Below are 576,716 nucleotides of genomic sequence, written 5' to 3'. Positions count from 1 at the left end.
GTAACTAGGCAGCCTCAGTGAAGAACAGGTGGTGCTGTTGATTTAAAGTCATTACGTTAGAAGAAACTTGCTAATATCTTAAAAACTAGAGAAATAAATGGATAAAAATTGGAAAAGGCTTTATAAGAGACTAAGCTATTTTACATTTAATTTGAAGGTTCATATTGCCTTTACGCTTGTATTAACACATGCAGGTACCAGAGGATGGACAGAGGCAACAAAATATATTGATCCTCTATACTGGTCATGTGTTCGGCAAAAAACTTGATGCAAAAAAGTTAATGAAGGATGTTTTTGGGATCCAGTTTATACAGAAATACCTAAAACAGAATGTCTCTCATATTTCTCAATATAAGTTTTGCAGTTTGGACATCACTGTATATTTAGATGAAAAAAAAAAATCCACTTATTTTCTTTCCCAGATGTTCCTGGAAGCCTAATGTTAAGGTAATTCAAAATTTAGATTAAGAACGGGGATCTTGCAATGTTATTTATTTGCCACTGTAGTTAGTGTTGAAACTAGGGATGGATTGGGTTTTGTCACGGGGGTCCTTGACCAAATATCGAATCTCAAAGTGCATTAGTGATGGGGGAATTTATTCGTTAGGTGCAAATTCACGGCGAATTCCCGCGATTCGCCGCTGGCTAATAAATTTGCGAAACCGCATCGAAAATTCACCGTTTTTTTGGACACCGGCACATTTTCGCAAATTTTTCGCCGTTTCGCGAATTTTGTGGGAAATTTGAAAATTTTTCGGTGAAGCGAAACACACCAAATTCACCCATCACTAAAGAGCACTTAAGCCAAAAAAAACTACTGTTCTACATAAAATGGACAGTGTACAACTCCTGATGATTTAGATGTTTTCTTACATCCAACTAGTCAAATCTGTCTGTGTATTTGGACACTTACCTCAATACACACACTTACCTCAAAACCCTTGCTTTTATACCCCTTCCATTAAAAAAGTATGCATGTGTTGGCATACATTCATATTGGACTGTAAGCACCAATAAATTGTAGATAAAATCGAACTATTTAATACAGTGGTTCCCAAACAGTGCGAATGTTTCCCTCTGGGGTCCAATAAAGTGGTGGCTGGTGGAGGCCTAGCCTAAATGCTCATCATGGTAAATATAGGGAAAGTGCCAATTATATCTTCTAAATAGTCCAAGAAGCCCAACCTGAAGCTCATTTATGGTGAGATTAGGGATAAAAACTTTGTTGTCCTAGATTCTTTCATATATACTTACAGACACCTTGGTGCCACATTTTCCATCTTCTAGAGGAGACACGGCAGTGACAAATTCTCCATCTTCAGAAGCAGTGCACTTTACATCAGCAAGACGGACATTTGTTTGATCATGCTTTAGATACTTCAGCTGGCAGATTGCAAAGGAAGCTTTCATTTCATTCTTATTGCAATTCACCACCAAATCCAGATCTTTAACATCTTTAAGGAACAAACACAGTTACATTTATAGTTGTTGAACTTCATACAAGTGTTTGACTTTTCTGTTCTTTCTGTGTCTAAACAATGCTCCTCTCCCTGATTTCAACAATGCATTTATCATTGGACCATTTATACAATTTTTCATTCTGATCCATAATGCTTTAATACAGCCATCTGGCACACATGTGGCAACATGCTTCAACCACACTTCTGTTGTTAATCTGTGTCATGAATTGGAACCAGTTGTCTTATTATGGTATCTCCATAAACCCACCCTCATGAGCAATTTTTAAAAAATGCATTTTTAAAGGGGAAGTAATGTCTACAATAGAAATGCTGTATTTTGTATACTAAACACAAACATGAACTTACTGCACCACAAGCCTAATCAAACAAATGATTTATGCTTTCAAAGTTGGCCACATGGGGCCACCATCTTTGTTAAACATCTTTGCAAGACCAAGACTGTGCACATGCTCAATGTGGTCTGGGCTGCTTAGGGATTGTCATAAATTATAAAAACAGCACAAGTCAAATAATATCTGCCAGAAGCCAATACAGCAAGACTGATTAATAATCAGAATATACAGACTGCACTGGATCCTGTGTTGTCATGTAATCTAATGTGGATTTTATAGTTTTTGTATTGTTTAATACAAACTTTCTCCAACTCTACAGAACCAAATCGAATCAGTTTATCTGTTTAAATCTGGCTCAATGATCTTTGTCTCTGCAGCTGGAGTTGGAAACAGTAAAGGGGATGTAAAGGCAAAAATAAAATCCAATACAAACCTCTACACAGTCGCTGACTGCTCTACAGGGAAACAAACAAAGCTGCTGTTCATAAGTATGATTGTTTCTCTGCAGAGCCATTAGGGACCGTCTGACAATTCCTATAAACAGCAGTAAATGAAGGGAGAATTTCACTGCATACAGTCAGGTTTCTTATAAAAGTAGTACACATTTTTTAATTAAAGTATATTGGAAAAAGGTTTCTTTTTCATTAACGAAAGTAAAAATGCGATTTTATTTTTTTGCATTTACATGCCCTTTGAAATGTATTTTTAAATTTTGGATGTGTGTTTGTAATAGCAAAAACACTGATACACTATGTCTTTTTATGCATTCCCACCAATGAGCACACATACCTTTACACTTGGTAAACTTGCAAGACAATCCATTGCCCTCAAAGCCACGAGAACATGAACAATTGTAAGAACCATCAGTGTTTGTGCAAATGGCGAAACGATGGCAGCTGTTGAGGGTGGAGTTTGAACACTCATCGATATCCACGCATCCTTTCTTTGAGTTTAGAGTGTATCCACTTTTGCAGCCACATGAGAAGGAACCGACGGTGTTGATACAGGTAGAGGAAGTACAGTTGTTTAACCAGGAATAGGCACATTCATTAATGTCAGAGCATCTAATCCCATCGCCAATGAATCCATCTTTGCAGGTGCATATTTTAGTGCCATAGACTTCTTCACAGCTAGCATTAGTGTCGCATTCTGAGCATTTTTTTACGGCTGCAAAATAAAAGGGTGGACAGTTATGAGGTCAAATAGTCGCGTAAAGTAATTGGTTTCTGAGTTCTTTTCAAGGTCGGACAGGGCTGGCAGGACACCAGGAAAAATATGGTGGGCCCTGGCTCTCATAGCCCACACCCTCTCTTTTGCCTGCCTGAAACTACCTGCACTCCTTGCATTACCCCCTCCCCGATTGATAGGAGAAAAGCAGGTATGCTATAGCAAAGGGGGGTTGCAAACCATTGCATCTCGCACGTGGGCCAATGGAGTTGGTGGAGGAAGGGGATCTGGAACCTGGAGGCCCCTAATGCAGCAGCACCAGTGGGTAAGGACCCCACCCCCCAGTCTGACACTGGTTCTGTTACCGTTACTTATTCTATTCTAATATAATAGCTTTGGATGAGATATTAGTCTTTTTTAAAATAAATAACCTTTTTAATCTATACAGTTTTGAAGAAATATGATAATGCAGTTAGCCATTTACAAGCAAACTACTTCTGTTAATATATTTTTTTTTTGTGTTTTCCTGTTATGGATGGTGACTTTTCTCATTCTTCAATATATCAGTTCATACTGTATCTAAATAAGAACTCCATTAAGAATATATATATATATATATATATATATATATATATATATATATATATATATATATATATATATATATATATATATATAGATTTCTGTGTCCAGTTGCAGATTTTTCCATACAGTCAGATGCAATTCAATTAGAAAAATAAGCTAAAAATGTATCTTACTCTTTATCATATGAAAACTCTATTGAAGTCTATTTAAAAAAAAAACTGAAACGGAATTAGGAGAATTTTTTATCTTTGGCACCCATAAGTGTTCATCGCATTAACCATAAAAGTTTTATGGACACATTTTTTCCCCATAATGCTGTATCTATCACTTTGCGGCAGCCGTGCAATATATTCCAGAGAGTTACATACCTGAAGTGTCTGTCACTAAAAGAAAAGGAATAATAAAAAAGATTAGGTTGTAAAATGTTAGAATTTGTAAGGCACATTAATTATAAATACTTTATGCTGTATAGATTTTAGAGATTGTTTTGTTATATGTATAAAGTTGGATGAATAGATTTGCATGGAGAATGTCCTTAAGAGCTTTTTTTAACTATGGCCTAATCACAAATTGCAAATATTTATGTCTGCACTTTTTGAGTTACGCCACAACTTCGATGAAGGAGAAAATATTTGCGAAACGATTTTTGCAATTTGCTAAGTTAAATTGCCAAAGCTATTTTTGAGCACACTGGCGACACTTATGCAAACACCCGTCTCATTTGTGAACCATTTGCAAATATTAGTGCACCATGAAAATTTGAAAAAACAAAAAACATAACCTGAAAGATGGGCATAGCAATATTTAGCATTCAAGAAAACACATGACTAATACAACAATTTACGAATAAATACGTGATGCGCAAAAGACTCCCTGTGTTCTTTAATATAAATGCCCATTGTTATGTTTGGGTCAGCACCTCCACTTATAGCCCCACTAATGGGAATAACTTTGTGCTGTTCCCAGGAAGCTTCTGTATGTAGTTTAAATAAATTCTGGCGGGAATTTTGTTAATTTTTGATTTTGTGTTTATGAATTTTATGGGTAATTCCAAACTAAATGTAGACCTTTATTAACATGTAAAGATTCACTCAGCACAATGCATATTCACCTAAATGGATTTTGGTTAATGTACGAAATCCTATGAAAAATAACAGATCATGATCTTCACATACCTTTATATCCTTCCACTCGCACGGAATGTCGATCAGCCCCCACCATAACAATTTGCCATTTGCCATTCCTAGGTTTCTTCACACGGTAAAGAGATCCCCAACTTTCAGACATGATGACTTGTAACACAACAGCCTTATCTGCAGGACAGAGAGATATTTCCAGAAGCCCGTGAGTTTGAGTTTTATTATTTTACACCAGGAAAAAGTACTTTTCTAAATGAAATGTTCAATTAAAAACAAAAAAAAAAAAGATTATTCTTTTCATAATGAAATATTGATGATTTTGGTTATTTCTTGCCCTTAAAGAGACAATAAATCACTTGCTTCCAGTCTCACTTCTGTTTGAGTTGCCCAAATATGCCCCAAAGAGAGAGAGAGAGAGAGAGAGAGAGAGAGAGAGAGAGAGAGAGAGAGAGAGAGAAAGAGAGAGAGAGAGAGAGAGAGAGAGAGAGAGAGAGAGAGAGAGAGAGAGAGGAGAGAGAGTTTTAAATTTAGTCCCTAAGCTCATATATGTATGTATGTATAGACTGTATAGCAGAACAATAAATTAGTAGAACAAACAATAATTAATTAATACCAATAAGTGCAAAATACAATACATATAAATATAAAGTATAGTTACAATACAGATATGGGGGCCCATTTACTTAGTTCGAGTGAAGGAATAGAGGAAAAATAGTATGGATTTCGAATGGTCGAATATGGCTACTTCGACCATCGAATCGGCTACTTTGACCTTCGACTACGACCTTCGACTTCGAATCGAACGATTCGAACTAAAAATCGTTCCACTATTCGACCATTCGATAGTCGAAGTACTGTCTCTTTAAAAATTTCTTCAACTCCCTAGTTCGCCACCTAAAACCTACCAAGGTCCCCATAGGCTTCCTAACAATTTCCTGATCAAAGGAAAATCCTTCGATCGATGGATTAAAATCCTTCGAATCGTTCGATCGTAGGAATAGCGCAAAATCCTGTGACTTCGATATTCGAAGTCGAAGGATTTTACTTCGACGGTCGAATATCGTGGGTTAATTAACCCTCGATATTCGACCCTAGGTAAATGTGCCCCTAAGTGATTAGTGCCAAGGAGACAAATGGATAGAGATCCCTGCCCCATAGAGATTAGAAGACTGAATCGCTCAAATTTTTTCAGGCTTTTCTCCTGAATTGCTCAAATTTTTGGAGTCTTTGCCCAGAAACCCCCGAAAAAGTCAGAATTTTGGCCTAAACCCAGAGCAGACCACAAAAAAATTAATATTGAGATAGGTGCCTCTCCCATTGACTAAATCATGACCTTGACACCTCTGAGATGGCGGATTTTCGAATTCAGGCCTTTTGCTGTATCTGGGTATAATAAATCAAAAACAAATTCAAGATTTTAACATTCAAATTTTAATAAATAACCCCCTTTGAGTCTATTTAATTAAAGCCTGGAAAAAAGTACTCCCTTCATTTTGGTTTATTGCAGGCTTTGCCCCATTTAAGACTTACCTGTCCAGGAAGTCAGTTATACTTAGAGCCCATCCAGTCCATTACTTAATCTATTCCTTATATGGGTTATCTGTCACCACCTTCCATACATCTCTCTCAAAAACATTTTTCCTGTTCACTACTTTGCATTTTCGTGTTAATGACATCATGTCGGGTATGTAGGACAATAAGAAGATGAAGATAAAAGTGCTACTTACTGTCTGGAGAAGTTAATTTGACAGAGGAAACGGTTCCACTGGTGGTTATTGAAAATTCAGCAAAGTTCTTTGCAACGGTGAAAGAGTCAGTATGACTGCCAGTAGTATACTCTCGGGAAAGGAGTCTGTCAGTGGTGTTACCAGGACGGGAAAGAGCAGTCTTTACATACAAAAATGCCTGAAAATAGAGATTAAAACTGCATTACAAAACCATGAAATAATGATACATTGGCCCAGATTCAATTCAATAAAAAAAAAAAAAAGATCTGCTAATTTATTTTCAGATGCCCCCATAGACTTCAATAGAGTGTTTCAAGGGCATGTAAAGTCTAAAATAGAATAAGGCTAGAAATGCTGTATTTTGTATACTAAATATAAACATGAACCTACTGCACCACAAGCTTAATCAAACAAATGATTTATGCTTTCAAAGTTGGCCACAGGGGGTCACCATCTTGTAACTTTGTTAAACATCTTTGCAAGACTAAGACTGTGCACATGCTCAGTGTGGTCTGGGCTGCTTAGGGATCGCCATAAACAAAGCTGCTTGAGTTCTGCATGGCTGGGAAGTAAGGCGGGGGCTCCCCCTGCTGTTCATAAGTATGATTGTTTCCCTGCTCAGCAGTTAGGGACCATCTGACAATTCCTATCCACAGCAGTAAATGAAGGGAGAATTTCACTGTCAGGTTTCTTATAAAAACAGTACACATTTTTTAATTAAAGTATATTGGAGATAGGTTTCTTTTTCATTAAAGAAAGTAAAAATGGGATTTTATTTTTTTGCCTTTACATTCCCTTTAAGGTAATTGAAATAGGTGATAAGTTTTCCTCATTGAATTTTCTCATTGCTTTTCTCATTGAATGGGAAAACCAACTGCCATTTTCGCAGCTCTCCAGTAGTTGATCCTCAAACTAACACATACTGTAATTGCCAGTGGCAATTAGCTACAGGCAAGATATAGTTGAGACAATATTCAATTATAATCCTCAAAACAGCGTCTATTAGACAACCATCACTAAACTGTAAGCTCTTTGGCAAAGAGACAATTTGCAACTTGTTCCTGTTTTGTTTATTAGCATTTACTGATTTTTATATTTTATAAATGTTGCTGGAAAAAAACCTAGGCCTGCTATGTAAATATATATACATAACTGCCTGAAATTAACATTATAGATAATACTGACATTCACCCTTGACACATCTGGACAAAGATTTATCCACAAAAACACTAGGTGTGTATTAAAAAAATCTTAACAAATCAAAACAGCACATGTTGCTATTTTAGTGCATTTTGCAGACCCGCAACATCTAAACGAAATACTCACTTTTGGAAGGGTTGCGAGGTTCAAGTGAAAAACATGACCAAAACTCTTGCTAGCGATATCCAGGTAAACCGGGTACCCTGGGTCAGTTTTCATAGGACACGATTCACTTGTAATTAGAAAAAAGACCTGAAAGTAATGACAATGGAATTATTTTATACAATGAAAAGTATTAAACAATTGTCTATGATCTGGAACACTGCTGCTTTGCTACTTCTTATGCACCTTATTCTTTTCTGTTCTATATTTTCTAGGCAACATTCATATATAGTGATAAGTGAAATTTTGGCATTCTGCCATCAGTGAATATATTTATGCAAGGCCGCCAAAAAATTTGGTAGCAAACAAAACACTCAGAGACCCCAACGAATTTTGCGCAAATAGTGGTCTTGATAAAAATGCCCATATTCTGCATGGAAAAGACTACACAAAAACCCACATAGGCTTCATAGTATTTTGCTCCCAAAAATTAGCTGCTAAAAAAATGCCCATTGACGTCAATGCATTTTAGAAATTATTGCCATTTTGCCAATTTTTGGGCAAAACAAAACGGACCGGTTCCTTCATCACTCAAATCTCCTTGTTCCTTCTGAAAATGTGGATAAAGTGTGGTAGCAAAGTATCAAAACAAACTGGGGGGGTCGATAATATAATTTGCTCCAGTTTAATCACAGCAACTATTTTGGATTCGGCCAAACCCTGAATGCTTCGCAAAAGATTTGGCCAAATACAGAACTGAATCTGAATCCTAATTTGCATATGCAAATTAGGGGTGGGAAGGGGAAACAGTTTTTACTTCCTTGTTTTGTGACAAAAAGTCACACGATTTCCCTCGCCGCCCCTAATTTGCACATGCAAATTAGGATTTGGATTCGGTTCAGTTCAGATGAATCCTGCTGAAAAAGGCCAGAATCCCAAACCAAATCTTTGATTCGGTGCATCCCTAATAGCAACCAATCAGCTGGCAGCAGCTCGTATTAAGGATTTTCACATAATAAATCCTGAAAAAGTCGCCTCAAAAAGCCTGATCAAAAAAGTTGCATCTTAATAAATCAGCCCCTTAGTTTTTCTATCGCCTTCTTTTTTCAAACAAATTTGCATATTAATATGGAAGAAACATATACCTGTGATTCAGTTGTACTAATGAGTGAGTCGATCGCAGCCTTCAGTGCCACATTGTTGTAATCTTTAGCCGGTGCATCTGTCATCACTAGGATTACCGAATTATATGGAGATTGCTGAAGTGCCACTTTTAGGCCACTAAGTGCCATTTCTGGGCAGTCACCACCCCCCTTGATAGAAAGACTATTGAAAAAATTTTTGAACTCTGTAATCGAATTTGTCTGCTGCACAGTGCCGAAACCTATGAAATAGATGATATTAACGGTTATCTGTATGGATTGTAAGAGAAAATAATTAGTTATATGTATTTATATATAAACAACTTTTTAATTAAATATCAAATATTGGGTCATTTCATTGATAAAACCATGCATCTATGGCAGGCAATCGCTATCATTTTAAAAATATTTCTGGCTCTATATATGTAAATCTATACCATTGTTTCCTCCCACTTCAGGAAGGTATTTTATAAAAAGTAGCTTAAAGGATTACTGTCATAGGAAAACGTGTTTTCAGAATGCATCAGTTATTAGTGCTGTTCCAGCAGACTTCTTAACTGAAATCGATTTTTCAAACAGATTTCTTTTAAAAATCTGACATGGGGCTAGACATATTGTCAGTTTCCCAGCCACCCGCAGTCATGTGACTTGTGCTCTGATAAACTTCAGTCACTCTTTACTGCTGTACTGCAAATTAGAGTGATATCACCCCCTCCCTTTCCTCCTCCCCCCAGCAGCCTAACAATAGAACAATGGGAAGGTAACCAAATAAAAGCTCCCTGGTAGATATAAGAACAGCACTCAATAGTAAAAACCCATGTTTCCTTCAGTTACATTGAGTAGGAGAAAAAAACAGCCTGCCAGAAAGCAGTTCCATAGTGCAGCACTGCCTCTTTCTGAAAGCACATGGCCTGGCAAAATGATTTAAGATGGCTGCCTACACACCAATATTACAACTAAAAAAAACAATACACTTGTAGGATAAGGAATAACATTTAATATGGTAAAGTGAATTATTTGCAGTGTAAACAGTGTAATTTAGGAATAAAAACGACACCATAAAAATCATGACAGAATCCCTTTAGATCTAGCCATACATGGCTAACAATGACTCCAGCTGGCTGTCTGTTGGTCCATGTATGGAGCCAAAGTAAAGGCCTTGCCAACAAATATCTGTTCAGGAATTGGCCACATAACTATGTACTATTTTTGAAATTCCAATCAAACAAGGACAACATTGTTGTCATTGATGAGGTCACTTCCTGTTTTGATGTGATTGTTGACTTAAGGGCCAATACAAAGCTCTGCTTATCTATATCAAACATTTTTATTAAGTCTCCAGCTTAGTCTCTGCAAAGAAGTTTATTTAATTGTGGCTGTGTTAACCATGGTGCCTCTCTCCCACTTTCAATACCCATTAATTGTGTAACAAAATGTAAAAAAAAAAAAATGTATTTGAAAGGTATCAACAGCCATTTAGGCTAAGGTGTTCATTCAACTGCATTCATTTCTCTTTAGCTCCAGAGGGAGGAGGCTTAATAACAGCATCTGGCACTAGTAGACCACACTTTTACCAAGTGAAATAAATTTCAGCTACAATAAGATCTGCTCTATCTGTATGATAACATGCGTTTGTGTACAATATAATAACAAATAAGTATAAAATGCCATACTGGGATCGTTAAACTGCACCATCGTGTATTTCCATACTCCACATGGAAATTGAGAGCCAACTTCAGCAAGGAGCCAGTCGTTGACATCCCTTAACACAGCTACATCATCAAACATAGAGCCAGTGGTGTCTACTAGATACGTCAAAGACCTTGAAACTGGGAAAAAGGAGATGAAAAAATAAATACATAGAGATAGCAATCTTGACACATTTCTGTAGATTTTCATCACTGTTTTCTGTAGGAAAGTTGGAAGAAATTCCTTTTCTTATTCATTACTTTTGAAAGTTGACAAGATGTCAATTGCATTTGTCTAAGAGCACCTGTTATAATATGGCATATGTCAAATCACGTATGTCTTGTTCTAAGACTAAGCCTTATATAAACATTGTCTATGAATTAAAATGTGTCCTTTCAGTTACCTGTTTGATGAACGCATTTTTTGGCGGGCATAACATCTGGAAGAGATAAAACAATATGATGTGTTTAGATGATCCTCTGGGAGAAATGCAATATTTTGTAATATAAGCACTTATATTAAGGTGCTCCAGCATATATAATACTTATAGATCGTGATGGGCGAATTTCTTCCGTTTCGCTTTGCCCAAAAATTTGCGAATTTCCAGCGAAATTCGCAAAAAGGCAGAAAATTTGAAATTGATGCAGGCGACAATTCCAATGCCGGCGACAATTTGACGCGCATTAAAGTCAATGGGCGTGCCTTTCGTTGTCGGTGTCATCAGGATTGACACTTGTGCCAGTATTGTCGGCAGCGTCAAAAAAAAATTTTGTGCCAAATTCGCCAATTTTTTCAGGAGAAAGAAAGAGGCCGCTCTGATGTTTTTCTGCATAGGAAAAAAAATTATAAACCTTTCTCACATCTTTCCTAAGCAGAAGAACATCAGAGCAGCCTCTTTCTTTCTCCTGACAATTTCCTTACCTACTTGGTGGTCAGACTGGTGGGAAAATGACCAGCAGGTGGTGCTGTTGTAACACAATTCATTCATATTAACAGTACATATATTCCTTAATATCTTGGAATTAAATCAAAATAAACAATGAATGTAAATGACAAAATTTGTAAGAATAGCACCCTCAACAATTTTACATTGACTTATTTTAAAGGTTTCCTTGTCCTTTAAATAGTGAAATATATTTAAACATATTCAGTCCTGTGGGAGAAACTGCAGCAAACAGTAGCCAAGCTAATAAATGCCTACCGGGTACACTGTACCCAAAACATAACACTAACCAACAAGAACTTACAGAGTACTCCATAATGACCCTTGTTTAGTTGAACTTACCCTTGCTCACTGTTGTTGCAGAGAATGTAAACCCAAAGCAGAGGAGCAGGACAATGCCTGTGCAAGGCTTCATGGTCATTTCTTTCAATTTCAATATTCAGCTGTCAAAAGTCAGATCTGATGTTTTATGCTGCCTATCACAGCCCATATATATACGGTCCCAGCTTGAAGGAAGTACATCCAAATTTTCTTAGAAATTTGTTTAATTACGATGACCTCCAAAATTACTTCCTCTTAGATTCAAAATAGCCCAGTCTTTCCATGAACCTTTAATTACTTAATTGGTCTCATAAAACACTTCTACAACGAAAATACTTTCAACTCTGGTTTTTATTACGTGTTGACACATGCTGGCAATCTACCTTAAATGTTGTTCTACGAGAAATATTAATGAGTATATTTTATATTTCCAGGCGATAATTATAAGCCCAGCAAAACCTGTTGCTCAGGCTAGAAATGTGCTGCATAAATGGGTGAAGCACTTTGAAACCGGCACAGCCCAACATGCTTGAAATGGTAACACTGGGGCTCATTTACAAAGAATGTGCAAATGGAAAAAAAGGGGGTGGTTCTAGAATTCCAATATTGCTGCCTTCTGTAGATTTTGCGCCTGAAATATTGAAAACATTCATAAATGTTGTGCAAATTAAATTTATATCAATATGAGTGTACCCTGTCAATTGTCTTTGATGCCCTCCATTTCTATGTTGCATTGTCTGCACCAAAAATTAAAAGTTCAGACATAGAAGTGCAAATTAGTATCAATGCTTCCAACACATGCAATGCAGTGGAGATGGCATACATATATATGTCAGACGAAGGGTGGCTTGATTGCCCCAAACTTTACTTCTTTTACTAACACTTTGCGAACATAATAATTGGGTGAAGCACAGCCTAGCTTCTGCTTATGCTTACTAATGTTAATAACTGGCATGACAAAAAATTTTTGGATACTGGCCACAGCTTATTTATTAACAATGCAAATTATACTCAACAAAGCAAATGCATAGTAACCTAACCATTTTAAATATTACATAAGTTTAACATTGCATAGCAACCATTTAAATAACCAGTTATCACCACTATGATGGAATGTTCCCTTTCTCCAAACAGAGCCGAACCCCCTTTATAGATTGTTTGACATCCATGAGATATTATTGTGGATATTATTGTGGGGTGAAGCATGTCTTTTATACCATCCATAGCATGCCGATCACCCTAGAAGACTGACAAGGACCCTTTCTTAAAAGCTGTGACTTATAGTCACTAAGAACTACTAATTGGATTGAGGTACCCTTTTTTTAAACATATAACTATTATTCCCTCTACCCCATGACCGTATTAGAGATAGCTTCTTAATAATAACCCAATAACCACATTCCCTTAATCTTAGGGTGGGAATTGCTTGCTGTTGCTCCTTCCTGTAACTTTCACCAACTGACTCCTTCTTGGAGCCTAAACCATAAACTCCACCCCACCACCTACCCTCTTTCCTTGCCTCACTTTAATTTGACCTATCCCTGCTAAATATGCTGGCCTGGTCATGATGCCCTTTCTTCTACGCTATTGCCTGTCTCCAGGGCTCACTTTATACGAAAGTGCCTCCTAATTTTCTTTCCAGTAATGATAGTGATACCACTACAGATATCCAGGGGGCACCTTAACCAACAAAGACACTGTGATTCTGCATGGGAACACTACCAATACATTACTGTATCACTTCCTTTGTTCCAATATAAGTGATATTAATAACATTATAGATCCAACTTGCCTGGAAAATCCTGGAATTACCATCATGTCTAGGCTGGTGGTTATTTCAGGGTTCCCTAGCATCAGGCCCGGATTTACAAATTGGGCGCCCTTAGGCCATCTCCGCTCATCACCCCCCATATGCATCCCCCTCTCTGTCTGTGTCCCCTTCCACCTCAGCGTCTCTCTTCCCTTCCCCTCCCCTCCCGTGTTGTCCTCCATTTCCGCATCATCCTCCACTCGCCTTCCGCGTCGTCCTCCCCATCTCCTCGTGCCTGTATGTATATGTGCATGCGCATATGAACATATATGTATATATTTGTGTTGCCCTAGGCCTGGGCCTTTGTGGCCTTGCCCCAAACCCAAGCATGCCTAGCATCCATATGCACATTTATATACAGTTAGTCAAAGCAAGCTAAATGGGCAGATTGTCCCGTGCAGCAAATAATTAGGCATATGTATGACAAAGGGAGGTGTAGACCCTCTGAAACGATCTGCACTTTGAGTGCCAAATCTGTCTTAAATAAAGGAATAATTGCACATCAAGAAGTGGTGAATTGCTATGACTTTCCTGAATATTTTGCTATGTGATGAATGGCCGTACGTCTAGAAACAGCTCCACTGTGTATACCAGCGCCCAAGGAGTGGAAGTAGTGCTCCCTACATTTCTATTTTTGTGGACCTTTGTGTATGGCACTTTACAAAACATGTATATATATATATCAACAAGTAATTGCTAATTTTGAGGTGGGTTGGTATGAGATTAACTTCAGAACACAATGATGGCGGGATAGACTATTCCACTGCTGTCAGTTTAGACAGAAGCAAATGAAGTAGACAGTTTCCATTTATGAAATTGCTCATTTAACTTGTGTCTAGAGAGGTCAGTGTCCTGCTTAACCAACACTCCCAGTAGAAGTGAAATGAGCTTTACTTTCAGTTTACTCACAATAAATCCAAAAAGAAACTGAAACTGGGCAATTTTTTCCACTGCAGTAACCAAAGCAACCAATCAGGAGCTAATTAGAACCAGGCTACTGCAGGGCCTGTCATGAAAGCAAATCTCTGATTGGTTGTTATGGGCTACTCTAATGGGGATAACTTGTCCAATGTAAGTTGATTTAAAGTAACAGTAAGAAAGTAACTAATGGTTGGAGGTCGCACTACCATTAGGGTTAATACCAGATTGTTGGTGATCCCTTCTGTTTGCTTCTAAATGTGCACATTACTTAAAAGACTGTCTGTGGGACAGTATTATGCTGCAAACAGGGATATCTGCTGTGAAAGTGAATCCTAATAAGATACAGTATATCGATTTCTATGCTTTTAGTTTTACCTACACCACTCCAGCAGGAATTAAAGCTTGTCTCGATACCATCCATAAAGCCCACTTTAATAGTTAATTAGTGATGGGAATCTGTCCTGTATCGCTTGGCCGAAACATTCATTGAAGTCAATGGGCAACAATTTTTACAGGGGCGACAATTTTTACATGCGTGACTTTTTGTCCAAACGCATTAAAGTCAATGGGCGTCGAAATTATTTTGATGTGCAACAATTTTTATACTAGCAACTTTTTTGCCGCAGCAAATTCTTTCGCCGGTGAATTTTTGCAGCAGTTTGGTGAAACAATTTGCAGGTGGTGAAATGCGGAAATTCAAGCGAATCCATGCCTGGTGAATAAATTTGGAGGGGGCAGTGTGCAAAGTGCAAGAAAAAGGCAGCAGTCAGCCGTTATTTGCACTTGTGTTCTGTGTTGTGTTACTTGTTGCAACGCTCTGTCCTCCTCCTGGTGCTCAGTATAAAAAGCAACATTCCCTTGGCCGCAAGTGCTCCTTAGATAAGCATCAAGGGATGTGCTCTTGCACTTGCACAATGGAGTTTGGAAAATTACCCTTTAAGGGTATTGATAAGTGATGAAAACTATCCTTCAATAACAGATGGAATGGCTCACAATGCCAATCACAATAGTGCTTTCACTGTGCACTGATATGCTGAGTACAGTGCTGTTTTATAGAATTGGTGCAAGACCTGGTTAGAGTGTTAGAGGGGTTTCCTTGTGTATTGTTTCTGACAAAGTATTATCAAACATATTTATCAAACTCAATAACAATCATCATTATGTATTTATTGTGCACAGTGCTTGGCTCTATTACCCATCATAATCCTTAGCCTCTATATGTTTTGCATTTGGGATGAAAGAGTTCAGATATGTTTTTTCCAGGCTGGAACGGATAATTCCACAAACACAATCTTAAACTGTCATTAACTTTCTGAATTAATGCACCCTCCTCTTTTTGGGAATGAATTTGCCATTTAGAGAACACTGTGTTTGCCTACTTAAGCGACATGACTTTTTTGTTATTTTGCAATGAAGGCGTTTCTTTTGTTCACACCCATTGATGACTAGTTCTCATGACTCAGAGGACATACCTACCAAGAATGCATGTCTGTTGCTGCATATATGATATTTGTGATCATTTATTGGGTGTATTTATATAGTTCTAGATTGGCAGCTTCAGCGAATAAGTGCAGACAAAGTGGACTAGATTGAAAAAAAAGGTCATAATATCCTTTTCCAGCAATGTTCTAAAAAAATTGACCATGTTGTGAAACGTATGTTTTGCCTGAGTTCAGCGTATCTTCTCTTGAAAATAGACATGAGCAGCATAACTGAATAACATCTCCCACTGTTCTCTGTTTTGTGGCTTAAAATGATGTTTGCAGAGAAAAAGCTGCAGTGTTGTGGCATATTCTCTATTATAGACTGCTCCGGTTTATAAAGTTATTTTGTTTGTTTATTTAATTTCTGCCAGTTAAGCCCTTTTCTGCAATTTTTATTTAGTTGTATTAGCCAGGACAAGAAGTGCTGAGGGCAGGTAGTTTGCAAATATAATACAGTCTGTGCATCTTTTGTTCCCCTCCCCACCCCCTTTAAATATCCTGATTAGTGATGGGTGAATTTGCGGCGTTTCGCTTCGCCGAAAAATGTGTGAATTTCGCGCGAAATTCACGAACGGGCGAAAAATTCGCGAAACAGCACCGGCGTCTCGTTTTTGACACCGGCGCCCGTTCTTGATGAATTTTTGCGGCGAATCACGCAAATTCGCCGCGAATTCGCGCCTGGCGAATGAATTCACCCATCACTAATCCTGATGCTACTCAGATATATTTATCCTGCTCCTACATGCTATAAAACTTTATCCACTGTGACCAATACTTTGCTATAGAGGATCAATCATTTTCCTACATGCTATCTCTATTGGTGATATTTCTGGGTTTTTGGAAAATCAGCTTTTTCACGATTTTTTCCCGCAAACAAAATTTTCGGGAAAGTGTATTAATAAAAAAAAAACAAAAAACCTGTGCGGATTTGGTCGGAGTTTTTTTCAGAAGATATTGAGTTAAATTCGGACTTTGATAAATAACCCCCTAAGCAAAAGCTGGGTGTACCCCGGCAGCTTCTATGTGTGTTCTCATCCCTATGGGGACTGATACTGACCAAAGGTACAATAAATAAGTTCATTGGTTAAGTTATACGAATCACTGGTGCCCAATTATTATACCCTGCACCCAATGACAGTTACACTACACCCTGCCTCCACACCGTTTGCGAGGGCGTACTCCCTAAGTATTAAGTATTGGGAGTGGAGCTATTAGTAGAGGATGGTGCACTCAATTTACAATAGCGCTACAGTAGATTTACTTTGCCTCAAGGAATTAAACATATGATACTGAACAAACAAGTTTTTCAAGCACACATTCAGAAAGAGTTCTTGCAGATTCGTGCATTTGGCAAACTCACACCTTAAAAGGGATCTAAAAACAGGAATTAAGCAGAGTTCGGCTTTTCATTTAAGTGCTATGAGAAGGGAAGACTTCTGCTTAACTTGCAGGTTTCTGTTGTACAAACATGAGAAAGACCGATGGAGCTGAGCAAAAACTAGGAAATGTGGATAGTATCTGTGAGAGAGGAAAAAGTGTTGTGGAAATACACCATTTTTCATAGCAATAAATACAATGAAAATAATACATACTGAAAATATCCAATTCTATTTTGTGCAAAAAGATTCTGTGTGATTTACGTAACTAATTTGCAAAGAGTAAAAATGCAGTTCAGTTTTCAATTGCTCTATATTCCTGTGAAATAGCTAATATCATTATGTTCTTTAATATCACTGGAAGCCTTCAACACTAACTTGCTAAAAAGTAAAGTTCTATTGACTGGCTAACCATCTCTTCAAGTGAGACTGTCATCATAATACAAAGGGTTTACTTTTACTGAAAACTCTGCAAAATATAGGGTAAATCAGTTTTCTTTACTGCTTTAAGTGTAATAGCACATAGGGCAGTTTAGAGCACTTCAAGCAGAGAGTTTTTAAAGAAGAACTAAAGCTTAACTAAAGAAGTAGCTAGAAATGTTGTATAGTACATTATGTTTTGGGCTTCTGTACCAGCCCAAGGCAACCACAGCCCTTTAGCAGTAAATATCTGTGTCTCCAAAGATGCCCCAGTAGCTCCCCATCTTCTTTTCTGCTGATTCACTGCACATCCTCTGTGCTGCTGTTACTTACTGAGCTTAGGGACTGACAATATACTTTTAAAATGTAAGTGTTATTTAAAATGGCATTTTTGCTAATGTGTAACACAACTTGCAATGTAACATCATTTGTTGGTGAATATTACATTGAGCATTATCGCTAAGCAAAGGTTTTTGTTGCAAAAGCCATTTGGTTGCAAACTTTGCGATTAACTCGTCGTGGTCTGTAATTAGTCAAAAAGGTCACAAACATGGTCTCGGCACAGGGTTTTTGCGCCAATAAAACATATTACATTCCCCCAATAGAATATACTGTAAATGTCACAATATAAAGCTGATAAGTAATTAATGCCGATAATTACTACATAGCAGCACATAAACCAGTACAACTAGCATTATAATAATAAGGCCAACCTCATTTTCTGCTTGATAATTAGTGATGACGTCTAGCTTCTCAACAGCTGGTGACCCCAAGATGGTGACTCCCTGTGATAAGTTTGAAGTCCTGGATCATTGCTGCTATTGACAAGCTGAAACTTTAGGCTGGTGCAATAAGTTCAGTATATAAAATATGGCATTTTTAGCCATATTCATTTTTAGGGTTTAGTTCTCCTTAAAAGTGGTAAAAAAACCTTCTAAACAGCTCAGTCTTCTTCCAGTGTTTTCCCTTCTCCCTCTTGACCCACACGACAGAGACCCCTAACTTCCCATTTTGCTGTACCTGCAGGCTGGTAGGTTACATCTGGCACCACCACAGGTCCTCTTCTCTGTGATCTGTGAACTGCACATGGTCTATGTATGGATCACAGAGAGGAGGACCTGAAGATGGTGTTTTAAAGAACCAGGTACAGCAGGGAGATTTATGGGGTCCCAAATAGAAGGCATGATATGGGAAGCATGATATTAAGGGACAGATTTATCAAGGATCGAATTTCAAATTTGAAAAACTTCTAAATTTGAATTCAAAAAGACCAACCGAAAATAAATCGAAGGTTTTTTTAGCCGAATAGGTCAGTTTTTGATCGAATAGGTCAGTTTTCGATCGAATTTGAATTGTATGAATCAAATTTGATTCAAAGTTTTTCCAAAAAAAATTAACTCCAAATAGGTTCCAGGAGGTCCCCCCATAGGCTAAAACAGCAATTCACCAGGTTTTAGATGGCGAATGGTCGAAGTTGAATTTTTAAAAAGACGGCACGAAGTACCAAGAAAATTCAAATCAAATTTGAACTATTCCCTAGTCAAAGGAAACAAAAATTAACTCAAAATTCCAATTTTTTAAATTCGAATTTTTACTTGGACCGTTGATAAATCTGCCCCAAGTGTTTTGTTCTACTTTAAGTCTCCCAAAATGAAGTGTTAAAGTTCCTGAAACAGCCTACTATAGTCTTACATTACAATCACTAGCAGCCCTTAAAACAGCCTTATTTGCCATTAGCTGATACATATTTGCCATTGTTTCTTAAACAATGGAGTTGTTGTAAATGTTAATATTTCGAATGTGTGATTATTAAAGTTGCGTATAATTCTGTAAATATGACTGGAAACTGCTTTACAATTCTGTATAGAAAGTCCAAAAAATTTTTCACGAGAGGCATAGGCCTAATGTGTCATTAGGATAAGCTTACCGCTTTTCCAGTTGGGTCCGGGTGCACATGCCTATGATTAAGTGTCCTTGTGACACGAAACGCGTCAGGCGTTACTCTTCTTTTATAGATGTGATGTAAAATAAAGTATTATATTTTGTATATAATTTTCTGGCTCTTGGAATCTACTTTCGTTGGATGTTCCGGATTGGTGCCTGCCAAAAATGTGATGGTTTTACAATTCTGTATGTCTTCATTATATACTCCTGACTTACTTTCTAGTCACTTCAAAGCCAATATTAAAGCTGCAGTGGCTGTGTTCTGTCATTTTAGGGGAGCCCCTGGTTCCACTGGTAAAGAAGAAAATCATGGGGTCACTGCCTTTCGTCTTCACACAAGAGTGCTTGTCATCAGCCGCTCTTGATATGGTATAAAAACATTGTTTCATTAGTACAATTATATTGCATTCTTGACATTCCATTTATTGTATCTTATGCTTGGCACCTACTGGAACAGGCTTTTGAAATCCAACCATACAACTCTTCTTTCTGCAGATATCAGCATTTTAGTTTTTAAACATGGAGATTGAGCAGCAACGGAGTCTACAGCTGCCGCAAGGGAATCACTGGTTATAATACATTGGGCCGTCAAAGTTTGTACCCGGTACAGAATGTCTCGTTCTCTCGGTTGGGTTGTTGCAGGAATGAGAACCACACCTTGAAATGACATTATAATGTTAAACACATCAGCGACTTTTGTCATAAATTGTCTACTAGATTTGATCTAAACTAGTTTGATCAGTCACTATCTTCCCTCAACCCACCCATTGTTGTCATGTAAACTAGAGCCCAATTCATGATGTTAGAACTTAGAGTTAGGGCAAGGCCAGACATGGCGTTTTTGCGGCGTTTTTATGTTGCGTTTTTAAAAAAGAACAGCCAGGCGTAAATACGCTACTGAAACCACATGCGTTTTTCAGCACGTAGGATTCTTTTCCCAACATGCACTTCTCATTGTTCTCATTGTTCTTGTTGTTCTCATTGAATTTGGAGGCCATATTTAAAATACGTTGCGTATTTAAGTTTAAGTGTGGTTTCAAACGTGCAGATCCCATAGAGTCTATGGATTCGGTAGTTTCTTGACGTTTCTGCTAAAAATCAGTTTATGAATATTTACGCCTGGCTGTTCTTTTTTAAAAACGTAAAAACGCTGCAAAAACGCCACGTCTGGCCTTGCCCTTATCCCTATGCTGCTTTATTTGGTTTTTTTTTTACTTTATGAGTACTTTTACTTTTTTTTAACATCATTTTCTTTGGGCTTGTTCAGCTGAATGTCAGATGCAGACCTCCAAGAGATTTTTTATGTCTCTAATAATCATTTTGATGTAAACCCAAGCAGAACCATCTAATAAAACACCAACTACACCAGCAGCTTGTGCAATGGGCAGAGCCATATGTTTTCATGAGTATGCTGTGACATTATTCTGTGACATCTCACAAGGATCTGATGGCATCTTACATAGGGACCAAGCTGTTGTTTATGTTGGAATGCAGAACAACATGTTCTGAAGCTGCTAACAACCAGCCACTGTTCCAGTTCCATTGACAGAATGATTACAGAGGGCAAAGAAACCCAGTTTCAGTGTTAATTAAAGCAATTGAATTTGTTTAAAAACTACAGTGTGAGCAAACTGTTACCGATGTACAGTAACTGAGCTGGGAATAAAGAAGAAGCAGGATGGGGTGGGAAGGGTGACAACAGAAGCATTCAGAATAGGTGGAAAATGTAGCAGAGCTTAGTTCAGCTCTTGCAAATGTTAGACATACCCTGTAATATTAACTGCACCCCTTTGGCTCTTTCTGCCAAGTTAATGTATGGAATAGAAGACACAACTTGACATAAAGAATAATAATTTTTTTTTGAAAATAAACAGACAACATCACAATGACTCTGTCCCCTGGTTTCAAGCTGCAGGCATCAGATAAAATGTTGGCTGCTTTCCTGTAGAGAAAGCTTATCTCCTGAAAGCTCCACTTGATCTCTCCTTCGCTTCCATCCATCCACCAGAGAGCTGGGTTACTGGACTTTCCTCCTTCCTAGTAAAAAAACCCAAATGATTAATAATAATAGCATGCAAAGCACATCAACCAATCAGATATAGTATATTCAAACAGATAATCAGAAAATCCTACATGCTCATTACTAAGGGTTACTAGATCTGTTTGACTTGACTTTCACTTGATTATTGTAGACAACAAAAAGTCCCCAGGGGCAATGATAATTTGATAGTGTAAAAAGATGAATGCATTTTAATATACTACTGGGAACCACAACTATATGCAGTACCCCTGCCTGCCATCAGAAGCTGTTTTCAATCTCTATTCACAAGAATAATTCAAATCTCTGGGTTGCTCTCAGTTCCACTGAAACTGGTGTATATTTTTCACCTGTTATAAGAAGTACATTTATCCAACATATTACTTGCAACGTTAAAATATTCTGACACTTTGGGCCTGTAGTTCTGCTTAATATCATCATGACTTGAAAAATTCTGTGGTGTGCCAAGTTTATGATGCTGATGGAAAGCCTTTCTTGGAGTTTCCATGGACAAGCAATGAAATTTTGTTTTATATGTTCAGATATCACATCAAATATTCCCTGAAAAAAAAAGAAAATCACAGAGTCAGTTTATATAGATCCATGGTTGTCAAGCTGTCAGTCATTCAAGCCCCTAATTAAAGGACTACTCTTAGTTCAGGGCCCCATTAGCCCATAACTAGTGATAGGCGAATTTGGGTGTTTCACTTTGGCGAAAAATTCACAAATTTACCGTGAAATTCGCGAAACGGCGTCCGTTTTTGAATTTTGGCTGGCCAATTTACGCAGCGGCTTCACGAGTTTATTCGGCGGCGAATCGCGTGAATTCACCACAAATTCGCGCCTGCCAAATAACTTCACCCATCACTACCCATAACAAGGTGACAGTCGCTAAGCGAATAATCTCCTCTTCTTCGGGGCGATTAATCTTTCTGAACTGCCTCCCCCCCGGCTAGAAAATAAATTGCGGCGGCGTGGCAATCGGTGCACTTTGTTTTCTGAAGTCATCTGAAGACTCACGTGGAAATGAAAGGCGGCTCCGAGTGCCATCCCGACGACAATTTATATTGTAGCCGGCAGTTCAGGGAGATTAGTCGTCTACGAAGAAGAGGTGATTTATCGTCAGGCGACTAAATCTCTCCGAATCTGAACGTGTCTCTCTGCCCTAAGGTCAATAAACTGCTATAAGCTTCCTGGAGTATTGGCCTGCCCCTTATAAGTCTTGTAACTAGATAATTACTTTATAATTCTGTGTAATCTTAAAACAATATTTCTCAATAAATCTTTTCCCCAGCTTTCCAGAGCCAGCAGTTTCATTAAAATGCTAAATTTTCCTCCAATGAGAATCCCACCTGATCTGTGTAAATCTGGCTCCATGTTCTTTATTAATCCCATCCCTTTGAGGTTTACTTAGAGGAAAAGTATTTTCTGAAAACGACTCCGACCAAATCCACGTGGGTATTTTCCCCTTATTTATGAATACATTGTTCTGAAAATTTCCTGAACGGGAAAAAATTCTAAAAATTAGGAAAAAAATCGAATCGTAAGAATGTTTCATAAAAATCAGGTTTATTTTTTGCCAAAAACCACAAAATCTTCAGATTATTGCACAAAACCCAGGATATCTTCAGGACTTCTCCCATTGACTTTTACATGAACTTGGCAGGTCTGAGTTGGAGTACTTTTTTATTTGGACTTTAAGCACCGTCTGGGTTTAATACATTCCAAAAAAAGTCTTATCAAACTGACATATTTATCAAACTAAATACCTATTATCATAATGCATTTCTTGTGCACAGAGCTGGACTTTAAAAGCAATCCAAATCTTGACCCGCAATATGGATTTCATTCAGGGAGAAAGGGTTCAGAGAAGTTTTTTCCAGGCTGGAATGGATCATTTCAACATAAATTGTTAAACCTTTATACAACTCATAAAGAGTTAACAATAGATAATAAATCTGCACCTCAGATTTAGGGGTTTTTTTTTGCTTAAGATATGAGATTTGTATTGACTGCACCCTGCTATTTTTGGAAATGAATTTGCCAGAACACTGTGTTTACCTACTTAATCCGTATACCTGTATTCTGTTGCTCAAAGCTATTTTGCAATGAAGGCGTTTCTTTTGCAAACACCTACTGGTGACTAGTTCTATTGACTGACATACCTATGCATGCAATAATTTCCCTAGAAGTCTTCTGCTGCATAAATTATTTGCGATTACAATTTACAATTTATTGGGTGTATTTATAAAGTACAGGTTTAGTGGCTTCAGTGAAGAAGTGCAGACAACTAGATGTAGTAATAACCAGCAAAGTTGGAGCAAGAGTGCAAGTTGCAAAGGCTTGCCTGTAGAATATGAGTACTCATAATAGTGCAATATCAAGCCAAGTCTGTGGCTGGAAGTGCTTGGTGCCCTTGCAAGAACTTTCACCTGTTTTTACACAAGATCAGTAAAATACAGGTATGGTATACGTTATCCGGAAACCCATTATCCAGAAAGCTCCTAATTAGAGAAAGGCCATCTCCCATGGAGTTTTTCTCCTCATTTGATTCTAGATTTGCCCACAGAACCAGATTCAATTCAATGAGAAAAGGTTATTTTATGGCTCCTTGTGTAAAAATGTAAGAGCGAGATCAGCGTCATCTGCCGCCAAACACCCCACCCACCTATAAACCCCTCACACACATACATTTTTCAGCGGGACCGGGGTCAGGGAGGGAGGTAAGGAGAGGGAGTGCAGGAATGGGGTCTGGGCTGGCAGGGCCCATCGGGTTTTTTCCCAAAGTCCCACCGGCCCATTCCAACCCTGGACGAATTTCAACATGAGAAGAAGAAACTTCAGATCAAAAAATGTTTTAAACTACATTAGAGAATTAAAGTGTGGTCTTCATCGTCCTCACATCTCCCTGTGGCTATCAGTATTGCAAAGTTTTAGTGTCTTTTTTTATTGCCTTTCTGGATTGGTATATAGGAATGGAAACATAATTACCATGTTATTATCTAATAATTTATTATTTGCATTAAAGCTGCAGGGCATTGCAGGATTTGGGAACTGAGTTCTCTGGTGTGATAATTGTAAATGCAACTTCTTATATGTACATTTCCAAAAAGAACTTACTCCAAAGTAAGAAGTATGTGGAAAAATAAACAAAATAGACATTCCCCATGCAGTTAGTAACTGAATTATTTGATTCAGATATTAGAAGGTTCTTGGGGGAGAGGATTGGTAATGAGTGATTTGTTCTTGAAGGACCAGTCCCTGACTTTGTATTCTACTTACTTTGACTTGAGCTTAGCAAGGGAGGATATATAAACTCATGTAAGAGGCAGTACAAAAGGAAGTAACATGTTAAAATGTTGAAACACTCCTTAGTGCTGATTGTTAGGGGCAGAGTTACTAAAGAGCGAAGTGGCTAACGCTAGCGACAATTTGATAGTGTTGCCACCCGCAGGGACATCGCCAATTCACTAACAGGCACAAGCGACAATTCGCTAGCAAACCAAACAGTCACTAGAGCAGTTTTGGGCCCTATCACCAGTTGTATTTTCACACCGGCGAATGGGTGCTATTCCGCAAATTCCGCGGATATTACTGAACATTGCCTCATTCGCCAGAGTTGACTTTCGCCACCTCAGACCAGATGAAATGCTTAAAAGAAGCTAGATCTTCCGCAATCTCCTGTCACAAATTAACCTAAGCGTAAGAAAACTAGCGAATTTTCGTTAGGCACAAATGAACAATATCGCACCTTCGCTATGAAATGCTCGCACTGCAGAAGTAATGCTAGCGAAAAGTCACCAGTGTTCGGCGCCCAAGGCGCAACTTTGCATACTAGTGAATTAGTGTAGCGATAGTGAATTTGCGCCTGGTGGAGTGGTGCGATGTGTGCGAATCGGTTGCTGGTGACAATTTGCCCTTTAGTTAATCTGCCCCTTAGCCTTCTCTCTGTGATGATGGAATTTATTTGTCAATGGTGAAGGTGAGCCATAAGATTTCCAATACAAGACCAAGTGCTGCTCAAGCTCAGGATGCAAATTCTGTACAAATCGGTGCCATGCAGACTTCAGAGAAAAATCCCCAGAAATCATTTTTGTCAATGTTATGAATCTACACAAGATTAAAAAGCGTAGTTCTCTAAAAATATACAATAAACAAGTTGTTGGTAAAAAGAAAAACATTACAATGTTAAATGGACACCAAGGTCAAGAATCATTACTATCCCACACTTTGTGACATGGTAATGGTCCCAAACGTTCCTTCACCAACCAAAGTTAACTCAGCATGTTCTTTACTGAGGACATGTTCTTATGTCAACCACTGTTACCTCAGTTACGGATATCTCAGCTTTTGATATCAGCTCTACATCCGACTGCTTATCTATGCTGGCTGATTGGGAAGATGCTGCAGTTAATGAAGACTCACAGGGAGAGCCAAGTGTCCCTACAGCAATCAGACTTGTTCATGGCAACGGCATCAGTTAATGTAACATTGCCAGAAACAAACATGGGAAACTGAAAACTGGAAACTTAGAGCATTTGGCATCCAACAATTTCTCATTCACAAAGCCCTAATACAACAATTTATAATAATAATGTAAAGCAACGTATGCCTTGTTCTGCATTTAAAAGACCCAGTGTTTTGGCAAACAGATCCACTAAGATGTCAAACTCTACACAGCTAATTAAAATATCTACATTTCTGCCTTCATTCCCAAAGAGGAACGGCCTTTTATTATACATGAAAATGAATAGTGCACATCAAATAACTGTTCTCTGCCAGTGATTTCTAGCCATCCTCCCAGTGTGACTCTGAGGGGCAGATTTATCAATTTTTTTATGGTCAAAACTGTCAATTTGATTGGGGAGTTATTCAAATTCGATTCGAGTTTTTTGAATTTGTTTTTAAAGATTTTCGGGTCATTTCGAATTTATGGGATTTTAAGGGAGTTTTAAAAAACTCACATGAATCGAAATTCGGCCTTTGATAAATGTGCCTCTATTCGACCATCGAATTTGATACTTTTGATAGTCTAAGTATTTTTTCGATCGAAGTGAAAATCGTTCAATCGATCGATTAAATAGTTCAGATTCAAACTATTTGAACGATTTTACAAAGAAATACTTTGACTACTCAAAACTTAGCCATAGGTTGTAGGAGGTCCCCCATAGGCTAAACAGCAATTCGGCAGGTTTAAGGTGGCGAAGTGTAGAAATTTTTTAAAGAGACAGTACTTTGATTTTCGAAAATTTACTTCGACCCTTAGTAAATGGGCCCCTTAATGTTTTAAATGCTACAGTGAATAACAACTTCTTCACAAACTTGAAAAATCACTGCCCCTATGTGTAAGTGTGGTCGGAGGGCAAAGAGGCTCACTATTTCTAATCCCGGCCCTAACCAGGGCAAAGCCTTCTACACCTGCTCTGTAAAGAAAAGAAATGAGGAAAACAACCCGTTTGTGGGAACAAACCGTTGGTAAAGAGAAGTCTGCTCAGTCCATAATTGCGCTGTCTGCAAGAATATGATTTTAGAATAAAGAAAAGCTACATTTTAGATTGAATTCTTTCTTAGCACAGAACAGTTGACATAAATATAAATATATATATATATATATATATATTTATTATTAGACCATCTAATTAAGAGTTTATGCATCAAAGCTTTTAGAATAAGTTGTAGACATGTCATGCATTTTCAATCATATACTCTCACAATGCTCAATACAAATTACTTTTCATTTAAATCACTCTTTTTGTGTATGTAATGAACATTTTAATTGTTTCATACATTTCCTCTTTTTAACAGACAATAAAATATCTGGAGCTTACAATTTAAGACAATTTGTCCCACTCTCTGTTTTTCAGCTCATTTCTGTGTATCTTACCAGTGACTGTTTTGGGTAATTGCTGAAGAAATTCTATCTCTATATGGGAAGAAAAACATTGTTATATTGCAGCCATGGACTGAAGTACAGATAGAGTATAATTTATTTAATTTGAGCATCACATGACTAACCAATATGCTATAACAATCTGTCTTACTAGTAAAGCTACAAAAATAAATCGTAGCTGTGCTTTTAGGGGATGGGCGCACATGGTGATTCTGGGGAGATTAGTAGCCCAGCGACAAATCTCCTCTTCTTCGGGCGACTAATCTCCTGGACTGGATGGCATATGAATCGCTTTGGTTTTCCAAAGTCTCCCAAAGTTTCCTCGTGAGGCAACTTCGGGTGACTTCGGAAAATAAAGCGCTATGCATGCCATCCCACCGGTGATTCGAATTATTGCTGGTGGGAAGGTATTTGGTGAGTTTAGTCCCCTGAAGAAGAGCAAATTTGGCGACTAATCTCCCCCTGAATCGTACCATGCGCCACCAGCATTTACCCAGCAGTAGGACAGGCTGGTGCCATACACTGGTCTAATTTGTGAGGTACCTGGATCCTATCACTGCCCCATTCCTCAACCAAACACCTTCTGGACTCTTGAGTGCCCATATTCTCTACCAAAAAGTCATGATTAAGATTTGGTTTATTAGATATACATGTTTCAATCACTTATTCCAGACATGGGCAAGTGACAAAGATTATATTTCTACATATGCCTGTATACCCTCAGAATATATATAATTTTAAAAACACATCAAACAGAAAGCAGAGAATGACATGTATTACCTTGCTCTTGGATCTGTCTCTTCAGCTGTGAGCCAAAAAATCTTGTGCCTCAAACAGGATACACATTCAAATATATGCATTCATTTCAAGAATGAAAAACTTTACCTAAATTAGCTTCTACTTAGTAATTGGCTTGGCCTACACAATCTGAAAAATATTCATTCAACTGATTACAAAGTAATACAGTATGGCCACCTTTTTATTGTGAACTTTGCACAAACAATCCGAACAGTACTCAGTACACATTTAGGGGCACATTTACTAAGGGTCGAAATTTGACGTGGCAAAACTTCGAAATTCGACCATCGAATTGTAGAAATTCGATAGTCTAAGTTTTTTTTTTTTAGTGAAATTTGCGGTTTTCGATCTAATTCAAATTGTTCGAAACGATCGATCGAACGATTTTCAAAAAAAAAAATTGACTTCTAAAAACATAGCCAAATACTGGCCATAGGTTCTAGGAGGTCGCAATAGGCTACCATAGCAATTCGGCAGGTTTAAGGTGGCGAAGTGTTGAAGTCGAAGTTTTTTAAAGAGACAGTACTTCGGTTTTCGAATGGTCAAATATTTGAAGTTTTTTTAATTTGAATCTTGGCTTATTCGATGGTCAAAGTACCCAAAAATTACTTTGAAATTCGAAGTTTTTGAATTCGAAAATTAGCAAATGGCCCCTTAGCGAGATGCAGCTTGTGAAACTCTTTTGTGGCTTGCAGCAAGTGCTGTTACATTGGAATCCTGGATATTATTTCATGTGGTCAGAAACAGACTGACACATTTATCAAATGTGATGCCTCCACTGCCTTTCTCCTGCCTCCTGTTTTGAATCAAGTACTGTTGCACCTATTGTTGTGCTAACACCACCTCTGAACTAGATGGCAGCTCCAGGGTCCCCTTTGAAAAATTGCTGCAGCACATTTGCATCAAAAGAAAGAAAGACATTTCATCTGCATGCAAAAAACTATAAATCATGCCAACTGGAAATAGTCACATCAAATTACAAGCATAAATTTGTTCATTTTGACATATTGGCTACTAGGGATGGGCGAATTTGACCCATTTCGTTTCACCATAAATTTGCTGTAAATTTGATACTATGTATGACATCTTTTTATTCAGACCTCTCCTCTTCATCTCCTGGTTCTGGACTCTCATTTAAAGCACCGATGAGAGCCTCTAAAATTCCAAACTAGATGACAGCTAAATTAAAATCTAAAAATCAACAAGACTAAAAAGGGGGTAATTTACTAACATGCTAAAATTCAGTAGCAACGGCTTTGCACCCATCGCTACACTTTGCCGGGTGAAAATTCTCAGACAACGCTTATTTGCAAAAATATGAACCTGCGTCCAGGGCGCTTAACACTGGCGAATTTTCGCTACCGTTACTTCGGGAATCAAAGCAAAGATGCGCTAGCATTCAATTATGCCTCGCGAATCTTCGTTAGAGGTCTTCCCTCAGGCTAATTTGCATACGGTGAGAAGTTATAAAACCGTATGGACGTATATGTTGCAGCAAATACATTACACTACACAAGTCCAGGAAACCTTAATAAATAAAATAAATAGAGTTGTTATAATGCCCTACACATGAGCTCACTGTATAGTTTATGTGCCATATGTTAGAAAATGTATGGGGGAACCCGGTTACCCAAAAAAAATTTTAAGGACTTTTGCAGGTTATCACTTTGATAAAAAAGGAAAAGACAACAGAGTTTTTTGGGACTTAAAAAACGTTTTCCACTAAAAATATGATGTTAGTAACTGACGATTGAGGAAGATCTATGCATTCCATTGCACTTCGCCTGGTCTGAGCTGAAGAAGGCAAGTCTGGCAAAACAGGTAAAGTTCAGTAAAATCCGCATCTTAGTGAATTTGCAGAGTAACGTCCATTCGCCAAAGAAAAAAATCGCCTGGCGATTGTGGGTATGAGCGTTATTGTCTGTCTTTTTCTCTAGCGACGTTATGCTTGCGCCCATTAGTAGCTCAGCGAAGTGCCTAAAAATGGTAACGCTGGCGAATCGTCGCCAGCATTAGTCACTTCGCCCTTTAGTGATTCTGGCCCTAAGACTTGAATGTATTGCATATTCTTGCTTGTCTAATCTTCTGCATAACTCTTGCCATTCTATATGGGACTATGTCTGCTCTGCCTGTCCATCACTTACTTACTGGTTGGGGGATTTTCATAGTTTTCATAGTCTTCCTACTTTCTACTTTTTTACTCCTTATCTTTTTCTTATTCCAGAACCTAATTTCCCTCTAACTTTCCTGAATTTGAGATAAAAGCAAAAAAAGGTAGTTCCTGGGAAAGATAGGCAAGAAATGTAAAAAAGGTAAGGCAGATATATTGAGTGACCTCAAACAAAACTGATGGAAATTTGTCAAAAAGTATTAATTAATTAGATAGATGTGTAGATCATTTATTCCAGACACAGACAATTGACAATAATTAGTGTTCTACATTTGCCTGTATACACACACACACACATATATATATATATATATATGTGTGCAAAAAGAAGACCAGCAACACCGAGATCTCTTGTGATATAGTCAAATCTGTATTGTGAAATCACATGCAGGCTTGCATGTGATTTCACAATACAGATTTGACTAAATCACATGAGATCTCGGTGTTGCTGGTCTTCTTTTTGCTTATACTATACATTACCGTGCACCCGAGGGATGTTGCAAAGGCGGAGTGCTGCCCTTACCAAGTAATTTTTAAGAAGGCTGAAGAAAGTAGAAGAAAGTAGGTATTTTTGCACCCTAGGCAAAGGCTTCAATCAGTGCCCCCCACCCAGTCCTGCATTACCATTTCCCAGCTTACCAGTCATATAGCCCCCTGTACCTGTGCCAGCACCTATCATATTGCCTCCATTTGTACCTATACCAATGGCAGTCAATCCCTCAGATTGCCCCCAGGCCCCAATCTGTACCTGTGCCAACATAAACCAAAACATCCATCATATTTTTACCCCCAATCTGTATCTATGCCAGCAGCAACCAAAAGAATCCATCATATTGCCCCAATTTGCATCGTTCCAGCAGTAGCCAAAAATCCATCATATTGCACTCAAACGTCTGTGTACCTGTTCCAGCAGCCACCATATTGCCCCATGTACCTGAGCCAGCTGCAACCAATCACTTATATTGCCCCCAATCTGTACCTGTGCCAGCATCAGCCAAAAAATCCACACTATTGCCTCCATATATGTACTTGTGCCAGCAACAGCCAAATATCCATCATATCATCTGTTTACCTGTGCAAGTAGCAGCCAAGATATTGCCCACAAATATGTACCTGTGCCAGCAGCTGCCAAAAGGTAGCTGGGAGTGAGAGAGCAGGAGACAGGGAAAGCTATCATTCTAATATGTACTACATACAGTGACACAATGCTGGTGCCCTATTAGCATTTTGAATAAGGTGTGAACAATGTGGCCAGTTTCAGTCTGGGTCTCAGGTGTGAACAGTACAGGGCTTTAGGGGTGTGAACAATAGAGGTGTCACAGGTGTGAATACATGGGGATCACAGGTGTGATACAGGGAATTAGAGTCTGAATTTGAGGTTTAAACAATGCAGGGTGCAGTTTATCTCTACAGTGATACCTTTTAAAATTTACATATGGTAAACAGTCACAGCATCTGGGGGCCAAAGAAGGGGGGGTCGCGGGCCGCCAGTTGGACAGCCCTGATCTATCTATTTAGTAATTGTCTTGGCCTACACAGTCTAATGTCACTCCATACAACTGATTACAAAGTAACAATATATATCAAGTATCATTGGGAAGCATGTGATCTCCTCCTAACAGTTACAGTTATTTTATTTATAAATGTGCCAACCTATTTCTGTAGTTGATTCATTTTTACAGAATTCCTCATAACTGACCCCACTGTACGTTTGTAAGATACGGCAGATACGGAATGTTCTCTGACTGATTGGGAGCTGCAGGTGAACTAATGGTGATGGCAAACCTGTCCCTTTTGTTTTTTTTCCAAAACTGTAAAAATTTGCTTAATGCATTGACATCAATGTGCGACTTCTTTTCAAACCAGGTTAAAAAATTTTCCCATCCATAGTACATGGATATCAGTCAGAATTGTGGGCACTGTGTATACAAAGATAAAACTTTGTTTTATATGATTTTATCAGTGTTTGTATGGCCACCTTTTGTGCCCCCCAACCCACTTCCTTTCAGCGTTACTTCAATGGGCAATAAACTGCTAAAAGTCTGGATTATTGGACCCATAAATCTTGTAGCTCGATAACTGCATGATAATTCTGGGTATTCTCAAAGTAATATTACTCAATAAAAAATTTCCCCAGCTCTCCAGGGCCCATGGTAGCAATAAAATGCAAAATAATCCCCCAATGAGAATCTCACCTGATCTGTGTCAATCTGGCTCCATGTCCAGAATTAGGTGCAAGGTCTGTTTTAAGTATAAGGCTTCCCCTCTGTGTTCTACATATAAGAGGGTTTAAATGTGTGCAAAAGGCCATTTTCAACAGTGCATGCTCAAGGACGCCCACACTAAGTAGGATGAAATGTGTGCCTCATTCAAGAAACTAATGCTGCAGTAGCACACCAGGCCCAACTTGCATGCTTTTGTATTTTGCAGCAATTACTAGTATACCGGAATTCTGGATATTATATCCTGTGGTCAGACTCCATTAATTCATCAAAATATGAGTAATTTATAACCATTGTCGAAGTTGCAGCACTGCAAACCACTACACCGTAATTTGTGCAAAACGTCCCATTGAAAGGAGAACTAAACCCTAAAAATGAATGTGGCTTAATATATATTAGTATATTATATAGTGAACTTATTGCACCAGCCTAAAGTTTCAGCTTGTCAATAGCAGCAATGATCCAGGACTTCAAACTTGTCACAGGGGGTCACCATCTTGGAAAGTGTCTGTGACACTCACATGCTCAGTGGGCTCTGAGCAGCTGTTGAGAAGCTAAGCTTAGGGGTCGTCACTAATTATCCAGCAGAAAATGAGGTTGGCCTGTAATATAAGATGATGCTATAGGGGTTATGATTAAATTCTGATGCTAATTACACTGGTTTCTGTGCTGCCATGTAGTAATTATCTGTATTAATTACTAATCAGCCTTATATTGTGACATTTCTATTCTATGTGTACTGTATATTGTGAGTGGGTCTCTAAGCTCAGTAAGTGACAGCAGCACAGAGCATGTGCAGTGAATCAGCAGAAAAGAAGACGAGGAGCTACTGGGGCATCTTTGGAGACACAGATCTTTACTGCTAAAGGGCTGTGGTTGCCTTGGGTACAGAAGCACAAAACATAATGTACAACATTTCTAGCTACTTCTTTAGTTAAGCTTTAGATCTCCTTTAATAAAGGTACTTACATCAAAAGGGGCTCCTTGAACTTCTGTTTAGCTGTGCTTGGTGCCACTGCCTTTCTCCTCTTTCTAATTAAGCACTGTTGCACCTTTTTTAACCTTTGCCAATCACCACAGCACAGTTGTGTCAAAAAATAGGACACGTGTCATTTGCACACAGACAACTGAAGATGACTCCAGCTAGACATAGAAATCTTTAAACGCAATTGTGTCCAACTCACGTCAAAGTGCAAGCACAATTTTGTGAATGTTGACATATTGGCCACAATTGCATCACACCTGGTGACTGCAATGAAGCTGGAATCATGGGGAAAAGGCTGAATTATGGGTAGGCAGATAGAGGGGGATCTTTTTTCCCATAGGAAAAAAAGTGGCCATCCCTTTAGACTAAATGAATAGAACTTTCATTTAAAGCAACATAGGGGGTTCTTCACAGTCAGGACAGTGAGGTTGTGGAATGCACTGCCGGGTGATGTTGTGATGGCTGATTTAGTTAATGCCTTTAATAGGGATGCACCGAATCCAGGATTCGGTTCGGGATTCGGCCAGGATTCAGTCTTTTTCAGCAGGATTCGGCCGAATCCTTCTGCCCGGCCGAACCGAATCCAAATCCTAATTTGCATATGCATATTAGGAGTGGGGAGGGAAATCGCGTGATTTTTTGTTCCAAAACAAGGAAGTAAAAAAAAAATCCCATCCCTAATTTGCATATGCAAATTATGGTTTGGATTCGGTTCGGTATTCGGCCGAATCTTTAAGGGCTATTCCACACGGGGAGATAGCCACGCGTTTGCGGTCGCGGCGACAAAGCGCCGCGCCAGTCGCCGCGACCGGCGCAGGCGACAGTTTTGTATGGGCGCCTATGTAAAAACGCCTGTGCTAACCACACGAGGCGATGCGCTTTTCAACAGTCGCCTGAAAATGCCTGGCGAGGCATTTTCAGGCGACTGTTGAAAAGCGCATCGCCTCGTGTGGTTAGCACAGGCGTTTTTACATAGGCGCCCATACAAAACTGTCGCCTGCGCCGGTCGCGGCGACTGGCGCGGCGCTTTGTCGCCGCGACCGCAAACGCGTGGCTATCTCCCCGTGTGGACTAGCCCTTACAAAGGATTCAGGGGTTCGGCCGAATCCAAAATAGTGGATTCCGTGCATCCCTAGCCTTTAAGAATGACTTGGATGATTTCTTGGACAGACATAATATCAAAGGCTATTAAGATCTTAAGATCTACAGTTAGTATAGGTATTGGTTTACTGTACATAGTGTATGTGCCTTTAGGTCAGTATAAGTATGTGGATATATGTGGGGTTTTCATTTGGAGGGGTTGAACTTGAACTTGATGGACTTTGGAGAATGAACTACACAGGGCCACAGTGGTAAATACTGTATATCACTTTACATCAGAACAGAGCTTGTTATGTTTACTAAAACATTTTCTTTTTCAAGTGGCATAGTGACTCCTTATGAAATTGAACCTTAGATTGTAAGCTCCAGTGCCTATATGTTGCTTATTTTGCAAGCAAACTTCCCATTCACTGACATTTTTTTTTTCATTTTTTTTATTTTGCATTTATGAAAAAAAGTTTTGAAAATTAAAGGTAAGGATTATCCTTTTTTCCAAGACAATGTCATGGTGGCATTCTTGTTTCCGCTGTCTCTTTGTTCTTGGCCCTTTGCTGGTATTTTATCACTCAGGCTTCCTGTTCTGCTTTCCCCAGTGATACAGCTGATATTGGGCTGAATTTTAACTATTGGCATATATGCAGGAAAATCTCTTTACAATTGGAAAGATTAGATTACTTGTGCCCACCACTTCAGAGTCTGGTGCCACAAACAATCTGTTTCTGTAGATGGTGTGCGTTCCATTTCTCTGAGGAATAAAAAAGAATCACCAAAATTATGGTCAGCGGGTAAATTATGTAATTCAATGTAATGATATCATTATACACACATATATATTGTATATATACCAGATACTACATGCACAGGTTTGTTAGAATTTGTAAGAAAATGTGCAGTGTGCAAAGTACAATTTCGGACGTGGAAAACACAAGCTGTAGGGCACAGAATACATTTTCTGTACTGATCTGTAATTTAATGCAAAAAACCAATGCCTTCAAATCAGTGATATATTTAGGTATGGTGCAACCCTGGGCACCGGACCTAACAGCTCCCCCAACTTTCAGTAGTGATATCACCCATGTGACCTCTTCCGTAAGTTGGGGGGCAATGTTTGGTCTGTTGCCCATGGTGGCACCATACCTAAACAACACAAATTGCTTCTTGTTATCGGCACAGAGGGCCCTAATTCCTTCACTGCTCCACCACCAAATTTATGTGGAAAGTCTCCCACGGCAGTTGGGGGAATAAAATGTTTATGTTTCTTAAACAAACGTATTAGTGATGGGCGAAACGGTGCTGGCGTCTCATTTTTGACGCCGGCGTCCATTTTTGACGCCGGCAGATGTTTTTCCGGCGTCCGTTTTCGACGCTGGCGTCTGTTTTTGTCCGAAATGTTTTTTTGACGCCGGTGAATTTTCGCAGGCACTTCGTAAATTTTTTCACCGGCGGCGAATTGCGCAAATTCGCGGCGAATTCGCACATGGCGAATAAATTCGCCCATCACTAAAACATTTTTTCAATTATATAGGCACCTGAGGGCCGCCCCCCCCCAAGAGGTGTCAATAAATACAGTCCTGCTTCAGATTTCTGTGCAAAACACGGCACATCCCTATGATATCCAACCAATCAGATCCACTTCATCACCAGGGCACTTTTTTCAGAACTGGAAAAAGTCCCTTTCTCAAAAGCATAACTAAATCAGGCTATAGGCTGCGCTAATGGACGCTGTACCATACTCAGTGTGGCCGAGACTGGTTTCTGCTTGAAGAGATGGTGCATCAGCAGATTGGATTTTCAAATGTTCCTGATCAAAAAATCCATGGTACATGAACGTTGGTCAGTAGAAACGGGACCACCATAAATTCTGAAACCCACATGAAGCAAGGTTTTGTATAATGTTATTCCTATTTGTATTTAGCTTTAATCTGGGGGCCAAAAAGACTTTGCATGGATAAGCAGCAACTGAGCAGAAAGATAGACAAGTAGATAGATCAATAGGGAGTAAATAGATTTACCCATTTATAAGGACACAGTTGAAGGCCATCCCTAAAACATTGTATTGTTCTCACTATACTCTAATAAATTGAGTGACCTCCCTGGAATAAACTTAGTTGGGCTTGTGCTTAACCAGCAGTACTGTATACTGTAAGCAACTGGATCAGACTGTTATATTGTTAATTTTGTCCTTAATAAACTATCTTTAGGGGCCATTCTCTTTTCTACATATTGTCTTAATATACTTACGAATACGGTGGTTCCACATTCTCCTTCCTTTAAAGGTGCAATAACAGAAACAAGCCCCACGGCATCCTCAAACCCAGTGCAGCTTTCAACTACGAGTCGGGCACTATTGGCAGCATAATGATAATGTTTTAGTTGGCAGGTCGGAAACGAAGCTTTCATTTCATTCTCACCGCACTTCAACACAAAGTCCAGGCTTTCAATATCTGAAATAGAAAAACAATTATTGATGTGTAGGTGCCATAATCTGTGTATAATTATTTAAACCTTATTGGCACATTGAGGAGGGTTGGAGGTGAATTCCATGTCACTTCTTCTTTGCAGTTTTTCTCCCCTACACACTCATAGGATTCATTATGATTGGAATCTATATCACTTGCTCAAAATCATGTTTCTGAAATTTTGGGGTTTAATGGCTGCACCTTTTACCTACAACATTGGAGCAGGGTCCTCTTTTAACTTTTTTACAGTGATTTCAATCCATCAGTTACCCCTAAGACACACAATTTGATGGCATCCCACCCTCATCTTGTTCCATCGTTAAGTGATGGATTCTGGGGCTTGAAGTCCATAATTTTCCATAGTTGGTGGTGAACAGATTTTCTGAAAAGCAGAGGGTCTTCATGTCCCAGAATCCACCACTTTACAAGGGAACAATGTGATGGAGGGGTTGAATCTCTCTATGAGCCTAAGAAGGGTTGAGAAAATAGTCCCTGCTGCACAAGCAGACTATTTATTTTTTAAACTTCTAAAATGGTTCCCCCTATTTCTGTGTATTGAGGGAAACTTTGTTACAGTGGAGAATAATAATGCTGGAATGTTCTAATCTCTGATTGAGGTTTACAAGGAGACTTCTGCTCTTGGGAGAACCCAAGTCTGATGCATCAAATGTTGGTGCATCAAATGTCAAGCCACCATTTTCCTTCTGCCCTATTTGCTTTAACTCTAAATAACAAACCAAAGGACAAGGCAGCTATTAGGTAACAAAGTAACAGTCTCCAAGGTCTGGTTTTGTCAGGGAGCCAGGAGCTCCCTCCACGGAGGTAGTCTGGATCAAGGAGGAAGCCCTCTTGAGGGTGCAAGGTCGCGGTATCCAAAGGGTTAAGGTACAAGGTCAAAGTCCAGGCAAGAGTTCAGTGGCAGGCAGATCAGGATCAAATAACAAGAGTCCAGGCAGAGGGTCAAAACCAAGGCAGGAGCAGGAATCAGGAATCAGGATACAGGAAAACAGGAACCCAGGTTCAGGGTAGCAGAACCTATTCTTGGGTGCCATCGAGGCGTCCAGGGCGCCCTTAAATAGTCAAATCTTGGCGCCAAGGTGACGTCAATACGCTGGCGTAAATGCGCTGGCGTTCTTGCGCCGGCTGATGTTAATGCGCCGGCGCCGCTACCCATTTTGGGAGCGACGCCGGCGGAGGAGGACACGCCGCTCGGAGCTCCTGGGACTGCTCCGGGCGGCGATTGTGACAGGTTTCCCATAATGACTAGCAGTAAGTTTTCATTGGAATAGACAGAATGGCGGCAAGTACCTTATACCTATTTTCAGTTACTGGAATTGGTAAAAATGTCTCCCATGTATCGGTATTGGTAAAAATGTCTCCCATATCTGGTTTAAAGGAGACTTATTATATACATAACAATAGTAATAAATAGTATAATTCTAGTGCATCATACTATTTTGAATATAGAAGAAATGTGCTGAGAAAAGAAGTGTTTTGGGTTGATCGATTGAAAAATGTCTTCAAAAACCCTACTAGTCTCACACCTCTGTTTTACTTCCTGCTGCCTCCTTTTCCAGGCTGTGCAGGGGAGCCAGCAGCACTCAGCTGTTGTGTGGGATAGAAACCAACCAGCATCTAGGCTGACTTGATAGGGAACTGAAGCCTGTCTTTGGTTGTGTGAATGCAGGGTTGTGATTGGCTGTCCCCCTCCTACTGTGCTTCTGGCAATGAGTTCCAATAAAGGGGCCATTTTGAAAGATAATAATACAATACCAGCACCTTATAGTATTCATTATTACTTACAATAGTATGAAGTTTTTACCTATCCTTTATGTCTCCTTTAAATTTATTCTCTAGAGCATTTGCAATGTTTTATTATAGAGAAACATTTTACATACAATGCCTTTCAGTTATAGTCACTCTTACCTGTGCACTTGGTGTACTTGCAGTCAAATCCATCCCCTTCAAATCCAGGTGAACAAGTACATGTGTAGCCTCCATCAGTATTTGTGCATGTGGAATGTTCGTGGCATTTGTTGTTTGAGGGTTTTGTACAGTAATCAATAGGCACACAAATGTAATCTTCATTTACAATGTACCCACTTCTGCAAGAGCATGTGTAGGAGCCAATAGTGTTAATACAAGTACCCTCTGCACATTTGTTTAGCCAGGCATAGGCGCATTCATCATCATCGGAACATCTAAGTCCATTACCAAGGAATCCTTCTTTGCAGGTGCATACTTTACTGCCATCATAGTCTTCACAGGTTGCATTGGGGTCACATTTTATACAATGAGATGTCACTGAAAAAAATAGGGAAGACCATAAATGTACAAATGTCATGCACTGTGATGTTTATTGGTTCCTCATAAATAATGATTTTAATATATTCACATCCCTAGTGGTTAACGACAGAGACTATACCTCTTCCTTATTTGGACCATTGTAAATTGTAATTTACCAATAGAGGTCAATGTAGACCTTATCTATTTATGCCGTCATTTCCTCAGTGTTCCCTTATGATTAAGGGCGCCTGCGCCCGAAACGCGCCAATTAACGTTTTGTAACGTGTCTTTTAACCATGAACGAATAAAGATTTTGACTTTTTCAACATTTCGGACTGCGGAACCATCTCTTCTTTCCTTCCATAGAGGCGTGGCAGGGAATTACTTTCCATTCAGCACTTACTAGATATCACATCCGTCCCCACATCCCTACCGTTTTCTTCACCATTTAATGGTGTAACCAGTGCATGGGGATAGATATCGGGTCCCCCATTCTGGTGCACAAACAAGATTCTGAGATAATGCAAGGCTTTGAATTCGATTCGAAGTAAAAATCGTTCGAATATTCGACCATTGGATCATCGAAGTACTGTCTCTTTAAAAAAACTTCGAATTCAATACTTCGCCAAATTAAACCTGCCAAAGTGCTATGTAAGCCTATGGGTACCTTCTAGAGCAGTTTCATACGTTTTTTGAAGTCGAAGAAAAATCGTCCGATCGATGGATCAAAGGATTTGATTGTTCGATCAAACGGTAAAGTAAAGCCATTCGATGGTCGAATTTCGAAGTATTTATCACTTCGAAATTCGACCCTTGATAAATCTGCCCCTTAGGGCATTACAACTGATAATTACGGATGGTGCTGTTCCAATTGGATCCTACAGTTGTGTACCAATGGAGAGTGGCTGTTGGAGAACGTCCACTGCTGAGAAATATGAACTAATTGTTGTGCTTAGTGCTTGCTATCCATTTACTATGCGCAAGGAAGGATACAAAAAGCCATATAAAACAATTTCACATTTTTTCAAATTTTGGGGCCTGCCTTGCACATACAGTAGATGAAGTGTTGCTGGTCTTGGTGCTCCAAAATGAAGTGAAGGGACTACATGTTCCCAGTGAATACATTGTTGCCTGTGTTTGTCAGCAATGCATTCATGAGGGGTGGGTGGGGGAGACATATAAACGTTCCCACTTCCATCCACTATCTGTCCCCTAACTTGTATGATATTCAGATGTGTGAGTCATGAAGCATCAGCTGGTGCAGTGGATTACAGGGGTCTGTACTTACTGCCTGGACTATGGTGGCACGAGGTGTAGAGCACAGCCAGTAAATGAGTAAATGCCAGTAAATGGTTGATACCAACAATATTTTCATATATTTGTAATCTTGCCATGGACTAAGGAGAATTCAACCTCTCACTCCTTGGGGAGCAGAAAGTGGAAATGTCTACCAACCACTGTTTTCTAGAGGGTCACAACTCAACACCTAGATTGTTGAAAAATCCTTCAGATTTTCTTAGGCTTAAATGTCTGTGAGCTACCTTTTTCCGCATACAGTAATTATTCAATAATAAAGAAAGAAAGGAAGTTAAAAGAAAAAAAAAACCTCTGAGATGAGAACAGTTAGGTAGGGGCACTGTGTAGATTGGACTGTGGTAAATGTGGAATTATAACTATCCCTTTAAATACCCACCAAGGTGCAGTTGTTGAGGTCAGTCTATAATGATATAAAATGTAAGTAAAGCCTCATCTCACCACACAATTCCCATCAGGCATAATTCTTATCCTAATCAGATGTTGACTTACATGCGGTGCTTGGAACTGAAATAATAAAAAAAAAGAATAAATCATAATTAAGACGTATCATTCTGATTCTGACATCAGAAGTGCTATTTATAACTTAAAGTGACATGTACGCATTGGTGCGTATAAACTACACAGTACAAGCAGTACATTGCTTTCCCACCACACATGGCATCTCTTTTTCTAAGTCCTTCTTTCTTTGCCTCCACCACATTTCTCCTTTCTCATTGCTTAGATGTATAGGCAGTGTCGGACTGGGATGCCAGGGGCCCTCCAGAAAACCTTAGACTGTGGGCCCACTTTCCAAACTATTATTCCTCCTCAACCAACCTCTTTATCCTCCTAGTCTTTTATATGTACTTGCTATACTCTGTTCTTCAAATATTAAGTCTCCTTTTATCATAAATAGGGAATGACCATGAAATTGGCCAAATGGTTAGAAGCAAAAGGCCCACTGACACCCCTGGGCCCACCGAGAGTTTTCCTGGTATCCCAGTGGGCCAGTCCAACACTGTGTATAGGCAAAAGTGGGACAGACAGGCTACAACGGAAGTGACTTAAAGGGTGGCAGAGTGTAAGGGCCAGAAGGCACAGTTGGAGTGCGGACCAAGGAGGAGACAGGTAGTGACCAAAGTCCGTGGTATCAGAAGGATGAGGCAAGAAAATAGTCAAAGTCCAGGCAAAAGTTCAATCCAGGCAGCGAAGGGTCAATCCGAAATAACAGGCAAGGTTGGTACACAGGAATCAATCAATAATAACACACCCAGGAATACACAAAGTTAAACCTATACTTGGGCAATGTCTGCAGTGTCCAGAAGGCTTTATATAGGGCAGGATTGGAGCCAAAGTTTGGGCGCAATGGCGTCATGATGTTGACGCTGGCGTCCAGATGCTGGCGTTTAGACGCCGGCACACGTTCTGACGTTGGCGTTTATGCGCCGGCGCACATTCCGTCGCCGGCGACCAATCGGCAGGCGGGAAGACGCTGGCGTCATATCGCTGCGACCAACAGGATCCACATGGAGAGCCAAGGGGTCGCCATTTTGGACGCCGTTGCCATCTTGGATGTGAGTGACTTCCATTTCCATTACACAGAGAGCAGAAGTTAATGGATGGGCAAAAGAGAGACAGCAGAGGTGGAATAGATAAGTGAAAGGCAGCAGAGGGGGGATGATGCACCAGAGGAAGCAGAGAGTGAAATGTGAGAGATCTCTCAACTTAAATGTACTGAATCGTAGATTATAATGAACAATGTACCCCCATTAACATTTCTAAAGTTATTAATAGTAACCTCAATGGTTTTGGTCTTATGCTTTTATATGATCCGGTAACTCCTCTATGATTTCTAACTTCTTCATTAATTACAGAAGATTCCCAGTCATATTCAAACCACAATACATTGTTCAACACGCTATGAGGCCAATTAATGAATGCTCAATTTTTTTCCACAATTTAAGTTTTTTTCTGAGCTATAACTCACAAATTCAAATTAAAAAATCCAGCATCTAGAAGCTGCCGAGTTCATGTAGAAGTCAATGGGAGTTGTCCTAGGCCAAAGTTATGCTTGTAAACTTACATTGCTGAGCTATTCAAGTTCTTTTCCATTCTTTTATTCACTCTTTTTAGTTTTTATTAAAATGTCTGTTTAATCAAAGCAGACAAAGGGGCAAATTTATTAAAGGGCGAAGCGGCTAACGCCGGTGAAAATTCGCCAGCGTGATGTAATTTCGGTACTTTGTCGATTTACTAACGCGCGTAACTTCGCTAGCCAAAGAAACTGACAATGATGCTCATTCACACTCAATCGCCAGGCAAAGTGCTCTGGCGAAGGGACATAACTGCGCAAATTCACGGATTTTACTGAGCGTTACCTCTTGCGCCAGACTTGCCTTGCCACCTCAGACCAGGCAAAGTGCAATAGGTTAGATAGGACTTCCTAAAAAAGTTAGTTGAACATTTCCCAAAAAAGTCCCAAAAAACGCTGGCATCTTTTCCTTTTTTCAGAGTGATAGGTTGCAAAAGAAAAAAAAATTTTGGGGGGTAACCGGCTTCCCCCAGACATTTCCTAACATATGGCACATAAACTATACACTGGGCTCATGTGTAGGGCATTATAACAACTTTATTTTATTTATTAAGCTTCCTTGGGCTTGTGTAGTGTAATGTATTTGCTGCAACATACAAGTCCATTCAACTTTAACTTCCCATTATATGCAAATTAGCCAACGCTAGCGCAACTTCGCTTTGCCTGCCGAATTAATGCTAGCGCAACTTCGCCAGCATTCGGCGCCCCTGACGCAACTTCGCACGTTAGTGAATTAGCGTTGTCTGAGCAAATTTTCACCTGGCGAAGTGTTGCGCTGCCTACAAAGTCGTCGCTGGCGAATTTTCACCGCTTAGTAAATTTGCCCCAAAACCTTTAAAATGACACAAATTTCAATAAACTCACATTCTTACAAGAAATACTCGAATGTTTGCTTATATTTACAGGCTGAAAAAAAAAAGATTCATAGAACTTGATTGAATTAAATAAGTCGTTTATATTTGGCTAGGACAGCTCCCACTGACTTCTTGCAGGCTTTTAAATATTGACTTACATTTGAGTTTTTCATGTTTTTTTTTTAGCTTAATAAATACTTGCTTTGAAGTTATAATTCTAGTTTATGAGTGTAAAAAAAACTTGAAATTCAAAAAAACTTGAATTCTAATGTTAATCGGTCCCATAACCTCATAATGCCAAAGCAATTATAGACAGAGCCGCTAATGTTGCCTATTTTTTTACACTTGTTTTACATATTATTGCTAATAGTTGAACATCTGTAATACAAAGAAGTTACTGAGCTATGTATATACCTTTTAATCCTTCCACTCGTATAGAATGTGGGCCTTTTCCACTTACATCTATTTTCCAGCTTCCTTTCTTCGGGCCTCTCACACTGTACATGGACCCCCATTTTTCAGACATAACCTTTTTCAATGCCACACGACTTTCTATGCAACAGAAAAATGATTATTTTTAAACACCATCCAATGCTTGTGCTTCACAAATCTAGGCAGTTTTATGGTATCTACAGTACAGTTAAAACAGTATTAGGACTGCTGTTCCATACTGAATATGTAGAATTGTATCTTCAGCCATTATAACAATAGCAATTATGTCACACTCCTTGTTCATTATGTCAGCCCCTCCCTGTTAACATCAAGTGAAGACTGTGGTCAATATTCAGTGGCAAGTGTATAAATGCAAACTAAGCCTATAGCACATTCATTAAGGGGAAGAGAAATTGTAGGGAAATAATGACATAATTATATAATTATAATTATTCATCTAATCATTTATAAATAAAAAAGTCACAGAAGCCAGATCTCTAGGTTTGACGTTGTCAAAGCAGTTGAACTAGTTTAAAACTTTTATAGTAAGCATTCTGATGGATTGCCTATAAAAGAGAAACTATCGTGAAAATGAAAATTAAAAACAAGCTTCAGCATACTGAAATAGAAACTTTCTAAATACAATCAATTAAATTTTCTATTCTGTTTCTGAAATAATCAAGTTTATATTCACTATTCCTCTCTCAGCATCTGTTTCTCTTCATTCTCTCTTCCTGCAAGAGTTGGGTGTCAGATAATCATTGACAGTTAGATCCAATATATCTTATAGAGGGGCTCCTTTTGCTTAGAAGATGTACTAGAGCTCACTCTATTAAAGTCACCAGACATCATGGGGCTGATTCACTATGGGTCGAATATCGAGGGTTAATTAACCCTCGATATTCGACTAGGAATTGAAATCCTTCGACTTCAAATATCGAAGTCGAAGGATTTAGCGCAGAAAATTCGATCAAACGATCGAAGGATAATTCCTTCGATGGAACGATTAAATCCTTCGAATCAAACGATTCGAAGGATTTTAATCCATCGATCGAAGGAATATCCTTCGATCAAAAAAAGGTAGGCAAGCCTATGGGGACCTTCCCCATAGGCTAACATTGACTTCGGTAGCTTTTAGCTGCCGAAGTAGGGGGTCGAAGTTTTTTTTAAAGAGACAGTACTTCGACTATCGAATGGTCGAATAGTCGAACGATTTTTAGTTCGAATCCTTCGATTCAAAGTCGAAGTCGTAGTCGAAGGTCGAAGTAGCCCATTCGATGGTCGAAGTAGCCCAAAAAAACCTTTGAAATTCGAAGTATTTTTACTTCGAATCCTTCACTCGAAGTTAGTGAATCAGCCCCCATGTCTCTCTACATGCAGACTTTGTGCAAAAGGCAGTTATTTTGTTAGATTTCGTTTGTACTGGAATCAGTTATTTGATTGATGTCTAATACTTCTGCTAAGAAAGGAAGCCCCCCCTATAAGATATATTGAATCATTCATCTGACACCCATCTGCTGCATGAAGACAGAATGAAGAGAAAAAGATCCTGAGAGAGGGATAGTGAAGATAAATGCGATTGTTTCAGAAACAGTACAGAATTTTTAATTGATTGTATTTAGAAAGTTTATTATTTCAGTATCATGAAGCTTATATTAAATTTTCATTTTCACAATAGTTCCACTTTGAGAGAGAACATGAAATCTTTCGGCTAGGTAATTATTATGAAGTTATTATAGAAAATTTAGGGATGAAAATATGATCATATAGAAATGCAGTAAAATGCGTTTTTAAAGTAATATTTCTTAACTATTTTCAAGGTAGGGAAATCTTTAAAGGGGAATGCTACAAAAACATAACTTAAGCTTTTTGAAAAGTAAACATAATTTCAAGTAAATTTGTCTGACTACTTTGCTGAGATGGCTGACTACTATTACTTTGTATCAGCAGCTATCTGTCGTCAGCCTGCATCCTCCAAACGCCACAATTCCCTGCACAAGTAATTTCAATAAGGAATGGAACATAACAGTGCAATGCATTGTGGGTTATTCGTGATAGAGGGGAGGGGAGGCAAGAAAAGCAGAGGAGCGAACCACCTGTACTAGGGGTAGGCAGAAGACTTTTAAACAGGTACCTGCCCAGCACCCCCACATCTATTCACCCTAGGCAGGTGCATCTTCTGCCTATCCCTAGTTCCGGCCCTGGATTTGATCGCTTCGAAAATAAACTTCTGCATAATTCTTTCTCTTTGTTGCAAATGTAAGTACAGGCACAGTTTATATCTATCCTAAAATTCAGAAATGGCATTTTCGATAATCCTATAGTGCTTATTCTTATTTTGGACTGACTTCTTTTTTTACTGTTGTAAAAAAATACCTGTGACTTGCATTAATTTATAACAAAACAATTAATCCAATTTTTTTTATTTCAGCAGCCGAAAGGAAAGTTCCCTTATGAAAAATACATGGGGTCAAGCATTCTAGACAAAATACAATACATGTATACTCACCATGGAGGCCAACATTCCAAGAGTGCAAGGTCTACATTCTTGTGCTTGTCTAGAGAGAATTGCTGGACAAAACTCCTAGGTGGGGGGGCAGCAGATTTGTGGGCATAAACATAGGATTTGCACCTTTTTCCCTTTGCACCTTGCCCTCTGAATTAAATAAGCCTGATAATAGACAGACAGACAGACAGACAGACAGACAGACAGATAGATAGATAGATGATAGTGAAAGAGGGGTAGGTTACTTACTATCTGGTCCGGCAACCTGTAGAGAAGTAATTGATCCTTCAGTGGTCATTATCACTTCAGTTAACTTTTCTGGGACAGAGAAAGTGTCTGAATGCTCACCAGACTCATAATCTCTAGAAAAAATCCTCTGGGAAGATTTTGCAGGTCTTGCTATAATAGATCCCACATATCGAAATGCCTTGAAGAAAAAGAGAGATTAGCCGTGCTGCTAAAAGAATAGTACATTCAATGAAAGACAAGTTACAGGGGGTAGAAGGATTTATTTCTAGAACCTCCATTTATCCGAATAATCATTTACAAAATGTTCCTATAGACAGGAGGAGAACTAAAACGTAGAAGTGAGATGTTTGTAACACAGTAACATAGTAACACAGTAACATAGTAACATAGTAACATAGTAAGTTAGGTTGAAAAAAGCCACATGTCCATCAAGTTCATCCTTTTAACTTTTTTTAACCTGCCTAACTGCCGGTTGATCCAGAGGAAAGCAAAAAAAAAAACATCTGAAGCTTCTCTATACAGTGGAAGATTGACTGCTTTCTGCTATGAAGCAATGCCCCTTTTAATACAGCTCAAGGCCTTATTTGCCCTTGATGCTGCTGACTGACATTGCTTGCTACAGCCAAGTTTATAATCTACAGGGACTCCAAGGTCCTTTTCCATAATGGATTTGCCTAGTGCAGTCCCATTAAGGGAATAAGTGGATATTTTTACATCCCAGGCGCATGACTTTACATTTATCAACATTGAATCTCATTTGCCACTTAGCTGCCCAGATTGCCAGTTTGTCAAGATCCTGTTGCAAGGATGCCACATCCTGGATGGAATTAATTGGGCTAGATATTTTTGTGTCATCTACAAACACTGATACATTACTTGCAATACCCTCCCCTAAGTCATTAATGAACAAGTTAAATAAAAGTGGACCCAATACCGAGCCCTGAGGGACCCCACTAAGAACCTTACTCCAATCAATGCTCTGAAGGGCAGCCCTCAAGGCACTAAAATTAGATTTCTAATTTTCTGTTTTTTGTTGCCCCAGTGTATATTTGTTTTTTGCACCAGACATTAAATAATATCACATTATGGTCACTATTACCCAGGGGTTCAATGACTTGCACATTTGCTATAAGTTTTGGGTCATTTGAGATCACTAGATCCAGAATAGCATTTTTTCTGGTTGGCACCTCAACAACCTGTGCCATAAAATTGTCATGCAAAATGTTTGTAAACTTGTTCCCATTAACTGATGTGGCAGTACTGTTGCTCCAGTCAATATCTGGGTAAATAAAATACCCCATTATCATTACTTTACCCAAACTAGCAGCCTTTTCCATTTGCATCAGGAGCTTAGCCTCCTCCTCACTTAGGGGGTCTATAGCATACTCAACTACAATTATTTTTGCTGGACTCTTTACAATTGGTGAAGAACCCTACCCATAAGACTTCTGCCCCCTCATTTTCTAACAAAACCTCCTCCTTTATTTAAGCTTTTAAATCCTGCCTAACAAACAGACATACCCCTCCTCCTTTTCTATTGCCTCTGTCCCTCCGAAACAAAGTATAGCCGCTGATATTAACTGCCCAGTCATGCGACTCATTCAGCCATGTTTCGGCCACACCAATCATATCATATTTTCCCTCCAGCACCAGCAGCTCCAGCTCTCCCATTTTACCTGTCAGACTCCTTGCATTTGTAAACATACATTTAATACTGGTACCATATTGAACATATGACATGAGGTCCTCCCTCAAAATCTCATGTGACCACCAACAAAATCTCCTCCCCCATTTTCCCTTATTTGCCCACTATCTCATCTAACCTGTCTTCCACTGAATCGTTTACTGAAGAAAATGAAGGTTTCACTGGAGAGCTGATTTCGTGAAACAATGAAGACGTTTATTCAAGATGCATTTAGCACTACATGTTTCGGACCTCTAGGGTCCTTCTTCTTGTGCAACTACACCAGAAGAAGGACCCTAGAGGTACGAAACATGTAGTGCTAAATGCATCTTGAATAAACATCTTCACTGTTTCACTAAATCAGCTCTCCAGTGAAATCTTCATTTTCTACATGATACCGCCTTTCTGGACGTGGCAAAACCAGATCACTGTCGGATTGAGCTATTACTGATACATACGGTTTGTGGCAACAAGTTTTTTGTATTTTGAATCTTTTACTGAACCCTCCCCCCCGCGCCTAGTTTAAAGTCTCCTCCAACCATCTAGCCATCTTCTCCCCCATAACAGTTGCACCATCATCATTGAGGTGCAGCTCATCCCTAGCAAAGAGCCTGTAGCCGACTGAGAAATCAGCCCAGTTCTCCAAAACCCAAAACCCTCCTCCCTACACCAATCTCTCAGCCACGCATTAATCTCCCTAAGCTCCCACTGTCTTCTTAGCGTTGCTTGTAGCACAGGTAATATCTCTGCGAAAATTACCTTGGAAGTCCTCGCCCTCAACTTTACACCTAGTTTTATAAAATTGTTCTTGAAGACTTCACCACCTCCTCTTACTTTGTCATTGGTACCTATGTTTATCAGGACTGCTGGGTCTTCCCCAGCCCTTGTGGCTTAATGTGTGTTCCCTATCGGTTAAAATTAATGATAGCATAATCATAGAGAATAACTACTGCACATAACAAAGTCTTACAAGCTTTATAGTGTTAAAAGGCTGGGTATCTACAGTAAGGTAACATTGCCTTAGATTTGCAAAAATGGATGTACACTGTATATTAACAATGAACATTTTTGAATGTAATCCCTAAACCTCATTCTTTCTTAATTGTTTCAAAAATCTGTTATGTAGATCACCAATGAAAAACAAAGCAGCTAATTTAAAGCAAACAATACCAATGGTAAAACCGCAACTGAGGGACTTACGCTCCCAAGACTTGGAAGATCAAGCTGATACAAGTGGCCAAAACTCAATCTGGAAATTTCCCTGTAAATAGTGAATGCTGGGTCTTCTGTATTTGAACAAAGGCCAGTGATCATAAAGAATACCTGAAAATAAGACATTTTTGTTTATTTTATGAATCAGAAATACCAATATATTGGGGATAAGTTCCTTGGCTCTTTCTCCTGGACTTGCAACTAAATCAATGCTAAATGCTTTAATTTTTTCATTAAAATTTAGAATTTTTTCCTTCTTTTGTTTTATTATTGATTAACTGAATACATGACTTGCTGTAGGATTCAGCCAAATCTCAGCTCTTTTTTCTAGGATTCAAATTTGGATGAAAACTCTGCAAATATTTACAGTTTAAGAACTATGAGTGGCAACTTGTGTCCAGTGCAAATAGCTCAGCACTGTTGAGCATAAAGCAAGCCTGTCCTTATCACCACGCCAAATTAAAGGAAAGATTGGGAACAGAAGGGGTGACATCTACATCCCCCACCTTCCCCTTATGAATACAGCACTGTCTAAAGCATAGGTTTATACCTTTGAGAGCTTATCCAAGGAGCAGGGTGCAAAGTACAGAAAAATGGTGATATTTAGGATTTGGTTTGTAGGCAACCAAAACAAACAAAAATTGGTAATTTTTCAGTTCTGCCACACACAAAAGATGAATGATTTTTGTCAATGATAATTCTAAGTATCGATTTTTTTTTAAAAAACAAGGGCAAATATTCTAAGCTTCTTACCTGTGACTCTGTTTCGCTAATAAGTGATTTTATCTCATTTATTAAAACAGCATCATTATAATCCTTAGCGGAAGCATCTGTAAGGACCATGATTATTGAATTATGGGGTGATTCCTGCAAAGCCAACTTAAGTCCACCCATTGCATATTCTGGGCAGTCACCACCATCGTAGGCTCTAAGATTTTGAAAAAAATTATTAAATTCAGTTCCGGAACTTGTAAGTCTGGCAGGGCCAATACCTGAAAAAGAAAGATTAAAAAGAGCAAGAAATCAGTCATGTGATAAAATATTTTTTCTATAAAGAATGCTTTTTGTGCGTGCACAGCACAAGTGAATATGTGTGGCCCGAGCATTGTGCCTAATGCTACTGCAGATAGACTTTAGTTGCCTACCCTATGCATTTACCACCCCTCCCAAAAACAAAAAACAATTGATGCAGTTCTACTGGGAGTGCAGAACTAGAATCCATCTGAAATCCAGCCAAGCTGAAAAAAGATTATAGTCTTGTGTAGGCTGTATTTTGTAGCCAATCAAATCACTTGTAGTAGACGCTAGCTAACTAGTTGCTGTCGTGATACCATTAACCAGCTAGTAAATTCTGAGCACAATTCTCATAGTGATTGCTTATTACAGGTTACTACAAATTGGCAATATTTGTCACCATTACAGGGCACCAGGGCTGCCATCAGAAATCCCAGGGCCCCATATGAAAAAATTTCCTGGGCCCCCTGGGCTGCGCCCACCACAAGCCCCACCTACAGGTCTGCCCTCTCCACCCCCCACAGGTCCACCCCCCACCACACACTAAAAAAAACATTGGTGGCTATGGTTCCCACATGTTAATAAAAAAATATTGGTGGTCAGGGCCCCCCCATTGAAAAAAACATTTGTGGTCAGGGCCCCCCATTAAAAAATATTGGTGGCTAGGACCCCACATGGGAAAAACGTTATAAGAAAATTGGTGGCCAGGGCCCCCCTTAAACGTTCATGTAAAAAAACTTTCCCCCCCCCCCAGAAGTTTAAAAAAAATTGGTGCCCAGGGCCCCACCACACAACAGGGACCACAAAGGGTTACCTTTAGGAGGGCCCTGCCATTTTACACTTACTTCATTAGTGTGGCCCACCTGCTGTCAGTGAGCTGCCAACTACAGAAGGGAGAAGGGGAGCACAGGTGGCTGCATCTTCTTCCAGTGACAGCAATTTCTTCCCTTATTGGTCACAGAATTTCAAGTCCTGGTAAAGCTGCATGGTGATTGGATGAGCTGGAGGAGAAGTTCAAACCTCAGCTATCCAATCCCATAGCAGCTCAACCGGGATTTAAACTCAGTGACCAATAAGGTGAAGTAATGGACAGAAGATACCTCCCCTTGTGCTCCTGCCCTGCCTTCCCAAAGTCAGCAGCTCTCAGAAAGCAGGGGGGCCCGGCTAATCAAGTGTGGTGTGGCCAGGACCCACTTACCCTCGGGGCCCCCTACAACTCTCCCCCCCTGTCCCCCCCTGATGGCTGCCCTGCAGGGTACTCCCAGTATACTGCATTGTCTCCTGTTACTAACATCCATATGATTGGTCAGACTCTCTGAGTAGTGCTTGCATGAGTATACATGTTACAATGCCCATACAGTGGGAGCAACAAACCCTCATTACAGTTTTTATAATTATTTACAATTTTTATCATTTATAATTAGATAAAGTTCTGAGTACATATATTATCATGGTGAGATCAGCATCAGACCCCACTAAATTTGTTCAGAATATTCAATCTCTTTCCCTAAAATAGTTGGGGGAATTAACATTGTTCCTGGGTTTACAAATTAGCATGAAACATTGATAATAGGGGGCCCATCTTTTAAACCTCAATTTCTCTGGTCAAGGTTTTTAGGCTGCAAATTAAAATTTTTCAAGGGGAAAAAAAACGTGAATTTTTAGAGATTTATCATTCTCCAAAGCTACTAAAAATCAAATTCCAAAAATATACCATCTCAAACCTGTCAAAGTCATGTACAAGTCAATGGCAGCAGAGTTGGACTGGGGGGGGCGGGCACACATGCACTGTTTTTGCCGTGACCAGCCAGTCACGGCAGGAAGAGAGAAAGAGGTGCAGGGTGTGAATCTGGGCTAGAGGGACCCACAAGAGCTGGGGACCCACCGGGTTTTTTCCCGGTGTCCCGCTGGCCCAGTCGGACCCTAAATGGCAGTCCCTGAAGTTGTTTCTTGTCATTGTGATCTACACTGGATAATCCAAAAAAGTTGGTGGCTTGGCTGAGTGAATGTTCAGAGCAAACATTGAATAAAATTTAGTTTTCGGACCATCAATTGTATGTTACAAATTGAGGTTCGATTTTGTTGCAATGTTTTGTCACTCCAACTAGAAAGATTATTGATAAATGAGTTAAATTTGTGGAAGAGAATTTGGTTGACTTTGTTTTCATAAAAAACTGAGATTAATGTGAGTTTTAGTAAATTAGCCCCTAGCTATGAAAGTAAAATATTGTCAACATCGTAACACTAACCATGCTAGTGTACAAAGCATACAAACATACATTCAGCTTACTTCATAACTGCAGGAAATAAGAAGAGTTAAAAGACATACCTGGATCATTAAATTCAACCATTGTATACTGACGTACACCACATGGGAACTGAACAGAAACGCTGCTAAGTAACCAGGTGTAGGCCTCCTTCAACTGTTGAAGGTCATCCGCCATGGAACCAGTGGTGTCCACCAGAAAAGTCAGAGATGAAGTCACTGTGCAGAAAAGCAGGGAAACAAGTAAACAATATAGGAAATGTATAATGAACATCAAGTACAAAGCGCTGTCTTATAATTGCAGAGAAAAAGCAACTCAGGAACAAGCTGACAAATAAAGAGTCCTTTATCAATGCTCCAGGAGGAAGTTCTAACGGTCTAAATGGCGCAAAATAGGCCTGTGCCTATATGCGCTAATCATGTGTGGAAATAGAGCTCCAAGTTTCTGAGCTTTATATGGTATGCATATAATAGATTCCAACCCAAAAAAGGTGGTACTGAAAAGTATATACTGAATATGTATTTGTTTTATTAGAAATGTCATGCTGTTTTTCATACCTGTTTCATCATCACATTCTAGGGACGTTTTAGGCTCCAAAAGCACATCTGCAAAACATTTAACACAAAAGTTAGTGCAAGGTCACACTCCTGGTCAATATTATACATAAAGAATATTTTTCATCACAATAAAATCAGCTCTTTAAAGGGATACTTTCATGGGAAAAATTCTATCAAAATGAATCAGTAAATAGTGCTACTCCAGCAGAATTCTGCACTGAAATCCATTTCTCAAAAGAGCAAACGGATTTTTTTTTATTCAATTTTGAAATCTGACATGGGGCTAGACATATTGTCAATTTCCCAGCTGCCCCAAGTCATGTGACTTGTGCTCTGATAAACTTCAATCACGCTTTACTGCTGTACTGCAAGTTGGAGTGATATCACCCCCCTCCATTTTCCCCCCCAGCAGGAAAAGAACAATGGGAAGGTAATCAGATAACAGTTCGCTAACACAAGATAACAGCTGCCTGGTAGATCTAAGAACAGCACTCAATAGTAAAAACCCATGTCCCACTCAGACACATTCAGTTACATTGAGAAGGAAAAACAGCAGCCTGCCAGAAAGCATTTCTCTCCTAAAGCGCAGGCACAAGTCACATGACTGGGGGCAGCTGGGAAATTGACAAAATGTCTAGCCCCATGTCAGATTTCAAAATTGAGTATAAAAAAAATCTGTTTGCTCTTTTGAGAAATGGATTTCAGTGCAGAATTCTGCTGGAGTAGCACTATTAACTGATGTGTTTTGGAAAAAACATGTTTTCCGATGACAGGATCCCTTTAAAAGAACACCAACATTTACATCTGAAAACTATGTGTAATGTTGAATCGATTCAACAGAAAAACTGTTTTATATTAAATTTGAAAATAGATATGCAATTTTACTCCCAGCATGTTTAAAACTATTGTGAAAATCGAGTTATTCATAATATTTTCTTTAAAAAAAAAATCTAAAAAAGAGAGGAAGATACCAAAAAGCTGATTATTTATAACCATTTTTTATTAGATAATTTGATCAATGACCCATAAAACCTCCGTAACAACCAACTTAAAGACTAACTTCTTCAGCCACCAGATTGCAAAGTATCATTGCATGAACATTGTTGGGTCTTCTGAGCTGGGTTCAGAAACGCAGCCCAATGTCTATACGGTCAACCTTTGGCTTCTTCTACTCCTTTAGAAGAATTCTGGTAGCAGCAGAGGTTGAACATTGTAAACTTGGTGGGAAAACAAAAGCAGAAGATCATGTCCTGCTGCTAGCCAGGAATCAGAGGGATAAAGGGCCAAAGAAAAAGAACTACCGGTATATTGCCTCGAGTGGCTAGATTCAAATTGAAAACAGTGGTCCCCTTAATATCTGCACCCATTAGGAGATAATCTGCTATAAAGCATCTCTGAGAACTTACCTCGCTTCCATTTTGTTGCAGAAAATGCCCAGCCACTGAAGAGGAGTAGGAGAAAGCTGGAGCAAGTTTTCATGATAAATTCTTTTCAAACTCAGTGATATCTCTAAGTTAGGAAACAATAATAAAAATAATTTAGTCTTGTAAAAGCAAAAAGGAAGAATTTCAGGTTTTACATTTTGAACCACAAACAGCCTAATTTCATAAGCAATTGTTTTTGATGTTGTTGTTATTACTATGATCTATGCAATTTATGATATTCAAAAGGAGCCTTTTTGCCAACAAGCCCAACATTCTGGACATAGAGCTCTTATCTGTTATGGCAATAAAACAAAGCTATACGATATCTTTGAACATATGTTCAAAATTCAAACAATTCCTGCACAATAATAAAAATGAATTTTGAATAAAATCAAAATTCATTCTAGCACTTCATTCAAGAACCAAACATATTTTCATGAAGTTGTTACTCTCTTTGAAACCTTTACCCTTTGTCTTCCAGGAAGACTGACCAAAAGATGGAACATTGCCAGTAGGATTTGTTTTAATATATACATAAAGGGGAACTATCACGAAAATTTAAATTTAATACAAGCTTCATCATACTGAAATAAGTAAATTTCTAATATGATCAATTAAAAATTATGAACTGTTTCGAAATAGTCAAGTTACTCTTCACTAAGACATTCGACGGCAGACGGCACTTCTGAAAAAAGAGGGTTTATTGGAAATCCTGCTGGAAAACACCTAACGCGTTTCGGGAGTTATCCCTTAATCATAGGTTCCAAAACCTCTTCACTAACCCCAGCATCAGAATCTCTTCAGTCTCTCTTTATGCAGGAGTTGGGAGACTGGTTTTGAATGATAGTAGAATGCAATATATCTTTTAGGTGGCTCCTTTTGCCTAAAAGATTTCTAAGAGTTCACTTTATTAAAATCACCAGAAATCTTGTCTCTCTACAGGCAGAATTTGTGGCAAAGTCAATTTTTTTGTTGGTTTTGTTTGTACTGGAATCAGCTACAGTATATGAGTGAGCTCTAATTCATCTGCTAGGAAAGGAAGCTCCCTATATATATTGGATCTAACGGTCAATGAATATCTGACACCCAACTCTGTTATAAATACAGAATGCGGGATCATGTAACCAAATTACAAACATTTAGGGGCAAATACATCAAGGGTCGAATATCGAGGGTTAATTAACCCTCGATATTCGACTGGGGAATGAAAATCCTTCGACTGCGAATATCGAAGCCGAAGGATTTTGCGCAAATAGTTCGATCGAAGGAACAATCGTTAGATCGAACGATTAAATACTTTGAATCGAATAATTCGAAGGATTTTAATCCAACGATCGAAGGATTATCCTTCGACCAAAAAAAGTTAGTCAAGCCTATTGGGACCTTCCCCATAGGCTAACATTGAGTTCGGTAGCTTTTACGTGGCGAACTAGGGGGTCGAAGTTTTTTCTTAAAGAGACAGTACTTCGACTATCGAATGGTCGAACGATTTTTAGTTCGATTCGAAGTCGAAGTCGTAGTCGAAGGTCGAAGTAGCCCATTCGATGGTCGAAGTAGCCAAAAAAACACTTCGATTTCTTCTATTCCTTCACTCGAACTTAATGAATGGGCCCCTTAACGTATGATATTTAAGGCATGTGAACTAACCACATGTAGGTCAGAAAGGAAGATTAGCAAAAGTGGAATGTATTTTCCCCAATTAACACAATGCCTAACCCTCCTATTGAAAACAACCAAAACTAATCAAATAAACAAAGAAAATGTTACAGCCTCCAGTATACTGTATATTATGAAAAGAATTGGGATAAGTGAAGCATGTAATATATAAATTAGGGGTCATTTATGAGCTTAAAGGCATTGTGCAAAGTGCAATATGCCATTTTTAGACTTTGTACCCTGTATTAAAACATAAAATAATTGCTGCAGATCTCAGACTAGCAGACACCATCTTTAATACAGCGCTGACTGCATTCATTAGTGCTACATTTGTAGGGGGAGAGAATGGGGTAGGCATGTCTCCTTCTTCCAACCGTGGCATTAGCAGGCTGTATACAGGATAGGGATTCAAAAGAATGATTTTGACACCTGCAACATGCTAATCGATTCTACTGACCTATTTATGATCCTTGAAATAAATGCACATAACTATATTAAGTGATTACATAATCTACCGCTGGAAGTGAATCCAGCAATCACAACGGCATACAGACTAAACTGCAAACTATACACACAGTTGTAAACTGTATAAGAAAGTATAAGAAAATACATTTCACTCTCTAAGGGGCAGATTTACAAAATTCGAGTGAAGAATTCGAATGTAAAAAACTTCGAATTTCGAAGTATTTTTTGGGTACTTCGACCATCGAATTGGTTAAATTCGTTCGAATTCAAACGATTCGAACGATTCGAAGTAAAAATCGTTCGACTATTCGACCATTCGATAATCGAAGTACTGTCTCTTTAAAAAATACTTCGACCACCTACTTCGGTAGATAAAACCTACCGAAGTCAATGTTAGCCTATGGGGAAGGTCCCCATAGGCTTGCCTGTGATTTTTTGTTCGAAGGATTTTCCTTCGATCGTTGGATTCAAATCCTTCGAATCTTTCGATTCGAAGGATTTAATCGTTCGATCGAACGAAAAATCCTTCGATCGATCGATCGCAGGATTTGCGCAAAATCGTTCGACTTCGATATTCGAAGTCGAACGATTTTAGTTCCCAGTCGAATATCGAGGGTTAATTAACCCTCGATATTCGACTATTGATGAATCGGCCCCTAAATGTACAGCTCTTTAACAAAGTTCTTTCTAAATTGGAGTTTTCTCTGTTTATTTTTAAATGTGTACCTAAGAACTTTACTAGCATAACCTGTTAGCGCTTTTCCCAATATTTAATACAATTATTGAACAGCTCATACTTACAAACTGTGTAATAGAATCACTGTATCCTCCAGGCAGCATGAAACTGGAGTAATAGTAGGTCCAGCCTGGTCTCAGAATTTTATCCTGCACGGAAAGGGAGTAGAAGGTCAAAGAGGAGATCAGTGAACTGTTATCTATCCTAAATCAATAAAAAACAGAATAAGTCAGTGACCCATAAGTATTTACTACTGTTTATAATTATGACGAGAAGTCAAGAAATTGATATATTCGGGTGACTTTACTAAACCCATGGGAAGTTTTGGCATAAAATAATTTGGTTAAATTTGGTTAAAAATACCAAGCATGATGTTAAATGAATAATAGTTGGTTATGCCAGTGCAATTTACTGGTGACCAATTACAAAAAATTTCCTCCTTTAAGGTGATAGGTCTTAAAAAAAAGGTTGAAGAGGTTGAAAAACAGAACTAAAAAAAAAAGATACTGTGTGGAACCCTGTGATCTGTCAGCAAGTCATTTATAATTCACAGAACATGAGAACTAGGGGCAGATTTATCAAGGGTCGAAGTAAAAATTAAAATTTCGAATTTCAAAAAGTATCATGAATTGGCCCTTTAAGAATTTGAATTAGACTATTCGCCACTTTAAACCTGCCGAATTGCTGTTTTAGCCAATGGGGGATGTCCTGGGATCAATTTGGAGTTGTTTGCAGCCTTACTGAAAATCAAGTTCAATTCCAATTTGATTCGAGTTTGCAGGTTGATTCCATTCACTCGAGTTTAAAAAGTTAGATTTTTTTGATAAATTTGGATTGGTGTTTTTTTACTCGAATTTCAAATTCATTGGAGTCTATGGGAGTTTTTACAAACTCCCATGAACTCTAAATTCGAAACTTGATAAATCTGCTCCTTAGGTTTTTTTTTTACTAAACTCCGAATGCCAAAAAAAAAAAAAAATAATCGTGTTTCTTTAGATCCAAATTTTTTGTGGAAAAAAAACAACAATTTTTTTCGGGATTTTTTATACCCCAAGGATTGAAAAAGTCTGAATCCGGTATTACAGACATGCCGAGGTTGGATATAAGTTCAATGGGAGAAGTTCAAATATTTTTCGTTCACCGCTGGGTTTCGGGTTTTTGGGTGGAAAATCTGAAAAATGTGTACTATTAGTATTTTCAAGATTTTTTCCCACAAACAAAATTTTTGGGAAAGTGTATTAATAAATAAGGCAAAAAAACATGTGCAGAGTTTTTTTCAGAAAATATTGAGATAAATTTGGACTTTGATAAATAACTCCATTGGTGTCAGGGTTTGAGACCCATAGTAACCAAATGTCAAAAAATGCATCCTCTTGAAAGATAGACTGCTTTATAGAATGGCAACGTTTTGTTAACTGACTCTTTCCAGTCATCCAATGGGTCTGTTCCATTTAAATAGGATACATTTCCTGGCATGATAAAGCATCTCCTGAAGAAATATCCTACTCTCTTTGCCCGTAACAATGCCCGTAGTTAATCCAAGTAGTTTGGTGGCTGGATTAGTTTCTATGTACAAGACCATGATTTTGGAAATGAAGGCAAATATCTGTATCCAATACTCCTTAAAGAGGAACTATCGCAAAAATGAAAATGTAATATAAGCTCAGCATACTTAATTAAGAAATTTTCTGAATACAATGAATAAAAAATTCTGTACTCTTTCTGAAATAATCAAGTTTATCTTCACTATCCCTCTCTCAGCATCTGTTTCTCTTCATTCTCTCTTCTTGCAGCAGTTGGGTGTCAAATAATCTAATATATCTTATAGGGGGGGCTCCTTTTGCCTAGAAGATATATTAGAGCTCACTCTATTAAAATCACCAGACATCATGTCTCTCAACATCCAGGATTTGTGCAAAAGGCGATTATTTAGTTAGATTTTGTTTGCACTGGAATCAGTTATTTGAGTGAGCTCTAATACAGTACATCTGCTAAAAAAAGGAAGTCCCCCTAAGACAAATTTCCTCAACCAAACATTTTTCCTGCCGCATACACTCATGCTGTGAGTCATTGACAGATTTAACGTATTTCAAATTTGTAATGTGGAGCTGAAGAAAAGCATGGCTGAGTTGTTTTTCTTGTTTGAACAAATGTTAAGTTGAATAGTTCATTGATGTCTACAAATTATAAGAAAAGGAGTTTTTTAACAATTTGTTGTCTTCTGCTGTTTTACCTTGGTCACATTGCTATGTTCTTATACTTTGTATGTAGCACACTTCTCAGTGGTAAGAGGTTACATGAAACAAAAGATGGTTCTTTAGATCAAGGACAGAGAAAGCTGGAAGCAAGAAAGCTTGTTAACAGCCTTTTTGCCTGAACTTTCAAAAATATGTTACTTTATTACCAGGCAGGCTTTCACAGAACTTTTTTGTATATTGGCATACCTCCCAACTGTCCACGGGACTGTTTCCGATTTTGACAGCTCTACCTGCAGTCCCGGTTTGTTACTGAAATGTCCCGAGTTTCTCTTTGATCTCCTGCACTGACGCCAGAAAAAGATGCAACGTTTATGAAACTTAATTAACTAAGAGGCTTTTTGGCAGGGAGCCAAGAATACTCAGCACCTGCACTTAGATACATTTTTAAGCATTTAAGATAAGCAAAGATACAATTGTAACTATTTTAGATCTTGGGAGAACTGAGAATCTTGGCAGAATCTTGGCGAAAATCTTGGCAGAATGTATCTTGGCAGAATCTTGGAGAATCTTGGCAGATTAAAGAGAAACCTTCGTTAGTAAAACTGTAATATTACATAAAACATGACCTGTTATGTATGGAAAGCCATTGTTGATATCTTCATAACCAGGACTTATCAGTAAATGTTTTCTGATGTACAAACAATAGTCTGGAAATATCACTGGCTGGTGAATGATGTTTACAGATAGATAGGACTTGGATGTCTCTTCTTAACCTTTGTATTATTTGTTTATTGTGTCCGCTCAACTGCAATGGATGTTTTTTTGTATGCTGAAATATTTGTTTTTATTGTGAAATTTTGCAGGCAGAATAACCTACAACAGTCTGCATTTTGAGCAGGGTATTAGCAAAACATTCTTGATATTTTTATATTAGATTTTGATCATGTGGATGGCTGTAAGTCATCAATCACACACCTCTGTCTCAGTTTCTTGTTATTAAAATGTTTTCATCCAATAAACATTGGAAAGCCAATAGCCCGTTATGATTCGATCATCCCTAATGGTGGGTTCAAGGGACCTCAAATGCCATTTGTAGTAGGTCCAAGGAACATCCAAATAATTGTGTCTTTTTAACAACAGCTGCATGTTTTAACAAGAAAACGGGATCAAAGAGGTACACCCGCTGCTACTGGGAACAAAATAGGACATCACAGAAAATTCCAACTGCCAGTCAGAAAGCAAGGATAGCATTTCAGGATCCAAGGATGAGTAGGTGAGCAGCAGCAGTGCCAAACATTTAATATTTACTCTATTCGTTACACCTAGTATGTTATTTATATATCTGGCATTTAGTATAATTGCATTTCTTCTTCATGAATGACACCTCTGAATGCAAGACTCCATTATCCCTGACTTTTCAAGTTTACTTGACCTGTTGCTTTAATCTATGTTGTATGATGATTAATGGTTATTGCATGTGGATAATTGTTACATAAAGTAAGCTTCATTTACCCTATGGGAGTAACATAACAGTCTCAGCCTTTTTTGCAGTGAGTGTTTTCATGACTTATAGTCTCAAAGATATGAAGGAAGACATGAGCTACTGTACCAGAAGGAGCCACGCAGATCCTGTAGAAATAGTGTATAACACTCACATCCATGTGGAGCCTTGGAACCCATAAAAGAGTTTCTTCTAATTAGAAAAAAAAATTTTCCCCCAAGTTTCGCTACGAAAATGATGCCCATAGACTCCCACGGGAGAAAAAAAAAAGGTTTGATGCCCATAGACTTTTAGTGCATTTCGGCAAATTGTCACCGTTTCGCGAATTTACAGTGAGGTGAAAGGGTCAGATTCGCCTATCACTAGCCACTGTTGGTATTATAAACATACATTAACCTGTACTGAACATTTAACAAGACTGCTCCACAAATACGGGCTGTGAGCTTCCGGTAGCGAAACCACAGATTTCAGCACAGAAACTGAGACTGACCACCTTAAAGAGTTTAAATTGCCACTTTGCTGCTTTTATTCAAACAAAACACAAATCTTCAGCCCGCTGGCTTCACATGGGGAAATCACATAAGCTTCACATAAACAGTCCCGCTTCTAACGCTCTCCCTGGTGTTTACTTTACTCACGGTTGCGGTTAGCCCTCACTGGCTTTCAGCAGACCACAAATCCCAGAATCCTCTCTGGGCACACTTGAGACACTCTTGTCTCCTGGCAATGGTTTCTCTGGTCTTCTTCCAGACCTTTGGAGCTCTCTCCAACTCAGGGGAATCACACTTTTGTTCCCAGGTGCTCACAAGCACTCCTTTACATGGCCCCTCACCCTCCTCCACCCTAGGAGGTCTCTATGGGGAAGCAGCAACAGCCCTGAGATGTTGCTCCACACCTCCTTTTAATTACCACATACCTGTAGTTAATTTCCTGTAACTGCCTTTAGATTGGCAGCTGCAAAACCCTAAGGGCAGGACTCCACGGACGATACCGGCGCGATCCAACGTGCTGCGCAAAAACGCAGACGGCACATCGGATGCGATGGAAATAAGGTAAGTAATTCTACTGTCGGATTGTCATATGCAGACTCTGCAACAACAATATAACTACTTACCTTATTTCCGTCGCATCCGACATGATGCCTGCGTTTTTGTGCAGCGCGCCGTATTGCGGCTACATCGTCCGTGGAGTCCTGCCCTTAGGCTAGAACTCTACTACGCATCTGGAGCCAGGGCCGCCATCAGGGGGGGACAGGGGGGACAAGCGTACCGGGCCCGGGCATGAAGGGGGGCCCGGCAGCGCTGCATTTTTTTGAAGATCCGGGCCCCCCTTACGAGCGCCCGAGCCGTACGTCTTGCCTCTTCAGTGCCGAATGCGGAAGTGCCGAAAAGCCGAAGCCGATGCGACGAAAAGACCCGAAGTCACGGAAAAAGCCGAAGTCCCGAAGTCACGAAGCGCCGAAAAGACCCGAAGTCACGAAAACAGCCGAAGCCGAAGTCCTGAAGCAGCGCAAAGACCCGAAGTCACGAAAACAGCCGAAGCCGAAGTCCTGAAGCGGTGAAAAGACCCGAAGTCACGAAAGGAGGCGAAGTTGAAGTACTGAAGCCATGAGTTCAATTCTACTGAACACCAGTTTGTGTTTTTTTTTTTTTTTAATCCCCTGGCCACCAATGTATTATTTTAATATTCTATAGGCCCCTGCCACCAATCTTTTTTTTTAAAACTTTTGTTTTTGGGGCCCCAATTTTTTTTTTAACTCGTAAGGGGCCCCTTGCCACCATTGTTTTTTTTTGGTTTTTTTTTTAAAAAAAAAATTAATTTTCTTTTTGGTGGCCCCAAATTTTTTTAACTTGTAAGGGGGCCCCTGCCACCAGTTTTTTTTTTTTTTCAAAAAAAAATTATTTTTTTTTTTAATTTTTTTTGGGGCCCCAATTTGTTTTTAACTTGTAAGGGGGCCCCTGCCACCATTTTTTTTTTTTTTTCAAAAAAATTTTTTTTTTGGGGCCCCAATTTGTTTTTAACTTATAAGGGGGCCCCTGCCGCCAATGTTTTTTTTTTTTTTTCAAAAAAAAATTAATTTTTTTTCAAATTTTTTTTTGGGGCCCCAATTTGTTTTTAACCCTGCCGCCAATGTTTTTTTTTTTTTCAAAAAAAAAATTAATTTTTTTTCAAATTTTTTTTTGGGGCCCCAATTTGTTTTTAACTTAGAAGGGGGCCCCTGCCGCCAATGTTTTTTTTTTTTTCAAAAAAAAAATTAATTTTTTTTCAAATTTTTTTTTGGGGCCCCAATTTGTTTTTAACTTAGAAGGGGGCCCCTGCCACCAATGTTTGTTTATTTTTTAGTTTTTTTTACATTTTTTTTTGTTGGGGCCCCAAGTTTTTTTTAACAGGGGGCCCCTGCCACCAATGTTTTTAAAAAAAAAAAAATTTTAATTTTTTTTTTTGGGGCCCCAATTTTTTTTATAAGGGGGCCCTGACCATCAATAGCTTTTTACAACTTGTGTGGGGGGGGGGTTACTTTTTTAGCGCTGATGTCTGTGTGGTCTTTTAACTGCGATGTGGGCGGGATATGGGGCGGAGCTTGGTCGTCAGTGTGGGCGGGGCCCAGGGGGCCCCAAAAATTTTGTTGTACGGGGCCCCGTGATTTCTAATGGCGGCCCTGTCTGGAGCCAACACGTCGCTATGTGACAAAACGCATGCGTCGTGTCAGATGTTCTAAAGAAACGCTGCGTTTTCATCTGACAGTCGTATAAATGTAGTTCTTACCTGCGATTTCTCCTTCAATACCTGTTTCTTTAGAACATCCGACACATCGCATGCGTTTTGTTGCATAATGACGTGTCGGCTCCAGACGTGCCGTGGAGTTCTAGCCTAACATGGAGCAAGGGATGGAAGCCCATCCTTCTCTCTTCCATCCACTCCAGGGACCCATAATCCAACTTTCACTAAGCTGGTTCACCACTTAAACAGCTTTACTAGCTGCAGCAATACACATTTCCCTGGAGTTTCTTATTTCACCAGCCTAATGCTGGTGAAATACACATGATATTGTGCACTTTTGACACACATATTTTACAGGACCCATTTACAAACATTATGTAAGGATATTGACATTCTCTGTAACACCCCTACTTTGTGCAGGATTCAGAAGGCACAAGCATCAAGGACACCAGGCTCTAGTGAGTTCTGTACATCCTAGTTGCTTATGACTGCCAGCACTGCCCATAAAGAGCAATTATTCAGTGTATGAGCTCATAGCATTCCTGCAGCAATTCTATTTTAAATTGGCCCTTTATTTAGTTTATTTTTTTGACCAAAAAAATTTAGGTTGAAGAATAATAAAAACCATTTATTGCATATACTTAGACATGGTGGATATCTTGAAACCCAAGACTTTAGAGCCCACAAAGGATGATGTACAAACTATTATATATATCACTGTTGGGTGTTCCCATAGTATAATGTTTGTTGAAAGGTTGGACTTTGTAACCTTTGTAACTTATTATGAAGTCCTCTTTATTTCAGTGTTGTTTCTTCAGTGTTTAAACCATTGTTTACCTTTATTGCTGGTTACATTTTGCAGGCTGCACTACCCTTGTCCCAGCATGGTATTATCAGAGGAATTATCATATATTGAATGATATGATCAAGCAGGTGTTTTTTCACCATTTACATTGTTATATGTAAATGTATACTTTATGGGGCACATTTACTAAGGGTCGAATTTCAAGTGGTAAAACTTCTAAATTCGACTTCGAATTGTAGAAATTCGTTTTTTTTGAGTGAATTTAGCAGTTTTAGGTCGAATTCAAATCATTTGATCAAACATAGAATGTAATCAATCGATCGAACAATTTTCAAAAAAAAAACCTTAGACTTCTAAACACTTGGGGGCATATTTATAAAAGGTCGAAGGTCGAAGTTAAAAAAATTTCGAACTTTGAATTCAAAAAGACCAACCGAATGGAGGTCGAAGTTTTTTGGGGTCGAAGTGGGCCGAATTCGGCCTACTTCGAATAGTACGATCATACTTCAAATCATACGATCGTACTACGAGCGTACTTCGTTTGAAGTTTTTTAACTCCGACCTTCGATCTCCCAAACTCCCCCAATTGCCTCCATACAGGTTCTAGGAGGTCCCCCATAGGCTAAAACAGCATTTCGGCAGCTTTTAGGTGGCGAATGGTCGAAGTTAAAATTTTAAAGAGACAGTACTTCAAATTCAAAAAGTTTTTTCAAATTCAAATCGAAGTTGGATTATTCCCTAGTCGAAGTTCACAAAAAATAGCTCGAAATTCTAAGTTTTTCAATTCAAAACTTCACCTCGACCTTTGATAAATCTGCCCCTATGTGTGACATTTAGCAAATGCAAATTTTGTATTTTAGGGTTTTATTGAAAAAAAAAGATTTTTGTTGATTTGACTATTTTTACAAGAAGCCTCGTCAATTTATCACTAGACACAGACTTAAAGTGGACCTGTCACCCAGAAAAAATTATTCAAAATCCTATTTTATCACATTAGTCAAGAAAAATGAACTTTAATTACACTATATAAATTATTTGAATCTTGTTTCCTTCAGTCTGGGAATTCATAATTATAGCAAGCAGGCAGGAGCCATTTTGTGGACACTGTTATTAAGACAAGCCTTGTATCAGCTCAGAATCTTGTTTGTGCACCAGAATGGGGGACCTGATGTCCATCCCCATGTCCTGGCTACACAATTAAATGGTGAAGAGAATGGGGGAATTTATAATGCCTATAAAGGCATAGAGGAGGGGCAGACAATATTTGGTTGACAGCTGAGATGTTTATATGAGCTTACAACAGCTATGAATGCTTTAATAAAAAATAGAAATTGGATTTCATGTTTAATTTGAAAAGGACTTTTATTTATAAAGCCACTATATACAGTAGGTACTTCTGATCTCAGTGGAGTACCAACAAAGGAAGCAGAATCTAAGGCTGTGTGGAAGCTAAAGTCATAAGGGTTTAGTCTGATACCTCTGTAGGGAGGCCCATGAATGATCCATGTTTTATTTTGTGTCATGGATGGACCACCAATTCATCCAGTAGTGGGGCCCAGAATTTTTTGCATGATGGTCTGCGACCACAAAGTCATGTCATTGCCTGAGCTCTTCACATTGCTATTGTGGAACAGTATGGTTCCTTAACCCAGAAACACAAAGTCCAGTGAATACTTATTGGGGTTTGAAAATAAAAATGATCCATTTCCAAGGGGAATTCGAATATCCACAGATTCCCAAGTTAGTACTTCTTAGCCAGACTTCCTCAGCTCACACTAACCTTGTAAATAAATCACAACTATTCCATGGAATTAAAATGTCAGGGACCTTCCATACTTGCTATTTACTTACTTGTTTATCTGTTCCAGTTTTTTGTTTGTTTAAAAAGACACAGGGCAATGATAGGTGTCTGCTTTAGAGTCAAGGAGATTGATGCAATGATCTGTTGTCATGTAATAATTCCTCTGAATTCCACAGTTTGAACACCACAGTAGTATGCAGGGGGTCACAGGGGGTACAGTCATCCCGGGCCCAGGCCTAAAGGGGGAACTAGCTGTGCTGCACTTTTAGAATTAGCCGGTACCCCCTTGACAGCGCAGAAGTCCGAAGTGACGAAGACCCGAATCGACAAATACCTCAAGTCCTGAAGATCCGAAGTCCTGAAGACCAGAAGTGCAGAAGACCCGCAGCCTGAACGGAGCTGAAGCCACGAAAAGACCCAAAGTCACAAAAAGACCTGAAGCCACAAAAGGAGCCAACCTGTTTTTACACCAAAAAAGTGGTTAAAGAGGTACCTCCGCAGCTGACTGCAGGAAAGTGTGTGACATCAAAAAATGCCCTTCAGCAGCCATATTGGGGGAAATGTAATAACATTTGCAAAGAGCAATACTTTGAGAATAAAAATTCACCTGTCGCAATGTAATATTCTTTTATTGTATTCTTCTTCATTGTACATTGCACACTTTTAACACCTGCTCTGGAGTTTCGTTAAACAATTTTGTCGCAAAAATCGGTTTGCGATTGCGAAATTGTATTACATACACTGAAAACATCCACAACAGCAGTTTGGTTGCAAACTTTGCGAAGAAGTCGTTGAGGTCTTAATCAGTCAAAAATGGTGTACCCATTTAACCCAAGCAAGGTGCATACAATTAGTAATGGCTAATTTGTTACATAGTTAAATTGGGTTGAAAAAAGACAAAGTCCATCAAGTTCAACCCCTCCAAATGAAAACCCAGCATCCATACACACACCCCTCCCTACTTTTAATTAAATTCTATATACCCATACCTATACTAAATATAGAGCTTAGTATCACAATAGCCTTTGATATTATGTCTGTCCAAAAAATCATCCAAGCCATTCTTAAAGGCATTAACTGAATCAGCATCACAACATCACCCGGCAGTGCATTCCACAACCTCACTGACCTGACTGTGAAGAACCCCCTACGTTGCTTCAAATAGCCCGCATTAAAAGAGGTGTCCACATTTACTTTACATTACCATATTTACCCACACCAATATGGGACTTAGCCTCCAAATGCGAATGAACAATGCTAGATAACCAAGGCCATACAAAATAGTATTAAAAAGCAATATTTATTATCACCATGCCAAAATTACTAAAACCATTTAAAATAAGCAGCGCTGCTTGGGGGGTGGGGATCCCATTATCCCTATTATTTCTCACTATGAAATACAATGCAGTAAGGGAGACTACGTGCACGCTGTTGATGGAAGCCACCAATTATTTCAGTTGTAACAAACTTTTGATCAAGTGCACGGAACATCAATCTGGATAGATCCGTAATTAAGTGTTCATGAGAAGAGGAGAGCGATATATCATCGCAGCTGTAGTGTAAGTCGCCAATAGGGTACTCAATTCCGTGGCAGAAGAGATGGTTAATCCGGTAAAGTTAATGAGTAGTGTGATATATAGCGGTATGTGAGGGCGGAGCCGGTGTGGGGTTAAATATTTAGTGCCCAGAATAGTTCAAGCTGTGTAATATGAACATAAGGCGCTGAAAAGGGGTATCACTTATGTACATCCAATGGACATCAGGATCACAGTGCCTTGGTGGTGTAGCGATCGCTATGCAATCATGTTCGTCCAACCACGCTGCAGCAGGCCGCTGTTCAAAACAGAAAAAGTACTGACCATAATGGATCACCTCCCACACCGAATACTCAACGCTCCGTGCTCACATCCGAATCTCACAACCGCTTGTTCCACTGTTGCGCATTGTCCTCAAGAGAAAAAGGGGAAGCGGGATTCCAGAATTCCCCTTGCAGCGCTGTGCCTCGACAGCTGTTTCGCCGCTACCCGCGGCTTTGTCAAGAGACCGGCAAACCGGAAATGACGTCCTTTTAAGGGTAAAGTCACATGACTTCAGTGATCGCATTTGCTACAACATTGTTGCGTATGATCTTAAATGTCACTAGTATCAATACGATGACATTGGTAACTTAATGCACAATCTAAGAACAACCTTTAAAGGAAAACTATACCCCCCAAACAATGTAGGTCTCTATGAAAAGATACTGAGTAAAACAGCTCATGTGTAAAACCCTGCATCATGTAAATGAACCATTATCATAATAATATACTTTTTTTTAGTAGTATGTGCCATTGGGTAATCATAAATAGAAAATTGCCATTTTAAAAAATAAGGGCCGCCCCCTGAGATCGTAAGATTCACTGTGCACACATACAAACCACATGTAAGGTCACATGAGCCAATTAACAGACAGAGTTCTGCCTTTTGCTTCCTCACTTCTTCCTGTTACAGTTAGTGTTGTAGTATTTCTGGTCAGGTGATCTCTGAGGCAGCACAGATAGAGTCACGAAATGGTGGCTCAAGGCAAGAGATGTAAAAGGGCAATATTTATGTAAATATATATTCCAGTTTGGTAAGATTCTTTAATATGTCATTCAATTTGATATAAACTATCTGTTGCTTAAGTATTCATTTTGGGGGTATAGTTTTCCTTTAAGGGAGACAAATCAATTCCTCATATGTTAAATGAAAGAATAGGCCATGTTGTGGCAATATCCACCTGATTAGTCACTATGTTTGTATACCCCTAAGGCATGGTGAGAAAGATACAATTAACAATTTATCCAGCAGGCCATGAACATTTGATACAAAGATTCTCAATTATAAGTGTATACATATCAAATTTTGTAAATCAAACTCTCAAATATTAAATAAAGAGTTAATTCAATATATTGGTAACTCCGAGTTACCTTAATAAATCACTTAAATGTGAAACTAAAAAAAAAAAAAAAATAACAAGAAGAAAAGAAAAGAAAGGGGTAGAAACTCAGAAAGAAGATATTGTATTTAATAGTGAGAAATAATAGGGATAATGGGATCCCCACCCCCCCAAGCAGCGCTGCTTATTTTAAATGGTTTTAGTAATTTTGGCATGGTGATAATAAATATTGCTTTTTAATACTATTTTGTATGGCCTTCTTTATCTAGCATTGTTCATTAGGGATGTAGCGAACTGCCGATTTGGTGTTCGCGAACACCGGCAAAAAATGCAAACGTTCGCGGACAGTTCGCAAACTTCGAACACCCGCTAAAATCGTTCGATTCGAACGATCGAAGGATTTTAATCATTCGATCGAAGGATTTTCATTCGAATTGAACGATCGAAGCCATTCGATCGAATGCTTTTCATTCGATCGAATGCTTACAATCGTTCGAACGAATGGAAATCATTTGATTTTTAGCGGTTGAAGGAATTTGAATGGTCGAACGACTTGTATTCGAATCGAACGCGAACTCAAAATGCGGACGTTCCCAAACGTTCGCGAACATTCGGCGGACGCGAACGGTCGAAGTTCGCGCGAACTAGTTCGCAGCAGAACAGTTCGCTACATCCCTATTGTTCATTCGCATTTGGAGGCTAAGTCCCATATTGGTGTGGGTAAATATCAGTCAAAAATGGCTCAAACATGGTTGCTAACGGGAGCAAGCGTCTGTGCAAACATTCCCCTAATAATGAGCAAGATCACATACATGAAAGTTACTGCACTAATATTTCCCCATGAGTTATATACCTATTGAGCAACCAGAATAATTTTTCTCCTTCATGAATGGCTCATTTTGAAAACAATTATTTATTTCGCTTTTCAAGTCTTGTCGACCTTTTGCTGCTGCCAGGAATTTCTCTTGCTTCACCTCATTTGTATTAGGTGAAGATTAAAGATTATTGCATGTGCTGATTTCATAATAAGCTTAATTATCAGGCATCCAGGCAGCATTAAAGGTGAGTAACTCTATCAGGTATGCCTGCATATTTGCATATATTTAATTATGGGGCAGCAAATTTCCGCGTTTAGCTGGCGGTGAATAAATTTGCGAAAATGCGAGTTGAAAATTTTTTGCTGCGCATGAGAATAGCCATGGTGCACATAAAAATTGACGTGTTATAAAATTATTTAGACGCCCATTGACTTTAATGCATTTAGACAAAATAGACATGCATATAAAAATTGTCGTGGATGTCGAAATTGACACGCATCAAAATAATTTTGACGCCTATTTACTTGGGTTTCACAAATTTCCGCATAAGGATATTAGTAGCGTTTCATGACCAAATTGAAGCTTTTCAGTATTGACATGACAAATTCAATAAATAGGCTGCTTTGATGAAAAGCATTTGTTCCATTATAACATTTAGCATTTATTTATATATTTAGGGGTTATTTACTAAAATCTGAATGCAAAAATCACTAATTTTTCGGCATTTATCAAACCCTGAGGATGGAAAAGTCTGAATCATAAAATCCGGCATCTCAGACCTGTGGAGGTTGCATATAAGTCAATGGGAGAAGTCCCAATGATTTATTGATGTGCACTAGGTTTCGTGCAACAACCCGAAGTTTTCTGCGTTTTCTGGCAAAAAAACATAAGAAATCTGAGTTATCGGGTGAAAAATCCAAAAAAATCTGAGTTTTCAAGTGAAAAATCCGAAATAAAATCATGAAAATCTGATTTTTTTTTTCCCGCAAAGCAAATTTCGGGAAAATGTAATAATAAATTAGCGTAAAAACCCAGAGCAGATTTGATCGGAGTTTGTAGCAGAGAATGTTGAGATAAAATCGGACTTTGATAAAAAGAAACCTTAGTGTATAGAGCCATTTTTGGTGGGACTGGCGGTGGTGGGTAATTTCTGCTCTTGGGAGAGTTTGTTATAAGTTAATAAATTAACCTTGTAACGTAATGAAAAATATTCCATGGAATTAAAATGTCAGGGACCTTCAATCCTTGCTATTTACTTACTGGTTTAGCTTTTCCATGTTTTTGTTTGTTTAAGTGCGATGATAGGCATCTGGCTTAGAGCCAAGGAGATTGATGCAATGATCTGCTCTTCTGAATTCTGTGCCACAGTTTCAACACCACAGCAGTGGGAGTAGCAGGAAATAAATTCAATGGAACGTTGACTGTTTATATTCATTTCATCGAATTTATAAAAGACCATTTCAACTAAAATATCACTGAAATTACTTCCCCAATCAAATCTGGGAAATCCCATTATTTCTGGGCAGATGAAAAACATTTGTGTGGATAAATGACAGAAGGAATCAGAGGCCCAGTCCCAAAACATTTAGTTTTTATTTTTTTATGGTTTTTCAGTGAATTAGCTTTTTGTACAGCAGCTCTCCAGTTTGGGATTTCAGCTGCTGTCTGGTTGCTAGGGTCTTGTTTTCCTTATCAACCAGACAGTGGTTTCAATGAAAGTCTACAATATGGGAGAGGGACTGAATAGAAAGCCAAGGATTAAATAATACCAATAACACTTAGGGGCACATTTACTAAGCTACTAAGTTGAGCTGAGCTGTAGAATTTGCGGTGAATTTCTGCATTTCGCTGCCAGCGAATAAATTCGAAACTGCAGCAAATACATTACATACATTTGGCGAAAATCCACCACGTCAAGAAAATTTTGTCATGCGTCAGAATAGTGGCGTGCATAGTAAGCGCTCGTATAAAAATTGTCACGGTCGTCAAAACTGACTTGCGTCAAAATAATTTTGACACATATTGCCTTCAATGCATTTCGTGAATTTTTCACCGTTTCACGAATTTCACAGTAAATGCGCAAATTTTTCGGCGAAATGGGAGAAATTCACCCATCACTACATACCTGTACTCATTTTTATTTCCTAAGTAAACTACCATTTGTCCCCCAGAAACCACATTTTGAAAACTTGGTTGGCAATTTTGGGGCATGTTTGTTCAAAATCAGCCTTTGTTGAAAGGTTTAAAAAAAAAAGGTGGGTGATTAACTTTTATGAGTAATGTGGGATCAGTCTTTTATTTTACCAATAGCTGTCAACTGTAGACCTGTAATATTACGGCTTATATTTATATGATTATGTGTTATTGTAATGTGGGTTGGTGCTTTCTGTATTTATAGCTTGTGCTGCCATAGGCCATTCTTGAAGATGACACATTCTCTAGCCTATTTACAATTATGCAAGTCTTTTTTATTATCCATTCTAGTCTCACAAATACCCATTCCATCTCTATTCTAAGTAATGAACTTTTAGGGGCTGGTTTATACATTTTTTGCATCACATTTTGACACGATTCGTGTAAATCACTGTAAAAGAACAAAATCAAGAATTCTTGATAACATTTTATTAACAATTATGTTTATAGTTATGTGTATGCTTCTAGGCCAGTTTTAGGTGACAAGTTTATTTGGAAAATGCCACTGACAAAAAAAATAGACCATGATCAAAGTTTTTTTCAGTTATTGCATTTTTCCCACAATAACGTTTTTTTCGAAAGAAAATCAATTGACACAAATCGCTGAATAGCACATTCTTGAAAATGAATTGCTGATTAATAATATTCCCGCAATTCTTATGAAGGCCATGAATAAATTATTCTGTTAGCTGAAACTGGCAATAACAATGGTAGTGAAGATCTATAAGAGAGTGGAAACAGTTCTTCATTTGATAGCTTGCTATAGCTTGATGTAGTCACCTGATTCAGTCCATGTTTCATAAAGTTTTTTTTTTTAATTTTGTTTTCAAAATAAAGAATCGGTTCAATTGATACAGATGTATAAAATAATAAAAATACACTTGACAAGTAAAACATGGGCAAAAGAGAGTGAACTGGTTACCAAAGAAAACAGGAAGCAAAGTTGTTGCCTCTCCATCTCCTGAACACAGGTTTATATACTAATGCCCCATAAGCAAAGAGCACTACTAGGGGGAGCAAAATCACGCCTCTCCCTCAGGGCCGCTCCTGCCATGAGGTAAGGTGAGAACCTTGCATCAGACGGCAGCGAGCGGCCAGTTACAAGGGTCGGCAAACAGCCTCCTCTTGTAACTTTAGGGGCCGATTCATCAAGCTCGAGTGAAGGATTCGAAGTAAAAAAACTTCGAATTTCGAAGTGTTTTTTGGGCTACTTCGACCATCGAATGGGCTACTTCGACCTTCGACTACGACTATGACTTTCGAATCGAAGGATTCGAACTAAAAATCGTTCGACTATTCGACCATTCGATAGTCGAAGTACTGCCTCTTTAAAAAAAACTTAGACCCCCTTCTTCGGCAGCTAAAAGCTACCAAAGTCAATGTTAGCCTATGGGGAAGGTCCCCATAGGCTTGCCTAAGTTTTTTTGATCGAAGGATATTCCTTCGATCGTTGGATTTAAATCCTTCGAATCGTTCGATTCGAAGGATTTAATCGTTCGATCGAAGGAATAATCCTTCGATCGTTCGATCGTAGCATTTGCGCTAAATCCTTCGACTTCGATATTCGAAGTCGAAGGATTTTAGTCCCTAGTCGAATATCGAGGGTTAATTAACCCTCGATATTCGACCCTTGATGAATCAGCCCCTAAGAGTATTCCACTAGTACAGAGCTCTATTGCGCACAATGCACTAGCGATGCTGCCCCCTTAGACCCGCTCCGACACAAATTTTTAAGCATGGATCAGGAGGGGGGCGGCAGCAGCCCCAGAATCGCCGCAGGCAGCACTGTATTCCCCTGGAAAGCACAGGTTCTGAATCTGTGTGCACTTATTGTGCATCCTACCATGATTTGGGTACCTACAGGTTATCTATGGGTTGCTGGTAGGACTTGCAGATGCTCGTAGGGCTGGATAAAAATGTAGGTAGTTGGTTGTAGATTGGGGGTTCTGGTCAGGTATATATGGGTATGGATTTCAAAAATCTCAGCAGGGAGAAGCAGGGTGTAAAGTGTAAAATCAGAAGGACTTAAAAATAGCACATAGACCTTAGTCAAGAACTCTGGATAACTGCCATCATATGTGAAGGCCTGTACCTTACCCTAGACAACAACTGTACATAAAGAGCTAAATTATTTATTTTGTGAAACCTCTCACAGATTATATCCTAGGAGAGCAAGATATGATGCTCTCAATAGGAAAGAACAGCGTGCCACCATATAACCAGGCCTTCTGCTCCCCAGGATGCCCAAGATCTTTATCCCACATATGTGATTTTGGCGGATATATGGAAATCAATAATTACTCAGTTATAATTTTTATCCAAAAATGCAGGAGGCAGGAAAGATGTACTAGAATTATATAAGAAGGTACATGTATAGGATCCATTATCCGGAAACCAAATTTTAAGAATTTTATTAAGTTTTTCTCTGTAATAATAAAACAGTACCTTTTACATGATCCCAACTAAGATATAATTAATCCTTACTGGAAGCAAAACTGGCTTACTGGGATTATTTAATGTTTTCATGATTTTCTAGTAGACTTCAAGTATGAAGGCCCAAATTAGGAAAAGCCCCAGGTCCCAGCCATTCTGGACTATAGGTCCCACACCTGTATTGAAATATATCTGTATCCAGAATAGAACACCTTAACTTACATTGATCCAATGTTTGTGGACTAAACCGTTGATAAAATTGGCAGATTTTTAATTATTCACTGTTTATCCATCAAGTTGGGAATTTAAATGCTCTTTCTGCTAGGGATTTCTGCTTTAGCAACTAAGCAGTGGTTTAAAACTCACAAAGGTAAAAAGAAAGAGTCTGAATAAAAGGTTAGATAATGTGTTTTATTTTCAAATATTAAGTGCACTTCATGTCCGGATAGTTCACTGATTGCTGTTTACAATAACAAAAATCAATGCAATCTCTGATATAATTCTGTATTCCTTGAATATACATTTTGATTGCGAAACGAGGTTAAGCACATGCTACACAATCAGCGTATTTGCCAAAAGCAGGAGAGCAGATAAAAGCAGGATCCATGGAGCACGTGTTACTAAGAGAAAATAAAAAATAATATAAATAACAATGATGGATTAATCATGGGTTTACAATAATTAGTAATTTATAGATTCAAATCATTGTGCAGAGATCTTCTAATTTATTGATAGAGCCCTCCGGGTGTCTATGGGTAAGATAATGACAGGTCCAAGGTTTGAACCAGGTCCAGTAACCTACAGCTACCAATCAAATATTGAGTTTCAAACAGGAGACCAATAATTGTTGCTTGCTAATTGTTTTCTATGGGTTAGGAGAACTGGAGAAAGTTGTGTACTTTTTATTTTATTACCCAATATGATTTGAAATTCAGACAGAGCAAAAGAGCCAATTGAGGTTTCTGGACTTGTCATTATCCCAACACTGTAGATATTTATTGACATCTCAGTGCAGGAGCAGATTTACTAAACCATGGTGAGAATTCTACAAAATCTATTTCTTAACCAACTAAAGACACATTTTACTTTCAGTCTGTTGATGTCTCTTGTCTCAAAAGAGTAAAACTCAGTTCCACCTTGGGGGTTTGGTTCTGCAGGCAAAGCAGTGGAATGGAAAACAGGAATAGGAAGTCTGAATCACATCGGTTAGCTCAGTCATGAGAACCATGAACCATGGACCCAAATTTAAGAACAGCTGTGCATGGGGTTACATGTTGCCCTATATTTAGATTTTTCTAGATCAAGTTTGTGTTTGTAGGCCATGGAAGGACATAATAAATTGATGACTCTTTATGCTTCATTCCACTTGAAGGCAATCCTACTGTATAATGGTCAGAGGGCAAATTATGAAAAAGAGAAGAAATGAAAAGGATTTTTCTTCTACTTTTCATGAATATGCCTCAAAAGTTTCCACAAGAATAATTTATAAGAAGTATCTTCTTCTATTATAGTTATTGGGCTCCAATATAGGTTTCTCTACTACTGTTGTGCGGGTCTGGATTTCCCTGACCCACACCCGCCCGCCACCCGCTCTCCATCCACCCGCGCCCCCGAGCCCGACTTCCAGGTTCCTTTTATAGACCCGTGCCGCCCCACCGATGATGTCACAAAAGGGGCAGGGCACGCAGGCGCAGCATCTATAAAAGAAGAACCCAGAAGTCTGAAGCCAGCATATAAAAGATGGCGGGCAGGGAAAGCAGGAACAGCTCAACCTGCACTCGTCCGCCACCCATGAAGAGTGGCAGAACCCGAAGTGAGGAGTTGGCCTGGACCCGCCTGGCCCGCGGGGAGACCCGCGGTTCCTTCGGGTATCAGACTGGCCCGCACATCACTATTCCCTACATTACCACTACCATAGCCCAACCCCTATTTTTAACATATTTTTTCAGGGAATAGGGCACTATGGAAGTGTTTGTTCTGTGATACTGAGATACTTAAGGTCTCAGTGAGTTTATCCTACACATTGGGGGGTTAGATGCAGACCTGGAATCTGCTGAATACTGAAAAAGTGAATTTGTGGCATTTATGATGTAATTTATCACAAAAATTCATTATTTCATAAGATTAAACTTTTTATGGTCTAGCTTTATGCTCCAGCTAGTTACCAGATAATTCTAAAATATAAGGTACTTTAATGCTTACCATCTGTACCAGATATCAGATGATCTGTACCAAAAAAAAATATATAATTAGGCATGGCGTATGGCAGCATGTTTTTGTTTTGTTTTTAAAAGGAATTATCACATTTAGTTTTCAACACTATTATAATATACTAATAAAATTATCACCCTATATATACAGTATATGTATTTTCTTAAAAACATACCTTGACGTTTAATTGGACCCACTGACAAAGAATAGTCAGAGTCACCAAGAGACAGAGATCTAATTCCAGAGCAGACCTACAAATAAAAAATATATTTGAATGATTGTATTTACATTACAGTTAAGTACACACATATTAAAAAAAAACTGATTCCTTGGTTCTTCAGAGCAAATATGGGAGAAGGCAGTTACATAAATTACCCTTCTCAATTAAACCCTGTGTCATGCTGGACATGAATGTGCAGGGCCGGAACTAGGGGTAGGCAGAAGAGGCACCTGCCAAGGGCGCAACAATGTGGGGTATGGCGCAGGTACCTGTTCAAAAGTCTTCTGCCTACCCCTAGTCGGGGTGGTTCACTCATCTGCTGCACTCACCTCTCTCCTCCCCACTATCACTCTCCCCTCCCTCCGTCACTCCCCTCTCCCTCCCTGTTTTCCCCTTCATTGCTTTCCCATTCACTTCTTATGGAGCATGTGCACTCGTGAGTATGAGCGTGCAAGGGGGGCGGGGGTGGCCAACCAGTGTGCCTAAGGCTCCCTGTTGGCTTGGCCGGCCCTGTGAATGTGTATTGCCCCTTTAAGAAAATATCCTTAAGGTTAATATTATCTGTTTTGCATTTTTCCCACTAAAATCAATCAATGTATCAAAACGAACAGGGTACTGCCATAATAATCAAAGGGAGACAATTACTAGCATATTGTATAAGAAAGGATTGTACTGTATACCCCTACGACAGAAAATTTCTCATGGGAAAACAAAAGTGAGAAATTGAGATTACATTCAGGCGTATTTCTCTTGGCCAAATGTCTACTATGAGACATTATCATGAAAAGGCAATAATCAAAAGAAAGCACATTATAAGAGAAGCATTAAATGAATAGCTCACTAAAGTCATCAGTTTAGTCTTAAAAAGGGCTTCTGTACTGGATACATCTTAGTATAATGAACTATTATACCCATTAAAATTTTCATCTGATATCAATGAATGCTTAACATGTGGCACTGGGTCAGCTGTAGTTTAACAACAGCCAAAGTGCAAAATGGAAATCCTAAATGTAAATAGAATTTTCTCAAGTTTGAAGGCTGAGCCTAGATATAATGGGCCTAGTAAAAGACAATGCAGGGTACTCACGGGAGCACAGGATCCAGACTTCAGATCACACAGATGTATCTGGCAGTACAGGTAAACAAGGTTGTGATCACCAATAAATTTGAACATCTGCACAGAAAAGCGGCCTTTGCTAGAGGCTCCATTCTCCATTACAGTTATAGATGGATCCTGTCTGTTGGGGCAGCTGTATAATAAAACATAAATACAAATGGCATTTTCTTTTGTATGACTTTCTAATACAACTCATTTTTAGTGTAGGCATATAAATGCAAAACAAAGACATCTGCACGCTGATGCTTGTGCATAATAAAAGATGGCCGTACATCAGCCATCCTCCCATTTAATTTAAGCATTGTAGCGGTTCTCAAAAGCAAGAAGCCAAACTAAAACCAAGCATAACTTGGAAACAGGTTCCACCAACAAGTGTAGTGGGGCTGACACTTCTTATACCTGTTCTGTAGCATCAGAGTCATCATAAAATGCCACGAATGAGTGATCCAACTGGAGGTCCCAACAGAGGTTAAAGGGGGTGTCAGCAGACATTACTGAAGCTCCAATGACTATGCCTTAGAGCAGTGATCCCCAACCAGTAGCTCGCGAGCAACATGTTGCTCTCCAACCCCTTGGATGTTGCTCTCAGGGTCCTCAAAGGAGATGCTTATTTTTGAATTCAGAGATTGAAAGCAAGTTTTAATTGCATAAAAACGAAGTAAAGTGCCAAGTAAAGCCTCTTGTAGGCTGCAAGTCCACATAGGGGCTACCAAATAGCCAATCACAGCCCTTATTTGGCACCCTAAGGGACTTTTTCATGCTTGTGTTGCTCCCCAACTCTTTTTACATTTGAATGAGGCTCACAGGTAAAAAAGGTTGGGGACCACTGCCTTAGAGAATGATTTTCTACCAGCTCAGTTGCAAGATTCCCAGGAGGTAACTAACTACTTATGTTAAAAGTGTCAACAATGGAGAGCTGTCTGTGATTTCTAGTGATGGCTTTAAGAGAGCTCCAATTAATAAGCCACCTTCCTCAGGGTATTTTCAGAGGTATAAGCATATCAATGCATGCATAAGGATCTCACAGTAACAGATCCTGTGTTTGCATCTGCTGCATGGAAAAAACTGCTTTAGTCTAGATATTTTAACTTTGGGGAGGTTACTGCTACCTGTGGGTTCAAAAGAGTTATCAAAACGGCCCCTTGAGTAAAAACTGATCTTTAAGTCTTTATATTTCCCATTTGGAGTTAATTAGGGGATGAATACCTTAAAAGAATTGGGGTAGGCAGTGTGTTAGCCTGAGAGATTCATGTTAGCCAAGTATGACCCATGTGTCCCCATTTACAGGTACTTGTACTGCTCTATTAGATGCCCATTGGTTTATTAATTGTATTATACAAAGTTAACTTACCTCAATATTGCTATATGTATTCTTAGTTGGACCCAGGGTGTATCCCACTGAATCAAGGGTTGGCATTGTACATAAAAGTGTAAGGCTCCCCATTTTCTGACTCATAGCACAGAGCAATCCCTAGTTTTGCAGTTAAGGGTCTGGAGTATATTTAAGTGTATCCCTGTCTTAAAGGAAAGGAGGGAAAACAGGTATTCTAATTTACTCCAACTGGATTATCATTTCAGCATATTCTGTACATGTTCCCCGATTACACCCCCTGTTTGCTGTTGGTTTATTTGGGTGTGATCCAGCTGTTTTACTCATTGTTTCTAACATGGGATTCTAAAACAGTTTCTAGCGGTGACTTGCTCAGTTCTTTTTCTTTCTCAGGATAGTTTTACAGTAATACTTCTTCAGTTCTCATTAATTTAGTCATATAACCCTGCATTTTAAAGCACTGTATTCTTCACATCACAAAAAGTGCAGCATTATATTCTAAACTATAAAGTGACCCTAGGAATGGCTGCCAGTCTTACCTGTTCTGTATAATATAGTATTTCATAGGATCATCAGCATTGCTTGATGGAGTAGCGTAGCAGTTCCCCATCACCACGGCATATTGAGACAGATCAACACCATCCAGAAATACCCCGATATAAAGAATAGAGCTGGATGATAGCAAGACTTCTGCTCCTTCATATACAGAAAGGTAACCATTGTCTTTGTAAAGAGCCATGTATGCCGTGAATTGTCCTGTTCCTCCAATGCTGATATTTGTGGAACTATTAAACAGCATAGAGACTAGATGTTAATTATCTAGTGATTTGCATCTCAAACACTACATAAGGAATACCAATAGTGTAAATTTCATATTTTCCCCAACGTCATCATAAATAACATAAATACCATAAGCATACTATTAGCTTCTACTTCACATTTGGCATAACATTTGGCTGCTAACACCCTGGCTCCTCACGTTGGTTTTGAACACACGGTAAGAGCAAACAGTAACTACAAAGGAAAGAGAGCTTACAACAAAATTAGATCTTCTGCAGTCTAAAGCTGGTCATACATTATACGATCTGCTCATTTGGTGAGGTCCTAAAATGACGGACATCAGACTAATATGACTATTTGGCTCTAGGGCCAAATGATCGAATTACAATGATGGAAATACGAGCCGTTGGAGCAAAGACTGCATCAATGAGCCAATGCGGTCCTCCATCGGACAGAAAAATAAAACCTGCCTGATTGACATCTGGCTGATTTTCAGGTGGGTTCATTGAGGGCACCATACACAGATAAGATGGCCACCTTGAGACCTTATGGAAATGCATGAAGAAAAGGAGTGGGGTTAAATGGTGGTACATTGTTGGTATGGGTGTTTGGATGGTGTGGTGTAGAGGTGTGGTTTAGACGGGCAAGGCTCATATTTTATCCTTACGTTATGCAGTTGATCTCCAGATCTTCATTATTAAACATCACATATCATTTGGATAATTTGCAACAATGTGGTCCATGAAAAAAATGAGTTTTCAGCTGTTATCTCTCAGGGGCAGGTTTGGTAAATCTCGGATGGTCAGGCAAGTCTAGGTCAAGATGAAGTTAAAGGGATACTGTCATGGGAAAAAAAATTTTTTTCAAAATGAATCAGTTAATAGTGCTGCTCCAGCAGAATTCTGCACTGAAATCCATTTCTCAAAAGAGCAAACAGATTTTTTTTAGATTCAATTTTGAAATCTGACATGGGGCTAGACATTTTGTCAATTTCCCAGCTGCCCCAAGTCATGTGACTTGTGCTCTGATAAACTTCAATCGCTCTTTACTGCTGTACTGCAAGTTGGAGTGATATCACCCCCCTCCCTTCTCCCCCCCAGCAGCCAAACAAAAGAACAATGGGAAGGTAACCAGATAACAGCTCCCTAACACAAGATAACAACTCTCTGGTAGATCTAAGAACAACACTCAATAGTAAAACCCATGTCCCACTGAGACACATTCAGTTACATTGAGAAGGAAAAACAGCAGCCTGCCAGAAAGCATTTCTCTCCTGAAGTGCAGGCACAAGTCACATGACATGGGGCAGCTGGGTAATTGACAAAATGTCTAGCCCCATGTCAGATTTCAAAATTGAATATAAAAAAATCTGTTTGCTCTTTTGAAAAGTGGATTTCAGTGCAGAATTCTGCTGGAGCAGCACTATTAACTGATTCCTTTTGAAAAAATTTTTTTTTCCCATGACAGTATCCCTTTAAAGCCTATATGTGTATAATTGCACAATAGATTCTGTATTTATTGGCTGTTTGAGGCATTGTGCCATATTGTTTGATTCTAAACTTGGTTTTCTTTAAAAAAATGTCTTTAGTTTCTTTAAATAAAAACATTGTAGAATATCAATAATTGGCTTCAGCAGACAAATATTCTATAAATCAAAATAGAAGCATTTTTGTAAATATATATTAACATTTTTCGACAAAGGACATTACATTTAGCTTCTTTTTTCCATTCTGGAGCCTTTCTAATGGAAAATTTCCATGGCTTAATTAAGGAATCAGTGGAAATGCTTATACTCTTTATTATTTGAGGATGTTGGGAGTTGGGGAGACAGCTGATTGGTGGAAATCTCTGAGTTGCATACATTTTTGTCCCCCAGATTTTTGCCTTAGTTTTCTTTAAAGGCCAATAGCATTGGATTAGCTCTAACTCCAGCCCTGCCCCTAGCATACATGTGAGATGACAAGTGAAGACAAACTTTTCCAGCAGAATTGTTAAAAACCCCATTTATTTGTTAATTTATAAATACATTTGAAAATACATACCTGACAAATGGATGCAGGACTGTGTTCAGACTGACTTGCATATTAAGCTGGTATGTGCATGACAGTTTTACAACCAGTTCCTCATTCCTTATGATGAGATCCCCCGATTCCATGGAGAGGTAGAGAGTGTTTGTATAGGTAACATGAGTGTCATTTCTCTGTATTGTACATAAAAATATAAATAAATAAAAGCATTTGCAGGGCATATACAGACAACAAAAATAAAATCCCATTTTTACATTCTTTAATGAAAAAGAAACCTATCTCCAATATACTTTAATTTAAAAATGTGTACAGTTTTTATAAGAAACCTGACTTTATGCAGTGAAATTCTCCCTTCATTTACTTCTGTGGATAGGAATTGTCAGATGGTTCCTAACTGCTCTGCAGGGAAACAATCATACATATGAACAGCAGGGGGAGCCCCCGCCTTACTTCCCAGCCATGCAGAACTCAAGCAGCTTTAGTTGTTTCCCTGTTTTGATAATTTATGACGATCCCTAAGCAGCCCAGATCACACTGAGCATGTGCACAGTCTTCGTCTTACAAAGATGTTTAACAAAGTTACAAGATGGTGACTCCCCTGTGGCCAACTTTGAAAGCATAAATCATTTGTTTGATTAGGCTTGTGGTGCAGTAAGTTTATGTTGCATTTCTAGCCTTATTCTATTTTAGACTTTACTTCCCCTTTAAAAGACCATTAGATCAACTGCACTAAGGTCAGAATATGGCCAATAGTCTTGGAGCAGGTATGCAAACGTTGAATCCACTTTTTTAATATTAATGGGAATAGTACTAATAATGTACATATATCAATCAATGTTTATAGCAAATAACATGTATTTATAAATAAAATCAATACTTAACTTAGCTCAGCTTAGCATCTATATGTGTTAATGTTATGCATGTGTAAAGTTATATTAAAATGAGCGACACCGTTACTCTAACTATGAGCTTTACCCCAATATTTGCTCCGGAATGGCAGCCACTGGTTCTTTGAACCGAACCATAGAACTGATTATTAGAAGAACACAATCCACATAAGAGTTCAATGAGAGATAAGCAGGAACATAGAACATCAGTGGATAGGCATATAGTCACAGCATCAATGGTCAGTATAATTCCCAGCACGGTATAAGAGAGAATAAACAGCGTAGACAGAGGCACTCCCAGTGTTCAGCCTTTATCCTAAGTGGAGCTCCAAGGGAGTCCCTCTAGACCCTAGCTCTGACACTTAAGCTGGCCATAGACGCAAAGATCCGATCAATGGGACTTTCCCATCTCCCGACCTGCCACTAACCTTTCAGATCAAATAAAGTAGTAAAAGGACAGATCAGTAGATGTTCTGCCCCTACAGTAATTGTACGAAAGTTATGTCCGAAAAAGCTGGTGACAGTCTCCCACTGAAAATCGTCCGATCGGCAATACATGCAGAGATATTATCGGCAGCCAACAGAAATCCTTTAACCTGTCTGATCGACCAAACGACAATCTGCATGGGACGAAAAATGTCTCCACACACGGTCCGAAAATCTAATCTTTGCGTCTATGGCCAGCTTAAGTCCATACTTCTGGGCAATTAGTTCCATGGATCCTAGTCCCACTCAACACTCTTTTGTGGAGCCTGTTCTGCTTGTCTAAGTAGCCCTGAATATCTATCACTCCTAGAGTGATTTGTTAAAGTGAGTAGTCTGTCACTAGTTAGACGTGACCTTGTCTAAATTCCAAGTACAAACCCCTTTTGCCTTCCCTGGAAAGGGGACTGGCAAAATGGGCATTGAGCACATGTGTGCTCAGCTTATATATTATTACACAATGCCATCTAGTGACCAAACTGGGGAAATCTAGGGTGTCATGCTATGACCCAGGAAGAGGAGCTTAGCTCCTGTATAAATGAAGGGGCCCTTCTGTGGCCAAACTAAAGGGAAATGCAATATAAATGAGGCCACCATTTATCAGTCCCCAACCCATGTTTATTGCATATGGGTGCATCCATCACAGGTAGTGTGTGTGTGTGTGTGTAAAGGGCATACACACGCCACTAAAAGTTGCCAGCTTGGCCCCCCTGATTAACTTGGCAGCTTACTGACCTGTGTAGCCCAATGACATGTCTGACGGGCCAATATCTAGCCAATAATCATCTAGATATCAATCAGGCAGGTTTAAAAATTTCATTGGACAAGGAACATATTGGTACATTGATGCAGTCCTTATCCAACAAGCCTACATAGACCTTAGAGAGTGTAAGATAAAATCATTGGCAATTGAATCAGATCAGCCCAGTTTGGTCCTATGCATGGGTGATGACCAAACCAGACCCAGATCCATTCATTTGGTGACCTAGAAGGGATCTGGCAGTGTAAGGCCAGCTTTAGGCTGAAAGCAGGCTGCTATAATTCAGAGCTGGCACATAGTGTCTACCTATGTGTCACAAACGCCGCCCGGAGCATCCCTCCCCTCTGGCGTTGCTCCCAAAATGGAGGCGCCCATGGCCGCCACATGGGTAGCGGCGCCGACGCATTGACGCTGACCCCGTGACGTCACCAATGGCGCCAAAATTGTAAATAAAAGGGCGCTCTGGCCACCTAGACGTTGCCCAAGTATAGGACCTGTTTGCTAGTGTTCCTCGGTGCTTTATTGTTGTTATTTCTGGACTTTGACCACTGCCTAGACTTTGGATTCTGATCCATTCTGCCTGCCATTGAACCCTTGCCTGGACTTTGACCTTGTATTTGCCTTAACCCTTGCCTGTACCTTGAACCTGAACCTTGACCCTAAAGGCTTCCTCCTTGGTCCTGACTCCCCCGCTGGGAGCCGATAGGCCCCCTGACACTATGTTTTTCTAATGGACTAGTGATTCAAAGAATACAAATCACTTACTATCAACTGCATCCCACATCTGTCCATTTGGAGAGGCGATAGGATAGAAATGGTATTTGTAGTATTATCTTCCTTATAAAGAAAACACCTGCTGTTTTTCAGATTAATACTTTGGACATCAATGTTCAGTGTTTTCAGCTGGCATTTCTGAAATGTCGCTCTTACAGCCTGATTCTCGCATGTCAAAGTGGGACGAATCTCTGAAAGAGCTTGAAACACAGAGATTATATTAGTATTGTTTATAATCTTATGCTCCATGAAGCAAGAGTGATAACATTGTAAGCGTCTGGTACTAATATGTCCCCCATAGCACAATTGTGCTTTTATTAGTGATAGCTTGTATCCTGTTAAAGAATTCTATTCTACTGTGGCTATTTGTTTGAAAAAGAGTTTCTTTATATTTAAGAACCATTGATTTGAACAGAGGGTATGACATATATTAATGTTACATAAGGTTTGCCTTATGCAAGATCAATTCATATCAGATAATGAGGGTTATAGTAACAGGTACAGAGGTTGTTAATATGCCAGCAACCCAACAAATCGCCTCCTGGGTAAAAAATATTTAGACCTTTCACAACAAACAGTAACAATCTACAGTTCAAATGGGTCTATGCACAATCCAATATCCAAACCATGGATTGAGGAGCATGAGTGCATTAAAAGTAATAATAAGATTAAGAATCTATTTACTATTTGGGCCATAATTGTTTGGGAGCAATAAATAGAGAGGAACATGTACCTCATTTTGCACCTTTAAAACCAAAAGAAATAGTCAAACCAGTTAAAATCATCTTAGGACAAAAAAAAGAAGAAGTAATGTAGCTCCTAAAACATATGAGAAGCAGTCTGCAAATATCTTCTTATTCAATGACCGTGTAACTTATTGCTATACTTTTATCAGCATTCAGACCTATACACACCATGATATTCCATCAGTACATACCAGACACCTTATATTCATCTTTGCATTGACATTGATATGTTCCATTAATAGATTTCTTCACTTCGTCTGCTGCACATGTGGGGGAGTCGCTGACAGTGGACGGATCTAATAAGAATCGAAACAGAAGATGAAAAGTATAAAAATTAAGATTCTCAGCTACTAGCTTTTTCTTTAATTGGGAGATTGATATATATATAAAAAATATCTTTAGAAAAAACATATGGTAAAATACTTGTGGCACGCTTACCTGTACAATAGGTCAGGTGGCAGACTGGTGTTCTGTTCAATTTGTAGACATGGTATCCACCAAGACAAGCCTTAATAAAGACCGTCGTTGACCATAAGCAACAATTTCCCGACCAGTGAGCACAAGCAGTGCGGTTAACAATGCCATCTGAGAGCAGTGGGTGAGATCCACTTATCCACATAGGAGCATGTGTATCACAGCTTAGTTCTGGAACACAACTCTCTGGCATGCGTACACCTCCAGCACCTACAAAGCGGTACCATCCCACTTTATCTGTATCACAATTGTATCGTGTTAAGTATGTATTAGTTGTGCTCCTCCAAGGCTCATCCAGCACAGTGTGATATAAACAAGGATCAGAACAAGAGAACGACACATTGCTCTTGATACAGTCCATTCCTATTCCACACATACCTGCCGAACACTCATCAACTGAACAAAAGAACCCATTGCCAAAATAGCCAGCTGGGCACACACAAGAATATGAGCCAATACTATTTATGCATGCTGCTAAAGCGTGACAATTGTTCAGGTCTGGACGAGAACACTCATTGATATCTACACAAGTGTTTGCCGGAGATTTTGTGTAGCCAGGTCTGCAATCACAGGTATAAGAGCCAATGGTATTTTTGCATATTCCAGAGGAACAGTTGTTTGACCAGGAGTAGGCACATTCATCGACATCCGAACATGAGAAGCCATCTCCAATGAAGCCATCCTTGCAGGAGCATTGCAGGATTCCAAGAGTTTCTTCACAAGTTGCATTGGCATGGCATTCTGAGCACCGTGTTGTGACTATAAAGACGCAAAGGCATATAGTTACTAGAACAACAGTCCATGGGAAAATAACTAGTTATATAAAATGATATCACCATAGCTATTGCTTCCAATAACTGCACAACTTTTGCAGCAGTTTCTGCGCATAATTGAAGTTCGTTACTAATTATTCTTATTATGAAAATACATTTTGTAACTACTTTAGGCAAGTGTATTGTCATCTGCTCATAAAAGGCTGACTTCTTCTTGAGTCTTGATCTTGGGTAAAACCAGGTCTAAAATTCCCAGAACCCCTTTGACTTCCTCTCTTATGCTTTTGTTTCTGTTGTGGTCTATACTGTTTGCATATAATTTGATGGACAATTGTTTCGAAAGGATTCTGCATTCCTAACTATATGTCTTGGGAAGGTTCCATTTCTATTAAAAAATGTTCCAAAACATCATTGGTAAAAATCCTGTTGCTGATTATCCCCAATTTACACCAGAGGGGAAACTCATGAAAAATACTCACTTGAAATGTTTGAAGCTGAAATGAAAAAAAATGAGAATATAATTAACCATGCAGTGATAGTAAAAATGACATGAAGTTAACAATGGGCACACATACATATTAAACTTAGATATGTATTGTATATCACATGTAGACATGTTCAGTTAAAATGTATTTGTAGTTACTTAAGCCAATGTTATATACTGATAATGAGCTAGAACATTTATTCAAATTTTGATCAAATTCTGATAGGCCTCAAAATCACTTTACTGTTTAGTACATTGCATTTTGCAGCTAGGTTGCACTCTATGGCACAGCAATGCACACTTCCTAGAATGGAGCTGCATCTCATTCTGAATATGTTCAGAGAGGGTGTCTGATGGACAGTATGTGGATGAGCCTTGGAATGGACTCTAGTTTATGTATCATTTAGATATACAGGCTAGAGAGTACCCAGACCCACAAGGGGCAGTACAGCCCTTTACTTACCACCTGCATATGGTAGGCATAATGTTGAGGATTCCCCTGCACCTGACACCAATGCAAAGTGCAAAGGAAAGCCTGCACAGACCACTGCCCCAGGAATAAATACTAAGTGCAGCGGATTCAAAGGGCCTCTTGAAATGGCACCTGGGTAAATGGTAAATGATGGCAATAATGCGAATTCGCTATGTTAGGCTACATTCTCCTGAAAACGTTGGAGCGTCTGTCTTCCAATGAAGTGAATGCTAAACTACTTTGCTCCTTCCAGCAGGTGAGTCTAGTGTTTCTGGACAATCTCCAACTATAAAAATTGGAAGCATTTTCTGTTCTCAAATATAATATTCTAGTTGCTTGCAGCTTAAACTTTGATGTCCTCCTGTAAAGGTCCACCATCTCTAAGAACCTGAAGATTCCTTTCACTGGAATTCAATGGTCCTAATACAGAGCTACTTTTTATTTTACCAGTTCTCAGTAGTAGGCATTTGGCCCAAATAATATATATGATCAGCCCTGCTCTGCATGTATTCATGTTGTATAAGTTGTGAATATTGTTATATGTTAATTACTAATAATTAGATGACATACCTGTAAATCCCGCTACACGAATTGAATGAGGACCTCCTGCATATATATAACAGATCCAAATTCCTTTCCCAGGATACTTCACAACATACATGGATCCCCAAATTTCAGACACAATGTTTTTTAACGGAACATCAACAGCTAGGAAGCAAAATAAAATCATATCATATATCATTTTACACGAAAGGTCTGATTTTATCTTTGCGACATTTCTCTGGAAATGTAATCTCATCCTTTATATTATTTAAGATAAAACCGATTTATCTTCCCTCTCTTGTGCTTTTCACTCTTCAGACAATTCAGTTTGATAAAATTCAGAAACAGTTCTTTGGAAGTGGGAGACTGAAGGTTGCCTTATTGATGTTTCCCTGGAAAATCTATGGCAACAAAAAGCTGGCACTTCTCTTGCATTGAATCCAATTATTGTGAAATCAAATTACAGCCAACTGTCTGATGGTGACCTGACCTACATTTTAGTGTGATTTTCAGAACAGTATGATACACTCATAGCATTTTCCTTTGATTTCAGTAAGAAGAAATCCACAACAATTCCCAGTATTTTGGTGAAGCAAACTTAGAACTCTTGCAGGGGAATACAATATGTTTTGTTAGGGCAAAATAAGCTCACAAAGTACTCTTACGACCATTTGCAACCAATTAGGACATTGTTTGCATTTTCGACCTCAACAATTGCGTTGCAAAGTGTTTTCAAATGACCCAGAACTTATAGCAAATGTGCAAGTCGTTGAACCCCTGGGTAATAGTGACCATAATGTTATATCTTTTAATGTCTGGTGAAAAAAAACAAATATATACTGGGGCAACAAAAACCATGAATTTTGGAAAAGCTTTATAAGCTTATACTGTACAGTATATACACCAGCAAATGATTTTACATTGTGAGCAGCTCAAAACATTTGCAAAAATACGACTATACACACTGCTTGTGTTTTATCACAGTTCCCACTTGAGGTCTAACACTAGCCTACACACTCACATACTCTTCCAGATTCCCGCTCCCATATTGTTGGCATTATCTTAGGCCTTGACATCCCATAGAATAAACAAAGGGGATTTTGCAGTGAAACAAAATTGTTTCGCTTTATTTCTATATTGTTGAGCTGCCCTGGTATGCCCACTTACTTGCCTGAATATTTCTCATTCTCTTCTCTTTATCCTGTCACTACCTATCCATGCAGCAGTTACTGTTACGTGATACATACGTGTGCCATGCCCCATATATAGACACAAAGCCTTTGGTCTTCCTCTTTGTAGCTGTTTCCTAAACAAAAGTTCTGACCAAGGCCAACCCTTAGGGGCTGATGTCACCTACTGTTACAAAATATTATCTACACTTCACTGTTAATAATGCAATTTTATTTTTCCTACTTACAAGGATATTAAAAATGGCAGCAGTCATCTATAAGTCCGATATTGACTGTATTTAAAATTGCTTAGAGTGGAGGACATCTCAAAGTGATAGTTTCCATTCTCATAACAAGTTGATTCATTTTTTCTGTTTCTAATTCTCAAGGGATGCGATTAAACCATTATCATGTTGGCAGAATCAGTAGAGTAAGGCACAATAAAGTAGTTGAATTGTGGAAAAACTGTTAGACAGCCATTATCAAGCCCTATGTTTCATTGTATATCGCAGCTATAGCAATACTAGGGGGCTGATTCACCAAGGGTCGAATATCGAGGGTTAATTAACCCTCGATATTCGACTGGGAATTAAAATCCTTCGACTTCGAATATCGAAGTCGAAGGATTTAGCGCAGATAGTACGATCGCAGGATTATTCCTTCGATCGAACGATTAAATGCTGCGAATCGTTCGATTCGAAGGATTTTAATCCAACGATCGAAGGAATATCCTTCCCCATAGGCTAACATTGAGTTCGGTAGGTTTTAGATGGCGAACTAGGGGGTCGAAGTTTTTTTTAAAGAGACAGTACTTCGACTATTGAATGGTCGAATAGTCGAACGATTTGTAGTTCGAATACTTCGATTCGAAGTCGAAGGTTGAAGTAGCCCATTCGATGGTCGAAGTACCCCCATAAACACTTCGAAATTCGAAGTTTTTTTACTTCGAATCCTTCACTCGAAGTTAGTGAATCGGTCCCTTACAGTAAGGTAGTAGGTTGTACTTACAGCCTGGCCCGAGAATTCGTATAGAGTAAATAGACCCATCTGTGGTTATTATCAATGAGGTGAAGTTACTCTGAACAGGAAAACTGTCTGAGTGATTTCCTGCACTATATTCTCCAGAGAACAGTCTAACGGAGCTGTTAGCGGGTCTTGAAAGAGCGAAGTCCAAATAATTAAAGGCCTTGACAAAAAACAAAATATGCAAACACTTTAATAAAATATATAATTAAGTTAAATAGAGCACATGAACTTTATTGGCACTGATGTTATAAGCAATCAAATAAGAAACAACATCAGCAAAAATGGGTTGCAGAAAACCATAACAGTATGGCCTAAAGGTTTATAGTATTAATAAATAGAAACTTTTAAAATCATACAAATATGACAATAACTGTTTTAAAGCAGCAAGAAGGCAAAAACAGAAAAATGGGAATTGACTGCATCACAGGCAAAGACTAATCCCAAAAAATGTTTTAAGTAAAAAAAAGATGCAGGTTGACCATGTGACTGGAAATGCTATTATCTAAACCTGCCAATTATAGGACTGTACCGTACATAGCGAAGTTACAGAAATAATCACATTTATGATTGTTCTGAAAAATTAAATATTAATAGGTATGGCTTTATGAACACAGACTGTGTCGACAAATGAAATGCCTTTTTTTTGGTAAGAAATACTGCTCTTTATTAAAGAAGAAACAGTGGGGTGGGGTCTCTGCACAATCCCAAACTCAAGGCCTATAGGTAAATGAAGCAGATTGGGTCAGGAAACAGGTGTTTATGGGGGTGATAAGCAGAGAACTAGCCTTTCTCTAAGCCCCTGTGATGCCTTGTATTTGAAAGCACTTATTGTGCATGTAAACACTTTAGTAATACTACCTCACAAATAGTTAGTCCAACTTCTGGTGCAAATCTTGAAATGCCTTTTTTGATGAAGAAGGAGCTTGGACAGTGGGGTTACAGTAGGACTTTTTCTAAGCTGTGATACAGGGCCACATTAAATGTTCCTTGTATTTTTCAGAGAGGAATTCAGATAGGGTTTACAGTTGGGCAGTTTGAATTTATACAAAGAAGTTGAACTCATTGGACATGTCATTTTCACCCTAAATTACATTTTTATGTTTCATAGATGTGATCTTTACAAACCAATGGGATCTGTTAAATTAAATCACCAGATCTTTGTCTCCTAACAAGCTCAGCTCTCTCCAGGCTTTTCATTGTACAAACGAAATAAAGTTTATACTCTGAGCACATTTTTACAGTGTCCACAAAATCTACGTAATATACTATTTGCTATCTCTCTCCTGCTACCTTATATCCACACCATTTCTAATATTTAAAGTAGTGTGTAAGACATAACGGGCAAATTAGTGAGTATGTGGAAATTAGTGAGTATGATCTATTGCCAGAATTTAGAAAAAAAACCAGTAATTAAAAAGAAAGGCAAAGCAATTTTACAAAGACATTATTTGTAGTATAATATTTGAGCAAGATCATTTTGCAGATGATTTTAGGGTTGGAGAACACCCTTAAATGTATTTTGTTGTGGGTTACAGCAACTAGTTATGTCCCCGGATATAAACCAGGTATTATAGATGATGTAGTAAAAAAGGCAGAGCATCCATCTTTATTTACTTTTAAAACAACCCAAATAGGTTACTACCTACCTTGCCTAAATCAGAAAGGCTTATTTGGAAAACATGTCCAAAACTCAATTTTGCAAGCTCTCTGTATATAAGAAACTGGGGGTCGTTCAGATCTGAGCAAAGTCCAGTGGTCAAGAAAAATATCTGGGGTGAAAAAAGAAGAAGGTAAGAATGAATAAGTTGCATTACATACATTCTGTATTCACCTTGAGCTCTACAAGGAATCAGGTGTATGGCAGCCTTATCCTTCCCATCTGCCATAGAACAGGTGGTAAGTACAGGGCTGTACTCACCATGCTAGGTGTGGGACATCCAAGTTAGGGCAAACGTTGACTGCGGAAAGAGGGATGACTATATCCGTCCCTTGGGCATCCCCCATGAATACAGCTCTACTAAACATTGTCAGTGCTGAGGATGCTCAAGGATGCTCACAGCTTCCATAAAATACAAATCATTTATGTAAGGAATCAGACTTTAGGATGAATTGAGCTAAAACTCCGTACCTGAGATTTGGTTGTGTTTATGAGGGAACGCACATTGTTTACAATAGTCATGTTATTGTTATCTTTGGCTGATGCATCGGTTAGCACTAAAATGAAAGAGTTGGGTGGGGATCTTCGGAGAGCCAGTTCAAGCCCACCCATTGCTAGTTCTGGACAGTCATCGCCCCCAGAAGCCACCAAGCTGTTGAAGAAGTCTCCAAACATAGATTTTGAATCTGTGACTCTAACAGGACCCACAGCTGAAAAAAAAACAGTAATTCGCAATAATTATCTGCAGTTCCCTTTGCTTCACGTAGTAGAAAGCATATGGGTTATTTAATGTAAATGGCACCGATTTAATACAGAACATACTAACTGTCACATAATTAGCGATAAGTGCAGGTCCCACAGTGGGTCCCTCAGTGCTTCGCACTTATGCCAGTAGGAAGAAACTCACGGTGGATTGAAGGAGCTTTGCTTCTCCATCACTGCCATGCAGGAGCAACAATGATATGGAACAATTATGTCCCCTGGGACATGCTGGGATATATAGTGCAGCAACATTTCAGTCAAGTATGGATGAGCAATAGTGTTTTTATTCCCTTTAAACCACAGGATAAAAATAGGCAGGATTACCTTAAAGGAGAACTATAACCCCATTAATCAAAAATCCCCACCCCCTTCACTCCATTGGCCCCCCTCCCATTTTTTTAACTAAGTTACTAAGTAGGGAGAAAGCAGGGAGGAGGCCAATAGAGGGAAGGGGGTGGGGGTTTTGATTTATGGGGGTTTAGTTCTCCTTTAAGGATAAGCCATTATTTATGTAAACAAGTGTATTTCATGGGGAAAAACTGATTTTGAAATATGATTGTGATTATTTGTGGTTTTTGAGTTATTTAGCTTTTCATTCAGCAGCTCTCCAGTTTGCAATTTCAACAATCTAAATTGATATGGTCCAAATTCCCCTAGCAACCATGCACTGACTTGAATAAGAGACAAGAATATGAATAGGAGAGGCCCGAATAGAAATATGAGTAAGAAATAGTAAAAATAACAATACATTGTAGCCTTACAGAGCATTTGTTTTTAGATGGGGTCAGTGACCCCCATTTGAAAGCGAAAGAGTCAGAAAAAGAAGGTAAATAATTAAACTATGAAAAAGAAATAATGACCGACTGAAAAGTTGCTTAGCATTGGCCAGTCTATAATATGCTTAAAGTTATCATAATAGTAAACTACCCTTTTAAGAGCACAACAATAATGTAGGAGTGCAGCCCAACATTGCAAGCTGAATACCAACCCAACCTTTATGCTATTGTAACATTATTAATGAAAATAAACAATACACATGCACTTGAGGACACAATTGTATCTAAAATATCTATACAGAATTTAATTATAAGATGTGGGCAACATTAAGCAGTTCTTGAAGTCCTACTTGGATCATTGAACTCCACCATGGTATATTGCCGTACGCCACAAGGAAACCGCGCATGCACGCGATCGAGGAGCCAACCGTTGACCAGTTTTAGTTGTTGGAGATCATCAGACATAGAACCTGTGGTGTCCACCAAGTAGGTCAGGGATGAAGATTCTAAATAAACACAGGAACACGAACAGAGACAAAAGCAACAGATTTAATTTATATCAAGGTGTAGCATGCAACTAATGTCATATCTGGTCTTAATTGTGTGAGCTGAAAATCACAACTTTTTAAAGAATGTTGTATTTATTTACAAAACAAAACGAAAGTCGGTATAATTAAACAATTTGCAATGTCTTTAGCCCACAATGCAGAATTTCCCAAAATACTAGCATCATTTTGATGCCAACAAAGTAGTGCGCTCTGCAACTTTTGTGCCATAAATTAAAAAATTGTAAGTCCATATCATACCTTGCTGTGATGTGCAATTATTTTCTGCTAGAATCTTGCTGGAATTGGATGCTGTGATAAGAATATTAAAATGGTCAGCCCTGTATACAAACTGTAATTATTATACAGACAGTGTTAGAGTGCTGGTAATTAGAAATAAAAGTATGGGATCTGTTATCTGGAAACCGTTATCAAGAAAGCTCCGTATTACGGAAAGGCCGTCTCCCATAGACTCCATTTTATCCCAATAATTAAAATTTTTAAAAATTGTTTAATTTTTCTCTGTAATAATAAACAGTAGATTGTACTTGATCCCAACTAATATATAATTAATCCTTATTGGAAGCAAAAACATACTGGGTTTATTTAATGTTTACATGATTTTCTAGTAGACTTAAAGGAGAATTCAACCCGTAACATAAAAAACCCTACCCCCTTTCTCTATGTAGACCCCCCTCCTTCCTCCCCTCCAGCCTACTTGGTACCCGGGGCAAATGCCCCTAACTATCTAATTACCCCTCGGTGCAGATTCTGTCCTCGGGATTTCACAGCAGCCATCTTCTTTTCTTCATTAAACTTCAGAAGCAGACAGTCGTTTTCGTCGCGCAATTTTATTAATATTCCGGTTCCGAACAACTGTGCGTGTGCTGAAAGTCACGAAAATTTCCGAAATAATTAGAAATTTTCATGTCATTTTTTGTGACTTTTGGAAATTTTCGTGACTTTCGGCAGATGTGCAGTTGTTCGGGACCGGAGTATTACTCCAGCTGTGCATGTGCCGAAAATGACGGTCTGCTTCCGAAGTTTAACAAAAAAAGAAGATGGCTGCTGTGAATTCCCGAGGACAGAATCTGCACCGAGGGGTAAGTAAAAAGTTAGGGGCATTTGCCCCAGGTACCACGTAGGCTAAGGGGGAGGAGGTTCTATGTAGGGTAGGGTTTTTTTATGTTACGAGTTGAATTCTCCTTTCAGGCATGAAGATCCAAATTACGGAAAGATCCATAACCCAGAAACCCCCAGGTCCTAAGCATTCTGGATAACAGGTCCCATACCTGTACTGGCTTTAGTATAGCAACACCTGGCATCTTTCTCTCCTGTATCCTATCTAGCATCCATCTATGCATCTATCAGTTGACTACATACCTGAGCTCCACTTGGCTGTGGTGGAGACTGCGATGGCAACTGACCCTCCACAATAGGGTATGAGAGCCAGCACAAAGAGCAAAATTATCATCATGGTTGGTCTTTGCTCTGAAATGAAAGGTTATTGTTGAAATGTTCAGACCCAACTCCTTTTGAAGAACTCAACTCAGATGGGCTTAAATATCCTCACAGATGTACGTGCCCTCCCTTTGCCTTGTTTTCACAAAAAGGATGGATTCCTTAGGGCGTTCAATGACACGTTTACCAGGAAAATAAAATGCACCTGTTTCCTTGTTCTCTTGTTTCAAATGAGAGTGGTCAGTTTCATTCTTTTATGTTTTGGGGCTGTGCCACAGTAGTAAAGGTTTTACTATTGTCTTCTTGTATCACATTTATAGCCCTAAATCCCCACTATATTGTATTGGATTACAGTAAGGCATTCGTTGTGACTGCACGTTTTTGGAAGGATGAGTACTTTAATAAGCCGGTATCATGTCTTTACCTTTCTACTTGAGATTATATTTAGGTACAGGCAAGCAGTTCATGGGAGAATTGATATAAACTCCGCTGAAAATTCGCCTGCATCAAAAAACTTTGGACGTGTGTCCAAAAAGTTGTTTGCGTCAAAACCGGCGCGCGTCAACGCTATTCGGACGCCCATAGACTTTAACGCTGGCGTCAAAATTGACGCAGGCGTAGATTTTTGAGTTTCGCTAATTTTTCTCCGTGTCACAGGAAATTCTGTAATTTTTCACCGATCCGATACTGGAGAAATTTACTCATCAATATTAACTATACTATAGATACACTGTAGTAATTTCTGCATGATGCCATTAACTTTAAGTATGTTCAGGTTCAGATTTAAACTTTTTGCGTCCCTAGACCTCTCTGTTGCTCACAACCTCCCCCCCCACCACACACACATCGAACCACTTCTTACCCACCTGCTAGTGCCTCCAGCTATAACTGTTCTTGTTGGGCATGCGGGAAACAGCTGCCAAAATCTCCTGCCCAGCCCCAGTAGAGATGTAGCCTGTGGGCAACATGCTGCCCCCTTAAATTTGCTGCCCTAGGCCTAGGCCTTTGTGGTCTGCCTCACAAATCTGAGTATGTTATAGAGTGCCCTACTCTTAGCAACTTTGCATTTGCTCTTCAAGATTTATCGTTTATAGTTCCTGAATTTAATTGTGCAATTTCAATATATATATGGGTGAAATGGCTCAACCTCTGGATATGCTGGGGGCCCTAAAATTAATTTGCTGTGGGGCCCGGGAACATCTACTTACGCCCCTGCTCTCATGCCTTTTCAGCTTTCAAATAGGGGGTCACTGACCCCTGCAGCCAAGAACTATTGTTGTGTGAGGCTACAGTTTTATTGTTATTGTTGCTTTTTATTACTTATCTTTCTATGCAGGTCGCTCCTATTTATATTCTTGTCTCTAGCAACCAGATAGCTGCTGAAACACCAAACTGGAGAACTACTGTAGAATAAATCAAACAACTGAAAATCCACAAAAAATGATCAAAAACATGAAGACCAATTGCAAAGTGTCTCAAAATTTCAATTCCTACATCATGCTAAAAGTTAATTCAAAGGAGAACTAAAGCCTAACTAAAGAAGTAGAGTAGAAATGTGGTACATTATGTTTTGGGCTTCTGTACCAGCCCAAGGCAACTACAGCCCTTTAGCAGTAAAGATCTGTGTCTGCAAAGATGCCCCAGTAGCTCCCCATCTTCTTTTCTGCTGATTCACTGCACATGCTCTGTGCTGCTGTCACTTACTGAGCTTAGGGACCCACTCACAATATACAGGACACATAGAATAGAAATGTCACAATATAAGGCTGATTAGTAATTAATACAGATAATTACTACATGGCAGCACAGAAACCAGTGCAATTAGCATCAGAATTTAATAATCAGCCCTGTAGCATCAGCTTATATTACAGACAAACCTCATTTTCTGCTTGATAATTAGCAACGACCCCTAAGCTTAGCTTCTCAACAGCTGCTCAGAGCCCACTGAGCATGTGACTGTCACAGACACTTTCCAAGATGGTGACCCCCTGTGACAAGTTTGAAGTCCTGGATCATTGCTGCTATTGACAAGCTGAAACGTTAGGCTGATGCAATAAGTTCAGTATATAAAAATATGGCATTTATAATCATATTCAGTTTTAGGGTTTAGTTCTCCTTTAAATGTGAACAACCCCTTTAAGGAATGTGATTGTGTTGGTCAGTGCATAAAGCAGCCCATATCAGTATAATTATATTTTTCTTGGCTGTCTCTTATGTAATGACTGTTGTTATCCTTAAAAAGAATCCAGAAGTGAAATGAACAGAAGGCCAGAACATGAATGTTAAGGACGAGTTCAAACTATGCGCTTATGTTTAATTTTCAGGCAATTCCTTTTGCATAAAGAAAAGATATTTCATTACAGTTACTGGAGATTAGCTTAGCTCCCCTTCCCACGGATATCTCAGTTTTATTTCTCTTTGCACGTTGTCAGTGAGTAGAAGAGCAGGAAAGAGCCGCGTTATTATGGTTGGACAGTTGTAGGCTGGTTGGACTGTGAGGAGGAATGTGTGATTTCTGTAGGAATGTACTTACTCGCTTAACATTACTAAAACCATACCGATAAAGAACCACACTGAGACAACCTTTTGATGGGTGAGGGTCTGTCACAGCTTTATTGAACATCTTTATTATTCCAGTAAACCAACCTTGCCATTATTTAACCATCAATGGCAGTCACCGACGCTGTGGTGGGCATGTAGGGGTCAAGATGATAAATAATCTTTACGCAAACTCTTACACAATCTGGAAAAAGACGATTAAGAACATGATCATCTTGATTCGTTGGAGATATACTGTAGTTGCCACCGCTATTAGAAAAACTTGCCCTGCTGCCCATAGAATTGAAAGAAAAAAAAAAGCTGAACTGTGATAAATTTCTTTTAGTAGGACAAAATCTCAGTTGCTTCATAATAGTTGATAGTGACGACCACAAATGACGTCTGTGCAACCAGCTAAAGCTCTTCCTTTGCCGTCTTTTCATCGTCTTTCTCTTCATTTTCTGTGTTCCTTGTAGCAGAAGTTTCCTAAAAGAGAAGTACAGATAGGAATAACTCATTAAATTTTATATGAGAAAAGCCACATGGGTGAAGTAAAAATTATTTACTGGGTGGGGGGTTCAGGCAGACGCACGATTGTATTCAGGTCTAGTATTGTCCAAGGCAATGGAATTTCTTCCAGCGGTTGGTGCAGAATAGATGGGTTGTCTGTGCTGTTTGCTGTGATGGCAGAACAGATTTAGCTGTAAGTATCCAGAGATATGGGTGCCCCAGGGCCACCAGCAGGGTGCCCTGACCAAACTGGCCGGCCTCCCTATCCCCATCACCACCCTTGAATGCTTGTGGATGCACTGAAGATGTTGGGAGGGAAGTAAAGGAAATACAGACAGTGGAGGGACAATGGGCTGGACTAGAAGTAGGTGAAAACAGAGGTATGTGTCTAATAACCCCACCAGCACCAAAGGCTCCAGCTCTGTACACATGCCCACGGGCGCCTATATAGTAGATGCATTAGTAAAAATTTTTACCTACAAGGCTAAGGCATAGGGAGAATTCAAGCACAGCCAATGGATAAGGAGTAACTAGAAAAGTCCCCTAGAATAAGTTATATTCTGTAACAATGCCTTTTCTAACATGTAAGCATTATTTAATAAGCAGATGAATGTTTTCATAACAGTTCAACCATGAGTTACTTATATGTTGCTGGCAGGGGCGTAACTACAGAGGAAGCAGACCCTGTGGCTGCAGGGGGGCCCAGGAGGTATAGGAGGCCCCATGAGGGCCTAATTTGTGAGCAATTTCAATATATAGTGGTAAAACAGGACAACCTCTGGATATGCTGGGGCCCTAAAATCAGGGGTGATCCTGGCCCCTCAGCCACCTGAGGCATCTTGGAACCTCCCTGGTGCGCTCACCTTTTTGGTCAGGAGGTTCCACGAGGGCGGTGGAGAGGGACAGGAAGCTAGCGTAGAAAGCATAATTGCGCTCTCTGCGATAGAAGAGCCGAATTTCCAGTTTGAAAACCGGAAATTCGGCTCTTAAAGTCCCAGGAGCAGCATTTTTGCCGCCTCTGGTACCTAGTGGAGTGCTGCCACATTAAGCGAGTTACTCAACTGACTCAAATAGAAACTCCTCTCGCACTCCCTGGCCTACGTGTTGATTGCCCGGTGCACGGTGACAAAGGAATCGGCACCCTCCAACTGCAAATATGTAAAAAATCACTGGCACTCAAAGGGCAGGTGCAAGCAGGGACTGTCCCTGCTTGCACCTGCCCTTTGAGTGCCAGTGATCTCCTGGGACTTTAAGAGACGAATTTCCGGTTTTCAAACTGGAAATTCGGCTCTTCTATCGCAGAGAGCGCAATTATGTTCTCTACGCTAGCTTCCTGTCCCTCTCCACCGCCCTCTTGGACCCTCCCGACCAAAAAGGTGAGCGCACCAGGGAGGTTCCAAGATGCCTCAGGTGGCTGAGGGGCCAGGATCACCCCTGATTTTAGGGCCCCAGCATATCCAGAGGTTGTCCTGTTTTACCACTATATATTGAAATTGCTCACAAATTAGGGCCTCATGGGGCCTCCTATACCTCCTGGGCCTGGGGAGTAGGCCAGGGAGTGCGAGAGGAGTTTCTATTTGAATCAGTTCAAAGTTACTCAACTGGCCTCATTGGCCGAGCACCCCTGCCTAAAATTAATTCTAAAACAAAGCTCAGCATATTCTACCCCAACGCATCCCAGGGTAAAAAGTGAGATTTAAAAGAAAAAAAAAAAAAAAAAACATACCCCTACTATCTTGTACTATCTTGTAGACATTGGCCCATTTCAAACCTAACAGTCGTGACACGTGATAAGATTCGGGGAGATTTAGTCTCTCAGCGACAATTCGCCTCTTCTTTCGGCGATTAATCTCCCTGAAAAGCCTTTCCACCAGCTAAAATGTAAATCACCGGTGGGATGGCACTCAGAGTGCTTTGTTCTCTGAAGTCATCCGAACTTTCCTCATGAGGCAACTTGAGGCGACTTAGATTCTAGCCAGTGGGAAGGCTTTTCGGGGAGATTAGTTGCCCGAAAAAGAGTTGATTTGTCGCTGGGCAACTAAATCTCCCCGAATCTTAGCGGGTGTCACTACCCTAAGGGCATGACTTTGTTTGATGACCTTGGAAATCCCCATTAGAAATGGCAGAAGGAAAGAGATAAGGGACTTTTATGAATCTCTGTTTAAGTTAATAAATAGAAAAAGTCAGTAAAAAAAAGTCAGAAATAGGAAAACAGTTAAAAAAAATCCCAGTTGCTGTTTCCCTGTTATCTAAACCCACTGAAAGAATTTCATAATTTAAGATCAAATACTTTTAAATGTTAAGTATCAGTGAGATATTCATACATATGAAGCATTTTCTTTCTTGAGGAAATATGAAAAGATGTACAAGGCAGACCAGAGCTTTATGATCTGCATGAAAATAATATGACAAAACGCATTCGTACAACAAAGGCGAACTGAGGTTGATGTAATGTAATTCTCTTGTGCCTTCATGCAAGTGCCCTTGTACATAAAGGAGTTCATGTTACATATGTTTGTGTAAGAAATTCTCCCCCCATGACTTAACTTTGTAAACAAAACAGTAGCCTGACTTTCCCTAGTTGACTGCACTACAAACACGGTTGAGTCTAACCAGCCTGTATCTTCATCTACAAGAGGACAACTTTATAGGAGACCTTTAAAAAATTTTCCATTTCTACTTCTAAGTAGCCAGGGCAAAAAAGATTGTTTTGCCTCCACTAAGGGTTAATTATATCTTAGTAGGGATCAAGTACAAGGTTGTGCCCCTGAAGAAGCCGGTAACGCAGTGAAACGCGTAGGGCGGCAAAGGTGGACGGCGGTGAGATAAGCTCTGAACCTCTCCCAACGTAGATGGGCAGGTTGATCCTCACGGGAATTTTGGAAGGGAGGGGGGCTTCTGAAAACTGGTTTGAGACACGCCAAATAGAATCATTTATTAACTATTAGCACGAACAGGCTAACTAACAGTGTTCCACCACTCGTCCACTATATACAGTTTTTGATTTGTAGAGTTTATGGACATGGTCCAGCACTGTGTAATGGAGTGTCAGGCGGTGAGCACGTTTAGTTACTTTATTGGGATTTGATGGTGCGCATTGGATGTTATTTATTATAATAAAAGTTATTTTTTAATCGATTTTTGCCATGTCAGGGTTGAGTATTCCCGTTGGTAATTGGCCGTCTGAACTGGGTTGCTGGGAGTGAAAGGGTTAGTTGTTATGTCTGCTACACTGTAACTCGAGTTTTTTGTAAATGGTTACTTATACAATCTTGTAGATTGGCCAGCCATATGGTTGCAACTTAGATGCAACAAGGTACTGTTTTATTATCACAGAGAAAAAAGAAATCATTTTTGAGAATTTGGATTATTTGGATAAAATGGAGTCTATTCCCATAATGTGTAGCTTTTTGGATAACAGGTTCCTGGATAACGGATCCAATATCTGTACCAGCCCTATATTGATGCATTGCTGTTTCCTACCAGCACTATATCAGGCATCTCACTGGTATCTAACACATGGAGACTACTTTACAGTCTCTCTTGCTAAGATTCACATAACAAAATTTTCTGCAGAGCATAGTGCCTGTTTCAGCCTAAAATTGAGTGTTTTCAAGGCAAGTCCCCATCTTGAAGCCTCCGTTCCCCCGCCAGCTTGTCTTCTCGATTCTGAATTCAACCCTAGACCCTCCTCCTACTTGTGACTCATGCAGCAAATCCTCCCACGGTGAGAGACAGCAGCACATCAGCTGTGGGGAGATTTGGGGTGCTGGACTTAGAGAAGGGCCAAGACTAGGGAAAGGCAGGCAGTGCCCAGTACCCCCTCTGAGCCACTTACAGCGGGTGACTGGACAATGTGCGATTAAAGTTATTAAACTATCGTGAAAATTTAGATTTAGTATGAGCATCAGCATACTGAAATAAGATACTTTGTAAATACAATCAATTAAATATTCTTTACTTTACTAAAATAATCAAGTTTATCTTCACTATTAGCCTCTTACTATTAGTCTTCATTAATGAGTTGGGTGTCAGATATTCATTGACAGTTAGATCCAATATATCTTATAGGGGGGCTCCTTTTGCCTAGAAGATGTATTAGAGCTCACTCTATTAAAGTCACCAGACATCATTTCTCTCTACATGCAGAATTTGTGCAAAAGGCAGTTATTTTGTTAGATTTCTAGAATCAGTTATTTGAGTGAGCTCTAATACATCTGCTAGGAAAGGAAGCCTCCTATAAGATATAATGGATCATTCATCTGACACCCAACTGCTGCATGAACATAAACTTGATTATTTCAGAAATGATGCCGAATATTTAATTTTTAATTGATTGTATTTAGAAAGTTTCGTATTTCAGAGTGATGAAGCTTATGTGAAATTTTGAAAAAATTGAATGATGCTCACTTTAGAGGGTGGTAATGGGTGGCATGGAGGGGTGACTATTTGCCCTGGACTCCTATAGTAAATACACCACTGCTGAACACCACCAGCCCTCTATTGATTGGGGGGAAGCACAGATCTTTGCATTTCATTCAGGTTTTAAACATAAGAAAACTGATTTACTAAAGAACAATTTATTATTCGGGTATTACACCAATGTATGTTAGCCCCCCAGAATATCAGGATATCTCAAATGAGACCCTGGCTCCTAACCACTGACATGTTAGTTATCACAGCACATTTGTGATGTTAACTAGGTCCCCTTATTTATAGGAATGTATTGCTTTTAATCGGCATCAGTGACACTTAGGGGGTTATTTATAGTGACGGGCGAATTTGAGCCGTTTTGCTTCGTCGAAAAATTAGCGAATTTCGTGCAAAATGTCAAAAAATTCACGAAACGGCGCCAGTGTCTCGTTTTGGCGTCTGTTTTTTGGCAAAAATGCGTCGGGGTACAAAAAACGGATGCTGGCGTCCATTTCTTTTTGATGCTGGCGAATTTCCGCCAGCTGATTTTCGAAGCCTTTTCGTGAATTTATTCACCGGCGGTGAATCGCGCAAATTCGCGCCTGGTGAATAAATTCGCCCATCACTAGTTATTTATCAATTTTATTCTAACAGAAATCCGATCAACTCCGACTGCCCGAATGGACCTTATTTATCATTAAAAAAAGTCCGAAAAAATTGGGTCGGGCAAAAATCCGATAACATCGGAGCTTTGCCTGAAAAGTACGAATGTTTAGCACTTTTCCGCAAATACTACGAATTTTTCATGGTTTTCTGACTTTTTGGTCCAAAATCCCTAAAATTATTGGATATCGGTACGGACAGCATCTCAGACACTGGGACCGTCCCTATTGACTTATACAGGACCTCAAGAGCTTTGAGATGCCTTAAATAAAGGCTTAAATAAATCCGGAAATTATTTTTTTAGTCCGAAAACTAAGAATTATTAGAATTTCGGATATTCAGAGCATAATAAATAACCCCCATTCTGTTGGAATACATAGAGTATACACTTCCATGCACGTCTTTCTTAGAAAGTGTGTAGAGTACCTGGAATTATTGGGTATTTAAAGGCAGGGCAATGCAAGCTTCTTTCTACTCCTTCAAACTAAATTTCACACATATAAAGAGAAATCCTTCAGAAATATTAGCTTTAATACAAACAATTAAATACCGTATTTACCTTATCCTCTTTTTCTGTGTTTCTAGATTCCAGTTCGTATTCCAGATATTCTTTGAAGGCTGAAAGTGTCCGCTCCCCAGTGTAACGAATGGACTTTAGAAAAAGAAAACGTATTATAATTCAGAAGTGTTCCTATATCATCAGACAGATATTACTCTGACAGTTTAAGGCTAAGGCCACACTAGGCGATAGCGCCGCGATTTGACTCGCGGCGACTTTTCGCCGCGACTTTTAATCCGCAATCGCTGGGGAAACTTTGGCGCTGGCGTCTATGGGGAATCTCTATTGTCGCTCGAAATTGCCTAGCGAGGCGATTTCGAGCGACAATAGAAAAAAGATCGCCGCGTGTGTTTTTACGCTGGCGATTTGTCGCGATTCCCCATAGACGCCAGCGCCAAAGTTTCCCCAGCGATTGCGGATTAAAAGTCGCGGCGAAAAGTCGCCGCGAGTCAAATCGCGGCGCTATCGCCTAGTGTGGCCTTAGCCTAACAGAAATGGCCACAGGCAGACAGGGGGGGGGGCTTTTTGTCAAAGGTCAGATTTTAGTGGTTTTTGAAACCACAACTAAACTCACAAACTCTAAAACTACAAATGTTGTTGTTAAAAAATTGAATAAAAAAACTACGGAAAATTAGGCTGAAAAAAATCTGAATACCTCGAAAACCTCTAAAAATGTTTGGACAATTTCTAACGACAAAAAAAAAAAAAATCTATAAAATTTAAAAGTGCAAATTGATTTAAAACACTCCAAAAGGCTCAGCGCAGCTCCGATGACTTCGATAGGGCCTTGACAATTTTTACTTGGAGAAGTTTTGTATTAGAGTTTTTTTTTACTTCATACGTATGGAATGTTTAGAGCTTTTTTTTAAAAAAAAAAAAAAAAAAGAAGAAAACTACTAACTTTTATTTATCAAAGTCTGATTTTATCTCCACATTTTCTGCTACAAACTCTGATAAAATCCGCTCAGGTTTTTTACGCTTTTTTATTATTACAACTTCCCAAAAATTTACTTTGCAGGAAAAAATCTGATTTTCAAAATATTTTCAGATTTTTCACTCAAAAACTCAGATTTCTTATGCTTTTTGCCCGAAGACTCCAAAAACTTTGGGGTATTGCACGAAACCCAGTGCCAATCAAAAAATCATTGGGACTTCTCCCATTGGGGCAAATTTACTTACCTTCGAAGTTGCGCTAGCGTTGGCTTCAGCGCACTTCGCCGCATTTTGCCAGGTGAAGTGTCGCCAGGGCGCCGCTAATTCACTAAAATCCGAAGTTGCACTCAGGAAGGCGAAAGGTAACGAAGTTGCGCTAGCTTCATCAAGCAAAGCGAAGTTAAGCTAGCGATGTTTCATTTGAATACGGCGCCAAGTTAAAGTACAATGGACGTATATGTAGCAGCAAATACATTACACTACACAAGCCTGGGAAAGCTTCATAAAATAAAAGAGTAGAGTTGTTATTTTGCCCTACATATGTGCCCACTGTATAGTTTAGATGCCATATGTTAGGAAATGTAGGGGGAAAGGAGGGTGCCCTCAAAAAAATTATGATCTTTTTCAGCCTATCACCCTTAAAAAAGACTTTTGAAAAATGTAAACTTTTTTTGAAGCAAGTCATATCTACTCTATTGCACTTCGCCTGGTCTGAGGTGGCGAAGGCAAGTCTGGCACAAGACGTTTAACGTTCAGTAAAATGCGCAAGTTAGTGAATTATCGTAGTTACGTCCCTTCGCCATAGCGCAACTGCGCCTGGCGTAAGGGTGCGAAGCAGCGATAGAGTAGGTCCACTTTGCTAGCGAATTTACGACGGCACCCGTTAGTAAATTGGCGAAGTAATGAAATGACGTCACGCTGGCAAATTTTCGCTAGCTCTAGCCACTTCGCCCTTTAGTAAATTTGCCCCATTGACTTATATGCAACCTCGACTGAGATCTGAGATGCTGGATTTTCTGATTCTGACTTTTCCATCCTTGCTGTTTAATAAATCCAAAAAATTTGATTAAAAAAAAAATTAAAAGTCCGATTTCTAAAAAAAAAATCACAAATTTTTTGAGTTAAGTAAATAACCCCCTTGGAGATTCATGGAAAAAAATTTAAATTTAATTGATGACCCCCATAATAAGCAAGTTGAAAAAAAGACATAAAGGCATTCAACCTGTTATCCAGAATGCTGGGGATTTGGGATTTTCTGGATAAGAGGTCTTTCTGTAATTTGGGTCTCCATGCAATGAAATAGCATTTAAATATGAATTTAACCCAATGAGCTGGTTTTGCTTCCAATAAGGATTAATTATATCTTAGTTGGGATCAAGTACAGCCAACTGTTTTATTATTACAGAGGAAAAGAAATTTGAATTATTTGATTAAAATGGAATCTATGGGAGACGTTCTTCGCTTAATTCAGAGCTTCCTGGATAACGGGTTTCCTGTACTGAACTACCATTGTTTTGACCAAGTAAAATTCTGTCCCAGCTATATGGCAATACGGCACGGGTAGAACTCATTTACTTATTGTAGTAGAAAGTTGATCCAGTGCAGGAACGCAGAACATTACAGTAATTGCCTTACTGTTAATAGAAGCTTTGTCTAATAACTCAATAATTAAAGGGGCCATGAACACTGAGCAAAGCAGGCACCGTTTTGTTTGCAGCACCCTAATGAGCAGCAGTTACATTAGTCATTGTTCTATTATCTAACCTAGTGAGAGTAGTGTGCAATGTTTGTGTTGCAATATTACACTGTAACCAGATAGCAGAAGGGAATATATAGTGCCTTTAGCTGTTCAGTGGTTAGAATGTTTTCATAAATGCATTTTTGGCAATGAACCAAGAAAAGAGTGTAAATAGAGAAGACAGGATAATCTTGCATTAGTTGGGTCGTTGGCCCTGGAAGGCTTGTTTTGCGTTGCCTATAGCGGGACTATAGCTCTCACAAACCTGCAGCATTTCTATGGAGCTACACTGTTATGCAAGGCTTTTATCTCCATTTAAAGGACGATTATACCCCAGAATAAATACTTAACCACCAGATAGTTTATTGCATATTAGGTGGCCTATTAAAGAATCTTACCAAACTGGAATATAGATATGAGTAAATATTTCCCTTTTACTTCTTTTCCCTTGAGACACCATGTTGTGGTGGTCTGTGTTCTGCCTCAGAGATCACCTGACAGGAAATAATGCAGCTCCAACAGGAAGAAGTGTGGGAGTAAAAAACAGAACTTTGTCCATTCATTGGCTCATGTGACCTAATATATATGTGTGCCCTTGGTGTGTTTGTGTGCACCGTGAATCGTAGGATCCCAGTGGACGGCCCTTAGTTCTTAAAAAAAATATATTTTTATTTTTTATTGCTTTATGGAAACAAACCTGATTTTGCTGGACTACAGCCCCTAGCATGCTTTAATATGATCATACAGTAGAACCCCCATTTTCAGGGGACCAGAAAAAATGGTGGAAAATCTAAAATCAGGTAAATGTTTTATGCATAATATAGAGGTGGGACCACAAAATGTAAAATGAGGGAAAATGTAAATTCAGGGATTAAAAATGAGGGTTCTGCTATATTATAAACTATTCTGGAATTTGTAGTCCAGTGACTTTTGATTAAAAAATGATTGAGCAACAGTTTTTAGATCCACTTTAAAATTACCTGGGTACTTGATCCAGCAGGAAAGAAGCGAAAATAGGGGTAGCGATCCAATACCATCAGCTGAATGTCATTGGCTGCGCAGTCTATTTTGGCAATAGTCACATTTTTATGATTCTGATATGTCATCCCTAACTCTTCCCAGATTGGGAATAAATCCTTACATTCTTGAGACCATGGTGCATCTGCAAGGAAAAAGTTAAATCGAAGCTTAACACAAAAATAAAAAGTAGTTTGTCTACTGGTTTCCCTTTCTCTGAGGATGTCTGAGTTCCTGTTTTATATTTATCTGAGAACATTTGTTTTAGAAAGATCATCATCATCATTTATTTATATAGCGCTGTCAAGATACGCAGTGCTTTACTGCAGTTATAGCAAACAGGGAATAAATGGTGGATAACAGACAAGGATTACAGAGTACAATAGGGTTAGAAGGACCTAGAGATTAGAGTTTACAAACTAAAGGTTAGGGTACAATTGAGACATTAGGATTGTATAAACACTTTGTCATTTTCGATACAGCAATGATTAATTAAGATACATCGAATAAGCCTCTTTAAACAGATGGGTCTTTAAGGAGCGCTTGAAAGTTTGGAAAGAAGGAGAAAGTCTGACAGCTTGTGGCAGAGAGTTCCAGAGAAAAGCAGAAGCCTGAGAGAAGTCTTGTAGACGAGAATGGGCAGAAGTGATCAGAGGAGAAGTGAGGCGAAGATCAGAAGCAGAGCGTAGGTTTCGTGAAGGAGAGTATTTGGAGATTAGAGATGAAATATAGGGAGGGGCTTCATTATTAAGGGCCTTGAATGTGAATGTAAGTAATTTGAATTTGATTCTAGAAGAGATTGGGAGCCAGTGAAGGGACATACATATGGGAGCAGCTGATGTTGAGCGGTGAGATAGATGAATGAGTCTAGCGGCAGCGTTTAGAACAGATTGGAGTTGTGAAAGGTGACTTGTTGGAATACCTGTGAGGAGTAAGTTGCAGTAATCAAGGCGGGAGATGATGAGAGACTGAATCAGTGTTTTAGTTGATTCTGAACTGAGATAGGGTCGTATTCGAGCAATGTTGCGCAGTTGAATACGGCAAAATTTTGCAAGTGTTTGAATGTGTGGTGAAAAAAACAGATGAGAGTCTAAGATAACTCCTAGGCAGCGTGCCTGTGTGGTGGAATGAAAGGTGGTGTTGTTTACTGTGAGTGATATCTGAGGGACAGGGGAAGATCTTGGAGGAAATATAATGAGTTCTGTTTTTGAAAGGTTCAGTTTCAGGGGGCGCTGTGACATCCAGGAGGAGACAGCAGAGAGACAGTCTGTGACTTGGGAAAGGACAGAATCAGGAGTAGACAAGTAGAGTTGGGTGTCATCAGCATAAAGGTGATACTGAAGTCCAAACGACTGAATAAGTTTTCCTAGTGAAGTTGTATAGAGTGAGAATTGCAGGGAGCCAAGAACAGAGCCTTGAGGAACTCCAACAGAGAGTGGGAAAGTAGTAGAAGAAGAGTTAGAGAAGGGAAAAGTAGAGTTAGAGAAGGAAAAATATGTTAGTGATGTCCAAAACGTATCAGGAGAAGTGATGGGCAAATAAATTAGCCAAGCACAAATTGGTGGTGAATTTCCATGTTTCTCTGCCGGCGAATCAATTCATGAAACTGCAAAGATAATTCGCCAGTGAAAAATCTGCCGCGAAAAATTTGGGCTTGCGTCAGAATAGTGGCGCACAGAAAAATTGTTGCGTGTCGCCCATTGACTTTAATGCAATGGCACGTGTATAGCAATGGTCGTGGGCATCTAAATTGAAGTGTGTCAAAATAATTTTAACACCCATTGATTTGCGTTTTTCCCCAGTTTTGGGAATTTTGCGGGAAATTCATGAGTTTTTCGTCTAACTAATCAAGACAAATTCACCCATCACTAGTCAAGAGCTTTCAGAATTCTATGCATTCCAATAGTTTTTTGCCATTGAACCAATTAATTCAAATTAAAGAGATCCTATAGCTAACAGTAGCACTGTCCCACTGCGCCCCCTAGTTTTCTGTACATGTCAAAAATGATTTTATAGATGCACGAAAATTCACCAATGAAAATTCTACTGATCAAAACCTTCATTATGAATGGAAAAGAACTGACCAATGAGAGCACCATATTGCTGTTATTTTACATATAGAGATAGTTAGGTCGTTTTTTTCTTCATTATATGACACTGGAACCAAACATGGGGATAAAGGGAAACTCTGCTTAAAGTTTCCAACTCCAATTGCAGGAACAAAGAACAGGGAGTCAGATTGATACAGATCAGCTGGGATTCTCATTGGAGGATTTTTTGCATTTTAATGCAGTCACTAGCTGTGGAAGTTGGGGGATTGTTTTTGAAACATTTTATTGGACAATAGTGCTTTATAAACCCTGACGTTGCTGAACTTCAGCTCACAGCATGCCTTAAAGGGGTGGTTCACCTTTAAGTAAACCTTTAATATGTTATTGAATGGCTAATTCTAAGCAACTTTTTCATTGGTTTTTATTATTTATTTTTTATAGTTTTATAATTATTTGCCTTTTTCTTCTGACTCTTTCCAGCTTATAAATGGGCGTCGCTGACCCCCATCTAAAAAGCAAATGATCTGTAAGGCTACAAATTTATCTTTATTGCTAATTTGTATTTCTCATCTTTCTAGTAAGGTCCTCTCCTGTTCATATGCCAGTCTCTTATTCAAATTAATGCATGGTTGCTAGGGGAATTTGGACCTTAGCAGCCAGATAAAAAGCTAAATAACTCAAAAACCACAAATAATAAGAAATGAAAACCGATTGCAAATTATCTCAGAATATCACTCTCTACATCATACTAAGGGGCACATTTACTAATGATCGAATATCGAGGGTTAATTAACCCTTGACATTCGACCGTCGAAGTAAAATCCTTCGACTTCGAATATCGAAGGATCGAAGTCAAAGGATTTACCACAATTCGTTCATTCCAATGATCGTAGGAAAAATCGTTCGATTTGAAGGATTTTAATTCATCGATCGAACGATTTTCCTTCGATAAAAGAATACTTAGAAAGCTTATGGGGACCTCCCCCATAGGCTAACATTGGTGCTCGGTAGGTTTTAGGTGGCGAAGTAGGTGGTCGAAGTTTTTTTTAAAGAGACAGTACTTCGACTTAGTTGAACGATTTTTAGTTTGAATCGTTCGATTCGAAGTCGATGGTCGAAATAAACTATTCGATGGTCGAAGTAACCAAAAAAAGACTTCAAAACTCGAAGTATTTTTTATTCTAATCCTTCACTCGAGCTAAGTAAATGTGGCCCTAAAAGTTAACTCAAAGGTGAACAACCAATTTAACTTTCATAATATGTAAAGGTATGTTGAGTAGTGCAGTGCAGAAGGGTCTACAGACGGTGGCGAAATGGCTGTCGAGGTGCAGCGCTGCATCTGAGGAACGGGTACGCCTCTCCCAGGAATACATGGTGTGCTGAAGGTGGAACGCAGGCAATATGGGCATCGGGCCAACGAGCTAGACCGGAGCAGTCTCAGTGGTGACACAACTGAACGTACGGTTTGTAATAAAAAATGTTCCTTTTGCTCTGGCAGGACACTCGTTTCTTTGTGATAAGCCCGTGACACACTGTTTATCTGTTTGCGACTGCTGGGTTGCTAATTTAAGGCTTTGGACTTCACAATTACTCTGTAGCAGTTCAATTGGCCCGGGTGCCCATACAGTGCATGAACTTTGCCAAGAGCAGTCACCAAAAACCGAGTGATGGGCCTGTATGCACAGTGAGGCCCAATCAAACCCTAACAGTTATGGGATGCACCAACTATACAAATCTAACATTGGCCCACAGGCATTTCATCGTGGGAATGATTGATCACCTTGGAAGACTTTTGAATTTACGTTAACTGTGAATTTGCACACCAAATATCCACTGGGGCTTACTTTCCCCTATCTGATTACAATTTACCTAACACATATTTGCTATTCTGGGACTCAATGTGCATTATACATGTGACACTACGCAGTACAGATATGGGATCCATTATCCGGAAACCCATTATCCAGAAAGCTCTGAATTATGGAAAGGCCATCTCCCATAGACTCCATGTTATCCAAATAATCCACATTTTTAAAAATGATTTCCTTTTACTCTGTAATAATAAAACAGTACCTTCTACTTGATCCCAACTAAGATAGAATAATCATTATTGGAACCAACAATAGCCTATTGGGTTTATTTAATGTTTTCATGATTTTCTAGTAGAATTAAGGTATGGAGATCCACATTATGGAAAGATCCCTTATCCGGAAAACCCCAGGTCCTGAGCATTCTGGATAACAGGTCCCATACCTGTATACAATTTGGACTGTTGTATTACATAGATACTGTTCCACTTTTTCTCATATCTGACTCTCCGAATCGCCAGTGGGGTGAGAGCACATTTAATAGAGGGATCCCTCTTCCCATATGTAGTGCTGCTTGTTTTTAAATTTGTTTTTAACCAGTACGATATGGCATGGTGGTAAATAAATATGGCATTTTATTGATATTTTGATACTTATTATATTATAGCATTATGGGGTTGTGGTTAAGGGATTAAGTACAAATTTTGTTTATGTATATGAACAGTTCTGTAACCATTTGTAACACACATTACAGTAAACATAGTATTTTAAAATATGAGAAACGATATAAACACGATATAAGCACGGGATGCCCAATAGTCTATGTTTTACAAAGTGCTATTTGACCTATGGCCGTCCCTATTCAAGCAAACATGTATCTGTTTCATTAAATATCTAGACAATGAATCTTAGAAATCTGATATGAATTTGAAAATGAATTAATATGGGTGAAACTGAATTCCTGGTGTAAAATGCTGGGGAAACAATTGTCTGAAATGGTTCCAGCAGTTTTTTGATTTTGTGTTTATTTCCTGCAAATGTAACCTAAAACGCACGTGAATTACTCCACAGATTAGACTTGCACAAACGTATCTGTTTCATTAAATATCTAGACAATGAATCATAGAAATCTTATGTGAATTTGTAAATTAATTAATACAGGTGAAATTGAATTCCTGGTGTGAAATGTTAGGGAAGCAATGGTTTCAGAGGATTCCTGCAGTTTATTGATTTTGTGTTTATTTCCTGCAAATGTAACCTAAAATTCACTAGCATTAGCTCACAGAATCGGGCCTTTTTAGTTTTGCATTCGCTATCTATCTATCTATCTATCATCTATCTATCTATCTATCTATCTCTATCTATCATCTATCAATACATCATCTATCTATCTATCTATCTATCTCTCTATCTATCTACCTATAATCTATCTATCTATCTATCTATCTATCTATCTATCTATCTATCTATCTCTCTATCTCTCTATCTATAATCTATCTATCTATCTCTATCTATCATCTATCAATATATCATCTATCTATCTATCTATCTATCTATCTATCTATCTATCTATCTATCTATCTATCTATCTATCTATCTATCTATTACTCTTAGAAATGACAGACAGGAGCCATAGCAGTGCTTGCAGTAATGTGCTGCTTCATCCTTCTTTGTTAAAGGGATTCTGTCATGATTTTTATGGTGTAGTTTGTATGTCTAAATTATACTATTTCCACTGCACATAATTCACTCTAAATAAAATGTAATTCCTGTAATATTGGTGTGTAGGCAGCCATCTCAGGTCATTTTGCCTGATCCTGTGCTTTCAGAAAGAACCAACACTTCATGATGGAACTGCTTTGGGATCAGCTATTGTTTCTCCTACTTAGTGTAACTGGAGGAGTCGCAGTGGGACTTGGATTTTTGTGCTATTCTCAAACCTACCAGAGAGCTGTTATTTTGTGTCAAGGAGCTGTTATATTGCTACCTTCCCATTGTTCTATTGATAGGCTGCTGGAGGGGGAGGGGTGACATCATTCCAACAGCAGTAAAGAGTGACTGAAGTTTATCAGAGCATCAGTTTCATGACTGAGGGCACCTGGAAAACTGGCAATATGTGTAGCCCATATCAGATTTCAAAACTAAATATAAAAAAATCTGTTTGCTCTTTTGAAAAAGGGATTTCAGTGCAGACTTCTACTGGAACAGCACTATTAACTGATGTTAATAAAAAAAAAACATGTTTTATGAGGGCAGAATCCCTTTAAATTTTGCACACAGTGGAGCACAAGGGGTCTCAGTTCCTATCTATTTTTCTAATGTCAATTTAAATGTACAGCATCATTTACACCATACTCTAAATTGTTTGTAAATATTGTTAACTAATATTCTACATCTTCTAAACAAAGGTGCCAGAAAGTTGTAATTTTGCTTTTATGTGCCATGATTTTGTGCAATTTACAAAAACCATAACAAAAAAATACAAATTGCAGCTTGTGGCATCTATAACCTTTCAAGATTGAGGCAGTTGCAACTAGTTATGATTTTTTTTTTTTTTGCAGTCTTGAGTAATATTTGATAAATGTGCCCCTTAAGTAATGGGGAAAAATGAACAACAATTATACTTACAAAACATGATAAATGTATTTGTTGTCTTATTGAACGCAACGTGATTGAAGTTTTTTCCAACAAGCAATTTTACAGGGTTTTTGTCCCAGTCTTTAGGAATTTCTTCGCTTTCTTTTTTTGGCTGTCTCAAGAAAATGAACATTATTTCAGTTATATATTTAGCGCTCTGCTGAAATTGGAGTTCTTATATTTTTATTGCCCGGTATAAAAGAAAATGTAATTGTTTCCTTGGAAGTCATACAGTATAACAAACAGTTGTAGTCTTTCTTCCCATAAGTATCTACTTGTTACACATCCTTGATGGCATATCAGCTATCAGTTTTACAAACAACGAATTCAAATGAGCAAATATGCCTAATGCTACTGCCGCAGAGAATGTGTTCCTTTGCTGCTTGATGTGCCTGCACCCAGAAACATTAAGCGTAGGACTACATGGGCGTTTTCAGCATGATCCGACGTACTGCGCAAAAACGAATTCGTCAAGTCGGATGCGACGGAAATAAGGAAAGATATACAAATATCAGGTGAAGTCGTAGTGTTGTTCCAACGGGACACGAATATCGGATGCAGATGCAGCATCTGCATCCGACAGTTGTGTCACTTCGGATCAACACTGCAACATCAACAATGCATTCACTTACCTTATTTCCGTCGCATCCGATTTGACGCCTGCATTTTTTTTACGCAGCATGTCGGATCGCTCCAAAATCGTCCATGTAGTCCTACCCTAAGTTGGCCCAGTTGCAGGTACAAACTGTGAATTTCTGCATCGAAACGCAAAAATTTTGAATTCTGCATCATGTTCCTGCACCCGGGTCAATGCAATGTATCTGGGTGCAGGCACATCAAGCAGTGCACATCTGCTACATCTGGCACTACCTTAAAAGTGATACAGAGAGTTGATAGCTGAGGTTAATATATATATATATATATATATATATATATATATATATATATATATATATATATATATATATATATATATAAATATTTTTGATTTTGGCAATCCCAAGCATCCAAATTACTTGATCCCATAGCTCCCTTATGGCCATCTAATATAAAATCTTCTAACTTATACAAGCAATGAAAACACTGAGTAGCTTGAGGCAGTGTTGGTTTAAACACAGGACAAACTCCACTGACTCCCAATGAATTAAAAAAAAACTTTAGGTCAATTCCACTGACCCCTAATGAATTCTTAAAAAAAAAAACTTTAGGTAAATTCCATTGACCCACAGTTAATTTTTTAGGTTTTTAGGTTTAATTACACTGACCACCAATTAAATGGCTGCTTTATTAGCACATACATTCATTGAACTATTTATATGAACCACTTATTAAAGAGTAAAATCAGCTGTTTATATTATGATCTATTTACTGATAATGAGTATCTCCTACATGAACTTTTCAGCAGTGAAATGACTAGTTATTAGGGCCAATTTCTTGGAAACAAGGCATTTTCCATAAACATATATTGCAGCTAGTGATGGGCGAATAAATTTGCCAGGCATGTATTTGTGGCGAATTTCTGCATTTCGCCGCCAGCGAATAAATTTGCAAAACTGTGGCGAAAATTCACCGGCAAAAAAACAGATATGCACGTCTGACGTGTCACGTGCATAAAATTGACGCCCATTGACTTTAATGCATTTGGACAAAATAGTCGCACGTATAACAATTGTCGCTCGCATCAAAATTATTTTGATGCCCATTGATTTCAATGCGTTTCACAAATTTTTCAGTAAATTCGCAAATTTTTTGGCAAGCGAAACGCCACAGATTCACCGATCACTAATTGCAGCTGCTTATCTGTCCTATGTGTTCACGGGGGGCTCCTGACAAATGTATTTGTACTGGACCCTACGATTTCTGATGACAGCCCTGGACGCTAGACAGGCGCTGGAATATATAATCCTTCATTTCTTACCTTGGCTTTCCCATCCAGGTAACTCCTACAGAAACGTCTCAGATTTTCAAAGCTAACCTCATCAGCTGGCATTCTGTACTTCACATCAGTGGTCAAGTTTAAGATACGAACTGCCGGTGTATCAACTTCTGTGATGCGGAAATACTCAAAGATACGCCCATTCCGAGACTCGTCTGTGTCCACGAGTATAAAGACAAGCTGAGAAAGTATTAAAGACTATGAGTGACCAAAGAAGAAAGGAGGGCTAAATTGAATATGATAAGATGTTAGATATTATGGGGGTTATTTATCAAAGGTCACGTGTTAGAGTTTTTTATAGCTCAAATGAACTCACAGCTCGAATGGTTTATTTCAGAAAAAACTTGAATGGGAAAAAACTGATTCTGAGAGTTGGAGTACCAAAAGTTGAAAACTCGAATTGATTGAGTTATCCGGGGGGGAAAAAAACTGGAATTGCTTGTTTATTATTTGAGTTTTCTAGCAAAAAAAAAAATTCGAACATCAAGCAGGCTGTTAAATCAAACAGACATCTTTAAACTATTCAAGGGACTTCTGCCATTGACTCCTACATGACCTTGACAGGTTTTAGATGGTGTATTTTTGGATTCAAGCTATTTCCAGGGTTGAGGTATAATAAATCTCGAAAAATTTGAGGGTTTTTTTTCAATTCGAGGTTTTATTGAAACCTAAAAATATGTTTTGACCAAAAAAATACAACTCAAATTTTAATGGAAAACACAACTCGACCCTTAATAAATCTGCCCCTATATGTCCATGAATTTGTAATTATGGAATAAAACATTAGGGGTCATTTAGAACCACAAGTGTAGTTTGCAAAGCACAATTTTGGACACAATAGCAATGTCTTTTTACCCACAGTGTAGAATTTTCCCCATAATTCCAACATCATTGCAATTGCCAGAGGGAGTTGTGCCGGACACTTGTGGCAAATGTGCTCTCATTTTGATACAAATACAAATACAAATACAAATCAGAGACCATTGTGTTGAAAATGTTTCAAGTCTGGTAGATGTCATTTCCAACGTTCAGCATCAGATTGAAGTATGTATCTAATTTTTTAGGTAACTGCATTGTGGTAATTGATGCAGGCCACTGTGGGAGCCCTGGACCTACCACCTGGTTTTGGAGGTGCCAGTAGCTCCAGGGTTCCCTGAGCTTAAAGCAACAGTAACACCAAAAAATTAAAGTCTTCTAAGTTCTAAAGTAATATGGAGTAGCCATGGGGGCAGCCATTCAAAGCTGAAAAAGGAGAAAAGGCACAGGATACACAGCAGATAACAGATAAGCTCTGTAGTTTACAATGGAATTCTTCAGAACTTATCGGTTATCTACTGTGTATCCTTTGCTTGAATTGCTGCCCCCATGGCTACACAACAGTTTATTTATATAAACTATAGCAGTCTTTCTGAAGTCAACACACCAGTTGTGCAAGTGCAGGGAAACAGTACATTGTATTGTAATTCCTTTAAAATGCTTTCATTTTTTGGTGTTACTTTAAATTTGAAATAGGAGGAAGCAGAAATGCAGTGGTGCTGAGTGCAACTATATAGAAGTGTAAGAAGTGCATGCGGTAGCAAGTACCTTTAATGAATGGGATTGTTCATATAACTCACTGCAACCAATTTTGCATTTGTAGTTGTAAATGACTCCTATTGCTTTAAAAGATCATGATAATATATGACTACACACAGTTTGAGTTTATGAAATCCACCAATATTGTTTCATATTTTTAAAAATGTAAAAAAAAATTGAGACTAAATTGAACATTTTAAATTAAAAGACACTAAATAAATGAATTACTGTACCAAGACTAGTATTTCATCTTTCCTAATTACTTCCTGAATTTCTATATTTTACCTCTTTGGAATATATTTCAAGATACAGTACAACCCCCATTTTAAATTTTTTGAGGGGTTCAGAAAAAATTGTGTAAAATTCAGGAAAATGAAAAATCAGGGAAATGCATTATCAATTATATATTGGTAGGACCACAAAAAATGGTGTTAATGAGGAAAACTTACAATAAGGGGACGTAACATTGAGGTTCCATTGTATTATTGCTTCATCAAGTTATAAATATATGTGCATTTAAGGGCCTTATTTATCAAAATCTGAATTTTTCTGATTGTTTAATCGGATCGGGGACAAACACAAAAAAATTGAGTAAAAATCGTAATTTTTTTCGGATTTTTGCCCAAAAAGCCTGAAATCGTCAGATTTTTAACTAATTCCAGCGCAGACCACAGAAACATCCAGACGGGATAGGGACCTCTCCCATTGACTTATATACAACCTCGTTAGGTCTGAATTCCAGATTCCGAATTTTTCCATCCTTGGGGTATAATAAATCTTGAATTATTTTTTTTGAAATTCGAAAGGTTTTTTTTCCACTAAAAATGTGGATATTATAGTTAAAAAAAACTAAAATGTTCTGAGTTTTTAGCATTCTGACTTTAATAAATAACCCTCTTAATGTACATAATCTGGCATTTCAGAAACAAAAACTATAAATACAAACCTTTCCTCTGAATTCAAGTGCCGCAGACTCAAAATTTTCATAAATTGTACCAAATAATTGAGAGGTTTTGGAGGTGAAGAGCAGAATGTGACTGTCAACAGGGACATCGAAAATAGTGACCTGAGTCTGGGAAAAACCAAGACAAACTTCAATATATTCAATTGAAAATTGATTCTGCTATTATAAAACTACGTTGTACATAATTGTTTTAGAAATTGTTTTCGGAAAAAAAATATGCAGTTCTATAACTATTTCAAAAACGTTTAAGCAAAGCTACGTGTAGAAGAATTTTATGGCATTCCTATCAACAAAATGTTGTTAACAAAAAAAATCCAAACTGCAGAGAATTCTCCTGCATTCTGCAATAAATCTACCTCACTGTCTGTTGCTACTAAAAATATATTTATATATATTATATTATATATATATATATATATATATATATATATATATAGTCAAATACAAGAGTCCTCTGCACTCAACCCATTATCAATATATTTAAGACAGAGACATTTTGTGCATACTGCTACTAAAAAATGCCTTACCCTTTAAACAAAACAGGGATTGTTTGTCCATATATTGCAATATATTTAAGCTGGCCAACTACGTCAAAGTCATCCCATATCTGGCCAGTCCTATGCTCAATTTTATCTGATTCATTAAGAATTCTATTGCTTCATTATACATTTTACAAAGGGACTAGGTATTACCTGCAACTTAACTTGCTGCTTTCAAAGTAAACCTCCATACTTGGCTGCTTTTAATGAATCAGATAAAATTGAGCATATTGATAATGGGTTGAGTGCAGAGGACTCTTGTATTTGACTATATGTATTTTGTGGTCACAGCCTCATTGCACCCCTGCCTAATGGTTTTAAAAAATAGTGGTGAGCACAACTTTCCCTTGTTTGTTATAGTTTATACAGGAGCAGTGACCAGCTCCATGTTGTAGCTCCCACCCTTCCCAGCTATAGTCAGGTGATCCCACTGGTGTCTAATAAAAGGGCAGCCAAGTTTGGGAGTTTTACTTTGAAAGCAGCAAGTTAAGTTGCAGGTAATACCTAGTCCCTTTGTAAAATGTATAATGAAGCAATAGAATTCTTAATGAATCAGATAAAATTGAGCGTAGGACTGGCCAGATATGGGATGACTTTGACGTAGTTGGCCAGCTTAAATATATTGCAATATATGGACAAACAATCCCTGTGTTGTTTAAAGGGTAAGGCATTTTTTAGTAGCAGTATGCACAAAATGTCGCTGTCTTAAATATATTGATAATGGGTTGAGTGCAGAGGACTCTTGTATTTGACTATATGTATTTTGTGGTCACAGCCTCATTGCACCCCCGCCTAATGGTTTTAAAAAATAGTGGTGAGCACAACTTTCCCTTGTTTGTTATATATATATATATATATATATATATATATATAAGCCCAAGTTTGAAAGCACTCACAGCAGATTTCATCAGTGTATAAAAGGTTTATTCACCGCTCACATCTACGCGTTTCAACCCTCAATGGGTCGTCATCAGGATATATATATATATAATATTTATATTTTTTATGCTTGGAAGTTTACAAAGCAGTGGAAACTTGACTTCTAGCTGACCAAGGTAGACGTGGGTTGAATCATTTTTGACTAGTGCATCCCCTATGAATATCCCAGATACACTGCATTTCACATTCTGGTTCATAACTGGAATTTTATGAACTATTATTTTTATGCTCTTTTGTATCTAGATAGAAACATGTTTGCAAGGCTTTTCTTTTTAAATAAAATAAACCAAGACGGTCATAAGCCATATCAAAAACAGCGCACATAACACACCCTAAACACAGTGCTGTCATCTGAAATTCTTTTCTTACCTCTAAATTATACTCAGTCACCACGTCCATGATGTAGGTTCGGATCAATTTCACTAGGTCCACCTTGCTTTCAATTTCTTCTTCTGGTATTAAATAGTTGGTAGGACTGTCCTTTATGATCAGCAGAAATAAGGGAATATAAATGTGGCTGTAGGATGAATCCCCTTGGTAACTTATGATTAAATCATTTATTTCCATAAGTGACTTGATATTTAAAAAATAAGATATAGAGAATACATTTGCACCGTTATGTAACTTTAAACTATTTATTCAGCCTATGATAAAGGGCCTATGAAAAGGTACATAAAGATAGCAATTAATTTCATATATAAAATTCTTTTATGGAATATTGCATTATATCATGCTTCCCAGCATCCCCCACAATAATCCTGTACCAAGCATAATATACCCACAATGTACTTTTTATATCCCAAATGGTATGATCAATTTAGGACTGGAATTGGAGCAGGGGGCAGGGGAGAAAGATGCCCTTGAACCAAGTGGTGAATGGTCTTATAGTTTGACATCAACAATTTCTGGCACCGATAAAATGTTATTCAAATAAATCCACCCAGAGGTTAAAATCTAAACAGTATGTACGTTCACCTTGCATTTCTGTAATTTGATTGTTCAATTTTCTTTGCTTTGAGTGTTATCATGGGTATATGAGTCCCATCCATTACAGCTCCCAAGTCAGCTTTGAAGAACACACAGCTACTGTATGCACATTAGGTGAGCAACACAGGGATATACCACATTTATTAGCAGAGACTCCCATGATATCTTCCCTCCATAATAATTTACCCTATGGCACCTGCAAAATTTGTTCCAGGTCTAGTAACCCATAGAAACCAATTAGCAGTAAATATTTACTGAAGAACATTTGATGGGCTTGACAACTTCTAAGTCAACATTCAATAATCATTGACATGTTCATATACATTCTCCTCAAAGGTAAAAATACAGAGTAGTATATGAAAGTCTTCCACTTTATTAAGCAGTGCTAAAACATATATTATTTACTCTTTTTATTTTATACTGTATATTTCCCGACACTCTTCTGTACCTTTTTGTACACTGCAACCATATTTGTAGTGATTCCAGCATGCGAAAATATATCATTGTTGCTGATCAGTCCAAAGGGAAAGTCAGGAATATCCTTGGCAGCTTCAAGAAAATGTTCTTTCTTGTTCTCCGGCTCCTGTTTCCTCAACAAAAAAAAAGAATATGGTTTTATATCTTAGCTGGAATGGAATGAACAATATGGAAATGTTGTTGTTGTAGTCGAAGTTTGAAGGTGTGCATGGTTCTTATATAGTGAATAAAGTACCCCCTCCTGTAAAATATAAGGATATTATAAGTTACCAAGGAGTACCATGACCATATAAAAACACAGAGCCAAAGGCCAAGTGTTTTTAAATGGGTCATGGAAGTTCGAGTTGACTTCTAATATTCTAATGTTTTGCAACAGGGGTATAAGGGTACCTGGTGGTCCAGTGGTGTGGCTGCTGCTTCCTTCAATCTGATGCACACATGTGCCCTTTTGTTCGGGGTGGCGCATAACATCATCATGCACGGCACAAAATTCAAATATTTAAAGGGCCCTCAACCTATTACTAATTGGCCAATGTAGGTCTATTTTCAATAGTTCCTGGGTGCAAGTTCTAGTGTTTCTGATCTGTTATTCACCCTGCCTGTCCCTGATCTTGTCTTGTTTACTGCCTGTCCTGACTCTTGCCAGTGAATTGACTATGATATATACTGTGATATTGGTGTTTAACCTCGATTACGCTCTTGTCTCCTGATTGCGTACTGCGGTGACCATTAGGTATTGACCCGGCTTTTTTCATAACTACCTCCTTGTTCCCCGTTCTGTCTGTAAACATTTGGTTCCCTTGCCTGCCCAGAACTCTCTCCCTGGTCCTCTCACTATATGACCTGGCGGCATCTGAGTAGAGGAGGGCTCCTCCTGAAGTGAAAGGAGATTGTTATATGCGGAAGCGTGAGCTGAGGCCAGGCCCTTGGGGTTTGTTCTGGGTTTGGGACAGTACTTTACTTATTATTATACACAAGTTTTAGCGAGTCATGTGACAGAAATGGCATCACTAATCTCTGATTATAACCGATGATGTCACTAAGCCCCGTTTATAAGGATAGAATTTACAGGATATTCATGGCTCTTGTGTATCATAATGGAATGAATGACATACCGGCTGGAAGGGATAAAAGTGATATTTAAAGGCCTGTTATAACAGGAGGTTTTCACAGGATAAATAAATTGATATTTTCATGTTTGTCTTATTTTTTTATTTTTTAAATTATGTGCAAATATAAAGGGCCTGGTTCATTTGGAGTTGTATATTTCACCAATAGCTTGAATCTACACTCTTTTTATAGCTTTGTCAAATGCAGTATGTTGTATTGTATCCTCTCTCTCTCTAATTGCTTATCATTTATGCATATATTATCTATATTAATATTTTATAGTACAGAATATTAGAGGCTTCATCATCTAGTATTACAAAGAGGGATGACAGGCAATGAAGGACAACCATCTTAAAGTGACACTTTCTGGGTTTGGTAGGAAATATCTTGCAATAGAAACATGGTAATACTACTTTGCTTACCTTTTCCAGAAACACAAAGTTCTGCCACTTCCATTTGTAAAAATGAAGATTGTGTTTCAAAGACCAAGCTCCTTGGGAAATGGTAAGTGACAGAGGAATGTTACTTGGTCTATAACCATTAAAAAAACACCTTCTTTATTTTTGCAAATGGAAGTGGCAGAACTTTGTGATTTAAGACTTACAATCCCTGGCAAGGGTCTAAGCTGCTAGATCACTCATCCAACAAGGATTTGAATGCTCCCCCAATCATTACACAATTAAAAACCCCATCCACATATCTAATAATGATATGTCTAAAACAACTAGATTTTTAAGTAATCATGAACATTCTACACAACTCATCCGAGAAGCGGTTTCACTTGTACTGAAGTGGTAGGGAATTCCCTGGGATTTTAGGGGTAACGCAATCTTCAAAGTTCAATCACGATGGTTCCATTGAACCTAGTCAGAAATGTGTAAACTGAAACCTTATTGAGATGTGACGTATAATCCAGTCATAATAGTACCATGACAGGACAAGTGTTCATAGTTCAGTGACTACTGGAAGTGTGAGTTGCTGACAGGCTCAAGATATTAAAGCAGCATTGTATGTTGCTAACAGGCAGTGTCACAGGCCCACTCTCCTGTTTAGAGATAGTGGTTCCAGCTTGGCATAAAGGTTTTAAAATGCAGCAGAATTCCCTATACGCTATTCGACTCAGTTGAACTAAAGAAGCTGCTCTTATGAGTGGTGAAACATTTTCTAGACTCAGCCCAATTGCTTTAGACTTATCTAATAGATTATGTATATCCCGAAGAGAATGAATGACAACAATACAGACATGTTGACTCTTTGCTTATTATGTTGACCTCCAGCTATTCTTCAGTGATGGCTGCTGTAGCTGTGATGTCAAGGAATGGGGCAGACAAAGACTAAATAGGATGGGGCACTTATGTAAACATTGCCTCTAGCCTAACAGATCTCTGTTTCTTTGTACATACTCTCCTCTGCCAGTGCAACCTATTTCAACCCTTTTGTTTAGCATGGGACAATTTATCAGCCATTCTAATGACTTCTAGTTCACCCATACATAACTTTGTTTTTTTTTCTAAGTGTCCCTATACATCTGAAACACCCTACTGCTTCAGTAAATGTCTAAATGTTGGTGTAAAAGTCCTCAAGAATCACTTTCTATATCATATTCTATAGTACAGATGCCCTACAGCTTCCATGCATTTCCGTTTTCCCGTATATCTCCTTTCTTTATACATAATATGTGCTTGTTCCATGCTGCAATTTTATGAATGGACACCATTTTTTTTTAACAGGAATTGTTTTAAGTGAGTACAAGATGTTTAAGATGCTATTTGTTTTTGTTTTGTGTTAAGGGCTGCTGTGCAACTGTCTTTGGCTAGCAATCCATTGCTATCTAAATTAGAGTGCCCCTTGGGCAGTGCGGTGCTCGTCATCCATTGCTTTACTGGATTTCTGCACAAATCTTAAGATTTCTATAAACAAACAACAGACTATTAATTATGAAAGGTCCAGTTTTCTGTTAAATCTCAGAACTAAACAGAAGGAAGTTTTCCAGGTGAAAATCATTAGTAAATGGACCCAGTTTTTCTTTTATGGAGTCTATTTGATTTATAACAGAGTGAGTACCTGAAGTTCTTTTACACTTTGTCTTATGTACAGTATTTACCATATAATCCTTTTTTAACATACCTTAAAGAAGCCAACAACAGTCACTTTATCTGACATAACAAAAGCTTCATACTGATCCGTGCTGTTAATGTAAAGAGAGCTGGGTCCCATTCTTCTGTTCAGCCAGGTAACAAATGCAGATGCAGTTCTCACCCCTTAAAAATGCGGAAAATGGATATATGAGCCTAAAATCCTACATCTCTTTCTTTCACAAATAATTGCACTCTACAGATGTAAATATTTGCATTGCAAATACTTCTACATGGGGCAAAGTAAAGGAAGGCAGTTGGTTTATGATGGTAAATAAGAGCTCACACTCTTGCACCTCCGGTATAATATTGACTTTCATGATGGCAGCATCAAAGTAAATGAAAAAATAAAGAATCTGGATTTTAGCCAAACAAGATACAGGTACGGGACCTGTTATCTAGAATGTTCGGGACCTGGGGTTTTCCAGATAACCAATCTTTCCGTAATTTGGATCTTCATACCTTAAGTCTACTAGAAAATCATTTCAACATTGAATAAACCCAATAAGCTGGTGTTGCTTCCAATAAAGATTAATTATATCTTAGTTTGGTTTAAGTAAAATGTACTGTTTTATTATTACAGAGAAAAAGGAAATCATTTTTAACTATTTGGATTATTTTGAGGCCTTCCTGTAATTTCTGAATAATGGGTTTCCAGATACCAGACCCCACACCTGTAATAATAGTTTCCTGTTTTTGAAACAACATATTAACACAATAATATACCTTTGCAATCAGTAGGGTTTTTCCGATCGCCATCCACAAAGAGCTTTATTGTAGGAAATTCTTTGATCTTAAACTCTTTTCCAAGTTCCTTTTCTTGAGTGATATCAACCTGACCAAATCTTATTTCTGATGAGTCTTTCTTCATACTTCCTGCTGCTATGGAAAATTCTTCTTTAACGGTTTGTGAAGGGCCGGATAAAGCAATGTCTGAAATAAAATGGTGGTTACAAAATTCAGTAATGTTTTGCACTTTCTGAGAGCATTATATACACAATATTTCCAAAAATATCTGGATACCTGCCTATCCAATATGTTATTCTGAAACCAAGGACGTTTATATGTATTTGATGGCAGGGCTGACCAGTAGATGTAGGAACATGATTGGTGGTATTTGCTTCCATTAAACCACAAGATCAATAGAGAGGTTGGGCATGAGTATTGGGTGATCAGGCTTGGCTCACAGCCGGTGTTCAAGGTCTTCCACTCCTATATCAGCAAACCAGTTTGTAGAGAGATCAAGTTGTGCATGGTGGAAAAGTAGTAAACACAAAATTATCAAGAACCAAGTTAAGGTGGGCTGCCAGTGAAGTCAAATTAAAAACTCTCGATAAGGCATTTTCACAGATTCAGAATATATTGAGAACAACCTTTAGACCCATCCAGCCTACACATGGCATTGTGCATGGTGATGTTAGGTTTGCAGATACCATCTTGTCCCATGCTTCTAAAGGCAGTCTGGAACGTGTCAGTTGGGGTTCAAACGAGGGTTGGGACAGGATTCGGGCCTTTTACAGCAGAATTCTGCCAGGCAGAACCAAATCCTAATTTGCATATGCAAATTAAGGTCGGATTCAGTTTGGTATTCGGCCGAATCTTTCGCAAAGGATTCGGGGGTTTGGCTGAATCCAAAATAGTGGATTCGGTGCATCCCTAGTTCAAACTAACGAAACCTGTTCCAACGTACAATTTTAGAAGAAAAGTTGAGGCACTCCCCCTCCCGTACTGACTGTCCTTGTGAAATGTTGATACTGAAAACTTGAGCACCCACGTTCTAACTGTATTAATAAAGATTAGAACTGATACTGATTAATGTAGTGAAATGGCTCATATTTCTTTTACTTCCAGTCTTTTTTTTTTTAACAATGTCATGGAAGGACACAAGTCTCTAGGAGTCTAAAAAGCCCTGCCTTATCACACATCAAAGACTAACCTTAAATAGAACGATACAAATATTTGAACACTAGCCTTGCATACACAATACATGGTGTTGGTAAGAAAATCTGTACCGCAAGTAAAGTTTTAAACTATATAACTGTAAAGTGTAAACTGTAAGGACCAACTTAGCCTAAACAGGAGATATATCATTTTTAGGCTGCACAGATAATAATGTAAGGACATTGCAAGGACCAACTTAGCCTAAACAGGAGATATATTGTTTTTTGGCTGCACAGATACTAATGTAGAGACATATCGTTTGATATTAATGTCTCAAGAAAGCATACATTATATTGAGACACAGCACATTGTGCCTAATGGAATGACAGTTGGACTCTCCAGGTAAGGGTAAACAGAAATTATATCTGACTATGGAAAAATACAAGCACCAGGGACCATTATTAGAAATCATAACTACTTATGCTGTACTTAATATTATACTGATATATTTAAAAGTGTTGTTAGGGATGCATTTAATCTAAAAGTCTAATGAACATTGTGCCAGCTAAGACCAACTATTTCTCTTATGCCCTTGCTTTAGGTATATAAGGTATGGACTAGCAGTTGTCACTATGGTTCAAATCCTCTTTCAGCCACTGTCTCAACTCTTTGTGGCAAGTTTGAGGCCTGAAAAAGGAGTGCAACACAGACAAAAAACAATATGGTAAGCAAAATTATGTTTTTCCATTAAATGCAAGATGAATTATTACACAAATACAATGATTATTATCATAAAAACAAATTAATACTTACAAAATTTGACCAATAAATACTTATTGTCTTTGAGGGCTCTGGCAAAATTTGAATCTGTGAGAACAAGAACATCATTCTCCTCTTTAATTTTAGGAGGCTTGTGCTTCTTGACTTTGGAACCTTTTTCTACCTTTCCATCCTTTGCTAAAGAGAGAGAAAAGAAAAAGCACAAAAGGAGGAACAACAGCTTCATGCTGGTAATATGCTTTCTGATCCCTGGGGTAAAAAATAAAAAGAAAGACAGCTGCATTTTCTAGCACTACTTCTAAAGGAACTAAACTCCACCTTATCTGCTCAACAAGTGGCAATTTCCCACGTCTCATTACCTGATTACAAAATTGGCATAGTTACAGATTGTTCCAAGAGTGACAGATTATATATGGAAACAAAGAATAATGAAATGTAGTTGTTCTTGTAAACACCTCTTATGGGACCTCTTATCCAGAATAATCGGGACCTGGGGTTTTAAAGATAACAGATCTTTCCTTAATTTGGATCTTCATACTTTAAGTCTACTACTACTACTAGAAAATGTAAACATTAAAAAAAAACAATAGGCTGATTTTGCTACCAATAAGGATTAATTATATCTTAGTTTGGATCAAGTCTTAAGTACTGTTTTATTATTACAGAGAAAAAGAAAATCATTTTTAAAAATTTGGATTATTTGTATAAAATAAATGTAGTCTATGGGAGATGGTCTTTCTATAATTGTTATTCAGTCATGGGTAGTGATGGGCGAATTTGTCCCGTTTCGTTTCGCCACGAAAACGCAAATTTTGGCTCTGGCGTCCAAATTTACTCCGGCGTCTGAATTTTCCCGGCAATTTCGCAAATGAATTGGCCCATCACTAGTCATGAGCTATGGAAACTGGACTATGTTTTTTCTAATGTTATAAATATTTATAACAAAAAGTACATGAGCTTGAGTATACAGATTCCAACAACAGATTTCTGGAGTCCAGCAGTTATATATTGTCGTTAGTGTTTAATACTGTGCATCAAAAACCTCTTGTAAATACAGTATTTGCCTGCCATAATTTATTGCAGTTGGAAATAAAACTAAATAAATGTATTTTATATCCAGTAATAACATAAGAAATGTATAAAAATACTAATGCTAACTACAGTAATACAAGTTGCAAAAGTTTGTTTGGTTGTAAGAAGGTAACCTAACCAGCAAAGGCTACCTGATAATTGGTTGCTAGAAGTTGGAGCAAAATGCATTGTATTACTCCCTAAAAACTCTTTTAATGTGCTTACCTTAACAAATCTAATATGTAAAAACATATATTCATTCACCCAACCCTCATCTTAAAGCGATCCTGTCATCAGAAAACATGTTTTTTTAAAACGCACCAGTTAATAGTGCTACTCCAGCAGAATTCTGCACTGAAATCCATTTCTCAAAAGGGGAAACAGATTTTTTTATATTCAATTTTGAAATCTAACATGGGGCTAGATATTTTGTCAATTTCCCAGCTGCCCTGGTCATGTAACTTGTGCCTGCACTTTAGGAGAGAAATGCTTTCTGGCAGGCTGCTGTTTTTCCTTCTCAATGTAACTGAATGTGTCTCAGTGAGACATGGGTTTTTACTATTGAGTGTTGTTCTTAGATCTACCAGGCAGCTGTTATCTTGTGTTAGGGAGCTGCTATCTGGTTACCTTCCCATTGTTCTTTTGTTTGGCTGCTGGGGGGGGAAAGGGAGGGGGGTGATATCACTCCAACTTGCAGTACAGCAGTAAAGAGCGATTGAAGTTTATCAGAGCACAAGTCACATGACTTGGGGCAGCTGGGAAATTGACAATATGTCTAGCCCCATGTCAGATTTCAAAATTGAATAAAAAAATCAGTTTGCTCTTTTGAGAAATGGATTTCAGTGCAGAATTCTGCTGGAGCAGCACTATTAACTGATTCATTTTGAAAAAAAAAATTTTTCCCATGACAGTATCACTTTAAGGCCTTCAGGCTAATAAACCTCCCAACTGCTCAGGGCCAACTTGGGAGGGGTGGAAGCTATAATACTGTCCAATATTCATGTACTATGGATAGTAGTTGGTTCAGAGACTGGGCAGCCTGAAATCTTCATCTGCCACTATCAGCTAATATGTATTTTGTACTTTGTGCTCAATTTGCAGAACTAATATTATATTGTGTTGGCCAAGCCAATAAGTAAGGAGAGGTTCATTCATGTAAAGGTACTTTTCTTTTAACGAGGGCATGCATATTGATTGTGTATGTGCAGCTGATTGAGTCAGTAAAGGCTTAGAGCTCAAGAGACAGATGTGAGAGCAAGATAACATATTTCAACATATTTTGATTTTGGTTTGATGAGTTTTTTTATATTCATAGACATACGTAGAACTATAATCTTTGTTAATTGTTTATGTCTGGAATACAAGGGTGTATGTTATAAATCTAATCTTATCAGATGATCAAGGCATTTTAGCAAATTTCAATCCATTATGGCCGAGAATACAGGCACTCAAGATTACCTGTGCAGATGGTGTTTGGCTGTGGAACGGGGCAGTGTCAGGACTCAGTCTTCCGGATGAAGGCTGTATGATTGCTGATTTTGCTAACCATTTGTTGTTGTTTCATGACCAACCTTTTCAAATACAGTTATATTAATTCCCAAGAACAACTTTTCTTTTGGCCTTGGCAATATTTCCCTTATTAATATAAGGTATATATTTGGTTAGGAATTGGTATCTGACAGTTTACAGAGGGGGAGTATTTTAGAGGCATCATGTATTTAGATTTTAATTCCTTTAACCTTGCTACACCCGTTAGTAGATTAGCTGAATAGATTTGTTTTGCTTCATTTAAGCTTGGGATTGCAGTGTGGTTGCAATATGTACCCTTTTTTAGTAGTAGTTCCTGGGTTGCTTGGTAGGAACCTTTTTGCCAATTAACAGGAAATACTCCACAAGCAAAGCAAAGTTGAACAGGTCTAGTAATCCATATGAATCAGCAAGCAGTATTTTCTGTTTAAATGCAAGCATCTGATTTGCTGTAACATAGTTAATTTGAGTTGAAAAAAGACAAAAATCCAGTTCAGCCCATATATATATAAAGATGTGTAGTCACGTATATAAACTATATATACACCAATACCTATCCAACTAACTGTAGATCTTAAGATCACAAGAGCCTATGATATTATGCTTGTAAGAAAGCCACTCTTAAAGGCATTAACAGAAATAGCCTCACAACATCACCCGGCAGTGCATTCCCCAACCTCACTGTCCTGACTGTGAAGAACCACCTACGTTGATTCAAATGAAAGTTCTGTTCCATTAGTATAAAGGGGTGGTGTCATGAATCCGCACCATAAATCCAGAACCCAAGCTAAGCTCCCTGGTCTCGGCTCTCACTTCCGCCTATAACCGCCGCCTTTCACCTTGGGAGGAGTCCTCGGCTAATTGGATGCCGCCAGGTCTTATTTGAGAGAGGAGCAAAGCTAACGGTTCTGGATGAGCAAAGGGGCAAAATCGTCTCTCCAGGATACTGCAATGGAAGAACAACTCAGGAGGGCAGGCCAGACAAAAAAGCATGGAACAGGCAGGCCGGGCCAGCACAAGCAGAGTAGAATAGTCAGACAGGCCAGAATCAGGGTTGGAGAGCATAAAATAGTCACTGGACAGGCAAATGGTCAGGAGAGTTCAGAGTTAACAGGCAGGCAGGGGTCAGGATTGGAGAGGTCAGAGGAGTCAAACAGGCAGGCAAGGGTCAAACACAGTAGATCAAACAGGAATCAGAGTATAAGCAACCAGGAAACAAACTGAATTGAACCTAACAACGGGCAAAGTCCTAAACACATCCCCACAATCCCCTTTTATACAATTTGAATTTCACGCCATAGCGCGATGATGTCATCATGCCGGCACAACTGCGCCTATGAAACCAGAAGTGCGCGCCATGTGCGCCATAGGGGAAACCGTGATGGAGGAAAGAGGACTCGTGCGGCGGTGTCCCCGCTGGAAGCGCGGCAGGTGTCCCAGTCGGCCAATTCTTTATTCAAATTGTACTTCCTACTCCATACATTAATTGGATACAATAAGCCGACAAATTGATAATTGCTGTTATTTGCCAGAAAGGAAACAGAAATAATCTGGTGAGTGCCAGGAAATAAATAGATTATCACATGGAAAAATGATACTGGCCCACAGGGCTGTTTAGGGAGCTGTAAGGGGCTGTTGGTGATTCCAGTGTAAGACTATGGGAGCTCTAACAACCTTTAATACCATGAACCTCTACGAGAGACCCCCTAAACATCCCTGTTTGCTGTACCTGGTTCTAAAAAGCACCATCTTATGTAATTTCTGGTCCTCTTCTTTATGATCCCTGACACAGAGCATGTGCAAATGAAGTCAGATCCAAATCACCTTCAGCTGTTCATGTTCCTGGTTGGGAAATTGCAGAGAAGAGGACCCACAGTTGAACTAGACGAAGTCAGCCAAACCCCTTTATACAGCAAAATAGATTAAGATGTGTTGTGCCCAATGCATGAATTGCTTAGACTGTGTGCTTGAAAACACCATTTATAAAGCATCACATATATCTGTTTAATTTCTTAAGGCAAAGTAAACCTTCTAAAGAAAACTAAACTGGAATTGCATCACTGACTCCATTATCAATAGTACAGGCTGGTGCTAAAGGAAGGAAACAGGTATTGTCAGTCTGTAACAGAAGGCAGTTGGTTAAACAATATATACAGTATATATATAAATTTGGGATTTTTTTTAATAAAATCTGACTTTTAAAAAATCACGAATTTTTCATAATTTATTAAACCCCGAGGATGGAAGAGTCTGAATCATAAAATCCGGCATCTCAGACCTGACGAGGTTGCATAAGTCAATGGGAGAAGTCCCAATGATTTTTTGATGTGAGATGGGTTACGTGCAATACCCCAAAGTTTCTGGAGTTTTCGGGCAAAAAGCATAAGGAATCTGAGTTTTCGGGTGAAAAAATCCGAAAAAAACTGAGTTTTCGCGTGAAAAATCTGAAAAAATCTTGAAAATCTGATTTTTTTTCCTGCAAAGCAAATTTTTCGGGAAAATGTAATAATAAGTAAGCGTAAAAAACTCGAGCAGATTTGATTGTAGTTTGTAGCAGAAAATGTTGAAATAAAATTGAACTTTTATAAATAACCCCCTGAGGGGGTTATTTACTAAACTCCGAGTGCAAAAATCCCAAAAAATTTGTGATTTTTTTTATTATAAAATCTGACTTTTAAAAAAAAAAATCGGAATTTATTAAACCCAGAGGATGGAAAAGTCTGAATCAGAAAATCCGGCATCTCAGACCTGTCGAGGTTGCATATAAGTCAATGGGAGAAGTTCCAATGATTTTTGATGTGCGCTGGGTTTCGTGCAATACCCCAAACCTTTTGGAAAAAGCATAAAAAATCACCTCAAGGCAATTAATCTCAATTTAAAAGTATGGGATCTGGAACCCCATTATCCAGAAAGCTTTGTATTACAGAAAGGCAATCTCCCATAGACTTCGTTTTACTTAAATAATTAAGTAAAATTGATTTCCTTTTTCTGTGTATTAATAAAACAGTATCCTTTACTTGATCCAAACTAAGATATAATTAATTCTTATCATTAATCCTTATTGATTTCCTTTTTCTCTGCAATAATAAAACAGTACCATGTACTTGATCCAACTCAGATATAATTAATCCTTATTATAGGCAAAACAGTCCAATTGGGTTTATATAATGTTTCAATTAATTCACTCTCTTATTAAAAAATTGGAAAATTACAACATAGTAAACAAAGTAATTATTTGTTTAAGAAGGTTCCACTTTCAGGAATAGCAATAAGCTAGTTCTGACCCAAAGTTTTGCAGGGGGAAATTTACAGAACCGACTGTTTATAGCAGGGGTCCCCAACCGTCGGGCCACGAACCAGTGCTGAATCAGGCTGTCGCTTCAAAGCTCCTCAGATCTACAGATCCCCAAAATGACCAAAATACTGTTAACAATTAAAGAAAATAACAATTGCCCTTCTGTACCTTTCTCATCGTCAGTTAAGACGGGTAAATCCGCCTCATTCTTTTATAAAGACCATCTTTTGCACGTATATTAAGCTTTTTGTAGAAGTGTCTCAATGGCAGAGTAACTGGCAAATAAAAAACATACAAGTCAGAAAGTTTATAAGAAAATCTATAAAAATTACAAGTTGGCAGGTTGTGATTAATCATTGACATTCACTGTAAACATTTTAAATGGCAACTTGACAATTATGTTTAATCATTGACCTTAGTTCTTCAAGGTTCTAACATAGGCCCTGGTCACCATGAGAATAGAGAATCCGACCTACGCCAGGAAAATTGTAACATATATATATATATATACATTATGGCTCCTATCAAAATTACCTAATAGCCGCACCCATTAAATTGTACAAAATATAGAATAAACTAAAAAAACAGCAACAAGGCACTTCATGAAAAATCATCAATATATTTGTAGGTGGTAGACATACATATTTTGAAACTATATTATATACTTTGGGGGTTACTTACTAAACCTCAATTATTTTCTGTCGGCCATTTTTTAAAATGTATTATACCCCGATGCTGCAAAAAGCCTGAATCCGAAAGCCCAATGTCTCAAACCTGTTGAGGTCATGTGTAAATCGGAGTTCCATAACCTGTATAAAAACACTCGGCCTTCGGCCTCGTGTTTTTACATGGTCACGAAGCTCCTTGGTAACTTATAATATCCTTATATTTTACAAGAGGGGGTACTTTATTCACTATATATATATAGTCCTCAAGAAGGAGCACTCACAGGTAAAAATGTAATATGATGTGGGCACAGACAGGAACACCAGCCGAAACGTCAGTTTGAAAAAGGCTGGTGTTTCTGTACCCACATCATATTTTGAGACCTTTGAGTGCTCCTTCTTGAGGACTATATACAACAAATATTTAAAGGAATTGTTCAGTGTAAAAATAAAAACTGGGTAAATAGACAGGCTGTGCAAAATAAAAAATGTTTCTGATATAGTTAGTTAGCCAAAAATGTAATGTGTAAAGGCTGGAGTGATGTATAACATGTCAGTCAGAACACTACTTCCTGCTTTTCAGTTCTCTTGGTTTACACTGACTGGTTACCTTGGCTACCAGGCAGTGACCAATCAAAGACTTGAGGGGGGGGCCACATGGGTCATATCTGTTGCTTTTGAATCTGAGCTGAATGCTGAGGATCAATTACAAACTCACTGAACAGAAATGTACCATGTGGCCCCCCTTCAAGTCGCTGACTAACTCAGAGTTATAGAGCTGAAAAGCAGGAAGTTGGATTCTGGCTGTTTTATTAGACATCTGTTCACTCCAGCCTTTATACATTACATTTTTGGCTAGCTAACTATATTAGAAACATTTTTTATTTTGCACAGTCTATCTATTTACACAGTTTTCATTTTCACACTGAACTATTCCTTTAAGGGCTGCACCCAGGCAGTCGTTGTACATTTTTTCGTGAGTGCCGGTATCTCAATAGTATATATATATGTATATATATATATATATATATCCAACAAGTAAGATCCGCACTCTCAGGTCTTAAAAAGTTTTGATTCGGCTGAATCCTTCTGCCTGGCCGAACCAAATTCAAATTTGCATATGCAAATTAGGGGCGGGGAGCAAAAGCTCGTGACATATTGTCACATAACAAGGAAGTAAAAATGTTTATAATTATATATATATAATTACATACAGTTTAGGGCTTTAATGCAGTTCTCGTGCCCATCATCACAGATTGTCTAATGCTTTCCTACAGTAACAGAAAGATAAGGAAAGAGTCATATTCACACAAGGCTGACTCCTAATATATTCTGTGCATGACTAGTAACACTATCAATAGCAAACTCCACAGGAAATAATTGACTATACAGGTATGATATCAGTTACCAGATACCAGAAACCTATTTTCCAGAAGATCCGAATTTAATATAATTTAAAAGAGGTGAATATGAGGGATTATTGGCCAAAATTCAGAGGTGTAAAAATATGGAGAGCAGACTGTGTGGTTTCTGGAGTATCTGGGGCCTAGTGACACTCTGAACTAATGAACAATTTTCAGTATATGTTGGCAAAACAGGTCATCTTGCCAACATGTTAAGGGGTAGGTATAAAATGATTTTGCTCTGGGGTTCAGATACTTCTAGATACCACACTGTTAAGGCAAGTGTATTCATTGGATGATTGTTATTCATTAGATTCAGTATTCTCCAGCCACGGACAAAAGGAGTGTTGGCTTTGCTGCTCTCAGTCTGTGTATTTTTTTTTCTAGCTGAGAGAAGCGTATCCACTCCCTGCCTCAATTCCTTAAACTGAACCACTTTGCTTGTGTGCAGTCACACACAGTGGAGCGAAGGTTTGCCCAAATAAGCAAAAGTAGGCAATTTCAGGCTGACCTACACTCCGCTACATGCGACTGCGCACAAGCAGATTTTATTATAATCAGTGGAGCTGGGGCACAGAGCAGATCCACTTCTCTCAGCCTGACAAAAATATGCAGGATAAGAGCAGGGGAACCGATGCTCCATCTGCCATTGGCCTTATTAGCAGCCTTATTAACTAGAATCCTTATTTATTATTAAAAAAAAAAAGCATAATTGTATTGGTTCAGGGAAAAACTCGATAAAATTGAGCGAAAACCCAAATCATATGATTTTTTTTTTTATTTTTTTCCTGGATCGCTCAATTTTTTCGGGCTTTTTCCCAAAAAGCCTGAATTTTTTCTAATTTTTCAGCATAGACCACAGAAACTTACAATAGGATAGCGACCTTTCCCATTGACATATACAACCTCAGCAGGTCTGAGATTGCAAATTTTCGGATTCAGAATTTTTGCAGCCTCAGGGTATACTTTTTTTTGCACTAAATTTTTTTTAGCATTTTGACATTAATAAATAACCCCCTTAATTTTCCTTCACATATTATTCTGATTTAAATTCCAACCACATTAATCGGCATTTCAAAGGTCAACCTTCTCCATTTTTTTCTTAATCCATTCGCCCCTGTGCTGGGAGTTAAATAAAGCAATCCCAGGAGAATGAATGTAAATGAAATCCTGTACTACATAAACACTTTCACTTTAAGAGTGTCTCTTTGCATGTCAATCATTAGATTCCAAGCTCTGCCTTTCTGTTGTGCATTCAGCAAACATTCTTAGAGCTGAAGAAAGGGGAAGAGGAATCAGGTTTCTGGCACTTGCACTCGGCAGTCCTGCTGTAAGTATTGCGACTTTAACATGCTTACTTGCCTAATTCTGTAAACATGTACGATACTAGTAGCGGAGAGGTGCAGGGAATTCAATGAAGTTATTTATAAATGTGCAGCTAATGTTACTTCCAGGATTTTCAAGCAGTGTCCAGCTGCAGCGGAGAGTCAGAATGCCTTATTAGTAGTTGCAGTAGTACAAATGTGCTGTAGTCCATGCATGAAGGAGATAGCTCGGTGCAATTCCTGTTTCCTGGATTTCACTGTAATCCAGGCACCACATTGCTGAAATTCAGATTGCACCTACATTTAAGGTAATTTTGTACAAAGCTCCTGGACTTTATAAGGCACTTTTCAGCATGCACTGTTTTTCAGGAATAAGTACATTTATTGACTCTCGTTACTTCCTTGTTAGAAAACACATATTCCCCAAGAGGGTTGTCCCATGATAGATTTACAACTAAAACCACCAAGTAATGTTTTCCTCCAGGGATAAATTTGATGCTTAGGGTTTGCAGCAATTTTTACTAAACCTAATGTGACTTCAGCAAGTTCTTATACAGGTTTGGGGTCTGTTCTCCTGAAACCTGTTAGCCAAAAAGCTCCGAATTATGGGAAGATCTCCCATAGACTCCATTATAATCAAGTTACTGAAATTTTTATCAAATGATTTCCTTTTTCTCTGTAATAATAAAACAGTAGCTTGTATTTGATCCCAACTAATATGCAATTCATCCTTACTGGAGGCAAAACAACCCTATTGGGTTTATTTAAAGGGGATGTAAGGTCAAAAAAATAAAATCCCATTTTTACTTTCTTTAATGAAAAAGAAATCTATCTCCAATATACTTTAATTAAAAAATGTGTAACATTTTTATAAGAAACCTGACGGTATGCAGTGAAATTCACCCTTAGTTATACTTGCTCTGACAGCTGCAGATAGGAAACTTCAGACAGTTCCTAACTGCTCTGCAGGGAAACGATCATACTTTCAAACAGCAGGGGGAGGCCCCCTTACTTCCCTGACCTCGAGCAGCTTTGTTTGTTTCCCTGTAGAGCAACCGGCGACCGTGTAGAGATTTGTATCTGTAGATCCAGTGCAGTCTGTATATTCTGAGTATTAATCAGTCTTGCTGTATCGGCTTCTATGGCAGATATTATTTGACTTGTGCTGTTTGATAATTTATGACGATCCCTAGCCAACCCAGACAACACTGAGCATGTGCACAGTCTTGGTCTTGCAAAGATGTTTAACAAAGTAACAAGATGACAGCCCCCAAACTTTGAAAGCATGACTCATTTGTTTAATTAGGTTTCTGGTGCAGTAAGTTCATATTTATGTTTAGTATACAAAATACAGCATTTCTAGCATTATTCTACTTTCAGACTTTAGTTCCCCTTTAATATCTAAATTAATGTTAAGTAAATTTAAGGTATGAAGGTCCAAATTACAGTAAGACCCCTTATTTGGAAAAGCCCAGGTCCTGAACATTCTGGATAACAGGTCCCATACCTGTACTTTCTCCTGTCTCTGGGCTTGTATGGATGTGGAGGTGTTACCTTTGCAACACAAGAGTCAAGAGTCCCTTTACCTTTAATATAACCCAACTAACTGCATGTTTCCAGGTCTTAATTTGTGGGAAGGACACAGAGTCTCATGCTCAGGACCGGATTTCCCTTTTGGGGCCCCTAGGCCACATGGTCCTAGCCCCCGCCTGCCTTCTCGTGCGCCAACCCTAACCGCGCGCCAATGTGCGCGAACACGCATGCACCAGAGCACTGGGGAGCTGCCATGCTTTTGTTATGCCCCTGGGCTAAGTATTAGAGATTCCATTAAAGAAAGTTAGAGTATTGGGATTATTGGTAAGGGGAAATAAAGTACAAGAAATTTAGGGGGCACATATGTAGCTAGTTAAGAGCATCTTCCCATTGTGCCAATGTCTGGAGTAGTGACTTCTACCAATATGACCCATAAAACAATCCTTAACTTGTATTTTCATCCATATCAGTGAGATGCAGTGAGTGCAGTTTCTCCAATTTCGATTAGAATCAACCAAAATTCTGTTCCCTAGATATGAATTTTTTGCATTATCTTTTTTGCTGCTTTGTCGGTCACATGCTTAAACTACAGCACAGTTTCCCTTCCTCGGCTAAATTACAGCAGGAAAATAGTTAAGAAAGAGCCAATGACCTTCAGAGAGCACTTCTGCATGCTGATTGGTTACTAGGGGAGGCGTGTACTGTCTGTGAATGAATTCCCTAGACTAGAACAATATTCTTTGCTTCTCTCTTTGCTTCATTGTCTCTGCCATATTGCTGCTAATGGAACAAGAATACAGATTAAGAAATTCAGATTAAAAAAAAAAATAGCCTATTCTTAAGGAACTTTCCAATACTTTGTTAAAAATGAAAATGAAATTGTTATGCCTGTCTCTTTCTCTACAATGTTTCCTCCGACTCTTGAAATAATGTAGCAGAATCCAACTCTCCCGAATTCCCGGGAGAAAGTGATATTCGAAGGTAATTTGCAATTGGTAGTGGAATATCACACGGTTGCCTGGTTGCAACCGTGAAGCGTTGGCAAGTCAGGACGGAAATTAAATATATACAAGCAGTAAATAAAAATAATAATAACATTGAAAGCCTCACAGTTGTCCAGTTTGCAGTGACCCACAAAAACCAGAGAGCATTTTAGTTGCAGTCCAGTAAGAGGCAGAATAGAAAGAGTAATTATTTGAAAAAAAACAAATGAATTGATATTTTGTTGAAAATGGGCCTGTTAACATTAAGGGACCCATTTATTAAGACTAAATTTTTCTGTTCGAATTTTTAAAGGGGAAAATCCAAAATTTTTTTAGAGATTTATTATACCACAAAGCTGCTAAAAAATAAATAATCTCAAACCTGTCGAGGTCATGTAGAAGTCAATGGCAGATGTCCTTGAAGATATTTCTTGACATCGTGATCCGCTCTGGTTTTCTTCTCATAATCCTATGAAGTAAAGTTTTGAAAAAGTCGCATGATTCGAACTGACGCACATTTTTGTCGCAACCTTTTTTTTGCACTGCCTTTTTTTGAGAAGAATTATGGATGAAATGAGTTCAATTCATGCGAGTTAGGTTGACTTTGCTTTAATAGAACAAATTAGATGAACTCGAGTTTTAGTAAATAACCCCCACAGTGCTTAATCTTTAAAGGGCATGTAAAGCCTAAAATAGAATAAGGCTAGAAATGCTGTATTTTGTATATTAAATATAAACATGAACTTACTGCACCACAAGCCTAATCAAACAAATGATTTATGCTTTAAAAGTTGGCTACAGGGGGTCACCATCTTGTAACTTTGTTAAACATCTTTGCAAGACTAAGACTGTGCACATGCTCAGTGTGATCTTGGCTGCTTAGGGATCGTCATAAACAAAGCTGCTTGAGTTCTGCATGGCTGGGAAGTAAGGCGGGGGCTCCCCCTGCTGTTCATAAGTATGATTGTTTCCCTGCTCAGCAGTTAGGGACCGTCTGACAATTCCTATCCACAGCAGTAAATGAAGGGAGAATTTCACTGCATACAGTCAGGTTTCTTATAAAAACTGTACACATTTTTTAATTAAAGTATATTGGAGATAGGTTTCTTTTTCATTAAAGAAAGTAAAAATGGGATTTTATTTTTTTTGCCTTTACATGCCCTTTAACGTACCTGTACTTTGTATTTATTTATATTAATTAATGTAATGTCCCCTGTTTGCACAATTCATTTAATGGTCTGCTGTACAGTGTTGCCTATATAAGTAGCTATAAAATTAAAAATATTGTATTACAAACGGACTAAAAATTTTACAAGTGATTGCAAATGTTCAGAGAAGGTTATCCATACTATTGGGGCATATTTAATTGCAGAGTAGCAAACACAGGAGGGGTGAACACTTAGGGGTAGATTTATCAAGGGTGGAATTTCGAAGTAACAGGAGTTTTTTTGAACTCCCATAACTTCGAAATTCGAATAAAAAAAAGACCAACCGAAATCTATTTTAAAAAAATTTTTTCGAATTCGAATTTGGACTATTCCCTAGTCACATAAAAATAGCTCAAAACTCTAATTTTCAATCGACCCTTGATAAATCTGCCCATTATATGCTGTCGTAGATTCTACTGAAAATATGGCTGCATGTCTGATACCCCCAGGGTCAGACCGGGGGGCCCGGGGTCCCCTGCCCCCAGATTCCCCCGCCAAGCCGCCCTCTGACGCACGTTCACGCAGCTTGTATTTGCCGCAACATAGGGCTGTATTTAGGTCCGATGCCACCCTAAGCATCTGACCTAAACACACCCTTTATGTCATGCGGCAGATGTGACATCATCATTTTGTGCGTGTGATGTCACTTCCATGAAATTCCTCATCCCTACCCCTCACCCCCCCAGCTCCGTCACCGGATTTCCTATGGAAATCCGTGGCAATGGGTCTTCGAAAAAAATAAAAATGTAAAATATAGGCACCCCGAGGGCCAGCCCTCAAAACCGTGCTGCCCTAGGTTCAGGCCCTTGGGGGCCTTAATATAAATACGCCCCTGAAGTGACCTGCGCCAAGAAGCACAGGGAACAGGACTGGGCCAGAGGGGCCCACGATAATTTCTTCTATTTGTAACCTTGTTATGAGCTAAGGGGCACTAGCCAAATAACTGTTGAAAATATGGCTGCATAGCTGATGCCCCAATAATTGCCTCTATTTGTAACCTTGTTATGAGCCAAGGGGCACTAAGTAAAATTCATGCAAAAGGAGGTCTAACCAAAATATAGGCAGACAGCCACTGCCCTACACTGCCCTCTGTACTGAAAACATGATTTTGTTTTTCAGGGAATATGATGTGACACCGGAACAAATCAAACAAGAGCTCGGAAACCTGACACAGCAATGAAAATCCTCTGCAAAGCCAGAACTTTCGCTGCCCATTTCTCCCCCAGAGTGTGCTCCAGGCTATTCAGCAAGGATCCAACACTCGGCACACCGCAGAACTTTTTAAATTATGAAGATATTAAACTGCACTACAAGCCCAAAGTGCCGGAATATTTCAACTTTGCAAATGATATTTTAGATGAATGGGCCAGAAATAGAAAGGTGAATCTAATTACTCGGGGGTGGCAGCGCCATCTACACCAGTTTCAGTGGAGCTCCGATCTCACCAGGGGTTTTGAACATTCTTGTGCATAGGTTTAAAATGGTTTTAGGATCTACAGTTCCATTTGAAATATTGAATATTGTTCCTTATTCATAATGAGAATTAACACTCTATATACTTTCTCCTAATGGAAAAGTAGAAGGATATTTTGTTTTTAGTGTGAAAATGCACTGCACTGAAATCCATTGCATCCAGCAAAGTCAGTGAATCCCACAGTGAATCAGCCTTTTCTCTGGCTGCGTTTCTGCACAAACAGAGAAAGTGCCTAGGGTGCCGTGGGTGGCCTATAAGGGGTGGTTCACCTTAAGTTAACTTTTGGGGGGTTATTTATCAAAGTCCGAATTTATCGCAATATTTTCTGCTACAAACTCCGATCAAATCAGCTCTGTTTTTTTGCGGTTATTTAATATTACCTTTTCCTAAAAATTTGCTTTGCGGGAAAAAAATCTAATTTTCAAATTTTTTTCGGATTTTTCATGCAATTTTCGTGATTTTTTTCTGACTTTTCACCCAAAAACTCGGATTTTTGCCCAAATCCCCAAAAACTTTGGAGTATTGCACGAAAACCCAGCGCACATCAAAAAATCATTGGAAAAGTCTGAGTCTGAAAATCCGGCATCTCAGACCGGTTAAGATTGAATAAGTCAATAGGAGAACCATTGACTTTTCAAATTCGGACTTTTCCATCCTCAGGGTTTAATAAATTCTTAAAAAAAAAAGTGATTTTTTTAAAAAGTCTGATTTTATTCGGAGTTTAGTAAATAACCCCCTTAGTATGTTAAAGAGTGGCCAACTCTCAACAACTTTTCTTCATAATTTATTTTTTTATATAGTTTTTGAAGTATTTGCCTTCTTCTTTTGACCTTTTTGCAGTTTTCAAATGGGGGGTCACTGACCCCATTTAAAAAACAAATACTCTGTAAGGCTACACGTTTATTGCTATTGCTACTTTTTATTACTCTTCTTTCTATGCAGGCCCTCTCCTATTCATATTCCAGTCTCTTGATCAAATGAATTCATGGTTGCTAGGGTAATTTGGAACCTAGCAATCCGATTGCTGAAATTGCAAACCGGAGAGCTGCTGAATAAAAAGCGAAATAATTAAAAAAAACTCAAATAATAAAAAATGAAAACCAGTTGCAAATTGTCTCAGAATATCACTCTCTACATCATACTGAAAGTTAACTCAAAGGTGAACAACCCCTTTAGTATTGATTGATCTACATTTTTCCATTTTTCTCTAAAATGCGCAATGAGCTGGTGTAAGGAACAATGGGAGCTTTTATTAGTAGATAAAGGGGATCATGTGTAAAATGTATTTTAGGTTTAGTCTTAATAGAAGTCACTAACAAGAATTTCACTTTAATTTTTTTAATTTTTTTTATTTACTAGGAAGGAGGAAAGTCCAGTAACCCAGCTCTCTGGTGGATAGACGGCAGTGGAGAAGAGATCAAGTGGAGCTTTGAGGAGTTAGGCTTTCTCTCCAGGAAAGCAGCCAACATTATATCTGATGCCTGCAACTTGAAACCAGGGGACAGAGTCATTGTGATTCTCCCACGGGTGCCAGAATGGTGGTTATTAAACGTTGCCTGTATAAGAGCAGGTAAGAAACTGCAATTTTATTTCCAAAAAGTTTAATTCTCAGAGGCACCTTTATCAAGGTTCAAAATTCGAATTCATGTGATTTTTTTTAAACTCCCTTAAATTCGAATGAATTTGAAATTTGACAGGCCGATATTTATTTTTAAAACTTGAATTCGATCAAACTCAATTTGTTTATCCAAAAAAACTTGAATGTCAGGAAGGCTGCAAACATCTCCCATTGATACCTGGACCTCTCAGTTAGTGGTCCCCAACCTTTTTTACCTGTGAGCCGCATTCAATTGTAAAAAGAGTTGGGGAGCAACACAAGCATGAAAGAAGTCCGTGGGTGTGCCAGATAAGGGCTGTGATTGGTTATATGGTAGTCCCTATGTGAACTGTCAGCCTACAGGAGGCTCAGTTTGGCACTACAGCTGGTTTTTTATACAACCAAAACTTGCCTCACAAGCCTGGAATTCAAAAATAAACACCTGCTTTGAGGCCACTGGGAGCAACATCCAAGAGGCTGGTAACCAGCATATTCCCCATGAGTCACTGGTTGGGGATCACTGCCTTATATCTTTATACCCCTGTTATAAGCCCCACCCCCATCATATCAAACTCAAAATATTGACATGGCATTCTCAACAAGACAGACAGCTCTACCAATTCTACTAATCCTGTTGGCAAAGTTATCATCTTACATTATATACTACATGGTCATGGGCTTGATTATATGAAAAAGATTGTCATACAAAGAAGGGCTTATTAAGACACATTGTGAGCCATAGATGCCTTGGACGGCCACATATGACCCGTAGGGTTGCCACCTTTTTAATAAAAAATTAACGGCCAATGGTGGTGGTGGTAAATAAATGGGCGGGCCGTGATGTCATTATGTAAAAAGGTGCAGAGCCGCTAGGGTCGTGACGCAAAAGGGGGCGGAGCCACGGGTCATGATGCAAAAGGGACGGGGCCACATCGCGAGAGGGGCAGAAGACGAAGAAAAGTTTCCACCGGAGGGCCAAGGGCTTTTGTTAAGGGTATCACAAATTACCAGCAGCTACATTGCCTTTAAATTTATAATACCGGCCATGGCAGGTGTTTTAATACCGGCCGGGAAGCAACCATAATGGCCCGTGGGCCTCCAGTTGGTCAGCCATGTTGTACAGCAGAACAGAAGCTCAAAAAGTGATCACCACAAAGCAAAATACATACTCTATCAACTCTAGCAGCATGGAAATGCCTATTGTTTTTTTTTATATAACAAGTATTTTACTAAATTGGGCCCTAGAAGGACAGTACATCCCCTTGTCTGACAAGAGGGCTTGTGCTGAACAAACATTTTGCCTATTGTCTTGGAATCATGGAAAATGTATGTTTTTTGTTACTTCTTGACCTACTGTATACAGGACAAACAGGATAACTGAAACTACTCTATGGTTCTTGTGCGGCTAATTAGATTCTAGTGGTGTGCGGGTCGAAATTCCAGCATCCTACCCTAACCATCCCCCTCCCAACCCACAACCGGTCTGGCATTACCCCTCTATTTATAGACCCGTGCCCACCACCCGCAATTACATCACAAAAGGGGCCTGGGCTGGCACAAGTCTATTAATTTAGTGGCTGAAAGCCGGCAGTGCTAGGTCGCAGGCGAGGAGAGCAGGTGAAGAGCCCAACCCATACCCGCCCGCGACCAGAAGATTTTGTGCAGGAGCTGGCCCGAACCCACCTGACCCATGGTTTTCAGGCTGGCCCACACAGCACTATTAGATTCCGAGTGTGTGGATAATCCCCTGCATAACGGACTTCTGCTTACCTGTATCTGTAAACTAAACAAGACACAACAAAAGAGTCAGGGGAAGGGGTTGTTACTGGCAGTCTAATTATCTACCTTGCAAGAACAACACATGGAGTAGATTCAAATTCAAAAACCATAGATATTTCATTATTAAAACAATAGGTAGATAGTATGTTTAGCACCTATTTATTCCACTAATGTTGGACAAAGGGGTATACTACCACTTTCATTTGCATGAATTTGCATCAGTAAGAACAAAAGCTGGATTGTAGGTTTTAACTGATTGAAATGAAGTCTTGTAAACAAATTATGACAAACAAAGCCATACATTTAACATTATGTCATTTCAAGGTGTGGTGCTCATCCCTGGAACAACCCAACTGACAGCAAAGGACATTCTCCACCGGCTACAAACTTCAATGGCTAAATGTATAATAACCAGTGATTCCCTTGCGGCAGCTGTAGACTCTGTTGCGGCTCAGTCTCCATGTTTAGAAACTAAAATGCTGATATCTGCAGAAAGAAGAGACGGGTGGTTGGATTTTAACGGCCTGTTCCGGTAGGTGCCCAGCAAAGGACATTGGCAATATCTAGAATGTAATGAAATAGTACTAATTCAGCAATGTTTTTTACATTTTATTAAGAGCGGCTGATGACAAACACATTTGTGTAAAGACGAAGAGCAGTGATCCAATGACCATATTCTTTACTAGTGGAACCACAGGCTCCCCTAAAATGACAGAACACAGTCACTGCAGCTATGGACATGGCTTGAAGGTTAATGGAAAGTAAGTCAATATAGAGAAGACACACAGGATGCTTTTGTGTCTAATTACAGAAAATTCCAGCTCCCTTTTAGCCTTATTCACTGAATTGTATACAAACTTAATCACAACTTTTGAAAGGTAAATATTTTACATTGGCAGACTAGCTCGCTGCCAAAGGAGAGCATCGGTGCCCAGGCCAACCACACGCAGGGTCAAATCTGGCTGATCCAATCATTGGCACTGGGGCCTACAAAGGTCCATTGGATGAAGACTGCACGAATACACCTATGCTATCTTCATCTGGCACAATTTTAAAAACTGTCCATCTGAATTTTGAGGGGGCCCATACATGGGCCAATAAGCTGCCAGCTTGGTCTGAAGGGGCCAAATTGTTAGCTCTTTAACAGAACTGTGTATGGGCACTTCTCTCTTTTACTCTTATTGCTAGGCCATCCAAAAGCATACTGAGCAGCAGTGCAGTAAATGTCATTCAGATAAAGGTCATTTTGATACTGTTGTGTTTTGTAGGGAAGTGTAAGATAGGCTTCTAGGCAACCCCCCCCACAGTCTTAGTCTTGCAAAGATGTTTAACAAAGTTACAAGATGGTGACCTCCTGTAGCCAACTTTGAAAGCATAAATTATTTGTGCTATTTTATTATTGATTAGGCTTGTGGTGCAGTAAGTTCTTGTTTATACAGGTATTTAATATACAGCATTTCTAGCCTTATTCTATTTTAGACTTTACATTCCCTTTAAATTATTTTTCAGACATTGCTGAAATGCTTTTGTTCTTCACCAGATACTGGATGGATCTGACCCCTAGTGATATTGTGTGGAATATGTCAGACACTGGCTGGGCAAAATCTGCTTGGAGCAGTGTCTTTGCACCATGGATTCAAGGCTCATGTGTGTTTGCTCACAGCATGCCCCGTTTTGACCCAAATATTGTCTTACAGGTAAGCACACCAGAAAATAATTTGTCATGTGGATTCTTACTTATATCCTGTGTTAGAGTCCTGCAGCGGGTCAGGTACCCGCAAAAAAAGCGGTAACCCTGTGGAAAGAGGGTAGGCTTTTCAGGAGCATTTATAGATGCGGGTCTGCCGGGTCATGGGATGGGTAGCGGGTCTCTTCCTGCTGCAGCTCTCTCCTTGCAGCTTTCTTTCCACTCATCTCCCCATCCCATCAGACTTCCGGTACAGCTCTCTTACATCACACGGCGCGCTTCTGTCCCTCTCTTTCTTGACTATCGGCCAAGTTTGATGATGTCACTTCCAGTTTGCAACAACATCACTTCTGGTTTAATGGTGGCCGGTGGGTTGCAGGTCAGATTGCGGATAAGGCAGCTGCGGGTCCAGGTAGCGGTTCAAAGTGGGTAAATATGCGGGTCGTGGTTTGGGTTGTGGGTCGGGGTCTTAGAAATTGGTTCCACGCAAGACTCTATCCTGTGTGTCATTCCACACCCCTGGATTGCAGGGCCCCTTCCAGGTTCTCGCATAAGGAAACTTGTTGCCAGCCTGCCAGAGAGACAAAGGGTACATAGGCAAGGCTAAAATTGATTTATACAGAACTTCCTAGAAACTTGAGGAAATTAAACAATTGGGAAATAAATATTTGGCTGAATTATATCAGAAAAATCATTAAGGAATCAAATGAATTCCTTAATAAATTAAGGAACAGCAGGCAGCCCTTTACAGAATCGAATATCTGGAATTGGACATTTTTTGCCGATTTATGGATATACATGGCTAAGATTGAAGGCATAGATGAAACAAAGCTGTAAAAACCTCCATTGCCCAAAATAGCACTGGATGTTCTCAATATATATTTTATTATTCTCAATGTATTTATTGCTATGAAATAATTCCCATAATTCTCTTCCTCTGATACAGACACTATCCACTTTTCCTATAACAACATTTTGCTCAGCTCCAACAGCCTATCGTATATTTGTACTACAGAACCTTGCAAGGTAAGTAGAAGTCTTTTTTTGCCATGGATATGAAAGAACTATTTCAGAATATGTGTGCGAAGACTCCATTTGTACAGCATCACATAGCGAAGTTTAATTTCGTAAGGCAAAATAAACCAAGTTAACCTTTTCTAGAACTACATCACTAACTAGTATTATTTAATAAAGTAAAGGCTGATTGTAAATGACCTCTTTGGTTTGGTAGAATCTCAGAAGCAGCAAATATTTTTATTGTTTTTCTCTAAAGCTATCAATTCAAGAGCCTACAACACTGTGTTAGCGCTGGGGAGCCCATCAACCCGCAAGTCATGGAACAGTGGAAAGAACAGACTGGGTTAGACATTTATGAAGGCTATGGCCAAACTGAAACAGTATGTTGCATTTAACTTTTTCATGTTATTTACAAAGCAAAGTGGAATTAATAAAAGGTGACTTGTTCTACCCTTATGGGATATGGATATTATATCCCGAAAGAAATCTTGAAAAATTATTTTTTTACCATATACCAGGTTCTAATCTGTGGCACGTTTAAGGGAATGAAGATAAAACCCGGATCCATGGGCAAACCTTCTCCAGCATATGATGTTCAGGTATAAAAATAAAAAATTGACAATTCCCCTTCTTGAAACACGGAGGCCAATTTATTAAAGGTCATATTTTAGTGGTATTAGAGCTTTTTGAAAGCACAAATAAACTCATTTTCACAAATGTACTTTATCAAAGATCCGAATGGGAAAAGTTGCAGAAAAGTTTTGTAAACTATTTTTCCGATTTGTCGCACAAAACTACAGGTATGACTTGACTAAGGGGTACATTATATCACAAGCAGTAAATAACAATTGGCGGTTTAACAGCTCTGCAGAGAGATCCTGTGACATTTGTGCAACGTTACTATCCATGTAGCTAATGTATAACCCCTACACATGCCAAGGCAAAACTGTCATATAGAAGTGCGAGAAAATGAGGGAAGGTCAATTATTCACTACAGGTAGATGACAAGTAACTCATTAACGATTTAAGCTCATTTTAACAAGAACATCTTACTTAATTCTGGGAGGTGTTGTCCTTTGCAAGGTTATGCAATTAAAGTAAAGTACATCAGGGCAAAGCAATAATAGGTACAAAGTTTCTCTATATCTAGTAATTGAAAGTAGCTATCTGAATCATGCCAGCAAAGTGATATCTATGGGTTACTCTGCTTGAAGCCAATGTTGAACCCCCTTCTTTTCTGTCTATATTGAGCAGGGGATGACTTAACCCAACCCTAAAAAATGGATTTGTGAAGAAGACCTTTAGCAAATACCTTCTATAAGATACCTGATTTAAAAGTACAGTTATAGGATCCGGGAACCCGTCAGCCAGAAAGATCATCTCCCATTTTAAGCAAATTGTTCAAAATGCTAAGATATAATTAATCCTTATTGAAAGCAAAACCAGCCGATTGGGGTTATTTAATGGTGCTTTGTAGACTTACTAACCAATAAGGAGGCTGCTGGAAAAGGGTTACCAAGACCAGGTGATAGATAGTGAGTCAGGCTACCGGCTGCTCACCTGGCCCAAAGGTTAAAGGGGAGTAAAGTCTAAAATAGAATAAGGCTAGAAATGCTGTATTTTGTATACTAAACAAACATGAACTTACTGCACCACAAGCCTAATCAAACAAATGATTTATGCTTTCAAAGTTGGCTACAGGGGGTCACCATCTTGTAACTTTGTTAAACATCTTTGCAAGACCAAGACTGTGCACATGCTCAGTGTGATCTGGGCTGTTTAGAAATGGTACACATCTTTTAATTAAAAGTATATTGGAGATAGGTTTCTTTTTTATTTCATTCAGTAAAAATTAGATTTTTTTTTTTTTGCCTTTACATGCCCTTTAAGGCACAGAACAAGAAATCCAAAGATCCCTGGCTCAAATCCCAGCAGAGCCTGACAGTCTCATACCTGTATAGGATAATGCCAGTTGCTGTGATCTTAGACTCCATTATGTGGACCTGGGTCACATGTTATTGCCCTGTTTGAGGGGATTACTGTAGTGCCTCCCCCCCCACTGGACACCCATAAAAACAGCCACCCAGAAGAGAAAATTAAGACCATTTGCAAAAGATTTATTAAAGGTCTCATTTTTCTTTTGGGAGTGGGAGTCTGAGATAGCAAAAGACATTATACAATATGGAAAAAGTTGTTGCAAGTTTGTCTGTAGCGGAAAAAAAATGTGACATGCACACTACAAGTTCTTACAGTGGACAGAAATATTTTCTTGATCATTTCGGCTCCCAATAAAAAGTAAATCAAATCAAAATAGTGTAAATGTAAAGTTTTAAGCCTGGGGTAAAAAAATCAAATGTTTAACCATGATCAGAAAAAGGAGAAAGGGTCAAGAAACGTTACAAATGTAACTGGAAAATTAACTTTAACTATGCAAATTATTTATACTGTTAGATTTCAGCGATCCTCTACAACCATAAAATATATGCCCTAAATATTTCTTCTTTTTAGTCTCTTGTTTTTAAACTCTGGTTTTAAGTATACCGTTTATTTTTGCAAACTTTTTTTTGGTTTACAGATCATTGATGAAAATGGTGATGTACTCCCGCAGGGAAAAGAAGGGGATATCGCTATCCGAGTATCACCACAGAAACCATTTTATCTTTTCTCCCAATACACAGTAAGGGCTTAAAAATTGCTCAATAACCTGTATCAACTGTGTACATTTTACCAAAATATATTAATAATTTTCCAGGGTTCTGTAGATAAATAGTGATGGGCGAATTTATTCGCCAGGCGCGAATTCGCGGCGAATTTGCGCGATTCGCGAAACTCCCGCGAAAATTCGCGGAATAAATTCGACGGCGTCATTTTTTTTCCCGAAAAACGGGCGCCGGCGTCGGAAAAACGGGCGCCGGCGTCAAAAACGAGACGCAAATTCGCCCATCACTATAGATAAATAATTTGACGCCTCCGTTTATGGTACCTCAGACTTCTCGGTTTTTAAAGGAACTTCAAAAACAAAGTGTAACAAACGAATTAAAATATCATATACTGTTGCTCTGCACTGGTAAAAGCTGTGTTTGCATCTAGGAGTCAGAGTCTGTACATTGTTTACAACTCCGACTCCAGATATTGCTCCCAACTTTGGCTCCACATCTCTGTAATGTCCAGTGTTTTTAGATTATTAAAAATAATAAAAGATATATATACACACATACGTATACACACATACGTATACACACATACGTATACACACATACGTATACACACATACGTATACACACATACGTATACACACACACATACGTATACATACATACATTAGTTTTTTTTAGCAAATTTTACAACTGGATATTACTTTTTAAATTCTTTCAAACTACTCTTTTTGTTACAAGTTGTTAAAGAAATATTTTTTAAAAAAAACAAGAATGCGCCGGTACATTATACTAGTTTAAATATAGTAGGAAAGTGTTTTAGAAAGTAGTGTTTTGCGTGGATTTATTGAAAGTTTTTGCAAAAACCCTACTAGTCCTGCCCATCTGTTCCACTTCCTGCAGCCTCCTTTCCCAGACTGTGTAAGGGAGCTGGTGGAACACTGCATTGCAGAACAAGAACCAGCAGCAAGGCTGACCTGATAGGTAACCGAATCCTATATTTTCTTGTGCGACTGCAGGGCTGAGATTGGCCATCCCTCTTTTGGCGTTTTTTTTTTATAAACAGGGACCAGAGAGGACCGATGAGGAGCTCCAATAAAGGGGCAAAAGTTAATGGTCATTTTTAGCCCATCGTGCATCCGGGACCATATAGTATTCATTTATATATCTTTCCTAAGGGTGACCCAGAAAGGACAGCTTCCACTCGGCGAGGAAACTTCTACCTAACTGGAGACAGAGGCATCAAAGATGAAGATGGCTATTTTTGGTTTGTAGGAAGATCAGATGATGTTATTTTATCCTCAGGGTAAATATAATAGATAAAAAAAATCTGTATTTTCGATTGCATGAAAATGTGAAGAAGAGCTATTAGAGAGGCCATAATATTAAGTGACATCAGACCCATTCACAAAATCTTATTTAAGATGGGCAAGTCAACATCAACACTTATTATTCCCCATTTAGTAGCACTGTATTCATGTCGGCCAGCTGGGAAAGCCACATAGTAGACCTGTCTTATCGCCTGCCTTGCACCCACCAGTTCCACAATCTACAATGGCACACAGTACCCCTCAAATGCAGGTTAAATGAACAAAATGTGGTGCCCCTTAGTGCTCTAGCACTTGTGTCTGGATTGTTAAAGGACTACTCCAGTCTTAAGCTTAGCAGAGTTGTGCCCTACAGTCTGAGCTGATTAGTGGCAACAAATTTCCATTCAATTTTAGGGCCTGTTTAATAACATGGAACTACAGGTATTAAAAAAAAAATGGAATGGTGAGAATTTACATAATCAAGTATGTTCACCAGTTTAATATTCTGCCCCTCAGACACCGCACTCATGCAAAAACATTCAAATATAGAATAGCAGGAGAGATATAATAGCACTGATGCAAACCGCAATACTACACTGAAAAAAGAAACCACTTATCTTTTTGCGTTTAGATATCGAATTGGCCCATTTGAAATTGAAAGTGCGTTGATTGAACACCCGGCCGTTGCAGAATCTGCTGTTGTGAGCAGCCCAGACCCAATCAGAGGGGAGGTAATTCACAATACTGATCGTACAAAACATAAAACAGATAGGTAACAATGGTATTTAAGTAGCGATTATAGATCAGGGCTGCTGTGACAAGTTTTATAATAATTAGCCCTGTACCCATATGGGATGGAGATTCATAATAGGCCCTGGCATTTCAAGTACACAGAGGCCCAAACAGCACACAAAGACCAAGCAAATTACTGTGACTAAGAAATAGAGAATTTAATAAATATAGCTTAACAACTATAAAAATTACTGACACTTTGTGAAACAGATCTATAAAATATATTTATTAAATATGAGCTATACGTTTGTGGAGTTATAGATGTATGGACGTTTCCCTAGAGGGTTTAAGTAACCCTTTTAGGGCAAACATATATCCAGGCCTGCTTAGCTCATAATGTTCAAGATAATTGGGCTTCATGTACCAATATCTAGGCAATAAACTATAGCAACCAATCAACAATTAGTGATGTTCAGCCATCTGCAGGAACAGTGAAAGTTAAAATATGATTGGTTGCCCTCTTTGAGGCCACGGTTTTAAAAAAGAATGGTTGTTACAGTGCCTCTCCTATAATGCCATGGATATACAACACATTAAATAATCAGTGTCACTCATATTTCATCCTATCTAGCCAGCCCCACACATTGGGATATACCATGTTAAGGGGACATATTTTGACAACACTCATAAGGTTGAGAAAACGGTTACATTTTAAAACATTCATCTGGACATTTTTGTCAACCATCATAATCTGGTTGGTAAACAGATTGTATAATGGAAAATTATCTGCTGCATAGAAATAGGTGCTCTAAACCCAGACGTTTACAGGTAAAGAACCCAAAACATTTGTTCTACAGGTAGTAAAAGCCTTTGTTGTACTTGCCCCGGCTTATAATGGACATGACCCTGAAAAACTGACACTGGAGCTCCAGGAACATGTGAAAAACATAACAGCACCGTACAAATATCCAAGAAAGGTGAGTTTAAGTTCTCAACTATTTTGTTAAAGAACAAGAAAAGACCAATTTGCTGGGGAAGGTCAATGTTAGGTAACCCCCCCCCCCTCATTCTTTTCCCACCCACACAACTCAAGATAATTTTTCCTTGGACCAGTGTTCCGTATAGGCATAATTGCACTGGCCTGGAGGAAAAAATAATGCAGCCGACACCTCTAAGATGCCTAAACCTCTTGTGAATCCTCATACAGTATCAATCTCCTCAGCCCACAGGCAGATTTGATGGATACCTTACAAGTGTACAGTACATTTAATTTTCAATCTCACTAATGGTGGGTGAACGTAAGCACAACGAAGATTTTTTTCTTGAGACTAACTGGTGAGACTGATATCTATTAGATATTGGTTAGTTGTGTAATGATCAAATTTTCTCCGTATGTTATCAGTTCGTAATTACAACATGAGCATGTTTTCTCCTCCCCATATACAGATAGAATTTGTCCAGCAATTACCCAAGACGGTCAGTGGCAAGATTCGAAGAAATGAGCTGAGAAACAGAGAGTGGGGAAAAGTGCAGAATAATTGACTTTAGGTTCCAGCATTGTCAGTTGCTTAAGAGATAAATTACTATTACTGTCAAATAAAATATCCACTGCCTATTTTTATAGCAATATGGTCTTTGCAATAACAGATCTTACCTTTAAAATGACAGGACTGGGTTAGTATTGTTCAAAAAAGGTGGAATACCAACATTTAGGGGCATATTTATCAAGGGTCGAATTTCGATGTGCAAAAAACTTCGAAATTCGACCATCGAATAGGTTACTTCAACATTCGAAGTCGAAGGATTTTTAACATCAACGATCGTACTACGAATCGAATGATTTAATCGTAGGATTTCCCTTTGACTTCTAAAAACTTAGCCAAGTGTTGGCTTTATGTTGTAGGAGGTCCCCATAGGGTAACATAGCAATTCGGCAGGTTTAAGGTGGCGAAGTCAAAGTTTTTTTAAAGAGACAGTACTTCGATTATCGAATGGTCGAATAGTCAAAGCATTTTCACTTCGCATCGAGGTCGAATTTGGCCTATTCGATGGTCGAAGTACTCAAAAATTACTTCACAATTCAAAGTTTTTCAATTCGAATATTCACTTCGACCCTTAGTAAATGTGCCCCTAAGTCTATAAAGCAAAGTCTTTCTTTCATTTAGTTCACCTTAAACCAGAGCTATTCCAACTCTAGGACTCAAAAAATAAGCCTGGCAAAAGGTTTCTTCTCACATAGTCAAAACATTATGGCAGTTCCAATTTGGGTATAAAAATACTAAATACTTAAAATCTATGTCTTATAATTAATCCCCTAATTATGACAAGGGTAGAGAGAATTCCCCATTAGCATTACGTTTCGAGTTTTTTTTTTTTTATCGAAGCCTATGAAATATTGCAATCCATTCATTCATTATGGATAAATACCGTTGGGTCCTGTCCATATAAACTGTGAGCTATTCCCTGCTGTTTAAATGCGGAATAACTGGAAAATACATTATATCTCTATATCTCTCTATCTCTATCTATCTCTATCTATCTCTATCTATCTCTATCTATCTCTATCTATCTCTATCTATCTCTATCTATCTCTATCTATCTCTATCTATCTCTATCTATCTATATCTATCTATATCTATCTATATCTATATCTATATATATTCGTCCTCGGACTGGAGCACTCATACAAACAGTGGCCAACTGCCTGGGTGCAGGTTTAAGAAAAATGTGTACAAGGATTGGAAAAACCGCACACATAGGACTTGTATGAATGAAAGTCCTGTGTGTGCGGTTTTTCCAATCCTTGTATATATACGTATGTATGTATGTATGTATGTATGTATGTATGTATGTATGTATGTATATATATATATATATATATATATATATATATATATTTATTTATTTATTTGGAGTCAAAACGTCCATCATCAAGAAAGCCATTTAATTATAAAGACACTTTATTGCAACTGTGATTTTAATACCTACCGTATATACTCGAGTATAAGCCGAGTTTTTCAGCCCCCAAAATATGCTGAAAAACTCTACCTCGGCTTATACTCAGGTCAAGCGCAAAAACGGTCGCCGGCGCCTTAGAATAGTAGCCGGCGCCTAAGAATTGTCATCCAAAAACGAGATTGAAACTTATCAGAAGCGGCTGCATTTCTCACCCTCGGCTTATACTCGAGTCAATAAGCTTTCCCAGTTTTTGGAGGTAAAATTAGGTACCTCGGCTTATACTCGGGACGGTTTATACTCGAGTATATCCGGTACTCATGAATAGTATTAACCGTCCTTGCCTTTACAGAAACTGAAGATGCCCTATTTGTAATTTTGAGATAATATTCCCATGGTTTGAACTTGAATGAGAAAGGTTTCTTAGAGCTCAGCTGGTGCAGAGGTGGATATAAATGATATCAGTAACGCAAAGTGGAATTGTTGGCTCTGTATAATGAAAAAAGAATAATACAATGTCATATCAAGGCTTTGCTAAGGAATAACCATTTTTTTCCCCAATACATGTCCATTGCTGCGGACAACCAAAGTGCACCAAGTGATATGGTTGGTTACTGAATTCCTACATGTAGTTGCTCCTAAAAAGATATCCGGCATATCTGTGTACTTCTCTCCTCCTTTGTTTACATGATTTACATGTATTTCACTAAAGGCTCTACCAGCTATACAAGACTGCAACATGTACATGCGATAAAACAAGCATGAGTATATTTGAAAAAAAGTTTATTAAATATTTTTTAGTAAAAAAAGTCATTATTTCATAGTCTGTTAAAAAGAGCAAATGTATTAAAATATTAAGAACATCCATGATCTCAACAAGATGGCATCTAGATTGAATTCGCATTTGCACATTGCAGGAGTATAGGATTAAAAATATACTACGTTCATGGTTTCTTCTAAAAGCTCCAATGTCTGAGCTTAAGGCGAGAGTCTAATAAAAATGTAAAGAAAAACATTACATTTATGTCAATGTTTCTGTGTTAAGGAATTCATTAAAAATGTAAGTTTTCTTGAATCCAAAATCATGTTCTCATAGAGGGTCTTAAGGAAACAAACGACCTGCGAGAGGCAGAGTTTGCTGCAGTGAAGCTTGTATTGGAGCTAAATGAAATTCCGCTTTTAGACAGTATGATTGTGGACTGAGCAGATTTCTCTTTGACAACGGTTTGTTCCCACTTAAAATAGTCACAGCCTTTTTTGTTTTCCTCATTTCTTTTCTTCACAGAGCAGGTGTAGAAGGCTTTGCCCTGGTTAGGGCCGGCGTTAGAAACAGTGAGCCTCTTTGCCCTCCGACCACAGTTACACATAGGGGCAGTGATTTTTCCAGTCTGAGCAGATTTGAAGGTGTTATTCACTGTAGCATTTAAAACAGTAGGAGGCACATTGTGAGGGCGGCTAGAGGTCACTGGCAGAGATCGGTTATTTGAAGAGCACTTATCTTCGTGTATAATAAAAGGCTGTTTTTTGGGGGGCGAGTAAAAGCTTACACTTGAAAGCTTCCTTTTTGGAAATGAAGGCAAAGATGTAGACATTTTGTTTAGCTGTGCAGATGTTGGCATCATATTAGTGGATCTTCTTGCCAACACACCAGGTACTTTAAATGTGGAACAACTAGACACATTTTGCTTTACATTAATATTATAAATTGTTGTATTACGGCTTTGATATGCTATAGAGTGTGGATGAAAACTACCATATTTCTGATTTCCTAGTCCATTGCAGTAAGCCATATTTGTTTCTGGCAATGTTACGTCAACCGATGTCTGTGCCATTAACAAATCCGATTGTTCAGTTGTTGGGACACTTGGCTCTTCCTGCGAGTCTTCAATAACTGCAGCATCTTCCCAATCAGCCAGCATAGATAAGCAGTCGGATGTAGAGCTGATATCCAAAGCAGAGATATCAGTAACTGAGGTAACAGTGGTTGACATAAGAACATGTCCTGAACCTAAAGAGGGGAGCTCAGCTGGTGTAGAAGTAAAGGCTCCAAGTGACACCCCAGTTTGCAGAGTGCCGAGTGAAGTTCTGTTGGTAAAGCAGCGTTTGGGACCATTACCAAGAGTTGTAGACAATCCATTTATTAAAGTCTGGGAAGGTAATGATTCTTGACCTTGGTGTCCATTTAGCATTGTAACAGCTTTGTCTCGACCAACAATTGGTTTACCGTTTATTTTTAGAGAACTAGGCTCTAGATCCTTCTGTAGGTTCATAACACTGACACAAGCAGCAGTCTTATCAAAAGATGGCTGGGGATTTTTCTCAGAATGCATCTCGGAGGTCTGGATGGTACCGACTTGAACAGAATTGGCATCCTGAGCTGGCAGCACTTGCTGGTGTCTTGTATAGGAAATCTTATGGTTCACCTAGGTTTCACAAATAAAATCTAGAATATTTCAGATGCTTCAGAGATGGCTGATAAAGGCAAGAAGGAGCCTTCATCGTAATGTTTTAACATGCTGCTTCATTTTGTATTGCTTCATGTATGGCTTTCTATATCTCCCCTTGCTAATGCAAGAAAAAAGGGAGACCTGATGAACCAACTAACCTTATCTAAAGATTTGGTTATTTTCATCACACATCCATCACAGATCATTCTCCAAGCCAACTTTGCAGTATTGCGGGAATCATCCAGACCTACAAGATAGTACAAGATAGGTCCTATAAAATGTACTTATAATAAACAAAACAGTTCAGCATTTTTAGGCAAATCACAATTTAAGTACATTTCAGTAATCTACTACTCCCTATAGGATAGGGATTAGATCCAATTGCAATTAATGTATTCTGAACATTTAAAATTACCATTAGTAGTACCAATAGTCTAAGACAAAAAGGGCATATTCTATTCTGGTATATTTCAGATGGGCCTAAGAAGAACCGTTAGCTGCCATCTTTGATCTCTAGGTCTGGCCACTGCTTTGAACAACGAAGTCTGACAATATAACCGTAATTGCCAGAGCTAAATCTTTTTATCAACAGATTTCCATGAACAGATCAGACCAGGAATATATCATGGAGAAGAACAACTCACTTGTATACAACACTTTCCTAAAAGGAACATCTAAGTATCTAATAATTTAAAATGCTTATTTTATATATCTTTCTAAACACTTCTAACACTGGAGCAAATTATTTTTAAAAACGTACATATAGGGGCTTGTTTATTAACACTGGAAACAAACATCGAAGAAGTTTCCCATAGCAACCAATCAGTAATTACATTTGAACAGAAATCTACAAGTTAGAACACAAAAGCAATGATCTGATTGGTTGCTATGGGCATCTTCAATGGTGATGTTTGTCTTCAGAGTTAATAATTATGCGCCTTAGTATCCTGCATGACATTTACAATGTTTCTCTATAAAGTCGTACCAGAATGCTCCCTTCCAGAAAATTCAATTCCCAAATCCTGCAAAGCCCCATTTAATCCTTTTGGTCTGCGATTGTAAAAGAGCTGAAAATAAGAATAAAAATAAAAACAGCTTATGCAAATACTTACAGGTGTTAATATAAATCAAATTTAGAAGCAACATGACCATTCTGTTGTCATTCATAAATAGCAATAGGGAAATGAATAAAAAAAAAAAATGCAACTTTGCAAAGTAAAATTACAAGACCAATGTCTGCAGGGTAAAGCCAAGTTGTCTAATTTGTGTGTTTAGATATTTGGGCCGATTGGTAGCACTTCTACTACACTCAAATTAGCTTTAGAATGCTCACACAATAGCCTTGTATTTTTAGAGACTTTAAATACTGCACACCCCTTCTCAAAATTTCTGAAAGCCTCTTCAAGAAAATTCTTGAAACACTGCTCTTAGATGGTCAGTCTTCCATGCAGAATCTTTTATAGAACTTCACGAGATACAAAGTAATATAATTTCCTGTATTCTGTCCCTCAGTAATTAAAGTCAAACTAGTAGCAGCAAGTGCCTTTGCCCAGTAATACTGGTTCCAAGAGATCTCATATTAGAAAGATATATTTTTGTTTTCAAAAAGGGCACGTGTGTTTTCAATATGGACAGATTTATGTAATATATTTTAAGGAGATCTGAAATATATAGAATATAAGATTATTTAGTTCTTTAGCTCACCTTGTATGTTGCTCTGAGATCAATCCATGAATTCAAAATGTCAGGTTTTTTCATTTGTTTCCGTCTACATTCATATAACAAACAGACTCCCAAATCCCAATCTGAAGGGGAAAAAAAAAGGGGGGGGGAATGCTCTGATTTTCTACAGCAGAAAAATATCATATGGAATTAAGGGGCAGTACACTCCCGTGTTCAATAAGGGCAATGACTAGGGCATGTACTGAACATACTTTTTACCTATTGCTTTAATCATGAAAAATCTACAGTTTTATGTTTTCTATTTCTTGACTTAAGGGCAGAGACACGCGCTGCGATTCGGGGAGATTCGTCGGCGGGATGGTACTCGGAGCGATTTGTTTTCTGAAGTCGTCCCCAAGTTGCCTCACAAGAAAACTTTGGGCAACTTCAGAAAATGAAGCGATCCAAGTGCCATCCCGCTAGCTATTTACATTCTAGCAGGCGGGAAGGCATTTCGGGGAGATTGGTCGCCCCGAAGAAGGAGATTTGTCGCCGGATGACTAATCTCTGTGAATCGCAGCGTGTCCCTCTGCTCTTAAATAGAAGGGAAACTGAAGATACTCATTCTTTATTCTTTGCAAAGTAGATAATTACATTAGCAGTATACAATCCCCTCCCTCTCTCCTTTGTTATGACTATTTTGTTAGCAGGAGTTTATTATGCAGAAGGTTTATCTGTGCACTGTTGATCTAATTTATAATGGGATGTCACCAATTCTGTGCCTGCAAAAGCACAAGACAATGAAGAGCATGTAAGTTAACAGCCAATACACTCCTGTGTAATTCCATGACAACTCTCAGGTGAAACCTGTAAACCCCTAGTTTTATGTGTTTTAGCGCGCACAAAACTTTGCAGTGACCATTTATTATGCTGTGTATGTGGGGAAAACACATCTGATTACACAGATTTTTTTCATTTTGCACTTGACCGATTTAGGAAATGAGGACCAGCATCCCACAAAAAAGTCAGTGGCCTTGATGAACAAAAAAATGTTTAATTTATTTAGAAATGAGAATTGATGCATAAGAAAACTAAATAGTAGCTTGCTGACCCACTCCCAAGATATGGTTACATAGTTAAATTGGGTTGAAAAAAGACAAAGTCCATCAAGTTCAACCCCTCCAAATGAAAACCCAGCATCCATACAAACACCCCTCCATACTTTCACACAAATTATATATACCCATACCTATACTTGGACATGGAAACCAAAGCTTTTTCCCTACCTGACCAAGTAACAAAGGCACACATCTTGTGTTCTGCTGAGGAATGAGTGGGCACAGCAGTAACAAAAGCAATGCCCTTTTCTTTTTGGAGCTTCTGAATCCAGCTGTTAAACTGTGACAAGCAGATCTTCAATGGGACCCCATCGTCAACTTGTTGCTGTTCAAACACATGATAAAGCCAGACATTAAACAGTGGATCAGGGCGACTTTAGTAGTTCTTGGGAAATATGAACACCAGATTAAGGGAGAAATAATGTTCTTGAGTTTTTAAAGTACTGACATTAAAGTGTATTTGTGAAGTTAGTTTTGCTACTATTTGGTAATAAAAAGCTGTTGTCGATATCAAAAAGCGAAACCTTTAGTCATCAACAAATCCTATGAAGTGAAATAAATGTTCCAATGGGAGTGTGTTTAATCCACATTATAAGATAAAATTGAGTCTACAGGAGACCGCCTTTCTGTAATTCGAAGCTTTCTGGATAACGGGTTTCCAGATAACTGATCCCATACCTGTTCGTTAGTTGATACATTTCTTATCTTTGGCCCTGCTGAGCAGAACCTTTGAGTTTCATTAAAGTGTGAAATCTTGAGTCATCAACAAATCCTATAAAGTGAAATAAATGTTCCAATGGGAGCATCCACATTATAGGATGAGAGAGAAAGTGTTAGTAAATAGGTTTACACCGAATCCACTATTTTGGATTCAACCCTAAATGCTTCGCAAAAGATTCGGCCGAATACCAAACGGAATCCTTAAAAGGTAGAATCCTGGATTCGGTGCACCCCTCGTTCGTAACATAACAAAAAAATAGTAAGCATTCGTTGATCCTTTATCCAGAAACCCGTTATCAGGAAAGCTCTGACTTATGGAAAGGCCATCTCCATAGACTCCATTTTATTAAAATAATTCACATTTTTAAAAATGATTAACTTTTTTCTCTGTAATAATAAAACAGAAGCTTGTACTTGATTCCAACTAAGATATAATTAATTCTTATTGGAAGCAAAACCCGCCTATTGGGTTAATTTTATGGTTTTCTAGTAGAAACCCCAGGTCCCAACATTCTGGATAACAGGTTTCATACCTGTACAGTATATCTGAATTACTCTGAGTAACGATTTAGGGCAGGACTACACAGCCGATTCAGCCAACGTTCCAACGTGCTGCGCAAAATCGCAGGCGTCAAGTCGGATAAGATGGAAACAAGGTAAGTAATGGCAGTGTCGGATTGTGTCGCATTGTTGATGCGACACGACAGTTGTGTCGCGTCAATGCTGCTACACGATGCGACAATTGAATTACTTACCTTATTTCCGTCGCATCCGACGTGACGCCTGTGATTTTGCGTAGCGGGTCGGATCGCGGCTAAATCGGCCATGTAATCCTGCCCTTATTCAATATCATATCCTGCCCTTAAGTCAATATCATATACCCAAAAGAGAAAAGCAAAACCAACAGCGATTAGGATATAATATATTGCTTTACCTGATTTATACCGGTGAGTTCTGTACAAAAGTCTGAGAGTATTGGGTGCTCTTGGGGCTGCACATACGTGTGGAATTCAGACTCTATCTCCCCATTTGACACATTTAACAAAACAGCTGGAAATTCAACTGCAAAATAAAATTAATATTTGGCGCTAGAAAAGCTACAAATGCAAGTAATAATATTCTAGATTTAGTTCTAAAGCACACCGAGTACAATGTACACACTATCCCAACTGAACAGATTTTAAATATGTTCTAATTTTGGGCCTGAAGGTAAATAGATCGGCCCATGTGGCCGAAAGTTACAATTAAAACTCTTGTACTAGTTTAAGAGAAGGTTGAGACTTACAATCCCATCCTTACTTGATATATTATTTGTATATCTGCAGCTACCAAACATGGAGTTGGCGTTTCCAAAATTATCTCCCAGTAATGTTAATGTTACAATAATAATTTACTACTTACTGATTTCTTGAGTGGAATGCTTGCCATCTTTCCAGCAAGTTGACTCAAAGTCGATGATGATTAGATATTCAAAAAATTGCCCTGCAAAAGACCAGGTGTTTAACACTTCAATACATTTTTTTTAATATTAAACTTTAAATAAAATTAAAAAAAATGTTAAAGGAAAACTATACCCCAAAAACAATGTACTGTAGGTCTCTATAAAAAGATACTGCATGAGCGGGAAAAAAAAAAAAAAAAAGGGGCATGTTTAACTTTAAATAATCTTATTGTTCGTTTTGTTTTGATTAGTTAATAAAAAATAAAAAAAAAAAGGGAATATCCGGCACCTATTCTTTTAGATGTAGTGGTGGCTATAGAGATGTGACCGCCGCCACTTCATCCTAAAACATCTTACAGCTCAACATGCTTTCAATACGCTTAAAGAATTGACAATATGCACTTTTTTGTATGAATCAACACTTTTTGGACAAATGTCTATATGCAAAAACAGCTCATATGTAAAACCCTGCTTCATGTAAACAAATCATTTTCATAATAATATACGTTTCTAGTAGTATGTGCCATTGTGTAATCATAAATAGAAAACCGACATTTTAAAAAAATAAGGGCCGCCCCCTGGGATCATACGATTCACGGTGCACACAAACACACCAACAAACCATACTTCTTGGGTCACATGAGCCAATTAACAGACAGAGTTGTGTATTTTGCTTCCACACTTCTTCCTGTTACAGTTAGAGTTGAAGTATTTCTGGTCAGGTGATCTTTGAGATCTTTGAGCACACAGACCATCACGAAATGGTGGTTCAAGGCAAGAGATGTAAGGACAATATTCACTTAAATATATAGACCAGTTTGAAAAGATTCTTTAATATGCCACTAAATATGATATAAACGATCTGTTGCTTAAGTATTCATTTTGGGGGTATAGTTTTCCTTTAAATTGTATTAAAAATAGATAAAACATACTAGCTTTGGGACGTGAGACATTGCTTGAAGTCTGAGACGTTTTGGAGCTTCTTCTTATCAAGCCAAGCTGTCTGTGCATAAAATACAAAATGTACACTTTAATCCAAAGTTTTTCTATTATTGTTCGTTTTTCTAAATTGATACAGGTATGGGACCAGTTATCCAGAATGCTTGGGAGCTGGGTTTTTTGGATCTTTCCGTAATTTGGATCTTCATACCTTTAGTCTACTAGAAAACCATGTAAACATGAAATAAACCCAATAGGCTGGTTTTGCTTCCAATGAGGATTAATTATATCTTAGTTGGGATCAAGTACAAGCTACTGTTTTATTATTACAGAGAAAAGGAAAATCATTTTTAAAAATTTGAAATGTATAGATTGCCTTTTTCTTCTGACTCTTTCCAGCTTTCAAATCTAAAAAAACAAATGCTCTGTAAGGCTACAAATGTATTGTTATTGCTACTTTTTATTACTCCTCTTTCTATTCAGGCCTCTCCTATTCATATTCCAGTCTCATTCAAATCAGTACATGGTTGCTAGCGTAACATGGACCCTAGCTACCAGATTGATAAAATTGCAAACTGGAGAGATGCTGAATTAAAAAAAAAAAAAAAAACCTTATCAAATATATCATACTAAAAGTTAACAAAAAGGTTAACAACCCTTCTAAAATGCAGCTGTTTTGATTGATAAATAGTTGCTGAGATTTTACTGATGCTTCTGAAAAATGTATCAACTAATGTAGCAAATTGTAACAATTAAAAATTCTCATATGGATTACTGAGCTGCCAGACAGAAATACTGAAAATTATGTTAACTTAAAGGGGTTGTTTACATTCCAAAACTTTCAGATAGTTCCCCAGAAATAAACAATTACTTTCTATTGTTTCTCTAACATTGAAGTGTAATTTTTCACTTCCTAAATCAGCTCTGGGAGGGGGGGTCGTCGACCCTGTAAAGTGCTCTAAATTGATACTTTTAGTTGATACATTTCTGATCTTTGTCCCTGCTGAGCAGAATCCCATTAAAGGGGAACTCCGGCTTCTGCACCAAAATTTCATAAAGAGGCCCACATAACACAGAAACCCGTATTATACCCATCACAGTTACCGGTTTCTTCAAAAAGTATAAACAAATGCCATTTTCTGGCATTTTCCAGCCGTTTAACAGTTCTTCTGTTTCTGCATCATTTAAAATCCCTGGCAGGGAAGGAGGGATTGTAAAATTGTAACAACTTCTCCACAGCTTACAGACAGCATGCAGGAACTACATTACCCACAATGCATTGCACTGGGATGTCCTGTTCCTTATTGAAATCATGTGTGCAGGGAATTGTGGGGTTTGGAGGATGCAGGCTGAGGATAGATGGCTGTTGATATAAAGTAACAGTAGTCAGTCAGCTCAGCAAAGTAGTCAGACAGATCAGCAGGAAAGCAGGGGGCTACGCTTGGGGACTGTTATAAACCAGTCATGAAAAGTCTGAATATTTTTTTAATTGCTGTATTTCACAAAGTTGCTTGAAATTATGTTTACTTTTCAAAAAGCTTAAGCTGCTTTTTTTTTTTTGGAGTTCCCCTTTAAAATTGTCATTAAAGTCAGCTTTTAGAATTGATACAATAGCGAATAGCTAATACTCCAGTGATGCTGCTGAGAAATGTATCAACTAAATGTTGCAAAATTGTAACCGTTCAGAATCTGCACCTGAATTACTGAGCTGGCAGACTGAAACACCAGAGACAGGGACATTCAACTTTAAATTCAGATTTTGGAAAAACAGTAAAAAATAAAAAATGTTAAGTGATTGGAAAAAAAAAGTCTTTATTTCTGGTAAACAGAAATGGCAGTGCCCACAACAATAAGCAAAACATTGGCTTGAAGGGGTGGTTCACCTTTTAGCATGTTATAGAGTCATTCGGAGGCTGCCCCCATGGCTACACAGCACCTCATTTATATAAACGGATCCTCATGATTTCTTTTTGCTAGATTTTGAATTATTTGCCTACTTCTTCTGACTCTTTCCAGCTTTCCAATGGGAGTCACTGACCCCTTCTAAAAATACAAATGCCCTGTAAAGCAACAAATGTATTGGTATTGCTACTTTTTATTACTGATCCTTCTATTCAGGCCTCTCCTATTTATATTCCAGTTGTTACTCAAATCAGTGCATGGTTGCTAGGGTAATTTGGACCCTAGTTACCAGATTGCTGAAACTACAAAGTGGAGAGCTGCTGAATAAAAAGCTAAATAACTCAATAACCACGAATAATAAAAAAAAATGAAAACTAATTGCAAATGGATAGAAGAATATCACTCTCTACATCATACTAACAGTTAATTTAAAGGTGAACAACCCCTTCCATAGAACAAAGAGTGCACAGTGTTCTAGATACAGAGGAACACTGGGCAAAATACACTTTAACATCGAGTTTACTTAAAAAAAAAATCAGACATTTCAGTATTTATGAATAACTCACTTTGCTAGTTGTTTAGTTGCCATTTCAGACGTTCAGCAGCAGCACAAGTTGATCTGAGGCGGAACTGAATGGTGGTTTCAAAAAAATCTTAATTAAGACAGAAATAAAAAAAAGTATTTGATTTATATGCAAATAAACTCAGAATTGCATTGTAAAATCGTGATATAATCGATTGTGTCGGGGAATGGTGATTGCAAGAGTGTACAGGAGGAGAACGAATACAGACAGTGATGTATCAATACTGCAGAATATACACGTGTAAACAATACGCACCATAAAGCAATTTCCAGTCCCGGGTGTCCCGACCCGCCTGCAACCCCATTAGCGATGTTTGTGCGACTGAATTTACTCATTTGAATTTCCCCCTTCCTCCTCTACCCAGTGCGAAACGTCACTTCCGGAACAGAAGAACCTAGTAGGGATGATGGTCGAGCCTGACCGAGAGGCCGGCTGAACTACATTATTAGGGATAGTAATCGAATACCGATGGAATCTACAGGTGTGCTGCTGAGATAAATAATTCCCCTTGGGGCACGTGTGTTGCTGGATATAATGCTGGAGCTTATTTTATCTTATGTATTTCTCTGGGAGCTGCATACTTTTGTATCTTGTAGTGTACCAGGACTACGGAACGCATTTTAGGACATCTGATCATTCAGGAGTAAAGTTAGAGAAGAAGGGTCCTTGGCAAGCTTGGAGCCCTGTAGGGGCTGCGCAGACCAAGGCAAGTTCCCTGTCTGCAAATTAAAAAAAATCTCTATATCCATGATTTTTATAAAAAAAAAAAAAAGTTTTATTACATCATATTAAAAATCAACAAAAAAATCCCCACATGGAGCCTAACGCGTTTCATCCTTACCTAGCACTAAGTCATAGGCAATCCTGATGCACTTTATATATTTACTCTTTTATACTTTTTACCCCAAAACATAGTCTGGAAACAGTTAATACTTTTAATTTGAGCAGGTCCGTTTAGAATGCTCTAATGAGCTATTTATGCAACAGAAGTCCTGTTCAATTGTGTTACAGAGTACAATAGGATTAGAGGGCCCTACAAATTAGAGTTTACAAACTAAAGGTTAGGGTACGATTGAGACATAAGGATTTTAGATTTTGTGATTTATGATACAGCAATGATTGATTAATTAAGGTACAGTGAATACGCTTCTTTAAACAGGTGGGTCTTTAAGGAGCGCTTGAAAGTTTGGAAAGAAGGAGAAAGTCTGACAGATGGAGTCAGAGTTCCAGAGAAAAGCAGAAGCCTGAGAGAAGTCTTGTAGATGAGAATGGGCAGAAGTGATGAGAGGAGAAGTGAGGCGAAGATCAGAAGCAGAGCGAAGGTTTCGTGAAGGAGTGTATTTGGAGATTAGAGATGAAATATAGGGAGGGGCTTCATTATTAAAGGCCATTGACTGTGAGTGTTAGTAATTTGAATTTGATTCTAGAGGAGATTAGAAGACAGTAGGGTTGCTACCCGGCCGGTATTTTACCGGCCTAGCAGGTAAAACACCCGCCAAGGCCGGGGCCGGTATTACAAATTTACCAGCAATGTAGCTGCCAGTAAATTTGTAATATACCTAACCAAAGCCCTTGGCCCGGCCCAATCTGCTCAAAACGTACCTTTTTTTGCGCCGCCTGGCCAATCGCACGCTGTGGTCCTGCCCCCTTTGACATCATGCCCCACCCCTTTTGACATCACACCCAGTCCCCTTTGCCGTCAAGCCCCTAGGAGCCAGTGAAGGGACATGCATATGGGAGCAGCTGATGTTGAGTGGTGAGATAGATGAATGAGTCTAGCGGCCGCGTTTAGAACAGATTGGAGTTGTGAAAGGTGACTTGTTGGAATACCTGCGAGGAGTCGGTTGCAGTAATCAAGGCGGGAGATGATAAGAGACTGAATCAGTGTTTTAGTTGATTCTGGTCATATTCGGGCAATGTTGCGCAGTTGAATACTACAAGATTTGTGAGATATGTGTTCAATTTGGGTTTGCCTATGACTAAGTGCTAGGTAAGCATGAAACGCGTTAGGCTTCATGTGGGATTTTTTTTGTTGATTTTTAATATGATGCAATAAATTTTTTTTTATAAAAAACATGGATATAGAGACATTTTTTGAATTTGTAGTCTTAACTCTGTTTGGTCACTAGAGGTCTCTATCGTGCCATAACATTTACTATATATTTACTAAGTTCTGTGATCCAGCCTTTTTTGTGGATTAATACAAGTTCCCTTTCTGCCCTACCTTAAAGGGGAACTATAGCAAAAATGACATTTAATAAAAGCTTCAACATACTGAAATAAACAGAACAGATGCTGAGAGGGATAGTGAATATAAACTTGATTATTTTAGAAACGGTACTGAATGTTTAATCGATTGTATTTAGAAAGTTTCTTATTTCATTATGATGACGCTCATATTAAATTTTCATTTTCATTATAGTTCCCCTACCACCCTCAGTGGTGGTGTAATTAGATATTAGGGGGTCACAAAGCAAAATCAATATGGACCTGCAACACTTACCAGAAGTTGACACATTTTAATTCTTCATGGACCCTCATGCAGCCGCAGGGTCAGCTTCCCCTTTATCTATGCCTCTGCCGGGAATACATCTTGTAGAATTTCGACTACAACTGAACTACAACTCTCCTTACGCAAAGAAAATGCTGGCATTGGATAGGTCTGTGAACCCTTGAGATCGTATCACCTCTCCATACAAAGTCTTATGTCCCTCTACAAACTTTTAGGGGCGAATTTACTTACCTCCGCAGTTGTGCCAGCGTTGACTTTGCCGCACTTCACCAGGCGTAGATTCGCCAGGGCTGCGCAAATTCACGAAGATCTGAAGTTGTGCACAAGTTATCAATCGTTTGCGAAGTTGCGATAGCAATGTTACGATCAGCAGTTCGAAGTTACGCTAGCGAATGGAAATTTGCATACGGCATGCAGTTAAAGTACAATGGCCGTATATGCAGCAGAAAACACATTACACTACACAAGGCCAGGGAACCTTAATAAATGTTTTCTAATGCCCTACACATGTGCCCACGGTATAGTTTAATTGCCATATGTTATCAAATGTAGGGGGGAAGGAGGGTAGCCTAAAAAAAACTTTCACTCTTTTTCAGCCTATCACCCTTAATACTTTGAATTACATACCTCCGAACATTTTGGAAATAAAAAGAGGGGAAAAAATTCCACGCTGTGTGTGGCGAAAATGTTTTGACCACGCCCATTTTTGATTACCATTTTCATTTTACCAAATCTGGCAGGTTATGAAAGTTTGAACATATTTCTGTGTTTTTTTTTCCAGTTATTACAGTTTTGCTAAGGAAGGTGAATTGCCCTTTAAGCTGGGAGTCTAACTTTTCTCAAGGGACCTGTTATCTTATATTGTTACAATTACTTATTTGCTTATCTCAAAATTGTTACAAAAGTATCTTATCTGCTGCTGTGGCTGTTTTGGGCAGTCTGCCAAAAGCCAATTAAGTTAGAAACTTTGTATCGTTTTCTGCCTGTTCAGTGCAGAGAAAAACAGGACTTTCCAGTACAAACGAAGGACTGCGGGTTGAGCTGTCAAAAGAGGGACTGTCCCTCTAAAAATGGGACAGTTGGGAGGTATGGTATTATGTTATATGTTGCATTTCTATTTAAATAGCCCGTGTTGTTTTAATTGAGTATTAAAGTGATCACTGTTTATTCATTTGGCTAATGCATTATCCGAGTCTACTGTAAGGAGAGCAAAGAGAAGCAATGTAATGTACTATCCCCAGTTTGTCCATGGATGTTAAAGTAGACCTGTCACCCAGACATAAAAAGCTGTATAATTAAAGTCCTTTTCAAATGAAACATGAAATTCAAATTCTTTTTTTTTTTTAAAGCGTTCATAGCTGTTGTGAACTCATTTAAAAATATCAGCTGTCAATCAAATATTGCCTGCCCCTCCTCTATGCCTTGGGTATAGAGGCGGGGCAAGCAATTTCTTTCACTTTCCATTCAGCACTTCCTAGATGTCACTGCTCTCCCCACATTCCCTTGTTCTCTTCACCATTTAATTGTGTAGCTGTAGCCAGTGCATGGGGATGGACATCAGGTCCCCCATTCTGTTGCACAAACAAGATTCTGATATAATACAAGGCTTGTCTTAATAACAGTGTCCACAAAATGGCTCCTGCCTGCTTGCTATAATTATGAATTCCCAGACTGAAGGAAACAAGATTCAAATAATTTATATAGTGTAATTAAAGTTCATTTTGCTTGACTGATGTGATAAAATAGGATTTGGAATAATTTTTTTAGGTGACGGGTCCCCTTTAAGGTCATCGCTGTGTTGCTTGTTTATAGGGAACATGCATAATAATTATAATTGCTTTCCTCGTTCATGTGAATTGTTTTCCAGGAGAGAGATTCAGACTGTAGAGGATGGGCTGAAGATGCAACAGCCGCACTGAACTTGGCTCAGTATTTTATTCACCATGGGCCTGAGAAGGTCTAATATTCATTTACATCCTGTAAAACATATAATTAGGGGCATATTATATTGGAGACGTCAACGGCGTTGTTGCCCATATCAACCAATCAGATCTTTGCATTTGTTTTCCAGCTTGTTGAAATCTAATTGCTGATTGGTTTCTTTGGGCAACATCACCAGTTATGTTTGTCTCCAATGTTAATAGACACTCCCCTTACAGCAGAATCCCCATTTTACGTTTTCAGGGAAATTGTGCGAAATGTGTTCGTGTTAGAGTTTCTTTTCTTTAGGCCATGCCCAAAGTGGTAACTTATGAGTTATTAATGCATTAGTCACACGTGTGGCTGTGGAAATGTTGCTGAACAAATATCCATTGCCCAGTGGGTGGTAGCGACACAAAGCTCACATTTCGGGCGGTTTTGTCCTTATAAGTATTACAAATGAAAGACATCTGTGCTGTAAAATTATATTTAGCACTGGAATTTGTTGCCACTAGCCTTGAAAAATGACTCATGACCAGATCTGGATTCTCACGCTCTGCTAGGTTGCGCAACTTCAACTGCACAGCCTCCTGAGAAGCACAAACAAACCAAATGGAGCTCTGCCAGCTCAGGAGAAGAGTTTGATAATGAAACAGAATGGGTTCCTCTTGCCATCGGTCGCAACTCCTATCAGCAACAGTCAGAAGGAGCTCACAGGTTTCACTTCTACTTATTATGTGTCCTGCCACTGCCTGCTAAAGGATACTAAGCCCAAAACATGAATATAGCTAAAAATGCCATATTTTATATACTGAATCTATTGCACCAGCCTAAAGTTTCAGCTTCTCAACAGCAGCAATGATCCAGGACTTCAAACTTGTCACAGGGGGTCACCATCTTGGAAAGTGTCTGTGACACTCACATGCTCAGTGGGCTCTGAGCAGCTGTTGAGAAGCTAAGCTTAGGGCTCGTCACTAATTATCCAGCAGAAAATGAGGTTGGCCTGTAATATAAGCTGATGCTACAGGGCTGATTATTAAATTCTGATGCTAATTGCACTGGTTTCTGTGCTGCCATGTAGTAATTATCTGTATTAATGACTAATCAGCCTTATATTGTGACATTTCTATTCTAAGTTTACTGTATATTGTGAGTGGGTCCCTAAGCTCAGTAAGTGACAGCAGCACAGAGCATGTGCAGTGAATCAGCAGAAAAGAAGATGGGGAGCTACTGGGGCATCTTTGCAGACACAGATCTTTACTGCCAAAGGGCTGTAGTTGCCTTGGGCTGGTACAGAAGCCCAAAAACATAATGTACAACATTTCTAGCTACTTCTTTAGTTAAGCTTTAGTTCTCTTTTAAAGGCAATGTATGGCTTATTTATATATACACATATACATTTAAATTAAATTGTCGGTAACACAAGAGCCTAGGTTATTCTGCATACATGGTTCTCTTTATTGTGGTGGCAGGGAAATAACTGAGATGGATTATCTACAGACTTCGACGGATAACGTTCAGATATCCACCTCACTGTGAAAATGAAAGTATATGACCGTTTTGTATTTGGATGCGTTTCAATCTCCTAATATCCCCATTATATTATGAATGAAGTCCAATCAGTTTAATGCTTTCCTCCGGCGGTTCTTAAAGGGATACTGTCATGGGAAAAAATTTTTTTTTCAAAATGAATCAGTTAATAGTGCTGCTCCAGCAGAATTCTGCACTGAAATCCATTTCTCAAAAGAGCAAACAGATTTTTTTATATTCAATTTTTAAATCTGACACGGGGCTAGACATTTTGTCAATTTCCCAGCTGCCCCATGTCATGTGACTTGTGCCTGCACTTCAGGAGAGTAATGCTTTTTGGCAGGCTGCTGTTTCTCCTTCTCAATGTAACTGAAGGAGTCTCAGTGGGACATGGGTTTTTACGATTGAGTGTTGTTCTTAGATCTACCAGGCAGCTGTTATCTTGTGTTAGGGAGCTGTTATCTGGTTACCTTCCCATTGTTCTTTTGTTTGGCTGCTGGGGGGAAAAGGGAGGGGGTGATAATCACTCCAACTTGCAGTACAGCAGTAAAGAGTGATTGAAGTTTATCAGAGCACAAGTCACATGACATGGGGCAGCTGGGAAATTGACAAAATGTCTAGCCCCATGTCAGATTTCAAAATTGAATATAAAAAAATCTGTTTGCTCTTTTGAGAAATGGATTTCAGTGCAGAATTCTGCTGGAGCAGCACTATTAACTGATTCATTTTGAAAAAAAATTTTTTTCCCATGACAGTATCCCTTTAAGTACTGTTGCCCTGACAATGCTGGGAGTTTTACGTTACATGGAATGGCATTGAATATCCCAGACTCTGTTTATTCTTTGCCTTCACCAAAAAGGTTCACATTTTCCGTGAAAAATAAAACTGTTACGTTGGTTCAGTGTCTTGTTTGCTTGTGGCGTTTTTTAGGTAAGTGATTTCTTTTCAGTCTCACAGAATCACTGAACTCTTGTTAAAGTTAATGGGCGTCTGAATAGTGTTGATGTGTGATGATTTTGATGCCAGCGACTTTTCTGACGCGCCTCCAAAAAATTCTGAAGCGGCGAATTTTCGCAAATTTATTCGCCGGCGAAACGTGAATTAGTGCCAGGCAAATTTATTCGCCCATCACTATTTACCTGTAGTCTAAATAAAGTATCCTTCTTTATGGCAATGTCCATTCTCATAAGCCTATTGTACTGTAGCCTTGTTTTGTGTTAGGGTCAGGGCACACAGGCAGATTCGGGGAAATTAGTCGCCCTGCGACAAATCTCCTCTTCTTCAGGGCAACTAATCTCCCCGAACTGCCTCCCCTTACTTTTTCCCCTGGCAACGGTTACAGCAAAGGCACAAACTGCATGAAAGGGTAATTTTCATTTTATCAACTTAACATAGAGGAGAACTTATCTCCATTAGCATTGATACTCGTGCCAATGGATCATATGAATTGGCAATAATAAGATGAAATGGCCTCCATTTTCTACATCTTGCCAACCTCAAAATGCCTCTGCTTGCACATTCAATTTGCAAATGATTGATTCCCATTGAATATTATGGCAAACAGACCAAAGCAATTATTTGCACTTTGTTGCTGAGATGAAACACTGTCCATCACAATAGGGGGCATGCGATTGCACATTGCTTGGGCAAGATTTGCTATATAAGGACAACCTGCCTTGCTTGTTGACTTGAATGATTAAAGCTCTCCAGTTTTAAATTTCAGTAATCTGGTTGCAAATTAATTTAGCAACCATACATTGATTTAAATAAGAAAGTGGAATATGAATTCGAAAGGGCCTGACTAGAGAGATGAGTAATAAGAGATCACAATACATTTGTAGCTTTACAGAGCATTTGTTATTTAGATGGTGGAGTCAATTTGTTAAACCTGGATCCGCAACCCGCATACTTACCCGCTTTGACCCGCTACCCGACCCACAAGTACCTTATCGACAACACGATCTGCGACCTTCTGACCATCAAGAAACAGAAAGTGCTGTCATTGTAAAGCGGAAGTGACATCATTAGAAGCATGATCAGAAAAAAAAGAGTAAAACTCGCTATTGAGAAGACCCGCAAACCTGGAGAACCTCCGACACGCGTCTATACCCGCTCCTGAAACGTCTACCTGCAACCCACAGGGTACTGCAGGTTTTTGCGAGTACCCGGCCCGCTGCAGGACTGTCTCTATTAGATGGGGTCAGTGACCCCCCCCTCCCATTTGAAAGCTGAAAAAAGTCCAAAGAAGAAGGCAAATAATTCAAAAACTATATATATAGGTCATTTAAATGATCTGCCACAACCATCTGCCAATAATGTAATGAGTGGCCAAGAAATGCATTTTTATGGGCACCAGTGCAAACAAATATAGGTTACATTTCTCATAGTGCCAAGTAAAAGTTGTTGCTGATAAATTCCTTCACTGCCTCTGTGTTCACTGAAATTCTGCTGCTTCCACGTAAGTCGAGAAGTAAGTTTGCAGACACGATACAGATCCTGCAGCTGGAGAAAGGACACTAAAAGGTTGAAGTTGACTCCTACTCCAGTTCAGGGCTCCATCCCCTGCCTGCCTCTCTCACTCTCCAGTTTTACTGCTTCCATGCCAGTTGGCTCAGTAAGGGCTATTACAGACGAGCGTTTAAAGCTGCGCTCACCTGCGTTCCGTTTTTATGTGTTCAGCCGCAGGGCAGCTCAGGAGTAGACGCATTCAGTTTTTTTCAATGGGGCTGTACTCAGGCGCATGTAGGCGCCGAACACAGGAAAAATGGATCTCAACCTGCGTTCGACGCCTACCTGCACCTATGTGAGTACAGCCCGCTGCGGCTGAACGCATAAAATGGAACGCTGGGGAGCTCAGTGTCAAACACTTGTCTGTAAGAGCCCTTAACCTTTGTGTTGTAGACTGGCTACATACTGGCTTGCCCTGGACACAGCTCTTGTTGACATGTGGGCACCCAGACCAAAATAAAAATGGAGCAGGAGAGTAAAATGAAATGCCCCTAAAACCGGTTATTTGTTCCAAATTCTGTATGCGGAGAAAAGTTAGGAGTTTCCACATTCTGTTCTTATCTAGCCACACCAGAAAACTTGACTACTTATGGCTTCCTGTTTGGACATGTTTTTGGAATAAAACTTCATTTCATTTACTTTAACTTGTGTGAGTTTTTTACGCTTCTGTCCATACACAGTGATCTGGCCGGGCACCTGAACCCATGATTCTATCTGCCAGCTACTACAAATTAATTCTATTCTTTCAGGGGTGACATGAATTTTATTTATTTATTCTGTTCTTATCTATTTTTATGGCTGCGGTCAGATGGGCTCTTTATGATTCAGCTGAGATTCCAGTAACCAGCAGACTCCCAGTGAGGATTTCCTGCTTCGGAAAAGTCTGTGATGTTATTCTATTTTGTTGACTTGTTCTTCAGATACCGGACTGCTTTTTCATTTGCGCCGGTCCTCTGCCTGCCCGACATTAGAGTGTGTTTTGGGCGGTAACAGCAGGGATAGCAGTTAATCTGCCATGCTTGGTTGCTGATAGAACAGTGCTTCTATAGGTTGGAGTAGAAGTAAAGAGAACTCATTATTTTATTGAAGGATTATGCTGCCCCCTGTCCAGCACGAGTAAAACAACCAGCAGATTCCCTAAAGGGCGAAGCGACTAACGCTAGCGAAAAGTCCAAAAAAAGTCTTTTCCTTTTTTCATGGTGATAACCTGCAAAAAAACATACATTTTTTTGGGGTACCCGGCTTCCCCCCTACATTTCCGTTCATATGGCACATAAACTATACACTGGGCTCATGTGTAGGGCAATATAACAACTCTATTTTATTTTATTAAGGTTCCCTGGGCTTGTGTAATGTAATATATTTCATCCATTCAACTTTAACTAACTGGACCCGTATGCAAATTAGCCAACGCTAGCGCAACTTCGCTTTGCTTGGCGCAGTAACGCTAGTGCAACTTTACCAGCATTAAAGGATTCATAGGCTGCCTTGCATTGACCACCCCTCTATATTTAAAGATCATTGTCTTGACTTAATGCATGTTTGGTATTGGGCAGGTCCAGTCTGGTCACAGAGCAAACGCTTGACTGGGAGGTGCTCTTAAAGGCAAAGAAAGAAGATCCAGAGAACAAAGAAGTGATTTATGTTTCTGGTTTTAAAAAGTCCCATACTGAGGAGGTTCTCCAAGAGGGGTGGTTCACCTTTGTTAACTTTTAGTATGTTATAGAATGGCCAGTTCTAAGCAACGTTCCAATTGGTCTTCATTATTTATTTTGTATTGTTTTTGAGTTATTTACCTTCTTCTTTTGACTCTTTCCAGCTTTCAAATGGGGGTCACTGACCCCCATCTAAAAACAAATGCTGTGTACAGCTAGAAATGTATTGTTATTTCTACTTTTTATTACTCCTCTTCCTATTCAGACCCTAGCAACCAGTTTGCTGACATTGCAAACTGGAAAGCAGCTGACTAAAAAACTAACTCAAAAACCATAAATAATAAAAAAAAATGAAAACCAATTGTACATTATCACTCTCTACATCATACTAAAAGTTAATTTAAAGGAAAAAAGAAACCTATCTCCAATATACTTTGATTAAAAAATGTGTACAGTTTTTATAAGAATCCTGACTGTATGCAGTGAAATTCTCCCTTCATTTACTCCTGTGGATAGGAATTGTCAGACAGTCCCTTACTGCTCTGCAGGGAAACAATCATACTTATGAACAGCAGGGGGAGCCCCCGCCTTACTTCCCAGTCATGCAGAACTCAAGCAGCTTTGTTTGTTTCCCTGTAGAGCAGTTGGCAACTATGTAGAGATTTGTATTGGATTTTATTTTTGCCTTTACATCCCCTTTACTGTTTCCAACTCCAGCAGCAGGGACAAAGATCATGGAGCCAGATTTAAACAGATAAACTGGGATTCTATTTGGAGGATTATTTTGCTGCAGCCACTGGTTCTGCAGAGTTGGAGAAAGTTTGTATTAAACAATACAAAAACTATAAAATCCACATTAGATTACAAGACAACACAGGACCCGGTACAGTCTGTCTATTCTGATTATTAATCAGTCTTGCTGTATTGGCTTCTGGCAGATATAATATGACTTCTGCTGTTTTGATAATTTATTACGATCCCTAAGCAGCCCAGATCACACGGAGCATGTGCAAAGTCTTGGTCTTGCAAAGATGTTTAACAAAGCTTCAAGATATTGACCCCCTATGGCCAACTTTTAAAACATAAATCATTTGTTTGATTAGGCTTGTGGTGCAGTAAGTTCATGTTTATGTTTAGTAAAGGCAGACTCAATAATAACACCTGACCTGAGGCTGCAATATTTCAACACACACCTTTATTTTTAAGGATATGCTCCCCCTCCACCACTCCAAGCAATATGGATGCTGAACCTATTTATATTTCACCGACATAGTCTGCAGAGCTGTACCATAAATGGCTGTAAAAATTAAATATACAGATTACATACAAAGAAAAAAATAACCGATATACAAGAGCCTTCCCAAGAAGAGCTTACAATCTAAAAAGAGATGGGTGTGGTTACTTTCTGTGCTTGCCTGTATGAACCCAATAGGAAGATGGCCTGTCTGATATCATGGAGAGCTTGGGCAGTAACATTGTGCAGGTGTAGGGAAATCTTCCAGCAAACACCAACTGCCTGGTTCTTTTTTCTGGTACAAACAGGTCCGTAGGTGTTTTTCTTAGTAATATCAGCAAGAAACTGGGGCGAACTTCATATTTTCACATGTAGAGTGCAGCATGTGTCACATCTTACTTCATTAACAGAACAGATAGTACATTTAGGGCCAGATATACAAAGGTGTAAAAAAAAAAAAAAAAAAAAAAAAAAAAAAACTCAGTTGAGCACTGCTGCTTTTTACAGAATGCTGTTTACCACCTGAACCTGCCCCATTGACTTCGATATGTTATACCACATCTAAGATGATGGTATTCTGAGTCCATATTCCCTAATCTTTCACTATTACAAAACTGTTGTTTCTCTGAACTTACTTCCCTTCCAAACTGTGTAAACAGTATATTTGAAAATGAGCTCTGTATAAACAAACCCTAAACTGCAGCCTTGGTTGGGCTTTGAGATAAGGAGTAACTAATGGTAATCCTTTGTTTGATGCTTTCACCTGATTGGACCATGTCTCCTCGTGTGTTGCGGTTCCAACGGATCTCTCCGAGACTGATGGGAATGAAAACAGCATGTGGATGATTGAAAGTAGAATTTTAGGAGACTATTTTAAGTATTTAAAGAGGGGACTATCCTGCTGGTTTTTACCTCCTTGAACAGTAGAAAGGACCCCTAGGCCCCTCCGCACCTTCATCCTCCCATCTTGTGGAATGTAGAACAGCACAGTGTGGGTGTCGGCTGCCATGTCTCTTGCGCTGCCAGCCTGAGATCTTTTTTGACCAGGAGTAAGGATTGGCCAATGGAGGGCCTTCTACCTAAAGGTGGCCATGCACAGGCCGATAAAAGCTGCCGACAGACCGAGTCGGCAGCTTATTGGCTCGTGTATGGGGCCCCCCGATAGACCGAGTCGGCAGCTTATTGGCTCGTGTATGGGGCCCCCAGATCTCGATCGGAAGGGACTAAAAATCCCGTCAGAACGCGGCCACATCTGTTCGTTGATGCGTTCCCGCGATTCAATCCGCCTGTTAGGCATCGTTAGGATCCGATAGTTGGGCCCTAGATCGGATCAGCCCGATATTGCCCACCTCAAGGTGGGCATATCGGAGGGAGATCCGCTCGTTTGGCGACATCGCCAAACGAGCAGATCTCTCCATGTATGGCCAACTTAAGCTGGGAGTTGGCAGCCTGTGGAATATGACTAGAGGTCACTAGTGAGGGCTACCATGTTGGATTTACTTTGTCCTGGCTCCTGTCTGCTCCGACTTTACAACTAAAAACCTTAACCTGCGCTTGTGCTGAATAAATTTAGTAAAGCAGGAGGCCAGGGAACGTGCCAGGATTATTCCATTTTTTTTTTGTCTGTAATGTGTGATTTTTGCCATCGTTGCAATTCGGAGCTAATTAGTTTTGCAGGGCACCCACAATCCTCTTTGTATCTATTCTTCTTCTTTACATAACCCGTGGGTGGGTTCCGCGTCTGGAGAGCCACAGCCGCTTCTTGCCTTCCAGCAACAAGAGTAATTCAATTTTCTCTCTCCTTTCCCAGAACTGGCAGCTTTCCTAGGAAGTGCCATTGTGAGAGGGCCCAGCCCCTGTGTAGTTTTTATTCTTCATCCAGTCCTACAGACAGGGAAACTGCTGAACAATACCTGGGACTAGAATTCATTCTCATAATGCTCAATTATTACTTGCCTTTCCCACCGCCACATGCTAGGGGGTTCTTAGGAACCTTACCAGCTGTTCAGCTCGATTTGTTCTTGTACAATTATATATTTACAGGTAAACTGTCGAGACACTATCCCTAAGGTCATCATTCTCTTATATGATTGGCAAAATGAGTTTGTAGCCAATCCCATGGGCTCTTGTCTAATGGGGGTAACGTTGTGCACTAGACTAGCTCCCCGTCCGCTACTTGTAAGATGTGGGCTTGGACAGTATTTTTACGCCAACTTTTGTTTTTGGTTTAAAGGGGTCATTCACCTTTGAATTAAATTGGGTCTATAATTTGACAGGCCGGCAATGTGAGGTCGGGGAGAGCAAAAGGAAACGCTCAACCCGAATCTGCTCGCGACCCAAACATTTTTTGCAGTAGCCAGCCCACAACTCCCTTAAAGGGCATGTAAAGGCAAAGAAATAAAATCCAATATTTACTTTCTTTACTGAAAAAGACACCTATCTCCACTATACATTAATTAAAAAATGTGTACCGTTTTTATAAGAAACCTGACTGTATGCAGTGAAATTCTCCCATCATTTACTGCTGTGGATAGGAAATGTCAGACGGTCCCTAACTGCTGAGCAGGGAAACAATCATACTTATGAACAGCAGGGGGAGCCTCCCAGCCATGCAAAACTCAAGCAGCTTTGTTTGTTTCCTTGTAGAACAGTCGGCGACTGTGTAGCGATTTGTATTGGATTTTATTTTGGCTTTACAACCCCTTTAGGGCAGAGACACATGCTGCTATTTCTGGAGATTAGTCGCCCAGCGACAAATTATTTTTCTTCGGGCGACTAATCTCCCCGAACTGCCTTCCCACTGGCTAGAATGTAAATCGCTGGCGGGATAGCACTAAGATAACTTCAGCTTTCCATAGTCACCCGAAGTTTCCTCGTGCGGCAACTTCAGGCGACTTCGAAAAATGAAGCCTTCTGAGTGCCATCCCTCCGGTGATTTACATTCTAGGGTTGCTAGGGTAATTTGGGCCCTAGCAACCAGACTGCTGAAATTGCAAACTGGAGAGCTGCTGAATAAAAACCACAGATAAAAAAAATGAAAAACCAATTGCAAATTGTCTCGGAATATCACTGTATATCATACTAAAAGTTAACTCAAAGGTGAACAACCCCCTTTTAATATGGACACTCACGCCAATACAAATAGCAGGGTGGGAGACTCCGATACCTGAAGCAGTGGAATGTGACTACAATATGAGAGAACAGAAAGAGAGGAGCATTTGTACCCATTGTGTCATCACTTGCACAGTGACATCATGGACTGGAGTCAGACGCATCAATATAAAGGTTCCTCAGAAGTCTCCAACAAAGCCTGGGGGTTTCAGCGCATGTGAAGGGGGTGGATTCGGCCAATCAGAACAAATAAATACGATTGTTTGAATAATTTATTGCTTCAAGCAAAGTTTCCATGTATCCACAAATAAAATGTAAAAAGTTCAGATTTACAGTCCATTCCAAAATGGATGTTTTTGCTCAGGTACAGCTCTTGCGCTCACCTTGTAAACTCAGTTGGCGGGTGTGCAAAACGCTTGATCAAAGATGGCTGCTGCATAACGTGGGCAACGGGGGAAAGGAGCAGCGGGATCACTAAAGGTTACCTCTTACTATTGATGGAGATGGTACCATAGAAGAAAAAAAAATGCAAAATTCCCATTATTCCAATTCCTGATCTGGAAACAAGTATACATTATTCTCATTAAAATGGGAACTTCAACTGAATATCCTTTTACATAATGAAAGAACACCTTTAACACGATCAGTTGCATTATTAGTTCTTTATGTCTTTCCCTTATTTGAATGTCTCACATGCCTACTTTTTGACCAACACTGCAAAACTTAAGGTAGATCTCTCCTACAGGGCCACTTTTTGCATTTTACAACCATCCCAGGAGCCCGTTGTGTACGGAGGTCTGTGCGACCTGAAATTAGTATTTAAAGGGCATGTAAAGTCTAAAATAGAATAAGGCTAGAAATGCTGTATTTTGTATACTAAATATAAACATGAACTTACTGCACCACAAGCCTAATTAAACAAATAATTTATGCTTTCAAAGTTGGCTACAGGGGGTCACCATCTTGTAACTTTGTTAAACATCTTTGCAAGACTAAGACTGTGCACATGCTCAATGTGGTCTGGGATGTTTAGGGATCATTATAAACAAAGCTGCTTGAGTTCTGCATGGCTGGGAAGTAAGGCGAGGGCTCCCCCTGCTGTTCATAAGTATGATTGTTTCCCTGCTCAGCAGTTAGGGACTGTCTGACAATTCCTATCCACAGCAGTAAATGAAGGGAGAATTTCACTGCATACAGTCAGGTTTCTTATAAAAACGGTACATATTTTTTTATTAAAGTATATTGGAGATTTCTTTTTCTTTTCATTAAATAAAGTTAAAATGGAATTTTATTTTTTTGCCTTTACATGCCCTTTAAGAGAAGGGAGGAGGATTGATTACAGGGGGAGGCCAGAGCTTGTAGCGACTGATAAAAGCAAATGCAGCTGTTGATTTTGAGGCTTGTTATAAGGAATCACAAAGTGGAAGCATGCGTGGCCGCTTCATTACCAGAGACAACGGACGGACAGGTCATATTTCCTTTCATACATTATTATTTCACCTCAAAATTTCTAATCCCAAATAATGAAGAACAGTTCAACCGAGATCATTCGTAGGGGTCAGTGCAAAGGTTTCCCTGTCTGTAACACCCTTTTTTAAAGCAAATCTGGTTTAGCAGAAGTATAGCATTTCAGACCTAAAAGAACCCTTTTCTATCCAATGGTAACAGCGCAGTTCATGCATAGGTAAATCTCTCCTGCTCTGGCAGTTAAATTATTGTAATGGCAAGGGCTGTCTGTTACTGCTGCAATCAGGCAAGCTCACCATGCACCTTAGCAGGCTCAAGCCTCGGTTGAAGCAAGCCGAGAGTATTTTTCACCCATGGAGCCTTGAGCATTTTCTATTCTAAACAATGTGCTTGAACCCCAAGCGTTCAAAGTCTATAAAGTACATTCCAGAGAAACCAGGAAAAGCGCAACAAGCCACCAGCGAGGGCTCTAGATCTCCAATAAGTCTTATACAGCGAGCAAGATTTTGTATTAAAGGCTTCCCCTGCTGATCATCAGAATCCTGGCCATCTTGCCTAAACAGAATTATATGGCTGAGGTGCACTGGATTGTTCCTTAGAGGGAAATGAAATTAACATTCAAGGACTCTAAACTCTAATCTCGATTCTACCATAAATATTCATGTTATTCCATTGGAATTTCTCTAAATACGAATTTTGTTCCGTGGGACTGATCCCATAATGAGCAGAACCATCATCGGCTCTTTAATCAGGAGCCGGGAGAACATTGTCCATCAAGCACAGCGCCCCTAGAGGTCACATAACGACACTACAATTGGGCAAGGAGTTCCTCGATTTTCAGAATACAGCCGAAATGCACGAGAGAATTGGGAACACTGCACAGCACTCGCTGAACAGGATCTGTCTGGCATTGGTCTTCTATTCCAAGGTACTACCCATGTGTTGTTAACTCGAGGCAAGCAACATAGCAGCTCCAATACATGCATAACTCCAGATACACACTGGATAACCACTCCTCTGCATTTAAAGCTAAGTAAAGGGAAAGTACAACTGAAGGAAAGCATATTTAATGAGTGTGCTTGCATCTTGCAGGTTATGTGCAAGCTCAAACCGATCTATTAAAGGTATATTAAGAATAAACATGGCCCAGTCTCCCTCCCCACTATCATTTCAATAACTGTATGAGAAGAGGGTTTTGAGCTCATCAGTAGAAATCCAAGTGCAAGGGTTTTGAGTTCCAAATGTAAACGAGCATTTAACCTACAACTGAATATTGAAGAGTAACGATGTAATAAATATGTACAGGGACAAGGAGGGACCATAATGAGTGTATGTGCAAATGGAAGGCGGGATATAAGCGAAACCCTGCAGCCCAAGTCCTTAGTAAGCAGTTATTTGTGACAATTACAGAACATTACCTGTGCGTTTGCCTGTCTCTCAGGGCAGATCTGGGCCAATCACAAAAGCAGCAGCGAAAGTTCAGTTCATATATTAAGTTCAACATGAAGCATATACTGTTTAAAAGCAATAGCTTTTAGAGCTGTCTCAGCCCAATGCTTCTCAACAGCAGCCAGAGTGCACGGAGCACGTGCAGTGTTGCTGGCACTAAAAACCAAGATGGCGACTCCCCAGGACAAGGATGTAAGGTGTGGATCATTGCTGCTAAAGGGCAGTGGAACCTTTCTGCTGGTACAGTGAGCTCAGTGTATATATAGTAAAGGCTTTAGGAAGAAATATACATACCTCCGCTTCATCTAAAAGGAAGCCCCTAGATGTGTCAAGCATAAACATGCTGCAGAAACATTGTGTGTGTGTGTACATACACTTTAAATACACATATATCTTTGACTTGTTTTTTCGAGTGTGCCGTATTCTCGTCTCCCCACGTAGCACAAGCCGCCAGTAAAACGATCAGAAAAGCTCTGTTACAAGGCCATGTAGTAAGGGCTGATGTACTAAAATTCATAAAAATAATTTTAACATGTTTTATCTCTCTCTCTTTGGGGCAACGTTTAACCACGGGGAATAATGGACGATGCCGCGTTAGAGCAGGGAAATCTTTTCAAGAAAGAATGGCTTCCAAAAAAGCAAAGACTCATGCCAAAAACACTAGAAAAATGATTTGCCATTGAGTTAACGGATGCCATTAAGGTCAAATTATAACACATACAGATCTTAGGAATGATGATGCTCAGCAATATCCTTATTTATTAAAGCATTTTCTATGTATAGTGTCTATATGAATTAGTGTCAATATTTGGTTCCGGATTTGGAATTTTTCTGACGAATGCAAGTGCCGCGCTGAACCATGTGACTTTTTGCACGCCAACAAGGAAGTTGTATTTTTTTTCCCCGCTCACGGTTAGTGGTTCTTTTTAATCCTTCCTCCGCCTAATTTGCATTTTCAAATTATGTCTCAGTTTAAGATTAGGGATTGGGTGCATCCCTACTATGAATTGAAGTGAGTGCAGTTTTACAGTATCCCACATGCAGCCAACCTGCTGGGACCTGGGAAAGTCTTTCCAATACCATGGGTTCCACTTCATAGCAGTGTTTCTGAGCTGTGCGGCAACACCCGTGCTAAAAGTACCAGCCGTGGGAATGGAAACACCATTGTGTGGGGCTCTGTATATTCACACAACTTTAAGGGAAACAACAATCAACGCACCACTTAATTGTTCTGCATAAAGGTGAGGTTTTGGCTTCTATAGTCCTGCTAGCCTTTAAGGTAGATGTTTACTTTGACATCATATTGTTTTTGACTGACCTATTCTTAGCAACTTTTCAATTGGTCTTTATTTTTTAATTTCTTAGGGAATTTGATATTTTTCTATTCTATTCTATTATTACATTTCAATTGCTATTCATGTAGCATATCCTTATCTGTCTCTTGAGGCCCTTTTCTCTTCGCCTGCCATTATGACTTGAGGTGGCATAAGACGTAACAATTATGATCTTTCTTGGAAAGATCATTCATTTCAATACAAACGTGTAGAGCTGAATCATCAGATATACAGGTAGAAACAATAGATTTATACCTGTATCTGACGATTCAGCACTAACAATGGCCGATGTTTGGGTGACTTCAAAGGCGCCCTATCAAAATTTTCCATCCAGCCCAATCGACATGCCGACCGTTATCCAAGTCTTCTGCCGATATTGGTCGACTCGTTTCCCACCATACACGCACGGAATAAGAGTACGAAAATTTGTTTTGTACAATATTATCTGTGTCTCTATGGCCACCTTTAAGCCCGCCATACATGGGCCTATATATAGGCTGGTTTGAAACAACTTCTAGTTAATGCGCCCTCTCCCAACAAGCCTGCATAGGCCTCCTTTAGGATCCAATTGTTGGCCTGGGGTCCAACAGTTTGATGAGCTCTATTTGGCCCAGCACGGAGGCTGCTAAACGTGATGATCTTTGTGTGTATGACCAGCTTAACAAACCCGCTGGCCTTTTTCAGCAGGATTCGGATTCAGCTGAATCCTTCTGCCCGGCCAAAACGAATCCAAATTTGCATATGCAAATTAGGTGCGGGGATGGAAATTGCGTGACTTTTTGTCACAAAACAAGGAAGTAAAAAATGTTTTCCCCTTCCAGCCCCTAACTTGCATATGCAAATTAGGATTCGATTCACTATTCGGCCGAATCTTTCTCAAATCTTTTTGCCCTTAACTGATTTGCAAGGTTGTCTCCATTTGAGGCTCTTAAAGGGGAAGGAAACCTAGTCGGCGCAAACCCCCCCACCCCCCTCCCGTTTGTTGCCCACCCTCCCTCCTCCCCCCTGGCCTACCCGTCCCGCTGGGCAAATGCCCCTAACTTGTTACTTACCCTTCTGCGCAGGTCCAGTCCAGGGAGTTCACCGACTACATCTTCTTCCACGCGATCTTCTTCCTGCTTTGAACGGCGCATGCGCAGTAGGATCATTTCGCCGGTACGATCTACTGCGCATGCGCGTGACTTTTGGTGCATGCGCAGTAGATCCGTACCGGCGAAATGATCCTACTGCGCATGCGCCAAAACGCCGTTCACAGCAGGAAGAAGATCGTGTGGAAGAAGATGTCGTCGGTGAACTCCCTGGACTGGACCTGCGCAGAAGGGTAAGTAACAAGTTAGGGGCATTTGCCCAGCGGGACGGGTAGGCCAGGGGGGAGGAAGGAGGGTGGGCAACAAACGGGAGGGGGGGTGGGGGGTTTGCGCCGACTAGGTTATCTTCCCCTTTAAAGGGAAAATGCAACAGTCTGCTTATAGATCTTATGCCTTGAGAGAACACAAATTTATATTGCACCATAATTTTAGTTTTAGTTATTAGTGTTGCCTTAAAGGGAAAGTACACCAGTTTTCAAATGAAGTTTTATCTGTTAAACCGTAACATAAAACTTAATTAGGCAGAAAAGTGATGGGAAGTTTCTGTGGGTACAAAACATATTCTGTGCATAAATGATAAGGAGCTGCCATATGCCTGAGATTCTAATCTGCAGGCATAAAGGGGTTGCTCACCTTTGAGTTAATTTTAATATGATGTAGAGAGCTATATTCTGAGGGAATTTGCAATTGGTTTTCATTTTTTATTATTTGTAGTTTTTGAGTTATTAATCTTGTATTCAGCAGCTCTCCAATTTAGTTTTAGCAATCTGGTTGCTGGGGTCCAAATTACCCTAGCAACCATGCACTGATTTGAATAAGACACTGAAATATGAATAGGAGAGGCCTGAATAGAAAGATATAAACGTAGTAATAACAATAAATTTATATCTTTACAGATCATTTGTTTTTAGATGGGGTCAGCATATGAAAGCTGGAAAGAGTCAGAAGGTGGCGAATAATTAAAAAACTATTTATAAATGAAGACCATTTGAAAAATTGCTATTCTGTAACATACTAAAAGTTAACGTAAAGGTGAATCGCCCCTTTAAATAAAGCAGCACCAGTAAGCGATCATAAATATGGGGTTCCCTTGTTTGCATGAGGGAATGATGTACAGTGAATAAAGTAACCCCTATTGTAAAATAGAGAAATATTAAAACCCACAGAGGTTTTCCCTGTCCATATAAAAGCACAAAGACCAAAAGCTTTCATACAGGTCAAGGAGCTCTTAGATGAGTTCCAATATCCTTATAATACACAAAAGCCATGAATATCTTGTAAATTATATCCTTATAAACAGTGAGTTCTGATGTCATCAGTTATAAAAGGTGAGTTCTGATGTCATTTCTGTCATGACTCACTGAAATTTGTGTATTATAATAAAGTACCCCCTGTTGTAAAATATGAGGATATTAGAAATTACATCGGAGTTCCATGACCTGTATAAAAAACAACTCTGGCTTCAGCCTCGTGTTTTTATATGGTCATGAAACTCCTTGGTAACTTATAATATGATTATATTTTATAAGAGGGGGTACTTTATTCACTATATAATACACAAAAGCCATGAATATCTTGTAAATTATATCCTTATAAACTGTGACTAGTGATGTCATCAGTTATAAACGGTGAGTAGTGATGTCATTTTTGTCACATTAAAACGTGTGTATTATAATAAATAAAGTACCCCTTGTTGGAAAATATGGATATTAGAAGTAACCTCTGAGTTCCATGACCTGTATAAAAGCACGAGGCCAAAACTCCCTGGTGACTTATAATATCCTTATATTTTACAATAGTAGTAGTAGTTTATTCAATGTATATTTTACAGCAGGGGGTCCTATAATGATATAACCTACCTCTGCCACTGAACTCACGTGGAAGGGACGGCCGATGCTCAATCAACTAAGCCCCAATGCTTTCCATTCTGTTTAAGGGAAAAACCAGCAGCTCATCAACCTTGCCAATAAATAGGGTATATTCTTTTTTCCTTTAAATAAATTAAAATGCACAAGTCGCTGTCCTTTACAAATCCACAAATGGCAGTATCATGAAATAGAATCCATTAACAAAAAAAAAAAAAAAAAAAAAAAAAAAAAAAGTGTCTGGCTCTGTCATATAGCATTTGAAGTTGAATGAATGCACATACATTTAATGCTCTGATATCATCCGGGAAAAAGCAGTTCCCACCCCGACCCCACTGAAACGGTTACAACTCTTTAAAATCCAACAATGTAAACACCACTACACACAGTACTGAACTGCCGTCACTCACACGGGATCAACTGGGGGTGCATCGAATGTGTTACCCACCCCTTTGGCACGGATGGGGGTTTAACCAATGAAAAAGGACGTGACCCGAGTGAATTGTGTATGTACTCGGTTCCAGCCGTCCCACAATGCATTGCAAATTAAATAAATGACCCCTCCCCCTCGGGCATCCCAGCCCGCCCCATTCCAATGCCCTGCTAATGCTTTATAGTGCCGGGCACACGTGGGAATATAAAGATAAAAACACTTTCTGGCACCTTTCTAAGCCATGGTAACAAAGTGCCAGAACAATTTACCAGCGTTTAGAGCCCTTTCAAATTCAAGGCAGAAAAAGGTGTAAAGTTGTTAAAAAAAAAAACTAGATTCTGTGTTAAATTTCCAGGAAAGGTCCAGAGTTTCCAAAGTAAGAACAGGGCTCGGCTTTCTAAGTCTGCTCATCTCGACTCTGATGGTCTGTGCCCAAACATGGAATACAGTCGGTTTTCTCTTCGCTTTTCCTTCGCTCCATTTCCCATTCCACAAACGTATCGAAGAGACTCGGCCAGGCCTCGTCCTCGCTGTAATTGCTGAGGTCTGGTCCGATCACCTGAGTAAAGTTTAGGAACATGTTCCACGTGTCCCGGGAGATTCCCTTGATCCCTGAGGGGTTCTCCGTTAGGAATTCTAACCATTGGTCCAAAATAAGGGGTTTGTTTTGGGTGAACACTAACTTCCACAGGGCGATGGCTATTTCCCGGTGCAGAGACCGTTGCCCTTCTTCAGAGTCCAGGCCAAACTGAAAGGTGAAGCGATAAAGATCCTTAAACTTATCCTCTTGTTTGGCTTCGTTTAGCAGGCCGGGGAACTGGGAGCAAATACTTTCTATTCCGTCTGCGTTTATTGATTTGCAGCCCTCGAAAAACTCCCTCCTGTTAGTGGTGGGGAAAGAAATTGGGAGAGTCAAGTTAAAAATGACTATGAAGATTTTCATTCATCCAGGTCGTGGTATATCTAGTATAAGTAATTTCTAGAACAACTGGACTTGCTGAGTAATCATTGAAGACTTTCACTACTCATCCGAGCAGCTTCTTCGGGTTGAACTGAAGAAGCTGATCGGATGAGTAGTGAAACGTCTTGAGTGATTACTCAGCAAGTCCAGTTGTTTTAGAATTACGTATACTAGATCAAGTTAATAATGAAAGTAAAAAGAAAAGGGACACATGCAAATGAAACATGGAGGGTCTATTCTCCTGTGTACCCCAATACCCAACATATATAGAACACTTGCACAGCTGAAACATGGAATCTCACTGGGAAAATATAGATATGTGCAGAGCTTAAAGGGATAGTCATGGGAAAAAAAATTTTTTTTCAAAATGAATCCATTAATAGTACTGCTCCAGCAGAATTCTGCACTGAAATCCATTTCTCAAAAGAGCAAACAGATTTTTTTATATTCAATTTTGACATTTTGTCAATTTCCCAGCTGCCCCAAGTCATGTGACTTGTGCTCTGATAAATGTCAATCACTGTTTACTGCTGTACTGCAAGTTGGAGTGATATCACCCCCTCCCTTTTCCCCCCCACCAGCCAAACAAAAGAACAATGGGAAGGTAACCAGATAACAGCACCCTAACACAAGATAACAGCTGCCTGGTAGATCTAAGAACAGCACTCAATGGTTAAAACCCATGTCCCACTGAGACACATTCAGTTACATTGAGAAGGAAAAACAGCAGCCTGCCAGAAAGCATTTCTCTCCTAAAGTGCAGGCACAAGTCACATGACATGGGGCAGCTGAGAAATTGACAAAATGTCTAGCCCCATGTCAGATTTCAAAATTGAATATAAAAAAATCTGTTTGCTCTTTTGAGAAATGGATTTCAGTGCAGAATTCTGCTGGAGCAGCACTATTAACGGATTCATTTTGAAAAAATGTTTTTTTCCCATGACAGTATCCCTTTACGAGAAGGTTAAAGGGGAACTAAAACCTTGGGGTTGCTCTAAACCAGTGATCCCCAACCGGTAACTTGTGAGCAACATGTTGCTCTCCGACCCCTTGGATGTTGCTCCCAGTTACCTCAAAGCAGGCGCTTATTTTTAAATTCCAGGCTTGTAGGCAAGTTTTGGCTGCATAAAAACCAGGTGTATTGCTAAACAGAGCCCCCTGTAGCTGCCAGACCACACAGGGGCTACCACATAGCCAATCACAGCCCTTATTTGGCACCTTCCAGGAACATTTTTGTGTTGCTCCCCAACCCTTTTTACAACTGAATGTGCCTCACGGGTGAAAAAGGTTGGAGACCCCTGCTCTAAACAGTAACCTCTCATACCAGGTTGGCACTGCTCCCAGTATCCCCTGCTCCCAACTTGGCAGGCCCATGAAAGAAACATGGCGGCACTGTGCCCATGTACCCTGGGCCCGGTGTATTTTTACAGAAGAGAAGCACCGGCCTTGGGTTCCAGGTTAGCAAACAGATTCAATGTAGTGATGTGCAGGTCCGAAACCTGTGGGCAGGGCGGTGGAGTCAGTACATAAATCGTTCAACTACTCAGTTTTTACAGGAACACCAGAAAGTCAAAGTAATTAAAAATATAATATACTGTTGCTCTGCACTGGTAAAAGTGATGTGTTTGCTTCAGAAAATCTACTATAGTTTATATAAACAAGCTGCTGTGTAGCCATGGGGGCAGCCATTCAATCTGAAAGAGAAAAGGCACAGGTTACATAGCAGAAAACAGATAAAACACCTTTGTAATCAACAAGGCTTATCTGTTATGTGCTTTGTAACCTGTACATTTAACCGGTAAATTTAGGTTTATCTTTTGCTGTTTAGGGTTGGAGCAGGTTCTGAGAATATCTGACCCGCACATCTCCTATTCACTGTGGGATGCTTAATAAATTGGCACCCCAAGTGTCCCCTTTAATCCATAAGATGCAATATATTAATGAACTTTGCAACTAGGGGAAGGTGGAGGTTTATGAACTCAAAATATTCAGAGTCCCCTGCAACCAAGACAAAATGTTAAATTCAGTTTGAGTGCAGATGTCCAATATCACCAATATTTATATGTAATTATTTAAATGTTATTAGATATTTGTGTCTATTGCAAAAATCTGGCTAATTCCCTAAATGTGTGCAACTCACCACTAATGAAATGAAGGCAGGGAGGGAGCCAATGTAAATGTCCTTGGGCCAAGCCATAATGGCACTTAATAGAAACAGGTTCATGTAGAATACTTGTGTTGCTTTTGGTTAATGAACAACTGGAAGACTATGTACAGGTCCCGTCAATGTGCACCTACCGGGTAAACTTGCACATGGTAGCCGCCTGAAACTTCCATGCTAGAACCAGTACTCTAAATTCCGTTGGATCCACACACAGGTCGTCGCAAAACCGCTCCATGCCTTCTTCTAAAATGGCATCTTCTCGCTCGTCCTTATAGCGCCGAAACAATTCCTCAATTCTCTGCAAAGAGGACAGCTCAGCACCCACACCCTGCTCCTTTTTCTTAGTGTCAACTCCAACTGCCAGAGGCTGACTGGCTTCTAAAGACGCGTCTCCTTTCTTGGTTCCGTTGACTAGAATTTCTCCGGAGGCCTTCCCGCAGATGGACATGTGCTCTTCCTTGTGGCTAGAACTGCGCTTGTGGGGCTTACTCGATTCCCGCTCACCATTTTTACTGCCTAACGTGGATGAAGGATTCTTGCACTTAGTCACACACTGGCCCATGATGAGTATGGCCAGTGCTAGAGCAGTCCCTGCTGTACCCGACACCCTATAAACCGATGTTCCATACGCGTCAGCATACCATCCAGAGGAGCGCTCTAACCTAGGAAAGAGAGAGCAGATAAACAATTACATGAGCCTACTGGGTATTTCAGCGAAAATATACTTAGAACAAAACAGGACCAAGTACAAGCGAGTGTTTCGGAGCAGACGACCTCGAAAAATGTCAGGCAGCTTGTTTGTCTTCACCAGGCAATAATATCTCTATAAGAATCATGAGTCAGACATGGGAGTTCCCTTGTTCTACTCGGGAGCAAAAGCCATTGGGAACATGCACCGGCTTCAGAATGGGATGAATCCAGGAAAAACTGTTACTCCAAGCCAAGTTTCTGGTTTAATATCTATATGTACAGAACCCCCCCCCCATCAAAGTGCCTGCCCTATGCAAGCTGAACTGTATAGAGAATGGTTTAGTGATTACTATATGCAGAATATACTGGGCTGAACTTTCAGTTTCTGCTTGAAATACACCACGTCGCCCAATAAAGGAAATTCCTAGAATTCTTAAAGCTGCGCAGGTTACAAAGAAGCTGATTCAGTGGGTTTTCATGCGAGGGCTCCTTGTACAGGGGAAGCAAGGAGAATTCCATTTTATCAATGTATCACAGTTACTAATGAACCGATGGGATATATTATGAGCTGTGTTTGCTTCACTTTCTACATCAGCCTCCCTGCAGCTGAAATCAGTCCCTTATCCCAAACGTCACCTTCTCAGCCCAACACGGCCGCACACTAGTGTCAGTTACACACCTCCCCAAGGGCACACATGTATATGACTAGAGCACAGCACCTATATGCACCCACTATCAGCAACAGTCTGCTGACAGTCTCAACGCCCTATAAAAAGGAATGTTAATAGGAATTATCTTTTTAAATATTTCCCAGAAAGGCACAGTTTGTTACATGTGCAGAAGCCTTCACTGTTTGCATTTACATATCAGTATTTACATGCGTCAGAGACCACAAAGAAAAAAGAACTCCTTGCAGAGCTGGATTACACCACTGGGACATAGGAGCATGCTCTCGCTTATCTGTTCGATTATGCTACAGTATAATCACTATGATGCATTTAAAGGGATAATGACATTTCCACTTTTTATCCAACCTCTGTGACCCCCCCCCCCATTATGGCCATTAACTTGAACTCAAGACTCCGGCTCAACTACTTTCCCCAATGTCCCAGAAGTCAAGTATTTGGCTTTGAGGGCAGACTAAACTCCAGATAGAATGAAGATAAATGTAAATCGTGCCCCAGCCTATTGGGACTTTGGCTCGCCTCCACAAGCCTGGCCAAGGACCGGTAACATGGTGAATGTTTTGAAACATTTAACCAGACCATGCCACTTTAAAGGGATTCTGTCATGGAAAAACATGTTTTTTTTTCAAAACGCATCTGTTAATAGTGCTGCTCCAGCAGAATTCTGCACTGAAATTCGTTTCTTAAAAGAGCAAAAATATTTCCTTATATTTAATTTTGAAATCTGACATGGACCTAGACAAATTGTCAGTTTCCCAGCTGCCCCAGTCATGTAACTTGTGCTCTGATAAATTTCAGTCACTCTTTACTGCGCACTGCAATTTGGAGTGATATCACCTCCCCCCAGCAACCTAACAACAGAACAATGGGAATGTAAACAGATAACAGCTTCCTTAAACTGGGCATAGACTTAAAGATTTGATCAGTGCTACGCAATATGTTGGCGCTATATAAATACATGTTAATAATAATCGTACGAATCTCCGATTCGTAAGATTTTCGCACCGTGTGTGCAGTGTCCCGACATTTTTTGTGCCATGAAGATCGGTCGTTCAGACAGGTTAGAAAATTTCTATCGGCTACCGATAATATCTCAGCATGTATTGCCGATCTGACGATATCAGTGGGAGACTGTAGTCTGTTCTTGTACGACTTTATTTAATCTGAATGATTAGTGGCAGGTCGGGAGATGGCACCGAACGAACCTTCGTCCGATATGAAGGTAAATCTGCATGCCTATGGCCAGCTTAACACAAGTTAAGATGTTTTATTATTACAGAGAAAAAGGTAATCATTTTTAAAAATTTGGATTATTTAGATAAAATGGAGTCTATGGGAGACGGCCTTTCTGTAACTCAGAGCTTTTTAGATAACGTGTTTTCAAATATTGGATCCTATACCTGTACATAGAAAAAGGAAACCACGAAGAACAAAAGGATTGCAAGATTAAATTGCTCTCTATGGGAAATGGCATTCCTGGAGTTTGGAGCTTTCTGTATGACAGATCTGATTCTGAGTCATGCACTTGTGTTGTTTGCGATCTGGAAAAGTGTAGTCTGAATGCCATGCATTGTATATCTCACTTCCATTGCATGTGCAGTGTTATTAAAGGGGTGGTTCACCTTTATGTTAACTTTTAGTATGTTATAGGATGACCTGTTCTAAGCAACGTTTCAGTTGGTCTTCATTATTTATAGATTTTTAATGATTTGCCTTCTTCGTCTGACTTTCAAATGGGGGTCACTGACCTCATCTAAAAAACAAATGCTTTGTAAGACTAAACATGTATAGTTATTGCTGCTGTTTAATACTCATTATTCTATTCAGGCCTCTCCTATTCCATCTCTTATTCAAATCAGTGCATGGTTGCTAGGGTGTTTTGGACCCTAGCAACCAGATTGTTGAAATTCCAAACTGGAGAGCTGCTGAATAAAAAGTCAAATAACTCAAAAACCACCATACTTAGTTTTTATGCAATTAAAACTTGCTTCCAATCCTGGAATTTAAAAATAAGCACCTGATTTGAGGACACTGGGAGCAACATCCAAGTGGTTGGAGAGCAACATGTTGCTCACGAGCTACTGGTTGGGGATCACTGCTCTACACCATACTAAAAGTTAATTTAAAGGTGAACCATTTCAAAGGGAATATAACTAGTCCTGTCCATATAAAAATACAGTTTTTAAGCTCTAAGTTAGTGACAGCCACAAGATAAAGGCAAACATGAAAAACAAATGGTCCAACAAACCATTAAAGGTTAAATGGAAGCTAAAATGCCCCTCAAGCACCAGTTTGCTCATTGGAATCCTGCTTGCTACATTCTTTACTTAATGCAATTTTCAACATCCTCATGCCAAGTGGGTTAGCTCAGATACACTCCCTGCCTTCAATCTGACACAAAATCAAATGGGAGTATGTTATTAAATGTATTAAACAATTAAGCAGGATGTCAAGCAAAATAATATGCATCGGAAGCATTGCTGAATTGCTGCGCGGAACACAATAAACGTCAGACGCTGAAATAAACCTTCCTTGGCAAGCCCAATATAATCTCCTCTAATAAAGGAAATAAGCTTAATGATAAGCGACAGCCCTGTACCCAGGGGATCCATCTCCCATAACCATGGAGCAGAGAAACCAGGGCAGCCAAGTATAGGGTTAACCATAGCGCAATGCCCTCGTGGTGAATACAGTGTTAAACACCTGGCAGCTAGAAGCGGCCTCCCAGCACAGTAACAAGGCAGAAGTTAGATTTGGCACCTTGCAGTTAAAGGAAAGAAAATGCTTAAAAGAACAGTAACACCATCGAATTAAAGTATTGAAAATATAACGAAGTGCTGCCTTGCACTGGTAAAACTGGTGTTTGCTTCAGAAACTCTACTATAGTTCATATAAACAAGCTGCTGTGTAGCCATGGGGGCAGCCATTCAAGTCACACAGCAGATAACAGATGCAGTCTGCAGAATCCCATTGTATTCTATTACAGAGCTTATCTGTTATCTGCTGTGTATCATGTGCCTTTTCTCCTTTTTTTTTTGGTGCATCCCTACCTCATACAAATTAAGGGTGAACGTATGACTCCACAGCTCCCTTCTTTCTGGAGCCAAAGTCACAGATCTGTAGCAAGGGAAATAATTGTGTCAGACTGTATTCTGGGACAAATTACTGCACCAGTCGAAAACAGTGGGCTCCAACCATTGTGACAAACGCTGATTAACACACACTAAACCTATTTAGCACCTATGTGTCACCATTTAGAGTCCACATTCATTGGGCACCAGCTATTGTTACTTGCTTTAGGAATAATGGGATTCTGCATGGGAAACAAAGATAATAGAAACCACCTAAATAATCAAGCAAACAAGGTAAAAACCCCAGGCATTTAAATGCTAACTGGTTCAGTCAATATTGTGGCCCTAATGTGCTCTTTATCAAGAGATATATACGTATTCATGCACTATTTAATTTACTACACTAACTCAGTACATACGGACCATTTATATGCTGAAATGTAATATTATATATATATATAAATACAGATCACAACAGTAGTCTGGGGAGCATAGAAATAATGGTAATAAATGTAAGTCTTGTGCCACAAATAATTGTATTATCAACACAATCTCCCAATCAAATTGAATTCAACATTCTTGTCCCTTTCATTACACCAGACAAACATGTCAGGACATGCCCCCGTCTCCTAAATTTGCAAGTTCCTTCTCCTGGATTTTAAAGGGTCTGTTTCTATCATACGGTTCTGAATCCCAAGTCATGAGTGTTAATTAAAGTCATGTAAAGTCTTTATTAAAAAATAACTTACTGAAACTCTGCTTGCACTCAGGCGACAGGCAAAAGGGCGACGATCCATCGTATGGCGCTCGATTTCTCCTCCATGCCTTCTAAAGGAGAAATCAAGTGCAGCACGGTGGGTCGTCGCTTTTTCTGAAGAGGAGCACATGCGGAGTTTCAGTAAGTTATTTTTAATAAAGACTTTGCGATCTTAAAGTTACATATGTCTTGGTGGTTTTTTTTTTCATTCTATACAAAGAATTTTTTTTAAAAAAAAAACATTGACGTTACTGGTCCTTTAAGCAAATCAATGCATGGTTTCTAGGGTAATTTGGACCCTAGCTACCAGATTGCTTAAGATGCAAATTGAAGACCCGCTGAACAAAAAGCGAAATAATTAAAAAAAACCTAAATAATAAAAAATGAAAACCAATTGCAAACTGTCTCAGAATATCACTTTCTACATCATACTAAAAGTTATCTCCAAGGTGAACAAACCCTTTAAGACCTGGCAACCCTGCTCAGAACACTGATCTGCTGCAACTCTTGCCAGTAATACTTCCTAAGCCCTTCCAACTCCCATTATCTAACCCCATCAGATGCCAGGGGAGCCGTGAGTTGTAGTTGAGCAGCTGTAGGATTAAGATCATAATCTAGAGCTGGTATGTTAGGCCAAACCATTACTGATACAATATGTGGGGGGGGGGGGTCAGAGCTGAAAATAAAGGAGAGAAGACCCTGGGGGTTACAATTATCACAAATAACCAGTGTGAACCCCCCACCCTCCAGCTGTGGTTGATCCCTGAGGAGCAGCAGTAGGACAATAGGGGGCTGCAGGTACAGACTGTGTATAATATATCAGTAGAAACACTACACTGTGCCTGCACTCACTCACATAAATAAATCAATATTATATACACATAAAAAGCCGGCCCCTCCGCCTGCTCACCATGACTGCCGCATCACTTCCTGCTTTGCCCCATTTCTGCTTCAGATATTCCCGGGGAGCCGGCAGCACATCACTCACTCGAGAGCCTGCGACGTCCGCACCTTTCATCAACCCCCCCTCCTTCCTTTCCTCCAGCCCTGCCGTGACGCTCCCGTTGCGACCGGCGCACTTCTAGCGACGTCACAGGCTAAACAAGGGCGAAAAGAAAAGTGACATCAGTGTTCTCACGGGGATCCGCCCACAGAGGTGGCTTGGTGTGGGCGTGGCGTGTTGCGGAAGAGGTAAGATATCGGCGCTGTCAGTGGCTGTGATGCGGCGCTGTCAGTGTTGCCAAGTTTAGCGCCAAATTGGGCTACTTTTAAAATGTAGTGGCGGGTTTTAAAAGTCCAAACCCGCCAATTTAAGGATTTGGGTTCGTTTTGGAGGTTGCCGCGGGTTTGGACTTTTAAAACCCGCCCAAGTTTTACAATGCAAATTGTACTAACGCAGCTCACTGGAGACGACGCAGCTGCGTCACGCTCACTAGACTCTGAGACTGCCGGGCTGCGCGCTGACGCCACCCACCACGTGGTAAACGTCTGTCAGACGGTCGCTGACGTCACGGCGCCGCCCCCTGTTTCTAAGTAACAGAAACGCGTCAGGAAAACATCCAGGCGCTTCAAACATGCCAACAATATCAGCTGCTGCTCCTCATGCCGGTAAGCGGAAGCTCCAATTAGAGACCCCGAGTATCAAGGGGGAATTATAGTTAGTCAGTAACATATCCGTTTATTGTCGAATAGAATTCTAATCTAAGCACCTTCCCTACATTCCACATTTTCCCTGGGTTTAAAGCTCGGTGTAAATGCTATTTTGAAGGGGTAAAATTAATTTTACGTATGTCACAGAATGGCTAATTCTTAGCAACTTTTCAATTGGCCTTCATTTTTTCTTTTTTTAATGATTTGCCTTTTTCTGACTCTTTCCAGTCTCAAATGGGGGGTCACTGACCCCATCTGAAAAACAAATCATCTGTAAGGCTACAAATGTATTGTCATTGTTACTTTTTATTCTCTTTCTATTCATATATTCAGTGATTGGTTGCTAGGGTAATTTGGACCCTAGCAACCAGATGGATGAAATTGCAAACTGCAGCGCTGCTTAATAAAAAGCTAAATAAGTCAAAAACCACGAATAATAAAAAATGAAACTCAATTGCAAATTATCTCAGAATATCACTCTCTACATCCTACTAAAAGTTAACTCAAAGGTGAACAACCCCTTTAACTGCTGGGATGCAGAAAGCTGCAGCTCATTTGAAGGGCCATAGGCTTCCCAGTCTCATTTGAGCAAACAACAGCAGAGCAGCCTTGCTTTATGGCAGGTAATCTAGCTATACCCTGCGGTCAGAGTCACTCTGTACATTATACTGAAAGTTCCTCTATATATATCATTAGATCTTTCTAAAGTGAGTACAATGTCTCCCAGCAGGGCTTCCAAAAAAGAGAGTATACGGCAGCATCCATGACGCAGTCAGAGGAGGAGACGTGGAGCAACTCGCTGCCATTGTGGAAAGAGGAACTGACATTAATGATCCGGATCCACAGCACAAATTCACTCCGCTTCACTGGGCTGCACACTCGGGAAGCCTGGAGGTTAGAAAGTTTCCCTTTATTTGAATGTAGAAAGAAATCCAAAGGCAACACACATACATGTTCTAGTACACACTGTGACGGCTCCAGGTCTGTATGTGGGCAGATATCATGGCTAGTAGTGATGTGCGGGTCGAGAAATTCTCGACCCGCGCCGGACCCTAAACTGCCCCCTCCAAATTCGCACCTGGCCCTCTATTTCCCCCCTATTTATAGACCCACGCCTGTCTATAAATTTAGGCACCCGAAGCCAGTCCCGAAGATTTGGTGCAGGAGTCGGGTCTCGGGCCGGCCCGCACATCACTAATGGCTAGCACAGCTTCCCTAATCTGAGAGCAGAACATTAAAGGGGAACTATTGCAAAAGTTAAGATAGAATCTAAGAATCCTCATACTGAAATAAGATACTTTTTAAATACAATCAATTAAAAATTCTAAACTGTTTCTGAAATAATCAAGTTTATCTTCACTATTACTCTCTCAGCATCTCAGCTCTAATACAAAAGGCAAAAGGAGCCCCCCCTATAAGATATATTAGATCTAACTGTCCGTGAATATCTGACACCCAACTGCTGCATGAAGAGAAACAGATGCTGAGAGAGGAATAGTGAAAATAAACTTGATTATTTCAGTGCCATGAATCTTATAATAGATTTTCATTTTCTAAATAGTTCCACTTTCAGTTAAATTCAAGCTTTACTCCAGGTCATCAGAAGTAATATTTGCAGAAGACAACATGCAACGTCAAATATAAGAGAACAAAACTAGTTTGTATTCCTCATATGCTGCATAAACTATAGCTGTGTCTTAAACTATAATTCCGTAATGTCAACCTTCCACATCTAATCAGCCCAAGATCAATATGTAGTGTAGGATTTTCCAACTGTTGCATGAAGAGAGAATGAAGAGGAATAGTGAACATAAACTTGATTATTTCAGGAACAATGCAGACTATTTAATTGATTATATTTAGAAAGTTTCGTATATGAGTATGATGAAGCTTATATTAAATTTTCATAGTTCCCCTTTAATATTACTAGGTGTTCTCCACCAGCTATTACTGATCTACAGTACGTAGCACCCCCATAGCCTTCAGCTTTCAAGATGCTGGGAGTTGTAGTCCACAGTTGAGGCGACCTCACTTTGGAAATACGTGACTGCAATAAAATTGTTCCAAGGTCATGGGCACATGTTCACAGTTGCCAGAAAGTGGTAACAGCCAATCAGCAGTTAGATTGTGTGGGGAGCGCATGTTTTGATTGACTGTATGCTGGTTACACACAGAGACAAAGTCAGTTGGTTTGGTGCCAGTTTCTGCATTATTGTAGAGTCTAAAGAAACACATATTTCCCTTCTAGTGTCTTCACTGGCTGCTGTGGCACGGAGCAAACATCAGAGATGTCACCACAAGAGGATGGACAGCGGCTCATTTGGCAGCAATTAGAGGGCAAGATGCCTGTATGCAGGTACCAAGTGAAAGCAAATGGATTCATGTATGAGCGTTCACCAAGGGGGTGGGGCTTAATCCGCATGCATACTCACATACACACATACTCACATACTCACATACACACATACTCACATACTCACATACACACATACTCACATACTCACATACTCTCACATAAACACATACTCTCACATACACACATACTCACATACTCTCACATAAACACATACTCTCACATACACACATACTCACATACTCTCACATAAACACATACTCTCACATACACACATACTCTCACATACACACATACTCTCACATACACACATACTCTCACATACTCTCACATACTCTCACATACTCTCACATACTCTCACATACTCTCACATACTCTCACATACTCTCACATACTCTCACATACTCTCACATACACTCACATACACTCACATACACTCACATACACTCACATACACACATACTCACATACATACACACATACATACATACATACATACATACATACACACATATGCTCACATACACACATACGCTCACATACACACATACGCTCACATACACACATACGCTCACATACACACATACGCTCACATACACACATACGCTCACATACGCTCACATACGCTCACATACGCTCACATACGCTCACATACGCTCACATACGCTCACATACGCTCACATACACACATACGCTCACATACACACATACGCTCACATACACACATTCATGCATACTCACATACACACAGACCAGGAGGTTACCTATTGCTGCACAGCTAAGTCTTTCTGTTCAATGTTGCTGCAGGCTTTGATTGTGAACGGAGCAGATCTCTCAGCTAAAGACGACCGAAACTGTTGCCCCGCCCACCTGGCTGCAGCACATGGGCATTCCTTTACTTTACAGTCTATTCTCCGGAGTGGCGTGGTGAGTACTGAGTGGGGTTCTATATGTCACATAGTGTCCCACAGTTACAGCCACAGATACAGCCCCTTTCACTGACTCCATCCATACACTATCCTATACTTTCCCCCTGACCCTATCTTTTTGTATTACTCACACTACCACCGCCTTGCCTTACTCTAAACACTATCCTACAGTTTCTGCCCCTTCTCTGATACATGTATGGAATCCATTATCCGGAAACTAATTATCCAGAAAGCTCTGAATTATGGAAAGGCCGTCTCCCATAGACTCCATTATAATCAAATAAGCTAAAATGCTTTTTCTATGTAATAATAATAAAACAGTAGCTTGCACTTGATCCCAACTAAGATATAATTAATCCTTATTGGAAGCAAAACCAGCCTATTGGATTTATTTAATGTTTACATGATTTTCTAGTAGACTTAAGGTATGAAAATCCAAATTAAGGAAAGACCCCTTATCCGGAAGCCCCCAGGTCCTGAGCATTCTGGATAACAGATCCCATACCTGTACTATCTTGCCTTACCATATGCATTACCCTATAGTTTCCAACTTTTCTGCCCACTGCATCTTTCCTTACTATACACACTATCCCAACCTTTTCTGCTGATGTCAACTTGCCTCACCATATGCATTATCCCATAGTTATTTCCCCATTTAAAAAGAGAACTAAACCCTAAAACGAATGTCTAAAAATGCCATATTTTATATAGTGAACTTATTGCACCAGCCTTAAGTTTCAGCTTGTCAATAGCAGCAATGATCCAGGACTTAAAATTGCACTGGTTTCTTTGCTGCCATTTAGTAATTATCCATATTAATTACTAATCAGCCTTATATTGTGACATTTCTATTCTATGTGTACTGTATATTGTAAGTGGGTCCCTAAGCTCAGTAAGTGACAGCAGCACAGAGCATGGGCAGTGAATCAGCAGAAAAGAAGATGGGGAGCTACTGGGGCATCTTTTGATATACAGATCTTAACTGCTAAAGGGCTGTGATTGCCTTGGGCTGGTACAGAAGCCTAAAACATCATATACAACATTTCTACCTACTTCTTTAGTTAGGCTTTAGCTCTCCTTTAAGTTACTGTACATTAGACACTATACCACAGCAACATCTTGCCATAAGATAACAGTATTTTACAGTCACAGCCCCTTGCCCTGACAGCCCTATACTATACACATTAACCCGTATTTATAGTCCCTACCCTAACAACATTTTGCCTTACTGTATGCACTATCCCATACCTGCAAGACCCTAGAAAGAAAAGAGATGAATCTCTGTGGCCCTATGTACTTTCCTTGTATTTATTTTACATGCAGCCATTGCTTTGTGGAGCCTCTAGAGGTCACTGCTGAGCATGCCTTTTAATTGCAGCTCTAACTCTATGATATTGGCAGGACATTAACTGCAGTGACAGGACTGGGTGGAAGCCGGTTCACTATGCTGCATTCCATGGGAGACTTGGGTGCTTGCAGCTGCTTTTCCGTTGGGGAGCAACTTTAGAAGATTCTGATGTGAATGGAAACATTCCAGGTAATGTGACAGCAACAGAACTGTATTACCTGTAATATATGGGCATTGTCATTGGCAGATACATTCGATGGTTTCAAGAAAGGTCTGGATGCCTTTTTAAATGTGAGAAAACCCGAAGAGGTACATTTATCAAAGGTCAAATTTAGAATTCATGTGCGTTTTTAAAAACTCCCCTAAACTCGAAATTTGACCAATGGAAATTTATTATAATAAATTATAATAAATTAAATTGACCCAAAAACTCGAATCGAATTCGATTTGAATTGAAAAAACTCGATTCGATTTTTTTCCCCCTGAAAAAAACTCGAATGTCAGAAAGGCTGCAAACAACTCCAAATTGAGCCCTGGACATCTCCCATTGACTTTAACAGCACTTCGTCGGGTTTTAGGTGGCGAATAGTCGAATTCGAGTTTTTAAAGGCCAGAGTATGATGATGATGAGTATTTTTTAAAAAATCTAATTTGAATAACTCCCTAGTTGAATTTGACAATTTTAGCCATAAAAAAACGAGAAGATTCGAATTTGAAATTCGAATTTTCAATTTGACCCTTGATAAATCTGCCCCCAAGTCTTTGAGATTAGCTCTTTGTGCAAAGTTGTTCCAGGGACTGGTCCAATTGCCTTCTCTGGAGTCAGGAAGGATTTTTTTCCCACTCTGAGTCTAATTGGAGAGACTTCAGATGTTTATTATTTTTTGGCTTCCTCTGAATCAACTATTGGTTAGGCAAAAAGGTTAAACTTGATGGATTTTTTCAACTTCATGTACTATATTACTGTATTACCATACATTTGGCCTCCACACCAACCAAGTGGATGTTTATATTGATAGCTAAAGATAGCAATGTGTTTTTCTGAACATGTCTGCAGCTACACAGGGTGAATGTAATAACAAAAGGGTGAATAATGGGGTGCTTGTAAGCTGGCCATTAATACTATGTTTATTGTGTTAAAGCTCATCTGGCTGCTATGGAAGGGCACCTTCACTGCCTCAAGTTTCTGGTGAGTAAAGCCAGCAGTGTGACGGGGGTTTTGGAAGCAACGAACATGAACGGAGAGACTTCAAAAGACTTGGCACAGAAGCTCTATAAGGACAAGGTTGTTCAATATATAGATGGCTTGGAATATGAACGGGACCATCCAGAAGAAAATGAAAGTAAGTGTATTGCTAAATAGCCTTGTGCTCTACATCTGCTCCCAAACTTCCATTGTTTGTACAGAGGATATTACAGCACAATTCAGCAGGAACAGCCCCTAAGTTTGCTCATAGTCTGTACAGAGAGATCCCATAAAACTAGGACAGCATAGGTATTCCTCTGTACTAAGCACAATTCAGCAGGAAAAGTCCCCTGAGTTTGCTCATAGCCTGTACAGAGAGATCCCATAAAACTATGACAGCATAGGTATTCCCCTGTACTAAGCACAATTCAGCAGGAACAGTCCCCTAAGTTTGCTCATAGCCAGACAGATGGATACCATAAACTATGGCAGCATAGGTATTCCCCTGTACTAATCACAATTCAGCAGGAACAGCCCCCTAAATTTGCTCATAGCCTGTACAGAGAGATACCATAAAACTATGACAGCATAGGTATTCCCCTGTACTAAACACAATTCAGCAGGAACAGTCCCCTAAATTTGCTCATAGCCTGTACAGATGGATACCATAAACTACAGCAGCATAGGTATTCCCCTGTACTAAGCACAATTCTGCAGGAACTGCCCCCTAAGTTTGCTCATAGTCTGTACAGAGAGATACCATAAAATTATGGCAGCATAGGTATTCCTCTGTACTAAGCACAATTCAGCAGGAACAGCCCCTATGTTTGCTCATAGTCTGTACAGAGAGATCCCATAAAACTATGACAGCATAGGTATTCCTCTGTTTTAAGCACAATTCAGCAGGAACAGCCCCTACGTTTGATCATAGTCTGTACAGAGAGTGCCCATAAAACTATGGCAGCATAGGTATTCCCCTGTACTAAGCACAATTCAGAAAACATTATTAGGATACATTATTAAGAAAATCTTGTGTAGGTTTAACTTGTTTTCTATTTGCTAGACTTGGCTTTCCCTGCACATGTGGCTGCCTATAAAGGTGATCTAGTGACCCTTCGGAAACTGGTAGAGAGTGGAATTATCAATATTAATGAGCGAGATGACAAGGGGGCCACCCCGTTGCACAAAGGTAATTATAAAACATAGAGATGGACTAAGCCCATGTTGGGTCCCTTAGGTCTGTTATTTGGGTTCCACTGTGTAAGCAGAATCTCAAAGGTATTTAAGTCTTTGCAGTCCAAACCCCACACTGTGTTTATGCTGCTGTGTATGTTGTACTGATACTGAACACTGGGTGGAACCATCACTCCTCAGATCTTGCCTCTATCTGTAAAGATCTCTAGAAGTCTATCTAAAGAACTATAAAACATTTATGCTTGCCCCTTTATTTACAATGGTGAAGTGTACATTTAGAGGCCCATTTATCAAAGGTCGAATTTCAAATTCATATGAGTTTTTAAAAACTCTCCTAAACTCCCATACATTCAAAATTTGAAATATCGAACTGTATTAATGTAATTTAATTTTTAAAACTCTGATGCATTAAATTGATCCTAAAACTCAAATCGAATTTGAATTGAATTGAATTTGAATTTTAAAAACTTGTTTCTAATTTTTTTCTCTGAAAAAAACCTCAAATGTCAGGAAGGCTGCAAATAGCTCCAAATTGATCCCTGGACGTCTCCCATTGACTCACACAGCAATTAGACAGGTTTTAGGTGATAAATAGTCGAATTCTAATTCTTAAAGGGCCAGAGTATGATAAATCTTGAAAATCGATTTTGAATTTTTAAATATACTCGAATAGAATCTGAATAACTCCCTAGTCAGACAATATAAACACCAGCTCTTCCATCAGCTCCTACGCCAACACACCTGCGTCCTCTCACAAAAACCTGGACACACAGACTGATATAGAGAAACAGTTGCATATTGACCGGAATTCTCTGTGGTCTGGGGAAATTTGACAGTTTTGACCATAACAAAATTCGAAAATCTGCCTCCTATTGTTTCTCTTAAGTTAATGAAAGGCATAAGGACTAACCAAGCAGTGTTTCCCCAGCCGCAGGACAGGGCCAGCTAGAATGCTTGCAGTGGCTACTGGAGATGGGAGCAGATTACAACATAACCAACGAAGCAGGGGAGACCCCAAAAGATGTAGCCAAACGGTAACACTCTATCTCATGTATATATCTTTGGTTTCTATGACTTGAGTCAGGATATAAGCCTACAACTTCCTTGGATCTATTGCTGCCTTTAGCTCTCTTGTGCTCTCATCCATCATGTTTAGTATTCTTGAATTGGAACATTACAGTCTCAATAGGGTTCAGTTAACCTCTGAACTGTTGTGTTTCAGTGGATTAAGCCTGGTGACTTGCCTGCAAAGGGTAAATAGTATTGCAGAGGAAACTACATAAAAATGGGATGCGCTCATTGTCAGACTGGCCCACTGGCATACCAAGTGTCAGTGGGCCCTCATGCTTCTAACCATTTGGCCTGTTTCATGGTCATTACCTACTTTTGTAGACTAAATAGATAAATAATAATAAATAATAGAATAGAAAGAAAAGAGACTTGAAAAATAGAGGTTGAGTGATGTGAGGAAGAGAAGAAATAGTTTGGAGAACGGGCCCCTGGACTAGCGCTTTCTGGTGGGGCCCTGGCATCCCAGTCCGACACTGGATGCACTTCCAAGAGTTCGTCCGTTCCTTAGAAGAGAAAGTGTGCCTAATTGTGTATTATTCCTTTAGTAAATAGCCGTATTTAGAATCAAATCTACTCTCATTCGGTCAGGATAGTAACTGCGTCTGTCTATTAAAGGAACAGTTCTGTGTAAAAATAAAAACTGGCTAAATGGATAGGCTGTGCAAAACAAAAAATGTATCTAATATAGTTGGTTAGCCAAAAATGTAATGTATAAAGGCTGGAGTGACTGGATGTGTAACATAATAGCCAGAACACTACTTCCTGCTTTTCAGCTCTCTTGCTTTCCACTGATTGGTTACAAGGCAGTAACCAATTAGAGATTTGAGGGGGGGCCACATGGGACATAACTGTTGCTTTTGAATCTAAGCTGAATGTTGAGGATTAATTGCAGACTCACTGATCAGTTATGTCCCATGTGGGCCCCCTTATAGTCGCTGACTAACTCAGATTTATAGAGCTGAAAAGCAGCTAGTGTTCTCTTCTGTTATGTTAGACATTCACTCACTCCATAAAGAAAATCGAAAATCTGAGGTTCGTCTGTCTATTGCATTTCTTCCCAGGTGAATTGCCTGTTCATTAGTCTCCTGTGCACCCTGTCACCCCACTTTCCTAATATATGGCAATGCTACAGAAAAGGGAAAGGTGGTATAGGCTTCTAGTTGACTGCAGGCAGCAGCTCTGTATGAGTAATTAAATCAACACAAGTTCATTAGTTAATAAACTTAGGGTCAAATATTATTATTCATGGTTCACTACACACCTATAGGGAAAAAAATGTTTCTCATACAATATAGAACTGTTGCTACCAAGAAATATTTTATTTCTGTTGTCCAGTTTTGCCCAGTTGGCTGCTGTGAAGCTCCTAGAAGGGAGTGCAGCAGGAGGAGACTCTGATGAAGAATTAAATGACGATGATCCAGCTTACTTTGAGCGGCACGGAGTGGAGGGTAGCACCGATCACCCTGACTATTTAAACCTAAGTGAGTCGGAGAAGAAACAAGCACGAGGTATGTTCTTTTTGCAGTTGTCCTGTTCCTCATACACTATGTTTCATTACTAGTAAAGCAGCCATATTTCTTACATGCCCAATCCAGTGTTTGCGTAGATTAGATGAATTCTGGACAAGTCATAGTGGAGCAGATGCCACAAGAGCTCAGAGAACAATATGATCTGAGCTGTGTGATGGGGATACTTTTTAACCCTGAGTGCAAATTAGATTAGACACATTAGACACACAGATAAATGGATAAATGCATTACATCTGTACAATATTCATTAAACCATGACTGGTGTGTGTGTGTGTGTATATAAAACTGAAGGAACCCAGTAAACAGCCTACATATATATACCATTTATATAAGTTGGGCATATCTTCCCCACCCAAGCCACATCATTTGTACTGCATATACCCCCTCCCTTTGCCAGCGCCATCACATTTTTCTAAAGCAAATAGCAGCTTTCACCGGGCGGCCATTCAAACACATCATCGGTAACATTCAAACATGTATGCTGTAAAGTTCATGCAATGCAGAATGCAGGGTTACACAGGCACAACATACTTTGATAAAAAGTTCTGCTGGGGTTGAGCAGTATAATGGTTAAGCTGAGCTCAGGAGGGGTGGTTAGGAGAAAAAAATAGGATCAGACAGCTAGAGTTTCTATGGGAACCAGCAATGCTATCTCTTCATTGGTTGTTAGACTGGAGGGTGTGTTTAGTAATCTGAGCTGAGAAGAACTGAGCATGCTCATGAGCCAACAGCCATAATAAATTCCTGAGGGAGGGGGCTGAGTGTGTTAGAGGAGGAGAAGGAATTCTAAGTGAATAAGGGGATGCCACAGCCTTACTGTTAACCTTTTAACAACCACAGAGGCAGGTATCTGAAGATTTCAAATGGGCTGTTCACTGTTTAATCTTCTTGTATAACCCATGTTCTGAAAGGCACCTGGGTGAATGGGCTGCCCTGACACATTTTTTTCCTTACAGAGCGGGCATACAAAAGAATAAAAGATGTTGAGAAGCTCATGGAAGTTGCAAAAGGCAATTACAAACAGCTTGGTGGAATCCTAGAGGAAGACAACCAAAGGAAAAGCGAACAGAAGGAATATGAACGGTATAACTTTAAACCTTCCCTTAGCAGCCCATGTCATTCTGTTTTCTGCTCTTACCTTATACCGAAGAAATAAATACTGAAAAAAATACTGATTTTTTTTTCTTTTCTTTTTTAAAAGAAGGGTACCCACAATTCATGATTTTAATCCAGGCTTTAAAAGTTGTCACCAGCAGCTCCCCTGTCTTGGATCTTGTTAGATTTTAATGCTCCATGTGCTCTGAGCTGCTGCTGAGAAGCTAAACGTTGGGGTCCTGGACTGTTATCAAAATTTGAGCAGAAAGTGAGGTCAAATCTGTCACAGAAGCTGATACTACAGGGCTAATTATTCATTCAGATGCAGAATGCACTGTTTTCAAAGCTGTCGTGTAATATAAATCTAAATTAATAACCAACTGCCTGCTGTAATACATACGTATATATTGAGAGTAGGTCCCTAAGCTCAGGTAAGTGACAGCAGCCCAGAGAATGTGCAGTGAATTGGCTGAAAAGAAGATGGGGTGCTACAGATTTTAGAGACAAATCTAAGCACAAATATATCTATTTCCTATAGTAAACTTACCAAAGTGAAGCAGTGGCCCAGGTGCTCCTGCCCCAGTCCCTCAGCTCGGGGGAGCGGTCAATACGTATAGAATAATAGAAGGTATAGGGCACTCTGAAATCCACATGCAGTTCAGACCGAAAATATTTGTTAAAAAAAGTAGAAAAAAACTTTATTTAGACAAGTATTAAGCTTTATGTGTTTTATGTCCATCTGACACTTAGGGACAGATTTATTAAGGGTCGAATTGAAAATTCTAATTCGAAATTTTTTTATGGTCAAAACTGTCAAATTCGACTAGGGAGTTATTCAAATTTGATTTTTGAGATTTATCATACTCTGGCCCTTTAAGTATTTGCATTAGACTATTCACCACCTAAAACCTGCCGAATTGCTGTTTGAGTCAATAGGAGAGGTCCAGGGATCAATTTGGAGCTATTTGCAGCCTTCCTGATCATTCAAGTTTTTTGAATTCGATTCGAGTTTTCAGTTCGAATCAATTCAAAGGAAATGGTGCAAAACGCCAATTTTAGCACTACTTCAATGTAATAAATCCTATAACATTGACAAAAATAATAATAAAGAGGAGGAAATATACTCACAGTTCACCCCAGTCTATGGGTACATGTATATGGAGCAAGAACAGAAATTGTTTTCTCCAAAAATAATCCAATTAACATAATTAGTTTTCATGACATTAGCAGTTTAGAACTAATAGTTTTTTGTAACAAAACCAAGTTTAATTCTGTATTCGGGATGAATTCGGGTGAATATTGAATTATGCGTTCCTTATCCTTTAAATCATTTTTGCACTTGAATGCTTTCATGTTTCCAGTAACTCCCATTAGCATCAGGAATTCCAAGGGTGTTAGTAATCAGTTCTGAGCTGAGTACTAACACTGATAGAAAGTGAAGGTGCTGAGCAATCTGTTCTGTCTCTTCTGTTTCTGCAGTAAGATCAAAGAACTAGAGGGACAGTTAGAATATGAACGCTTACGCAGAGAGAAGATGGAACTCCAGCTGGATGAGTACAGAGTGGAGATTGCTCACCTCAACAAGAGTCTAGAAAAGATGAGGCCCCCCTCAAGCCTCTCCACTGTGAGTACACTGTATATTATTGTTCTGAGCTACATAGCTAGTCATGAATGCACTACCCACTCCCGAGTTTGCCCCCGGCCCTTAGCTGCCCAATAACAAGAAGGAACCAAAAGAAACAATATAGCAGCTGCAATAAGACACAGTCCAGCCATGCTGTTAAAATGATACTGTCATGGGAAAACATGTTTTTTTCAAAACACATCAGTTAATAGTGCTGCGCCAGCAGAATTCTGCACTGAAGTTCATTTCTCAAAAGAGCAAACAGATTTTTTGTTTATATTTAATTTTGAAATTCTACATAGGGCTAGACATATTGGCAGTTTCCCAGCTGCCCCAGTCATGTGACTTGTACTCTGATAAACTTCAGTCACTCTTTACTGCCGTACTGCAAGTTGGAGTGATCTCACCCCCCAGCAGCCTAACAACAGAACAATAGGAAGGTAGCCAGATAGCAGCTCCCTAACAACTGCCTGCTAGATCTAAGAACAACACTCAATAATAAAAGCCAAGTCCCACAAACACATTCAGTTACATTGAGTAGGAGAAATAAAAGTTTGCCAGAAAGTATTTCCATCCTAAAGTGCACAAGTCACATAACTGGGGGCAGCTGGGAAACTGACAATATGTCTAGCCCCATGTCAGATTTCAAAATTTAATATAAAAAAAATCTGTTTGCTCTTTTGAGAATTGGATTTCAGTGCAGAATTCTGCTGGAGCAGCACTATTAACTGATGTGTTTAAAAAAAAAAAAAAAACATGTTTTCCCATGACAGTATCCCTTCAAGTTGATTTTGTTGCATATTATTGTTGCTGTTGCACAGCTAAATTGTGTAGTATTAATCCTGCAGTACAGACATAATAGGGCTTGTTGTTGCCCCACCCAGGGTGCAAAGTGCAAAAAAAGCCCACAATCTGCCAGTTTTTGCACCTTGGCCATTGCATGGGTTCAATGAGCAGATTGCTCCAGGCGTCTTTGCACTGCACTTTGAATCAAACACGGCAGCTGGATTGTGTCTTATTGTACAGAATTAATGCTACAGCTGTGAACAATTGCACATTGTATGGCATAAATAATTATCCCTAAAGCCATGGCAACTTCAATATACACTTAAAACAGCGGCACTTTCCATAGATTTTCCCCCCTCTTCATTAAAGGACCAGTAACATAAAAAATTTTTTTTAAAAATTTGTTCTTCTAGAACAAAAAAAACACAAAGACAAATGAAACTTTAAAATCACTAAGTCTTTATTAAGAAATAAGCTTGCGCTCCTCTTCAGAAAAGGCACAGCGACGATCCATTGTGCGGTGCTCGATTGCAGGAAGGCAGGGAGGAGACATCGAGCTCTACCCATGTGCTGGAGTTTTTATTGCTTTCTATGTAGTACAGTTCAAGCCAGATAGCTTTAAGCAGGGGTTGGATGGTGTTTAGCAAGTGAAGGAATACGGGGTTATGGAAGATAGCTCATACTACAAGTTGATCCCATTGGCTTCAGATGTTATTTTTTGCCTTCCTCTGGATCAACTGGCAGTTAGGCAGATTATGTATAGAGTAAGGTTGAACTTGATGGACATATGTCTTTTTTTAACTTAACTGTCTATATCAGGTCAGCTACCGTGGGTGAATCCTCAAACCTAAGGAGCACCAGATTTCAGCCAATGAGAACAGGGTCAGATTTACATAGAGGGCACCCCTAGGCCCGCTGTTATTTGTCGTCCCTGTCCCCTCCCGTTTATTTGTTAATCATTGGGACCAGAGCAATGGGGATTGGCGCATGGGAGATTTAAAAAACATCTTCTGCTCATCCCCAGTGTGGGTGTGGTTGGGCAACTTGCCGCCCCCTAAAATCCTGCCGCCCTAGGCCCGGGCCTTGGTGGCCTCTCCACAAATCCTGAATGAGAAACGCTGATCTCTTGCTCCTTCCATGAGATCCTCTGCACTCAACCCATTATCAATATATTAAGGACATTCAACTATTTTGCTACTAAACATGCCTTCCCCTTTACTCAAAACAGGGATTGTTTGTCCATAGATTGCAATATATTTAAGCTGGCCAACTACGTCACAGTCATCCCCGATATGGCCAGTCTTACACTCAAATTGCATCTCATTCATTAAGAAATCTATTGCAATATATGGACAAACAATCCCTATTTTGTGTAAAGGGGAAGGCTCGTTTAGCAGCTTAAGGCACAAAATGGTTCAATGTCCTTAATATATTGATAATGGGTTGAGTGCAGAGGACTCTTGTATTTGTCTATATGAATTTTGTGGTCACAGCCTCATTGCACTCCCGCTTAATGGGATACTGTGATGGGAAAAATATTTTTTCAAAATGAATCAGTTAATAGTGCTGCTCCACTATTTTTGAAATCTATTTTTGAAATCTGACATGGGGCTAGACATATTGTCAATTTTCCAGCTGCTCCTGGTCATGTGACTTGTGCTCTGATAAACTTCATTTACATTGAGAAGGAAAAACAGCAGCCTGCCAGAAAGCATTTCTCTCCTAAAGTGCAGGCACGAGTCACATGTCAGATTTCAAAATTGAATATAAAAAAAATCTGTTTGCTCTTTTGAGAAATGGATTCCAGTGCAGAATTCTGCTGGAGCAGCACTATTAACTGATTCATTTTGGGAAAAATTTTTTTTTTTTCCCATGACAGTATCCCTTTAATGTTTTTAAAAATGAGTGGTGAGCACAACTTTCCCTTGTTTGCTCTTGCTCTTTCCATACTCGCATTGTTTATAAAGAGGGTTAATTGTCTCTTGCTATTTCCATCTGTGGCTGCTTGACCCGTGAAGCATGACGTTTTGCCTCGCTTTGTCATTTCTCCAGGGGGAAAAGCTGTCCGATGTTTATAAAGAAAAGAAGAAGATGAAGAAGAAAGCAACGCAGCCGTCAAATCCCGGTGGGGTCTTTGTGAGAAGAGTTAGTGGGAAATAACAGAGCTGCTCACATACTCTGACCGTACAGAAATTAGTATTAGCCAATCAATCTCCAGTCCCCATTAACAGGCACAATGTGCTGAGATCTGTACTGTCAGGCTATTCCCTGCACTGCTGTTTCTGACTACTTGTACCATAAAATCAATGTTTCAGCAGTCAGGCCTGCTCAAGTCAAAACTCCACTTCCCACCATCCCCTGCACACTATTAGTCTGTTAATCACAGAACGTGCAAAGAATTGTGGGAACTGGTGTCCTGGCCGTCTCCTGGCTCCTGCTATGTTATGGTTGAACAATGAAAAGTGGGAAATTAAATTTGCTTTCATTATTCAAACTTCTCTACTCGGAATTACGACTCCTTTGATTAGAATTATTCAAAAGGATGTATTTTCAGGTTTGTTTCCCATTAAATAGACTGAAAGGAACAGTAACACCAAAATATAAAGGTCCGTGCATGCTTTCAAAGTTGGCTACAGGGGGTCACCATCTTGTAACTTTGTTAAACATCTTTGCAAGACTAAGACTGTGCACATGCTCAGTGTGGTCTGGGCTGCTTAGGGATCATCATAAACAAAGCTGCTTGAGTTCTGCATGGCTGGGAAGTAAGGCAGGGGCTCCCCCTGCTGTTCATAAGTATGATTGTTTCCCTGCTCAGCAGTTAGGGACCGTCTGACAATTCCTATCCACAGCAGTAAATGAAGGGAGAATTTCACTGCATACAGTCAGGTTTCTTATAAAAACGGTACACATTTTTTAATTAAAGTATATTGGAGATAGGTTTCTTTTTCAATAAAGAAAGTAAAAATGGGATTTCATTTTTTTGCCTTTACATGCCCTTTAAGGGTATAAATGGCTTGGATATTCTTACATCCCAGGTGCATGACTTTACATTTATCAACATTGAATCTCATTTGCCACTTAGCTGCCCAGATTGCCAGTTTGTCAAGATCATGTTGCAAGTGCCACATCCTTTATGGAATTAATTGGGCTGGATAGTTTTGTGTCATCTGCAAACACTGATACATTCTCAGGTGCCTGTCATCTCATCAGTATGTAGTTTTATGGAACAGAGATGAGCATTTATTGGCATTATTAGCATCCTAGCATTATACAGGTATGGGATCCGTAATCCAGAAACCCTTTATCCAGAAAGCTCCAAATTTTGGAAAAGCCATCTCTCATAAATTCCGTTTTATCCAGATAATCCAACTATTTAAAAATTATTTCCTTTTTCTCTGTAATAATAAAACAGTAGCTTGTACTTGATCCAAACTAAGATATAATTAATCCTTATTGGAAGCAAAACCAGCCTATTGGGTTTATTTAATGTTTACACAATTTTCTAGTAGACTTAAAGGAGAAGGAAAGTCATCCTGCACTCGGGGTGCCAAATGTTAGGCACCCCCAAGTGAATGTATTTACTTACCTGAAACCTCGGGCCGGTGCTCCTATCAGCAGAAAACTGCATGGCATTAGAGTGAAAAGCCGAACTTAAAATAAAAAGTCAGCTATTTTATTGAACTGCGCATGAGTTTGCCTCTGGAAATTTGAAGAAAGAAGAAGCCGGAAGAGGATCACTCGGTGGTGCTCACTGGTATAACCCTGGGCTGGTGCAGTTTTCTGCTGATAGGAGCACCGGCCCACGGTTTCAGGTAAGTAAATACATTCACTTGGGGGTGCCTAACATTTGAACCTCCAAGTGGTAAACAACTTTCCTTCTCTTTTAAAATGTGAAGATCCAAATTATGGAAAGCACTTTTATCCAGAAAACCCCAGGTCCAGAGCATTCTGGATAACAGGTCCCATACCTGTATTTGAATGCAGTCATTGTAAATAACAAGGGGCAGATATATGAAATTGCAGTGTATCAGTGCAGGAGACCAAAGGGAATTCCGAATCCTAATTTGCATTTGCCCCTTTGTGTATTGCTTTGTGACTTTTATTATATTAGTCTGAAAGTCTCACGCAGTCAGTCGTCCAGTTCCAGTGAATGAAAATAGAGTGACGAGTATTTGAGTTGGCTTAAAACATTCCAGTTACTTCAATCAGACACATGAGGGCAGTGCGTGTGTTTAACTGTATTTCTCAATTGACTCAAATTCTGTATTATCAACAAAAAAAAAAATCAGCATCCAATGACCCGTTTACCAACATTTTACAGCATTAGTCGCTTATAGGGTAATATAATACCAGGGGGAAGATTGATCCAGGTTAGTAATAACTCATGGTAACCAATCGGCTTTTAACATTTATAGGACTTGCTCACTTTGATTAATATTAATAAATAAAGTCATTTTGTTTTGATTGGTAGAACTTAATTGACTTGGAATAAATGTTGGCCCTCCCTATGAGAAGTCCTCTTTATCATGCCAGTTAGATGTCATATTCTACCAGAGAGGCCGACTAAAATACACTGTACCTGTAGGAACTGTAGTCTGGAGAGGAGATCAGCTACAGAGCTACCCAAGGGTTTTAAAGGGGAACTATCCTTGATATTGAAATAAGAAACTTTCTAAATACAATCGATTAAAAATTCTGTATAGTTTCTGAAATAATCACATTTATATTCACTATTCCGCTCTCAGCATCTGTTTCTCTTCATTCTGTCTTCATGCAGTAGTTGGGTTTCAGTTATTCATTGACAGTAAGATCCAATATATCTTATAGAGGGGGATTCCTTTCCTAGCAGATGTATTAAAGCTCACTAAAATAACTGATTCAGTACAAACAAAATCTAACAAAATAACTGTCTTTTGCAAAAATTCTGCATGTAGAGAGACATGATGTCTGGTGACTTTAATAGAGTGAGATCTAATACATCTTCTAGGCAAAAGGAGCCCCCCTATAAGATATATTGGATCATTCATCTGACACCCAACTGCTGCATGAAGAGAGAATGAAGAGAAACAGATGCTGAGAGAGGAATAGTGAATATAAATGTGATTATTTCAGAAACTATACAGAATTTTTTTTTAATTGATTATATTTAGAAAGTTTCTTATTTCACTATGATGACGCTTATATTAAATTTTCATTTTCACGATAGTTCCCCTTTAAAGGAGAATTCAACCAGTAACATAAAAAACCACTACCCAAATGCCCCTAACTTTTTACTTACCCCTCTGTGCAGATTCTGTCCTCGGGAGTTCACGGCCGCCATCTTCTTTTCTTCATTAAACTTCAGAAGCAGACCGTCATTTTCGCCGCATGCACAGATGGAGTAATGTTCCGCAGTTTCATGACTTTCGTGACTTTCGGCGCATGCGCAGTTGTTTGGGACTGGAATATTACTCCAACTGTGCATGCGCCAAAACGGCGGGCCGCTTCCGAAGTTTAACGAAGAAAAGAAGATGGCAGCTGTGATCTCACCGAGGGGTAAGTAAAAAATTTAGGGGCATTTGCCCCGGGTACCAGGTAGGCTGGGGGTGGTCTACGTAGGGTAGGGGGGTAGGGTTTTTTATGTTACGGGTTGAATTCTCCTTTAAAGGGATACTGTCATTGGAAAACATGTTTTTTTCAAAACGCATCAGTTAATAGTGCTGCTCCAGCAGTATTCTGCACTGAAATCCATTTCTCAAAAGTGCAAACAGATTTTTTTATATTCAATTTTGAAATCTGACATGGGGCTAGACATTTTGTCAATTTCCCAGCTGCCCCCAGTCATGTGACTTGTGCCTGCACTTTAGGAGAGAAATGCTTTCTGGCAGGCTGCTGTTTTTCCTTCTCAATGTAACTGAATGTGTCTCAGTGGGACATGGGTTTTTACTATTGAGTGTTGTTCTTAGATCTACCAGGCAGCTGTTGTCTTGTGTTAGGGAGCTGTTATCTGGAAAAAAGGCGCTTGCGAGGGGACATGATTACACTTTACAAGTACATTAGAGGACATTATAGACAAATAGCAGGGGACCTTTTTACCCATAAAGAGGATCACCGTACCAGAGGCCACCCCTTTAGACTAAAAGAAAAGAACTTTCATTTGAAGCAACGTAGGGGGTTCTTCACAGTCAGGACAGTGAGGTTGTGGAATGCACTGCCGGGTGATGTTGTGATGCTGATTCAGTTAATGCCTTTAAGAATGGCTTGGATGATTTTGGACAGACATAATATCAAAGGCTATTGTGATACTAAGCTCTATAGTTAGTATAGGTATGGGTATATAGAATTTAATTAAAAGTAGGGAGGGGTGTGTGTATGGATGCTGGGTTTTCATTTGGAGGGGTTGAACTTGATGGACTTTGTCTTTTTTCAACCCAATTTAACTATGTAACTAACTAACTAACTATGGTTACCTTCCCATTGTTCTTTTGTTTGGCTGCTGGGGGGGGGAAGGGAGGGGGTGATATCACTCCAACTTGCAGTACAGCAGTAAAGAGTGATTGAAGCCACATGACTTGGGGCAGCTGGGAAATTGACAATATGTCTAGCCCCATGTCAGATTTCAAAATTGAATGAAAAAAAAATCTGTTTGCTCTTTTGAGAAATGGATTTCAGTGCAGAATTCTGCTGGAGCAGCACCATTAACTGATTCATTTTGAAAAAAAAAAAAAGATTTTTCCCATGACAGTATCCCTTTAAGGATGGATAATACTTGGACACCCACATTGATGAGACTTTTCCCACCAACATGAACAAGTTTTCCAGTTGGGCAGACATGAGCACTAGGCCTTTGATTGCTATTCCGAGGTTTATGAGATTGCTTCATATCACTGCTGTCAGCCTGCACTCACAAATAAAGGGAGAAACACAGAAACTAGTCCTGCCTGTGCCACTTCCAGACTCTACTGTACCCTGTAATGTAACTAAGCCTGCACGGAAAAACATGGACACTGCCTCAACTTTTTATGACAATGACTATTTGTGACATGTATATATTACATAATAACCCACCCCGGAAGGAGCCTGAAAATCAGTCTACTGGATTTGCACAAGGATTATTAAAGCAGTGGTTCACCTCTCCGTTAACTTTTAGTATGTTATAGAATGGTCAATTCTAAGCAACTTTTCAACTGGTCTTCATTATTTATAGTTTTTTAATTATTTACATTTTTCTAATGGGGGTCACTGATCCCATCTAAAAACAAATACTCTGTAAGGCTACAACATGTATTGTTATTGCCACTTTCTATTACTCCTCTTTCTATCCAGGTCCTCTCCTATTCATATTCCAGTCTCTTATTCAAATCAATGCATGGTTGCTAGGGTCATTTGGACCCTAGCAATCAGATTGCTGAAATTGCAAACTGGAGAGCTGCTGAATAAAAAGCTAAATAATCAAAAACGAAACATAATAAAAAATGAAAACCAACTGCAAAGTGTCTCAGACTATCCCTCTCTATATCATACTAAAAGTTAACTCACCTCTTTAATAAAGCAGCAATCATATTGCCAGGTCATTAAGGGATGCTGCCCCCTTGTGTTTGTGTGGGGTACTGGATCCCTGCATTATCCTCCTGCTCCCTGTGCTGTACCATGTAAAGAATTCAGCAATACCACCCTCTCTGGCTCTCATGCTGCTGCCTATGGTGAATAGTAATACAAAGTCTCTCACCATGTAATTAGCTGGTGTTTGCATTGATACATTGAAGAAATGTTTCCCTGCCCAAAGCGCCTGTCTGCAGTGAACATTATAAAGATATGGGATCCATTATTCTGAGACCTGTTATCCAGAGAGCTTTGAATTATGGAATGCTGGCTCCCATAGACTCCGTTTTATCCAAATAATCCACATTGATAAAAACGATTTCCCTTTTCTCTGTAATAATAAAACAGTACCTACATTACTTGATCCAAACTAAGATATAATTAATCTTTATATGAAGTAAAACCAGCCTATTGGGTTTATTTCATGTTTTAAATGATTTTCTAGTAGACTTAAGGTATCCAAACTATGGAAAGATCCATTATCTGGAAAACCCAAGGTCCCGAGCATTCTGGATTACAGGTCCCATACCTGAACATAGTTCTTCTCCTGCCAGGGGCGTAACTATAGAGGAAGCAGACCCTGCGGCTGCAGGGGGGCCCAGAAGGTATAGGGGCCCCACAAGGCTCTAATTCATATACAAATTCAATACAACTTGGTAAAACAGGTCAATCTCTAGACATTTTGGGGGCCTATAAAATTATTTGCTGTGGGGCCCAGTGATATTTAGTTACACCACTGTAAACTCCTGCCCAAACTAAAACCCGCTGGGCTCTAAAATGTTAACACCTCCGCTTTTGCAAAAAATGTTAATATTAACCGTCAAGCCCTACTGGTTAAATCGGATTAGTTCCTGTCTGAGGACAGTATTCATTAGACTCTTCATAGACAACCGGATACTTTTCCATTACCTTCTCCAGGTTGAAATCTCTCTGCAATTTGTTGAATATCTCTTTGACTAAGTCCTCGACTATTTCATGCGGATTTAGATAGGGGAATCATTAAATAAAACTATAGAACTGTATTATATATACAGATAGAGTTAAAGAGCTTATTTTACAAATAAGCATCATTGCATCAGAATACTCCGTGGTTTCACTGAAATTAACAGGGGGAAGCATCGTCTCATGCATCACATTTAATCTGTCAGTAGCTCAGTAGGCAATTTATAAAACTCACTTAATATTTCTGAGCTCATTAATTGTTCTAACAGAGGGATTATGTTTGACCAATGAATCTACAGACATAAAAGGAGGGCAATTATAATACCAACAAGAAGTACTTACTTTTACTTTTCATCTGTTAATCTATTGGCCTGACAAATTGTAAGACACCCTTCCGTGCCACCATGTGTTAACCTGGTCTCCCTTTCCTCTAGAGCAATGCTGTCCAACTGGTGACCCTCCTTTGTGTACTCCCCCCACATGAAAGTCTGACTGCTGTGTCTGCTTGCCTTGTGTAAGATTTAAAGGGTATCACTACAGAGATTAACTGGCACCTGCATTGCTTAAACCTCAAACTATAACCCCCCTGCATTGTTCACACTTAGAACACCTCTATTGTTCACACCCTAAAACCCTGCCTACTCTTTGCTCTGTGTGTGCCATATTGTGCCTGCCCTATGCTCCCTGCGTGTGCCATATTCTGCCTGCCCTATGCTCCCCGTGTGTGCCATTCTCTGCCTTCCCTATGCCCCCTGGGTGTGCCATTCTCTACCCTCCCTATGCTTCCTGGGTATACCATACTCTGCCTGCCTTATGCTACCTATGTGTGCCATACTCTGCCAGCCATATGCTCCCTGTATGTGCCATTCTCTGCCTTCCCTATGCTCCCTGTGTGTTCCATACTCTGCCTGCCCTATGCTCCCTGTATGTGCCATTCTCTGCCTTCCCTATGCTCCCTGTGTGTTCCATACTCTGCCTGCCCTATGCTCCCTGTATGTGCCATACTCTGTATGTCCTATGCTCCCTGTGTGTTCCATATTCTGCCTGCCCTATGCTCCCTGTGTGTGCCATATTCTGCCTACCCTATGCTCCCTGTGTGTGTCATTCTCTGCCTCCCCGATGCTCCCTGCATGTGCCATACTCTGCCTGCCCTATGCTTCTTGCGTGTGCCATAATCTGTCTGCCCTATGCGACCTGTATGTGCCATACTCTGCCTGCCCTATACTCCCTGTGTGTGCCATACTCTACCTGCCCTATGCTCCCTGTGTGTGTCATTCTCTGCCTGCCCGATGCTCCCTGCATGTGCCATACTCTGCCTGCCCTATGCGACCTGTATGTGCCATACTCTCAGATTACAGGTTTGATACTCCAGAGCGGTGTGTTCCCAGTCCAGCAATCACCAGGGCAATCCTGTGCCCATCCAAAAGACAATATCCAAAATTAGATTACTGTATACCTCAAATACCACAGGTTATTGAGGGGGAAACAAAAACAAAATAATCACATTAAGTAATAATATAGTGTAGTATTTTTGGGCAGTGCCTCTTATTTTTAACACCCTTAGTGCTTCCTTTATATTTCAATTTGTGCATGTCAGCTAAATTATGTTACCTGATGAAGGGGCCAGCCCCCGAAACGTTGTGCATCACTGTGACGTTAATAAACACGTAAAGGGTAGACCCCTATTGCATATGCTCCTGTGTGCCGGTTCCTCCTTTTGGTTCTCTAGGCTAAATTATGTTCTCCATTGGTGAAAGTTATATTAACCAAACATTTTGTGATTATTTAAGTGAAAAAAAAATTTTTGAAAAAATTTGAGGAGAAAAAAAAATTATATATAATATTGAAAAACAAAAAAATAAAAATGGATTATATGAAAAAATAGAAACAAAAACAGTGATGTGGCATAACCCACACTTTAAATTATATTGATTTTTCCAATGTTGTAGATGGCATATATTCATAGATTAGTGAAAAAATCAATCCTTAGAGCCGCACTGCTCCTGGTGGTATATTATACTCACAGTACATAAGAGAATGTAGGCATTGGATATAATCGGTAGTTCACTCTACTCTCAATCTTCTTTTAGCCTTACTTGGGCAAAAACAAAGTGACATGTGCAGAAGAGCTTTTATAACTTTAATAAATAGTTAAAAATACACTCACAGACGTTCTTGATAAAACCGCAAATAAAATCAATGTGAAAATCTCTGTGAACCGCTCCCGGTTTCTTAGCGTCCTTTACAGTCCACTGCGCATGTTCGCAGCACAATTTCCAAAACTTTGGCAAGTTTCATGGAATATGGAGAAACCTGCTACTTGTTTAATAAGAGCCTGGAACAGAATTTCATGCCTGACAACTTTTTAGGGAATCAGAGTGACATAGATGAAACATCTTGAAAGCAACTCATCACCACCATGATAACTGTGCACAGGACCTATAAACTGGACTTTGAGACCCTGTGACTCGCTGTCAACTATCTGGAAAGGTTTCTGGCCTGCACTCCCCTAAAAGCTGCCAGTCTGAAGGTCGTGGGTGCCACTTGTCTTTGTTTGGCCTGTAAGGTAATGGAGAAAAGTCTCCTTAGAAAAGACAAGTTTCTACAGCTGTTCTGTGAAGATGGATTCACAGCTCCCTTAATGTCCCATTTAGAACAGTTGGTATTAAGTAGGCTATGTTTCTGTCTGACGGATCCCACTATCGATTATTTCCTGGAACACTTTTCTCTTCTAAGAATGTCCCACAAGGAATGTCCGGCTGTCAAAATCGACAGAGCAGCCAATGCCCTCACAGCTGCTAGAGGAATTGCAGCACTGAGCATTTCAAGGTATGGACTCTGTTCCCACCCACCATCTCTTCTGGCTCAGTGCTGCCTTAGAGCTGCAGACCAAATATTCCAATACGACACCTGGAATAGAGCGCACCCTAGAGACTGTCCAGGCCTCCTATGACAGGAGTGCATGGGTAACATCACTCACCTGGTATCGACCAACAACATCTTCTTGCGCAACATGATGCCAGGCGTGTTTCCAGAGACCTTTCCAGACTTGGTTCCACCACCAACTAAGAAGTAGAAGGCTCTTCACAAATGCCATCAGAAGGCAGGAGATCAGCCACAGTGACATCAAGAAAGGAAGCAGCTCATGGTACCTGGAGGCAGCAGGTAGGAGTATTGTGATACATTCACCCTGAAATACACTAAAAATAGCGTCAAATATATATTACACACACACACCTACATATACACTGAGCCATAGATTTATCTGGGAAAGCACTAACCAAAAAAGCATTTTGGCAATAGCTTAAAATTAGATGTTAACCCCTAAAAGTAGACCCCCGAGCCTAACTGGTACTATATAGATTCTGGCAGATGCCAAAGGGGCTGCTAAAAGATCCAACAGGCAACCATGGCACCGGGCCTGTTGCGGCCGCTTAGGCCTCTGTATACTTGGCATGCCAGGGCTTATTTTGAATCCCAGTCTGGATGTGTTAGACCCTCACTGTAAGACCAGTTTGTATATTCACTCCCATGTGTTTCAGGGGATCAGGGGACTGGGGGTACAGTTCTTATTTTTATTATACATTTTGGGTAACACACACACAGAAAGAGAATCATTGGAATGGAGAGTGAAAAAGCAAAGGAAACTTGCCTAAAGGCAAATGCATCCACTTAAAGGGCCTTGGAATCCTATTAAATATCCCAGATACAGCAGGCCAGTAGAACTTGGGATATGGTCCCACTCCCAAAAATAGAGACAGTACTAGTTGGAGAGGCATTACAGTACCTTTAGGGGCCTAGGCTAAAGCACAGTTTAATATATACGCACACAGAGAAGATGGTATTTTCTAAGGTGTTGGTTAAAACTGGATCCTAAAACATTTGTATAGAGATGGGTGGTAACTATGGCCAACAGGTTTTGGTTCCTGGTGATTTTCCTATACTGCCAAAAAGAAATTAGGGAACATTGGTGCCTATATACGGGTGGCAGAAGAGAAAGGGGGGAAACAGGTATGTACAGGGCTATAGTTGAGATCTGTGGGGGGGTACATAGGGATCCCTTTGATGTGGCTACTGGGGAGAGCAGAGGGATATGTACAGGGCTGCTAGGAGTTCATAGTGTGATTCAGTACATTGTGGTTGCCTTTGGGAAAACACAGGTTGTGGGGAGTGTAATCTACTGTATATGGGGCTAATAAGCACAAAGTCATCCAGATCTATGTGGCTACTGGGAAAGCACCACTGGAACCATCACTAGTTATAAATGTTGTAGCCGTATGGGCCCACAGCATAATAATGATGGAGCTAAAACTGGCACCAATGGACTGTGGAGCAGTGGAAACATCTTCTGCAGAGATTGAACTGAACTTCACCACCTGGCAGCCTGACAGTTGAGACTGGGTTTAAGATGCCAGTAGGACACAACCAATTGACAAGACTCCATTCATACCGAAGTCTGGGGTATATGTGAACCAGCCCGTAAGGCTAAACCCCCCTCTGCACCCTCCTGTTAAACTGGCACCACTGTTCCTCATACCAAATAAAGGTATTGGTGATGTCAAACTTACCACTTCACCAGCACATGGCACACTACTGCAATATACTCAGGGACCCAGAAATATCAACATGTAATACCCTTATATGTTCTGGGTGCATGTAGCTCCACAATGGGCTCAAAACTTGACCGCCTTGAGAATATTCTGCAAGCTGCCAATGGAAATCCGTGGAAGAGGCTGGGCGATTTTTCATTTCTTTTTTAAATTTCAAAAAATAAATTTATAGGCACCCGAAGGCCGCCCCCCAAAACCGCGTGATTTTTTTGTGAACGTTCCGATTTCACAATTTTTCGCAAATTTTTCACAGTTTCGCTAATTTTGCGGAAGAAATTCGACCCGCTACTCCCACTACTCCATGTCTGTCTGTGGGAGATTGGGGGTTGCTTTGGTAAAGTATCTGGGGTCAGAATTTTGTGGATAAGCTGCCTGTGTTCATCATTTCTAGGCTTCTATACACCGCTAATAATAATATATCTCATGGGATGTTGCTAGTAAGGATGTAGAGCAGGGATCGCCAACCAGTAGCTCATGAGCAACATGTTGCTCACCAACCCCTCTGATGTTGCTCCCAGTGGCCTCAAAGCAGGAGCTTATTTTTGAATTCCAGGCTTGGAGGCAAGTTTCGGTTGTATAAAAACCAGGTGCACTGCCAAACAGAGTCTCAATGTAGGTTGATAATCCACATAGGGGCTACCAAATGGCCAATCACAGCACTTATTTGGCACCCCAAGAATATTTTTCATGCAAGGGTTGCTCCCCAACTCCTTTTACTTCTGAATGTTGCTCACAGGTTGAAAAGGTTGGGGATCCCTGATGTAGAGTATACACGGATAATGACAGTATCCAGCACTGAGCTAGAAGCTTCATTACCCAGTGTATGTGGGCTCAGTGCTGGATAATGAGATTGCAGAGTTTTGCTCTAATAACGTCCATCCTGCCCTTATTCTTTGATCATGAGCAGAGCCGTCTGTGTATTCATTCTGGTACAGCAGCAACAAACTCCTTAGTTGAGACTTTGAGCAATAGCAGCTGGTGGTATTTATCTGCATGTGATATACTGTAGTTAAAAAGGAAGATACGTGACCTGAAGACGGCTGGTTTGTAAGGCAGGACTCACAGACTGCTAATATGCTTGTGATCTCCACTGTAAAATCAAATTTTTTTATATTTTGCAGCCAACACCCAAAATAAGAGGCAGTAGCTAACCTAGATGCTAGATGACACAGATCAGGGCCAGATTTGTGGAAAGGCTACAAAGGCCCGGGCATAGGGCGGCAGAATTTTAAGGGGGGCAAGCTGCCCAATCACTAGGGTTGCCACCTTTTCTGGAAAAAAATACCGGCCTTCCTATATTTTTATGGATTGTCTCTATAAATAACATTGACATAAAGCAACATTTTTACCGGTCAGGCCAGTAAAATTCCAGCCAGGTGGCAACCCTACCAACCACACCCGCATTGGGTCAGAAGTAGGGATTTGGCCAGGATTCGGCCTTTTTCAGCAGGATTCAGATTCGCATATGCAAATTAGGATTTGGATCGGTATTCGGGCGAATCTTTCATGAAGGATTGAGGGGTATGGCCGAATCCAAAATAGGATTCGGTGCATCCCTATTCAGAAGCACTGGTGATTCGCAGGAGATACAATAGTTTTTAAAATTTCCTGAGCATCAATACCCAGTACTCCGAACCCGATGCTGAAAATTTGTGCATGTGCGCAGGAAGAAAAGGGGTCGGGGGTGATGAACGCCAGAGGGCCTAGGGTGCCTGCGATGTAAATCCGGCCCTGATGTTAATATGAAAGTTTGAGGGAATGTCATCATTTATTAAGAGTGAGTAGATCCCAAGTGCACCCTTTCATACCTGTGAATGGCTTGAGATAAGCCACTCACCTGAGTGCAACTGGAATAGAATGGTTGACAGTCACTCTCTTAAAGAGAAGTCAACCCTTTAAGAAAAAAACACATACCCCCACCCCACAGAGACCCTCTCCCTCCTCCCCCCAGCCTAACTGCCCCCCATACTATACGTTACTTACCGCTCGTCACAGATTCCGGCATCGGAGTTCCACGCAGCCATCTTCCAGGTCTTTGTGTCTTCTTGCGGCACTTCAGCAATTTTCGTGAGTGACGCAAACCGGCAAATTGCATCCAACATGCCGATCTCCCAGTCAGCTTGCCGAAGACCCGGAAGATGGCTGCATGGAACTCCGATGCCAGAATCTGTGCCGAGGGGTAAGTATAAAGTATGGGGCATTCCCCCGGGGGGGCAGTTACGCTGGGGGGAGGAGGGAGGGGGGTCTCCGGGGGTGGGGTATATGGGTTTTTTTCTGAAAGGGTTGCTTCTCCTTTAAAAGGCAAGAGTGTAATGGCCATATCCACAGGTAATGAAATGACAGTGTATTTTTTCAGAGTATGAAGTAGAGTTCAGTTTGCCTTGGTTAACAGCAAGTCTAGAAGCAGCCCTTTTTGGCATGAAGAGAACATATGTAATTGTAAGGGAGTTGCAGTCCTGCAATACTGTAGTCCTAATGTACTGTTCCTTTTTCTCTGTAATAATAAAACAGTAGCTTGTATTTGATCCCAACTAAGATATAATTAATCCTTATTGGAAGCAAAACCAGCCTATTGGGTTTATTTCATGTTTACATGATTATCTAGTAGACTTAAGGTATGAAGAAAAAAATTACAGAAAGATATGTTATCTAGAAAACCCCATGTCCCGAGCATTCTGGATAACAGGTCCCATACCTGTATTTGTGAGCAGGGCTTGATTTATACATAGGGTGCCCCTAGGCCGTACCAATTGCCCCCTTTCCCCTACACATACCTCCTAACTGTACTATTTTTAGTGGGACAGTCCCTCTTTTAACAGCTCAATCTGCAGTCCCTCGTTTGTTCTGGAAAGTCCTGATTTTCTCTGCACTGACTTTCTAACTTAATTGGCTTTTGGCAGAGAGCCCAGAACAGCCACAGCTGCAGATAAGATACTTTTGTAACATTTTTGAGATAAGCAAATAAGTAATTGTAATAATATCAGATAACAGGTCTCTTGGGAAAAGTTAGACTCAAAGCTTAAAGGGCAATTCACCTTCATTAGCAAAACTGTAATAACTGGAAAAAAAACACAGAATTATGTTCAAACTTTCATAACCTGCCAAATTTTGTAAAATGAACATGGTAATTAAGGGGTGTGGCCACAAAAATGGGTGTGGTCAAAACAATTTGGCCGCACTACGCATGGCAACTTTTTGGCCATGTTTCCAAAATGTTGGGGTATGCCTTCCTATGCATGCGCACACTTGTCATCCCTAAAAATCTTCCTTTCCACAAATCCGGGCCTGTTTGTGAATTTGTTAGGAGCAAAGGGGGCCTGACCAAAACTCGAACCTCCAAGGCAGACTTATAAAATATCCAACAACTTCTGCTCAAATGTGACAGTAAAAACACATTGTTGAAGCATCACAGTGATAAAAAAAACCTTTGTACTAAAGAACATTTAGGAATACACAGCCTATCGGAAAGCTATGAACATATGGAGCTCAGGAATAGATTATTTTAATGAAGGAGGTGCCTCCTGTTCATACTTGATGCAAATACTGGAATTGGGCGACAGTGAAAAAGCATCTTTCTTTTATTAAAGTAAGATTTGATATCCTATTTATTCCTGAGCTGTAAATATATGATAAATTGCTTTTATTAAAAGGCCTGTTTTGTTCTGCATTGTGTTTGCAATCAGGTCTTCAGCCATCTTTAATCTGCCTCTATTAAACATTAGATGATACATATTTATGAACTGCTTCTGTATTTTAAAATGCAAGTATTATTTTTATAGAAATGGGGCAGAGTAAGTGAATATGCTTTTATGATATTCTCATTAGCTGCCCTTTAACGTATTCTAAAAAAATATTTGAGCTGGAAGTGAGGCCCCTGAAATCCTGCATGGAGCCTGTCAGTGCTTTAGTATGTTCTATTCCCAATGTAATGTGTAAGCTGGGTGCTTGTTATACCCCAGTATCAAAGCTCCAGAGAATCCTATTGCGATCGCCTGTACAATAATTGATTTTTTAAGAAACTCTCACACAGCTTTATCTTTTCAAGTTTCATCCGCATGTCTCACAGTCAGCAGCCGAGATAATTAGCTGGAAGGCCTTAGTTTAAAGGATACAGAGCAAAGAACAGGGTGAGTAACGTGTGAAACTGCCAGGGAATATTAGGATACACATTGCAAATCAGATCTTTTTAATGATAGCTAGTGATGGGCAAATTTCTCCGAAGAATTTGCAAATTTCCCGCAAACATCAATTTTAACGCCAGCGTTAAAGTCAGTAGGCGTCCGCATAGTATTGACGCGCGATGGTTTTGATGCGAGTGACTTTTCCGACGTACATCCACATTTTTTTGACGCAGGTGAATTTTCGCAAAACAAAATGTGGAAATTTGCCTCGAATTCGTGAGTGTGAATTTATTCGCCCATCACTAATGATAAACTGTGCTTGGGACAGCTCCCAAACAGGAACCCTTAGAACCGATATTGCTCCTAACCCCCGAAAACTGAGCAAAACCCTGTTGTTATATTAGTCAGAACGGCGAACAGGAAGTTCAGAAAATATTTCCTTTAAAATGAAAGGAGAAGAAGGGTCACACTATCATATAATGATGGCAGGAATTGCTCAAATACCAACGCAACTATTAAAGGAGAACTAAATCCCTCAAAATTAATATGGCCACAAATGCTATATATTTTCTTTATTGAATTTACTGAACCAGCCTAAAGGTTCAGCATCTCTCTAGTAATAATTATCCAGGCCTTCATAGTTGTCACAGGAGTTTTCCCATCGTTTTCTGTTTGAAGTGTCTGTGACACGCACATGCTCAGTGGGATTTGAGCAGCTTGAGAATCTAAGCTTAGAGGTTTTTTTGCAAATTATTAAGCAGGAAATGAGGTCATATAAGATGATGCTACAGGGCTAATTATTAAATTCTAATGATAATTGTGCTGGTTTCTGAGTTCATTCAAAAACATCTGTAGCTGTCTCATGCTGATTCTTAAATCGGATTCGTTGAGCTCATATGGAATATTCCAGTCTGTATGGAAGAAAGGGGGCTCACACTCAGACTTAAAGGCACTAAAGAAGACTTCCAGAAAAGAGCAGCAACTCCAAGCTTCTCCAGCTTGTTTAATAAATATAGATTCATTGCACTGTTAAGGTGGCCATACACGGATAGATCCGCTCGTTTGGCGATGTCGCCAAACGAGCGGATCTCCCTCCGATATGCCCACCTTGAGGTGGGCAATATCGGGCTGATCCGATCGTGGGCCCTAGGGCCCAACGATCGGATCCTAGCGTTCACCAAACGGGCGGTCGGATCGCGGGACCGCATCAACGAACAGATGCGGCCGCGATCCGACGGGATTTTTAATCCCATCCGATCGACATCTGGCCGACTTTCGGCCAGATCTCGATCGGGGAAGCCCGTCGGGGGCCCCCATACACGGGCCAATAAGCTGCCGACACGGTCTGTCGGCAGCTTTTATCGGCCCGTGTATGGCCACCTTTAGGCTGGTGCCAAAAAAACCAAAAACATTGTATATTTTTACAGAATAAAAGCTTTTTCTTTGAAATGAGTCTTTAGGATAGCGCATTAAAGATAAGACCCAAATAATACCATTGCTTAAATGCTGGTGAGTCAAAAGTCTAGTACATTTTTATTGATTTCCTTGTGTTGAGCAGGGTTGGAGTTTCATAACATACACTGGATAATTGCTAGATTAAATTACCTGCCATAAGGAACAAAGCATGATGTGGTTGCAAAAATATATATAATACAAAGTCATCTGAATATTGTTTAATATCTTAAAATATATTGCTTCAATTTCGCTTATATATGAAAACAATACATTATTCCTGCCTCGGCTCACAGACCTGTAAGACAGCCTCATTACTCTACAAAGTGACCATTAGTTTAAATTTGACCCTGCTGTCTTATAATGTCTACAATTTTCTCCATTATAAGGGTCTGCAATTCTTTCTTCTCGTGGCATATTTTAAAGGGCCACTTTACCCCCATTCATAATTTCCATATGGATTGGCTTAACCTATATTTTAATTGCTATTACTGGCTTGGGACAATGGCACAAACTGTGGGTTTTGTTTGATTTAGTGCCAATGATTTTTTTTACCCTGGGGAGAGGTGCTAAATCACCCAAAATTGCCCTCAATTTTCTTGTTATGACAATCGCCTGAAAGTCCCAGCTCTTAGGCAAGTACTTACACAAGAGCTTTCATGTGATTGCAGTAGTCAATGAGGTGGCCTGCCGAAATACTTAAAGCGAGGAGCCTAAAGTGCCTGAAAATAATCCTCTACACAATTGCCTTAGCCTTACCTGAGCAGCTATTGCCTCAATGAAATGCTAGGCCCTAGTTCTGTCTCCTTACATAGCTGTCCTTTCCAAGGCCAGATTTGTGGAGAGGCCCCCAAGGCCCGGGCCTAGGGCGGCAGGATTTTAGGGGGCGGCATGCTGCCCAACCACACCCACATTGGTTCAAAAACACTGGGGATGAGCAGGAGATACAATAGTTTTTTAAATTTCCCATGTGCCAATTCTCATTGCCAGTCCCGACTATGAAAATTTGCACCATTAAAGAGGAGGGGACAGGGGCGACGAACGGCAGTGGGCCTTGGGGTACCCGTTATATAAATCCGCCCCTGTTCCTTTCTCCTACTAATCCCATAAAAGAAGGCTTTTACTATTACAGATCTCTTCCAACCACTTGGAATCACCAATACTTATAGTGCACTAGTGATGGGCGAATTTATTTGGCAGGCGCGAATTCGCTGCGAATTCGCGGGATTCGCCGCCAGCGAATAAATTCGCAAAACACCCGCAAAAATTCTCGTCAAAATTCGCCGGCGTCAAAAACGGGCGACGGTGTCAAAAAAACGGGCGCCGGCGTCAAAAACGGCGCCGTTTTCGCGAATTTTTCGGCAAAGCGAAACGGCGCAAATTCGCCCATCACTATAGTGCACAAACAAAAATGATCCTAATATTTTTCCATAAACTCTCATAATTGCCAGTGGGTATTATGAAGCAGGTTCTGTAACTACCACTTGCCTCTAACTGTTGCTCTTCATAATTGTTATGGCTAAAGTTGTGTTTATTGATATTATTTCTGGGTTTTCTAGTTTCCAATCATACTGTATGATCTCTGTTTCCATTACTTTTTTGTGAACAAATCTATTTTGCTAAACCCAGAAAACAAAGAAAAGATCATTTAAATCTATCTTAAAAGTTAGGGGTTTTTTTTGTGTCCACTGAATTTTACATTCTCAAAAACTGTGAAAAATAATTACCTGCCATTGGGTCAGCTCCAGGCTACAACACAAAAATCAAAGGAGCGCAGTAGTTGGAATTATTGTAACTTTCAGCAAGGTCAAATGTTGGCAGCTCAATGAACTTTTTGCCTGTGTTTTCTGAGATGAATTCTTGGACTGCTGGAACCATTTTATCAGGCCTGAGACACCTAAGCACCACCGAAAGATTTATACCATTTAGTTCTTGCCACTTATCTGGAAGGGCTTCATCTTGAGGTTTTAAAGAGTCATAAATTGTTTTCCACTTAGAAATATTACGTGGTCCATGAAGCCACGAAAAGAGGCTCCAAGTTTGATGCCTGTGCAATTTCAGCCCAAGATTTATCAGACTGGTACATTGGCTCAATGTTGGCCAGGTCTGAAAAGCAAAAGAATATAATAGATGAAAGAACTGCCACTGGTTTGTATCCCATGCGTGTTGAATCTATTTTTTTCTCAGTTGCAGAGGCAATTTGTTGCTTTTCAGAAATTTCCTCCGAGAGTAGTTTTGATGAAGACAAAACTTTAATGGCTGTCTCATCTACTAAAATGTTTCCATGCGAGGAAGAAAGGACTTCCAAAATGTTATCTTCTATTTCTTTCAATTGTTTCTTGTTGGCTGCACTTTCGACAATCAACTGTTTTTTCTTTTCCTCCAGTTCAGGTTTTTCTTTGGCTGCCACAATGCCAAGAAGTTGGCAGTGAAGACTCAAGGGCTTATCATAAAGTTAAGGAGTCACATTAACAGTCACTTCTGGAAGGTTATGAAGTTTTCTTAAACGGTGATCATATAAAGTCTGAAGTCTTTTGAGTACTTTGTAATGTTTTCCCCTCTTCTTATATATTCTACACCTTGTTGTTTAAATGTCTGTTCTGCATCTATTTTTGTACTAAGGTTTTCCAGGAAAACTGGGTTTCCAAACTCGATGGCATTTTCCAGGGTCCTTGTATATGTTACATCAGATAGCTTGATAACAAAAAGTTTGTTGGCTTTCTTCATGTTTTTTATCCATTTGTTGGCTTGTCTTTCAAGATCGATCATCAAAGGAAAATTTCTTGAATTAGAAACAGTAAGGACATTGTCTACAGAAAAATAATCCACAGGCAAACCAGCAATTTGCCAAGAGCAACTTTTTACTAGATCTCCCAAAGTAGAACTTAAGCTGAAGTCATCTGAACAAGGTATTTTTTTTCTTTGCCTAAAATCTGCCATTGATTCTGGCATTCATGATGGTAGTTTACTGTGAATACTCCTAAATATACTACTGTACCTGATGATAGTAATACATCCCAAGTAAGATTATTATACCTTATGCCTAGCAATCTTGCTGCTTCTGTCCACCTATCTTTTTCTCCTCCAAGGCCACTCATCAGTTTCTCTGTACGTATCAATTTCTGAGAACAGAATTCAATGTTATTTTCCAGTTCCGTCTTCTTGTTATTCATATCGCTTAGTTCATCATTTAAAGCTTGAAGACGATCTTCTACAGCCTTTAGTATTTAACTGCTGCATTTGTATAAAGAGTTTACCTTCAGCTCCTTTAAGACATTCACATTTTGGGGCAACCACTCGATCATACACTTCCATTGCCCTCACCCATTTGCAAAGTTCTTCCCAGCGTCATAATATTATTAGTGTGATTCTTCATTTAGCCCCAAAATAATTTTTTCGCAGCAGTGCTGATGAATACAGCATTGCCTGCATTTGGCAGAGCTGTATTCATGGGGGGGGGGTAGCATATAAATGTCCTCTTTGTCTCCTAACTTTAAATAAAATGAATATATATTTTTTTATCTATATTTAGGATAATGGTATTTTGTTTGGAGACTAGTATTCTTACCTGTTCCACTTGGGTCAGGCTTACTGTCTGGCTTTATACCCTTCATAACACATATACTCTCCATGAAGAACGTTACAGGAGCTGGCGGATTTGTCATTGACTTCAGTGATATCAATGAGCGTATCCAGTGCTGATAAGGCGGCGTCTAGTGCCGGCATTGCCTCCGCAAGATCTCCTTCACATTCATCCTACAAAGTGTTGCCCTTTGGTGTACTGTAGTGAACTCTACTTTTACATTTCATAAATATTCTACAAAAGCATTTTCTTCTAGTTCAATACACACAATGCATAGATGACGCTACAGCCTTCAAACCAGCTGAGGCTCCAGTAGACTATAGATACTGAAGAAGTATCAGGGATTATTTTAATTAAAGCTCCAGAGCCATAAGACATTTATCTTGGGGGCCTTGATGCTTGTAGTAGAAGAAGTCAAAAAGGCAAAATCAATAAAAGGCAACATGGAATTTATATTGTGTAATCTATTATTTAGAGACACTTTAGCTGAACTGTGTAGTCTATTAAATACGCGATCTAGGAGCTGTAGCCAATTATTATCTTGTGACACCCGGTGGCAGCAAGTTCTGAGAGTAATGGTAATTCCACACAAAGTGACAGATTGGCTGCCACACGGTAATGCAAGGAAAGGGATGCTGTTATCACTAGGTCATCATTCACACTCATTTCCATAATTTTAGCTCACCACTGAGCTATTTGAAGGTCTATCTATATACTGAAGGGGGTGGGGTTGCTGGGCTTTAATGCAAGGAAAAATGAGCAAAACCAAGTCATTTCAATAAAAGGGACTGGCTTTTCTTTGATAAGCTGAACTTTCTCAGAGCAGGGGAACCATTTCTTACCCAGAAACTTGCCACTTAAGGTAATTTAATCACTGTGTTATGGCTTTAGTCAAATACTGTTCAGGTATAGAATCAGAATCGGACTGGCCCGGCGGATCACCGGGAAAAAACCCGATCGGCCCCGAGCATCATGGGCCTCCGCTGGGCCAGACCCCTTATCCCGATATTCAGATTATACAAAAGTAAAAAGGGTTTTTGGTGCCGTGCAGCGCCGTCAGCGCATTTGCACGCATAGCGCCGTTCACGCATTTGCTTGCAGTGTGGTGCCTTCATGCATGCGTGCCGAGTGGTGCGTCACAGTAGGGGGCCAGAGGGGGGCCCTGGACAGCAGTCCCGGTGGGCCGCGGGCCCCCCAGTCCGACCCTGTATAGAATCCATTATACATAAACCCGAAAGCTCTGAATTACGCAATCGCCATTTCCCATAGACTTCATTTTAATCAAATAATTAAATTTTTTTTAAAGTTACTCCCTTCTTCTCTGTAATAATAAAACAGTATTTGTACTTGATCCAAACTAAGATAAAACAAACCCTATTAGTGGCAGAACAATCATTTTTGGTTTATTTAATCTTTAAATGATTTTTAGTAGACTTACGGGCATATTTATCAAGGGTCGAGTTTCGAATTGAAAAGACTTCGAAATTCGTATTCAAAAAGTTTTTTTTTTGGTCGAATAGGTCCATATTCAGCCGAATTCGAATCGTACGAATCGAAGGAATAGCGCATTCGATCGAATTCGATTCAAAGTTTTTACCAATTTTCCAATGGAGGCACCAATTGACTCCAAATAGGTTCTAGGAGGTCCCCCATAGGCTAAAAAAGCATCTCAGGTTTTAGATGGCCAATGGTCGAAGATTAATTTTTAAAGAGACAGTACATGATAAATTTCGATATTCGAATTTTTGAATTTTTTTCAAATTCGAATCGAATTTGGACTATTCCCTAGTCGAAGGACACAAAAAATAGCTCGAAATTCGATTTTTTTTCATTCAAAAATTCACCTCTACCTTTGATAAATCTGCCCAGAGATCCATATTATGGAAAGACCCATTATCTGGAAAACCGCAGGTCCTGAACATCGTGGATAACAGGTCCCATACCTGTACCTCCTTTTCAATTTTATGTAATTTTCCCCTGGTTCTTTGTTGATATAGAATTATAACACCCATTCACTTATTATATAATATATGGGAGGCTTATAGCGTTAAACAGAGCTTGTGTTAATATTGTCTTTGAACTACACATACCTCCTACACATTTTTTGTTTTTGGAAAAATGATTTACAGAGATTGTGCGGTATGTACAGAGCTAGGCAGCTGCAGTGTTTGGATCAGACAGGATTTTACAGAATAATAAAGGTATGAAATACACTGCAGCCTCTTCTCTGACTGATGTACGAAAAACACAGCACGATTTCTTCACATTTCCCATGACAAATTGCAAGCCAAGCTTTAAATGGAAAATAAAGTTACAAATGCATATCATTGTATAAAATCATACATCTAGAAATGTAACATGTTACATAGCCAAACAGTATATAAGTTATTGCGAAATCATATTTTTCTAAATCTCTACATTCATTTTCTTTAGTTAAGAAAACAAACAGAGCCTCCTGTAGGCTGCCAGTCCACATAGGGGAAACCAAATGGCCAATCACAGCATTTACTTTGCACCACACAGGAACATTTTTCATGCTCCTCAACTCTTTTTATATCTGAATGTTTTTCATGGGTAACAAAGGTTGGAAAGCCCTGCTGTAGAGGATAACTTAGCAAAGGCAGGCAAATGGCACTCCCTTTAAACATATACATCTGCAACATATCAATAGGCAGATAATAAAAGGCTTGGTGATGCCTTTAAAGGGATACTGCCATTTTTCAAAATGAATCAGTTAATAGTGCTGCTCCAGCAGAATTCTGCACTGAAATCCATTTCTCAAAAGAGCAAACTGTTTTTTTATATTCAATTTTGAAATCTGACATGGGGCTAGATATTGTCAGTTTCCCAGCTGCCCCCAGTCATGTAACTGATAAACTTTAGTCACTCTTTACTGCTGTACTGCAAGTTGGAGTGATATCACCCCCTCCCTACCCCCCACCCTCAGCAGCCTAACAACAGAACAATGGGAAGGTAACCAGATAGCAGCCCCCTAACACAAGATAGCAGCTCCCTGGAAGATCTAAGAACAACACTCAATAGTAAAATCCAGGTCCCACTGAGACTGATTCAGTTACATTGAGTAGAAGAGATTACAGTCTGCCAGAAAGTAATTCCATCCTAAAGTGCGGGCACAAGTCACATGACTGGGGGCAGCTGGGAAACTGACAATATGTCTAGCCCCATGTCAGATTTCAAAATTAAATATAAAAAAAAAATCTGTTTGCTCTTTTGAGAATTGGATTTCAGTGCAAAATTCTGCTGAAGCAGCACTATTAACTGATGTGTTTTGGAAAAAAACATGTTTTCCCATGACAGTATCCCTTTAAGAATATCTTGATAGAAGTCTAGTGTGCAGTGTTCTACCTTGTTTGCCTTGGAAGCTGCAGCTGCCTCGTTGGCCACCTACTCGTTGGCAGATACCAGTTCTTTTTTAGCATCAGCCTCAATTGTCTCCGTTTCAATTTTGATCATCATCTTCTCTGTTTCGGCTGAAGTTCTAATAATCAGTCCTGGATGCAGAGCTGTCAGTTCCTTTGCATTACTGAGACCTAATGGAAAAACCAGGACAAAACAGCGGCATGTAACAGCGGGGCCGGAGAGAGTAAACGGCAAGTGACAACAACAGTTTAATCAAAAAAGATGCATTATACGAAAAAACATGGCAATGTGCACGTCCTCATTGTTTTTACATACAGTTTTTCACGATTTCTCGAGTTCAGTGTAGGGCCAGTAAGGTCATAAAGTGAAAATATATATAGTTTTGCACTTAGGGGCCTATTTAAGTTTTTAAAGGGGAAAACTGGAATTTTTAGAGATTTATTATAACCGAAGCAGCTTAAAATCCAAATCTGAAAAAAACTCCAGCTAAAACCTGTTGAGGTCATGGCGAAGTCAATGGCAGATGTCCCTGAACATGTTTCTTGACATCGTGATCTGCATTAGTTTTTTTTATGATAATCTGAATAAGTATGGGGTTTTCAGCTGAAAAAATTTAGCGATTTGGTCATCAAAAAATATTGTCGAGACTTTTCCCGCGCCGACTTTTTTTGGGCTGCTTTTTGATAAATGAGTTAAATTGGTGGATGGGAGTTAGGTTGACTTTTTTATTAAAACAATTAGATACATTTAAGTTTTAGTAAACACCCCCCTTAAAGTTTGTACCTGTTGATCCAGCACCTAAAATAAACATTTTCATGGCAACAAATGTCATATTCTATATTAAAGAAGTTTAAATTCTGTAGTCTAGTAGGGACCCATGACATTTTTTTTCCATGTATGACTTTTATCTGCCTGTGTAAGAACTAAATCCATTGTATTCTGCAAAGTTCATCCATTCGCTGCTATGAAAAATATCCCTGTTGCCTTGTTCAGCTTAAATGGCTGCCCCCATGGCTACACTGTAATTTTTTCCATGTTTTGAGCCTTTTATACTTTATTTAAACTACAGTAACACACAGACAACTGCCCTTCCCTTTGAATACTGATGCTACTCCAATTTCCTCTAAGGGATAAGCAATACAAGTGATTCAGAGCAGGCTACTTGGTACAGTCTATTATCAGGCATCATTATAACCTTTGGGGAAAGCTACAAATGCAGTGCAGTGTCCTACATTAAATAATGTAACCTTACCTTAACTGCAATGAGCAGATAACTACAAGTAGGGCCAGGCCAGATGAGGAGTTTCTACATTTTTATAATTATATCCTAGCCAATAATAATGACTATTATTGTGAAAGCCCAACATAAATGCATGATCCCACTGCTGCCCTGACATTCTCTCAGTTGCCGTCATTATCGTGTTCTACCATGGATTTTCCAACTGCTGTACTGTTGCCATGGTTATCAATCATTTAATGCTTGTAGCAGACTTAGGGGTTAATAAGGTTCTTCTAAACTTTCAGTGAGTCCCTTACAACTTGCAATGTCCTACAAACATCTGTTTCAATGATACACTATAGAACTATGGGGACAAGCAATGCCTATTAGTTATATAGACCAGTTTATTTTCCGATTTAACTGTGATGAAGCAAATTCGAGTTTCTCTTAGGGCGGTGGAAGACGGGGAGATTAGTCGCCCAGTGACAAATCTTCACTACTTTGGGAGACTAATCTCCCCGAAATTCTTTCCCATCGGCAAGAATACAAATCGCCGACGGGATGGCGTATTAATGCTTCCTCGTGAGGCAACTTTGGGAGACTTCGGAAGTGATTCATATGCCATCCCGAGGACGATTTGTATTCCTGCTGGCAGGAAGGCTTTTTGGGGAGATTAGTTGCCCGAAGTGGAAGATGGTCTTCCAAACCCTAAGCCAACCATCTCCTGCCTTTTGCCATTAAGCAAGGTCTGGAAATCAACTCTAAGTAAGAACTTGGTGTGACATAGTTGTGTCTCCAAAGAGTGTTGTAATATCTGTTGGGCATCTGCTTGACCGTCTCCTGGAAATACTCGCACATGGAAACGACCCTATAAAAAGCATTTGCAGTTGCAACATATTTAACAAACAGTTGCATCATCTGATGACTGTTATCATTGATTTTAGCTTATATAGAGGAAACACCTGCCATTTACTATCCATCCTGATATACAGTAAAATATGAGAACTTAACTCATTGTGATTATACACTATTGCTTCCCTCTCCATACTTGCATTTTCACATGTGTGTGTGTGCCTATATATAAAGCCAGACATGCAAAAACAACATTCATTAAGTAGTACAGTTTATGGGGAACGCTTTGGCAGCTCCTACTTTTGCATATCAAATATGAATTTGAGGATAATCACATGTCAGAATGGTGATTTATCCTGGGATTTTACAGCAATATCTCCTCTGTTGTAGAGCCATAATGGCTTCACAAGTACAGAACATCTTAGAGATAATTCATTACAACCCCAGACAAAAAGAACAAGAGCAATAAGACATGCAATAGACAGGCCCGGATTTGTGGAGAGGCCACCAAGACCTGGGCCTGGGATTGTAGGATTTTAGGGGGCGGCATGATGTCCAACTACAGCCATTAACTTCTGCCAGGGTCTGGGCAACATGAGCAGGTCAGCCATGTCCTTACCATCGGCGATAGGGCAAGTTGTGAGTTCAGGGCCCAGTTGTGGCCTGTGTGTGTCCACCACTGCTCTCTAGTGGGGGTTAAAGGGGGTTGTTCACCTTTGAGATCATTTTTAGTAGGCTATAGAGAGTGATATTCTGAGACAATTTCCAATTGGGTTTTCATTTTTTAATTATTGAAGGTTTTTGAGTTATTTAGCTTTTTATTCAGCAGCTCTTCTATTTGCATTTCAAGTAATCTGGTAACTAGGGTACACATTACCCTAGCAACCATGCACTGATTTAAATAAGTGACTGGAATATGAATAGGAGTGATCCTGAATAGAAAGTTGAGCAATAAAAAGATAGCAATAACAATATATTTGTAGCCTTACAAAGCATTTATTTTTTAGAAGGGGTCAGCAATGCCCATTTGAAAGAAGAAAAGGCAAATAAATATAAAACTATAGGAAAAAAAAAATGAAAAGCAAAAGTTGCTTAGAACTGGCCAGTCTATAACATACTAACAGTTACCTTAAAGGTGAACCACTCCCTTTAATGTAGTTTATGGGACAGGAAGGAGGGTGCCTAAGCTGACTGCAGGCAACACTATATTCATGGGAGTGACTGCAAGTCTCTGAACTTCAGAATGGAGCCCAGAGATCTGTGACAAATCAAATTCACCTCTCATTCTATGTCAGTCCCAGGGTTTGACTATAGGAGTTATTTATGAAGATACCAAACAGAAGTTCAAGAGCACACGAGTGCACCCCTTAGTTAACATGCAGAGCGCTCCTATCCTACTCTGCACCTTGTGCCACTTTGAATTCTGGATGAACTGAATTCTGGATTTGGTTTAATATTTGGCCAAATCCAAGCCCTTTTCAGTAGATTTGGCCAAATCCAAGTGCCTGGATGAACTCAATCCGAAGCCTTAAAATCAAGTAACTTTTGGTCAAGTGAAAAAGAAAATCATCAATTTTTGTATGAGCGCTACTTCCTTAACCTAATTTCGGGTTCAGATTCAGTTCAGGATTCAGCCAAGGGCTTTAGGAAATATCCCAAAATAGTGGTATCAGTGCATCTCTAGTAGTGCCCAATACAGTCTAGGGCAGGGTACTGTTTTAAAATTGGGTATCTGCGAGTCTCTGCACTAAAAAACGGAAGACAAAGTGCAAGGTGCCAAGTAGTAAATTGTACCTGTTTTTGCAGTTTGCATCTTGCCTCCCACTTCCTAAATTACCCCTTATATTGATAATTTCTCGTTCTTCTCCACACCCTAACATTTATGCAATGTGAAGATTAGATGCTGTTAAAGGTGGCCATAGAGGTGACAATTACGATCTTTCTTGGAAAAGATCTTTCCAAGAAAGATCGTTCATTTCAATACAGACGTGTAGAGATGAATCGTCAGATACACGTAGAAATTACAAATTGCTGATTCCAATATACAGAGTTCCTGGTGGAACAATTAGCTGGGAATAACTATACATACTCTTTTCTGATATGGTCATCAAGCGCCACATCTTCAAAAATTTGTTGGCAACCATTTCTAGAGCATCAGTTGGCCAGGTCTGGAATCAATCAATGGTACAGCAATTAATGGGTGGTGGGAACATGTGCAGTCGATTACGAAAAGCATCCCCAATAGGACCCATGGCTGGTAGAAAACAAAGAAGCTGTTGGTATTACCGTGCTCATAAGAATAGGCCAAGATCATAAAATATAAACTGGATATCATATGCAAAGGTCTAGTTACCCACAGAAACAAACCAGCCGGTATAATTTCCTGACTACCTGTTTAGTGGCTTAGACATCTGAGTGGTTGGTATGGGTTACTAGACCTGGGGCAAACATTACATTACCCTGATGTTCTTCTTACCCAACACCTTGTGTAAATCTGCTTTGACTTTTTCTAACAAGAAGTTATACATTGCCATTGTAGTATCATCACATTTCCTGCCTTCTGTCCTTGCAATAGCCTGCATCTTCTCAACAATCTCTGCTTTTTCATCCTCTAGGAATATATTGGGGATATCTCCGGTATTCAAGAGCATGTTTATATCCTCCACAAAGCCCTCATCTTTGATCTGATTATCGCAGAATAGGAAGACAGTATTTTTGCCGGCCACCCACCCCAGCTTTGTGATCTCAATTTGGAAAAGCTCAAATGAGTTCCTGAATGTGATCAGTTTGGTTGCACTCTGGCACCCACTACCACCAATGCCAGCCAAAAGCAGGTGACCATTGTCTTGAGATGTGCTCAATGGCAAATCTGAACATAACCAAGGACATGGGTGCTTTTGCTGACATTATTATTTTCTTCAAGGTAGAAGTTGAAGTGATTGAGGTCAGGTGTTTCAAGTCTGTAATTTCATCATGAACCTTGGTGTGACTGTCTGTTTTGAAGTAATATTGAAGAATATTGTCATCAACCACTTTTCCTGTAGGAGCCAGATGGCTTAGAACCTGGTCAAAATAGAACATTTCAGTAGGAGTCTGAGCAATAACCTCTATTTATTCATACACCCCCCTACAAACTCAATGTAAAAATCACAATGTTATTGGCTACACTCTAGATATGCCCATGACATCTAACCAACTATGGGCCAGATTCAATTTAGTGAGAAAAAGGTTTATCAGGTGAAAAGTCATGGACAAGAGACAAGATTAGATTTGAGATGCAAATCAGTTCCGAAAAACTTATCTCGTGGTTTATCACATGAAACTGAATTAGGAGAAATTTTTTCTCCTCAAATTGAATCTTGTCCATAACCTTTCATGTGATAAATCATGAAATAACTTTTTCTTACTGAACTGAATCTGGCCCTATGTCTCTAATCCACCTCAACCGTTTCCTGTCTCCTAAAAGCAACACTCATTTTCTGCTCAATAAACACTATCCCATGTAACTGGGATGACTGGTACAGGTATGGGACCTATTATACAGAATGCTTGGGACCTGGGCTCATTTGTAATTTGGATCTCCATACCTTAAGTCTACTAAAAAATGATTTAACTGTTAAACCTTGTGAAGCTGTGAAGATGTGGAATTCTCTCCCTGAATCAGTTGTACAGGCTGATACATTAGATAGCTTTAAGAAGGGGTTGGATGGCTTTTTAGCAAGTGAGGGAATACAGGGTTATGGAAGATAGCTCATAGTACAAGTTGATCCTGGGACTAGTCCGATTGTCATTTTGGGGTCTGTAAGGATTTTTTCCACCTTGGAGAGGCTTCAGATGGTTTTTTTTGCCTTCCTTTGGATCAACTGGCAGTTAGGCAGGTCAAAAAAAGTTAAAAGGTTGAACTTGATGGACGTGTGTCTGTTTTCAACCTTATTTACCATGTTAAAACCCAACAGGATTTTTTTTTGCTACAATAAAGAGTAATTATATATTAGTTGGGATCAAGTACAAGGTACTTCTTAATTATTACATAGAGAAAGAGAATAATTTTTAAAAACCTCAGTTGATTAAAATGGAGTCTATGGGAGATGGCCTTCCCATAATTCTGAGCTGGATATTGGGTTTCCAGACATGTATTTTTGTTTAAAAAACATACTTGGAAAATGGTTCATGGGTTTTCTAACATCTCTAATGGTAAGTCTGTGAGCCTTGTCAGTTGTAGAACTTTGATCATCTCTCTCTAGGCCAAAAATGTTTGAATAACAAATTGGGTATATATGTAAGGTCGAGAGCTGACACAAAACAGTTGTGTGGATTTCCTCCACATACTCAGTTTTCCTCCAAAACCCCAAAACCAAACAGGAAGGTTAAATGGCTTCTGATAGAATTGACCATATTGACCACTGGGGCAGAAGCTGATGAGAATGATGTATCATGTCTGTAAAGGGGAATTTGTTGCCACTATATAATGATTGGCTAAATGTAAGAAACACAGTGATTCAATATTTTATTGCTGGGTTTTCAGCCTCTAGAACAAAATCTATTTGATTGCTTATTAAAATATAGGCAACGCTTGATTGTGATGTTTTATATTGCATTACACTGAATATATATTTTTAAAGGGGTGGTTATAGAATGGCCAATTCTTAGCAACTTTGCATTTGGTCGTCATTGTTTATTTTATAAAGCTTCTGAATTATTTGCCTTCTTTTTCTGCCTCTTTCCAGCTTTCAAATGGGGGTCACTGACCCCATCTAAAAAAACAAATGCTCAGTAAGGCTACAAATGTTTTGTTTTTGCTACTTTTTATTACTCATCTGTTTATTCAGGCCCTTTCCTATTCCTATTCCAGTCTCTTATTCAAACCAATTCATGGGTTGCTAGGGTAATGTGGACAAACTGCAAGATGAAATGCTACTGAATATAAAGCTAAATAACTCCACAAATAATAAAAAAAAACATTTGCAAATTCTGTCTCATTCTTAAAGTTAACTCAAAGGTGAACAATACATTCCAGTATTATTTTAATGATGATGCATATGGATAGTCAGTAGACAATTCACCCCAGAATTTGCTAAAGGAGATCCTGTCATCGGAAAACATGTTTTTTTCAAAACGCATCAGTTAATAGTGCTACTCCAGCAGAATTCTGCACTGAAATCCATTTCTCAAAATAGCAAACAGATTTTTTTATATTCAATTTTGAATGTGTCTCCGTGGGACATGGGTTTTTACTATTGAGTGTTGTTCTTAGATCTACCAGGCAGCTGTTATCTTGTGTTAGAGAGCTGCTATCTGGTTACCTTCCCATTGTTCTTTTGTTTGGCTGCAGGGGGGGAAAATGGAGGGGGTGATATCACTCCAACTTTCCGTACAGCAGTAAAGAGTGATTGAAGTGTATCAGAGCACAAGTCACATGACTTGGGGCAGCTGGGAAATTGACAATATCTCTAGCCCAATGTCAGATTTCAAAATTGAATATAAAAAAATCTGTTTGCTCTTTTGAGAAATTACAGAATTCTACTGGAGCAGCACTATTAACTGATTCATTTTGAAAACATTTTTTTCCCATGACAGTATCCCTTTAAACCAGTGTCACACTGCAGGACTTCAGGCCATAAGTCATGATAATTTTTTCTAGAGCTGTTTTGAACACAACTAATCGTACATTGTGATGGACGAATTTGTCCCGTTTTGCCCAAAAAATTTGCGAAAATCCCACGAAATTCGCAAAACGGCGAAAAATTTGTGAAACGCATTGAAGTCAATGGGCGTCAAACTATTTTGACGTGTGTCAATTTTGACGCCAGTAACAAAATTGTTACACGGGCACCTATTTTGGCCAAATGCATTAAAGTCAATGGGCGTCTACGAATAATTTTGATGCGCGACAATGTTTATGTGTGCAACTATTGCAACGGACGCACTCTCAAATCTTTTCAATGCGCTGGATTTTTCACCAGCGAATTTTTGCAGCAGTTTCACAAATTTTTACGCCGGCAGCAAAAAGCGGAAATTCGCACCTGCCGAATTTGTTGGCCCAACGCTATATATCATACCTTGTTGACCATTTGCTTGAAGCAATTAGAAGTCGTCTCTTTAACCATGTTAAAAAATACTTGTCGATCTTCAGGGTCAGACGATCGTAGAAAACACGGCACACTTCATGAATCCAAAGCCTGATTAGTTTGTCATTATCCTGGAAACCATATTATATTGAAGTATTAATTACACGCATTCTCTTATCTCTTTGTAATAAACACTTATAGAACATAAGGTCCATTAATGATGTACCTTTTCATGTCAAATAATACTTTGGAATGTGATTAATAATCATCATCATAATTTCTTGACTAAAGAACTCAGAGGACCACAATTCTCTGCTGAGTGTCCTCTGATAATTATCTGAAGAGGAAGCTTAATAACATACCTAGAGGGGCTAATAAGAAGCTTTCACTGTTTACTTTCTAAGGTAAAGCAGCATGAAATGTATTTACTGTTAACTGAAGCTTAATAATCTTTGCAGGTGTACAGTTCACTGTTTTACTATATTGCTACAAGAGAAATATATAGTGAATAAAGTACCCCCTCTTGTAAAATATAAGGATATTATAAGTTACCGAGGAGTTTCATGACCATATAAAAACACGAGGCCGAAGGCCGAGTGTTTTTATACAGGTCGTGGAACTCCGAGGTAACTTCTAATATCCTCATATTTTGCAACTGGGGGTACTTTATTAATTATAATACACAAATTTCAGTGAGTCATGTGACAGAAATGACATCAGAACTCACCGTTTATAACTGATGACATCAGAACTCACCGTTTATAAGGATATAATTTACAGGATATTCATGGCTTTTGTGTATTATAAGGTTATAAGCAAAGTCTTTCTGTATTTACAGAAGCTATAAAAGTCCAAACTCAATTCTCACAAGCTTATCCAACCCTCATGCCCTACACAGCAGTGTGCATCAAAGTACATTTACTGTATAAGGCTAGAAAACATTATTGTTATTATTATTATTATATTGATAAGTTCAGCTCATGTATATTTGCAATGCTGTATGATATATAATTATATCTCGGATAGGCCATACAGAATTAAAGTGCAAAGATAACACCTGGCAACAAAAGAAAATGAGACAGAAAAATACAATTGCATTTATCTTTCACCCAGATTTAGTGCGTAGGAATTATTCTATTCATAGGAACATACTGCCGTATATTATAGTTATAACATTTAATAATATAATACTATTGTAATATTTATAGGTATATGTTATCTTTTGTTTGTTTGTTCCTTCACACAGTCAGGGGGGGACAGTTTTCTTTATTGCCTATTAGCATTTGTATTTATCAGTGAACGCTCCCATAGTCATGAGTCATTTGGCATAGTCTGCAACAATATTTCGGTTTCCTAAGGCGAAGAACTGTTAAGTATTACACTCAACCGTATCCTTCTCATACATACAAGTTAATATGCAGAGAAAAAGAAAACTAGTATTTTGTGCATAAAATAAGGCATACTTTACTGCATGTTAGACAGGACAGGGACCTGTTACCCATAATGCTCAGGACCTGGGGGTTTCCAGATAAGAGATCTTTCAATAATTTGGATCTCCATATCTTAAGCCTTAATTAAGTCTAGCACAATTGTTTTGCCTCCAGTAAGGATTAATTATATCTCAGTTTCGATCATGTACTAGGTACTGTCTTCTTATTACAGGGAATAAAGAATTTGATTATAATGGAGTCTATGGAAGATGGCCTTCCTGTAATCTGGAGCTTTCTGGATACTGGATCCCATACCTGTATCTATAATCCTTACTGACCAGCATCCTCAGTACAGCTGCCTGAACGAGAGCAGCATTTGAAAATAATACTTTTCTTTTAAGTTACAGGCAATTTTTCAACTACAGTATTTTATTAGTCACTTGACTCAAGCTCAGTTTGACCTTAAAGAGTTGATGAGTTATTTGTTCTCTTAAATCACAACCCGCCATAACTTGCATATAAGTATTAGCATCGTTATAGTATAGTATCCCATTATCTTTTCTGATCTATCTGGGATTTATATGAACAATTAGTCATTTAGATATGTGCCGCAGGTATTGCCTATAAATGGAATTTATTTGCCATTATAGAACTAGAAAAAAGGCTAATTTATCAATGCAGTGCAAAGTGCACTAAATGGACTAGACATGTATAAGGCATTTTGCAGGCTAGCCTCAGCTTTCTCCTTGTTGAAATTTAGGGGCAAAATGAATCCATTAATAGCGCTGCTCCAGCAGAATTCTGCACTGAAATCCATTTCTCAAAGGAGCAAACAGATTTTTTTATATTCAATTTTGAAATCTGACATGGGGCTAGACATATTGTTAATATCCCAGCTGCCCCTGGTCATGTGACTTGTGCCTGCACTTTAGGAGAGAAATGCTTTCTGGCAGGCTGATGTTTTTCCTTCTCAATGTAACTGAATGTGTCAGTGGGACATGGGTTTTTACTATTGAGTGTTGTTAGATCTACCAGGCAGCTGTTATCTTGTGTTAGAGAGCTGTTATCTGGTTACCTTCCCATTGTTCTTTTGTTTGGCTGCTGGGGGGAAAAGGGAGGGGGTGATATCACTCCAACTTGCAGTACAGCAGTAAAGAGTGATTGAAGTTTATCAGAGCACAAGTCACATGACTTTGGGCAGCTGGGAAATTGACAATATGTCTAGCCCCATGTCAGATTTCAAAATTGAATATAAAAAAATCTGTTTGCTCTTTTAAAAAATGGATTTCAGTGCAGAATTCTGCTGGAACAGCAATATTAACTGATTTATTTTGAAAAAAGTTTTTTTCCCATGACAGTATCCCTTTAATAAATAAAATAAAGTTGTTATATTGCCCTACACATGAGCCCATTGTATAGTTTATGTGCCATATTTTAGGAAATGTAGGGGGGAAGCCGGGTACCCATTGCTTGCTATCCATTGCACTTCGCCTGGTCTGAGCTGGCTAATGCAAGTCTGGTGAACAAGGTAACGTGCGGTAGTGAGTTACGTCCGTTCGCCAGTGCAAAAATTAGTCTGGCGTTAGACTGCGAAGCAACACCAGCGTCTATCTCCTTCACTAGCGAAGTGACGCCTGCGCCTGTTAGTAAATCAGTGAAGTTCACTTCACCCTCTACGGAATCCGCCCCACAGTAGGGATCCCAGAATCCTTCTTGAAAGATTTGCCTGAATACCGAACAGAATCTGAATCCTAATTTTCATATAGGAAGGAAAAAGTGGAAAAACATTTTTTACTTCTTTGTTTTTGTGATGAAAAGTCTTGTGATTTCCCTTTCCACCAATAATTTACATATGCAAATTAGGATTTGAATTCGGTTTGGCCAGGCACAAGGATTCCTGTTGAAAAAGGTCAAATCCCGAACCAAATCTTGGATTCGGTGCATCCCTAACATATAGGGATGGTTCTAGGCAAGCAACTAAAACTGGGCATACAAATTTAGATTCACTCTTTTGGCAAAGTTACCGTACTAGAAGATCTCTTCCCAGTGTGGTCACTCACAAGTTGGGTCAAACCAGGTTGATTTCTCTTGTCTGGGCCTGGACTACATGCTGTAGTGTGTTTAAGTGTTAATAATCTCTGGAGCAATTAGTGTTTAAGCCCATCCCACAAGCAAAGTTTCTGAGCATTTATTAATACAAAAAGACAATGTAAAATGTTTTCTTTGCATCCATTACTGCTTTCTCTTCCAGAACACTCTGTTTAGTACAAATGAGATTTTTGTTTCCACAAATAATGGCGAGGTCAGGAACATTCTGTATTACCTGCAGGTGGGTGTGAGGGCACAGCAATACTCCCCGAACCACACGAGAAAAATCTCTCAGGTTAAAGACATAATGAGACTTGGATGGCGTTGGAAGAAAGTTTTCCACTGTTGCTTTGTAAATTGCTTTTAGCTTGTATCATGAGCTTTCCTGTTCTGCAAAATGAATCATATTTGTTGGATTCGCAACAAAGTGAAATGCTTCTATACAAAAAGGAAATATTTGTACATTATAAAAAAAAGGAATAATGATCACTGCCCCCAAACTCTGACTCTGAATGTATACAGTCCATGTTTAGGGCCCCTAAACTAAGTCATTGTGTAGGATCCATAGCTGCCAAATGTCATTGGAGTGGTGACATCATACCCCCCTGTTTTATTTAATTTTTTATTTAATTTTTTATTTTATTTTATCCAAGGTTACTGAATAATGACTGTGAATCGGAACATTCTGAGTGCTGAAATTACCTTCTGCATATACTGAGAGGTCATAGAATGAACACAGAATATAATTTGCAAGTAAGGTAATGCATTAGCGTCTCAGATTCTTACAATTTTTATTAATATTACTGAGATTTCTTTTCAAATGTTTGGCTTATTTTGATTCGTCTGGTTTTGATATACTTTTGCTCACAATGACTTTTTTGAAAAGAAACTTTGTATACCCTTTGATACACGGAATCAAGAGCCAGGATGGAATTTTTCCATTTTTGTTACCAAGAAACTTTTTCTTTGTAAATTGAATGGACTTCCCGAATCAGTGGTACAGGCGGATACATTAGATAGCTTTAAGAAGGGGTTGGATAGCTTTTTAGCAAGTGAGGGAATACAGGGTTATGGGAGATAGCTCATAGTACAAGTTGATCCAGGGACTGATCCGATTGCCATTTTGGAGTCTGGAAGGAATTTTTCCCCCTCTGAGGCAAATTGGAGAGGCTTCAGATGGATTTTTTTTTGCCTTCCTCTGGATCAACTGGCAGATAGGTAGTTAATAAAAAAAAAAAAGAAAAAAAAAGTTGAACTCGATGGACATGTGTCTTTTTTCAACCTTACTTACTATGTTACTATGTATGTTACTTGAGCACAATTGGGACACTTATAAAACATTTGAATGCAATTAATGGGAACAATTGTTCCAGGCCCAATACCTCCCACAATTTTCCCCTCCCACAACTCACATTATTTAACACAGATGTAAGGGCTTACCCTGGTGGTCTAGCAAGCTAGGACCCAGCGGAATACCTACAAGCTTGGTCCTATCTCCTCAAATGCCGCTCCTCTATGGCGTGTGCGGCATCTCACTTCTGGTTTTATGCGTCGGGTGCGTGATGTCATCACGCAGAGTGACGCGAAATTCAAATACTTAAATGGGCTCTGAGCACAAACTCATCGCCCGTTGTTAGGTCTAACACGTTAGTTCTTAGGTGCGATTTTTGTCCTGTTTGTTTCCTGTTTTGACCTTTGCCTTCCTGTCTATTCTGAACTCTGCCAAATCTGACCCTTGCCTGGCTGACTATTCTGATTCTACCAGTATTGACCCTTGTCTGCCTGACGATTCTTTGAGCCTGCACGACCCGGCCTGTCCGACCTTGCATGAACTCTTCCTGCACCGACCCCGGCCTGCCTGACTATGCTATTGTCTATTCTTAGAACTGTACCTTCCGTCCAAAACCTTGCTAACGACCGTGCCCCTTTGCCAGTCCAGAGCTCTTGCTTGGCTCCTCTTACTAAGACCTGTTGGCATCCAATTAGCGAAGGGCTCCTCCCGAAGTGAAAGGCGCTGCTACAGGCAGAAGCAGAGCCGAGACCAAGGAGCCTAGCACCTGTTCTGGATTTAGGCAGCCGATCGTGACAACAGAACAGTGTATAATTTTATAGGCTTGATAAAGGGTCCTGTGAGGCCCAAAACATTGCCACTCTTTTTCTGCTCATATGTTTTGAGCCAATAAAATCACCTTGCTGAAAAGCTAATCACTCAACAGTGTGCTGCAGTGTATTGGACTTTGTATACGACTTTCCTGACCTGTGGCAGGTTGGATTAATTACTGTTCAAGCACCTGATCCTAAGGGATTTTCACATGAGGTTCAAGCACTCTATCATTGTGTGCAATCAGACCCCCTGTGAGACATGTATGTGCCAGGATTGACCTGCCAGGTTGTTCTGGTGGACTCCACTCTATACAGATACCTCATCAGTAGTGTAGGAAGGTAGACCAATTAAGGAATTGGAATTGCTAGATTTGTGAATGGCATGATCAGAGCCGGATTAAGACTAAACAGGGCCCTAGGCAAGGTAGTGCTTCTGGGGCCCCCCCATCTCGAACCACCTAAAGTTACAGTTACAAAAGAAGCACTGCTATACTAGCGCACCTTTATTATGACAGTTCTTTTAAAAGTTCAGTAGTAACACTGTTGGCAATCTGACAGAAGGTATTCCTTCTGTTCATTGTCTTAAGAATACACTCTGCATTAACCTATTTCTTCAGAAAAGACATCAATTGATTGTTGTTTATCCATTCCTATTCTTTAATAGAGTGCTACTCAAATAAAATAATAAGGTTGTAATAGACAAACCTACACAGCATTTACTTCTTCATACTCAAAGTCAGACCAAGGGTTAATTTATAAATTTAATTAGCTAACAAAAAGCAGCATGTCCAGTACTGAACACAAAAAGTATGCCCATAAAATAAATATGAAATACTGCCATTATTATTGCAGAAATAGCAGCAATATGATGAAAATATAGCCACAGTTACAAAAACACTTGAGCCACAGATAATAAGAAACATTGTAAAACAGGGTAAGCTTCCCAAATATAATAACCAATAATAAATTATTAGTTAGCTTTTAATGACTTTGTGAACTTAGATTAATGAATTCTAACAAGAATTATGTCAGGAATTGGGAATCAGTTGCATTAAAGACTTGTTCCACATTTGCATAAAAATTAATCTGCAGCCAGATGAGACAACTAGACTATTAGAAATGTTGCAGCTAATTGGGAAGACTAGAGTATTAGTATTAGAAGTGTTTTGCAGCCAGATGAAGAGATGAGAATATTAGAATTGTTTTGCAGCCAGATGAGAAGACTAGGGTAAAATAATTCTTTTGTAGCTAGATGAGAAGATTAGGATATTAGAATTGTTTTGCAGTCAGATGAGACTAGGATATTAGAATTATTCTGCAGTCGGATGAGAAGAGTAGAATATTAGAATTGTTTTGCAGCTAGATGAGACACTAGGGTATTAGAATTTTTCTGCAGCCAGATAAGAAGACTAGAGTATTAGACTTCTTTTGCAGTCAGATGAGAAGACTTGAGTATAAGAATTATTTTGCAGCCAGATGAGATGATTAGAGTTTTAGAATCATTTTCATTAGCTCTATGAACTCCTCTACTATGGAAGATGACGTAGTTGCTTACCCCTCAGTCTTACTCACCATACGTCTTTTATATGCTGCTCAAGAAATGGATCATTTTTAGCATGAAGCTCTGGTACTCACTGAAATCTCCCATTCTGTGGTGATCCAAATAGCTTATCAGTTCCCCTGAATGGTAGCCTAAGGAACTTTACAACACTGACAATCCAAGCAGATTTCTTTTCATGAGCTAGTTGTTCAAAGAAGAGCATGGTTTTGCAGTCAGGTGAGAAGACTAGGGTAAAATATTTCTTTTGTAGCGAGATGAAAAGATTAGGGTATTAGAATTAGACTTTGTGCACTTAGATTAATGAACTCTAAGAATTATGTCAGGAATTGGGAATCAGTTGCATTAAAGACTTGTTCCAAATTTGCATAAAAATTAATCTGCAGCCAGATGAGACAACTAGACTATTAGAAATGTTGCAGCTAATTGGGAAGACTAGAGTATTAGTATTAGAAGTCTTTTGCAGCCAGATGAAAAGATGAGAATATTAGAATTGTTTTGCAGTCAGATGAGAAGACGAGAATATTAGAATTGTTTTGCAGTCAGATGAGAAGACGAGAATATTAGAATTGTTTTGCAGACAGATTTCTTTTCATGAACTGGTTGTTCAAAAAAGAGCATGGTCTATTCATCATTATTTATTTTCCTTAGTTCTTTAGTCATATAACTTGTAATATCAGTATATGATTGTTTTACATACAAATACATATTTTGAACTAGATTTGTAAAACAATATTCACACACATTTTAAAACAGGGTAAGTCTCCCCAATATAATAACAAATTATGATGTAGCTTTTAATGATTTAAAATAATTCTTACAGCCAGATGAGTAGACTAGGGTACATTTTTTTGCAGCCATATCAGGTGAGTAGGGTTTTAGAAATATTTTGCAGCCATATGAGACAATGAATTAGAATTTCAACATTTAGAAATAAAGAAGCTGGTGAAGGGATTTCATGACTTGTGTACCAAGCCTTGTACTGTTTGCTGAGCAGCTAACAATTACAAATTAACTTTACGTACTTTTTGCTTAGCAAAAGAATCCACAATGTCATCAAAGTCAAGTTGTCTGACTAAAGCGGATTCCACAGCTAGCAAAGAAAGGGCTGATAACCTTTCTTGGCCCATGGTAGTTCTTCTTTCATTTTTTATCCTTTTCAAACAGGAAAATGATCTTTCTCCACTGGCATTGGTTACAGACATGCATAAAAACATACGTAGCAAGGTTTCAGTATTTGGAAATGTTTTTTGCAAGTCCCTGGCAATTATATATTGCCTCATTGCCATTGGGCACACCATGGATTCCTGGGGTATCAATGCAGAAAATTGTAAAAATTCTTCTGTAAAACAGTCTTCGAGATCCTCTGGGTAGTTTTTTTGCAATTTGTCTGCAGAGCTGCGTAAATCTGATATTGGCAAGTTTGTATTAAAAATATCAAAACGGTTATTCAAGCATTCATAGCACTGATTCCTTCTTTTAAGCTCTGCAATAAGAGAATCTGTTAATACATAGAATGTTTCAGTGATAAATTTGTTTCTTGCTGACATATGTTGGTTAACATCATCAAATGGTGATTCATCAGCAAATGTTTTGCGTTTTTTAAGCCGTTTTCCTTCTCCTGCATATGTATGGTCTCTAGTTAGCTTTTTAGCTTCTAGTTCATATGTGTCAAATGAATCCCTAATTATTTGCACATATGCAATCAATGAGTTATAAAGTATGACTACTTCTGAAAGACAGATTTTGGTGTTTTGTAAAGTTTTACTAGTCGCATTTAGCCTTTCTAAGATGTTTCCCCACACCACAAGAAGAATGGCGGTTTCAAAGTGGTTGAGTTTTCCCAATAAGGACTTTGCCTCATGTTGGACTCTTACTTGGTGATCAGACGACTCTAATTCTCTGAGAGCATTTTTCACATACTGAAAACCGATTCTCAGTGCTTTAGTAGCATCAGAACGAGCAGCCCATCTTGTGCCAGACAGACCTTTTACAGAAAGATTTCCAGGAGCTTTGCAAAGCTCATTTTTAAGAATGTTCCATCGATGAGTGGATGAAGAAAAAAAAACATAGATGCACTCCAATAGATTAAAAAATGTAGCTGCTTTAAGACAGGATTCTGCAGCACATGTTCCAACCAAATTCAGTGAATGTGCAGAACAAGGCACATAATATGCCAACTGATTGATTGCACGAATTCTAGCTTGCAATCCATTGTATCTGCCAGACATATTGCTAGCGTTATCGTAGCTTTGGCCTCTGCAATCCTGAATATTAATTTTCAATACAGCCAGGAATGACAACACAGTATTTTCAAGATGTTCTCCTGTATGAGAATAGATTGGAACAAACCCCAGTAACCGTTCCACAGGCCCATCTTTGTTAACATAACGTAGTACAATTGCTAGCTGATCAACATGACTGAGATCTGGTGTGGAATCTACAATTAAAGAAAAATATTTGGCAGTGTATAGCTCTTGCACTATTACTTGAGCAACTTTATTTCCCATTAACTCGATGAACTCCTCTACTATGGTAGATGACATGTAGTTGCTTACCCCTCTGCCTGACTCGCCACCATACTTCTTTATATGCTGCTCAAGAAATGGGTCATATTTAGCAATAAGCTCTAGTATTCCCAGAAATGCCCCATTCTGTGGGGATCCAAATAGCTCATCAGTTCCCCTGAATGGTAAGCCACGTTCACCAAGGAACTTTACAACATCGACAACCCTTCTTAAAACTTCCCGCCAGTACTTCTGTTCATGAACTTCTTGTTCAATAAGAGCGCGGTCTATTCGGCATTCAGGGTTTGCCCTGTCTGTGAATATGAAAACACACTTGCGATGATCAGGTGAATTCTCATGCTCCCTTAATCTTGCAGCAGCATTTTTCCAGTCATTAAAGCCCGATGTTGCAAGGGCATGAGACAAACTACTATAAAGTTTACACGGCACACAGAATATAGTTCCTGTTGAGGGTGAGTAGATCATCCAATCACGAGTAATACATTCAGCATTATTTCTTTTCCGTATGAATAGTTCTTTAGTCAGATACCTTGTAATATCAGTATATGTTCTTTTAGATGCAGAGTAGTCCACATACTTATTTTGAATTTGATTCTTAGAAAAATATTCACGCAAATCTTCAGAAATGTTACTTCCCCACTCAGCAGGATCATTAGAGTAACTCTTAATGATATTTTTGATAGCATTTGAAGTTGTTGTAATTTCTGGTATAGCAGATATGGACTGCTGGGATTGGGAAACTGGGGCATAATCTCCAGTTTCTTCATAGTCCATGGTCAATGGGCTTTGCACCATAGTAGCTACTTCTGTATCTCTAGTGCTTTTGGTGATTATAGTACAAACAGCATGACTGGATGACTGGATGACGACTTCATCATCATCATTAGGATGTAATGCACGGCTTACTATAGTTTGATCAGTGTCAGCAACTTGACTTATGGAGCAACTTGTTCCTTGTTCATCAGGCTGAGGTGTATTAGAATCTACACGGCTTTTGCTGGATTTATGATGAGCAGAAGGAATTACTCCTTGCTCCAAATTGGAGATAGAGACAGCATATGTATTTGTAGCATTAGGATGCGCTGCAGTACTATCTATACTTGTGGTGAAACTTGTTCCTTGTTCATCACCATCAGGCTGAACAAGCTGATGCTTTGGTACTAAAAAGATTGCATATACGTCTTTTGTTTTACTGTCTCTTTTTGCTCTTTATTTTTCTTTCTCCTTTTAGCAGCCCCTGAGGCATGCCTATACAGATTCTTCGACATACCTTCTATTGTCTTTTTACAACCCTGTTTATAACTGGAAACCCTAGACAACCCTTAGAATTCTTCTGCAGCCAGATGAGATGAGTATTAGAACTATTTTGCAGCCACCAACCAGATTAGACTAGAATATTAGAACTGTTTTGCAACCAGACGAGAAGACTAGAACTGTTTTTCAGCCAGACGAGGCTAGAATATTAAAACTGTTTTGCAACCAGACGAGAAGACTAGGTTATTAGAACTGTTTTGCAGCAACCAGCCAGATTAGGCTAGAATATTAGAACTGTTTTGCAGCCAGATGAGACTAGAATATTAGAACTGTTTTGCAACCAGACAAGAAAACTAGGGTATTAGAACTGTTTTGCAGCCACCAGCCAGATTAGGCTAGAACTAGAATATTAGAACTGTTTTGTAGCCAGATGAGACTAGAATATTAGAACTGTTTTGCAACCAGACAAGGAAACTAGGGTATTAGAACTGTTTTGCAGCCACCAGCCAGATTAGGCTAGAATATTAGAACTGTTTTGCAACCAGACTATGGTATTAGAACTGTTTTGCAGCCAGATGAGACTAGAATATTAGAACTGTTTTGCAACCAGACAAGAAAACTAGGGTATTAGAACTGTTTTGCAGCCACCAGCCAGATTAGGCTAGAACTAGAATATTAGAACTGTTTTGTAGCCAGATGAGACTAGAATATTAGAACTGTTTTGCAACCAGACAAGGAAACTAGGGTATTAGAACTGTTTTGCAGCCACCAGCCAGATTAGGCTAGAATATTAGAACTGTTTTGCAACCAGACTATGGTATTAGAACTGTTTTGCAGCCAGATGAGACTAGAATATTAGAACTGTTTTGCAACCAGACAAGAAAACTAGGGTATTAGAACTGTTTTGCAGCCACCAGCCAGATTAGGCTAGAACTAGAATATTAGAACTGTTTTGTAGCCAGATGAGACTAGAATATTAGAACTGTTTTGCAACCAGACAAGAAAACTAGGGTATTAGAACTGTTTTGCAGCCACCAGCCAGATTAGGCTAGAACTAGAATATTAGAACTGTTTTGTAGCCAGATGAGACTAGAATATTAGAACTGTTTTGCAACCAGACAAGGAAACTAGGGTATTAGAACTGTTTTGCAGCCACCAGCCAGATTAGGCTAGAATATTAGAACTGTTTTGCAACCAGACTATGGTATTAGAACTGTTTTGCAGCCAGATGAGACTAGAATATTCTACCCGTTTTGCAACCAAATGAGAAGACTAGAATATTATAACTGTCTTGGAGCTAGATGAGGAGACTAGATGATTTTATACCAGAATAGAATTATTAATTTGCACTCAGCTCAGTTGTAGCTTTGGTTGGTCTTGCAACCTGCATGGCTGCCGGGTCCCCTCCCTCACTCCTTTCAGAGCCAGTCAGACAGTCCCACTTTCAGAGACCCTTCTCAAATTATTTTACACACCGATATTTTGTATTTTTGTTTTTTAAAAAAAAATTTCGTTTTTTTCTGTAGTTTTTAGTTTTTTTCTAGGTTTTTTTTCTCAGTTCTGATTGCCCCCTCACTCACTGCAGAATCAGTTGAACAGTTCCACCACTGCCCCACAGACCCTTTTGAATTATTTTTACCCCCAGATCACACTGTTACTTCCAAATGGCTGCAGCACAGCCTGCCCCTCCTCCACCCCACAAGCCAGTCACAGCCCCACTCCCACAGACTCTTTACAAATTATTTTGCCCCCCAATTTTTTTTTGTATTTTTGTTTTGTAGTTTTTTGGTGTTTTTTTGTAGTTTTTATTTTTTTTTAGTTTTTTTCTAGTTTTTTTTTCTCAGTTCTGTCTGCCCCCTCACTCACTGCAGAATCAGTTGAACAGTTCCACTGCCCCACAGACACTTTTGAAATATTTTGACCCCCAGATCACAGTCACACTGTTAGTTTCAAATTGCTGCAGCACAGCCTGCCCCCTCCTCCCCCTCACAAGCCAGTCACAGCCCCTTTACAAATTATTTTGCCCCCAAATTTTTTTTTGTATTTTTGTTTTGTAGTTTTTTTTGGTGTTTTTTTGTAGTTTTTATTTTTTTTGTTTTTTCTAGGTTTTTTTTCTCAGTTCTGTCTCTGCCCCCTCACTCACTGCAGAATCAGTTGAACAGTTCCACTTTCAATTTCCCCCCTAGCGCCAGAAGCCAGATGCCCAGCCCAAGATCACGTTCAAATGGCTAGAAATTAGAAAACAGCCTGCCAGCCTGGCCTAGTAACTGCCCCCTTCCTCTTCCCTCCCTCCCTCACAAGCCAAGCCAGCAGACAGTCGGACAGTCCCAGACCAGTAGTCTTCAAAAATATATTAGGCAAGCCGCAATTTAAAAAAAACAATTCGGGCTGCAGGCAGCCAGCAGGCACTGTTTGCTGCACAGGCAGACGGACCAGCAGATAAACAATTAGTTAGGCCGCAACCTGCAAGGATTTGTGGCAAATCAGTCACACAGTGTGTAAGAGAGCTCCTCCAGTCTAAACTTTTAGGCGCCAACTGAACGCTCACTGCGCACAACCGAGCTTTTATAATGTGCGCCATGATGTCAGCGCGCAGGCGCGCCGTGACGTCAGCGCGCAGGCGCGCCGTGACTTCAGCGCGCAGGCGCGCCGTGACGTCTGGGCGCAGGCGCGCCGTGACGGCAGCGCGCACGCCGAGATCAGCGGCGACAGACTGACAGGTGACTGACAACAGCACAACTGTGGGGGGCCCGGACCCGGAAGTTTTTAGAGGTATTTTTTTCCCGGCCCGGGCCCCCTAGAGCTAGGCGGGCCCTAGGCAGCCGCCTAGGGCGCCTAGTGGGTAATCCGGCCCTGGGCATGATACATACACGCAGACAAAACAGTTGTACATTCCGATAATTAGATTAGGAGAGCACAGATAATACTGTTCTGTGCACTGGACACCTCAATCAAAAGAAACAAACATGGAATAGCTTCAACCTCCCTGTGTGGCTGCAGAAATTACAGAAATAATAGCTAAGTAAAAAGTGTGTTCAGCATAAGCCTTATTTATTGAACTCATGTTGAACAAGGGGTTATACTGCCCCTTTAATAGTCTTTTTACAAAAATTGGTTTAGTATAGGTGTCCTTGAGCCTAAACCTAATAACTTGTATAGCTAGAAAACTCAACAAAATGCATCTATAACTCAACAATATAACTCATGAGGGGGCCCAGCTGCTCTATCCTGAGCCTTCAGTTAGGGGAGCAAAATCAACTACTTAGTTCGTAAACAGTTTGAATAGCTACAAAGACAGATTTGAAAGCTAAAGTATTCCATAGATTTTTATAACAACTTGTCTTGCCACTGAAAAAAAGATATAATTTCCTGTATTGATTTAGTGCTTTCCTTTGTGCCTTTCAGCATTCACATTCATTTTACACTAAACCATGACGATATACATCCTAAGTATCTATTCCCTTCAATTCAAACACCAAGGGAGCATGTTCCACACATTCCAATGTATAGCTCTTGAATATGAATTACGTTTGATCTAGGCCTCATTTAAGATTCGATTATTGATTATGTTCTACACAGAAAACCAACTGATTGTACTCATTACAATTTTATTTATTCTATCTCTGTTAACTCTTTTCACTCTCGTCTCACATCATCTTGTAAACCACATATATATATATATATATATATATATATATATATATATATATATATATATATATATATAAAACTGCAAATCTGCAGTAGGAACATACATGGAAATCACAAATCATGGACAATAGGGCACATTTATGACTGCAGACACAATTGTGGTCACTCAAAAATGGACCCAGTCCATGAATTTGGCACCACTACGTCAGGTGTACTTATTAAACTTGGAGCTTACAGGTTTCCTCTTCCGGCAGTGATCCCCAACCATTGGCTCATGAGCAACATGTTGCTCCCCGACCCCTTGGATGTTACTTTCAGTGACCTCAAAGCAGGTGCTTATTTTTGAATTCCTGGTTTGGAGACAAGTTTTTGTATAAAAACCAAGTGTACTGCCAAACAGAGCCTCCTGTAGACTGCCAGTCCACATAGGGGCTACCAAATGGCCAATCACAGCTCTTATTTGGCACTCCCATGGAATTTTTTATGCTTGTGTTGCTCCCCAACTCTTTTTAGATTTGATTGCGGCTCATGGGTAAAAATGGCTGAGGACCCCTTGCTCTGTGGGCTGTGTCAATAGGCGTAACAGACTTGGGATCACTCAATCAAATGCAAATAACATTAAGTTAATAACGATCACCAGAAATGATGCTGTCCCTGCAGAGGTCCCATTGTACTCTTGCCTTATGTTTGTCTTGTGGTGAGCACAATGTTCCCTTTCTTTGCAAAAAAAAAGAGACTTGTACGCAAAAAAAAATTTTGGTGCACAGGGTGCAATTGTGGCAACCACAAGCCTTCCCCCCGTCGCAATGATACTGGAATTACTGGGGGGAAAATATTGGTCCATATGTTTGGCAGGTAAAACAGACACCTTGATTACAGGAATGCATGTTTAGCCATGCTAACACAATTCTATTTTCTAAATAAAATCAACTTGATTTTGAAGAGTGCTTTTTACCAAAAAAATCAGTCTGGTTTCAGGGAACCATGGGCCACTAAAGGGGGTTGTTAACCTTTAAATTAACTTTTAGTATGATGTAGAGAGTGATATTCTGAGACAATTTGCAATTGGTTTTAATTTTTTATTATTTGTGGCTTTTGATTTATTTAGCTTTTTATTCAGCAGCTCTTCAGTTTTCAATTTGAATAATAGGCTGGAAGATGAATTGGAGAGGGCCTGAATAGAAAGATGAGTTATACAAATTAGCAATAACAATAAATTCGTAGCCTTACAGAGCATTTGTTTTTTTAGAGGGTCAGTGACTCCCATTTGAAAGCTGGAAAGAGTCAGAAGAAAGAGGCAAATAATTACAAAAAATATATACTAGATTAAAATTTTATATATATATATATATATATATATATATATATATATATATATATATATATATATATATATATATATAATAAAAAAATGAAAGCCATTTGAAAAGTTGCTTAGAATTGGCCATTCTATAACATACTAGAACCTAAGTTAAAGGTGAACCGCTCCTTTAAGGCCTAATAACGTATTCTGATGCCTAAAACATCTTTGTCTAGTTGATCCATGTTGTTGTTAAGGAGGTTATTTATTAAAGTCAGAATGCCAAAAACTAGAAAAAAAAATCGAGTTTTTTTTTACTATAAAATCTGAATTTTCAGTGGAAAAAAAAAACTTGAATTATTCGAGATTTATCATACCCCGAGAATAGAAAAAGTCTGAATCTGAAAATCCGGCATCTCAGACCTACCGAGTTTGTATATAAGTCAATGGGAGAGGTCTCTATCCTATTTGGAAGTTTCTGTGGTCTGCACTGGAATTAGCCCGAAAAACCGACTATTTCGGACATTTTGGAAAAAGTCCAAAAAAATTTGGGCTTTTCGGGAAAAAGCCAGAAAAAAATTGAGCGATACAGGAAAAAAACTGAAAAAATCGTACAATTCGGATTTACACTTAATTGTTTTTGTGTTTGTGCTACATCCGATTAATTATTATTATTAATCATAATAATAAATAAGGTCCAATCGTGGATTCTAGTTTGGTCTGAATTTTTTGATTAATATAATCACAAAAATTCTGACTTTAATAAATAAGGCCCATGTTTTATACTGTGTTTTTAATATTGAATGAGGAATCTTTTATTAGACAGGGCAAGCACGACTTTGTTTCTGTTTGTTATGAGTCATAGAAAGACCTTGGTTGTTCATTTACAACTTCAGGAGTGCTGGCTGCCACTGCAGTCATTTAATACAAGTGTAATACAATGGGTTTCCTTGAATGTGAAACATGGGGTTCAACTCTTATTTGCACCGGCATTATACTGTCTTGCTCACGCTTTTCTCCCACGAGAAGCAGTTCATAAGTTCCTTCTGGCATTATTCATATAACCTCCGTCAAACAATAGCTGCTCTCTAGTCATCCATCCCTATGATTGACAGTGTATTTGCATACGTGCACATACACAGACTTTTTCAGTTAGGTAATATGAATGGGAAAGGAACACCGAGAGAAAAAAATACTAAAAAAAGCAAAGGAAGATAGAATAAAGCCTGGAGAAATGTAGAAGCAATTGTATTCAGTTGTATCATAGAGCTATATAAGCCCCATCCTTTAATACCTTGTGGATAACAAAGACTCTTAGAAAAGCAATATCAAATCCTTTACTAAAGTGCCAGTCAGCTATAGAGCCAAAACTTTTTGTCAGTGTTTCATCATTGAATGCATTGTAACAATGTTCAAGTGACGGGTGAAGCGCCCTATTGGGAGAAAAATAGCAAATGTCAGTTTTGTGCACTTAGCTTTTTTCCAATCTTTTAGCACATAGTAATAAAGATTGGCAGCCCCACGTTTATCCTGAATAATTGCAGCCTTCTATGCTTCCCAGCCTGTTGGCTTGTTTGAGTTATCATCACTCCGTAAGAACACACGGGCTTTATGCCAATCTCCTATAATAAGTATATGAGTGATTTTATGGCTGGAGAGAGAGAGAGAGAGAGAGAGAGAGAGAGAGAGAGTATTAGTCCTGCAAAGAACAAAGCTGAAAACAAAACATTATCATGTCCTTATGTAAAGCAAGCTTTGAAGAGGTTTGCAAGAATTCCATGAAAAAATGCTAAACAAATTGATTTTTTTCAAATTTCTTTTCAAAGAATGTTTAAAGTAAATTGATTTTTCTTCTTCAACAACTCAAGTCACTATGACCCTTATTGAGTCATTTTTCGAACTTGCCCCTGGAAATTCTGTACTGAAGTTTTAAACAGTGACACGTTTAGTCTATTACTGATATGTTTCGAGGTTTAGTTAAAGGGATACTGACATGGGAAAAAAAATTTTTTTTCAAAATGAATCAGTTATTAGTGCTGCTCCAGCAGAATTCTGCACTGAAATCCATTTCTCAAAAGAGCAAACAGATTTTTTTATATTCAATTTTGAAATCTGACATGGGGCTAGACATGTTGTCGATTTCCCAGCTGCCCCAAGTCATGTGACTTGTGCTCTGATAAACTTCAATCACTCTTTACTGCCGTACTGCAAGTTGGAGTGATATCACCCCACTCCCTTTTCCCCCCCAGCAGCCAAACAAAAGAACAATGGGAAGGTAACCAGATAGCAGCTCCCTAACACAAGATAACAGCTGCCTGGTAGATCTAAGAACAACACTCAATAGTAAAAACCCATGTCTCACTGAGACACATTCAGTTACATTGAGAAGGAAAAACAGCAGCCTGCCAGAAAGCATTTCTCTGCTAAAGTAAGGCACAAGTCACATGACCAGGGGCAGCTGGGAAATTGACAAAATGTCTATCCCCATGTCAGATTTCAAAATTGAATATAAAAAAATCTGTTTGCTCCTTTGAGAAATGGATTTCAGTGCAGAATTCTGCTGGAGTAGCACTATTAACTGATTCATTTTGAAAAAAACATGTTTTCCGATGACAGGATCCCTTTAACTATTTAAACCATATGTAGTCAAAAAGATTTTAAAGGGGATATGGGCCTTCCACAAAAAGTTCTTGCACTTCCAGCTACTGAACCCAATGACAAATCCGAAATCATTCTGTAGAGATGTGTGAACCATGTCTAATGGCAGACAGTGGGTCAGTAAGGGTGAGGTTTATGAGCAACATTTTGCTGACCTAGATTTCCTTGGAACTATGGTTGAGTGACTATATGACAGCATATCCATATATCTGTAACTGTTATGAGCTAAGGGACCTCCAAGAGGGATTGAAGGGAAGAAGTCCAAAACCACTTGTTTTAAAGCAAATGCAATGTAATTTAGACTATACACAGGGCAACATGGCATTGATTGCCTCAAATATTACTCAAGTTAGGCAGCATATATCATAGCGTAGCACGTCTTCAGACTTCAGTATGCATAGAATCCCCAATTATGTGTGCTGTTGTCCATAAAACCTGAAGTTGAAAATGATTATTTAATATCAGGTGTGTTACTGTACTAGTTACGTGTATTATATATGTGATATATATCTTTGCATGAGCACGGATCTGTACTAACAATACTCTTACCTGTAATATCATTCCTCCCTCCACCAAGAGGATCCATTGCAGATACAAACAAGACGTGTATAATATCTAGCCATTTTGTGTCCTTTCTGTAATACCAGTGCCCCATGTCTATCCACTGTCCCAATAATTTTATGGGCGTTTTGCGCTTCATATACCTCCTTTGCTGGCATATTTAGGTCATCTAGAGACAAACAGAGACAAATATTAGCTTAGTACCTCCAGACGTCTCATAGGACAACCACTTGAGAAATATTGGTATGAAAAAGTAGGTTTTCAGATTGTTTGGAGTTGCAAAGCATTTCTTGTTATATTTGATGCTCTCGGTCTACAAGGCTATGGGCATAACGACCAGATTACTGCATAATAATGCCTAAAATAATCCCTGACTGTCACTGAAAAAATTATATTTATGTATATGATGAAATGATAATGTAACTGTTCTACTTAAACACACACTGCGCACATGCTTCCATTTATCCATATACAATATACAGTAGCTACTGGTTGTTGTAGTCTCACCAATGTGATATAATGTAGTAGTTTTCCATGCATGTGCAGCACACTATATCAACAGTAAGGGGGTTATTTATCAAGGTCCGAATTTATCTTAATATCGGCTGCTACAAACTCCGATCTAACCCACTTGAGTTTTTAACGCATATTTATTATTACATTTTACCGAAAATTTACTCCGATTTTCAAGATTTTTTCATGAATTTTCCCCAAAATCTCAGAATTTTTCATTGGTTTCACCCAAAAGCTCCAAAAACATCGTGAAATCGTCCAAAACCCCCGACACAACCAAAAATCAATGGGACTGTTCCCATTGACTTTTATGCAACCTCGACAGGTTTGAGATGAAGTGTTTTTATATTCGGGCTTTTTAGCCGTCAGGGTTTAATAAATTCCGAAAAATTTGTGATTTTTTTTTAAAATTCCGATTTTATAAAAAAAATCACAAATTTTTCGGATTTCGGTGGAATTTAGGGTATTCGGAGCTTAGTAAATAACCCCCTTAGTATTGTTAGATACAGAATACTAAAAGAAAGAATTATGGACTAGGTAGGTATGGTATGATAAGAAGATGGAGTGAAGGAACATGAAATATAATGTCTAGACTTCAATGGATTGATATCCTCTAATGTCAACATTGTCAAGAAACAGAACAGAATGAATGTCTTTCCATAGCAGTCAATGACTGGCGAACAGCCCATCTCATAGAATACCCATGTTCTGCTAAGCACAATGAAGGTCTTTGGACTGTTCTATCTTTTCTAGGAATGTTTGAGTACAATAGCTAATTTGTACAGGAAAACAAAAGGCTGACTATACAATATGTTGTCTATACTACTGTGTAAGGTCAAGAGAACTTAATATAAACTTATCCATATATATTTCATAGGTAAATAAAGAAAAATAAGCACTTAATATTTTTTATGAGACAAAAACATGGAAAATTAAAAAAAAGAGAGTTTTTTAATGGAAAATCTTTTAGATCACAAACCTTCCTATATCTAGGTATCTAACCCACAAAAACCTTTATAACTTTATAACTGGGGGAGCAAACTGGCTGTTTCGTCTCCGATCTAACTTTGAAAAGATGATATCTTGAGACCAATTGGCCGATGTTCTTGCTAAGAAGTTAATACTGTTGGCAACATATTTGTTTTTGGGGAGTTTTATTAAAAAGCTGTTAAGTCATTGCAGATTTCCATGTTCCAGTTGGCCCAACAAACAGCATGTTTGTTGGCACTGAATGTTCCAAATACGTCTTCAAAAACAACGTCTGCCTGGCAGTCTCCATTGTAGGAATAATGAGATCTGATATCTAGAAAAACAAAAGAAAAAAATGGAATGACTTCTTTTTGATTTCATGCAGCAATGCAGAATCTTTAGCTTGTAATAATAAAACTAATATTCTAGCTCACACAATGATTACACAGATCGTCAGTCACAGATAGCAGTGTTTGTATTCAAAAAGTATAAATAACAGAGGGATGAAACAAAATAAAAGTCTCAGATGCTTTCATGCCGTGGGCGGAATAATCAGTTCTTCTTTTGTAATGTAATCATTCCACATATTCCACTGGTCACTTGCTTGTTTGTGGAAATAGAAGTCATAGACATAGCCTACCAGTCAGAAAAGAAAATGATTGCCTGTATTTTTATCATATACAAGGGTAGCAGGCTATTATAAAAGAATGGGGAACCTGGAAAAGTGCCCAAATGAGTAAAGGTGGCCATAGACTCACCGATAAGATCATAGAAAACTAATTTTCGTACAATATTTGTTGCGTGTGGTGGGAGATAAGCCATCCAATAGTTACATAGTTACATAGTTAAATTGGGTTGAAAAAAGACAAAGTCCATCAAGTTCAACCCCTCCAAATGACTATAGAGCTTAGTATCACAATAGCCTTTGATATTATGTCTGTCCAAAAAAATCATCCAAGCTATTCTTAAAGGCATTAACTGAATCAGCCATCGCAACATCACCCGGCAGTGCATTCCACAACCTCACTGTCCTGACTGTGAAGAACCCCCTACGTTGCTTCATTGAAAGTTCTTTTCTTCTAGTCTAAAGGGGAGGCCTCTGGTACGGTGATCCACTTTATGGGTAAAAAGGTCCCCTGCTATTTGTCTATAATGTCCTCTAATGTACTTGTAATGTGTAATCATGTCCCCTCACAAGCGCCTTTTTTCCAGAGAAAACAACCCCAACCTTGACAGTCTCCCCTCATAATTTAAGTCTTGCACACCTCTAACCAGTTTAGTTGCACTTAGTCTCTGCACTCTCTCCAGCTCATTTATATCCCTCTTAAGGACTGGAGTCCAAAACTGCACTGCATACTCCAGATGAGGCCTTACCAGGGACCTATAAAGAGGCAGAATTATGTTTTCATCCCTTGAGTTAATGCCCTTTTTTATGCAAGACAGAACTTTATTTGCTTTAGTAGCCACAGAATGACACTGCCCAGAATTAGACAACGTGTTATCTACAAAGACCCCTAGATCCTTCTCATTTAGGGAAACTCCCAACACACTGCCATTTAGTGTATAACTTGCATTTATATTATTTTTGCCAAATTGCATAACCTGCATTTATCAACATTGAACCTCATTTTCCAGTTTGCTGCCCAGTTTTCCAATTTAGACAAATCACTTTGCAAAGTGGCAGCATCCTGCATGGAACCTATAGTTCTGCACAATTTAGTATCATCTGCAAAAATAGAAACAGTACTTTCAATGCCCACCTCCAGGTCATTAATAAAGAAGTTGAAAAGCAAAGGACCTAGTACAGAGCCCTGCGGTACTCCACTAACAACACTGGTCCAATTAGAAAATGTTCCATTTACCACCACTCTTTGTAGTCTATCTTTTAGCCAGTTCTCTATATCGGCAGAAGACTTGGATATCGGTCGGCTCGTCGATCAGGATGGCTGGAAAATTTTGATCTGGGGCCTTTGAAGGGACCCAAACATCAGCCATTGTTAGAGCTGAATTGTCAGATACAGGTAGAATTCTATTGTTTCTGTGTATCTGACGATTCAGCTCTACACGTGTGTATTGAAACGAACAATCTTTCCTAGAAAGATCTTTTGCAGGAAAGATTGTAATTGTAACGTCTATGGCCACCTTAACATCTTGATATACTAACTGAAGAACAGCTTGATGTTTTGTTTCTCTTGATTATTAATCATTTTATTGGCTTTTAGGAAGGCTTCTAATAGTATACTGTGAGGATACTCGCCCACAGCGTCTGGGCCAATCACGCTACCGTGTTCAACTTCCACATTCTTTACGGCACATGCACAGACATGCGAACTGGTGCACCGATGTGGGGCTGCACGCAATCGTCGGCTAGACGCAGGGACATTTTGACGCCTGCGTCAAAACAACAGTGACAGAATTATAAGTTGTGATACACCTCCACCATTCGCTGCTAATTCTTCGTATTTAAGGAGGCTGAAAGATCTTGCTCATTTCCTGGTTATTTGTTTCCTGAGACCCAGGCTGATTTATCCTGCGTTTTCCTGTTGTGACCCTTGCTTGCCTACTGACTTCTGTTGACCTCTGCCTGCCTTGACCTTTCTGCCTGATCCAGAGCACGATACTCTGCCACCTGTCTCCGACCTCTTTCTTCATTGACTAAGATTCTGTCTGACCCCTTGCTACTTTGCTCCAGTTAGTCTTACAGGCTACTCTCCACTTCATGGTCCCATGTTCATACTTCAGGTGGGTTCTGTGTTGTGTGAGGCTATTTTTGTTTGCCTTCTTCTGAGATTGCTGCTACTTCCTCGCTGGATCCCTCTGCTTAGCCTGACACATTCAGTATGGTTTTTGAGATAGGTATATAGTCTCTCCACTAAAATAAAAGCTCTTATACACTGGTAGACACCTCAGATTCAGTAGAAGCACACTTACGTGGCAATGAGTCACCCAAGACTACAGAGGTCAGCAGCCTAATAATGTGCAATATTTTCTAGTATGTATTAATATTATATTTTATATGATCATTATGACAGGCAATAGACAAAGTAATTTCTATCTGAATATAAATCAAAAGCCTAGTGTTATAATATTTGTAATAAGGTGTAGTAATCAGTGGTTCAACTAGATTTAGGCTCTCAGGCCAAAGTCTGTGCAATGTACACTTGGCCAAACATGGCTAGATCCACTTATTTGGTGGGATCCTCGAATTTGGTCAGGCAAATTATCTGATCACTAGGGGTGCTATAGTTTACTGAGTCTAAATTAGTGAGGGTATTGTTTTGGGCCCAGTATGCCCCATTAGGCTTCTGGCTTGGCCAAGAATGGTCAACATAGAAAGCAATATCTGTCACCGTATGCACCATAATATGAGCTAGAAACAATTTAAACCATTCACTCAATTCCCTAATTTCCAACGTACTGTATATGCTTTTGCCTATGTGTGAATTTGAATAACCACACCAAAAATGGGCAGGTGTTTATCTATTGATATTCCCCCATAGATGTACGTATAGGGTCACCAACCAACGGGGAATAGAATGGGTCTTATCAGTGCAATTTGAAAATTCATATGTCCAGAAGTAAAGAGTCAGTTTTCACCTTTCTCTGGAAACAAGTTAAACTTTGTCAGTTTAACACTTCTGGGTCGTGGATGACGCTCATTTAATCCCATTAAAAAGTTACATTAGAAAGTATCACATTCTTCTCCACTGTCTGTATTGATAGTTCCCCCTATGATCCAAACAACTGAAAAGTGAAAGAGTCACTGGAACCATAGTTTTATCTGCTGGCTGGACATGGGTTCATTGGCTATATATATATATTTATATATATTAGAGAGAGAAAGAAAAAAAAACGAAAGAAATAAAGCAAGAAAAAGAAAGAAAACTCATTTATAGTTTTAGGCTTTTTTTTTGTATCCAATTAGGTTGTTTTCCGTTAAGTATCAGTGCTTTTCATAGTACAGGTACCTGTTATCCAGAATGATCGGGACCTGGGGTTTTCTGGAGAAGGGGTCTTTCCATACCTTAAGGGGTTATTTACTAAGCTCTGAATGCCCATAATTCGGAGCTTTCAGAGGAAAACTCATGAAAAATTCATGAAATTCTGAGCTTTTCCCGCAAAGGTAATTTTCGGGAAAATGTAATGATAAATAAGCGTGGCAAACCCGAGCGGGTTAGATCGGAATTTGTAGCAGCCGATATTGAGATAAATTCAGACCTTGATAAATAACCCCCTAAGTCTGCTATAAATTAAATGAAGCATTCATTAGACCAATAAGATTGTTTTGCCACTGATATTGATTAGTTAAATCTTAGGTGGGATCAAGTTAAAAGTATTGTTTTATTATAACAGAGAAAATGGAAATAATTTTTAAATATGTGAAGTATTTGATTATATGTGTGTCTGGGAGAAGGCCTTCCTGTGATTCAGAGCTTTCTGCATAACAGATTTCTGGATCCTATTCCTGGATGATAAATCTCTTTGCTATGAAAGAATAGAAGTCCACTCTATGAAAGAAATTTTATCGAAGATAAATCAATTATTTTGGCAAGAAGTGATATGGACAAAAACAGCTGAATCTCATTTAATGGGGTTGTTCACCTTCCAGCACTTTTTTCAGTTGAGTTTTCAGATTGTTCCCCAGAAATAAAGACTTTTCAATTACTTTCTATTTTCTATGTGTGACAGTTTTTCTAATATTGAAGTGTAAAGTGTCCTTTTTCAGCAGCTCTGGCGAGGGGGGTCGCCGACCCTGTAAACTGTTCTAAATGGACACATTTAGTTGATACATTTCTTATCTTTGTCCCTGCTGAGCAGAATTCATTACAGGATTTCATTACAGACACAGATACAATAGTTGCTAATACTCCAGAGATACTGCTGAGAAATGTATCAACTAAATGTTGCAAAATTGTAACCGTTTAGAGTCTCCGCCGAATTACTGAGCCGCCAGACTCAAACACCTGAGACAGGAACATTCAACTTTAAACTTAGATTTTGGGAAAACAGTAAAAAATTTAAAAATTGAAAGTAATTGAAAAAAGTCTATTTCTGTGGAACAGATTGAAAACAATTGAACTGAAAAAAGTGTTTAGAAGGTGAACATCCCTATTCGTTTCAAAGTGTTTTAAAAAAAAAAAACTTTGTTTTTTCAAAGTCCATCGAATGACTCCAAATAGGTTCTAGGAGGTCCTACATAGGCTAAAACCGCAATTTTGCAGTACACGATAAATTTCGATATTCAAATTTTCACATTTTATTCAAATTTGCTCAGGTTTTTTATGCTTGTTTTTTATTACATTTTCCTGCGAAAAAAATCAGATTTTTCCTATTTTTCTGGATCTTTTCATCCAATTTTCACGATTTTCTCAATTTTTTCAGAATTTTCATCCACAAATTCAGGGCACTGCACGAAACCCAGCGCACATCAAAAAATCATTGGGACTTCTCCCATTGACTTATATGCAAGCTTAACAGATCTGAGATGCTGGATTTTCTGATTCGGACTTTTCCATCCTTGGGGTTTAATAAATTCCAAAAAATTCACAATTTTTTTAAAAGTCCGGATTTATTTAAAAAAATCACAAAATTTTTGGATTCAGAGTTTAGTAAATAAGCCCCTAAAATTATCTCAAAATTCAAATTTAAAAATATATTTTTTCAATTTAACCATTGATAAATCTGCCTGTTGCTTTATCAGTTCACAAATATTTTGGATACTTGATACTGCCATATTTGTTGATAATTATTTTTGCATAAATACCGTATGTAAATCCACTGAGTGAAGTTTGGTTTAATATTATTTCTTTACTCCATCATTCTAGCTATTTTTCTTTGGATTGTGTGATTTTGAGTATATATTGAGAATATAAATAGATACCGTACATACAGCATTGTATATTCTTATCTTTTGTTTTCTTGACGTACTCAATCGACAAAACTAATTCTATTATGTTTATGGAAAATGCAATAAAAAATTATTGAAAAAAAAAAAGTCCCTGCTGCTTCTTTTGCTAGGCTGCAGCAAGTCACAGCAAGAAATAAAAGAGAAAGGAGAGAAAATAATTGCTTGTGTTCAGTTGTAATGTACTACTCACACCCACCATAACATGCAGGTTGGCAGTCTGATCTAATAAAATAGTCGGTTACTGTGTAACACACATGAGGAAAAATTTTAAACACAGTAATTACAGTTTTAGCAATATGTTGTTATTGACATGAAAACTGAAAAATAATTAGGGATGCACCGAATCCACTATTTTGATTCGGCCGAACCCCCGAATCCTTTGCGAAAGATTCGTTTGAATACCGAACCCTAATTAGCATATGCAAATTAGGGGTGGAAAGGGGAAAACATTTTATACGTGCCTTTTGGTGAATTCCTACTAACCACTACCCAGGGCACAAGATAGGCATCAACAAAGGACTGTAACAGTATTGAGCCATGATTCTTGTACAATAAGATTATTCACCTTTAAATTTACTTTTTGTATGATGTAGAGAGTGATATTCTGAGACAATTTGCAATTGGTTTTCATTTATTTATTATTTTGAGTTATTTAGCTTTTTATTCAGCAGCTGTACAGTTTGTAATTTCAGCAGTCTGGTCGCTAGGGTCCACATTCCCCTAGCAACCATGCATTGATTTGAATAAGAGACTGGAATATGATTAGGAGATGAGTAATACAATGTTGCAATAACAAATTTGTAGTCTTACAGAGCATTGTTTTTTTTTTTAGATGGGGTCTGTGTCCGCCATTTGAAAGCTGGAAAGAGTCAGAAGAAGAAGGCAAATAATTTGAAAACTATAAAAAATAAATAATAAAGACCAACTGAATAATTGTTTAGAATTGGCCATTCTATAACATATTAAAAGTTAATTTGAAGGTGAACCACCCCTTTAATCGTAGGTTAATCGCGGGTTTTCCTGCCCTCCCCTGCATTCCCGTCCCCGTTCAGCCGCAGGGGAGGGCAGGAGTAGATGCACTCAATTATTTTGAAGGGGGCTGTACTCACACAGACGCATGTGAAATTCAACATGCTGCGTCCCACCTGCGTTTGGCGCTTACATGCATCTGTGTGAGTACAGCCCCCTTCACAATAATTGAGTGGGTCTACTCCTGCGCTCCCCTGCGGCTGAACGGGGAAGGGAACGCAGGGGAGCGCAGGAAAAAACGCCCGTGTGTAAGAGCCCTTACAGATTTATTTCAGCTCATAAACTCAATCCAAAATCTCACAGTCTTTGGCATACAATTAGTTACTTAATGACATTTTCATTACGCTGTTTTGTCGATTTACGTGATGTGTTTTTCAGGAAAGAGACATCCAGTCAGCAAGTGTTCAAGTGAGCTCTGCACTGTCTTATCACTTAAATTGTCAGGAAAAAGCCCACCGCACGTCTGGGCTTGAAATACAGAGACTAAACTTTGTAATACCATATAAGATATGTGCTTATCCTCACAAGGAAACAGACAGGCTTACCGAGCAGACAGGTGTACAGTCTCATAATGCTATATGCCTGGGGAATACGAGACGTATACACTACAAATTTGCATTCCAAGTGGATAAAATCCAAGCAGGGTTGAAGGATCCGGTCGAACATGTCAGAGATCTGAAAAGAAAGAATAATGTTGAAATGTTACTATGAATGAAGAAGGGTCTTGACAAAAGGCTGATCCTACAAGTGAGGCCTGAACTGAAGAGAGAAATGTAGATAAGCAAACAATGGAGAACTGCACAGTGCATAGGAATGTATACAGAAAATCATGCCACATTATAACCTGGTGATCTCATATGCAGCTTTAAAGGAACATTAACACTAAAAAATGCTAAACTGTTTAAAGTAATGAAAATATAATGTAGGTTTGTGATGCACTAGTACAACTGGTGTGTTTGTCTCAGAAACACTACAATAGTTTATATAAACAAGCTGCTATGTAGCCATGGGGGCAGCTATTAAAAGCTGAAAAAAAAGAAAAGGCTTTGTGATTTTCAAAACTTAGAGGAAAGGGCTGAGGGATTTTTCAAAACATATCTGTTATCTACAGTGTATGGAGTGGCTGCCCCATTGCTACACAGCAGCTTGTTTATATGAGCTATAATAGTGTTTCTGAAGCAAACACATCCGTTTTACCAGTGCAGGGCAACACTGCATTATATTTTCATTCCTTTTTTTGGTGTTATTGTTCCTTTAAGCCACATTTCTCTGTATACAAGGATAAGACAGGGGCATTTAAGACAGCTGACACTGGTTAGTGGGGAAATGCTGTATGCAGCTGACCCACCTCTTTCTTAAACACTGGAAATGCTGCTTTCTCCTTATTGGCACAAGCCACAGGTTACATTAGACCAGGGATCTCCAACCTTTTGAACTCATGAGCAACAATCAGAAGTAAAAGGAGTTGGGGAGCAACACAAGCATGAAAAAATGTTCTTGGGGTGTCAAATAAGGGCTGTGATTGGCCATTTGGTAGCCCCTATGTGGATTGTCAACCTACATTGAGGTAAGCACCTGCCTTGAGGCCACTGGGAGCAACATCCAAGGGGTTAGAGAGCAACATGTTAGAGTCCTGCAGCGGGTCGGGTACCCGCGGGTTACCCGCAAAAACCTCTGGTACCCTGTGGGTTGCGTCTAGAAGTTCCAGGTGTGGGTATAGACGCGGGTCGGCGGTTCTGCTGGTTTGCTGTTCGCGGGACGGCCGCAGGTCTTCTCAATATCGATATTTACTCCTTTTTTCTGGTCACGTCTACTTCAGATGACATCACCATTCCGGTTTACAATGACAGCATTTCCTGTTTTACTCCTTTTTTTTTTATCACATCTACTTCCGATGATGTCACTTCCAGTTTACAATGACAGCACTTCCTGATTCATGATGGGCCGAGGGTCCGGGTTGCGGATAAAGGACTTGCGGGTCGGGTAGCAGGTCCAAGTGGGTAAGAATGCGGGTTGCGGGCCCGGGTTGCAGGTTGCGGGTACAGGTTGGATATGGGTTACAAAAAATGGACCCGAGCAGGACTCTACAACTCTCACAAGCTACTGGTTGGAAATCACTGCATTAGGGTATCATTGGGTCACCAAAGTCACTAGTGTGAATATGTACCTACTACATATGTAATGAACATACCTGGATGCTAGATACCCTGCTATTAAATGGCACACTTTTAAATAGGAACTATTAATACATAACTGCAATCAAAAGGTTATTCTCATTGATTTAAAGGGGTTGTTCACCTTCCAAACACTTTTTTTCAGTCGAGTTTTTTTCAGATTGTTCACCATAATCAAAGGCTTTTTTCTTTGCTTTCCATCCTTTATTTTTTACCGTTTTCCCCAAACTGTAAGTTTAAAGTTTAATGTTACGCGTCTCTGGTGTTTGTCTGGCAGCTCAGTGATCCAGGAGAATTCTGCAATGTTACAATTTGCCACATTTACTTGATACAATTAGTTGATACATTTCTCAGCTGTGGAATATTAGCAACTATTGTATCAATTCTAACAGCTGCCTTTAAAGGGGTTGTTCACCTTCAAACAACTAGTTGTTTTCAGAAAGATCACCAGAAATAACTGTTTCCAATTACTTTCTATTTTCTATGTTTGACCATTTTTCTAATATTGAAGTGTAAAGTGTAATTTTTCACCTTCTAAAGCAGCTCTGGGAAGAGGGGTCACCGACCCTATAAACTGATCTAAATTGATACATTTGGGGGCAGATGTATCAAGGGTCGAATATCGAGGGTTAATTAACCCTCGATATTCGACTGCCGAATTAAAATCCTTCGACTTCGAAGTCTAAGGATTTTGCACAATTCGTTCAATCGAACAATCGAAGGAATAATCGTTCGATCAAACGATTCGAAGGATTTTACTCCATCGATCGAAGGATTATCCTTCGATCATAAAATTGTTAGCAAGCCTATGGGGACCTTCCCCATAGGCTAACATTGGCCTCGGTAGGTTTTAGGTGGCAAACTAGGGGGTCGAAGAAATTTTAAAAGAGACAGTACTTCGAATATTGAATAGTCGAATAGTCGAACGATTTTTAGTTTGAATCGTTCGATTTGAAGGTCGTAGTCAAAGGTCGAAGTAGCCAATTCGATGGTCGAAGTAGCCAAAAAAACCATTCGAAATTCGAACTATTTTTCCTATATTCCTTCACTCGAATTTAGTGAATCGGCCCTTTAGTGGATACATTTCTAATCTTTGCTGAGCAGAATCTCTGGGTTTCATTACAGGCAGCTGTTAGAATTGATACAATAGTTGCTGATACTCCAGAGATGCTGCTGCGAAATGTATCAACTAAATGTTACAAAATTTTAACAGTTTAAAATCTGCACCTGAATTACTGAGCTGTCAGACTCAAACACCAGAGACACGAACATTCAACTTTAAACTTAGATTTTGGAAAAACAGTAAAAAATTAAAAGTGGAGAGTAATTGAAAAAAGTCTTTATTTCTGGGGAATAATCTGAAAACAACTGAACTGCAAAAAGTGTTTGGAAGGTGAACCACCTTAACTAGTGTTTTCCTATGAGAGATTCCCTTTAGCTTTATTCTGTTATTCTGTAAAATGCAGCCGATTGAACACTTGGAAGAACAACACCAGAAGCTGTTGCGTTTAAATCCCAAATGAGTTAAATCTTCAGACAGAACTGAAATCCGACAGATGCAACAATCTGTAATATTGATCTACTGTTGATTTTTTTTCTCAATTCTAAAATGGAATCGTAAGTGAGCTGAGCTCCCGGTATTTATGAAATCATCCTGTAATAGAAACAAAAGAGCATTAATGGAAACGTCAAAGCAAATAATGAGGGAACAATCAAGCTGCCAGGGCTTTATTTGATTACAGCTGGCTGATATGGACTCCCCACCATCTCTCTGTGTTCACTTGTGAGGTTTCCAGGCAGGGTGTTCATGTAGGAGTCTTGTAAAGGTTTCCAGCCGAGCTGATGAGGCTCCATGTAGATCATACAATACCTTGTGGAATACACACACACATATTAAAGTACAACATAGGGTAATGGCACTGCATTCATTTAGCATCTAAAGTAAATAGCAATTACCTGCTCACGGTGGCTGGGGATGCCTGCTCCAATAAGATTAAACTCATTTTTGCACTCATCTGGATTATTTCTCCACTCATCAAACACAGCTAAGAAAAACATTTTAAATCCTCATTAATATTGTGTCCCTGGTAAGGACCCAACGTTTTTTTACATTAATATGCAGAACTCATAAGACAGTTTGCGTTAAAATATAGTATATATTATATAGCAGAAAATGCAGTAAATACATTAACCTTTCACTGAACTGATATAAAGCCCCTTTGTAAATATAGAAGTATTGTACAGGTATGGCATCTGTTCTCTGGAAACCCATTATCCAGAGTGCTCCGAATTACAGGAAGGCCATCTTCCATAGAAGCCATTTTAAGCAATTCATTCAGAATTTTAAAATCATAACATTTTTCTCTGTAATAATAAATCAGTACCTTGTACTTGATGCTGACTAAGATATAATTAATCCTTATTGGTGGAAAAACAATCCCATTGAGTTTATTTAATGTTTAAGAAATTATTTTAGTTAACTTAAAGTATGGAGATCCAAATTACAGAAAGGTCCCTTATGTGGAAAACTCTAGGTCCCAAGCATTCTGGATAATAGATCCCATACCCGTAGTAATAAAGCTTGGGTGCATGCCAAATAACAAATAGTAGATATCAAATGATTACAATTATTTGTCTAGTAAGTGGTCGCAAGAATCCACCTACCTTTTAATTTTATATATATATATATATATATATAAAGCTCCGCATTATGGAAAGGCCGTCTCCCATAGACTCCATTTTATCCAAATAATCCATATTTTTAAAAATTATTTCCTTTTTCTCTGTAATAATAAAATGGTACCTTGATCCAAACTAAGATATAATTAATCCTTATTGGAAGCAACACAATCCTATTGGGTTTATTTAATGTTTACATGATATTCTAGTAACATAGTAAGTTTTTTTTTTAACCTGCCTAACTGCCAGTTGATCCAGATGAAGGCAAAAAAAACACCCAATTTGCCTCAGAGGGGGAAAAACTTTCTTCCTGACTCCAAAATGGCAATCGGACTAGTGCCTGCAATTCCTCACAAACGCCTTTTTGGTTTTAAACGCCTTAAGGGTTTTAGCGCTGCTTAACAATTAATTCACATGCAACACTCGCTTAGCAGCTCCCACACTCGCTTTGAATTCACAAATTGTTTATTAAAGGGGAACGCCACAAAAACTAAACTTAAGCTTTTTGAAGAGTAAACAAAATTTCAAGAAACTTTGCTATATACATAATTTAAAAAAACATACAGACTTTTCATGATTTTTATGGTTTGGAACAGTTCCCTAAGCCTAGCCCTCTGCTCTCCTGCTGATTTGTCTGACTACTTTGCTGAGCTGGCTGGCTACTGTTACTTTGTATCAACAGCCTGCATCCTCCAAACCCCACAATTCCCTGCACTGGTGATTTCAATAAGGAAAGGAACATCCCAGTGCAATGCATTGTGGGTTATGTAGTTCCTGCATGCTGTCTGTAAACTGTGGAGAAGTTGTTACAATTTGTAACATCAGTGTTTAGTCCCTCCTTCCCTGCCAGGATTTTAAATGATGCAGAAAGAGAAGAACTGGATTTCAGCATAGGAAATGGCATTTATTCATACTTTTTGAAGAAACCGGTAACTGTGAAGGATATATATATGATGGGGTTCTGTGGTATGTGGGCCTCTTTATCAAATTTTGATTTGGAAGCCGGAGTTCCCCTATAAGCTCTAAAATCCCATTTTGTTAAATCTGCCCCTTAATGTATGAAGATCCAAATTACTGGAAGTTCCGTTATCTGGAAAACCCCAGGTCCCATGCATACTGGATTATGTCCCATACCTGTACTATGTAAGAATATGTAGTGATATTTACCAAGATGTAATGCAACATACAGTTTTTAAAAAAAAAAAAAGACCATGATTTCTACTGAACGCGATTTTATCGGAGAAAACAAAAGTAATAACAATTTAATAATTAGATGTAGAATTATACTGAAACCTTGGTGTATCTGCATGCAGATCAGCAAGTGCTCCTGAGAGGACTTTGTAAGCGCATGTTTTACCACCCATGGGGTCCCCTACAATCATGAAGCCATGGCGCACCAACATCATTTCATAAATCTACAATAATGATAAAAAATTTAAATTGAAAATTGAATTGTAATCCATCTGTACAGTTGTCTAAAAATTAGTGATGGGCGAATTTATTCGCCAGGCGCGAATTTGCGAATAAATTTGCGAAACACCCGCGAAAATTTCACCCGAAAAAATTTGCCGGCATCAAAAAAACGGGCGCCAGCGCCAAAAACGAGACGCCGGCGCCGTTTTGCACATTTTTCGCCATTTCGCGAATTTCGGCGATTCGCCCATCACTACTATAAATATCTTTCTCCTTATCTATGTTGTTAGTTTCATTTTCTGATTTATGAAAACATCCAGGTAATCAGGGCAGAGATATAATGTCAGGCCATTGTTATTGATGGGAATAGCTCAGTCTTATATCATTTATTTAGAATGAGCCAGTAAAGGCAGCAAAACACAGCGAGTATGAACTCTGCTATTGAACAGATGGTAAGTGAGTGGAAACTCTAAACGGATCATTTAAGTTGATGTTCCACAGGCTTGATTATTTATAAAAAATATTTAATAAAAAAGATATATACGTGCTGGCAAAGTAGTTGTTTTCTTCTGCGCTGCTAGAATGGTCTTAAAACTTTGAGCTTTTAGTACAAATCAAATTATATCAAATAAAGCCGCCAGTAGCAATGGCTTTTCAGTGAAAAACCATAAAACCTTTTTAATTATGGTTCAAAAAAGATTGAGCAGTTTAGAGTTTAATTTAGTCTTAGTAACAAAACTCTTACTGCCATGTAAGAATAGTCTAATGAAAAATAGTACACAAACAAATATTTTTAGTTTACTGCGGATTGTAATAAACAGCCACCGTTACATTGCAAATTATAATGACATTCTTAGAGTAATTTGGACCCTAGTAACCAGATTGCTGCAATTGTAAACTGGAGAGTTGCTGAATAAAAAGCAAAATAACTCAAACTCAAAAAACACAAATAATAAAAACATAAAAACAATTGCATGTTGTCTCTGAATATTACCCTCTACATCATACTAAAGGGGGTATTTACTAAACCTCAAGTTCTTCATTAAAACAAACAAACTCTTATCCACAAATCAAACTCATTTATCATTAATTCCTCAAGAAAAAGTCAAAGGGAAAAAATGGAGATAAAATCAGAGGTCGATTTGAATAGTACGACTTTATCGAACTCAGGGAAAGCATGACATTATTGGATTATCGAACGAAAACCAACACGGATCACAATGTCAAGAAACATCTTCAGGGACATCTGCCATTGACTTCTACATGACCTTGACAGGTTTGAGATGGAGTATTTTCAGATGTTGATTTTTAGCAGCTTTTGGGTACAATACATCTCTAAAAAAAAAAAGTTTAATTTGAGATTTAATAAATGGGCCCCTAAAAGTTAACTCAAAAGATGAACAATCGCTTTAACAGCATAATGAATAGGTCCATAGCAGTATTTTATAGCTGGGTCCTGAGAATACTGAAATGTCAAGCTCTGGAGAAGCACAGATAAGGTTTTAGGAAGCGAGGGAAGTCTCAGATAGTTGTTATATTCTAATTCAGAGCAGTTGTGTTCAGCATCAGACTGGAGTGCCCCTGCCCTGGCTGCAACCCCCTCTGGCACCCTTGTGCCCACCTTTTATTCCTTGCAGACGGGCGAAGGGTCAAGGAGGGAGGTCAGAAGCAGCGACAGCAGCTTTGTGCAGGGATCGGGTCTGGGCTGATGGGGTCTACCAGGTTTTTTTCCGGTGTCCCGCCAGCCCAGTCCAACCCTGGTTGTGTTCTTTATTGATAGTTCTTTGCCAACAGTGTATTGTTTTGCTTCACCGTCCAGGTGTGCACATACTATATGTAAGAAAGGGTATATAAATCCTGCTCTTAAAGGAGAAGGAAAGCTACGGAGGGATTTTATTGCCAATAGATTAGTTGCAATAGTGCAAGCTAGAATGCTATATTTATTCTGTAGAATGTTTTACCATACCTGAGTAAAAAGCTCTAGAAACTCTCTTTTTGTTTAGGATAGGAGCTGCAGTATTAACATGGTGTGACATCACTTCCTGCCTGAGCCTCTCCCTGCTCTGGGCTCAGATTACAGCAAAGAAGGGAGGGGGGGGGAAGAGGAGCAAACTGAGCATGCTCTTGCCCAGGGCAATGAGGTTTAAGCTGAAGGCAGGAAGTCTGATACAGAAGCCCATGAGTACACAATAGAAGGAAAGAAATGTGCTGTTTCTTTTGACAGGGGACTCAGAGCAGCACTACTTTGGGGGTTTACTGGTATATTTAGATGGACCTTTCTGATAAGGCTTACTTAGTTTTAACTTTTCCTTCTCCTTTAATGCTTAGAATCAGGCCTGAGTACTTGAGTGAAAAGCCCATATCACTCTCTGGTTGCCTTAACTCTTTTATTATTTCATTCTGGCAGGGATACTATTTGCCTTCAGCACAAAGCTGAATTCTACCCCAGCTAAATGCAACATAAGTTTTTCTACTGGGTTTCATGCTACATGCGCTTTAGCACCTGCAGTTGAAAGAGTGAGAAGCCGTTGGGAGAAAGCTAGAGCAATAAAGAACTTGATGTCACCAAATCTCTGTCTTCATACATTCAGAGAAACTGCTTGTTGGATACTCCACTATTACATAGTAGATCTATGGGGTCATGTATGACCATCTGGGAAGTGTGGAAAGTGAAATACGCAATTTTTTTATTTTGTTCTGCTATTGCAGAATTGCTGCAGGTTTCTGTGCTCAGGCCCAGATTTCTGGCAAGGCCACAAAGGCCCGGGCCTAGGGCGGCAAAATTTTAGAGGCAGCATGCCGTCCCGCCGCATCCTATTGAGCACTGGGTGCTCCAGTACTTAAAAGCGCACTCGCGTGTGCATAGGGCCGGCACTGGGACCATGCGACCGCGGGAGGGCCTGCACGCGAAGAGTCCGGTGCTGGTCTCAGGGCGCCGCTCACATAAATCCGGCCCTGTCTGTGCTCCATTTTAGATCATAGAGACCTGCAGTTTCCACCTTGAATACAACACTGTGTTCAATAGTGCTTTTAAAATGATGTATTACCTTCCTTATAGCGGAAGGAAGGAACATCATTTTGTTCATAGCAGAAGCTAGAACAATGTAGATTTTGGGTTTTCCTGCTGGGTCCACAGCTCAATAGATGTGTGTAAATTTGGCTCTTCAACAGTAGAAAGAGTAGCCACCTCCAAAATAGTAATATATATGAAAAAGACAACTGGAGAGCTTTTTGAACCTTTTGGTGTCGTTTATTGAAGCACTACTATGTTTCAGACCACATGGGTCCTTCCTCGGACTGCAAATCGAGGAAGGACCCGTGTGGTCCAAAACATGTAGTGCTTCAATAAACGACCAAAAGGCTCTCCAGTTGTCCTTTTCATATGCAGAAGCTAAAACAGACGTTCTAGCTTCTACTTTGAACAAAAAGATTTTAAGACTGAAGTACACACTCTATGACAAACACAAATAAATGACTGGACTAGTTTACACTAGTGGCAATACATGTGAATAAAGTGCAGATGATCGGTATTGTGTAGTGATAATCTAACCTGAATTATTTATCCCAATGAACCAAGGCACAGGCTGCAGGGTTTAATTTTGCAATATTGTCTTTAAGAGCCTGGATAAAAAAATTCATAATCATGTTGGGGAAGAACCACTCCAGGAAAGAGATCAGAAATTATGCCCTGGGGAAGAAAGATAAAAAGAAAATAACATGTAAAATGGTTTTTGTGTTTTTTTTTTTATTTTGGGAGAGTGGGGTGGTATGCTCCGATTTATGTTTACGAAGGGGAATCAGTACCCGTAGAACGTATCATATTATATTGTCCAGCTATTGTAGTAGAAATAAATGATAGCTAAATTCAATAAAACGCTTAATAGTTCAAAGGAAAGGCTCCTACCAACAGAGCCACATATTGTATAACACCCAGCACCCCTAGCAGAGAAGGCTGTCCAAATTTAACAAACGTTCACACACAGGTTTATCTTCTAGTTGCAGGAATCATTCTTCCTTGCCTCCCAACCAGTGGCGTAACTAGTTGTTACTGGGCCACATAGCAAATTCAATTTAGGGCCCCAAAATATTTATAAATTGGCCTATTTTACCAAGATATATTAAAATTGCTAATTAATTAGGGTCTCACTGGGCCCCCTACACTCCTGGGCCCCCCTGCAACCGCAGGGTCTGCTTCCTCTATAGTTACGCCCCTGCTCCCAACATTTCAAAAACAGAAAGAGAGACAAAAAGATCTGCCATGCGCAGAGAAAATTTTTGACCACACCCATTTTGGTCACACCCCCTAAATTCCACGTCCATTTTACAAAATTTGGCAGGTTATGGAAAGTTTAAACACATTTCTAGGAGTTGTAGGGCAAGGTTTTATGCGTTATAACAGTTTTGCTAGTGAAGGTGAATTGTTCTTTAAGTTCTCCCAAGAGACTTATCAAATTGCTTAATTGTATCTTTTCTTATTTTTTTGCTTATTGGTACAAATGTATCAAAGTGCAGGTGCTGAGTGTTCTGGGCTCTCTGCCAAGAGACTTTTATTTTAATTGCATTTCAGGAACTTTGTATCTTTTTCTGGCGGTTCAATGCAGGAGATCAAACAGAAACTCGGGACATTTCACTCCCAGTCCAGGACTGTGGGCTGAGCTTTCAAAATCGGGACTATCCCTTTAGCAACGGGACAGTTGGGAGGTATGTTCTTCAACATACAGTTGGCTGTGGTTCAAGCTACTGTTTCCCCCCTGCATATTCTCAGAGCAAAAATTCAAGGCATTTGATTCGAGAGATATATATACTGTCTCCAATAAACAAAGAGCGGGGGATCCAGGTGTACACAGATAAGGAAAGATTCTGATTAGAGGATTCTTCTGCATTCATTGGGTTGCTGACATACAGAGGAAGGTTTAATTGAGCAGTTTGTTTAAAAAATAGTTGGTGGACTATGCAAAAGAAAGCCTTCTGAAAACAGAAGGTATTTTCTTGCCTCATGCCATATAAATAGCACTGCATTGCTGATGCATAAAATTCCTTAGGCTCTTTGTTTCTTTCTTCATCATATTCGCTAGGAGCATAAAGATTTAGGAGTAGTAGTGATGGGCGAAAAAAATTAGGCAGGCGTGAATTTGTGGCGAAATTCCGCATTTTGCGGCCCGGCAAATAAATTCACTAAACTGCCACAAAAATTCGGCAACGAAAAATTTGCTGCGTCGTAAAAATTTGGTCGTGCGTCAAAATTATTGGGACACCAATTGACTTTAACACATTTTTCCAAAATAGGCGTGCGTATAACAATTGTCGAAATTCTCTTGCGTCAAAATTATTTTGATGCCCATTGACTTAAATGCGTTTTGCAATTTTTTCACTGTTTCGTGAATCTCATGGGAAATGTGCTAATTTTTCAGCGAAACAAATGAGTCACTAATGAATAGGAGATGCACTTTGAGATATCATTCCTTTCACAGATGTTAAAAGAGACATGTTTTCCCTTAAAGGGGAACTATCGTGAAAAGAAAAATTTAATATAAGCTCCCTCATACTGAGGTAAGAAGCTTTCTAAATACAATCAATTTAAAAATCTGCATTGCTTCTGAAATAATCAAGTTTATATTCACTATCCCTCTCTCAGCATCTGTTTCTCTTCATTCTCTCTTCATGCAGCAGTTGGGTGTCAGATGAATGATCCAATATATCTTATAGGGGGCTTCCTTTCCTAGCAGTAAAATAAACATGGAATACTGCCATTATTATTGCAGAAATAGCAGCAATATGATGAAAATATAGCCACAGAAGTTACAAAAACACTTGAGCCACAGATATTAAGAAACATTGTAAAACAGGGTAAGCTTCCCAAATATAATAACCAATAAAGTTAGCTTTTAATGACTTTGTGCACTTAGATTAATAAATTCTAACAAGAATTATGTCAGAATTGGGAATCAGTTGCATTAAGACTTGTTCCAGATTTGCATAAAAATTCATCTGCAGCCAGATGAGACGACTAGAATATTAGAATTCTTCTGCAGCCAGAGAGACAACTAAACTATTACAATTCTTTTGCAGCTAATTGGGAAGACTAGGGTATTAGAATTCTTTTGCAGTCAGATGAGACTATTAGAATTCTTTTGCAGCTAATTGGAAAGACTGGGGTATTAGAATTCTTTCACAGCCAGATGACAAGACTAAAGTATTAGAATTATTTTGCAGCCAGATGAGAAGACTAGAGTATTATAATTCTTTTGCAGCTTGAATATAAGACTAGAGTATTAGATTTCTTTTGCAGTCAGATGAGAAGATTACAATATTAGAGTTGTTTTGCAGCCAGATGAGAAGACTAGGGTAAAATAATTATTTTGTGGCTAGATGAGAAGATTAGGGTATTAGAATTCTTCTGCAGTCAGATGAGAAGACTAGAATATTGGAATTGTTTTGCAGCCAGATGAGACTAAGGTATTAGAACTTTTCTGCAGCCAGATAAGACAACTAGACTATTAGAATTCTTTTGCAGCCAGATGGGAAGACTAGAGTATTAGAATTCTTTTGCAGCCAGATGAGATGATTAGAGTTTTAGAATAATTTCCATTATCTCTATGAACTCCTCTACTATGGAAGATGATGTAGTTGCTGACCCTTCTGCCTGACCCACCATACTTCTTTTATATGCTGTTCAAGAAATGGATCATTTTTAGCATTCAGCTCTGGTACCTGCTGACATGTCCCATTCTGTGGTGATCCAAATAGCTCATCAGTTCCCCTGAATGGAAACCTAAGGAACTTAAACTTAAAACTTCCTGGCCGATTTCTTTTCATGAACTGGTTGTTCAAAAAGAGCATGGTCTATTCATCATTATTTGTTTTCCTTAGTTCTTTAGTCATATACCTTGTAATATCAGTATATGATTGTTTTACATGCAAATACATATTTTAAATTGGATTTGTAGAACAATATTCACACACATTATAAAACAGGGTAAGTCTCCCCAATCTAACAACAAATTATTATGTAGCTTTTAATGACTTAAAAGAATTCTTACAGCCAGATGAGAAGACTAGGGTATTAAAGGGATACTGTCATGGGAAAAAAAAATTCTAAATGAATCGGTTAATAGTGCTGCTCCAGCAGAATTCTGCACTGAAATCCATTTCTCAAAAGAGCAAACAGATTTTATTATATTCAATTCTGAAATCTGACATGGGGCTAGACATATTGTCAATTTCCCAGCTGCCCCAAGTCATGTGACTTGTGCTCTGATAAGCTTCAATCACTCTTTACTGCTGTACTGCAAGTTGGAGTGATATCACCCCTCCCTTCCCCCCCCCAGCAGCCAAACAAAAGAACAATGGGAAGGTAAACAGAGAACAGCTCCCTAACACAAGATAACAGCTGCCTGGTAGATCTAAGAACAACACTCAATAGTAAAAACCCATGTCCCACTGAGACACATTCAGTTACATTGAGAAGGAAAAATAGCAGCCTGCCAGAAAGCATTTCTCTCCTAAAGTGCAGGCACAAGTCACATGACCAGGGGCAGCTGGGAAGTTGACAAAATATCTATCCCATGTCAGATTTCAAAATTGAATATAAATAAATCTGTTTGCTCTTTTGAGAAATGGATTTCAGTGCAGAATTCTGCTGGAGCAGCACTATTAACTGATTCATTTTGGGGAAAAAAAATTTTCCCATGTCAGTATCCCTTTAAAAATGTTTGCAGCCATATGAGGTGGGTAGGGTTTTTGAAATCTTTTGCAGCCATATGAGACAACAAATTAGAATTTCAAGAAGCTGGTGGAGGGATTTCATGACTTGTGTACAAAGCCTTGTACTGTGGGCTGCGCAGCTAACAGTTACAAATTAACTTTACGTACTTTTTGCTTTGCAAAAGAATCCACAATGTCATCAAAGTCAAGTTGCCTTTTCAAACAGGAAAATGATCTTTCTCCACTGGCATTGGTTACAGGCATGCATAAAAACATACGTAGCAAGGTTTCAGTCACTGGCAATTATATATTGTCTCATTGCCATTGGGCACACCATGGATTCCTGGGGTATCAATGCAGAAAATTGTAAAAATTCTTCTGTAAAACAGTCTTCGAGATCCTCTGGGTAGTTTTATTCCAATTTGCCTGCAGAGCTGCGTAACTGTAATATTGTCAAGTTTGTATTAAAAATGTCAAAACGGTTATTCAAGCATTCGTAGCACTGATTCCTTCTTTTAAGCTCCGCAATAAGAGAATCTGTTCATACATAGAATGTTTCAGCGATAAATTTGTTTCTTGCCGACATATGTTGGTTATCATCAGCAAATGTTTTGCGTTTTCTAAGCCGTTTTCCTTCTCCTGCATATGTATGGTCTCTAGTAAGCTCTTTAGCTTTTAGTTCATATGTGTCAAATGAATCCCTAATTATTTGCACATATGCAATCAATGAGTTATAAAGTATGACTACTTCTGAAAGACAGATTTTGGTGTTATGTAAAGTTTTACTAGTCGCATTAAGCCGTTCTAGGATCTTTCCCCACACCACAAGAAGAATGGCGGTTTCAAAAGTGGTTGTTTTCCTAATAAGGACTTTGCTTCTTCTCGGACTCTTACTTGGTGATTGGATGACTCTTATTCCCCGAGAGCATTTTTCACATATTGAAAACCAATTCTCAGAGCTTTAGTGGCATCAGAACAAGCAGCCCATCTTGTGCCAGACAGACTTTTTACAGTGGATGAAGAAAAAAAACCATAGATGCACTCCAATAGATTAAAAAATGTAGCTGCTTTAAGACACGATTCTGCAGCACATGCCCCAACCAAATTCAGTGAATGTGCAGAACAAGGCACATAAATAATATGCCAACTGATTGATTGCACAAATTCTAGCTTGCAATCCATTGTATCCGACAGACATATTGCTAGAATTAGCGTAGCTTTGGCCTTTGCAATCCTGAATATTAATTTTCAATACAGTCAGGAATGACAACACAGTATTTTCAAGGTGTTTTCCTGTATGAGAATAGATTGGAACAAACCCCAGTAACCGTTCCACAGGCCCATCTTTGTTAACATAACGTAGTACAATTGCTAGCTGGTCAACATAACTGAGATCTGGTGTGGAATCTACAATAAGAGAAAAATATTTGGCAGTGTATAGCTCTTGCACTATTGCTTGAACAACTTTATTTCCCATTAGCTCTATGGACTCCTCTACTATGGAAGATGACATGTAGTTGCTTACCCCTCTGCCTGACCCACCATACTTCTTTATATGCTGCTCAAGAAATGGGTCATATTTAGCAATAAGCTCTGGTATTCCCAGAAATGCCTCATTCTTTGGGGATCCAAATAGCTCAATAGAATGGTAAGCCATGTTCACCAAGAAACTTTACAGCATCGACAACCCTTCTTAAAACTTCCTGCCAGTACTTCTGTTCATGAACTTGTTGTTCAAGAAGAGCACGGTCTATTTGGCATTCAGAGTTTGCCCTGTCTGTGAATATAAAAACACACCTGCGATGATCAGGTGAATTATCTTGCTCCCTTAATCTTGCAGCAGCAGTTTTCCAGTCATTGAAGCCCACTGTTACAAGGGCATGAGACAAACTACTATAAAGTTTACACGGCACACAGAATAAAGTTCCTGTTGAGTGTGAGTAGATCGTCCAATCACGAGTAATACATTCAGCATTATTTCTTTTCCGTATGAATAGTTCTCGTACTCAGTAATCGTACTCAGATACCTTGTAATATCAGTATACTGTATGTTCTTTTAGATGCAGAGAAGTCCATTTTGAATTGGATTCTTAGAAAAATAGTCACGCAAGTCTTCAGAAATGTTACTACCCCACTCAGCAGGATCATGAGAGTAACTCATAGGGGCCGATTCACTAAGGGTCGAATATCGAGTGTTAATTAACCCTTGATATTCGACTAGGAATTGAAATCCTTCGACTTCGAATATCGATCAATCAAAAAAACTTAGGAAAGCCTATGGGGACCTTCCCCATAGGCTAACATTGACTTCGGTAGCTTTTAGCTGCCGAACTAGGGGGTCGAAGTGTTTTTTAAAGAGACAGTACTTCGACTATCGAATGGTCGAATAGTCGAACGATTTTTACTTCGAATCCTTCGATTCAAAGTCGTAGTCGAAGGTCGAAGTAGCCCATTCGATGTTCGAAGTAGCCCAAAAAATACTTCGAAATTCGAAGTTTTTTTAGTTCGAATCCTTCACTCGAATTTAGTGAATCGGCCCCATAATGATATTTTTGACAACATTTGAAGTTATTTCTGGTGTAGCAGCTATGGACTGCTGGGATTGGGAAACTGGGGCATAATCTCCAGTTTCTTCATAGTCCATGGTCAATGGACTTTGCACCATCGTACCTACTTCTGTATCTCTAGTGCTTTTTGTGATTATAGTGCAAACAGCATGACTGGATGACTACTTCATCATCATCATCATCATTAGTATGTAATGCAGGGCTTTCAACAATACTTTGATCAGTGTAAGCAACTTGATTTATGGAGCAACTTGTTCCTTGTTCATCAGGCTGAGGTTTATTAGAATCTACAGGGCTTTTGCTGGATTTATCATGAGCAGCAGGAATTACTCCTTGCTCCAAATTGGAGATAGAGACATCATATGTATTTGTAGCATGCAGTACTATCTACACTTGTGGTGAAACTTGTTCCTTGTTCATCACCATCAGGCTGAACAAGCTGATGCTTTGGTACTAAAAAAAGATTGCGTCTTTTGTTTTATTGTCTCTTTTTGCTCTTTATTTTTCTTTCTCCTTTTAGCAGCCCCTGAGACATGCCTATACAGATTCTTCTACATACCTTCTAATGCCTTTTTACAACCCTGTTTATAACTGGAAACTCAAGACAACCCTTAGAATTCTTCTGCAGCCAGATGAGATGAGTATTAGAACTATTTTGCAACCAGACGAGAAGACTAGGGTATTAGAACTGTTTTGCAGCCAGATGAGATTAGAATATTAGAACTGTTTTGCAACCAGACAAGAAGACTAGGGTATTAGAATTGTTTTGAAGCCACCAGCCAGATTAGACTAGGATATTAGAACTGTTTTGCATCCAGATGAGAAGACTAAATGATTTTATAGTCAGCTGAGATGACCAGAATAGAATAATTATTTTGCACTTAGCTCAGTTGTAGCCTTGGTTGGTCTTAAAACCTGCCTGGCTGCCCCCTCCCTCACTCCTTTCAAAGCCAGTCAGACAGTCCCACTTTCAGAGACCCTTCACAAATTATTTATGTTTTGTTTTTATTTTGCTCAATTCTGTCTGGCTGCCCCCCCTGACTCCCTTCAGAGCCAGTCAGACAGCCCCACTCCCAGAGACCCTTTACAAATTATTTAGCCCCAAACATTTTTTTGTATTTTTTTTTAGGTTTTTTTTGTAGTTTTTTGTAGGTGTTTTTTCAGTTCTGTCTGCCCCCCCCCTCTCTCACTCACTGCAGAACCAGTTGAACAGTTCCACTGCCCCACAGACCCTTTTGAATTATTTTTACCCCCAGATCACATGGTTACTTTCAAATGGCTGCAGCACAGCCTGCCCCGTCCTCCCCCTCACAAGCCAGTCACAGTCCCACTCCCAGAGACCCTTTACAAATTACTTTGACCCCAAATATTTTTTTCTAGTTTCTTTTTTTGTCATTTTTTTGTCTTTTTTTTTTTTTCTCGGTTCTGTCTGCCCCCCTCTCTGCAACAGTTCAGAAACACAACACTGCCCCAGCAGCCCCACAGACCCTTTTCAATTTTGCCCCCAGAGGCCAGATGCCCAGATCACTTTTAAATGGCTACAAAACAGCCTGGCCTTAGTGCCCCTTCCTGCCCCCTCACAAGCCAAGTCAGCAGACCGTCCCAGACACAGTCTTCAAAAATCTATTAAAACAATTGAAAAAAAAATTTCAGCCTGCAGCAGGCACACAGCCACACACTGTTGGCTGTTGCTGCACAGACCGACGGACCAGATACCAGGCAAAGAAAAAGAATTAGGTATGCCGCAAGGACTGGAGAGACCAAGAGAGCTCCTACAAGTTAAAGTTTTAGGCGCCAACTGCCCGTACACACCCGTACTTTTATATTGCCTTTGGCAGATCCTCCCCCATTAATGACGCTTTGCGCTCTGTGACTTAATGAAACTCCGCTTGCACTCCTCTTCAGAAACGGCGACAGGGCGAATATCCATCGTGCGGCGCTTGATTTCTCCTCCCTGGCTATCTCCTATAAGGAAGGCAGGAAGGAGAAATGGAGCGCTGCACAATGGATTGCTGATCGCCTTTTCTGAAGCGGAGGTTTCGATAAGTTATTTCTTAATAAAGACTTAGTGATTTTAAAGTTTAATATGTTTTGGCATCGTTTTTTGTAGCATACTAACGAATAAAAATCTGCTGTTACTGGCCGTTCAAGAACTTAAATTCGACTATTCGCCACCTAAAACCTGCCGAATTGCTGTTTAAGTCAGTGGGAGAAGTCCAGGGATCAATTTGCTATTGGTTGCAGCCTTCCTGACATTCGAGTTTTATTTGGAGGAAAAACTCGAATCGAGTTTTTAAAATTCAAATCGAATTCAATTCGACTTCCAGTTTTCGAGTCGATTGAATTCATCCGAGTTTAAAAAATTCAGTAAATTTTGATTGGTCGATTTCCGAATTTATGGGAGTTAAGAGGAGTTTTTAAAAACTCACGTGAATTCGAAATTCGACCTTTGATATATGTGCCTCTATGTGTGTCACTTGGTTTTCAAAGATAAATGAAGGGCCACATGTTTAATATCTCCATTGCCCAGATACCAAAGGGTTAATTGGGGTAGAATTGAGGGGAGGAAATGTACTTGGTTCTTGGACAAGGTGAAACATCTAATTACCAGCAGCAAAGGATAAAAGAATCAATAAAGTAATTAGTAACGTGGAGTGAATATACAGCAAATTTGGTATTACAGAATGTACTGTACTCACTTGAGCACAGTGAATATAATGTTTCTAAAATGTAAAATGTGAAGCATGACAGAATAATATTATATGCAGCAATTCAGAGAATATACGCGAATGCAAGATGTTCTGCAGAAAAGCTATTCGCTATATAAATCCCAGTGTTAATTTGCCTTTTGTAGCTGTCAGTCATGTTAACGGGAAAGGAGGTGTATAGGAATTAAATCAATTAAGTGTGACATATGAAAACTGGTTTTAGCATTAGACCCTGTTTAATCCTGGTGAAAAAACATTAACCTTCAAACTGGGAGAAGATTAGTGCATGAATACCACATACGTGAAGTGTCTGAGCAATAAGTCCCACTGCCACTCAGGGAAGAATGAATGAGACTAGGCAAAAAGCTTGAGTTAAAGGGCAAGTAAAGGCAAAAAAATAAAATCCCATTTTTACTTCAATGAAAAAGAAACCTATCTCCAATATACTTTAATTAAAAAATGTGTACCATTTTTATAAGAAACCTGACTGTATGCAGTGAAATTCTCCCTTCATTTACTGGTGTGGATAGGAATTGTCAGACGGTCCCTAACTGCTCTGCAGGGAAACAATCATACTTATGAACAGCAGGGGGAGCCCCGCCTTACTTCCCAGCCATGCAAAACTCAAGCAGCTCTGTTTATGACGATCCCTAAGCAGCCCAGACCTCTCTGAGCATGTGCACAGTCTTAGTCTTGCAAAGATGTTTAACAAAGTTACAATAAGGTGACCCCCTGTAGCCAACTTTGAAAGCATAAATTATTTGTTTGATTAGGCTTGTGGTGCAGTAAGTTCATGTTTATATTTAGTATACAAAATACAGCATTTCTAGCCTTATTCTATTTTAGACTTTACATGCCCTTTAAAGATAAACCACCCCTTTAAGTTATGAAGATCCAAAGTATGGAAAAATCAGTTATCCGGAAAAACCTAGGCCCTGAGGATTCTGATAGCTCTAAAATTCAACCTTTGATAAATAACCCTATAAAACGTAAAAATGGCTGATTTCAGCTTCTGTAGCATAACTTATTTATACTCACTGAGCAATAAAATTGAGCAGAAAAGCATCCCGAAGTGCTTCTTGAATCAGTAACTAAAATGTATGTTGGTCAGTCACCCAGCCAGAGGGAACCATAGCTGTGAACACTCCAATAAGCAATTTATATAAGTAGTATAAAACTGCTAATATCATGAAAAAGAACAGAACATTTTATGTAAACTACAAAACCACTCTGAACAACTTTACAATGATTTGTTTGGGTGTGTGTCATTTCCCTTTAAGGTATTCTCCAACATTCCGACATCAAGGGGCAGATTTATCAAGGGTCGAAGTGAATTCGAGGGAATTTTCGAAGTGAAAAAATGCGAAATTCAAAGTCATTTTTTGGATACTTCAACCATCGAATAGGATACTACGACTCTGAATTCGATTCAGAGTAGAATTTTTCGAATATTCGACCATTCGATAATCGAAGTACTGTCTGTTTAAAAAAAACTTTGACTTCAATACTTTACCAAATTAAACCTGCCGAAGTGCTATGTTAGCCTATGGGGACATTCTAGAGCATTTTTCTACGTTTTTGGAAGTCAAAGTAAAATCGCTCGATTGATCGCTGAAATCCTTCGAATTTGATTTGATCATTCTACTTCAACCGCAGGATACCCAAATTCGATGAAAAAAAATTCGACTTCGATATTCGAAGTCAAAGTATTTCAATTTGATGGTCGAATTTCGAAGTGTTTTTATATTCGAAATTCGACCCTTGATAAATCTGCCCCCAAAACTTTCTCTAGATAACAATTCATACCTGGATGCCTTTACTATAAAACTGCATATTTAAGGCACTTCCTCAGCCTCGTCGTTATTTTCTCTTTGTTTTTCCTTATTTTCACAAATATGCAAAGTTCTGGTTTCTATATTGAGAAACCTGCCTTCGGTTCGTCACAAAAACAAAGCAGGGTTATTATCTATATCAGTGAACTGTATGATTATGTTAATTCTTTGTGCAGCTCTGTGAGTAAAGTGATGAGCTGACAACCCATTTTAGCAGCTGGTTTTGTATAAAAAAAAATGTATTATGGAACTTTGCTGTTAGATTAATATGCAACAAGTCAGTAATATGTGTGTTTCACATCCAGTATGTCTGCTTTGGGCATTTACTAAGATGTTTGATTCCTTTCCCTTGTCTGGGTGCCACAGATACAAATAGATATCACTGGTCCATCTATGTTTTTCTAAACTGTAGCAGGAGCAGAGTATTTGCAGAATGATTGTAGCTCTGTGAGCCAGAGGAAGGCAATTAAAGGAAACAATCCTTCCCATCCTCATAAAAGGAGGAGCAGTTATAATCCCTGCGCTTCTAAACTACTTATCCAAAAGAATTATAAAATGAAAGGAATTACAAATATTCAATCTTTCATCTGAAATGCTTGGGATCAGGGTTTTTTTTCTGTCATTTGGAACACTATACGGGTATGGGACCTGTTCTCCAGAATGCTCGGGACCTGGGGTTTTCCACATAAGGGATCTTTCCGCAATTTGGATCTTCCTACCTTATGTCAACTAGAAAATCTTGTAAACATGGGAAGAGTTATTTACTAAAATCCGAATTTATCAAATTTTTTAAATAAAAAAAACCATGATCTAACTACAATACCCGATTTTACCTTATTTATTATTAGGGATGCACTGAATCCAGTATTTTGGATTCGGCCGAACCCCAGAATCCTTTGTGAAAGATTCGGGCTAATACCTAACCGAATCCGAATCCTGATTTGCCTATGCATATTAGGGATGCACTGAATCCAGGATTTGGTTCGCTATTCGGCCAGGATTCAGCCTTTTTCAGCAGGATTCGGATTCGGCTGGATCCGTCTGCCCGGCTGAACTGAATCCTAATTTGCATATGCAAATTAGGGACAGGGAGGGAAATCGCATGACTTTTTGTCACAAAACAAGGAAGTAAAAATGTTTTCCCCCTTCCCACCCCTAATTTGCATATGCATATTGTGATTTGGAATCGGTTCGTTATTTGACGAATCTTTTGTAGATGATTCGGGGGTTCGGCTGAATCCAAAATAATGGATTTAGTGCATCACTGATCCAGCATCTCACTCACAACTCCCTCCTCGACCCCCTGCAATCTGGCTTCCGCCCATCACACTCGACTGAAACTGCACTCGCCAAAGTAACCAATGATCTTCTATTGGCAAAGTCTAAAGGTCATTATTCCATTCTAATCCTTCTAGATCTCTCTGCAGCCTTTGACACAGTTGACCAGACACTCCTCCTTGACATTCTACACTCATCTGGCATTCGGGACACTGCTCTTTCATGGTTTACATCTTATCTGTCTGACCGTTCCTTTAAAGTTTCCTTCTCTAACTCTACTTCCACTACTTTCCCACTCTCTGTTGGAGTTCCTCAAGGCTCTGTTCTTGGCTCCCTGCAATTCTCACTCTATACAACTTCACTAGGAAAACTCATTCAGTCGTTTGGACTTCAGTATCACCTTTAAGCTGATGACACCAAACTCTACTTGTCTACTCCTGATCTTTCTAATTCTGTCCTTTCCCAAGTCACAGACTGTCTCTCTGCTGTCTCCTCCTGGATGTCACAGCGCCACCTGAAACTGAACCTTTCAAAAACAGAACTCATCATATTTCCTCCAAGATCTTCCCCTGTCCCTCAGATATCACTCACCGTAAACAACACCACCTTTCATTCCACCACACAGGCACGCTGCCTAGGAGTCATCTTAGACTCTCATCTGTCTTTTTCACCACACATTCAATCACTTGCAAAATCTTGCCGAATTCAACTGCGCAACATTGCTCGAATACGACCCTATCTCAGTTCAGAATCAACTAAAACACTGATTCAGTCTTTCATCATCTCCCACCTTGATTACTGCAACTTACTCCTCACAGGTATTCCAACAAGTCACCTTTCACAACTCCAATCTGTACTAAACGCTGCCGCTAGACTCATTCATCTAGCTCGCCGCTCAACATCAGCTGCTCCCATATGTCCCTTCACTGGCTCCCAATCTCTTCTAGAATCAAATTCAAATTACTTACACTCACATTCAAGGCCCTTAATAATGAAACCCCTCCCTATATTTCATCTCTAATCTCCAAATACACTCCTTCACGAAACCTACGCTCTGCTTCTGATCTTCGCCTCACTTCTCCTCTGGTCACTTCTGCCCATTCTCGTCTACAAGACTTCTCTCGGGCTTCTGCTTTTCTCTGGAACTCTCTGCCACAAGCTCTCAGACTTTCTCCTTCTTTCCAAACTTTCAAGCGCTCCTTAAAGACCCATCTGTTCAAAGAGGCTTATTCACTGTACCTTAATTAATCATTGCTGTATCAAAAATGACAAAGTGTTTATATAATCCTAATGTCTCAATTGTACCCTAACCTTTTAGTTTGTAAACTCTAATCTCTAGGTCCTTCTAACCCTATTGTATTCTGTAATCCTTGTCTGTTATCCACCATTTATTCCCTGTTTGCTATAACTGCAGTAAAGCACTGCGTATCTTGACAGCGCTATATAAATAAATGATGATGATGATCACTAATGCATAGTTAAGGGTTGGGAAGGGGAAACATCTTTTACTTCCTTGTTTGTGACAAAAAGTCACAAGATTTCCTGCCCGCCCCTAATTTGCATATGCAAATTAGTATTCAGTTCGGCCGGGCAGAGGAATTCAGGTTGAATCCAAATCCCTATTTATTATTACAAAAGCTTGATTGAATCGGTTTGGGTAAAAACTCAGAATCGTACAGGGTTTTTTTGAGTTTTTTCCGAATCTCTCGATTTTTTTCAGACTTTTTCCCGAAAAGCCAGAATTTTTGGGATTTTTGCCCTAAAAGGTTGGATTTTCGGGATAATTGCAGTGCAGACCACAGAATCTTCAAAATAGGATAGGGACCTCTGCCGTTGACTTATACACAACCTCCGCAGATCTGAGAAGGCGCATTTTCGGATTTGGACTTTTTTTCCCAGAAAAATTTTGCCCCAAAAAGCCCAACTGAAGTTTAGTAAATACCCTAAATGAATCCAATAGGCTGGTTTTGCTTCCACTAAGGGTAAATTGTATCTTAGATTGGATAAAGTACAGGTATGGGACCTGTTATCCAGAATGCTTGGGACCTGGGGTTTTCCGGATAACGGATCTTTCTGTAATTTGGGTCTTCATGCCTTAAGTCTACTAGAAATTCATGTAAACATTAAATAAACCCAATAGGCTGGTTTTTCTTCCAATAAGGATTAATTATATCTTAGTTGGGATCAAGTACAAGCTACTGTTTTATTATTACAGAGAAAAAGGAAATCATTTTTAAAAATTTGGATTATTTGGATAAAATGGAGTCTATACGTAAATTCGGAGCTTTCTGGATATCGGGTTTCCGGATAAGGGATCCTATACCTGTACAAGGTACTGTTTTATTATTACAGAAAAAAAGGAAATAATTTTTAGAGAAAATGGAGTCTATGGGAGGCAGCCTTTCCTTAATTCGAAGCTGTCTGGATAACAGGTTTGCCGATCCCATCCCTGTACTGATATAATAATATACTAGTGTTCCAACAGTAGCCTAGAGTACTTGTGCTTAAAGAATCACACACAGACATCAATATATCAGGGGCACTAAAAATAAATGTCCCAGTTTTTGAATTGAGAATGATGGGACTAATGCTGTCCCCGCCTAATAATAATAATAATCACCATTTAATGAAAGAAGAAGCTATTGCATTTTTTAGAATTACAGAAGACTTTAAGACCTTTTACACTGCTTTCATTTCACTTCTCTAAAGACAGAAAAAGATGAATGGCCCTGTGCTACTTAGACATTATTGTAGATATCAGCCATTTATTCCATCTCTCTCTGTTAGCACAATGACAGTGCACGCAGCATGATTTGTACAAATCTAAGTCTTTATAGACAGCTGGAAATGAAGCGTAATTGGCAGTATAATAACAAGGCAGCTTTGGAGTCTCAGGACGTATCCTTGGTAAAGGCAGATTTGTATACGTCTCCCATAACACTCCAGAGAGTATATTTTCTCCAGGTAATGTTTCACTGTATTGGGGGATAACTAACTGCCACATTCCCAGTCACTAGGATAGACAGTCTAACATACATTTTCAGTATTCAGGCTCCATACGCAGCTTCTGTCTTTCTCAAAGTCCATAACAGGTGAGCCTAGTGCCCCTTTATATGGATCTCCCTTAGTGATCTGAACCCTCTGCTGTAAATGACTCTCATTTATGTTATAATTGCACTAGTCTATGTTTGGAAGGGGGTTTTCTCATATAGATGGAGTTTGATGTATAGCACCACAGAACGTGCAGTCATGCACCAGTTACCGCTAAATGTTGATGTATTAGCCAAAAGTAGTTACCATGGTATTAAATGAGGGGAATGCCTATTTCTACTTTTAAATTAGCACCTGAATGTAACAGAAAATCTTTGCACATATAGTAGCTAGAAAATCTTGCACTGGGTTGTCACAATATGGTGCTTGGGCTCTACTTTTCCACATTACCTATGAAGTTTGGGCTGTTGGTTTTTACCTAAGCTACAAAAGTTACTCTGTACACCACATCATTAGTACAAACACTTAGATGCAGATTTATCAAGGTTCGAATTGAAAATTAGAAATTAAAAATTTTTATGGTCAAAACTGTAAAATTTGACTAGGGAGTTATTCTAATTCAATTCAAGTTTTTAAAAAAAATTCAAATTCGATTTTCAAGATTTATTCATACACTGGCCCTTTAAAAACGCGAATTCGACTATTCTCCACCTAAAACCTGCTGAATTGTTGCTTAAGCCAATGATAGATGTTCAGGGATCAGGGGTCAGTCTTCCTGACATTCAAGTTTTTTTTGGGGAAAAAAAATGGAATCAAGTTTATAAAATTCGAATCAGATGCGATTTCAAGTTTTCGGGTCGATCCTATTCGCCCGATTTTAAAAAATTATAATAAATTTCGATTGGTCGAATTTTGAGTTCATGAGAGTTTAAGCGAGTTTTAAAAAAAAGGGCCTGAATGGGGTAGACAGAGAATAGAAGTACATGCCAAGTGCCCCCCCTGCTGTTGCACCCTAGACACGTGCCTCGTATTTACCCCTAGTTCCAGTCCTAATAACCAGACTTTGAATATAACTTCAGCACATTCAGCTGGATCCAGGGCCACCATTAGAAATCACGGGGCCCCATACAACAAAATGTTTGGGGCCTCGTTGGCCCCGCTCACCCCAGCCTCCAAGCCCCACTCCAGATCCCACCCACACCACAGTTAAAACACCATACAGACATCAGCGCTAAAGTTATAAAAAGCTATTGATGGTCAGGGCCCACAAACAACATTGGCACCAGGGCCCTCCATAAAAGTTTTTTTAAAAAAAACATTGGTGCCAGGGCCCCCCTTACATGTTAAAAAAATATTTGGCCCCAGAGAGAATATTTTTTAAAAAAAAAACATTGGTGGCAGGGGCTTTTCGCCACTTCGGGACTTCGGCTTCTGCTGTTTTTTGTGACTTTGGGTGTTTTCACGCTTCTGGGCTTCAATTTTGGCTGTTTTCGTGACTTCGGGTCTTTTCGCCACTTCGGGACTTCGGCTTTAACTGTTTTCGTGACTTTGGGTCTTTTCGCAACTTCGGCTTTGGCTGTTTTCGTGACTTCGGGTCTGTTTGCCACTTCGAGCCTTCAGCTGTTTTCGTGGCTTTGGGTCTTTTCGTCGCTTCGGGACTTTGGCTACTCGGATTTTTGGCACTTCCACATTTCGGATGTTCAGGACTTCGGCACAGCTTCGGCGCTGTCAAGGGGGGCCCGGCTCTTTCGAAAAAATTCTGCACTACCCGGCCCACTTGTACCCACTGTGCCCCCCTGATGGTGGCCCTGGCTGGTTCTATAACTGAGACGCAGCTGCAAAAATAAACTTAAATTGGATATAGGAACCCCTTAATAATAGTGATATGGCTGCTATCTCTAGCTTTAATTCTTACCTTAGCAATAGCTGTCTGTGGCATGCGACTATACTAAGAGCAGAGTCATAAGTACAGAGGAATCAGACCCTGCAATTGCAGGAGTGTAAAGGGCCCAGAAAGGCTGAAATTAATGAGCAGCTTTCTTATGTCTAGGTACAGTAGGTCAACTTACAAATCTTTTGGAGCTCCAAATTGAGTTTGTTCGTTGTAGGGCTCATTAACATAGGCCGAAATGAATGAGCAACTTTCATATGTCTAGGTACAATAGGCCAACTTACCAACGTTTTGGGGCCCCAAATTAAATTTGCTGTTACATCTAGTTACACCACTGACTAAGGGAATTATGAATGCTTGGAAATGACAGTGTCAATGGTACTCGAGTGACTCATTGGCTCAATTACCTAAGAGACCCATTTGCCATACAGCATTAACCCTTAAACCTTCATTTTCAAGGTCAAGTCCAGGAAAAGCTGTCACAGAAACAAAGTCCAAAGCTGGAGCATGCCACATAATTGCTAGCCTATGGGTAATTATGAGCTTGAGAACAGTGTTAAAAGGGTCAGCAGTAATTATCTTGTTTTTACAGCAATTATTCCAATAGTAGCTATATTGTCAGCATATTAAACCATGCTGTCTATTTTTTAATTTCTAAAAAAGGTAAACAAGTAGCAGGCAATTACATATTTTTTTTTTTACATTTTAACCAGTTCTGATATCTCTCTGTTCATAAGTTCATAGTCTTGTGCCATATAAAAATGATCATGTCCTAATATCTGTTACTGAAAAAATTATAATTGAATCTCCAATCAAGACAAGTTCTTCAGAGCCCACACTCCAGTTAGGGAATACAATAGTCTTTTTTCCAAAAATTGTCTCCCAGTGCAGGCTGCCTAACCTAGGCTGAGTCCTGCCGACAATGGATGCCCATGACAGGTGACAGCCTCCTGTGTCCCGCCCACCCCAGATCCCACCCACACCACAGTTAAAAGACCATACAGACATCAGCGATAAAAAAAGGTAACGCCCCAAACACAAGTTACAAAAAGCTTTTGATGGTCAGGGCTCCCTTATAAGTTAAAAAAAAACTGTTATGTCAGGGCCCCCCATAAAAGTTTTTTTTAAAAATTGGTGGTCAGGGCCCCCCTACAAGTTAAAAAAAATTGTGGCCCCAAAAAATATTTTAAAAAAAACATTGATGGCAGGGGCCTAAAACCCCCCCCCCAAAAAAAAACACACATTAGTGTTCACTAGAATTGAACTAGTTATTTCAGGACTTCAATTTCACCTATTTTCAAGTGTAGGCAGGGTCGGACTGGGACTGCTGCCGAAGGCCCCCCCTCCGGCCCCCCGCCTCACTACTGTGACTCGTCGGCTCAGCAAGGGAGCCGCTCGGTGCGCATGAGCAACAGTGTTGCTCGACGCACATGCGAGCCGGAGCTGCGCAGCTCCGGGAATTGGTTTTTTTTTTAAATCAAAATATTTGGAGAGGGGTTCTGACCCGGCGGGGGCCCATGAGGGTTGGGGCCCACCGGGTATTTTGGCCGGGCCAGTCCGACACTGAGTGTAAGGACCCGTTGGTTTAATTCCCAACCACATGGAAGAAATCCCCTCCCTGTGCAGCTATAGGGTCTCCTAGGGTCTTGGGAGGGGCTGGAGCCTTGTCCCTGTGCAACGTGACTGGCAGATACCAGAGGGTGTCACAAGGTGTCCCTGCTGCACCACCTTTGCATATAGGAGATGCCATGTGCTCACACTGGATTCTTACTTTCACTGTCATGGAGAGAAGGTGGACAGAACATGCAAAGATGTAGGGGGCTAAAAGGAGTTTTATAGCCCTACAGGCTGATGCAGTGTAAGCCTGGTAAGCTCAACCATGCAGGTTTGCAGCTTCGATGGACATCTTGTGTGCTCTCGCTATGGAGTGTGCTGGGAGCTGTAGTTCTGCAGAGAAGGATATCTGAGTGCTCGCGCTGGGAGCTGTGTTGTAAGGAGTAAAGGGGGTTTATCGTGCTTGCACTATGGACAGTGCTGGGAGCAATACCCTGAAGATAAAACAAGTTAGGTGCTCAGCTAGGAGAGCCTGGAGCTTCTGAGGACTTCATCGCTGTGGATACCTGTTCCAGCTCTGGAGGAGCCTACCCATCTGTGTGAATCCCAAGTATGAGTTGTGCCTGAGGGAGGGTAGAAAAAGAAAAGGATCCAGTGAGTCTCCTGTTGTGATACAGGCTTTTTGTGCGCCTGCCACGTGGGAGCAAATACCTTGTCCAACGTGAAAGGTATTTGGGCAGGTAGTGCTACCTGGGGACACTGGTACTCTTTTGGGGAAAAGGGACGGAGACTCTTTGTCTGCCAAAGGAGTAGTGCAGGACTTTGCCTGGCAGGGAGGTGTCGGGACTGGACTTGCACAGGTTCCCTAGGTTAGTGAGTCATGCTATGTAAATGCATTATTGTACTGTGAATATTTACTTACCCTTTAAACTGCACTTTCTTTATTATAAAGTTTATATTGTTATAAAGCAAAGTGTGTGTTGAATGTTTTTCCTAATGGGGCAACCCGCAGGTGTATTCCCGGATCCCATTAGGTGTAGTACCCTTTCACCGTGCAAAGGGGACTCGGGACCTGAGTTGGTAAGATGGTACAACCTTGGCACCAGTGGGGTCACCAAGCGGGTGTTACACAAGCAAATGCCCATTTTAATCAGTGTAGATGTTGATTTTCTGAATTATAGGCTAGGTGCTAGGTGAGCCATCAGGGCAGAGAATAGAAAGGTACAGACAAACACTACTTTCAATAGCAATACATACATAAATAACTTAATAACCATAGACAATATGTAATGAACGAATATTACAAAGTTAATTAGAATTATGGTTTCTTTTATTAGGAGAAAATTATTTTTGGGGTGACATTCCTTTAAAGCACAAAATGTCCTATTTATATTGATTATATTGATAATGGGGAGTGCAGAGGACCTCTAGTCTTTGTATTCATAGCTAATGAACAGTATCCAAGGTGAAAGATGTTCTGCGTAACAGATATTCCCTTAGTGATAAAAAAAGACTGATTAAAGGACTGTGCATATACAGTATTTTTCTAATCATGGGATGTTTCCATTACAAAAATTGATTAGATTTGTGGGACAAGATAAAGGGAGGGTTTGTGTATGGCAGCAAAGCCCCAAAGTAACGTATAGGAAGGAATATGTTTTTATGTTAAAGAAAATGTATAAGAATCTGTTTCTGTTTCCACTTGGCCTTCGAATGTATATTTAATTCCCCTGTGTGTCGGAAGGGCACAAGCTTTATACGCTGGCTTTATCTAAGGACTGGTGGGTTCTTTGAGCTCTGTGAAAGCACTTTTGTAGAAAAGGAATATAATCTCTGGGCAAAATAGATCAGCTGCTCTGATCTACCTCATAAAAACAAGAAGTCTCCATAATTCATTCTAAGAAATGATGAAGAAAGCTTGCAGAATAATGAGCTGGACCCTCTTTAATTCCTGTATCAGTCATTGTCTCTAGGTTTTATGTGTACAACATTCCATTACACATAGATCCAGAATATGTTGAAACTTGTATTTAAAGTGATACTGACACTAAAAAACTACTTTTTAAAATATGAATGTACATTAAGGGGCCAATTCATTAACTTCGAGTGAAGGAATAGAAGAAAAAATACTTCGAATTTCGAAGTGTTTTTTTGGCTACTTCGTCCATCGAATGGGCTACTTCGACTTTGAATCGAAGGATTCGAACTAAATATCGTTCGACTATTCGACCATTCTATAGTCGAAGTACTGTCTCTTTAAGAAAAAACTTCGACCCCCTAGTTCGCCACCTAAAAGCTACCGAACCCAATGTTAGCCTATGGAGAAGGTCCCCATAGGCTTGGCTAAATTTTTTTGGTCGAAGGATAATCCTTCGATCGTTGGATTAAAATCCTTCGAATCGTTCGATTCGAAGGATTTAATCGTTCGATCGATTCGAAGGATTTAATCGTTCGATCGAACGATTATTCCTTCGATCGTTCGATTGAAGTATTTGCGCAAAATCCTTCGACTTCGAATATTGATTGATATTCGACCCTTGATGAATTTGCCCCTAAAAGTTACATAGTTACATAGTTAAATCGGGTTGAAAAAAGACAAAGTCCATCAAGTTCAACCCTCCAAATGAAAACCCAGCATCCATACACACACCCTTCCCTACTTTCACATAAATTATATGTAGGGACCTATAGGATTGCTATAGAGTTAATTCCCTACCTTTCTTATATCCTTCTGTACTCCTTTGTTATTGGCTATAAGCCCCTGTAACAGTTCACATAGTACACCACTAGTAATTGGCCTAAGGTGTAATGACCACTTCCTGCCACACTTCCATATAGTGCTCAAAATAAGTGGCCTCTTCCTCTTTGGCTCCTGGTGCCTTTGCAGCTAAGTGTTTCCCATTGAGCCTGGGATCACCAAGGCCCCAGTAAAGCCATTCGCCCCAATGGGACCTGTACCTTTGTTGATTAAGTCGGGGACCAGGGAAACCTGTGAACGAGGTTAGCTATCATTAGGGCAGATTTTTAATAGACTCTCTAGGAGAGTGAGATAGTCAGCTTTATCTAGCATGAGCAGTTGTGTGCTCCATCAAGGATAGTAGCAGGAAGTAGCTTCCCAAAGGCTTCTTTGTTTGCCTTTAGTGCAAGGACTCAGTGGATAGGGTGTTAGGCTTTAGACTTTGTCTCCTTAACTACTCCACTGGTGATCCCGATACCCACAAAGGTATATTGGTCTTCTGGGAATTGATGTACTCTTGACCACTATGCCTTATGGGAGTGACAGTCTTCATTGTGCTGTATCATTCTCTGCTATCCTCCCTCCTCTGTGATATGCTACATCTGCCTATTACCAACTGTGAGTAAAACTGTGGTCAATTGTCTCTGTACAATAAATCTCATCTGTTATTTCACCAAAGAACCTCCTGGCGTCCAATCACTCTATTTTCATGTACAATAGCCTGTGTATCATTTTTTTAAAATCACCATATAATCGAGTCTACAAGCCCCTGAACTCCAGGCCCAAATCACTACAAAGGACCAGATTGCTAACGTGCTAGAAGGTTAGGATTTAGCCCTAAAATTTTGCCATTTGTACCTGGCTTTCCAAAATATATATTGAAGCAAGAAGAATTATACCTACCAGGTCCAGGGAACTTATCTCATTATTAACTAACCTTGTAAGATTACAACATTTTTTTGGTGTTATTACACTGTAATCAAGCTGCATACGCAAGGGTATACTGCCTTCAGGGATTTAGTGATAGATACATGTATAGGATCCATTATCCAGAAACCCATTAGCCAGAAAACTCCAAATTATTGTAAGGCCATCTCCCATAGACTTCATTTTAATAACATAATTCAAGTTTGTAAAAATGAAACATTCTTATTGGGTTTATTTAATGTTTAAATTGTTTAAAGTATGATGATATAACTTGCAGAAAGACCCCTTCTCTGGAAAGCCCTGGGTATCCGAGCATTCTGGATAACAGGTCGTACACCTGTATAGAATTTCATGCTACTGCCGTCTATATAAAGAAAGATCAGAGAGCAGGGAAGAAAAGAGTCTCATTAAAGCATTCAAAGAGGGGCAGGGTTATTAACCAATAGCAACCAATTTTTGGAGACCAAGCTATGTACAATAACTAGGTGCTTAGTAAACTCTGCTTGGAAAATACTATCTATTTACTTAAGAAGTACAAACTCATAATGTATGTCTTGTTGCAGGGATCCTGTCAAAATAATGAATATACAGTTAAGGGCACACAGACAGAATGTGATTTATTGCATGCTTTTGTCTAGACATTTATTATCTCAGCAAGGCTAATAGTTAGCCTTCAGGGCCATGAAAACAGAATAAAAGCTAAAAAAAAAAAAGTTGCATTTTGCAATGTACTGCTGTTTGTTAGATAGCTATTGTCAATGTTCATTGCATAATTGCCTTAATCTGAATTGCATGATGGTAGCATTTTGTTGTTTCTAAAAATTCCAAAATAAAAACTAACGTTCATTTCATACTTGTACCACATTAGTCTGCTTCCAGTAGCAGATGAGTTTTTATATATATATATTTTCTGGTTTGCAAAACGCATATTTTGGGGAATATTTAAGAAAATGTGAGTTTAGAGCTTAATTAGTTTGGAAACAGGTCTACAGGTTTAAAATTAGTGGCAGGGACAGAACGTTATGTTAACAGAAGAAAGGAAAATGGAATAGGAGGGAAGGTTGGCTGCCCATAAAAGCCCTTCCCATAAAACCATTAAAGGTTGGATTTAATCTCAGTTTATAGCCCTCCATTAAAGAAACATTCCAATATCTTGATATATTTCCATTGTTTATGTTTGGAGTATATTATGAGTAAGAAAGCCCTACATGCCTGCCATTGATCAGGGAATAACCTTCTTAACATACAACACTTGTGCATGCTTTTTTTGGGCACAGGAAAAAAGGAACAAATATATTTTGTGATAATTTGCCATTTTCATTACATTTACAGATAGGAGCAACTATTTGTATTCATATTAGTAACTTCAGCTCTGTATAATGTGTCAAAGTCTCTTCAATGTCACATTTCTTTTTTTTTGTTTGTTTTGCGAATGTGGTTACTGGGAACACAACTGCCTTATAAAGATAACCCTTGGCAAATTCCGCTACACCCTTGGATAATATTCGAGTCTGAGATGCCTGTCATCTATCTCACTTGTTAAATAAGAAGCAATTCTGTGCTACAAAATGAAGAACAAACTGCACATTTACCTTCTAGAGTCCAGAAATCCCATGGAGTAAAGAGAAATTTCTCCAATTAAAGCATAGTCAGGCACCATCATAGCAACTGTTCTGAATAAAGCCTAAAATGAAAAAAAAACAAGCTTTAGATCTTAGATCTTTAGATCTTGAGCATGAAAAAAAATAGTTGTTCTCAGAGCTGTAATAGAGCAAAAGATAGCAAAACATCCTAATTATTACTCAAGTGCATTTATAAAAGGATCCCAACTGGAAAAAATATTACATTCTCTTGATGAACAAAACTATTAGGAGGTTATTTACTAAACTCAAATTAATCTGGTCGGGCTTTTTTGGGGCATAAAAAATATTTTAGTGGAAAAAACCCACAAATTTTTCAAGATTTTTTATACCCTGATGCTGCAAAAAGCCCAATCCAAAAATCCACCATCTCAGACCTGTTGAGATCATGTATAAATCAATGGCAGATGTCCCTATCCTAATTGGAAGATGGGTTTAGCCCGATAATCCGATAAATTCTGGATTTTCAGGCAATAAAACCCAAAAAAATCAAGCGATTTGGGGAAAAAGTCAGAATAAAAACTGCACGATTCAGATTTTCCCTCGATTTTATCAGGTTTTCTTCCCAATCTGATTTATTAGAGTTATTTTATTAATAAATAAGGCAAAATTGGGCATGGGAATTAGGTTGATTTTTGTATTTTAATTATGAGATAAGTTTTTACAAACGTTAAGAAATGTTGCAGACATCACAGAGCCACCCATACTGTGTACCATTGATGTAAAGGATTTGTACACTTCAATACCACATGACGAGGGTATCGAATGCACAAAAGATGAATTACCGACACACAAAGTAAATTTCATATGTGACTGCTTTTAGATGGTATTGAAGCGTAATTACTTTAGGTTTGATTCTGACTTTTACTTACAAATCCAAGGTACCAGTATGGGATCTAATATGGCTCCAGTTTATGCTAATATATTCATGCACAAATTTGAACTTATAGTAATGGTATCTTTGTACTTATACACAAAACCAACTGATTGAAATAATACACTATGAAAGCATAGTTTCCACCCAGCAGGGGCAATAAAAGGAGTCCCTAGGAGCCAGTTTGTAAGAGCCAGAAGAATCACATCATCAGACACACTATACTGTACAAGAAACAGGCCCAAGGACTTGTAGAAAAATTCAAACAGAGGGGGTACAATACAAGTGAACTAGATGGGCTTACACAGGCAATAGGGGACCTCAGAAGGGAGGACCTATTGGATTGGAAAAGGGATCAACAACATAAAAATACCAGTATTCCCTGTGTTACTACATATGGTCCACATACTACCTTCATTAAGAAGGTGATAAAAAAAACACTGTCCTATCTTAAAAAATTATAAGACTTTTGGAAAACTATTTGTAGATAAACCACTCTTTTCCTGTAGAAAGGGTAAAACTATAGGGGAGCAACTAACTAGAGCTGATGTAAAAAAAAAAAAAAAGGAAACTAGAAAAAAATTTTCAGAAATGTTGGGGACCTTCCCATGCTACAACTGCAGTCATTGTAGCCGAATTATCAAAGGGGGAGTATGTACCCATCCAATTAAAGGCTACACTATAAAACTCTGTGGCTTTACAACCTGCAACACAGAAGGGGTGGTCTATTTGTTGAAGTGTCCTTGTGGATTTGGCTATGTAGGACAAACCTCAAGGGCATTCAAAATTAGACTAAATGAACAGAAAAGTGTCATCAGGAATTACAAGCCTGAAAACAAAACAGATGACATACATGACACTAAGAAAAAGGAGAAAGTCAAAAAAGAGACACTGGTAGCCAAGCTTTTTTTTTTTTAACAAAAACATGTTGTTTCTCAAATAAGATGTCAAATACTGGAAGAAGTGGTAACACAATCCAGTAATAATCTGAAATTGGCTTTACTTAAAAGAGAGGCATTCTGGATCTGGAAACTTGAAACTGTACATCCAAAAGGCCTAAATGAGCATTTTAACCTAAATTGCTTTTTATAAATGTTTTTCTTTCACAGATAATCTGGCCAGGGTGATAAAGAACGATAGAGTTAATGATAGTAAAACCCTGCATGCTGGCTGTAAGTAATGATATACTTTTATTGAATCAAACATTTACAATGAAATGAGATACAAATTAATATATAAATATATATATATTGTGAATAAGTACACAAAGTAATTGGTTCAATGGACACAGTGTAACTGAACATAACTATACGAGTTAAACAAGATTGGATACATAGAATTGTAACAAGATGGAAATGAGTGTCAAGCCTCACTTTGGACTCACAAAGAACTTTGGAACTATGGGTAAATGGGTGTGTTTAACAATGCTTTAAAAGCCTGGGTAGCACTTGTGTTTTTTATCCTGATGAAGGGAAGGTGAAACCCCCCCCCCCCGAAACGTTGATGCACATGGTGTGACAATAAAAGGGGCAAGCCCCCCCACCTGCAGCAAATATTGGTGTTGTGCGACACTTCTTCAAAAACTTCCAATTGTATGTGACTGACAGTGCCAACCGTCTCTAGAGGGATCAGCACCACAAGGCAGGAGAATCATAGGAGAGGACGGGAGGTGCGGCAACAGGCAATTATTAGAACACGGGTAGGCCCATTTATCAAAGGTCGAATTTCTAATTAATTTAGGTTTTTTTTTGTTATATAAATTCGAATATACACAAAATTTGAATTAGATGTTATCTAAGAAAAAATTCAAATGTCTAAAACTCGAACTAATATTACCAACTTGAAAATTCAAATCGAATTTGAATCAAATTCGACTAAACACGAATCGAGTTTTTTCTCTGAAAAGGAAGGCTATTAAGATCTTCAAATGGGTCACTGGTCCTCTGGAATTGACTTCTACATGAACTCAGTAGGTTTTAGCCGGCGAATAGTCGAATGCGAATTGTTCCCAGGGTAAAGGTTTGATAAATCTCGAATTTCGAATTTGAATCGAGTTTGGATTATTCCCAATTCAAATTTGTGAGTTTTGACCAAAAATATAATTCGAAAATTCGAAATTTGAAATTAACAATAAATATTTAACCTTACAGAGCCTTTGTTTTTTAGATGGGGGTCAGTAACACCCTTTTGAAAGCTGGAAAGAGTCAGAATAAGAAGGCAAATAATTAAAGCCCATTAAGATTAAATAAGAAACACCAATTGAAAAGTTGCTTAGAATTGACCATTCTATAACATATTAAAAGTTAACTTAAAGGTGAATCACCCCTTTAAAAGCCCTCAGATGGTATCTCTGCTCTACCGTAGAGATCAGTGGTTCCCAGACTGTAGGGATGGTCCACCACAGGGGCAGGAGGGTGGAGAAGTAGTTGGGGGCTCAACTTAAATGACATTTAGGGGCAGATTTATCAAGGGTCGAATTTCGAAGTAATGGGAGTTTTTTGTACTCCCATAACTTCGAAATTCGAAGAAAAAAAGACCAACTGAAATGTATAAAAAAAAATCAAATTTTTTTTCTGCGTGTGAATAGGGTAGAATTGTATTAGAATTGTTAATCGAAGTAAGATCATATTCGATTCAAAGTATTTAAAAAAAATTAAATTTTATGTCCACCAATTGACACCAAATAGGTTCTAGGAGGTCCCCCATAGGCTAAAACAGCAATTTGGCAAGTTTTAGATGGCGAATGTTCGACATCGAAGTTTTAAAGAGACAGTACAGGATCAATTTCGATATTTGAATAGTCACATTTTTTTAAAATTCAAATCAAATTTTGGCATATTCGATAGATGAGGTACACAAAAATAGCTCTAAATTTGATTTTTTTTTTTTACTTTGAATTTTTACTTCGACCCTTGATAAATCTGCCCCTTAGTGTAAGATTTAGATTGAATGCCATTGTGCTTTCTAAGATTTACCTTAAAGCCCAGCTTGATGATCAGCTTGGTTGAGTTTGAGGTGAAACAAGATACTAGGTAAAATGGGAACTATTACTGAACCTCTGAGACACTATTGTATGCCTATGATTAAAGGGCATGTAGAGGCAAAAAAAAATCCCATTTTTACTTTAATGAAAAAGAAACCTATCTCCAATATACTTTAATTAAAAAATGTGTACCGTTTTTATAAGAAACTGACTGTATGCAGTGAAATTCTCCCTTCATTTACTGCTGTGGATAGTAATTGTCAGATGGTCCCTAACTGCTGAGCAGGGAAACAATCATACTTATGAACAGCAGGGGGAGCCCCCGCCTTACTTCCCAGCCATGCAGAACTCAAGCAGCTTTGTTTATGAATATCCCTAAGCAGCCTAGACCTCTCTGAGCATGTGCACAGTCTTAGTCTTGCAACAATGTATAAGATGGTGACCCCCTGTAGCCAACTTTAAAAGCATAAATTATTTGTTTGATTAGGCTTGTGGTGCAGTAAGTTCATGTTTATATTTAGTATACAAAATACAGCATTTCTAGCCTTATTCTATTTTAGACTTTACATGCCCTTTAAGTACATATGGCTATGAAACTTGTAAGACGGAATGCCACGAGGTCTGTATGTATTATTTAATGTCATGCTCTAAATAAACTTTTCTATTTTTATGAATATGTTTTGAGCAGCAGAATATTTTCTTTTATAATTATAATAATATACTTAAAAAATACTGTGCAGATAACTATCATTATTGTTGATCAACCCCCTTGTCTGAATGCACAGCTTTGCCTATGTGTATTGCCCTATATAACACAATTGCTTTTACTTTTAACCTGTCTTTGGGATTCCCCAAAATGCATCAGAAGATTTGGAAATACTCTTAATTTAGATAAAATCAAATTCAGCTACATTGCATTGTTGTACATCTGTGGTTTTCTCCATCATTTCACCTACACATTTCATTCAGTACATACCTTCAGATTGTCTGGAAGCTCAGCTTGACCTGCATATCCAGGATTCATGTTAATGAACACGGAACAGGTTGGATTTAATGTCAGCTCAGTGCCCTCAAAGTAAAATGTTTTCATATTTCGGATGATTGCTTGTTGGAGGCTAAGAATCTTTTGGGCCACCGCTGACAGTACCTCAACCTGCATGAAACAATGTATTTTTATCAGCAGTCATTGAAATTTGGCTCCTGCACATAAGACACCAGTAGAGAATTATATCAGGTAAATCAGCCAGACAATATTTAACGTGCAAAATTCAGATACAAACGGTTAAATGCAGCATTTTCCCCCAGAATTCCAAAGCAATTTTGGGCACACTTGTATCAATTTAATCGTTTGTACTTTGCACTGAGGGCTTCATTCATGAATGTGACTTTCAGGAACTTTCCAACCGTGCAAGTTTGTTTTGAAAGACATGGATAATGGTTTGGTTTTTATCACATGGTTCTACATTAGCTAAAGAATCACATTATTCGATTACAAGTTGCCAGTCATTCTCATTACCTCGATTCTGTTGAATTCATCAAAACAAGCCCAGGCTCCGGATTGCGCAAGCCCTTTGAAGAACTTTCCCATAGCTTTATAGTCAAGGCCAACAGAACAATTAAAGACAACACACTGGAGAAAGAGGATCGTTGCTATTGTTCTATATCAATACCATTAATAATTCTTGCATAGATGCATATTATTTGTGTTCTTATTAATAACAGAATCAGATAAAATTAAAAAAAAAGAGGGAGTATACTGTATTGTTGTAACCAGTTCAACCCGGTAATGGTTTGAATGAGAGACTGAAAGATGAATAGGAGAGGACCTGAATAGAAACACAAGTAACAAAACGTAACAATAAAAATATAGCTTTGCAGTTTTTTTGCAGCCGGGGTCAGTGACCCCTAGGGATGTCGCGGACTGTTCTGCGGCGAACTTGTTCGCGCGAACATCGGCTGTTCGCGTCCGCCGCAAGTTCGCGAACGTCGCGCGACGTTCGCCAATAGGCGTTCGCGTCAAAATCGTTCGACCATTCGACCATTCGGTCGCTAAAATCGAACGATTTTCATTCGATTCGAACGAAAATCGTTCGATCGAACGATTAAAATCCTTCGATCGTTCGAATCGAACGATTTTCGGATGTTCGAAGTTCGCGAACTGTTCGCGAACTGTTCGCATTTTTTGCCGGTGTTCGCGAACGACGTTCGCGAACACATTATCGGCGGTTCGCTACATCCCTAGTGACCCCTGTTTGAAAGCCAAAAAAAAATAGGCAGAAGAGGAAGGCATATAATTAAAAAGCTATAACAAAATAAAAAGGTCAAGGAAAAATAAAAAAGCTTCTAAGAACATACAAGTAGTCATTTAGTAAACAAAAGCAGTAATCATTCCCTTGGTTCACTATCATAACTGTAATGATTTGAATGATTTTTGTGTTACCTTAGCGAGACTTGCTTGTGTCATATTTTTATTATACACACAGGGGCACATTTACCTACGGTCGAAGTAAAATCCTTCGACTTTGAATATCGAAGTCGAAGGATTTTGCGCTATTCCTACGATTGAACGATTCAAATGATTTTAATCCATCGATCGAAGGATATTCCTTCGATCAGAAACTTGTTAGGAAGCCTATGGGGACCTTCCCATAGGCTAACATTGGCCTCGGTAGGTTTTAGGTGGTGAACTAGGGGGTCGAAGAATCTTTTAAAGAGACAGTACTTCGACTATCGAATAGTCGAATAGTCGAAGATTTTTAGTTTGAATCGTTCGATTCAAAGTCGAAGGTCAAAGTAGCCCATTTGATAGTCGAAGTAACCATATACAAAATTCAAAATTCGAACTATTTTTCCTCTATTCCTTCACTTCCTTCGAACTAAGTAAATGGGCCCCCTGATGTGTTGATATTAGATGTGTTTATGCTACTCCCAGCAGGTGCACTTAACAGGACCCAGCAGTAGCCTAGAAGGAAGGGGAGCCGTGGAAGTGTAGCCCAGTGGGTTAGAAAGGAAACCCCATGTTTAGTTAGACTCCTGACAGAAGTAAGATCTATGTCCTGTTTTGCCTTTCGTACGAATCGTGGATTAATATGATTTTCGGACCGTGTGTGGAGAGTCCCGTCATTTTTGTCCGGCGGAGATCGGTCGTTTGGTCGATCGGACAGTTTAGAAAATTTCGATGCCGAAAATTTCGATGCTGATAATATCTCTGCGTGTATTGCCGATCGTACGATTTTCAGTGGGAGACTGTCACCAACTTTGTCAGACATAACTTTCATACGATTGCTGTCAGGGGCAGAACATCGGCTGATCTGTTCTTTTCTACTTTATTTGATCTGACTGGTAAGACTTTGATCGGAATGGTTAGTGGAGGGTCGGGAGATGGGAAAGTCCGATCGTACATTGATTTGTACGATCGGATCTTTGCGTCTATGGCCAGCTTTAGGGGCAGATGTATCAAGGGTCGCATTCACATAAACTCCCATGAACGCGAAATTCGAATCAAAATTTAATTTTTTAAACTCGGATAAATAGGATCAACCTGCAAACTTGAATCGAATTCAAACTCAAATCGATTTTCCTAATGGCTGCAAACCACTCCAAAATGATCCCAGGACATCCACCATAGGCTAAAACAACAATTCAGCTGGTTTGAGGTGGCGAATAGTCGACATGACAGTACATGATAAATCTCGAAATTCAATTTTTTTTAAAAACTCAAATCAAATTTTAACTATTCCCTAGTTGAATTTCAATAAAATAAACTCAAAGATTGGAATAGCAAAATTCGAAATTCAAAATTCGAACTTACACTTCGACCCTTGATATATCTGCCCCTAAGGGTCTAATGTGAGACAAAGAAAAGTCACCAGTTAAATTCTTTAAAAGGGGGTGTAAACCCGGCTGTAATGCCGTCCCCTAGTTTTCTATAGAAGTTGATGAAAAACATAATTATAGATTCTATAATATAATTCTAGTGATCAAAAACTTTATTATAAATGCAAAAGAACTGACCAATGAGAATGATGATTCCCAGCACCATATCAGGCATCTTGCTGTTATCTTACATATACAGATAATTATGTCATTTTTTTTTCTTCATTATATGATACTGGAATCAAACATGGGGATAAAGGACAGACTTGTTCAGTGCTGGGAAACTGTGCTTAAAGCTTCCAACTCCAATTGCAGGAACAAAGAACAGGGAGTAGTGATGGGTGAATTCGCCGGCGTCAAAAATATTTTTTCGAAAAAACAGACGGCGGCGTAAAAAAAATTTCCGCCGTTTCACGAATTTCGTGCGAAATTTGCGAATTTTTTGGCGAACCAAAATGGAGCAAATTCGCCCATCACTAACAGGGAGTCAGATTGATACAGATCAGCTGGGATTCTCATTGGACGATTTTTTGCATTTTAAAACAGTCGCTGGTTGTGGAGATTTGGGATAAAAGGATTATTCAATATTGCAATTGCCTGAAAAATAAATTGGTGTGGGGCCCAGTAAGATCTAGTTGAACTAAAGGCAGCTTTGGCAATGCTGCCCTCTTATTTGCTCTTTTTTGGGATGGGGCAGGGGGCGTTCTCATTGTCTCAAGGCAGGAACACCCCTATAAACAGGACCCTTATATAGACTATTGGTGCACAGGTTTCACTGTAGTTGAAATGTATAAGACAGTATAAAGCCATTAATTATGAGCCTACTACATTACAATAAATAACCCTGCATTCTGGACTAAACATTTTAAATTATTGTTAGTTCAACATGCCTGTCCTCATTTTCCGAAAACCAATAATAATTTAGTAGTAAGAAATAATATTTTGTATAGTGTCTGTTTGATTATCCATGCACAATAAAAGTTTATTCTGCTGATAATTAGCAAGCTCCTGCTTTGGTACCTGAAGCCCAAAAAGAAGATATTATTTACTAAAGGCAACAGGGAAAGAGAGAGGCTGAATTATTATCACTTCAAAAGCAGGAGTCTTGCTATTAAGCAGGTCCCTGAGCACTCGGCTGTTTTGCCAAGCTAAAGAAAGGGATCTTAAATATTCAAACGGCATTCAGAAAAAGCTCTTGATTCTGGGAGCATTTCCACCCCCCTAATTCCATAGTATTATGTATAATGGAAACCTTCTGTTTTAATAATACAGTACAATTGATTTTATTCACAGACTTCAGACTGTTGTAGCCTCAGCATATTTATACTTTTATTGCCATATGGGCTCATAAAAATGGGGATTCGTGTTTAAGTCGCTTAAACTAGGATTTCTTTTCATTCAAGAAGTAGTTTCTGTAGCACTCCTTAGTAAGACTAAGGAGAAACAAAAGGAGAATAGCAAGGTATTTAACAAATGAGGGTCGCAGAATAGACGAGGTTTAGGAGCCACATCCTTCAAGGTCAGTTAGGATGAGAGTTGGGGTGAATATGTAATTGCTAGCCTAAACATTCTGAACCTGTGGCAAAATGACTGATAAGGATATATTTAAATTTTTGTACATATTTTTTAATTTGAAGGGAAGCCTGCTCAAAGGTTCTAGTGTTGAGGAGGTTTCTAATTAAATGGTGTACATTCAACTGAGGTGTAACGATCAGTGCTTTACAAGAAGTAGTTTACCTTCCCAAAACTGGGTTTTGGGGACCAACGAGAGCTTCCACCTCAGAGGCCTCCATACCCCTTCAGGGCCCCCCACCCCATTTGAAGATTTAGCAACTCGTCAATGACACCCTACCCCAGTGCACCCACCCCACGCATACCTTATACATGACTGCTACGACCGCCATTGAGGGAGGTCTGTGGTGCAAAATCGGTTTTTGGTAGGTAGTGTGTCTAGGTCAGGGCTGGGGCCACCTGGGGTTTTTTTCCAGAGTGTGACCAGCCCAGTCCAACACTGTCCCTGAGGTACAAGTTCTAGAGATCAAAGGGTGCCAGAGCCACAGGGCAGGCAGTAAGGACAGGACCCCATTGTGGCTTGTTGCATTTGCTTCTTGGGGATGGGTAGGTAGTCTGAGGGTTGACACTTCTGCCCTCCCCAATACAGTTTTCACTAACATAGCCAGCACTGCAATTATGGAGGAAGGAACAGCACAGGCAATTCCTAGTCCAGACTGAGCCTACCAGGCACCAGTAGACAACCCATTGGGCCCCACCTCCCAGGTCTGCTACCTGCCTAAAACTAGAATGGGATTAGATTGTGGCAGCTGCAGTGGGTCAAGGTTCGTGACTGTGATGTGATGGCACCTCCATGGCTGGAGCGGTAGAGACTTGAGGTGGTGGCCCCCAGTGAGCCCCAAAGCCCCAGTTTAATACTGGAATGCAGTGTGCAAAGAATAGAAATAAATGGACAATTTAGGTGTTTGCACACTGCTTTCTGTAATGTAAATGACCCCTATATGTTCTTCAATGTGTTAAAAACGACAAGTTCCTAGGGATTTTTTCTCGCATAACACGGGCAGGATTATTGATTATTAATTGACAAGCAGCTCTGTCAAAAACCCATGTAGTAACATTCTAATTGCTTGTTAGCTGCAATTGTAGAGTATTTACCCCTTTTCATTGATCATAAACAATGAATACACTGTTCAATGTTTTGTATTGGGTCACATAAAGACAGAAATCCTCCCATTTTAGTTACTGGACATCAGTTACAAGATCTACAAATGCACCAAAATTATGAATAATGTACACGCATTCACTTCTTATATCAATTAGCCTTTGAGTTTAAATACATAAATTTCTTTTTTAATTGTCCTTAACTTAATTTCTAAAGAACAGCAACCCTGTTCTCCATTTGCCGTCCATTTCTCTTGTTCTTTGTCATATTTCTTGTTTCTAGAGGTTTGGGTCTGGTCCCTGCACATATAAAAAGTCATAAATCTGTCACAAAACTTTCCATAATCCAGTTCCAGCCTGTGTTCTCATGCTTCTAATGGAGAGGAACCTTTTTTCAGCTTAACCTCTTAAATGTTCATTTTTAGTTTTTTTTTTATTGTGGCACAGCATGCACAAAGAATCAGCTATTCCCATGGTTACCTTAATGTGATAATGACACTTAAAACTACTCAACATATTGATGTACATTAGTTACCTATAGATAATGTTGATCGTTTTTTTGCTGATAGGTCTGAACCTGACTGTTTGCCAACCTGACCCTCCTCAACCTGTCAATTAGAATTTCAAATGCTACCGGACTACTGATGCACAAATATGGTAGCCCCCTCATGAGGGATCAGATCAGGTGTTGGGAAAAAAATTGGGCAAATACTTTTATGGCAAAATTTATAAATAGCTTGAAAAGTCAATGCTATGATAGATGAAAAAAAGGTTTAATTTCTGGTGTCAGCATCTCTTTAAGGGGCAAATTTACTAAAATGCGAAGTGACTAACACCTGTCGAATTTGCACTCTGGAGAATGGACGTAACTACGCAGATTTTACTGAACGTTAAGGGGCCGATTCACTAAGGGTCGAATATCGAGGGTTAATTAACCCTCGATATTGGACTAGGAATTAAAATCCTTCGACTTTGAATATCGAAGTCGAAGGATTTAGCGCAGATAGTTCGATCAAACGATAAAATCCTTCGAATCGAACGATTCGAAGGATTTTAATCCAACGATCGAAGGAATATCCTTCGATCAAAAAAAGTTAGGCAAGCTAACATTGACTTCGGTAGCTTTTAGATGGCGAACTAGGGGGTCGAAGTTTTTTTTAAAGAGACAGTACTTTGAATTTGATTCGAATGGTCGAATAGTTGAACGATTTTTACTACGAATCCTTCGATTCAAAGTCGTAGTCGAAGGTCGAAGTAGCCCATTCGATGGTCGAAGTTTTTTACCTTCGAATCCTTCACTCGAAGTTAGTGAATCGGCCCCTATTTCTTGCGCCAGACTTGCCTTCGCCACCTCAGACCAGGCGAAGTGCAATAGAGTAGACAGGACTTCCTCAGAAAATAGTTGGAAACGCTAGTGTCTTTTCCTTTTTTAAGGTGATAGGCTGCAAAATAGCGTAAATTCTTTTTGGGGTACCCGGCTTCCCCCCTACATTTCCTAACATATGGCACATAAACTATACACTGGGCTCATGTGTAGGGCATTATTACAACTTCATTTTATTTTATTAAGGTTTCCCAGGCTTATGTAGTGTAATGTATTTGCTGCAACCATTCAACTTTAACTTCACGCCGTATGCAAATTAGGCAACACTAGAGCTACTTCGCTTCGTTTGGCGCAGTAATGCTAAGAACTTTGCCAGCATTTGGCGCCCTGGACACAACATTGGATTTTAGAGAATTAGCGTTGACCTGGTGAATCTACGCCTGGCGAAGTGTTGCACTGTGAGTGAAGCCGTCGCTGGTGAATTTTTGGAGGTTAGTGAATTTGACCCCAAGTCTTTTACGGTTTTAAAAAGAATCGAAATCTAACAGAGAACTAGATTAAAAATGGCATACCATATGTTTGGGCTTCTACGCCTGCCCCAGATGAACACAACCCTTCAGCAGCGAAGGTGTGTGCCTCCAGGGCTGGATTTGTGGCAAGACAACAAAGGCCCGGGCCTAGGGTGGCAACATTTTAGTGGCCGCATGCCACCCAGCCGCATCCTAAGAAACATTGGGGACTCACCTTTTTGAGGAAATTAGTGAGTGCACACAGACTATTGCACATGCGGCTATCAGATTGGGGAGAACTAATCCCCCTTTCTATACAGAAAATAAGACCCTGTACTTACTAGGCTTAGTCATGCAACCACTATTTGCTTGGCTATTTATGTTAGAATTGTAGGTGTTCCCAGCATGTCCAGTCATTTGTGCAGGTTACAGTTTCTCCATTGCTCCAAACCAATCTGGATGTGGCTGAAATTCTTCAGCCCTAGGGATGCATTCTGCATTGTATATCATTTGGTAGATCTTTTCACTATATTATTTGGTATGTTAAGTCTGCAGCCATCCTATTATCAAACTGTTATTCACAGTATCCCTCTAAAAGCTGTATGCTACTGTACTTGTGGGATGTTGGCATATAGGCTGAACATGCCTAATTATTGTAATTTATTTTCTTCTTGAGATAAAAGCCTTCTTAAATTTCTGGCATTAAGCAGTCCTGGCAAACCCACTTCTCTCAGATAGAATGACATACTGTACAAACAATAGCAGAGTCAATTGGTGAAAAGCATTAAAAGAAGATTTTACTTAAAGACATCTTTCATTATAGGATGCCAAAGCCACTTATTTGTATTCTATTCTGATGGTTTTAATTCAGTCTTTCTTTATAGTCCAATAAACGTGATTTCACATTCATTGGGGATAAAACTCCTTGAAAAACAATTTGCAGGTATAAGCATGGAATGGGCAACCAATAGTCCGATGGAGGTTGTAAAACTGCACTTCTCAGTACATCCAAGATCACTGCTTAAAGATCTCCATTACAAAAGTATGCAGGGTGATGGTGCTAATTGTCACAAGGATATATCTATATATTTAAATTTTAATAACAGAAACAGTTGACATTATAAGACTTTAACGGGGTACTATATACTCATGCGCTCTATGACATACAAATATGGCTTGTATTGAATGCGTTTGTCTACTCTTTTTAATAAAAGAATATATTGTGCTTGTCTCTACTGCCATGCTCCCATTCCCCTGTAATGATTAGAGTTAAAAAGAGATAAAGGGTTCCGTATAACAAGCTGCTCTATTGGTATGTGTGTGTCAGACTCGTATATAAAGATGAGTTCATTATTCCAAGGGCACAGGAGATTGAATGCCTAGCATTATAAGAATGTTTGTTTACGGAGTGCAGTGCTTACCTCTACATATCCACCTATCCCATCACGAATGACTTCATGTCTCATACTGGATAACATATTTTCTTCCACCTGCAGCAGCAACTTTTCAACTATGCCCTAAAATCAGATGAACACGTTCAGTTACAACATTGCATAAAGTGTACCCTCCTGAACTGTAGGTCGCTCCACACAAAGCTGTTTTGCAAAAGCAAACAGAATGCAAGCATGATTATAATATTAGGAAGACGTTTGAGCGAGGGTATAAATACAAGGGCCTTAAAGGAATTGTTCGGTGTAAATATAAAATTAGGTAAATAGATAGACTTTGCAAAATAAAAAATGTTTCTAATATAGTTAGTTAGCCAAAAATGTAATGTATAAAGGCTGGAGTGACTGGGTGTCTAACATAATAGCCAGAACACTAGTTCCTGCTTTTCAACTCTCTTGGTTTCCACTGATTGGTTACCAGGCAATAACCAATCAATGATCTGAGGGGGGGCCACATGCAACCTCGACAGGTCTGAGATGTTGGATTTTCAGATTCAGAATTTTACATCCTCTGGGTTTAATAAATTCCGAAAAATTTGTGATTTTTTTTAAAAGTCAGATTTTATAAAAAAAAAAAAAATCATGAATTTTTCGTGATTTTTGCATTCGGAGTTTAGTAAATAACCCCCTAAATAGTATCATATGCCTCCTGATGCTTCATTTCATTTAGTTTTGGCAAACCAAAACCATACAATAATCTTAATAAATTATATAAAGCGACATAGCACAGTAGGGTTGATCCTCACTGCTGAATCTTTGGAGAGATACAGGGAGAACATTTTCAAGGAAAGAAAAAGGCAAATTTACACGTTCTTTTCCATGCTGTATTTTTTTTTGGAAAAAAAATGCACTAGCCTGGGGAAAAAAAACCAACTGATTGCTGCATCACAATTTTACTTACATCATAAACATCTTCAGCTTGGGTGTGTGTTGAGTGACTGTTTTTGGGTTTTTTTTTATTTGTTTTTTACTCCACTATGCATGAGTGTAATTCAGCACTAGGAAAACCTGGAAATGGTAAATGAAATGGAGTAGTGGCACTACACAATAGTTTTGCCAGGCCAGTGCATTGTTTTTCCAAAAAGAGCACCAGCTCAGAAAGAAAAACTTTCTGATTGGATTCACTGAGGGGGATGCCTAACATATTGACACCCTTAATGAATACAGCTTTCCTTGTTATGTAAGACAGGTTAATGTCACCTTTAATTAAGAACATAACCAAGTGCCATTTTCTGTGGATGCCTTAACAAGCACATTTATAAAATTAAGCATTTTATTGTTAAAAAGAATATGCAGAATTGGGCAAGGTACCCTTCCAAAACCACTAAAATACTGTAAGGAATCTGTCCCTGAAACATCTGAGTCCTCAAAAAATCATTTACTACAGGGAAAATGTGCTTGTGCCTTCACAGGAGCAGTCAGCACAGCAGCCAGGAATAAAATGTCAGGAACCAATTACTTTTGCCTTCCCAGGTAAATTCTCTGTGATAAAGGAACGATTTTGTTCTCTGAACTGATCATTCCGGTGATTTGCAGATCTTCTGTGAATTCCAGTTTGGCAATCCCTTCAAAGCATTTATTTAAGTGAGGCTGCACTCTCAGCGGGTCTTTGGTTTCCGATAAGATTTCCAGCAGCTCATCGTTGGAGAGGAAGAAAAATTGTTTAAAAATGACGGAACGTTAATGAGCATCACTTCAATTATTATCAACACCTTCTCTGTATTTCTGAAGAAGCTTGGCTGGGGAAATGAAATGGTGCTACGGAATTCTTGTAACATCTCTTTCTGCACTTTCAACCCTAGAGTTGATAAAAATCCTTACCCCCTACCCTACATAGACCCCCACCCTCCTCCCCCCAGCCTAAGTGTTATCCCGGGCAAATGCCCCTAATGTTTTACTTACCCCTCGGTGCAGATTCAGGCATCGGAGTTCACGGGTGTCATCTTCAGCCGATTTGGTAACCTTCGGAATAAGACTGGTGTGGTGGCGCATGGGCAGTTGGAGTAATTTTCTGTATTGCGACAACTGCACATGTGCCAAAATTCACGAAAATTTCCAAAGCGCTAGTCTCATTCTGAAGATTACCAAATCGGCTGAACTCCGATGCCTGAATCTACACCGAGGGGTAAGTAAAGACTTTGGGGCATTTGTCCAAGGTAACAAGGCTGGGGGAAGGAGGGTAGGGGTCTATGTAGGGTAGGGGGTAGTGTTTTTTTAACTTTAGGGTTGAATTCTATTTTAAGTGCAGAAAGAGGTGTTACAAGAATTCCGTAGCACCAATTCATTGCCCCAGCCAAGCTTCTTCAGAAATACAGAGAAGGTGTTGATAATAATTTAAGTGATGCTCATTAATGCTCTGTCATTTCTCCCTTTTAGAAGATTTTTCTTCCTCTCCAACGACGAATTCTCCTTTAATTGGGAGTTTTAAGTTTAGTTCATGCCTCAAGTGCTTAAAATTGTCTGTAAATTTGTTAGAACGTTTTTTATTTAATGAGCTTTATATACTTTATAAACTAACTTCCACGGGAAAACTCCGTTATTTAAAATGAGATATTCTAATTACAAAAGGTTTTATTTTGCATTCATTACTTTAACTTGATCGCTGCATATATATGCATATACATGAGAATGATAGTGAAATAATCAGCATAACAGATTTCACCAAAACAGCACCACCAGATGCGTGACGATTGGGAGTCAAGCACCCCCCCATAGAAGAGCTTTTAGGAGCTCTGCTTATCCAACTATACTCTTACGGCCAACGCTAACAACATACCCCCCCACCACTGAGCACCACTAGTTATTATTAATAGAGGGACTTGCTCTATTGAGGTCTATCCAGAATATGCAATTGAGGTAAACACTATGGAAGCTCACACACATCTGTACAAATGTAAACTGTATGGATTCAAGTAAGTTCTTCTGTCAATACAGTGAATGATGCCCTCTGACTTTGTGCTCTATATGTAACTGTGGAAGAATTGAACTTAAAGTGATACTGACACTAAAGATTTTATTTCAAAATATTAATCTACATGAAAAGTTACCTATAGGTCATGTTGATCATTTTTCGCTGGTAGGTCTGTAAGTAATTGTTATTTGAAGTTCCTAAACCTGACTGTTTTGCCAACCTGACTGTCTTTTCTCAACTTGTCAGTTAGAGCTTCTAATGCCAACAGACTCCTTCTGCACAAATATGGCAGCCCCCTCATAGGGAAAAAGGGGGTAAGAAAGGAAATGTATAAGCATCAAGGAGATACTTTTATGACAAAATTATAAATAGCATTCAAAGATAATGTTATGATAGATATTAAAAAAGTTTATTTTCTGGTGTCAGAAAGGAGAATTCAAGAGAATTCAAGGAGAATTTTATTACGGGTTGAATTATCCTTTAAGGGCAATCTAAAGCCAAAAAAAACAAATATGGCTAGAAATGCTATAATTTATATTCTGAACTTACTATACAGAGCAGCAGAGAGTTGCCATGTAAAGTGAATGTGAATAAATAATTAATTAGCCTTGTATTGTGACTTTTAGATTCTCAACTGTTAGCAGCCCAAAGCATGTGTGAGGACTTACACAGTGGGGACGCCCGCCACACCTCGCCGATCCTTCTCACACGCCGGCGCTGGACTCTTAGGGCGTGCACGCACGCCTCGGCGGTTCTTAATGGTGCAGGCATGCTGGGGCGATGATGCCAGCGCGCAATTGGCGCAAAATTTAAATGTATAAATAGCCTATTTTGATTACTGGACCTTGCCAGTTATAGGAGTTTGTTCCTGGTGCTATTTGAGCTTTGTGCTTTCTGTTTGAACCTGTTTGATTCCTGTTGTGACCCCTGCCTGGCTATTTGATGATCCTGACTTCTAAATCCTGACCCTTGCCTGATTACCAACTTTGATTCTGCTTAACCCCTCTGATTGACTTCCTGGTTTGACCCTTGCCTGTCTGACTACGTTTATTCTCTGCCTGCCCCCCGACCCGGCCTGATCTGACTACTCTATTGCCTAACGCCTTGTACTACGACCTTCTGCCCAAAGACTTTGCTTTACAGTCGTGCCCCTCTGCCTGTCTAGAGAAAGTTGAAGAGCAGGACAAATCCACAGCAGTTGTCTTAGACTGCAAATTATTTATTTGGGAAGGTGAAGAACACTAGATGTTTCGGGCTTGGCCCTTTATCAAGTGTGGAGGAAAATACAAGGGAAGGACATTTAAACATTCTATGACCTTTCAGCTAACATGGTGCATTGTGGGTAAGCCATTCAGTGATAGCAATTAACCAATTTACTGTGATTGGGTTATCCAGGTGTCACACAATCATCATCATACCAAAGCGTCCAACATATAAAAGGCCAATTAAAGTCCATTTGTCTGTGAAGTATCCATGTACCATATTAAATTCACAACACGTGTATTTAGTTCACATAGTGAGTCCATCTCTTCATCTCCACTTGACACCAGGCCATTACTCCATTAGTCTAGCCTGTGCGTACAGCAAACTGCAACTTAAGCCTATCCAGGCACTAGCTTTTTGAAACTGCTATTAATGTAGAAAACTCACAAAATTGTTGCTTTTCATGTTGTTGGTTCATTGTTGCTTTTTTAAGTTATTAAACGTATTATTAAACAGTTATTACTGTTTCAATTCATTATTACTAATAACACGGTTACAGAATTGCATTATCAATATAACATGATATTGGCCAGCATATAATTCTAGTCTCCTGTAGCGAAAAACTCACCATTACTTGGTACAGCAGGCGACCCGTAAAGGACTAGTTGGTTGTCAAATGTATTTAGACCTTTCTGAATATCTTCTAGCAGGGCATTCAATTCCTGAAGTCTTCCTAACATGTTTTCCTATTTCATTGCAGTGAGCACTCATCCTTTACCTAAAGAAAGAAAATGTTTGATAGTCAATTGAGGTTTTATAACGTCTTATTGATATTTTGTAAAAGAGTGAGGCGCTTTTTAGATGACACAAGTGTGGGCATAAAGAGATATAAATACTGTCTATGTATGGCTCAGCTTTTCTGTTACTGGAAAAAGAGGGACCTCTAAAGCAGTTGTTCACCTTTAATTCAGTTTTAGTATGATGCAGGGAGTGATATTCTGAGACAATTGGTTTTCATTTTTTATTATCTGTAGTTTTTAGTATTTTATTAAGCAGCTCTCCAGTTTGCTAGGGTTCAAATTACCTTAGCAACCATGCAATGATTTGAATAAGAGATGCAATATGAATAGGAGAATGTCTGAATATAAAGATGATTAATAAAAAGTAGCACCAAAAATACATTTGAAGCCTAACAGGGTATTTGTTTTTAGATGGGGTCAGTGACCCCATGAAAGTCAAAAGAGGAGTCAAAAGAAGAAGGCAAACAATTAAAAATATATATATATATATATAAAAAAAAGAAATAATGAAGGCTAATTGAAAAGGTGCTTAGAATGGGCCATTCTGTAACATACTAAAAGTCACCTTTCAAATGAACCACCCCTATAAATAGCTCTGCATGTAGTTCTTATATTTATGCTATTAATAGAAACCACACAAACAATGTTTCAGCACACTAATGGGCATTTTGATTTTATGAAGCTAGCGAGTACTCCAAACAAGCAGGGGTCATGCACCATGCCTAATTAGGAGCATGTATTCTTTGTACTTGCATACGACACTTCAGACCCTGATCGACACTTTCAGCACATTCATAAGGACGAGGCACTTGAGGGTGATGATAATAAGCATTGACACCACAAATGAAGAATGCAATTTTGATGAGCACCTCTTTAAGGGTTAGAAGCAGGAGTTTCAGCATGAAATGGATGAGTGGGCACGGTTCTATCTGCCATATGTCCAAACTGCGTTGATGCATAGTTTAAAGTAGAACATACATTTCAGATTTTTGTGTTTATTTCCATGAACGTTTTTCAGGCCCCACTTGTTCATGACAAGGTTATGGTCAAGGCTAAAATTCAAATAGCCATTCTAACTATTTACTGTACCCCTAAATCTCACCATTGCTGGCCTTAAACATCAAGGAATGGGAAAATGACAGGTGGGAAGTGGGTGCCTATTTGTCAGGTCTTGGGGTGCTTGCTGATGAATGAACCAGTTCCATTCTCTTTGGGGTAAATTTATCAAAGAGTGAAGTTCCGCCACTAGAGTGAAATTCCGCAGCTCTCAATTCATTTCTGTGGGATTTTGAAAGGCGTATTTATCAATGGGTGAAGCGAAAGTTCACCCTTTGATAAATACGCCTATAAAAATCCCATAGAAATGAATCGAGAGTGGCGGAATTTCACTCTAGTGGCAGAACTTCACTATTAACTTCACTCTTTGATAAATATACCCCTTTGTGTTCCCAATGGCCCTTTAGGCTGGTTAGATGTATAGATGTCTGCCATTCTGCACGTGTGCAATGCAGTAAAAGTAAAAAAAAAATACTATAAAGTGTGTGGTGCCAGCCAGCTGCAAAGGCCATAGGAAAGCATCCAAAGATGGAGGAGTACACCAGTGCATTTTTCAGCAAAAAGAAGTACCAGCCAGACAAACAAGGTCACAGATTTTAATCACTAGGGTGTGCCTCACAAATAGGTACCCCCTAATGATTTTTATTTTCCTTGTCCTCCATTCCTGCACTGGACTCTGCAGTCTGGATCCCCTGTTACTGAAAGCGGAACTCCTTATACAGGTATAGGACCCGTTATCCGGAAACCCGTTACCCAGAAAGCTCAGAATTACGGAAAAGCCGTCTCACATAGGGGCAAATTTACTAAAGAGCAAAGTGACTAACGTGGGCAAAAATTCGCCAGCATGACGTCATTTCGGTACTTCGCCGATTTACTAACAGCTGCTGGCGTAACTTTCGCTAGCGAAGGAAATAAACTCTAGCGGTACTTCACTCCCTAACGCCTGCCGAATTTGCGCTCTGGCGAATTGACGTAACTACGCAAATTCACTAAGATGCGGATTTTACTGAACGTTACCTCTTGCGCCAGACTTGCCTTCGCCATCTCAGACCAGGCGAAGTGCAATAGAGTAGATAAGAGTTCCTAAAAAAATAGTCCCAAAAACGCTGGCGTCTTTTCCTTTTTCAGGGTGATGGGCTGAAAAAGAGTGTAATTTTTTTGGGGGGTAACCGGCTTCCCCCCCATATATTTCCTAACATATGGCACATAAACTATACAGTGGGCTCATGTGTAGGGCAATATAACAACTTTATTTTATTTTATTAAGGTTCCCTGGACTTGTGTAATGTAATGTATTTGCTGCAACATATACGTCCATTCGACTTTAACTTCCCGCAAATTATGCGACGCTAGCGCAACTTTGCTTCACTTTGCACAGCAACGCTAGTGCAATTTCGCCAGCGTTCGGTGCCCTGGACGCAACTTCAGATTTTAGTGAATTAGCATTGTCCTGGCGAATCTACACCTGGTGAAGTGTTATACTGTGAGCGTAGTCGTCGCTGGCGAATTTTCGGAGGGTAGTGATTATTTTATTCAAATAATCCAGATTTTTAAAAAATTATTTCCTTTTTCTCTGTAATAATAAAACTGTACCTTCTACTTGATCCCAACTAAGATAGAATTAATAATTAGTGAAAGCAAAACTAGCCTATTGGGTTTATTTAATGTTTACATGATTTTCTAGCAGATTTATGGTATAAAGATCCAAATAACAGAAAGATCCATAATATGGAAATCCCCAGGTCCCAAGCATTCTAGATGACAGGTCCGATACCTGTAGTAATATTATCCTATTCTTTATAGACAGGCTTTGCATTACATGTAGTCCAGGAACATTTGGTATCCCTTTGTTGAGCAATCATTTTACAAAAAGTCTGTATCACTTCTAGAACTGTGAAATTGCATCCTAAAGCAAAACAAACACAATTTTGGTTCACAAGTGATGACAAAACAAAAACAGTAGATACAAAAGGTAGGTAAATTAACAAGATCCCTCTTCAAATATAAAAGTTTTACATGTGCTGGACAGAAATAGGCATTTTAATTAACATTAAAAAGGACTGTAACCAACCAGCCACATTTTCATGTTCTAAAACTTGCAGCATTTTCCTGTAAAGTATCAAGGGTTAAAGCATGATACAAGCTCTAGTCCAGCAACTATAGAGATAGATTCTTAACAACGGACAATAACAATTTTTCCAAAGGGTTGTTTCCCATCCACTATCGCTTAATTTTTTTGGCTTTGCTTATCCTTTAAGTTTACCTTGGAATGCCCTGTCACACGTTTTGTTTGCTAAATTAGTTAGATGATATCTTACTTATTACTTTGTTTATATACTGCCAAGCTGATTAGCATACAGAATCACTGGCTTATTGCAGCTCAACTGAATTAGCATGCTTTTAGCCGACACTTATTAACAGTAATACACTCATTAAATGGACATCAACATATTTATTTACTGCTGGAACTGCTTCTGCGTTCTTGGCTGTTATTAATTGAACATATTTAATATACTATTTTTTTAACATTTTATATTTTTTAATACTATATTTTTAAAGGGCAAGTAACATGTACTGTAAGAGGGAGATTTATTTTGCTCAGTTCTCTGGCAAAGTAGAAGCAGCCAATGTAGTTTATTGGAAGTAATGTAGAAAAAAAATGAGTTTACATGTCGCATACAAGCTAATGCTAGAGGGCTACATAGTGCTGCTTAGCACACACACCTTTATCAAGGTCAATCCTTGATAAAAGCCCCAATGTGGACTGAAAATTAATATAGGTATGGGATCTGTTATCCAGAATGCCCAGGACCTGGGGGTTTCTGGATAAGGGATATTTCCGTAATCTGGATCTTCATACTTTAAGGGGAAGATTTATCGTGGGCCGACTAGTAAATTAGAATTTTCAAATAGTTTTTTTTGGTCAAAACTCACAAATTCAAATTGTGAATAATCCAAACTCGATTCGAATTCGAAATTTATCAATCCTTTACCCTTGGAATAATTCAAATTCGACTATTCGTGACCTAAAACCTCCTGAGTTCATGTATAAGTCAATGGGAGAGGTCCAGAGACCCATTTGAAGATAGCCTTCCTGACGTTCTAGTTTTTTTTCTGAGAAAAAACTTGATTCGAGTTTTTGAGTTGGCAATATTTGTTTGAGTTTTAGACGTTTACATTTTTTCTTAAAGGGATCCTGTCATCAGAAAACATGTTTTTTTCAAAACGCATCAGTTAATAGTGCTACTCCAGCAGAATTCTGCACTGAAATCCATTTCTCAAAAGAGCAAACAGATTTTTTTATATTACATTTTGAAATCCGACATGGGGCTAGACATTTTGTCAATTTCCCAGCTGCCCCTGGTCATGTGACTTGTGCCTGCACTTTAGGAGAGAAATGCTTTCTGGCAGGCTGCTGTTTTTCCTTCTCTCATGGGTTTTTACTATTGAGTGTTGATCTTAGATCTACCAGGCAGCTGTTATCTTGTGTTAGGGAGCTGCTATCTGGTTACCTTCCCATTGTTCTTTTGTTTGGCTGCTGGGGGGGGGGAAGGGAGGGGGTTGATATCACTCCAACTTGCAGTACAGCAGTAAAGAGTGATTGAAGTTTATCAAAGCACAAGTCACATGACTTGGGGCAGCTGGGAAACTGACAATATGTCTAGCCCCATGTCAGATTTCAAAATTGAATATAAAAAAATCTGTTTGCTCTTTTGAGAAATGGATTCCCATGACAGTATCCCTTCAAATAACCTCCCAATCGAATTTCGAGTATATTCGAATTTATTAGAGTAAATAAAAAAATTCACATGAATTCGAAATTCGACCCTTGATAAATGGGCCTCTAAGTCTACTAAAAAATCATGTTATTATTAAATAGACCCAAATAGGCTGGTTTTGCTTCCAATAAGGATTAATTATATCTTAGTTTGAATCAAGTACAAGCTACTGTTTTATTATTACAGAGGAAAAAGGAAATCATTTAAAAAAAAATTTGATTAATTGTATAAAATTGCGTCTATGGGAAACGGCTTTTCCGTAATCTGAGCTTTCTGAATAATGGGTTTCCAGATAACAGATCCCATACATGTTTATAGCATTTCTAGCCTACTTCCTTTTTAAGATTTAGTTCTCCTTTGAACACCCTACATTTTATACAAACTGACCGAAGAATATGGCACTGATTTATGCTGATATGCTGATCGGCTTTGTGTTATTAAATAAAGCACAGTGGGGGTCATTTATAAAGTTGGCGCAGTGCATATTTTTTTTGCAAATGGTTGTATTGCCCATGTTTTTTCCTGAACGCTAATATATTGCACTGCTCTGTCTTTCCGTTTCTTGCAAATTCGAATAGTGAATACATTTGCACAAATGAGACCAGAGTTTGCGCACCCAATGTGCGAGTTTGTTGTGCGTGAAAATAGCGTTGACAGCAACTTAAATTCCCACTTTGCAAAACTGTTTTGCGAATATTTTATCTGCCACCAAAGTTGTGGCGTAATTCAGTCGCAGAGTATTTGCATAAATATTGCAATTTGAGATTTTTTGACATATTTAAAAAGCTCTTATAGACATTCGCATTGGGAAAAGAATTTCTTAATTCTGTTTGTACCACACTTATTCAGCTTTATAAATATAACCATGCACAGGGCAAATATCTTCACTTTGTGATTCAATGTGCCCTGAGCAAATGACCCCCAGCGTGAGCTACATGATTGGCTCCCACATTCTGCACTCCCTCTGCCCTATCAGGTAAAGAACTAATAATTAAAAAGGATGAACTAAAAAGAGTGAGGTCAAACTATTTCCCTCTCCCTCCGCTATTACTTTCCATAGTTAGCGATGGGCGAATTTGCGCCATTTCGCTTTGCCGGAAAATACGTGAATTTTGTGCGAAATTCGCTAAACGGCTCCGTTTTTTTTTGGCGGGAATTTTTTCGGGCAAATTTTCGCGGGCGTTTCGCAAATTTATTCGCTGGCGGCGAATCGCGCAAATTCGCCGCGAATTCGCGCCTGCCGAATAAATTCACCCATCACTATCCATAGTCCCATTGGGAGGTAGTAAATGAGAAAAGCGTTTATTTTATGCGCACATTGTATAATTAATAATAAGAGCAAATGGTCATTGCAAAAAACTCAAATTTTAAGGTTCAAAAAAAATAATTAAGTTGGGCAAATTGCCACTTTTAAAAGGGACTGGTATAAAAATAATATAGCACAGCAGCTATATAATGATATCATGTCTGGCATCCATAAGCCATTTTCAAAAGGGCGCCCAGTTATTTGCTCTCCATACTAAACTTGCTCTGGAGAATTGGAGTTGGATACTAATTAATTTATTGTCGGACAATGTGGCTGCAGGAGAATAGGATATTATCTTTCAGTAGTCGGTACTAAACTGATTAGTGTGCAAGCACTTCTGTTCCTTTATTAGAGAGCCAATATTTGTTTATATTATGCAAGATTGCAATTAGTGGGAAGATAATTTGCAGGTAATTAAAACTGGTTTCTTTATCATCAGTAGATTTTAGGATTAGAATAATGAAATATTTTTAGAGTACAGATGCCGGCTTCTCAGCTCCAAGGTATTCTTTTGTGCACAGCAACTTTCAGGATCGCCAGCGACGGCTTCGCTCACAGCGCAAAACTTCACCAGGTGTAGATTCGCCACGACAACGGTAATTCACTAAAATCCGAAGTTTGGTCCAGGGCGCCGAATGCTGGCGGAGTTGCACTAGCGTTGCCTAATTTGAATACCGCGGGAAGTTAAGGTTAAATGGACGTATATGTTGCAGCACGGCCATTAGTAAATCGGCGAAGCCCCAAAATGGCGTCACACTGGAAAATTTTTGCCAACGTTAGTCACTTCACCCTTTAGTAAATTGGCCCAAGTGTTTGAAAGACTAAGGGATAATAGGAGTTTTAGTATACTCTACCTGGGAGTTGTCAGTCTGACACTTGTAGGCATGCCTCCCTACAAGGGTCCAAATGAGTGGGTGGGGATCCTGTTATAAAGACCATTTAAGATGAGATTTGGTTGCAAATAGTATTGTCTGCTCTTGATACCCCTAGAACTTGAGCACTAAGGAGGGCAAGCTCTAGAACAGGGGTCCCCAACCTTTTTCAACCGTGAGCAACATTCAGATGTAAAAAGGGAAGTATAAACACATGTGCATCACCTGTCCTTGATCTGCAACCATACTCTTTTCTCCCAAATCCAACCCACCTGCTGGTAACTCATGAGTTTCACAGGTTTTGGGTCAACCCAAGAATCACTGCATGCAAAGACAAACCAATTGTCATGACTCCTAGTGGCCATAATAAGAGTAAATAAATATTATGCTCTTCAGTTCATCCAGGTATGAGACATCTGGAATCCTTGGAACCTGATGTTTTCTAAAGAAAGGGTCACATGCCTTTTTTACCTGCAACATTGCCCAAGTATAGGTTTCACTTTGTGTATTCCTGGGTGTGATTATAGCTTGTCTTATTGATTCTTGTGTACCGACTTCTGCCTGTTAAAAGGTATTGACCCTTCTCTGCCTGGATTGAACTATTGCCTGGAATTTGACCATTCTCTTGCCTAACCCTCCTGTTACCTCGAAACCTGGTCTAACGAACTGCCTCCTCCTAGGTCTGCACTCCTAACTGTGCCTTCGGGCCCTTACAGTCACAGGGCAAAAAAAATAACAATAAGGTGGTATAAAGGTGATAAATTTTCATACCTCACAACTGTCCTGCATTACACGATTCCTGATTTTCGGTGCCTGTCCCGCTGTCCCGGATACTAGTGAAGATGTCCTACGGTGCCGGCTTTAGTGCCTGCTCTTGTTGTTCGGATCTTCCCGGCAGCAGCTTCTTCTGGGTTTTCGGCAGTTTCCGGAGCAACTTGTCGCTCTTCAGGTCTTTCCGGCTTCTTCCGCCACGGTCTCTTCTGTTGCGGCGTGCGGGTAGGTGATGCTTTGGCGCGTCTCAGCTCAGACCCAAGAAATCTTCTTGCGCTAGAAGTGGTCTCTGTCCGGAATTGTCTGTCTCTGTGAAGCCAGACATTGTTTCTGCTGCAGGTTCTGCTGCAGTGTTGTTAGGAAGAGCTCAGCCCTGAGAAGAGTGTTGCTGTCGGCTGCTTTTTTTTTTTTGCATTAACTTGAAGAAGATCAGCTTTGGCGTGAGTCAAACTTTGAGCAAAACAGGGGGCTAGATTTGTATTTGGTTTGTTGTCAGTTAATGTAATTCTGTAAGGTAAAAAAAAAAAAAAAGGGAAATTAAAGTTTTTTTTTATCTTTCAAAATTACAGTGACTGTTTGCTGACCTTGTTCAGGCCAATGAAGGGGTGTGTTTTTGTAAAATAGGCATGCCTCCTGGGGTGTAGCCATTGAGTGGGGGTGGCCAAAAACATTTCATCCCTCTTTCTTGTTCTCAAATGTTGGGAGGTACGCCTTTATTGGCTGACTAAGATAATCATAGCACGCTTTCAGAACATATTAGTTCCTTTTTCAAGCTGAAGATCTGGAAATCATACTGACAGTAAAATTGCCTGGATTAATATCATCTCTGCTAAACAGCACAAATACACGCTTGTCTCTCCCACATGCACGTTAAGTAGTGCCACGTACCTACAGATTTAGCATGTCTCAGTTCCCCTGTCTACAGAACCCATCATACATGATTATATATATATCATTAAATACCTTTAGGTCCTACACGAGCCAGTGAGAAGCTAGATTATAACCGCCGCATTAATAGAATGTGCAGTGCCAGCTTTGCTTGCTTTTACATAACTTTCGGCTTAGAGCTGTATCGTTTAGAAGTCATAATAATAAAACCTTGATTGTCCCAGTGTCTTGGGTTTGCAGGAATCGGCACAATTTATCTGGTGACTGGTGTTTCTTTGGTATGACACCATGGGACACATTTATTATGATTTCTGGTTTAGGTTTAAGTAGAAGAATGCGAAAAGTGCTAGTGGGTTCTTTATCTTGCTTGCTTGGTTTTTTTTTTAGTCCATGCTGGATGAGTCTAAGGAGCACCTAGTCTTTTTTTCAATTTACCTCTCAGCCTTCAGGTTCAAGCCTTTTTGTTTACAAGGCCCCAGAATATTGTCAGCCCCCACCTTTTCTTATCACAACATTAAAGATAAAACATGGGAATGAAATAGGCATTTGCCTCAAATCTCACCATAATTAGCTGCCGGCTGCTTCCCATACACTCATTTGGGCCCATGAAGAGACCCAATGATATAAGCTAAATGTCAATAGATGAATGCATAATTGACTAGTATCTATAGTATATCTAGTGTATATCCTTGGACAATTTATACAGTATCTAGTTGATATGCTATACAATTATGGGATCCGTTATCAGGAAACCCATTATCCAGACAGCTCCAAATTACGCAAAGGCCGTCTTCCATAGACTCCATTATAATCAAATAAACAAGATTTTTTAACATCTATTTTCTTTGTAAAAAATAAAATAGTGCCTTGTACTTGATCCCAACTAAGATGTAATCTTTTCTTTTTGGAAACAAAACAGCCTATCCATGATTTTCTAGCAGACTTAATGTATGAAGATCCAAATTACGGAAAGATCTGTTATCCAGAAAAACTTGGTTCCAGAGCATTCTGGATAACAGGTCCAACATTCTTTGGAATATAAAGTGTTGATTTTTAACTGAGAGGGATAATGTGTCCTTTGGGATGAGGACACTTTATGATCAGGGTAAGCTCTGTGCAGCTTTTGCTTGCTGCATCTTCCAACATCTCTAAATGATGGTTCATTAAATCCCCCGTCTCGAAGAAACACAGGTCCTTCTGTTTACAATAACAGAGTTATATATGAATAAAAATAATGAAAAGACCATTTGCAGTGTCCCTGCATCCCCTGCATACAGTCCATTGCTGTGGAGTGCCTGTTACGTGCCTTTGAACATTCATTTCCCCAGATAGATCCGTTTGTATGCAGTGCGTATCTGCTTTGCAAAGAGCTGTGCTGGGAATTGAACTTAGCAGCCCCCTGTACTTAAAAAACAGAATGGGTTTTGTGCCAGCTCTGTTCAAGCCAATTGTGCATTAAGCACTATTCTTACTTGTTTGTTAATAGAGGGTTTTATTTTAAACATCGTAATTTGCAATGGAATCACGGGAAGAAATGAATGAAGATGCAGAGCGGTTTCCTGCCAGAAGCTACTGAATTATTCAGTCTTTTGTATCAGACCCGCAATTTATTTCTCTGCTGTGGAATGTAATTAGATACTGTAAATTGGTTACATTTAAGAAAGCGATGGAAATATTTTGGCTCCAGCACAACTGCACATTGAACGAGCATTTGTAGCAGTCTCCCTATTGGTTTCAGCAGAGCTTGCCTTTCAAAGAATTGTTTTTAATGATTGAGAATATGAAGAACAAAAAAACATTGAATTGTGTATTTTGTTTGTTTATTTGTGCCCATTACCTCTCTTTTCTAAGCTGAAGGGTCACACGGGCTCAAAGCTGGTTGGGCAGTGTGGCCAATTTCTAACCCAATGCTAGAAGTTTTATTTGTGTACATCCCTGGCTAAATATCAGGTCTGCAGTGAGCAATAATTTCATTTGATGTGTTAGAAAAGTGAACTTTTTCTTTTTGCTGTTGCCCCATAAATAACATTTTGGGTTTGGGCGCCCCTAGGCTGCTTGATTAGAGGGCCCCCTCACTTTTACGTTAACTTTTAGTATGTTATAGAATGGCCAGTTGGTCTTCATTATTTATTTTTTATAGTTTATTTAATTATTTGCCTTTTTGTTCTGATTCTTTTCAGCTGTAAAAAGGGGGGTCACCGACCCCATCTAATAAACAAATGCTGTGTAAGACCACAAATGTATTGTCACTTTTTATTAGTCATCTTTCTATTCAGTTCCTCTCCTGTTCATATTCCAGACTCTTAATCAAATCAATTGGTTGCTAGGCCAATGTGGCCCCTAGCAACCAGATTGCTGAAATTGCAAACTGAAGCGCTGCTGAGTAAAAAGCGAAATTACCCAACAACCGCAAATAATGAAAATGTGAAAACCAATTGCAAATTGTCTACATCATACTAAAAGTTAACATAAAGGTACACAACCTCTTTAAGGCTGAGAAGCCACATGAGTCTTGTTTTTGCAATACTGTCTCAGTGGCCCTACTAACTTCCCTGTATATTTACATTTATTCATCCTGCAGTAACCGCTGTGTCTATTTGTTTTCCTTACATTTTGCTATTTTATGATATATGAATAGCCAAGCTACCTAGCAACATTTTTGTTTCTGCTGAGCTCAGTGGGCTTGAGTCCCTTCTCAGATCTATTAATTATGCCTCTAGTATGTTACCAGTGTAACCAGACATAGGTAAGTGCTTCCCACAATAGATATATCACACTCCAGTCGTCCAGTCACCGTCAGTTGTTCCTTCACTGTCTTCCAGCACTTTCTTATTCCCAGAACAAAGATAAAGAGCCAAATCTATTAGCAGGCCTGCATCAGACAACAGACAGTGCTGGTTCACTTAAGGCAGTCTTCGTGCAGAAGCCTGTTAACAAGCTCTCGTTGCTCAATTATTAAAAAGACATGACTTGCTAAAACTAGGGAGGAGTTGGAGACACCATCTGAGAGAGAGCGGGGGTATTGAATGGTATTGTTTGCCGTTTCAGAAAGAGTGAAAGTGGTTATTTTTAGAGAATGCGCTTAATAAAGCTCAGATGCACTTGGTAATGGGCTAGAATAATAATTTATTTACTGCATCTCCTCTTGTAGTAGCTGCAGAGCCAGAACTAGGGGTAGGCATGTGTCTTGGGTGCAGCATATGCAGAGGTGTGATTGACGGAACTCAGGTAGGACTAGGGAAAGCTGGGGGTGCATGCAGACTGGGGGAATAAGAGCCCATCTCTGAATAGCTGCACTCCTTAAAGTAGGCATATAGGATACATTAATCCCCCTAATCTTGTAGGCTGTAAATGAACACTATATGGAGTTGGTTTCACTTTGGGTTAAAAATGATCATTATCTTTAAAAATATTCCCTTTATTAGAGCTCACTATAGATCTGCTAGAGTCACTGTCAGTGTGTCCAATGAGAGGTGGGTATGTCCTAATGGTCCCTGCCAGAAACATAATAGAAGGGGTTGTAGCCAATCACAGCCCTCTAATCACATAAGCAAAGACAGGCTTCAGTTCCCTGTCAGGTCAGCCTAGCTGGTTGGTTCCTATCCTACAGTGCTGAGTGCTGCCAGGTCCCCTACACAGCCTGGGAAAGGAGGCAGCAGGAAGTGAAAGACAGAACTAGTAGAGTTTTTGCAGAAATGTTCACGCAATCAACCCAACACTACTCACATTCACATCCCTTCTATAGTTAAAGATGCACTGGCACATTTTTTTTTTTTCACTCATTAAATCCCTTTAAAGGCATAAGCAAGGCCAACTTTTTGGCAGAACACTTATTATGAGCTCAGCACGAAAGGCATTAAGAACCCGACTTTGACCTGCAATATTCAGACTTTTAATTATTGTACTGTACTGTGACTGATGTCATCAAGAGCTGCATCTCTTTTAGTCCTGTGACATACAGGTTCTTTAGTGCCCTCTAATCTCCACTTCTGCAGGTTATAAATTGCCTGAAAATGCCTATTCATCCACATTCATTTGCATGTTAACACCACTGAGCTTGCCCTCTAATGTCACATAATAGCTCGCACCCTTTTGTCCGGATTTTAATACCAGAAAACGTGGCAAACCTATTCAGTATTAAAATACACAAGTCCTTTGCATTTATTAACACAGCAGAGTTTGGTCCAGTCCTTTATAATCGTGGTACTTGCAGAAACTTTGGCCCCAGATCTGTAGGACCTGTTTTGGCAAAGAAAATGTTGCAGGTCCCTCGGCTTCACTGTTAATCCTGCCCTAGTCTTAATATAAAACAACTAAATTATTCAATAAACATTGTATTGTGCCATTGTTGTAATGCCATGTTTCTGATTTACGTAGGATTAGATCCGCAGAACAGTCAATTGAGTAAAGTGGTGGGTGCGTTCTTCACATGCCCTCCGCTCAGATGATTATTGGCAGCGAGTCTTTTTGTGACATAAACATGAATTTCTTCCTATTCCTAGCTACTTGTTTATATCTATAACCTTTTGCTGCACCAGCAACTGGTTATTTTATTAAGATAAGCTGAACCTATTATTCTCCATCTGTTAAGAAAGTATATGTCAATATCCTATCCATTGGCGAAGCTAGGTTTATAACAAATTATACCTTTCTATTCAGTGGCAGGCTATGTAATTATTTTAGCTGTGAATATATTGTTCCATGCTAAAACAATTTGGGGCAAAACAGTTGCTCTAAAATTACAGGGATTTGAACGTCGGCACAGTAGCAGCCCACCCACGTGCCACGCATTGCAGAGAAAAGCCACAAGGAGCTTAGACTTACGTTTTTCTGTATCGGATGAAAACAAAGCTGACGTTGGACATTTTGATTTCATCTTCTCCAAAGCTTTCTCAATAATTAAAATTCAGTCTTTCGTAGAATTCAACTAGGGAAAGGAAGCCTTTCGTTCTCTGCAAACTTGTGACCAGGTGTTGAGTTTTAAATAGCTACAATAAATCCCTGGAGATCAGAATTGTATGTTTCCTGTTTGTATTAGGACCATATTTCCTTATTTGTGTGTTCTAGGCCATCTTATTTTGTAGACAGGTATATTAGCTTTACATGCACAACACACAATAAACCATAAACAGGAGATCTTTAACTAGTGACTGTTATAGCACAACACACAAGATTTGCAGGCAACGAGCTTCATTAATTCTGCCTCTAGGGTACTAGCAATTGGTTTGCTTAATGAGATATTAATATGCTGCTTAAAGATGTGTCTTAGGCAGCAGTTGTTGATAATTTAGTTTAAAGAAAAAAAAGCTCTTCCCAGGGGCACAAAGCATTTTTCAGTGGAAGTATTACAGCAAACAGTGCAGATTTGGGGCTTGATATACTTGATGAGTCAAATTGAGAGACTTGCCTTAGGTGCTACTTTGCCAGGGGACAGCAAAAAGCTGGAAGCACCCATGCTTTAGATACTATAGCTTACACACAGTCACAATATACATCATATAATATATATTTTTTTTTTTGTTTGTTTTTTTAATTATCCCTTGTTGCTTGCATGGTAGAAAACAATCTATGGAAGTTATGGTTAACATTATAGGGTTATTTACTCAAATTTATCTCATATTTTTATTAAAAAAAAATCCGACCAAAACTCCCGCCCATGACTTTATCTTATTTATAAAATAATCAGCTCGAAAAAGTTGGATCGGGAAAAGCCTCGAAAAATCCGAAATCGCACAATTTTCCCGGACTCACTCCCGAATCGCTTGAAGTTATCACCTGAGCACCCACAATTTTTGTGATCAAAGTATTTTAACAAAATTTAACTTCGAGGATCGAAATCGAGGGTTAATTAACCCTCGATATTCGACCCTTAGTAAATGTGCCCCAAAATGTCTCAGTGTCTTAAATATATTGATAATTGGGTTGAGTGCAGTGGACCTCTTGTATTTGTCTATATATATATACGTATATATATTCACAAAATAAATAATTCTGATCCAAAGACGTATTTACACTTAAGAGGTAACACACACAATCTATATTTTCCTTTACAGATATCTTTCATCGCACTCCCTAGTTCTTCAAAGTAGGCTGCCCAAATTTAATTACAGATGCATGTAGATTCTTCAGTGAGAATTCGGCTTCCCAGAGCTACATACATCACTATGCTATGATCTAATATAGGAAGACTGCAGTTTTATTTTGCTGATATTACACAGTTATCAAACATCAGAAAGAAAAATATAATGCTATTTTTGGTTTTTGGTGCTAGAAAAAAAAGGATTTTATGCTATCAAACTGATCTCCAGAACAAGGAAGAAGTAGCAAGAGGTACACAGAGCTCAATAAATTCTCATCCTTATGAAGCATTTTATCTGTAAACCCTTTAAACTATATAAAAGTTTCTAAAGCAAAAATACTATAGGGGTAATTTACAATGACAAGTGCACAAAATTGCATCTTTACAGTTCATTCAAGAAGAACTTTTGTCTAGGGTCTTGCTATGTTCTACACCTAAGGCCAGATTAATGTGGATTGGGGGTGGATGGCTCTGACAAAGGTACATGGTGCAGACAGGCCTGTATCTTGGTCTGGTGCTGTCCTAAGTACTGGACATCTTTGCACCCATCGGCGCATGTGCTTTGACATTGGTGAAGGGGACGTCTACCCACTACCTCCCCAACCTCTGCCTTTGGATTTTGTGGGAAAGTATCCAGTGGCAGGGGAACACGTTTATTTACTCAGAAGTTTTATTTACCATATAGGCATCCAAAGGCTGACCCTTAAATCTGTTAGGCACAGGCCCTCAAGTGCCTATATCAGGGGTGTCCAAACTACGGCCCGCGGGCCAAATGCGGCCCGATATCCATTTTTAATTGGCCCCCCGTTCCTGTCATGTACCTTATTCAGCACTACTGTGTCGGTGCATGTGCACGCTCCTTTCAGACGTCTGACGGCAGCGGGAGAAGAGGTAAGAAATGATAATGTGGGACTACTGTGGGGGGGCACCATTCAAAGCACTTGCCTAGGGTGCCAAAATACCTTGGCCTGGCCCTGCCCGCAGCAGCTCTCTTGCTGAGTTCACAGCAGTCATATTCTCCCGAGCGATCTTCTTCCTGGATTCAGCGGCGTTTTCTGGCCCATGCGCAGTAGAGGCATTTGCCGGTACGGAGCTACTGCGCATGTGCCCCGAAAGTCACAAAGTTTCCGATTTCTTTTTTCGGAAACTTCATGACTTTTGGGCGCATGCTGTGAACTCAGTACTTCACCTTGAGTTAGTGGCCCGGCTGTTTGTGTATTTTAACGCATATGGCCCTTGGTGAAAAAAGTTTGGACACCCCTGGCCTATATTGTAAATACGGCCCTGGGTGCAGAATGCAAAAAAACATGGCAGCTTGTGTATGTAGAATGACTGCTGACACTTTCCACATGTGCAGTACAAATAATGGCACTGTGCAAAGCTTTGCACTGAGCATGCACTCACCCAGGGTGGCACATGGGATGTCTGGAACACCAGAATGATATGGCAGAGCAGACTGTATAAGTACCCCAGGGCTGTAAACTTTTTAAGGAAGGAAGTGCCTTTCTGAGGTAGGAAGTAAGGAACAAAAATCACTGAGGGTGCCTAATAACTGGCACCCCCCATAGTTATACCACTTTCTCCTTTAATTTTTAGGGGCAGATTTATTGAAGGTCGAGTTGTTTTTTCCATTAAAAGTTTTCAAGGGTATTTCCAGTACAAAACACTTTAAAAAAAAACTTTAATTTTTCAAGATTTATTATACCCCGAAGCTGGAAATAGCTCGCATGTGAAAATACTCCATCTGAAACCTTTCGAGGTCATGTAGAAGTCGATGGCAGAGACCCCTTCATGATGTTTGAGTTTTTTTCAGTGGGTTTCGCTCGAATCGATCGATCAATTCAAGCGATTTCAGTTTGTCACCCGATTACACTTATTCCAGTGTTTTACATTCGTGTTTTCTCTTAAATTAGAAACCAGTTGCGTTCAATTGAGGTCTAAAAAAGCTCACAAAGCTCTAAAAGTCGACCTTTGATTAATAACCCCCTAAGTATGGGGTAGACAATAATTAATGTAAATATTAATAATATCTGATTGCTAGAATATGCAGTTATTTTACTTACACTCAGCACTTCAGTATAGAAGCTGAACTCCAATGCATAGATTTGTATTTACGTGTCTTACTACTTAACCATATGTTTAGAATATACATGACTGCTTCTCTAGTCCCTGGAGTCTGGCCCAGACACGTTATAACTGTAGATTTATTCCTCCCACACTTTGCACGGAAAACATCTGTTTTCTTTGTACGTTGATTTTTTTATGATGATATGTATATAGTAGATAGCAAATGTGTACCTTATTTGAGTACTGTGTAGAAAATAGAATAATGATGGGAAAATGTAATGGTGGAATCACTCTATAAAAATTCTGGTGGGTCCTTCTTATCATTAACTAAAGCTGGGCTTTCTGGGATTCAGGGCTATGGTACATGGGGCAAGTCAAAAGTTTTGCTGCCAAAAGATTTCTGCTTAAAAAATTCACTGGAAAATTTCCAAGTGCTAATAGCCTGACCTGTGGGTGCATCAGCAGGGTCAGAACATTTACCATGACTGGAATGGACTATAAGGCAAACATTTTACATTTAAGTCATGTGCCATAGCGTTTGGCATAACCTTAGGTTGGGCAACTTCAATAAGATTACACACCCATGTGAGTAGTCACCCAGTATCTGATATATTGCCTCCTATGGATCCACAAACACCCTGATGATCTTATGGAAAAGGCATTCTGAGAGCATCTTAGAAATAATGTTACACCAAGCAATAAGTTGCACAGAATGCAACCAACACCATAAAGCTTTTTGGGAACTGCCCCCAAACCTGCAGGTGCTGTGGAGTTACATCAGCTGGCCTGAGATTTCTCTTTTTATACAAAAGTACAAAAACAAACTTATTGCCTCAATGTGGGTATATTCAGTGTCAGACTAGGGGGTCCAGGGCCCACCAAGCCTGTAGACTCAGGGAACAAAGAGCCCTCGGGCCCCCCCAGCAATGGGGGTCAGGGAGGGAGGTAAGGAGAGCAGCAGTACCGGGAGCAGGTCTGGGCCAGCGGGGCCTCTACAGAGCCTGGGCCCACCGTGTTTTCTCTCGGTGTCCCCCTCGCCCAGTCCGACCCTGGGTATATTCACCCTACAATCTTCTAAGTACATCTAATCCAAGAGCATAGCTATTGGCTCAACTAGTCCCAGTGATGTCTTACCATAGAGAGAGAGAGAATGAGAGAGAGGAGAGATGGCACACTGAGAAAGCGGTGGTTGTTTGAGGCTAGAAATGATTCAAGTATACAAGAATTGCAGTACTCCAGTTCCGCTTTAAAACCGCATTTATTTCACATGTAGCATAGCAACGTTTTGGACACAGATGGTCCTTTTTCAAGATGACTTTGTTGCCTGCACCCTGTGAAGATAAGACTTTAAATGTACAAGTGTGCTGGATAACTGCTATGATTGCTAGAAATGATTCCCCAAACTCTCCTGGGTCACCACATCTGATAGACTCATCAGTACAAGAGTATTTCACCCAACAGTGCTATATCAAGCACCATCATAATAAAGGCTCATTACTGATATCACTTGTCAATAATAATCTGCAACCAAACATCTGAAGGGCGAACATAGAGCTGTTTAGTTTCTCTGTGCTAGAAAGAAACATGTTTAACATACATCATACATTGTGCAACAACAAATGTGCACAGAACAGTCAGGACACTGCTGTGCTCTCTGCACTTTTGGGCCCCACCAGTAGGCACTGGATCTGCTGCATGTATTATTATGCCCCTGAAACGGAAGGACCTCTTTTATTAAATGGGATTGTGGGCCTGGAGAACTCTGTATTTTTGGGTTGATTTAAAACTCCATCACTTATCTTTTTAGACTTACAGCTATTTTCCATAAAATGTTGAAGCTGATGTGATTTCTAGTACAACATTTGGGTACAGGTATGGAACCCATTATCCAGAATGCTTGGGACCTGGGGCTTTCCCAGTAATGGATCTTTCCGTAATTTGTATCTTCATACCTTAAGTCTGCTATAAAATCATTTAAACATTAAATAAACCCGATGGTCTGGTATTGCTTCTAATAAGGATTAATTATATCTTAGTCAAGTACAGTGTACTGTTTTATTATTACAGACAAAAAAGAAAATTTAGATTAGAGCTTTATGGATAACGAGTTTCCAGATAAGGGATCCGATACCCATATTACATTAATGAACAAAGTTAGGAAGGTTTACATGCCCATTAAACAAATCATTCACCTTCTGCATGTAGTGTACATTTTTCAAACCTCAATTTCCTTCAAGTGTTCCTGTACATAAAATGACTCCCTGTGCTCAGCTAAAAGTCGAATCTGCCCATGAAACACCTTCTTGGAGTATTCACTTGTTATCAGTCTGCAATTTGAGCAATGTAATCTCTTTAAAGCTGTGTCTCATTTGGGCAAATCTGAACACAGGAGGCAGTTTAACTAGTGATGGTCGAATTTATTCGCCAGAAGCCAATTTGCGGCGCATTTATGCTATCAAATGTGCGTCGGCGTCCAAAAACGGATGCCAGCGTCAAATTTTTCGCCGTATTGCGAATTTCACTGGAAATTCACGAATTTTCCAGCGAAACGCCCCAAATTCGCCCATCACTAAGTTTAACCCATGCCAACCAATCAAAATGTTGCTTTTATTATTTCACCTGCAGCTGGTTGACAAATGTTAATGACTGATTAGTTATTATGGGTTATTGATAACTGATCCCAACATAGGGTTACCACATCTCAGTAAGGGACTCTTACCTTTCAATTTATTTTGACAGTCCAAGTTCCAACATATTAAGAAGATATGTATATGGAGCTGGTGTAATGTCATATCCCACAACATCTAGGGAAAAATAAATGCCAATGAGTCATTATGTTGCCTTTGCAAAGGTCTCTTTATTAAAGGGATACTGTCATGGGAAAAAACATTTTTTTCAAAATGAATCAGTTAATAGTGCTGCTCCAGCAGAATTCTGCACTGAAATACAGATTTTTTTATATTCATATATATATATTCATTTATATTTTTTTATATTCAATTTTGAAATCTGACATGGGGCTAGACATATTGTCAATTTCCCAGGTGCCCCAAGTCATGTGACTTGTGCTCTGATAAACTTCAATCACTCTTTACTGCTGTACTGCAAGTTGGAGTGATATCACCCCTTCCCTTTCCCCCCCCCCCAGCAGCCAAACAACAGAACAATGGGGAGGTAACCAGATAACAGCTCCCTAACACAAGATAAAAGCTACCTGGTAGATCTAAGAACAACACTCAATAGTAAAAACCCATGTCTCACTGAGACACATTCAGTTACATTGAGAAGGAAAAACAGCAGCCTGCCAGAAAGCATTTCTCTCCTAAAGTGCAGGCACACGTCACATGACCAGGGGCAGCTGGGAAATTGACAAAATGTCTAGCCCCATGTCAGATTTCAAAATTGAATATAAAAAAAATCTGTTTGCTATTTAGAGAAATGGATTTCAGTGCAGAATTCTGCTGGAGCAGCACTACTAACGGATTCATTTTGAAAAAAAATTTTTTCCCATGACAATATCCCTTTAATAATGAAAGCCTACAACAAAGCTGTACATAGAAAATGCTATATACAGAAAAAAAACGACTACCCTTTCATTTCATTTCATTTTAATTCACTTATTAACACACATTTTAATTCATTTTTAAATTAATGTCAAAGACTGCTGACAACCACCTATGGATGTATAGCACGGGTAATAATACAGGGCTACCTTGCTAAATCATAATCTTGAATTTTCCAACGCTGATGCTACTCTAATTAATGTGATTGAACACTCTAATTAATATTCAATATACTGAACAGTATTTCTATATGCTGAGTGGGAATATCAAGACTAGGCTTTAGCAAAGTTTTTTTTCATGTAGAAAAGCTTCACATCTGATCGAAGGTGCTTAACCCCTTGTTATAACTAAGTCTGATCAAAATGATATTGATGCCTCTACCTGCATCAGATTATCATGCTGATGTTGACATGTGTCTGCATGTGTTCTGCCCCATTACTATAATATCAATTATACATACCCTTCTCAGGATTTAGGTGGTCAGACCATGCTTGCAATTATATAACCCTGATCTAGTCTGCCTGTTAACCCTGCTAGTTAGGTAACATAGTAAACAAGTGCAAAGTTCCAGTTCTAATAACTCATAACAGCCAAAGAACAAGACAGTTTTAATGGGTTTAAAGCAAGCATCTGATTGGTTGATATGGGTTTCTAGATAAGGAGCACATTTTGCATACATTACACCCTATTACTGTTATGATTAGTAACTTTTTGCTTTATCATGTGCTATAAAATAAATCAATCTAAGATAACGCTGCTTTTGAGCAGAATGTAGAACGCCATTTAATTGGGGACAATTTCCTTTTGATCTGAGGACTATCAATGTATTCCCTTTCCTGTTTAATATGGTATCTATTATGTAATGTTACAGAAATACATAATGGTCCAATTTGTGACAGGAGCTAGGTTTGTGTGAAATGAATGTGGATTGGGGGTATCTGTGTTCTAGTTTTAACCAATTTGGTTTTATTGGAGCCTAATTTTTTATGTCGTGGCAGCAAGGGGACTAATTATCTTACACCCCCCGGATCGGCCCTGCTAACTATGTAATATTTGGCCAAATTACTTCTGATAGCAGCACTGGTCCTTTTAATAGAATCTAGCTATTAAAAATTTGCCTCCTCTTCAGTAAACTAAACTGCCAGCCCTTTAGTCACCCATTACTATTCTGGAAACAATGGAAAACAGTTTACTTACCATTCATTCCATAAATTTACAATGGAAATTGTATGCCGTTATCCACAGTTGCTCAATGGGGACCTTATTAAAGGGATACTGTCATGGGAAAAAAAAATTTTTTCAAAATGAATCAGTTAATAGTGCTGCTCCAGCAGAATTCTGCATTGAAATCCATTTCTCAAAAGAGCAAACAGATTTTTCTATATTCAATTTTGAAATCTGACATGGGGCTAGACATTTTGTCCATTTCCCAGCTGCCCCATGTCATGTGACTTGTGCCTGCACTTCAGGAGAGAAATGCTTTCTGGCAGGCTGTTGTTTTTCCTTCTCAATGTAACTGAATGTGTCCCAGTGGGACATGGGTTTTTACTATTGAGTGTTGTTCTTAGATCTACCAGGCAGCTGTTATCTTGTGTTAGTGAGCTGTTATCTGGTTACCTTCCCATTGTTCTTTTGTTTGGCTGCTGGGGGGGGGAAAGGGAGGGGGTGATATCAGTCCAACTTGCAGTACAGCAGTAAAGAGTGATTGAAGTTTATCATAGCACAAGTTACAGAGTAATATAAAACGGATTCCCATGGCCAAATTCCAGCCCACTTAGCAATCACTGTTTCTGGCTACTCAGAATGGCTAATTCTATACTACAAACTGGGGTCAAGTCCCTTACGTGTTTATTTAGCGTCATAGCGTTTCGAGTTCATTCCCCCTTCGTCAGGTGACCTGACGAAGGGGGAATGCCCACGAAATGTTGTGACGTTAAATAAACACGTAAGGGGCTTGTCCCCGGTTTGAAATTGCCACGAGTGCTGGTACCTGTTTTTCTGTTCCTGTCAGTTTGGGGAAAGTGCCGACTTCCCAGGGTCCGTGCACCGGATTTATATATATCTGAAGGGCTCGGGTGTGCACGTGTTCACTTGCTATAATTCTATACTACCCCTACTGGTAGTTTTTTAAAATTTCAGTGAGAATTCCCAAGACCATAGCTTTCCCCAATCTACCTAGCCATAGCTGCCTGGGGCTCTTCAGCCTGGACTATTCCATTTGGTTCCTCCCTACTGGTAGTTTGCTGGAAACTCTATGGAGGATTCCAGAACTATAGCCCTTTCTAGACATCTAGACATAACTGTCCCTGCCTATTCAGCCTGGTTTATTCCCTTTGGCTCTTCCCAGAGTGGTAGCTTATTGAAAAAAGTAAAAAAGAATATTCAGGGGTCCAATAGCTTAACACATTTCACATTTCTAACATCACAGATTCTTATTATTCAACCTGACTTTCCATTATGTATTTTACTGTTGTCAGATCCTTCAATATTATTCCCAGATAATCAAAATGTATTATGCATAACTGAATAGTAAAACCAGTGACTTCACATTATTCTATAGGGCATTTTTACCAACCTCAAATTCAACGAGAGCCAAATTTAAGTTTCTGTCTAGTTCATTCAGTTTTTCAACATTGGGCTTCATTTTGTCCAGGGTCATACTCAGGGATGGGCGAATTTGACCCGTTTCAATTCGCCAAAAATTCGCCGCCGGCAAAATGTCGCAGACGCCCATTAAAGTCTATGGGAGTCAAAAAAAATTTGTTGCGCGGTGAAATTATTTTGTTGCGTGTCTTTTTTTTTTTGACGCACGTCTCCATACAAGTCTATGGGAGCCCATCCCTAGTCATACTCTCACACTTTTTAAAGGCTTCTATTTCTAGCCTTGGAGCTTTTTTTTCAAATTCATAACGTCTACAATGAAGAGAATATCCTCATATTTAATTCAGATTTATTACACAATAGCTAGACACCTTGTGTTGCGAAGCAAACATAGCCTTGTGTTCCATGTTTTATTAGCATCTAAAGATGTTTTATTGAAAGCTCAGCCAGGATTATTAGCAGAATAAACAAACCGCACATAGATACAATACAACTGTCTCACACTAGGGTCTTATGACTTATCCAATCTTAGCAAAGTCTCCACTTTTGTATTAATGAATAATGCCTCAAGTACCTTAGTATTATCCGTCAAGAGTTGGCCCTTGAGTGTGAGAGGGCAGATCTGAAATGTGCACTGATTGTAGAGTAGCTTCATAAAGAATATTACAAGCAATATTGTTAAACAGCCTTCCTTTTCTATCTTTAGTTTTCATTTCCAGGTAACATATAGCCAATTAACATAACTGACAGCTGTAATAGAATTCTGATGGAGCCAAAACTAATCAAGCCAATTTGGCTTTAACTATCATCTGTATGCTGATGATACCCACATATATTTATCCACCCCTTCATTAACAGCTGAAACAGAGGCTCAAATCTCTAACTGCCTCCTAGCTAACTCAAATTGGATGAACCAGCGCCACCTCAACCTAACAAACACGGAACTAATCATCTTTCCACCTAAGCCTGGGGCTACTCCCCTATTAACCATCTCTATTGATGGCATGCTCATTAATCCTGTCATCTCAGCTCGCTGTCTGGGGGTAATCTTTGACTCCTCTCTCTCCTTCTCTGATCATATTAACACCACTGTCAAAACCTGTCACTTTTTCTTACGCAATATTGCCAAAATCCGTCCCTTCCTTTCATCTGATACGTCCAAGACGCTCATGCATGCTCTCATCATATCCCGACTAGATTATTGTAACCTTCTAGTAACTGGCCTCCCTAACTCCCATCTCTCCCCCTACAGTCTGTATTAAACACTGCTGCCAAAATTATCCTCCTCTCCTCATCCAAAAGGGTACAGGCCCCTCCGCTACTGAAGTCCTTATCATGTCTTCCTATAAAACAAAGAATAACTTATAAACTCCTCCTCATAACCCCAAAGCCCTTCGTTCCTCTGCACCTAACTACATCTCGTCTCTTGTTTCTCTATATGTTCCTGGCCAAATCCTCCGCTCCTCTCGGAGCAACCGCTTGGTTGTACCCCCCACTACTACTGCTGTTTTCCTTATTACACCTTTCTCTCTTGCTGCTCCTTGTATTTGGAATAAGTCCAGAGGCACTCGCACACCCTGGCCTTCACCAAAAACAATCCCCTGGTGCACAGGCAAAATGGAGGAAACGGCAACCTCACCATCTAGTAGCAGCAAAAATTCACAGACACACAGGTAATGCAAGCAGGTTATACCATGTTGCAATAAATCTTAAGCAAGGTATAACCTGCTTGCATTACCTGTGTGCCGGTGAATTTTTCCTTATATTTGGAATGTCATTCCTGAAACTCTCCAGAGAGAATCCTCCTTCAATGTTTTTAAAACGAAACTCAAAGACTACCTCTGGGAGCACCTGGATAACACCTGAACTGGGAACTGGCACTTATTTGACAGTGTAACAAACTGTAATCTACAGCACTTTAATACCACTCCGAATTGTGTCTGTATGTTACCCTCCCATTTAGACTGTAAGCCCTACGGGGTAGGGTCCTCCAGCCTTTTGTCTCCCTGACACTGAGCACTTAATGTGTATTGTAATTATATTTTATATTTATGTGAATTGTATTTTTAATAATGCACGTATTGTTACTTTTTATTTCAATGACCCCTTGTTTGTTACTTCTAATTAATTGTTTTGCTGTACAGTGCTTTGCCTTTAAGGAGCACTATACAAATAAATATATACCTACATACAAGCCAATGAAAGATTAATCCTACAGGAGCTAAATGCAGTCTAAATGCATGTTGCATGAATGCAATTGTAATTCAAAATAATTGTAATCAGAGCATTCAAAGGATTCACAAAGAATTCACAGAGGAACATGAAGTATGATCTCTAACAGAATACCAGTTTCCATCCAGTATACCAGTTTCCATCCACACTCCAAAACAACTCCAATACCGGAAAGTTAATTATAAGCCAATACATATACATTGGCATTCTATACCCCAATATCTACAACTATATTCGGATTGAGTAGTAACATTGGTGCCTCATGTTTTATCACAATATCATATTCTTCAGGCTGTAAATTTTTATTTTAAAAAAAAAATCATTCCTACTGATTATTTTTCTTTGTCAGAGAAGAATGTCCATTTATCACCATATACTGTAATAAAGAACCGTATATTTTGTTAATTGGCTTAGAAACAACCTTTACTAACTACTTTGATTACATTTTCTTACAATTATTTATTTATATTTATATTATAGCAGACGTTAAAACTTTAAAAGTCACCTTTTAGTCAATTAATATAACAATTATTAATTGGTCTTCATTTATATACACAGGTATCTGTTATCCGGAAACCCGTTATCCAGAAAGTTCCGAATTACGGAAAGGCCATCTCCCATGGACTGTATTTTATCCAAATATTCCAAATCTTTAAAAATGATTTCCTTTTTTTCTGTAATAATAAAACAGTAGCTTGTACATGATCCAAAGAAGATATAATGAAACCTTATTGGAAGCAAAAACAGCCTATTGGGTTTATTTAATAGCTATAAACTCTGTGGGCACAGACCTCGTTCCAGCTAAATATATATCATACTCCTTGTAAAGCACTGAGTACATTTGTGGAATGAATACAGTACAATACAAAATATGTCTCTGTTCTCTTTTGAGCCAGAATATCAGTATTATCCCCACCTTTTATTTAGATCATCTTCTGCCTGGTCTTTCTTAGCCATTAACCGATTGTTGTTGACTTCAAACACTGTTTCAATCTGTTCTGGCCAATAAAAAACCTGCGTTGTTTCGTTTCAGGTCATCATCTGCAAAAGGTTGAATCAAGTAATAATGTTGTCAGCTCATTGTATTAGTCATTATCTACTGTTTTATAGGTTATGGTTAATATCTGTGCTTGGAACATCACTTACACTGGAGGGTAGCATAGTCCAGCAGGAAAGCTAATCTACTGGCAGCTTCTGAGATCTCATCTTTCAGGTTATAATTGTAACATCCCTTGACTTTCTGAGAAAGTCTATTAAAGCTACCAGTTCTTCTGTGGCAGAGGGCACTTCGTTCACATTTTCTGCAATAAGGCTGTATTTGAAACAGATGCTAAGACAAAAGTGTCAGAGAAATGTGTTAAAAAATTAAAACTAAAGAACATTTATTTAAATTAAATATGTTTCAGTCAATCTGTCAGCAGCAGTTAGTGAACTACCACAATATGTATCATATTCCGGTTCAGGGACAAGCAGGCAAGTTTTAGCAGCACAAAAAAGGGGGGGTTGTGGGTGCACTCCTAAGGCCATATAAAAACATATTTAAGTACAATAAACCCCTGTCTAAATAATTCAATGAATATGCAAGTGCATGTATTTAAAAAAGAAAAACAGGGTTTTTTGTCCTTTTTTATCTCCTTCTACATCTATACCCACACCTGTACTTATACTCACACACATACACAAGTGTGCACTTATATATACAACTTTACTTTGCCTTTATTATAGTCTCTTCACAATCAATTTTTTTTTTAAAAAATGGGCGTTGGTCTGGGCAGTCTCCCCTTCAAAAGCCGCATATGCATGTGGCGGGGGAGGATCTAGTCCACAGATTGAAACCAAGGTTTTATATTTTGATCACGGGTAAACAAGTTAGGGACCGCCGTATGGGGTTTACCTTGACGTGGTATGGTGGCTTACCAATTTTATGATCATAACTTTGTAACAAAAAACCCTGTTTTTCTTTTTTTAGACAGGGGATTATTGTATTTAAATATGTTTTTATATGGCCTTAGGAGTGCACCCACAACGCACCTTTTTTGTACCTAAGTTTTAGCAGCAACCATGCAGTTACCACTGATCACCAGAACCGGCAGTAGATACTCACCCAAGGCTTTGACTAGATCTCCTGGATCGTATCACAGAGATGGACTAATTAGTAACTGATTCATAAGAACTAATCCCATTCAGCACGCAAGAACCTCATCTGCACAGGGTCGGACTGGGGGGCCCAGGGCCCACCGGGACTGCTGGTCCAGGGCCCCCGGCCCCCCTACTGCGCCGCTCGATGCCACCATGTGCGAGCGGCGCTTCTCGGTGCGCAAGCAGCGATGCGATGCGCATCGCTGGAAACGTTTTCAAAATTTTTATACTATTAGAGGGGGCCCACGAGGGTCGGGGCCCACCGGGTTTTTTCCCGGTGTCCCGCCGGGCCAGTCCGACACTACATCTGCATGCAATGGAATAGAGGCAACTGTGCCAGCATTTCAAAATGGCATTACATCTCTTCGATTAAAATCTTTCCAACAAAATATTTTAATGGAAGGGATGTTTTTTCTATGCACTCCAGCACCTACCCCTATCCAAAATGAATAACCAAAACAGGCACAAATTGTGCTCCTCTTTTAAATCCCATGGAAAAGGCATGAATAATTATCATGTGGACATAGAACACAAGTAAAGGGTCTCTTGTTCCCATAGTGCTACGTACAGCAACTTGTGCTACAGACAAATTAAACAGGTACAAAGACTTGAGTGCTCTAGGTGGATATAATATTGCTTCTCAATGGTGTTTATATATACCCCCCGTTTTTCCACATCCAACTGCACCAACCTTTTTAACCCTGTGAGCCACATTCAAATGTAAACAAAGTTGGAGAGCAACACAAGCATGCCAAAATGGAATGCCAAATATGAGCTGTAATTGGTTATCGGTAGTGCCTATGTGGACTTGCAGCCTACCAGAGGCTCTATTTGGCAGTACAAATGTTTTTTCTGCAACTTAAACTTGCCTTTAAAAACTCAAAAATAAGCACCTGCTTTGAGGTCACTGGGAGATACATCCAAGGGTGGGAGAGCAACGTCTTGCTCACAAGCCACTGGTTGGGGATTGCTAGCTTAATACATGTAATATGCTATATTTTGCTTCGGTTTATTATAAGACATTCATGGAAAACCAGTAAGATAATGACCCTCAATTAGTTTTAGAAGGAATGATAGGGCACATACTGATTAGATCCCAGCTACAGATATCAATGGCACCATGTAGCTGAGCAGCACAGGTCACACTTGCAATTTAATTCAATCAAGAGTCACCAATAGATTGTATATAATTACATTATAATAAAACGTGTAAAACTGTCACATGAAAGATAATCGTGAAAGAAAATGAATAAACGTTTGTCTGCATTGTATGCATTAGCAGCACACACAGGACAAATTGTAATGTAATTGAAATGTGCTGCATAATAATGGTTTGGTCAAACCAAGAAAACTAAACAGCAGCAGCACTTAAAGGGCATGTAAAGTCTAAAATAGAATAAGGCTAGAAATGCTGTATTTTGTATACTAAATCTAAACATGAACTTACTGCACCACAAGCCTAATCAAACAAATCATTTATGCTTTCAAAGTTGGCTACAGGGGGTCACCATCTTGTGACTTTGTTAAACATCTTTGCGAGACTAAGACTGTGCACATGCTCAGTGTGGTCTGGGCTGCTTAGGGATCATCATAAACAAAGCTGCTTGAGTTCTGCATGGCTGGGAAGTAAGGCGGGGGCTCCCCCTGCTGTTCATAAGTATGATTGTTTCCCTGCAGAGCAGTTAGGGACCATCTGACAATTCCTATCCACAGCAGTAAATGAAGGGAGAATTTCATTGCATACAGTCAGGCTTCTTATAAAAACGGTACACATTTTTTAATTAAAGTATATTGTCGATAGGTTTCTTTTTCATTAAAGAACGTAAAAAGGGGATTTTATTTTTTTTCCTTTACATGCCCTTAAAGATGCATTTGCAATGGGAAGTGTGTTAAACAAAACATTGACTGGAATGCATTATTGGCGCAGAATGGATGAATATACTAAGAATTTGCAAAATAATAAAAATTGCCTTCCATGGACACTGAATTGGACTGCAGTCTGCTTGCGTAGAAGGATTAATACATACCCACTACCGTTGTCCTATTGTGTTGATTGTGTGATTTGTTACCTAAGCTAACAGGTGGAGTCCAGAGGTTGTGCCTAACATGAAAGCAGCGCCCCCTCCGCAAAAAACTTTGGTGGGGTGCCAGTTCTACTACACAACCTGATCTCACCTTGCCCCGGGTTACACCACTAGTGAGCAACACAGGTTAGGACAAGCCTCCCAAAGCAAGGAGTCCCATCTGCTTAACAGCACAGTACATAACAAGTAGTGTATGGAACTGGGTCCAAGATACGGAATTTTCAGAAGTGGAGGAGTATCCTTCCTCATTTTGCCCAACCCTAACCCACAATGGTTGGGCAAATTCCAAACCGAACCCACCCAATCTGTGATCAACTCACAGGTCACCACCAGTGTCAGGTCAACCCACACATCACTAATAATAAGTTGCTAGAATATTGGGCTGTAGTCCCCTGATCTTTTCCCAAAGGTCATTGCAATAAATCCATAGCGTTATTATCACCAATGTATCTTCCCCATCACAAAGGAAAACTTCACGATGAACAAAAGATAACAGCCACAAACTGATACAAATATGTGGACAAGATATTCTGTTCAACTTAACACGACTCCTTAGCTGTAGTTAAATCTGACTTAAATTACAACTACTCAGGGTAAGAATAGAATTACCATTGCCACTTACAACATATAGTAGCACTCCATGTTCCCAATTTTAAATCTGAAAAATCCCACCCCTTTGCATTTTTAAAGAAAAAATTTTACCTGATTTTGCCTGTAATGTATATGGTTTAGAGAAGACGAGCAATAGCTCTGGAAAGATGAATAATTTAATTCAGTTTAAGTAAGTGCCTAGTACATAATGTAGGGCATCTATGCTTTCTCCCAGTTATGAAATTGAAGGTCAGAATATATGGACAATGGCACGTCCAACGTATAACAGATGTTTTGACAACTTTTTTAAATACATGTCAAAAGCCAAATAATTAATTACCCCATGGCAAGTCCAATAGAGTAAAATGGCTATTGCTTGAAAACACAGAAAACTTTTTAGCCAATTGTCACCCAAAAAGTTCTAGTTTTTATTCTAGCCACTTTATTCCAGCCACCCGCTCATGCCCCATTACAACAGATAAACTGCACATTCGACAAAAAACTTTCTAATTACCCCAGTGTAGATTTCCATTAGCTTACAGATCATGCTTTTGAAGTTTCATTTACCTTTTGTTTTAGAACTGGTTTTCATTCACTACAAACTGAATAAGCTGATCCTTTAATTTTTGGGTTCTAGCACAAAGATCTTCATTCAGTCTCAGGGCACCCAGGCAGAACTGAGCAAATGGAACTGTAATATGCATGGAGGCAATTTCTCCCTGTAGCTGCGAAATGCTATTGATTTTCTGTGTTAAAGAAATTAATGTCAGTTTAAGGTGGTAATGACATTTTGTCTCTGAAAAATGTTAGATATGTTAATACAGAATGAACCTAAACGTGAGCAAGAACATTGAGTTGCCAGAATACAGAAATGGGAGATTTTCTCTGAAAAGCAGAGAAGATATTTTATATATTTAGAGGCACCTTTATCAAGGTTCGAATTTCAAGTTTTTTTAAACTCCCAAAAATTCGGAATTTGACCAATCAAAGTTTATTATTAAAATCCAATTTTTTCAACTCGGTGGAATTAAAAAAACACGAAAACTTGAATCAAATTTGATTCGAATTATAAAAACTCGAATCGTATTTTTCAGAGAATGTCAGGAAGGCTGTAAACATCACCAAATTGATCCCTGGACCTCTCCCATTGACTTATACAGTAATTCTGCAGGTTTTAGGTGGTGGATAGTCAAATTAAAGTTCTTGAAGGGCCAGAGTATAATAAAACTTGAAATTCTAATTCAAAATAAAACTCGAATCGAGTTTGTATAATTCACAATTCGCATTTGAGAGTTTTGACCAAAAAAAAATTTGAAAATTCAAATTAGAATTTTCACTTCGACCCTTAATAAATCTGCTCGTTAGTGTTTAGGGCTACATATTTTGTAGTTTTACTGAACTCAGAACTGTTTGAAGGAGTGGTTTGCTTTTAAGTTAACTTTAGTATGTTATAGAATGGCTAATTATAAGCAACTTCTCAATTAGCCTTAATTTTTTTAATTTTTTATACAGTAGTTCTATAATTATTTGCGTTTGTCTTCTGACTCTATCCAGCTTTCAAATGGGGGTCACTAACCCCATCTAAAAAAAATAAATTCTCTTTTAGGGTGGTGACACACGCTAAGATTCCAGGGAGATTAGTCGCCCAGTGACTAATTGCCTCTTCTTCAGGTGACTAATCTCCCCTAAAATGCCTTCCCACAGGCTAGAATGTAAAGCTATGGTGGGATGGCTCTCAGAGCGCTTCGTTTTCCAAAGTCGTCCAAAGTTTCCTTTGTGAGGCGACTTCGAAAAACGAATCGCTCCGAGTGCCATCCTGCTGGCAATTTACACTCTAGCCGGCGGGAAGGCATTTAGGGGAGATTAGTCGCCCGACGAAGAGGTGATTTGTCGCTGGTCGACTAATCTCCATCGAATCTTAGCATGCGTCACCACCCTAAGTCTCCAAATTTATTGTTACTTTTTATTACTTGTCTTTATATTTAGGCAATCCTATTCCTATTCCAGTCTCTTATTTTAATCAATACTAGGGTCTAAATTACTCTAGAAACCAGAAATTGCAAATTGAGTGCTGCTGAATAAAAGGCTAAATAACTCAAAAACGACACATAATAAAAAATGAAAACCAATTGCAAATTCTCTCAGAATATCACTTTCTACATCTTACTTAGGGGCAAATTTACTTAAGGTCGAATATCGAGGGTTAATTAACCCTCGATATTCGACTGTCGAAGTTAAATCCTTCGACTTCGAATATCGAAGTCAAAGGATTTAGCGCTATCCGTTCGATTCGAAGGATTTTAATCCATCGATTGAACGATTTTTGTTCGACCAAAAAAAGCTAGCAAAGCCTATGGGGACCTTCCCCATAGGCTAACATTGACTTTGGTAGCTTTTAGGTGGCGAACTAGGGAGTTGAAGTTTTTTCTTAAAGAGACAGTACTTCGACTATCGAATGGTCGAATAGTCGAACGATTTTTAGTTTGAATCTTTCGATTCGAAGTCGTAGTCGAAGTAGCCAATTCGATGGTCGAAGTAGCCAAAAAAACCATTCAAAATTCTAAGGTTTTTTTTTCCTCTATTCCTTCAGTAAATGGGCCCCCAAAAGTTAGGTTAAAGGTGAATAACCCCTTTAAGACAGAGGCATACCAGATCATTAGGCTGTGGCTGCAGTTGCAGAACATTTCTTAACCTAAAAATATTCAGTCAAAATGGCCCATACAGCTGCACATTTTGTCCACTATCCATGAGAAACATTTGTAAAGAATAACAGGGATAATTGACTACATGGGTATACAGTACTATGGGGCCAACCCTATCCTTAACCCATGACAGGCAGTAAGGACAGGACCCTGTTGCAGCGTTGTCCTCTGCAGCTCCATAACTTGCATGTCTGAATGATGGGGACAGGTGGGGAGAGTGTATCAGTTGGAGGTAGACACAGGTCTCCATTACTCAAAATAGATACCTTCAGCATTGCCACAACACCAGAAAGCAATGGTCAAAGTGCAAAAAAATGCACTCTGCCCGCTGCCACCTGTTTAGTCAATAACCCCTAACATCTCTTTGCATTTTCTTCACAGTTATTATTGGGCCATAGCATGAGAGCATGGTTCAACCAGATCCAATATTACACTGAGAAATGCATGAAATGAGGTTGGTATGTGGCCAGATTGTAGTCCAGCTACATTTTTTCAAGGGGATGACAACGCCCTATGAAGAAAGCATCAGCTGGCCACTTCCATGCTCTATTTAACCGCTGAGGAAACGTTATCAAAGCTGATCTATTAACCCAGTCACACAAGTGTCAGCATTGATGAATCTGTCTATAGGAAATGTCCCAGTGACATCAGTTTCCCTTACCAGCCAATAGGTAAGAGAACAGAAAATCAATAATTCAAATCCCATTAAAGGCTAATAAGTGACAGGGAATGGTGCTGCTGCTGCCGTAGGCAAATATACTGTATCAGATGAAACAATACCCTCTGATTTTCTTTGAAATAGCGATTATTAGAATTACCTGGCTGCCCTTTTTTTCTATTGCATGAATGAAAGGAAAAAAGAGTGCCCTGTGTTGCCCACATATTTACAACATTTAAATGCTAAAGACCCAGGTTCAATTTCCAAAGATCTTAATTACTAGGGATTCACTGAATCCACTATTTTGGATTCGGCCAAACCCCTGAATCCTTCGCAAAAGATTCGGCCGAATACCGAACCAAATCCTAATTTGCATATGCAAGTTAGAGGTGGGACGGGGAAAACATTTTTATCTTCCTTGTTTTGTGACAAAAAGTCATGTGATTATCTTTCCTACCCCTAATTTCCATATGCAAATTCGGATTCGGTTCGGCCGGGCCAGAAGGATTCGGCCGGATCCAAATCCTGCTGAAAAAGGCCGAATCCTGGCTGAATCCCGAACTGAATCCTGGAAAGACTAAGACTAAGGACAAGAGAGTGTCACTTTAATGCATATATACAGTATATAACTAAATTATATATGCAGTAGCACTCTCTCGATTCAGCCATTACCTTTGTAAATGCATGGAGAATGTGTTCCTCTTTCAGAATTGCTTTGATATCCTGTTAGGCTTTCTGGTTTAGAAGGTCGCTATATTTCTTATAAGCATTTAAATACCTGGTATAAGAGGAAAGCATCCAGATTTTAAGACTCTCTTATTTAATTCACAGTGAAAACCCCCATGAACCTTTAGCATAAACCTTTGACACCTTAAACAAAATGAGCATTATACCGTACAGGTATGGGATCCGTTATCTGGAAACCCGTTATCCAGAAACTCCGAATTATGGGAAGGCCATCTCCCACAGACTCCATTTTAATCAAATAATTAACATAACAAGCCTATTGGGTTTATTTAATGTTTACATTATTTTTTAGTAAACTGAAGGCATGGCGATTCCTTGTACTGAAAACCCCATGCCCTGAGCATTCTAGATAACGGGTCCTTTGCTTGCAGGGCCGCCATCAGAAATCACAGGGCCCCATACGACAAAATTTCCTGGGCCCCCTGGGCTACGCCCACCGCAAGCCCCACCTACAGGTCCGCCCTCCCCACCACACAGTAAAAAAAAAAAATATTGGTGTCTATGGTTCCCACATGTTAAAAGAAAATAAAAAGATATTGGTGGTCAGGGCCCCCCATAAAAAAACATTTGTGGCCAGGGCCCCCCCCCCCATAAAAAATATTGGTGGGTAGGACTCCACATGAGAAAAAAAAATTGGTGGCCAAAATTGGTGGCCAGGCCCCCCCCCCACATTATAAGAAAATTGGTGGCCAGGGCCCCTTAAACGTCCATGCCTTCCCGAAGTCAGCAGCTCTCAGAAAGATGGGGGGTCCATCTAATCAAGTAAGTGTGGCGTGGCTGGGCCCCCCTTACCCTCGGGGCCCCCTACAACTCTCCCCCCTGTCCCCCCCTGATGTCTGCCCTGTTTGCTTGTATAGGATTCTGTGGCCCAACGATGTTCATGTTAAAGACCTCCATGGTTTTATTGGTGCAGTCTGAAACCAATGATTCATCTTGCGTGACTGAGCTGAGCGCGAGGTTTTCCATTTGAAGATCAGGGAAGAGATCAACCTTGACCTGCAAAGATCAAAGCTTATTCGGTAAATTACAACTGTCCTCCCAAGAGCTATAGATTCACATCCAGCAACCTCAAGATGTTTTTCCTACTCTCGACTATGCAAACATAAAGTGAACACTTGTAAATGAAGATATTGGAAAAACACTAGAAGGGAACATATCATTTCATGCCTGCATAATCTAGCAAGTTCCAATAAAAAGCAACTCACAGTGGAGAAGAGAGAAGGATATAATTTTTATCCTTATGCAGTGCAATTCAGTCTAGTTATAGCAACACATAACATTTGTTGGTTGGTTTCCAGCTGGGCTGAGATCTCTGTGCAAAGTGACAGGTTCTACCATTTCCATCTCAACAATTGTATTCTGCACAGACCTTGCTTTATGAATGGGATCATTTCCCAAACTGCTGCTGCCACAATGTAAGATATATTTGTCTAGAATGTAGGATGTCTAGTGAGGGCATATTCCAACAACACCAACCACAGTATTAGAGATCTCAGGGTCACTAATGGGAACTTTAAATCAGAGAGGGACAGACAAGGTGAATATAAAGTCTGACACCTGGCTTTAGGGTTATAGCTCCATGTGCAATAATGATCTCTAACCTCCAGGCTAAAAATATCCCATGGGTCCCCCTCCCAAGAAAACCATATTTTAGCATGCTATAGACAATTCAAAGCATCAAATGGCCACTTCACATATCCCTAGTGAATACTCATAGTGCACAAGTGCTTGCATCAAGGATGAGGTATTTGATGTTGGATCTCATGCTGGAGATTCTGGTTCGACCTTGGATAAGTTACTTAATCTCCCACAGGAGAAAAGCTCGATATTAATTATTCCCTTTCCCATATAACAGTGATCCCCAACCAGTAGCTCGTGAGCAACATGTTGCTCTCCAACCCCTTGGATGTTGCTCCCAGTGGCCTCAAAGCAGGGGCTTATTTTTGAATTCTAGGCTTGGAGGCAAGATTTGGTTGCATAAAAACCAAGTGCACTGCCAAACAGAGTCTCAGTGTAGGTTGACAATCCACATAGGGGCTACTAAATGGCCAATCACATCCCTTATTTGGCACCCCAGTAACATTTTTCATGCTAGTGTTGCTCCTCAACTCATTTTACTTCTGAATGTTGCTCAAGGGTTCTAAAGGTTGGGGATCCCTGCCATATAATAATACATACATATGTATATACGTATATATACCACATGAGAGTGATCCGCACTCACAGGTCTTAAAGATAATAAACAATACTTTATTCAAAAAACTAGTCTCCAGTTTTTTGAATAAAGTATTGTTTATTATATTTAAGACCTGTGAGTGCAGATCCTTCTCCTATGGTATGGATTACAGCTTTTCCATTTTGTACCCAGGCATGAGAACTATTTGTTGAGAGTGCCGGCACCTCTATGGACTATATATATATAAATATATATGTGTGTATATATAAAATTATAATAAATGTAGAATTTATGGGAATTAATAAATGAGGTTTATTTAAGGGTCATTTCATTGACATTTCAGTCCCTTAGGAGAATCCTACCTTGTCCAGGGGGACCAAAGCTTCAAAATATACCTTTTTTTTTTTTAAAAAAAAATGTCACCATTTATTAAGTCCTATGGGTGAGCCCTCCATTTATTATTTATAATATGTTGCATTAATATTGTATAGAAGCATATATATATATAGAGTTAGAATTGACCTTTGTAAAAGTGAAGCTCATCAGCCTATGACAGGTAGAACTTACAACATTCCCAGTGTATACAGTGAGTGGTGCCTAGAGATTCTTACCCAAAACACATCACCGCTATGTCGCTAAAAAAAATGGCTGGGAAATTGTACATTTGGGTTCATTTGGTGATGGAGTGTATGTGTATCTGAGGAAGTGAGAGAAGCAGAAGCTCTTCCTAATTTTCTCTCTGAGCTGCTCATTTGGGATGTCAGCCTACCAAATGTAACAATCCATTTATTCAACCTTTTGACCAGCAGGTTGATTGGTTGGTTAACCATAAGGTTGGCCTTGGTACGGCTTCCTTAAAAGGGGTTGTTCAGCTCTGAGTTAACTTTTAGTATGATGTAGATCAGGGGTCCCCAACCTTCTTTACCCATGAGCCACATTCAAATGGAGAGCAACATAAGAATGCAAATATGGGCCGTAATTAGCTCTTAGTAGCCCTTATGTGGACTGACAGCATATAGGAGGCTCTGTTTGCCAGTTCATCTGTTTTTTATGCAACTAAAGCTTGCCTCTAAGCCAACAATTCAAAAATAAGGACCTGCTATGAGGCGACTGGGAGCAACATCCAAGAGCAGGGGTGTAACTATAGAGGAAGCAGACCCTGCGGCTGCTGGGGGCCCAGGAGGTATAGGGGCCCCATGAGGCCCTAATTCATATACAATTTCAATAAGTATTGGTAAAACAGGTCAACCTCTAGACATTTTGGGGGGCCTGAAAAATTTTTTGCTGTGGGGCCCAGTAATATCTAGTTATACCACTGTCCAAGAGTCAACATGTTGCTCATGAGCCATTGGTTGAGGATCACTGATGTAGAGAGGGATATTCTAAGACAATGTGCAATTGGTTTTCATATTTTATTATTTGTGGTGATTTTTAAGTTATTTAGCTTTTTATTCAGCAGCTCACCAGTTTGAAATGTCACCTATCAGGCTGCTAGTGTCCAAATTCCCCTAGCAACCATGCACTGATTTGAATAAGAGACTGGAATATGAATAGGGGAGGCCCTGAATATAAAGATGAATAAGTAGCAATAAATACAAGAGGGTTATTTATGAACGGTTGAGTCGTGTTTTCCAGAGAAATTCGAGTTTTTTTCTAGATTTATTATGGTTGAACCTGCTTAAAGCCCAAATCCAAAAACACTCCAGCTAAAACCTGTCGAAGTCATGTAGAAGTCAATGGCAGAGGTCGCTTTAACCATTTGAAGATGTTTTCTGTGTTGTTACAGTGGTTTGCGCTCAAAAACTCGATACATTTGAGTTTGAGTTTGAGTTTTTTCCCCCATTGAATTCAATCAAGTTTTTTTACGTTTGGGCTTTTTCATTAACAAGCAAACATTCAAGTTGTGAGTTTATTCAAGGTATAAAAACCTCACAAACCTCACAAACTCGACCTTGTGTAGCCTTATAGAGCATTTGTAGATTTGGTCAGTGATCCCCATTTGAAAGGTGGAAACAGGCAGAAGAAGAAGGGAAATAATTCCATAAAAAAAATGAACTGACCAACCAGGGGCGTAACTATAGAGGAAGCAGACCCTGCGACTGCAGGGGGGCCCAGGAGGTATAGGGGCCCCATGAGGCCCTAATTCATATACAATTTCAATAAATATTGGTAAAACAGGTCAACCTCTAGACATTTGGGCCTGAAAAATAATTTGCTGTGGGGCCCAGTAATATCTAGTTACGCCACTGTGACCAACTGAAAAGTTGTTTAGAATTAGCCATTTTATAACATACTAAAAGTTAACTTAAAGGTGAACTACCCCTTAAATTCTATTTCCAGGTTGTGTTGTGAGGTTGTGGCACTACTGACATATTGACAAATGAAAGATGTGTGCCATAACACACACAATAGATAACACACACAATAGATAACACACACAATAGATAACACACACAATAGTGCTACTCCATAACCTACAGGGTAATACGCCAATTGGTCTAATCAGCATTCTCACAAACATTAGGCCGATTAAACTAAGTACAAACAGACCATGCCTTTGTGTGTCATTTGATAGGGCACACGTTACTGCTCCTTTCTATAAAGTGATTCGCAGATATAAAGCCACTTGGCACCCGTGAACTCACATAAACTGCTCCATAAAATTACTTTTACCGACCAGTGAGCAATTTAACAGCTCTGAATCATACTGTGACGTCCAACAGCTATAGCATGGCATGCTTCCAAAAGGTACCAATATAACAATTATATTTACCTGTAAATGCTGCTCAAACTGTCAGCAGTTCTGAATGAATATGCCAAGTTCAAACAGAGATAGTCTGACCTCTATACACTCTGCTACATATTTTTTATTTAGTTTTCCCATAAAGGGAAACTAGATAAAACATGACGTAGACAATCTGCAATTTCCGGTTTTGAAATAATTTCCAATTTAATTCAGCTGCAAGATTGATCGTTTTAAAAATTGAAATGGAAAATAAATCGTGGAGGGCATGACATAAGAGTAACAATAAAAGTGAAGCCATGCAGCCAGTTTGTTCTTGGTTGCTGGGAGCAGTGACTGGGCATCAGATAGCATTTCAGTAGCAGGATAGGGAGGCTTATAAATCATGGACCATACAAAATAAATAATGAGGATCAATTAAAAAGTTACTTAGAATAGGTCCATTTATAACTTACTAAAAGTAAATATAAATGAACTTCCCCTTAAATGAAAATTGAGGAAAGAAATGTGGGTGTGAATACTTTCATGAAATATTTATGGAAACAATATGTGTACCTTCTAACACTCATAACACATTACGTGCCATTTTTAACCATGCATTAACTCTTACATATGCCCAGTTCTGCCTAGATAACTTCCAGTCCTACCCTACACTCAATTAAAGGCTATAGTTAATATAAACTAGGTGCTGTGTAGGCAGCTATTCAAGCTGGAAAAAAGGTTACATAGAAGATAACAGATAAGTTTGGTAAAACACCATTCTATTCTACTAGAGTTGCCACCTTTTCCTGCTGGGAACTCCGGGGCGGGGGGGGCCAATGACATCATGGGGGTAGGATGGTTATGTTGTGGGTGGAGTGGTGACATCATGCTGGTGGGTCAGTGGGCGGAACTATGACGTGGTGTTTGGCGATTGACTGTTCGCCACATCAATCTTAGGGAATCCTGAACGATTTTCCAAACTAGGAAAGTAGCTAGAAACGTTGTACATTATGTTTTGGGCTTCTGTACCAGCCCAATACAACCACAGTCCTTTAGCAGTAAAGATCTGTGTCTCCAAAGATGCCCCAGTAGCTCCCCATCTTCTTTTCTGCTAATTCCCTGCATAGGATCTGGGCTGCTGTCACTTACCGAGCTTAGGGACCCACACTATACAGTACACATAGAATAGAAATGTCACAATATAAGGTTGATTAGTAATTAATACAGATAATTACTACATGGCAACACAGAAACCAGAACAACTAGTATCAGAATTTAATAATCAGTCCTGTAGCATCAGCTTATATGACAGGCCAACCTAATTTTCTGCTGGATAATTAGTGATGACCCCTAAGCTTAGCTTCTCAACAGCTGCTCAGAGCCCACTGAGCATGTGAGTGTCACAGACACTTTCCAAGATGGTGACCCCCTGTGACAAGTTTGAAGTCCTGGATCATTGCTGCTATTGACAAGCTGAAACTTTAGGCTGGTGCAATAAGTTCAGTATATAAAATATTTTAGCCATATTCATTTTTAGGGGTTTGTTCTCCTTTAAGGGTAGCTGCATGGTAAGCAAGATATGCAGCAAAATGCAAAACAAATGAAGTGTGTATTCATTGTAGAGGCAAGCAATGTATTTATTAGTGCCTAGATTCTGCTTACATTTAATGAATATGCTCCCCCGCGTACCTTATACTGGGTTTCCAAATTATAAACCTTTTGAATTTTGTATCTTCCTTTCTCTCCAATCAAGGCATATTTAGTCCGAAATGATAAGGTCACCGTAAATTACTGTGGGGGCTTGTTACATAACAGAGATGATGAGGAGAGGATTCTATCAGCACAAATTAGAATTTCAGTGAGTGCTGGAGGTTGAAACGCACAAAGAAATGAAAAGAAACATAGGTAGTGAAATAAACGATTCATTTCCCAGTGGTACATCCATGGCCATTGTGCTCACAGAGTCTTTCTCTGCATAAAGCAAGCTTCTCCGCTTGTTTGTTCTTAGTTTAAATGGGCACTGTGAGTATCGTGGTTATTCTGCCTCTAATTACCTGGTGCAGAGTGAAAAAGGAAAGCAAGTCTTGAAAAGAATTGATGACCATCCCACGCAGCTGTAGTGACATTAGAGAGGCAACGCAGGCAAAAAAACTCTTGTACTTGGAGTGTGGAATCGTCGTCATATTGGGGAACTAAATGGATCCATTTATCCTTTTGAGACGTGAAGAGTGAGACACGGTGAAGAGTGAAGTCCAGCAATGTGCATGATATACCTACTTGTTTCGTAAAGTGGTTCCTGCTTCCAGGCAATGCCTTTGGAATAAATCTTCAAATTCAGCTGGAAGCAGGCTGAGCAAACAGCCATAAAGCATATCCTTAAAGGAATTGTTCAGTGTAAAAATAAAAACTGGGTAAATAGATAGGTTGTGCAAAATAAAAAATGTTTCTAATATAGTTAGTTAGGCAAAAATGTAATGTATAAAGGCTGGATGTTTATTAGAATAGCCAGAACACTACTTCCTGCTTTGCAGCTCTCTAGGTTTCCACCAATTGGTTTCCAAGCAGTAACCAGTCAGTGACTTAAGGGGAGCCACTTTTGAATCTAACCTGCATGTTGAGGATCAATTGCAAACTCACTGAACAGTTATGTCCCATGTCGCCCCCCTTAAAGTCACTGACTAAGCAGGAAGTAGTGTCCTGTTCTATTATGTTAGACATCCAGTCACTCCAGCCTTTATAAATTACATCTTTGGCTAAATAACTGTAACGATTTCTTGGGCTATCCTGCCAATGAGGAGTTAAGGGTGTCCAGCTAGTGGAGTGAGCATGGGTTACATGTGAACTACAACTCACAGGCTAATTAGTGCAAAAGTAGATGGATTTGACGCCAGGAGGTTCTTGGATAGTAAAATAGGTGAACAGGTTTATTATACCGGAGGCAAAATTAGGTTTACTCACAAGCACTTGCAGGATACAGCAGATGGAATCACAGTGGACAGAGTAATGATCACAGTCAGGCAGATGTAAGTCTTAAAGGTATCAGCAGACAGGTGTACATCAATTCCCATTTAACCGACGTTGCCGGTGAGGGGATCGGGATCGATCAGGTAGGGTACAGGCAGTCCTTTGCTAACCTTGATGCCTATCAACTGAGTTCCCTGCTCTAAAGGCAAACAGGCATTGTGGGAAGCTACTCCCTTCTACAAATCCTTGTTGGAGCGACAACTGCTCTTACTGCTAAACCTCTCTGTCTCACTCTTCTAGAGAGTCTATTACAGGAGCTTACTAGCTATCTGTTCCTCATTAACGGGGTAACCTGGTCCCCGACTTAAGCACCAAAGGTGTCAGATCCCTTTGGGATAAATGGCTTACTGGGCCTATGGTGATCCCAGGCTCAACGGAGATCACCTAGCAGCTTAGCACCAGGAGCCAAAGAGGAAGAGGCCACTCCCTGCACAACACTATATAGCAGTGTGGCAGGAAGTGGTATTACACTCTTTGGCCTATAGTTGAGGTTGTTACACTTGCAAGGGCTTTGCCCAATAACAAAGGATAAGAGAACTACATAAGGAAGGTAGGGGGATTAACTCTATAGGGATAGGATATCCTATAGGTCCCTACATAACTATATTAGAAACATTTTTTATTTTGAACGTTATTATTATTTACCCAGTTTTTATTCTTACACTGAACTGTTCCTTTAACATGAATGAAACACAAGTCATCAAATTTGCAGATGGAACATGTTTACAGGTTTAAATTGTTATCGCTGTTAGCATAAGAAAAAACACTTGGCAGGTAAAGTAGCATTATCTGACATGGCCATTTAACACAACATGACTGCTACATTTACATTAAAATTGTGCTTATTTCCACAGCAGGGCATGATGTCATGATTTTCTTTCAAATGTATAATGAGATTACATGATGTGCCATATACATTGCAGCCAAGAAAAGACAACAATTCTTAGAGGATTGCAACAATCCTGTTCTAACAATGTTATATGCAAGAAAACTGTGGGAAACTGCTTTTAGATCCCCATAAATAAACTTGGTTTAGCTAGTGAGTGTTTGAGAGTTCTGGGCAGTGGCATAACTAGAAGCTACTGGGCCCCACAGCAGATTCATTTTAGGGCCCCCAACATATCCAGAGATTGCCCTGTTTTTTTATTTATTTTTTCAACTGTGTTTTTTATTTAAGTTCACAGAATCAAAAACAAATAAACCGGTACATAACCAGTTTCAGAAAAATACAGTGAAGTCACGCATTATGTATATGGTTATGCATCGACAATATTCAATATTAAACAGAAAAGAACAACTTAAAAAAGAAGAAAGACAATGTAAATTACATGGTACTGAGCGGTGCACCTCGTCTGAGGGTAATAGGCTAGTTTTGCCCTGTTTTACCGATACATGTTGAAATTGCTCATAATTTTTATTATGCCTCCTGGGCCCCCCATGCAAAAATACCGGCCAGGTGGCAACCCTATCTGCACCCTGGATTGATGCATTTTTAGAAGAAGTGATAAAAGTAAATGACTACAATCATTGGGGATGACAATATGGCACCTCCTGTGATTCTACCTTTTCTTGTCCTTTAAATCATGATGAGTCCAGTCTTTGTATAGGTCACATAATGAATCATTTTCATCACTAATATGCATTTAAATGCATTATTGCAGTTGGAAGAGCTAGCAAAGGTACATAACACTTGGGGCATACTAATAGGGAAAGGCTCAGGTTACATAGCAGGTATGCTCTGTAGAATATAATGGTGTTCTACTGGGAACAGATATTCTACTGGGAATATCTGTTATCTGATATTAAAACCTGTGCCATTTTGCCCTACTTAAGTTGCCTCCATTGCTACCCAGCAGCTTGTTTGTATTCACAATAGCAGTGTTTCTGAAGTAGTGCAGGGAAACAGTACATTAGCCTTTTTCCCTTTAAAGGAAAACTATATCCCAAAAATGAATACTTCAAATATCAAAAAATAATATATATATATATATATATATATTTATATATATATATATATATATATATATATATATATATATATATATATATATATATATATATATATATATATATATCAAATTAAGTGGCATATCAAAGAATCTTATCAAACTAGAATATATACTTAAGTAAATATTGTCCATTTACATCTCTTGCCTTGAACCACCATTTCGTGATGGTCTGTGTGCTGCCTCAGTGATCAAATGTAAAAATCAAAGGTTATTTGGACCAGTGCCTAAAGCAAGCGGAGAAAGTGAAAAAACAGGAAAAAAGAAAAAAAAAGTAGTAATATGGTATAGAATTTTTCGTTCTTTTTGAAGCACCCTGTGTCCAAAAAGAACAGGCTCTAGTGTGGGTTTCCCTTTAAATAAGACCTTTTTTAGTATTCCAACGCTTTGTGTAATTAGGTCTGGTGTTTTGGCCAAAGTGCAAAGTGCTCAGATCACTGAGGCAACTTCGGGCGACTATAGAAAACGCATCGCGGCGTGTGCATTAGCGCAGGCGACTTTGCATTGCAGCCTATGGGGAAAAACGCAGAGGCAGTTCGGGGAGATAGTCGCTCAAAAGACGAGGTGATTAGTCGCCAGGCGACAAAATCTCCCTGAATCTCCTCGTGTGGCCTTACCCTTAATGTAACTGAATCAATCTTAGTGGGACTTGGCTTTTACTATTTAGTGCTGTTCTAATATCTACCAGAGAGCTGTTATCTTGTGTTAGGGAGCTGCTATCTGTTTACCTTCCCATTGTTCTGTTAGGCTGCTGGGGGGGGTCGATATCTTGCAGTACAGCAGTAAAGAGTGATTGAAGTTTATCAGAGCACAAGTCACGTAACTGTAGGCAGCTGGGAAATTGACAAAAATTTTACAAAATGTCTAGCCCATGTCAGATTTCAAAATTGAATATAGAAAAATATGTTTGCTCTTTTGAGAAATGTATTTCAGTGCAGAATTCTGTTGGAGCAGCACTAACTGATGTGTTTTGGAAAAAACATATTTTCCCATGACAGTATACCTTTAAGTCTTGCTTATTAGAACACCACAGGATAGCAAATTAAATGAGACTAGAGTAATTACATGCAATCATACATTTATTCTCTATTTCCTTCTTGCTGAAGCACAACATACATTTCCTAGCTGTCACCGCTATAATTTAAAACTAGAGCTAAACATCAAAATGCATGTTATAATTTTTTTTCTGTGTTTATTTGACAAGGCAATAAAGCAAATCAATCTGAGGGTTGCACCTAATGTAAGTTGTCTGCAGGTAGGTAACATATAGCACATTTAGGAGCAGATTTATTGAGTTGTGTTTTCCCGAAAAATTTTAGTTTTTCAAGGGTAGTTTTCAGTCAAAAACTTGAATTTTCAGTCAAACAAGAAAAAAAATTTTGTTTTTTGTTTTTTAAAAAATAAACCTATGTTGTCAGGATTATGAGTTTTGGAAGGTGATACCAGCACATTTAGAGGCCCATATATCAAAGGTCGAGTTTTAAATTCAATTTGAATATACTCACAATTGGACTGAGAGGTTATTTAAGAAAAAATTTGAAGGCTAATATTTGATCAAATGGTTCTGACCCAAAAAATCGAATCGTATTCGATTCGTATGAATCCAATTTTTCTCCCAGAAAAAAACTCGAATGTCAGGAAGGCAATTAACATCTCGAAATGGCTCAACAGACCTCTGCCATTGACTTGTACATGAACTCGCATGTTTTAGGTGGCAAATATTCGAATTAGGACTGTTTCCATGGTCGAGGGGCGATAAATATCACATTCAAATGTACATTAGAATAAGAGGGATTAAAATTCCAATGTGTGAATTTTTAAACTCAAAAATTAGAATTCGAATTGACTATTCGACCCTTGATAAATCTGGCCCTTTATAGATAGCCCAGACTATAGGGCTCATTTATGAACATAGCTTTTAACTTACACAAGTGCAGTTGCTTATAGCAACTAATCAGTTCTAATTGTTTAATGGTTGCTATAGGCAAAAAAATAAAATCCCATTTTCACTTTCTTTTGTGAAAAAGGAACCTATGTCCAATATACTTTAATTAAAAAATGTGTACCGTTTTTATTAGAAACCTGACTGTATGCAGTGAACTTCTCCCTTCATTTACTGCTGTGGATAGGAATTGTCAGATGGTCCCTAACTGCTGAGCAGGGAAACAATCATACTTATGAACAGCAGGGGGAGCCCCCACCTTACTTCCCAGCCATGCAGAACTCAAGCAGCTTTGTTTATGACGATCCCTAAGCAGCCCAGACCACACTGAGCATGTGCACAGTCTTAGTCTTGCAAAGATGTTTAACAAAGTTACAAGATGGTGACCCCCTGTAGCCAACTTTGAAAGCATAAATTATTTGTTTGATTAGGCTTGTGGTGCAGTAAGTTCATGTTTATATTTAGTATACAAAATACAGCATTTCTAGCCTGATTCTATTTTAGACTTTAATAAATCATTTTTGAATAAATGTGTAGCCTTACGATTAGAAGAATGAGGCAAATAATTAAAGAACAATAAAAAGTAATAATGAAGACCAATTGAAAAGTTACTTCGAATTGGCCATTCTATAACATACTGAAAGTTAACTTGAAAGTGAACCACCCCTTTAAGGAGGTGGGCAATTCCCAAACTTGGACAGGCACTCACAGGAGCCCACAAAGACAGTCATAGTAGGTCTGTGATTAAGTGCTGGATGGAGGAAAATGTGTAAGTCTATTGATATCTTACATTGTATAATAAATATACTATATTTCTGTTATGCTTGTCTCTGAGGGATTTTTTAAGTGCCTGCCCAAGTCGGAAACAAACCCAGTTTGACCTGAAGCCCTATCCTAATGCCCTTCATTTGGGGACAGTCACCATGCTGGCAACATACAGTATGCTCAGTTAGAAATTGTCTCGTTTTTATTGCCACCCTAAATTTTATATTTAGCTGTAGAAAATGATGAAGGTTTCTAAATAAACTTTAAAAAACTATGAACAAGATTTATTTTGTGAGAGACACAAGTAATAAAGACATCCGTTTGCCTTTAAAGGGGGTTCAGACTGGGGGGGCCATAGCTGCCACATTAAGGACCAACACACCCCCCTCCAGCCCCCCTGCCCCATCTACAACACTCTTCCTCCCCCCCTGAATGTACCTTATTTTATCTTGTTCGGGCTGCTATCAGGGCTGGGAATGAGTTAAAGGCCATGTAAAGTCTAAAATAGAATAAGGCTAGAAATGCTGTATTTTGTATACTAAATATAAACATGAACTTACTGCCCCACAAGCCTAATCAAACAAATGATTTATGCTTTCAAAGTTGGCCACAGGGGGTTGCCATCTTGTAACTTTGTTAAACATCTTCGCAAGACTAAGACTCTGCACATGCTCAGTGTGATCTGGGCTGCTTAGGGATCGTCATAAATTACCAAAACAGGGAAACAAAGAAAGCTGCTTAAGTTCTGCAAGGCTCCCCCTGCTGTTCATAAGTATGATTGTTTCCCTGCTCAGCAGTTAGGGACTGTCAATTGACAATTCCTATCCACAGCAGTAAATGAAGGGAGAATTTCACTGCATACAGTCAGGTTTCTTATAAAAACAGTATACATTTTTTAATTAAAGTATATTGGTTTCTTTTTAATTAAAGAAAATAAAAATAAAAAATTAAAGTAGGTTTCTTTTTAATTAAAGAAAATAAAAATGGGATTTTATTTTTTTCCCTTTACATGCCCTTTAACTATGTTCAGTTTGTCGCTACACTTCTAACTTGACTCCAGAAAAGATGTTTTATTGATTTGTATTTTAAGAATGATAAATAGACTCTAGAGTATTTAGCACATATGTTGGTTTTCATTTGTGTCTTGAAGACTCAGTATGCAAACAAACAGCAGCACTAATAATTACATATCCTATACACTAACTGAGTTATCAATCAGGATTTTACACATCCTTCTTAATTTGTCAGGGGAATTGCTCATTCCGTGATTGAAAATTCTTAATACACTGTGGCCTAGGAAGATGGAGAGAAGAAGGAATTACTGTAGCTCATGATTGGTGAGTGGTGAGAGAAGAAATTAACACTGTTTATACTTGAAACATAATTGTTTAATTCAAAGGGAAATGCATACTATTTCCAAACAGTGTTTTTTAAATTTATATTCACCGAAGAAGACAAAAAAAATAATAAAAGTGCAAAGCAAACTGGCATTATACATTTGACCCAAATAAGAGTATGACATGTTCAAGCTGAGGAATTTTGAATACTTTAACTGCCTGCAATACAGATTTTACTTAAACACGTTCTGGCAGATATTGTTAAAAGGGACGGTGAATCCCATTACGGCAGGTATGAATGTAACGCAAAAGAATAATGAGAATAGTTATTTTTCAGGTAGGATTCTTATATTTCACCCTGTTAGAGGGAAATAGATAAAATAAACATTTATTTTTCAGGTAATATGGCGTATTAATGAATGAACATATTGTTTGATTGGTCAAAAGAGATACCCAATACTTTATTCCACTCACTTCCTCAAGAAAAATGCAAATACTGATGTGCCCTATGCCACTAGAAAATTAATTGCAAAAACATAAATTCTTACCAATACTTTTCTAAGGCTTGTATAATAATCATATTCAATCTCTTCCTTTATTTTCAGAATTAATATTTCAAGGCTTGTGTTGTTGAAAAGGTAGTTAGGAACACTTGTTAATATTCTGTCCATCTGTTCCATCTTCTGCAGTGCTAGCAACTCATTGTGAATCCCATGGTGTATGCAGAAGAAATACCTCTAAAACATTTCCAAAGTTATTTAGTGTGTAATGATGTTCGCACCTTCTGTATGTGATGTTTATAGAAGCTGGAATCTTTCACGCCTGCTGCACCTTTATACTTTGTTCTCCTGGAGAAGTCTGAATTTCAAGAGAGAAAAACAATGACCAGAAGTTTTCTAAAACTTCATTTAAGGTTGGCCTTAAGGGTTTTTCCAATTTGTGCATCAAAACTGTTAGTGTGTTCATTGAACATAAAAGAGAAATATTCCTAATTTCCTATTGCTGTATTGTAGCATATGTTTGTTCTGCCCAACATTTACTATGAACTAAGTTGATTTGTCTTGAAAGCCTGATTGAATTACAATGGTTATATACATAATACAAAGATGGCCGTGGATCCCTTGGAAGTTCTGGGGCCATAAAAATGTTTTGCATAATGCATATTTGCATTATTATTATGCATTTTGCTCTGCTGAAATGATTTACCAAGGAGAAGCAGGCCAGCATCACTTTCCTGGTTCAGGAAAAGCCTTGCATTTTTCACTACTAATAGAGTTTAGTAGGATACTGCTAGATGGCCTTGACAGCCTTCAGCTTATAAATAAGCTCCTGAATATCTGGACAGTACCACATACTCCAATTAAAGTAAAATGTAGTCTTTATTGGCCTTAATCCTCTTGTCTGTTTTTAATGCGGAGCCAATAAAGGCTACATTTTACTTTAATTGGCGTATCTGCTGCTGTCCAAATATTGGGGAGTGCTTTTGAGGTCTTGGGTTTTGAAAACGACGCAGCCTCTCCAAATATGAATGGTGAGCTGAAAGCAGCAAATCTTTGCATTGCCTTTTGTCTTATAAATTAGCCCTGCAGATGTGTGCATGAGACAAACAGAAGCAAATGATCAGATACCCCATAGGCCACCTTAACTTAAATATTTCTTTTTTTCATCTCTTACCTCAAGATCTTTTTCAGATGGCTTTGCTTCTTTTTTGTTTATTTCCTTCTCATGCTTCAACATTAGTAAAACTTGTTCCTCTGGTGATATAGGTCTGCTTTCTGGATAGACTACGGTACTTTGTTGAGAAGCTGGATCATCCACATTAAGTTGGTCTACAACATTCTGTGTATGCAGAGTTGGCCTACAAATATAGATAGAGCTGCTTTCAAATGTGTAAGATTTTGTAATTTCAACCTTGCCTTATCTTTTTCATGAGCTTTACTATCAGAATTAAGATGGAAAAGAAACTGACTATGTGATATTAGCCTAATGGAATCCACCGAACACAGAATGTAGTTTTTGACCCAAAACCCTACATTCGACCATTTTCAGGCCAACAGCAGCCTAAAGTCAATGGGAGGCTTCATACAGGTGTTTTTCTGCTGGGAGAATTAAGCTATGGAGAATGTGCCTTGCATGGCACTAGCCTAAGTAGTTTTGAAAGTAAGGCAAGTACTTTTTTGCAGGTAATACTACTATAAGATGATGTTATCAGACATAGGAAAATATCCAGTAGCATACAATCAACTGCGAGGCTAAATAAAACATCCTTGCAACTTGGAGTTGCAAACGAGAATCAGTGTAGATAAATAAATGTCTTTGTACATTGCACAAATTGCTTGCAATAAGCAATAGGATGATATGGTCATGAAAAAGGTCATAATAAATATTTCAGTATTTCAATAATTTCAGATATGGAAAATCCTCTTGGTAACAAGAGGACACTTAAGTCCGTGGAATCCCCTAACAAAAGTGAAGTGATTTATTTTGAAATTTTAACACAGGCTAGATGGGTTTGGGAAAAAGCCTACCGTGTATGCATTCATCATTTTTAACAGATGTTGGCTTTATTGATGCAGACATTATTTTTTTTATAAGGTCATCCAGAAAATTTACAGCTATGGATCAAGCCAGTACATCGGAGATCCTTCATATAGTTTTATGTTTTCTGCCCTGTTCAAGAGTCGCTCAGATTTTTTTTGTGTCGAAACATAAATTAAAGTGAGCCAGCCACAAAACACAAGAAAGCCAGTCACAAAATGCTAACACAAACAGAGTATCAGAAAGTAAAGTATGAATGTACAATATAGTTTATGCCATAGACAGAGCAAAGTGTGGATGTTTGCAGTTATACATGAAGGGCCTGCTCTTCTAGTGTTTCAATACTAAGGCATTTTCTACTGTAATAAATGTAATACCACTTGATTTCTCCATAAACAGCTCCTTGGGTGGGACAAGTGAAAGCCCGCCTGTCATAAATGTATCCAAATACAGTTAATCGGTGTATTCCAAGTGCACAATAAGCTGTACTGCCATACGTCTCTGTGTTTTTAAAGATAAAATATATCTGTGGATAAAAACCACTGAACTGAGTATATTTTTCCATGACTTAAAGGCAAACCTTTAAGGGAAAACCCTGAAGGTATGGAGCTGTGTCTTTCTTCTCTACGCCACTATTAATAGTGATACTTTTCATGTACATAAGACAAGCCATTTCTTTTTTGTAAAATATAATTCTAGTGCAGATGACTGTGACAAATGCACATATCTATGTCAATCTCAGTCAATGAGAAAAAGTCAAAATGGTAGATATGTCTCTGTAGATGAAATGGATCTTCAGAGAATTTTATTGAATGACAAGCTTCATTACCTCTCAGAGATATATTTGCTTATCTGAGATCGTTTTGGTTTCCTTTGGACAGATGAAGAGTCCTTTGAAGTTGAATGCATCAGTTAAGGGAAGCAAGTGACAGATTGTTGCTACAATGATTTATACGCTTGAACAAGCAGAAGAAATATCTGTCAATTCAGCTGCTTAAGCAAGAAGAAGGGAATGTACTTAAAGCACAGAATATGTTCTTAGCAGAGCAGGATGAGGAACATATTCTTTCATTTTTAAAGAGTGTATATTGCAAAGTTGCTTAGAATTCTTTTTTCTTTCATTATCAGTGAAGGGCGAATAAATTTGCCAGGCACGAATTTGCAGCGAATTCCCGCGTTTCGCCGCCGGTGAATAAATTTGCGAATCTCTCACAAAAATTTGCCTACTGCAATTTCTGATTTTCATTATTTTTCCGTGAAAAGGTTCGAATTGCTCGATTTTGCGTGAAAACGTCCGAATTTCACGAATGTTTAGTGAAAACATAAGAATTTCACAATTTTTTTGTGAAAACGGCCGAATTTCACGAATTTTTAGCGGTTTCACGAATTTTGCGGGAAATTTGCATATTTTTCGGTGAAACGAAACATTAGGCCAAAATTATTTTTTGGTTTTACATTTCCTTTAAATGGATAAAATTTCTATCATATTATACAACAGACCAAATTTTACCTGCATAAGCTAAATGGTTCCAACACCTCAGCAGCTTTATACAGGTATGGGACCTGTTATACAGAATGCTTGGGTCCTGGGTTTTCCATATAATGGATCTTTCTGTAATTCAGATCTTCATACCTTATGTCTACTAGAAAATCATTTAAACATTAAATTAGCCCAATACGCTTGATTTGCCTCCAATAAGGATTAATTATATCTTAATTTAGCTCAAGAACAAGGTACTGTTTTATTATTACTGAGAAAAAGGAAATCATTTTTAAAAATGGATTATTTAAAAAGTGGATTATTTGGACAAAGTCGTGTCTATGGGAGAAGGCCTTTCCATAATTCAGAGCTTTCTGTATAAGGGGTTTCCAGGTAACGTTTCCCATACCTGTGTTATGATGATGTTTATAAAAGCACTCTGTACAACAGCCAATGTTGGCTTATAGAATCGGAACTTGTTGAGATGCCCTAATGACATGCTTTTTATATCATATATTTGGGAAAGATGTCCAATCAAGCATGACATATCATTAAAGTATTTTTGAGGATTTGCCCACCCTCATTTGCCGACTTGGCTAAAGCCAGTGTTACATTTTCTGATGGTTAATGGAATGAAGCAAGAAAATTATTGGAATGAAGTTATAAAACAAGAACATTATTTTAGGTCTTTCTGCTTTCTCCTTTGTCAATCTCCTGTCTCTGACTTTGATGCTAATAAAGGCCAAAGCAGATCTCCTGCAGTAGTTTGTAAGGGGCTCATTGCATATGACATACAATATGCTTAACATAGCTCAGCTTGTGATTGGTAATTTGTTTAGCCTAATAACTCAGCAATTATAAATAAGTCACATTACATTCAATGCAGCAACCACTAGGTTATTTCATCAACCACTAGCTTTTCTGCATCATACTAGGAGGTTATCCACCAAGATGGTAAGTTTATCATCACAGCAGTCTTTTAAATTGCTTTATGAAATTAAAAAAAAACCTTTCTCACAAGGCAGCTGAGCTGTTATACATTTTAATGGACTGACAGCAGTAATTAGCTTTTCCTGGGATGATGTGAGCTTTGCTATTTTCTACCAGTGGCACCATGGGGCGATGATTAAGGGCTCTTACTCACTGGCGTTCTGACCTGCGCTCCCCTGCGTTCCTTTTTTTGGCGTTCAGCCGCAGGGGAGCGCAGGAATAGACGCATGTCATTATTTCAAATGGGGCTGTACTCACTCAGGCGCGTGTAGGCGCCGAACGCAGGTTGAGACGCAACATGCTGCATTTTTCCTGCGTTCGGCGCCTACACGCGCCTGAGTGAGTACAGCCCCATTTGAAATAATGACATGCGTCTATTCCTGCGCTCCCCTGCGGCTGAACGCCAAAAAACGGAATGCAGGGGAGCGCAGGTCAGAACGCCAGTGAGTAAGAGCCCTTACAGGTGGTCAGTAATTTTTAGTGTTAAAATCAAGCTGATTGCAGTATTAAGAAATGCTGTCCACCCAGTATTTACACATGATGTATTAAATTCAGTGGCACCATTTATCTCCATTATACTGAAAGAGGAACAAATTAAAGTTATTATTTTATTTATTAACATGTATTTTTAGAGCGCCAACATATTGCAGAGCTGAAAGTTGAATTTTACCTTGCTTCTGGACTTCTCTGTATACATTAAGATCTGTTAAGCAATGCCATCTTGGGATATCAGATACTTCAGATATACTGGATTTCATTCTATGTGTGCTGCCTACTTCTGCTTTAATTTTTCGGTTATGACACTCCTTTACCTGTTATGAACATGACATTTCTTTTTCCATGGCATAACAATATCTGGCCAAAAATATTTCTTCTGTTATTTCTTCTTGTCATTTCTGAGTTTCTGGCACATCCCTCACTTGGCTTTTAAATTAATTTTTGACACTATTGTAATTGGTCGAAAATGTCTATTCCACTGCTATTTACTATGTTTAAACATATAACCAGACTTTTAATAATCATAAGTTCACCTGGAATTGTAAATAAAACTTGAACATTTTTTTATCCGCATTAGATAATTATACAGCCTTTCCACTGTAACGCTAGCTCCACAAATGAATATGTTACAGCGAGTATTTCAAGAACATCACCGTACTTTGCATTTACTGTTTGTTACAGAGAAAACGAAATAAACAAACCTCGGGAGATGACATTTTGTATGCAGAATTACAGGAGGCGTGGGTGTCTATGGAATACAATTTCACTTGGGGCAGACTTTCGGCTTTTGTCCAATTATTTCACTTGCAGACGATCAGCAAGAAATGTATTTGAAGAGGAAAACTCCTATAAAAAATGTATATAGTTCTTGCCAGACAATATCGTTTAAATTAACAGCGGATGTCACATTAGGGAACTAAATAACTCTTTCCAGCCTGACCTCTAATGCACTGCAGACTCTTTTCCGACTCAGGCTCCTTGAAGGAACAATGTTGGGTGCATTAATAGGAGTACACAAAGTATGGATTCATGAACACAGACTCTAAACATTAAAGTGCTGCTGCACCTTTGAAAGGTTAATACATTTTTGGCTTATTAAGTGATGATGGGCCATACTCCCTTGAGTTAAATGACATAATAAAGTAAATAATACACTAATAATTAACACTGAACACTAATAAACAGTTAACACTGAAGTAGAATCTACAGCAGAGCTGGGACAAGAGTTATGGGTGGCCAAGTTCTGTCCCTGCCCCCTACCACCACCTTCTGCCTACAATCGTGCCTGCTCAGTTTCTGCCACCAATCCACTCGCTGGCAGCCTCCACCTTGGTTGCCACTGCCTGTCTACTGCCGAAACCCACATTTCCATTTCCTAAATACAGAGGGCTCAACACAGATGGGGCAGATGGGACTGCATAATTTATTTTCCCCTGAATCATGTACCTCAAGCTGAGCCCAATGAACCTGCCTGCCCCTAGTTCTGGCCCTTTACAAGAAGAAGCAATTCTTCCAAAGAAAATGATGCACTATTGTGCATAAGAGTTTCACAGCCAAAAGACGTAATTTACAAGACCCGAGACAGACGTGCAAGGGCACTAAAGGATGCAAGAGCAGGCCCCTCATGCATAGAGAACTTCTGCCCCAGGTCTGGTGGTGCTCAATACCTCATGCTAGACGCCAGAGCACATTGTCAGCAGGTCCTGGCCAGACTAGTCCTTCATAGTAAGGTCCGCTCGCGCACCCTGACCTTCAGGAAGTAGACGCCTGGTGCCCGTGTTGGAGGGATCGGCACCCTCCAAAACAAACAGGTTCCAAATATACACTGGCACTCATGGCTGGTTCAAGCAGGGATAGACCGCTGCGTGTTATTTGCAAATGTGCAACGTTTCGGGGTTATACCACTTTGTCAAGCATACTAGTCCTTCGGCATGCCATAGGAAAGGAATTAAGTACAAGGATCTCCTGCAGCCTCCATTGCCGCTCCATAACTTGTGTCTGAATTGGGGACAAGTTAGGGAACGAGTAGAGGGTGCAAGATGGGGACACCTACACATCTCCTGCCTCCCATCCCTCATAAATACAGGACTGCTGCACATCGGCAGCACTGTATTCATGCGGGTGGCACAGGCCTGTTTGACAAAGACGCTTGACAAAGGGGTTTTACTCCCCGAAACGTTGCATCGCACTCCGCATTGAAATACATTTTTGAAGATTTCTCACAGTTCTGTGTGCCGTTGGAATTCCTTTACAGGCCTGTTTACGACATAATGCAGCACAGCTGCAATCTTTCAAGGTAGGAAGGCAATGTACAATTTGTAAGAAATGGTATATTGCACCTTTTTGCTCTTCACACACTGCCATTCAATTTGCAATCCCTTAATATGTTTTAGAGGTCATGTGTCTACAAAGGCAACTGTAAGCATATCAGCCACTTCATTGTGTGAACCCAGTATGCTATTTGAGGGAGTTAAGACTAATTGCTCATGAATATGATATGAAGGTAGCCCTATTCTGCTTCTGCATGAAATCTAATACCTGTACTCATTTTCTTCCTTGTGGCACTACAGGAGTCCTGTGTCTCCTCTACAGGTACAGTATGATTTGGAGTGCCTCCATTCGGGACAGACTGGGCCGTGATACCCCTCTCTGGAAACTTTTCTGATTCCCAATCATACACACAGAGTAACGGTTGTTGGATTTATTTTGCAGGACACTACCTTTAAATAACCGTGACACATACAGCCTGCCAGCCAGGAGCAACTTTACATAATATAAAAGATGGTTTTACCCCCTGCAGGAATATGTATTTCTTACAATGTATTGGAGGCAAACATGTAAGTTACCAAAAAGTTAAAAGCCAAATAGAATGTGTGTTGTGAAAATATTCTAGTAAAAGATCTTAGAAGGATACAAGATGCATGTCTTTCCTGATGTCATCCTTTCTGCACTAGGCCTGGGAGAGGGTATATTTTTCATCAGTTCAGCAAGCTTTAGGTGACAGGCTGTGGGTGAGTAGTTGTTTCCTATGGAGTTGCTTGGACTGCAGTGAAAATGATGCTCTTTGAATGGAGCAGCTAGAGTCCACAATCTACTTTGCATCAATGGAGGGTAATTACCGTGTTTGAAGACAAGCTGAAAAACTGATTTTTAGAAAATTAAGTCAATTTAAATGATTTCATTATTTTATACCTCTACTACCATTGTCTTGTCTCAGAAAGATTCTATTAATGTCATGTTGTCCATTACAAGATTCAATAAATCTCAAGAAAATTGGGTAAATTGGTAAATAAATAAACAGGGAAATACACACCCATGTATAAAATTACCCATCTCTTATTTAGCTGAAATCATTTAAAGAGACACAATACCTTTGTTTAGCTGAAAGGTGTTTAGTTTTTTTAGGTATAGGTATGGGTGCTATTATTCAGAATGCTCTAGGCCTGAGGATTTCCAGATGCAGGATCTTTCCTTACTTTGGATTACCATTTAAACATTAAATTAACCCAATAAGATTTTTTTGCCACAAATATGGATTCATGCAGCTTAGTTGGGATCAAGTACAAGGTTCTGTTTTATTATTACAGAGAAAAAAAAAATCATTTATAAAAAGAGAATTATTTACTTAAAATGGACTCTATAGGAGAAGACCTTCCTGCATTTTGAAGCTTTATGGATAATGGTCCGGTTTAAAAAACAGAAATTCAGCTCTTAAAGTTACAGGAGGCGTCTTTTTCTGGCCCCTTGTAACTGGCCATTCACTGCCGCCAGTGCCTCATGGCAAAAATGGCCCTGTACATATAGAAACAATAGAATTTTACCTGCATCTGACAATTCAGCACTAACAATGGCCGATGTTTGAGTGCCTTCAAAGGCACCCAATCTGTACGTCTATGGCCACCTTAACATCTGGATAACAATTAGGCAGATATCTATTGGGTATAGTAAAAATCTTTTTAGGATTAGGTCCAAATAAATGCCTCAATATCCATAGGCCAACACTTTGATCCAGATCAGCCTAATTTGGGCCTAGCGAGTGGTTGGCCAAATTGGGCAGAGATTCATTAATTCAGTGCATTTGCCAAATTAGCAGATTTCAAAGTGTATGGGCAGCAATCTGTACTGACGATTCTGTTAATAAAAGATGTAATTTACAAGCCCCGAGACAGAAATCTGTTTTCATTGGAAGAATTCCTTCCATGTAACAAGGTGAACACGAAATAAAGCCTTCTGGTTGTCTAAACAATACTGAACTAAATACATGTACATATATATTTATAATGCCTCTGTCTCAGGAGACCTACATCAATATGAGAACACAATCGGAGCTGACGCACAACTGATTAACAGATTTCACATTTTGATAACATCCCTTTAAAAGCAGCAGCAGTTAATATGGGGAGTTATTCGCAGTTATTCACAGAAAGTGTGTCATTGTCACAAAAGAATTCCATCAACCCATCAGATCCTCCTAACACAATATGTATCAGAAGAATTACAATGTGTGAATTGCAGAATAGAAAGGGGATATGATTTCATAAACCAGTTTTAAATTGACATGTGAAGGTATGTACCCATAGCAGTTTATACCCAACACCATTATACTAAACTATATATCTGTTTTATATAATCCCTCCATTTAGGGCAGGGTTTCTTGTCCCTTTTGCCAGGGCACCAAGATCAGGTCTGGTAGTTACCTTCACAACCCGCAAATTAGTTTAGAATTAAATATGCACCTTGGTTTCATTACAAATATTGATTGTAGGAAGGAATTTCACTGTGGAAAAGAGACTAGACACCCACTGTAAAAAGCATCCCAATTTTTTGGGACCCAAACCACAGGCTAAAATCCTGATTTAAGGTTATCTCACTCAAATTACCAGTCTCTTATTCACATTATTCTAACTGAATTTGCTTTGCATTCTTAAAGATCAAATGAAAACATGTCTGTTTTCACTTCTTGCCTAATCTAATGCAGTCGGGCCAGTCGGACTGGCCCGGTGGGACACCGGGATACACCCAGTGGGCCCGACCCTCATGGCCCCCACCGGGCCAGACCCCCTCTCCCCATATTTTAAATCCCCCCAAAAAAATGTTGGCGCTGTTCGTGCATGTGCGCCGGGTGGCGCAGTTTGTGCATGCGGCATTCGCGCCTTGATACATGTGTGCGCTGAGCAGCGCCTCAGTAGGGGGCAGGCGGGGAGGCCAGAGGGGGGCCCTGGACAGCGGTCTCGGTGGGCCAGAGCCCCCGAGTCTAATGTATGCCTATGGCATATACGGTAGTAGTATGTGTAGTTCCTAATACAGGTATGTGTTCTGTTATCCAGATCTTTCTGTAGTTTGGCTCTTCATACCTTAAAGAGATACTGACACCATCAATTCAACTTTTTTTTTACATCTATCATAATATTGCCTTTGAACGCTACTTATAACTTTGCCATAAAGTATTTGCACAATGCTTATGTCTGATGCCCCATGTTCCTGTATGAGGGGGCTGCCATATTTGTGCAGCAGGAGTCGTTAGCATTAGAAATTCTAACTGACAGGCTGAGATGGGACAGTCAGGTTGGCAAAACAGTCAGCATTAGAAACTTCAACTAACAACAAGTTACAAAAACAAACCGCTCAGCAAAAAACGACCAATATGACCTATAGGTAACTTTTAATGTACATTAATATTTTAAAAAGTAGTTTTTCAGTGTCAGTATTACTTTAAGTCTACTAAAACATTATTTAAACATTATCAAAGAAACTCTAAAATTCTACCTTTGATAAATAACCCCATTATTGGTATATTTAACAAAAAGTGAAGTTAGAGATCGCCACAGTCCACTAGAGTGAAATTCCGCCACTCTCCATTAATTTCTATGGGATTTTGAAAGGCGTATTTATCAAAGAATGTACTTTCACTTTCACCCATTGATAAATACTCTTGAATGGAGAGTGGCGGAATTTCACTCTAGTGGACTGTGGCGATCTCTAACTTCACTTTTTGATAACTATACCAATAATGTATTTATTATATTTAAAAATGTAGTTCTACCCTAAGGATCTACAGTGAAATGACCCAAGAAATTAAACCATAGCTAATGGTTTGCTGGGTGATGTTGATTAGCTAAAGACCCATAGTTTCCCTGCATCGGTATATTTGAAGTCATGTTATTTTATAAACACATCCCCTTTCTACCAGTGCACATACATATCAAAGGCATATAAATCCATGCTATTACCTGAAGGCTGAGAACATCGATATCAGTCCCATGTTTATGATTATGAAAGTACTTAAAGCCGAGAAACAACAAAAAAAAAGGCTTTGAACGCATCAAAGGATGACTCGGAGCTGCCTTCAATTTCCCCCCTTTGATTAACCTAGTGAAGTTGTCTTTCTTCTTTATGCAGCTGAAAGTACTTCTCACTAAGCACCAGAGTAAAAAACCTCTGTTCTGGTGTCATCATACAAATGCTGGTAATATGGATTTTCTCTATGCCTACATTATATAAAACACAATTATCCTTTACCTCATTTTTAATTAGGACACAGTGACATACTTTACCCATAGATGCATACAGTTATGGCTTCTTTGAAGGTTCTCTCGTACGTGGAGCGAAATAAAAAAGAGCTGAAATTACCTTCCTTTAGGGAGTTACTCCTCAAATCTCCATATTCCTTTTCCAGTGATATGCTAAGAAGTGTGTGGGAAGTTAAGGCAGTGATGCATTACAGATATTAAATGTGTCTGTTACAAAAAGCTCTGTCTGGAGACTAAGGGCACAGATATGAAAGTCATATCATTCAGTATCAAAGAACACTTTTTTATGAGAATCTGCTTTCCTCTATACTAGGCAACGACATGAAGGCAAACACTTTACTCTGAGTGAATATAAGGAGCCCATGGAACCATCAAAGATATAAACTAAACTACAAGCTGACTCAAAGAGCAGAGATGGGTAGAAAGGTGACTGTTATTTTTGAACTACAACCCACCAGCAACTTTAATTTGGTTTTATACTGAAAGAAATCTGACACAACAAAGGTTTAGTTCTTTTCTTCAAAATCCAGGTTGAAAGATATGTATTGGAATGTTTCCAAGGTAAAAGTAAAGTGCACTCTGGAGAACCACATTCGATTCAGTGTATTTTATTTAGCCACAACATGTTTCGGACAGACATGTCCTTCATCAGGTGCTAGTGACTAGCACCTGATGAAGGACATGTCTGTCCGAAACATGTTGTGATTAAATAAAATACACTGAATTGAATTTGGTTCTCCAGAGTGCACTTTACTTTTACCTTGGATATATTGGGCCTTGGACGGTGCCACTGTTGTGCAGAACCTTGATACACTTGGAGTGAGGGACCACCCGACAATCAATAGAATTACCTGTATTGGAATGTTTGTTGTGCCCTATGATTAGATTAAAGGTGCAGGTCAGCCCCCCCCCCTTGGTTGGTTCCTGTTCATGGCTCAAATTATTTTTGGGGCTAATGAGTGTAGATTTACCAGAATATCCAGAAATGAGATGCAGATTTATTAAAAGTCGAGTTTTAGAGGGTATTTTTTGAGTTTTTGCAAAAAAAACATGATGTTCGATTTTTTTTGGGTGGGTTTCGCTCAAAAACTCGATCGATTCATTTTTTTTTTTACCGAAAACGTGTTCAATTCGAGTATTCAAGTTTTTCCCCCCCAGCTACACTGATTCAAGTTTTTTGCATTTGAGTTTTTTCTTAAATTAGAAACCATTCGAGTTGTGAGTTCATTCGAGGTCTAAAAAAGCTCACAACGCTCTAAAATTCAACCTTTGATATATAAGTGTTTCTAAAGTGTTACTAAAGATGGCTATACACTATAAGGTCCATTAGTTTGGCCACTTTGCCACCTAAAGTGGGTGATATCGGGCTTAATCCCATTGTTGGGCCAAACGATTCGATTACAACAGTGGGAATAGGAGCCATCAGAGCAAGGAGCCAATGCGGTCCTCAATCCAATGGGGAAACTCAAACAGATTCTGAGAGAGATTGTGAAGATCAACTTCCCTATTTCAGAAACGGTACAGAATTTTTTTGTTTTCATTTCTATTTATTTATTTTATTTAGATTATATTTAGAAAGTTTCTTATCTCAGTGTGATTAAACGTAAATTACATTTTCATTTTCACAATAGTTCCCCTGTAAGGTGGACATACACAGGCCAAGAAAAGCTGCCGACAGACAAAGTGGTGCCTGGATACTTTTGGAAATATTGATTTTCCAGTAGACTTAGGGACAGATTTATCAAAGGTCAAAGTGAAAATACAAATTAAAAAAAAATAGAATTTCGAGATAATTTTTCGACTTGGGAACAGTCCAAGTTCGATAAGAATTTGAAAAAAATGTCTCTCTTTAAAAATTAGACTTCGACCATTCGCCATCTAAAACCTGCCGAATTGCTGTTTTAGCCTATTTGGAGTTAATTGGTGGAGTTGGAAAAATCAAAGGTTTTTTTTGGGAAAACCTTTGAATCGTTAGATTCGAATGCGCTATTACTTCGATTCGTATGATTCGAAAAACTGACCTATTCGGCCAAAAAAAACTTTGATTTAATTTCGGTTGGTCTTTTTGAATTCGAATTTTTAAATTCGAAATTCGACCCTTGGTAAATCTGCCCCTTAAGGAATGTAGATCCAAATTATGGAAGGACCGGTTATATGAAAACCCCCAAGTCCAGAGCATTCTGGATAACAGTTCCCATATACAGTATATAAATATATACATTACTTTTTATTCAGTGAGGAAAAGGAGAAAAGGAAAATAAAAAACATACAAAAGATGTATATCTACCATAAAAAGTCAATATATATCAAAAGTCCCAACAAGTATAAATTACCTTTAACCTGTTTTATTTTTCTTCCCTATTAAATCAGCAACCCTTAACATAACTTCAGCATTTAACTAGCAACTGCTGTTACATGCAATGCTACAGTTGCAAACCCTTAAAAACTATTAAACCATAGGTTCTCCCAAACCTGTGAGGTTCAAGATGAAGGCCAGTATGAAGGTCAAAATTAATGCTTATTATCTGTCCTTTCTAGAATACAATCTGTCATGCAAAGCAGATCTTATTCTAGAAAGCAATAACTTATTCTAGAAAGCGGATAACGGATCTTTCCGGATAACGGATCTTTCTGGATCTTTTCCATAATCTAGAATATTTGGATAAAACGGTGTCTATGGGAGATGGCCTTTCTGTAATTCTGAGCTTTCTTGTTAATGGGTTTCCAGATAATGGATTCCATACCTGTACAGCATTGCTCTTAAAATATCCATTTTCATGGAATGCTCTATAGGCTACATCTCACCAACTGGGGCTTCTTCCCAGGATTTCTTCTGCTTTGCTTACAAGTTAGGAGAGGTAGAGATTTGCCTAACCTGAAAAGCTTTGATTTGGATATCAATCCAGGTAATATAACGAATGTTCTACTCCTGCGGACAATGTCCTTATAGCACACCTGACACATGGAATGCAGAAAGATTGATTGTCAAAACCAGATTACACTATTCTGATGATGTCTATGTAGAACACCTCTTACAAACACTGGCAGAACAGTTGGGTGTTGTTTAAAAACTGGAAGCGGTCAACACTGGCTTCCATCACTGGCTTCCCTCCACCACACAGACCAGAAAAAATTCTGACCCTCTGTACCACAGGAGTTGGACAACACTGTCATATGATAGTGTGTTACATTAAGGGGGTTATTTATTAAAGTCCAAATGCCAAAAACTCAAAAAATGTGATTTTATTTTAGTGAAAAAAAATAACTTGAATTTTTTGGGATTTATTATACCCCGAGGATGGAAAAAGTCAGAATCTGAAAATCGGGCATCTCAGACCTGCCAAGGTTGTATATAAGCCAATGGAAAAAGTCCCAAAGATCTGCACTGGGATTTGTGCAAAAATGAGAAGATTTCATGGTTTTCGGGCAAAAATCTGAAAAAAATCAGATTTTTGGCGGATAATCCAAGGAACTCATACATTTAGACGATTTTCACAATTTTTTTTTAGTTTTTTTCCCGAACTGGAATTTTTGGGGAAAATGTATTGATAAATAACGGGAAGTAACCCGTGCGGATTTTGTCGGAGTATATTTCAGAAAATAATGAGATAAATTAGTTTTTTTTGATAAATAAGGCCCTAATAGCGGTGGAGAACTGTGTGCACCAGAAAATGCATCTCTGAGCTCCATTCATAACAAGCCCCAGTGTGTCTATCTCCTGTCTATCTCCTGTCTATCTCCTGCCCTGACAGGCTAATGCTTTACTTTTCTTTCACTTGTTACTGATCTCTAACTTTACCTTGAATTACCTCCCTTCAGAATTGCTTCTCAAGAGCAGAGCCTTAAAAAACGATAATCTCTTGACAGCAGAACTGTTAGGGCCCATCACAGCCAGAACGCCTGCAGTGCATTAATAATGAAAGCACATTTCAGCTTCTTTTCTCCATGGTTTTGCAGGAAGGATGGTAGCTTTCCATTTTGGTTCTCCGTGTAAAAAAAAAACATCAGTTAAATAATAATGAATTATTAATTGTGGCATATTTTCTATCACTTAGGAAAGCTGGAGTTGAATTTTGTACCTGTTCTACTCTCAAATCTAAGGTGGCCTGTCAGTGGCTGCTGAATTACAGCTCCCAGAATCCTTCCAGATCAGCTCAGACAGCTATAACCGTTTGAAAGGGGGTGTTAAAGGAAAACTATACTACTGAACAATGCAGGCATCTGTAAAAATACCTTATATATGCATAAAAATGCTTCTTCTCAATAAACAATTTTCATAATAATGTATTTTTTTAGTAATATGTGCCACTGAGTAATCCTAAATAGAAAATAAGGGCTGCTCCCTGGGTCCTACAATTCACGGTGCACACAAACAAACCAAGGGCAGACATACATGTTAGGTCACATGAGCTAATTAATGGACGAAGTTCTGTGTTTTACTCCCACACTTCTTTCTATTACAGTTAGAGCTGCAGTATTTCAGCGGATCTCTGAGGCAGCACAGAGAATATCATGAAATGATGGCTCCTGGTAAATGATGTTAAAGGGCAATATTTTCAGATATCAACATTCTAATTTCTTTACTAGTCCACTTAATATGATATAAACTATTTGTTGGTTAAGTATTCATTCTTGGAGTATAGCTATCCTTTAACTAAATAAATAAAAGTTTGCCTAACAATATAAATTGTTTTCACAATACATTAAAGGGGTAGTTCACCTTAAAGTAACATTTGAGTACGATAAGCAACTTTTCAATTGATTTTCATTATTTATGTTTTTTCATTTTTTTAAATGATTTGCTCTCTTCTTCTGACTCTTTCCAGCTTTCAAATGTGGGTCACTGACCCCATCTACAAAAACAAGTCTCTTATTCAAAGCAATGCATGGTTGCTAGGGTAATTTGGACCAATTTGGAGCAAACTGAAGACCTGCTCAATAGAAAGCTAAATAAATAAAAAGCCACTAATAGGAAAAAAAATAAAAAACAACTAAAAATTGTCTTAGAATACTAAAAGGTAACTTGAAGGTGAACAAACCCTTTAATAACAAATGTTTAGTAATGTTAAAATCTATTTGTAAATATAACTGCTATTTAGTGATGGGCGAATAAAAATTATTTGCCTAGCGTGAATTCGCAGCGAATTTCCATGTTTCACCGCAGACTAATAAATTAGTGAAACTCCCGCGTAAATTTGCCGGCATCAAAAATTTTTGGACGCGCGTCCGAAAAGTCGCTCGCATCAAAATCGCTGCGCGTTAACACTATTCGGACACCCATTGACTTTAACGCCTGTGTCGAAATTGACGTGAGCGACTTTTCGGACGCTCATCCAAAATTGACGCGGGCGTCAATTTTTGTGTATCATGAATATTTCGCCATTTTGTGAATTTCGCTGGAAATTCTCGAATTCTTCGGCGAATCGAAACGGGAGAAATTCGCTACTGCTATTGAATGCAGCATCTCACTTTTCTTTTCCTTACCCAGGTGTTCTGAGTTTGCATCCCCTTTAAAAACTTCTTCAGCCTACATTATGGGACATTTTATAAAAGGGCGTCTCTAAATACAGCGATGAGCTCATTGGAGGATTATAATGCATTGCATTGTATTAAAGACTACAACTGAGCTTTATAAATATACCATGCACTTTATACCAAAGGTTACTTGAGCATAAACTATGTTACACAGCTTTTAATCCTGCCCCTAGATCTGCTTTCCATTATAAGAAATCCCCATTTTAGAAGTAGCCTTTTTCGCCTATTCTTCCTTATTAAAATGAATTTATTCAGAAAAAAGGATTAAGTAGGATTTGACTTATCACTTTTATTTCTGGAGCAAGACTATGCCTAAAGACATAAATGATATTTCTTTATCTTTCTAGGCCACTAAACGCGCGGGGACAAATCCAGCATTGTCTTTCTTTCTCTCAGACACAATGGGAGAATGGAAGCCATAGTATTACTCTTGAGATATAATTCTAAGCATCAACAATCCACAGGCCTTTTGCACTGCCATCAGCACTTGCTGGGGGAATTCTGTCACAATAGAAGCTGAAGCTGATGGGCAATGTGAGGCATTAATCAGCAAATAGAAAATAAAGGGCTTAAAAAACACACAATCAATATTATATCTAATATGTGTATCAGAGCCATTATGGGTGTTACACGGAAGTTGTGCTTCAATTACAAAAATTCCAAGATGGTGCACTAAATGACTATATTGTTCGACAATCAATGATTGCTATACAATAAAGTCATATATTGTGCAATTATATAATTGAGGGGGTTATTTATCGAAGGTCGAATGTTTATACCTGTAATGAACTCACAACATGAATGGTATCATATTTAAGAAAAACTGGAATGAAAAAAAACTCGATTCTGCAAGTTCGCGTTGCGAAACCCAAAAACTCCAATGAATTGAGTTTTCAGGGGGAATAAACACGGTGCGCTTGAATTTTTTACATTTTTGGGCAAAACCTTCCGAAAAAAAACTACAAATTGTTCTAAGGACCTCTGCTATTGACTTCTACATGACCTTGACAGGTTTTAGATGGAGTATTTTCGGATTTGTGCTATTTACTGGGTTAGGTATATATACATCTTGAAAAATTGTTGTTGTTTTTTTAAGAAACTTGAAAAATTCAAGTTTTTTTTAACCCAACTTGAAAACTCGTACCTTAAATGGGTAGTTCACCTTTCAGTTAATTTTTAGCATGTTGTAGAATGGCCAATTCTAAACAACTTTTTAATTAGTCTTCATTGTTTATTTTTAATAGTTTTTAAATGATTTGCCTGACCCCATCTAAAACAAATGCTCTGTAAAGCTACAAATGTATTGTTATTGCTAATTTTTATTTCTCGTCTTTCTTTTCAGGTCCTCTCCTATTCATATTCCAGTCTCTTCTTCAAATTAATGCATGGTTTCTAGGGTAATTTGGACCCTAGCAACCAGATTACTGAAATATCAAACTGGAGAGCTGCTGAATAAATAGTTAAATAACTCAAAAAACACACATAATAAAAAATGAAAACCAATTGCAAATTGTCTCAGAATATCATTCTCTACATCATACTAAAAGTTAATTTAAAGGTGAACAACCCCTTCAATAAATAACCCCTAAAATTATGTATTTGTATGAAGTATGTTACTATTTTACAGCACATAGAAACATAAAACCCCAGAGGGCACCCCTAGTGAATCTAATCACATATACTAAATTCATAAGGTGGTGCATACTCTAACAAAACCCTAAATAATTAGTAAAACAAGTTTCCTAACTGGGATTACTGTCTAACCTATGGAGTCATCCCCAGTTAGAGCAGCCAGGTTACCTCAAAGAAAGTAACTCCCTTCCCAGATAAATCCATTTTAACTAGACTAGAAGAACACAGAAGGTACAATATAGAAAATGATTCATCAAAAATAAAGGGGGACGATTGATTTAAAATAAACTGCCCATAGCCTGATTATTTACCCAGAAGAGTCCTCAGTGTCAGTCCCAAAATTCAAAATCACTGCTGTGTTATTAAAAGCGTCAAATGGTAAAAAAAAACAAAGACATTCAGTTCTACAGCACACAAGGAATGGGATTAAAAGCAATTTATATCACTTTTGATAAAACAAATATCCAACAAAGAAGGAAGGAGGAGGAAACATATTTTTTGCCAGACATCTGGCCACTTGAATTTCTCAATGGTATGCTCTTGTGGTGCCCTTGAGAGCCCTTAAGCTTTTAATGAAGCTGCCATTAAAATATACAAATAATTAGAATGCCTTTCTGGCCTATCTGAGTGCTAGTGCTATTAACTGGCAGCATTAGCAGTGTTATTCTACAGACTAAACATTATCGGTAGCTGTTAAAAGCAGTTATTAAAGGGACAGTACACCTCTGTATAATAAAGATCCATTGCAAATTAAACACAAAATCTAAATAATTTTTTTTTTTGCTAAAACATCTATACCTGTTTTAAATGTATTTTAAAATCTGAGCTGTCAATCATATATTTCCTACCTACATTTGTTCCAGAGCAGTTGACTGCGCAGGAAATGTGACAATTATTTAAGTCCCCAGTGCTCCAGAAAACATGGAGTAAATACAGGATCCTAATCCTGATGTTTTTCCCACAGTGCAGGGTGACAGAATTTCTCCCTGCAAATCTGTGCAACATTTTCATGCAGAATTATGTGGCAATTAGTAAAGGACACATTATGCAAAGAATTGCTTTCTCTCTTATTAGACCCTGTCGGCCTACATGCAGGGAAACTTGCAAATAGTGATTAGGTGATTAGCGTGGAGCATTTTGAGTCAAGTCAGTCAAGTTGCTAGAAATGCATTTATTTTCAGTTTGCTTATGTCTCTATCGTTCAAGTGATTCTTTAATTACCTTGCCATCTCTCACGTGGTGAGATGAGTAAAGTATTATGGCAATCAAATTCATTCTCATTAAACTGACAAAAAATTTATCTAAAGGTCATCTTTAAATCTGTTTATAGTGTTATGTTGACAATGGTTTTCTCAAACAACTTGAAACAGATCTTAATGTAATTTAGTGTTTTCTGTATTATTTAGCTTTGTTATTATTAATATGTATTTTTAGAGCAGGAGCAGTTGCTGAGGTGTATAAGCCTGGAGGCAGTGTTCATTATGGACTGGAGAGGTGACATTCTCTGGCGGGGAAGGTCAATTAATAGTTACAGTTATAGAGTTACAGCAATCTAGATGTGATATGATGAGAGAGTGAATAAGAATTTTGGCAGCATCTTCGGTGATAAATAATAGAGTTTCGGATATTTTCCGTAGGTGAAAGTGACATGATTTAAAAAGTGACTGGATATGAGGATTGAAGGACAGGGCAGAAACTAGGATAACCCCTAGGTACCTGCCCTGGGGAGGCGGGGTGTTAGTGGAATTGTTAATTAAATAGATACTTCTGGGATGTTACGGGTGTTAGTTATGGGAAAGAAATCAATTTCCGTTTAATTTAAGATAGCGTTGTGGCATTCAAGTGGAGATAGCGGACAGGCAGGAGGAGATCTGAGTTAAGCTGGCCATAGACGCAAAGATCCAATCATACGAATCATCGAATGATCGGACTTCCCCATCTCCCGACTTGCCATTAACCATTCCGATCAAATAAAGTAGAAAAGAACAGATCAGTTATGTTCTGCCCCTGACAGCAATCTTATGAAAGTTATGTCCGACCAAAGCTAGTGACAGTCTCCCTCTGAAAATCATATGATTGGCAATACACGCAGAGATATTATCGCCAGCCAACAGAAATATTTCAACATGTCCGATCGACCAAACGACCGATCTCCGCCGGACTAAAAATGTCGGAACTCTCCACACACGGTCTGAAAATCGTATCGAATCCTCGATTCGTACGATCAGATCTTTGCATCCATGGCCAGCTTTAAGAGCTCTGGGTTGACATCAGAAGAGAGGAGAAGATGGTACTCCATTGTAAGAGACACCGAAGGATTCGGGAGGTAAAAAAAAAACCAGGACAGGACTGTGTCATGAAGGCCAAGCAAATGGAGGGATTGGAGGAGGAGAGCTAATCCACAGTGTCAAATACAGCTGAGAGATCAAGAAGTATTAGTAGTAAAAAGAAGTGATTGTTGGTTTTTGCTGTTAGTTGGTCGGGTTAGGGTTAAAGTCACCAATATGATAGATGGGGTGTCAGATGAAAGAAAATAAGGAAGCCAAGCAGCAAAGTTATCAAAAAATTGTGAGGTTAGTTCAGGAGGTCAATATATCACAGCAATGCGAAGTGATACAGCAGAAAAGAGCCTAATGCAGTGAGCCTCAAATGAGGAAAATGACAGAGAAGAACAGAAGAAAATGACAGTGGAAGAACTTTAAAAGTACAGCGGGGAGAGAGAAAAAATCCTACCCCACCCTGCTTTGTTTCCAGGTGTGGGAGTATGAGTAAGGTGTAGGCCCCCGTAGGACAGGGCAGCAGGTGAAGCAGTGTCAGTAGAAGAAAGCCAGGTTTCAGTAAGTGCAAGTAGGTTGATGGAATTGCTGATGAAATGGTCATGTATAGCAGTGGGTTTGTTGCAATTGGATTACAAATTCCAGAGAGCACGGGAAATATTAACTGGGTTCTTGAGTATAGGGATACGAGTCCTTTGATTTCAGAATTTACACCGAAGGGAAGGAGATATAACTGGGATAGAGTAAGGGCCCAGCTGCCAGCAATAGAAAGGAGAGATAAGCTAAGTGAGAGCAGGATTTGTAAGTTCGAAGTTTGTATGAAGAAAAGAAGTTACCCCGAACAGCAAAACAGAGTACTTTCTATGCTTCATGTGTGGAGAGCAAAGGAGAGAAAAGTAGAAGGGCTGACGTTTCTATACCTTTGTGATTTGTTGGAGGTGGTGAAAAAAATGTTTTAGGAAGCATGAAAGTGCAAAGAGGAGAAATACAGGATAAAACATTTTTGAAGTATGAAGTAACAAACAAGTTTGCTTTTTTGTTATCCTAACTGGTTCAATGTTAGAGATGTCGCGAACTGTTCGCCGGCGAACTTGTTCGCGCGAACATCGGGTGTTCGCGCTCGCCGGAAGTTCGCGAACGTCGCGCGACGTTCGCCATTTTGGGTTCGCCATTGTTGGCGCTTTTTTTTGCCCTCTCACCCCAGACCAGCAGGTACATGGCAGCCAATCAGGAAGCTCTCCCCTGGACCACTCCCCTTCCCTATAAAAACCGAAGCCCTGCAGCGTTTTTTCACTCTGCCTGTGTGTGCTGAAGAGATAGTGTAGGGAGAGAGCTGCTGCCTGTTAGTGATTTCAGGGACAGTTGAAAGTTTGCTGGCTAGTAATCGTTTTGATACTGCTCTGTTATTGGAGGGACAGAAGTCTGCAGGGGTTTGAGGGACATTTAAGCTTAGGTAGCTTTGCTGGCTAGTAATCTACCTTCTACTGCAGTGCTCTGTATGTAGCTGCAGTGGGCAGCTGTCCTGCTTCTGATCTCATCTGCTGACTGCTGCAATAACAGTAGTCCTTGTAAGGACTGCTTTTATTTATTTTTTGTTGTTTTACTACTACTACTACTACTACTACTATAAGAGCCCAGTGCTATTAGTCTAGCAGTGTTGGGGAGTGGGACTGGTGTGCTAATCTGCTGCTCCTAGTAGTTCAGCAGCACCAACTTTAATTTTTTTTTTTAATATTCATTTTTTTTTTATTTTACTTTTTTTTATTTTACTACCGCTGTAGTAGTGTATAAGTTGACCTTTTAGGCATTATTTGCCCTGTAGGCATTATTTGCACACTGTTTTCTTCAACCCGCCATCGAGCTGTGTGACCTTGTTCACATTCTGTCTAAATATCCATAATATTACCGTCTCCAGAAAAAACACCGGAGTCACTTTTTTCAAGCAGCCATAATATATTTTACGTAATCCGTATCCACCGCTGTAGTAGTGTATACGTTGGCCTTGTAGGCATTATTTGCACACTGTTTTCTTCAACCCGCCATCGAGCTGTGTGACCTTGTTCCCATTCTGTCTAAATATCCATAATATTACCGTCTCCAGAAAAAACACCGGAGTCACTTTTTTCAAGCAGCATTCATATATTTTACGTAATCCGTATCCACCGCTGTAGTAGTGTATACGTTGGCCTTGTAGGCATTATTTGCACACTGTTTTCTTCAACCCGCCATCGAGCTGTGTGACCTTGTTCCCATTCTGTCTAAATATCCATAATATTACCGTCTCCAGAAAAAACACCGGAGTGACTTTTTTCAAGCAGCCATAATATATTTTACGTAATCCGTATCCACCGCTGTAGTAGTGTATACATTGACCTTGTAGGCATTGTTTGCCCAGTTTTTTGGCCGCAGCCACTGAAGCACAGAGGCCAGAAAAAATATGCCATATAAATGCTGAAAATAGTCATTTTTGCCATACGTTGACTCAACGTATATGGCAAAAAATGACTATTTTCAGCATTTATATGGCATATTTTTTATGGCAACTGTGCTTCAGTGGCTGCGTCCAAAAAAACTGGGCAAACAATGCCTACAAGGTCAACGTATGGCAGTTGTTTAAAGAGAACAGTAGATTACTAGCCAGCAAAGCTACCTAAGCTAAAATGTCCCTCAAATCCCTGCAGACTTCTGTCCCTCCAATACAGAGCAGTATCAAGCAGATTACTAGCCAGCAAACTTACTATCATCTGTCCCTGAAATCACTAACAGCTCTCCCCCTACACTATCTCTTCCAAGCACACACAGGCAGATTTTTCAGATACATTTTTGCCCTTGATCCCCCTCTGGCATGCCACTGTCCAGGTCGTTGCACCCTTTAAACAACTTTAAAATCATTTTTCTGGCCAGAAATGTCTTTTCTAGATGTTAAAGTTCGCCTTCCCATTGAAGTCTATGGGGTTCGCGAACCGTTCGCGAACCGCTCGCGTTTTTGCGCAAGTTCGCGAATATGTTCGCGAACTTTTTTTCCGACGTTCGCTACATCCCTATTCAATGTTGATTGAAGAGAATCCAGTTCCTTGAGCCTTGTCAATGCCTTGTCAAACTGCCATTTCCTAGCACTTGTGAAATATTAGCACCAGCACTAGTGCACTAGCGTTCAGCTGTTCTCCAGCATCTGGTTTATAGGGTCTAATTAGCCCTAGCAATAACATAGTGGTTTCAATGAGTGCCTGTGAGATTAATAGGAGTGAGTCAGGGTTGGTGATACCAGATAGCATTTTAAAGGAATTCTGCTATGACTTTTACGGTGTAGTTTTTATTTCTGAATTACACCGTTTACATTACAAATAATTTACTCTACCATATAACATTTTATTCCTGAACCAGCAAGTGTATTTTTAGTTTAGTAATATTGGTATGTAGGCAGCCATCTCAGGTCATTGTGAGCTAGTGTCTGATCCTGTGCCTTCAGAAAGAGCCAGCGCGTCACAATAGAACTGCTTTCAGATAAGTTATTGTTTCTCTAACTCAGTGTAACTGATATGGGACTTGGATTTTTAATACTAAGTACTATTCTCATATCTACCAGGAAGCTGTTATCTTGTGTCAGGGAGCTATTATCTGGTTACCTTCCCATTGTTCTGCTGATGCCGATGATATCACTCCAACTTGCAATGTAGCAGCAAAGAGTGACTGAAGTTTATCAGAGCACCAGTCACATGACCGAGGGCACCTGGAAAACAACATGTCTAGCCCCATGTCAGATTTCAAAATTAAATTTAAAAAAATCTGTTTATTCTTTTGAAAAATGGATTTTAGTGCAGAAGTCTTCCATTAACTGATATGTTAAAAAAAACATGTTCTCCCATGGCAGAATCCCTTTAAACTACAAGCTGGAAAGAAGCAGAAGAGGAAGGCAAATGTAATCGTACTAAAAGATGAAAGACAGAAAACTGATCAGTTCTGGTGATAATGTTTATATTTCTCTTTTTTACCCATCTGATACCATACCATTAGTTCACAGAAAACAGCCAATGCAATTTTTCAGAAACAGATAATGTATGTCTTTGTGACAGAAAACGAACATCAAATATTACAGAATGTCGCCTTCAAATGATCTGACATGTTCAAAAAATAATGGTTTTGTTCCCTCATCATTTCTGACACAGATTCTCCAAAAAAAAATTTTTTTACAGTAAATACTATATTTCTCAAGCTAGATAATTACCATGCTTAAGAGATAATATTTAGAAAGAATAAGACGATCAGTTACCATGGCTACTGTATTACTATGTGATGCTTTAATAATTGGTGTTCACTGTGCAATGTGGTTTAATAAAAAAAACTATGTCAATGAACTATATTTCTGCTTTTTCAAAGTCTGAAAACACACAAAATTGACTTAACACTAGAAAACTTTGTTATAAAACTTAGTTCTGTAGGTTTAATCTAATTTTCTCAATGTTTTGTTCTACATATCATTCTTCTGTTGCTCATTAGTGTATTGGAGCAAAACGGCAAATAAATAAATCCTCAAGCTATCAGAAGACAGCTTCCCTACAGTCAAAACTCCTATTCCTACAATGACTGACATGCTTTTCATCAGCTGGCTTATACTGTGTTTCAAGAGTCAGAACCAGCAGTGCACAAAATAGAAAGAAATAGATAAAAAAGTTAATCACTAGTTGCATCCACAGTGAGGAAAGAGAAAATCTGTGGAAAACAGTGCATATTGTTTAGAGGGGACAAAAAAATTCCCCTTCAAGAGTCAACAGTAATTAAAAGAAAAAAACATTCTCAAGGTTAAATTCTCTTTTCTTCTACTAGCCCGAATACAGACTTCAATACTTTAGTTGGCTCCCATCCAAGAAGGTAAAGAAATTCTACTTTAACATATCTCCACTATTTTATACTGCCAAAAGTCAGACCTCACAAATAAAGTGAGAGGTCTATTTCCAATATTTCAATAAACAAAACAAATGGCTATGTTTTACCACAGAGAGCATTACTCTCTTTACTTTGTTTGACTAACTCCCACTGAGCTGGGTTTCTGAGTCTGAATTCATTAGATCCTACCTGCCTTTTAAAATGGTAGAAGATATAAAGAAGGGGAATTGGAACGTATGTATGATCTAATGGAAGCAGACTCAGAAAATAAACTCAGTGGGAGTCACTTTAGAGAATTATAAATTGATACTTTTAGCTCTTATCTTCCTTTGAAGTAAGTATATCTAATTTCTGGTGGGCTTCAAGAGACTGGAGTTGGCTTTCAGCTATTAAATCTATGGCATGCACCTGTGGTCTCACCTCCTACTGAGAGACACAGACGTTCAATTTATACTCTTAATACTCTATATTTCATAGAGCTCTATTAATTATGAAGCTTTTAGTGCCCCTCCTCTTGATGATTCCACTCTAGGCTCAACTCCTGTCTGCATAACCATCTGGTAATTCCTCAGTCCAACGAAGACATCAATTTGTCAAGCCCAGACATCCAATAATTCATAAGCAGACAGCACACTATAACTGCAGATGTGACCACATCTTTGTTTAAAACCGATAAATAGCTTAGGGTCATCCATGCCATACTAAAACATCCCCACCATCACTAAGTAACTTAGTAGCACCAAACTTGCAATGGGCAAAGTATCTTCAGGCCTACAACCAGGCCTTCTCCTGAGATCCTCCTCAAATGCTTTACCAAAACATCCTCACCATCACTAAGTAACTTAGTAGTACCAAACTTGTCCATGTGCAAAGTATTTCAGGCCTACAACCAGGCCTTGTCCAGAGATCCTCCCCAAATGAAACATTATTGGCCTAAGGTTTACCACTTGAGCACCAGAGATATTAAGCTCAGTTGTCCAACCATGTATTGCCTAGCTGACGATATTAATGGGTGACTGTCACTACTGTCAGACTTAACTTTCATACGATTGCTGTCTGTGAATTAATGGCCAGAACATTGTCTGATTTGTTCTTTTTACTACTACTTAATCTGAATAGTAAGTGGTAGGTTGGGAGATTGCACTGCATGATCTTTCGTCGGACATAATGATATATCTGCTCTGGCAATTTAGTGCAAGTAACAAATGATAAAAAAGCAAAAATAAATCAATAAATAAGACAAATTGCAAATCTGCATATGTTAATTCCATGTACAATATACTACAGATATACAGATAAACATGCCCCTTAAGGGCAGGGACACATGGTCAGATTCGGGGAGATTAGTCGGCCCGAATCTCCCCAAACTGCCTTCCCGTTGGCTAGAATGAAATTGCTGGCGGGATGGGACTCGGAGCACTTCGTTTTCTGAAGTTGCCCCACGAGGAAACTTTGGGCGACTCTGGAAAACAAAGCGATCCAAGTGCCATCCCGCCTGCGATTTTCATTCTAGCCGGTGGAAAGGCAGTTCGGGGAGATAAGTCGCCACGAAGAAGAGGAGATTTGTCACCGGGGCAACTAATTTCCCCGAATCTGCCCGTGTGTCTCTGCCCTAACTTGTAGTTGCTATAGCGCTGGCTATTTTCTCGTTCGTCTGACATTTCAATTTTGGCAAGGCTCGCTGCAGCAGGCTCCTTTATGCATATACTCGTTAACATAGCTAGGGGCTCGTTTAAAAAAAGCAATTTATATTTTAATTTTAATGCCTTTTCTGTGTGCGCCAAATTAACTACATTGATTATATACCCTTGTAGTGCTGCCATAGGAACTTTAAGAATATACAGTAATTGACTGGATTTTAAAATGTAATAAATGCAATATAATCATTGCTATTTTCAAGAGATCCTGCCAGTAAATGTTCAATCATAATGCAATATTCAGTATATCTGTAACAACATTTACGTCAAAAGTATTCCTCTCTACAATTATATGCCTGAACTTGTCTCAGTGTACTTCTCTGTTAAAGGAAAAGTAAAGCTGCATTTTTTTTCAGAGCTAAAAAGATTCAACCCAGCTAGGAAAAAAATATGCAATTTGTAAAGCCCTGACTTTGATATGCAAAGGGGTTTCCGCCAGTATGTGAAGGGAGTAAGGATGTAATTGGGGGGTGGGACTGGACAGGGCCTGGCAGGTTGAGTGGAGCTGGCTGTTGTGGACTAAAGATGTAATGTAATAAATCTTTTGTAGACCACTGGACTGCTAATACAAAGAAACCCCTTAAACTTTGAACATTTGCTGACAGAGGGAATAGGCCTTCAAAATATTACTGTTCAAGTTGAGAAAAGGGTTGCTACCTGAGCAGTATTTTTTCAGGAAAGGTTGCAACCCTAGTAGAGAATTAGGTTATATATGAACATGGGTGTCCAAAATCAAAACAATTCAAGTATAGCCACAAATGCAGATGATGTGCTATAGGAAATCAAATAATGAATGCGGCCTGGCAAAAGAAAAAAAACTCTTTGTCATCTAACATCTCCATCTCCTCTTAGAACATGTATATAACGAAAACACGCTGCAGCTCTTCTTCACTTTTGAACAAGATTTACTTTATCAACAAGACGATCAACATGACAATTAGGGATGTCGCGGACTGTTCGCCCGCGAACTAATTCGCGCGAACATCGACTATTCGCGTTCGGCGAATGTTCGCGAACGTCGCGCGACGTTCGCCAATTTGGGTTCGCCTTAGCTGGCGCTTATTTTTGCCCTCTCACCCCAGACCAGCAGATACATGGCAGCCAATCAGGAAGCTCTCCCTCCTGGACCACCCCCACACCCCCTGGACCACTCCCCTTCCATATATAAACTGAAGCCCTGCAGCGTTTTTTCATTCTGCCTGTGTGTGCTTGGAAGAGCTAGTGTAGGGAGAGAGCTGTTAGTGATTTGAGGGACAGTTGATAGTAACTTTGCTGGCTAGTAATCTACTTGATACTGCTCTGTATTGTAGGGACAGAACTCTGCAGGGATTTGAGGGACATTTTAGGTTAGGTAGCTTTGCTGGCTAGTAATCTACCTTCTACTGCAGTGCTCTGTATGTAGCTGCTGTGGGCAGCTGTCTGTCCTGCTGCTGATCTCTCATCTGCATCTGTTCTTCAAACAACTGCCACCTAGCTGTCTAAATATCAATAATAATACCGTCTCCAGAAACACCACCCGAGTGACGTTTTTCAAGCAGCAATAATATATTCCGTATCCAACGGCTGTAGTGTATACGTTGCCCTTGCAGGCATTATTTGCCCAGTCTTTAACCAAGTGCCACCTAGCTGTGTGAGCTTTTTCACATTCCGTGTCCAGAAACATCACCTGAGTGACGTAGTGTGATTTCTGCCCTTTACAGCACAAAACGCAGCGCTGTGTCAACAATGGATTTTTCAGATACATTTTTGCCCTTGATCCCCCTCTGGCATGCCACTGTCCAGGTCGTTGCACCCTTTAAACAACTTTAAAATCATTTTTCTGGCCAGAAATGTCTTTTCTAGCTTTTAAAATTCGCCTTCCCATTGAAGTCTATGGGGTTCGCGACGTTCGCGAACTATTCGCATGTTTTGTCGCAAGTTCGCGAATATGTTCGCGAACATTTTTTCCGCCGTTCGCTACATCCCTAATGACAATATCTATAATAGCCTTAAAGGGGCTTTAAATTATTAAATTATTTTTTAGTATGTTATAGAATGGCCAATTCTTCATTGTTTATTTTCTATCATTTTTGCATTATTTGCCTTCTACTTCTGACTCTTTCCAACTTTCAAATAGGGGGCTGCTGACCCAATCTAAAAAACAAATGCTCTGTAAGTGTAAGACTACAAATGTACTATTGTTGCTACTTTTTTTTACTCATCTTTCTATTCAGGTCCTCTCCTATTCATAATCCAGTCTCTTATTCAAATCAATGTATGGTTGCTAGGGTAATATGTACGCTAGCAACCAGCTTGCTGAAATTGCAAACTGCAGAAGTACTGAATAGAAAGCTAAATAACTCAAAAACCACAAATAATTAAAAAGGAATCCAACTGCAAACTGTCAGAGTTAACTCAAAGGTAAACTACCCCTTTTATAATAATTATAATCATTACGGTTGATTATTAATACATGCCATGCATACACTGTGAATAAGTACCAGTTTCAGTAAGAAATATTACCAGTAGTACTTAGGGACTACTCAGAAACTCCTTTGTCTGCTTTAAGGTGGAAGTTAGAAAATAATTCCTGTGCTGCTTAGCAGACATGAAGGGGTTATTTACTAAAATCAAATTTTATCTCATTATTTTGTTTGAAAAAAGCCATAACCAAACTCCCATGTCTGATTTGACCTTATTTATTAATAAAAAAAACCCCGTAAATTACTCAAATCAGTAATCGAGTGAAAACCCGAATCGTAGGGTTTTTTCCTGACTTTTTCCTCAAATCATACAATTTTTGGGGGTTTTTGTCAGAAAAACCGAGTTTATTGTATTATTGGGCTAAACACAGCACAAACCACGATAACTTCCAATTGGGATAGGGGCATCTCCCATTGACTAGTAAAGGGTTTTGTGTTTTATTGTTTGCACAAAAGTGTACTCACTGCAGAGAAGTAAAGTTTTCCCGCTCTGCAGCAAGGCATCGTTGGATTGGATTAAGAACTATAAGAGTTAAAGAAGAAGCCCTAGCCGTGATTTACAGCTAAAATCTTTATCCAGTCTGTGACAAAGTGGCATTGCTGGCAGATTAGCATAGAAACTAATGTCAGATTAGCATGGGCCCTTCTTAACTGATATTTGATTAATGATCGCTGTATCTGGTACTTACTGATACTTTCTACTGTTGCCAAAATAGTACCATTAAGTAGGAATCTGGGTGTGCTGAGCATAGTCTGTGCAAATTAGAGGTATGGTCAAGAGGAGCATATTATACTCCATTGGTTGAGCCCACAACTGAGCATGGACAATGTGATAATCATCCAGGCTCCTTAGTGGAAGGCACTGCTAAAAAGCATAGGGCCCCGTGATTGCATATGGTGGCCATTCACATATACACAAAAGTAAAAACAAAAGCAAGACATGAATTTTGATGTGATTATATCAAAGAACATAAATGTAAATGTAATTTGCTACAGATTTCTTTAGATTTTCAGATGTTCAGAGGGACAACATTTCTAGACATTTGTAGGTGGGGTGGCTGCGCACATCATTGTAGCATGTAGCATGGCTCTGCACCTACAGAAACTGAGATCAACAATAAAAGGGCCCAAAAAAGTGATGAAGACCCAGGCCCGGATTTCAGGCTTGGGCACCCCTAGGCTCATGGGTCTTAGAGCCCGGCACCCATGCAAGCACAACCCTAGCCTTGCGTGCGAGCATCAGAGCACTGGAGATTATGTGTACAGGAGTATACATCCCCAGTTCTCCTTAGGATATGGCTGGAAAGCATGCCCGGGCCTTTGTGACCTCACCACAAATCAGGTGAAGACCAGCTTTCAATTCATGTGGACCCATCTGTTCGATAAGTGCTGTCCAACTGTTTCCAAATAGGGAGATAAGTATTCACTGTGGTATATCTTATTATAAATAATAACAAATAGCTACTACAAAAGGAACATAAAGAGAGTAATTGAATTTATATAAGATAGAATTCCAAGGCAGATATAATTCTGCCAATGGTCTCTCAATGGAGGTCAGGAACATTCATTAGTCCCACAAGGTTCTGAGGTGACGTTCCCCTTTATTGAATTGCTTTGTCGTTGAACAAGGGGTTAGTGCAGTCAATGGGAACCCAGCTGCTGCCTGGCATTATTGCTTATGCCCATAAGGTCACTTGTATACAGTGTCTTTCTGAGTCTGAAAAAAGGCATTTGAATACTTTTTAATGGATGTTAAAAAATCCTTTATTCTGTATATTCTGTGTTTGGCTATACAATATTGTTGTTTTATTGTCATCTTTTGTCAGATGCCATGTAAAAGAAAATATCGTTCTAAACAGCTTTCCAATATGTATTTATTACATATTTTTAGTGCACATTTTTAGTGACTCATGGATATTTACAAACGTTATTGCAATTGGAAGCTGTATTGCTTTATCCCTTTGTGGTTTCAGGAGTCAGAACCACCAGGGAATATAGTTTCATCTGAAACTACGTTTACAAATAATTTTAAAACAGTTTTTAATTAACATTCCCCCCTCCCCCCATAGTTTGTGAATGTGATAGGAAGTTAGAATGTAAAATCCACTGGGGCAAGGGCTTCTGGGAACGATGTAAAGAACTGCAGAATAGGTTAGGATTTAACAATCATGCACATTCACATTGGCATGGGGGAATGAGGGGAGAGTTTTTTGATGGGAGGGGAGCGTCTGATGGGCGGGGAGAACGTCTGATGGGAGGGGAGAGAGGAGAGTGCAGCATAGGGCTGTGAACAGGTACTAGAGGTAGGCAGAAGATGGTTTTAGAGTAAAGTGCCTGGCACCCCTGTTGTTGTGCCCTAGGCAGGTGCTTCTTCTGCCTACCCCTAGTTCCGGCCCTGCCGCTGCAGAAGAAGGTCTTTATGGGGCAGCCGGGGGAGCAGGTCTGAGTCTGGATAACAGGTCCCATGTCTATAACCGAAAGGGGAGTGAGTGACTGGGACTCCTGGGGCCACAAAGTAAAACTCTGTGCTGTACATCCTTGCAAACAATTTAAGTAGGTGAAATACAATATAGATAGAAAGATGAGCTGAAATGTTGAATAAACCATTTTTTTATTATTAAAACCTGTGAGATTGCTGGACTTTGTCCATAACTTTGTTATAACTTTGTTTTTCTTAGCACCCAGACAGCTGCATCTGTTTTGTGTGTATACTTAGTGAATATTTGAACAGCACCACCGACTCTTCAAGTAGTTAAAAAGCCTTTATTTGTGCTTTAGTGGGCATCACCGCAACATTTCAGGCCATGCGGCCTTTTATCAAGCTTGATAAAAGGCCGCATGGCCTGAAACGTTGCGGTGATGCTGTTCAATCTTTCACTACACAGTTTGCCAATGGGAAGTGGCCACTGTAGAACGTGCACCATCTCCAAAGGTTATTGAGAATCGATGTGTTGCCTACTCTTTTCCTACAGATTTGTGTGTATACCTATTCAGACTATTATATACAGGGGCGATTCCAGGGGCATAACTATAGAGGAAGCAGACCCTGCAGCTGCAGGGGGCCCATAAGGTAGAGGGGCGATTCCAGGGGTATAATTATAAAGGAAGCAGACCCTGCGGCTGCAGGGGGCCCATAAGGTATAGGGGTGATTCCAAGGGCATAACTATAAAGAAAGCAGACCCTGCGCCTGAAGGGGGCCCATAAGGTATAGGGGGCGATTCCAGGGGCATAATTATAGAGGAAGCAGACCCTGCACCTGCAGGGGGCCCATAAGGTATAGGGGGCAATTCCAGGGGCATAACTATAGAGGAAGCAAACCCTGTGGCTGCAGGGGGACCATAAGGTATAGGGGTGATTCCAGGGGCATAACTATAAAGGAAGCAGACCCTGCGGCTGCATGGGGGGTCCATAAGGTATAGGGGGCCCCATGAAGCCTTAATTAATGAGCAATTTCACATATATTGGTAAAACAGGACAACCTCTGAATACTGTATGTTGAAGGGCCCTAAGACTAATATGCTGTGGGGCCCCCTAACATCTAGTTACACCACTGGGTGATTCTATGCCTGTTGGCACCTGAGGCAGGACCAGTGATGCCACCCCTTTGCTCCCCAGCACTTACCTTTTTTGTGCAGAAGCAGGTCCAGGGGAGGCACATTGTGCTTTCTGCACTAGAAGAGCCCAATTTCTGGTTTAATGACAGAAAATGTGGCTCTTTACCAGGAGCAGCTTTTTGCCGCCCCTGGTAACTCTGGAGTTTCCCAACTCGTCTCATGGCAGCAGCGCCCCTGACTATATACTTATATACATATATATTTAGACACAAATGGTGCAGGAAGCATAAGCAGTTCAATAACAAAATCATACAGGTTATACTAACAGCAAAACAGAGAAGCACAAACATTTCAGATTGCTGGTATTGATGCAGAGGAGTAGAAAAGAAAATTTACCTTCAAGAGTCTTAGGGGCCGATTCACTAAGGGTCGCATATCGAGGGTTAATTAACCCTCGATATTCGACTAGGAACTAAAATCCTTCGACTTCGAATATCGAAGTCGAAGGATTTAGCGCAGATAGTTCGATCGAACGATCGAAGGATAATTCCTTCGATCGAACAATTAAATGCTTCGAATCGAACGATTGGAAGGATTTAAATCCAACGATCGAAGGAATATCCTTCGATCAAAAAAAGTTAGCCAAGCCTATGGGGACCTTCCTCATAGGCTAACTAGGTAGCTTTTAGATGGCGAACTAGGGGGTCGAAGTTTTTTTTTAAGAGACAGTACTTTGACTATCGAATGGTCGAATAGTCGTACGATTTTTAGTTTGAATCCTTCGATTCGAAGTCGTAGTCGTAGTAGAAGGTCGAAGTAGCCCATTCGATGGTGGAAGTAGCCCAAAAAAAACTTCGAAATTCTACATTTTTTAACTTCGAATCCTTCACTCGAAGTTAGTGAATCGGCCCCTTAGTGTCTAGGAAGGTTCCACTGCGGATAGGGTTGTCACCTGGTCGGTATTTTACCGGTCTGGCTGGTAAAAATGATGCTTGATGCCAATGTTATTAATAGGAAAAAAAATGGCAAGAATATAGGAAGGCCGGTATAATTTTTCAGAAAATGTGGCAACCCTAATTGCAGATAGCAGTGTACGCTTTATGATTTAATTTCTCTCTTTAAATAAGCAATATTTTTTCTATTATTTATACAAAAAGTGCCCATATCTGATCTTGGGGACAGACTGAGAGGTTGGTGATATTGGGGACAGACTGAGAGGTGTCTGTTTGTGTTTGACACCTGCAATTATCCCTGTCAGTCTCACTGCTCCTCTGTATTGATCCAATCTCTCTCTCTCTGTACATATACACTTTAAATTGTTAAACAATAAGCTGTGTCTGCAGGGAAATTAAATGCAGCCCCTAACAGGAGCTAAAGTGCAGCTGCTCCCCTGGGTCCCACTATGCTAGAGAACACAAACTTTTCTAAACTCTTCACGAGGTACTTTGGTTGGCATGGTAACTGTGTGCTCATTGCTAAATGACAGGAAGGGGGTGCCTTGCTTGTGACAGCGGCCATGCTGTGAATGGAAAGGGGCAGTTTTATCCCAGAGACCCTACTATTAAAAATATAGTTGCCCCTAGCTTCAGAACTAGAGGTGTAGTTGAAGGAATAAAGGGCACCAAATGCTGTGGAAAGTGGAAAGCCTGTAAATATGTGCGAGTAGGATTAGTCATAGTGATTACATAAAGTAATGAAGCAGTTAAAGTAAATAGTTGTGTGACCTGTAACACAAGGAATGTCAGTTATATGGCAAGTTGCAATTGCGGCTACCAATGACTGTCCGCCCAGTCTGACCCTGGCCAACTGTGAACAGTGACCAGGAACCCCTGTTTTATAACAGGCCTGCTCCCCTGGCTGCCCCATAAGGACTACCACCGCCTAGGGTTGCCACCTGGCTAGTATTTTACCGGCCTGGCCGGTATAAATGATGGCTGATCCCAATGTTATTAATAGGGAAAAAAGTTAAATACATAGGAAGGCCGGTATTTTTTTTCCAGAAAAGGTGGCAACCCTACTACCGCCACGGCGTGCATGTGCGCAGCACATCTTTTACGCATGAATGCCGTGTTTGGCGCATGGGTTTTAAAGTAGGGAGGGGGATCTAGGGTCTGCCAGGAAGGCCCTTGTTTTTCATCCCCAGTGGGCCCCTAATGCTCCAGTCCGACCATTGCCACCACAAAAATACTGTTATCTTACTGTATATCTCTGATTAATGCCTCTGTTATTAATGGGATGGAAAAAATCCAGTAGCACACTGGTAATGTTGCAAAAATCTTCAGTGATTTATTAGCCCATATACAAACACACAGAAAGGCAACGTTTCGGGCCGTACTGCACCCTTTATCAAGCCTAATGTGATTACTTTCTTTGGAAACATATATAGTGTCACAAGGGTGTGGTTACATCAATTTCCTCCTTTCAGTAATTCCATTGGTTAATCAAATTTACTCATCAATTAACTCTTAATGTGTTAACAATCACAGAAAAAAGTGAGTCCGTATTCAGCCTGTTAATAGACAGTATTAAAAAGTGTTTATAATAGTGAATACTGATCTCATATTACCTGAGACGCTGTCACGGTTTATATTGCACTGGGTACCCAGTCCAATCATGAGACTCATATCTTTGTGCACATTACGCAAGCAGCACTCAGTATTCATTGAAGATCAGTTAATAACCTTAAAGAAAAAAGGAGATATAAAAAGAGAGAGATAAATAAAGAGATAAAACATTTTGTAAATAGCATACACTGTATAATAGTAATCAACCATTAAAAACATTGTGTATATAAATCCCACTTACTTAAAAATGAACATTGCTGGGGTGTAGTCTCTATTTAATCCCCATGGCCATATCGTGTCTAAAGTATGTATCCAGTACATTTCGCGATGCTTTAGTTGTAATAACCTATCTCCACCCCTTCTTGGAATTCCCACTGTGTCAATGACTTGAAATTTTAGTTGACTTACAGTATGTCTTGCCTGATGGAAGTGTTGGGGGACCGGTAATGTTGTTATTTCCCTACGGATCGTAGATTTATGTTTTGAAATGCGATCTTTAATTTTTTGGGTGGTCTCTCCCACATAAATTAAGCCACATGGCCATTTCAATAAGTATATTACATATGTTGAATCACATGTGAACATTTTTTTTACTGGGTATTTCTTACCAGTATGCGGATGGCAAAAGTGATTCCCTTTTATCACTGAATTACATTGTGTACAACCCAGACATGGGAAAGTACCGTATTTGGGACTCTGTAAAAAACGTTGCTTATCTTCTTTTTGAGGTCCTATATCCGCTTTCACTAGTTTATCACGTATATTATTTCCCCTTTTGTATGCAATAAGTGGTGGCTCACTAAATTGTGGTATATGCGTCAGACAATTCTGTAATAAATGCCAATGTTTTTGGACAATATTAGACACGTGCCTACTTGCTGTCGTATATTTACTAACGAAGACCATCCGTTGTCCCTCTTTTTTAGTATTGGTGTCCCGTTTTAACGGGAGGGGACCTGTGTATTTATCTTTGACTTTATTCAAACCTTCCTCTAGTATTCCATTCGGATAACCCCTCTGTGAAAAACGTTCTGTCATTTGTGCGAGTCGTGTCCTACAGACCTCTGTATCACTAACAATACGTTTGACCCTTGTATACTGTGTAGAGGGCAAAGATTTCTTTAAGGCCACTGGGTGAAAACTTTGATAGTGGAGTAGATTATTTTTATCAGTTTCTTTTCTATACAAATCTGATTCAAGTTTTACACCTTTTCGAGTTAGTCTTACATCAAGAAAATTCAATGTCTCCGCGCTCGATGTGCCTGTGAATTTCAAATTCGCTTCCATATGATTAATGTAATCATGAAATAATTGTAAACTCATTTGATCTCCATCCCATAACATAAATATATCGTCAATATAGCGTAGATATACTAAACAATGAACCTGAAACAATGGGTGTGAATAGATACATTTTTCTTCCATGAATGCCATATATAGATTGGCATATGTGGGTGCCACATTGCTACCCATGGCAGTGCCACGCTGCTGTATATAGTAATCATCCCCAAACAGGAAGTAGTTCTGATGTAGAACTATTTCTAATAGATCAAGTAAAAATTGTTTTTCAGGTTCAGTGTGAGGTGAAATATCCAAAAAGTGGCTAATGGCCTTCATACCTGATTCATGTGAAATTGAGGTGTAAAGACTTGTTACATCAAAACTGCACAATAAAATCTTGTGTCCAAGAAGTGTCAGTCCCTTTATGATGTCTAACAGATGGTTTGTGTCTTTCACATATGATTTCATTGTTTGCACTATGGGCTGTAAGACTTTATCTAAGTAGACAGCTAATGGACTAAGAACTGATTCAGTACCTGCCACTATGGGTCTCCCGGGGGGTTTTTCAATGCTCTTGTGTATTTTTGGCAAGGTGTAAAAGACAGGGGTGATGGGATCTTGTTTGATCAGAAATTCCCTTTGATCTTCATCTATAATGCCATCTTCGCATGCTTTATACACTTTATCCATAATACACTGTTGGATGGAAGTAAGTGGGTTATTGCTTAGTTTTTTGTACACTTCTGTATCTGATAACTGGTTTTGTATTTCTGCTACATAATCTTTTGTGTTCTGTACTATTAGGGCTCCCACTTTGTCTGCTGGCTTAATTGTCAGATTTTTATCCATTCTCAGATCCTTCATACAGGATCTTTCTTGAAAACTAAGATTAGCCTTGTGTCCCATCCAGGGGTTACGCCATATCCGTCTTTTTAGTTTATCAATATCCTTAGTTACTAATTTGATATAAGCCTCAACTACATTATCAGTGGCAGGTGGTACATATCTGCTAGAATTATGTTGCCCCAGATTTTGTAAAGATAATTGTGAATGGCCAAGACCCCTATTACTAAACCCCGTGGGTGAACTGGGTGGCATTTTAGAAAAATGACTTTTCAACCTTAGATTGCGAAAAAAAAATTGCAGTTCAATGTAGAATGTAAAAGTCTCGCAACAATAAGTGGGGACAGATTCCCCAAATTCTGATACAAGTATGGGACCTGTTATCCAGAATGCTCGTGACTTTTTTTTTTTTCAGATAACAGATCTTTCTGTAATTTGGATCTTCATACCTTAAGTCTATTAGAAAATCATGTAAACATCAAATAAACCCAATAGGATTGTTTTCCTCTAATAAGGATTAATTATATGTTAGTTGGGATGAAGTAAAAGGTACTGTTTTATTATTACAGAGAAAAGGGTATATATCCATAAAATGGAGTCTATGAGAGATGGCCTTTCTGAAATTTGGATCTTTCTGGATAACAGATCCCATGCCTGTACTATAGCTATAAGAAGCTAGTAGTATGTGCTTTCACCCTAAAACAGAAGTATGGCTGTACCCTGATCTCTTCATTGATTATGACAGAATTCGCAAGCTTGTATATGGGAAATTGTTTTCATATTTTCTTCAAAGCATGAACTATGCAGATGATCTATTTTCAGTCTTTTTCTCTAAGTTCTTCTTGGTAATTGGAAACAGCTTTCAAGAGCAATTTAAGCAAAATATATTTGTCAAGGAAAAGTATTTTCATCATTTAATAAACACGCACAGGCAGTAACTGTAAGTTATTTTATATATCTGGGAGAAATGACAGCCCCCCACATACACACAAATATCTTCATTAGAGCAATTTATATAACACGGATGTCAAATACACAAGTTGTTATGAACTACAAGCTGCAGCCTTTGGTCTCCATACCAGCCACTTTTCAACTTTTTTTCTATGGGAACACAAATTAAGCCAGGGAAATAGCTTTGTGACCTAGAAATCTGTTTTAATGACTACTGTAGGAGGAAATTTTACCATATTCAGAAGGATCAATGTTGACCCACCCTAATTAACATGAAGACCTATTGTTGGTTCCTGACCCAAAGGTTAAGAATCCTTGCTCCATTCGCTTCCCTTTTGAATATTATTCACCCACCCGCAGGGGGTTATTTAATCTCCGCACAAACTGTATTTTTTTTATTTTTTAAACAATATTTAATTTAATATTAAATTAAATATGTTGCTTACAGCATTTTCTTTTCTTAAAGGATATGCTCACATTTAAAATATTAGTGAAGATGACATTTCAGGAATGAAGAGTTTTATTTGTGTATATTATATGGTTTTTCCGATCCATCTGCTGAAATTTGGAAAAGCTCCTCTCCTTCTAAATCCACTTGAAACCCAGTTGCTAATAGCAACTGTCTACTGTTTTCTTGGAAGCAGTGCAATTTTGTGAAAAACAATTATCCTGAGAACCTGTGATGTCACCTACAGTGCTGACATCAGCATGCAACACTGTATGTACAGGTGACTGCTGCTTTCTCCACTGGAAGTGGTTGACCTACTACTGTGTCCTTTTATTCAGTAGATGCCTGCCCAAGGGCTCCATTCATGTTTGTAAACAATCTTGAATTCTAGATCTAGGAAGTGAGGTATAATAGCGTATAAGGCTACTGCCTAGGAAAAATGGATATTAGGTGATAAATTAATTCTACCTGCTGCTATGTATTTTTTCACTGCTCTCTCAGGGGGAAATGCAACAGTCAAAAGACCTTTCCTCACTTGTAAGCATTTCCATTTTGAAAGCATTGTAAATGCAAGGGCTAAGGCTACGGCAAACCCAATCATTTGGGATTCTAAAGTGACTATTCCCAAATGTCGTCAGGGAATAGCATTGCTTTAAAGGAAATGTAAGCCTTAAAGGAATGAATGTGAAATTGCTTGCCGTGATCTTAATTATTTTTTTTTTAGTTTTGAACTAGTAAAGGGATTCTGTTATTAGTTTTATGGTTTTATTTCTAAACTACACTGTTTATATTACAAATAATTCTCTCTACTATATAAAATGTAATTCCTAAACTATTAGCTGTAATATTGGTGTCAAGTCTGATCCAGCGCTTTCAGAAAGAGCCAGCGTGTAGATTGCAAAAGTGCTTAGAAAAACTTTTTTTTACATGTATTTGTTTTTAAGGTTTGCCTTTTTTTAAACATAGCATTTTCTGTCTTTTGAATGGAAAGTGTTGAGGGGTAGAGCATTTTGACCTCTGCAGTGTGCCATAACACTTAAGGTGGCAACAAGCAGTCCTTACTGTAAGCAGGTTAAAAGTATCCAGAGCCATTTCTGGGACTGCTGTTGTCAGAGGCTTATTCTTTGTCATTGAAGTGGGTCAAGGGTGGGGGGCACATTGTTAGTGCAGAGAGCACTATTGCTCCATTCAGAGTCGGTCTGGAGCACTGGGGGCCCACCGGGGCTGCAACCCAAAGGGCCCTCCTGGTAGTCACTGGGGGCCCTCTTACCTGACTTTTAAACTATGCTCCGATACACAAAAAGCATATTGCTAATCAGGGGAGAATGTCTGGGCCATGATGGCCGGGACCCACCGGGTTTTTTCCCTGTGTACCTCTGGCCCAGTCCGACCCTGGCTCCATTAGAGCTACATCTCTAACTCAAAAAACAGAAATTTGTCTCTTAAAGTTGCCAGAGGAAGCTTTTTTCCACCCCTTTTGAAGCTCACTGCCGCCATAAGGGAAAGTTCTCACCTTGCCTCATGGCAGGAGAAGCCATGATCATTGATCTAACTATAGAGGAAACAGACCCCTATGGTCATGGGGGGCCTAGGGAGGGGGGCCCGGACCACTGGGTCTGCTTCCTCTATAGCAGCTCTTTGGCCTGAAAACTTACGGGCCCCTGCAGCAAGTAGATGTGCGGCCGCAATCAACATGCTCACGTCAAATCACCCGCAATCAGCTCCCTTGCGTCAACGCAACAAAACCAGTGAGCTCACATCAGTGAGTCCATGTGCCTGGGGCCGGGAAAGTTTTTACACAGGAAGTTGGCCCAGTGCCAGTTTGGTACGCTGCTAGCCCTGATAGTATCCAGAATAAGTGTGTACTATTTCACATCTCAAAAAGTAGAAGGAATGTTAAAGTTACCTTTTGTACCGCTTTACTAAAAGTTTTCACCATCTAGGTTTTCTACTTTTCCAAGTATGTACAGCAGCACCCATTATTTTACATTATAGTCAATTCCCATTATCACAATTCCAAGTTATCATTTATGATAGTGTTTTCAGAAATGCTATATGCCCCCTTAAATATTACAGTAAAATATAAGAATCATATCATTTTACTTTTACTGCCAATGGCTCCAAATAGTTTTGTGGCAAGATCGTGGATCAACCTACCAGCTGGAGGGGTCACACGAACAAGAAAAGCTGTCTAGAACGAAATAAAAGTTATATCTTCACCTGACTGCAAGGATGTTCCATATATCTGTCACTGTGTCTGTAAGAAAAGTTCTTCCAGCTTTCAGCCCTCCAACTTCAGACTGTGTCCTCTAATTCTTGTCATTATCTTCTGCTGACCTCTCACTCTATAAAATGAGCTGCCTTGGTCTTTTCCTAAAGGTCAAATGATATTCAGTAACAAATGATCTCTTGGGAGTTTTCTGCCGAAAAACACAGCTACATCAGTGCACTTTAATTAGAGGGAAGAAGACACCAGTTACATCGATCTTCCAGGCTAACAGCAGGAAAACATTATAGGGAGTACATTATGTTCCCTGCTCATGATCTAGTTCAGTAATGTGGCTGCTGCTGTAAAACTCCAAACATTAGTGTCCAATAATGCTGTCACGGGGGAAAAACAACCTTAAAGTGTTAAAATGCAATGTTATTTGCCCCTGTATAGTAAGAAGGAAGGAACAAAATTTGTTGGAAGAATGTTCTAACCCGCTGTTTTGCTTGGTCGGTGTCAGGGCCCAAAAGCTCAGGTAAGAATTTACAGATCAAGGAGGAAGCAGCAGGCACTAAACACAGTTCGAGGTATCCAAGGGGGAAAGAAGAATAACAAAGTCAAGTCCACACAAAGGGTCAGCGCCGGCAGCAAGGGTTCAATAAACGATATAACAGGCCATGGTCAAGATCAGAATCAGCAGAATTAGCAATATAGCGCACCCAGGAACATCAGGCAATGTCCGTAGGCCTTTGGCGTTCTTTTAAAGGCTGATTTTTAAAGGAGCGTGATGACATCACGCTTTGACATTGCACATTGACGCTGCACGTTTTGATGCCGCATGCATTTTGCCCCACCTGCGTCAGAACGTCACAGTGTACCATGTGGCTCCCCTGGGCGCCGCCATCTTACCGGTGACAGCAAAGGAGTAAGGAGCGATCCTTACAGTCAGGGCTTCAGGTTGCTTTACTAAATCGCTGTAGCAACTACATGGAGGATCTATCCTTTCACTGAGGTCTAGTTTTACCCCAGGGCTCCCTAAGATAATTTAATAAATATATCCACTCTTGCACAGTGGTAAAAAAAAAATCTCTTTATAGGTATATCTATGCATTTATTTTTTGCTTATTGGCTATATTGGGATGCTGTGGAGGTCTGTTTATATGACCAGCAATGATATTTATATGACAAGTTGTGTAGGCCTGCTCTGCAATATTACCCAGGGCTCCCTCTGTAATGTGGCATCTTTCACCACAGGCTCCCAGCACCATCACCATTCTCATTGGATAATTCTAAGTGACCAAGTTCCAAGAGATTAATCCCTATTTCCCTACATGAGCTTTAGAGACAATATGGGTCATGTCTGACTACTAGGTGAGTTGTGCCAAAAATCCCATTCATTAACGGTACTAGTGTCAAAGGTTGCTCTTTGCGCTACTATATAGTTGTGCACTGCGACATAGAATCTTAGTTAAATTAGGTTAAAAAAAGACACATGTCCATCAAGTTCAACCTTTTAAGTCTATATATAACCTGCCTAACTGCTAGTTGATCCAGAGGAAGGCAAAAAACCCTTCTGAAGCCTCTCCAATTTGCCTCAGAGGGGGGGGAGGGAAATCCTTCCTGGAAACGGACTGGTCCCTGGATCAACTTGTACTATGAGTTATCTTTCATAACCCTCCAACCTCTTCTTAAAGCTTTCTAATGTATCAGCCATCAGCTGGCCCACTGTATATATAGCACGAAATCATTTATCACTTTCTAATTCAGATTGCAGTGAGAGTAGGCCCTGTAGGTCAAAGTACACCACCAGCAAGTTCTAGATGTGAATAGTAAGGCAAAGCAGACAAGCATCATGGTGATGTATTATGGTTACTATGGGCCTCATTTTGTAGTGTGGTTAAACTGTATCAAAAAGTCACAATAACTATGTTTGATTAATGTCTAGTCTGCGGACCTCCAGCTATAGAACTACATCTCCCAGTATTCTTAGTTGTGGTAATGGTGGGAGATTATGTTTGAGAGTATAGGGTTTCAGCATTAGCCTGAGAATGCTCATCTCATACACAGTATGCAATATCTTGGACAGGGTAGACGGGCTGTTAGAAGCACCAGACTGAAATGTAGCCCTGTCTCCGTCTCAAACTGTTCCTTGCCTAATAAAAGAATATTAATTCCTTAGATTTTTCCAGTATACATTTATTAAACATTTCCAGTGTCTTTTAAATCAGTTTGCCCCCGCCCCTGGTCTCTTAATGCTTATGCAGAACCAGTTGTGCAGAGAATATAAAAAGCCAAGCAGATACTGCTTTCAGTAGCAATAATAGCCACTGCCATTTTAATCAATATGTATTCTTTGGTGCAGTTACCCTTTAAAGGCATATTGCCACTATAGTGAAATTGTGCCTTCCTCATAGCCAGGCATCCTGGAAATATTTTATATTAAACAGCCCTATTCCCGTTGCAATACCAGCCCAGCTCACTTTGTATAACATTATTAATTCAGTAATAACGTCAAGTGACAAGGGCCTAGAATCTTGGTGGTGAATGGGGGTAAGTTGCATTCTAGCAATAAAACTGTAATTATTAGGGGAAAGATGGTACCCTCAGCCAGGCCCAGATTTGGGGAGAGGCCACCTAATATCTGCAGGTGCCCCTAACATCTTCTATATAACTTATAGTAAAGAAATTATTCAGCTACAAGTGGCTATGGCAGAACTGTACACTTTTTCATTATAGCAATTCTTACAGTTGGTAGGTTAAACAGTTAATTAATGAATTCATGATATAAATAATAATAATTATTTATTAAAACTGCCATTTGATGTCAATGGTTATATGGTTTAATCATCATCATCATCATCATTTATTTATATAGCGCCGACAATATACAATTATTTCCATTTTATTGTCTTTGTTATTTTCATAATTGTCCTGATTGGATAAAGATTAACTTCCAGAAAATGCGGGGGGGGGGGGGGCACAGTAGCAGGGCCTAGGGGAGCAAGAAGGGTTAATCCAGCCCTGGGCACCCACAGGATACAGTATTAGCTTCTGGGGTGGTTCTAGGGTTGCCACCTTTTCTGGAAAAATATACTGGCCTTCCTATATATTTATCTTTTTTCCCTAATGATAACATTGGGATTAGCCATCATTTTTACCGGCCACATCGGTAAAATACTGGCCAGGTGGCAACCCTAGGTGGTTCTGCTACAGTTTCAGCACAGAAGTGCCTGTATTCCCTTGTGTGGATATTATAAATACAGAGCCCTGGGCAGTTTACAGGCTGAAGTGTAAAAGAAACGGATCCGCACACACACCGATTAATGCAGTCGGGGAATATCCCCTTTTATTCAGCCACCAAACATCAATGTTTCGGGGGGAACACCCACCCTTCATCAGGATACAATTATTTGTGCAGTCACCCATTTAAACCCAACTTCCCACGCCTTCTTTTCCCATCATGCAGTTTGCCACAAAAATTAACCCTTATGTGGGATACAGGAAATTCAACCTATATGTAACATACAATAAAGCAATCAATTTGGTAAGACAGGTTACAAAATGATTTTTTCTATCTTAAAGTGCCCAAGTGCAATAATTATTATATATAAAATATGGTATCAAAAACATTTTTTTAAACAAATTTTTTAAAAAAACCACATACATTAAACACCATATTGCAAAAATCCATGTGTTGTATTATAATACCTTACTGCCCTTGGGATTTTCTAATAACCCTTAATATTATATGTGATCATTCAGCAGTTCATATCTGTAAAAAATAAATAAAAACATGCAAGAAGGTTAAAAACAGTTTTTCTCTCATAAGAAACACATATAACTAAAATTCTCGTTAAGGCCCTTTGGTGTGAGTGTTTTTAGCTGCCAAATCCAAAAGGCCTCCCGTCTCAGCAGTGACCTCTTATCTATAACACCTTTCTGCCTGTGTATAACCTCCCAATATTTGCCATCTGAGTTGTGAAATGTTATGTTTTGCTTCGAAAAAATGTTTCGCCAGTAGGGTTTCCTTTTTAAATTTCTCTTTTTCTTTCTCTTTTTTTTGGCCTATAGTAGCCCCTTCACCCTTCTATTCAGGTTTATAATTCCTTATTCTACTCTTATGTTCATTCATCCGGGTTTTAAACGCTCTGGAAGTCTGTCCCATATAACATAGGCCGCACGGGCACTTTAACAAATAAACCACCCCTTCTGTATTACATGTTGCGTATTGTTTTAATTTAATATCGTGGCCCATAGTGGGGTGTTGGCATATTTCCCCTTTAATGACCCCATTACAATGCCCGCACTGAAAGCATGGATAAGTGCCTTTCCTGTTAGATATTGGTTTCTTTATAATTTTTCTAAAATCAGTTTTGGTAAGTCCATTAGCTATACTCTTTCCTTTTTTGTAGCTAAACAGGGGTTTATCATCAAAGAGTTTACCAAAGGTTTTATCTCTCTGTAAGATCGGCCAATGCTGTAATATAGTTTTTCTAATAAAAGCAGAGTGTGGGCCAAAAGTAGTTATACAAACCGAATTTTGTTTTTTGTTATTCATCTCTTTTTTCTTAGTTTCCAAAAGTTCTTTCCTGTCAGTTTACAGGCTGCACATTGTTGGTGGTATGAACCTTGTTACAGCTTGTAGAATAAGTCAGTTCATTTACCAATATATTCATAAGTAGCAGCATACTTGTGACAGCTTGTAATTGTTTTCTCATGGCAATAAGATAAACTGCGCAAATCATGACTCACCAGTCTGGCCTAGGGCCACAAGCAGAGCGTCAGCAGAAAAGCAGAACCCGGAACTGGATGTATCTCATCATTCTTCTTCATTACGAAGAAGGAGTTTGTAAGTAAAGTAGGAGTTATTAAGAGCACAGTACATATTGTTTGCCCCTCATGAGTCTTAAAGCTGGGTAAGATATGTCACACTATTTGCAAGTTGTAGACTGTTCACAGAGACAAACCGGGCCAGAAGGACACCTGCAAAAAACTTGGTGGGTCCCACCGACCCAGACCCGCTCCCCACCCGAAGCTTTGTGTTCTGCACCCTGTGTTCTGCACCCTGACCTCCAGCCCTGCCCGAGAATAGGAAGATGGGGGGTCCAGGGGGTGGAGGTCTCTGAAGCAGCAGCCCCAGGTGGGCCTGGACTAGGGTTGCCACCTTTTCAGGAAAAAAATACCGGCCTTCCTATTTTTTATGGGTTTTTTTTTATGGTTTTTCCCTATAAATAACATTGGCATCAAGCAACATTTTTACCAGCCAGGCCGGTAACATACTGGCCAGCTGGCAACCCTACCCTGGACCCACCAGTCTGATACTGGAGACAAAACTGTGTTCATGTTCTTAATTTATGCACACGCCACTTACTGATACTAGTTAATATGCATGCTCGTGGTCTTGGTGCAGGAGAGCTGCATTATGATTTTATTTCCTTTAAACGGCTTGTTCACCTAACTGTTAGTATGATATAGGGAGTGATATTCCGAGACAATTTGCAATTGGTTTTAATTTTTTGTTATTTGTGGGTTTTGAGCTATTTAGCTTTTTATTCAGCAGCTCTCCAGTTTGCAATTTTAGCAATCTGGTTACTAGGGTCCAGTTTACCCTAGCAACCACTGATTTGAATAAGAGATGGAACAGGATAAAAAGATGAGTAATAAAACAAAGCAATAACAATACATTTGTAGCCTTACAAAGCATTTCAATGGGGTCAGTGACCCCAAATGAGAGCTGGAAAGAGTCAGAAGAGGAAGGCAAACAAGCCAAATGCCATAGAAAAATAAATCACGAAGCCCAATTGAAAAGTTGCTTCAAATTTGACATTCTATAAACTACTAAGAGTTAATTTAAACGGCACCTTTTTGTGATCATTACATTTATTGTAACATTTATTGTCCACTGTCTTAATTTAGTTTAAAAACAATTTTACCAATAGGGAGAATATTAGAATCCACACAACGTAAAGACTTTGTGCTTAACCTGATTCTATACAATAGAAGCAGAGGAACTTATTGTGAACATGCAGCCAAGTAGGAAGCAGAACTGAGACGGATATCAATGAGCAGGAACTTGCTCTCTCCCGCCCCAGACTGTTCTTTGGCAGAGCAGTATTGTAACAAGGAAGGGCCTTGTGTGCATGCGCAATAAAGAGCTGGAGGAGCAGCTGTATGTCTGCTGATCTATACGAGGCAGGGAAGTGCCTGGTAAATGCATCTCCCTACTCGTTTCCCATAGGATGAGTGTGTTTGGGATCTAAATAGGCAGCAGGTAAGACACTAAGAAGGAGGTTACTCTGGGCCTCATTTTTTCCTGTGTTTAAACTGTATCAAAAAGCTATGTTCAGATGAATGTCTAGTCTAAGAGCCTCCAGTTGTAGGACTACATCTCCCAGCATCCTTAACCAGTAGTGGAAGTGTAGGGAGATGAGTATGGGGCTCTTTATTTTCTGTGTTTGTAAACATAGGGAAGAGGGTGGGCAGTGCAGCAATGACCCCATACTCACGCAAGGAGAAATGGAGGTTATTGTTTATTAAAGGGACAATATAATTTGCAGGGGTCAGGGCCGGATTTATATAATGGGTGCCCCTAGGCCCACTGTCGTTTGTCGCCCCTGTCCCCTCCCCTTTATTGGTGCAAATTTTCATCATCTGGACTAGAGCAATGGGGATTGGCGCACGGGAAATTTAAAAAATGATTGTATCTCCAGCACATCCCCAGTGTTTTTCAACCAATGTGGGTGTGGTTGGGCAGCGTGACGCCCCCCTAAAATCCTGCTGCCCGGGCCTAGGTGGCCTTTCCACAAATCTGGGCCTGGCAGGGGTTTTACATGGATTGTCCTTACATAAGGCAGGCACATCCGAAGCCGTATTGTGTGTACATTATTTTACTTCCTTCTGTGTGTGGGAGCTGTCATGTTGCTTGCTTCAGAGGAGACAGAAAAAGCACAATCGGATATTAACCACTAGATGGCAATGTTCTATGTGTAAGCATGGAAAATACCTCTGTAGTGGTGGTCAGTAGGACAGCTCCTGGTCATATCGACAGAGTTAGTCCCACGATAGCTGGAATGTAAATATTGGGCCAGGTGATGAGTGGGTTGACCTGTAACCTGCTTGTTCAGGCCAAGAAGGTGAGACCCATGTGCAGGTGTCAAGTCACTACTTTTTGTTGATGTAACAGTACTGACCCCTCCCTAGTGTTGACTCAGCCCACAGATATATGAAACACCAGAAAATATTCCTGTTGGGTCATAAAGTAGAAGAGATCAGCGAACTGAGCTGGGGTGCAGTTTAGGGTTTAAACTTTTTTGGCCAACTAATTAATAGTTGCCACTTGCCAGTCCCTGTTGTTATGTAAAAATGCACATAATTCAAATCTTATATATATATAATCTAGTTGGGATTATTTAGCTATGTTTTTGGTGTGCTGAACTACTCTGTATTTTATATATATATATATACAGGGGTGCTTCGCCAATGAGGCGAGTTGAGGCTGTCGCCTCAGGCGGCAGCACCCCACTAGGTGCCAGGGGTGGCATAAATGCTGCTCCTGGTACTTTAAAAGCGAATTTCCGGGGGAGGGGGGGCAGCAGCAACTGCTGCTGCCTCAGGCTGCGGAGGGGCCAGGATCGCCCCTGTATATATATATATATATATATATATATATATATATATATATATATATATATCTAGTCAAGTATCTGGCCGCAGAACTGAGGGATTCGGTGCATCCATGAAGCAGAGTGAGGGTAGCATTCTCTAAATAAGTGCGTTTTAAGAGATCATTTGTAGGCAGAAAGGTTGGCAGAAAGTCAGACAGACAATGGGAGAGAGTTCCAGAGGAGGGTGCAGCCCTTGCAAAGTCTTGAATGCGAGCATGTGAGGAGGTAATGAGAGGAGAGTTGAGTAGCAGGTCAGTAGAGGAGAGTAGTAAGCGGTTGGGTGAGTAAATAGAGATGAGTTCAGAGATGTAGGGTGGGACAGAGTTATGAAGTTCTTTGAATGTCAGGGTAATTAATTTGAATTTTATTCTGAAAGGTAGGGAAGTGACATGATTTAATAAGTGACTGGATATGAGGAGTGAAGGACAGGTTAGAATCTAGGAAAAATCTGTGGTCTTTTTTATTTCTTGAGCTAAACTGGGCACAGAGAGAAACGTAACATACTAATCCATCTAATTACAGGGCAGGTATTGTGTGTCTAAGGAATGTAGCCAACCTTTAATTAAGTTAGTTCCCCAGGAGAGATTTGGTCAGCTAAGTTTGGGCCTATACTAGAGGTGGGAGGGGGAGCAGGTTGTGTTTACTAGCCAGAGGCGTCAGGTTTCCCCATGGCTATAAAAAGGGAAGCAAATATTTGCTCACTCTCTGTTGGTTCCGCCACTGGCTGGAGGAGGTGTGTTGTGCTCCATAGGGTTTTAAAACGAAGGCAGATTCTAGTAGGAGAAGTAAGTACAAGGAAAGTTTGTAATAGTTCATTCTTGGAGTGAAAAGCAGGATCAGGGTAGTTAGTAGAGCAGCCAAAGGCTCCAACAAGATTGCTAATTAGGGTTAATACCCTGTGGTGTCAACTCTGCCAATATAGGGACTGAAGCAGCCCAGTTCAGGAATAGATAGGTTCCTGCCCTAATACACCACTGTGAGATTCTCCTAGCACTGGCTGTACTGTAAACACCACATCTGTAATTGTGTCAGTAATAACTGATCGAGAAAGAACTGGAAGCATCCCCTGATTGCTATCAAAGTCAGCACCCACCATTCTCTAAAGTGCATGCATTTGTCCAATAAAGAGTTCATCTGTGTGTTTTAAAGAACCACTGGCACCCAAGATATTTGAGAGATCAAGCACTGTGTGTGAAATCAGTGTAGTTAACCCTTCCTCCAACACTCCCTACCTAAGTGAGAAGAGTCCTATGAAACTTGTGCCTGCCAGGCGTTGCCACTGCTATTTTTTTTATGAGAAGATAATGAGAATGAAACACAGTCATAATACCGTAGAATAAATAGATTGTGCCTTGCTGGACTGGATCTGTCTAATAGGCTTATTTACAACACCTCTTTCCCTCCAAATGTATCTGGCTTGTTCTGACCTACTCTGAACCTGTCTATCATTTAGTCATTTTGGAAAGTGCAGCATTTCACACTGTGTGTGCTCATTGATAGACAATTTATTTTGGAGAATGTAAGCAGCTGATTTTAAATTCCAATGGTTCTAAGCAAAATTGCTTTTAGAACCGATGTAGCCATCGGGAGAATATTCTAATGGAAGCACTTATTATAGGGGAAACACCAGCAGGGCCACCGTGTGTGCGCACTTCCAGTCATTCAGCTGGGCTGCTAGTATAGAAGTTAATATAAATGCCGGGCATAGGAAATTTTCCCACTGCACCTGGTCAAGTAATGTAGCAGTGCCATGAAAAATAAGCCTTGTTATTTATTGTAAGAGACAAGCTTCAGTGTAGCAAAATGAATGAGCAGGACATTTAGACACAATAGATTTAAAGGTCCAAACAAAAATGGCTTTAGACTGTAGCATACACAGTAAAATGCCTTATTAGAAACAAAACCAGATATCAGAGTCATGTATTCCGCAGCTAGAAATTGTGGTTCCAGGATATAACCTTTTGCCTCGAGAGTGATAAATCAGTGCCGGTTTAACTGCAGGTAAAACAACTTAGGTGCAGAGCCATCCTTCTTACTTCAGCACAAGCTATAGCTATGCCATGAAATGGCTGATTGCTGTATAAGGTTTGGGGGGTGCTCAATGTGAGAAAAATGGGTAATCATGGGTCCAAAAATCACTTTAACAGACAAGCAAAGCCATAAAAGATAGTCTTAATAGAAGTGACAGCACCTTATGCTTTCTAATACCTTGTAGGCTGTATGGACTAGAGATGCACCTAATCCAGGATTCGGTTCGGGATTCGGCCAGGATTTGACCTTTTTCAGCAGGATTCGGATTCGGCCGAATCTTTCTGCCCGGCCGAACCGTATCTGAATTGTAATTAGCATATGCAAATTAGGGGTGGGGAGGGAAATTGCATGACTTTTTGTTCCAAAACAAGGAAGTAAAACAATTTCCCCTTCCCACCCCTAATTTGCATATGCAAATTACGACTCAGATTAGGTTCGGTATTCGGCCGAATCTTTCACAAAGGATTCGGGGGTTCAAAATAGTGGATTCGGTGCATCCCTAGTATGGACAGATAGTATCTATGACAAAATATGTATTTTCTTAAAGGATAAGTAAACCTTTAAAATAAGTAAATGTAAAATTTATGAGGGTTATTCTAACTTTTGCAATGTACATTCATTCATTTTTTTTTTTATTCCAAGATAATAAGGGATACATGTACTGTTAACATATATGGATTTTGTTACACCAGTGCCACCTGCTGGTCATTTCCCAACCATTCTGACCAACAAGTAATCAAGGAAGTTGTCGGGAGAAAGGGGGCTGGTCTGATTAGGAAAGATTTCTAATTTTTCTCAGGACCAGTATAGTATAAATAAAACACCCCGCTCAACCTTGTAGACAATCATGAATAATATAAGGTACTGTTTTCACTCTGTGATAAAAAATGTTCGATAACTTTAAAAATGACCCCTTTATTGGAGGTCCCTATAGATTTGCTACAGACCCTGTCCATGTTTCAAATGAGGGGTGGGCCTGTCCATACCAGAAGCACAGCAGGAGGGGGAAAGCCAATCACACTCCTGCTGCCACACAAGCAAAGGCTTCAGTTCCCTATCAGGTTCAGCTAACTATTGATTGGTTCCTATTCTACAGTGCATTTTGCGGAGTGCTGCCAGCTCCCCTCGACATCCAGAGAAATTAGCCAGCAGGAAGTGGAACAGATGTGCAGGACTAGTATGGTTTGGGGGAAAAGTTTAAATAAACACGCCTTCTATATTTAAAGGAATAGAATGCCCTGGCATGTTCTAATTACTGTAGCAGTACATTAAAGAAGAGAGCCCTGGGAGTTCAGGATAGGGTTGGTAGTGTATGTACATGTGAGCAGGGTTAGACTGGACCCGTGGGCCCCAGTCCTCGTGGGTCCAGCTGACCCAGACCCACACCCTCCCTAGACCCCGTGCTACCTGAGCCTGAAGGTTTTGCCTTGCATTTTTTTTCCCTTTCTTAACTGCCTGCTCACACCCTTGTTTAGTACATAATGTGGTATGATTTCCTGATTTCCTAGTGGTAGTTCTGTCCTAGAACCCAGGTGACATGGTCCGCTTTATTGGTTAGTTGGAAGAACATCTTTGGGCTTAAAGGGAGTTAACTTAGTATGATGTAGAGAGCGTAATATTCTAAGACAATCTGCAGTTGGTCCCTTTTTGTTCAGCAACTCTCCGGTTTGTAATTTCAAACTCAAATCTGGTCAAGTCTGGTTGCTAGGGTTCACATTATCTTAGCAAACAGGGAATGGTTTGAATGAGAGACTGGTATATGAATAGGAAAGGACCTGAATACGAAAAATACATAATAGAAAGTAAGTAAAACAAGTTGTAGCCTCAATGCACCAATAGCTTTTTGGGTGATGGGGTCAGTGACCCCTATTTGAAAGTTGGAAAGAGTCAGAAGAAGAAGGCAAATAATTAAAGATCTATAAAAAAAATAAAATAATGTAGACCAGATGAAAAGTTGGTGCTTGCATATTTCTTTGTCACAAGGTAGTGAGTCTGTTGATGTAGATGCAGAATATTTAAAAGCACATAGTCTTCTGTACTGAGAACTGATAGAACTTTTCCAGAATAGTTTTTTGCCTAATTAGAATTCAACAAGAGTAGTTTTAGCGTATAGGGACATATTAAATAATGTTTTGGTAAAGACCAATTTGGGTTTTACTGTGCTTTGATTTTATTTTCTCTTTTTAGTTTCCGCCCCGCTGAACTTCATCAGATCAGTTAAATAACAATGGCAAGCGCAGAAAACCTGTATCAAGAAAAAATGCAAGAATTACAAAAGCAGATGAATAAAGTAATGCAGACAATCAATAACCACTCCAAGGTTAGAAATTCAATCTACATTATCAGCATGGAATGTGTTTACAGATCATTATTCATGTGAAGTTATCCCTTGGGCATGATCACTCTTCAGTACTTTTCTGTTCTCCTACCAAGTTAAAAATGGAATTTTAATATTCTTGTTGCTACAGACCTGTATCTGTACTAGAGATATCTGGAGCATAATTTGTTAAAGGCAACCATTTGGAACGTGACAAGAAATGTTATTGGCAAGAGAATATGTACAGCAGTCATTTGTAAAGGTAGTGAGGATGAGGACATTGACGAAATCAACATTAGAAATTGTTTTTTTTAAGGGAACATTGTTACTTCCTAAAAATCATTAAAACCTAGCCTGTCTGCCATACCCATACATGTCAACTCCCCAGGAGTATACGTCACTCCCCCTGTTCTTCCAGTATCTCCACCCGAAGTCAATATGCGTGTGCTCAGTAGCGTTCAGCCACGCCGTAGGAGTAACGTGTTCATGCGCAGTAAACATTCAGCGATTACCTTACTTGCAGTGACGTCACTAGAATGCAGAAAAATCTCCCCCAAAAATACCTAGACATGAAGTTGGCTTCTCTGCATGCCAAGGGTTATGGTGCTGTTACCAACGCAAAATACCCAGTTTGGAGCAGCCGTTTTAATTATTTAAAGCTACTACTGTTATTGAACAGTATTAAAACTCCCAGCATCTCTCAATAATCTTAAACTATCAGGGGATCCTGGGAGCTGTAGGTATGGTAAACTATGGGCCCCCTACCAAACAATGATACCTAGTAGAGATGAGGGAACCTACCTGTTTTCCTTGAATTAAGAGAGTTTGGTTGAGTATAGGTTTGCCCCAACAATGTACTGTATTATGTCACATCCTCTTAAAGAGTCCAAAGCACTGCGGCGCACTGACAAGGTGAATATGTTTATATTCGTGAAATGTATTGGCTCCAATTCAAGTAGACCAAGGGCATGGGGGGCATGGCTTACTAGTTGAAAGAGTACTCCTAGAGAGTACGCATGTGTCAGACAATATACATCCCCCTCCAGTATAGGAGAAGGAAGGGTCTATTATTATTATGATATTTTATTTATATTGCATTAACTTATTCTGCAGGGCTTTACAGAGATGATTGATCATTTATATCAGTCCCTGCCCTAATGCAGCTTTACTATAACAATCACACACACACTATGGTTAATTTTATCAGGAACTAGTATTCAGTACCCATGTAGACACAGGACAGATTTAATAATTGGGCAAAAGTGGGCATTTGCACAAGGATGACTATCACACCTTATGTGGTCTATGTTTTGACAGAAGCATACATAGTTACATAGTTAAATTGGGTTGAAAAAATACAAAGTCCATCAAGTTCAACCCAATGAAAAAAATGAAAACCCAGCATCCATACACACACCCCTCCCTACTTTTAATTAAATTCTATATACCCATACCTATACTAACTATAGAGCTTAGTATCACAATAGCCTTTGATATTATGTCTGTCCAAAAAATCATCCAAGCCATTCTTATAGTCATTAACTGAATCAGCCATCACAACATCACCCGGCAGTGCATTCCACAACCTCACTGTCCTGACTGTGAAGAACCCCCTACGTTGCTTCAAATGAAAGTTCTTTTCTTCTAGTCTAAAGGGGTGGCCTCTGGTACGGTGATCCACTTTATGGGTAAAAAGGTCCCCTGCTATTTGTCTATAATGTCCTCTAATATACTTGTAAAGCATGCCCCAGAGATGACAGGTCTCCCATTTTAACTAGAAGAGCTCTACAGGATGACCATTTTAAATTATTTGTTTGTTTTTTCTTGTGGTGTCCCCATTTTGTCCCGTTTATCCACTCCCATTGCTGCTGGTCCAGGGCGCACACTTGACATTGCCTGCTTCAGTATAGACCATTATTTCATTGCCTACATTATTATATTACATTTCACCTTTACATTTCACCTGCAGTGTCTCTAATGGGATCCCACCAATAAGATTTTTGCGCTGGTACCTTAAAACAGCCCTGTGCAGACATAGGATGAATGTAGAAGTTATACACAATATCTCACAGCTGCTGAACTACTCTTGATACCATTTCCCATTACCATACCTGCTATACCAACAAAAATTACTGGATAAAACATTTAGGTCCTATTTAAATTGTTGGCACCGAGATCAATTCTTGGGGAAGATCATTCAATCATAGTAAATATGGCTTTTTTATTCCACATGTCCCAGAAAACCTTGTTGTATTCGTTCATTTTTTTTACCTTATTACCACCCAGCTCTTCTTTTCAACTCTGATCCCTGCTGCTAACCCCTTTTCTTGAGCCCTGATACTTTCTGACTTTATCTGACCCTTAAATTTGCTGCTTCTACTGCTTTGACCGCTACTTGGGTTCAAGCCCGCCCCCCAAGTTTAAAGTAATATATAAAGTCAGTTGTGCCAGTTATTATGTTTTAGAATGTCAACATCAAATAAACATTTGCCCTAAAATCAGTCTAAGGGGCAGATGTATGAAGGGTCGAATATCGAGGGTTAATTAACCCTCGATATTCGACTAGGAACTAAAATCCTTCGACTTCGAATATCGAAGTCGAAGGATTTAGCGCAAATCCTATGATCGAACGATCGAAGGATTATTCCTTCGATCGAAGGATTAAATCCTTCGAATCAAACGATTCGAAGGATTTTAATCCAACGATCGAAGGATTATCCTTCGATCAAAAAAACTTAGGCAAGCCTATGGGGACATTCCCCATAGGCTAACATTGACTTCGGTAGCTTTTAGTAGGGGGTCGAAATATTTTTTAAAGAGACAGTACTTCGATTATCGAACGGTCGAATAGTCGAACGATTTTTAGTTCGAATCGTTCGAGTCGTAGTCGAAGGTCGAAGTAGCCAATTCGATGGTCGAAGTAGCCCAAAAAACACTTCGAAATTCGAAGTTTTTTCAATTCGAATCCTTCACTCGAGCTTCATGAATCGGCCCCTAAGAGTTTGCAAACCTATGATTTATACTGTTCACTGCCTACTCTTGTCATATTGATCGCTACTGTTTCTTTCTGTAACTTTGCCCCTGTACCTGTCACTTCCCTTTCTACATTATTGTTCAGCCTCATTCATATTAACCCTGGTTTGTCATTCTTACACCTTCCTTATCCCAACTGCTGCTTTCACCCAACATTTTTTACCTGTGAGCCCTAAAAAAAGCTTGGAGAGCAACAAAATCATGCAAAAAGTTCCTAGATGTGCAAATTATGGGCTGTGTTTGGCTGTTTGGTAGCCCATATGTGGACTGACAGCCTACAGGATCCTCTGTTTGGTGGTACACAGGGTTTTATGCAGTAAAAGCTTGTCTTCAAGCCTGGAAAAAAACATGTGGTTTGAGGCCACTGGGTGCAACATCCAAGGGGTCCGAGAGCAACTGAGCCACTGGTTAGGGATCACTGATCCTTTGTTGACTCTAACATTGGTCCAGGCTTCCATTCTCTTTCACTTTCTTTCTGTTACTTGTATTTTGGTGGCACATCCCTTCCTGCTATATCCCTTTTTAATTATAATTATTGCTGCCAAACCTGTACACCCATTTACCCTGGAGCCCTTTACTCTCCTTTACTAAACAATATTGATTGTAGTTGTCCCCAGAATGCTGGGGCCAGACAAACTCTCTATGATTATTTTAGGTCTGGTGTTCTTATAATGCAGTCGAATGATTTTGTAATAAGTGTCATAGCAAATCCAATGTGTACTTGTGCGACCAGAATTGATTCCTGTGTTCCCTGTAAGAATGAGCCGGGAACATTCAAAGGAGAAAGACTGTATTGCTCAGCTGGAGATCCACTTTTCTTTCTAAAATAATAAATCGAAATGTGTTTTCTTTGGCTGTTTTATTGATATAGGCTTTTGTGAAGTGGACCAGAAGGTGAAGGTAAAAAGAAAAAAACCTTTCTCTTCAAAAGCTGCAAAGCTGTAATTGAAAATGATATACTAAAAGAAAACTGGCTTTTGTTTAAAGGAATAGTAAAGCTCATATAGTTTTTTTATGTATTTTTGAAAAGTCAAATAGCAAGGATACCATTTAAAAGATGCAGAGAATTCTAAACTGCTCAATATACCAGTAGATATAATGTTATAATGTTATTTATGATTTCTCTCAGTACATGTATGAAGGCTTTTTTGTAAAGACTCACCATGTTGGTCTAGTGGGCCAGCAGGGACCCCCGCTGCTGTGATCTGCTCTCCTCAGGTGCCGGTTCTCCTATGGTGCGTGCATTGTGCACTTCCAGGTTTTCCGTGCCGTGCGCGTGACATCATCACGTCTTTCAGCCCGAAATTCAAATATTTAAAGGGGCTTCAAGCCCAAACTCATTGCCCATTGTTAGGTCTAACTTGTTTAGTTCCTGGGTTTGATTTTGCCTGCATATTCTCTGGTTTTGATCCCTGCCTGTCTGACTGCTGAATTCTGCCAATCCCGGCCTTTGCCTGGCTGACCATTCTTTGAACTCAGTCTGTACTGACCCAACCTGTCTGACTATTCTTGAACTCCGCCTGTACCAACACCGGCCTGCCTGACCAAGCTTTATTGTCTAATCCTCAAGAAGCTGTCATTGCCTTCCGTCCTATCCTTGGTAATGAATGTGCCCCTTTGCTCATTCAGAACGCTTGCTTTGCTCCTCTCAAGTTAAGACCTGGTGGCATCTGAGTAGCTGAGGGCTTCTCCCAAGGCCAAAGGCAGCTGCTACAGTCGGAAGATTGAGCTGTGACCGGGAGCTTAGCACTTGTTCTGAATTTAGGGAGCCGTACGTGAAATTTATAAATTCCTATCTCTTTTTACAACTTAATAAACTGCATGACTGTTGCTATATACATATTAGAGGGTTAAAAAAGAAACTTATAGGAGAAATTAAGGTTAAAAGTCTAGGGGTTGCTTATATGTTGTGCCTTACCTCCATGTTTGATCCATTTCATTATCCCCTGCACCAACCTGGACACATATCAATTGTACTGCGCAGAGCATATAGCTGTGTATACTACCCCAGTCTGGTGTGATATTTATATAGTACCCCAGGCTTGTGTTATATTTATATAGTACCCCAGGCTTGTGTGATATTTATATAGTACCCCAGGCTAGTGTGATAGTTATATAGTACCCCAAGCTGGTGTTATATTTATATAGTACCCCAGGCTTGTGTGATATTTATATAGTACCCCAGGCTTGTGTGATATTTATATCGTACCCCAGGTTGGTGCGATATTCATATAGTACCCCAGGTTGGTGTGATATTTATATATTACCACAGGCTGGTGTGATATTTATATAGTACCCACCCCAGGCTTGTGTAATATTTATATAGTACCCCAGGCTTGTGTGATATTTATATCGAACCCCAGGTTGGTGCGATATTCATATAGTACCCCAGGTTGGTGTGATATGTATACAGTACTCCAGACTGGTGTGATATTTATGAAAGATTCACAACAGTCCATGCCACAAAGTTTGCAATCTACCTCACTGAAGGGTACAGGAGCTCAACCATACAACCCGACTGTCCTGTTTTTCTCAGGACAGTCCCAATTTTGACATCTCAAACTGCACTCCCGGGTTTGTTACTGAAATGTCCTGACTTTCTCTTTGATATCCTGCACTGAACAGCCAGAAAAAGATACAAAGTCTTTAACTTAATTGGCTTTTGTCAGAGAGCCCAGAATAAATACTTAGATACTTTTGTATCTCTCTTGGGAGAACTTAGACTCACAGCTTAAAGGGCAATTCACCTTCATTAGCAAAACTGTAATAACACATAAAAACCACAGAAATGTTTTCAAACTTTCATAACCTACCAAATTTTGTCAAATGGACATGGTAATTGGGGTGTGTGGCCACAAATATGGGCGTGGTCAAAAAATCCAAATCTTTTTATCCCTTTTTTCTCTTTCCAAAATGTTGGGAGGTATGGCTCAACTAATGGACCATGGGCCCCAGTGCCAAATTTACACTGAGCCCCACTTTTGTACAAGGTTCCCATTTCTGATTGTCGAATCTGTCCTGATTCGATTTGCAGCAAAATTTTCAGAATGGCGAAAATCAAGTCACTGGTTGTTTTTTCTCGCTGACTTTTTCCAAGTCTAGGAGTTTTTTGCTGCAAAACCTGACAAAACATTTTACCCATTACTAGTTCCAAACTCCCATGGCAGTGATTTAAAGGGGTTGTTTACATTTGAATTAACTTTTAATATGATGTAGAGAGTGATTTTCTGAGACAATTCTGAATAATTTTTTATTATGTGTGGTTTTTTAATTGTTTCAGATTTTTTAACCAGCAGGTCTCCAGTTTGTAATTTCAGCAGTCTGGTTGCCAGGGTCCAAATTATCCTAGCAACCATGCACTCATTTGAATAAGAATATGAATAGCAGAGGACGTGAATAAAAAGTTGAATAATAAAATGTAGCAATATCATTACATTTGTAGCCGTACAGAGCATTTGTTTTTTAGATGGGGTTAGTGACCCCCATTTGAAAGCTGGAAAGAGTCAGACTGGTAACAAGTTTGACATGAGTACTTAAACGCCCCATTACTAGTACTGCTTGGCTAATTTTATTCTCTATTACATTGTCATCTCTCTTTGTTTTTTATAGGTGGAAGCCTTTCTTAATTCTCCTTTCGGTCAATACTTGGATCAACATCCGTTTGTTACCCTCTCGCTTCTAGTATTTATCTCCCTATCTGCGGTACCAGTTGGAATATTCCTGACTCTTATTGCCGGAACAGCAATAGCGGTCTGTCTTGCAGTCTTGATAATAGAAGGTAATGTGAATTCTATTCCTTTTAATAAGCAGATCAGTTTGACTAATTGGCAAGTTGCTCAAATGCATAATCTGATATACAGCCATTTCTTGTATGGAAATTCATCATACCATATATAAAGGTAGAAGAGTTCATGATCTTCTGTGTGCTGTTTGCTTTTGTACACATTAGGCATTAAAGTATAGCCAAAAACTCTGTTTTATGTAGCATTTAAAAAAATACAGGTATTGGATCCATTAACTGGAAACCCATTATCCAGAGAGCTCCGAATTAAGGTAAGGCCATCTCCAATAGGTTACAGTTTAATTAAATAATTCTTTCTTTTTTTCATGGTTATGTTACTCTCCAACTTTTTTTTTGATCCTTACCGGAGGCAAAACAATCCTATTGGGTGTATTTTAGTAGACTTAAAGGAGAATTCAACCCGTAATAAAAATAAATTCTCCCACCCCTACCCTGGGTAGACCATCCTCCCCCCCAGCCTACCTGCCCCCCCCCAGGCAAATGCCCCTAATTTATTACTCACCCCTCCGTGTAGATTCTGACCTCGGAGTTCAGGCAGCCATCTTCTTTCTTCTGTCTTTTTCGGCGCAGTTGGAGTAAATTTTCGGTACCCGAACCACTGCACATGCGCGGAAAGTCACAAAAATTCCAAAATCTGAATTTTTCGGTAATTTTCATGACTTTCGGTGCATGCACGAAATCGGAATTTTTTATAATTTTCGCTAATGTGCCGAAAGTCACGAAAATGCCTTCAATACACGAAGATTACCAGAGAAGAAAAAGATAGCAGCCGTGAACTCCTAGGCCACAATCTGCACGGAAGGGTGAGTAAAAAATTAGGGACATTTTCCCGTAGGCTGGGGGAGAGGAAGGAGGGGGGATCTAACCAGGGTGGGGGGGGTTATTATGGGTTGAATTCTCCAGTATTTACAGATAGATCGCTTATCTGGAAAGCCCCAGGTCCCGAGCATTCTGGATAACAGGTCCAATACCTGTGTAGGGATGTGTAAAATAGCCACCCCTAGTATTATGTGCAGGCAGTCCCTCAATGTCTAAATGGGTCCTAAAATACAGTTGGGAGGGGTACTGTTTGCTCTTTCTGCTCTAAGCTAGGCCCCTTGGTGCTTCTCACAGTGACCGGCAGATGGCAATGTGCTGGGATATAAAAGGTTCTGAAGCCATGCGTTCGGGGTCCATTTTGTGCTGGCTCTGACCTGAACAGGCAGGTAGAGCCCTGTGGAACCTAGACAGGTCAGGTCTAGTAAGAATAGGCTACTCACCATTATTGGTCACTCTAGGAGTGACAGATAGACAGGTTATTTAGCTTAGCAGCTCAAGGCTCCGACGAGGAGAGTCAGAGGGATTAAGATCCCGGGTACTAATAGCCCAGAAGTAGGGACTAAGTGTATAGGAACAGGGTAGATACATTCCCCTCAGGTTCCACTTAGGGTAAAGGCTGAAAGCTGGGTGTACCTTTATTGCTGCTGAGCTTGTCCTCTTGCCTGTGGGGACTAATACTGACCATATGGTGCTGTGAGTATTGCCTATTCAATGTGATGCAAATCCTGTCATGCTCTATTGTATACTCCACTGAGGATTGTGTATGTTCAATAAACCAGTTCATGTTTAAGTTATAAGAACCACTGGCGCCCAATTATTATACCCTGACTCCAGTTACAGTTGCTCTACACCCTGCCTCCACACCGTTGCGAGGGCTCACTCCCTGAAATTACAGGTCTCATCCGGAGCACATTTAGTGGGAGTGGAGCTCAATAGTGGTGTAACACACACACAATTTACTATAGCGCTACACCTGTATAACCTATAATTAAAAATTCTCAATAGTAAAAGCAATATCTGTCTGGCTGTTTACAGTCTCTGCATTTCTGGTTCCGGAAACAATATATGGAAGCTACTGGTTGACTTTTGGTAAATTGTTTCAAGAGTCTGAAACAGCAGTGTACAGAATGATCCTAACTAGACTAGGTTCACATTGCAAGCTCAAAAATAGGCATGTCGCCCAGCTGAAAGCATGTCCACTTCATGGTTAAAGAGCAATGATGTGCCACTTCAGTACAAGACTACTGTGACTTGGATTTCAAAGGCAAAACATTTCCTTATAAAAAGCCCTTGTGTTTGTTACATTAGGATATGCATTCTTGGCCAGTTCCATATTTATAGCATTACATTACTACATTAGACATGAGATTAGCTCATAGGTCTCATGCATTTTTTTGTTTGATCACCCCTAAGAATAACGGGAAGCAAGAATTACTTAACATATATTAATTTTCAATAAATAATTCATCTTGTTTTTTTCAATGGCCCTTTCCCAGTGAATGCAGCAGATAATGACACAACTAAGCAGGGAGCATTTTTTTGCAGCTTGGCTTATTTGTTTCTTAAAGGAAAACTAAACCTCCCCTGAGATATAACAGCCGAGGGACCCAACTGCACTACTCTGCTTCTTGCGCTCAGGATTCCCAATAGGAGAGATAATATAGGTAATAAACTGTGGGGAGGGAGAGGTAAAGGGGGCAGATCAAGGGCAATTGAGGGGGCTGTAATATTTTGGAGGGGTTTAGTTCTTCTTTAAGGCTTCCCTTTGCATAAAGTGCAGTAATGGTGAACTATGTGCCACTGACCAGTGACATGATTTTCAGTCTGCCGGTGATTGGCATCTCATGCATTCTCTCACGCTGTTGCCTGCTGAGGAATGGCTAATCTGACTTATTCATATCTACTGGGCCCTGGCAGAAATGACAAGTCATTTATTTTTAACAACTTTGCATTTGACAGTGTTTTAGGACCAATTACACTTGTCTATATCCATCAGAGAAATATACAGGGCTGAACCTGTGTATATATATATATATATATATAATGTCTTTGTCTTAAATATATTGATAATGGGTTGAGTGCAGAGGAATCTTGTATTTGTCTATATGTATTTTGTGGTCACACCCTCATTGCACCCCCGCCTAATGTTTTTAAAAACTAGTGGTGAGCACAACTTTCCCTTGTTTGTTATAGTTCTACAAGAGCAGTGACCAGCTCCATGTTGTAGCTCCCACCCCCTCCAACTATAGTCAGGTGATCCCACTGGTGTCTAATAAAAGGGCAGCCAAGTTTGGGAGTTTTACTTTGAAAGCAGCTAGTAAGTTGCAGGTAAAACGTATTCGTCCCTTTTATAAAATGTATAATGAAGCAATAGAATTCTTAATGAATCAAATGAAAATTGAGCATAGGACTGGCCAGATATGGGATGACTTTGACGTAGTTGGCCAGCTTAAATATATTGCAATATATGGACAAACAATCCCTGTTTTGTTTAAAGGGTAAGGCATTTTTCAGTAGCAGTATGCACAAAATGTCTTTGTCTTAAATATATTGATAATGGGTTGAGTGCAGAGGAATCTTGTATTTGTCTATATATATATATATATATATATATATATATATATATATATATATATATATATATATATATATATTTATATATTCATAATATATTTGGTTTTTACTATATATATTTGCAGCCTGGAAGATAATAGTCTGCATCCTTTCTCCTTGCTTACAATAACCACTGGGGAGAAAATATTTGGATAGTTGATCATGATAGTGTCTTGACCGTTATCACTCCATAGAACAGAACAGAACAGAATTGGCCTGGTTAAAGCAGTCAAACACATTCCTATTATTTGACTCTGGAATATTCTCTGTTAATTGCGTCCATTTGTTAAAAATGTCCTGATTGCCAGAAACCTGTTCCTTACAGTAAAGTTTTACTAAATGGAGGAAATATCAAACTGCCTGAAATCGTTCAGGATTCCCCAATTGATATAAACCAGCCCCTAATTAATGTAGAAATGAGCCCATTGTGAGTTAACTGCTTGAGGGGGTGAAAAAGACTTAGGAAAGCAGCACATTAAATTGTATATAGAGCTTTTTTGTTTGGCCCCTGGAAATGCAATGATGAAAAAGGACACATATGCCACATTTACTATAAGTGAGTTGAAATCTAGCTCCTGAAATTTCTCATGCTCCAGGTTTGAACAAATTTGAGCAAGATTAATGGGTTTCATTGAAATTCCGTACAGTGTGTTCATAGAACTGTCTTGGGACAATGAAAGACGTAAGTCTGCGTTCAGCAGGAATATGGGCACAATTGCTTTCACTTAACTCGACAGCACACAGTATCGGATCTTCATTTTGCTTACTTCTAGTCACTACATTAAACCCTCTGTTTCACTTTTCATTTAATCAGCGCAGCCATTCTGCATCCCTTTAATTACCAGCATCTGGATAAAGTTACCCATGTCAGAATATTTTATTCTTTGCATTTCATCTGGGTTATCTAAGGTGTTTATTTTGTATTGAGCTCATGATGCATTTTATTTCCCTTGTTATGATTTCCGTGAGGGCCTTTTTATTGACTGCTCAGCAAATTATATCCATAAACGGAACAATTATTTGGAGACACAATACAGCCCAGTGGTGTAACTTGGGACCTTTGGGCACTGGTACAAATTTTTCAGCTGGACCCTCAGTACCTGGCTAATTCATACCCCTGATATTTAAACCAGTGACCTCCAAAGTCTTCATCTTAGGCCCTTGTCTTTAGAAAACGTATAATTGCAAAATATTCTTTTTGCATTTGGGGCACCCTTAAGGACCTTGGGCTCTGGTATAGTTGGTTTCCTGCACCCCTGCAATTCCTCCCCTGATACAGTCTCAATCAGGATCGGACTGGGCCCAATTGCGGGTCCTGCTGGCCCAGATTCGCCCCCCCCCGCCTGCCTGAAACTCCTTGACCTCTCTCCACCCTGATCTACAGGGTCTGTTTATGTTTGGGCCCAAGATTCGGCAGCCCCCGTTGCTCTGGACCCCACCAGCCTGACACTGGCTCCAATGTGTTTTTTTAGCATTATTTTAGGGTACAGGTATGGGACCTGCTATACATAATGCTTGGGACCAGAGGTTTTCTGGATAACGTAATTTGGATCTTCATACCTTAATGGTGGCCATACACAGGCCGATAAAAGCTGCCGACAGAGCGTGTCGGCAGCTTATTGGCCCGTGTATGGGGCCCCCCGACGGGCTTCACCGATCGAGATCTGGCCGAAAGTCGGCCAGATCTCGATCGGATGGGACAGAAAATCCCGTCGGATCGAGGCCGCATCTATTCGTTGATGCGGTCCCGTGATCCTATCGCCCGTTAAGGCATCGTTAGGATCCGAATGTTGGGCCCTAGGGCCCACGATCGGATCAGCCCGATATTGCCCACCTCATGGCGACATTGCCAAACGAGCGGATCTCTCAGTGTATGGCCACCTTAAGTCTGCTAGAAAATGATGTAAACAATAAATAAACCCAATAGGCTAGGTTTGCTTCCAATAAGGTTTATTTGTATCATAGTTTGGATCAAGTAAAAGGTACTGTTTTATTATTACAGAGAAAAAGGAAATAACTTATTTTTGATTTATTTAGATTTAATTTAGATTATTTTGCTGAAATGGAATCTATGGGAGAAGGCCTTTCTGTAATTCAGAGCTTTCTGGATAAATGGTTTCCAGGTGTCCAGGATAACAGGTCCCATACATGTACTAGTTTTTTTGTAACCTTGTAGCTTTTAATGGTCATAATTACTTTTCCGAAATACAGTAGAACCCCCATTTTACTTTTTTCAGGAGACCAGAAAAAAAAATGTGTACCGTAAATGGTGTAAAATACAGAAAAAAATGATGTTAAAAATATGGTGTTAAATGCGGGGAAACTCAAAACCAGGGGGATGAAAAATTGAGGTTTCACTGTATGAAATAAATAAGGTACTGCAAATATTTGGTGTCTCATTTAACAAAGTCTGTGGTATATATAACAATAATGATTGCAATTTGGTGCAGAATTACAATGACTATATTTTATTAAAAATATATATATTGTAGGTTAAGAATTGTACTAATGTTTACACTTTGACCGATAAAAGGAAAAGTAGAATCGCTTGAGGTAACATATTGTTAAGCAACCACCAGCAAATCTAGTCACGTACCTCCTAACCTGGGACTATTCTGCCAATAATGGAACAGCCTGGGGTACTTTACTTTTGAGCACCACTGTCTTTTTTTTTAGGAAGAGGGGCTCTGGCATGGGATAGTAGGTAAGCAAATGCAATCACTTTAAAGTGCCTAACAACTTGACACCCCCTAGTAATTCTCCCTTCCCCTATAAGTTTACTCCATCTCTAGTAACCTGTGACAATCAATCAATAGATAACATTTACTAATCTACTGTTTGAAAACAAAAATCTGATTGGCTGCTCTAAATTAAAGTTGGCATTTGTTGTTACATTACCCCTTATGTGTGTAGAGCCAGTTAAAATGCCTATTCCCCACCATTGATGGCTTGCCTTGGACTGCTGGGTGTCATAATACATAGATCTAAATATTATGTACATTATGCTGCCATTTAAAAAAATATTAAAGGCCATGTAAAGCAAAAAAATAAAATCCCATTTTTACTTTCTTTAATGAAAAAGAAACCTATCTCCAATATACTTTAATTAAAAAATGTGTACCGTTTTTATAAGAAACCTGACTGTATGCAGTGAAATTCTCCCTTCATTTACTGCTGTGGATAGAAATTGTCAGACAGTCCCCACAATCATACTTATGAACAGTAGGGGGAGCCCCCGCCTTACTTCCCAGCCATGCAGAACTCAAGCAGCTTTGTTTATGACGATCCCTAAGCAGTCCAGACCACACTGAGCATGTGCACAGTCTTAGTCTTGCAAAGATGTTTAACAAAGTTACAAGATGGTGCCCTCCTGTATCCAACTTTGAAAGCATAAATTATTTGTTTGATTAGGCTTGTGTTACAGTAAGTTTATATTTAGTATACAAAATACAGCATTTCTAGCCTTATTCTATTTTAGACTTTACATGCCCTTTAAGGAAGAAAAATACACACAAAAAGGCATTTTATTTCTTAAACATCCTTTTTTCCATTATTTTTTTCTCTCCTGTGAAATCAAGACAAGTGTTTGGTGCACTTCCCACTTAGTTTATACAGCATGATAAAGTGGGTGTACAGTATTTTGTCATTAAGTGACAAACAACTGCATCAAACACTTGTCAGTTCCATTAAAGGATTTTATTGCTGTTTTACTCCGTTCTGAAAATATTTGTTTTTGATGCTGAAATACAGTGTGAGCTTATGGCCACAGCAAGACATTGTTTATGTAGGTCCTACAGGCTGACATGTTGTTTGGGTTGGTACAGAATGAACATTAACTCCCTGATTAATTTCTTCACCTTCGCACTAAACACATCGAAACTTCTTAGTAAACAGGGTTGTGCTAGCAGAGGCACGTTTCATTGCCGGGTAAATTGCAGAGTTTAGTTTTGCCGATCAGTAAAATGACCTCCTGGTCTTTCTGTATAAGCACATGTCAAGATGGTGAGTTCACAATGGTTCAGGATTTTAAACTAAGTTCTGCAGTGACCATTCTTCTCTTAAATTCCTATTTTACTTAGGTGAAGAATTTCTGGTTAAAGACCATTTGATCTACAGTAAAATGTTTGGTGTTCAGTACGATTGCTGCTTCATATTTCTCCATTGACTGTAAGTGATTCCAATCTCTTTTTATGTTTGTTGGCAGGTATTGTGATATCAGTCGGTGGAATAGCATTGCTCTGTATCCTCTGCGGCCTCGCTGTCATGTCACTTGGAGTGGCAGCAGTTCTGTGTGTGTCCTATGTTGCCGGTTCAAGTGTTTTGAACTACATACATGCATACAGGTAAACCCCTATTTCTTTTACATTCATTTAGTCTCTGGTTACAGGTCTTAAAATACTTTTTACTAAGGGTAATGGTCAACACTAGTGATGTGTGGGTTGAGGAAAAACTCAACCTGTGCCTGACCCTAACCAGCTGCTCCTCCACCCTCACCCGACCCTAACCAACTGCTCCTCCACCCTCACCCGACCATAACCGGATGCTTGTCAACCCTCACCCACCCTAACCAACTGCTCCCCCACCCAAACCTGACCCTAACCAGCTGCTCCTCCATCCGTACCTGACTCTAACCCGGCACGCCTCTCACTTTAAAGACCCGCGCCTGCCCCGCTATGACATCACGGAAGGTGACGGGACCAAGCAGACAATAAAAGGCATGCACTGGAGACAGAAGCCAGCACAAGAAAGTCACAGTGTGCGGAAGTCAGCCTGAAACCGCCCAACCCGCAGGTCCCATGAGTGCTGGGCTGGACTACACATCACTAGTCGACTGGTAATGGCTGACTGGGAGATTTGTTGCCCACGATAAAATGCACAACTGCAGGCGACAAATCTCTTGACAATGTTTTAAATTGCTGGTGTTAAAACTTATGCGCCACTTCTTTCTTCTGAAGTCATCCGAAGTTGCCTGGCAAAGAACTTTCGGAAGAATTCACATGTAGTTTTTACCAGCAATTTCAATTATTTTCAATGGCAAAGCATTTTCAGGAGGTTTGTCGCCTGCAGTCATGCATTTTTATTGCAACAATTCTTCCCATCGTCCATTATCCTAAACGAAAATACGTTTCCACTCCAGTAAGTTTTATTTGTCATAAATAACTTCAAGCTCCTATTGGAGGACGAGCCTTTGTTCAAAGCCCCCTTAACTTCTTACAAGGTTACAGGTACAGGTATGGGATCTGTTATCTGAAAACCTGTTATCCAGAAAGCCCCAAATTTCGCGAAGTCTATCTCCCGTAGACTCCACTCTAATCAAATAATTAAAACTTTTAAAAATGATTTCCTTTTTCTCTGTAATAATAAAATAGTACCTTGTACTTGATCCCAACTAAGATATAATTAATCCTTATTGGAAGCAAAACCAGCCTATTGGGTTTATTTAATGTTTACATGATTTTTAGCAGACTTAAGGTATTGTGATCCAAATTACAGAAATATTTCTTATCTGGAAAACACCCATGCCCAAAGCATTCTGGATAACAGGTGCCATACCTGTATAGGGAAATACTGCTATATATAAGAAAACATAGTGTTCAGTGTCAAATCTTCTCATTTTACTTCTAGCTAGACTGTCAGGTTATCTAGAAATCACATTGATGTTAACCCTAAATTTTACCAATTAGAGATTTTTTTGGAGAGTAATTATATCTTAGTTGGGATCAAGTACTGTTTTATTATTACAGAGAAAAAGGAAATACAGTTTTGAAAGTTTGGATTAATTGGATAAAAATGGGAGACAGCCTTAGCATAATTTAGGATTCTGGATAACAGGTTTCCGGATAATGGATCCCATACCTGCACCATACCTGCTTTATATCTCGTTTAAAACTTGTTGCAAGTCAAGATCATGTGTTTTGTATGAATAGGGGCACTTAAAACGAATCAATTCCATTGAGCAATAAACCAAAGGGGACAACACCAAAAATATATATAATTGGGCTGTTCTAGCAGGTACAGTATGTGCAGAGCATAAAAAACCTTGAAAGTATAGATCATCAATACTAATTTGTGCTTTATTACATGCAGGATTCCTAGTATTACAGTTTGATTTATTGACTTTTTAAAACAATTATGTTAAAAAATTCATCCACTCTGGGCTACAGTACGCGGAGATTTGATATTGCCCTAAATTTGCACTGGAAAAGGAACTGATTATAATTGCAGGAATCACCATGGGTTGCTTTAAAATGACTGTAATAAAAAGCACACTATTAACGCACAGATTACAGCTGTTTTCCAAAACAATTATGGCTGCACATTCAGGCAAGAATCCCATGCATGAGATTGCTCAAGGTTATGCCAGTACTGTGATTGCTAGCTCACGAGTCTGTCCATGGGATCACTTAGGGGGCCGATTCACTAAGCTCGAGTGAAGGATTCGAATGAAAAATACTTCGAATTTCGAAGTATTTTTTGGGTACTTCGAACATCGAATGGGCTACTTCGACCTTCGACTACGACCTTCGACTTCGATTCGAACGATTCGAAGTAAAAATCATTCGAGTATTCGACCATTCGATAGTCGAAGTACTTTCCCTTTAAAAAAAACTTCGACCCCCTACTTCGGCAGATAAAACCTACCGAAGTCAATGTTAGCCTATGGGGAAGGTCCCCATAGGCTTGCTAAACTTTTTTTGATCGAAGGATTTTCCTTCGATCGTTGGATTAAAATCCTTCGAATCGTTCGATTCGAAGAATTTAATCGTTCGATCAAACGAAAAATCCTTCGATCGATCGATCGCAGGATTAGCGCTAAATCCTTCGACTTCGATATTCGAAGTCGAAGGATTTCAATTCGAGGGTCGAATTTCGAAGTATTTTTAACTTCGAAATTCGACCCTTAGTGAATCGGCCCCTTAGTATATTTACACTATCTTGTCGGTATAGCAGATGCCTATGCCCATGATGAAAAATTATTTGAGATAAAAATGGAATATCTCTCAGTTACCTATGACTGTGGTAAAATAAGTCTGTTCTGATATGAAAAACAAAACACTGATTAGTGAGTACAGATTTACTGAGCACTTTTGAGCATAAACCAGGCACAAAGTACTATGGCTTTGCCCACATTCTAACTACACCCCCCTGAGTGTTTAACTAGGTGGCACAAAATGTAGCCTTGTCCTTAAAGCACTTGTGTCTGCTGGGCTGTTGTTATAAACTGTGACTGGTGTACGGGAGTCCTGTACTTAAGACTTGCCATAGACAGACTTATGTTTTGGGCTCCCCAGTGCCTCCGATCTTGTCATTAAGGTGATGTCCACATGCCACCATCCTGGATGAAGATTACAAAATAAAAGCATTACACAAATTCAAAACTTGTATCAATCAAATTTTTAGGGATGCACTGAATCCTTCATGAAGAATTCAGCCAAATCCAAACTATAAAATGTAATTTGCAGCTGCAAATTATGATTAAGAGGGACCAAAAAGAACTGTGCGTGGCTAAAAAAAAACGTCCTTTGTGTCGCCGAATGATCGTAGATTCAGTAGATTTGACCTCTAACCACCGCTTCCGTCCAATGTAGCATAATATTCAACAAGAAAGGGTTGTGGTTAAACATGGGTCAGACGCAGAACTTTGCTGCAAAATCAAAGTGCTTTATTGTGTCACAACATGTTTCGAGCCGAGCTCTTTCTCAAGTGTTAACAGGTAACATTCATGATGCTAGTAATAAAAGGTAAACTTCACCCCTAATTAGTGGTATGGTTATGTCGCCACCCCCACACCCTTGTTGTTAGTGTATAATTAACCAAAAATAAGCAGAAAAGTTTATGGCCACTGCCCATGGGGTACATTTGGGGGCCTAGCCAAAGTTAAAAAGTCCACAAGATATTTAGTCCAGAAAAGGTCCATATAGTAGGTCCCAAAAATATGGTATAGCAATGTCCAACAGCATCTTGTAAATATCGTTTTCAGATACTAATGCTGCCTTAGAAATTACAGTAAACTTGAAAACTTTGAATTTTCTAGGAAGGGTAAGATTAAAATATTGGCAACAATTATTATATTTGTAAGGATGTGAAAAATATGATAATGTTATATGCCTAAGATATAATGTCTGTTGTGAAGCAACTTTGGAGCTCTGGGAAGGCCTTTGAGCAGTGCCGGGGTCAATTCACATATGTACTACAAGATGCTGTTGGACATTGCTATACCATATTTTTGGGACCTACTATATGGACCTTTTCTGGACTAAATATCTTGTGGACTTTTAAACTTTGGCTAGGCCCCCAAATGTACCCCATGGGCATAAACTTTCCTGCTTATTTTTGGTTAATTATAAACTAACAACAAGGGTGTGGGGGTGGCGACGTAACCATACCACTAATTCAGGGTGGAGTTTACCTTTTATTACTAGCATCATGAATGTTACCTGTTAACACTTGAGAAAGAGCTTGGCTCGAAACATGTCGTGACACAATAAAGCACTTTGATTTTGCAACAAAGTTCTGCGTCTGACCCATGTTTAACCACAACCTTTTCTTGTTGAATAAAAAACGTCCTTGTTTGTGTGATAAATATTAACGCGATTTTAAGGATTGGGATTTGGCTGGGCCAGGCCCTTCGATTCAGCCCAATCCGAAACCTGCTTAAAAGAGAAGGAAACCCTTTCGCCGCAAAACCCCTCCCCCGTAGGCCTCCCTCCCTCCTCCCCCCGAGCCTACCTCCCCCCCCCGAGCAAATGCCCCGAAGTTGCTATTTACCCCTCTGCGCAGGTCCTTTCCCGTGGAGTTCGCAGGCGCCATCTTCTCCCGTGCGGTCTTCTTCCTGGATTCCCCAGCATTTGGCGGCGCATGCGCAGTAGGAGCATTTGCCGGTTGGAATCTACTGCGTATGTGGTGAAAGTCACGAAGTTGCCGAAAAAAGAAATCAGAAAACCTTGTGACTTTCAGCGTATGCACAGTAGAGCTGAATCGGTAAATGCTCCTACTGCGCATGTGCCACCAAACGCCGGGGAATCCAGGAAGAAGACCGCACGGGAGAAGATGGCGCCTGCAAACTCCACGGGAGAGGACCTGCATCGAGGCGTAAGCAGCAACTTAGGGGCATTTGCCCGGTGGGAGGTAGGCCAGGGGGGAGGAGGGAGGGGGGCCTACGGGAGGGAGGGGGAGGGGTTTTGCACTGAAAGGGTTTCCTTCTCCATTAAAGAGGAACTATTGCGAAAATGAAAATTTTATATAAGTTTCAGCATACTGAAATAAGAAACTTTCTTAATATAATCAGTTAAATATTCTGCATCATTTATGAAATAATCTAGTTTATTTTAACTATCCCTCAGCATCTGTTTCTCTTCATTCTCTCTTCATGCAGGAGTTGGGTGTCAGTCACTGACAGTTAGATCCAATATCTTTTAGGGGGGCTTCCTTTCCTAAAAGATGTATTAGAGTTCAGTCAAATAACTGATTCCAGTACAAACAAAATCTAACAAAATAACTGCCTTTTGCACAAATTCTGCATGTAGAGAGACATGATGTTTGGTGAGCTCTAATACATTTTCTAGGTAAAAGGAGCCCCCCTATAAGATATATTGGATCTAACTGTCAATGAATATCTGACATCCAACTCTTACAGGAAGAGAGAATGAAGAGAAACAGATGCTGAGAGAGGGAGAGTGAAGATAACCTTGATTATTTCAGATACAGTACAGAATATTTAATTGAATATATTCAGAAAACGTCATATTTCAGTATGCTGAAGCTTATATTAAATTTTCATTTTCGCGATAGGTCCCCTTTAAAAACCCCAAAACCTGGCTGAATCCCAAACCTGGATTTGGTGCGTCCCTACAAATTTTGTTTAAGATTAACACCTCATTTAAGGCAGTGGCCGACATAAATAAATAATCGCGGGTGATAAATCTCCCGGTCACTGATTTAATATTGGTTCTCCTTTAGAGTAATTAAAAAAATATAAATATACACCTTTACTCCGCAGAAAGAAACACAGATGATAGAAATCTATAGTTTTTACAGATCAAAAAGATGACAGATGAAAAGACGAACGTTATCCGAATATACCAAAAATACCACTGTGGTTTACTATGGTGCAGACTAGTACTCATAGAATCAAGATATAAATAAAGACCTCCTATGTTCTCCCATGGCCCTATGGTATTTAATCAAGGTGTACTCACCAGACCACAAGACTATGCAATGCGTCTGGAAACATTTGAAAAGAGAAATGTAAAACACGCAACCCTCTCTTGGATGCTCTAAAAAGATTGCAGGAAAAGTATGGATATACCAATAAGAAATACCAGCCTTTCCCTTCTTCCTTCTGGAAATTAAGAAAATAATGGATCTGCCATTACTGTGTACAGACGTCACTGTTCCTTGCACAAGATTAAGGCGTCTTTATACATCAGCTGTACTGATATGACAGATGCCTGAAGCCATAGCCATGTACAGAGAGAATTATTATACAGAATGCACCATGTATTACATACAAAGTGGAGACAGAAATCATGGGACAGTCTCTAATATCTCTTTGGAATGTTTGCCATCTACATTTTCTGTGTTCTTTTGCAATTTCATTTCTGACTGCCAGACGTAGAATGATTACATAACACGGGGGAAATATTTGCCAGTTCAGTTAGTATTGTAATAGAATTTGCTGCAAGAATTACTTGTGAAGCAGAGAGGTATATGGAAAAATAATAAGATTCCTAGCTTGTCTATATATAGCTGCACTTAGTTAAACATAGCATCTGACTTACATTTAGATCAGAATCGGGCATTGGCTGCCTACAACTACCAGAGTTGTCATTATCTGGTTAAATCAAAACTGTCAATTTGGAGACCCACGGGCCATATACTCGCTTTCAAGATTCTTTAAGGAACCCACGGCAGCTATAGAGTGCTTTGGATATTATTATAATGCAATTCAGCCCCTAAAGATGATGTGTCTCGAATAATCAATCCACAATTCTACTTAGAAGTTGGACATCAAAGGTTTTTATCAGTGTTGTCCAACGTCCTCCATATTGCTGGCCCATAATGTAACAGTCACCATGTTTGACAACCAAATTAAATAAAAATAGTGATGTCAAATTATGTCTTTGGATCCCACAGACAGACTTAGGGCCATGAAAATGCCTTGAAGGGCTTTATGTGTCCTGTAAGGCTTCAATTCAATATCGGACTGGAATACCATGGGCCCACCAGGAAACCTTAGACCAGGGATCCCCATCCTTTTGAACCCGTGAGCAACATTCAGAAGTAAAATGAGTTGGGGGGCAACACTAGCATGAAAAATGTCCTTGGGGTGCTAAATAAGTGCTGTGATTGGCCATTTGGTAGCCCCTATGTGGATTGTCAACCTACATTGAGATTCTGTTTGGCAGTGCACCTGGTTTTTATGAGACCAAAACTTGCCTCCAATCCAGGAATTCAAAAATAAACACCTGCTTTTAGGCCACTGGGAGCAACATCTAAGGGGCTGGAGAGCAACATGTTGCTCACGAGCTACTGGTTGGGGATCACTGCCTTAGACCATAGTTCCACTATTTTTCTCTATATTCTCCTAGTTTACATCTTTTCTTCCATCCATTTAGCCTCTTTGTTCCCATACAAAATTAAGGAATGACCATGGAAAAGGACAAAAGTTTAGAAGCAAGAGAGTCTACTCAGACCTGGGCCCACCTGGACTTTTTCTGGTATTTTGGTGGACAGTAGTAATGATACTATTAATAACATAATCACAGAATAAGCCTTAGTAGACCAATCATAGTATGACCATTGCTAGAAAGTAAAGTGCTAATTCACACTGGTATTCTACTAGTCGCACTGACTGCATGTGCTACTTTATTCATCTGAATTGACTTTCCACCAGCAGCAGAAATTAGAGCTCAGCGGTGTCCATGATAAATCTTGCCATGATATTATTTAGTGCAGGCAAATCATAACTTTTAAAAATAATAAAAGACATAAAGCAAATGTAAAAAACAGCATTTTGAAATTTAAATCTTTTCCATGTACAGTTTATTGCATTGCAAATTTGAACTCAGCAACGTGCATCTTCAATGTGGCAAAAAAATAGCAGCTTTTTTAGTAAGACATTTAATAGTGTGCACTAGTGCAAATTTATAGGAGCACTGGCCCAGGGTTTCAGGTAAGTCAATACAATCACTTGGCACCCCCAAGTGGAAGAAGACTTTCATTCTCCTTTAAGCCCAATAGTCTGGTTTTGCTTCCAATAAGGATTAATTATATCGTATTTGTGATCAAGTACAAGCTACTGTTTTTTTATTACAGAGAAAGGAAATCATTATTAAAATCATGAATTATTTGATTAAAATGGAGTCTGCGGCAGATAGCCTTTCGGTAATTCGGAGCTTTTAGGATAACGGGTTTCCAAGTAACGCATAACTTTGACTTCAGAGAGCAGATGGGATGGATAGATGCGCTTTAAAATACACTGTTAAAATACATAACTGCTGCATTTCTCAGATAGAAAGGTGGCATGTCCGTTGCTTTATAATGCATATGGATTGTGTTAGGCGTGTAGAATGAATATGAAGTGAATATGCTTGAGTGTACATTAGTGACCCTCAACAGCCTGGCAGCCTACATTCATTTGAGTGTTTCTTTGGAAAATAAGCTATGGCTGGATTATGAACAACCGCCTTCTCTTGTTTCTCGTGAGCACTCATTCCTGATTCAAAAACAAAGAGGATGGAGATTATGGTTTCTCTTTTCTGTGTGATGCTACGGAAGTATTATCTCCACTCTTTCCTCATTCCCTTTGTCTTCACACTGGCTGTTTACCGACTCCTAAACACCCACCTGGATTTCAAGGGGAGCTGTATGTTCTCTGCTGTATTGGTATCATGAGGCTACTGTGCTGTTAGTATGGTATTAACTAATGCAAAGTACACACAGCGTGATGCTTTATAACTCACGGGGGGCTTATGTATCGCTAGAAAATATAGAAATGTACTGAGGGGGAAAAAATTGCCTTTCCAAACTATAGTGAGCTAAATCCTCTTTGTCCTAGTTACTTCTACACCATGGGAGACCTTTCTAAGAGATTCTGAGAACATTAGCCTTTATGGACTAATATTCTTATCTTGCAATCACAGACTTTAAATGTAGCAGAGATCTGCTATAAACTGCCGTCTTTTTACTGATACACAGCTTAGAAGAGAAATGTGCTTATATTCTGCATTCTGCCTTTGACACATAAGTAATTAGTTTTTTTGGAAATGAAGACAGCTGTTATCATATATAACAAATAAAAGTATCACATTTGATAACATGCCCATTTTTTTAATATCTAGCATAACATTGTCTTTGAATGCTTTTTATAATTTTGCCATAAAAGTATCTGCCTGATGCTTTTACATTACCTTTCTTACCCCTTTTTTCCCTACGAGGGGGCTGCCATATTTGTGCAGCAGGAGTCTGTTAACATTATAAACTCTAACTGACAGGTTAAGAAGGGACAGTCAGGTTGACAAAATCAGGGCCGCCATAAGAAATCACGGGGCCCCATACAACAGAATTTTTGGGGGCCCCCAAGCCCCACACCAGATCCTGCATCACAGTTAAAAGACAACAAAATAGTGCATTCGGTGCATCCCTAATTTGTGCACAATAGATGATCTCTCAAAGATTTTTGTAAATGCTGAGGGTGAAGACTAATCACGAGGGCCGGCCCTGACATCCGGGGGTCGGGTAGGTTTGTACCGACTTCCACACACATTTTTTTGGTAGTGGGCGGCTTCGTGTTGAGCTCTCCTTCTCTCCCCTCCCACAACATTACTCTGCAGACTTTTGGCCAAGTGGAGACTAATAAGGTAGGCCCAGTTAATTCCAGTTCTCCCACTGGGTAAAAAAATTAATCATCCATGCTATGCCATATCACTATCTAATATTAATGCTACATACCTCCCTAACTGTCCCATTTTTCACGGGACAGTCCCGATTTTGACAGCCCAACTCGCAGTCCAGTATTGTTACTGAAATGTCTCGACTTTCTCTTTGATTTCCTGCACTAAACAGCTCTAAAAAGATACAAAATTTCTAAAACTTAATTGGCTTTTAGGAAAGAGCCCAGGACATGTGGCAGGTGCGCTTAGAAACATTTGTTACAATTTAAGATAAGCAAAGCAAGGATTGTAACAATTTAAAATAAGCAGGTGCACTTAGATACATTTGTTACAATTTAAGAAAAACAAAGAAACTATTTAACAATTTAAAATAAGCAGGTCCCTTGGGGAAACTGTGACATGCAGCTTAAAGCGCAATTCATCTTCAATAGCAAAACTGTGATAACACATAAAACCTGACCCTAAAACCCCCAGAAATGTGTTCAAACTTTCCATAACCTTCCAAATTTTGTAAAATGGACATGGTAATTAGGGGGTGTGGCCATAAAATGGGCATGGTCAAAAATGTTTGGCCCTCTTTCTATTTTCAAAATGTTGGGAGGTATGATGCTATGTGGCAGGTGAATATATCGTATAGCCAGCAATCCTGCCTTCTTTATGGTTCCCTTGTACCATAAAGCAGAGACAGGTTGAGGTTGGGTAGTTCCCCAAATATGAAGTGCTAATGTAATCTGGTATTCCCTAAGGCAGAGATTTCCACACTACAGGACCCACTTGGGGGGGGGCAAGAAAGTGAATGAGATGAATTAGGGGCTATATGCTAATTGGTACTCATAGTTATTGGCAGACCTATCTTGGAACAACCATGTTGTTTTTCTTTAACCTTCTCCTGAGTTATATGGGACCTGTACTGGACCAAAAAACTAGGGTCAAGGGTCAAGAGCAAAAAGTTGAAAATCTCCACTCTAAGCCCTATTCTGCACCAGCAACTTGTATTAATAAGGTTTTGGATCAGCAACTGACTGCAGTCTAAAAACGAAATGCACAATGGTCACACTGAATGATTGTTTTTAATGGTTACACATTCTTGCTGCATGTTTCTTCATTCAATCCTTTGAAAAAGCACAAGTTATGCCATGTGCTTATATTCTCTTTTTTCCAAGGAGAAGCAGAAAGAAATCTAAAATTCTGCAAATTGCTTCCATGAAATAGCCAAGCCTCCATTCAAGGGGTTTCCCTAAATCACATTCATATTGATTTTGTAATGCTTAAAGGGCATGTAAAGGCAAAAAAATAAAATCCCATTTTTACTTTCTTTAATGAAAAAGAAACCTATCTCCAATATATTTTAATAGAAAAAGAAACCTGACTGTAGGCAGTGAAATTCTCCCTTCATTTACTGCTGGATAGGAATTGTCAGATGGTTCCTAACTGCTGAGCAGGGAAACAATCATACTTATGAACAGCAGGGGGAGCCCCCGCCTTACTTCCCAGCCATGCAGAACTCAAGCAGCTTTGTTTATGACGATCCTTAAGCAGCCCAGACCACACTGAGCATGTGCAGAGTCTCGTCTTGCAAAGATGTTTAACAAAGTTACAAGATGGTGACCCCCTGTAGCCAACTTTGAAAGCATAAATTATTTGTTTGATTAGGCTTGTGGTGCAGTACATTCATGATTATTTTTAGTATACAAAATACAGCATTTCTAGCCTTATTCTATTTTAGACTTTACATGCCCTTTAAGCTGCACCTTTTTGAAAATTTTACAAGATTTCTTTTCCTCTCCCTCATATTTAGGGTGACAGTTGGAACAAGAGGAAGATCTGGGCCTATTTCACTGAACCACGAAACGACGACGGCTGAAAAATCTTACAGGAGCAGCTGATAAGGGGTTAAAGTCAGGGATGCACCGAATCCAGGATTCGGTTCGGGATTCGCCCTTTTTCAGCAGGATTCGGCTAAATCCTTCTGCCAGGCCAAACCAAATCCGAACCCTAATTTGCATATGCAAATTATGGGCAGGGAGGGAAATTGCATGACTTTTTGTCAAAAATAACAAGTAAAAAATGTTTTCCCCTTCCCACCCCTAATTTGCATTTGCAAATTAGGATTCGGTTCTGTATTCGGCTTGAAGAATTCTGGGGTTCAGCCGAATCCAAAATAATGGATTCGGTGCATCCCTAGTTAAAGTAACACGAAATGACATTTTTGCTTGTCTGTGTCCGGAGTTTTTCTTTCAATATTCAATGACTGTTACAAGAAGGAAAATATCTGCTTTGTTGTTTGTTTTCCTTCATGCCCATGTTAAAGCACTTTTATTCCCAGCGCTAATTATTTTGTATTGATAAAAGAGAGCCGGGTGACTCTTAAGCTGCCCTTAAGCCGAAACTGTCTTATTATATGATGGTGTATAATATATATTCAAGCTCTTTAATAAAGGCTATTCATTATTCTGCTTAGAATTCTGAGCAGTTGGTTTGTAAATGGATTATCTCTTTCCGTCAAAAGTGTTCATGGTTTACTTTATAATATCAATATCACTCAGTGTTGGACAGAGAATCTATAAATGTGCTATATCCTGTATATTGGAATTGTGTCTATACATTTTTATTGGGTTTGCTGTATTCGCTTCACTAGATGAGTTACCAGTAAATAAAGACACTATGGAACAGGAGCATGTAGCTCTCTGCCGTAGAAATTGTCTATCACCATTTGATTTATATTCTTTGCTGATGGAATTTTTGTCCCCTGAAAAGTACATTATGTTTGAGCAGAGCTCAAATCATGGAATCTAAATCAGACTTGTGTTATTTTTATTGGTAGATACATCATAAAGGTCAAAGGCTTAAGCGATGGAAGCTAAAATGAGCAATTACAGTCGAATGAAAAAGTTTGGGAACCCCTTTTAATTCTTTGGAGTTTTGTTTATCATTGGCTGAGCTTTCAAAGTAGCAACTTCCTTTTAATATATACCATTCCTTAGGGAATCAGTAGTATTTCAGCATTGACATAAAGTTTATTGGATTAACAGAAAACATGCAATATGCATCATAAAATTAGACAGGTGCATAAATTTGGGCACCCCAACAGAGATATTACATCAATACTTAGTTGAGCCTCCTTTTTCAAATATAACAGTCTCTTATAGCTTTGATTCTGGATGGTGGTATTTTTGACCATTCGTCCATACAAAATCTCTCCTGTTCAGTTAAATTTGATGGCTGCTGAGCATGGACAGTCTGCTTCACACCATCCATTAGATTTTCCATGATATTCAAGTCGGGGGACTGTGATGGCCATTCCAGAATATTGTACTTCTCCTTCTGCATAAATGTCTTTGTAGATTTAAAAGTGTGTTAAGGGTAATTGTCTTGTTGGAATATCCAACCCCTGCGTAACTTCAACTTTATGACTGATGCTTGAACATTATACTGAAGAATTTATGGATATTGGGTTGAATTCATCCGACCCTCGACTTTAATAAGGGCCCCAGTCCCTGAACTAGTCACACAGCCCCACAGCATGATGGAACCTCATCCAAATTTGGCAGTAGGTAGCAGGTGTTTTTCTTGGAATGCGGTGTTCTTCTTCTGCCATGCAAAGCTCTTTTTGTTATGAACAAATAACTCAATTTTTGTCTCATCAGTCCAAAGCACTTTGTTTCAAAATGACTTGTCTAAATGAGCTTTTGCGTACAACAAGCGACTGTTTGTGGTGTGAGTGCAGAAAGGGCTTCTTTCTCATCACCCTGCCATACAGATGTTCTTTGTGCAAATTGCGCTGAATTGTAGAACGATGTACAGATAAACCATCTGCAGCAAAATGTTCTTGCAGGTCTTTGGAGGTGATCTTTGGGTTGTCTGTAACCATTCTCACAATCCTCCGCTCCTGTATTTTTCTTGGCCTGCCAGACCTGGGTTTTATAGCAACTGTGCCTGTGGCCTTCCATTTCCTGATTACATTCCTTACAGTTGAAACTGACAGTTTAAACCTCTAAGATAGCTTTTTGTAGCCTTCCCCTAAACCATAATACTGAACAATCTTTGTTTTCAGATCTTTTGAGAGTTGCTTTGAGGATCCCATGCTGTCACTCTTCAGAGGAGAGTCAAACACAAGCACAACTTGCAATTGGCCACCTTAAATACCCTTTCTCATGATTGGACACACCTGCCTATGAAGTTCAAGGCTTAACAAGCTAATCCAATCAATTTGATGTTGCCAGTTATCAGTACGAAGCAGTTACATGCATTCAAATTAGCAAAATTACAAGGGTACCCACATTTTGCAGTTTTTCACATTTGATTTAATTTCATACAACTGAATACTGCTTCACTAAAAATCTTTGTTCAGAAAACACCCCAGTACTCAGATGTTCCTGGGAAATGAAGGACATACAACAGTTATCTTTTTTGTTGAAAAAGTAAATTATTATGCAGGCTGAGAGGGGTTCCCAAACTTTTTCATATGACTGTAGAAGGTGGATTTGTTGGCTATATATATATATGTAGTTTATTTTTTTTTCACTTATTCCATTAAACAAAAACTAAATTTGCCTAGGGCTTAGTAACTCATAGCAAACAATTAGCAGTTGCAACATATAGCCCAATGCAATTTAGATAATAGAAGCAAACATCTGATTGCTTGCCATGGGTTATTACATTAGTTCTGATAACACACCTTGGAGTCAGCTTTAGACACTTTAATAATTAGGGAGTACCAAGGACATCTCAGCACAGTCCATTTGTATCACTTTTTATTCAGCCATTGAGCAGATTTACGTGATTTTGTGACCTTTTTGATCCAAACAGGATACTTAGTTAGTACTATTATCACTGAATCATTGATTCTGCCCTCTTCTTCACTCTACTACATATCTCTCCTTCTTACCATAATATTTCCAAATAATATTTATATTCCAAATACAAAGGAGAAAGACAAATGAAGGTATGGGTGACTTTTTTTGTTTAAAATAAAGCATAAGAAATTAAAGGAGTGGTTCACCTTTACATTAACTGTTAGTATGTTATAGAATGGGTAATTCTAAGCAACTTTTCAATTGGTCTTCATTATTTATTCTTTTTATAGCTTTTAAGTTAATTGCCTTTTTCTTCTGACTCTTTCCAGCTTTCAAATGGGGGTCACTGACCCCATCAAAAAAAACAAATTCTCTGTAAGGCTACAAATTTATTTTTATTGCTACTTTTTATTACTCATCTTTCTAGTCATTCCCTCTCCTATTCACATTCCAGTCTCTTATTCAAATCAGTGCATGGCTGCTAGGGTAATTTGAACCCTAACAATCAGATTGCTGAAAATGCAAACTGGAGAGCTGCTAAATAAAAAGCTAAATAACTCAAAAACCGCAAATAATAAAAAATGAAAACCAACAACAAATTGTCTCGGAATATATCATACTAAAAGTTAATATAAAGGTGAACAGCCCCTTTAAGCAAAAGGAAATAAAACTTAGGATGGTTTGTTGTAGAGTTCAAGTTATTCTTCAAAATATAAAAAAACAAAAACACTATAGAGGAACTGCAACAAAAAAATGAAATGCCTGGGCTTATACAGGTATGGGACCTGTTATCCAGAATACTCGGGAACTGAGGTTTTCCAGTTAATGGATCTTTCTGTAAATTGGATCTTCATACCTTAAGGGGCAGATTTATTAAGGTTCAAGTTGTGTTTTCCATTAAAAAACTGTAGTTTTCGAGGTTATTTTTGAGTCACAAATCGATTTTTTAGATTTTTTGAGATTTATTATATACTGACCCTGGAAATAGCTTGAATCCGAAAATACACCATCTAAAACCTGTTGAGGTCATGTAGGAACCATGTTCATAATGATGTTCGAGATTTTTGGAGGGTTTTGCCAGAAAACTTTGGTTTTTAAAATTTGGATTATTTGGATTAAATGGAGTCTATGGGAGATTAGGCGCTTCCTATGTAATGGGTTTCAGGATAACGGATCCCATACCTGTAATAAATCCTATACAACAATCAAAGAGTGACAACTTTATATTTTGGGTTATTCACAATATCCCCCACATCTTTCTCCATTAAGGATTTGGATTTTACTTTGCAACCACAAGGCAGTGTGTTAGCTACAGCTAATAAAGAACTTTCTTGTGTAAAACGGCCATTGTCTCAAGAGGTGTGAACCATCGTTTGCTTAGAGTTCATCCAATGGGTTTTAAACTAAATATAATATTTAAAAAATCTGCAGTCTGTTGGTGGGTAGTGCCTTTTAGTTATCAATTAACTGAATCGCAGTTAGCTAGTAGTGATGTGCAAATAAAATTCGCCATGTAAGAATTCACTGTGAATTTCCGCGGTTCACCGTCAGCGAATAAATTCGAAATCCTCTGTGTCAAAAAAAATTGGGACTTTAATGCATTTGGACAAAATATGCGCAAGTATAAAAATTGAGGTGGCATCGAAATTGATGCGGGTGTTGAAATTGACACGCGTCAAAATAATTGACTTCAATGAGTTTTGTGATTTTTCAGGACAAATGGGACAAATTTGCTCCCAACACTATTAGCCAGTTCAGCTGTCTACAGAAGAACATGAGCTTCAGTCAGACAATACAGTATTGAAAGGAAAGCACCACTCCAATTCTAATTGAATCTACTCCTATTTCACTTGCAATGTTCTTGGCTGATTTATAGAACAAATTACTCTTTGACACCGATATCCACATTATGCTTTTTGGTCTAATCCCCCCACATCATTTGTTCGTTTTTTCCATTACACAAATTCTAAAATTGGCTCAACCCATCAGTGGCTCTGTAATGAAAATCCCACTTGAGTACACTCTAATTACACACAATTTAATTCTACTTAAATACATACACCCAGGGAGTCAGGACATTAAATCACAATTGACTGTGCATCGGTTTAGACATGCTCCCTGCAAGCAACACTTCCATGACAAAATCGCCCCCTGCAACAATCTACCCTTCCATAAGGGCAGAACATTTGGTTATGTGAGGAACACTGTACAATGTGGTTTGTATTTATTTAATTTTATTTTCAAAATATTTTAGAAATAAACAAGGAGGGTGAGAAAATATTGGTCAAGGTTGGGTAAGATCTAAAGAATGAGTAAAGCAATGACAAAGGGTGGAGAGAGGAGGAAAAGGAGGATGAGATCTGAAGAATGACTGAACTTTAAGAATAAAGGGAATATCACACAAGAATAAGAGATAAAAGCAGTAAGTGTGAAGTACAAAGGCAGTGAACAATATCAATATGTCAGATTCCATATGTTCTCCCACAAACACTTTATTTTCCTGTGCCCCAAAGAAAGGTTCACGTGAAAGAGATGTTTCTTATATCTGGGTAACAGAGTTACAGAAGACAACATTCCTAATAAGGAAAGCTTGATGCATAGCTGTTCATGGAAACCATATATCTTTAAGAAAACTATATCATATCCTAGTGATGACCTGGGCCTAATCTGTCCTTTAAAACCCCACACCTGTTGGAATACATGCAACAGCATTCATGCTTAAAGAGATCCTGTCATCGGAAAACATGTTTTTTTCAAAACGCATCAGTTAATAGTGCTACTCCAGCAGAATTCTGCACTGAAATCCATTTCTCAAAAGAGCAAACATATTTTTTTATATTCAATTTTGAAATCTGACATGGGGCTAGACATTTTGTCAATTTCCCAGCTGCCCCTGGTCATGTGACTTGTGCCTGCACTTTAGGAGAGAAATGCTTTCTGGCAGGCTGCTGTTTTTCCTTCTCAATGTAACTGAATGTGTCTCAGTGGGACATGGGTTTTTACTATTGAGTGCTGTTCTTAGATCTACCAGGCAGCTGTTATCTTGTGTTCTTTTGTTTGGCTGCTGGGGGGAAAAAGGGAGGGGGGCGATATCACTCCAACTTGCAGTACAGCAGTAAAGAGTGATTGAAGTTTATCAGAGCACACGTCACATGACTTGGGGCAGCTGGGAAATTGACAATATGTCTAGCCCCATGTCAGATTTCAAAATTGAATATAAAAAAAATCTGTTTGCTCTTTTGAGAAATGGATTTCAGTGCAGAATTCTGCTGGAGCAACACTATTAACTGATTCATTTTGAAATAATTTTTTTTTCCGATGACAGGATCTCTTTAAAGACACACCATCTACCCAAACCAAACCAGTAGCCTTCTTTTATTAATTTGCCCCTCCTATGTGTAAACTGCCTGGTCCAAGTATAATTATTTCCCTCATATCATATATGTTACAGAATTAAATCCCCTCTTTATATGCCCAATGTCTCCTTCTCTAAAGTTGGCTTCACATGGCCTGATATGGATGATGAACTAGTCACTGCAAGTCCATGCAGATCAACAGATTAAATGAAACTGCCTGATTAAATCAGTGCCTACCCTAGCAAAATGTCTTGATTATATTGGGCCTTTGAACGGAGTAATGCTGGTCCAAATTGTTCTCAAACAACCAAACTGTTTGCTTGTGTGGGACATCCTTAGACAAGACCTACAACTGAAGAGCATGGATCAGTCTTGTCATAATGAGGACAGGTTAATTATAGGAGGTTATTTGATGCAAAAATTCCGAAAAATTTGTTATTATTTTTATAAAATTTGACTTTTAAAAAAATCATGAATTTTTTGGAATTTATTAAACCCAGAGGATGGAAAAGTTTGAATCAGAAAATCCCGCATCTCAGACCTGTCGAGGTTGCATAAAAGTCAATGGGGCAAATTTACCAAAGGGCGAAGTGACTAATGCGGGAAAAAATTTGCTGATTTACTAATGGTCACTGGCGTAACTTCGCTAGAGAAGAAGATAGACTCTAACGGTACTTTGCTCACAAACGCCTGGCAAATTTGCGCTCTGGCAAATGGACGTAACTACGCAAATTCACTAAGATGCGGATTTTACTGAACGTTACCTCTTGCGCCAGACTTGCCTTCGCCAGCTCAGACCAGGCAAAGTGCAATAGAGTAGATAGGACTTCCTAAAAATAAAAAAAAAATAGTAATAGTAATTTTTCTAAGTCCCAAAAACGCTAGCGTCTTTTCCTTTTTTCAGGGTGATAAGCTGCAAAAGAGCGTAAAATCGTTTCGGGGTAACCGGCTTCCCCCCTACATTTCCTAACATATGGCACATAAACTATACACTGGGCTCATGTGTAGGGCAATATAACAACTTTATTTTATTTTATTAAGGTTTCCTGGGCTTGTGTAGTGTAATGTATTTGCTGCAACATATACGTCCATTCAACTTTAACTTTCCGCCGTATCCAAATTAGGCAACGCTAGCGCAACTTTGCTTCGTGCAGTAATGCTAGCACAACTTCGCCGGCGAATTTTTGGAGGTTAGTGAATTTGCCCCAGTAAAAGAGGTCCCAATGATTTTTTAATTTGCGCTGGTTTTCGTGCAATACCCCAAAGTTTTCTGAGTTTTCGGGCAAAAAATCTGAAAAAAACGCGAAAATCTGATTTTTTTCCTGCAAAGAAAATATTCGGGAAAATGTAATAATAAATAAGTTTAAAAAACCCGAGTGGATTTGATCTAAGTTTGTAGCAGAAAATGTTGAGATAAAATCGGACTTTGATAAATAACCCCTTACGTGTTGCCAACATTGAGGAATTAAAAATTACAATTTTCAAACCTTAAATTGGATATAAATGCCACTTTATTGAATTCCTTTGGAATGTATTATTTATGTATAGATCAATTATACTTTGATGACATGTATAACATGGAGTGAATTCTATATTGCCTAGCTCTTTAGCTTGCAAATCTAGAATCTTGTTCATTGCCATTAACATTTGAGTTCCGTGTATTGTGATCAAATATGTAAATTTCTGACTTGAAAAGAACACATCTCGCAGACAATAATCTAAAGGCAGCTCCAGGGATTTTTACAAACGATTGGGTAAATTAAATTTCACATTCATTTCAGGTTGAGGAAACTGATTTTACTGCCTATATAATGTTGTCATCATTATTAAAAGATGTTTCTGGCAACTTGAGATAAGCGGTAAACCTACAATGTCATGACAGTTTCTTCTACCGGAAGACGAAAAGGCCATTATAGCGAACATGATGCAGCCAGTGTCATGAAACCGATAGATATGCTGTCAAATGACAAGTGATTATGCTAAGGGAAGTCAACATCTATCATCTAAGGAAGAAATGTTACTATTGCTTGACAGCTCCATTTCTTTTTTTGCATACAGATTCCTGTATCCAGTCACTTGAATTGACATAGTACATAGTTATGCAATCACCTATAAAACAGCAAAGAAGATCCACTATCCAGCAAGGTCCCCACCCGTGGCCTAGAAGGACCCTACTACAGTTACACTAGAAATAAGCCCTCTAAGCCATCTAATTAAAAAAAAAAAAAAAAAAGCAAGGTAAAAAAAAGGTATTACGGTTATTACTATCTTCACTAATACATATTAAATCTGCCTAGTAACTAAAGATTCCAAAGCATTAAAAATTGACACCACGAAAAATTAAAAAGAAATATAAATTATCCAAACCTGGCTGAAAAAGTAAGTAACTTATTGATCTTGAGGTCATATATATCACCCTTCAGCAAAACAAATAAATTATAATAAATATTAAATTATCTCCACTTGTGATGAGCAAATCTTTTTCGCCAACCATGGATTCCCCCGTAACCAAAAGACTAAAATGTCGCAGAGACAAAAAAGCCATGGTAAAAAGACCCCATTGACTTTAATGCATTTGGAGTGAGAAAATTTGTTGTGCACATCAAAAAATGTCCCGTAGAAAAAAGAATTTTGTTGTCGACTACAATGTATTTCGGAAATATTTTGCCATTTCGCAAATTTTTTAGTGCTCATCACTAATCTCCACATTAGTATGGCCTTGAAGTAGGCATAGTACCATGAGGTCTTAGCAATGTTAATATTAATATCCACACTGGCACAGCAATGCAGCCCTTAACACTCAAAGATGACACAAAGCCGGCAGGTGCATGCACAGTTGGCCCAAGTCAGCTATTGGCTGCAAGTGTGCATGCTCAAATCGACGTTGAGCCCCGAAACAATACAAAGTGGTGGAAGATGGTGCCCCGGAGCTCCATTGCTCTGCTCTGCATTTTAGGTCAGATTTTATTTATGGGGTTTTTTTTTACTAATGCACAGTGGGGGGAGGGAGGGGGCAATGACAGGCAGTTAAGGTGGACTTTTGGTACAAGGGGGGTTTAGTTCTCCTTTAAGAACTGTAACCCTTTCGACACCCCTTTGTCAGTGTTACACTCCACGTGTGGCGCTTACCTGATGGCACGGGACAAACCTGAGCCACTCTGCAGTGGTGTTGGGAGAGACTGGGTACCTGGTACTTACTAGCACAGTGCCTCCACCTTGTGGGATCTGGGAATGCACCTACGGGTGGCCCCACTAGGAATACAGTAATAACACACACAGTATTGGTTAACTTAAATAACTGTTTATCTAAAATAAATGGGCAGCTAATATAGGCAGCACTCCTAACTGGTGGCAATAGGGCCTCACTAACTGACTTGCTAGCGCAAACTGTCTAGCTAATTATGGAAAATCAAAGTCCTTTATTTAACAGTCTCTGTATCTTCAGCGCCTCTTTTGGGTACTGTCCCTTAAACCAGGATATCACAAATCCTCTTCGGATACTTTAGAGCTCTCTTCAGGCGAATCCAGCACAGTCATACAGTACGACTACAAGCCCCTTTGGATGCTCAGATATGAATCTCCTGCTGTTTGTTCCTCCAGTCTGGATTCCTTTCACACTCTCTGTCCCTCCAGGCACAGTAGGTGGCTTGCCTGTGCCAGCCCGATCCAAATAAATGCTTGTGGTGCAGCCTCTTAGCTCTCTGAGCCCACCAGCAGCTCTCTGGCCTCTTTCTCTGTCCACCATGCGGCTCTCTATGCCAGGCTCTGTGACTTCCTTTTCCTGCCAGCCACTCACTAGCTGTTGTGTCACTTCCTACTGCACTGAACAGATGGTTGCTAGGTAACAGCTTACCGCACACAGACACAGGCTCTGTGCTTGATCTCTGCTTACAGGGATAAGAGCAAGGAGTTTGCACAAATACCCTACAGAACATTGAGACATTTTGTGCCTTAAAGGAAAACTATACCCCCAAAATGAATACTTAAGCAACAGATAGTTTATATCAAATTGAATGACATATTAAAGAATCTTACCAAACTGGAATATATATTTACATAAATATTGCCCTTTTACATCTCTTGCCTTGAACCACCATTTTGTGACTCTATCTGTGCTGCCTCAGAGATCACCTGACCAGAAATACTACAACACTAACTGTAACAGGAAGAAGTGAGGAAGCAAAAGACAGAACTCTGTCTGTTAATTGGCTCATGTGACTTTACATGTGGTTTGTATGTGTACACAGTGAATCTTACGATCTCAGGGGGCGGCCCTTATTTTTTAAAATGGCAATTTTCTATTTATGATTACCCAATGGCACATACTACTAAAAAAGTATATTATTATGAAAATGGTTCATTTACATGAAGCAGGGTTTTACACATAGAGCTGTTTTACTCAGTATCTTTTTATAGAGACCTACATTGTTTGGGAGGTATAGTTTTCCTTTAAGCTACTAAAACAGTACTTACCCTTTTGTTTGTCCATTTATTGCTTTGGCCAGCTTAAAAGACAAACAATCCCTGTTTTGTTTAAAGGGGAAGGCATTTTTTAGTAGACTCAATGTTCTTGATATATTGATAATGGGTTGAGTGCAGAGGACCTTTTGTATTTGTCTATAAGGATTTTGTGGTTACAACCTCATAGCTTCATTGGTTTCAAAATTAGTGGTCAGCACAAGTTTCCCTTGTTTGTTATAGCTTTGGTCACTCGTACACTGGTCTAGAGGACAGAGCCACCTGCTTGGCTGTAAGAGCAGTTATTTGTTTTTCTGTGTTGTAAACTTCCTTTTACTCCTGTATGTTCTAATGTTATACATTCCCATAGGTAGCCAATTCGATGGTCGAAGTAGCCAAAAAAATCATTTGAAATTCAAAGTTTTTTTTCTTCTATTCCTTCACTGGATTTGTGATGAATCTATAAAGGACTCCAGTATTCTGTGTATTGAAGTGTACAAATGTGTTAGCCAGTTATGGTTAAAGCTATAATATAATTAACCAGTCAATGATGCAGGAAAAAATATAGGGAATTATAGGTAAAAAACAAAAAATCTGGGATCAAAATACACAGCATACCATATTCCCTTTTGTCATTGCATTGACCCCATATGCTAATAAGGTCACTGTAAAAAAGTGAATAATGAACATCACTTTAAATGTATAGAAAATGTATAATGAGCATTGTATTAACCCAAGACATGCCAGGAAGGTCACTGCATAAACTGTATATTAGTGATGGGCGAATAAATTCGGCAGGCGCGAATTCACAGTAAATTTCCGCGTTTTGCAGCCATCTAATAAATTTGCGAAAAATTCTCCAGCGTCAAATAATTTTGGACGCGCGTCCAAACCGTCGCGCATCAACATTATTCGAACGTCCATTGACTTTAACGCCTGCGTCAAAATTGATGCAAGCGTCAGAACTGACGTGTTTCATGAATTTTTCACGGTTTTGTGAATTTTGCTGGAAATTTGCGAATTTTTCAGCGAATCGAACCGGGACAAATCACTACTGTATATATATATGTATATATATATATATAGAGAGAGCGAGAGGGAGATAGGATATAAATATATATACATATAAAAGTAACCACCATGCTCTAACACATTTCTAAATACATTTTCATGACATTATTCTTCTACACTGACAGATGGGCAAGCCTGCCTCTGGGAAGAAAGAAGCTGTTATATACTGGGGGAATATTGAAACATTGTCTTCCTTAGAACTGCTCCTTATCTTCTCAAACCAGATCTTGCATAATAATACACACTTATCAACACTGGGCAAATTTGCACCTGGCCAGTATCCCATGGCAACCAATCAAATGTGTCTTGTATTTGTTCTACCTGCAGCTGGCTAAATATTATCACTAAGTGGTTGCTATGAGTTACTGCCCATCTGCAAATTTGCCCAGTGTTGGTAAATGAGCACTGCTCAAGTTCTCTGCAGTATACATGAATATCAAGTAAAAAAGAAGAATTTCCCCCTGATTTTTTATTGTATGTGAAAGATAGATGCTTTAACTTATCCTTAATGACTGGTAGAACCAGTATCCTTTAACCATTTGGACCAATATTCTTCATAAAATTCTCTAACTCTTACAAGAGTAACAGCAAGACTGACATAGCAAAGCACCCCTAAACCATAAATGTACCACTGCCATGTTGGACACCATAAAAATATCCAAAGTTCCAAAAATGGAGGGAATAATAATCTTGATTACTTCTCAAAACACCCCCACTCGTAGTGTAATAAGACAAATTGAAGAAATAGAGAAGCAGGACGAAATGCAGGACTTGCTTTTAGTGCTGTATTGGCACAACATGTTTCGAGCTTATGGCACTTGACAAAGAGCAGTGAGCTTGAAACATGTTGTGCCAATCAAGCACTAGAAGCAAGCTCTGCATTTTGTCCTGCTTCTCCATTTCTTCAATATGTTGGACACCATATTCCTGTGGTTAGTTTGCATTGACACAAGGGCTCCTTTACAATAAGGAAGGCATTTGCATTAGGGTGATAACATTTTCGTTAAAAATCCGATGCGACAAAAAAAAATTGTTTCTCGTCAAAATTGTTGCGCACATAAAAATTGTTGCGCGCATAAAAAATATTCGGACATCCATTGACTTTAATGCATTTGGACAAAAAAAAATCACTCATATAAAAATTGTCGCTCGCGTCAAATATTGACGCACGTCAAAATAATTTTGACACCCTTGACTTGAGAAAGAAAAGAAAGAAATGAAACAGGAGCCAAGAGTATGATTTTGTGGGATACCAAACATCAAGTGGTTTGGGAAAGACTTACATGGCCTTTGTCATTAGATTCAATAAGTAATGTACAGGTATGGAACCCGTTATCCAGAAACTCATTATCCAGAGGGTTTTAAATTATGGGAAGGCCATCTCCCACTGACTCCATTTCATGCAACTAATTCAGATTTAAGAACATCTAAAAATGTCTCTGTAATAATAATACAGTACCTTGCCGTACTTGATCCAAGCTAAGATATAATTAATCCTTATTGAAGGCAACACTTAAGGTATGAAGATCTAAGTTATGGAAAGATCCATTACCTGCAAAACCCCTGCTGATTGGTTAGGTAACTAAAACTGGGCAAATTTAGTGCCTTTTTATAACATAAGCCCATGTGAGTCCTTGTATGCACTTGCTATTGCACACCCAGACAACAGAAAGCTATTATATCGCGTTACATTACTACTATAAGGCCTACTGAACCAATAATTGGCCCTGAAGGAGCAGTTATTGATCTGTTTTGCCTCTTTCTCACCCTTTTATGAGTAAGAAACCAATGGGTCTCCAGCTAAATCCGACTATTGTCATTATAACAGAATTAGGTGTCGATTAGGTGTAAATTTTTGCTGTAATGAAATAAATGTATAATTTCAAAGATATTAATATTATACAGCATATTAAAATGTTGCCGTGTCTATACATTTAATTAAGTATTTAATGGCTGTCTTTCCATGGGTTTCACTAAGAAATATAATAAACAATGACAGCAGGGAAAGAGGAAATATCTCTGCCGAGACCATAAATAATGAAATGACAACTGAGCGAGTTTAGTAAATTTTTTCCAGCAGAAAAATATGTTCTATTCAGGGGCCTATTTTATTAAGCAAAACACTAATTGGCACAAAGCATGAGACCAATCGCTTCTTATCATACGCGGACTCCTTCTTAAATGGAGATATTACTGAACAGATGGTAAGCCTGCAACAATGAGACAGTATAGATTAAAATGATAACAGGACCACAACGTTCAGTCCCAACATAAATGGTGTAAAATGATATCAAATGAATTGTGTCCTTAGTTGATTACATTTCCCTAATGATCTCCTGCAGCATTTAAATGAATGATTGGAATATTTTGCCTTCCAGTTTAGTTCATATAATTTCAGCATATTGATTGTTATATATGAGAAGCAAGTAATGTAACTCTTCAAAATAACCATTTTATCTTCTATTTATTTGCTCCATAATAAATAGCAAATAATTAAATGCATAAAGATACACAGAGATCTTGTAATGTGTTAATGGGGTTGTTCACCTTTAAATTAACTTTTAGTATGATGTAGAGAGTGATATTCTAAGAAAATTTGCATTTTTTTGTGGTTTTTAAGTTATTTATCTTTTTATTCAGCAGCGCTGCAATTTGCAATTTCAGCAATCTGGTTGCTAGGTCCTAATTGATTTGAACAAGAGACAGGAATATGAATTGGAGAGGCCTGAATAGAACGATGGGTAATAAAAAGTAGCAATAACAATACATTTGTAGCTTTACAGAGCATTTGTTTTCTAGATGGGGTCAGTGACCCCCATTTGAAAGCAGGAAGAAGACGGCAAATAATACAAAAAAATATATATAAAAAATACAAAAATGAAGACCAATTGAAAAATTGTGTAGAATTAGCAATTCTATAAAATAAAGTTAACTTAAATGTGAAAAACCCCTATAATAATAGAAGCCATTGCAAAGGGTATCTGTAATTTAGATATGGGTTTATATCCTTCAACTTCCACCTAGGATGTTGTAGGACTTAGCTGGGAAGTATGATCTTCAATCTGGCAGGGAAACACCAGCCTCATCATAATGTTTCTAACTAAGATTCTACCCCCAGACCACAAAATAATCAGGTTCTGGAGTCTAACTTTTGAAAGAAGCACTATAACTGGAGAATAGATTCAGATGCATTGTATTAACAGAACTGAAAAGGCTTATAATGCTTAATAGAGTGGACTTACTAACAAGTTATAAAGACCAACTACAATGGGTTAGGATGTATTTTATTTTAGGGTCTAGCATTATTTTTTATTAGTATTATATCACGAGGATCCAAGAGAGAGAGGTAAGGACTGAAGAGACAAAAGACGCAGTGCATAATGTACATAAGAATATACAAAAGTGGAAAAATGTTCAATGTTTTGTGACTTCACCCAGTGTCGACTAGATTCGACTAGGGAGTTATCCAAACTCGATTTGAGTTTTTTTTTTAAAAAATTAATTTGATTTTCGAGATTTATCATACTCTGGCCCTTTAAGAATTCAAATTCGATTATTCACCACCTAAAACCTGCAGAATTACTGTTTAAGTCCAGGGATCAATTTGTAGATGTTCACAGCCTTCCTGACATTTGAGTTTTTTTCGTAGGAAAAATTCGAATCGAGTTTGATCAAATTCGAATTAGATTCGATTCGAGTTTTCTGGTCATCTCTTCCTGAGGACGGCTCAAGTTTGGGGCCTAAAACGTTGACCAATGAAATTGGTTTCATTTTGAGGGGTTAAACTTTATAGACTTTTTTCAAACCAACTTAACTATGTGACTATGTAAATATGTAGTACAGGTATGGGACATGTTATCCAGAATGTTCGGGACGTGGGGTTTTCTGGATAACGGATCTTTCCATAATTTGGATCTTCATACCTTAAGTCTACTAGAAAATTAAATAAACCCAAGAGGTTGGTTGTGCTTCCAATAAGGATTCTTTATATCTTAGTTTGGATGAAGTACAAGCTACTGTTTTAGTATTACAAAGAAAAAGGTCATCATTTTTAAAAATTTGGATTATTTGATTATAATGGAGTCTATGGGAGATGTTCATTTCATAATTCAGAACTTTCTGGATAACGGGTTTCCGGATAAAGGATCCCATACCTGTACTTGTTGTCTGTCCTTACAAGTGGCAATTTTCTTTTCTTAACTTACCAGCTGTTGTATTGCTTTTACCTTTATTCAGTGTGCTCATTAAACCATTTTTTAAGTACATTATATTTCATCCAACCAGTTCCTAATATGATTTCCCTGTGTCAGCCATATGCAGCTTTTATGATGACCCCCTCAAGCCCCAGCATTTACCTTTACAGCACCAGAGGTGGGTCCAGGGGGGCACCACAAGTGCAGACAGCTGAATTTCCAGTTTAATAATATGTCATTTGCAGGACCAGAACTAGGGGTAGACAGAAGAGGCACCTGCCTAGGCCACAACAAAAGGGGGGCGCTGGGCAGGTACCTGTCTTCTGCCTACCCCTAGTTCATGTGCGCTGCTTTCCCCCCCCTCCCTCTCCTCAGGCGCCCTCTCCCCTCCCTTCCTTCTCTCTCTCTCCCCTCCTGCTCTCTCTCCCCTCCCTTCTGACTCTCTCTCTCCCCTCCCCTCCTGCTCTCTCTAACCCTTACTTCCGACGCTCTCTCCCCTCCAGCGATCTGCACATACAGTGTTAGTCGAAGGGGATCGCGGTGGCTGGCCGGGTCGTCTAGGGTGCCTGGTCGTCTTGGCCCGGCTCTGATAATTCAATTCTTCAAACTACCAGGAGCAGCATAATACTACCAATGGTAACTACTGGGGTGCTGCCACCTAAGGCAAGGTTCTTATAGGCTCCTTGCATCCAGTTCCAGATCTCAGGTTTCCTGACAGAGGACTCTAAAAAAGACTTGACCTTCAAGTGGGGTTTGAGCTAAAAAAAAACTTTAGGAACTACTGTCTTACAGAAGTGAAGTCTAATTCACATAACAATACAGGTATGGACATCTATGCCAGGGTGTCATGCTGACAGATTTCCTTAATATTAATATATTAGATATCTTGTTTTGAACAAACTCTACATTTGGGATTGTAGTCAACATTTTGCAAACGAAAATAACAATGTCAGTTTTCATCATTACAAATGCTCCTGGAATTAATGTGTGAACACGTTGATACCTGTTCTCCATTAAATGATCCTGACGTGTTCCTGTAGAAACCTGAAACATGTCAGTGTAACTTTAATAACTATAATGAATCATGCATAGTTCTTTGCTTTCTCCATATTTCTAAATTGGTTTTAAAATGCAAATTATTTATATATGACGGAATCACCTTGATTAATCTTCCAGTATTGTATTTTCTGTCTTGCTTTTCTGGATCTCTTCCTACAGATACAGTATCTCCCCGGACTGTTATTGAGTTATCTCTGTGCTAAATAAGGAATAGGTGAAATATATATTTTAGTGAATCATCCCACGTTTATTTAATGAAATCCCATAGTCCCTTTCGTTGAAGGCAGCTGAACCTCTATTATCATAACTCGTGCTAAAATGGCCTAGTGACTCAGGAGGATGCATTTGTTTTACTTACTACTTACTACTTTGTTTTACTGCTCTTATGCTAAAAACATAACTCAAGGGTCTAAAAGGTTTATTTTACAGTTAACAGAACATAGAGCAAACCTTTTCACTAACAGGCCCATTTATCAATTTTCTGATTTTAGTGGTTTTAGAGGTTTTTAAAATCAGAAATATTCATTTTCTCGAAAACCACAAATGCTGTGTCATTTATTAAAAGATCCAAATATAAAAGGTATGAATGAAAAAAACCCTGAACGAGGAGAATAAAAATACAAAAGCCTCTAAAACTTCGAGTTGTTAAGACAATTTCTAGCAAAAAAAAAATCTGAATACCTCTAAAAGTCTTAATGGACCTCTAAAAGTCGAGGTCTCATAGCTGCATTGACTGCTATGAGACCTCGACTGCTCATTTACTACGTTTTGTTTTGTTTGAGCTTTTTTTGTGGTTTTTACACTTAGAGGCCTATTTATCATCATTCTCATTTTAGTTTTTTTTTTTTAATTTTTTTAACTACAAATAAACTCTTCTATGAATGCCTTGTAATGTATTAAAAGACCAGAGTATAAAAAGCACTAATAAAGAACCTTTAAAAGTAAAAGAGTTTTTCAGACAATGACTAGCAAAAAAAAATCAGAGAATCTCTAAAAATCCAAATGGATAAAAAAGAATGTCCAATAGTTACAAAGTTACATAGTTAAATTGCGTTGAAAAAAAGACAAAGTCCATCAAGTTCAACCCCTCCAAATGAAAACCCAGCATCCATACACACACCCCTCCCTACTTTCACATAAATTCTATATTCCCATACCTATACTAACTATAGAGTTTAGTATCACAATAGCCTTTAATATTATGTCTGTTCAAAAAATCATCCAAGCCATTCTTAAAGGCATTAACTGAATCAGCCATCACAACATCACCCGGCAGTGCATTCCACAACCTCACTGTCCTGACTGTGAAGAACCCCCTACGTTGCTTCAAATGAAAGTTCTTTTCTTCTAGTCTAAGGGGGGGCCTCTGGTATGGTGATCCACTTTATGCTTCTATGTGTGTTTTATAACATTGCATGTAGTCTACTACCCCTATAACCCCCATATTTATGATTGAATAGTGTTTAAACAGAGTGTTTTTGGGTGACCTCCACTAGCATACATTTGCCACTTATCCGTACCACCAGCCCACTACCCCAAGTTAATCCGTCTCCCTGTTCCTAACCATGTTTTAATGATCACTGGACTTTTTTATCTTATTTACGTTTAATGGTGTATAAACACGAGCTTGTGGACATGCTTTGATGGGAGGGTGCAAATACAGTACATGGGTCAGTTCTTTCTCTTTTTTGTTCTCTTAGTGTATAACTTGCATTTATATTATTTTTGCCAAATTGCATAACCTTGCATTTATCAACATTGAACCTCATTTTCCAGTTTGCTGCCCAGTTTTCCAACAAATCACTCTGCAAAGTGGCAGCATCCTGCATGGAACCTATAGTTCTATACAATTTAGTGTCATCTGCAAAAATAGAAACAGTACTTTCAATACCCACCTCCAGGTCATTGATAAACAAGTTGAAAAGCAAGGGACCTAGTACAGAGCCCTGCGGTACTCCACTAACAACACTGGTCCAATTAGAAAATGTTCCATTTACCACCAAATATCTTTTAGCAAGTTCTCTATCCAGGTACAAATACTATGTTCCAGGCCAACATTCCTTAATTTAACCAGTAACCTTCTGTGTGGCACTGTATCAAATGCTTTAGCAAAGTCTAAGTAAATCACATCCACTGCCATCCCAGAATCAAGGTCCCTACTTACCTTCTCATAAAATGAAATTAAATTAGTCTGGCAAGATCTATTACGCATAAAACCATGCTGGCACAAACAAATAGAATTATGATTTGCTATGAAGTCCAGTATCTTCAAAAAGCTTGCCTACAACTGATGTCAGACTAACTGGCCTATAGTTTTGAGGCTGAGAACGGGATCCCTTTTTGAACAGCGGCACCACATTAGCAATTCACCAGTCTCTCGGAACTATGCCAGACCTCAAAGAATCCTGAAAAATTAAGTAAAGAGGTTTGGCAATCACAGAGCTAAGCTTGCTAAGTACCCTGGGATGAATACCATCTGACCTTTGTTTATCTTAGCATGTTCTAGTCTCTTTTGAATTTCCTCATGTGTGAACCATGCATCACTAGTTGCACTACCAGAACTGGGACAAAGGAAACCTTCATTAACTGGTTCCTCATTTGTTTAGACAGATGAAAAAGTTATGTTAAGAATCTGCGCTTTTTGTTTGTTTTCATCAACCAGCTGACCCCCCTCTGATATTAAAGGTCCCACCCCTTCCTGCTTCATTTTTTTACTATTAACATATTTGAAAATATTTTTGGATACTTTTTATTGCTTGCTGCAATATCCTTTACCATATCAATTTTAGCTTGCCTTATAGCTTTTTTGCAAGAGCAGATCCCATTGACTTCTGTGGGACCTTGGCTGCTTTTACTTGGATAAAGTTTGGAGGTGGTTTTTACACTTAGGGGCCTATTTATTATGCTTTGTAAAAAAAAAAAAAAAAAAGTGGAATAAAGCATTACTGGTCCAGAGCAACCAATCAGCAATCAGATTTCAACAGTTAAAGTTTTAGAGACATTTTTAAAACCCACTTATTTTTAAAGAATACAATTCGGGGGGGGGGGGGGAATTCAATCTGAATGTTAATAAATAGGTCCCTAAATAAATCTCAAATAAGTATTAGAGAAATTTTAAAAACAATTTTTTTGAGAAAAACTTTGATTTGTGAAATAAAGATTGAATGCTAGTAAATAGGTCCATATGTCTCATGAGTGTTGACCAACCATTCTTGGTTCAGAGTCTTGTGGGGTGAATACCCTTTCTATGGTCCACTACCTCCTGCTAGAACTCAGAGACAGAACCATACCATATTGGTCTGGCCAAATTTAACCCAGTATTGGAAACAGTTTAATCAAATTTTTTATAAGTCAATCGCAAGCCTTTAAAACGGTGTATACATATATATAGATTCAGCTGTTGCTGTGCAAGGATTCTAGAATAGAATATATATTCATATTGTAAAAGTCTAAAGAGAGAAGGGGGTGTTCATGACACATTTAGGTCACTATATTTGGTGTGTGACACATTAAGGTCTCTATGCCTTATATCACTTATTCTAAATGAATGAATTAGCCTCATTGTGAGCACCATCCATTTTATTAACTGAGGTTTGGAGAAAGTATTTAACATAATATACTTCTAGTGAGCACATAGCATGCATAAGCATGTTTACTCATATACCATAACTTATTTAAGTCATTTGGCAGCTAATAAAGAAAAATTGACGAGCACATTGGTGCTTTAACATGTACAAGGTGTTGAAGCACATGGATTGGTGACAAGTGGGTGTCTATTCAAAGCCTCCCAAGTGAGTGTTTTTGGAGAGGAGGCACCTGCTACTGCTTTGTGACCTTCAGGTATAGAAGCAGAGTCGATAAACAAACGCACATACTGCTTATCAGTGCATTTGCCTTCATTATCAAGGGGTTCCAATATGGTGAAAGAAAACCTGAGTTTTCATGATTTTATGCAAACTCCAATTCAACTTGCTTTTTGTTCAATCTGGCTCAGAGATGCATCACTGAACTGAACGTGCACAATTAGGAGAATATATACACTGTATAAGGCTTATAATGAGGCATGCAAACTCAGTGATCAAAAGATGAAGAGGATGATGGAAATGAGGCCATGGCATGTGTTTTTATTCCTGGAATAATTACTACATCTTGTATGTGCTACAAGTTTATTTCTATCACAACGCATTGGCTTTTATTTCACTGGTTCTAATTCACTCAGAGGGTATCCTTCACCTCAGGCAGAATTGCTTCACTTATAATTCTCTAATGACCAAAAACGTATGCCAACCTTTAGGGGAAGTCTTTTCCTTTTAAAATGTTTAGATCCCCATGTTTGTGATTTGAGGGAATGGGCCGCTAAAGAATCCCCTTGTAAATTGGAATTATGCCAGTATTCTGCAACCCTTTGTTTTACAGAAGTTTATGCATGTAGCCCACCCTTGAGTGTACTTTAGCAGTGTGAATTTGTAGTGTGTAGACAGGCTATGATGCTTGTAGTGTGAATAAGACCCACTTGTAGCAGGGCAACTCCCAGTATCTTGTGTGCTCCCTTGGGCAGAATGGATTCCAGTCACAGGGTTACTTTGCAGCAATAACTTGCTTATTAACAGTGAACAACAGCATAAGTGCAGTCAGTAGTCATTTCTTTGGGGTAAGTTCAAATGCAATAGTGACAGATCCCTCCCAGATGTAAAGTAGACAAAGTGTAAGTTACCACACTCCTTAGGGTAAATCACTGTGCTTTAGGATCCTTAGTCTGGGGTCTAGTATCTTGCCACCCTACCTGTCCTCAACTCACCCACTGAAATCCCTACACTAGTGGTTCACACACCACAGGGTCCTAACCCCACTATTCCTCCTCTTTGGAGCAGAAGCTGCTCACTATTTTCCCAGAGCCTTCCTCTTGCTCCTAGAGCAACTATAACACAACTAGCTGTCACTAGCTAACCTTATCTAATCGTTTACCAAACTGTAGCCCTAGTCCTGTAACAACCTCCCAGACAGGTGAAGTCCTAGGAAAGATCGCGAGCACATGGGGCTAAACCTCTTTATACTTTTAAAAGCTGCCACCTACTGGGTAAGCCATAACTATTTCAACTCCAGAAACCCATTATCCAGAAAGCTCCAAATTACTGGAAGGCAGTCTCCATAGACTCCATTTTATTCACATAATCAAATTTTTTTTAAAAAAAGTATTCCCTTTTCCTCTGTAATAATAAAACAGTACCTTGTACTTGATCCTAATCTCATGGATTTTCAATTATTGAAAATCTGATTTTTTTCCCGCAAAGCAAATGTAATAATAAATAAGCGTAAAAAACCCGAGCGGATTTGATCGGAGTTTGTAGCAGGATTTTTTTAATGAGGAATAGAGCCCTATTATATAATCTGTACCATATTTTCACAAACTGGCAACCCAAACCCAAAAGAGAACCCAGTCACCATGCATTCTTTAGTCTAAACAAATTGTCTTTGCCTTGGAGTCTAATATATGGTTGTGAGCTTCCACGAGGTTCCGTGAGCATCATCAAGGGCTGACTAAGGGTCCCCAAACAGCTCACTAATTCATTGGATGTTGCAGTGGCCTCAAAACAGGTGTTTCATTTTGAATTCCATGCCTGGAGGAAAGTTTTGATTGCATAAACACCCAGGGGCAGATTTACTAAGGGTCGAATATCGAGGGTTAATTAACCCTCGATATTTGACCAGGAACTAAAATCGTTCGACTTCGAATATCGATTTAAATCGAACGATTCGAAGGATTTTTATCCAACGATCGAAGGAATATCCTTCGATCAAAAAAACGCAGGCAAGCCTATGGGGACCTTCCCCATAGGCTAACATTGAGTTCGGTAGCTTTTAGCTGCCGAACTAGGGGGTCGAAGTTTTTCTTAAAGAGACAGTACTTCGATTATCGAATGGTCGAATAGTCGAATGATTTTTAGTTTGAATCGTTCGATTCGAAGTCGAAGTAGTAGTCGAAGGTCGAAGTAGCCCATTCGATGGTCGAAGTAGCCAAAAAAACACTTCGAAATTCGAAGTTTTTTTAATTCGAATCCTTCACTCGAGCTTTGTAAATGTGCCCCCAAGTGTACTGCCAAATAGAGCCTCCTGTAGGCTGACAGCCAATCACAGTGCTTATTTGGCACCCACAGGAACCTTTTTCATGTGTTTTGCTCCACAAATCTTTTTACATTTGAATGTGGCTCAGTTAAAAAAAGGTTGGGAACCCCTGGACTAGAGTTAAAATATAATACCGAGGCACATAGACTTTGAGAAAGACAAGAGTATGATCAAGAGTACAAGCCGAGGTCAGATTAACAGGAGAACTAGATAAAACCCTTGAAGTGTAGATAGCAGGAAAAGATCAGAAGGGGTTGAAGGAGCAGAAAAGAACAGGGACAAGAGAGACTGTAACAAGGAGGAGGATACTGTATGAAGAACAGTAATGCAAAAGGGAAAGAGAAAAGCAAGAAAGATGCCAAAAAAACCTCTAAGAAAGGAAGAAATGTCTAGTAGAATTTAAAATGTCTGATGCAGGTGAGATGCCATTCTAGAATGACGTCTTATTGTTGGGGAAATGAAAAATTACCCAAGAGGATGTTGGGAGGCAGAGAATGGTTTCTTACGGTTGGCATACATGCCAAACAATTATCTGAATCGTACACATTATTTTCTAAAACGTCTACCCACTTTGTTGCTCAATAAATGCATTAATAAAGAGAAATTGAAAATACAATGATTGTGTACAGCTGAACTAAAGATGTACATATTGTTTTTTTTTCCTAGGAAGTGGGCCCACCACAGGCTCGCCAAACTATGAGTAGATACCCACCTGGAGAAAGAAATGAAAGATGATTTCCTGGAGGGATCAGGAACACTGGGGAAATAGTCAATGCAGCAAGTGCAGTGATGTTATGGTGCCTATATAATCTATTATTCTCCCTGTTTTGGTCAGCCGCTATCATTATATATGACATCTATGCTGAATCTATGAACTTTACCTGGGGCGTCCATACATATGTTTCTGTGTTCTCCTACAGCAGGCTAGCTAGGCACACTCTCATCCTACTATGCACATATACCCCTGGGAGTGGCACGGAGATTTCAAACCAATAACTTAAAATATTTATTTCATCCATCTCTTCCCTTTATATTTAAGTGCCTGAGGTATTCTGTGCTCTGTGTCTTGGCTGAGGGTGATGTCTTGATGTACTGACAAGCACAATTGCTCTGGACCCAGTTCCCTGGCAACACAAATGAATTGAATTTGAAAACAGAGCCATTGGTTTGGGACTTGTTCAATAAACTTTAATACAGCATTGGACTTTTCAGTGCTGGTAGCTCAATTATTATTTTCTTTCTTACATATTTTTCTGTTTTTGTGCCATTGAGTTCCCCAGTACATCCTTAAAGGAGAACTAAAGCTTAACTAAAGAAGTGTCTAGATATGTTTTATACTATGTTTTGTGCTTCTGTACCAGCCCAAGGCAACCACAGTTTTAGCAGTAAAGATCTGTGTCTCCAAAGATGCCCCAGTAGCTCCCCATCTTCTTTTCTGCTGATTCACTGCACATGCTCTGTGCTGCTGTCACTTACTGAGCTTAGGTACCCACTCACTAAATACAGTACACATAGGGACAGATTTATCAAGGGTCGAAGTGAATACGAGGGAATTTTCAAAGTAAAAAAATTTGAAATTCGAAGTAATTTTTTGGATACTTCGACCATTGAATAGGATACTATGACTTTGACTTCAAATTTGATTCGAAGTAAAATAGTTTGAATATTCGACCATTCGATAATCAAAGTACTGTCTCTTTAAAAAAATTTCGACTTCAATACTTCTACACCAAATTAAGCCTGCCGAAGTGCTATGGGGACCTTCTAGAGCATTTTTCTTAGTTTTTTGAAGTCAAAGAAAAATCATTCGATCGATGGATGAAATCCTTTGAATCGTTCGATTTTACTTCGACCGCAAATGGCCAAATTCGATGTAAAAAAATTCAAAGTCAAAGTATTCCAATTCGATGGTCGAATTTGAAAGCTTTTTCTACTTCGGAATTTGACCCTTGATAAATCTGCCCCCTAGAATAGAAATGTCACAATATAAGGCTCATTAGTAATTAATACAGATAATTACTACATGGCAGCACAGAAACCAGTGCAATTAGCATCAGAATTTAATAATCAGCCCTGTAGCATCAGCTTATATTACAGGCCAACCTCATTTTCTGCTTGATAATTTGTGACGACCCCCTAAGCTTAGTTTCTCAACAGCTGCTCAGAGCCCACTGAGCATGTGAGTATCACAGACCCTTTCCAAGATGGTGACCCCCTGTGACAAGTTTGGAGTCCTGGATCATTGCTGCTATTGACAAGCTGAAACTTTAGGTTGGTGCAATAAGTTCAGTATATAAAATATGGCATTTTTAGCCATATTAATTTTTAGGGTTTCATTCTCCTTTAAACATCATAGAATATGTAAGGGTTCAAATTGATATGTTTTTGCCAATGTATCTTGCCATCTGTGAAGGCTTACCCTGGTGGTCTAGTGGGGGGATGGCAGGGATGCCCTCCGCATCCTCTTCTTCCTGCGCCGAACGTTTAAGGGGCGCGCGCCACGCCTCTGCTGTTTTTATCGGCGCATGCGCGCTGGCGTGATGACGTCAGCACGCAATGCCATGAAAATTTTTAAATTTAAAGGGCCATTGTACAGTTTCTCGTTGCCCGTTATAGGTTGCTCCTGGTGCCTGGTTCCTGATGATTCTGACCTCTGTATCCTGATCCATTGCCTGAATTTCGACTACCTCTTCTGCCGTATCCCTCAGATTGATCTCCCGGCCTGACCTCGCTTTGAACGCTGCCTGCCCAGACCCGGCTTGAATTGTTTACGCTGACTTTCTGCTTGCCTCGACCCGGCCTGATCTGACTACTCAGTTGCCTAACGCCTTATACTACGACCTTCTGCCCAAAGACTTTGCTCTACAGTCGTGCCCCTCTGCCTATCCAGAACCCTCATCTTGCACCTCTCATTAAGTCCAGGTGGCATCCAAGTAAGCCGAGGGCTCCTCCCGAGGCCCAAAGGCAGTCACACTACTGGTGAAGCATGAGCCGAGACCAGGGTGCCTGGTGTTTGTTCTGGTGTTGGGTGCCGACCATTACACCATCTCTGAGTTGCTCCTGGTCACCTTAAAAATAACTCTTTGTGTTCCTAAAATAGGCAACTGCCTGTGTCTGGCACCTGTATTCAAGGTTGTAACACTTCTCGTTAGAGGGGGCCCCAAAAAGCACAGCAGGAACTACCACCAGCAATGCTAGGGCAAGACAGACTTAGCTTTTGAAAGCTCATAATTAAGGATATATAAACAAGTGGAAGTTTTAGCTCAATAGACTCAGTGTTTAGCTGTTTGTTTTAATGAGGATATTATGAGGGGATGTTGCACCGCTGCTCAGTACTTGTGACCTTTAAGTGTATAAAAGAAAACCTCAGCCACAGTAATTATATGCAGATATTAAGGGGCCAGCCGGAAGCCTCTGACAAAGGTGAGTAATTTTACATTCCCTAAATGAATCAGTTGTTGACAACCACCTGCTCATCAAATGCTCTGCAACTCCTGTGTTATATTATAGACTTGTGTTATCACATCGTTCCCAGAAACCTGAGTCTGCAATTTTCCGCCGACTGCTGCCTGAGACAGAGAAAAAAAAAAATTCAGATGTTTCAGGACTTCAACTCACATTTAACTATATGCAGAAGCAGATACTGATAAACTTGAATATTGTGTTTAGGGGATTAAAAATCTGAGCTTTTCAGGTGTGTTGGATGCAAGCCCACTTTGCAGTTTGACATTTGGCCAGATCTTTATACACTTCAGTACCTGGCCAGCTCCATTTCCATTCCAACATCTGGTCCCCCCCGCCCCCATCACACATCAACACTTCTTCAGCCCCTCTTTACACTCTTGCATTCCAATACTTAGTCAGTTTCTTTTTTTAGTCCAATACTTTGTTACCCCTATTTTCACTCCAACACTTGATAAGCCCCCTTTTGCACTCCAACACTTGGTCAGTGCCCCTTTTTTTCCCCTCTTTGCCACTTTACATGCCAATCCCTAGGGATCTATTCATCATGCTGTGTAAAAAGTGAAGCAAACATTACTAGTGATCTTGCTCATAGCAGCCAATCAGATCTTTGCTTTGGTTTTCTAACTGTTGACATCTAACTGCTGATTGGTTGTACTGGGCAACTACCTGTAATGCTTCACTCCACTTTTTACATGGATAAATAGGCCCCCTAGACAGTCACACGTTGCTTTTCAAGATTTGGCATGTAGCTGGCCCCCGTTACACTCCAACAATTAGTCCCTTTTTTCCACTGTCAGACCCTTTTTCATTCCAACAGTTGGTGAGCACCCCTTTGACTGCAACACTTTATACTAACATTTGGTCAACTGACCCATTGCAATCGAACATATGGTCGGACCCCCTTTTTCCTTTTTTCAGTCCAATACTTAGTCAGTCCTTCTTTTCAATCTGACACCTGATCAGCCCTTCTTCTCAGTGCAACACTTGGTCAGCCCTTCTTTTCAGTCCAACACTTGGTCAGCCCCTCTTTTCAGTCCAACACTTGGTCAGCCCTTCTTATCAGTCCAACACTTGGTCAGCCCTTCTTTTCACTGTGACACTTGGTTAGCCCTTCTTCTCAGTCCAACACTTGGTCAGCCCCTCTTTCAGTCCAACACTTGGTCAGACCCACTTTTCAGTCCAACACTTGGCCAGCCCTTCTTTTCACTGTGACGCTTGGTCAGCCTTCTTCTCAGTCCAACACTTGGTCAGACCCTCTTTTCAGTCCAACACTTGGCAAGCCCTTCTTTTCAATATGACACTTGGTCAGCCCTTCTTCTCAGTCCAACACTTGGTCAGCCCCTCTTTCAGTCCAACACTTGGTCAGCCCTTCTTTTCAATATGACACTTGGTCAGCCCTTCTTCTCAGTCCAACACTTGGTCAGCCCCTCTTTCAGTCCAACACTTGGTCAGCCCCTGTTTTCAGTCCAACACTTTGTCAGACCTTGTTTTCACTCCAACACTTGGTCAGCCCCTCTTTTCAGTCCAACACTTGACCAGACCCTCTTTTCAGTCCAGCACTAGGCCAGCCCCTCTTTTCAATCAAATACTTGGTCAGTCCCTCTTTTCAGTCCACAACTTGGTCGGTCTGTCATTTCAGTCCAACACTTAACCAGCCATTCTTTTCAGTCCACCACTAGGTCAGCCCTTCTTTTGAGTCCAACACTTGATCAGACCTTCTTTTCAGTCCACACTTGGTCAGCCACTCTTTTCAGTCCAACATTTGGGGAGGCCCGTTTTGTACTCCAACACTTCCTCAGCCACCCCTTTACACTCCAACAATTGGACAACCCCTCATTGTACAACAAATGGTGCCTGTTTGTTGTGCCTCTCCAGCTCTGCCCCTTTCTGACTCAACAGGGGTTGGGGTATGCAACGGTGTAACAACTGCTACTACCACTATATTTTTTGTTTTAAAGAACCAAAGAAATGGCACATTTGTTTTTTAAGGAGAATACTGTATTCATAGATAAGCCAATGTTCTTGTGCTCTTTCCTTCTATCTAGCTGAGCAGTAGCTGTGCCTAGTTTCTTGTAGGCCTATGGCCTATTGTGATGCACAGAACAGCATTGCTCTTACAGATTATAAGGTTTCCAGTGCAGAAGAAGACTCATTCAGATAACAATAGCACATTGATTTAAAGTATCTGAAAGCCTTCAAGGTCAAGAAAACACACACATATATATATATATATATATATATATAGATACAAATAATTTAACAAAACACACCTGGGGCAACATGTACTTGATACACATTTCTGTACTCAAACACAGGCTCTAGTACTTCTGTGACTCATGATAAATATGGAACAGTATTTGGTGCTTAAGTATTACAGTCACTTCATGCAATCTGTCACCACTGTCAAGTTTAGAGAAAGGGGATGATGGGCCTGACCTTGCCTTGTACTCAGTCGTCAATAGATCAGGGCTGATGTGGTTGTTCCTGTCATGTACATGACAATTGTTTGTTCTTATAAATTCATATTATTCATTCTTCTTTTCATTCTTTCTGGATCTCCTCCAACGTTAGAATCTGGGTTGCAGGATGATTATAGATAGCAGGCCTTATTTACCATTGCTTCATGTACAATTGAAAGAGCAGTAAGAGTTGCAGAATTGTGCCTCATGCATGGAGTACTTGCAATCACGACAATAGACTGTGCAGGCAGCGCTTTAAAATTCTAGTGCAAATTGGCAAGGCCATATGCATGCATCCCCTACCCATCCACTAACCTATTTGTAATTCGAGTATTCAGGCTATGGAGAAATAGCAGGTGCAAGCCATAACAGTACCCTACTTGAGGTTGTTTCTGCTGAATGAGGCAATATTAGGTATTAGAGGCATGAAGACAATGTCATCATTATCTTATATAAATTACATTTTCAATCATTTTTTTTCAGTTTGCAAAAGTAATTCTGTTCTTTACATGCACTCCTGGTTCTAGCTAGCTTTCTGCAACATTGCTTTAGGAGTCAGAACAAGGAGTCATTCCTTTTTCTAATTAATATATATGGAGAAAAGTTTCTTAGAGTTGCATTTTATTCATTTTACGCTAGTAGTAAGAGTTTCAAATAGCGTGCACTCACCCACTTGTGTCCACGGGTCCTAATCCACACCAGTGCTACAACATATTAAGCGTCCCCGGATCCAGACGTATTATTCATTTTACGCTAAACAGCTTTGAGTGGAGATCTCAGGGCTCATTTGCTCCTTATTATTTGCACCTTATTATTTGCAAATATATATATAACACAGGCAACGGAGTGTTCTTTTAAATGAGCAATTCTATATAAGATGGTTACAATGTTGCCATAGAGTTAATTGTGTTACATATTATGTTGTGTTTATTCTTTTTTGCTACTGTGGCACTTTTGGGAAGGAATCATTTAAAAGTGCATATGGGTAACTTGTTAACCTCTATGGATTATATACTATAACTTCAGTGTTATGTTTAATGATAGTCGCTTATTTTATGACGTTGTATGTACGTAACAATTGCTGTTTTCCCGCCAGTACTTGAATTTAAGCAACTTTCACTGTTTGTTAAGGTACTTTGAGAAAGGCCCTGGAAGGGCCGAAACGTCAGTCCATAGTTCTTTAATAAATTTTTATTTACTCCTGTGAGTGCTGATCTTCTGTTTAGATATATATATCATCATTAAAAACATAATTTTGTCATCATTGGTTCTAAGGAGTTAATCCATAAGGATTTCTTAATAAAAACTCAAATTTGGCATGTTCACATGACCTACAATAAAAATTAACTGGCTTAGGGGTATAGAAAATAAGAAGTAAACACATTTTTCTGCTCTACTGCTCGTCATTAAAAAGCACTGAAACACACCCAAAATCCTCAGAGACAGGCAAAATCAAGGCACAGCAAAGAGGATGATCAATGATTGGCGAGAGATGTAAAGGGGTGTGGCTTTGGCGTGGTTAGAGTGTTGCTGGGATCAGTTGGACCTGTAATATAGAACCTTAAAGGGGTTGTTTGCCTTTGAGTTAATTGATGTAGAGAATGATATTCTGAGATAATTTGCAACTGGCATTCATTTTTTTATTATTTGTGGCTTGTGAGTTATTTAGCTTTTTATTCAGCAGCTCTCTCGATTTTGCAATTTCAGTAATCTGGTTGCTAAGGTTCAAATTGCCCTAGCAACCATGTATTGATTTCAATAAGAGACTGGAATATGAATAGGAGAGGCCTGAATAGAAAGCTAAGTAATACACAGCAACAGTAACAATAAATGTGTAGCTTTACAGAGCTTTTTTTTTTTAGATGGGGGTCAGTGACCCCCCATTTGAAAGCTGAGAAGAGTCAGGAAAAAAGGCAAATAATTCAAGAACTATAAAAAAAGACCAATTGAAATGTTGCTTAGAATTAGCCATTCTATAACATACTAAAAGTTAAATTAAAGGTAAACCACCCCTTTAAAGTTGGCAACTCTGCAGTGAAGTTAAAGGGATACTGTCATGGGAAAAAAAGAATTTTCAAAACACATCAGTTAATAGAGCTGTTCCAGCAGAATTCTGTAATGAAATCTGTTTCTCAAAAGAGCACATTTAATTTTGAAATCTGACATGGGGCTAGACATCTTGTCAGTTCCTCAGCTACCCCCAGTCATGTGCTCTGATAAACTTCAGTCACTCTTTACTGCTGTACTGCAAGTTGGAGCAATATAGTCCCCTCCCCCCCCTCCCCAGCAGTCTAACAACAGAACAATAGGAAGGTAACAAGATAGCATCTCCCTAACACAAGATAACAGTTGCATGGTAGATATAAGAACAGCACTCACAGTGGCAGAACTACCGGGGGAGCAGGGGGTGCGAGCGGGCCAGGGCCCGCACCCCCTCAGGGCCCCCCACGCGCCACAAAAATTTCGCACTGAGGGGGGCCCGGCTGCGCTTCATGCACCAGGGCCAGCCCCTCTCTAGTTACGTTACTGAGCACTCAATAGTAAAATCCAGGTCCCACTGCGACACAATCAGTTACATTGAGTAGGAGAAACAATAGCCTGCCAAAAAGCAGTTCCATCCTAAAGAATTGACACGTATGTCTTGGTGGCAGCACATCAGTAGAGAACATGGAGGCATATCTCCCACCTTTCCCTTTTTATAATGACTTGGTATTTGTGGGTCTAAAAAGGGTCCTTTGCTTGCTCAGAAGTTGGGAGAAGCTTAGGGTGGATGGTGGCCATGATTAGGTGTAACTGGGCGTGGCTTTGATGGGTCAGATTTGTGAATATATTCTGCATTGTTTAGACAAGGGCAATTCACCTTCATTAGCAAAACTGTAATAACTGAAAAAAACACAGAAATATGTTCAAACTTTCATAACCTGCCAAATTTTGTAAAATAAACATGGTAATTAGGGGGTGTGACCACTAAAATGTGGCAACACAGCAACTTTTTTGTCCCTCTTTTTATTTCCAAAATGTTGGGAGGTATACTAACGTTTGAATCTTTTTTTAACCACCAACATAAGAACGCAATTATATGGCAATAACGATTTTGCAGGCATTGGCGCAGGACAGTGAGTTAATTTCTATTTCTGCATGGCAAATTAAAGGCAGGCCCAAACCACTTGTGACTCATTACACAACACTTACAAAGTTGAAGCTGAAACAGATACAGTCCCTGTTAAGCCATTAAAGCTGCAGGTAGTGTCAGGCCAGCGGGCACAGGCTCTTTGCAGATGGCTGGCAGTTTTGGCAGGGAGTATAAAATTCCCATATCTAGGGAAGGTTAAATTCGGGAGATTTCTCTGCACACTGCACTGTGGCTCCTGCTTATGATAATTACATTTTCTTTTTAATGAGCTATTTCTCTTTTCTTTTCTTTTTTTAATTTTCTTATGGACGCATCTGTACTGGACAGATCTGGCAAACAGAGAGGCAGTTATTGACCGACTAATCAGAAAACTGTAGGGAACAGGATTAAAGCTTTACAGAAAAATCCCTTGGCAATGGTGGACTGTTAAAATGGAATTCATGCCGCGAGATCCATAATTGCTGGAAAACAGGTGTTTTACTTGCATTGCTTAGTTCTGCAATGACTCAGCCAATGGGTTCTGTCATCTCACGATAAAATCTTTGTCGGCCCCAGTGCAATCTATCTATGTTTGCAGGGCCAAGCAGGCAGCTCCCCTTTGTTTTCCTGGCAAATTGGTCTTGTTAGTTGATGGTCAATTTGTACGATCTTTCAGAGAAAATCGTGGTCTCACGATGAGGATCGGATCTTTTCAAAATCTCAACATCTATGGCCAGCTTTACACTGGGCATATTAGCAAGTGACCTCTCCCCGCTTGCTGAAAATGTTTTGTAGCTTATAAAGAGAAGACTCATAGGAGAGGAAGATGATTGAAACGAGTGTGGGATTCACCTCCACAAATATGAGCTAGGATTGTACAAGATTGTATAAAAATATAAAAATACACAAAATATAAAAATGGACTTGAGCTGGTTCCCCTTAAAAAGAAGGATGGTCTCTGCTGGAGTTACAGTTAAAGGAGAACTAAACCCTAAAAATGAATGTGGCTAAAAATGCCATATTTTATATACTGAACTTATTGCACCAGCCTAAAGTTTCAGCTTGTCAATAGCAGCAATGATCCAGGACTTCAAACTTGTCACAGGGGGTCACCATCTTGGAAAGTGTCTGTGACACTCACATGCTCAGTGGGCTCTGAGCAGCTGCTGAGAAGCTAAGCTTAGGGGTCGTCACTAATTATCAAGCAGAAAATGAGGTTGGTCTGTAATATAAGCTGATGCTACAGGGCTGATTATTAAATTCTGTTATCAGTTCACCAGGTCTAAGATGGCGAAGGAAACTCTGACGAAAGAGGTAACGTAATGTAAAATTTGCACTTTAGTGAAGTTGCGCCTGATCGAAAATGCGCCTGGAGAAAGGCCGCAAAACTGCATCTCTTTTGCTAGTGAATTGTCCTCTATGCCTGTTAGTAAATTGGAGATCTCCCTGCGAATGGGATTTCTGATGAATATTCGCTAGCAACGGCCACTTCTGCAGCTTTGACTTCAATGGCACCATGATGCTAGCTGGGTTTTAACTACATTTATTGCGGTAAATTTCCATTGAGAATCAGTGCAATGCTCAGGGAAAACAGAAAAACTTCCTTCCCCAGAATCCATCACTTCACCATGGAACAAGATGAGGGAGGGGCTGTAGGGAAATGGTCCCTGGGAGCCAGAGGCAGACTATCATGGTTTCCTCTCAATCTGAGGAATCTTATCATGTAAATTCTTAAAAATATATTTATTTTTAACGCCTCAGTAATATTTGTGCACCTTTTTTTTACCATATTACTGAATATAAAAAAAATAGGGATACTTTATACATTTGAAGAAAAATGTATTTTCATGCTATTTAATAATATGCATTTGTTAATTTTATACAGGGGGTACAGTATTTTACTCTTTATTAATAAATGATGCATTGTGCCACTAGGTGGAGCATGCAACTGAAACAAAAAAAAATCCTTGGAAAATGGCATTGCTGCAAAGGCTCCAGCCATCATTGAAACCAGCCTTCCTGGCATTCTTACAGTATGTGCCACAGATTGAATTTTATCTCAATGCCTTTATTCGGGATGTAAAAGGTTCTGTGCCTACAAATAACCAGGCTACTGGGGAAGTTACCAATCTCGTCTACTTGTGCATTCAAATTTGAGTTTCCCTTTTGTAGAACTTTGTATTTCAGTTTTTATTGTCACAATCTTGTCTTTTGGGCAATTAATAGACCATGATCAGTGCTAAGGCATGCCAGACCATGTTGAGAATAATGCTGAAACCCACCCATGTGGAATCTGTCTGTGCAAAAATGACATATGTCCTCCCACCACTTACTTCCACTATTCTACAGACTCGCTGGCACTTCATAACGTTCCAACCCACAGATCAGTTGACGCCCCTGGGTGCAGAGAGCGGATTGCAGCCACTTTGATAAGACGAGAGCTTAGATCAGAGACACATGGCGGACAAAATCCATTTGCTCTTTAAAATAACCACTTCCACATCAAACCCCGGCTCCCATAGCACTGACTCCTTTTTATCTCATCTTTACAGCCAGCTAGCTGTGAATGTCATCTTGAAATAGAGCATTTGTTTCCTCCTCCTTGATTCTTAGAGGGTTAATGTATCAATCTATCTAATCTATAAATCTATATGGACGTTCCTGAGTTAAATACATGTGGACCTGTTCCCATTGGTGGAGTTGAAGATTTTAGGAGGCTCGGCACCCCCAAAAAGAGGTCAGGTTCTATGTACAGGCATGGAACCTGTTATCCAGAATGCTCAGGACCTGAAGTTTTCTGGATAATGGATCTTTACATAATTTGGATATTTATATAATTTGGCTCTTTGCCTTAAGTCTACTAAAAAAACATGTAAACATTAAATAAAACTAATAGGATGGTTCTGCATTCAATAATGATTAATTATACATTAATTAGGATCAAGTACAAGGTACTGCTTTATTATTACAGAGAAAAAGGAAATCATTTTAAAAGAATTTGGATTATTTTCATAAAATGGAGTCTATGGGAGACTATAACAAAAAAAGCGGGATAGCAATGAGGCTGTGATCACAGAATTCATACAGACAAAGACAAAGGGGCAAATTTACTAAAGGGTGAAGTGACTATCGCCAGCGTGATGTCATTTCGGAACTTCGCCAATTTACTAACGGGCAATGGCATAAATTCGCTAGCGAAGGAGATAGACTCTAGCGCTACTTCGCACTCTAACGCCAGACGAATTTTCGCTCTGGCGAATAGATGTAAATACTCAAATTTTCTAAGACACGAATTTTACTGAACGTTACCTCTTGCACCAGACTTGCCTTAGACCAGGCAAAGTGCAAAAGAGTAGATAGGAGTTCCTCAAAAAAAAGGTGAACATTTTTCTAAGTCCCAAAAAACGCTGGTGACTTTTTCTTTTTACAGGGTGATAGGCTGCAAAAGAGCGTTAATTTTTTTATGGGTTCCCTCCTTCCCCCCTACATTTCTTATGGCACATAAACTATACAGTGGGCTCATGTGTAGGGCATTATAACAACTTTATTTTATTTTATTAAGGTTCCCTGGGCTTATGTAATGTAATGTAGTTACTGCAACATATACCTGTATGTCCATTGTACTTTAACTTCACGCCGTATGCTAATTAGGCATCGCTAATGTAACTTTCGAACTGCTTATCGTGTTATCGCTAGTGCAACTTCGCAAGTGTTCGGAACCCTGGACGCAACTTCGGATTTTCGTGAATTAGCATTGTCCTGGAGAATCTACACCTGGCGAAGTGTTGCGATGTCAGCGAAGCCGTCGCTGGCGCAATTTCGGAGGTAAGTAAATTTGCCCCCATAAGTCATCTGCACTCAACCCATTATCAATATATTAAGGACGTTGAGATATTGAGTCTATGGGAGCCCGCATTTCTGTAATTCAGAGCTTTCTGGATAACGGGTTCCCGGATAACGGATTCCATACCTGATGTTGTTCAGGGCTCCAGTGGAAAGTCTTTTATTGGCAGCCTCTCTTAAAGGCGAATTCAACTCTAAAGTTAAAAAAACCCTAACCCCCTATCCTACATAGATCCACCTCCCGCCTTCCCCCAGCCTAAGTTTTACCTCGGGCAAATGCCCCTAACGTTTTATTTTACCCCTGGTACAGATTCAGGCATCAGAGTTCACAGGCACCATCTTCAGCCGCTTCGGTAATCTTCGGAATGATACTGGCGCTTCAGCAATTTTCGTGAGTTTTGGCGCATGCGCAGTTGTCGCAAAACAGAAAATTGCTCCAACTGCACATACGCCACCAAATCCCAAAGATTTCCGAAGGGAAGAAGATGGCGCCCATGAACCCCGAGGGGTAAGTAAAACGTTAGGGGTATTTGCCTGGGGTAACACTTAGGCTGGGGAGAGGAGGGAGGGGGGTCTATGTAGGGGTAGGGGTTTTTTAACTTTAGGGTTGGATTCTCCTTTAAGCCAGTGCTACTTTGTTGCAGTCGGCAGCAGGTCTGTGCACCCAAGTCACTGAACTGGTAAGAACTGACTGCAGCAGCTTCTGTTTCATTGGAAATTCTCCAGTCTACTGTAATGCTAAATAAAAATAAAAAGACTTTGCAGTGAGATTGTCTGCAGGGTTCTGTATTGGGGAAATGCCCGCCAGGAGATATAATAAAGAAAGATAAAGGTATGATAATCACATTATATTGAAAAAAAGGAATTATGCCATTTTTTTGTCTGACCTTTTTATTTTTGGCCTGCATCATATTCTTAGACATCAGCATCAAACTGTACACCAAACGGGATGACGCAAATGCTCCCATCTAAAAAAGATCTTTAGAGATTTAGAGAAATTTCCCTGTGAAATGAATCCAAAAGCTTTTAACCCTTTGGGCACAGGGCGGAGGTGGGGGGGGCATGCTGAACAACCAATGACAGCAGAATCCCTTTTCCTCCCTTGGTACTGCGGTGTTCAGCCAGTAAAATATAAAGCAATATTTGGTCTCAGTGCTGATTCCCAGATTCACATGGATATGAAGAGGATACGCTATAGTAGCAGGCTGACAGCTTGCCTTATTAAAGAAGCGGTGTCACTTTAGCAAGGGGAGGGCGGCACAGAGAGAGCGCCAGGAAAGCAGAGCACAGACCAATATCTTTTCTTTAATTCATTCTTCGCTGCAGCTCTCAGCGTGGAAAGGCTCATCCGGGAGAGGCAGAAAGAACCGACATTCCCAATGATCTCCCTGACTCTTCCAGGTTACCAGTCAAGCTCTGATTTAAGGACATTACAGGTAAACTCACGTCTGGGATTTCCACTTGAAAGATGGAATTCCAGGCTGATTTGGAAGAGGATATTGATATTCAAGATAACAGTTCCCAAATATTTCGCAACTTTTCCATGTCTGGTAAGTCTGAATTGTTAATGCATTTTATTCATCCGTTCTGCATTTTCATTTTATTTCGTATATAACCAACCCTTAAAGTAATAACGATAAAGTAGCGGTGACTAGTACTGGGGTGCTAGCTTTTTCTCTCTCTTATAAAAATGTATTTATATATATATATATATATATATATATATATATATATATATATATATATATATAACTATGTATATTCATATAAACAAGGTCATATAATATATATATTTTATAATAACAGACTGACAATGGAGCAGATGTTTTATTATACCAAAGGGATTGTCAGAAGTGCTTAAGTCCATTTTTACAGTATAATGTACAGTTCCTTTTCATCCTAAGCAAATCTAATTCTGCGTGAATATGTATGAATACCTATACACCTGCTCATACTGTATATATCCAGCGTCAGTATGTATGTATCCATATGCAGAGCTGGTTTAGGGTAGTGTAGAAAGAGGGCTCCTGCCCGGGGTTCCTATCAGACAGACTCCTCATGGAGGAGGTTATCAGAGGATGCTGGGAGTTGTAGTGTAGTGTAAAGACTGGAGTATTCAGGTATGTAAATACCCCTCATCGTCTCTAAAATCAGCCCCGTTGGTATGTGCAGGTGCAATACTGCCTTGGGTCTTGAGCCTCTGCAATGTTTAATGAGGAGAGTGACGCAAGTTTAAGATACAGTATGGAAATCAAACCTCAGCAGAATTAGCTGACAGATAGCACTGACAGTCCCAGACAGTAAAATTTGGATATTATTTAACAGCTTATGTTTTTACTGGAGGACATTTCTCTGTGCCTTGTTATCAGGGCTCATTAAGTGCTGCTCTTGTCATTCTTTCAGTACCTGTGTGTTGTGATGAAATGTCACCTAATAACAGAGTTGCCCATAACACAGAGCTTCCTAATGACATATAGCTGCCCAATAACATATAACCACCCAGTAACACAGAGATAAAAAATTACATAGCGCTCCCAATAACATAGAACAGGGGTGTCCAAAAGCTAGATCGGGTTCTACCAGTAGATCTTTAGTTGGTGATCAGTAGATCTCAAGACAATGTCAACAAACTACTTGACTAAATGACCCTTCTCTTTTATTCTTTTCATTCAGATATTTATTCAATTAAGGTTACATAAGAAATAGTTGTTTTTTACATATAGCAATATAAATTCTCTTATAAATCAATATAATGATATAGTAAGTAATATTTTCCATGGAACACAATGCTAACAGTGATATTATGGATGTAGATCATAATGGGACAACATCACTAAAAGTAGACTTCACATTAGTAGAGTGTGGGCACTCCTGATGTAGAACTATCCAACAACATGTACCTACCTCCCAAATAACATAGAGTTACCCATTGATATAGTACTACATAGAGCTGCCTGATAACATAGAACTACCAAATAACATAGAGCTGCCTGATAACATAGAACTACCAAATAACATAGAGCTGCCCAATAATATAGTAGACTATAACATGTCATAGAGCGTCCCAATAACATATAGCTACCTGATAAAATATAGCTGCCCAATAACATAGAACTACTAAATAACACAGAGGAACACATTAATATAGAACTATTCAATAACATAGAGCTTCCCAATAACATAGAGCTACCTGATAAAATATAGCTGCCCAATAACATAGAACTACTAAATAACACAGAGGAACACATTAATATAGAAATATCCAATAACATAGAGCTTCCCAATAACATAGAGCTGCCTGATAAAATATAGCTGCCCAATAACATAGAACTACTAAATAACACAGAGGAACACATTAATATAGAACTATCCAATAACATAGAGCTTCCCAATAACATAGAGCTGCCTGATAAAATATAGCTGCCCAATAACATAGAACTACTAAATAACACAGAGGAACACATTAATATAGAACTATCCAATAACATAGAGCTTCCCAATAACATAGAGCTGCCTGATAACATAGAACTACCAAATAAAACTGAACTACCCAATGACACAGACCTTCACCATACAGCTGCCCAATAACGTAAAACTACCCAATAACATATAGCTGCCCAATAATACTGTATATAACATATAGATACCAAATATCATGCATTACCCAATAGCATTGAGCCACTCTTGAACATGGAGCTGCCCAATAACATAGCGTTTCCCATAACATAAAGCTGCCCAATAACATTTAGCTAGGGGCCCCCTGATTATATAGAAGTAGACATCAGCATATACTGTAGCTACCCAATACCATATACTGTACCAGGGGTGTCCAAAAGCTAGATCGGGATCTACCAGTAGATCTTTAGTTGGTGATCAGTAGATCTCAAGACTCTGTCAACAAGCAGCTTGTCTATATCACCCTCCTGAATGCTTTTTATTAAGATATTTTTCTGTTAAGATTACATACGAAATAATTGATTCTTAAATGTAGCAATATAAATTCTCTCATAAATCAATATAATATAAAGAAATCTTTTCCATGGAACAGAATGCTAACAGTGACATTATGGATGTAGATCATAATGGGACAACATCACTAGAAGAAGACCCTGCATTAGTAAAGTATTGGCACTCCTGCCATATTCTGTAGCTGCCCCATAGCATAGAGCTACCCAATAATATATAGCTGCTTAAAGGACCAGTAACATTAAACAACAAAATTCAAAAATGAGTTTCTGCTTAAAGGGCATGTAAAGTCTAAAATAGAATAAGGCTAGAAATGCTGTATTTTGTATACTAAATATAAACATGAACTTACTGCACCACAAGCCTAATCAAACAAATAATTTATGCTTTCAAATTTGGCTACAGGGGGTTACCATCTTGTAACTTTGTTAAACATCTTTGCAAGACTAAGACTGTGCACATGCTCAGTGTGGTCTGGGCTGCTTAGGGATCGTCATAAACAAAGCTGCTTGAGTTCTGCATGACTGGGAAGTAAGGCGGGGGCTCCCCCTGCTGTTCATAAGTATGATTGTTTCCCTGCTCAGCAGTTAGGGACCATCTGACAGTTCCTATCCACAGCAGTAAATGAAGGGAGAATTTCACTGCATATAGTCAGGTTTCTTATAAAAATGGTACATATTTTTTAATTAAAGTATATTGGAGATTTTTTTTTGGGATCTTTTTCATTAAAGAAAGTAAAAATGGGATTTTAGTTTTTTGCCTTTACATGCCCTTTAACAAAAAAAAAACACAAAGGCAGTTTTAACTTTTAATTTGCAGAGTTTTAATTAAGAAATTACTTTCCGAGTCTCCGCTTGCGCTCCTCTTCAGAAACGGTGACAGGGCGACGATCCATCGTGCAGCGCTCGATTTCTTCTCCCTGGCTACCTCCTGTAGAAGGCACGGAGGAGTAATTAAGCGCCGTACAATGGATTGTCACCCTGTCGTCATTTCTGAAGAGGAGCGCAAGCAAAGAATCGGTAAGTAATTTCTTAATAAAAACTTTGCTTATTAAAAGTTAAAACTGGTCTTTTAATAACATATGGAAGGAAATGCAGCACATCAGCTACTACAGAAGGGTAAACATGATAGTAGCTTGTAGTTCAGCAACTGGAGGTTGGATACATTTCACTGCAAAAGTGTAAAACGAGTTGGGGAGCAATACAAGCATGGAAAAAGCTCCTGGGGGATGCCAAATAAGAATATGATTGTGACTAGAGTGCTTTAAGCCCCCCACAAATAAATCTTTAGAGGAGACCGGTGCACTGCAATACTCAACCACCCCCACACTTCACGCCCCATGTCTGCCTACTCCCGCCCCATGTCTGCCTACTCCCCGCCCCATGTCTGCCTACTCCCCGCCCCATGTCTGCCTACTCCTGCCCCATGTCTGCCTACTCCTGCCCCATGTCTGCCTACTCCCACCCCATGTCTGCCTACTCCACGCCCCATGTCTGCCTACTCCACGCCCCATGTCTGCCTACTCCCGCCTCATGCCTGCCTACTCCCCGCCCCATGTCTGCCTACTCCACGCCCCATGTCTGCCTACTCCCGCCCCATGTCTGCCTACTCCCGCCCCATGTCTACTACTTGAGGAAAGGCGATTGTGAGCCTGAAACGTCGCTATTGTATTTCTGTCCAAAGAAAAAGCCCTTTTGCAATAAAGGCCTTTTAAGATATTACTAACTTGTGGTGCTGTCTGCTTGCTGATTATATCTACGGAACAGGTGGAAGTGGCCACCAAAGACTTGCGCATCGTCCATTATACCCTATGGGTGAGGGCTGACTTCTAATCCTTTCTTCATTTGGACATGTGACAAACACTAGGAAATCTTGTATGCTGCTCTTCCAGCATTTCTTGGAGAAACACTTGACTTTTGCTCAGTATGCTTTGCATTATACATTTGTTTAAAAAAGTAGTACAGCTGTATGTGAAATTAATGAGTATTATGCCCATGTGTATAAGCTGAGCTAAATAAACTCCTGGTGATTAACTACATAGGGACAGCTGCAGGTGGAATTTTGGGCTCTTGTCCCTGTGAGCCGCTGGATAAATATAGGGTTAGAGCAACCCAAGGACAGCTGCGGAAATTACAAAAATTACTGTATTCTTGTCCTCTCCCCAGCTAGGCATGTACAGTTAACATGATAATGATCACCTTAAAAGGAGATGAGGAAACACAGAGAAAGGAGGGTGATTTGCAGCTCTTATACTCAGTAGTGGGGTTGATTTTGATGCGCTTCTGTCTTTTTTCGACCCAAATTAACTATGTGCTCATCCCAAGATTTTACAGGTTCTTGGCAGAATGTATAAAGTCTATATGACTAAACATCGCCATGCACAAGACCAGTGATCCCCAACCAGTGGCTTATGAGCAACAGGTTGGTCACCAACCCCTTGGATGTTGCTCCCAGTGGCCTTAAAGCAGGTGTTTATTTTTGAATTCCTGGCTTGGAGGCAAGTTTTGGTTGTATAAAAACCAGGTGCTACAAGGACTACCAAATAGCCAATCACAGCCCTTATTCGGCATCCTGAGGAATGTTTTCATGCTTGTGTTTTTCCCCAACTCTTTTTACATTTGAATGTGGGTCACAGGTAAAAAAAAAAGGTTGGGGACCTCTATTTTAGACAAAGTCATCAGCTTATTGGCCCTTGTATTGGGCCAACTGAAGTGCCTGTCCCACCAATATCTGGCTAAAAATTGGCCAATTAGCAAAGGGGAAGATTTTATTTTTACGTCTGACAAGGACCACATCAATGTGTTGATACAGTCCTCATCTGACATCCCAAAAGTGTGGACCCAGATCCACATGTTTGGGACCTGGCCAAAAGAGTGGATCTGGCAGTGTATGGCCAGCAGGCTATCAGTCATTCTGGCAAATGCCTGTTGGGCCGGGGAAGTGGAGTCAAATGGGAGCCGAAGCCAATGGGACTCAAGACGAAGCCAAACCTGAGTCGAAGACGAACGGGACCCAAAGTTGAGCCGAAGCCGAACGGGACCCAAAGCCGAGCCGAAGCTGAATGGGAGCCGAACCCAAGACAAAGCCAACTGGGACCCAAAGCTGAGACAAAGCTGAATGGGAGCTGAATCTGAGCCAAAGCCAAATGGGACCCAAAGCCAAAGCTGAATGGGAGCCAAATCCGAGCCAAAGCCGAATGGAACCCGAAGCTGAGTCGGAGCTGAATGGGAGCCGAATCTAAGCCAAAGCCGAATGGGACCTGAAGCTGAAGCCACTGAAAAGATCTGAAGCAGCTGTGGCCTAGGAGGAAAAAGACTGCCTGCCAAATTTTACTTCTTTTTTACTTTAATAGGGGACCCTGGCACCCAATGTTTTTTTTCTTCATTTTAATTGGGCGACCCTGGCCACCAATGTTTTTTCCCATTTTATTCCCAAAGTTTTTTTTTTTAACTTGTGTGGGGCTTTTTAGTCCCAGTTGGCCCTTATGGCCAGTTTCAAAGGTCAACAGTATGAGGCTGCAGCTAATCCCAATAAAACTAATGGGCATTTTCAGTAGAGATCTGCTTAAAATACGTTCTCACCCTAATTAACTGTGATTTTTTAAAAGAGGACTTGTTTCCAAATAAGACTTACTGTATATTAACATGGGAAGCCTGATGTTGTCCTGCAGCTGAAAGAATGATAGCTTTGTCACTTGCAGTACCCCTTTTTACCTGTTTGGCCATCTCTAGCCACAAGGTAAATCTTTTACAACACTCAGAATGTATTCTCCTCCGGTGTTTAGCATCTGGTGATGAAGATCCCTAGATCCCTAGAAGATGTTGATTTGAATAAGAGACTGGTATGTGGCTAGGAGAGGACCTGGATAGAAAGGTGAATAATTAAAAGCAATAACGATAAATTTGTAGCCATTTGTTTTTTAGATGGGGTCAGTGACCCCCATTTGAAAACTGGAAAGATTCAGAAGAAAAAGGTAAATAATTAAAAGCTATGGAGGCCAATTAAGACATTGCTTAGAATTGACCGTTCTATAACATACTAATGGTTAACTTAAAGGTAAACCAACCCTTTAAGTGGTCCAACCAAATGAGCACATAGAGGATAAGGTTCTAAAGGACAAAACAGAACACCTTCCTGTGCTTGGGATGTTGCCTGATCGTGTGCCCTTTGCACATCCATCCAAAGATGGGCATTCAATTACTCTTCCAATCTTTGTGTAGGAAGCAAAAGAGTGAGATAATTTTGTTTCAAATCATTGAGGTTTTGGGCTGCCCTTTACAGATTTCTTAATTGCATTTATTAGCTGCTAATGTATCATTACCATCTATCACAGGAAGGTAATTACATTGGTTAACAGTGATTTTTAAATGAAGAAATGTCCCTGTTTTATGACATTGCTTTCTTTGATAAATATATATGTCATACCAACCCACTCCCATCTCTCTTTAACCCCTGCCTCCTGCCACCTTCATTTCATCCTTAGACTACTGCTGTATGAATGAAATGAGAGGATTAAGGTGGCCATAGACATTACAATTATGATCTTTCCTTTACAAATACGATCGTTCATTTCAATACACACGTGTATACAGGGAGAAACAATAATTCTACCTGTATCTGATGCAGGTCTGGACTGGGAGTCAAACTAGGCATTCCAAGTACTCAGAGGTCCAAATAGTCCTCCACCAACCCACTAAATAGTGATTGTCTATAGGACCTTACAGCAGCCCCTCTGGCATTTGCCAGAACCCACAGATTGTCAGTCCAGGCCTAATCTGATGATTCAGCACTAACAATGGCCAATGTTTGGGTGCCTTCAAAGGTTTCCTATCAAAAATTTCCAGCTGGCCTGATCCACGAGCCGGCTGATATCCAAGTTTTCTGCCGATATTGGTCCTCTCGCCTCCCACCATTCATAAACGAAATTTTTTTTGTACGATATTATCAATGCTTCTATGGCCACCTTAAGAGACAGCAAAATTGGAATAAATTTTTAGGGTTTTAGCACACGGGCAGATTTAGTCGCCCTGAACTGCCTTCCCCCTGCCTGCCGCCTGCTATAATGACAAAACGCCAATGCACTTGCGGCGCTTCGCTTTCCGAAGTCACCCGAAGTTGCCATACAAGGAAACTTCGGGTGACTTCGGAGCGCCGTGAGTGCATCAGTGCTGGCGTTTTGTCATTATAGCAGGTGGCAGGCAGAGGGAAGGCAGTTCGGGGAGATTGTCGCCCCACAGAAGAGGCGATTAGTTGCCAGGCGACTAAATCTCCCCGAATCTGCCCGTGTGCTTGAACCCTTAAAAGGAGCCCCATGGATGGTAGGAAGAAGGCCTTTACTTTGGATACAATGGGATGCAGTTGATTAACAGTGGGTATCACACAGGAACTGCAGGGAAGAGAAATGAATGAAAAGCAGCATTTTAGCAGGAGATCTGAAGGAGTTGTTATCATTATTTACAGAACGTGTGCCATAGTTGTTAGTCGAGGTGGTGGATGAGATATGGAGGGTGACATATTTAACAAACATTCAGCCGATTAATTGGCCAATGGAGCAATGTTCAGCCAAACATCACACGTCACAAGATGATCTTTTCAACCCAGCGTGTAACTATCACATGTAATTGAGTGTGAATATAATGCTTTTATCTCCATTAATTACTGTGTTTATACTATCTAGTATAATTAAGTCTAAAGCAAGTGGAAACGTCCAGTTGCTTTAGAATAAATTCTACCAGCTACTGTATCAACATTGTTTACATACTCATGTTCTTGTCTTTGCAGATCCAAGCGGCAATGTTACCTATGTCAATGTTATAATGCCGACAGTCTTTGGAGTCATCTGTTTGCTTGGGATCATTGGCAATAGTGTTGTCATATACACCGTCTTCAAGAAGTCCAAATTCAGGTGCAGCAGCAGCGTGCCAGATATATTTATCATTAATCTGTCGGTGGTAGACCTGCTTTTCCTCCTCGGCATGCCCTTTCTAATCCACCAGCTTCTGGGCAATGGAGTTTGGCATTTTGGAGAAACCATGTGCACCCTTATTACTGCTTTAGATACCAACAGCCAGTTTACAAGCACTTACATACTCACTGCCATGTCCATCGATCGTTACCTTGCCACAGTGTACCCATTCACCTCGGCAAAGTATCGGAAGCCACCTATAGCCATTATGGTCATCTGCATTCTCTGGGTGCTGTCACTTCTAAGCATCACCCCCGTTTGGATGTATGCAAGGCTTATCGCTCTGCCTGGAGGGGTTCTGGGATGTGGAATCACACTCCCTAACCCAGAAAGTGACATATACTGGTATACACTGTATCAATTTTTTCTGGCTTTCGCCATTCCATTTGCTGTGATCTCAGTGGCGTACCGCAGAATCCTGTTGAAAATGGCATCCTCGGAAGCCCTGACAGCTCACAGGAGTTCCAGGATAAGGACTAAGAAAGTAACCAGGACAGCAATCGCAATATGCCTGGTTTTCTTCATCTGCTGGGCTCCATTTTACGTTCTTCAGATAATTCAGTTGGTGATGGACCAGCCAACTCTTGCTTTCCATTATGCTTACTGTGTTGCAATTAGCATGGGCTATGCAAACAGTTGTATAAACCCTTTTATCTACATTATCCTGTGCGAGACCTTTAGGCGTAGGTTCATTGTCTCCGTACAACCAGCAGAAGACCATCCAGAGAGCAGGATCCGCATGAAATTCCGAACAGATCCACCCTCTGGGAGTGGACAACCGCTCCTTCAGCTTGTTCCTGTATCAACTGGCAGCTAACCCAATGGTCATGTATGGTCAATCATTTGTATTCATGTTATGAAGTTAATAATTATCTTTTCAACATGTGCATGAGATTGTGGTAGAAAATCCCACCACCACCTGTATTGTGTAGGTCATTGTGCAAGAATGTTTCCTGTCAGTCTTAAAAGATCAGAGCAATGCTGGATATATTAAACCATTCTACTAACTTGGAAGGTGCCCCATGAATTATGAGTGTAGCCATGTGGATGCCTTTATGCGCTGAGACAGAAGATTTATTGTATTTTTTTTTTTCACTGCAATGAGAATGTACAAATTTCTAAAGATCTTTTCTTTTATGGTGCACAATCATGACTTGCATTCTGTAGACTATTTGGGAAAAAAGGCTTCTTACACATTTAATAAATGCAAGGGAATGGCAACCAGCTGAGTGTGTTATGTAACCACTTCCCTTTGTGAGCCCTTTGTCTGCCTACAGTGTCGTCTCCCATTCTGTTTTCTAGTTGTTCACCTCGAAAAGTTTCATGGTTCCCTCAAAATCGAAATCAATAGCGGACTCTTGCTTTTCCAGCAACTGCTCACAAATGAATTTGGTTTATGTAGAAAGAGTGAACTATAAAGAAAAGGGACAGACAATAACAATGAAGAGGAGCAATTGTGCTACAGATTTGGGACCTGTTACTCAGAATACTCAGGACCTGGGGTTTTCCGGATAATGTATCTTTCCGTAATTTGGATCTTCATACCAAGTCTACTAGAACTATCATTAAATAAACCCAATAGGTTGGTTTTGCTTCCAATAAGTATTAATTATATCTTAGTTGGGATCAAGTACAAGCTACTGTTTTATTATTACAAAGAAAAACAAAATCATTCTTAAAAATGTGGATTATCTGGATAAAATGGGGTCTATGGGAGATCCTGTAATTCAGAGCTTTCTGGATAACAGATTTCCAGATAACGGAAACATTGCACATTTTTCAAAAATTTATAGGTATCTATTTCTTTAGCTTGGAAGTACACATGGGGCGAATTTTCACCAGCGTCAGCTTCACACCCATCTCAAACACTTCGCCAGGCGCAAATGCGCTCAGACTACACCAATTCACTAATATGCAGAGTTTCGTCCTGGGTGCCAAACGCTGGTGACTTTTCACTAGCGGTACTTCGTAATGCGAGCATTTGATAGTGAAGATGCGTTCATTTGTGCCTAGCGAAGATTCACTTGGGATCTTGCGCTGAGGTCAATTTGCATACAACGGGAAATTAAAAGTTGTATGGCCGTCTTTATGTTAAATGTTGGTGCAAATGCTTTCAAATTCCACTTTTAAAAACACATGTCCAGGGAACCTTAATAAAGACAATAGAGTTATTATAATGCCCTACACATGTGCCCACTGTAAAATGAATGTTCCTGGTGATAGGGTGCGAATGACCACTAGCAACGGTCAGTTTTGCTAGCAAATTGGCGCCTGTGCCTATTAGTAAATTGCCAAAGACCCTGCGGGTGCTCACGCTGGTGTCAATTTGCTCCTTAGTAAATCTGCCCCATGGTATGCAGAGGTGCAGGTGATAGACAGAATACCCTACAGACCATGTCCAGCCAACAACAGTAGTTGACCAGAGCCAAGGAAATCTGCTTCAAATCTTCAGAATCAGTTTTTTTCTCCTCAACCATCTGCCTGCAGTTGCATTCACAGTTTAATGATGTGTATCATGCAGAAAAGACTGATCAGGCCATTTTTTCACTGATAAAATGACCCCGAATGGGGATTGTCAATGTCAATTATGCATGATAACCTGATATAGAACACTGCAGGGCCATTCTTGATAATATATCTGGTCACAAAACTGCTGAAGTGATCCAGTCATATACAGTAGACAGTAGGCAGGCTTCTTGTCATTTCTAAAGCTGGCCATAGACATGCAGATATATTTGTATGAAATGAGGTACCATATGATCTTCGGACAGTGCGTGGGCTCCAGATAACTTGCCTGACAATTTTTCTTACCACATCAATTGCTCGTTTAGTCGATCGGACAGGTCTGACTTCCAGTCCAGACTGGGCTGGCAGGACACTGGAAAAAAACCTGGTGGGCCTCCATCCCTTGTGGGCCCTGCCGCCCAGATCTGCACCCAGATCCTTCTATTTGCTGGCTACTTTCCGTCAAGAAAAACACAGTGCAGTGGCCCGAAAAACACAGTGTGCCTGCGCACAATCACATGCACGCGGTGGGGAGGCAGCATGGCGATGGGGGGTCCTGGACAGCAGCCCCCCGGTGGGCCCAGGGGCCCCCCAGTCTGACCCAGAGTGACTGTCATTACTTTTCCGGGACATAACCTGGATACGATTGCTGTCTGTCAGTTAATGGCCAGAACGTTGTCTGATTTGGCTTTAATACCTCAATTTAAATCTGAATGTTAGTTTTAGATTAGAATTACAATGGTTTTTGATATGGGAACATTCATCATACAAGGAATAAAATCTGAACGTCTATGGCCATCTTAGAATGTAGAAGTATTAGCTTCACAGAGCAGATGGACAATACTAAGCAGGGGAGCAGGGGTGAATGAATGGAGGGGGCTATTTATTGTCCATATTGTTCTTTCAAGGTGGAACTCCCATGAATTCATGGGAAAAGTGTTTTGCACATACTCATAAGCATAAAACATCAAGTGAAAGTGTTTTTCCCTTTATAACGGGAAATTAACGGGAAATTAACAGGAAATTAACACTCAGCGAGTTGTGTAAAAAAAAAAAGGCGAATTTATCCGAAACTGCTCTTTGCTCAGTGTGTCAGGGTAAGTGAATGAGCCCTATATACAACTTATTGTGAAGTAAAAGGCTATCAAATGTCATTTTCCTTTCCATTTAAAAGAAATCTATAAATATATATATATTTACAGTATATACAATATATACACAAATCTTGCAATTCTATATTTTAATTCACCTTGATCCCCGAGAGTAAATTCTGTCTGATTTCAAAAATATACAGCCACAAATACTACCTTGTGGACTTACATAGTTACATAGTTACATAGTTAAATTGGGTTGAAAAAAGACAGGCCATCAAGTTCAACCCCTCCAAATGAAAACCCAGCATCCATACATACACACACCCTCCCTACTTTTAATTAAATTCTATATACCCATACCTATACTAACTATAGAGCTTAGTATCACAATAGCCTTTGATATTATGTCTGTCCAAGAAATCATCCAAGCCATTCTTATAGTCATTAACTGAATCAGCATCACAACATCACCCGGCAGTGCATTCCACAACCTCACTGTCCTGACTGTGAAGAACCCCCTACGTTACTTCAAATGAAAGTTATTTTCTTCTAGTCTAAAGGGGTGGCCTCTGGTACGGTGATCCACTTTATGGGTAAAAAGGTCCCCTGCTATTTGTCTATAATGTCCTCTAATGTACTTGTAAAGTGTAATCATGTCCCCTCGCAAGCACCTTTTTTCCAGAGAAAACAACCCCAACCTTGACAGTCTACCCTCTTAATTTAAGTTTTCCATCCCTCTAACCAATTTAGTTGCACTTAGTCTCTGCACTCTCTCCAGCTCATTTATATCCCTCTTAAGGACTGGAGTCCAAAACTGAACTGCATACTCCAGATGAGGCCTTACCAGGGACCTATAAAGAGACATAATTATGTTTTCATCCCTTGAGTTAATGCCCTTTTTTATGCAAGACAGAACTTTATTTGCTTTAGTAGCCACAGAATGACACTGCCCAGAATTAGACAACTTGTTATCTACAAAAACCCCTAGATCCTTCATTTAAGGAAACTCCCAACACACTGCCATTTAGTGTGTAACTTGCATTTATATTATTTTTGCCAAAGTGCATAACCTGCATTTATCAACATTGAACCTCATTTTCCAGTTTGCTGCCCAGTTTTCCAGTTTAGACAAATCACTCTGCAAAGTGGCAGCATCCTGCATGGAACCTATAGTTCTGCACAATTTAGTATCATCTGAAAAAATAGAAACAGTACTTTCAATGCCCACCTCCAGGTCATTAATAAACAAGTTGAAAAGCAAGGGACCTAGTACAAAGCCCTGCGGTACTCCACTAACAACACTGGTCCAATTAGAAAATGTTCCATTTACCACTACTCTTTGTAGTCTATCTTTTAGCCAGTTCTCTATCCAGGTACAAATACTATGTTCCAGGCCAACTTTCCTTAATTTTACCAGTAACCTTTTGTGTGGCACTGTATCAAATGCTTTAGCAAAGTCTAAGTAAATCACATCCACTGCCATCCCAGAATTGAGGTCTCTACTTACCTTCTCATAAAAAGAAATTAAGTTAGTCTGGCAAGATCTATTACGCATAAAACCATGCTGGCACAAACTCATAGTATTATGATTTGCTATGAAGTCCGGTATCTTATCCTTTATTAACCCTTCGAAAAGCTTTCCTACCACTGACATCAGACTAACTGGCCTATAGTTTTGAGGCTGAGAACGGGATCCTTTTTTGAATAGAGGCACCACATTAGCAATTCGCCAGTCTCTCTGCACTATGCCAGATCTCAATGAATCCTGAAAAATTAAGTTAAGAGGTTTGGCAATCACAGAGCTAAGCTCGCTAAGTACCCTGGGATGAATACCATCTGGCCCCGGACCTTTGTTAATCTTAACATGTTCTAGTCTCTTTTGAATTTCTTCATGTGTGAACCATGCATCATTAGTTGTATTACTAAAATTGGGACTATTAATAAGGACAACTTCACTTATTGGTTCCTCATTTGTGTAGACAGATGAAAAATATGAGTTCAGAATCTGCGCTTTTATTTTGTTTTCATCAACCAGCTGACCCCCCTCTGATAGTAAGGGTCCCACCCCTTCCTGCTTCATTTTTTTTACTATTAACATATTTAAAAAATAATTTTGGATTTTTTTTACTGCTTGCTGCAATATCCTTTTCTATAGTTTTAGCTTGCCTTATAGCTTCTTTGCATGATGTATTAGCCTCCTTGTACCTTATAAATGATTCGGCTGTCACAGCTTACCCTCCTAAATAAAGCAGCAGAGGGCCTCCCTGAGCAGCCACACTCCCAACCAAACTGCCAGCTACAAGGTACTAGATAAACTACAGACCCTGTGGATGCAAGTTCCATCTGCCACCTTGTCCTTGTATAATTGGGATTAAATGAGAGTGCTGACTGTGCTTAAGATAATGTAAAAGGGCACAGCATTTGCAGAATATACTGAAGCGAGTCCTAAAATGTTTGGCTGACTCATGATGAGAACAATTGGTTTTGTCGCTGCAGAGTTTCCCGCACCCCCTGCTGTCTCTGGATAATGTTGGCAGAATCACACCGTCTCCTATGAATAAAAAAAAGAGATGAAAGGGACAAAAACGTAGGAGTATGAAATTCAAAGCAAATGGTCCAGAACTCAAGAATCCTAGAAGGGGCATTTATAGGTTTTATTTTAATTTTCACAGTTGGCAGTGGATGCATAATAACGACAAATGGAAGGAAAAAAACAAACCTTTATGTGAAGCAGACAAATGAGATTTTACAATATTAACTTCCCTACCCGGAACACATTCCCTTTTATGTCATTTGTCATTCTAAAACTGGAAAGGCAGGGAAAATACACCGGTGTAGGGTCTGTCAAATGGAAATAATGCACTATATAATGTGAGTAAATATAGCCATGGGTTCAGTACTTGCATGGTGTTTTTATAATTATTTGTACTGTGTTTAAAACCTTAACCCTTTAAGTGCCAGCAGAATTTCACATTTTGGTTACGCGAAATGCCAGCCGTTTTTGAAACATTTTGTGCTCTCTCACTTTAGGGGCATTTTCTGAGGGGAAACCTATAGTTTACCTAGGAAAACTATACATTGTTTTTTTCGGTAGAAACTGAGCTTTCTAAATCTGCCTGAGTTTTCATGTATTTACACCTGTGCAAAAAAATTTATAGTGCTAAATACCAAAAAAAATGAAAAATTACCATTTTTCATCGTATATCAATTTATACCAGAAAAATATTTCATTTTACGGATGAAAATCCAACTGATTTGGAAAGCCTTATGTCTCTCGAACGTGCCAATACCAGATATGTATAGTTTTAGCGAGATTTAGGATTTCTGTACAGCAAAAACTCCCGGCAGTATATTACCAAATTTTGAAAGCACTAAGGCAGAAAACGGCATGCTTTAGATTCCAAGGCAATAAATCCTGAAACCGTAGGTTTACCCCAGAAAACCATACATTTTTGAAAAGTACACATTCTGCCGATTACAAAATGGGTAACTATGTCTCTCTACTCCCAACTACCAAACATAAAAGCTTGTCTGAACATAGCGGTTTTTCAACAAAAAATTCAAAATTCTGAAAATCATTTCAAAGGTTTTATTTTGCTGCTCCGCATATCCCAAACTATATTAGGTACCAAGAAAAAGCACCTGAAATATGATTGCCAGGGGTCCACTGAACAGTTTGATACCCATTATGCATAGGTTTACCAAAGTATCTGGCATTTAGAGACACCAATATGTAGTTAGCACATCCAAATTGTTCAGGACTTTACTTCAGCTACTGAGAAATCAACACATTGACTGCATTTTTTGTGGGGTAAAAACACAGAAATATATGTTTACCCCCCAAACCCATATATTTTTGGAAAGTACACATTCTACTGAATCTAAAATGGGTACCCATGCCTTTCTGCTCCAAACTACTGAGTCGCAAGGCTTTCCCAAAGTTGTCGGTTTTGGTGAAATATCTGAAAATTGCCTCAAAGCTTCAACTTCCCAGCACCATATCACCCATGTGTCATTACGTACTAAGAAAAAGCACCCTAAATATGATTGCCAGGGTTCCTCTGAACATTTTGGTGGCCATTGTTCATAAGTTTACCAAAGTATCTGGCATTTAGAGTCCCCAAAATGAAGTTAGTGCATACAAACAGTCCCGTGGGTAACTTCAGCTAATGAAAAATCAACACATTGACTGCATTTTTGTGGGGTAAAAACACAGAAATATATGTTTACCCCCCAAAACCCATATATTTTTGGAAAGTACACATTCTACAGAATCTAAAATGGGTACCCATGCCTTTCTGCTCCAAACTACTGAGTCGCAAGGCTTTCCCACAATTGTCGGTTTTGGTGAAATATCTGAAAATTGCCTCAAAGCTTCAACTTCTCAGCACCATATCACCCATGTATCGTTATGCACCAAGAAAAAGCACCCTAAATATGATTGCCAGGGTTCCTCCGAACAGTTTGGTGGCCATTGTTCATAGGTTTACCAAAGTATCTGGCATTTAGAGGCCCCAAAATGAAGTTAGCGCATACAAACAGTCCCGTGGGTAACTTCAGCTAATGAAAAATCAACACATTGTCTGCATTTTTGTGGGGTAAAAACACAGAAATATATGTTTACCCCCCAAACCCATACATTTTTGGAAAGTACACATTCTACCGAATCTAAAATGGGTACCCATGCCTTATTGCTCCAAACTACTGAGTCGCAAGGCTTTCCCAAAGTTGTCGGTTTTGGTGAAATATCTGAAAATTGCCTCAAAACTTCAACTTCCCAGCACCATATCACCCATGTGTCATTACGTACTAAGAAAAAGCACCCTAAATATGATTGCCAGGGTTCCTCCAAACAGTTTGGTGGCCATTGTTCATAGGTTTACCAAAGTATCTGGCATTTAGAGGCCCCAAAATGAAGTTAGCGCATACAAACAGTCCCGTGGGTAACTTCAGCTAATGAAAAATCAACACATTGACTGCATTTTTGTGGGGTAAAAACACAGAAATATATGTTTACCCCCCAAACCCATACATTTTTGGAAAGTACACATTCTACCGAATCTAAAATGGGTACCCATGCCTTTCTGCTCCAAACTACTGAGTCGCAAGGCTTTGCCAAATTTGGCGGTTTTGGTGAAATATCTGGAAATTGCCTCAAAGCTTCAACTTTCCAGCATCGTATTGTCCATGTATCATTACCAGCATAAAGCATCCTAAATATAAACATATGGGTCTACTAAACAGTTTGATGCCCAATGTGCATAGATATACCAAACTATGTGGCGCACAGAGACCCCCAAATGACAATATGTATAGACATTTTCACGGCTGACGCGCTGGCTGCTGCAATATAACCACCCGGTGTGTGTATTATGCAACATTAGACCACCTAACAGTACAGAGACCCCAGAAAACCATATATTTTCAGAAAGTAAACTTTCTGACGAATCCAATATGGGTAAATAAGTGTTTCTACTGCAAACTGCCAAACTGCAAAGCAATGCTGAACATAACGGTTTTTATCAAATTTCTGAAAATCGTCACAAAGCTTGAAATTTACCCCATTATATGCCCCACATTTCGTAACGTATCAGCATAAAACATCCTAAATATGAACGCCAGGGGTCTACAGAACACTTTGATGCCCAATATGCATAGATATACCAAACTATGTGGCGCACAGAGACCCCCAAATGACAATAGTGTATATACATTTTCACGGCTGACGCGCTGGCTGCTGCAATATGAGCACCTGGTGTGTGTATTATGCGACATTAGACCCCCCTAACAGTACAGAGACCCCAGAAAACCATATATTTTCAGAAAGTACACATTCTGACGAATCCAATATGGGTAAATAAGTGTTTCTACTGCAAACTGCCAAACTGCAAAGCAATGCTGAACATAACGGTTTTTATTAAATTTCTGAAAATCGTCACAAAGCTTGAATTTTACCCCATTATATGCCCCACATTTCGTAACGTATCAGCATAAAACATCCTAAATATGAACGCCAGGGGTCTACTGAACACTTTGATGCCCAATATGCATAGATATACCAAACTATATGGCGCACAGAGACCCCCAAATGACAATAGTGTATATACATTTTCACGGCTGACGCGCTGGCTGCTGCAATATGAGCACCTGGTGTGTGTATTATGCGACATTAGACCCCCCTAACAGTACAGAGACCCTAGAAAACCATATATTTTCAGAAAGTACACATTCTGACGAATCCAATATGGGTAAATAAGTGTTTCTACTGCAAACTGCCAAACTGCAAAGCAATGCTGAACATAACGGTTTTTATCAAATTTCTGAAAATCGTCACAAAGCTTGAATTTTACCCCATTATATGCCCCACATTTCGTAACGTATCAGCATAAAACATCCTAAATATGAACGCCAGGGGTCTACTGAACACTTTGATGCCCAATATGCATAGATATACCAAACTATGTGGCGCACAGAGACCCCCAAATGACAATAGTGTATATACATTTTCACGGCTGACGCGCTGGCTGCTGCAATATGAGCACCTGGTGTGTGTATTATGCGACATTAGACCCCCCTAACAGTACAGAGACCCTAGAAAACCATATATTTTCAGAAAGTACACATTCTGACGAATCCAATATGGGTAAATAAGTGTTTCTACTGCAAACTGCCAAACTGCAAAGCAATGCTGAACATAACGGTTTTTATCAAATTTCTGAAAATCGTCACAAAGCTTGAATTTTACCCCATTATATGCCCCACATTTCGTAACGTATCAGCATAAAACATCCTAAATATGAACGCCAGGGGTCTACTGAACACTTTGATGCCCAATATGCATAGATATACCAAACTATGTGGCGCACAGAGACCCCCAAATGACAATAGTGTATATACATTTTCACGGCTGACGCGCTGGCTGCTGCAATATGAGCACCTGGTGTGTGTATTATGCGACATTAGACCCCCCTAACAGTACAGAGACCCTAGAAAACCATATATTTTCAGAAAGTACACATTCTGACGAATCCAATATGGGTAAATAAGTGTTTCTACTGCAAACTGCCAAACTGCAAAGCAATGCTGAACATAACGGTTTTTATCAAATTTCTGAAAATCGTCACAAAGCTTGAATTTTACCCCATTATATGCCCCACATTTCGTAACGTATCAGAATAAAACATCCTAAATATGAACGCCAGGGGTCTACTGAACACTTTGATGCCCAATATGCATAGATATACCAAACTATGTGGCGCACAGAGACCCCCAAATGACAATAGTGTATATACATTTTCACGGCTGACGCGCTGGCTGCTGCAATATGAGCACCTGGTGTGTGTATTATGCGACATTAGACCCCCATAACAGTACAGAGACCCCAGAAAACCATATATTTTCAGAAAGTACACATTCTGACGAATCCAATATGGGTAAATAAGTGTTTCTACTGCAAACTGCCAAACTGCAAAGCAATGCTGAACGTAACGGTTTTTATCAAATTTTTGAAAATCGTCACAAAGCTTGAATTCTACCGCATTATATGCCCCACATTTCGTAACGTATCAGCATAAAACATCCTAAATATGAACGCCAGGGGTCTACTGAACACTTTGATGCCCAATATGCATAGATATACCAAACTATGTGGCGCACAGAGACCCCCAAATGGATATATAGTAGATAAAATTTACAAGGTAAAACAAAATAAGGCAGTAAAGAGTGAAATGCAAAAAAATCCAATAAAACCACAAAAATCAATGTTTTTTTTCCAGACTAGTGTTATCGGCCATCAGAATCACAGTTTGAATATTTTAGCTGGGCCAAACAGGTTATACGGCTAGAAACAAGTGAACACAACATACGCAGAGCTGAAAATGCAATAAAATGGCTAAAAATTCAATAAAATGGCTAAAAATGCACCAAAATATAATCACCGAAATAACATAAAAAAGATATTGCACAGTACGGTTAGCGAATACGCTATTCGTAATGGCAATAAAACATTTTTTTCAGCCAAAAAAAGAGACGATGCGATAAGAAAAAAAAAAAAAAGCCACAATGCCATGTATGTGCGTGTGCGTGTGTACAAATGGTAAATTACATGTTATGTGCGCGTGTGTGCGTGTGCACGTGTGTGTAAGTGCAGTGAGTGTAAGTGACCCCCCAATCCCCAAAAATGTATGTGTAAGTGTGTGTAAGTGTGAATCTAAGTGTGTATTACTGTAATAAGTGTGTGTTGGTGTGTTTGTGTGTGTAATTGTTGCACTAACCTGAAAAAGTCGCTGGAGACTGTTGCACACGATCAGGAAGAGGCCCTGGATGAAATCTGCGACGTCTTCTGTGTCTCTGTGCTGTGGGGGCGGAGATCTCCGGCGCGGTGTAGGCTGCAGCAGCAGGACACGTAAGTAGCACGTGCCTGCTGCTGTTTTTGGGCCCCTGGGCGATCGCGCCCCAGGGGCCACTCGATCCCCTGCTCTGCTCGTTGTCTAGGGGCAGGGGATCGAGCAGGAACGGAGCGAGCGGCTCTAACAGCCGCTCCTCCGCTTCTGAACCCGGAAGTGCTGCAGAACGTAGAATCTACGTTCTGTGGCATTTCAAGTTACTGTTCCACAGAACGTAGATTCTACGTTCTGTGGCACTTAAAGGGTTAAGGGATTTTAATAAATCAACTCCTTGCCATCTTTTGGACTAATTCTTTTAGGGACTATTTTGTTGAAGCAGCAAAAAATGCTAAATTGCCCTTTGTAGAGTTGGAATTTTGCAGGCTAACCAGGCATGGTTTCCTACTGATGAGCCGTATGTACAGATACCCAGGTGACTGGAACAGAAGGAAGTAAAGAGAAGCCAAAGGCTTTCAGCTACTTTTTATTTCACTTTCTGCCAAACAATGGAAATCTTCCATCAGGACCAATAGGTCTAGACAACCTAGAAGAGATCAAAATATAACCACAACGACTTCTCTTTCCTTCGCTTCTTTTGAAGTCCACAGCATACGTTTGTTTTCTCCAATCTCTCTGCATGTTGCTGTCATATATCGCCCCCCTGGTCCATCTGTACTTTCTTGGATCACTTTGCTTCTTGGCTTCCATACTTTCTCTCCAGCGAGACACCTGCTCTCATTTTAGGTGACTTCAACATCCCTATTGACAACTCTGCTTCTCCTGCCACCTCTAAACTCCTCTCTCTAACAACTTCATTTGGTCTCTCTCATTGGACCAACTCACCTACACATACCTACCTACATCGAGGGTCATGCTCTTATATTTTGCCACGCGTGCCACCCATCCAACCTTACTAACTCTCCTTACCCCCTATCTGACCATCACCTACTCTCCTTTCAGATAACACTTTCACCTGCACTCACCAAAGTAACCAATGATTTTCTGCTGGCAAAGTCTAAAGGTCACTATTCCATACTAATCCTTCTAGATCTCTCTGCTGCAGAATGTGTGTGTTGACCACACACACATTCTATACTCAGCTGGCATTCGTGACACTGCTCTTTCATGGTTTACATCTCATCTGTCTGACCGTTCCTTTAAAGTTGCCTTCTCTAACTCTAATTCTACTACGTTCCCTCTCTCTTTGTCGAAGTTCTGGGCCTTCTGGAATTCTCGCTCTATACAACTTCGCTAGGAAAACTTATTCAGTCATTTGGACTTCAGTATCACCTTTATGCTGCTGACACCCAAATCCACTTGTCTACTCCTGATTCTAATTCTGTCCTTTCCCAAGTCACAGACTGTCTCTCTGCTGTCTCCTCCTGGATGTCACAGCGTCACCTGAAACTGAACCTTTCAAAAACAGAACTCATTATATTTCCTCCAAGATCTTCCCCTGTCCCTCAGATATCACTCACCGTAAACAACACCACCTTTAATTCCACCATACAGGCACGCTGCCTAGGAGTTATCTTAGACTCACATCTGTCTTCAGTGTCGGACTGGCCCACCAGGATACCAGGAAAACTCCCGGTGGGCCAAGGTGTCAGTGGGCCCTCATGCTGCTAAACTTTAGGCCTATTTCATCGCCATTCCCTATTTCTTTTAGAACAAAGAGGCTAAATAGATGGAATAATTGATTACAGTATGTAAAGAAAACGCACTAGGAGAATAGAGGTTGATTGAGGAGATGAAGAATAATAGTACTGAGAGTGGCCCCTGGTCTAGGGCTTTATGGTGGGCCCCTGGTCTAAGGTTTTTGGGTGGGCCCCTGCTGCCCCAGTCCAACACTGTCTGTCTTTTTCACCACACATTTAAACACTTGCAAAATCTTGTTGTATTCAACTGCGCAACATTGCCCGAATACGACCATATCTCAGTTCAGAATCAACTAAAACACTGATTCAGTCTCTCATCATCTCCCGCCTTGATTACTGCAACTTACTCCTCACAGGTATTCCAACAAGTCACCTTTCACAACTCCAATCTGTTCTAAATGCGGCTGCTAGACTCATTCATCTATCTCACCGCTCAACATCAGCTGCTCCCATATGTATGTCCCTTCACTGGCTCCTAATCTCTTCTAGAATCAAATTCAAATTACTAACACTCACATTCAATGCCCTTAATAATGAGGCCCCTCCCTATATTTCATCTCTGATCTCCAAATACACTTCTTCACGCAACCTTCACTCTGCTTCTGATCTTCGCCTCACTTCTCCTCTCATCACTTCTACCATTCTCGTCTACAAGACTTCTCTCAGGCTTCTGCTTTTCTCCGGAACTCTCTGCCTCCAGCTGTCAGATTTTCTCCTTCTTTCCAAACTTTCAAGCGCTCCTTAAAGACCCACCTGCATAAAGAAGCTTATTCAATGTACCTTAATTAATCAATCATTGCTGTATCATAAATCACAAAATTGTTTCTAAAACCCTAATGTCTCAATTGTACCCTAACCTTTAGCTTATAAACTCTAATTTGTAGGGCCCTCTAATGCTATTGTACTCTGTAACCCTTGTTTGTTATCCTCCTTATAATGCCTGTTTGTTATAACTAAGGTAAAGAACTGCGTATCTTGTTGGTGCTATATAAATAAATAAATGATGATGAATAGATGGGCATTAAGGAGATTAACTTTTTCTTCATGGATCTGCACACACATAATTTTCTGCAGTTGACCTGGCACGGTCCCACAGCAACAGCAACTTTTTGTTCACGGATCTGCACACACATGGTTTTCTGCAGTGGGGCAAGTGCCGCTTCTCTTTATTTGTTTATATCACCACCAACATCAATGTTTCGTGGGGGTCCAACTTCCCTTCATCCTGGAGGTTGTACCCCCAAAACGTTGATGTTGGTGGTGACATAAGCAAATAAAGAGAAGAGGCACTTGCCCCACTGCAGAAAATTATGTTTGTGCAGATCCGTGAACAAAAAGTTGCTGTTGCTGTGGGACCGTGCCAGGTCAACGGAGAACCAGTACCACTACTGCAGAGTGAGTAGATTTCAGGTGTGCAGTGTAACAATTACATTACATTGAGGAGATTAAACCATTTTGGATTTACACATGATATGCCAATACCCAAGGGCCTTGGAACTGAGGTTTTTACAGCTAATGTATTGTCTTCTTAAATCATGTGTCAAGGCTGTGTCCCTTTAGTTATTTTGGATGATTATTTCTTGAAATGTGCGGTGGGTGGTGCAGTGTTTCTGTCTATAAATATATACAATGTGGAGGTTGTCAATGTTTGTTTGTCTGAAGAATGTTTTTCTTCTGCACTGAAACATTAAATATATGTCTTTGTTTCCATCAGTTTGCCTATTTTGTTGCATAGGCAGGCTCCTTAGAAGCAAGTGCAGTGTATACATTTTGCACACAGTCAACCTTGCTTTTTACCTACAAAGCAGCAACATTTCCCAAAATTTCAGTGTATTCCAAAGCTGCTTATGTAGCTCTGGGATGACTCAAAGGGTTTCAAGCTTGAAGGGGTTGTTCACCTTTAAATGTACTTTGCGTATGATGTAGAGAATGATATTCTGAGACAATTTGCAATTGGTTTTCATTTTTTATTATTTGCGGTTTTTGTGTTTTAGCTTTTTATTCAGCAGCTCTCCAATTTGCAATGGCAGCAATCTGATAGATAATGTCCAAGTTACCCTAGCAACCATGCATTGATTGATTTAAAGAGACTATGGATAGGAGAGGCCTGAATAGAAAGATGAGTAATAAATAGTAGTATTTGCAGCCTTACAGAGCATTTGTTTTTTAGATGGGGTCAGTGACCCCCCATTTAAAAACTGGAAAGCGTCAGAAGAAGAAAGGAAATATAAAAAAGAAGTCTAACTGAAGAGTATAACATACTAAAAGTCACTTAAAGTTGAATAGGCAATAGGCAGACTCTCAACATGGATTTTGGGAGAAGAACACATCAAAAGAGACATCAAGTCCAGTTTGCCTAATAGGCTATGGAAATAGAAATAACATTTGAGCTTTGTGGCCATGAGTTTGTCCCACAGACACTAAAGGGTAGATTCACTAACGGGTGAATTTTCGCCAGCGTCAGCCTCGCACCGATCGCAACAGTTCGCCAGGCATAAATGCGATACGAAAGTGAAAAGTTGGCGACTTTTCGCTAGCATTACTTTGGAAGTGCAAGCATTTATTACAAATGTCCAGGGAACCATAATAAAGACAAGAGAAATGATATAATATCTTACAAATGAGCCCACAGTACAATGAATGTTCCATATTTTAAGAAATGTCTGGAGAAAACCGGTTACCTAAAAAAAGATTGTTAGGACTTTTGCAGGCAGTCCTACTTCAGAAAAGGAAAAGTCGCCAGTGTTTTTGGAACGTTAATGCATTTTCGGCACACAGGATAAGATGTAAGTGACAGATGATTGAGGAGGATCTAGCTGCTTTTAAGCACCTCGCCTGGTCTGAGGTGGCAAAGTCAACTCTGGCAAAAGAGGTAACGTTCAGTAAATCTGCACTTTACTGAATTTTCAGAGTAACGACCTTTCGGCAGAGCCAAAAGTTGCCTGGCGATAGAGTGCAAACGAACGCTAGAAGGACTCTTTCGCCAGCAAACTGGCGCCTGTTAGTGAATTGCCGATGTCCCTGCAGGTGGCAACGCTGGTGAATTGTCCACTTCGTCCTTTAGTGAATCTACCCCTAAGAGTGGTTCCATATCTCATAAAGATTTCAATAAAATATCCTGAACAAAAATTCACATTGCGTGTTCTGGTTTCTATAGATGATTAATATCTGTCTTGTGTATATTTTGTATTCTATGTTAACTTAAACTGAGCTTATCCTTAGCAAGGTGGCTTAATGAGTAGTAAACTCCGCATGGATGTGATGGATAATCTTTGTGATACTTAAACTGTGTCAGCATTTTGTTAATCCCAGGAAATAATAAATAAATCATTATTCTGTATTTTAATTAATAATAAAATGAATTGTCTGCCCCTAACATCTCTAGCATACACTTCTATGTATGATATTTGTCTAGATAAAAAGAAACCACAGAGAATAGGCTTCCCACTAAAGACAATGGGATTAGCCATAACTATAGCTAAGGGTAGCCTTGTTGGCCATATGCTTAGGGCCAAAACCCATCTGCCCAGAACTGAAATAGATCTATAAAAAAGTATAAGACCACGGTACATACTCACTGAACCCCCTGGGGATTGTTACTTATTAAATTGCTACGGCTCTGGGTTTATATAGAATTTAAATGCTGTTACTAATGTGGTGGTTTATTAAAGTCACAAACTAAGGGACTGGATTATTATATGTCAAACAGTCATCTTCCATCAAAGTAATATACAGAGTTCTGCACAAATTCCTAATGATTTGCTCAGTGTTGGGCTGGGACACCAGGGGCCCACCCAAAAACCTTAGACCAGGGGCCCACCCAAAAACCCACTGTCAGTACTATTATTCTTCCTCTCCTCACTCAACCTCTGTTCTCCTAGTCTTTTTTCTTTACATACTATAATCTATTATTCCATCTATTTAGCCTATTTGTTCTCAAAGAAATAGGAAATGGCCATGAAATAGGACAAATAGCATGAGGACCCACTGACACTTGGGCCCACCGGGAGTTTTCCTGGTATCCTAGTGGGCCAGTCCGACACTGGATTTGCTCACAAAACTGATCCAGAAATATAATTCTGTGTTGGGAATTTGTTTGTATATAAAACTTATTCTCTTCAGTATGTTTTTAAACTAACCTCTATCATCTTCCATGCAGCGGGCAATTTATCTTTCGCACTCTTGTGTTTGTGGGCCAGATAACAATAAAATGATGATGATGCCATACACAAAGGTCCAAGCAAATTTAGGAAGGCTTGGAGCAATACAATACACACATCTGATCTCCAGTTGGACAGCTCTGTTGTCAACACATTCACATTCACGTTCAGCAGCCTAAATAGTGGTTACAGGTATTTGTCATAGAGGACAGTGGCAATTTCGAAAAAACATGATACTCAAAATCCCCTTATGTGTCATTGTGCTTAGATATACTGTATGTAGACCCACCCACAGGGAAACACCAGCTTCATACTGTGAAGGGATAACTGCTAAGAATCCAGATCCCTGTTAGGGATGTAGCGAACGTCGGAAAAAATGTTCGCAAACATGTTCGCGAACGTCCGGACAAAAATGCGAACGGTTCGCGAACGTTGCGAACCCCATCGACTTCAATGGGAAGGCGAATTTTAAAAGCTAGAAAAGACATTTCTGGCCAGAAAAATGATTTTAAAGTTGTTTAAAGGGTGCAGCGACCTGGACAGTGGCATGCCAGAGGGGGATCAAGGGCAAATATGTTTCTAAAAAATCCATTGTTGACACAGCGCTGCGTTTTGTGCTGTAAAGGGCAGAAATCACACTACGTCACTCAGGTGGTGTTTCTGGAGTCGGTATTATTATTGATATTTAGACAGAATGTGAAAAAGCTCACACAGCTAGGTGGCAGTGGTTTGAAGAACACACTGGGCAAATAATGCCTGCAAGGTCAACGTATACACTACAGCAGTGGATACGGAATATATTATTGCTGCTTGGAAAACGTCACTCAGGTGGTGTTTCTGGAGACCTAAAATGTCCCTCAAATCCCTGCAGAGTTCTGTCCCTACAATACAGAGCAGTATCAAGTAGATTACTAGCCAGCAAAGTTACTATCAACTGTCCCTCAAATCACTAACAGCTCTCTCCCTACACTAGCTCTTCCAAGCACACACAGGCAGAATGAAAAAACGCTGCAGGGCTTCAGTTTATATATGGAAGGGGAGTGGTCCAGGGGGTGTGGGGGTGGTCCAGGAGGGAGAGCTTCCTGATTGGCTGCCATGTATCTGCTGGTCTGGGGGAGAAATGGCAAAAAAAAGCGCCAGCTAAGGCGAACCCAAATTGGCGAATGTTGCGTTACGTTCGGGAACATTCGGCGGACGCGAACGGTCGATGTTCGCGCGAACAAGTTCGCCGGCGAACAGTCCGCGACATCCCTAATCCCTGTACCAGAGACTGTTTCACTAATTACATATAAACTGTCAATGTCAACTGCATGGAAAGAAACAAGGGAAAGTTGTGCTCACCACTATTTTTTAAAACCATTAGGCAGGGGTGCAATGAGGCTGTGACCACAAAATACATATAGTCAAATACAAGAGGTCCTCTGCACTCAACCCATTATCAATATATTTAAGACAGCGACATTTTGTGCATACTGCTACTAAAAAAATGCCTTACCCTTTAAACAAAACAGGGATTGTTTGTCCATATATTGCAATATATTTAAGCTGGCCAACTACGTCAAAGTCATCCCATATCTGGCCAGTCCTACGCTTAATTTTCATCTAATTCAACTGCATGGAAAGCACTGTGAGAAGTATAGAAGGTAAACAAAAGCAAGGCCAACTGCCAACTGAAAGATCTATCTAAGCAGGTGCAAAAAGGAGCCGTGCGTCTACAGCAATGATATAAGAAGATGCAAGAATTTGCAGCCCTAAAGCTTAATAATGGAATATCCAAGTCAATAAAAAAGCCAGTTATTACACCACCTATAACACCTAAACCATACTTTTAAAATGGCCAAAGATTGATTCATTATTAATATGTTCTCTTGCTGCTCAATAAGAAATTAGTACTTGTTTGGTAACAACAATAACTGAGGTTACTATTGAGTAACTTTCTGATTTATAGGTCCATGGCTTGAATAGTCAAATATGGTCTGATCTGGCCAACTGAATAGCATTTCCCTGATGGCTCAAGCTTCAGAACAGAAGAAGAAACTGTGCCACTCATAACCTTCAGATCTGTCGATGCCTCGTGCAGGAGGAGAGAAGATAGAATTGTCTGTCCAACGGGATCTTAGTCTGGCCAAACAAGCTATTAATATAGTCAACAGGGTGCTGTTAGATTATCCTGCAATAACCTGTAGAATTTAGCAAGGTCAAGCCCTCTTCATAGTTGCAAATTCACAAACACATGCAGCGTTGGACTGGGGGAACCAGGGCCCACTGTGGCTGCCCACAGGACTCCCCCCCAGGGTCCACAAAGCCTACACTGCCGCTTTATATTCGAACCCCAACCCCCCAAACCCCAACCTTTTTCTTCTTGCGTAAGGGACCGGCAGGGCGGTTCGAATCAGGGTTAGGGTTTTTTTCCCCAGTGTCCTGCCAGTCCAGTCCGACCCTAAATACATGCATGCTATGCTATTATAGTTATCTTTTTATATCTTAAAAAAACAGCAGATGGTTATTCCTTGTGGAAATGAGGTATTTCTTTTGACCAGGGGGCTACAATGTATAGTGTGGACAGAGCAGTGAAACTGGAGTCAGAAGATCTAAGGGTCCATAGCGTCTAAAGATAAGGATAATTGTAATGTTTTCTGACTGATAGAGGAGGCAAAGGGCAAATATACTAGGTAACAGCCTAAAGAAAAGGCCTCACCACTGTCCATAAACCTGTTGCCCTACTGTCAAATAAGAAGTTGCAGATATGTTTAGAAAAAGGATAAACTATATATTTGTATCTCCTTATTGGTAGAAAGGAATAAAGACTAAACTATGTAACTGTAAAATAATTTAAATAATCCTCCATTCCCTGCCCATCTATAAACTCTTCCAATTAAACAATATTCTACCCTGGTACAGGTATGGGACCTGTTATCCAGAATGCTCGGGACCTTGGAGTTTCTGGATAATTTCCGTAATTTAGATCTTAATACCTTAAGCCTACTAGAAAATGATGTAGACGTTAAATAAACCCGATAGGCTGGTTTTGCTTTCAGTAAGAATTAATTATATCTAAGTTGGGATCAAGTACAAGGTACTGTTTTATTATTACAGAAAAAAAGGGAATCATTTTTAAAAATTTGGATTATTTGGAGAAAATGAAGTCTATGGGGAGATGGCCTTTCTGTAATTCGGAGCTTTGTGGATAACGGGTTTCCGGATAACAAATCCCGTACCTCTACTGCATCTCCTCTCTAAATGCTATCTGAGATTTTTTTGCTTGTTTTCCTTGGCAGCATAATTCTATTTAGATTTAATTCTTCGTTTTTTTGGTGTGTGTTTGCAGAGCACTTGAGATTTATTAAAAAACCCTTTTACGTCTGTAATCCATGCCTTACTTTCGACCATGGTCTAATTCCTGCTAAAGGGAGACATGACTCGAATGTCTATCGCCCAGTTATTTATCTACAATTCAGCAAATTAATAATCCTGTCTGAATATTAAGTCTGTTTACTGCAAAATGTTTTCCACTTTGGAACAAAGAATGTCATGCTGTGATATCAGTCTTGCGATGGGGTTTAATTGCCCCAGAAATGCTCCGTAACATGCTCTGCATTGGTACAAAACTCTGTGCAATGCATACATTTCCATGATCTGTAGGAAACGCATCTAATACATTATTGAAGAGATACTTATGCTGCCATTCTATATTTGTTATGAATCTGGGATTTGCAGGATCAGGATACTTTGTGAAACTGCTGGTATTAAATCTAGAGGGTTTCACTGAATTCAAATGGCCAATCCGACAAATCCTGAATTTGGTGAATCCATAGTATCTACAGGCATTTCTAAGCGCATTAGTTGATTTAATACAACCCTCTGGGCCAGGAGCAGACACCAATACTAAATACAGGAAAAAACAGGTTTTGATCATTTATTTCCCTGTTCAATGTTGGTGTCTCTTGTTGTAGGTACGGACATATAATATAGAATTAGCTCAGATAAAACTAAAGACCAGGGTCACGATTAGTGTTGAGTGAATTTTTTCTCCAGCCATAGATTCACGCCAAAATTCCGCATTTCACCATCTGCGAATCTTTTCACGAAATTGCTGCAAAAATTAGCCGCGGAATAATTTGCCATGACAAAAAAAAGTCGCTGAGACACAAAAATCACCATAAGAAAAAACGGCCATTGAATTTAATGCATTTGAAACCGGAAAATTTGTGGCACTTGTAAAAAAAATTGTAACACGTATAAAAAACGCAGTTTTGCTAATTTGTGAGTAAAACTGGACAGATTTGCTCATCACTAGTCATGATAGGCTTTGTAGCAGGCATTTGTGGCTTAAAGGAACAGTAACACCAAAAAATGTAAGTGTTTTAAAGTAATGAAAATATCATGTAGTGTTGCCCTGCACTGGTAAAACTGTTCTGTTTGCTTCAGAAACACTACTATAGTTCATATAAACAAGCTGCTGTGGAGCAATGGCGGAAATTGAAAAATGGCTATATGGCACAGGTTAACGAATGGATAATAGATAACACCATTAGACAGACAGAGCTTATCTTTTATCTGCTGTGTAACTTGAGCTTTCTCTCCTTTGAATAGCTGCCCCCATGGCTACACAGCAGCTTATTTATATAAACAATAGTAGTGTTTCTTAAGCAAACACTTCAGTTTTACCAGTGCAGGGCAACACTGCATTATATTTTCATTCATTTAAAACGCTTTTATTTTTTGACGTTACTGTTCCTTTAAAGGGGTGATTCATCTTTAACTGTTAGTATGTTATAGGGGCAGACTTTACTAAAGGGCGAATTGTCGGCAGTGACGATTCGCACCCATCGCTACAATTCGCCAGGAGCAAATGCGCTTAGACTACGCTAATTCACTTGAATGCAGAATTTCTTCGTGGGAGCCGAACGCTGGCGACTTTTTGCAAGCGTTACTTCGGCAATGCCAGCATTTGATAGTGAAGATGCGCTAGCGTTCATTTCTGCATAGCGAAACTTCGCTAGGGATTTTTCGCTCAGGTCAATTTGCATAGGGCGTTAAAATTTAAAGTTGTATGGACGTCTTTTTGTTAAATGTTGGTGCATATACTTACAAATTACACTTTTAAAAACACATTAAAAAAGACAATCTAATGCCCTACACATGTGCCCACTGTAAAATTAATGTTCCATATGTTTGCAAATGTATGGAGAAAAACGGTTACCAAAAAAAAAAGTTTGTAAGGTCTTTTGCAGGCAATCAGGCTGAAAAAAAGAAAAGATGCCAACATTTTTTAGATTGAGCTACTTCAATGCACTTCGCCTGGTCTGAGGTGGCGAAGGCAACTTTGGCTAAAGAGGTAACGTTCAATAAAGTCCGCATTTTAGTGAATATGTGGAGTAGTGTCTGTTCGCCAGAGCAAAAAGTTACCTGGCGATAGAGTGCAAATGACCTCTAGCGCCAGTCTATTTCGCTAGCGAATTAGCGCCTGTGCTCGTTAGTAAATCGGCGGTGTACCTGCGGGTGGCAACGCTGGCGAAGAGTCGCTAGCGTTAGCCACTTCGCCCTTTAGTAAATCTGACACATAGAGTGGTCTTCATTTTTTCTTTTTTATAGTTTTTTTAATGATTGGCCTTCTTCTTCTGACTCTTTCCAACGTTCAAATGGGGGTTATTGCTACTTTTTTTTACTCATCTTTCTATTCAGGCCCTCTCCTATTTATATACCAGTCTCTTATTCAAATCAATGCACGGTTACTAGGGTAATTTGTGATTGCAATCCGTAGAGCTGCTGAATAAAAAGCTAAATCAGTCAGAAACCACAAATTATGAAAAATGAAAACCAATTGCATATTATCTCAAAATATCACTCTCTACATCCTGCTAAAACTTAATTTAAAGGTGAACAACCCCATTAACTCTAATTTTTAGCGATGGCCCAATTTATTCGTCAGGCGCGAATTTGCGCATCGGAATTGTCGCCGGCATCAAAATTCGTGTTTTTGCCATTTTGCAAAACGGGACAAATTCGCACATCATTAATAATTTTCTCTAGAAGGCTAAAGGATGACAGGCAGCACATTACGGTAGAGCAGTGGTCTTCAGCCTTACTTGGTTCAGGCCCTCCTTGAAGACTCAGCATTTTTCAAGGGTTCCCCTTAGTTCATAAGAAGATTTCAGATATATGAAAAGATTGCTTTATCATTATCAGCCATTTAGCCATATTTCCATGAAATACCCAAAACTGTGCTTTCAATATTGGCTTCCAGGAGTATCTAGGACCAAAAATAAGAATTCTATGCAAATATTATACTGTCCCTAACTAGTCCTATGGCTGTTACATCACCCTAGGAGGGGGCAACAGTGGGTTCACTTTTAATGTAGAGCAGGGTGCAAAGCCCAAAAAGAGGAGCAAACCACCATGTTTTGTGTTTTCTTTAACTTGTGCCCTGCACTTTGCTGAGTGTCCATAGTTTTTTGTTTCAACGTCAATAATCTAAGTGAATCCCAAATCCACCAAGAGTCAAGTGTATAAAATATCTACCATGTATACAATAACAACTATGTTATGTTGGAAACCTATTGTAAATTCAGCTATTGAACACTCTGCTTAGTAGTGAATAGAGAGCAGTATTCGAAATCCAGACAATGACAGTGTTATGTGGTTTCTACTTGGGGGATGGTGCCCAATGACATACATTATTATAATATTATCATACAGGATACAGCATAATCTCTAATGTATGGATTTAGTTTGATGCTTCAAATAGAAGATGAAGTCTTCTGGCTTCTCTTAAGAGGAGAACACATTATCACACAGCTTGTGTTACTTTTTTTTCTACCTTCTAAGAAGTCCTACTGCAAATTTCTCATAATCATGAAAGACTTGGCCATCAAAGGATATCCAGTGTTGTCATGTGATATATATGAATCTGAATTTTTTAAGCTATGGGTTCTGTGCTGGAGAATCTTTTTCAAGATAGCTGGAACTAATGGCATTTCTTACTTAAATTAGCATCCCCTAGAGGACAGGGTCATGAAGGGAAGGACACGACAAGAGCTATGCTTATATTCGTAAGCGATTGAATAGAACATGGTGCTGCGGCACATGAAACAGCTAATGTACAGCCTCTGGGACTGGGATCAGAGCAATCAGTATGAGTAGCACATAGTAAAAGCTTATCATGGCATGTCTGTTGCTTGTTTACATCATTACGTGCAGAAATGGGGATAACAGGGAGGTTAAAACATAGTAAAACTGTTTGTCTGTGTATAGTAATGTGATTATTATTATTATTATTATTGGCATGGTACCTGTTATTCAGAATGCTCGGGACCTGGGGTTTTCCAGATAACAGATCTCTTTGTAATTTGGATCTTCATACAGTAAGTCTAGTAGAAAATCATGTAAACATTAAATAAACCCAATAGGCTGGGTTTACTTCCAATAAGGATTAACTATATCTTAGTTTGGATCAAGTTACTCAATCCAGAAAAGAAAAAGGAAATAAAGTTTAAAAATATAGAATATTTAGAATGAAGTGTATGGAAGACGGTCTTTCTGTAATTCGGAGCTTTCAGGATAACGGGTTTCCAGATAACAGATCCCATACCTATATTATTATTATTATAAAATATATAAAGTGTCAACATATTCCACAGATCTACACAATAAATGGGTGTATACACTGAACATACAGAATGATATACAAAGTAACCAGTATCCAATACAAGAGGTGAAGAGGGCTATACCCAAAAGAGCTTACAATCTAAATGGAGAAAGGGTTTGAGACACAAGGGGGCCCATTTACTTAGCTCGAGTGAAGGAATAAAATAAAAAAAACTTTGAATTTCGAATGTTTTTTTGGCTACTTCGACCATCGAATTGGCTACGTCGACCTTCGACTTCAAATCGAACGATTCGAACTAAAAATCGTTCGACTATTCGACCATTTGATAGTCGAAGTACTGTCTCTTTAAAAAAAAAAAACGTCAACCTCCTACTTCGCCACCTAAAACCTACCGAGGTGCCATGTTTGCCTATGGGGAAGATCCCCCATAGGCTTTGTAACAATTTTTTGATCGAAGAAAAAATCGTTCGATTGATGGATTAAAATCCTTCAAATCGAACGATTCAAAGGATTTATCGTTTGATCGAACTATTTGCGGTAAATCCTTCGACTTCGATATTCAAAGTCGAAGGATTTACATTCGGCAGTCAAATATCGAGAGTTAATTAACCCTCGATATTCGACCCTATGTAAATCTGCCCCTACGTGTGGGCAAGATTACAAGTGAGCAAGAGGAGAGATGTAGCAGAGGGTATTGCGATTAGCAACACACTAAACTAAATTGGGTAAGCTTCTCTAAATACATGGGTTTTAAAAGATCTTTTAAAGACAGAAAGATTGGGAGAAATTTGGACAGGCCATGGGAGAAAATCCAGAGAAGAGGTGCAGCCCTTTTAACGTCTATGAGGAGGTAATAAGAGGTGTGCTGAGGAGCAGGAGCTACTGAAAATAATTCTATTATCTGATGGTGACAGATCGATAGTTGGTGTTGGCATTGTTTCATGCATGATGGGTCTGTGATCAGTCTAACGTAAGATTCATATTTCACAGATAGCAGTCTTTGTCTATGACTTCTCAACCGTTCTCTCAGTTATTAGTAATACAATGATGAAAATGATAAGATGAAAAGAATAAGAATTTTGTGAAATGGCAGAGTGACAAAGTTAATAGCCTGCCTCGGTCTGGTACCCCTGCTCCCATACTCTTGTCTCTAGTATTCATCATATTGCCTTTGGAGAGAATAACCTTTTGCTCAAGGATTTTGCTCAAGGTAAACTTTTCAAGGTAAGCTATAAAGTAGTACAGAACTGTCTAGGACCCTTAAACATCTGCTGAACTACAAAACCCACCGACCCCTGATAGCTCTGAGATCATGGGGGCATTGCACAACTGAAAGGCCACACCTTGGACAACGGCTGTTTCTCTTACTATAATACCCAACTAGCACAATCCTTATTGCCCTGCTATAACCACTATTTCTAACCATGATTGGTACTGTGCAAGGCCACAATTATTTTTGGCCATCAGCCTTATTCTGAGCTGTTTTATTATTACAAAGAAAAAGGAAATCCATCAAAAACAAAGAATTATAGCTTTCTTGTTAATGGCCTTCCAGATAGTAGATCCCTTTGCGCCCTAGGCTGCTGCCTCTTCTGCCTAACCCTAGTTCCGGCCCTGATCCCATACTAAATATGCATCCAAGCCATAATCCAGGAAAGTACCAGATCCTCCACCAAATATTTGGCTAAATCCCAAAAATTCTTGCATTTAGTTATTCAGAGCTTTAAAGTCACGTTATTTCAAGGGCTCAGATTTGATCCAGATAAACCATCAGGATTTGGCTGAATCTGAATCCTCCATAAAGTGCTTGGTTTCAGACATATCCCAAACCAGATTCTGTACGTTCCTATATTTTAGTACATTATATTTTTTACTATTTATAAGAATTTAAATTGTTTTTAATACATAAGGCTGAATGCTTTCCGTATATATGGGTATAGGACCTATTATCCAGAGTGCTCGGGATCTGAGGTTTACCGGTTAAAGGATCTTTCCGTAATATGTATGTACACAATTTAAAACTAATTTTTTATAAGAATTTATTTATTCATTAAATAAAAAAATGGGATTGTTTTGCCTTTAATAAGGATGAATTATATATTAGTTTGAATCAAGTACAAAGTACTTTTTTATTATTACAGGTACGGGACCTGTTATCAAGAATCCAGAATCCAGTCTACTAGAAAATCCTGTAAACATGAAATAAACCCTTTTGCTCCCAATAAGGTTATATTATATCATAGTTGGATCAGTACAAGGTACTGTTTTATTATTACAGGGGAAAGGGAAAACTTTTTTTAAAATTTTGGATTATTTGGATAAAATCTAGTCTATGGCTCTAATAAATCAAAATCACTGTATGATATTTGTATTAAAAGTTTTACAGATCAAATGTGAAGTAACATTTTACTATGATAATTAAGTGCTAAGGCGTGTAATTATTTTCTTTTCTGTCTTTCTATGTTCATTTTCTTTCCCAATTCCCCTTTTTTCTTTCTGTACCCTTTGGAAAATTTAAAAATTTAATAAAAAGAGATTTAATAAAAAAAAATCTAGTCTATGGGAGACAACCTTTCTGCAAATTGGAGCTTTCTAGATAACGGGTTTCTAGATAACGGATCCCATACCTGTACAGAGAAAAAGAAAATAATAATAACATCTGAATTATTTTATTAACATTGAGGTTGCCTGGCTACAATTGGATTATTTGGATAAAATCTAGTCTATGGGAGACAACCTTTCTGCAAATCGGAGCTTTCTAGATAACGAGTTTCCAGATAACGGATCCCATACCTGTACAGAGAAAAAGAGAATAATAATAACATCTGAATTATTTGATTAACATTGAGGTTGCCTGGCTACAATTCTGAGCATTCTGGATAACGGATTTCCAGATAATAGATACCTATAAACCACTTTTTGTGCTGGTTTACTTTAAAGTACTAAAGCAAATTTATAATTTCCTTTAGTGTTTTCGTCCCAAAAAGTTTTCCCCTACTCTGAATTGGCATAAACCTTCATAATCTATGCCAACTTTATATCAGGTTTTCCAGAATTCTATATAAATATATTGATTTGCAATGTTACAGTGCAAGGATAATAGTTTTTGGCCTTGGGAAAATGTTGCTTCCAATAATATTGAAATGTTTTTTCCCCCTTGGACAAGCAAGAATCAGGTTTAGAGTAGTGATGGGCGAATAAATTCGGCAGATGAGAATTCACGGCAAATTTCCGCGTTTCACCGCCAGTGAATACATTTGCAAAACTCCAGCATCAAAAAAATGTGGACATGCGTCGGAAAAGTTGCTTGCGTCAAAATCGTCACGCGTCAACACGACTCGGACGGCCATTGACTTTAACAATTTTTTCGTGCATCAAAGTTGACATGGGCATCAAAATTCGAGTTTCGCTAAATTTTTCGTGAATTTCACTAGAAATTAGAAGGTCCTTTATTTTATAAAAAAAACTATTTAAGTTAGTATCTTAGGATATATTAGTATGCTGCACTCTATGGTAAGCATGGCTTTAGAACAGAAATGAATATATTTCCACAAACATGATGCTTTAGGGTTGTTTATATTGGGTTAAGAATATTTGTCATTTGTGTATTATTTATTTATTATTATTATTTATTATTTATGTGCATTGCGTAACTCGGGCCTCTCTTCTACAGCTCATGTCACTTAGATATAATGAGTTCTTCTCAGGGATAAATCTAGAGAATCACTACAATTGTACCAAGCCTTTTTTTCACAAATAAAAAAGACAAAAACATGAAATCGGTAGAGAATACTGTTCTGGAGATGATTTAAAGCCAAATACAGTCAGTCAATTTAAAACTGGATAGCTGTATTCTACGTAAATTATCTGAAATATAGGCTTTCTTTTAGACATTGATCACCCTGCCGAGATCCTTGTTTATTTGCATATTTGTACAAATTATTATTTAGTCAAACCATATATTGGATATACAACTGTGTGTTTTTTCAGTTCACTATAAAAATATTTCTTGCTATACTATTTCGCGCAGTTATAAAGATATTGCAGCTCAGAGCAGGAGAGAGGGACAAAAGAGAAAAAAAGAATATAGAGAAATAAGCTGGTATTGTAAATCAGTCTATAAAACAATGTATATACTAATTTTTATTTTTTCAAAACCTTTTTGTCTGCGGATCCAAATTAAGTTGCGGAATCAGCTCTGTGACCCAAAAATGTAATTAGAAGCAGATACGACTGGTTTTTATTACTATTTATTGTAGGACGAGGTTTTGCATTCTAAAAAGGGATTATGGAGACCCACCATAAACACCATTAAGACCACCGGTTAAGAATAAATAATATAGAGACTCCAAAAAGCAATCCAAAAACCAAAATATTATATATATTTATTAATACTCAGATATGTGTATGTACAGGACTTTCCCATCAACCATCAGCCAGATCCCAGCAATTTGATTTGATATGGTGTTCAGATTCCTGACTTTTTCTTATTATCCAATCAACAGACAAGTTCCTAATTGCTGCATTGTGATATTACTTATATACACCTCTATCATGCCACTAATAGCTCCAGTTCTACCAACATGCCCCAATTAGTATGTGCAGCATTGTGCCTATAGGTAAAGGTAAAGCTGCACCCAGTAGAGTCAGTATAACTTATATGGATCTGAACTGTGGATTGCTCACCTGTAGAACATTGCAGGCAAACCTTGGACAGAACTTTTTTTTTATCTGGGTCATTTAACTGTGTTCTTGTTAATGCTGGCATTTAGATTCATTGCATAAAATAAACTGCCATATCAAAGTTCCTAAAATCTTGTTTTATTGTCAGTAAGTCTCCAACGAGGGAAGGAGATGATCCAGGAAGTTTTGACCTGCCGGTTTTGATAGAGCTCTGCATGTTTATGGGACTCTCAGGCTTTTGTGTAATAAGGCATTCCAGTTTATATAAACTGTAAATGAGACATAAAAGAGCTTTATTAACATTTTATATTCCATGTAGATATTCAGAGCTATAAAAATATATGTCAGTACAGGCAAGAAAAGCATAACGGCTACATTATCTGTTGATCTGTAACAGCCAGATTTAAAGGTTTGAGATCTGTTATCTGGAACCTGTTATCCAGAATAGGGATGCACCGAATCCATTATTTTGGATTAGGCAGAACCTCCGAATCCTTCGCAAAAGATTTGGACGAATACCAAACTGAATCCAAATCCTAATTTGCATATGCAAATTAGGGTTGGGAAGGGGAAAACATTTTTTACTTCCTTGTTTTTTGACAAAAAGTCATACGGTTTCCCTCCGGACCCTAATTGGTATATGCAAATTATGATTAAGATTCAGTTTGGCCATGCAGAAGGATTCGCCTGAATCCGAATCGTGCTGAAAAAGGCAGAATCCCGAACCGAATCCTGGATTCGGTGCATCCCTAATCCAGAAAGGTCCGAAAAATGAGACACCCATGTCCCGTAGGGCAGAGACACGCAGTCAGATTCGGGGAGTTTAGTCGCCCGGCGACAAATCTCCTCTTGTTCAGGGTGACTAATCTCCCTGAACTGCCTTTCCCCCTGGCTAGAATGTAAATCGCCGGTGGGATGGCACTTGGAGTGCTTCGTTTTCCAAAGTAGCCCGAAGTTTCCTTATGAGGTTTTACATTCTAGCCGGCGGGAAGCCGGTCGGGGAGATTAGTCGCCTCGAAGAAGAGGAGTTTTGTTGACTCTATTTTAAGCATTTAATCCAAAATTTTAAAAATTATTTCCATTTTCTCTGTAATAATAAAACAGTACCTTGCACTTGATCCAAACTAAGATATAATTAATCCTTATTGGAGGCAAAATATTCATACTGGGTTTAATGAATGTTTAAATTATTCTTTAGTAGACTAAGGGGGTTATTTATTAAAGTCCAAATGCAAAAAATGTAAAAAAAAATTATCCGAATTTTTAGTACAAAATTAGAAACTAGGATTTATTATATGCTGCAAAAAGTCAGAATATGGAAATCCGGCAATTTGGACCTGCTAAGGTTGTATATTAGTAAATGGGAGAGGTCCCTATCCTATCTGTAAGTTTCTGCAGTCTGGGCTGAAAATCTGACTATTTTAGGGAAAATTCCAAAAAAATCAGGCTTTTCAGAAAAAAAAACTCCCAAAACATTGCACGATTCAGATTTTCGCTCCATTTTATAGAGTTTGTCCCTGATTTGATTAAATTGTGCTTTTTTTAATAATAAGTAAGGTCCAATTGTGGACAGTGTCGGACTGGGACACCAGGGGCTCATCCAAAAACCTTTGACCAGGGGCCCACCAATTAATCTTAGACCAGGGGCCCACTATTTTTCTTCCTCTCCTCATTCAACTTCTATTCTCCTAGTCTCTTTTCCTTACATACTATACTCTATGTTTCTATATTAAGCTTATTTGTTCTCATAAAAATAGGGAATGGCCATGAAATAGGCCAAATATTTAGCAACATGAGGGCCCACTGACACCTGGGCCCACCAGGAGTTTTCCTGGTATCCCGATGGGCCAGTCCAACACTGATTGTGGATTCTAGTTTGATCTGACTTTCTTTATTTAAATAAGGCCCATTATCCAGAAAATCCCAGGTCCCATTCCTGTATTTTAAAAAGCACACTCAAAGGCATATTCCACTAACTGTATCTGCAATGTTTAGTCCAAAAAAGTTGACTAGTAATAATTATAAATGATATTATAAATAATTATAAATGGCGGGGAATAAAATAAACTATAATATGAACTTACCCCAAAGATGTGATTTAATATCATCAGCCCCTCTGATTCAAAACAAAAGGTAATTATTGATAAATAAATCATTTTCGTTTCATTCTTAGTCTATTTTTTTTTTTAAACTACCCACTGCATGGACAATAGAAATTGGAAGATCCCACTCCATAAAAATGACTTTGGGGCCCTTGGGAAAGTAGACATGAAAGACTTTTCCTTGCAAAACCTATGTCTTAATAGTTTTATTTGCCTGCAGGGTCAAGATCCCATGGATACTTGGGCTCATTGTTAATGATGCTACGAAATTGCTCATTCATATTTGATCCATGGAAGGGGAACTGAAAGTTTAAATAACATTGTTTAGAAAAAGTTATTCATAAAGGGGCCTATTTACTAATATTAGAATTTTCTTTTTGTATTTTTCTTCTAAAAATTAGTTTTTTTTTATTACTCTAAAACTCCAAAAATTTGACATTTATTAAGGAGGTTATTTACTAAAACTTGCATTTATCTTTAATTAAACCAAGCTCGACCAAACTCCCATCCACGATTTTATCTTTTTTATTATTTATTTATTAATAAAATAACTCGAACAAGTCGGGTTAGGAAAAAACTCGAAAAAATCAAGCAAAAACCTGAATCGTAAGAATTTTGCGCATTTGACACCCAAATTGTTTGGAGTTTGTTGGGGTAATCACCTAAAAACCCAGGATTTTTCAGGTTATCGAATGAAACCCAGCACAGATCACAATTTCTTCAAGTTGTAAAGTGGACATCTCCCATTGACTTATACACAACGTCAACAGGTTTGAGATGGCGGATTTTCAAGTAGACTCTAGTAGACTTAAAGTATGAAGATCCAAATTAAAGAAAGATCCAATATCCAGAAAAACCCAGGTCCTGAGCCTTCTTTATAATAGAACCCATACCTGTACTATCATTGCAACAGAAAGCTACCATTGCAGGGAAAAATAATCAAATCTTTGTTCTACACTTTTATTTTTGTACCTGGATATTTAGTTGTGCATGTTTCAATTAAGGAAGCTAGCACACGGGCAGATTCGGGGAGATTTAGTCGCCTGGGGTTTACTTATGCCACATGGGACATAACTGTTGTAGCTAGTGAGTAGTAACTAGTGAGTTTGCAATTGATCAGGTCAGATTCAAAAACAAATTGTTATGGCCCATATGCACCCCACCCCTCAAATCACTGATTGGTTACTGCCTGGAAACCAAGAGAGCCGCAAAGCAGGAATTAGTGTTCTGGCTATTATGTTAGACATCCAGTCACTCCAGCCTTTATACATTGGGTTATTAACTACATTGAAAACATTTTTTTTTTTATTTTGAACAGCCTATTTAACCAGTTTTTATTTTTACACTCAACAGTTCTGTTAAACTGAGCTTGAAAAGACTTCCACTGCAAGCAAAATGTAGTAGAGCCCAGCCAAAAAAGTAGCCAGTTTCCCTTAATCTCATCGTAATTGGGATAAAATCTGGGGGAATGACTATATGCTCTCTCCCCTCTCAAACACTGTCCTAGATATCTTGGACCTATGTCTAAATGGCTGATATGGTAATACTTTCCAATAGATGTCTCTTTGCTATGAGCCAATGGGGCTTCTCAGCAAATATTGGACCTAAAGTGGGGGAGTTAAATCCAAAAAAAATCAAAAAAGCGCTGGGATATAATAAATTAAATGTCCAGGATGAAACAGTTAAACTGAAAAAAAGTGTTAAATGTGCAGTGGTTTAAGTACTAGAGTTATTTGACCACAGAAGGTAGAATGGTGGAACTACCAAGGTCTTATAGAACAAACCACAAACTTCTAAATAAAATAGTGTTACAATTCTCATGCAGAGACAGATTTTTTTTATTTTATTTGCAACATTTATTGAGAAGCTTTTACAGTTATCATTTAATATTTATTACAGAGGCAATAAACACTTGAAGTACAGACTTATTTACATCTTTATATGGCCATAATAATTGAGATGCATTGCAGAGAAAATAGACTCCCAAGATGAAGGTGACATTGCGACAGTTCCACTACTATTCCATAACCTTTCCATTATCATACTGATGCCTTTCTTTGTATTTGTATTCGAATCTTTACAGTCAGTAAATCACTGTTTCAAGAATTTGTGAAATGTCCACATTTCAAGCTGTAAGACTAAATTGGGCACATAAATGCACCTTGCTGACTACATATAGACCCCTCATTGTAATCAACTGCTAGAGCTCTACAACATAAGTGGATACTTTTTTATTGTGGTATCCCATCATAGATTTGGCTGTGAGTTTCTGTTGCTTGTTTTCCAGCAAATGAGCACAAAATGAGGAGATCTCTGGGTCACTTGTTTTATTGCCTGCCTATTTATATAAATTTACCTGCTTGGCATAGCACTTCCACAAATTTCTTGAGATTAAGATATGCCCAATTTATATGCATGGTAGGATAATCTAGGCTTTACATATCCTTTAAAGCCAATCAAAATTCATTCATTTCCCTGAAGAACTAAATTATTGTCCATGGCCAGCATGGTTAGGTTCATCAAGCTTGAGTTTTTACTATTGAGCTTTTCAGACTATAATTCTACTCCAAGCAGATACGTTAGCAGGGACCAGATGCCAAAATATTTATGTGACAGACTATTTGAAGCCTACAAGAACTCTGGGATCTTGTAGACTTCAATCCAGTGTTAATGAGAGAGAGAGCTCTCATTACTGGTGAATAAGAACAATGATTTCTAAGTGTGGAATTCTGGTTATAAGAAAAAGCTGCCATGTTTTTGTATATTAGAAACATTTTGTGCTGTTTGCAATATATTGAGGGTGCAATGTGTAACACAGTATACACTTGATGTGCATCTAATGAGATACTGACACCAGGATTTAAAGGTTTGTTTAATGTATCATAAAATTTCCATGATATACAGGTATGGGACCTGTTATCCAGAATGCTTGGGAACTGAGGTTTTCCAGATAACGGATCTTTCCATAATTTGGATCTTCATACCTTGTCTACTAGAAAATCATGTAAATATTAAATAAATCCAATAGGCTGGTTTTGTTTCCAATAAGGATTAATTATATCTTAGTTTGGATCACGTACAAGGTACTGTTTTATTATTACAGAGAAAAAGGAAATTATTTTTATAAGAATTTAATGCGAGAGCGACTTTCCATAATTCTGAGTTTTCTGGATAACAGGTTTCCGGATAACAGATCCCATGCCTGTATATAATTTTGCGATACAATTATTTTCCCAGTGCTATTACATTACCTATCTGATCCCCCATGTTCCTCTATGAGGGGGCTGCCATATTTGTCCAGCAGGAGTCCGTTAACATTAGAAACTCTGACAGGTTAAGTTGGGACAGTCAGGTTGGCAAAAGTCAGGTTTAGAAATTTCAAATTATTTACAAAAGCAGAACTGTCAGGAAAAAATCATCAACATAACCTAAAGTTAACTTTTAATGTACATGATATTTTGAAGAATCATTATTTAGTTTCAGTATCACTTTCACTGGATGAAAGTAATGCAAGGTACATTAGAAACACTGCTGTCTAAACCCATCATACATTGTTGTTCCACCTGAATAAACCCCTTCCATACTTTTTCTCTACACCAGAACCCTTCCTATTAATTGCTTGGAAATTATTAATCCCACTGCATTAGAAATGCCAACAGCCCCCCAACTGTTGGCATTTTTTCTTCCCCTTCCCTTCCCCTTTGTATCCTCAAATCCTCTGTCCTCCACTTATCCCCCTTTCCTATCCCTTTCCCTAAGCCTCCCCCTAACCCCAAGATTAGTGATGGGGAATTTGTCCTGTTTCAATTCGCCAAAAAGTTTACGAATTTCCTGCGAAATTCACACAAAAATTTGTGAAACACATTGAAGTCAATAGGAATCAAAATTAATTTAACGAGCGTCAATTTTGTCCAATTGCATTAACGTCAATTGGCGTCCGAATGGTTGTGAAGTGTGACAATTTTTATGCGAGCGACTATTCTGAAGCGCGCCTCAATTTTTTTGATACGTTGTATTTTTCTCCAGCAAATTTTTGTTGCAGTTTCGCAAATTTATTCACCGGCGTCGAAGCGTGGAAATTTGCTGTGAATTCACGTCTGGCGAATCTATTCGTCCATCACTACCCAAGATATAACAACAAACATGGTACAAAATATGTAACAATGTATGATTAAGCTGGATGTACCCTACTATATTGTAAAGTTTACTGGTAATTGTAATCAATAAAAATGAATATATGAAAAAAATAAACACTGCTATCTCAGAGTTAATATGTCTTGTGTGATTGCCACTGTCTTATAAGAAAAACAATAAATTTTTACAAACTGTTCTATTAAAACAATAAACCCGTGACAAGAAAGAACAATGAGAAAGAGTAGGCATTGTGCTTAGCTTTCAGCAATAGATTCCCTTTTATACGAGGCTTTATTAATATAAAGGGTAATAACTTTTTGACTTGAGTTGATTCTTTTTCAACACAGACATTTAAAGGGCATGTACATAAAGGCAAAAAAATCAAATCCCATTTTTACTTTCTTTAATGAAAAAGAAACCAATCTCCAATATACTTTAATTACAAAATGTGTATCGTTTTTATAAGAAACCTGACTGTATGCAGTGAAATTCCCCCTTCATTTACTGCTGTGGATAGGAATTGTCAGATGATCCCTAACTGCAGAGCAGGGAAACAATCATACTTATGAACAGCAGGGGGAGCCCTCACCTTACTTCCCAGCCATGCAGAACTCAAGCAGCTTTGTTTATGACGATCCCTAAGCAGCCCAGACTACACTGAGCATGTGCACAGTCTTAGTCTTGCAAAGATGTTTAACAAAGTTACAAGATGGTGACCCCCTGTAGCCAACTTTGAAAGCATAAATTATTTGTTTAATTAGGCTTGCGGTGCAGTAAGTTCATGTTTATATTTAGTATACAAAATACAGCATTTCTAGACTTATTCTATTTTAGACTTCACGTGACCTTTAAAAAGCAGCATGGCCTACAATGTCCTAATAGTCAAACTGGAGTGTAGGAAGATAGGGAAGAAACCTACGAACAACCTCTATAACTAGGAGATACTACCCACTGGAAGAGAAATCTTTAATCTGAATAATGCAGTATATCAAAGGAATAGAGAGAAGAACCACAATCCATTGCAGGCCAAACCAGATAAAAACTAAAATATACAGCACAGCCAGGTAATATTTTTTTCCCTAAAATTCCAGCCTAAGAGACACCCACTAAATAGCTTGCACCTGCAACTTTTATGTGATTTACTAATGCAGATGCTAACAGTATAATTTTTGACATTACAATGACATTATGGTATGGGTTCCCAATCTGTGCCCCCTAGGGGTGGCTCAGAGCAGCCAAACGCAGGCTCAGACTGAATGGCAATTATGGTGAAAATTTAATCTGAATGATTATTTGCAGTTGTGGTTCTCTCTGGAAATTAAGTGCCTGTTAGGACTTACATAAAACGTTTAGGGCTCTTACACAAGGGCGGTTTTACCTGCGCTTCCCTGCGTTGTGCAGGGTAAGCCGTTCAGCCGCAGGGGAGCGCAGAGTAGACACACTCAATTATTTTCAAGGGGCCTGTACTCACACAGACGCATGTATGCGCCGAACGAATGTGAAATGCAACATGCTGCGTCCCACCTGCATTTGACGCTTACATGCGTCTGTGTGAGTATAGCCCCCTTGACAATAATTGAGCGTCTACTCTACGCTCCCCTGCGGCTGAACGGCTTACCCTGCACAACGAACAGGGAAGCGCAGGTAAAACCGCCCGTGTGTAAGAGCCCTAACTCTGTTTCGAAGAAGTGGCCCAAGCAAATGTTGAATGCAAAGGGATGATATTAAAGCAATATTCTTTAGGTGCAAACAAAAAAAGGTTTTTGCAGTTTAAAAAGCACTGCTGAGTACTGACCTCTTTATAAATAGTAGGTGCAAAACTAGGTGTACATGTAGGCGCACTGCTTTAAGGGAGTCCTGGAAGCAACACGTGCTAGTTCCAGGATTCCTTTGCATCTTTGCAAGGGATGCACCGAATCCAGGATTCAGTTCAGTAGTCAGCCAGGATTCGGCTATTTTCAGCTGGATTCAGATTCAGCCAAATCCTTGTACCTGCCTGAACCAAATCTGAATCATTAAAATCGTGTGACTTTTCATCACAAAACAAGAGAGTAAACAAAATCTTAGCCGTATGTTACGCTCGTGGCTCTCTTCCATCCTCCCCCTCACTGATTTGACTAGGTCCTAGACTATCCAGAGAATCCCTCTTGCTAAAGGGAAGCCATATAGCTAATATTATTCAGCCAGGCACAGCATCCAATAGCATAATTAATTGACTTACACAGTAATATAATTGCCTGAATGCAGGAAGGGAAGCAAAGCTGAGCCTTTTAACTAGAAGGCGCCCAGCTGTGAGAGGGAATTCACGCAATAACTGTGGGTGGGATTCCACAAGCAGACATTCATACAATCTGTTTGCCTTTTGGCAACTATTCTGCTCCCCTGGCTCATCCTTCAAAAAGACAGATTGTGGGTGGAATTTGCTATGGAACAATCTTCAGTGGAGAAACAAACCATAACACAAACCATTTTCTTTCCCGGAATTAGACTCCCTGCAGTAAGATATTGATCCTTTTCATGTAAGTACTCAAAGATACAACTTTAATGAACAGTGCACTTTTTTTTTAATTTTAATTGGCTGCTTTTAATTCTGAAATTCTAATCAGTATTATGGATGTACAGTATAGAGAGGGGACACTTATGCCAGGGGCTCACAAAAGAAAACTAAAGCTATAAGAAAAGATTATCCATTATAAAAGAAACTTGCTAAAAGTAATGCATATAGTCCTACAGAAGGAGGCTATTTGTTATGTTTTGGGTAGCCAAGGATGAGTAGAGTATAACAGTGCTTTATTAGCAGAGTCATGCAGCCATTATACAACAATAAGGTTTCATACCAGGAAGTATGCACAGTATAAGTATGAGCACAGTGACATCTACAGGCCATTTACATAAACACCACATCTTCCCCCTATAGTAGGAAAGTATTTGGACAACTACAATAAACAGCAACATTAAACAGTATGCATTTTAAAGCAGTAATATACATTATTCACATCACATAGTCCTTGGTCCATGCAGGTAGTTTACTGATTCTCTCAGTACGCCTTATAGGTTCACTTTCCTCAGGCCTATTGCAGTTGACATTAGAGATGTCGCGAACTGTTCGCCGGCGAACTTGTTCGCGCGAACATCGGGTGTTCGCGCTCGCCGGAAGTTCGCGAACGTCGCGCGACGTTCGCCATTTTGGGTTCGCCATTGTTGGCGCTTTTTTTTGCCCTCTCACCCCAGACCAGCAGGTACATGGCAGCCAATCAGGAAGCTCTCCCCTGGACCACTCCCCTTCCCTATAAAAACCGAAGCCCTGCAGCGTTTTTTCACTCTGCCTGTGTGTGCTGAAGAGATAGTGTAGGGAGAGAGCTGCTGCCTGTTAGTGATTTCAGGGACAGTTGAAAGTTTGCTGGCTAGTAATCGTTTTGATACTGCTCTGTTATTGGAGGGACAGAAGTCTGCAGGGGTTTGAGGGACATTTAAGCTTAGGTAGCTTTGCTGGCTAGTAATCTACCTTCTACTGCAGTGCTCTGTATGTAGCTGCAGTGGGCAGCTGTCCTGCTTCTGATCTCATCTGCTGACTGCTGCAATAACAGTAGTCCTTGTAAGGACTGCTTTTATTTATTTTTTTGTTGTTTTACTACTACTACTACTACTACTACTATAAGAGCCCAGTGCTATTAGTCTAGCAGTGTTGGGGAGTGGGACTGGTGTGCTAATCTGCTGCTCCTAGTAGTTCAGCAGCACCAACTTTAATTTTTTTTTTTTAATATTCATTTTTTTTTATTTTACTTTTTTTTATTTTACTACCGCTGTAGTAGTGTATAAGTTGACCTTTTAGGCATTATTTGCCCTGTAGGCATTATTTGCACACTGTTTTCTTCAACCCGCCATCGAGCTGTGTGACCTTGTTCACATTCTGTCTAAATATCCATAATATTACCGTCTCCAGAAAAAACACCGGAGTCACTTTTTTCAAGCAGCCATAATATATTTTACGTAATCCGTATCCACCGCTGTAGTAGTGTATACGTTGGCCTTGTAGGCATTATTTGCACACTGTTTTCTTCAACCCGCCATCGAGCTGTGTGACCTTGTTCCCATTCTGTCTAAATATCCATAATATTACCGTCTCCAGAAAAAACACCGGAGTCACTTTTTTCAAGCAGCATTCATATATTTTACGTAATCCGTATCCACCGCTGTAGTAGTGTATACGTTGGCCTTGTAGGCATTATTTGCACAGTGTTTTCTTCAACCCGCCATCGAGCTGTGTGAGCTTGTTCACATTTTGTCTAAATATTGATAATATTATCGTCTCTAGAAAAACCACTTGAGTTACTTTTTTTCAAGCAGCATTCATATATTTTACGTAATCCGTATCCACCGCTGTAGTAGTGTATACGTTGGCCTTGTAGGCATTATTTGCACAGTGTTTTCTTCAACCCGCCATCGAGCTGTGTGAGCTTGTTCACATTTTGTCTAAATATTGATAATATTATCGTCTCTAGAAAAACCACTTGAGTTACTTTTTTTCAAGCAGCATTCATATATTTTACGTAATCCGTATCCACCGCTGTAGTAGTGTATACGTTGACCTTGTAGGCATTATTTGCACACTGTTTTCTTCAACCCGCCATCGAGCTGTGTGAGCTTGTTCACATTTTGTCTAAATATTGATAATATTATCGTCTCTAGAAAAACCACTTGAGTTACTTTTTTTCAAGCAGCATTCATATATTTTACGTAATCCGTATCCACCGCTGTAGTAGTGTATACGTTGACCTTGTAGGCATTATTTGCACAGTGTTTTCTTCAACCCGCCATCGAGCTGTGTGACCTTGTTCACATTTTGTCTAAATATTGATAATATTATCGTCTCTAGAAAAACCACTTGAGTTACTTTTTTTCAAGCAGCATTCATATATTTTACGTAATCCGTATCCACCGCTGTAGTAGTGTATACGTTGACCTTGTAGGCATTATTTGCACACTGTTTTCTTCAACCCGCCATCGAGCTGTGTGAGCTTGTTCACATTTTGTCTAAATATTGATAATATTATCGTCTCTAGAAAAACCACTTGAGTTACTTTTTTTCAAGCAGCATTCATATATTTTACGTAATCCGTATCCACCGCTGTAGTAGTGTATACGTTGACCTTGTAGGCATTATTTGCACACTGTTTTCTTCAACCCGCCATCGAGCTGTGTGACCTTGTTCACATTTTGTCTAAATATTGATAATATTATCGTCTCTAGAAAAACCACTTGAGTTACTTTTTTTCAAGCAGCATTCATATATTTTACGTAATCCGTATCCACCGCTGTAGTAGTGTATACGTTGACTTTGTAGGCATTATTTGCACAGTGTTTTCTTCAACCCGCCATCTAGCTGTGTGTATTATCGTTTCCAGAAAAACCAACTGAGTTTTTGTTGTTGTTGTTGTTTTTTTAAAAATAATGCCAGGCAAAGGCAGGCCGCCACGCAGAGGCCGTGCTAGGGGCCGTGCTGCTATGCAATCCTGTGGCCCTAGCAAATTTCCCAGTTTTAAAAAGCCAATGACCCTGAACTCCCAAAATGCTGAAGAGGTAGTTGACTGGCTTACACAGCACACCCCATCCTCTACCGTTTCTAACTTTACCACAACATCCTCCTCATCCTCCACTGCTATGGCCACCCCACGTAACACTTCCTCCACCACCGGTGCCCCTTCTTCACTGGGGTCAGAGGAGTTATTTTCCAATGAGTTTCTTGAACTGAGTAATGCGCAACCATTATTGCCAGAAGAAGATGAAGGAGATGAGGACCTTACACCAGATTTAATTCTGGCAGAGAACACGATAGAGATGGACATAATGAGTGATGAGGAGGAGGTCCCCGCTGCTGCTTCCTTCTGTGATGTGTCAGAAGAAATTGATGCATCTGAGGAGAATGATGATGAGGAGATTGATGTTTTGTGGGTGCCTAGTAGAAGAGAGCAAGAGGAGGGTAGTTCAGATGGAGAGACGGAGAGTCAGAGAGGCAGTAGGAGAATAAGACTTAGAAGAAGCAGGGAGGACAGCCCGCAGGGATCAGCAGGGCAACAACATGTATCGGCACCTGTGTTCAGCCGGCCAACGCACCCGCCATTGCCGCCAATACCGCCAACTCCGCCAACTTCTACTGTTACCGCCAGATCGCACACTTCCAAAAAGTCAGCAGTGTGGGATTTTTTTAATGTGTGTGCCTCTGACAAAAGCATTGTAATTTGCAATGAGTGCAGTCAGAAACTGAGCCTTGGTAAGCCCAACAGCCACATAGGTACAACTTCTATGCGAAGGCACATGAGCGGCAAGCACAAAGCACTTTGGGAGCAACACCTCAAAGGCAACAGGCAAACTAAAAGCCACACTCCTTCTGGTCCAGCATCTTACTGCTCTACCTCTGCTCTCCTTGACCCGTCTGAACCACCCTCCACTCCGCCTTCCACCTTGACCACCTGTTCCCATTCCCAGTCATCTGCCACCAGCCAAGTTTCTGTGAAGGCCATGTTTGAGCGTAAGAAGCCAATGTCTGACTGTCACCCCCTTGCCCGGCGTCTGACAGCTGGCTTGTCTGCACTCTTAGCCCGCCAGCTTTTACCATACCAGCTGGTGGACTCTGAGGCCTTCCGCAAATTTGTAGCAATTGGGACACCGCAGTGGAAGGTACCCAGCCGCAATTTTTTTTCTAAAAGGGAATACCACACCTGTACCAACATGTGCAGAGCCAAGTTACCGCATCTCTGTCACTTAGTGTTGGGCCAAAGGTCCATATGACTACTGACGCATGGTCCTCCAAGCATGGTCAGGGCAGGTATGTCACCTACACTGCCCACTGGGTGAACTTGGTAATGGCTGGGAAGCAGGGAATGGGTAGCTCAACAACAACAGTGGAGTTGGTGTCACCGCCACGGATTGCACGCGGTTCTGCCACCACCTCTACTCCTCCATCGCTCTCTACCTCGTCTTCTTCTTCTTCTTACTCTGCTGCTGGGTCCTCCTTCTCCTCCTCCACACCTGTGCACCCCCAGCTCCCCCTAGGCTATTCGACGTGCCAGGTACGCCGTTGTCACGCTGTCTTGGGGATGACGTGCCTGGAAAGCAAAAACCATACCGGATCTGTACTCCTGTCATCTCTGCAGTCACAGGCCGATCGGTGGCTGACCCCACACCAACTGCAGATCGGAAAAGTGGTGTGTGACAATGGAAGCAATCTGTTGGCAGCGTTGAGACTAGGCAATTTAACACATGTGCCCTGCATGGCACATGTGTTAAATTTAATAGTCCAACGTTTTGTCTCCAAGTACCCAGGATTCCAGGACGTTCTCACCCAGTCCAGAAAGGTGTCGGCCCATTTCAGACGTTCCTACACAGCCATGGCACGCCTTGCTGACATTCAGCAGCGCTACAACATGCCAGTCAGGCGTTTGATTTCTGACAGCCAGACTCGCTGGAATTCAACGCTCCTTATGTTGGAACGTCTGCTGCAACAACAAAGGGCCGTCAACGAGTACCTTTTTGAACTGGGTGGTAGGACTGGATCTGCACAGCTGGGGATTTTTTTCCCCCGTTACTGGGTGCTTATGCGCGATGCCTGCAGGCTCATGCGACCTTTTGAAGAGGTGACAAATATGGTCAGTCGCACCGAAGGCACCATCAGCGACCTAATACCCTTCGCTTTCTTCCTGGAGCGTGCCGTGCGACGAGTGACAGATGAGGCTGTAGACCAGCGTGACGAGGAGCTGGAAGCGCACGATTTCTGGTCGGAATCACCAGAACGAACCCAGGCACCTGCTGCAACGCAGGGAGAGGTGCCAGAAGTGGAGTCAGAGGAGGAAGGTGGCTTTGTGGAGGAGGAGGAGGAGGACCAACAGGAGCAGGCTTCCCAGGGGGCTAGTGGTGACCTTTTGGGGACCCCTGGTCTTGTACGTGGCTGGGGGGAGGAGACCGTGGATGATGCAGTCCTTGATAATGAGGAAGCGGAGATGGATAGCTCTGCATCCAACCTTGTGAGAATGGGGTCTTTCATGCTGTCATGCCTGTTGAAGGACCCCGTATCAAGAGGCTTAAGGAGAAGGACCTGTACTGGGTCGCAACGCTACTAGACCCTCGGTACAAGCATAAAGTGTCAGAAATGTTACCAACATACCACAAGTCCGAAAAGATGCGGCATTTACAAACCAGCCTGCAAAACATGTTGTACAATGCTTTTAAGGGTGATGTCACTTCAGGAACTCATCAACATTCCAGGGGCAGAGGTGCCAGTAATCCTGCCACGAGCACACCTGCAAGGACAAAGCCCTTTGGCCAGTCTGTAACGTCAGACATGCAAATGTTTTTCTGTCCAAGGCAGCGCCACAACCCTTCTGGATCCACCCTCAAAGAACGCCTCGACCGGCAGGTAGCGGACTACCTGGCATTAACTGCAGATATCGACACTCTGAGGAGCGATGAACCCCTGGACTACTGGGTGCGCAGGCTTGATCTGTGGCCAGAGCTGTCACAATTTGCCATGAACCTCTTGTCTTGCCCAGCCTCAAGTGTGCTCTCAGAAAGGACCTTCAGTGCAGCAGGAGGGATTGTAACTGAGAAGAGAACTCGCCTAGGTCACAAAAGTGTCGATTACCTGACCTTTATTAAAATGAATGAGGGGTGGATCTCGGAGGGTTACTGCACGCCGGAAGACTTGTTCTGACTTCTATGCAGCTGTCCTTCTCTTCAAGCCTCATGACTCCACACACAGCTGTCCTTTAGCGTCCTCCTCCTCCCTCCGCCACCGTTACAAACTAGGGTGCAAACCCTACTGGTTTAATTTTTTCTGGCCTCTGTGCTTCAGTGGCTGCAACCAAAAAAACTGGGCAAACAATGTCTACAAGGTCAACGTATGGCAAAAAATGACTATTTTCAGCATTTATATGGCATATTTTTTCTGGCAACTGTGCTTCAGTGGCTGCGTCCAAAAAAATGCATATTTTCTGCATTTATATGGCATAATTTTTCTGGCAACTGTGCTTCAGTGGCTGCGACCAAAAAATGCATATTTTCTGCATTTATATGGCATAATTTTTCTGGCCTCTGTGCTTCAGTGGCTGCAACCAAAAAAATTTATATTTTCAGCATTTATATGGCATAATTTTTCTGGCCTCTGTGCTTCAGTGGCTGCAACCAAAAAAATTTATATTTTCAGCATTTATATGGCATAATTTTTCTGGCAACTGTGCTTCAGTGGCTGCGACCAAAAAAATTACTATTTTCAGCATTTATATGGCATATTTTTTCTGGCCTCTGTGCTTCAGTGGCTGCGGCCAAAAAAACTGGGCAAACAATGCCTACAAGGTCAACGACGTTGACCTTGTAGGCATTGTTTGCCCAGTTTTTTTGGCCGCAGCCACTGAAGCACAGAGGCCAGAAAAAATATGCCATATAAATGCTGAAAATAGTAATTTTTTGCCATACGTTGACTCAACGTATATGGCAAAAAATGACTATTTTCAGCATTTATATGGCATATTTTTTTCTGGCAACTGTGCTTCAGTGGCTGCGACCAAAAAAATGCATATTTTCTGCATTTATATGGCATAATTTTTTCTGGCCTCTGTGCTTCAGTGGCTGCAACCAAAAAAATTTATATTTTCAGCATTTATATGGCATAATTTTTCTGGCAACTGTGCTTCAGTGGCTGCGACCAAAAAAATGCATATTTTCTGCATTTATATGGCATAATTTTTCTGGCCTCTGTGCTTCAGTGGCTGCAACCAAAAAAATTTATATTTTCAGCATTTATATGGCATAATTTTTCTGGCAACTGTGCTTCAGTGGCTGCGTCCAAAAAAACTGGGCAAACAATGTCTACAAGGTCAACGTATGGCGAAAAATTACTATTTTCAGCATTTATATGGCATATTTTTTTCTGGCAACTGTGCTTCAGTGGCTGCGTCCAAAAAAACTGGGCAAACAATGCCTACAAGGTCAACGTATGGCAGTTGTTTAAAGAGAACAGTAGATTACTAGCCAGCAAAGCTACCTAAGCTAAAATGTCCCTCAAATCCCTGCAGACTTCTGTCCCTCCAATACAGAGCAGTATCAAGCAGATTACTAGCCAGCAAGCTTACTATCATCTGTCCCTGAAATCACTAACAGCTCTCCCCCTACACTATCTCTTCCAAGCACACACAGGCAGATTTTTCAGATACATTTTTGCCCTTGATCCCCCTCTGGCATGCCACTGTCCAGGTCGTTGCACCCTTTAAACAACTTTAAAATCATTTTTCTGGCCAGAAATGTCTTTTCTAGATGTTAAAGTTCGCCTTCCCATTGAAGTCTATGGGGTTCGCGAACCGTTCGCGAACCGCTCGCATTTTTGCGCAAGTTCGCGAATATGTTCGCGAACTTTTTTTCCGACGTTCGCTACATCCCTAGTTGACATCAGGAGTAGGAAAATGTCCATCAAATGGAGCTTCTCTAAAGTCATATCTAACAGGACCAAGACGACTTGCATTCCATATATACGTCCATCAGACAGTTCATATGTTTATGGTCCTCGCTGGCTTCTCACTTCAAGTGGTGTAGTAAATTTAGATTGTCCTTGTTTCAGTATTCATGGTTTCTTAATTCTGACTAAAGATCCAGGCGCTTAAAGTGCACTTGTCTTGCACCATGTTTTCTGTCAATATAAGCCTTACATTTGGCTTGTTGATGTTTCATAATGTCAGCAGTGGATGATTTTGTAGGCACAGTATTTTGTGGAAATTTGATGTCTGCAACATGTAACTTAATGTGCATCTGTCTGCCATGTTATAATTCAGCTGGAGATGATTGGGTTGTTGCATGGCGCATTGCTCTGTAGTTATGTAGGAACTCTGTTGTAAATACTTTCCCAGTAAGATTTGCTGTCTGTAGTGCTTCTTTCAGACTTCTGTTGAATCACTCGATTTCTCCATTTGCTTGTGGGTAATACACTGAAGATTTCCTATGCACAATATTCCTCTCTTTCAGAAAGGATTCAAACTCATATGAGACAAACTGTGGTCCATTGTCTGATATTAACTCCTTTGGATTACCTTCTCTGCTGAAGACTGTAGACAGAAATGTTACTACTGTAGCTGATGTTATATGAGAAACAAATGCAATTTCAGGCCATTTACTGTAATAGTCTATCAATTGTATAGCAAATTTACAGTCTATAGGAGCATCTGTAAAAGGACCAACAATATCAATAGCAAGTTTTTCCCATGCTGAATCAGGGAATGGTACTGGCTGAAGTGGTGGTGGATGTGTGATAGCTGTTTTGTCATGATTCTGACAAGTAACACAAGAATGAATAGCAGTTACCACATCAGCATCCATTGCTGGCCACCAGTATAGTTCTTTCTCGTAGTCTTTGTTTTGTACATACAATTCCTTGATGACTCTCATGTGCAAGTTGTATGAGCTTTTCTTGCACCATCTGGTACCAGTAAATGATGAGCTCCACGGACAACATAGCCATCTACTTAGGACAGTTTGTGTCTAATCCTATAGTAAGGTTGAATTTCTTCTCAGCATTTAGCCATTTGCTTTGTAAGATGTCCCGTAGTTTTACTTGAATTGGTCATGTGAGGCAAGCTTGCTTAAAATCAGCAGCTGTAACTGCAGATGATAGTAAATCAGTCCATGCTAAAACTTCTATGTCCTCATCCAGTGTATCAGTAGCTGCAGGTAAAGGTAAACGTGACAAACAATCAGCAGTAAAATTTTTCAAACCTGGTTTGTATTGCATTTTGTAGTTGAAATTCAGTAGCCTTGCTGACCATCTAGCTATACGCATTCCAGCTCTTCCAAGTCCCTTTGTTGTAAGCAGTGTAGTTAAAGGGCTATGATCAGTGCATAAGTTAAAATCTCTACCCCATAGGTAGGTTCTCCATTTTTCTGTTCCCCAAACACATGCTAGAGGTTCTTTTTCCACAGTGGAATACTTACGCTCTGTCTCCTTAAGTGTTCTGGATGCAAATGCAACAGTTTTCTCTGTATGATCAGCATGTATCTGTGTGAGAACTGAAGTCTGAAGCATCTGTAGTAACCATAGTGGGTAGTGCAGGATCAAATAAAGCTAGTGCTGGACAGTTCACAATTAGCTGTTTCACTATTTCAAAGCTATGTAGAGCAGACTCTGGCCACACCAGACTTAAAGTTCCACGTAGTAGTACTCTAAGTGGCTCCACAACTGAAGCATTGTTGGGAATAAACTTAGAATACCATCAAGTAAGACCTAAGAAAGCTCGTAAGGTCTGGAAATCAGATGGAGGAGGTGCTTGTGTAACAGCGTTGACATGGTCAGGGTCAGGCAGTAATTCATCTTGTGAGATTATATGACCCAGAAATGACAGCTGAGTTTGTCCGAAGTGGCATTTGGAAAGATTCAGTTTCAGTCCTGCAGAATCAATGCATTTCAGAACCTTTTCTAGGTACTTGTGATGAAGATCCATAGTTGGAGCGTAGACAATTATATCATCCAAGTATCATTCTACACCAGGTATGCCATGGAGTATAGAAGAAATCAGTCTTTGAAAACAACTCGGTGCTGAAGCCAGTCCATAAGGTACACGATTGAACCAAAACAAACCATCATGGGTGATAAATACAGTGAGGTCTCTACTTTCCTCATGCAGTAATACTTGATGATAAGCACTCTGAAGATCCAGAGTAGAAAAGAATTTTGCTCCTCGGAGTTCTGAAAATATTTCCTCTATATGTGGCAAGCAATGATTATCCATAATAACTGCTTTATTAGGTTCAAGGAGATCAACACACAATTGAATACCTCCAGTTTTCTTCATTGTTACAACAACTGATGAAACCCATTCAGAGGATTCAAATTTTTCGATCACACCTTGTTCTACCAGTTTCTTTAGTTCCTGTGAGACAGTCTCCCTTATAGAGTAGGGCAATCGCCTCAATTTCTGGCGTACTGGTTTTACATCTGGTCTCAACTTAACTTTGTGTACAAAGTTCTTTGCACAACCCAGTGAAGTGTTGCTTTGTGGTGAAATTTTAGACACTGGCTGTGTGGCAGGCACTGGTGCTGTAGTAATGAGACCATCAACTAATTGTAGGTTTAATGCAGCAAAGAGATCCCTTCCAAGTATAGCAGTACTCTTATTCACAATGTAAAAGTCACATTTTGCATTATTTGATTCAAATTGTACAGTCACTGGCAAGCAACCAAGAACAGGGATTGGATCCTTTAAGTAACTGACCAGTTTCAGGGCAGATGCAACAAGCGGATCTTTTGCAAAGTAATTCAAGAAAATATCCTTTGGTAGTATAGAAACAGCTGAACCTGTATCAAGCATCAGGTTAATGGAGTGTCCCTTGTCAGCAGAAGCAGTACTGACATATAAACTTGTCTGGAATAAATGTACCAGTTTATCCACACTTAATACTGTAACATTTGTAGTAGTGACTTCATGAACATCTTTAGCAGAACTACAGCAGATCTTAGCAAAATGTCCTACCTTTGTGCATTTGCGGCACTTTTTACCTTTTGCAGGACATGTAACATGATTTGCAGTGTGTTGAACCACAGCAAAAGCAGTATTTTTGAATTTGTATTTGCTGTATGGTTTTGCAGTGTAGGTGAATCCCTTTCCTTAGCACTGTATTTTGCCTGTGACTGTGCATTATTAGGTCACAGTGTTGAATTCACAATCTGTACATTCCCAGCAGTTCCCTGACTGAGAGTTTTAGCCTCTGCCACTGCTGTTTCAATATGGCTAGCAACTGTAATAGCCTTTGCAAGGGTTAAATCCTGCTCTAGGAGCAGTCTCTCTCTAATGCGAGGTGAGTTTGTTTTTTCCACTATTTGGTCTTAGCATTTCACCCAAAGTCACAGGTAACTACCAGCTCTCTCAAAGCTGCTACAAACTGTTCTGTGGACTCGCCATTACAATTCATATCTTTCAGCCACCACATTTAATCTTGGCACGAAAAAGTTCTTTACAGCAGTAAGAGCAGTTTCAGAAGTATCATCAGGTAATGTATAGAATATACGCTATCCCTCTGCTCCCAGGCAGTGAATAAGTAAAGCACTGTTTCTAGCACCAATCTCCCCTTGGTCAGCAGCAATAATGTAGTTTTCAAACATACGGATCCAAGCAGTAAAAGGTATGGTAGGCTCACCAGGCTTTGGAAGAAAAGTGCAGGCTGCTGCAGAGGTAGAAGAGCCACCCTTGTCGCCATTTATGTTTTGGGCAGCCGAGGCTGAGTAGAGTATAACAGTGCTTTATTAGCAGAGTCATTCGGGCATTACACAACAGTAACTTTCACTTTTAAGCTACCAGGAAGTATGCACAGTATAAGTATGAGCACAGTGAAATCTACGTGAACACCACACTATTGTTAAGGAATGATCACTTTAATTTCAGTGCTTATTTGCAGTTTTGGTTGTCTAAGTGTAAAAAGCTCATATTCTCATATAGAGGGAACATTTATTATAAATGATCAGGAGTATGGACTACAAAAGTCTGGAAATGTATGCTTTCTAAAAGGGCTAGGGGAAATATTTGTATGGCACTTTTACAAACGCCATTGTCTGTAATGCTAGGGCATCTCAAGTTACACTTTTGGTCTGGCTTGCAGAAAAGACATTTCTTTATAAAAATGTTCCCACTGTATCCTTCTAAATAGGGGGTACAGAAAACTTCTAGAGACAAGTAGGCTAGTTACAGCACAAGAACATCTGCATCCAGGACATCTTCATACCCCACTGGGACCATGTATCAAAGATTTATCCTATAATCTGACAGAGAAGTTTTGGGAAGTATTTGCCCTAGCAGTAAACATTTTTTTAATATACAATAAAATGGAACGGTAGATCAGTTTGTTCTGACAGCTCCCCTACATGTATTGGTTGAATAACCCAGTTAAGGTTGTGTTGCCACCAATTGGTTGACAGTTGGAAAATGAGTTTGTGCAGGTGTTTTAGGGGGATCCCATCTGAGACTGAAAAGAAATATATAACGTAGGACTTTAAAGGTACCTGGACAAATTATTTTGCAGTGAAGATGACCGTTTTGACTCAAGGCCCATGGGATTCTACCATTTTGTTTAGTGAAGTAATAAGTGTATGGTGCTATCAATCTGTCCATGGACTCTAGTTAAGGTCCCAAAAGATGGAACTCAAACCCACACAGGCAATGTTTTCCTGGATTGTTAAATCTTATTCTTTATCACCTACATACAGAATAGCAGATACTTTGTTATATGAAAAGCCAGGTAAGCTGGGAATTAAGCTCATCATTGTTTAAAGTAAAGAATTATCTTACTTAGTATTTCAAGAGACATACTCCTCCTGTACTGCCCTAATGGTTGCCATTTTACATAGGCATGGTGGAGATTTGGCATCAAATTGAAATTACTTTAGATTATAAACCATAAACAAATGTGCCTTTAAAGAGCATCAAAGAAGCATTTAAATCTCACAGATATTCAGAATAATAACTATTCAGCTGTACTGACTAAAGGATATAAAATTGTAGTTGCCAAAAATCATCTGGGCCCCAGGGTGTTCCCCTAGCTCAGTATCATGCAACATTTCAGCTGTTTTATTATTACAAGTTGCAGACCTGCCAGAGGCAGGGTACTGTAAAATCTAAGGTCAGTATTTGTGATAAACATAATTCATAAGAAATTTGGCTAGTGGATAGACTACAGGTGGAAGTGGAACGGGTATACCAAGTGCACTCAGTTTAGTTTTATTGCAATGTTCAGTTATAGTCAGCAGATTGCGGCTGTCTCCAGTTTGGGACTAGCCACTCTACATACAAGCATTGTGGCCTGTCTCTTCTGTATGTACCTAGCTTCCTGTACACTTCAGACCTTCTGAAATACCACTCTTTTAGCATCTCATCTAATAATTTCCTCCTACGTCCCAATAACACAATCCTTATGCCAATAACATACCAATCAAACTTCAGAAGGGCCATTCTCATGGTTAGTTGAATTGATTGCTGTAGGCATAAAACCCCTTACTTTAAGCATCAAAAATAAAAAAGTTATCATCCTTTACAGTAGCTGGGCAACAGAGTAAGAAGAAGTCTTCACTTGAGAACCCATTTCTTTGTCCTAGGATGAGGTGGAGTCAGTGACACTATAAAACAGGGTAATTCTAGTTTAAAGGAAAACTATACCCCCATAACAATGTAGGTCTCTATAAAAAGATACTGCATAAAACAGCTCAGATGTAAAATCCTGCTTCATGTAAATAAATCTTTCATAATAATATACTTTTCTATTTTATAAATAGAAAATTGCCATTTTAAAAAATAAGGGCCACACGTCACATGAGCCAATTAACAGACAGAGTTGTGTCTTTTGCTTCCACACTTCTTCCTGTTACAGTTAGAGTTGTAGTATTTCTGGTCAGGTGATCTCTGAGGCAGCACACAGACCATCACAAAATGGTGGCTCAAGGCAAGAGATGTAAAAGAGCCATATCTACTTAAATATATATTCCAGTTTGGTAAGATTCTTTAATATGCCACTTAATATTATATGAACTGTTACTTAAGTGTTCATTTTGGGGGTATAGTTTTCCTTTAATTTGTTGGCACAAAACAAATGATCAGGGATCAGTTAAATACGCATTTGTATCCATTTGTATATTTTAAATATAGAAATATTATAGATAATGAGGAGCCACTCTTAAAAACAAAGTTAACTCTTCTAGCCAATTGAGTGCACACTTTATTTTTATGTTAACTACATATGCGTGTTTGCGACATCAATTAAAAATATGGCTTTGCATTCAACAGTATCTGTATTTAATAGAATATTTATATTTTGATTAGAAAGAAGGAGTTAATCCATGCTGTCCAAAAAGGGGGGAAAAAATAATCAAAATATCTTAGTGTTGACATTCTAATTTTAAGATAGCTGGGAGGCAATAGGGTATATTTATCAAAGAGCGAAGTTAATAGTGAAGTTCCGTGAAATGCCACGACTCCCCATTCATTTCTATGGGATTTTTAAAGGTGTATTCATCAAAGGGTAAACTTTCACCCATTGATAAATACGCCTTTCAAAATCCCATAGAAATGAATTGAGAGCTGCGGAATTTCACTCTAGCGGCAGAACTTCACTCTTTGATAAATTTACCCCAATGAGTTTACCTGTAGAATGGTGGAAATTTTAGTTGGGACAACAGTTTAGAGCCACTGCACTATTCCTAAATACAGGCATCAGTTTGAAAAAGGAAAAAATTAAAATAAAAGAAAGAAAAAGGCACACATATTGTTAATGTTCATTCAAGGCTTTGCTTTTTCCAGTATTGGCATTAAGTAGACCAAAAGACTAGGAAGAGGCTAATGTGCCTTCATTTATTATTTTTTGCTTTGTATTTTATTACAAAAATTGCTCAGTGTGGATCTTCTTTTAAAAACAGATATCAGTAGCAGAGCAAACACAACCACTGCGACAAATCCAAGGATAAACAGGGCACCAACAGCAAGACGACCTACAGAACTTTTGTGATCTAGAACATAAATAAAAAAACAGGAACAAGTGGCTTTAGAGAACATAGTTACAAAATGGTCTTCTGACGCAAACAATTGTGAATTAAATTCTTGCAAGGTTTTGGTAATCAGTGGAATTACCTTTATTCTGGGTGGAGGACTCTAGATCCACAATCAGGATAGGACCTGATAGACTCACTGTAGAGGATTCTCTGTACATGGACAGCTCATCTGAAAAATTCAGTAAAGATGAGGATATAGTGCCTCTTACTAATTCTGTAAGAGTCTTGGCACTTGTGGCCAAATCCCCATGTATTCAAACATATTACCAATGTGTCTAAGATACCCACCCACTAAGGGTGATGGTAGTCCTTCCTTGTTTTCCCAATATTTCAATTTTTGGTACTTGGCATCTTTCATATTTTATTCATTTTCTATTTACTGCATGTACTCTGTATATTAACTGGTTAGAAACACACAGCACTCTATCTGGAAGCAACAGTAAATAAGAGTATATAGACAAAATACATACCTCTTTTTCTTCTCCCCACAGAACATGTCTTAGAGCATAAAGAGAAATCAGGAGCTAGTTTGTTGCATATAATTGCATGGCAGTGAAAGTAGACCTGGAAGAGGTTGGATGGAGATTGTGACTAAGAATTAAGAACACACTCATTTTTGACTTTTAAGTTGCAGGTCATCTTGCTTGATTAATAGGTACGAATAAGCAGTATTAGAGAGGCAGTATTAGAGACGCTATCTTCCAAAGCCAAGGTTTTGTAAACTAATCAGGCACTCAACCATCTAATGATAATTTCCCCTGTGGGATTAATTTCATTGTAATCTATGGAAGAGGTATATTTGTCTCTGCAGAATAATCAGCAGTACAAATATGTAGAGTAAGACTGCATCTCCAGTAAAAACCTATCCATGTTGTGTCAAGTGAACACTAAACTCATATGAATAGGAATATATGCATATGAATATTCTTCCTTTACAGTTTAATATCAGTTGATGAGAAATCAGGATATTAATGGTTACACTGTAAGGACCTCTAGGAAAAGAATCTGAGCAATTATTTCCCATCAACAAAAGTTTCATAAGATTAGGAAAGGGCAACTAGCATGCACAATCAGTCTTTTTAGGTCTGAATTAAATACCTACAGGTAAGCATTCGGCACTGCTATAAATAAACAAGAATAGTTCATGGCTCACCAGGTTGCTTAATACGTCACCACCCAATACAAAAGCAAAGGTCTTCACTTCAAACCTCTTCCGGTGACTTGGTCTTGCCACATTTATGCCAACAGGGTGAAAGATTGTCCAAAGATTATCCATTTCCTCTTGGCAGCTAAGGGGGTGAAAAAAAATAAAGCATGGTACAATTTGGTGGCATAAAAATGCCTTAGATTCTTAATAGTGTCAGAATTAGCGATGAGAGAATCTTTCCTGTTTCACTTTGCCAAAACATTCTAAAAACGGTGAAAGACTTGACGCAAATATTTTCTGGCACGTCAAATTTTGTCACATGACATTTTTGTAGCAACATTAGTGTCTACAGGCAGTTTTTTCGTGGCACATTGTTTCTGCTTTGGGGCTACCAATAAAAATTGGTACATACACATATCCTACATGTGCCTATTCACTGTGCTACAACTAAGTTTTCAATAGAAAAAAGGCTCCCATGTTGCTAATTTCTTAAAAACATGGATGCGATTTTTGACATTTCATCTGGTCATGGTATCTCCTACTACACTATGTTGCAGTTTAAGCAAAAAGTACCATCTATAGTTTATATATTACTACTAGCTTACAAACACAATTAATAATCTGATTTAAATGAAGGAAGCATATATTTATGTTTACTAGGGATGCACCGAATCCAGGATTCGGTTCGGTATTCAGACTTTTTCAGGAGGATTCGGATTCTGCCGAATCCTTCTGCCTGTTTTCCCCTTCGCATCCTAATTTGCATATGCAAATTAGGGTTCGGATTCAGTTCAGTATTTACCTAAATCTTTCGCAAAGGATTCAGGGGTTTGGCCGAATCCAAAATAGTGGATTCGGTGCATCCCTAATGTTTACATCCTTATACAGACAATGGAATGGCTCATATGCCTTTGGTTGATGCGGAAGGAGATGGGAAGGATGAAATGACGTGTTGTCTCGCAAACCAAAACGAGCCGCATGGCGAATTTTTCTGACCCAGCTTCGCAAAAAAACCCTGAAGCTTGTGCCAGATCTTTACAGGAGAATTAAACCCCCCCTTTAGGCAAAAGTCCCCACTGGCCCCCCTCCCTGCCTCTCCACTGTGCTACATCAGATTATGTGTACCCTCTAGGAATACTGACTAAATACTGAATAAGGAACCGGAAGATTGCTCCAACTGCACATACGCCGCTCACTTCAAACAATACTGAAGCGAAGAAGATTGCGTCCGTGAGCTCTGCTACGCTCTCCTGCAGATGCAGGTCAATACTTCTAGAGGGCACACAATCTGCTGTAGCGCTGGGCAGGGGAGAGACAGGGAGGGGGGGCCCAGTGGGGACTTTTGCCTAAAAGGGGTGTTTAGTTCTCCTTTACATGGTGAAATTTAGTCTGAAATGGAAAAAAAATTTATATATAAAATACAATGGCTCCAACCAATATAAGAATATAAGGTTCCTTAGAAACTTAGAGCTGCCACATTTTATGCTAGTAAAAAACCATGGTGTATAACAAAAATAAACTGAATGTATAGTTGCACTGGGCCAGAATGGCTCAATGTACTTTAGGACAAAAAGAATAACAACAAAGTGGCCCTATGTGAATCAATGTTTTAATGAATGCCAATACTGTAGCATGTTATGGACAATATTTTATATACAACTTCCTACCCATCTACAACAACATTCCACTGGGGAGTAGAGTTTGGATTTGACGTCATTGTTGCCCAGCAATCATCCAGCACTAGTTCAATGTTTGGGTCATTGCGATTCAGAACTTGTACTTCTAGGAATATTGGGTCAAGCAAAGTTTTCACAACTGGATACTGGTTATTACTGTAGGCTGTTCCATAGGAGACATCTATGGAAAAGAAAAATAACCCACATAAGACATCTGCAGACCAAAGAGTTACTCCTGCAATGTAAACAACCACAATCAGGGGATTTAAAAGCATTAAAAAAAAAAAAAAACACAGTTGGGGGCACAGCCCTACTATATCAGGGTAATATGTTGAGAGTTAGAGGAAATCTATACATACAATACATGGAAATTTACACACAACCACCACTCACTGGCATCTCTTTTTCTCTTACTGCTCCTTTTCTGAAATCTTTTGTGACTGATCCAGCTTCTTCTACTGGTACAATATTTTAAAAATGTACAATCCTGCCTGTACAAGCAGTACAACTAAGATGCACATACATACCTGGATATACGTTGAGTACCAGAGTAAGGGGACCATCCGTCCTGGCTGAGACTGGGGGTGGAAGAGTCCACACATTTACAATTACCGATGCATTTCCACCAGTGTTGTAGTAGCAGCGGATAGTCTGTCTGAAAGAGCATCTGATAAGTGCACTGTTTAAAGGAGACCTATCACATTTTGATTTTGATTCCAATGCAAGTATATTGCAGGTAATTCAATAGCTCAATAAGAAACATCAGGATATCAAGAACCAACTTGCCGGTTCATTATATTGTGTAAAGGAAAAGTAACAATGATACATAGAGATTATGCTGTTAAGCTATAAGAATATGCAAAGTCATTCAAGACTCCAGTGACCCGACCATATAACAAAGCAGAAAGCTTTAATTTTACCAATACAGGTTATCTTAAGTAGCTATAAAGTTAATGGTAGAGTCTTATCATAATAGATTTGTTTTACTCAATATGAGCATGTGTATAACGTTGGGCAGCCTGTTGGTAAGTCGTCTCAGGCTTTCATAAAGGTTATACAACTCAGAGGTGATAAAACAGCTGTCAGAGGATGCCACGATTTGAGGAGTTCTAGTACTTGAGATACAGAATACTGTGTGTGCTTAGTGGGTCTGCCATGGCAGAGCATACCATGCCAGGACTACAAAGCCCCGAGAAGAATCCATAATGCAAAATGACGTAGCTTCCAGCCAGAGATAGTTTAATACATACATAGGGCCTCCAGCACCTTTTATATTAAATTCCCTGTACTGCTGACGCCTCCGCCCCTGCGGTGCAGGATAATCTGCTACCATTTAAATAATCCTTTTACATTTCGATTAGCCTTAGAATAACCTAGTTTCCCCCCCCAGAAAGCAGATTCTGTTTGTGAGATTAACCTACAAGTTCCTACAGTAGACCCAGCATTCATATATAAAACAGTTTAACCCTCCTAAAACACATACCTAAACTCACTGTCTCTTGAGATTCTTCTTGGTGGGAAATCCTTCCACAGAGCATGAATTTCATTTTCATAAAACACTTTGGTCCCCACAATCTAAAGAGAAGTAGTCATAGTATTATCAGATTTTTACTCCTAAAATATTTGAAATTCTTACAGGTGCATTTTTTGTATAATTGGTACATCTTTCATTAGAAATGTAACTACAATTACTTAACCTCTGCCCCCCCCCCCCCATCTATTCCAGACAGGTAAACAATGGTCTTTACAATAAAACTATTGAGAGACGCTTTATAACATGACTTGGCTGCCTTGTAATAAAATATATACAAGTTGCAGGACTATAGAATAAGCTTCTTCATAAGATACTTTTCCAGGGATTCCTAAAAGCATTAGGATGAGACAATTTTGGAAAAAAAGCAAATACCCAAAAATAGGGATTTAAAACATGGATGGGGGGGCACCCTATCATTGAGCATCACATTAAGATCAGTCACAAATAGTTCATGAGAGGATGAGGCATAAAGGTTGCAAGTTGCCAGTTTATCCAGTTGTGCATTGTCCTGCCCTGATACACCAAGCTAGGGATAAGGGATAAGCCCCATATGCAATTAAAAGTATTAAGTTTGCCCAGTAGCAGTAACCCATAGCAGCCAATAAGAGGTGTGTTTTTAAACAGGTGACCAGTAAATCCTACCTGCTTTTTGGCTGTTCGGTGTTACTGCTCCTGGGCAAACTTAGCGTCTTATATTACATAACCCCCATAGACTCTTCCTATATCCATGATACATTTATGAAAAGACTGAATGACCAAAATACTTTAAAGTGATGCGGACACTAAAAATAAAAAAATAAAATACTATTCAAAATACTAGTGTAAATTAAAAGTTGCCTATAGGTCATGTTGATCGTTTTACGCAGAGAGGTCTGCTTTTGTAATTAGTTAATTACTAGACGTTCCTAAACTTGACTGTTTTGCCAACCTGTCTGTGCCTTCTTAATTTGTCAGTTAAAGGTTCTGATGTGAACAGGCTAATGCTATACAAATATGGCAGCCCCCTCATAGAGGAACATGGGGGGAGGGATCAGCTGAGTAATGTAAAAGCATTGGGAAAATACGTATAGCAAAATTATAAATAGCATGCAAAGACAATGCTGTGATAGATGTGAAAAAGGTTTAATTGGTGGTGTCAGTATCTCTAAAGGTGGCCATAGACGTAACAACTATGATCTTTCCAAGAAAGATTGTTCATTTCAATACACACGTGTAGAGCTGAATCGTCAGATACAGGTAGAAACAATATAATTCCATCTGTATCTGACGATTCAGCACTAACAATGGCCGATGTTTGGGTCCCTTCAAAGGCGCCTGATCAAAATTTTCTCTCCAGCCCAATCGACGAGCCGACCGATATCCAAGTCTTCTGCAGATATCCGGCGGCTCGTTTCCCACCATACACGCACCGAATATCGTACGAAAATTTGTTTTGTACAATATTATCTGTGCGTCTATGGCCAACTTAAGTACAATTCAGTCTGCTTGCCCTTTCAAAATGTTTTGCATCCATAGACAATACATCGCTCACAGGAACCTAGATCTGCAGTTTTCATAGCTTTAGATTCCAAAATCAACTCATACATTGTTGTATATAATGATCTATCGTGTCATGACTAAGACCAATCCATTAAAGGGCATGTAAAGGCAAAAAAATAAAATCCCATTTTTACTTTCTTTAATGAAAAAGAAACCTATCTCCAATATACTTTAATTAAAAAATGTGTACCGTTTATTTAAGAAACCTGACTGTATGCAGTGAAATTCTCCCTTCAGTTACTGCTGTGGATAGGAATTGTCAGACGGTCCCTAACTGCTGAGCAGGGAAACAATCATACTTATGAACAGCAGGGGGAGCCCCCGCCTTCATTTCCAGCCATGCAGATCTCAAGCAGCTTTGTTTATGACGTTCCCTAAGCAGCCCAGACCACACTGAGCATGTGCACAGTCTTAGTCTTGCAAAGATGTTTAACAAAGTTACAAGATGGTGACCCCCTGTAGCCAACTTTGAAAGCATAAATTATTTGTTTGATTAGGCTTGTGGTGCAGTAAGTTCATGTTTATATTTAGTTTACAAAATACAGCATTTCTAGCCTTATTCTAGTTTAGACTTTACATGCCCTTTAACTACCAACAGAAATTGGCAAATGCTCTATGAACAATATATATAACACTCACCTTGACGGTCGTCCCACAGCCATTTAAAGGCACATGGAATCTGAGAAAGTTGTTTGTTATCTGGCTTGGTTGGCAGGCCCCATCCCTCAGCTTCACAGTTGTCAAGTTCAGTTCAGGTTTTGTAATAGTTGAAATGACTTCGATGTCCATGTGACCATCCAGTGTGCATGCTGAAACTAAGAACATATTAATGTACCAAGTACACAGAGGCAGTATTCTCTTCCAGCGCTGCATGCTCTCTATGCAACAAGTTCTACTAAGCCCCTACAAATATTTGGGGAATACATGTGCACTGAGGAACCCATCTAGTGACTGTAAAAAGCAGCAGCAAAAAAAAAAAACAAAAAAAACAGTTATTTATTAATTCCATTGGTGGATCTACAGTATAGCCCAGAGACTTGCGCTAAACTGATGGGGTATGTATGCCCATAAGTGATAGCAAATGTCTCCCATTTTGCTTCGCAAATTTCCCGCAAAATTCGTGAAACAGCGAAAAATTCACGAAATCTGAAAAGTTCACAGAAAAATTGTGAAATTCTAACGGTTTCACAAAAAATCGTGAAAATTGAAGGCAGCAAATTTTCACCACTGAATTTTCATGGGAGATTAGCGAATTTATTCGCCGGCGGCAAAACACGGAAATTTGCCGCAAATTCGTGCCAGGCAAATTTATTCGCCCCTCACCAACGCCCATTGGCCTATAGCAGTTCAAGTAAAAAGGTTCGGGTAGTTTTAGCGACAAAGGAGTTTTTACCTGTATCCGTATGCCCAGTTGGATCAACATTTGAACCTCCAGAACATACTAATGATATCAGCATTGGCACAGTTTTACCATAATAAATGAAGGTTAGTACCAGAACGTCATTTCTGTCACCCTGTAGGGAAAAACATTAAATTAGGGTAATCCACTGCTAAGTAATTTGCTGCACTTTGGTTGTTTAGGTTAGGGATACACAGAATCCAGGATTCGGTTTGGGATTTGGCCTTTTTCAGCAGGATTTGGATTCGGTTGAATCCTTCTGTCCAGCCGAACCGAATCTGAATCCTAATTTATAAATGCAAATTAGGGGCAGGGAGGGAAATCGCATTACTATTCGTCACAAAACCAGGAAGTAAAAAATGGTTTCCCCTTCCCACCCCTAATTTGTGTATGTAAATTTGGATTCGAATTCAGTTTGGTATTCGGCCGCATCTTTTGTAAGGGTGCGGCCGAATCCAAAATAGTGGATTCGGAGCATCCCTAGTTTAGGTACAGCTCATTTAAAAAGGGATGGTTCATCTTTATAACATACTAAAAGTGAAGGTAGAGTGTCCAATCTATAGCAACTAAGCATTTTTTTTCTATATATATCCTTCCTCTTCTGCCTCTTTCAAGCCTTCAAATAAGGGTCACTGACCCCAGAAACTATTGCTCTGTGAAGCTATAATTTTTTTGTTACCTTTTATTCCTGATCTTTCTAGTCAGCACCTCTTCTAATCATATTGCAGCCTCTTTCAAACCACTGGTTGCAGCAGTAACTAAGACCCTAGCAACCAGATAGCTGCTGAAATACCAAATTAGCGAAATGCTGAATAAAAAAAACTTAGAGGAAAAATCATTTAAAGAATTTAAAAAAGTTAAGATAAATTGCAAATTTGATAGGCATTCTATAACATACTAACACTCATCTACATGGCAATAACTTGCACTCGATACAGACCACGATGATGGGTCAACTAACCTTTAACGTAGATCTCTTAATGTAAAGCCTGTAGCCATTTCTAGAGTCCAGGGTGATTCCATGTTGTTGAAGGGAATAAGAACTCAGTTGGATATTCACACTGTTGACATTTATACCAGTCAAGACACCGCCAAAAAATGGTATCAGAACAGTCGCATGTGTAGAATTGCAGCTGGGAGAATCTAGAAGATAGAGCAACTGTAAATATGTTTAGCAAGAAAAAACAAGGGAAAAAGTAAGAATGTGGTTTTCTCACCTCTTGCACAGATCATTGGGGTGTCAATAGAAATCCTTGGACTACCAAACTGTGAAACCAGACGAAGATCTGCCACATAAAGTCTCTGGTTTTCCAACTAAAGAAAATTTAAAAAATAAAAATAAAAAAAGTCCAGTTGCGCACCTATTACATACACCGCAAAAGAACAAAATAGTCATTCCAGAAAGGGTTTAAGGAGTGCTTCAAAACTTACATTGAATACATTAAGGCCAAACGCACTGTAGGAAGCCTGAACTGTTAAATAATAAGGATCACTTGAAAACTGGTATCCCCTTTGCCTGGCCTCGCTCATTCCGAGTAACGAAGTCTGCCCTGTGAATTTTACTTCCAGGTCCCAGAATGAAGGAGCAGCGACCGGTATCTGTAAATGCACAAACCCATGAACCAAGAATAGCCCAAATGTCTTAGCTTTACTGTCCTAAAGGGGTTGTTCACCTTTCAGTATGTTATAGAATGGCCAGTTCTAAGCAACTTTTCATTTGGTCTTCATTTATTTTTTTTAAAGGAGAAGGAAAGGTTAAAACTAAGTAAGCCTTATCAGAAAGGTCCATCTAAATATACCAGTAAACCCCCAAAGTAATGTTGCTCTGAGTCCCCTGTCAAAAGAAACACTGCATTTCTTTCCTTCTATTGTGTACACATGGGCTTCTGTATCAGACTTCCTGCCTTCAGCTTAAACCTCATTGCCCTGGGCAAGAGCATGCTCAGTTTGCTCCTCTCCCCCCACCCCTCCCTTCTCTACTGTAATCTGAGCCCAGAGCAGGGAGAGACTCAGGCAGGAAGTGATGTCACACCACATTAATACTGCAGCTCCTATTCTAAACAAACAGAGAGTTTCTAGAGCTTTTTACTCAGGTATGGTAAAACATTCTACAGAATAAATATAGCATTCTAGCTTGCACTATTGCAGCTAATCTATTGGCAATAAAATGCCTCAGTAGCTTTCCTTCTCCTTTAAAGCTTTTTTTTTTTTTTTTTATAATTTGCCTTCTGACTTTTTCCAGCTTTCAAATGGGGGTCACTGACACCATCTAAAAAAACAAATGCTTTGTAAAGCATACAAATGTATTGTTATTGCTACTTTTTATTACTCCTCTTTCTATTTAGACCCTTACCTATTCATAGTCCAGACTCCTATTCAGATCAGTGAATGGTTGCTAGGGTATTTTGGACCCTAGCAACCTGATTGCTTATATAGCATTGCGGAGAACTGTTGAATAAAAAGCTAAATAAAACTAAATAAATAAAAAATGAACCAATTGCAAATTGACTTCAGAATATCACTCTTTATATCATACTGAAAGTTGACTCAAAGGTGAAGACCCCCTTTTAAAAGAGGGGGAAATCCTGATATCCTGAATACTGAAGGGTTTAAATGCTCAATCGTTCCCTGCATTTGTGGTGCAATTGCCCGAATGATTTGGAGCCAACTTATTGACAGGCATCCTCCAGATGTTACATGAATTGCACCATTCAATCCTGACCAGTAAATTGAAGTCTATGGAGCAGTTCAATAACTAGAGGTAGGTCAGTTATTTGTGACAAATGTGCCTTGGCCACCAAACGGATTGTAGATTCCACAGGACGGGGATCTGCTTAGCATGAAATGTTCCCTGCATGGTGCCTCATACTGGGGGAAGAACAATAGACAGAAAAACAGGCACCATCACAGGATTTGCAAAAGGGTAAAAACAAAAGTAATGCATGTCGACCTACATGAGACAATCTGCATAATTGCATTAAAAGCCAATTTCATCTTTTGCAGATCCTGCAAGAGCTCAGTTTTCCTAGTAATTTAGTATTTATCCCCGTGAGGGTCACAGCCAAGTCTTCATCTAAAATAGCATGTGAAGTACCCACCTCCATACTCTTGTTATAGGTTTTATTGCATACAAATAAACTGAAAGACAATTGTAACTTAAAAACTCTCCTTCTTTGAGTATTTATGTAACACAAGCTTCATGCCTCTATGCCTTTAGAGTAAAATAAAACAGGACACAAATCACAGTATTTACATTGTATTGATGTCACGTCTACATCTTAAAGGGGTTGGCCATCTTAAAATTAACTTAATTTGATGTAGAGCAGTGTTCCCCAACCAGTAGCTCGTGAGCAACATGTTGCTCTCCAACCCCTTGGATGTTGCTCCCAGTGGCCTCAAAGCAGCTGCTTATTTTTGAATTCCAGGCTTGGAGGCAAGTTTTGGTTGTATAAAAACCAGATGTACTGCCAAACAGAGTCTCAACATAGGTTGACAATCCACATGGGGCTTCCAAATGGCCAATCACAGCAATTATTTGGCACCCCAAGAAAAATTTTCATGCTAGTGTTGCTCCCCAAATACTATTACTTCTGAATGTTGCTCAAGGGTTCAAAAGGTTGGGGATCCCTGATGTAGAGCATGGGGTCCCCAACCTTTTTTACTCGTGATCCACACTCAAGTGTAAAATAATGTTGGAGAGCAACATGAGCATGCAAAAAGTTCCTGGGGCTTCCAAATCAGGGTTGTGCTTGGGTATTGGTAGCCCCTAAAGCCAACAGAAGGCTCTGTTTGGCAGTACAAATGGTTTTTATCCAACCAAAACTTGCCTTTAAGTCAGGAATTAAAAAAATAAGCTCCTGCTTTGAGGCCACTGGGAGCAACGTCCAAGGGGTTGGAGAGCAACTTGTTGCTTGCAAGCTACTGGTTGGGAATCACTGATGTAGAGAGTGATATTCTGAGCCAAATTCAATTGATCTTCATTTTTTTATTATTTGTGGTTTTTGAGTTTTGTTTTTTTTTATTCAGCAGCTCTCCAGTTGGCAATTTCAGCAATCTGGTTGTTAGGGTCCAAATTACACTAGCAACCATGCATTGATTTGAATAAGAGACTGGAATATGAACAGGAGAGGCCTGAACAGAAAGATGAGTAATAAAAAGAAACAATAAATTTGTAGCCTTACAGAGAATTTGGTCTTTACATGGGGTCAGTGACCCCAATTTGAAAGCTAGAAAGAGTCAGAAGAAAAAGGCAAATAATATAAAAGCGATAAAGAAAAAATGAAGGCCAGTTGAAAAGTAACCAAGAGTTAACTTAAAGGTGAACCACCCTTTAACTGCTGCAAGCTGCACCTACAAAATGTCATAGCCTCCAACACTAGATATCTGCTTGTGCAATTACCAAAAATGTTGTTTCCACCAGATTTGCACCTAGCACAATTAAAGGGGATTTAAGTCAGTTTAAAAAAGAAAAAAAAAAAACAATTGAGATAAAATCTGAGACTAATTTTCCTAGCACTTTTTGCAGTTTGGATATGTAAAATTGAGATTTCATAACTTTCATCACAAATAAAAAAAATATATAAAAATTAACCCAACTGCAAATGTTCTCAGAATCACTCTATAACAGTGATCCCCAACCAGTAGCTTGTGAGTAACATGTTGCTCTTCAACCCCATGGATGTTGCCCCCAATGTCCGCAAACCGGTGCTTTTTTTTTTTTTTTTTTTTTTTAATTTCTCGCTTGGAGGAAAGTTTTGGTTACATAAAAAACATTTGTACTGCCAAACAGAGCCTACTGTAGGCTGCCAGACCACATAGGGGCTACCAAATGTCCAATTACAGCCCTAATTTGGCACCCCAGGTACATTATTAGTGTGTTGCTCCCGAACTCCTTGTAAATCTGCTCACAGGTAAAAAAAGGTCGGGGACCCCTGCTCTACATCATACTAAAAGTTAATTTAAAGATGAATAGCCCTTTCATTCCAATTCACCTGTGATGGTTTATCTTATTGTTGTAAAGTAGAGCAAATCATTTTGAATCACACAGGAGAAATATTCTGTATAATTACTTCCCATTTGTTTTCCTTTAAAATCTCCACTTTAAAGGAGAGGGCATTTGCCCTAATTACCACTTACCCAATAAATTCTTCCTCAATGATAGGAACCTGCACAATCAATGCACTTAAATGTTCTCTTGCTGAGCATAATAGAGACAGTATTATAGAGCATGCTTTCTCTATAATCAAATTGTGAACTTAAAGGGAATGTCAACCCCAAAAGTATTTATTTTGCTTAATAAAACATAATTCTAAGCAACTTTGCAATATACACATGTTGCAAATTTTCTATGTTTCTTAATTTATTTGTATTTACAATTCTATTGAAAGGAGTGTGTCCCTTTCCATTCTCTGCCCTGGTGGCCGAGACTGTTGATACAATGCAAGACAAGGCAGCTGATTAAATGGGACCCATCACCCAGACACAAAACATTGTGCTGTATAACAAAAGGTCCTTTTCAAAATTAAACATGAAATCTAATTTATATTTTTTATTAAAGCATTCATAGCTGTTGTAAGCTCATTTGAAAATCTCAGCTGTCAATCAAATATTGTCTGCCCCTCCATGGAGGCGGGGCAGACAATTACTTTCACTTTCCATTCAGCACTTCCTTGATGTCACTGCTCTCCACACATTCCCCTGTTCTAATTTTTTTTGGGTGACTGGTCCCCTTTAACAGATCTGTCTTCGCTGGGGAACCAAGACTTTTGCAACATTGTTTAAAAAAAAAAAAAGTAGCAACCTGAAGTTGCTTAGGATTAGGTTTTCTTCTATTAGACACATTTTTATTTGGGGGTTGACTTGCCCTTTAAAGTATTTGAAGGAATAATACAGATGTTGCAATTACCTCATCATCAAAACCAGAAAGAGTTCGTGGGATTCTTACCTGGAAAAATAAAATAAATAAAAATGCAGTTAATTTCCATTAACCGTGAACAGAAGCTATATAATAAGAGAAGACTTACTGTCATGGAGTCTTTTGTACAGGTCACTACTGATGATCCTGGTTCATCTGCCTGTAGACCATCACAGCTAATTCTGTAGGGAAGAATTCTATCTCCCATTGAACTCTTGGAGAATGCAATTTGAAAGATGTGCCTTCCTGTCTAGAGCCAAATAATGAATTATCGGAGTACAGGTCCGAAAACCCACTGGTTATTGATATTTAATAGGTATTGTGCCATAAAAAATGCATCTCATTCCCTCAGCAATATGTTACATCTATCTTACAGGTAAACTGGCTGGACACTCACTACATGGACCCCCATACTCCCTGAATTTCAAATGTTCACTGCAACCTAAATCTGATTCAGCCTGTGGCACCCATGTGTGGATGGATGGGTTGGAAAGTCACACAGGGTTGTACCATCCCAAGCACCCACATTCTATTTGCTCTACAAACAGCCTGAAGGGTAGATGGACCCTAAACTAAATTTCATTTATTTGTCTCTGATTCAAAAGGGACGGGAAGCAAATGCGGGGACCTGAAAGAGCAACCGAAACCACTCAACATTTTCCATGTACCTTTATTTGATTGCATAGTATCTCTATACGTGGGCAGCACCCATGGAAAGAGGTGATTGTGCAGCCAGTTCTGAGCATATGTCAGGGAGAGGCCAGAGGTGAAGAATACGTGACATTTAATACAGGGCAGATTTTCTAAAATAAAATTCTCAGCTTTTCATCCCTGAATTTCAACATTTATGTATTTTAATGTTCAAGTGTAAATGTTGTTTTGCCTTAAGATGGCCATTCATGGGCCGACAACTACTCCTGACTCAATCAGTAGTTTATGGTCTCATATATGGGGTAACCACAATGATTATATCCGATTGGCATTTGCCTAGACATGTACTGAACTTTAGTAATGTGCAGGTCAAAAAAAATGTTCTACCCATGCCAACACTAATCTGCCCTCACCCAACCCTGCCAGACTCAATGATTTACTGTATATAGCTGTAGAAGACAAGATGAGGAACTGAAGGACAAAGAATACCGCTAAAAATGCAATTTTATGTACGGATGTCATCAAAGATGACAGGACAGGTGCAGGGTTATAAATAAAAGCAGTAGACATTTTGGCAGTCAACAAAGGGGGCCAATATAGGATGGAGAAGGAAATGAATGTTGTCTACCACATGCCTGAATTGGACAACCCGAACCCGCTGTGCAGCTTGTGGAGTAACTCATGCACCACTTTTGAGAATGCTGTCAAAAAAATCTTGTTCAACAAGACGGATGCCGTCCTTTCATGATGGGTCTTATACTGTTGGATGTTGAAGTCCAGAAGAGTCATTCATTTGGCATGCTCACCATACAGACAGAGTGTGTCTATGGCCAAAGCATCTATCCCTTTCACTTTCATAACAGACACTTCCCCAGGCCAAAGTGCAGTTAATATCAATGAGCCTTTCAGATAAAGGGTAATGATCTTTGCTTGGACAGATTAAGTGTTCTGACCCTGAGTATACATCTAAGATGAAGGCTGTATATTCAGCATATAGCCTCTGTTTTTTACCATAAGAAAATTGAATGCAAGAAAACAGTTCCCTGTGCAAGCACAACATCCTCAGAATTAAAGTAAACCATCACCTCCCCCAAAAAAAAAATGATACAGCCTCAATAACCCATCACTTTCTGTTATGGAGAAATAATGCGGACAACATAACGTTAATGAATTAAAAATTAGAAATCATTGGCCCCTTTTTACTTTCAGGGCACTGTCAGAACTAATCAAACAGAATCAATGTTATTTCTCACCCAAACATGACTTAAGGTCTAATGGTCTAAACGAGTCGATTTCCAGAAAGTTTAAATTCTTCAGTATTTCTGAATTCAGAAACCAATAGTCTAACAGTGAATGGCTTAAAGGAGACATTTTGTGTAAAAAATAAGAATTTAACTGTGCATTATACTCATTTCGATTTAGAGGAATTGTGCTTTAAAAAGTATCGTTCCTGGCTGATTTATTGAATATTTCTGCAAAAACCCTAATAATCCCTTCCTTCTCTTCCACTCCCTGCTCCCTGAATTCCCAGGCTGTGCAGAGGAGTCAGCAGCTCTCAGCACAATGTACTATAGGACAGGAACCAATCAGCAGCTAGCAGGACTTGATAGGGAACTCAAGCCGGTCTTTGCGTGTGTGACTACAGGGCTGTGATTGGCTGTCCTACCGGGCTTCTGGCAGGGACCATTAGGACACGCCCACCCCTCATTAGAAGCACAGACAGGGACCAGAGAACATCTATAGGGAGCTCCAATAAAGGGGCTATTTTTAAAGATGATATTAATTTTTAGCACCATGTATAAGCAATTGCCTACAAAATTAGGGTTTTTACATTTATCCTACATGTCTCCTCTAAGAATATTTTCGCTTGAGGACACTGTTTGCCGGCTGAAGCTGGCAGAAGAGCACCCTTTCATTGGTCCTCTCACATGAAGAAGCAAGCGACCTACCTGATATTCAGTGCATTTGTATGGAACAGTTAGAGTTTTACCATCCACAAAATGACCACAGTCTAAGATCTGAACACCAGCTGAATCTGTTGGAAGAGCATAATTACTTATTATAAATATATGGTCTATGCAATTTGAAACAAAACACAGTTTACATATTTTAATTGGTAAGGGTTTATTGGCATTTTAACTGCATAAAAAGGGAGAAAAATTATATAATGGCTTATTCATTCTGCCCAAAACACAGTGGTCAGCCCCAAGGCGCTCTCTGGCCATCTAGCAGCAGAAAGGTCAGCACTAATTACATAATTTCAAGGAATAAGCAAACAGTCTTTCTTACCCACTATATGAAGATTCTGCCAAGCATTCAAGCGAAGCCCTTTGGGCTTTTTTACCAGTATTTTATCATTAAGGCACGTAACAGACCCTGGAAAAAAATCAAAATATGTTTGCTTTTAAACAGCCATCCAGTAAATGATGCCTGGCGATAAGTTTCTATGGGTAACTGGACCAGTATCAAGGTTTCTGTTCAGTTTCTGGCAGATGCGCAGTTAGATAAACCATAGCATGCATATAGAATAATTAGTTCATTCACAAGTTGAGAGAATACATCTTGGAAACACCTGGAAGGGCCAGAACTAGGGGTAGGCAAAAGAGGCATGAGCCTAGGGCCCAACTCTGGGGGGACATCAGGCACGTAACTCTTCTCTCACCTACCCCAAGTCCAGACTGGACCCATGTTCCCTCGCGCAGGCACAGATTTGTGGTGAGGCCACAAAGGCCCACTCCAGTGCTGGCACGCATGTAAGCTGGCGGGAAGGGGAGTATGCAGACGGGCTCCAGGAAAACACGGCCTCGGGCCACACCCACTAAATCCGGTGCTAAAATCACGTGCGCGCCTGTTCAAGAATGCATTCTTTCTTGGCCCAGACTGAGGTTCTAAATAGGCCCTAGCATTTAAAGTATGCAAAGGTCCAAATAAAATCCCCACAGGCCTAATAAATATTAACAATCTACAGCATCTTGCAGCAGCCCCTCTAGCATTTGCCAAAATCTACAAAATTTATCAAGATTAGAGCAGGATGGGTTTTAGAGAGGGCACAGCAGAGTGCTGACTTGTAATGTGTAATCTCAGCTCAAGATTTTGGGTGGTACCCAGTAACTTTTTTTCCTGGAGTCATTCCTATGGGGCTGTGGCTGAGAAACTTGCAATGGGTTTTCATTTTTTTTGTTATTTGTGGTTTTTGAGTTATTTAGCTTTTTAATCAGCAGCTCTCCAGTTTGTAATGTCATCATTCTGGTTGCTAGGGTCCACATTACACTAGCAACCATGCAGTGATTTGAATAAAAAACTGGAAGAATAGGGTCTGAGGGCCTGAATAGAAATATGCGCAATAAAAATTAAAACGAATACTGTACATTTGTAGCTTTACAGAGCATTTGTTTTTTAGATGGGATCAGTGACCACCATTTCAAAGCTGAAGAGTCAGAAGAAATAAAAGACAATTGAAACGTTTAGAATTAGCCATTCTATAACATACTAAAAGTTAACTTAAAGGTGAACTACCCCTTAACAGGTAGTGATCAACTTTCTCTCAATGGGTCAGGGAAACCGGTTTTGTCTTCAAGAAAAGTGACCAATAGTCAATAAGACAACAGGCACATCTAATACACAACTAAATCTAAATACCCCTGAGTTTAAATGCTGACATAGGGTGCACAGTAATTACACATTCCAAAGTTTTTTTTTAGAACTACAGCAAAATTTAAAGGTGAGCTTTGCCTTTAATATCCAGGAATTTATCTTTTAAGAAAATGTTACATGCCACAATCCGATCCTGATTATTTTAGCTTTTTGTGATACATGGCATTAACACAGGTAATGGTGACAACGGAGTATTACAAAGTCAACGTTTATTTTACCCCACTTTTTACATAGTTTACCCACCTTTGTAAGGTATATTATAATACAAACTAAGAATACCAGGCATGGATTTAAAATTGAACTTTTGTAATGTCTACCTCTAAATTGCTGAATGAATAATTAGTACGGATACCAAGAGAAGGCTGCACGGGTTTACAGGTAAACACAAGTAAATGAGCCACAACCAATGTATTTTTCAGGTTTTAAAATGGTGAAAAAACACTTTGAATAGATTAAATATATTTTGAAAAAACACAAATCTAAAGTCATGTAAATAATCCCACATGCTACAGGACTGATTACTAAACTGAGCAGACTTAGTAGCCTTCTACAATATGGAGTAATCAAATCTGACCTATAACAGGTGCCTTATAGAGGATTAGTATTCAATGTATCATGCAGCAGTTTCTAAACATACAAGTGTTGTAACCAAAAGAGATCCATAAATATTTTATCATTTAATTTAAATTTATATTTTCATTTTATATTTTCATTTTATATTATATATTGCTCCTCCGTTAAAACTGGAATTGAATTAAATCGACATGGCTAACTTTTAAGGAAGAGCTGTCCATCTGACTACCATGTAACAACCCTAATCCGCTGGAAGGTAAAGAGTAATTAGCTACCAATAATCGTTAGCTAGATTTCGATCAGTAGAATTCAATTTCTGTATGCATACATAGTTACCTGGAAAATCAAGGGTTTCCATAGCCTCACATAGTGACACCAAAAAGCAACCAAAAATGAAAAACCTGAAAAGACAATACACTGTAAATTAGTTAATTCATTTTATAAGCCAAGGTATTAAAAGAGAAAAAATATTTACCAGGCCTTAGTGAAGTATTTGGGTACATGTATTGGGATCATAGCAGGACGCCCCATCAGTGAAAGCAAAATCCAACCCCCCACCTTAACCACTCTATAACTCCCCCCTGTAAACTGTGAGAATGGCAAAAGGTGAGCTCCACCTCCCAAATGTCTCTATATGTGTTGTGCTAATTAGCTATATAACCAATAGATTTAACTTCATGCCTGCTTGTCACATGTTCCATAAGTGTAACCCTTTGAGTTCTAGTTGCTTTTTTTTTTTTCAAATCAATATTTCTTTTATCTCTCATATTTCAAAACGGAAATAATAATGGGGTACAGAAAAGAAAAGAAGGGGTGTTAAGGGGAAAAGTGATGTAAGTTACATACACAAAAAGAAAAGAATAATATAAATTACACACCATTTAAATATGCGTTTATCTTACTCACAGATTTCCTATTATTTTGTCATTTAACCCCTTACTGGTTCTTACAAGTGGGTTTCTCAGGCTGCAAGTGCCCCATTGGTTCCCATCATGAGCTGTCCAGCTATGGGGGGCATCAATAGCATTTTATAGGCTCACTCTTCCATCTATGGTAGGAATCTATTAGAAACCATTAAAGTAGGGATAAGCTACATGAGCAACTACTTGTCTTGCAAATTTAAAACTGATTTGTTGTTTCCAATTGTGATTGCAGTATGTGTCGCTTGCCTCATTGAAAACAATACAATCAGTTTTAGGGCTCTTACAGACGAGCGTTTTTCCCTGCGCTCCCCTGCGTTCCATTTTTCTGCGTTCAGCCGCAGGGGAGCGCAGGAATAGACGCATTACATTTTTTCCAATGGGGCTGTACTCACACAGGCGCGTGTAGGCGCCAAACGCAGGAAAAATGCAGCATGTTGCGTCTCAACCTGCGTTCAGTGCCTACACGCGCCTGTGTGAGTACAGCCCCATTGGAAAAAATGTAATGCGTCTATTCCTGCACTCCCCTGCTGCTGAACGCAGAAAAACGTAACGCAGGGGAGCGCAGGGAAAAACGCTCGTCTGTAAGAGCCCTTAGTCTCCTGCAACTAATCAGTTATAAGGTATTTGTGTAGCTTAGCCCAAGCACGGCTGGATATGAGCTCTAGCAGATTAAATGCTAAATTAGCCTATAGAAATTAGGGGTCATTTATGACCACGAGTGCAGTTTTGGATCCGCACAGTTGGCTGCTGTCAGTTGCACAAAAATGGTATTTGCATCAACATGTGGTGTTTACACATTAGTTGTGCTCAGTGTTGCTGCCTTTCCCGCTCCTGTTCTGAATTAAGTGCAGTTGCGCTTATGGTTACAGGGGAACCTTGAAGTTACTACCATTTCCAAAGTATGAGGTAGCTCCAGGATTCCCTGCATCCCTCAACGCAGGGGCATAACTATAGAAGAAGCAGACCCTGCGGCTGCAGGGGGACCCAGGAGGCATAGAGGGCCCCATGAGGCCCAAATAATGAGCAACTTCCACTTTTTTTGGCAATACAGGACAATCTCTGGATATGTTGGGGGTACCTAAAATTAATCTGCTGTACTACGAAATCTATAGCTAGGATGTAAAGTCGGATCAGGTTAAGGGTAGAACTACATGGACGAGTTTTGTGCATTTCCGGTGGATCCGACGCGCTGCACCAAAACGCAGATGTCAAATCGGATGCAACGGAGAATACGGTAAGCAATAGCAATGTCGGATGGTGTTGCAGCGTTCATCCTGCACTGTACACTGCGTCTACATCCGACAGTCGTATTGTGTCGGATGAACGATGCAACAAGATCTGACATTTGTATTTCTTACCCTATTTTCCATCGCATCTGATTTGATGCTTGCGTTTTGGCGCAGCGCGTCGGACCCGCTGGAAGCACACAAAAGTCAACCATGTAGTTCCACCCAAAGTCGGATCAGGTAAAGGGGCAGATTTACTAATGGGCAAAAAATTCGTCAGAAATACCATCCACAGGAACTTCGACAATTTATGCAGTTTTCGCACCATATCGCCAGACCAATTTTTCATGAAAAAAAAATCAAATTTTTCGAGATTCATTATACCCCACAGCTGCTAAAAATTCAAATCCAAAAATACTCCATCTCAAACCTGGTGAGGTTATGTAGAAGTCAATGGCAGATGTCCCTGAAGTTGTTTCATGACATTGTGATCTGCGCTGGATAATCCAACAGTCCGATAATCCAACAGTCCGATAATCCGATAGTCTGGGT

General features: G+C 39.3%; 12 protein-coding genes and 3 pseudogenes across 17 annotated transcripts in view; 6 read left to right on the top strand and 9 right to left on the bottom strand.

Moving 5' to 3' along the window:
* Positions 1–11,980, bottom strand: part of LOC108701603 (hemicentin-2) — a 13,313-nt gene extending 1,333 nt beyond the window's left edge. The window contains exons 1-10 of the mRNA XM_018236457.2: positions 11,850–11,980; positions 10,968–11,003; positions 10,549–10,704; positions 8,879–9,117; positions 7,758–7,883; positions 6,432–6,609; positions 4,741–4,878; positions 3,934–3,948; positions 2,603–2,980; positions 1,255–1,454 (exon numbers count right to left, since the gene is read on the bottom strand). Of these exons, the coding sequence (XP_018091946.1) occupies positions 1,255–1,454; positions 2,603–2,980; positions 3,934–3,948; positions 4,741–4,878; positions 6,432–6,609; positions 7,758–7,883; positions 8,879–9,117; positions 10,549–10,704; positions 10,968–11,003; positions 11,850–11,928 (1,545 nt within the window). The 5' untranslated portion in view covers positions 11,929–11,980. The remainder of the gene's footprint in view (positions 1–1,254; positions 1,455–2,602; positions 2,981–3,933; positions 3,949–4,740; positions 4,879–6,431; positions 6,610–7,757; positions 7,884–8,878; positions 9,118–10,548; positions 10,705–10,967; positions 11,004–11,849) is intronic.
* A 13,728-nt stretch (positions 11,981–25,708) lies between these two features.
* On the top strand, positions 25,709–27,310 carry LOC108701897 (annotated as a pseudogene).
* An 8,093-nt stretch (positions 27,311–35,403) lies between these two features.
* MGC89178.L (MGC89178 protein L homeolog) lies at positions 35,404–58,316 on the bottom strand. The gene is given in 12 exon segments (NM_001092923.1): positions 35,404–35,732; positions 37,229–37,431; positions 39,373–39,750; positions 41,539–41,553; positions 44,389–44,526; positions 47,162–47,339; positions 50,046–50,168; positions 50,811–51,049; positions 53,401–53,556; positions 53,896–53,943; positions 55,302–55,404; positions 58,242–58,316. Coding segments are annotated over 9 exon segments (1,515 nt in total). The 5' UTR covers positions 53,516–53,556; positions 53,896–53,943; positions 55,302–55,404; positions 58,242–58,316; the 3' UTR covers positions 35,404–35,606.
* Positions 58,317–75,955: 17,639 nt separating this feature from the next.
* On the bottom strand, positions 75,956–97,120 carry LOC121398218 (uromodulin-like). Its single transcript, XM_041577096.1, has 17 exons — positions 96,963–97,120; positions 95,841–95,891; positions 95,385–95,540; positions 93,968–94,206; positions 93,486–93,608; positions 91,822–91,999; positions 89,672–89,809; positions 88,625–88,639; positions 87,337–88,131; positions 87,090–87,194; positions 86,144–86,352; positions 83,264–83,421; positions 80,981–81,226; positions 79,082–79,244; positions 77,950–78,025; positions 77,766–77,789; positions 75,956–76,183 (listed from the first exon to the last, which is right to left on the bottom strand). Exons 1-17 carry the CDS (start codon positions 97,054–97,056, stop codon positions 76,116–76,118), a joined length of 2,838 nt encoding a protein of 945 aa, XP_041433030.1. The 5' UTR covers positions 97,057–97,120; the 3' UTR covers positions 75,956–76,115.
* A 2,504-nt stretch (positions 97,121–99,624) lies between these two features.
* Positions 99,625–129,601, bottom strand: pdilt.L (protein disulfide isomerase-like, testis expressed L homeolog). The gene is given in 12 exon segments (XM_018236456.2): positions 99,625–100,064; positions 105,724–105,816; positions 109,375–109,556; positions 115,899–116,019; positions 117,826–118,023; positions 120,365–120,490; positions 122,230–122,340; positions 123,296–123,430; positions 126,562–126,695; positions 127,296–127,502; positions 129,264–129,489; positions 129,491–129,601. Coding segments are annotated over 12 exon segments (1,701 nt in total). The 5' UTR covers positions 129,587–129,601; the 3' UTR covers positions 99,625–99,992.
* An 8,824-nt stretch (positions 129,602–138,425) lies between these two features.
* On the top strand, positions 138,426–156,105 carry acsm3.L (acyl-CoA synthetase medium chain family member 3 L homeolog). The gene is made up of 14 exons (XM_018234405.2): positions 138,426–138,521; positions 143,360–143,620; positions 145,074–145,284; positions 147,415–147,622; positions 147,708–147,851; positions 148,631–148,787; positions 149,724–149,803; positions 150,051–150,174; positions 150,313–150,393; positions 152,370–152,471; positions 153,627–153,754; positions 154,390–154,489; positions 155,348–155,467; positions 155,937–156,105. The coding sequence occupies exons 2-14, from the start codon at positions 143,417–143,419 to the stop codon at positions 156,030–156,032; spliced, it is 1,755 nt and encodes a 584-aa protein (XP_018089894.1). The 5' UTR covers positions 138,426–138,521; positions 143,360–143,416; the 3' UTR covers positions 156,033–156,105.
* A 2,106-nt stretch (positions 156,106–158,211) lies between these two features.
* Positions 158,212–168,549, bottom strand: eri2.L (ERI1 exoribonuclease family member 2 L homeolog; the record flags this gene model as incomplete). The annotated part of the gene is given in 10 exon segments (NM_001095570.1): positions 158,212–159,868; positions 160,051–160,139; positions 160,878–160,959; positions 161,597–161,697; positions 162,841–162,997; positions 164,327–164,454; positions 164,794–164,874; positions 165,766–165,836; positions 168,241–168,327; positions 168,514–168,549. Coding segments are annotated over 9 exon segments (2,073 nt in total). The 3' UTR covers positions 158,212–158,527.
* A 14,433-nt stretch (positions 168,550–182,982) lies between these two features.
* On the bottom strand, positions 182,983–199,783 carry dcun1d3.L (DCN1, defective in cullin neddylation 1, domain containing 3 L homeolog). Of its 3 annotated transcripts, XM_041575655.1 has the most exons (4): positions 199,604–199,740; positions 193,624–194,151; positions 189,926–191,245; positions 182,983–183,219 (listed from the first exon to the last, which is right to left on the bottom strand). In XM_041575655.1, the coding sequence occupies exons 1-3, from the start codon at positions 199,615–199,617 to the stop codon at positions 190,762–190,764; spliced, it is 1,026 nt and encodes a 341-aa protein (XP_041431589.1). In that variant the 5' UTR covers positions 199,618–199,740; the 3' UTR covers positions 182,983–183,219; positions 189,926–190,761.
* ankrd42.L (ankyrin repeat domain 42 L homeolog) lies at positions 199,760–215,952 on the top strand. Of its 3 annotated transcripts, none has more exons than XM_041575428.1 (12): positions 199,760–199,884; positions 201,074–201,237; positions 202,592–202,699; positions 203,504–203,623; positions 205,027–205,162; positions 206,116–206,316; positions 207,223–207,348; positions 208,282–208,387; positions 209,760–209,932; positions 210,910–211,036; positions 212,528–212,672; positions 215,511–215,952. In XM_041575428.1, the coding sequence occupies exons 3-12, from the start codon at positions 202,694–202,696 to the stop codon at positions 215,616–215,618; spliced, it is 1,248 nt and encodes a 415-aa protein (XP_041431362.1). In that variant the 5' UTR covers positions 199,760–199,884; positions 201,074–201,237; positions 202,592–202,693; the 3' UTR covers positions 215,619–215,952.
* A 7,633-nt stretch (positions 215,953–223,585) lies between these two features.
* LOC121397973 lies at positions 223,586–225,122 on the top strand (annotated as a pseudogene).
* A 9,044-nt stretch (positions 225,123–234,166) lies between these two features.
* Positions 234,167–414,394, bottom strand: LOC108701896 (annotated as a pseudogene).
* LOC121398020 (zinc finger MYM-type protein 1-like) lies at positions 253,465–258,561 on the bottom strand. Its single transcript, XM_041576388.1, has one exon. It carries the CDS (start codon positions 257,767–257,769, stop codon positions 255,451–255,453), a length of 2,319 nt encoding a protein of 772 aa, XP_041432322.1. The 5' UTR covers positions 257,770–258,561; the 3' UTR covers positions 253,465–255,450.
* Positions 414,395–422,754: 8,360 nt separating the features above from the next.
* On the top strand, positions 422,755–456,655 carry ldaf1.L (lipid droplet assembly factor 1 L homeolog). 2 transcript variants are annotated; one of them, XM_041575675.1, is made up of 5 exons: positions 422,755–422,845; positions 429,879–430,011; positions 436,651–436,819; positions 444,480–444,618; positions 455,969–456,129. In XM_041575675.1, exons 2-5 carry the CDS (start codon positions 429,919–429,921, stop codon positions 456,054–456,056), a joined length of 489 nt encoding a protein of 162 aa, XP_041431609.1. In that variant the 5' UTR covers positions 422,755–422,845; positions 429,879–429,918; the 3' UTR covers positions 456,057–456,129.
* A 36,572-nt stretch (positions 456,656–493,227) lies between these two features.
* Positions 493,228–503,257, top strand: mchr1.2.L (melanin-concentrating hormone receptor 1, gene 2 L homeolog). The gene is made up of 2 exons (XM_018237061.2): positions 493,228–493,655; positions 501,853–503,257. Exons 1-2 carry the CDS (start codon positions 493,574–493,576, stop codon positions 502,851–502,853), a joined length of 1,083 nt encoding a protein of 360 aa, XP_018092550.1. The 5' UTR covers positions 493,228–493,573; the 3' UTR covers positions 502,854–503,257.
* A 52,391-nt stretch (positions 503,258–555,648) lies between these two features.
* Positions 555,649–574,610, bottom strand: zp2.L (zzona pellucida glycoprotein 2 L homeolog). The gene is given in 18 exon segments (NM_001088389.1): positions 555,649–555,886; positions 556,008–556,097; positions 556,399–556,492; positions 557,082–557,217; positions 558,743–558,932; positions 559,279–559,406; positions 560,235–560,326; positions 562,464–562,639; positions 563,218–563,338; positions 564,185–564,366; positions 564,441–564,537; positions 564,655–564,822; positions 569,129–569,167; positions 569,247–569,387; positions 571,738–571,823; positions 572,078–572,164; positions 574,352–574,416; positions 574,491–574,610. Coding segments are annotated over 18 exon segments (2,100 nt in total). The 5' UTR covers positions 574,547–574,610; the 3' UTR covers positions 555,649–555,734.
* Between the last annotated feature and the right edge of the window lie 2,106 nt (positions 574,611–576,716).

The sequence above is a fragment of the Xenopus laevis genome, chromosome 9_10L (assembly GCF_017654675.1).
Source record: "Xenopus laevis strain J_2021 chromosome 9_10L, Xenopus_laevis_v10.1, whole genome shotgun sequence".
Classification (NCBI taxonomy): domain Eukaryota; kingdom Metazoa; phylum Chordata; class Amphibia; order Anura; family Pipidae; genus Xenopus; species Xenopus laevis.
The sequence above is the reverse complement of the archived record's forward strand: the minus strand, read 5'-3'. Positions and strand labels throughout refer to the sequence as shown.

Excerpts from the sequence above, each read along its gene's own strand:
- LOC121398218 (XM_041577096.1), bottom strand. The coding sequence starts at position 97,056 with ATGATGATAATTTTGCTCTTTGTGCTGGCTCTCATACCCTATTGTGGA. Across the intron at positions 79,245-80,980 it reads TACTATATTATACAGAACAG|CTGCCCCAACAGACAGGATC; the intron begins GTAAGACTGGCA and ends TTTATTATACAG. Across the intron at positions 77,790-77,949 it reads GGGTCCAATTAAACGTCAAG|ATCATCTGATATCTGGTACA; the intron begins GTATGTTTTTAA and ends TTTTTGGTACAG.
- acsm3.L (XM_018234405.2), top strand. The coding sequence starts at position 143,417 with ATGAAAATCCTCTGCAAAGCCAGAACTTTCGCTGCCCATTTCTCCCCC. Across the intron at positions 147,623-147,707 it reads GATTTTAACGGCCTGTTCCG|AGCGGCTGATGACAAACACA; the intron begins GTAGGTGCCCAG and ends CATTTTATTAAG. Across the intron at positions 155,468-155,936 it reads CGTACAAATATCCAAGAAAG|ATAGAATTTGTCCAGCAATT; the intron begins GTGAGTTTAAGT and ends CCCCATATACAG.
- dcun1d3.L (XM_041575655.1), bottom strand. Across the intron at positions 191,246-193,623 it reads ACCATGTGCAAGTTTACCCG|GAGGGAGTTTTTCGAGGGCT; the intron begins GTAGGTGCACAT and ends CACCACTAACAG.
- ankrd42.L (XM_018233899.2), top strand. The coding sequence starts at position 200,268 with ATGCCAACAATATCAGCTGCTGCTCCTCATGCCG. Across the intron at positions 202,700-203,503 it reads GGCAAGATGCCTGTATGCAG|GCTTTGATTGTGAACGGAGC; the intron begins GTACCAAGTGAA and ends ATGTTGCTGCAG. Across the intron at positions 203,624-205,026 it reads CTATTCTCCGGAGTGGCGTG|GACATTAACTGCAGTGACAG; the intron begins GTGAGTACTGAG and ends TGATATTGGCAG.
- LOC121398020 (XM_041576388.1), bottom strand. The coding sequence starts at position 257,769 with ATGGTGCAAAGCCCATTGACCATGGACTATGAAGAAACTGGAGATTAT.
- ldaf1.L (XM_041575675.1), top strand. The coding sequence starts at position 429,919 with ATGGCAAGCGCAGAAAACCTGTATCAAGAAAAAATGCAAGAATTACAA. Across the intron at positions 430,012-436,650 it reads CAATCAATAACCACTCCAAG|GTGGAAGCCTTTCTTAATTC; the intron begins GTTAGAAATTCA and ends TGTTTTTTATAG. Across the intron at positions 444,619-455,968 it reads AACTACATACATGCATACAG|GGTGACAGTTGGAACAAGAG; the intron begins GTAAACCCCTAT and ends CCTCATATTTAG.
- mchr1.2.L (XM_018237061.2), top strand. The coding sequence starts at position 493,574 with ATGGAATTCCAGGCTGATTTGGAAGAGGATATTGATATTCAAGATAAC. Across the intron at positions 493,656-501,852 it reads TCGCAACTTTTCCATGTCTG|ATCCAAGCGGCAATGTTACC; the intron begins GTAAGTCTGAAT and ends TTGTCTTTGCAG.